Source organism: Arvicola amphibius, chromosome 10 (assembly GCF_903992535.2).
Source record: "Arvicola amphibius chromosome 10, mArvAmp1.2, whole genome shotgun sequence".
In the NCBI taxonomy this organism is placed as follows: domain Eukaryota; kingdom Metazoa; phylum Chordata; class Mammalia; order Rodentia; family Cricetidae; genus Arvicola; species Arvicola amphibius.
In genome coordinates, this window is record NC_052056.1 from 65,295,609 (window position 1) to 65,872,324 (window position 576,716).

Genomic DNA, 576,716 nt, shown 5'->3' on the forward strand with positions numbered 1-576,716 from the left:
CAAAGTCAGGTCACTGGACTACAGAATGAGACTCTGTTTCCTGCAGTCTGTAGGACACTAGGATTTCTTACTTCAGTCTGCAATAGATCATCTTTTTATTGCTCAGTTTGGTTCTGGATTTACCAGTTAGTTTACATGTTCATCTCCTGATGGTTGCACAAGCTATCCATCGTCGTGCAACAGGTTTTCCAAAACAGTAGCTGTTTAAAATAACTAAGCATTCACCCATTTACTCACAGTTTCTGTGGGAGAAATGTTTGGTGGAGGCATGGCTGAGTGCTTCCGGTTCAGCGTTTCCTGTGATATTGGGGTGTTAGCCAGGTTTTCCTGTGTCTAAAATCCTTTGGAATTTGGATTGGTCTGGTGTTTCATTTTTGAAATACACACACACACACACACACACACACACACACGCACGCACGCACGCACGCACGCACGCACACACGCGCACACACTGTACTCAGTGCCTAGGGGTGGTCATAAAAATTCATGCAGCTAGAGAACAACAGTTCACAGCCTGTGGGTCGTTATCTCTTTTGGGATCAAACGACCCTTACACAGGGATCACATATCAGATATCTTAAATATCAGATATTTACATTATGATTCATAACAGTAGCCAAATTACAGTTATAAAGTAATAACGAAATAATTTTATGGTTGTGGAGTCACTACAACACGAGGTGCTATATTAAACTGTATCAGCGTTAGGAGGGTTGAGAACCAAGGGGCTAGAGTTATGTTCCAGGGCCTTAAATTTCAGCTCAAGGAGCTTGGATGTGCTTTCTTTGCTATATATGCTAAGTTGAAGAGAATTGCTGTTTGAATGGGGAATGCTCTAAAGATTTATACTTCCTGGCTTTATTGACAAGACGTGACTCATTTTCCAATGGAAAGAGGGCTACCAAAATGGCTTGTTAGTTGGAGTTTTGGGACTTGTCCATCCTGTAGGAGTAGAGTACAGCTGGCACAGCTGTATAAGGTTTCCATCCCAGGCTTTATCCTTGAGTCATAGAGGCTTAGGGTCTGACATTCATCACATTTAGGTTTACAGATCTGTTAATGCTTATTGTGTGGCATACAGTGGATAGTTTTCATATTAAAGATTTGATTTCTACATGTCCCATACAAGCAATATGGACAAGCTAACTTTTGTACCCTTTTGGGGTTTGGTATCATGTAGTATAATAAGAATGTTGAAGTATTCACTTCAGGGATTCTTTGTGTGCAAGAGTCCCAGATATCTGACTTGTGTATGTAATCACCATTCAGAGCAGGATGATGAAGATGCTCTTAGCTTCACAATTCCAAGGTAATGTTCAGCAGGAACAGCTCCCTCACCTTCCTGTGATCTTCTGTTAGCAATGTCTGGATACAGCCCTAACTTCAGGACTCCCTGGGGTAGAATGATGTGGAGAAGAAAGAAGGAGTCAACTTTGCCACTGTATACTTTTGTTCTCAGGTTGAATACAGACTTGGTAGCATCTTTTAGAGATGTGAAAGGAGATAGATTAAAAGGATGGCAAATAACTACTGCTGACACATGGCAGTGTGGGTATCATTTAAGCCCTGATGCCCCAAGAATGGCCTTGTACCCTGATTATTGTGGGTATCATTGCATATTACTACTCTTGCCCCCTTTATTTGGTGTACATCCTAAACAGATAGAGTTTTGTTTTTTCTAAAATAATAACGATGAGCAGAGTTCTCCAGAGAAACAGAACAGGAGAAGATTTTTTTTATTTTGGCTCATGTGGTTGTGGAGCATGGTTAGCCCCCAAAGGGCACAAAACTAGCCTCTTTTTAATGGTCTGCGTGTAGGGCCAGGGAAATCTAACATTTCTCAACAAAGGCCATTTTCTTTATTGTGGTCTTTATCTGATAGGCAGAGGTTCACTCCTGTGATAGAGGCAACCTGTGTTCTACCAATTCTAGTGACTGTAAGATTGGTCTCACCCAAAAGGCCACCCACATCATCAACCCAGAAAATGCCAGTCATATTGTAATTTAAAAAAAAAATAAAGAGGGCAAGAGAGATGGCACCATCGTTAAGAACACTGGTAGCTCTTCTAGAGGTCCTGAGTTCAATTCCCAGCAATCACATGATGGCTCACAATCATCTGTCATGAGATCTGATGCCCCTCTGATGTCCTGCAGACATACCGTAAGACAGAATACTCACATAAATAATCAATAAATCTTAAAAAAAGGAAGGAAGTAAGGGAGAGAGGGAGAATGAAAGAAAGGAAGGAAGAAAAAGAAAGGAAGGAAAGAAGGAAGGAAGGAAGGAAGGAAGGAAGGAAGGAAGGAACTATCTTAGATATGTTAACTATGGGTTTGGGTTTTTGTTTTCAACTACTCAAGGTGAATTCATCCCCACTCCTAAGATTCTGTTTAAAGTCAGTTCAGGTAACTGTTCCATATGCACATGTGATCCCTTACCTTATAAAGAAGGAGTGCCTTCCAAAAGCATCCTTCCTAGGTCTGGACAACACATGTAAACAAAGACCAAGAACACAGGTCTTCATACATCACTCAGACCCTCACTAGCCCGGTATCAAGCACGTGGTCCCTAAATGCTAGTCCTTCACCTCAAGAGCTGTGTCATTATCCCGCGCGCTTACATTTGTCAACTTGCTGCCTTTACACCCCAGGTTCCCTCTTAGTGCAACTTGTTGATTTGTGGTAATGGCTGTTTGTTCTCTTGCTAGTATCTTCCATGTTCATCATTAAACAATAGAGGCACATGCAGCCTGTGTGGGCATTCCATTGTCTAGGTCCCTCTTGCTGCATAAGTTTCTAAGGTAGACCCGGGGAAGAGGACTCTGGGCACTCAGACCAAGAATAATTTCAAAAAAGTCTTCAAGCTTTATGGTCTGGGAGAATGGAAGAAGAGAAAGAGCTTGATTTCTGCAAATTAACACTTTGTTTTGAGGCATAGTCTCTTTAGTCCTGGCTGTCCTGGGACTCACTGTGTAGATCAGGCTAGCCTGGAGCTCCCAGAGTTCCATTTGCCTCTGCCTTCCCAGTGCTAGGCCACAGCCGCTCAGCCCAACTCCTTTTTAAGAAGAGCATAAAACAAGGAAGAAGGGAACAGGGTTTGTGTGTGTGCTTGCATTCACCTTCTACTAGGATCTCCATCATCACCCGATGTTCACAAAGAACACTAGATCCTTAACTCTACATCTATTTGCTAATTTGCTCCCAAATTTTCTGTCACTTAATTAGACAGTGAGTAGCCTGTGCACACTGAGAGCTGCTGGAACCATATACTCTAATTATAATGTTTTAAAAATGATGCAGAGGCCACTGTGGTCAGAAATTTCCTTGGAGGGGTTGAGATTCTGGGTCCCTTGATCATTTTCGTAGGAGCTGCGGGCACTGTGAGATCTGGAGAGACTGAATGCCCAAACTGGTACTAGGGCAGCGTTCAGAAAGCAGGTAGTCTGTCTTTAGGTGTGGAAGAAGCCACTACTCCAATGGCAGCTTTGCTCTTGGGAGATAGCATGCAGACAGAAGCAAGATCCTGAAAAACAAGGGAGACCAAAAGACCTTGAACATGCTGGGGTCAATTAATGAGCCAGATACTCCAATACTGCTTCCACTTTCTTACAAGATAATACAGAACTTCATCTGGCTCTGATGGGTAGGATGTCAGACCCTGGCAGAGCAGGCTCTGTGGGGCTGACCGGGCACCCTTAGGCCTGTTAAGAAAGCGTTGTACTCTCCACTGCCCTGGCAGGCCGCCCGGAGCTGCGTGAGTCAGTTTTGCGCCGAATCTCAGCATAATGGAGGAAGGTGCTATTTTGGGATAACAGGCATATGATCAGCTCTTTTTTGAGCAGATTTCACAGGCCATGATGTTTGCAGAAAGAGTGACTTTCCAGAATACCTCACTTTCTGCTTGAGCACAGAAGCAGTATCACAGAACGGTTCTCTGGGAGAAAGGTTTTCACGTTTGACATTGACAGCTTCTTAACCATATTAACAATGGTAGCGCCCCCAAAGCAGTTTAGCAGAAGATGTTTGTGTGGAGTTAATAAGCTGTATGCTATTGTTTTAACCCAATGGTAAACATGACAAATGGAAGGTGTGGAGATACTTTGCAACATCTAAAGAATAATGGTGTCATGGGAGCCGGAAATGTGTAGGTCTCCCTGCCTACCTCTCTCTCCATAGATATATCCTTTTTCTTGCTTGAGATCCCAGGGTGAATGCCAAGAAGAGAGTCTGGTTTGGAATTGTTATTGAGCATAAGGCTGGCTCCTGTTTTTCTTTCTGCTTTCACACGCATTGCTATAATTATCGGCACTGTGTAGATTGATAACTACAAACATTGTACAAAAGGTGGCATGAACACCATGACTTCTAGGATGCTGAAGTTTGAGGACCTGCTTCCCACTAGATGTGCTGTATGGACAGTATGGTGCTCTGAATACCCAGCTCTCAATCTTGCTTCCAGATAATGTAGATAATGGGTTGTTTCCTGTTGCATGATGTAGCCAACTGTGTTTGGAGAAATCTTTTAGATTCAATCCCTACTTAGACCAAGAGACCAAAGGCAGCTAACTTTATGCACGTGGTGAACTGTATTCTAGGGTCCTTCATGCCTCTTATAGTTTTTCCTGTTTCTTCTCCTCTGGAAAGTTCATCGATCAATATTTATCTATAATTGACTCCTCTTTGACAAAGTTATAATGCATATGCATATTAGATGATCACTGGACCTGACTGCACGCCTCTTTTAACCACACATACACATCTTTCATTAAACTGTTTCAGAGCTACGTATGTTTCCATGAGCAGCGAAGTTTGACATATGGAAATCTGCAGCAGCTATGATGTCCCCTTCTGTAAACAAGACAGATTTCCTCTACTCATCCTGTCTGCTCTCCCAAGCCTGAGTCTGCTCATCATACTCACCACCCATCCTTTTTCTTGTTCGCAGACACTTATGTATTGAAATACACACAGTAGCCTTTAGGTCCACTGCCTGGTCATTGTCTTCATGGGTACAGCCCAGTTCAGAGTCTTTGCTTTCCCCTTAAACATTGTCTTAAGATTTTCATCTCGTATGTTTCTCTTTCCAATTATTGTTTACACCCATTTCTCTAAATTGCAAGCCTGAGTAACTACACTTTCCCCAGTAAAGTCCCTACTCACTTCCAGGCACGTTCATGTTTCCATAAAGCTTATGACTTGAAGTCGGGCAGACATGAGCTCAAATTTTCATTCTGTCCCTTACTTGTCATGTGAAACTGGGTAAGTAATTTCTCTATTTTTTTTTAAAAAAAATGAGAACAGCAAGGGTGGTATGTAGTAAGTTTACTTCAATTCCTCAATACTAGACTTTTCCTCTATTTTGGGACCCACGGTTTCCCTGATCCTTGCTGGGCTAACTTTTGAGGATATTCTTTACGCTGAGATGCCCATTTCTTCTGTTTCTCATCCAAGCATTTTTAAACACTGAGACTCTTCTGCTTCTACTGTCTTGTTTGGCTCTGATGATGCTCATTCAGCGCTGAGGACCAATGGCTCTGTAAAGGGTCTCTGAACACCTTTTCTGTCCACAACCTAGGCTGCTCACTTGTCTCCATGCTCTGGTATGTGAGACCCTTTTCTTTGTCATTGGACCCTAGATCACAATGATGACATCATGGCTCTGACTGTCTGATTGGAATGGGGTTCCTTGAAAGGATTCTGTCTTGGCCGTCATGGCACCTCTACAATCTAGAGCAGTGTTTCGTATAGAGAAAGTGTTTAATGCAATGGGAAAGCACTCTCAAAACTAGCCATAGAGTTCAGAGAACGTGACACTTGACAGCCATCATCAGGTGAGGGGACTCTTACTTCACCAAAGCAGCCACATTTGCTATTCCCGTTTGCCCCCAGTGCCCCTTGATTTTGTGACAGCTAGCTTGTCTAACTGCCTAAGTGTTAGACAATTGTGTGGCAGCTAGCTTGTCTAACTTACAATTGAGATCAACCCCCAGGGAAAAACATGCATGGACAGAGCAGGGAGATATCAGACTGGAGCCCAAGTCGGAAGTTATTACATGAGATGGCTAAACATGATGAACGGCTGGGGACTGTAGGGTACACACTTATGAACTCCCCATAGCTAGAGGAGGAAAGGCCATGGGAATGTTGCCATGGTTGTATGGCAAACCCGAAAATGTTATATCCAACATCCATTCATTAGTCCTGGACTCCAGTGAGTGTGGTATTTCTTGGGAAGGATTTTTGAAGATTTAATTCTCTGGGTAAGACTATCCTTCATATCTGGGTAGATCCTAAGCCAAATTAATATGTCTTTTGAAGAGAGGCATCTGGAAGGGATGCCCTGTTCATGAAGATGGAGGCAAAGAGAAGAGTGGAGCCACACATCCCAGGAAAGTGCCAATTACCTTTTTCTAAGATGTGCTCCCGACAAACACCCGGGGAGCACAGCCCTGTGAGCACTTTGATTTTGACCAGGCTGCTCTGGAACATTAGCTGTGAGGCTGAAGGTTTGCATAAGTCAGCAAACTCATATTTGTAGGACAGCGATTCAGTTATGCAGTGATGCCTCAAGGTTGAATGAGTTTTCCTCTAAGTTTATTTCCGTTACTTCTTTTTCAGTCAAGTTGTCTATAATAGATGATGCTCTCTCTCTCTCTCTCTCTCTCTCTCTCTCTCTCTCTCTCTCTCTCTCTCTCTCTCTCTCTCTCTGTCTCTCTCTATCTCTATCTCTATCTCTCTATCTCTCTCTCTCGTTCATTTTTTAGTTCCTGCACTCTTACTGTCTTCCAGGGAACACATTTTAGCAGAAATGGAAATGATGGTGGGAGGTCAGGGGCTCCTGGTACCTGGAATAACACAGGGTCCATTTCCCTCAGCCGGCTCTAACCCTACAGGAGTCAGGAGTGGGCTGGAGCCAATGAGAAAATGTCTGCGGAGCGTGGAAGTGCTTTGCGGAAGTGCTGCCACCGTCCTGCTGACGAACACTCTGGAACTTCCCAGAAAACACTGGGAATTTGTGGGTGTGCTTGCGAGAAGCCCGGGACACGCCGAAGGCCGTCTTTAGCTGTGCTTTGCTGCCATCGTGTGGCCACACTGGCATTTGTCTGTGTCACCGGATTTGTGGAGCGATAGTTTATGCGTTAGAACTTTTAGATAGTCGCAAAACGGAGTTTTTTTTTTTAATATATAGAAAACAAAACAAAACAAAACAAAACAAAACAAAAACTGGGAATATAACCCCTAGTTTACTGTTGTCTCCATCTGTTCTTGTTTTAGGAAATCTGGGAAACTAGATTTGCAAATACCGTTTGAAGGATTGATGTAGATAAAAAAAAAATTGTTTGTTTTTTGAGACAGGGTTTTCCTGTGTAGCCCCGCCTGTTCTGGAACTCACTCTGTAGACTAGGCTGGCCTGGACCCCAGGGATTAAGTCTGCAGTCAGACTTCTTGGGGTTGAATCTCAAAACTATTGTTTTCCTCCCCAGTGGGTGAGCTGGGAAGCCACTTACACACTTGGTAAGTCAGTTTCCTTGAGTTTGCTGTGTGGTCACCTGCAGGTTTATGTAAAGACCGTGACATGCCGCATGCCGCAGTGGGTGCATATTACTGGTGCAGTATTGGGGGGGGGGGGGACTGGTCCTTAACCTTGAATGTGCTCTTGCTACTCCTCCCCAGTGAACATGGGCTCCTTTGACTATCAGATGAGTTTTAATCTCCATATCCTCGATTTTAAATATTACTTTTAGATTTTAGTAATTTGACAGCATTTTGGATACGTAAGTGGGGAGTCAATACTCTTTTCTGGGTATACCCACTTCCGTTTTTGGAATTCTGATTAAATCATCAAGATGCACCATGATTTGTGTGTGTGTGTGTGTGTGTGTGTTGTAGATGGTAGACAATGATCGCAGTTTCATTGAGCATTTGCTATGTGGCAGGATCGGCTCAGAAGGCTTTGCTTGGATGACCCTACTCAACAGTCACACAGCTTGGAGGTCAGTACTAACCCAACAAAGGTGTAGCTAATTTCCATATGGAGGTAGCATAGACCTGGTTAGAGCCAGGGCAATTGTGTCTAGATCTTACCTTCCCTGGAAACATCTGCACTGTGAATAAGCCTCCTTTAAGGCTTGGTTTCAGGTCTGCTGTGAGCTTCCTGCACATCCAAGGAGAAACTTAAAGAATATATATCAACCCAGTGCTGCATAGATTGCCAAGCTCAAAGGTGTATTCATGTTGCACCAGGCCTTGAACTCCCTGTCAGCTATTTTGAAATCTGCACCCTAGGCGATAATGAGCTATCAACAATGATTTCTGTTGTATATGGACAGCTGTAAGTGTGGACACCTCAACGACCAAGTATTTTTAAGCTTTTATTATTTATTTGTTTGTTTTGCAGTAGGTAAGGCAATGATTCCGTTCCAGTTTGCATGCTGTGTGGCCTATCACAAAGTACCCTCTGCGGCCTGGCTGCTCCAGTGCAGGAAAACCTTCCTAAAATACTGGCCCTGAAACACGAAGAGCTACAAACACTCAGCCCTTGAAGCAGGAGCAGCAGCCTGCCCTTCTCTATGTCCAATCTGAACACATGGTCTCGTTTTCAGAATAAATCATTGATTGTTGACTTAGAAAGCAAAAACTTTGAAAAATGTAGTCGTACTAGGCAGGTCTTCCCCCTGGTGAGAGCAAGCACAGGTGTCTACTCATACTTTTCTTCATCTTGAGATGAAGCTAATTCACATAACAGGTCTATGGAAAATCTGGGACACATAGAGCAGCAACCTAAGTATCCTGGTTCCAAAGTTCAAGTGTTAAGTGTGCCCATGTGCTTATTAGAATGGAGCACTGAGCAATTTCATGGCATTTCTCTGTTTCAGCACACACTCCATTGCACTCACAAGCCTTGTGCTCCTCGTGGCTGCTCTGGGTGCAGCTGGGTTCACACTGGAACTTGCCCACTCCTAGCCAAGGTGGTAGCCCTTGACGTTCCCATCCAGGCTTGATCTTTTTTCCTCCTTAGGGACAGACTGAAAATCCCCAATCCTTCTTCCCATGCTGCATTAAAACACTGGCAGCTGTAGAGACAGGAAAGGGGAAATCAGGATTGTGTGACTGAGACCCTGACCTTGAGCAAATGGTGAAAATGGGAGGAGTGGACCTGAAGGGATGGGGATGGGAGCCTGGTGCTTGCAGCAGCCCCAGTCCTGCCTGGATTTTGTCTCTATGATCTAGGCGTGTATATAGTTATCTTTTCCTCTCCCTCCCTCCCTCCCTCCCTCCCTCCCTCCCTCCCTCCCTCCCTCCCTCCCTCCCTCCCTCCCTCCCTCCCTCCCTCCCTCCTTTATCCAATGGTCTCTAAAAATCCTTATTTCTATGGCCTAATTCAATGTCCCTGTCCCACTATGACTTTATTTATTTTAGACTTAGATGGTTTCTCCTTTGCCTGTCTTGAAGATTTGCTGCTTAAGCCCTTTTTAAAAACTTGAATTTGAGTTGAATTTTTTTTTTTGTCCTATCGCTTTTCTGTTTCCTATGTCGTTAGTTTCCTTTGTTCATTTGGGCTTACTTTGTTGTTCTTTGTCTAATCCTTTCAAGGATGCCACTGCATTGTTTGCTGCAGCTTTTCTTCTTTTTACTGCTATTAATGTCCTTTCTAGGACTGCGTTGCTGCACCCAGTTGAGTTTTGTATTATGAGTTTTTTTTTTTCCACTTCACATTTTCCTGAATAAGGTGTCTAATTTTTCTGCTTTATTTCTCCTTGGACACATTGGTTTCTCATTTACTCAAAACTTTCCCTTGTGGTTTCCACTTAATTGTGAATGTTTCCGTTTTGCCTTCTGTCTTGACTCTGTGTCCATCCATGGTTGTGCGGAGAGACATTTTTGTATGATTTCAGTCATTTTCACTATTTATTGCCTCTTTCGTGGCCTTATGTGACTTACGCCGCAGCGCATTCTGCGTGAGCTTGAACAGAGTGTTTGCTGGTTTGAGTGAAGGTTCCTTGAATGTTTACGTCCACTTAGTTCTGCTGGTCACCACCACTTCCTCCTGGGTGATGCATTCATTATCAAAGCGGGTGCTGCAGTATCCTTCTATTTATGTTTCATTTCTCCCTGTGTTTCTATCAGCGTTACTTAATGCATTTTGCTGCTTAGTCATTAGATATACATTACACACACACACACAATTATTTCACCTCTCTGGTTACCTGACCATCATAAGACTCTTTCCATCCTAATGTTGGTAGTATGGCTTTCACTCAGTATGGCATTCTGGGTTGATTGTGTATTTATTTAAAGTATTTTTAAAGCATTATTTCAAAATAGTCTGGGATCATTTTTCTTTGTCTTTTTCTCGTTTTCTTTTTATAATGTCAAATTTATTGAGTAGTAGTAATAAATTCAAAATATGCAGCAGTTTTTTGAGCAGAATAAAATTTAATAAAGTTCTCCAAACCAATAGTCTAGACAAACAACATTTCATATAGTACTTCCTCCCCTTTTGTTGAAAATAGATTTTTTTCTCACATAATTTATAGCAAATATGTTTTTTCCTCCCTTTGTACATTCCATCTGCATCCACTCGCTTCCAGTCTCTCATTAGAGAACAGGCTTCTAAGGGACAATAATAAAATATGATAAGATAAAGCAGAAACTATTACACCTGAGCTGGACAAGAAAAAGAAGAAAAAGAGACCAAGAGGAGTCACATGAATCAGAGATTCACCCATTTGCACACTCAGGAATCCCATAAAAACACTAAACTGGAAGTCATAAAATATACACAGAGGACCTGGTACAGATCTGTGCAGGCCCTGTGCACGCTGCCCCAGTCTCTGTGAGTTCCCATGAACTTTTGTTTTCTTGGTGTCCTCCATCCCCATTGGCTCGGTTCTTTCCCTCTCCTCTTCCATGGGGTTCCCTGAGCCTTGAGGGGAGGGAGTTGATGGAGACATCCCATTTAGGGCTGAGTGTTCCAAGATCTCTTACTCTGAATGGTGTCTGCCTGTGATCTCTGTGTTTCTTTCCATCTGCTGCAGGAGGAAGAATCTCTGATGATGGCTGAGCGAGGATCACTTCCCTAATAAGTTAGTTTCCTTTCTGAATAGTTATTTGTAGGCAATGGCTCTTTTTTTCATGAATGTCTTTAAGACTTTTTTTTGTAGCCACTGATTCAACTGATTTCAGCAGTTCAATTATAGTATGCTATAAGTTTGTGTTTTGTTTACATGCCTAAGAGTTTGCTTAGTTTCTTGAATATCAGGTTATCTTGTAAAATAGATATAAAGCATCTGTCTATCTGTCTATATCTATATCTAATCTATATCTATATATGTAGTGTGGAGCAGCGGGCAGGCCTGCTCTTCGTCGTGCCCGGATCCCACATGGCTAGCTTTACACCCGAAATAACAACACACAAATTGTATTCTTTTAAACACTGCCTGGCCCATTAGTTCCAGTCTCTTATTGTCTAATTCTCACATATTGCTTTAACCCATTTCTAATAATCTGTGTAGCACCACGAAGTGGTGTCTTACCGGGAAAGATTCAGCACGTCTGACCTGGTGGCTGGCTCCATGGCATCAGTCTCCCTGAGGAGAGGCACGGCGGACTGACTAACTTCCCAGCATTCTGTTCTGTCTACTGCACCCACCTAAGGGCCGGCCTATCAAATGAGCCAGGCAGTTTCTTTATTAACCAATGAAATCAACTCAAACAGAAGACCCTCCCACATCATATATATGTCTATTTAACCTTAGTTTCTTGGATCTCATGGTTGTCTTGTAAGACAGATTTTTTATGGTTCTCTGTCTATATACCTATCATCTATCTATCTATCTATCTATCTATCTATCTATCTATCTATCTATCTATCTGTCATCTATCAATCTCCATCTGTCTATCTATCATATATTTTTCTTTATATATAATTTACATATATATGTATATATGATCTACCATCAATGTACCATTTATATCTTTTTATCTATCTAACCTACTTCTCTATCAATCTACCTATCTATCATCTATCCTTCTAGATGTCTTTCATCTATCTCTTTCTTTTTCACCTTCTCCTTTTCTGTTGAGTTTACACGAATTTGGATTGCCTGAAAGATTAAGAATCTCTTTATTACTTTGTTTTTTTCTGTCATCAAATTGGTTAGCTTTTACTCATATATTCAAGTTTCTTGTTGTATTAGTATGTCCAACCAAATGTTCAGTTTGTCCCAACGAATTTATTCAGAAGTTATATTTTCAGTCCTAAAATTCTCATTTAACTATTTGTATAGCTTTCTTTTCTTGATAGAGAATCCCCTATTTACCATTGTGAGAATAAAATGTCTACATTATTCTTTAAGTTTATACCTTTACCTATTTATCAACCATCCCTCTATCCATATGCCTATCTATGGACCACCTAATATCTAATCTGGTTGGAAATTCTATTTCTTATTGCAATGCCTGCACCAACTTCAGATCTGTTTTATGTCAACTTCTTTCAAGTTTGACTTAATGAAATTAAGACAAATTTCCCCCCCCCCCATTTTGATGCATGTCTGACAATATTTATATACTACACAATAAGGACTGTGTACTATAGAAAGCCTGTCATGTGTTGTTTTGCTCTGAAGAGTGCTTGGTTTTGATCTGGCCAGTGTGTAAACTACATACTGACCCGTACTTTCTATTTGTTGACTCTGTTAGAATTTATTTTATGTTTTGTCTTAATTCATTGTTAGCCCTGGGTCATGACTTTCATCAAGGGCATGACTGTCACTCATGACCATAATGCAGAAATGAGTTGTTGATCAAGATGTACTCACTCTGCCTGGGTTAGAAGTCTGACATCACTGAGTGCTGAGTAAGGTCTTTGATCTCCATCTGAGGAACACTGAAGCACTCGTGCACCCATTGCTGCCTGCTGAGCCTTACTGAAACTTCACATGCAAACAAATAGCTCATCCTTGGAATGGGACCTGAGTGGAGTCTTTGTGAAGACTCTTACTTTATTTTGTATACATATTTGCTTTTAATATATATTTTTTAAGTAATTGGTTTTGGCAGTTAAATTACATATAGTACAAAAAGGAAGTTTTATTCAATTATACAACCCAGATTTGATTTTCTAGTGAGATGTCTAAGTCAACTTTTAAACAAATTTGGGGTGTTGAACCTACCCAGTAGAATCCCCTCTCTTTGGTACTTTGCCTCACAAATTCCAAATACCTTAGCAGTCCTGACTTCTGATCCACACCTAGTATGCTAGATACTGAAGGCTGTAGCTCTGTCACTTCTGGCCTGAGCTCTCTGTTTCCTACTCATTGCTGCATTAGAAATATGAACGAGCTCCCACTACTGTGGACCAAACCTTCTTGTCTGAGACTGCCATCCTCCTTCAGACCTGTTCTTCCATGCTGACTTTTGGAAAGGGACCCCAGGAGGAAAGCTGGAGTTGCTGGGTGTTTGTTCTCATTTCCATTGCTCATGAAGATTGGGGTCACACAGCATATCCTATCCATGAAGGGAAGAATGACTATTTCTGGAGAGGTTTTGTAAGTTTTAAGTTCTTTATGGCTGGAAGGGAAGTACTATTCTAGTTACTCTACCATGAGTAGAAATGAGTTGAGAACTTTCTATACTGTTTTTGGTTTATCGTGACATGTAAAATCTATCCACAGTTGCTAGATTTTCTCAATAAGTGACTCACTAGACCTGACAGTAGTGTGTCTTCCAAGCAGTGGGAGCAAAGTAAGAGAAGACTTTCCCTTCTAATATTTTTAAAGGAGAAAAATGAGTATCTGTATCCTTCAAAATATTTGAAACATTTATTTTTTCTTATATAAAATACATTTAATTGAAAATATCATGACTTCATAATTTATTGTTTGTAATGATTACTTTTTTCAAGTTTAACTTTTCTATTTATTTGTGTGTGTGTGTGGGTGGGTAGGTGGGTGGAGGGCTTTCACATCATGCTTATCGATCCCACTCATCTCCCTGTTCCTTGCAATTTGCCCTCTACTCTTGCAACACCTCCCCCAACCTCCGCTAACACAAGCTAAAATTTAAAAGGAAAGAAAAGGCTCCTTGCTGAAGCTGTAGTGTACTACAGTGAGCCACACAGTCCCTTAGTCCACTTGTTGTTACTTGCAAGTGTTCACTGCATGGAGTCGTTGGTCTGGTTTGAGATCTCTGTTTTTTCCTACATCATCACTACTGGGCCCTCACTGGGGCTCCTCTTGGATATCCTATTGTTGTTCTGTGTCATGGCAGTTTTGTAACTTTGGGTCCTTCATGTGTTCCAGCAGATAAAAGATAGGTGGATGAAGGAATGGGCCAAGTCCTAGCTCTGGGTCCGGGTGGTTATACTTTACAGTAGATTTGATCATTTTATTTTAAAAGTGACTCCTAAACTTTGATGCATCTTTTTTTTCTATTCTGTTCTTTGTGTATGATCCTAGGGGTTCAACTGAGAGTCTCTTGCATGCTTGAAAAGTATTATATCACTGAGAAATAGCTCATTTTTTTATATTTTATTTTTAACTTTATATGTTGAGACAATGCCTTCCTGCCTTGCTCAGGCTGCTCTTGAACTCACTTTGAGGAACAGGCAGTTTTTAAGTCTTTAAGCTTGTGATATTCCTACAGCCTTCTGAGTAGCTTGTCTTACAAGCCTGAGTCACAAAGCATACGTAATTTTTTTCATAAGTAATGTTTGAACTCTCTAGCTATATTTCAGGAGTCCTTCACTTCATAGCTCCCATCCACTTTTCTACCTCTATCTCTCCACCTGACTTGACTTGCTGTTCTGATGGTCTCTTTAGTATATTTCAAGTGGCCCCTTCTTTCATTAGGGTGTAGCATCTTCAGTACACTCCATTCCTTCCTATGGTTTCTGTATTAGTCATAGTTCTCTAGAGAAAAATAAAGGGGGCAGGGAGCTTGTTCATAAAAATATGGAGGTTGAAAAGTCCCAGTATCTGTAGCCTTCTGGCTAAAGACCCAGGAGAACTGGCGTGTAGTTCCACATATGTCCGATTGATGGGATGCACTGTTGATCATATGAGATCTAGTTATAAAGCTGGCAAGCTCCAGGCCCCAGAAGACTTGATGCTTTACTGTCAGTCTGAAATCTGGTCAAGACCCAACATCCTAAATCAAGGCAGCCTATCGGGAGGGGTCTCTTATTCAGTCTTTCAGTTGACGGGAAAAAGCCACCTACTACAGGAAGAACGCCTGCGTTCCTCTGTCTACTGATTCATATATGAATCACATGCAGAAGCAGCCTTCCACACACGACTGGTATAATGTTTGGTTAAATGTCCCAGCACCCTGGTCAAGGTGGCACATGGGTTAAGCGATCACAATTTCCTCATGTCTAGCTCAAGTGTGATTTTATCTTGACTTCATTGCTGCTTATATGTATTATTCTTTATCTTGTGGCAAATATCCTGGCAGAAGCAATTCAAGATAGGATAGGTGAGGTTTTGCTCACAGCTCAGGGGCTAGAGTGTATATCACAACAGAGAAAGTTACTATGTAGGAATCTGGTCCATGGTAGCAGGAACTCACATGTTCCTGTTGCAGCAATAGTAGGAAGCAGAGAGTCGGGGCCAGAGGTGTCTGGGCTACAACCCTCAAGTCCTACTCCATCGTGGACCCAAGGAGCCCATGCTTACATCCAGACCATAGCACTGTACGGGGTGCATCGTAAGTCTGTGATAAACAAGCTGTTACTCTGTCACGGCTGAGCGTTCATGAGGTCTTTTTTGATTTTGAGTTCCCTTGTTATCGGTATAATGTCAGGAGTGTTACTGCCCTGTACAATGACTTTCCACATTCAGTCAGTATTATGTCCCAAAGCATCAAGTCCCATTATTTTTAATAATAATACCATTATTAAAATAATATCTGTATTTATTGTAACATAGAACTTAAATTTTTTGACTGAACCATTTGATCCTTCCCATCTCCATATTGGTACCAGAGTGAATTTCTTGAATTATGGATTTGATTGTAGAAAATGGCAAATTAAAGTCTTTCAGTGGTTAAAGTCTTTACATGGTTAAAATGTCCAGACTTTTCAGACCAATAACAATTAGTGTAGCTAGTTTGGATGGTATAGTGTAGGAAATATGATCTGCCATGCTCATTGTGATCTCTCTTGACAAAAGCAGCAGTGACTTCTTCTCATAAGACAGTGCAGAGACGTTGCTGGAAAAGACTTTATGCTTATTAGTGTTCTACATACACAAATTCACATGCACATGCATACCTGAAAGCCATGGAGATCAGAAGAGGGCACCAGATCCCCAGGAACTGGAGCTGAGGGCTGTTGTGAGTCATCATGTGGGTTCTGGGAACAGAACAGGAGTCCTCTTCAAGAACAGCAAGGGTTCTTAACTGCTGAGCTCCTCAAAGGTATTTTTGATGCAAACAACTCAAAGGAGCCTTGAGGTTTCCCATGTCACACACCACTGCTCTATTCTTCCTGTATGCTGTTTGAGATATGAGCACTTGGCTCTCAGCTCCCAGCTTCAGCTGTCTGCTACCTATTGCCATACTGCCCCTTCTGTTATAGATCCTAACCCCACGGAACCATACGCTCAGACAAACCCTTTCTTCTATAAGTTGCCATGAGCATTGTGCTTTATCACCGCAATGGAAAATAAAGCAACACAGAAGTTGTTACTAGGAGTACGCAGTTGCTGTGACAGATCAGACCTGACCATCATTTTGGTTTTTTGTTTTGTTTTGAGAATTCTAGAAGAATTAGGGCTCTGGACTAGCCATTGAATGATGTAAATGAAGCTCAACTGACCATCCTAGTAGGAGCTGGGAAGACAGGTCTGGGAACAATGTGGACTATGGGGGCCCGGCCGAAGAGTGTCAGAAGGGAACACTATTAGCAACTTTCTTGTGATATTTTGGCAAAGAATGTGGCTGCTTTCTGCCCTTGTCCTAAGAACTTTCCAGAGGCAAAATCAAAAAGTAATGGGATATCAAAGAACAAGTACAATAAAATACAAATGAGAGAAAACCTTTTTGAGTTAGTAATTTAAAAATGGTTCTTTTTAATAAGCAGATGACTAGAAGCATAACTAAGATAAGACATCTTTAACGAATTTATGGTTGGGGTGTGAACCCTGTAGCTGTTCTTCTATGTGGGTACTTTCGAACAAAACTTCTCTTAGTGTCGGGGTATGCTGAGAAAGAAAAGGGACAATTCCAGTCTGATACATAAGGACTTCCTGCCAGCTTGCCTGTTGCCAGTTGTTTAACTTAAGACCTTAATTTCTACAGTACTAATTTACATGTTTCAAATATAAACTTGGGGCTGGAGATATGGCTCAATGGCTGAGAACACTGACTGCTCTTGCAGAGGACCAGGTTTCAGCTACCAGTACCTACATGGTGGCTCAAAGCCACCTGTAGCTCCAGTTCCAATGAATCCGATGCTGACCTCTCTGGGTAACTGTATGAACACGGTGTACCTAAGCTCAGTCAGAAACATGCATATACACATGAACAAATAATAAACATATCAATATAGTAAAATATAAATCACAAATAGAACCTTAAAATTCCAAATTCGAGTTTTAATTGGTAAAGGTTTCAGATGTTATCCAGTCAAATGCCTTCATTGAACAAATGGAAAATGTGTAAGGAAATTGATCACAACAAATAGTTAGCCATGTGTATTACTTAGTTTTCTATTGCTGTGATTAAGAAATACGACCTAGAAAACCTGAGGAATACCGGGATTATTTGGGGTTTACATTTTCACACTGACAAGTCCATCACCATCACAGCTGGGAACCATGGCAACAGGCGAGCATGGCAACGGTGGCAGCAGCAAGCTGAGAGCTCACATCTTAAACCTCAAGCAGGAAGCAGAGAGAGTAAACTTGGAATGGTAGCTTTTGAATCTACAAAGGCTGGTCTTAGTGACTAGTGACGACCTTCCTCCAGGAATGGTACACTTCCTAAACCTACCCAAACAGTGTTACCAACTGAGGATCGAGTATTCAAATGCCCAAGACCATCTCATACAAACCACCGCCTTCCAATGCCTGGCCTCCACAGGCTTCTGGCCACATCAGAATGGAAAATACATTTAGCTCAACTCCAAAATCCCCATTATCTCTCAGTTTGAATACTATTTAAATACTAAGATTGGCCGTCCTGAAACTCACTCTGTAGACCAGGCTGGCCTTGAACTCAGGGATCCTCCTGCCTCCTCCCCAAACTGGGATTAGAGGTATGTGCTACCATGCCTGGCCCTAAACTTTTCTTTAGTTCTTTTTTATAATCTGGAAGGTTAGTTGGGTGCCAGCTTTCCCTGAGGGCACCACTGTCTTTATTCCATTTATAGAATCAGATTTTTCTTTAAAATTTTGTATCCAGATTTATCTGTAATTTTCCTTGCTCAGCTTGCTCCTTTTCAGTATAGATCTGCATAAGATTGGCCAGTAATAACCATACCACACAGTCAGTATCAGGTTGCTTTGAAACACTCTGTGCTAAAGCTGCTAATCCAAAATCTTCAACTCAGCCTCAGGCAGATTTTTTTGGAGAATGGCAGAAAGCAGCCACTTTCTTCCCCTAAAGTATCCTAAGAACATTCTCTAGGTCACATATTCTTCTTCTTCTCTGAAACCTCTTGAGTCAGCCCTACCCAGTTCACATTACCCTCAGTACCACTGTCTTCCATGTTCCTACTAGTATGGCCCATTAAGCCCCACTTAAAGTGCTCAACTGATTTTTCTAAATTTTTAGTTTTCCAAAGATCCAAAGTACACATTCCATCAAGAAGAAGCATGGTCTGGCCTACCACAACAATTCCCCAGACCTTGGTATCAACTTCTGTCTTAGTTATGGTTTCTATTGCTGTGAGGAGACACCATGACTATGGTAACTCTTATAAAGGCAACATTTAATTGGGGATGGCTTACATTTCATAAGTCTAGTCCATTATAATCATGGTGGAATGCAGGCAGACATGGCGCTAAACAGGAGCTGAGAATTCTACATTTGGTTCCTCAGGCATCAGGAATAGAGAGTGACACTGGACTGGGCTGAAGCTTCTAAACCTCAAAGTGGTTTAGTGACACACTTCCTCCAACAAGGCCACACTTACTTCAACAAAGCCAAACTTCCTAAGAGTGTCACTCTTATGAATCTATGGGGTCCATTTTCATTCCAACCACAACACCATTCACCTTAGGAAGAGATTTTAAATAATATGGATTCTCTCTTTTCATAAAATCAAGAAAATGTGAGATTAGCTATAGAGCAGAAATGTTCATTTTCCCCCTTGTGGCCAGTAGGTAACTCTGGCTGGTGCTGTGGGGAAGAATGCTAGTTACAGTGGCTAACCTCTCATACCATGGGCCTTGATCACATATTTTGAAGAACTCAGTGGACATAGAATGTTTGCTATTACCTTTGGATCCAGGTTTGCATTCAGAAAAACTGTTCAGAATCCTTCATCATTTCACTGTGGTCCAAATGTAATCTAAATGTGTATAAATATCAAAGTTAATCGACTCTAAGATAACTTGTAAGGGTTTTATAAAATCACATTACAAAAATGACTACAGACCACTTCCCTCAAATAAGTAGATGTTATTGATGAGAAGAGAGAGACTGGGGTTTATAAGGGGGGCAGAAATGTCATATAAAGAAACTCAGGATGGTGTGACTAGGGATTACCTCCTCTAACTAGTTTCAGAAAGACTTATTCACTGCAAGCCACATTAAGGCCTGCTTTCCCAGGTTGGGTGCTGAGCAGCAGGTATGCTCTCAGCTACTTTTCTCCTAACCCCAAATAGGCATATAAGCACTGGGACCAGAAGTGTGTGACTGGCCACACAGGTTAGCTCCAAAAGTATGGGTGCCATTTTGTAGGCAGAGATTGCTTGTTCATTTCTAGGCCACCCATACAGAAATAATCACACAGAAACTACATTAACTGCAACACAATTTAGCCAACAGTTCATGAGTTTTCCTAGCTAGCTCATACCTAAAACTGACCCATTTCTATTAATCTGTGTATCACCACATGGCTTACCCAGTAAAGTTCTGGGCATCTTTCTCCTTTAGCAGCTACATGGCATCTCCTTGACTCCACCTACTTTCTCTATATATGTCTGTTTGGATTTCCAGCCTGGCTTTGCTCTGCTAAGCCATTGGCCAAAACAGCTTTATTTATCAACCAATGGTAATCAAACATATTCACAGTATACAAGGGGATTCCAACATCACTCTAATCTAGACAAACTGGTCCCTGAGCTGAAGGGTACCCCTATGGGTGTCCTCTGATTTTTGTGTCAGTGGCAAGTGATTAGCTGGTGTGAGTGCAGTAAGTCTGGGTCTATAGTCAGCTCTGTAAAACCCTAAACTACAAAGCTTCACATATTTTTATAATATTTTAGAGAATGTTCCACTCTGGATTTATCATCATTATCGTGTGTGTGTGTGTTTGTGTGTGTGTGACATATCTGTGTGGTCTGTGTTCTTCATCCTACTTACAAATATGGACACCAGGGATTGATTCCTGATTTTATACTAACATTTTTTTTTAGAGACAGGTCTCTTGGTGGATCTAGAACTTGTCATTTCAGACAATCTGGCTAGTCAGCAGGCTCCTGAGATCAGTATCTCTGACTTCTAAGTTCTAGGGTGGCAGGATCAGGGTATACTCAGCTCTTACACAGGTGCTGGGATCTGTATCTCTGACTTCCAGAACTCAGGAGGCAGAGGGAGACAGGTCTCTGTGAGCTCAAGGCCAGCCTGTTATACAGATCAAGTTCCAAGACAGCCAGGACTGGACAAAGTCTCCTGTCTTGAAGGGGAAGAAAAGAAAAAATAAAATAAAATAAAATATTAATATATTAACAACTGGTTAAGGTACTTGCCAATGTTTGCTGTCCCCAATGGCACCACTATTGTGACTTTTGAGTGTATGACAGTTTTTTGATTGGTTGTTATAGGTAGTGTCTTATTTCCTGTTCTGATCTATTGCTTTTAGTTTTGGCCTCTAGGCCAGTACTCAGTATAAACTGCCCCATGAAGGTCAGATCCTATGTGCCTCAGACTTTGTAGACCCAAAGTTTAAGTTACTCAGTTAAACAGCCATGGTCTAAAGCTGTCACAGTTTTAGGCAGATGAGGGCCATGAGGGATATTCTCTGGAAACTATCTCTGGGCAGTGGGGACGTCTGTAGACTGCAGTCCATCAACCCCTGTTTAAACTGCCAAGTATGGTGACATAGCATAAAGTAAACAGAAATATGCAAATAATTAACATGATTCTAGAAGGAAAATACATGAAGGTTTGTGCCATGGTTTCATTTGTGTGTACTAGATGTGTTTATTTTGTCCTTTCTTTAAATATTGTTGTAAAGAGGAGGCTTGTTGGTTTCTGGCCACCCAGCTAGCTTAGACCCAAAATAATCACACAGAAACCTTATTAATTAAATAACTGTTTGGTCCATTAGCTCTGGCTTCTTATTTGCTCACTCTTACATTTTAATTTAATTCATTTCTATTAATCTGTGTATGGCCATGTGGCTGTGGCTTACCGGCTAAAGTTCTGGTGTCTGTCTCCAACTGGGCTATATGGCATCTCTATTACTCTGCCTTCTTCCTCCCATGCTATAGGCCAAGCCAGTTTTTTATTCATTAACCTATAAAAGCAATACATAGACACAAGGACCTCCCACGCAAAATATTTTTAAAGGTTTGTATATATGCTCCAGACACTTATTAGATGAGTTATTAGATTATAACTAGTTATTATAGTTATACATGCTTCATGGCACTGTCAAGATTATGAAACAGAAAGATACAATTCTAATTCACTGAATAGCTTAATTTGTGCTTCTGGAAGTGATGAAAGCTTCATCAAAGACCTAGAAAAAAATGTGTAGTATGAGACAGTTATGTTTTAACTCATGATTTCTGAGCATGGCACTAACCAGAAACTGGGTTTGTTCAGGGCTTGCTTCATTGATTCTGTTGAGAAAAATGCATGCCTAGGAGCCACAGGCTCACAGACACAGAGCTGTCTTCAGGAGTTTCTAGTCAGGAAGGAGAGATACTCAAACTGATGGCAACAAAGGAGAGATACCAGGCTTTTGCCATGCTTCATACAAATAAAGAGTTGACATTTTGGCTGGACCATGACAGAACTTAATAAGCTAAAATTGACATAGAGGATCCTTAGGCATGTTCTTGACCACAAAAGAACAGAAACAAATGCCCCAAAGTCTGTGTCCAAACAAGGTAAGCAGAAACTTACAGGATTTATCTGTAATTTCTAAACCCAAGAAGCCCTGAGAGCCATCTCCACCCCTTAGGTTTGCAACAAACTTACCCAGGGGCTGACAAGGTTCATTCATCTCACTTATAAGACAATGTAGACATTTTACTGCAGAAACTTTACTGTGTCTACTTATAGGTGCAGTTCTAAATATAGGGACTTCCTAACTTTCTATTTTATGCATTAATCTTATTACTTTTTACAAACAAAACCTGAGTCAAAGAACATTCTATTTCCAATTATTTGAGGTAAGGTCCCGCAGAACTGAAATAATTAGCAATGAAAGCAAGCTATACAAGTTACAACCCAGAGATCCAGGCACACACGGTGCTGCTTATTGAAAGTCAATCTTTAAAGGTTTGAAATTTGACCTCAGCCTCTAAAGCAGCAGTTCTCAACCTGTGGGTCATGACCCCTTTGGAGGTTTCACAGGGGTCACATATCAGATATTCTGCAATTCAGATATTTACAGTACGTTTCATGACAGTAGCAAAATTGCAGTTATGAAGTAGCAATGAAAATAATTTTATGACTGGGGGGTCACTACAATATAAGGAACTGTATTAAAGGGTTGCAGCATCAGGAAGGTTGAAAAGCATGGCTGTAAAGAATCATCGTAGACTTTAAAAAATAATTTTAAGTGAAAATATAATTATATCATTTCCTCTCCCTTCCTTTCCCCACCTCCAATCCCTCACATGTACCTTCCCCTTTTATCTCAAATTCATGGTCTCTTTGTTTTAATTTTTTTGTTTTATACACACACACACACACACACACACACACACACACACAGCCCTAAAGACATAAACATGACACGGTCAGTCCATTTAGTGGTATTTTATATATAGGTTTTTAAAAAAGCCAGTGAAATAATATTTTTAAATTGCTTTGTATTTCGGCGCATAGAATGCTCTCCCCCAAACAATTACGAAGATTGCGATGCTCTCCTTTGAGGAAGAGAGTGATGTCGGACACACTGCTTTGGAAAGCAGGTATTTGCAGCATCTATCATTTCTTTCCTGGGAAAGGTGTGTGGGAGAACTAGGGTGAGAGCAAGCAATTTCAGCCTGCATTTGCAGCTCGCTGAGAGTCATACCACATAAATACGGCCAGACTTTGCTGTCCCCAAATGACTTCTCTTTCAAAATGAGGAAATACATTCTTGAAAGGAAAAAGGACCAGGCAGAAAAAGGAACCCTCATTCAATTTTTGTTCCCATTCTTTTTCTGTCGACAGCTGAAGACAAGGTCGAGACAGTTTCATTCTGATGAGGTGGAGAGCGTTAGCTGAGCAGTGATGGTGTTGATTTGGTGTGTGGTGGGTGTTCCTTCTAAGTCTGTGGACACTGGTTTTGGAAATAGGCAGCCTGCCGGACCCACGTCATTGTTCCTCTCTTAGACTGTCTGGAGAGCGGATGGAGTTTCCATTTTCCCCATGTGTATAAGAATTAGTATTGGTTCTCAGAAATAGAAGTACATCTCATTTTAAATTTTAAAAATAGGACTCAGGAGGCTGGAAGCAGAGGCAGGCACATATAATTAGGCCATATGTTGGTCGATTTTCATGCATTTTGTAGCCACCTTAGTGACATTCATAGGCACATTTTTCATGCATTTCATAGCTGCCTTAGTGACATTCTTAGGTTTGATTCCTAGAAGATTTCAATCCTTCAATGTCTCTTCAGAGACTGAGAAAGCTCACCTCAATCACATTTGACTGTAGAATAATCAAGTACTAATTGCATGTTTACAAACATTTCCTGGGTCTCACAGGAGACCAAGGATGAAGCATTTGGATCGGGCCATGGGGGAAATATTTTTGGGTGGGTTTGATAGTATTACCTCAACAGTCAACTTCTGACTACTGTTTGACTTTCTCTTTCAGTACTTGGGGATTAAACCAGGACCTTACAAGCTAGGCAAGCACTCCACCAATGGTCTACACTCTAGTCTGGCAGCTCTAAATTATTCATGGATGCAAACATGATGGTGCTCTCTCTTAATGAAATATTTCATTCCTGTTCATTTGATATTAGAGAAAGGCTTGTAGAAGATTAGTGATAAAAATACTCACTGAGTTTCTTAAGTGTTCTATAGGCACCATATTTCATGTTTTAGATACATTAGTTCAGATAAACATGTTATGATGCACTTTTTTCATATTTGATATAAAAAAAATCAACAACTGAGGACTGGGAAGGTTACCTGACAGACTCATCATGCCAAGAGCTGAGGTCCATGCCCGGAGCACATGTTCTGAACAGGAATACTTGAAACCCTCCCACCAGTCAACCAAGTAGTCTCAGAGAAGAAATACCCACTGGTATACTTTCATGTAGTCAATTTCAGTGTTTCTTCATGTGTACAAATAATTTGTGCACACTTGAAATCTTGGTATAGGCTGTTTACTTAACTTCTACGCTGGTGGAATCTATTAAGATAAATGAAGTGGTACATGTTAAGCCAGGAAGGGGGCTTTTGGTTGAGTGTCTGGATAAAAACTTGAGTTGCAAACTAAAACACAAAAGCCCATTCTTCAAACCAGCAGCCTCCATGAGCTCAGGTCACCTCCGAGGCAGAAAGGACTTCCATTTCCCAGCTGTAGGTGTGAGTGATCGAGTCAGGCTTGCTGTAAAATAAATGGGGAACACACTAACAGAACAATAAATTTGAAACATTAGAATTCCCAGGTCATACAAAATTCTGACCTTAAGTAATAATAATAATAACAATAATAATAAAAACTCTTTTAAAACAGACTAGTCATTGTTAAGCAAATCTTTAGAAAAGAGAAAGAAGAAACAGAACTCTGACTTTCCATTTAGTTTTAAGAACATTCTGTTAACCTATACTTTCTGAGAACTTGCTATATTAATCACAGGGCTAAAACTCATAATAATCCTCCTGCATCACCCTCTTGGCTGATAGTTAGCTAGTAAGCATAGATTATGCCCCCACAAGAGCCATATAACCTGCATACCAAGTTCTTAGCTTCATTTTGTGAAAGAGTATAACAAAGATCAAAGAAGTTAGGGAACTTTGTCACAAGAACTCATATCACACTGATGTTTACTGAGCATCTACTGTATGGCAGGCAATATGACTGCTAGCAATATCCACTGCATTACACAATGTAAAATACCTGAAGCCTGATGTCTAAGTGTCAGAGCTGAGGAGCAAACCCAGGTCCAGTTTGAAAGCACAAGCTTTCCCCATAGCTCCAGAAAAAAAAATAAATAAAAATTATAAAATGCACAGATACCCAAGTGAAAACAGCATTTGCATCCAAATTCATTATTTTTACAAACCAAAAATTCTGAAGATGGCTTTATAATGCTACCTACTAGAAGCATTATCCTAGTGACCTCTGTGTCACCTGATTTTGTGGTAATATGTGTCCATCTGCATGAGACTAGAGAAACTGGATCAAGCCAGAACGGAGCAGCTGTGTGTCTGGACTCATGCGGTAGACCCTTCTCCACAATGTCCAACTGTTAGTCTTCCTGACCTCTGTTGGATAAATCAATTTAAGGGTTTAAAGGGCAGCTCGTGGCCAAGCACGAGTCTTTCTTTGATCTGTTGAAGACTGCCCTCATTTTCACCATTACACTCAGAGCCATCTGGTAGGTGTGTCATGCCATTGGTTTCCAGGAAAGAAAACACAAATGCTGTTTTTTGCACATAACAAAAATGCTATCTTGTCATACATGTGGTTAAGGACATATTTTTACTTTTGTATGTATGCTTGTGTGAGTGTGTATCTGCATGGGTGTACATGTGTGTGTATGTTGACCGAGGTTTCTGTCCCACCAGCTACCACATCCATTTAGTACCAAATAAACACATAGAGGCCTACATTAATTATAAACCGATTGGTCTATTATCTCAGACTTCTTATTAACTCTTATAATGTAGATTAGCCCATAATACTTGTCTGTGTTAGCCACATGGCTTGGTACCTTTTTCAGTGAGGCAGTCACATCTTGCTTGCTCTGTGTCTGGCTTCCTTTCTATCTGAGTGATAACTGCAGACTTCCCTCTTCCAAGAATTCTCACTGCCCCACTTCTACTTCCTGCCTGGTTGCCCCACTTATACTTCCTGCCTGGCTATTGGCCAATCAGTGTTTATTTAAAATATAAGTGACAGGGTACATACCATTGTCCCACAGCATCCCCCCCTTTTTTAAACAAGAATTCTGAATCAAATCTCCTTTGTTTAGCTTTTCTACTGACCATTGTCCATAGCAACTTGTAGCCAAGATTCTAAACGAAGGAAAATATCCATAGTCCATTTTTGGGGAATATGGTATAATTTTCCAGGCTACTTCCTGCTGATTAAGGGCACTGATAATCTTATGGGGACCTAAAGAAAATTTAGAATTATGATCAAGTCCTGACTGGAGTATCTGTGAGGCTTGATCATCTCAGACAGCAGTCTTTGAACTGTTCTAGATGTAGAACTCGGACATCTGAGCTATACGTTCCTACCAGAGATTTTTCAGGGGGTCTTCCTTGGTCAAACCTGATTTTTCTTAAAGCAGAATGAACCCACAGTCCCTCATTTCCTGTGGAAACAAAAGCAAAATATCTTCTTCTAAGTAACATATCTTTTGACTTAAATTTTAAAGTCAAAGAATTTTCAATATATATATATATATATTGGATTAATCCAGCAGCATTTATAATCAAATGTCTTTTAGCTGCTTTTGCTCCTTCCTCAGCCATCAAACAATTTAAAGAGAACACAATAACATATACTATGCAGACTCTCTGTGTACTTTTCATCTTTACATGACTTTCTTTTAACTTTTATTTCTTTTATTTTTATTTTTAATTTTTGGCTTTTTGAGACAGGGTTTCTTTGTGTATCATTGGCTGTCCTGGAATTCACTCTGTAGACCAGGATGTCCTTGAAATCACAGAGATCATCCTGCCTCTGCCTCCCAAGTGTTGGGATTAAATGTGTGTACCACCACACCTTGAACTCACAGAGATCTGTCTGCCTCTGCCTCCCACATGTTGGGATTAAAGGTGTGGCCACCACACCCAATAACTCTCTTTTTTCCTTTTTTCTTTTAAGGGACTTTATCCTTTTTTTTTCTTCCGAAGCCTACATATATTTTTAAACACACAGTAAACTGTTAAGAGGTTTTCTTCATCTTTGAATCTATCTTTACTGTATATTGCTCTTTTCTGACTACATGAGTCTTTAATTTGCTAAGAAATATGGCTAGGATTAAAGCCGAGGCTTTGACAGCTGGATCCAGCCCATTCCTTAGCATTTTTCTGAGGGTCTAGCCTCATGGTAGAGGAACTGGCCAGAGCCATGTTTATTGACACAACTGTATAGTGTTTCAAGGATCCAGCCACCACCAAAAAGTATGCAGTCAACTTTTTATCAACACCAATTAAGTGTTTCATGGCAAAACCTCTTAAAAGAGCTGCAAGGTTTTGCAGCTAAATCTGAGTCAGGAAGCCTCTCTTAAATGAGAGTGCCTCTAGCAAGCAGAGCCCACCTGAGAAAGTGTTGCTATCAAGAAGCTGTGCTTAACCTGGGCATGGTAACTTATTGGTTGTAGGAATTTCTACAGCACCTCCCCTGTTTGTTTAAATAAGAAAGTTCTAAGCCTAATACAAAATTATAGACAATAATAACAAATATCAGGTATAAATATTAGAATTATAACCAGCATAAACAATATCAAGCAAGAAACATGTGATAAATGGTTCAATAATTACGCTACCCTAAGGAGTTTAAGTCTTGTATTATAAATAACTTGGTCAAGTCATGAGAGGAAAGTAACTACAACTATCTATCTTCAACCCCATCGAAGACCTGAGAAGGGAAATAAAATTACTTGAGTAAGCAGGAAGTGAAATCAAGCAACTTCCAAAATGTGCAACAAATGACAGAGACAACTGGCTACCTGGGTAATCACGGAAAGTCTCATTTGCAACGTTGGTGCAACCAACTTTGGCTAAGGCCTAGAGTAACTGACAGACCATTTTCAGAGGCAGAAAAATTTTCAAAACCATCTTACCCTGTCTTAACAATATTTGACAGTCTTTTTTCTTGTATCCTGCTTATCCTGTCTGGACATCATGCATTTTGTCAGTGGTCAATGCATGAGAAGTTCCTTGCCCAAAGGCCAGTTTGCCAAGAAGAAAATGAGCTCCGAGTGTCACTGGTGCTCAACATTCTCTCAAGAATAGATCAGTGCTGCTAGGAGCAATCGTGTCTCATGTCAATAGAATCCTAACTTATTTAAATGCCATATTCTACAGTTCAAGTAGTTGACGATTACCTATCTCTTCAGAATACAATCTCTATGTATCTAAAGAACTTGATTAGGCTAACTATACGTATGACAAAGATAGATGACTATTGGCCTCTAATTCTTAATACTTATATATCTTAAAGACTAAAACTTCATATAAGAATATTAAACAATATTTAAACAACTGTGCAACAAACATAGACAATGACCTCAAAATGTAAACAATGTATAGATATGTTGATCAGAGGTAGAAATGTATTTTGCAATATGATAAATATATCCTAAAAGTGTATCAATATATAAAGAGTCTTAAGCATAGGTAGAAGCATGCATGCACACAATATGAGAAAATAACTTTGCCTAGGTAAACAAATATTGTAGACAAAAATAGGAACATATTCAATATACCAATGTAAAGTGCCTATAAATAATAGCTCACAAGTATTCACTTAATTACTCACTATTATTATTAGCATGAGTAAGCGCACACTAATCTATTATCCCATCCAATTTCCATTTTATTATTTTTTTCAAAGAGATCCCTGAGCTAACATAATTTTCCTCAACCCTCAACCCTATAACAATTATAATCAACCCCTAAATAATGTCCCTAACCCTGAGTACAAACTTTGTTAGGAAAGGGGATGTTGTCTTCTAGAATTACTTCCAGCTGTCATGGGGGCGATGTTCTTTCTATGGGATCCTGTAAAAGTAAAATGATGGTTAAGTTTCAAAATTACTGTCTGGTATAATTGCAAATAGTCTCTGAGTATTCGGTAGGGTTTTTCTGAGGTTCCTATTTGGAGGTCTGGCCAAAAAGTTGTAAAAATGTATACCATTTCAGCTAACCAAATTGGAATCATCTTGAGCAGTCTTATAGTAGTGCTATCAGCATCATGACATCATATCAACTAGGTGGAGTTGTTGTTGTGAGGCCCCATCTTCTTCCTGGAAACTTCAAAGATTACTGCAGGAAAACTTATTGTTCATTGTGGAAAACTTAAACATTATTTATACAGATGTATATTCAATGAAAGGTATGATAGAGACAAAAATAGGTATGAAGAAAAGTAAAATTATTTTCTAATTTTTTTATCTTTCTGTCCCATACCATGTGCATGTATGTGTAGAGATCAGAGGTCACCATTGATTATCTTCCTCAATAACTCTCTGCATATGTATCACACACACACACACACACACACACACACACACACACACACACACCACAGAGTCAGGGACTGTCAGTGAATCCAGAACTCTCTGTTTTGTTTTGTTTAGACTGCTGGGCAGTGAGCTTCTGGAACTGGCATATGCTATCATACATGGATTTTTATATGAGTGATGGGACTATGAAATCAAGCCCGCCTACTTGCAAGGCAACTGAGCCATACCTCCTTAGCTTCTCATTAATGACCTATTTCAGATAAACCATTTTGATTGCTTTTGTATCTAGTTGAAGTGTGAGATTCTGATCAATTTGATTAGGGCCTTTTCTTCATGTGAGGTGCATGCTTAACTCTACCCTGAAAGAAAACGAGCTGCATAACTCCCTGCAGCCCTTGATGAGACTTAAAGTCCCTTCAGAAAATATTTTTTGACCAATCAGTATATTCTGAGAAGCTCCACATGTATGGAAACATTCGATTGGTAGTATTTTATGAAGAGAAAAATCTCAGATTTTCCATGAAAGAGATAAAAAATTTTATATGTGTATGGGGTTGTGCATGCATGTATGTATGTTCACATGAGGTAAGGAAATGTACCTAAAACTATACCCAATGTTACAAGTGATGTTAACTGTAATGAGTCTCAGATTTTCCCAGGTTTACCCTAAACCCTCTTTAGGGACTTCAAAACCAAGTCAAGTATTTCTCTTTTTACTCACCAGTCATATTCACAGCTGTAGAGTAGTTAGAAGGATTATTTATATGAACATCCAAATAGTACTTTGGCTCCTTGATTATGAGACAGCCCTACCAAAAAGATGTATCAGGGGTTATTGAGTGACATCTGTGTACTGAGAACTATGTGAAGGTGATTCCTCCAAGAGGAGCATGCAACGCCTACAGGGGAGGTTTCTGTAGAAGGGAGGGGATTGATGCTGGGCTAGTTTTTAAGGCTGTATATGCATTCACTCTAAAGAACCAAGGCGGAGTATTTAGGCAAGTAGAATAACTTGTGCAAACATATATCAACATTATCACGAAACTGCATAAATCAGTATATAAGAGGAGTTAAGTTTCTGTGTTGACAAAAGAAGACAAAGCAAAATCATCAGAGGTCAAAGAAATTGTCACGAAAGGAAAAAGATTCCAGGAGGCAACTGTGTAAAAGAGTGATGGATGTAGGGTGGCTGGAGCGAACACCAATACTACAGAGAAGCAAAAGGCAAGTTGAGATGAAAACTGTTTCTAAAGAGGAAGAGTTTCATGAAACTGGTTGGGACCAGTAACTTTCAGTATCTTGAAGATGAAATGTGTCACTTGAATCTGGAATAGCCTAGTTTATGGTGACTTTACATAAAAGAACTTAGGTGGGATTGTGTGGGCAAAAGACAGCATTCAACAAGTTAAGGAAAGAACAGGAATTGCTAATATAGAGACAGTACATGTAGATCCCTCACTAAGCTGTTTGCATGCTTGTGGGAGGAAAGAAAGAAGAGAGGGGGCATGCACTGTTGAGAAAGGGCCTTAGATTTCCCCCGAAGTTCTTTCCTATAGCTCTGAGTGACACTCCTGGGTTTGCATTTTGGTCAAGGTTCATACATATGTGCATCTGTGCACACAGTGGCATAGAAAGCAACACTTTTAAAAGGGATAGAATATTCATTCTCCAGATTACCATGTCTTCAACACATCTTCAGTCTGACTCAGATCAGTGTCCGCTACCATAAAAGCCTGTGTATCTTCATGGGTGTGAATGAAAGGATCTAGATAGTATTGTGTGCATAGAGTGTGCTCAGGAAATGAGTAGATAGAAGTAGGGTGATACCAGTCAGGAAAAACAAAGGGGGTGGGGCAGTATTCAGAGGAGATGTATTTTTATAAAGCTTTAACTTTGCACCCAAACAACATTTTAAGAAATAAATCAATGAAGCTGATTTTAATATAATAATTAAAACCATCAAGCATGGTGTATAAATCATAAATAAACCTAACGAAGTTGCAAGTGAACAGTACCCTCACTGAGGAGGAACAAACACAGAGTCTTTGTTTCAAAACATGGGAAAAGAACATTTTGGTAGAGTTCTGTGACAAACACCCTTGTACAAAATGGGACCCCAATAGTGAATTTGTTTCTCATCAGAGTACCGGCTATGGATTCTGTGGCTACTTCAGGTGTATACTAAGGTTGAATAGACAGAATGTAAACAAGGAAAGGCAGGGTTTGTGCTGTTAGGAAAAGAAGTTCCAAACAAGGCAAGGACCACTACTAAACTGCAACTGTGCTATCAGACGGGAGCCGGGTGTCGGCCATCTTCATCTCAATCTTCGTATGATGTACCTTGGGTATATCTGTTCACGTCTCTCTTTGATAAAGAAAATATAGAAATAAATGATGTATTTTTGTTATACAGCTTTCACTAAGTACCAATTTCTAACTCTCTGCTGAATCTAGCAGCAGTTATTGGACCCGCCCCCCCTCCAAAAAATTCTCAACATCCAGATCCATACTCTTAGATATCATATCTGAGACAAGAACTAGGATTCCCTGGGAAATTAGTTGATTCTAGGGCTAGGGCATGAGAAACAGAAGATAGAAATAAAAGTAAATTTGGAGAGTCCTATAATCGCAGAAAGTTAAGGAAGTAGGAAGTGATTTAAAAACAGAAACTGCCCAAAGGCCACAGGATCCAATCAAACACCCTCAATGCAAAACTACCTCAGCCACAGGACAAAGATAGGGAACCACAACCTACAGAAAAACCCTTCTTGAGGCCACATATATGTAAATAACTGAATAAAGAAGTAAGTGGGGAAAGGGGATGGCCTTTTAAAATAATTGCCAGTTTATAGAAGAAATCAATGATATGTAAACTCACTGTTAGACACACAGTACGGTAACGACTGTCACCTGCCCATAAATGTTGAAAGTAGCAGGTGAGAGTTGAAGGAGCAATAGGACATTGATATCACAGAATTCCTCAAAATAAATTTCAAAATAGACCTTTATAATATAAAAAGCTAGCAGACACTACATTATTTACTTGGGCAAGGTTAATATCGCTGATTGACAGCATGAATTACCCTAATAGGGGTGCGATGTTGACGTCACAGCAACGATGTCAATCGGTGGCAGTCTTTTCAAACTGAAAAACTGTAGGCTAACAATCAGAAACGGCCAAGGTGTTTCACAGTGCAGACCGATGTTTGTGGAGAGTAGAGGTTTGGAAGATCAGAAAGTGGTGAGGGTCTGAAGCCACCCAGGGATTAGAACAGGTTCTGGCTGAATCCTGAAACAGAAAAAAAAAATGGACAGTCAGAGCAAACTCTGTGAAAGCTAATAAAGCTTTGTGGGGGCTCAGCCTGGACGGAATTTGCTTGTTCCAGGGTGAGGATTAGAACTATTAAGCAAAAGAAACAGAGATACCCATGTTTATTTTCCATCTTCTTATATACTAGACTCCAAAAAAGGGGAGGGGTAGGCAACAGACTTTATTCACATGATATAAGGAATAGATCAAGTATCCTGCAGGTAACCAGTGCTTGGAACCTCTTGCCAATCTCCTTGAAGGAGCAGAAATAGACTTGAATTCCCTGACCTTTGATCAAGGTGGAACAGATCCACCTCTATACTAAAAATATAATAACATAACCTAGGTCAGGATCTCTGTTTGTAGCCACACCTGTTGTCAACAACTCTGATAGAGCAATAAGCTCACACTCTCTGACCTCCAGTTAAGGTGGAGCAGACTCACATCTGTGAGCCCCGGTAAAGCCTGTATTTTATAGGATCACCAGGGGCCAATATAAACATTCTAAGTTTGATGTTTGCAAATTGGTTTTAAAAAGCAGTGAATATTAGCAGAAGTTGGATAAACTGCACACAAACCCTGCACGGTTTTAATTTTCCCACAAGTTGAAATTCCTGCCAAACCTCAAAAACTTGATGAGGAAAAAACAAGCAAAGCTAGAAAGCTGCTGGGAACTGTTTTTGTCAGTCTGGATGAACTGCCATGGTTGCCTGTCATCCCCTGGTTGGAAGTGACGTCTAAGACATGAGGTGTAGGCATGGTTTGTAGCCCTAGAGATGAGGTAACAAATGCTAAGCGTGGGCAGATTCCTGAGTTTAATATGAACCAAAATACCTTATATTTCCATCATTTGAAAATGGCGCTGCTCCCTTACACAATTATTAATTCATATAAACCATAAGTAAATAACAGTTTTAAAAGTAAAAATTAGGTATTCAAAATTTAGACAAGTTCACTTATGTGCCAATCAATTCTTATGAAATACACTAGGCCAGTCTGTGTACACTTCCAATGCTAGCATTAGGGACGCTGAGGCAGGAGGATCATGAGTTTTACAGCAAGATCTTGTCTCCTAAAAATAGTGCTAAATTATTTCATTGTGAAACTATATTGCTAAGTTATATGTTAGGATTGGTCCAAGGTTTTTTTGATTAGAAAATAGAAAGCATAGAAAATTGTAAAAGCCCCAATCAGAGACCAAAAAATATGTCTTAATGTTTATCCATCAAGACAGCTATGTGTATTGCATTTAAAATAAGATATAATTCCTACAAAATTTCTGAATTTGATTTAGAAATACAAGAAAGAAAACTTGAAAATTTTTGTCCAAAATAGTTTACCACCTTCTTTGCTTCTGCAGTTTTTATTTGTTTCCTTTTTCTACATAATAGCACTAATAAAGGGGATTCTTCTCAAGTCCTGCCCACTATCCTTTACAGAAGCTGAACTGTGGGTACTGATGCCAATCCCATGAGAAGGTACTCCAAGAAAACCCTGATAGGCATGAGAAAGCATTTTTTAAAAAAATCCAAATAATAAAATTCTACTGAGTGACTACCCTTGTGGCCCACTTTAATGAAACATGTATAATCTGAAGTAAAAGAAAAGTCACATTAAAATATGCTGTGCTATCGGTTTAATCAGACTTCTGGAGGTTTGAGAATAAGTGAGTGTGTGAATGCAATCCCTCAGTTTCCTTTTTCTTGCAATGAGTATTCCTGGTGCTAAAATCATGGGCATGGTATTATGAACATGAAAGCAGGCCATCTGAATACTAACTGTGATGGAGATGACTTTAGTGTCCTGTTTTCTACTTGGGTGGGGGGAGGCGGGTGCAGCTACAGGCATAATGAGGAATCAGAAGATTCACACTTAAGCACTTCCTGCTATCAATAATAGAGCCACTACATTAGCCCTAGAATCCAGAAAAGCTGACAGTGGCACCTCACCTTGCAAAAAACTAATTAGAATCTTCAAACACTTTCATGTGGCTCAGTCCATTGAATTCTTGTGACAACGTTGTCAGGTAGGCAAAGAAGCTCAGCATAAGTCTGGATGCATGCTCAGGTGTGTTTTGAATTCACCTATGGACTATTTTACTCTGTTCGAGTTCCATTGAGAACCAAGGTATGATTCTACTGATTCATTTGCTCCTTATTGAGCAAGACCATGTCTCTCAAACTGAAGCAGGAGCTCTGGGCTTTGGGTTCCAGAGCAGGAGGACGCTACCGGAAAACTTGCTGTCTTTTGCTATGGCACCAAGGGCTATTTTTAGATGTTTTCCTCTGGTTAATTGTCTCACTCTCCTTGGGGAATCTCTATGGGTAAAATCCCAGATGAGACAATTTTCTTACTAATTCCCGCAGAGATGGGAAAGAGGAAGGCCATGGCTGTTTGTTGTCTTGGGGCCTCAGAACCATCTTGGTGATGACAGAGAAGGGAGTTTAGCAAGATCTTCAAGCACCTTGAAGCTCATAGAGCTCTGTCCAAGTTAATGACCAAGAAGACTAAGTAGGACAGGACTTGGTGGGAGACTCGGGAGTCAGCCATGGAACCATTCTAAATGGCCTTGTCTGAAGCTGGTTTCTAAAAGGAGCTGAGAACATGGAACCAGCAGGGACAGAGGGCTCAAAAGGTCCTTCCACATGCCCTGACTTTTCTTCTACCTCCTTTGAAAGGAAAAGGGACATTCTGGAAAACTTGATTTCAGCTTTTGGGGAGGACATGAAGATCAGTGGCAGTTCCTTAGCCCAGAGGAGGTAAAGAGAGAGGGAGTGATGACAGTCATTTAGTCTTCCTTCCTTCCTGGAAAAACAAGCCAAGTAGTGTTAGATGCCCTGGAGACAGTGGACAGAAAGAGTTCAAGGTGTTTCTGACTCAGGGTCAAACTTCTAACAGGTTTCGCACAATGAATTGCCTGGAGGAGCCACTGAAAATGGTCACCTGGATTGGGCAGGTAATAGTATGCAAATTGGCCTTCACTGGGAAGGAGGCAGCTACCGTGGTAATACTTAAACCAGTGCATTCTTAAGCCACAGCAAGGGGTACGCACGCTACCTGGTCATTAATGATGAACTATGAAAACCCGGAAGCACCAAGAAATCAGTGTTGAAGATCGCACAGCAAAGAGAAATTTGAAATCAGGCTTAGTCACCAGCATCGGTGTTCTCTAAGACGTCTGTCCTTGAAGGAACACATAGAAGTTTCATGAACTTCACTATTTGAGGTTTTTTTTTTTTTCATCCCATTTCCAAAAGTACATTGATAAACTCTGGGAAGTGAAGGGCCAGACGTAAAGCAGCTGTTGTGGAGAACAGCGAGCCCTTCACCGCAGATCCTCCCTAGGATAACTGAGCAGTCTGGCAGGAGCAGAGGTATCAGAATACTCGCTGGTTCTGCCTGATTCTACTTCATGTGCCTCTCCTTTTCCAACTCTGGTGTTCCGGTCAGGTTCCTCTTCCCATTTGCGCCCATGCTAAACATGTCCAGGAGCCTGGAAGAGACTAGCAGAAGCTCCCAACCCCCCTTCCCCCATTTCACACCCTTTTCCCAGTCCAGATTTATGGAAAGGAGCCCAAGGTGGCAAAAGACTTACCCAAGGTCACAGCCCTAGTCAGGAAATCCAAGTGTCCGGGTCCCCACAACAGCACCCAGCGACCGCCTGGGTTCACTTTCTCACCGCCCGCGCCCGAAGCTCTCTCCATGCCACACCCCGCTTTCCTGTCCCCCGCCCCCCAGTCCCCCGAGTCGCTTCTGACGCTCGGCGGCCTCCCGGGTGCAGTCCTTCCTGCGGGCGCTCCCTTCCGCCGGATTCCCACGCCGCGCGCCACGCCCCCAGCCACCCGCAGCGGGGACCCCGAGGCAGCCTAGGTCGCGGGACCCGAAGGAGACGCGACCCGCGGCGACGGTGACGTCCTCCGCGCCGTGGCGCCCGCGCTCCCGCCTGCAGTGGGGCCGCCCTCCCGAAAGTCCCAAAGTGTCGCGCGGAGCCCGCCGAGGCGTGGCCGAGTCCGGGGCCCCCCGGGAGGGCCGCCCCCGGCGGAGCCCCAGCCCGGCGAACGAGTTGCGAGGCTCCGGGACGTACCATGGGCTCGGGACCCCGGCGCCCCGCACAGGCCACCGCCGGGTCGCAGGAGTAGCCGAGGTGGGCGGGGAGCCGGCCGACCCCGCGCGCGTCTCTCCATGAAGATTCTTGCGCTTTCTCTGAAGAAAGGAGTGCATATGCTGCAGTGCCTCTGTGGAAGGAGCCTGAGGTCCAGCGACAGCCCGAGCGGTGAGCCGACGTCCCCTCCCCGGCTGCCCACCGCGGGAGCCCTGCGCCCAGAGGGCCCGCGGCTTCCGAGCGCGCGCGTGTGTGCGCGTGTGCGCGTGTGTGTGAGTGTGTGTAGCCCTCAAGTCACCCGCGCTGTCGCCCCGCACCCGAGACAGAGCCTGCGGGTCCGGGACGCGGGGAGCGGGAGGGACCGACCGGCTCCCACACTTCCTCGCGCCTCGCTGCTCCTTGTGACTTCCGAGGGCGGCCTGGGACTTACGGTTGTTCAGGGTCTCCTCGGAGAAGTTGCTGGTGCATTCGGCCGCAGAGGGGACTTTAAACAGGTGGCTGGCAGACAGGTATCTTATTTTTCTTGCTTTGTCTAAAAGTGGACTTTTGGCGGTGGTTAGGTGGGTTACCGCGGAGATGGAGCAATTCCTGTCCTTGGTGCCAAAGCAGGAGGATTTCGGGTAGCCTGGGGCTTAGCCAATCTACTCCCTTAAAAAAGGAAATATATATATATATATTTCCTTTTTTAAGGGAGTAGATATATAAATATATAGATAGATAAATATATATATATATATATAATATCCAAATACCCGGATCATCTGAGTAACCTGTGATATTGAGAAAAAAAATGTTGTGATACTTAATGACTTTTTTAAAAAAGCACCAAACTAGGACCAGACAAGCCATACTGTTCTGCAGAAGCCTTGCAAGATGGGGTGGTGCTTCCTGTCGTTCTGGTCCTTTGTCTGATTCTTTTAAAAGATGAAAGTTCTTCCTAAATCAACCATCGATTAATCTTGCAAGCGCTAATTCAGTTTCTGTGCTCTTCAGTTGCTTTCTCACGTGTAGAGGTGGGGTGTGAGGAGACAGGAAAGGCACCATATCATTTTTAAACGAGTGTCTCTGTAAAGAATATATTTTTGATCCACAAGCCCCAAATAACTAACAAATTCAGCAGTGTTATAATAGCTTTTGTGTTTAAAACTTTGTGTGCTATTTTAGGGGATCTGATTCACTTGGTAATGGCACCTATTTCCACTCTGTTCTAGAGTTATGAAAATTATATTTGGGAAGATATATATATATATATCTTTGGATATATATATATATATATATATATATGAACTTCCATTCATACTTTCTGAAACTTGTACTTTCTAATTACTCACCAGTCAAAAAATAAAACTAGAAGATAGCTTTAAAGAAACAAGAAAATTTATCTAAGCGAAATTTGTGAGCATGCTTGTGAAATGAAATTGGCAATGTGATCTCATATTTTACTTCTATGTAATTCAGGAGGTTAGCCAGTCTTTCTTTTTGTTTTGCTACCGTATTTGGGAGTGCTGAAAGATGCATCCACATTTCTCAACTAAAAAAGGTTTACTGTAAAGACTTGCATCTTAATGGTACTTGACCCAGGAACTCTGGAGATGCATGCAAATACCGTCTCAGTTCCCCTGGTTCACACTACGTAGAATGTGAATAGACTCCAACGAAGGCATTCGCTTCCCAGGTGTGCAGTTCAAGGTATGCGTGGTGTATAACTGAACAAGGCGCTTTCTCAGATAAAACGAGGTAAAATCTTCAGATAGCAGGCAGAGTTCCTTTCCCAAGTAGTAGCAGCTGCAAACGGAAAGGGTGATCCTTGTGACTGGTTAGCGTGGGCTGCTGCAAGTGTGGGGCTTACGAGTCAAGAGACCCATTTGTGAGGCAGTTCCAAGGCGGTTTCTGTAAGTCACTCTACTTTAAAACGTCTTGACTTTCATCTGAAAAATTAAAATGTGGAGATGCTGTTAGCTCTTGCCTGGTCCCTCTGTTTGTGGCTTCACCTGCTTTTAGCATGCACTTCTGTAAGAACTGTGGTGTCTTATTTGTACATGTAATTTTACTTAGTGGGGTAAATACTTTGTTGGGGGAACTGCCACTCTAGAACATTCACTGTTTTTGTAAAAGGGTACAGGACCAAACAGGGAAGATGAGACCTTTACCCGAGTCTTTCCCAAACAGAATAATTAAGACACAGCTGTTTGTCACGAGAGTGTTTCTAGAACTGCAGGGTCTTTCTTCAAATTATGACTCTTTATGGCTTATGCTTGTATGCAACTAACATAACCTGGCTGTCAGTTTGTGTAGAGATCTAAATTACCATGATCATATTGCACACATCATAGCTGGATTAAAATGATTTAATTGCAGCTAAAAGTTTCCTTGAACTCTTGTATATCAGGTGCTATTCTAAGGGCTTTTTACCTTTCATGTGTAATATGCTTAGCATAATATGTTTAGATATTGTCAGTGTGTTCTATTTTAAATTGGTATCATTACCATGGCTTCTGCCATTAGCAAAACCTCACAGCAGTTCTGCAGGTAGTTAACACTGACATGCCCAACGTTCTCATGCAAATTGGGGTAAAGAAACCAGAAACTTATCATGAAGTGAATTTATAAAAACCAGACTATGAAACACTGTAAATTTCAAAATCTTGCCCGGAAGGAATTTGGCATTGTTTTAAACAGTGTCAGCACGTATTGACAGTTCTGTTCTAGGTATTTCTCATTGTGGTGGAACTAAGCTCATACCTGAGGGGCATGGGATGTGATTTACTGCAATAGTTTAAGAGATTCTCATTAATCCCAGCACTCAGGAGGCAGAGCCTGGTAGATCTCCAGTTTGAGGCCAGCCAAGACAGCCAGAGCTACACAGAGAAACCCTGTCTCAAAAAAACGAGAGAGAGAGAGAGAGAGAGAGAGAGAGAGAGAGAGAGAGAGAGAGAGAGAGAGGGGGGGAGAGAGAGAGAGAGTCTATTAATATGTTCAAGCTGTTTAAAACTGTAAATGTTTTATTTTTGTTTATATGGGTCTAAAATTTAAATTAACCATTGGTTTTGAGCTTTTTAGGGACATTTATTGCTCTTGCCTTTCCTCTGTATTATTAGATATTGATATCATGCTAATTTAGTAAGTCTACCACTGTATAAATCCCTTGTACTTCAGAAGGATGGAGATGCTAGCAATACATGGAAGGCAATCTTAATACATGCTAAAGTCAGCTGCTCAAGGCTGAATTCTCAGCCTCTTTTGTTACTTGGGTTTTGTTCTTTTACTTATTTGCCAAAATTATGCAAATTTTAAGCATATGGAGCCAGTCTACTAAAAGGTAGATTAGAAGCTTGAAAGTCTAAGCATCTCTGTTCAGATAATATGACATTTCTATCAGACTGATGAATTTGAAAAGCTTTTAGTTCAAAGAGAGCAAAACAAGGATAGGAGTGGTGATGGAGACAATGGCTTCCATGCCTGCTCCCATCCCTCTGCTGCTGAGTAGGGAAGAGTTGTGCTGTCTCACCAAGGAGCTTTGGGCTACAGACTTCTCATTGCACCAGGCTCCATTCTGATTTCCTAAAGGAGCAAATTCTGTCCTAACACCTAGGCCCCTGAGAGGGAAGCCCCTGCTGGGAGTTGGTTCCCATGGGAGGAGTTAGGTAAGTGTAAGGGTAGGTGTGTATGCGCATGCTTGCTTGATTTAGCTGCCACTAAAGTATTCTAGAAAGGCCACATGGAAGTGATGGTTGTGATTATTCTGCAACATGCAGTAAGGAAGGGGCCTCCTAGCCCTGCAGATGTCTTGAGCTGGAGCCCAACAAGGACATCTAGTTTCCTTAAGAGGAAATTCAAATACCCTGGGCAAACATAACTCATCGATTGAGTCTGGTAAGAGTACACACTTAGAACGCACAGGGCCACTGTGTGCCAGTCTAGCGCAAACATCCAAATGAAAACTGACCACTTGCATGCAAGTTGTCTCGAACACTGTACATCAGGTTTGGGTGTCTAGGCTCTGATTTTCCTCCATGGCAGTGAAATGATTCTAGAAAGGATATTTGTTTACCATACAGCCCTGCAGATGTCTTGAGCTGGAGCCCAACAAGGACATCTAGTTTCCTTAAGAGGAAATTCAAATACCCTGGGCAAACATAACTCATCGATTGAGTCTGGTAAGAGTACACACTTAGAACGCACAGGGCCACTGTGTGCCAGTCTAGCGCAAACATCCAAATGAAAACTGACCACTTGCATGCAAGTTGTCTCGAACACTGTACATCAGGTTTGGGTGTCTAGGCTCTGATTTTCCTCCATGGCAGTGAAATGATTCTAGAAAGGATATTTGTTTACCATACAGTTATTGTTCATAAGCTCATTTCCTATCAAGATACCTTCATTCAAAACTTCGAATAATTGTTGTGTGTATATGTGTGTGTGTGTTGTTATATGTGTTTATGTGTCTGTGGGCTTGCATTTGTGTGTGTGTGAATGCAGACATTCCTATGCCATGGCCTACATGTCAAGGTCAAAAGATAACCTCACATCTAGTCCAACCTTGCTTTCCTTGCCCCTTGTTTAAGATGGGGTATTTTTGTTGTTTTTCTATTGTGTATAGCGGGCTAACTGGCCTGTGAATGTCTAGGGATTCTCTGGCTCCAGCTTCCTGTCTCTCCAGGGGGGCGCCAAGATCACAGATGCACTGCATCCAGTTTTTATATGGGTTCTGGAGATCCTAACTCAGACTCTCATGCCTGTCTAGCAAGCACTTTCACCCGCTGAGCCTTATTTCCAGGGTCAGCATTAGAGATCTATTGAACATGTTACCTTCTAAGCCCTTTGGTTTTTCACCAAAGGTAAAAGGGACAGATGCCAACCATGAGGAAAAATGGAAATAGAATTACTTTGTGCTTGAGGATATTTTGAATTCTTTAGAAATCTTTAGAAAATTATTAGGAAGTCCAATGGACTGACAGTATAGCCCAGTGGTAGAGGGCTTGCCTTGTTTGTCTGAGGACCAGGATTTGATATTTGATGTTCAGCAAAGCAAGCGCGCGCGCGCGCGCGCGCGCGCGCGCGCACACACACACACACACACACACACACACACACACAAGCACGTGAAAAAACATTACCAAATTTTTTTAAAAAATGAATGAAAAAGATCTACCTTTTGAGGACAGTTGTTTATAGTTTTTATGGCTTTTACTTTTCAATTTTTAAATTTCACATTAGATTTTCAAAGTCAGTGTCAGAAAACTCAAGATGTTGTTTATTGTTGCCACCCCCTTTTCTGAAAATAAAAAAGGAAGTCTATGTATTAATGTAGTGTCATTAGGAGCCTTATGCCACTTTCTGTAGTAGCTGTAGATTCATAACCAAACTGAAGGTAAGGTAAAGAGGTGTCTTGTAAACTCCAGCCCTCACAAGGGCCTGGTCTCCTCTGTTGTCAGTGTCTCCCATCAGAGTGGCTCAGCTGTGGCAATACGTGAAGTTGCACTGACACTGTTTTCTGTTGGTTTTATACATTTTGTAGGTTTGGATAATGGCATATCTCTACCATAATAGTAACACTGAGAGTGTTTCACTGCCCCCCCAAATCTGTTCCCTAACTATTCACCTCCCCTAAATGATAAAAGTCACTGCTTTAAAAAAAACTTTGTTTATGCTTTTACGTTTATTAGACTATCATATTGTTATAGTAACATAGTATGCAGTCTTTTGAAAGTGACTTTTCACTTAATAAATATTTAAATTTCTTCCATTTTTATTTCATGCCATGCCAGCTCATTTCTTCCTAGCTCTAAAGCATATTCCATTGTTGGCATGTATGACAGTTTATTTATTCATTCACATGTCAGAGGACATTTTGGTAATTTAAATGTTTGAGAAATAGTGAATAAAGTTGCTATAAGGATCAGTGGGCTGCTTTTGTGTGAACATAAAATTTTAACCTATTTGGGCAAACACCAATTGTTAACAGGATTATGTAATAAAGCAAATTTGATTTTGTAAGGAAATGTCAACAGTAGCTATGGCATTTTGCACTCTCACCATCAGTGAATGAGTCTTTTTGGCTCTGTATCTTTGACTGAATTTTTGTTGTGTATTTGTAGGATTTCTGGCAGTTTTATAGGTATGTAGTCATATTCCTTTGTTTTAATTTAAAATTCTCTAATAGTATATCATATTGGATATCTTTTTGTGTGCTTGTGTGCCGTTTGCATATTTTGTTTGTTGAGATGTCCTTGTGACGTCTGATTTCTTAAAACAACAACAACAAAAAAAAAACAGGTTGCTCACTGTCTTGCTGTGGAGCTGCCAGTAGCATCTTTCGGTCAGCACTTTGGGTTCTCTTCTAGGAACGCTGTCAGATGTTCTAGTTACTCCTCTGCTGTTGTGAGGAAAAGCATCACTGCAAGCGATTTGGAGAAGAGTTGACTTTTATCTGTGATTCTAGATGGCTAAGAGTCCATCGTGGCAAGGAGATATGAGTGACAGGCATGGTGGCAGGAGTAGGGGTTGAGAGCTCACAGCTTCAAATGCAAGCGGGAGGCTCCAAACTCCCAAAGACCTTCCCCAGGGACATACTTCCTCCTGCAAGGCCACACCTCCTAAACTTCCCTCCACAGCAGCACCCACTGGGAACCAAGTATTCCAACACTAGAGCCTGTGGGAACATTCCCTATTTAAACCACTTTAGATAGCTTTATGCTATTCCCATAAAGTCAAATGTGCCCATTTGATTAATATTGGCTAATGAAATGTGGGCAGGTGATACAGGTACATGGAAACTCTAATAGCCTAGAGCACAACATACTTCAAGCTTTTTTATTTACTTTTTTTTTCTGGTGCTGCTGGTTGGTGGTGTTCAGGGTAGTGGTTAATCCATTAATCTGTGTCCTTGAGTGTCTGTTGTTCACAGAGCTCACCACATGATCTCTGGTGGCCGTTTAATAGAAATGAGACAGACGTTAAAGCCACATTAGTAAGTAATTTCCTTTAAAAGGTACTTTCTTATCTGCCCTATTCTGATTGATAGGACAGGTGGTGCTTCTTAAAAAACAGTGCAATGTTAGGGAGTCAGGGTTAGGGCCCTTCCCAGTTGAAAGCGCTCCACTTTCTTCCTGATAGCTTCTGTAGTACTTAAAGAACATACGTGTTGACTTCCACAATCCAGTTTCTTTCTGATATTTTCTGTAGTATTTAATGAACATACTTGTGGACATCCATTTATGGTGTTTTAGTGATCAGAATATTATGCCACACTCCTAAGCTTTGTTTTCTTACAGAATGCTTGCAGGTGCTCTTAGCATGGCTGAAAGACTCTTCCTTTACCACTGTACTAATTCTCCACTGATGTTCCCCACACTTTGTGATTATCTTTTTACACGTGTGATTTCATTGTAAGTCTAGTCTTGAAGGAATTGAGTTGCTATTTTTTGCTTACCTAGAAATGTGAAGATCTGATGCCCACAAACATATTTGGAAAAGCAAGAACTCACTGTGTTGCTTAAAGCCACAGTTATAGTAGTTTTGCAGGCACAAGAAACAGCATATAAACACTGGGTTTCTCCCCTAGTTTTATACACTCAGACAATATGCATTAGGAAGAAACCCAGTGGTGCTCTTCATGGGGAAGGAACCAGGATCAGTGTTGTTCTCATCTGGGTCATGGACCTGCACTGTGTCTTTCTGGCTCTGTGTTAAGTACAGCAGAAGAGATGGAGCAAGCCAGACCTTTTCTGAAGCCTAGAATACTTGTATCATCCAATTACCTCTCTCCAAAAGGCTTCGTTCCCTTTTTCTCCTGCCATCCTCTTCCCAAGGGTAGAAATTTATGCATGTTATGCCTTCAGACATATCTGTTTGGGTAATTCAGTTCAGCAAAAAAATATTGGGTATACAGTAGATGAGAAGTTCATAGAGACCCAGCAGGAAGAGATATACATGAAAACAAAGCATATGATACAACAAAGGATGAAATAAATGCCCCAGTAAAGTGCACGGGAGCCTTTGCTTGTTTCGTGCTAACCAAGCTTTGTAAGATTTAATGGTAAAGACCACATCAAGGGAGGAAAAACGCATTGGGCTCAGGATTCATGTCAATCTCCTTGAGTTTGTATAGCACCTAAGAATTAAAAAGGAAGTGCTAGGGTATGCAAAATAGCAGCTGTGATTCAAGGGGCAGGGGCTAACATCTCCACAGTCCCTTTAAAAATACTTTAAGAAATATTATTTTTATGAAAGCAATTGACCTACACTTCAATTTAACTTAGCATTGCCCATGGTCAGATGATAATATGATAATATAAATAATCTTCCTAATTATTTATATCTTGCATCTAATCATACATCAACATGTCTATTTATCCATAGCCAGAGGAACTACATCAGCTTCTTACAGAGGTACACACATTCTAGTGTGTGGCACCAGAGGGACATCTGGGGAATACTTACAGATATGCTCCCTGGATTTCCGTGGAATGTTTTACACAGTGTTTTACTTGTCTGCTTTGTTCAGCTCAGTGCACACAATTGCTGTGTTTGTCCCACGTTATTTTCACTGCACAGCGTTCTGAATGTCACAGCATCTCTTCTGATGCCATTAAATACTGGACATCTCAGTCTCCTCCGATGCCCAATCAGAGAGGCTGCGAATCTGCCCAGACAATCTGTCTTGCCGAAATGATTTTTCTTGTTTATACATAAGCTTCTAGTACCCTCCTACCCCCTCCACTCATTACTGTTTATAGAAACGAAGGCATTGCAGTTGGTGTCACTGATTGCCCACGTTGTTGCTTCAATGAAGCCAGCTGGGATGCGATTGCACGGTCTTTAAATAAAACTTAGCGGCACAAAATGAATCTCCTCTTTGAGGGGAGAGGGGTTGGTGCTAGCTGCACCGCTTTCTAAAGCACTAATTATTTGCTTAACTTGGAAGAGCTCGAGAAGTGACTGTCCATGTTAGCTTGGCAGCTGACCTTGACCCCAGGACTCCGTGTGTGGAGAGCTCAGTCACAGACAGAAAACTATTATCAAAGTCATAGTGGCTCTCTCCTTACCTAAGACTCTGCACCCGACACGTAAGGTCATCAGGTGTGTCAATTGTTCTAGCTACACAAAGGCAGAGATCAGAAGATGAATCACCATCAGGAATGTGGGCAAAGTCTAGGCTTAGCCGACAATAGTCCAATATTCGCAAGCAGTGTGGGGATCAAAGAGGTGATGAGAGGCAGCACAAGAGGTTGGTAAGGCCTTTTCTGAATCTGATACAATACGGAAGCTGAGTAGCAGGAACACTTCTAGCGACTGTTACTTATGAATCTCATGGTGAGATTGGCGGGGCAGCGGGCCTTTCATAGATAGGTGATACAAACTAGAGCATTAGGCCTTTCCCAGGGAGGGATTTTTCTATCTATCTACCTTCCTTTGTTTCAGCTTGAAAAAAATAATTTTGAGACAGGATCTTACTCTGTAGCCCAGGATGGCCTGGGATTCACTATTTAGCTTAGGCTAGCATTTGGTCCATGGCAAACTTCCTTCCTCAGCCTCCCAGATACTGCGATTACAGACATGAACAAACATATCTATTCCATAAATTTTAAACTTTTTTATGTAGGAGAAATATATTACTACTCAACCTCTACTGTAAGGCTGGTAGCCCTGAGAACTCCTTGATTAATGTAGCATGTTATGGATACATTCCTACTCCCAAAGAGAAGAGGGGCAGACATGTCCACATGCAAAAATTTTAAACTTTTAAGAGAAACTTTACCTCTATAAATCATTTCTCTCTCTCTTGCTCTCCCTCCCTCCGTCCCTCCCTCCCTCCCTCCCTCCCTCCCTCCCTCTCTCTCTCTCTCTCTCTCTCTCTCTCTCTCTCTCTCTCTCTCTCTCTCTCTCTCTCTCTCTCTCTCTCTCTCTCTGTGTGTGTGTGTGTGTGTTGGGGGGAGTAATACATACATAATTAGCAATATCAGTATTGCTAATGACACTTACCTTTGGAGAGTGATGGGACAGATGGAAGAACTGCTTTGTACCTTATAATGTGTTTCCTTTAAAGTTAAAACCTGGTAGTATAATTTTCATATTATATAGATTTTGTTCATCGCAGAAAACATTGACCATGGAAAGACTCCATAGGTTAAAACCTCCTAATATCAAGATCCTGACAGAACCTCTTCCAGTCTCTACATGAGTCTTCACAGATGTTAGTGCGGAAGGGTTGTTGCATTCAGCTTTTTCTTATAAAGTTAAACAATTACTCTAAATGTGGTAATTAAAAAGCACATTAAATTTTTTGAAATTATTTTCCAAGAAGTTTTTAGAGAAAGCTGTTCATAATGGTCTTTGAAAGTCATAGCAAAGGAGCCTTCCTTATCTCTTTTTGAGGTTTTCAGTTTTGTATTTCAAGGCTTTTCCTAAAGATATGAATAGGAATTTGTTTGCATATTAATCAGAGTTGAGAAATTGTGTATCACTTGCATTTTAAAAAAGTAAGTATATATTTAAAATATATGTATATGTTGATGTGTGGTTTTTATAAGGTGGTCTAAATGTAACTTTAGAACAATTGTTATTGAGTATTTATCCAATATTCACTTTCTATGCCTTTAGATTTTGCCTTGGGAATTATTTTTGCATAAAAATCTTTGTGTGCTATGGGCTGAGGTAAGAATTTGCGTAATAACTTTTATTTCTCTCCTGTGTTTAATCTTGAGTTCAAAACAACTAAAGAGGTAGATAACACTGTTCAATAGATGCTATTATATGTATTTGTCTCATCTTGGATTACCTCCCAGGAGGCTGCAGAATCATTAAGCACAAACCTACGAGATTTTTTCCTAAGGAAAATCTTAGTATGTCATACAACTCACCAGAGCACAGAGTAGATCCAGCTAATTTCTCTTGAGTTTCAGTAGTGATAAGAGAGATCTTTGACTCAGTATGTACCTACAACGGCATGTGTAGGAGCCCAGCCGGCTGCCCAGAAAGTGTGCATCCCATGGGCAGGACGACCCACACAAAGGTGATGCATAACCGGGTGACTCACATTGCTGCATGGCTCCCTCCCTTCCCTGATCATTGAGAAGGTTTCCTGCCTTGCCAAAGAATGAACTGGCTAGAAGAACACAGTGTCGCATTATAGCACCTTGGAAAAGGCAGGAACCCTTTTTGTTTCTTAGACTGAGATGGAAGTGGAGACTATGGGAGGATGAATGTTAGCTTCCACAGTGTGCAACTTTCCAGAACATGAGTAGTTTCAGGGATGGGAGGGAGGAGTTGGCACATCTTCCATGGCCTGCACTCCTGCCAGTCACGTGGCATTTTCCTTTCAGCCTTCCACTAGTTGTTTCTTCTCTGTGATGTAATATGTGTATCTTTAAAATAGTGTGTCATAAAAATCAGGCGAAAAAATATAGCCTTTGTATTTCCTGATAGGATGTGAGTTTAATCTCATTTTAAAATATTTGTTGACCTGAATTTCTTGTCCTTTATACTATATGCATGGAAGTATATTTTTATTTTGTTATTTGAGTTTTAAAAATGCAGCAACCCTCTGCTGTGGAAGTGCTCTGAGGCACACACGCAATAAATCCTTTATTATTCCCTAGATAATTTTATCATGTCATTTTGGGTGAGATGTTCCTGTAGCCAACTTTTTTCTTGTTGCTGACAGAGAAGAACTCTCAGTTTTGCTCGTGATGGAGGAGGATCTGAGATAACTCCTTGTTGGGCTGACTTTCTAGTCTAGTACACAAAAGTGAGGGGAAAGTCATTGTTACCTGTTCTTGATTTTAATTTCTAGTCATTCCATAGAGGTACATTTTTCTTATAATGTTCTAAAGGCCTGAGTGTCATAAATGAAAATAAGAACTTCTTCTTTAAAACCTTTAAACTTGACAGGTTAATTCTAATGACCAAAAAAAAAAAAAAAAAACCAACAACAACCTAAACAAATATAAAAACGTTCTATGAACCCACCTCAAATAACTCCTAACGTGTTCAATACCCTTCTGTTCCATTATATAATAGTATTACATTATAGACTAGTCTGTACTTTTTCAATGTTTTCATAGATTTTTTTTCATATTAGATATTCTTTAATACAGTTTCCTGTCCCCCAACTTTTCCCAGGTCCCTCCCTGGGCTCTGAAGGGAAGGATGTGTTGGAGGTACCTCATTTAGGACCGAGTGTTCCAAGGTTTTTATCTTTGCATATTGTCTACCTGCATTCCCCTGTATTTGTTCCCATCTACTGCAGGAAAAAGCTTTTCTGATGGTGATAGAGCAAGGCACTGATACGTGAATATAGCAGCATGTCATCAGGGGTCTTTTTGTTGTTATGTTCCTTTAGCGGAAGAGTAGTATTTGGCTTTCCCCTAGGTCCATGGGCTATCTAGTCTCATGTTCTTGGTCCCTGAACAGTGTTGGGGATGGGTTCCATCTCATGGAACGGGCCTTAAATCCAGTTCGATAGTGGTTCATTCCTCCCATGAGCTTTGTGCTACTATTGTACTGTTGCATCCTGCAGGGAGGTCTTCACTGTAGAGCAAAAAGTTTGTAGCTGGTTTGGGGCGTTCCTTCCTCCTTTGGTAGCATGCAGAGTCTGCCCCAGCACTATGAACACTATTCAATAGGACTGAAGGCTCTATTTAGACACTAGCTTGACTTCTCCATGTTAAGTGAGCTGTGTAGGTGTTATCTTCTCAAAGTTTTTTAAATATAATGTTATATCACCAGTGTTCTTCATATTAAAATACTTCTTTAAAATGAGTTGAACAGTTGCGCAGTGTTCATTTAGGTAGCATAGTAAATTTAACGAATCTCTTTCTCTGTGTGCATATTCTGTCTTATCCATCTGCTCATCTATTTATCTGCTTATCATCTATCCATTGACCCACCTACTGCCTCCCGTACTGCGGCAGCTTCCCACACCTTCATTTTGATATGTAGTGTTCCATATGGTTTCTATCACCTATAAAGAGCACATATGCTCCAGATATATCTATCTATATCTATCTATATCTATCTATCTATCTATCTATCTATCTATCTATCTATCTACACATTCATATATGTGTGTGTGTGTCATAAAAATCTGACAATTAAAAATATTGTATTTTTAGGAAAAAAATCACTAAAAGTACAACTTTGGGTGTTGACACATCATTTATTGGAAATAGGATACCCTTAGTACCCAATAACTAGGGATGAACAGCTTTTTAGGTGCAGTCTTAGAGGAGGGGGAAAGGTAATTATCAAAAAGGCAAATCTTCCTTTGACTTGAACCCACTCTTGGGTTACCTTCACTTTTCCTGCTAGGCCCTAGGAATTGGACTGCATGTTTCCCGATTCCCTGACCTTTAGCTTCTATTCCTTGCCGTGGAACACCTTTGATTGTGTTTATATTATTTTTCTTATTTCTCCTGATGTTAAAGGGAACATAGAGCACATTTGAAATTTTTGTTGTTAGAACATATAAGAAAATAAGATAGTTTTTTAAAAAAATTGCCCGAGGTTGCTGTTCTCTTCTTGTTCCCCAAGCCCCTTAGACACTGTTGTTATGAATGGAGAGAGGCTAAATAAAAAAGAAGTCCATATAGAGTGCAAAAGTATAGAAGCAAGCAGAAGAGAAGCCTAAGGAGTGATGGGTAAAAGATAATTCAAGTTTCTGCTGTAATTTTGTTGTTGTTGTTGTTGTTTTTAGAGACCGGGTTTCTCTGTATAACAGTCCTACTTGTCCCAGAACTGTTCTTGTAGACCAGGCTGGCCTTGAACTTGCAGAGGTCCACCTGCCTCTGCCTCCCTAGTGCTGGGATTAAAGGTGTGTGCCACCACCGCCCGGCTCAGGTGTAACTTTTGAGGAGGACTAGTTCCTCTACAAACTGGGATGCTGTGAGTTATTGATGCCCGCCTATGTTTAAACACAACAGAGCACAGTTTTAAGGAGCAATTGGAGGAATCAAAGCAGAAGACCTATGGATCTATACTCAAGAAGGGGTTAAGAAAAAGAAAACTATTTTGTGAGGGATGTTAATGGCAGGAAATGAGGGAGTGAGAACTCCCTTGTGGATGTATTTTACCCATTAAGAAATGGAGGGAAAATGGAAGAAACTCCCAAGATCATGGGGAAGGATTCAAGGCTAAGAGTAAAAATGAGATACCTCTCATTGAAACTTAAGAGTTGAATTGACCCAGTAAGGTGTGTAGCTGGTGGCCTCAAGGCCACCAAGTGGTTTTCCAAACATACTCTTGGAAGACAGTGGGAGACTTATTTTGTGAGCTTCAAGGAAAGGCTTTGGCCAGCTGTCACAGGCGATGCAGCTCTGGGGGACTTACTTGTCATTTTGGAGCCCCAGTGAGAAGCAGGGCCTAATGATATTACTTCCTGTCAGCCCAGGATTCCTCATGCTTTGTCTACAAGGCTTACGTCTGTACTCTTCTGGCCATGTGGTCAGTATGGAACTTTTCATGCTGCTGTTATTCTTATTGTCTACCCTTCCCAGTGTCATAAGATACCCGATGAGTGCTATAAATATCTGATTTATTCTGAATTATTCCTTCTCTTGGCTATAGTAAAGAACTATAAAAGTATTAAATCTTTGAATATGTTTATAATTTTGATTGGTATGTCAAACTTTGCCATATCAAGATGGGTCCTTGCTCTTATAAAAATTCACAACTGCTTGTATTTAGTTGATTTAATTTGTCACAATTCCTGTGTATCTCTGTTACACTATCACCGTAATAGTCTCAAAAATAAAGAAAAATCCCAAATTTGAATTTGTTGGTAGAGACAGTGATAAAATGGCATTAAAAGCAGGTGCAGCTCGTGCTTATAACCCTGGCACTCAGAGGCTACAGCAGAAGAATTGCTATGAATTTGAAAACATCCTGGGCTACATAATAAATTCCAGGTTCTTTTGGGATACAGATTTTGGTCCAGTTTCAACAACAACAACAACAACAAAACAGTAAAATAAAATAAAATGACATTGGGAATAATTCACCTATAAAGATATTTTGAGTGACTTTACATGACTTTGAATAATGGGGTTTGGGGAATTAGCATCATAGTAGAAACATTAGTTGCCCTTGATGCCTGACTTATTCTTAATATTCCATGATACTCAGTATTGAACTCTTTCATATATGTACATACTGAAAGCTTTGCTTGTAAATGTGACGCCTCCTCCGACGCTGCCGCTCTGAATATGATTCCCGAGAAAGTCTTGTGTACAGCAAGCTCATGGAAGTGTACAGGCAAGTCTTTTCCTACCACAGAAAGCTTGCTGTCCCAGAGTGAGCTTTAATGATGTTCTGTCTCTGCATGGTGAATATTCATTGTCCCCCTCAGCAATTAGGCAAATTTCCACTCCTGAGAGAAATTATCCCTACTGCTGCTCCAAGGGCCATTGCTTTCCTTGTTGAAGGTGCCTGTGACTAGCATTATGTCATCTAAGGCATACTCACTCCCACGACGAGATTGGGAAAAGCAATCATACTAGGTACAGCACATTCCTAAGTCTTCGCATCATTCCATTTGAAATACCAGATGCTAGAAATATGATAGATAGATAGTACCTTCTATCTTCTTTTTCTCTGAATAGACTGGAGAGAAGCCTTGTCTGCTGAGGTCTTCCTAGAATGTTCTTCTCGCATGCCCTTTGGACAAGCAACACAGATCTTCCAAGAATAAGAAACAAGAACTTTTGAAGCAGAACAGTATTAGCGGAAATTAAAAAAAAATTTAAAAACTTGATTCACCTCAGAATACATTCAAGTATTGAACAAAATATCTGACATCTTGGAGGGATCAGCCGCAAGTTGGTAGAAGCAGGAGCTGTAAGAACAAAGAGTAAAAGAAAAATCACTCGTGTATGGTTAGGGAGCTTCAAAAAGGGAGACCCTCTCAAAACAAAACATTGGTCATCACCAGGTAGATGTTCTGATCTCTACCCCAGGGCATGACATTTAGAACCCACCAAAATGTGTTTCTCAAGTTGGAAGAAGCTTACCCTCATAGGTTATTACGTGGGGAAGCATTTGGAAAGACACAAAGTCATTTTAGTATACCACTTTATTCATTTGTACTTCACAGTCAACAATATTAAAGTCCACACCATGTGCTACATAGTGGGCCTGCATTAACCCCACTGTGAAAGGATTTAATCTTTTCATAAGTTAGAAAGTGTCTTTAGTATAGCTGATCCTTACTAAAAAAAAAAAAAGACACCCCCCCCCAAAAAAAACCTCAAAAAACAAACAAACCAAAACCAAAACAAACAAGTCAGTCTTAGCCAGTGTTGTCTTTATTCTAAAGAGAGACTGTTGAGTGCCCAGCAGGCCCAACTTTGCCCCTGAAACTTTTGCTTTTTGGTTATCTTCTTTGACAGTTACTTTGGTTCTTGTGATGATTGTTTGCACATGCTCAGTTCATTGAGCTGATTGACTAACTTGTTTTTCTCACTAGACAGAATCTTCTAGTAGTTAACATGAAGCTAAGTAGCCTTAGTGAAATAGTCATTATGATTTTGTTTTCCAATCTACAATACTTGTGGGTTTCATGACCTCAAGAAGAAATGGTGTGCGTGATACTGGAAACAGTGGAGGAGATATGTGACAATTTTTTTAGACTTAAAATGTGATCAATGACTAATATAATAAAACTTGACAAAAAGAATGAATATGTTGATAGCTTTAGATCATCTTTATTCCTTATTTTCATGAAGAGCTCAAACATTACTGAAAGAATTAAAATCATTAGAACCAGTATCTGACTTCTGTTTTCATGCCCCTTACATAGTACTCCTATGATCTTTATACCCGTCCACTCTATGTATTTATGTATGTAATATATCCCAGAGATAGAGCTTCAGCTTTTTTTTCTAGAATGAATGTGAATAGGTGGATTTAGTATACCGCCTTTCCCACAAGAGCAACTCTGAAGGGTATGCATCTAATTCCTTTTCACTTTTACTGTGTATTTTACCTTCCTTCCCCTCTTCCTAGAATTGCAACTGAATGCACATTGTTATCCCACCTTTTAAATTGGCAAGCGAAGATTTTTGGTTGGCATGGGGCTAGAGTGAGCACTTGAGACTGAAGCAAAAGCCTCTGGGTTGGAAAGGGAAAAAATAAGGAAAAGTGCCTCTGAGAATGACCAATGAGCTCTGAGAATGACCAGTGATCTGAGTTTAAGCCACCTGGGTCTCCTCAGTGAATTCCTTCTAATTGAAAATAGCCAGCTAGCTCAAACCAGGTTGGCATTCTAAGGCGTTCGTCGGAAGTAAGCTAGCTTTTGTCCTGATTGTTCTACCTACCTCCTGAGACTCCTCTATGAGGGCAATCCCCAGCAGTTCCAATGCAATCTCCTGCTGGTGCATACATAGCACAAGTGTTAGCCAACAGAGACAACGTTTGGGTTGTAACCTTGTAATGAGGAAGGACCAGATAGTATGTTACATTGAGAGTGTGAGTGATCCAAAATTCAGTGAATCATAGTGTTTGAGTGCTAGCAGCAGCTGTGGGAATGGGCAGCCTCTTTTAATGGGGGGCGTTGGTGAGGAGACCGAGGTCTGGCAAGTTTGAATGGATGTGCAAAGCCCCACATTTATGTACGGAGCCAGATCTTTGAATGCAGGCTTACAACCCTTCTTGTAATCATGTCTGGAGACTAAGAGCTGAGTTGAAACCTTATTCTTCCATTTTCTCAATGTAGGGAAGCAGTGCATTTCTTAGTTGTGTGAAAGTCATGGTCCTCATTTATAAAGGGATCATGTTTATTCCTCCTTTCATTAGATTACTGTTGGGAGACTTCCCCTTGATAGAGTGACCAGCTGGCCACAGGTGACTTCTTTGGTACAAAGTGGGTTTTTGTGGAATCTGGTTGCTTACAAATAAGAACAGTCCACCTTACTATTTTATTGTGAAGCTGCTTGAAGAGAATGCTATTCCATCAAATAATACACCATTTTCATTCTAAATTCATAAAGTGGGATAACATAACAAAAGTTAAGGAGTTTTGTCGATTCAAATTCACTTTAAATTCTTGCACTAACAACTAGAAAATACAGTGTATGTGGAAATGATCTCTACTATCCAGACCAACTTATGTTATTGAGAGTTTGTATTCCTTTTAGGTGAGATAACCCATTAATGAATAGCAACAACTAACAACAACAACAAAAAAAAGCAAAACATAAGACACAATAGGAACTGGTGAAAACTCATGTCTACCAGCAATTTAACATGTACATACATCATGTGTTTCCTCCTGTGTATTAGAATTTGTTCCTAGGAGGGGATAGATCAATACATGCTTTAAGGAGGTCATAATATGGCAATGTACAAAACCAAACCAAACCAAACCAAACATCCTACAAAAACAAAAATCTTACTCCAGAGGCAAATAACAATAGATGTTTCTTGGAATGTAATGGTGGTGGAGATAGTACATGCATGTATGTGCGTGTGTGCCTGTGTGTGTGTGTGTGTGTGTGTGTGTGTGTATGTGTGTGTGTGTGCATGTGTGTTGGCAGCCAGAGAGGGAATTATTGAAAACAGATAGTACCTGAGTTACATTAAAAAATTATAATCACCCACTTGGCATAACGATAAGAAAACAAGCCTTTTATTTAAAGAGGGGCCAGAGTCAAGAAGTGTGTGCTGCAGGCTCATAATGTTCTTGTTCTCCCATTCATGTCTATCCATTTATCGATGGCCTACTTCTTTCCCCATGTACTATTATTCTAATTGTAGGGGTTCGGTATTGAGCAAAGTGATGTCTATTTTGAGAACCTACTTTCTAGTGCAGAAGTAAAGCAATAAATAAATAAACAACCATGCATGTAAGATAGCGTTGGTTGGTACTAAGTTCTATAAAGAGAAATAAGTGCATTAAGGGAATAGTCAGTGAAATGAAGAACTTTCCAGATAGATGGCCTTTTCTGAGGGAAAGAGCAAAGGCAGGAGAGGCGCAAGCCGTCAGATGTGTTGAGAAAACCTGCTCCCATTGTAAGAAACAGCAAGAGGAGGGGAAAGCTGAGCATATTCCCCGGGGAGCACAAATCAGTGCGGATGAGCAAAGCAAAGAAGCGGGATAGGAGGAAAGATCAGTTGTGATCGCATGGGCTGTGGCAAGCACTTTTGAGTTTATTTTGAGGACTGTGAGGTACCAGCGAAGGTGTTGAATAAGGCCACAATAAGCCATTCCTGTCTTAAATGGGCCTCTGTCACCGCAGTATGAACATGGACAGTGGTAGAGAGATGGTTCTGTTCATTATTACAGACTCCACGGTGAAGTCCCTAGAACAAACTGAACTGTACAAGACGGTGATGTGTGATCTGAGTCAGGATGTGTTTCGAACAGAACTGACAGAATTCGATAACTGATTAGCAGTGCGACGTGAGAAGTAGAGAAGGATCCAAGTTGACCCAAGTAGTTAGGCTTGAGCATTAGCTGAGGAATGGCATCTTTTATTGTGGTGAAAATAGGTTAACGCCATGCAGTAAGAACCAGGATAGTTATGAATGTGTTGAACTTGATTCAGACTAGAGGCATTGGAAAACGCTTCAGTTCTGAAATTTAGAAGCTAGGACAGGGGAAAAGAGTATGTAGTTCATCATTATGTAGGTAGTATTTTGGATTAGAGAGCTACATTGAGTCCACTTGGGATTAGAGTTGAAAGATACGACACTGGGGCATGAACATTGGTACCCCTATATTCAACCACCAGCAATGAACTATTTCCAAAAGACACAGCGGGTAGCTCGAGGGTGGAGAAAATTTGGGCAACACGTAAAAGAAGTGTTGGGAAGAAATGACTGGCTCCCAAGACCCCGAGACAGCAGGAATATGCAGACCCAGGCTGCTTTATCAACTGGGACTCGTGGAGGCCACTGGTAACCTGGGTAAGTAGTTTGAGTGGCTCCCTGGGTGTGAAGGCGCATAGGAAACTATACAGCGAGACAGTAAGACAACGAACAGGAAAACCTCCCAGGAGTTTTGCAGTAAAATTCATGGAGAATTTCATGGAGGAGATGTGACACCAGGGAGTTTCATTTTGTAAAAAAAAAAAATAGTTTAACACGTTAAATTGTTGACGATGAATGATTAGACAAAGGAAAGCGGGTGTTGTAGGAGGATGTGGCATATGTAAGTGGCCTCCATGACTGCCAAGTGCCAGATTGGGACAGCCACAACAGAGTTGATTTGGGCTTCTTAAGGAAGCAAATTGCCTTATTCCCATCCCTCCCCCCCTCCCCCCGGCCACTTACACGTCAGAATGGCTGTTTATTTATTGGGGAATCTCCCACAGAGGGAGTAGACATGAGAACCTGTTTGACACAGCATGACGTGTTGTGGGTAGTATAAGCATTCACTAGTGTGGGGTGACAAAAAAAGTTTGACTTCTCGTGAATACTAATTCTTGTTGCTTTGGCTTTTCTTGATTTTGTATTTCCCCTCTTAAGAATTATATTCGGAGGGCGGTAGATAAGATGCTAGGCGAGTCTGTTGACCTGAGTTTGATCTCTAGAACGTCAGGATAGAAGAGGAGAACATACTCCTGAGGATTGTCTTCTGGCATCCACACTCATGCGGTGGCACACATATGTGTAAGCACCACACACACACACATGTACACACACACACTAAAAATGAATAAACAAAATGCAGACTGACTGATATTTGGCTAGACCTCTTGGTACAGGCATATAATTCTAACTACTAGAGAGGCTGAGGCAGAAAAATGGTAAATTAAAGGCTTGCTTGAGCTACAGAATATGTTCCAGTTTAGCCTGTATAACTTTGTGAGACCCTGCCTCAAAGTAAAAACACAAGAAGCAAATAAATAAATAGATAGACAGAAAAACACACACATACATGCATACATACATACATACACACACATAAATATATAAATTAAAAAGTGAGTGAAGGCTTCAGGGCACACGATGATGGTAGGCCCTTGTGCAGCATATACCAGGCTCTGGGACACTTTGCATCACTGCAGAACAAAGCACAACAAATCCCATACTGCTGTGGTCTGTGTGCAGTTTGATTCTGTCCCTTAGGGTTCCCAAGCTGGACAAAGTTTGAGAGTCCATGTATCTCTTTGGAGGCATTATTTATGGAAGTGTCTGCCTAGCTCTCACTGTTTGTAATTAGGAAATATTTGATCAGGAATTGAATCAAGTGGTTCCCATTTAAAACATGAGTATCATGTGCCTTCCTGTCTTGTAGAGATATACAGAAATAGCCATGAGACTGTCACATCCAGCTTGAACACATCCCAGTAACTGGGATAAGGAGACCATTAAGATTTATAGTATAAATAAATAAGTTTAATAGGTTGGGTAGTGGTGGTGCATGCCTTTAATCCTTGCACTCAGGAGGCAGATGGATCTCTCTGAGTTTGAGTCCAGCCTGATTCACAGAGTGAGATCCAAAACAGGCTGGAATACCCAGTGACTCCCTGTTTTGAGAAAGAAAAGCAAATATTTTTATTATTAGACTAATAACTGAGTCTTAGACCCATCTAGATCAGCAGTTCTCAACTGTGGGTCTTGACCCCTTTGGGAAAACCTCTAGGAATATTGGCATTATGATTCATAAGCAGTAACAAAACTACAGTTATGAGGTAGCAACGAAAATAATTTTATAGTTTGGAAGTGTCACCACAACACAAGAAACTGTGTTAAAGGGTTGCAGCGTTAGGAAGGTTGAGAACCACTGATCTAAATATTCAGAAAATTGTTAATTTTGGGAAAATAACACTTTGTAGGAAGACTGGATCTGGAAACCAAAGACGCTGATTCTGTAGTTTACAGAGTGAGTTTTGACAAATTCTGGGTTTTCATATGAAGTAATTAAGTATGCAAATACATCCCTTGCTTTCATCTTACTGTTGTCATAAATTCAAATAAGCAAAGGAAGATGAAAACAGCTCATGTATTTGTGTGTGTATTTGTATATATAAATGTATTAGTAATGTGGATTGAAAGTGATTACACATGTATAAATGGATATTTTATATATTCACATGTGTTTGTGCAAACACATATACAAAAATATATTTGTTGGTATGTAGCTTTCTTTGCTCAGTGTTATTCTTACTGGATCTCTTCAGGGGTTAGGATAATTTTTGGATTATGGCTAATAAAACTATAGAATTACATAGTAGCCTTATCCCCCATGCTTTCCTCAAACATGTAAGCAAGCACTAGCAATCTATTGGTTCCCTTCCTTGCATGACAGCTAGGTTTCAATCTCCATCTTATGGGGAAACAATGAAGAAATAACACAGGTTGTGCCATGATGCTCCATACATATCACAAAACATGTGCAGGAGCGAAGTGGGAGGGGATGTTAGTTCTAAGGTACCATCGCTTCTAACAATGGGAGTATCAGCAGGGATTGAAATCATGATTCATAGAGAGCAGATGATCTGTGAGACCATATGTCTTAGAGAAAAAGGCTTCAGGTAGAATATGATATTCCAATGGTTTCAAGGAAGTAGAAATAGGTTTTACTGATTGAGGTAAGTCTGACCACAACAAGCAATAGAGTCACTGAAATTATAGAAAACACACAGTGACTGTTTTGTGTGCTGCAGAGAAACAGACTCATGACTTATGAAGTCAGTTCTAGTTTTACACTCTGTGCCAAGTCTAAGATAGAGACAGTTTTCTTTCTGTGCTCTTGAGAGGTGGGTGGGGGCTACAGAGGACTTTGAGTTTAATTCAGATGTGTAGGAATGTAGAGTTTGACATTTCAGCTCAGAAGTTTTAAGGTAAGTTTCTGGGCTCAGTTCTGTCATTCTGTTCTGATTGATGGGATCAAAATACGGCTGTTGGTACATAGTTTGGTTTCTTTTAAATCACACACACACACACACACACACACACACACACACACACACAAAATGCCCCCATCTGAGGTGTTTTTACATTGCTCTCATGGGGCAAAACTCACCATAAAATTGTTAAACCTTTGATGGGTCGTGGCCGCACACCCCTTTAATCCCAGCCCTTGGAAGGCAGAGGCAGGTGGATCTCGGTGAGTTTTAAATGGTTTACAAAGTGGATTCTAGGACAGTCAGGACTACATAAAAAAAAAAAAACGTGTCTCAAAAAATTGTAAAACCTTGAACAAATATTTTCAGATAAATAAATACAACGAGTGTAAAAGCTATAATGTAATATATAGGTCACTTAGGTAACAACCTTCCTTTGCCATGAGTGCCAGCATCATGTGGTTGTGATGTAGTTAATGCCTGGTGCATTGGTATTTCTGAAAGGCACTCCAGAAATAAATGTTTTTATTGATGAGCAAGCTGGATTCTAAGCAGGAATCTGTGAAAGATATGTTGTTTCACAATTAAACTAACACTTACCCTCTGCCACCATCTTCTGAGGCATCCTGTAACTCTGTGTGTTGATTAGTCTTGTACATTGATTGTTCCCACAATTGCTGGCTGAGACAGGTTTTCAAGGAAGCGATTTTGTCTTGGAGATCACTTTTCTTTCATCATGAATATGAGATGAAGCTGTCCTTGGAACTGTTCCAGAAGAGATTGTTTAAGTGAACTTCACACAGCTCATTATATCTAAAGGAAAACACAAACACCTCCAACAAGTAGCTCGAAACTAGAGAAATCCACATACCTACACATCATTATCTATATCACTATATCTGTACTCTCCCAGTAATACTAGTTACCGTTTAAATCAATACACTTAATATCAGTGTAGTTCATTTTTGCAATTGTTTATCATCCTGTGATTTTTTTCCAACGGGACAAAGCTATTTCATACAGTTATACTTTATAAGGGTTTAGCTGGATGCTGCCTGAAACCATTTTTTTTTAAATCTGGTACTTTGGGAGAGACTGAAGAAATGAACTGTTTCAGTGAACTCTGTTCAAACAATGTCCAACAACCATTTATTCCTATCTTCTGAGATTCTCAGTAAATTCAAATGAACACCAACTCCTACCTTTGTGCATAGAATTTTTCTTTCTCCATGGGATTAAAGGAGATGAAGAGGAAATAATTTAAAAAAATTCATTAGAAAGTGAGAGTCTGAGTTTCCGTTTATGTGTTAACTGATGATAACGCTCTCTTGACTTTCAACATGATTAAGAAAGTGTGGGAAATAAATATTCCCTTCCTTCTCAAATATTTCATCAGCTGCTCAGAAATTAACTCTCACGAGAACATAAGATCCAAATCAAAGCAGTTTCAAGAGATTTTCTTGCAGTGTCGCCAGAAGAAGGTCCACAGAGATGTAAAGAAACGTCATGCCTGGGCATTTGGCTCTGCTGTGGGGGCTCTTCTGTGATGGTGGGTGACAGCTGCGCTTTAGAGATGACATTTAGGGTGGTCTGTCTCCTAGAACTTCCTTTTGTATCTGAGCTCCATATACCACTGGATACCATGATGCCCGAGGAAAATACAAACCAGATTGATCCTATGTAGCCAGAATTTTCCATTCCAATAAATGGGTGCTTTACCAAAATAGAGTTTCTTAGCCAATGTGCTTTTACCTATTCTCCATCCCTGCGAAACTTTGCTATTTGACTTAAAGTACTTAAGCAATAATTGTAATTTTCTATGTCTGCATTGCTTCTAGACTGTACTGTTTTTTTAGAGTTCATAAGACATGTGTATGAAACACATAGTATTTCTGTGAGACAGACATGACTATTGCCATATTTCAAATGACAAAAGCTGTAAGTCTGGGGTGCATTTTTGGAGATAAATTCCCACAGTTCAAGGTAAAGGCAAGAGGATCTTTCTGGTAAAAGCATTGACTGCTTAATCCAATACACCATTTCCCACAATACATCTGCCTTCCAAAACCAAAGTTTCACATTATTACAACATGAAAACTTTAGATCATATATACAGTAAAGCAATAGATACTTTGGGCATGTATCTCATAGGAAGCCCTTTTGAAACAAAGTCCTGGTCAGGGATGATTCCCAGCCTACTTGGTGCATTGCAGAACAACATTGCAGATAAAAAAAGTCACCTCCAAAGAGGTTTTATTGAGAGGGACAGGAAATATGCTCCCTAACACCTTATATTAAGCAGCCTGGGGTGTGTGTTAGATGGCAGTGGTGGCAAATCTTTACGTAGGAATAAGAAAAAGAAGCTAAAATAAAGTGAAATCAGAGGAAACTTCAGGAACAAATTGTTATGTTGATTATTTGTAGTGCGGTATACTCTGTTTGAAATATTGTTGTTTAATATATATCTAAATAGCATGTGCATAGACTTGTACAAATGGCAAACGTAGTATGAAATCACGAAGTGGACACTCCCATGTAATCATGGCATAGATGGAAAACCGAATGCCACAGCAGCCCAGTAGCTCCTCGGTGCCTCCTTCCGGTCACTGCCTTCCCGGAGGGCAGTGATTATCTAGCCCTGACAGTACAGATGAGTCTGCCTGTCCTAACACTTTAAGCGAGTGAAAGGGTAGAGCAGGCCTTCTGCTCCATCATATCTATGGTCCATTTACTGTTACTTTCGCAAGTTCTCCCCACCTCAGTGCACGCGGTTTGTCATTTGCTCATGTTCATGGTAATGTTCATAACAATGTTGGGTCACTGATGGCCATTTGGGTCCTTTTCAGTTCTGGGCTATTATGAATGGTACCCTGTCAACAGTCTTAGAGTTATCTCTTGGTGAGTCTATGTCTGCATTTGTGGAAATACACATGAATACATTTGCTGAGTCATGGAGTGGGCCTAGGTTTACCAGAATTTTAGAGGAGGGAAAAACAAAGATGGAAGATTTCCCTGAGAGAAAAGAAAATCATTTGTCAAGACCCTTCATGGGTATTGGGAAGATAGAGGAGTAATAAAGTATCAGGAATGTGCTCTATGAGAGTCATAATAGAAGGTGGGCTTCTATAGGAATATGGAGAAATTTTATGTATTTTATAAAAAGGTTATTCTGTCGGTCAGACAGCCCATCAGTTGCACAGAAACTTCACTGCCTATTTTAGATGGGGGCTGATTTTCCTTGCATTTTAAGTATTGGCGTGTATACATTTTGCTGGTTTTCATAGAGACGACCACAAAGTCACCCAGAACCTAGGATGTACCTTTCCAATGTGGCTTCCTTACCATGTTGCCATCCACTTATGTCTTTCCTATCTCTCTTTATAAAGCCTCTTTAAAGATGGCTCCAGAGACAAGTTTCAATGCAAACCTATAATGACGTGGCTAGGGATGTCAGGGGTATTGCTGTTATTTCAGCAGGGAAACACATGCCCCCGTGTTCCTCACAGCCTCCTTCTTCAGTCTCATTGCCTGAAAAAAAAAGGCATGAAAATTCAGGACGGTATCTGTAAGCTTGGTTTACTGATTGAGACCCATTTTTGAGACTAAGTGCATTGCTGGGAATTTTTAGCACAGAACAGAATAACTGTATATTGGAAAGACAACTAGGTGATATGAGTCTTCTGTAGCAAAAAGGACCTCAAATGAAGGGCTGTCTGGAGGATGGGGCTTTACACATTAGGATGTTGACCTCCCATAGAAAACTAGCAAAAATGAAAAATTAATACACTATTTTATTAATTGGTGATGATTAGTACTTACCAAAGCATGCTAAAAATGACTATTACTATTTTATCATCATTGTGACAATTACCAGTAGTGATTTGGTGAGGGAAAGCAGGTTAGCTGTTGTGTCTTAAAATGCATTTGTGCCAGCAAATCAGCTGTTATGTAAAGTGACCTTTTACCAGCTTCTCCAGAACAGAAATGAAACCGAAGAACAGGCAATGTCGTGAGCTGCTGCAATTACAGACAGAGCCGTGCAAAGAGGGTTCTAAGTCGCATAAATTAAAACATCCCATCAGAAGGCTAACAGATCCAAAATAGCCCAATTTGGTCTTTCATGTGACTTCATTGCTACCTTCTAACCTGGATTTGTTGATTTCAGAAAAATCAGTGTGCCACTAAATCAGTGGGCTTTGGTTCAGAGGCAAAAATGCATCGATTCTGATATTTCAAAACTTGGTATGCACTGACCTCAAAAAGCAAATGGTCATATGAGGTTCTTCTGAATAAGGCAGGCTTAGAAATGAGGTCAGTCTACAAATTTAGTTCCTTGACTATTTCCTACAAGCAACAAAATGAGATGGATAGTCAGTTAAACATCATAGAACATACTCTGTCCCCTGTGGTTATGCGCTCAGGCTGTGTTAGGGTATGTGGGGGCAGCGTTAGTTTGTCAGGGATAGATTTTTTTCTGTGTTAAGAGAAAGAACAGAATCACTGGCCGTGTTGTCTCTAATGTAATATTGATAGAGGTAGAAATAACAGACTTCAGTTTCATAACGAGCAAGGCAAACATTGCTCTGTCCAAGAAATTAGCTCAGAGAGAAAAGGTGATAGATGTGAGCACAGGGAGAAAGCCCGGTTCAGACCTGGGTTCAATAGGAAATCTTGATGGACTTATTTGCATAAATGATTAATAATGATGAGCATTACGTTCCCTAAGGAGGAAACATTCTCCAGACTGCTTCGGAATTTCATAAAGATGATGGCCACTGAACTGCTTTGCAGGAGAGCAGGAGAAATCTTAGCTATCTAGGCAAATTTTATTATTCTGAGAGATGCCACAGTTTCAGAATATAAATAGGCTCAGGACAGCGGCATGTGAGCTAGTTGCCGGGGCTTTACAGTTAAGAAACTGCTGGGAAGAGAGCAATACGGATTGTGTTTTTTATTTGACGACCTTCTCACAAAATGCACCTTATGTTTTGTTTTATAGATTAATAGATTCAAATCAAGATTCTGGGCTGTATGGCCAGTGGCCGGCATTCACTCAGTACAGCAGAATCCTTAATGAGAAACTAACACACACAACTGTTCTAGGTACTAACAACTGTGCAGAATAAACAAGTTAAAGTAGCTGTAGTCCTTTAGGAGCCTTTTTTAGGGAGTTGACAAAAAGTATAAGCACTCTAGATGGTGCTAGTAAAAGGGAAACCTAGCAGTAGACTTCAGTTAACTTCCCCCGAAGGAGCTGCATGCTTGCAATAAGATTCGTGTATGCTTTACTTTTCAAGTTTGTAATTGAATTAGAAAATCATGTAAGTAGCTTGTAATTGGCCTTAGAATTCTTGGTTATGAAAAGGCCCTAGGAATTACTCCAACAGTAGATCTAGACGGAGCAGAATAATTCAAGTGTGCATGTCTTCAGAGAGACCTGGCCAAATGTGAGTTTGGGATATGGGAAAACGGCTCAAACAAAAACCAAAGGTAAGGATGAGGATATGGGCACACACTAGTTGAGTTGATGTTTCGTGTCTTGAAAGGGTCAAACGGATGAAGGAACAGGGAGTTGTCCAGAAAACAAAGACCAGGTATGGGCAAAAATAAAGTTAGCAATAGCGTGAGATTTTGTGACAGCTGTAACGATGGCTGTCGAGGGCCGTAGCTATTGCTTGCTGTAATCCCTGCGGAGAGGTGACAACTGAAACTGTGTATATACACCTTGAAGGTGAGAGAAATGCATGAAGTGGACTAGTGTCTTGGCATGGGGGAGTTGCTGTGGTTAACACATGATCATGGAGTTTTCCAAACGGGTAAACGCAGCAGCTGCCCCTGGGTCCAACCCATTGGTTCTAGGTAAGTTCAGTGTCACTGGATGGTCAAGAATTTTGTTTCAATCTCCAGAGATCCAGGGAGTACAGATATTTTAGGTAAAGTCCAGAAACTTTGATTGTAAATTCAAACAAAACGCTTGAATAAACACCGCCTTTCCCCTGCCTCTCAGACAGTGTTGGCTCGCAGTGTTGGTCATCTCTGAGTCCGCAGCATTTATGTCAATGACACATCTAGTCCTCTTGCTCATTTCAGTCTGACATTTTCAAAGTGTAAGTCAGCTTGCATCTTTGTGGCTTTTGGTTGCTATATCCCTCTCTGGCGTCCCATTTACCCAGAGTAACACTGCAGCTCCTTACTAAGCCTCCCCAGCTTCTGAAGGCATTCTCCATCTGCCTCTGCAAGCCCACCTCAGAACATCCCCTTGCTGTTTCCTACCCACACTGGTCAGCTTTTATTTTCTACGTTACGTTGCACTTCTGCATTGAGGACTTGTGGTTTTGCCATTCCTTCCTCTGAAATCACTAGCTTTGCCACCCACATCAATTCCCTGTTTTCAGGAAAGAATCCTCAGTCTAGAGTGCATCATACACACCTTGACTTCCAGGACAGCCTCACTGCAAGGAATTCTTCAAGGGTGTCAGTAACTCTGTTTATTATAAGGCTGCATATTGAATACAGTTTAATTTAAAAAAATTGCTTCCGTGCTAAGAATCTGTCTTGCTCATTTGGTTATCCAATGCCTGGGGAGCAAATATTATATGCCTATGATCAGTGATCACTGATAAAACTTCCTTGTCCAGCACTCGTTAGACACTCATAAATATGGGTGAATGGATACATTCCTAAAGAAAAGGCTGTGGAAGATTTGTGTTTTACCTTTGCTCATTGCTGATACGTTCTTTGGATCTGGAACATCTAGAGCAGCGAATTTCATGTTTAGAAAGATCCTCATCTCTATTAATTAAAATCTATGCTGATGACTATCTTTATATAAATTTAAATCATTCCATTATGTATTATGCATAAGGCTATACTATAGATAAGAAATTTTCCTAAGAGAGAATAGTTACACTATAATTTTATATTATAATTATAGTAATTATAGTAAGAATTGTTACATTATAATTTTATATTATAGTATAGTATGATATAAAATTATATATCATAATATTGTATTACAAAAGAATATCTTATCTATAGCATTGTGAAGCTACAAATGAAGTTATCAGTACATTTATACAAAAGCAGATCAGCTCACATTAATTGACTTGAGGATGTATGTAATTCTAATCAAATAAAATTGCCTAATTTTATAGCTCATTCTGATATATTTCTCTATTAAATATTCCCATGCATTTCTTTAAATTATACTTAGAGTATTCATTCACATAAGCATATTTGTCAAAATTACAGTAATAATTTCTTCATTTTTGTTTGGTAACTGACAATAATTAGATCTCTTACTTGATCAAAGGTTTGTTGAAATTCTAAAATATTAAATTTAATTCTATAACTCCCAATTTTTTTAAGATACTAAGATAGCATTTTTGAAAACTACATTAAATTGTGAGCTAGTTGGGGACCTGAGGCCCGGGATTTCTCTTTCAGTATTTGTTGCTCACCCTTCACTGTGGGTGGCAGTTGTTAGAGCCATGGTCTACTGACAGCTGCAGTCTGTGAAGTAAGACGGTCTATAAAGGAAAGTGACTCCTTGCGACTTGGACATGGCTATTTGTAAGTGCTTAAAGCCAGGTGATTTCGCTGTTTTTCCAACTGAGCTGTCACAAATCACTGTTTACTTAATTCACGGTGACTTAATTTGGTGTTTTCTGAATGTAAAATGTCCAGGGTAAAAGGTCTGCTTTCAGCATTTTTGGCATCAGCTGATTGAAGTCATTGTCCTGGTGTCCTAGCGAACGCCTAGCTGTTGATCGTACAGATGGACACAGCATTTCTATCTTCAGTACGTGTGGGTAGATGTTTATGTGGATGCTCATGCAATTTTACATCTCCATGGACACTCCCATCTCTACCCTGAACTAACTTTAGAAATGGTGGATGAGAGGATCTGATGCACTCTACTCTTGCTGCCTAGACTCTAAAGGCAGAAAACAGGTCTCTGGACAAGTCTTGAGATGGATACATAAAATAAATGCAGACACAAAAGGATAGAAACTCTCTGCCTCCTGCTGTTTTCTCTGAACTGTGCTCTGTTCCAGATAAAGGCCAGTGTATGAGGCAGTTCTGGAGACACCATTCCCGTAACTTGAGGGATAGCACTTCAAGACATGCCATTTCACACAAGGGCAGTAGGAACAGTGCTTCCTGCAGCTTTGCAGTGTGAGCCTGCGGACAGAAAGGGTGCACACCATACCATGTGTCCACCTGCATGGCCACTGCATTCTCCTTCCTCCCAGAGAATTCGAAGTTATCCTGATTCACCTCTCATAACAATTCGTTCCCTTTGGCGATGGTTTCAACAAGGGTTCCCCTCACAAAGGGGATTGCACTGCATCCTGCAAATGGATTCTTGTACACGATGAATACTTTAACCATAACACAAGGTAGGCAGCAGGCTGGGTGGTGCTTTGAGGAGACAGAGGAGCCATAGTCAGCATCACATGTGCTTATCACATGACAGTGTGGTCTGAGGGTCGTGTGCCACTTCAGAATCTATTTATTTGGGGTTATTGTAGGGAATTCTAAATCATTGAAGCCAAATATTTCTCTCTTTCACTCTCTCTCTCTCTCTCTCTCTCTCTCTCTCTCTCTCTCTGTTTCTCTCTCTCTCTGTGTGTATGTCTTTCTTTCTCTCTTTGCCTCTGTTTCTCTTTCTTCCCTCCCTCCCCCCTCCTTCTCCTTCTCCTTCTCTTCCCCCATCCATATGGTGGAAAAGTACTTGCTGGTTGGGTGCTCTTATGTGCAGACATCAGAATTTTGTACTCAGTGGTACACCTATCAGTGGTGGTAACAGAATCATCCATCTCTCAGGAAACACTTGTCCTGTCATTGTAACTCTCACAAGGTGTCTTCCTTTGTGATGCAGCAAGGCCAAAACAGGCTTTGCCATCTTGTCTATTTAACTGGCCCTTTGAATACACTGGCTTTCCCTAAGGAGTCAGTCTCCAGCTTTCTAGCTTAAACTCGGTTTATTGCTTAAGATGTGATTTTAATTGTTTTGATATTTAAAAGTTACATACAGTTCACACATTTTCCTTTAGAACAGTGCTATGCTAAAGGGTTTTTCAAGGAGGTGATCTCATTTCTGCAGCATAAAGGACAAAAAGTGTTCAATCTCTTGGATCCTATAGGACGTCCCTTTCTAGCTCACCACATGCCATTGTTAGATGGCATAGAAATTATTCTCTTTTTTTGCTATGGCAAAGCAATCAACAGAAATATCTTTAAAGAAGAGGTGTATTTCGGCTCCAGGTTGAAGGGGATTTCAGTTCATCATGGCCAGGAAGGCAAGGCATCGGGAACAGCTTGGTCTGCATGAGCAGAAGCATGAGGTGGCAGGCCAAAAAAAAAAAAAAAATTAATTAACTAAAAAAAGACAAAGAAGGAAAGGAAAAAAAGAAATAGCAAGGTGCAATGAGATACAGATATAATCTCGAAGACCCGTGCCAAGTGTGTTCTGCCTTCACCAGCTAGACCCATCCCAACTGTGGTCGACTAGCTAGATCCCTCCCAGGTGTGCTCTACCCCAAGTGTGTTCTATCTATGCCAGCTAGACCTTACCTGCCAAGTCTTCCACTGTCTTCCAAATCACTACCGCCAGCTGGTAACCAGCTCAAGTACATTAGCTCGTAGTGGGGGATGGTACTTCATGTCACAGTACCATACCTTGGATATTTCCCTGCCTTGGATACAAATGAGACACGTTTTCTGTCTAGGCTACTGCTTTTATAGTTTGTTTTCTGCCTGGAATGTCTGTCAGATTCTTCTTGTTTAGCTCGAATTCTACCCTTCCTGAAAGCTCTACCTCAGCTCCACGCTGTTATTGGCCTTCACACTGGCTTTGATTCTTTTCACCTTCCATACGTGGCCTCTACCATGAGCTTATCCTGTGTTGTAAGACATTTGTCATTCTATTTCTTGCGGCCGTTAACTGATTTGTTAGTTACTAAAACATGTTTCTGAGCTGTCTCATTTTGGCATCCCCAAGACACAGAACCCTATCTGGTGTGATTCTCCTCCTAAGGGCTTCAGAATCCATAAGAAAAACAAGACATTCTCTAATGAGATGATTGCATAATGGTTTTTTTCTTTTCTTTCTTTTTTATTTTTTTTTATTTTTTATTTTTTTTTTTTTTTGCTTTTACAAGAAAACACGTTAAAAGTGGGAGGGTGGAAGACTTCAGTGGAGACTACTCCCAAATCCTGCTGGCAAATGAAGCCCTGTAGGAAGGATGCATGTGGCATTTGAAATGAAATCTAAGACTCTTAAATTTAGAGGAATAATAAGACAAAGGCAAGGCATAGATAGGGGATAGAGCAGGCTAGAGGAGAAGAGAGGTCAAGAAAGAAACAGGGTTAGGGAGGAGAAATCAGAGACCAAGAGGGTTGCCACAGTGGCGAGTGTGTCTGGGTTCCACCTGCCGGTTCCCTGGTGCCAGGGGTGGTAAACTGGTGGCGTTGAAGCTGGGGGGTGAACATTAATCCAAGTCACAGGCTATAGAGACTCCAGGTTCTGCTTTTCAATGCTTGGGTTTCATTATTGAAAGAATGGGAAGTTAAAGGCTTTCAGTATGGAAATAGAGCAGTGTTTTACCATGCATTTAAAAATATTCCTTTCCCTTAACCCATAGCAGTTGAGCATGTTAGTGGGGCTCACTGTGCTCTTTCCACCTGTGTACACAACATGGAGGGATACTCTCCAGAAACAGATTTTAACCCTTTGGAGGATGTCATATGTAAATAATGATGGAGGCATTGTTATGCCATTTCCCATTAGCTCTGGTCCTCCTGATACCAATGGGAATGGTAGCAGTAACTTTTCACACACACACACACACACACACACACACACACACACACACACACAAACACACACACGCCTGCGCACGCGCGCGCACACACACACACACACAGACACACACACGCGCGCGCGCTTGCACACACACACACACACACACACACACACACACAGATACATATTTTTCTTCCGGTACTGGGACTTGAACCTATGACCTTACACATGCCAGGGACTTGTTATTCTACTGAGCTACATCCTCAGCCTGCGTTTTGCTTTTTGAGACAGGTTCTCACTGGCTTTGACCTTACACAAGGTCCAGGCAGGCCTTGAAACCTTGAAAGTTTGTTCTTCAAACCTTAGCCTCCCTGTAGCTGGATTATAGATCTAACCCACCAGGCCTAACTTCCTCTTCTGATAGCACTGAGTGGGTGAACCTTTGAAAGTCGACGTAACCAACCTTCACATTCACACAGACGACATGAACCGAATGATCAGACTCTGCTAGGCTCTGCTGAACCTGGATCTATGTATTTGGCATTGCGGTAAAACTGCTTCTGAGGAAAAGTGGACAGAAAGAATGTGAGCCAGCTTAGAACTGGTGCTGGTTATTCGGTTCATTGTACTGAGGAGCCTACCTGTGAGCAGACTTCAAGGCTGCCTGGTCAGGTGGCACAACTCTCTCATTCAGAATTAATTTTTGTCACCCTCAGTTCTGAAACCTACAGGGTTGTTAGCTGGTTATCTTCATGGCCACAGACAGGATGGTACCCAAGACAGCATCCAGTGTGGGCAGGGTGGGTGCACACAGAGAAAAACTTCAGAAACCTCTGTGGTGACAGAACTATCATCCATTCACCAGTGGATAGTCCGTCTACCTGAAGGAGAGTGGAGTTGTATTTATGAATCTAGATGAAAGTGGATCTATGTAGGAGGAGGCCACTTTTCGTCCCAGTTACCCAGAACCAAAATAACCACCCAGAAACTGTACTAATTTAATCACTGCTTGGCCCATTAGCTCTAGCTTCTTATTGGTTAACTCTTACATATTAATTCAATCCATTTCTATTTATCTCTGTATGGCCACATGGCTGTGGCTTACCGGCTAAAGTTACAGCGTCTGTCTTACTTGTTTTTGTTTTTGAAGAGTTTTCTTAATTCTTTACTATGTTCACACAGCTCATTTTGCTCATAGCAGCTTTGAATGGTTCATTATATGCAGCATTCAGAAATATACAAAAAAATGAAACATGTCCTCTGTCAGTTTTGTGATGTCTTCATTTGAGGGGATCTGAAATTCAGCATCTCTCAGGAAAATAAATTAAATATCAGGGACATTAACAGTGCTACTTGCTTGCCTGCCTTCATGATTACAGCCAACCAATTAGGGCACAGTGTGCTTTGATTTAATTCTTAAATAGATATTGGAGTGATTAATCTGGATTAGCTCAGTATGTAGACAAGGAAATCACTTTGATCCATCAATAGTAACCAGTAAATGTCATGAGATAATGCAGTTAAACTGTTTTGGATTCCCTTCTAAGCTTCAAAACACATGGATTTATCTTTTTATTTTTAAAATCCTACATGTTTTCTATGACATAAGAGTCTAAGGACTCTTGTTGTGTCTCATAAGCCTGGTCATTGAGACTTTGGGCAGGAGGTTTCTATGTTGAATGAGTTCAGAGAGAGTGGAAAGATATTGCTTGTTCTTCCCTGGCTTCAATACTTAGGCTCTGCACTTAGTGCATGCCACAAAAGTCTTCCTATCTCGTTCTCTTCTTGTTTCTATATGTTACAGCACCAGTTTGCTTCTGTTAGGAAAGAGAAACTGTTCTTTCTAATGATCAAATATCCTGTTTCCACTGGTAATGTAGCTCCTACACTGAGTGCTTAATTGCCTGGAATTGGCTCCAAGTGCTTATATTGATATCCAGTGTCTTGGGTGTATATAAAGGATGAAAGGAATTTAAAGCTGATATTTAAATGTGATTATAACAAGGAATACATTAGAATCATGTGGCCCTAGTGATATAGAAAAAAGAAATTAGATTTCATGGGCAAGGATGAGAATGGTATTGCTCCTTTGCCAAGCCGCACAGGCTATTCAGCCAACTCATCATTAGGTCCATTGGTTCCCATTCTCCATCTTCACTCTGCTGACCAGTGCAAGCTGATGTCTCTGCTATTAGTTTTCCCACCCGTATGACATCCCGGAAAACTCTTCTCTTTTCCAAAGCAAATTCTGTCTTTTGCACACTGGGTTGTTTACACCTGTGTCACAGACTCTCTCCAACGTTCTGATTTATTTATGCATTCATATTATTTGCTTGTGCTTGCGTCTGTGGAGACCAAGGGTCCATGTCGGGTGTCCCCTTTATTGTTCTCAGGGGCTTGGCATTTCGTCTAGACTGGCTGTCCATCAAGTCCTCAGTATCTGCCCGTCCCCACTCCACTGGAGCTGGAGTTACAGTTGTGTGTCACTGTCTGGCTGCTGACTTGGTACCGAGTCTCAGAACTCAAATCTCAGTGCTTGTACAACCCACTGAGCCTTCTCCCTAGCTCCCAACACTATGACTTACAGATTGCTTAATGTCTTTAACACCCATTATTTTTATTCTATAGTCTGGATCATCTTACCCTTTCATTGTCTTATCCACATTGTACACTTGAATGGACTGGAGGTTACAGAAATAATTTAAGTTTTGCAGTCCTCGTGTCTCCAGGACAGGGTACATAGGAAGCACTAAAGAAGGATGAATTGGACGAGCCTGACAAAAGTATGTCAAGAGACTGAAGTGTAATGTTATGTAACTTTCCTAAGTTAATGTATTGATCCTCCTATTGTACACATTTCTACCATTCACGAGCAAAAAAGTGTGTCTTTGTTTAGGCTTATGGAAGAGGTTTGTAGACCTTTTAAGCTAACCACTGAAATTTTCAAAATGAACTGAAACTATGTTACTAAGACCCGGGTGTGATTGCTACTTGATCATATATTTCAGCCAGGGCGGTGGTGGGCTCTGTGCAGGTGGGTGCCTGCTGGGGACCCGTCTCACTTTTCTATCATGTTAAGTGGCTGGAACATGATGATGTTCAGACTCTAAATATAACTTCACCAGTATAGCCTCCCATCATCTTGACAAAGATTTGAAGTGAAAAAGGCCCCTCTGGGCAAATGCTTGGGGACAAAGACATAGGCATCAGTCTATTGCTCGTTCAGAAAGAATTGTACTTTTTGTATCCAAGAGAAAGGAAGGACGGGCTGAGCTTTAGATGGGAACACACATCTGCACGATGTTTTTCAGACATATGCTTGTTCTAAGCCTCTGTATGTTTACCATATGCACAACCCGAAATTTATTTACTTCAGTCATTTATCTTCTGTAGGCAAGTGGGCTCGCCAAGCAGGTTCTGAACAAAGAACATCTGTAGTAAAAATTAAAATACTCAGCACACCATCAATAGCAGGTTGCACGTTCACCAGAGTATCAACCACTTACATACACTTTCGGTGTTTGGAAGCCAACAGTCACTCCAAAATAGGAGCATTCTGAAGTGCAAGGAGATAAATTCTGTAATAATGAAACAGGTGCTTTTTAGGTTTTTTTTTTAAACTAGATTCAATTATCTCTCAGAGAGTATTAGCAATTTAATAACTTAAAACATCCTGTCTCCAAACCTAGTATTTGAAAAATCTGTCTCCAACAGAGCAAGGCTAAAAAACATTAACATATGATAAAATATTTATGCAAAGAATGAATAGAGTGATCTGTTTGAAAAGATGTACGTGGGGTGATGATGCATATCTGAATCTGTAACACATGATTAGTGTAATGCTGTACCTTTTACCTTTATTACTTTTATACGGTGTCTTCACGTGGTCTTTTCTTTTTTCATTCAAATCCCAAAGCACTGTTATGGTGTCAGAGGGAAGTACTGCATTATACAGTTTGTGGTCGGGCCAAAGCTGGAGTGCCAGTCCCAAGACCATTAAGTCTAGAAGCAATTTACTGAAGCCGTGTTAATATAATTTGGTTTTCTCTGAAGCAAACCTGAGGGGAAACTGTCACACCTACTTCTTAGGTCGCTGGGATAAACAGGGAGATGAAGCAGTGCTCAGGAGAGAGTAACTGTTTAATATGTCCTTGTGGGAGAGCTTCAGCAGAGCTCAGGTATTTTCTTGAAAAAGAACCAGCCCAGTTACCCAAGCTTAAGGAGCTGAAATGAGACCAGATCTCGGATCTGTCACCTACCAAGTTTATTCTGGTTCTACCAGTTCTGGGCAGACCAAATTAGAGAATTTTGACCTGTGTTTTTTTTTTTTTTTTTACAAACCAGAGCACAGGTCCTCGTTCATCGTACAGAAATGCAATGTTTGAGCTATAGACACCCATGTGCACAGCAGGGTCCCAGTACTGGAGCTAAGGGATTTGATGCTGTAAAGCATTGCCCCTTAGGTTCTGTTGAGGAAGTGCCTACATGCCTGCTTCTGGAAACATCCTACTATTCCATGATCTTGAAAAACTTAGTTGATCAAACAGCATATTAAACTATTAATATCAATATGTGGCTTCAAGGGAAGTTAATATTTAATTATCTGTGTTCAGTGTCTTCTGTGAATAACTCCCAGCTAGTTTTCTGAGTGGGTCAATTACCCTATTTCAACTTTAGAGTCCTTCTTGACTCTCCCGTCTCGTTATCCCATACTCCACCTAGGTGTCAGGGGCGGGGAACTTACAGAAACTTATTATACTTGGCTCTTTCTTTCTTTCTTTCTTTCTTTCTTTCTTTCTTTCTTTCTTTCTTTCTTTCTTTCTTTCTTTCTTTCTTTCGTCAGTTTCTGACGTCTGTGTGAGATTACCTCTGCTCTCTCTTGGGCAGCCTGGCATAACAGAATGTCCTCTTTCCCAGGTGTAGGTAACCTTCCCTTTTCTTATGGCTGGACAACAGCCCAGCTTTGTCGTAGCCACCTATGGCTTCTAATGTTATTTCTCCACATCTGACTCTCTCTCCTGCAATAATTCCCTTGTAACTAAGCCATCATCAAATGATCATCATTTAATTGTGCATATATTTTTACATTAATATGATATAAATATCCTTTGAAAGCATTAGATACTTGCTTACATGTGACAGGGATCATGCTACCTAGCCTTCCCTTCGCCACTCATTGAGTGTTTTCTGTGTTACTATCAGCAGAAGGATCCTCTGAAGCTTTAAAAAGTAGTCTAGGATTAGTGAATCAATCTTTCTGTTTTTAAATTAGAATTCTTCTCCTCTATGTACCCACTACTCCACCCAAACTGAATTACCTGGGACTTCTCTCTCCTTTGGTATGTCAACTTGGACAAACCATTTGGAATTCTGTTGTCAGACCCTTTTTTTCCTTTATCTTTATTTTCAAGACAGGGTATCAGATATGTAGCTCTGGAATTCACTACATAGATCAGGCTGGCCTTGAACTCACAAAGATCTGCCTTCCTATGCCTCTCAAGTGCTGGGATTAAAGACGTGACCCATTAGCCCATCTATTAGACCCTATTTTTTTTTTTTTTGATTTTTCGAGACAGGGCTTCTCTGTGGCTTTGGAGCCTGATCTGGAACTAGCTCTTGTAGACAAGGCTGGTCTCGAACTCACAGAGATCCACCTGCCTCTGCCTCCCGAGTGCTGGGATTAAAGGCGTGTGCCACCACCGCCCGGCTTAGACCCTAATTTTTAAGCCTTCTTTAGCACTTTGGCATGCTGATGGAAGTACCTGTAGTAGTGAAAAGCCACAGTCAGAATCGACAGTAGCATAATCACAGGGTCGCAGATGCCTCCAAGAATTTGTGACCCACTGCCATTGCTTCATCAAATATTTACCAAGCTCTTCTGCATACTGTAGCAGGATGATGAGCAATTCCTTAAAGGTAATGTCTCAACGGGGAGAGCCAGGCTTTGAAGTCTCACAGTTGGTTCACAAGTAGAGTCTGCCACTCATGAGCTGAGTGCCTCTGGGTTCTTTTGTTCTTCTCTAACCCAAGATAACATGTTTCTCACAGGCTTCTGGGAGTAATGAATGAGACAGCCAATGTGTTGAGTCACTTAGATACATAGGGAAAAAGTTTTGGAACTCTAACTATTCTTCTTAATTTTACATTTTCAAGTATAAAACTCATACATGATTTCTAGAGCCCATACTTTGGCCACATATGAGGCTGTTGTCCATCTGAGTGGCAGTGGGTCTATACTGGGCATCACCTTACCTGATCCCAGGGCTCTCATGAGAATGAAGTAACTTTATTTCTCTCCTTTTGGGTGATGGTCCAGCACATTAATGGACTGTAGCACTATTTACCTGGTTGCCCAGGCTTTTTTTTTTCTGTAGAATTTTATCTACTGTACTGACTTTAGGATTGCAACCTTCCTGAAAATTGTTTTATTGCTGTTAAGCTAGAGTCTTATTCCAGACACAAAGTAGCCATGTACTGATCTTCTACACATCCCTGCGATATGATCAGCATATACAATTATTTATAATGTGTTCATTCCTTTGTCATTGAAAATCCATGAGATGGGGAGATTTTCAGGAAGACCTATCATTCATAATGCTTAGCCCGCCCTCACTTTGGGAAACCTGGCTTTGTCTGTTGGGTTCAGCATCCTGGCCTTCATGCCAGTGGGTGGGGAATCTCCCAGTCGGTTCTTTTCTCACACTGTCTAAACAGGGAATAAGCTGTTGTTCCAGGTCCTTGGAGGCCAGGTGCCCATGCATCCTCTCCTGTCCAACAGATGTGCTGTGAGGCTTCTATATCCTCATCATCTGGGGACCAGAGTAAGGCAGAATGTTCTCTGAGTGTGGACAGAGGATCGGGAAAGAATGAGGGAGGAGAAGCTTGTCCTGAATAACTTATCTTCACTAATTTACAGTTAGCACCGATCTCTGACTTGACCATCTAGCACATCTGAAAGAATCATCTTTAAATCCTAAACTCTTAGATTGGATCTGTGTAGTGGTCTACTCTGTTTTTCATCATAAAATAAGTGATTGAAAGTTACTTTGATTCAATTTATATGCAGCCGTATTTGAGTCATAGATGCAGAGCCTTGGTTTGGGTTTACTTACTCAAAGAAACAACTCTTAGAAGGAAACAGGGGTGCTCACAGAAAAAGCTGCATGGACGGGGTCAGAGTTGTTATTTCAAGTCCTTAGATCCCCCTTTTAACTCTTGAACTCTTCTTCCTTGGGGCGACTCTGCTCCATTGTCTCTCTGATGTTTGAGCATTGCTGCAGTCTGTGGTAGCTGTTGGTTCAGAGGCAAATCAGATTTCCTCTGACCACGCTGATAAAGGGTGTGCAAGAAAGGACACTGGCATCCTGAGTGACACGTGTGTCTAGGTACCAACCACCCTGACAGGGGACACTGGATGCTTTCATTGGCAAAATCTGGTTCATGTGCCTGCTCCTGTGGCCTGGTAGCTCAGTGTCTTTTGACTGGGATCCTTCTATGCACTAGTCACCTCACAAAGGGAGGGTTGCTCTTCCTGGCAGTAGAGGAAGAGAATCAGGACTGATGAAAAGAGCTGACTGTTCAAGCCACAGAAAGAAACTAAATTATACATTTTTCATAATTAAGCAAAACCTATTTTTCATCATTGGCATAATATTCATTCAAAGCATTTACTTTATAGGTTCTATGTTCCAGATTATAAAGAGGTGATTATATTTGCTAACCTTAAATTTTAAAATGTTTTTAGTAAGCTGCTCTAGGTATCGACTTTTTATCTATAGTTTTGGTTGATAGCCAGAAGACTGCGTAGCTCACACCAATTCTTGTTTAACATCTGCCCATGCACTGTGAGACACAGGGCTATACTACAGCCTGCATGACTCTACTCTGGCCATCTCTCCATTCTGGAAGCCTTGCTGAAGAGAAAGCCCACGGAGACACAGAGTTTCTGCAGTGGAGGTGGGATTTAACAAACTTGAACAGAGCTTCCGGTTAAACACCTCTGTGCAATCATGGAGCAAGTGTGCATTATTCTTGCTCCAGCACCTGTAATATAGCCAAGAATAGATTCAGAGAGGTGAGGATGGGGTATAGCCCTCTCTACAGAATGTATGGTGCTTGTTCAGCAATGAGTAGATGGGCAATTGGGTTACAGAAACTAAACAGAAAGTAGCTGAAAATGCTCCACCTTTCAAAGAAATAGTATATCTCTGCTTATTTACCTGATAGACATTTTTAAAGGAAACATTGGCAGTTAGTTTAATGTTTGCTATTATTTTTCTTTAGAGAGGCAGATGTTGAGTGGCGTCAGCCATGTGTCAGATATGCATTTGGCTTCCTTGATTTTTTTTTCACTGTCTATGCAGCCTTTGATGATGACTGAACTCTTGATCACCCTGTGCTAGGCACCAACTCATCAAAGGAAAACTTGATGGCTAAGAACAAGAAAGGGTGAGGCTTAGTAAAAACAGACATACACAAATCAGTGTCAGCTGTCCCTAAAGTTATGTCACGCTCCTGTGGCTTGAGATATGAGGTGACATCAACGACTTCTTTCTAACCCTCAAGTAGAGTTGACTACAATGTCCTGTTTCAGGCAAATGTGTATCCATGAATTGAACAGGCAGTAAACTAAAATTACAGATGAATGAACTCATAGGTCCTGTTCTATAGAGTAAACAGCATGTAAATTTTTTGATTTTTATTGAGCTCTACATTTTTTCTGTTGCCCTCCCTGCCTCTCCCCTTCAACTCTCTCCCAAGTTCCCCATGCTCACAATTTACTCAGGAGATCTTGTCTTTTTCTACTTCCCATGTAGATTAGACCCATGTATGTCTCTCTTAGTGTCTTCATTGTTGTCTAGGTTCTTTGGGATTGTGATTTATTGGCTGGTTTTCTTTGCTTTATGTTTAAAAACCACTTATGAGTGAGTACATGTGATAATTGTCTTTCTGGGTCTGGGTTACCTTACTCAATATGATGTTTTCTAGATCGATCCATTTGCCTGCAAAATTCAAGATGTCATTATTTTTTTCTGCTGTGTAGTACTCCCTTGTGTAAATGTATCACATTTTCCTTATCCATAATAGCATGTAAATTAATGTCTGATCCTTCAGTGCCGTGTTAACAGGGGAAAGCTGTGAAGGCTGGCATGGAGGGCAGATGGGGGAAACCATTCTGTGATAAAGTAACAGGGAACATGACAGTAGAAGTTGTATGCAAGCTCAGAAAGCTCCACGCAATGAAAACAACAAGTTTGAACTCCACTTCTCACTAACACGGGTTGTGCTTTTTTCAGACTTCTAGTAGAAAGCAAGGACTCAGAGTTGTAGCTAGAAGTATTCTCTGTCCAGCTGGTCCCCCTGAGCTGGCTTTTCTCCACCTGCCTATTCCCAAAGCCACTTATGAAATAGTCACTCTGAGGCTTGTTATCAGTTACATGTTTGACCAAAATCTTGGGATTCTTAGTGGATATGGATAGCCCTAACAATTAAATGAACCCATTTTTATTAATCTGTGTATTGCCATGAGTCTGTGACTTACCGGTGTGGCATGTTATTCCTCCGGCTGCTACATAGCATCCCTTTGACCCCATCTACTCAGAGTTTTAGCTGAGGATGAGTATAAAAAAGAAAGAACAGAGAGCGAGCTAGCGATGAGAGAGAGCGAGAGCGTAGAGAGAGAAGCGAACGAAATCGCCACTCTCCCTCTCCATCTATACTCTCCCTCCCTCACTCCACTCCTCCCTCCCTCCTCCCTCTCTCTCTTCTATTCTCTCTCTGTCTCTGTCTCTGTCTCTCTCTCTTTCTCTCTGTTCGAATTTCCTGCCTGACTTTACTCTGCTAAGCTATTGGCCAAAACAGTTTTATTCATCAACCAATAAAAGCAACCCATAGACAAAGGACATCCTACATCACAGAGTAGAAGGAGGTGATGAGAAGGGATTGAGAAGCAAGTAACTGGGGTATGAACACAAGAGAAGATGGGTTTTCAGGAATGCAATGTGTTGATTTTCTCTCTGGGCCCCTTCTTCAGAGCAGCTGGGTACCCTTTGGGAATTCTGCCTTTTGGGCCATCCTGGAGTTTCTAGGATATTTTAAGTCTTCAAAATTTTATTGGAAACCCTGAAGTGTGGGATTCAGGGTGCATTTGGTCTCTAGGACATGGTAGAAATCAAAAGATGTCATAGATACAATAGAAAGTGTTGTCTAGACACCATGCAAAGGGAAAGTGTTTAAAAAAAAGATCAATTTGGGGGGAAGAGCACGTAAGTTGTTGTATATGGTTGCACATGTCCCTGCAGGTGCATTGTGTGCCTGAGGTTGGTGTTCTGTGCCTTCCTACATCACTCTCCACCTTACTTCTTAAGACAGAGTCTCATGCTGAACCTGAAATTTATTTTTTGGAGCAGAATGGTTGACTAATGATCTCCGGGAGTCTTCCTGTGTCTACCACATGCAGACGCACATGTGAATCAACACCATGAAGTAAATGGAACACATTTTCTCTCTTTTCTAAAAAAGTATGTCAGTGCTACTTTATAGTTTCTGATTTTTATTATCATTATGTTATTAGTGACTGGATTTTATAGAAAATTCCATAAAATAATTTTATACAATATATTTTATTAATATTGCAAAAATATTTTGTTGGATGTGAAAAAAATGTTCAATAGCAAAAATCTTTTCTGGGATCAAATCCTCTCATTGTATCACTACCTAGCTCCTGAAGCTGGAAGTGGAAGTCGGCATGCAGAACCCCCTCCATCCCGGGATGAAGCCCATATCTGAGGGAGGCAATCCTCAGAGAGCAGGTATCTGCAGGGGAAGCAACATGGGAGGAAAGCATCCAATACCTGCTGCCCAGATCCCATGGGGAAAGAGCAAAAGGTGACTTTGTAAAATAAAATACATTAAATCAGAAAATAAATTAATAACATGACAGGTGATAAATGATTCGAAGAGAGGATTTAAGACAGATGGTCAGACAAGATGTTTGGAGAAATACCTTTTGCTGGGAGCCAGTGCCATGAAAATATGGAGGTAGAACAGCTCTGGCTGAAGGGATCAGTGCCCACTGATGACCGAGGAGATAATCTTTCCTCAATAGAAAGTGATTTTTGGTGTTTGTGTTCTCTCTTCTCCCTTCTCCTCCCCCTCTCTCCCTCTCCCCCCCCTCTTCCCCCCATCTCTTTCTCTAATGCTGAGGATCAAGCCTTCACCTTTGCATGCCAGGCAGTCGCTCTGCCACTGAACCCAGCCCCCTTTTTTTCTTAAAGACACAACCTTTTAAAGCTGAGGGACACTAGATTCCAATAGCAACGGATGTTACGCAGGCCTCTGTACCTCACATTAAAGCAAACATATTAATAGATCTCCTCTGGTTTCTCAAAGCATCATGATTTTTTTTCACACAATTCAAATCTTGCCATTTTAAATTTAAAAAACTGCCACTGCTGAATTTAATTTCTTTTCCTTGTAAGTCCCTTGACGTTTTGAATTCCAAAAGCTACATTTTAAAAGTTAAATCCCTAGCTTGCTATGGGTCTTTTCACTAGATGCCCATTTTTATTTTACCTGCTGTGAGGAAGCTTGACTTATGATCTTTAACTAATCACATTGGTCCAATTAAAATGCATCTTACAGTCTTTTTTTTTTTCTTCTTAAAGTACTGTTTCATATCACACTCAACTCCTGATCTCATTCCTTTTCTTGCCATGGTCTACACATAATATACAAAGTCTAACATGTGTCAGAGGCATGTGTCTTGATCAACTAACATGCTTTATGCAGGTTTATAAGTAACTGTAAATGGTCCTATTGACGGGGTCCTTTCTTCCAATGCTGTGTTCAGGGGCTGCGGTTTAGTCTGTTTGGCACAGCCCACCTTTTATGTCCGTTCCCTTTCACTTTCCCACTGCCCCATGGTGGAACATCTAAATTGTTTTCATCTCCTGAAACTCTACACAGCTGTTCAGAGATCATCATCACAGACCATGTGGATGGGATCGAAGGGTTTCTTCAGGTCAGAAGCGAAATTACCTCTTGTCTTGGCTGAGTAGATGGTTAAAGAAAAGTCAGGCCCACAGGACAACCAGGACAAGAGTGCTAATAAAGAAAGGCCTTGTGATGCTTGCCTAGCTTTGGAAATATTAGCACGCGTTTGTAGAGTAGAGAGGTGGATGAACAGACAGAGAAGTAGATAGAAAGATGCATGCGTGTCATGGTTGCTTGGCAAAGCAGACTAGGAGCAAAGATGCATTAGTTGAAGTGAACACACTTATCCAGAGTTTGGGTTCTGACTGGTATTCTCCAATAAAAGAGTCAAGACACCTTGGAGAAGTGCTTGGATTCTGGGGCTGAGTCAGGCAAAGGATGGGCTTTTTACATCCAAGGATCGGAAAAAAAAAAGTCGAGGAAGTGCTCAAAGGCTAGAAGCTTGTTAAAGAACATCAAAGCAATCTTCTAGTTGGCATTTTCTTTGGACTTCCAGACAGCTCCAAATAAAGACACAGACTTATTATTAGTTATAAATGCTCAACCTTAGCTTAGGCTTGTCCCACTAGCTTTTTTTGATCTTAATTTAACCTGTTTCTATTCATCTACATTTTGCTTTGGGACTTTTTAACCTTTCTTTTATTCTGTATGTTCTTCTACTTTGCTGCTTCCTCCATGTCTGGCTGTCTGGCCCCTGGTGTTTCACTGGCATCTCCTTTTCTCTCTAACCCCCAAACCTAAATTCCTCCTCCTACTCACTCTTCCTGTCTGGTAGCCCTCCTCCGTCACTATTGTCTGTCCAGTCTTTTATTGAACCTATCAGGTTCCTTAGGCAGGCCAGGTAAAACAGCAATAGTTCTTTAATAAGTAAACAAATGCAACCCATCTTTACATAGTTAAACCAATATTCCACCACATAAACCAATGCAGCACATCTTTACATAGTTAAATACTCTGCAACACAATTTTAAGATGAAACTACGTTTTCAAAAACAAGGAATGATTCTTAGAATTAGACTTTAATTCATATAACAAATGGATCGAAGTTGCTATGAATCAATGCTTTAATATATGCATAGAAGAGAATGGATGTTGCATTACAGACGAATCCCAAATGTGAAAGGAGATGGGGAAATAGAGGAGTGACTGCCGGGCAAGCCAGTAGTCATAGCAAATGCAGATAGGGAGCCTCCTCCAAGCATCAGTAGATGGCTGGAGAGACAATGACACATGCACTGTCTCCAAGTCCCCTCGTCAGCACCTACATATGGATGTACTTTCCATTGAAAATACCAGTCGTCACTTTAACCAGATGACTGTGTAGGGACAAACATCACTGCTAACATGGCACATCCACATCACTCACTCGGATATTGTGACCAAGAGGGAACATTCTTCCCCCATCAATGCATAGCTACAACCTCATGCGGAGCAGTCGGCCCAGGGAACAGCATCTGCACAAGTGTCAAGAGGAGGAAAGGCGGGAAAAAGGGAGGAAGTGAGGCCGGGGAGTCGCCCTGAAGGTAAAGACACTTGCTTCTAAGCCTGATAGATAATCCGAGTTCAATCTGGGGTCCAGGGAGTGGAAAGAGAAAAACGGCAGGAATGAAAAATGGACCTTAGTAGAAAACCTGGAATAACCTCAAGTAAGAACTGTAGTTGAATATGGTAAAATACGTTTGACGGTTTGGGAAATCGTGTCGTGACTGGGTGAGAATCTCCTATTACGGGAGGCTGGATGAGAGGTATAAAGAGACCCTGCAAATGTTCCAAATTAGCTTTAAATTTAAAAAATGGTCCTTAAATGCGCCCAATGGGAAACCCTGACCTTTGCAGTGTAGAATTGCTTGTCTCCTATCAAGGGAGTTGCTTTCCATGTCTGTGGAGTAGGTCATCAGAGCAAGCATTCCTTGTACCCCAGAGTCCTGTAGATAGAGACAGAGCTTCCCTCTGAACCTTTCCCACTTCCGAGCCCAAATGTGGTTTCCAAGACATTGTGTCAGTACAGGATATTGGTCTGAGAGTTCAAAGACCTGCTTTCTCCCTGAGTTTCTCCATTCCCCAGCAGTCAGGCACTGGGTGGCACAGGGTTCTCTACAGCTCCTGCTCTGTCTTCAAACAGAGCCTCGAAAGCTTCCATTTTCATGATTCAGAAACCTCACAATACTCTTAAATTCAAAAGCACAGGCTTCCTAAATCAGAGAGTCAGAGTCAGTTAACGCGGAGCAGCTTTAAGTAAGGCAACTATTAGGTACCTCGACTTCCTGTTCAGCGTTCAGTAGGGCGATTGATCGTTTCTGGCCACTGGACTTAAAAGCTGGCAAAAGTAGAGTTGTGCTGCCCTCGTGTGGCTACTTGTTGGTACTGTAAGTCCAGGCAAGGCACTCAAGAGACCCAGGGAGAATTAGCGAACAGAGAGGAGGAAGACACCTTGAATTCACGTGAATCATTCCCTTCCTTCCTTAGTAAGGAACTGACCCCAGAGACTCACAGTGAGCCCCTGTGGTGCTCAGCAATTTATGTGCAGAGAGGGAGAGAGAGAGAGAGAGAGAGAGAGAGAGAGAGAGAGAGAGAGAGAGATAGAGAGGCAGAGAGAGGCCAAAGTCAGTGTGGTTGAAGTTAATTTGTTAGACACACGAGAAGATACCCAGACTGTTCATTTAGCCCAAAAGGAAAAAAAAAATGTGAAACGTTTTTGGTTCAGGCCTATGTAGATCTGTATTTTCTTTATTTTATTATTTTTTGCTTTGTTTCAGAGACAGGGTTTCTATATCTATATAATCCTCGGGGAAGCCATTAGGGTCCAGCTCCCAGGTAGCTTGGCGAGCATACTAAGTAATTGGCACCTTCAGTTCAACAACTAATCAGAGTCAGCGGTGTAAACGGCCTGTTTGTGTAAACATGGGTGCACAGTGAGAACCGTACCAGTGATAACCCAAGTTTCTGATGCCACCCATCTAGAAGGAGAACCTCAGGCCTGCTTTATCAAATTTTCCCACACAGTGCTCCCGATCAAAACAGCCTAATAGAGACGGTTTTTACAGACACCACATGCATAATAAATCTCGGGTGTTTTATAACCGTGTTGTGCTAGGACTGCATACATTCTCACGGCGCGTGTGCTGATTTTCACTTTTGCACCTCCTTATACCCACACAATGTGTTTGCACACTCTAGGCTTCTTATTTGGCCTTATTTGTCTATCTACGTGGCTTGTTTCAAAAGTTTTTTTTTTTTTTTTAAAGATATTTAGGTCTGCCATTATAGTCAGGCTGAGCACTTTTTTTTGAAGCTAGTTTACATTTATTTTTAAGAAACCTGCAGTGTAAATATTCTTCGGTAGCCCTTAGCTCAGAGCCACCTTGTTGCTCCCAAGCGCCTGGGAATCAAATGCACAACTTGTGAAGTGTGTGATGGCCGCTTTCCTGACTGGCCAGGTAGCTCGAGTAACTCATTCTCTGGAGATAAGACAATCATCAATCAGTCTTTTCAGCTGGTGGAAACAAGGTTTGCGTCCCTATCCTGGAAACAGGTGCAGCATTTTCTGTGTGGCAGCTCAGGTCTGTTGGTCCCCCTTCCACAGATATGGACCCCTTCCAGCTGTGATAGCCAGTTGATCGTTTTTGTCTGGCGCAATGGCGTGAGTGTGGATTTGCGTATTCATAAGCATTGACCTTTTCATGTTCCTGGATGCTTTTCATAAGACACTGCAGTTGGGTGGGCTCTCTGAATGCTACCTCGGATTTAAAATGTTAGGGTGAACTCTACGTACAATCAGCGCACATCACCTCATGCTGTTTTGTAAATAAAGTTTGCTTTGTTTCCTACTTTGGGTTATCTCTTCTGAAACTGAAAGCCAGGGGGCATTAAATTTGGTGAACTGCATGAAATCTCAGTGAACTGCAGCCCTAGAAGACACCTCCTGCCTCTCCCATATCAGCGCCCCTTGATCCTTGATTCTCTCTCTCTCTCTCTCTCTCTCTCTCTCTCTCTCTCTCTCTCTCTCTCTCTCTCTCTCTCTCTCTCTCTCTCTGTGTGTGTGTGTGTGTGTGTGTGTGTGCGCACAAAGACTTATGCGTAAGGACCAGAGAACAATTAGCCAGAGTCACTTCTCTGCTTCCACCGTGTAGGTCTTGAGGATCAAACTCAGGCAGTTGGACATCAAGCACATTTACACACTGATCCACCTGACAGCCCACAAAGTTCGTTCTTTAAAAAAGAGAAAGAGAGAGATTTATGTGTGTGTCTGTGCATTGGTGTGTGTGTGTGTGTGTGTGTGTATTTGTGTGTACATGTGTGTGCATGGCCAGCAGAGGCCAGAGGAGTGTTTCAGATTCTCCTTGAGTTGGAGGTACAGGCGATGGTGAGCCACCATTAAGTATTCTTAACCATTGAGCCATTTCTTCAGTCCCTCAATGTGCATTTTTCAAAATTAGTGTCTACAGGATTGAATTTCAAAGAAAGTTTATGTGTATTTTATTATACTGAGTAATCTTTAAGTTCCTTGAAGTGGAGAGTGGCTCACTGATTTGCAAACTGTTCTCTCCTGCCATTAAAAAACATCAACTTGAAAGCTTACCAATCTTAGTAAACATAAGCACTTCAGTTGAAATAGAAGACTGGCAGTAGCAGTGCATGCTGGGAAATATGGAGATAAACACACTTGACTCTTGTTCTGATTCAGTGTAGTGAGCTGTTGGGGGTCTGTAGGGGTTCTGTTTCACTCCTGAGCGTCATGATGCTTTTCCTGACTAGTTCACAGTACAGTTCTGAAAAGCGCCTCGAGCAGTCGGTGGCAAGGGCTTCCAGAGACCTGTACAGCTCCGTGGGAGCGCAGCGGGCACGTTCTTTAACAATGGAGAGGAAGAATGGTGCCCCGCAAGTCTTCACTGGAGACGAGGCCAAAGTCTTTCCTTTTGTTTGGTTTTGGTTTTGGTTTTGGTAGAGGGCTGGCCTCGTATTCACAGAGATCTGCCTGCCTCTACTTACCGAGTGCTGGATTTAAGGCATGTGCCACCACTGACCAGCTGGTATTTCAGCCTTTTAACAATAAATTCAATGCTTTTTTCTTTTTCTGATTTAATTTTTATTTAAAAAATTCATACAATACATTTTGCTCATATTCTTTTTTCTCCCCCTACTCTTCCCACATCCTCCTTACATCCCTACCCACCCAACTTTATACCCCCCAAAACCCCAAAGCAGGATAAACAACAACAAAGACAAAATTCAAAACAGAACAAAAACAAATAGGAACAAAAAAACAAATAGGACACATTAAAAAATGGAGTCTGCTTTGTCTTGGCCAGTTCCTCCTTGGCACGAGGACTGGCCTGGGGTGCAGCTAATACAGACCAGTGACATTCTATTGGAGAAAACTTTTTTTAAGCAGGTGATTATTACACCAGTCTCTGATGGACAGAATTTTACACAGACCTTGAAAATCATGTTTTTGAGAGCTGGACCAATCCAGGACTTTCTCAGAAGCCCCTAAGAAAGGAAAAAAGAACCCAGTTCTGTTTCCCTGCTCAGGAGCAGACTTGGCAAGGCCAAGTTGAGATCTCAAAGGAAAGAAGCTTTACATTCCTGGGGACTTGACCTGTACCCCTGATGCGACTGGAGTTATCAGTCCCAAGAGCATTGTGTGCTCTGTCTGCCATGTGCCTGAGGTGTCTTGTATTCCCCTCTGCAACATTTCTTGCTTTTAGCTTTCTTTGCCGGTTGTAAGATGGCTTCCTGCTGACTCTGTCTCAGTTCCCTCCTGGCAAACTGTTTGGTAGACACTGTAACTTCTTGGTCAATTTGCTTGGCATAGATATAACTTGTGCAAGACCTCCTGAGCCCAAGTTTCCTATCATCTTTATCCTTGGGTCTCCTGGTCCTTCCTCCCAGGAACCTGTCACCTACTATGCTTGCACAGGTCGGAAGCTATGACAGGAGGTAACTTTAGTGCTCTTACTTGAGACACGGGAATCTGGAGCAGTGCAGGGGTGACTTTGGGAGCAGGGGGTATGAGTCAGACTTCTCAGCCCTCATTGGTGGTTACAGAGCATTCTGCTTAGAGATTATGGGCAAGTAAGTTTACAAAAATCCTGTTTGAGAGAGCATCTAAGACACGATACCCACAAATCTTGTAGCCACTTGTCTCCCAAACATAACATGGTTTAAGTGAGCAAGCATACAGGCCAGCCTGACTGTTTGTCACTTATTATGAGCAGAGGAGCAGGAAGGGTTTTAATGCAGAATGCTTCCTTTTTCTCCAGTGCAGAATCTTATCATCTTTCAGAATGTCCTGGCCCAGCCCTCATGTATATTTTGTTGGACTGGGTTGTTAGAGCTCTGACTACGTTCAACAAGTTTAAAGTCCTTCATTTCTACTTTGGTTGCTTGATCAAAAAAATTGTAGAAAATTTTCCCCTGTCCATAAGGACCCATCATTGATTCATTAGGGAATCTGAAATTTCCTGCTGACTCTTCTTTTCTCCACCCACCCCGCTGCAAAGGCTGCCTATCAGACCGCGGGTCGCAGGTTGAAAGGAAGGGACCCTGTTCCTTCTCCTGAGAGGGTGACTTTATTCCACAAGCACATCTGACTTGCGTTCAGAAACTGCCTCCTGAGGAAATGAGCACTGAGGATGATGTAAGCTCCGTGGTAGCTGCCCTGGGAGAGGCTGGGTTGGCATAACAGGAAGTGTGGCTCCTCTGCCTGCACACCCTTATTCCCCAACTGGTTTGGCCATTATCCCTGGGATGTTACCACTAAGCTGCCGATGACGCTTGCATTGGTAAATGTCAGCAACCGAAAACTTATACCTGGTTTAGTGTTAGTCTCTCTGCAGCCGCGTAAGTTCTTCTGGAAATGAAGACAGTCCTCCCTTTAGATGGTCTCTGGTGGTCCAGAGAGCTCATGTTTTAGTTTTCATGTGAGCAGAGATTGCCTAGAAAACCCCAGGATGACTCAAGCCTACTCTCTGTCCTTTTTACATACTCATTGTTTTACTTCTGAGTCTAGGGGTGAAATCCTTCTCAGGTCTGGAGAAGGCACTGGGTTCCATAGCCAGCTTGCAGCCCAGCAGGTCTGTTTGCCCTCAGTCACCAGATGTTCTAAGCTTCATGCTTCGTCTCTGGTTGGGGTCTAAGTCTATGTACTAATCTTAGATAGCTCAACCAAGTAGAGTTGAATGTGATGAGGATTAAGGGATTAGCGTGTGTGTGTGTGTGTGTGTGTGTGTGTGTGTTTTCTGAGTGGGTATGTTGATATGTTTTAGGGGAAAGAAAAGAAAAGTCAGGTGAAAACAAAAAGATTAACGCATTAACTATCCATGTTCATAATTAGTTAACTAACAAAGCAGTTATATTGTTGTTGTTTTGGGGATTTTTTGTTTTTTGTTTTTAAAGAAAATCCCTGGTGTTGACTAAATTACTGCAGAGGTATAGATAGATAGATAAACAGACAGACAGACAAAGACAGAAAATTGATAGGAGATAAGAAATAAAATAGAAAATGATTGAATAGTTGAATAATTAAAATACATAAAATATAGTTGTCTCTAAGGGGAATTTATACTATTTTAATAAATCTACTGAAATTTTCCACAGTAAGCAATCGTCACATTTCTAATAGGAAAATTTTCTTCTGAAAACATTTTACTAAAATTTCCAGAACTGTTTAAGACTCAACTTGGGAGGAGGCTTCCGGATGAGAGACCCTCAAGTCCCAGCAAGTGTGCTCAGGGACAAACTGGCTTTCCAGTTTCTTCAACAAGCTCCATAAAACAAGTTAATTTTTGAAAACTAGATAGAGCTGTAGTATGAAACAGTACATTTGTAATTTTTAGGACTACAATTAAATTGTAAGCATTCTGCCTTAGATTTCCTGTAAGAAATGAAAATGTCATGGATATTTTCAGAATGTCCACCGAGGGACAGGCAAGCCTGCTGGGCTGTTGATTGGCAATGTGGCTCAGTGTCCTCTTCGGGGCAGAGGAGGATTTTGGCTCTAGACAGATGAGTAAAATTATCTGTTTGCAAAAAGCAAGAGCCAAACCATGGGACACCAGCAAAATTATATAACTTCTGTGGAATCCTGGCGAATAGTTTGCCACCCTGTATCATTTTCTTGAAACTGATACCTGAAAGCTGGCCCTTTCTACTCTTGCTACCATTTAATTATTTTCCTGCTTTTATGAATCTCTTTCTTTCTCTATGGGTGCACAAAAGACTGATTTGTACTGAAAGCTGATCTCGTAAATTGTGTTCTACCAATAAAATGAAAGCATTCCTTGTCTTTGTGTGAGACTAAAATACACAGCTTCTCTTGGGAGGAGAAATATGGGTTTGTACCTAATTAACTTTTTGCCATACCTTGCTTAGAAATGGAATAACAGACCATGAACATTATACGGAGAGAAGCAGTCTGCTGGTTTCTAAATATAATTAATTACATAGATCGTGCACTTTAGAAATTTTTTTTTTAAAAAAAGCTCTGCACTGTGAAAGAGATAAATTTAAAACAGTTATATGTGGCTCCAATTCACGGATTCGGTTAAGCACAGATCACTGTGAGCATGAGATGGTCCTCAGGCCTGGGACTATCTGTGGTAGTAGGGTGAGCTGAGCCCCAGCCACACAAGGGTCACTCTGCATGTCATAGAGATCACAGATCCATGACATTCTGTCAGGAAAGATTCCTCTTTGAAGAAAAAACAGTACCTCTAATCATTTTAAAATCATCGAGATTCAGGAGACTTATAGTTAGATTTAGGGATTTGGTTTATTAGAAGGTAAGAAAGTTCCTGTGGTATAACAAAATTACAATTAGTTATGACCTTAAAGTAAAGTAAACCCAAACCCCCCTAAATGAATGATCTCTGGTGAGTAACTAGGTTAAGAAACCACACAGACTACATGATCCAAGGCTTAAGAACTTCTTATTGGGTATTCAGTGTAGGGACTGTCTGTCCTGTGCTGTTGAAAAATTAAGTGGTCCTTGAGTTTGAGTAACTACAAGTATCTGAGAGACAGAGGAAATGCAAGCAGGGAAAGCATAGCAATCAGCACAGATATTCACCAGAAAAGCATAAGTCACTCCATGGAACACCAAGGATAGAAGAGTCACGATTTATTTTGCTGGTGGAGATGAGAAAAAGTCTTGTTACTGAAGGGATAACTGGATCAGAAATACACAAACTGCACATAAGCATTGATGGCCTATGTCAAGCTGTACCCAGGGTCAGAACCTTTGGGTAAGCATTCTGGAAGCTGAAAGAAGGACAGAGTCAAATTAGAGTTTGGCTGCTATTGGTTTGTTTTGCTTCTTTATTTTTGGGACTGAATTTCATGTATCCCTGGCCTCAAATTCACTATGCAGTAAAGGATGACCTTGAACTTCTGACCCTCTTCTTTTACCTCTCCAGTGCTGGGGTTACAGGTGGGCTACATCAAACTCTATTAGTGAATTTGATATTTTAATAGAAATTAAGACCACCATGGAAGATTCATAAATGAACTGTTCACTCTCAGAGATTAATTAATGAGATCCTGGGCAGCCTAATAATTTTGGTGCATAACCTATCAAGCAGTATTATGCTGTTTTATTTGCTATAATTTTAAGAGGTAAGTTCTGTTTTTTATATACAATAAGTTAGTGGCTCATGACTACTATTAAGAATCAAGGAAACTTTTCATTTGATTTGGCTTATTGGATTAAGTCATAAAATAAATGAAGGCCGGAGACACTGTGTCCTTTAAAGCTATGGCATTTATCTAGTATCCTGAGGTCACTTACCAGTGATCTTTTTGAGATTTTCTTGGTTTCCTGTGTCCAGTTTTATCTGTGCTGATGACTGCCTATGGTTTCTAGAGTTTGCTTTGTTACTAAAGTTGGGTATGTGTCTTAGTTGGTTTCTATTGCTGTGAAGAGACTCTATGACCAGGGCCATTCTTATAAAGAAAAACATTTAATTGTGGTGGGAACTTATAGTTCAGAGGTTCAGTCCATTATCATCATGGTGGGGCATGGTGGCATGTTGGCAGACATGATGCTGAAGAGGTAGCTGAGGATTCTACATCTTGAGCAGGCAACAGGAAGTGCTCTGAGACATCGGGTGTCACTTGAGCATATATGAGACCTGGAGGTCCACCCCTACAATGGCACACTTCCTTCAATAAGGCCATGCCCACTCTAACAAAGTCACACCTCCTTTGGGGACCATTTTCTTTCAAACCACCACAGTATGTGCAGTGTTAGTTTTTATCATTTTTTTCTTAATAGCATATCTCTGTGTAGGGGAAAGCACTCTCACAGCATGTTGTATAGTGTGACATTCCTGTCACACTGTCCACGAAAATGAGTTGGAAGGAGGCCACTCTAAAGTGATTACCAGACTAATACCTTTATTGGCTTTAATATTTATTCCTTGTCTCAGCCATGGGCCTTCATTCCTGAGAACAGAACTTTAATATAGTGGAAATCCACAAGCCTTTGGGGTTTAGAAAGTCTGTGTTTGTGCCTGGCTTTGTCTAGGGTGAGTGGTGCCATCAGTTACAGTCAAATCTGGAGGCAGACACCACTCAGGACTTCGAAAATAGAAAGGTTGATATAAGATATGCCAATGACAGTGCGGATTGAAGGAGCAGACTTGGCTAGGAAAGGGAATTCTGCAGCAGCGCTGTCCCACACGAGGAGCGGCTGCTGTCACAGGACCGAGGCAGGGCGCTGGGAAAGAGCTCCAGATTGCTCTGGAGAATGGATGATCCAAGCCTGGGAGTGCCCTTTCCCTGGGACTCATGACAAACCCGCATTCTGGGGTCCTCAGAGCAATCTACAGCAAGGTACTGCACTTCAAGACATGCTGCAGAGTGGCTGGAGTCAGTGCTGCAGGGAACCGCTCATGGCTGTTCACCGGCAGCCACCGTACACTGCAGCTCCCAAGGCCAGAGGCAGGACAGTGAAAGAAACTGTGCGCTATAGGAGTCCAATGCAGCATAATGCACAGATGCTGCGGGAGCTGAGCATTGGTGGATGCAAGGAAGAATGGGGCTGGCAGGTGCTTGTTCAGATGAAGGGAACGTGAGACCTGGCATATGGAGCATCAACATTGGAAAACTCCTTGGCAAGGTGGTCACCAGGCTGAGATCAGAGTCACAAACTGCCAAGGGATTGTCCCTTCTGGTTCTGTGGGACTGGGACACAGAACCTTTGTATTTTCTATAACCAATTTACGCTTGGCTATTGTGCAGCGTGAATAGCAGAAAAAAGGTCAATAAAGTTGTACATTGAAAACTGAGAAGAAAAACAAACAAAAACAAAACAAAAACCTCACCTTTTCCCCAGAGCTCTTTTTACCAACAAAGCTTATGCTTGGTGTAAGGTGGAGACCTCCGCAAGGTCTAAGCCTATCTACACGTATACGCAGTCATGAGTAGATTGAAGCTGAAGTGGAGCAAGTCAGTGGCTAGCACCGATTAGAGTCTGTGGGGCATCAAGAGGATTAGGTGACTTTTGAAATTCAAAATTCAGAAACACGGCACTGAAATTCACTGTTGCTACAGAAGTGGTTTAGTGTAATTGACCACAAACAGATATAAAGCTACAGTATGCCAACGTCAGATTGGAATGACTGTAACAAGGAAATTGGTAGCTCTTTGGGGGAGTGTTAACTTCATGATTCCACTTGAGGGGTGTTGAACTTCAGCTTTATTTGTGCTCCTAAGATAAAATAGACTTCATGTTGGTCGTCATTAGCAGTGTTTTTAAATAAACTGAAAGAGCATTGTCAAAGTCTTAGGAATTTTTGTTCATACAAAGTCGGGTCGCCATATTTAGTTCCCAGCTGCAGCCATCCGCACTGCCGTCTCCACTAGGCTCAGTTCTAAGTATTTTTTAAGCTAGTGAAAATGGAATTTTTCTTTGATTTCTTTTGCAGCAAGTTCATTGTATATAGAAAAAATGACTAAGTTCTGCATGTTGATTTTGTCTCCTACTTTGCTCCGAGTATTTATCAGTTCTAAATGTTTTCTGGAGCAGTCATTGGGGTCTCTAAGCTACAAGACCATGCCATCTGCACATACAGATAATTTGGCTCCTCTTTTGCTGGGTCTCCTTTATTCCTTTCTCTTTTCTTATAGCTAAGACTTTGACACTGCATTATATACGACTTAAGAAAACAGCCATCTATATCTTATTCCTGATTTTAGAGGAAATGATTTTGATTTTCCTCATTTATTAAATGTTCTTGCCACAGAGAGTCTTTTAATGCTGTTTCTTTATATCCTTCATCATAAAGGAGTATTGAACTTTGTTGAAATCTTTTTCTGAATCGACTGAGATGATCATGAGATCTCTGTTTCTACATATATTTATGTGATTACACATATTGATTTGCCTGTGTTGAAGTCATCTTGCATCCTGCAGTCCATTGAACTTTGTCACGGTGTTTGAACTTCTTAATGTGTTGCCTGAACTAGGATCTCCAGAATTTGTTGAGAATTTCTGTACACGCGTTCATTAAGGAGGTCTCTATTTTTCACTTCAGTATCTATGTGGACATGGGTATGGTGCCAGTCTGCTGGTTCAGTTTATAAATGGAATTTCTGTTCATATTTAGATACTTCTCAGTACCTCACAAACTTGGTGGCGGATGTAAAGAACAAGTAAATTAAAATTGATTCATAGTCGGTTGTTTGCTTCTCACATTAGAAATGACTTCTTTTCAGAGTGCAGAACAGCTGAATATGGCATGATCCTCTGTTTTGTTAGCAGATTTCCACGATTCTATTCACTAAGACATATTTTCTGCTAACAATATGGCTAGGTTAAAATCATTAATCACAAAAGTTTATGTGTAAAAACACTATCCTAGAAATTACCCTTAGTATCTGTAGGTTACTAAGAAAGTATGATAACGGTAACTGGTTATCTCAGACCAAATGGCCAACCTTGAAAACATTAATTAATTAATGTGAGTAACATTATACAGACTGAAAAAATATATACACGAGCTGAGAGCATTTATCAGTACAATATTTTAAAGCTTTACTTGACTAGAAAAAGATTAGGCATTATAAAATCAGCCTTAAGAGACATTATTTATAAATGCCACTATAGGAACGTCAGTTCATTAAAATAATGTGCATAATCTCCAAAGAAGTCCTGCTAGTAGTTACAAATAGTGTGTTAGAGTATATAAGGAAAACGTGTTTTCTGTACTGAGAATCAAACTGCAGCCTTGCAAATGCTAGATAGTGCTTTACAACTGAGCTACATACTCAGGGTGACTGTTTTAACTCAGTGACAATGGACGTGTGGTACGGGTAAATCTCAGATATATTATTAAGCAGGTAAAATACTGCGACATTCAAAACCATGCAAATTTTAATTTATGGTGCTTTGCATCATCAGGATAATGGCAAGGCTGCCTTTCAGGGGTTTGCTTAGGGAAACCTAGCAGGTTTTAAGATGCTGCTAACGTCAAGTAATTAGCAACAGCTGTGTGGGATAGGCATAGGTAAACCTCACAGTTCAGCAAAGCTAAACGTTAGAGCCGCCAGTCTACATCAGTTTGAACACAACTGACTGCAACTGGTAAAACTTGAGTTTAAACATGGGAAAATAACAATTTAAAATGCTATGGTATAACTTAATGTTATGTAGCCACCGTATGATATTCCCTGGAGTTTGCCAATGATCGATAAGGGGTGCTGATGTTACCTTGTTGTCTCTTATTACCAAACCAAATTTGAGTGTGCCATGCTATCCCCATTGTGCAAAACAAACGCCTAGAAGATAATACAACTCTTAGCAGTATTGTAGAAAATGGTAGCTTAAAAAAAACCACTTTTCTACAGCGCCAAATTTAAAATTTATGTTAATTTTCAATAAATTTATAATTGATAGAATTGCTGGGAAGACGAATATTTAGGGAACGGCTTCATTTGTAGAAGGCCAGGATGTGTGATGTGGGGCCACTATGAGGACAGCTAGGGTGACACAATGACACTGAGGAATTGTTGGGGAGTTGTCGAGGGACGGGACAGAAGGCTGGAAGGAGCTGAGTCAGAGTGGCATGCTTGGACAGTGACATCAGAGTTGGCATAAGATGTTGTGTGACATGGTGTGAATTGCTAGATTGGGATAGAGGAGGAGCTCATTCAGGGAGCATCCAAGAGTGGCTGGCAAGGGCCTGAGAGCTGGCGTGGGATGTGGACATCCAGTGACTTTCCCGATATCGACAGCTGAAGGAAGGAAAGTTTTATTTGGCTTGTGATTTCAGAGGGTTCTTTCCATCGTGGCGGAGAAGCTGGGACAGACATCAGTGGATATTGTCGCAGCCAGAAAGAGACAGGGATGCTAATGCTGAACTTGCCTTCTCCTTTTCTTCTAACAGGACCCAGCCTATAGGACTGGGTCCCCTGCATTCAAAGTAGGCCTCCCCACCTCCTCAGTAAACCCACACTGGAATACCCACTTAAACGTTTCTTTGTCCAAATTGACATAAGATCAGTCATGTGAATTAGCTTCACTGAGCACATGAATGGGAATGAACTTCCCTGGGGATAATGATGGGGGGTGGGGAGAAAGGGGGATAATGATGGGGGTGAGAAGGGCAGGAGTGGCTGTGGACTGCTACTGGCCATGCTGTTTCTTCTGCCTCATCATGTTGTAAAGAACATAAAGAACAATGTCTCGTTGAAGCCTTCACTGAACTGCACGTGTCCATCCATGCTCTCCTTCCTTTATCCCCATGCGACTGCATGAGCTGACACCCAGCTAACATTATTTAATTATTTAAGACCATGTGGTGTCAGCGTTGGAAACAGATGAAGCCGACAGGGGCACCAGTTTAACCAGGAACCTTGGCTATGCTCAACAGTTCAGGCAGATTAATTTGCCTGTTCTGAAAAGCAGTTTTGTCTCAGACTCCATCTGTGGTTTTCATTTTTTTGTGTGTGTGAGTAGCATGGCCTCCATGCGTCTGTGCTCAAAGCTACAATGGTGACATGTAAGTAGTCACCCAACGTTTGTACCTTGCGTTCGGTGCCTGGCCGTGGTCTTGCTTTTCCACGGATAAACTTGCAACACCAAATGACACGCATGAATTCCAGACAGATGTCCCCGGTGTCTGGAATCAAGACAAATTATATCACTCGGCTGTCACCGAGAGTGCCTCTTTTGGCGTTGCAGAGCAATTTGTTTAAAGACACAATTGCTGGGCTGTGGAATGGAAGGCTGTCTTCATTGTTGCTCAGGATTCCTGGGGACTGCAGAGATCCAAGCAGTTGCGGCATGATTCTTGTGTCTGGGAAACTGCTATCACAGCCGAGTGCTGGAGCAAGGGCTGGCTCTCTTCTGCTTTTCTTCCTCGTTGGGTAGAAGTTCCTTTTCTAGTGGCTTCCCTACGAGAGCTGATTTTACTAAGCCTATCAGGTCTAAATTAGCAGATCACAAGGCAGAAAGCCCTAAGAGTTTGGGAGTGAGTTCTGCAAACTCTTTTATATGCAAAATATCCTAAAATTATATCGGGAGGAGGGAGGACAAAGAGATGCACAAAAGCCCATCTTCCCAAATTTCTCAGCGAAGATACGAATCTTCGATGTGCTAAAGTGAAAAGGAATAGTATATTTATTGTGCAAAGAGATAGGTGGGACAGTGTACTCAGAGGAAGCATGGTCTGTTTGAGGAAAGTTCCTGGATGAGGTACTGTAGGCAGCTGGGCTACAAAAACCTACTAGTAGTAGAACATTCCGGGGTAAAGACAAGCCCCTCCCATGGTGCTTTATTTCTGGGGTGCATACAGAGGGGAATCTGCCCTATGGAAGAGCATCCATTGGGGTGGTGACTGCAAGTGTATCTTCATGAGGTCCAGACCCAGAAATTTTGATCGAGTTATCTTGAATGGGGTTCAAGAAGACCCCATAACACACACACACACACACACACACACACACACACACCACACACAACTATAGGTGATCTCAATGCAAATGACCCATAACCGCCGCTCTGACGACTGAGTGGCTTTTGCAAATGGTTGGTATCTCCTAGGCAAGAACAGCCCTTGTCCAGGAAAGATTTAATGCAAGAGAAGTAATTAGTTCTCTGCCTCAAAGTATGGGTGGAATTTATTGCTCAGGTGCTATGTAAATTTTAATTTGAATGAAACATGCAAAATTAGTGTTCCCCTTCTCCTCCCACCCCTTGAATTTCCAAATTCTTTATCTAGAGAAGACGAGGTTGTCCTTCACCTTCAATCTTACCTGAGAACAGATTCATCACACTGCTGTTTCTACCACTATTCAGAGCAGAGCTAAGATGGGGAATTTGTATAATCAGGCTTCTTCGCTTCAGTGACTGGAAGGTGTTCAAGCCTCGAAAAACACAGTTCTCTTCAACGTGATTTGAGAGTAAAAAGGCTCACCGAGTGAGGCCTTTCCCACTTCAGTCCACAAGGTGGCGCCCGTCCCCCATCTCTGGCCTCCTAGCAAGCGGCGCTGAGGCGATGCTGTCATGGTGTCCAAGGCAGAGAATCTGGGGAGCTCCTGTCAGTCAGCCTTACCGAATGGCCTTGTTTGAATTATTCTTGGAACACAGAGTGACAATATTCTTTGCTCTTTACCAGCTTGCTTTAGCTTGCCTCAATGCTGAAGGTCGCGTTATCCTGTTCCAGAAACAATGTAAGGATCAATGGACTCTGCAGAAGAATCAGAGGCAAAACAGCTTCCCAGGACAACGAGAAAAAGGCTAAAGATAAAAAGAGAGAAAGGTCTAGAATCAAAAGCGTACGACCCTTCTAGTAACCCACAGACCAGGAAGTAATGGGAAGCCAAGAGGAAAGAAGGGAATAGGGGAATCCTGGCAGATGCTGGACTCCGGCTTCTTTTACTTTTCCCAATGTCAATTCTCAAGGTCAGACTTCAGAGAAAATAGGTTACAAGCTATGGCAATGCTGTGGAAATCAAGGCTGAAGACCCGTGGCTATTGTTACTTTTGTTTAGTGTCAGCACATGAAAAGTTCATGCAAATGTCTAGGATTAAGAAAAACCTCACTAGTTTTGTTTGGAATGCGATGTTCTTTTTTAATATTTATTTATTTATTATGTATACAATATTCTGCCTGTGTGTATGCCTGAAGGCCAGAAGAGGGCACCAGACCCCATTACAGATGGTTGTGAGCCACCATGTGGTTGCTGGGAATTGAACTCAGGACCTTTGGAAGAACAGGCAATGCTCTTAACCTCTGAGCCATCTTTCCAGCCCCAGCAATTCAGACAATTTAAAAATTTTCGTCTCTGTGCACTATATTTACATTCTTGCCCCTCTACCATGTCTTCTCATTTATTGCCTCTTTTCCTTTATTTATTATCATTACATATATGCATATTATGAATTAGCATATATATGACTTTTGAGTCCACTTTGTGTTACTTGATAAGCCTTACTAGATTATAAGACATTAGTGGGATTTTTAGAATTCAGAGATTCTAACGTTCCTGAATCGAGTGTAGGCCTGTATTCCCTCATCCAAGGGGCCAAGCCCAGTGCCTGGCATGTGCTGGCCTTGCACACACAGCACCAGTGTTTCTTGACTGGAATCACAGAGTGCTCTCAAGTTACCTGTTTCTTTTGCCACTTCGAGAGCCCAGAAATTCACTTGACCATGGGGGAATTTTCTAACAATACTTTATGTGAAGCAAAGTCCAAACCATCAAACTGATTTGGCTGAGCTAAAAATGACCTTTATTTATGTTTTCTTACTGAGCTTAACTGTGGTGATATTTTGTTTGTGCTTTAACAAATTAAGGTTGCCTGAAGATCTGAGTGATGAGCTAGCCACACTAACTAGTAGTCATAGAAGCCAGGCACACACATTTAATCCCAGCACTCACTCAAGAGACAGAGGCAGACAGACCTCTGTGAGTTCAAGGCCACTCCGGGCTATGTAAGATTGAATCAGTCTAAAAGAGAAATAGAGCCAAGCAGTGGTGGTGGCCCACACCTTTAATCCCAGGACTAAGGAGGTGGAGACAGGAAGTGGTATGGCTGAGTGGAGAGAGAAATATAAGGTGGGAGGAAACAGGAGCTCAGGATTCAGTCTGAGACGGCATTCAGTCTGAGGACTTGTAGAGAAAGGATGCCCCATTCGGTCTGTGGATTTCATAGAGGTAAGAACTAGGGGCTCTGCTTCCCTGATCTTTCAGGTTTTACCCCCTAATATCCGACTCTGGATTTTTATTATTAAGACCAATTAGAACTCACACTACATTTAACTCCATATATGTACTTATTCCCAGTACTTAGGTCCCAGGGTTCATATAAAATATTCAGCCAAAAGAAAATGATTAACTTTTCTTAGTAAATTCAGAGTATTGATGTTATATCTACAGAAGTCTAAAATATAGGTACTAAAATAGGTACTTGATATTATTCACTAACCTTTCTTTAAGTATGACTTCCCATAATACCGATGCTTATATTTTTATCAAGTGTTGGATGTAGAGTCTCCTGCACTTTTGGGTGATTTTCGTAAGAGAAGCAGAGGTTCTTCTACCTTTTTTCATTCATTTAGACTCAAGCATTGTTTTGGATTTCCTGTGAGAGCGTTTTATGGAGCAGGGAGAGCTCAGGGTTATTCCTGAGTAACCGATGTTTCCACACATTGCTGGGAATCTGGCCCTCCCTGCAGGTGTCCACATGGCTCTCTGATGAGTCTGACTGAAATGCCGACTTCCCAAATCAGGTTCCTTCTTCAGCCTGGTGCAAGCCTCAGACACGGGAAAGGCAGAAAGCAGGTGGCTTCTGGTTCCCCCTCCAGAATTAGAACCGGTTTTCGCCAAAGTCAGCGCAGTCATCTGCAACATTGTATTGGTAACAACCAAATGAAATAACTCATTTATATGCAAAGATCTGGGGGTTTACTGTGAGTTTATTTTGAGTCAGTTACTGTAGAAGCTTGAGGTTCTTTATCATCTCTCCAAGGAGAACCCATGTGTCTAATCTTATCATTTTCAGCTCTGTACAAGGTACACACTACATAGGTAGCTGTTTATTGGGCAAACTCAGAGGATTTTCTTCCTAGAACCTCAGACATTATACCCAGTTGAGATCATCAGCATCTTCGTCTACCCTGTACCCAGTCTCTTTGCTTTAATGATGTTGATGATCTCAATTAGTTGCCCTATCAATAAATAACGACTCTGAGCATTTGGTGCCAAGCACAGGGTAGCTGCGCCTCTTCCCCAGGGCTGTCTGTGGTTTTTCTGCCTAATCAGTGAGACAAGCGTCAGCTAAATGGATTCACAGAGCTGAACGGGAGACGTAAGTTTGTGTCTTTGCCCTCTACCCTGACACTACCTGTAGCTCCAGTTCCCATGGATCCAATGCCTCCTTCTGAACGGGAGACGTAAGTTTGTGTCTTTGCCCTCTACCCTGACACTACCTGTAGCTCCAGTTCCCATGGATCCAATGCCTCCTTCTGAACAGGAGACGTAAGTTTGTGTCTTTGCCCTCTACCCTGACACTACCTGTAGCTCCAGTTCCCATCGATCCAATGCCTCCTTCTGGCCTCTTTGGGAAGCAGACAAACACATGTTTTACATACACAAATGATTCCATAGGTGTCTCTGATCAACAGCCTCTTGCAGTTTGCTGTGTGTGTGTCTCTCTCTCTCTCTCTCTCTGCATTTGTTGACCCTGCTGGCCGATGAAGACAACCTTCAACAATAGTCTAATTACGATCTGCTTGGCACACTGTAGATTAAAATTGGGCTTCCGAAATGTATGTACAGCTGGTGGTGGGATTGAAACCTGCAAACACCAAAGGCAAATTTCTCAGAGTTGTCTGTCATGAGAATACGAGTTGTACTGGGTGGATTGTCCCACCGAATAATTTCTGGATGCACTGTGTGGACTTTGAGCTGTCCTAACAGTTGAAGTTGTTTATCTGCAAACCAGGACCCTGTTTGAGAGATGGTGGGTACCTTCCCATCTGTGACCCACCAGGTTCTTCATCTGGGAGGCTAAGGACTCACTGGTTAAAGAGTTACATCTCCCAACATAGACTGGCTCCTGCTGTTTCTCAAACAAAGGCAAGAAAGTGATATAGGCAGAATCTGAAGGGTGAATCTAAGTGCTGCAATTTCTCATTTGAAGCGGTCTTTTCATCCTAGCAATGAACTATGCTTCCAATTTTTCGTCCCTTTTATTCCTTTTCGAAGGGATATAATTGAGTAAAGTGCTTCTCTTTGTGACTACAGCGAGGACAATGATAACAGTGTCAGAAAAAATGCAGTGTCACTGAGCGAGGAGTTAAACAAGGAAACTGAGGCTCACAAGGAGAAAAGATTTGCTTTGGGTCCGAGAGTAAGCAAGTGGTTGAACATGGATAGACCTCTGTTTTCCTGGCTACGGAACAAGACCCTTTGACAGGCTGCGTCATCTCTCAGATTCACTCAGTCAGATATTCACACCTTCATATCATGATTTATTCCCTGTGCATTCAAAGGAGGCAAGGAAAGCTTGGTGCTGGAAACATGGCTTAGCAGTTAAGAGCGCTTGTTCTTGCAGAGGACCTGGGTTCCATCCATTCCTAGCATCCTTATGACAGCTCACACTACATGTCACTCCAGTTCCCATGGATCCAGTATCTCCTGGCCCCCTTGGGAACCAGACAACACATCATGCGCATATGTATGTGCAAGCAAAAACAGTCACACACCTAAAATAAAATAAATCTTTCTTTTAAAAGATAAAGAAAATAGTCCTGAGTCCCATGATACTTTGGCTCCAAGAGCTGAAACGGGGTTGACACCCAGGGAAATATAGTATTGCACCTATTTTCATATAGCTAGCTAGGTAGCAAGAGTGTCACTCCAACTCCAGCCTTCAAATGCAAGCCTCCGAGAGTTGTGCCACCATACCTGGTATTTTTTTTAACCAGTGTTTAAAAGCATACCAAGATTGGGAAACACATGTACTTATGTATTTATTGTATTTAGGTTGCGTACGAATGATACATTATTTGTGAGCATTTTCTGTAGCATCTTAGAGATTTGTAACATCCGGTGATGCAGTGACGGATCAGTGCATACGAGTGCTTCCTCCACAAGTGTGAGGCCTGGCATCAAGTTCCCAACACCTGCATAAAAATTTGTCTGGGTTTGTGTCTATATCTCCTGCTCTTTGTGGATGGTGGAGACAGGAGGACCACTGGGACTTGTTGGCTACCTACCTACTCTCTGGTTTAGTGGGAGGCCCTGCCTCAAAGGGATAAGAAGGATTGTGCCCATGTGTGGAATATGCACACACACACACCACACACAGAGAGAGAGAGAGAGAGAGAGAGAGAGAGAGAGAGAGAGAGAGAGAGAGAGAGAGAGAGAGAGCTCATGAGAGAGAGCACATGAGAGAGAGACAGAGAAGGAGACACAGACAGACACACACAAAGCAAGCAAAGAAGAGAGACAGACATCCAGACACAGACACACACATATGGAATACATAATGTGCTTCCTACTATTGATGACTTTACACCTAAATTAAAGAGAAGTTCCATGCTCAATAACATTTAGAGACGGGGCTTTACGGTTGTATGTGGTGAGGCGCTATTTCAGCCTAACCCTGGGTTTTCCCAGGGGCTGTGGAGTTTACTGGCGAAGTTGGCATCAGCTGCTTCACTTTCAGCTTGTTGAGTGATTAATAAATATTAGAAGAGAGAGTACAGTTCGATTTCAAAGATGGCAGATGTTTGAGAACTCCCCACCATCTGCAGAACAGAATGTCAAGAGAGCCTGCTTGGTATCTTTACACTCTCTCCACTTTGTGGCAATTCCCCAGGAAAGAATGGAAAAATGCTTAAAAACTAGAGAAAGAAAAAAAAAAGAGGGTCAAAGGAAGAGAGCAGAAAACTTAACACATCTGGGTTCAGACTGACACTCTTCTATTAGTGTCTGTTGGCGCTGTCGCCATGCTTGGAGACGGGCGTGCAGACTCTCCCACCTTCCTGGGGACCTGGAGGTCACCTTGGACATGCTCTATCGCCTCTGCCCAACCTGACCTGACTTTACCCTCATTGCTGTCGCCACCACTTTCATTTTTTCAACATCTGGGCTTTTGAAAATTATCACTGGCCAGATCACCCTTCTCCAAGAAATGTCCCCTCCACTTGATCATTCCAAGATCATAGTCAGTGACTTTCCCATAATGTAGATGTTTTCACTTCCTCCAACAGCTCCTCCAAACCATTCCAAGGTCACTCGTGCTCTTAAAACAGGATTTATATTCCGTGGCTTATTCAGTTTTTATTCCAGCCTTTACAAAAGTTTCCTTTTTAGTCTCATGGCAGAGTGTACCCTACCTGACCAAGTCTTCACTTAGGGACGTCCACTCTTAGCATTTGAATCTCAGCTCATTGTTTAGTTTCCCAGTGAAGCCTCTTCTATCTGCCCGCTCCTTGTAGTACACAACCATGTTCTTCCTTCCCTCTTCCTTCACAAATGTACGTTTGTGGTTAGCTTCCATGATTATGACTCCTACATCTCTCTCTCATCATAGACTGTAAGCTGGGTTGTGGCGAGAACTGGCTCAGCTTTCTGTCCATTAGAGCCCCCAGAAGAGCACAATGGCTAGCGTTATAGATGAAATTAAATGCTTGATGGATGAGTGACTGAGGCGAAAGGAACTATTTTGATTTCAAGATGGAGAGATTCCAGCTATGGCTTACAAGAAAATCTCCCAGGATGAGCAATTACCCCTAGGAAAGTAGGAAGCTCATTCATTTTCTCTGAGGATTTGTGAAAGAGTCACTCAGTGTGTTGACACCTGAGTCACAGGAGGAATTACCAGTGGAGGCCTAGACTTGTAGGAAGAAAGCAAAGGGTGGCAGATTGTAAATCAACTGGGAAGATTCTGTGTGGGTCAGTGGACCCCTCTCTGATGAAGCTACTGTATAGCAAACAAAATCTCCATTTCATCCAACGATTTTAGGCAACTCAAGTTTACTTGAATTTTAAACCTGATATTTAGACCCCAAATCTGATTGCCCTTTACAACCCCCCCCCATAAGAGTGAGTGAAGGCAGGTACCACTCTTGCTTAGGAGACACTGGATCTTAAGTGCTCCTTAGAGACCACTGCGGAAAAGTACTGCACCTGTGGCGAGACTCAGACCCAGACGCTTAGCATCGAGAGTCAGGACAAAGACAATTCAGCCTGTGGTTTTGCTTTTCTTGTCATTTGTGTTTTAGTCCAGGCTCAGTCCCTCTCAAAGGGACCTCCCTAAGGAGCTTTGAAGCTAATAGGCTTGGCAGGGTTGAGGAGCACTGGGACTGATTTCCTCTGTAACACTGCAGATGCCTCATGGTGGTGTGTTGGCCAAGCGGGGCTTTTTCGTATTAGGATTCGGCTAGCTTGTCTCTCTTTGACAAGAGGGTCCTCATAGGCAGTCTCTCCTGTCTGTAGTCTGCCCTCTTCCCTAGGGACTTGCCCTTGGACGGCTGAATCAGGAGAGCCATTAACATCAGAAAACAGGAATCCCTGCTCTTGTCTCTGGACTAGTGAGAGTCCTGTCTATTATCCTCTTCCCCAAAGAGTTTCTTTTAGATTTCTTGTAAGTTTCCAGAAAGACATAAACTTCAGTCTTTGTAGCAGTTGTTAACCTTTGCCCTGAAATGTGTAATTCGTGAAAGCCTCAAATTGCAGATGTGTAGGTAAACATGACAGAGTCCTCGTGGTCAGTAATTCTTACATGTGGAGGAGATGAAACGTAGGGGTAGATGGATCGGGGAGTTCACCTCTGGAGTCACATTCAGTCAGAGTTAAAATGCCTGCAGACAGCATCTGAGGCTCTTTAAAAGAGGAACGAGTGCTCCTCAGTGGTTGGTGTGAGCAAAATCATCACCTGCAGAGTGGGGTGCTGATCAGCTAACATGGAAAATAAGCTGCAAGTCAACCAGAAGTCAAAAGCTCAAGGACAGGATATTTGTAGGAGTTTGGGGGAAACTGTTGAGTCCTTCACCACAGAAATGTTTGTTTGTTTGTTTGTTTGTTTTAATCTAGGAGACAGTTTGCTGAAGAAGAGACTTCAGAGAACACCTTTCTTTGGGGAACAAAAGGAAGGAGAGGCAGGAAACAGAACTGTGCCAAGGAGTGGGCAGTGATTAGGAGGAGTCCCCAAGCCGACGGAAGCTCGACTTTTACTTAGGAGGGGTTATGTCCACAGGTTCTAAAGTAGCTGAAGAATAGGTTTGAGACTGGAGACTGGTGATTCATAGCAAATCATTTACTGAGTTTTCTTACATATTTTGAATTTCCTTCAAACGTCTGGATGAAGACTGGTATAGTTCCCCAGCTTGCTCTTTACACGGCAGCCTTGCTCGCCTTCGTCACCTTTGGACTTTCTGAACACCTTGTCAAAATGGTGAAAGCATTTCTTCTTTCTCCATTCTCTTGAGAATGCATTAGTGGGTTTTTTTTGTCCTCTCTGCAGACCCGTTACTTGAAGGCTACTCTGTAGTCACCACACCCTCCCATAACTTCCATGTTTTCCCTAGAAATTCTCCCCTCTCGCCTCTGCTCACTGAACGATGACTGCTCCCAGCTTCTCCGGCTCTAGAAACATCTAGTGAGTCACACACACTACTAAGAAGTAATTCAGACTATGGCACTCTTATCCTGGAAAACCTTCCATAGCTTGCTTTATTTGCTGTTTCTTTATTAATGTATTTTTTTATTATTATGTGTGCCTTGCCATGGTTCAACTGTGCAGATCAGGAAAACCTAGTGAGTTAGTTCTCTCCTTCAGAGTTCTCTTGGATTCTGGGGAGTAAACACAGGCTCTTCAGCCTGTGTTGTAGGCGCTTTATCCACTGAGCCATCAGGCAGGACGGATGTTTCGTGTTTAGGGGGTCTTGCTCTGTATGGCCTGATTGATACTCGCTGTACATTCCGAACTGACCTCAAACTTGCAGCAATTCTCCCAGCTCAGTCTCCCAAGCATGGGGTCATGCCACCATGCCCAATTTGTCTTTTTTAAAACATTCTTCTTAAAGACGGAAGTATGAACTCTTAGGCACAGCATAGAGTGAACACTCAAAGAATATTTTGAATGGATAGTTTTGAATAAATTAATCCATGTGTCCTTTAACATCTAGTCTGACGCGGGTTCCCATCTTTCTGCTCTCTGACATCTGGTATGTTTGGGGGAGAAGACATTTGCCAGCAAATGGGCAGGAGCCAGCATCATTCAGGTTTTCCTGGGCTGTGTCACCTGAAGCATAACTTTACTAAAAAGTTGAATCTACTGAGCAAGGAAGCACATATCAGGCCATCCATACATAACTTAAAGTACTTGGCAAGGAAAGGAACACTGAAGAGTGTAAGCCAGTGGCTTTCCAGCCTGGCTGTACATTAGAAACAGCTGGGCAGGCTTTGGAAGCCCATCAAAGTCAGCCTTATTCCAGGCTAATTAGCTGCCTTCATTGTGGCTTCCTTTGGACTCAGGGTCCCCAAATGTGTGTGTGTGTGGTGTCATCAGTAGGATCTGGGATCTTATAGCATTTATACTGCCCCCCACCCAGTCCTGCCCAAGTAGGAAATGTGGGAATGAGGCTGGATGGTCTATGCTGAGTCAGTCCTCCGCTTGACTTTGGTGCTCATGGATACTTGGGAGCCACTGCTCTCAGGGACTCAGCTCCTACTCCCAGGACTCAGGATCTCAGAAGTAAATCTGGGCGCAAGAGAGGCCATTTCTCTCTGGCATCTCAGTGCAGCCAAGTGAATGATACTGGAAGTTTGGGAAGCCCCTGCTACAAATCAGTTCCAGTGAAACCCCCCACCTAGACTGAGAACGACTCTCTTGAAGATGGGACTATGACCTGTGCCATCTCAGGGTCATTTTCTTCTCTTCCTTCCCGAGCCTCCCAAATTATCCCGGGGCCTGGAGAGAAACGAGTATTTTTAGCAAAGGGTAGAAGAACACAGTGAAGATGACTCGGTCTTATTCAGAGAAACAGATGCTATCACGATGGCATAATGTTTTCCTTGAAACTTGCTGCTTTCAAGATATTCTTTGAAATAAATAATCTTTTACAAATGCAAGTGATTGCAAAGTCTGCTTAAGCAAATGGTATTTACCATTTGTGCTTCTGAGCATGCGATAAGGAGGCTTTGCATGGTAACACAGAAGATCCTACTTCTCCCAGGGAATGCTCTAGAAGCAGATTGTGTTACTAGAACCCGCAGAGCAAGAGAAGGGAGGCCTGGTATATCGTTTGATTGAGGCTTGGTATACTGTACCAGCATCAGGGAATGCTTGCTCCGGACCTCAGAGAAACATGCCTTTTAGGAAATAGAGATTTTTGAGACAGAAAGAGGTGTGCACGCTTCCTCCACACCTGAGATAAGGAAGCGAGCTCTACAAGACAGTCCACAGTTGTTGCACCGGGCAGAGCTGCTCTGGGACTATGACATCCTCCTTTGCTCTACCTGTCCAAAGTGGGTCATGGGCTTCTGGACATTGCAAGTCAGGGGAGGCCAGGGATTTCACAGGAGCTGGTAGAGGCAGGCAGGCAGGCAGGCAGGCAGGCAGAGCTCTTCCTTGGGCCTTGTGGAGTTCTCCCACCTTGACTGAGTGGCTTTCCATTCCAGAACTGAAATTCTCACTCTATTTCCTTTAACAATAATTAAAAATCCACACCTCATTTAGCATTCAAGGAAATCAAGTTAGGTGGTTTTTTTTTCTTCCTGCTTCAAAAGTGGGTCTAAATGAGAACGAGATCTGAGACAACTCAGACTGTCCTTCTGCCTTTACAGCCATCAGTGCTGTATCTTTTGGTTTGTGGTTTACAGAGTAAAAGAATTGAAGCTTCTCAGGTGGTAGAACATTGGGACAGCTAGCTGCCCAGCCATCCAGTTGAGGAAATTGCCACTGGTAGATAGTTAAAGGTAAGAAAGGGTCAGAACTGTGTTTTCTGATTCCATCTTCAGGCTCCTTGAACCTTTGCATGGCTGAATGCCCCCCTCCCTCCCAGAGAAAGTGCTCATGAAAAGGAAGCAAAAGAGCTGCTGACTCCCTCCTAGATGTGTCAGGAGACGCCATCTTTGTATCTTGGTTATGTTGGTTTTAAGTAGTATTTAGTTTTAGAGGAAGCGTTGAGTTTGATTTTCTGGTTCTGCTTCATCAAACTAAATTTTGCTTAGTTGCTGATTACTCCTTACAGAACCCAAACTCAACTCCACAACGCACTCCCTGTTGCTACAGCGCTCCTGCTGTAACCAAGTGGAACAAACAAGAACTCCAAAGACAAAGGAAAGGAAAACACCACATGAAGGCTAAGTTCACAGAGGTCTTCCTTCCTGGACGATCAAAGAAAACCGCGCATGTGCGCAATGCAGTCCCCAGCGTGTGTTGTTTTTAATTTTTCTGCCGTAGTCTAAGAGTCGTCTCCTGGGTGGTGGGTCGTCACCTTTCTATTGCTGTGATAAAACATGAGGATCAAATGCAACTTGAGGAAGAAAGAGTTTATTTTGGATTAAGGTTTTTGAGGGATAGAGTCAGTAACGGTGGAAGCAAGCAACAGCAGCAGCGGGCTGGCTGGTCACATTTCTCATCCACCCACAAGAAGCAGAGAAGAAAAAGAAGCCTGGCCCCAGTGGCACACTTCCTCTAGCAAAGCTCCACCTCCTTAAGCTTCCACAACCTTCCCAAACAGCACCATGAACCCGGGACCAAGTGTTCAAATATAGGAGCCTCCTGGGGACATTTCTCTTTCAAAGCACTACACTATCTCATGGATCTATCTATCTATCTATCTATCTATCTATCTATCTATCTATCTATCATCTATCTATCTATCTATCTATCTATCTATCTATCTATCTATCTATCTATCTATCTATCTATCTCTCCATATCTGTTGTCTTGCCCTCTTTTGAACAAAGCAACAGTTCAGCTGTAGCTTCCTAGGGGCTAGACTTGCCCCGACCTCTTGGTCCCGGGAACAGCCCTTCCCACAGTCACATGTTCATCTGAGTTGTGGAAATTTGAAAAAGCAATATCTGTTGACTCCCATTAGTTAAGGTTGCTATTTGTTCCCTAGATCACTGGGCCTGTTGAAAAGTGGAGGCGTGCTCCCTGCCGTTTTCGGTATCTAGTGAAGAGAACGTTCATTTGTGAGAAGTCTCAGCTCAGGTTTGTTAGGATTACCATTTATGTTCACAGCAACTTCCTGGAACTCCATGCCAACCCTCCCCAAGTCGAAACGGACAGAAATAGTCCAATTGCCCATGTGCTGGCTTGGTGGGGGGCATGACACCAAGCCCGGGGCTAAGAAACCGTGTTGTGGTGTGTCATAGCCATGTGGAGGAGGGAAGCAAAGAAATTAATCTCTGGGATTTTTTTTTTCTGAGTTTCAGCCCACATACAATAAAATTCAATTTTCTTCTGAAATCGAATTTATCACTAACCATAAATATTTTCCTTGCATGACTGGTAAAGATTGAGCTTAATGTTACTTTACCTTTACCTTTTCACACAAGGAAATCAGTTAAACAAATTAAAGGAAAACTGAATCATCTAGTTTTTTTTCTATTAAAAAAATATTGCAACCTTGCTTTTGTGTGAAGACAGAATGAAAGCAGGTAGAAACTAAGTGACGTTTTTCAAGCTATTTCTGAACTTTGTGATGATCGTGGTATTTCTCTAAAGGCATTTTTGGGTTTCTACATTGCCTTGAAAATAATTCATCCAGAAACATTGGATCAATGCCCTCCGTAGGAACTCGATGTAGACTACTGGGGTCTGGGCTCAGTGAGGCGTGTTGATGCCCACCCGAGTTCCTGCTGGAGCATCCTTGGTGACATGAAGGGCATTCTTCCTGGGAACAGTGTGGCAATCATGACTATTGCTGTAGTGAAGTGACCATCTCAGCAAGGGCCTCAGTCTTTCAAATCAGTTGGTTCATTCGTTCAGGAAGAGTCTATTTCAATTTTCACAACTTTAACGGCTTACGTGTATCAGATACTCATTACCGAATGGTTCCTGTGGCTGACAGCTTATCAAGGTACTCTGCTTAGGCTCTCACAAGGCTGGGGTCCCAGTGCTTGTCATGATTTAGCTCTCAGGATTCCTTTTGAAGTTCATTCAGGCTGCCTGCAGCATTCCTTTCCTTGTGGTTGTAGAGCCAGGAGGTAGTATTTTCTCTAGCTGTTGGCTGTGACCGCTCTGGGCTCCTAAAGGCTGTTCTGAGGCATCGCCATGTGGCTGTCTCCATAGGTAGTTCACAGCATGGCAGCTGGCTTCCCCAGACCAGCAGGACGATCTCTCTCCAGTCTGCTAAGGAGGAATCTTACACAGCATAGCCTAATCCAGGCCGCTGTCACATCCAATCCGGAGTCCCACTCCCACTCAAAAGCAGCAGATTGCTTAGGTTGTGTATGCCAAGGAGTAGCGATCTACTGGGGATTTCTTAGAATACTGACCTGCCATGAAGGGGAAGGGCAAGCAAATTCGAGCATCAGCCATATGTGCATTATTCATATTCATTATTTGTCTCAGAATTGTGTTTTGGGATGCCTGTGAATACCCAATGTTTTTCAAGATCAAGAAACCACCTTATAAAGCATCAGCCAAGCCTTGTGGTCCTGGCTCAAGTGCTCAGCTGAGCGGGGCAAGAGGATCACAAATGCGAGCCCTGTCTCGACGTAAACTCAAGTTCAGCCTGGGCAATTTAGTGCAACCTTGTTTTAAAGTAAAATAAAATGGATAAAGGGTGGGGGTAGATCTCAGAGGGACAGTTCTTGTCTGACAAGCCCAAAGACTAATCTGATCACCCGTAATGTGAAGGAGACAAGTAATTGCTGCAGACACAGCGTCCGGATTTAAGTAAAATGTCTGTCTGACTTCACAGCCAGAGATGTTCGAAGCATTACCAGGTGGCCTTGGGAATTGATTGATGATCTCCACAGATGGGCACTGGATGGGCACGTGATGTGTGAAACCACTTAGTGATGTCTTTGTCCTAGGGGCCAGTGCCTTGCAAATATAATGTGTATACATCAAGTGACTAACGCAGTTCATGTCAAGGGGCTTCAAGTTTACCCTCGCTCTCCAAAGTGAGTTGTCCAACCCTAAATTTACAGCTGAATTCGGCAGATATTTGTATAGCGGTCCATTGAGTTCACTGAAGGAAATAAAATTCATCCAGTAGTGTTTGACAAGTAGGGTGTCTTGTATTTTATCTTCAACAAGAATCCTCATGGTATAGTAAACAAAACACTGGTGGTGTAGAGTCCAGCATGCACGTACCTTCTCTTCAGCTTTCTGACCTGTACCACTTCTCTGAGGAGGACACGCGTGTGAATCAAATCTCCAGGAGACATCAGGTTATCAACAGTAATTTTTATAAGCCTCGTTCTATAGATTTGCACAGGGCTCTGCAAAGTGCCACGGGAGTGTGAAGGAAGCAGGGGATTGCCTGTGGCTTGGGAGCTTCCAGATTTTTTTTTTTTTTTTGGATTAATTTGTTCTTTCGGGGATCCAGCTGTGGACTTTTGTAATGACTGAAAAGTTTCCCAGGCAGATGTTTTTGTCTCTGAGGTGGGAATCTTGACTTTCTTTTTAGAATTTTTGCCTCTCATGATTTGATTAGAATTGCCACCTTAAAAGCGAATGAATAAAATGGGTGAAAGAGGTACTGATACTCTATCCAAAACTTTAAAACGTCAATGGTAAGGGCGCTCCACCTAGTGCTCCCCCTGCTGAGGATCCCATGGCTTGCCATTTGCATATGTGATAGTCTCACATTAGAGTTCTGTCTTCATTCCCACTTCCACTCGCTCATCTAAGAGTCCTTTCTTCCTTCAAAACAGCCTGTAGGAGAGAAATTAGTTTCTGGTTGGCATTGTAAGCCCCCTTCACTATTTTAAACCTTCTTTGCAGAACTATACAAAAATGTAAGCAAGAATTATTAAAATATAATTTAGTAGCACTTCAGAATTTACCAAACAGACGTATAAGCGCTGCCTGTTTGCTATTTACACTGTTTTTAAGCATATGTTGCGGGTTTCTCTATGTAGACCAGGCTGGCCTTCTGCTTCATACTCCCGAGTATACTGAGACTGCAGGCATTCACCGCTGTGCCCAGCTTTACACGTTCATATAAAATTGGCATGATACATATCCTGCAGCTTTGTGTCATATACTTTCTCTTCATTCTGTGTTCTATTTCTCACATTATTTTGCCTTTTATATCATGGTTTTAAAACTGTTTCTTTCTTCTTGGAGTATGTAATTTTGTGAACACCCAGGTTGTCTTCTCTCACACATTCAATCTTCTTCTCCGTCGGCTGAACCCACCTCAATCACCAGCTCCCAGTCAGACCTCAGTTTGCTTAGCCAGTCCCAGTCTTGCCTTTTGTGAACATGGCTAAAGACATCATTTTAGAGTGAACTCTTTGAATCTCTTACACTGTCAGGTCCAATTTAACTGTTCCCCTGCCCCCCAAAGAACTTTTGTTCTGCTCTGTTCTACTCTTATTTGTTGGATTTCGCTACCCCACATTAAAGTCTCAACCAGTAAGCAAATGCATTCATTTTATAACTGTCAGAACACGGCACAGTGCCTAGAACATAACTTGTAGCAGAGAACGCTGAAAGCTTGATGCTGAAATAAGCCCCTCAGGGTACGGGAAATAAGGCAAACCTTAGGCAAAGTTGGTGTGTGTGTGCTACTACTGCCCAGCTCTGCACTGAGGGGAAACCTGACACAGACAGTAGCAGTGTGAACAGAAAGGAGGCAGCAGAGAGATACTCAGAACCCGAGCAATCAGTGTATGAGCATGTGAGGGCGTGTGTATGTGGTTGATGGATGAGGGACGAGTTAGAGTCCAAGGTGGTGCTCAGTGCTTTCTCCTTAACGGCCAGATGGAGGTGTGTGCTCTGATCTGGTGAGCAGCAGGACGAGAAAGGCTGCGAGAAAAACTGAATATTACTTTATGCTTTAAATAGTAACATATCAAGACACACATGGAAGTGACTAGTATCCTTTACTAAATTGAAACATTCTAAATCATTTAAAATTATATTTACATCTGGGCACGGGTGGTGCACACCTTTAACCCCAGCACTTAGGAGGCAGAGGCAGGCAGATCTCTGTGAGTTTAAGGCCAGCCCGGTTTACAGAGTGAGTTCTAGGATAGGCTCCAACGCTACACATAAACCTTGTCTTGAAAAACAAAAAAAGAATAAAACAAAAAAAGTTATGTTGGCGCATGCGCACACACACACACACACACACTTTTGTGGGGGGGGGGGTCAAAGGACAACTTCCAGGAGTCATTTCTCTTACCACGTGGGGCTTTGAGCTCAAAGATCAGTGAGTTCTTAAACCTGCTGCACCATCTCACTAGCCCATCTCACTAGCCCCAAAATCATTTTTGAATGCATTCAAAATTGAGTAGGGCTGTGGACTAACATTTAAAAGCCACAAAGGTGTTGCAACTAAGAGAGTTATTGAGAACTTGGGCTCATTCAAGTGGAAGAGGCTAGACTGGTTCTGTGAGCAATAGCTGAAGGAGGGAGTTTTCATTAATAGAGTCAGGGGAAATGCAATGGCTGAAACTGGTTTCTGAAAAAAAGTCTAAAAGCTCTCTTGCATAAGGGAAACCAGCACGATTTCTAGTGCACCGAAGAGTGGGATTAAGGCCTGGAAGACTCACATTCTCTTGACTGAAGGATATTTTTAGGGTCAAAGCCGTCTCGCAATGAAAGAGAGGTCCATTAGGCTGGAACTGGCCATTGCTGAGGTTTCTCAAAAGTGCTTGCCTCTTCCTAAGTTGGGCTGTGTGGCCTTCAGCTTAGGATTCTGAGATCTTTTGGTTTGTTTTTGTTCCCATGAGCCTCTGCCTCAGTCTCCAGGTGCTGGGATCCCAAGTGTGCACAGACGTCTATATGGTATGCTGGGGTTTATCAGTACTGTTTTGTGTTTAGCCGGTTTGTTTTGGGGATGAGTTGTCATATTTCCCTGTCATTTTTGATTAAAGGAGGTAGATGGATATTATGGAAAAGGACCCTCTTGGTTTCTCACTGCGGGGCTATAGTTATGTTGGAAACAGGAGCATAAGAATTAAGTTGCCTATCTTTTAAAAATCACCTTCCAGTGACCTTTTCTCTTTTAATGTGCTCTACTCTCAGGATCTGAGCTATTTTCTCTGTTCCCTTTAGCAGAGATCTAACCAGCTCCTTTCTATCTTGGCTTCCAAGAAAAATCGACCTGACGCAAATTTCAGATTGAAAGTTTTCACCTACTATGGCTTCCGGGTGCCCCTAAAGAAAGTTCCTCTGTTCATCAGCAGTTTCTGCAAGTGGAGTGAGCAAGCTTATCTCCCAGGCAGGCTCACTGTGGGTGGTTAGAGGCAACCTTTACCTTTGTCGTGAGCAATTTCTCAGTTCTGATGCCTTTTGTGTTGGAATCCTATCATCCTCTGTTCCTTCATTCTTTGGCTTTGAAGATCTCTTTGGAATAACACGTGGTGCTTGGGAAAGAGGTTTTGCTGCATTGTGACCTGGGCATGATGTGAAACCCCTGGGGGTTTCTGGAAAGTAACAAGGGTCTCACAGGACTTAAAAACTGATGATATTAGATATAATCCAGGTACTTAGAGACTATGGGCCTGGAGAATCCAGATAACAAATGCATGCTAAGAGCACACCAGCACTTGACTCAGTATTGATGAAATCTGTCCTTTCTTGACTGTACTCTCTAATTCTCTGTTAGCATTGGCATTTTGATAATGATTTTTATATAAAAATTATAATTTATTGAAAGTATTTTATTCTTTCCCCTTTCATATCAGAGACAGCGAATTTTTATTTGACATAAAATAAGGCTCAACTGATGAATTAAATATCTTCTAATGAGTTTGCTTATTATTTTGAGAAATATATGCAGATGGATCTGTAACGAGAGAGTGGTATTGAAAATTTAAATGGCAAGACACCGATATCAGAAGTTGAAACAGTGAAACACGTGAGAAAATGTGTAATCAATTCTGGTATATTTTTCAGAAGCTCAGATAGAATGTGAAGCAACTTTAAGAATTAATTATTCCAGCCTCTTAACTTTAGCTATTGATGCTAAGGTTAGGGCTAGAGGTTATAGGTCAGTGGTAGAGGACTTGGCAATGCTCTGAGTTTGAATCCCAGTATTCCAAATCAAAAAAAAATGTGTTTTCAAAACTGAGATTGTTTCTTTAGAGATTTCATATGGATCGAACTTCCCTTGAATCCATGCATGGCAATCCTGTCTGAAATGAATTCTCCTGTGTTTGACCCAAATTAAATATCATTTCTACCTTGAACTTCCTTGAGTCTTTCAGTCATATTAATTGTCCTTCTGGCCTCCTTGAACCACTTCTACATCAATATATAAATTGATACATGTTGGTTTTCCAACCAGATCTCATTTCTTTATGTATTAAAAGGCACGTCTTCACTATCCACCCTCTGAAATATAGAGGGAGCCTATGAAAAGGGAGATTTCTGTACTACTGTTGATGTAAAGCAAATATCTAAGTTCATTGGTGGATATGGGCAATAGCTTGCGTCAGGCTCACTGATTCATGAATAAGACATTGAACCATGGCCTATTATAGTGCTCATAGGCTGACCATCATGAAGCTCGTTAACACCATCTTCCGCCAGTCTTGTGAAAAAGCCAAGAGAATAGGCTTGCTTCAGTGGAATAGGAGCAAGCTGGTCCTCTGCAGTAGATAATCTCAGAGAGACATAAACTGAAAAAAGATTGCTGGCAGCCTTGCTTCTTATTGTTCATTTTCTTACACGTGAACTTCAATTCCTGCTCCTTCCTTTCTCTCCTCTTTTATTCCCAGCTCACATTTAATTATAATGACTGTTTCTAGAAAGAAGCTTCTAGAATGAGCAAGTGAGAGTCCCTACCTTCTAGGAACTCCTAGCCTAGTAGGTGAAATAAGAAATGACTAAGATGCAAATCAAGTTCAAACAAAGTAGGAAACTGTCTTTCCTGTGACAAACCCCAACAAGACCTTAGTCATCCAGAAGATAAAGTCTGACTGACCTACAAGAACACCGCAATTTGGAGGGATCCTGAGGGGCCTGAATAAGGAAGGCTTTTTTTTCTATCTGACTCCACTTAGGACATCATAATCTTGTTTTTGGTTTTAGCTGCAAAAGAACTACTTAGCTCTAAAATATTCTCTGTGTCTGGTTATGTGTGTGGACCGAGTCTGAAACTTGATCCAAGCAAATATAGAATAAACAGAGTTATTTTCCAGATGTCACCAAGCTTGAGAAGTGATGTGGATGTCCTTCTGTATATGTGTTGCATTTATTAGTTAATGAATAAAGCTACTTTGGCCTATGGTCGGACAGGATATAGCCTGGCTGGAATATATACATATACATATACATATACATATACATGTATATATATATATATATGGAGAGAGAGAGAGAGAGAGGGAGAGAGAGAGAGAGAGAGTTGGTAGACCCAGCAAGATACCATGTAGCTTCCCAAAAAGCAAGAGGTAACAAACCATGAGCCTCATGAGAAAATATAAAATAATACTAGTGAATTAATTAAAGATGTAAGAGCTAGCTAGAAATACGCCTGAGACATTGGCCAAAGAGTGCTGTAGTTTATATAGTTTCTGATTATTCAGGTCTGGGCAGCTAGGAAATGAATGAGCAGTCTCCATTTACAGAGAAGGAACCCTGTCCTGAGGTCTCTCCTCTGCAGGTGGCTGCAGTATGTGGGCTGCTTCTGTGCCTGTTGGAAAGGACACAGAAGGGTTCTGATCCCTGTGTTGGAGTTTCAATCATGTTCACGCTCTGTTGGGGGATGCACTTCAAGAGACACCCAGTCTATTCTCTTTTGTTTTCTTCTTTATCTCTCTTTACTTACATCTATATGTGTGCTCCAAATGAAGCAAGAACAACTATGTTTGTTTGTACTTACTTCCCAAGTATGTGGAACATCCTGTACCATACATTGCATTTTGTCTGTCCAGAGTCAAGCCGAAAGTCCCAAATCAACTTAAAATTTTATATTTACTTCTAATTTAGACTATGTTAAGCGACACTATATACACCATTTAAAAACAGTATAGTTCATCTCACCTCCTTGTACTGCCCAATAGAAATGCCATGGAAAAGTTTTAATTTATCACATCATAATAGAAATAGCTTCTGCTTACCCAGCATATGTTATGTGATATGGAACGTGCTAAGTTGTTCCTTTATGTATTTTCTGACTGGTTCTTAAGAATAGTTTTGTTCTCACTTTGATGATGATTAAGGAACAATGAATTTGCAATAATTTAGGGTTTTATTGTTATTTAGATCAAGAATTAAAGTTTATTCTCTGGATTCTGACAATAATCATTCTTTGGTTCTTGAGACATTTGGTTCTTTTCGATCTTGTTATGTCTTGCATAAGTGTCTGTCTTCCAAACACAGCTAAAGATAAAAGTAAACATGTGGATTGTTTCTCTTTTTCCAGCTCTCATTATAATTACAATGTTGAAGTTAATACAGTTTAATATAGTGTTATCGGCCGGGCGGCGGTGGCATGCGTCTTTAATCCCAGCACTTGGGAGGCAGAGGCAGGCGGATCTCTGTGAGTTCGAGACCAGCCTGGTCTACAAGAGCTAGTTCCAGGACAGGCTCCAAAGCTACAGAGAAACCCTGTCTCGGAAAGCCAAAAAAAAATATATATATAGTGTTATCATCTTTTTTCCCCTGCACTATACTCTTTTTCTCTTAAAATTCTCAGGTCACAGGAAGTTAACAAAGACTATTACTATCCATACAGGATTGTCATAGTATGAAATGGGATACTCTCTGGGCAAAATAAAACATCACATTGTCCAAATTTTGTGCCTAGTATCACTAGATATTTTTGTGTTGTGTTTTACTTACCTCATTTATTAACTCTATAGCCTTATTTGTTCATTTTTACATGAACAAAGTAAGGGGTACCATGCTTGTCCCTTAGAAGTCATTGAATCCACAATATGTACTCTAAGCGTCTTTTGGACTAAATGTGGAAACTGGTGCAGGCTGTGTCTGAGGGTCCCATTCCAGACACCTCACTGGAATCCCAACCTCTCAGAGTAGCAATTAGGTGCTGGGCTCAGAAAGAATGCAGGCGGGGAGATTCAAGGTCTTCCAGTCAGTTCCTAGGGAAAGCAAGACCAAGCCCACCTCAGGCATCCATTGGCTGTTTTGTTCCTTCAACTTACTTTTTCTTCATAAACGTGGCCCATGAAATTTAATTATAAACAAGATTCAGATCTCACAATGTGGGGCTTCAAAACCATGATGTTTGGCACCTGTGTGCTTCCTTCTCATCTTCTGTTGAGAAGCTCTTTCTTAGTCCTGTTTCTGGGAGGTTCTATCCCACTTATTCATGAGTAGGCAGTTCTCATGGTGCTTTTTGATGAAATTTGGCAAGGTCCCTTCAACCGAGAAGAGTAACCTTCTCTTCTAAATGTCCCTGCATGAACCTACCTCCCATTAGCATGAGTCTCATTCTGTAGTCACTGAAACAGTTAGGCTCATCCACTAGACAGTAACTTCTTTGAGAAAAGCAATTATGTTTTATGTCTTTATGCCTCCTACCTGCTAAAGAATTTATTATATGTTAAGTGTCCAATGATGGGATTACATCCACCCCTTGATGGGCAGGGAAAAAAAAGAAAATAAATGCACTGCTTTATGTACGTATTATATATATATTTGTGTGTGTAACAATAGTGCATATATAAGTATACATACATAAACACAAATTTAAATATGCAGATACATATTTGGATATATAGTATATACATATATACATGTATATACACACAAATTGAAAATCTTAAAATAATATTTCAGTTTTTTGAGATTAATATAGTTATATCTTTTCCCTCTTCCACTTCCTCCTTCAAAAACTCCTGTGTATCTCCACTCCATGTTTGCTTGCTCTTTTTCTAATTCGTGGCATCTTTTTCTTTAATTGTTGTTACATATATATACATTGTGTGTGTGTGTTTCTAGATATATAAATACAGTCTGTATCATGTCACTTGTATGTGTGTTTTCAGGGCAGACGATTTGGTGTTGGAAACCCAGTTGGTATGCCTTTCTCTGGGGAAGACTACTTATCTTGCTCTGGTATTCCTTAGTTACCTGTAGTTTTTTTTCTAAGTCTGAAGTCCCTTGATCTCCCTGGATCTCCCTGCTTCCTTGTCAGCATGTCCATTGGTGCCATCCTTGTTCAGCTCATGTTTGGACAGCCATGTTGATGATACGTCATGGTGCAGCTTCTGAAATCTTTAGGAGACACGTGCTCACAGCAAACTCCCTGATCCTCTGGTTCTTACAAGCTTACTGCCCTCCTCAGAAATGATTCCTGAGCCTTAGGTGCAGGAGCTGTGCTGTAGCTGTATCCATGGTCGCTGGGTTCCACAGCTCTACGTCCTGATTGGTATGGTTTTTCTGTAATGGTTAATGCCTGTTGCAAAGAGAAGTTTCCTTGATGGGGGTGAGGACCTCACTGATCTGTGGGTGTAAGGACAGATTCTGAGAGTACAGTGATGACTAATGATGGCTTGGTAAAGTGGTGGTTGTGGATTCACCTCCAGGATTCATGACGTCACTAGCTCTGGGTAGTTGGCTAGTGTTCCAGCACCAGGCATGGTTTCCCTACTTGTCGAGTAAGCCTTACATCCACTCAGAGAGCTGTTGATAACTGTGCGTCACTATTACACCTTTGCGGTTGTTGTGCCATGCTGGTGTTGTATACACAATTTTTAAACGTCAAGGAAAGGGAGATTCGTGATGGAATAAAAGAAATACGGTCTATTATTGAATTTCATTGGATATGTTTAATTGTCAACAAATAATTTAGCAGGTTATAAATATAGGAAGTGAGATGTGTAGAGAAGAAACATATCTTACCTTCTCAATATATGAGTCAGATTATATACAGTCAGGACAGGCGAACTTATTCCTTCCCATTTTCCCTGGTTGCTTCTAAGGATAACTTACAGCCTAATGAATATTCCCAGAACGAATTGCTGGTTTTGTTTAATTGTCTATTTGAAGCTAAAGATGTCCAAGGGGTGAATTAATTAAGGGAATTTTTAATGCAATTATCAGATGCTCCAGCATTGAAGGCACACACTAAAAATGGTTTCTGTCTTGGAGTACCTGCTGAAGAAAATCCTGAGACTAGGGTACTGTATTGCATCTCAGGACCCATGTGTTCCCGGTGGCAGGACCAAATGTTTGGCAAACAGCACTGCTTGGTGCTGAGAGAGGCATCTCAAGAGCAGTGCAAAGAACTCTGTAATTCAATGATATTTCCACAGCTATAAAGAGAATCCCGACCCTTGTCTCTATTACTAATAAACCAGTAAAATACTTAGTTTGAAAAGGTTGCACACCAATTGGAGACATTTTAAGGAAAGCATTTTTAGCCATTTACGAAGATTTAATAATTAATTTGGTCATCTAAACTTCAAAGGATCAGAGGAAGGAAAAGTTTCAAAGGAAGGAAATGAAATTACATTGGGATGATCAGAGCTAGGATACATATACCACCATCTACTAAGTGTGTGACTTCCTGGTACTTCTGCTGCCCTTTAAGCCTCTTTTTCTGCATCTAAAAATTAGGCATTTTAAAGGGTCACACTGTATCTTACTGTGTGTTTTTGAACACTGAATGAAAAAAATCCCTTTTATTCTAAACGGTGACGTGTTATACATATTAAGTTTCGATAGCCTTTATACAACAAAGCCAAAGATGTGGCCACTAACTGATAAATTAACCTTACATCAACGAGATCGCTACGCTCAGAACAAGGGAGTTGGGCTCTGGTTCTGCTTGCCCTCAGGAGCTAGGCCACCGGAAATGTGCATTTGCCCAGGCGTTCTTAACAAGCAAATAGCTTCGATGCTACGAAAAGCCAGCTCTCAGGGCTCAACGCCTTACTCCTGAGCTGCTGCTCTAGGCTCATACTTACACAGTAGCTCCATGGGATTGAACACTCTGAAAGGAAAATCACAGGTTGGCATTTTAAGGATACTGGCAGTACAATTTAAAAAAAAAAAAAAAACAAAAACAACTCACATGCATTTTCCTGACTTCAGGAGAATTGATTAGCAAAGCCCTACACACTCAATTACAGTGATTATGTAACTGGGGGCTCTCTGACAAAGAAGAAATCAGTATGACACACACTGAGGCCTGATTGTACTTCGGAAGCAGGATGTCTTGTCCCCAATTTTGAGAGAAGGGAAGTGAGAGATTCTGTAGCATTACAGGGATCAGTTCAGATTAGAAACTCATAGGAATTATTAGCACTAAGGTTCACCTAAGATGAACATGAGTCTACAGCAGGACAATATGGTCTCCCAATGTCTTTGTTGAGATCTTTACATGAGGTTTTCCTAGCTATATCTTTTCATCTTCATATAGGGAAAAAAAGTACCATAAGCTATAACCATCACGGTTGACACTAGCAGTTCCAGGAGACTTTGGGGGCAGGCACAAAGAAAGGTTGGAGGTCTCAGATCTGTGCCCTCCCATCGTGGTCCTTCCCTTGACGAGCTGTGTGACCTATAGCAAGTCTTTCCCCTCACCCCTTTGTTTGGTCATTAGTAATAACGTCCAGCTCAAAGACGAGAACAATTTAATTTACTATCCCAGAGGTGCTTGGGCAAATGCAAAGGGATCCACCCCAAGTTGTTTTGCTTGAGTGAAGTAGTACTGGTAAGCATTTCATGTCCGTGGTCCTAGGATGTTGGAGAGGAAGATTTGAGCCACCATCTGGATAGTTTCACTTTGGGTTTTAAAAAATGGACTCCAAAGAGAGGGGAAAGTTATCCAAGCTTCTATTTAGACAGCGCCTGAGTGAAAATTCTGCTAAAACAAGGCATGAGTCCATTGTAATCAACTTTCTGCTGACTTTTCTTAACTATAAAACAAATTCTCTTTGGATATGAATTATTGTGGAATTGGTCATCAGTGACTTTGATTATGTACATATATGTATATCGCTCATTAAAAATTCAACAATTAAAATTTCAAACAAAAACCTTTGATTGCCACCCCTCTCCTCTTATAGTGGGAACAGCTTTATCCTGTTCAGTTCTAGCTCCAAAGGGAACAAAATATCTCATTATTTCTATCACCACTGCCACTATCTCTAGTAGGGCACCTTAGAGTATACATGCTCCTTGTCCTTTAGAATCCCAAATTAACTATCGCTATTGACTCCACGACTCTTTTATTGTGGGGCTTCAATTATAAGGACCGGCAATTTTTTCCATTAATCATTTTATAGGCAAGTGAGCTGATGTAGGGAGGTTAACTGAGCCTTCTGAGCCCTAGGCCTATGTCAAGGACTATACTGTAGTTTTCTTTTTAAGACGAAACTTCTGTTTCCTTGCAAAGGAATATGGCCAGCATAAGACGCACCATTCCTTTATTTGCTATATTTTTGTGGTTTTGCATGCTTCAAATTAGTAAATATAAATCTTCTCTGAAATTATATAAAGACTCCTGAAGATAATATAGTAATGCTGAGATCAAGTGTTTTTTTTTTTTTTTTTTTTTTTCTCCTCCTAAACTGTTATTGCAACGGAGTATTTCCCAGCAAGGATCAACTTCCATGATACCAAGTGTGATGTGGTGATGTGGAGCCTATCCTAAGTATTATCATTGACATTTTTTATTGGCAGCATGAAAGGGGGCTGAACAGTAATGTTACTCTAAGACTCCCTGAAGGCTGCACACAGAGTGTTTTGAAAACAACAACCATATAACTGGAAGCCATCAAATCTCAGGAGTCACAAGGGAATTCTCGTCAAGGTTTATAGACATAAACCTTTCTGTACAGAAGATGACTCATGCCTTCATAGATAATCTGGAACATGGGAGAATCTCAAAATTCAGTTACACGGGCTCATGCCACCCTGTCTTCCTTGAGCTTTTGGTATGTCTTCATGAACACAGACCTCCTTATTATCTGATTTCTGAAACTAACTTCTTATTTATGTGGGTATCAACCATTTATTTCTCAAGAAAGGTGGGGTTTATCTAGGGTTTATTCAAACAACATTCTCAGAAAATGGGAATTATGAGGAACCCCTACTTTCATCAGCTGTGTACTGCTTGCTTATGATAGCCACAGATTAAATAATGCTATCAGGGGATAAAGGTGGCACTACTGCTACTGATAAAAGCTTTTCCCGGGGTTTTCTTCAGGATAAAATTTGAACTACCCCCATTCATCGTGTACATTAATTATTTTAAACCCACATTTAGTTAATACACTTGCAAGTAGCGATAATACTCAAAATACTCTAAAAGGGGTTTATAGTGACAAAATTGTTAATTCAATTCTTGCCCCCAAATTCTACATTTAATCATATCTAGAGAGCACATTTAAGATGATTTCCTTTATGGTTTTGTTTTTGCACTAGATTCAGTTTATCCTGAAGCCGACTTTTAACTCTTGTCTCAGCAAATAGTCAAAGTTTCTGATTAAGTCTCTTTTAAAAGCTAGTTCTAACTGTTTCCTTATTCTACCGTTTTTAAAGAAGGAGATGGGACTGCCAAAAAGTGGAGAAAGGAATACATTTCTCCAGTGCCACAGTGGTTAGCATACTCAACCAAGTGGCAGGCAATTGGCTAGCTTGCTTGTAAAGAAGTCCCACATCTTCACTGACTGTAACATCTGAATGCATCATACGGATGCAAATTGTCATTGGATCCCCTGACACATTTTTCTGAACTGTTTGTATATTTTCACAGCCCAGTGCTGTGTGCAACATAAAGGACCAAAATGTAGTGTGAAGCGGCGGGCTGTGTCCCGCCACCCGGCTATCTTTACCCAAAATAATTACACGGAAACTGTATTCTTTTAAACACTGCCTGGCCCATTATCTGTAGCCTCTTATTGGCTAATTCTCACATCTTGCTTTAACCCATATTTAGTAATCTGGGTAGCACCACGAGTTGTGGCTTACCAGGAGAGATCTTAACCTGCGTCCATCTCGGAGAGGAGCAGCATGGAGACTCACTATGGCGAATGCCTGAAGCGTCTCCCCAACTCTACTTCCTTGTTCCCACAATTCTGTTCTGTCTACTCCACCTACCTAATTTTCTGTTCTTAAAGGGCCAAGGCAGTTTTCTTTATTAATTAACCAATGAAAGAAACATAGACAGATAACTCTCCTCCATCACCAAAACAAGATTTTAGTGTGATTTTTGTAGTATATTTTAAGTGTTAGTTAGGTGCTATTTCAACTAGATACCTTCCCTGGAAATTTGGAAACTAAAATTAGAAATGAGAGCAACTAGAAATGGCCTGCTGAGGAAACAGCTCCAAGAAGATGGGTGTCAGTATAAATATTAAAATTATCAAAACATTTTAAAGTCACTTTAGTTGCATTCGGAGACTTCAGATTCTGGTTCATCATTTTTCTGACATATTTGCTCCCCTCTCTTATTAATTTATTCCAGTTTTACTATGAACATGGGTGTAGACATGTACATCAATGTGTGTGCATGTTTCAGAGAGAGACACAAAGAAAGAATTGAAAAGATAAACCTAGATATGAAGGTTTGTTAGTTTGAGCAGAAATCCCACTCCAGATACCTTTTTCAGGCTACTTAGATTTTAAGATACGTTATTCAAGGCAGATAATTTTTAAAACATTCTGATGAAACAAGATGTCCACTTGGGAATATGGAGGCAACCTTGATTTTCTTTTTTGTTACAAAAAGTGAATGTGCCCCCACTTCTCTTTAGGAGACTTATGTATCTATTTGACTTTAAAAGATACATGAGTGGTAGGATGAATTTTAGATTAGCACTAGAGAATGAACCTAAGATCTCAGACACACTCAGCATGACTCTTACACTGAGCTACAACCAAAAAGCTATTGGGTGCATGAATTAATTCAATCATCTGAGTGTTTGATGACTATTCTCTCTGCATTTCAAACACTGGGAATATCAAAACTGACAGAACCCCATCCTTGTGGCTCCCGCCCTCCAGTGGCGGTGCTGTGACACCTCAGTCCACCCAGGAAGGAAGACAGTTATGTATGTGGATGTGACAGAGCAGTGTGCAGTATTTAAGAACAACAGTGAAGGCAATGGAAACTCCAAAGGATGCTCTCCTAACCAAGACTGGCAAAAAAAAAAACCAAACCAGACCCTCACTTTAGCTTTCCAACTCAGAGGAGGTCACACCTGAACAGGACAGAATGTAGGATGCTGGTGCCCACTTTGCCCACTAAACAGCAATCCCTCGAAAATGATTTTTAAAACTGTGGTAGAGACCAGTGCTTGCAAGGATGCTTGGAATTCCCATTGTTCCCCTCTGTGTGGTTACAATTAGGACCGTGCAAACATCAAGGCTAGGAGGCCTGAGTGTAACTCCTAGATTTTCATTGTGTGACATTGGGAAGCCCTTCCACTAAGTGTTCGTTTATGAAATCAGGTTATAATTACCTCCTTCACTTTAGTTGCTAGTTTTTTGAGTTGTAGTGCGAAAACGCGTGGAAGAATGGTGTTCAACAGAAAATAACAAGTGGTAGCCAAGTGTTGAGGCACACACCTTTAATTCCAACATTTGAGAGGCAGAGCCAGGCAGATCTTTAGTTCAAGGTCAGCCTGGTCTCCAAAGTGAATTCTAGGACAACCAGGGATACACAGAGAAACCTCGTCTCAAAAACAAAAAAGAAAAAAGAAAGGATAGAAAACTATGGGGGTAACGGAAGTGGCAATTATATTCTTAAATGTGAAATTCATTTCATGTTTATACCTGTGAATGACGTTCTGTTTTTATTGGCATACAATATCAAAATCATAATGAAAGAGAACCTCTGAAAATGAGCAGATTTGTATTCTACAAACTTTTCAGACACTAATCTGTGTGTCCTAAGTTAAGCAACTTGACCTCTCTGTGTCTGGTTTCTTCATTATGAAAAGCCCACCTTAGAGGACTGTCATAAGGACTCAGTGTGTCAGTAACTGTGATGCGGTTAGAGGTATTTAAGACACTTACCCCTGATATTTCTTGTCAAAACAGATGTCATTCAAAACTTGAACATTTATTTTGTTAAGCAGCAAAGGCATTCCTCTTTGTCTGTCATAAAAAGAAAAAAGACCTCTCTTTCCTGTCTTGAAAGATGTCCAAAATAGACATGCATATACACAGGGTGATTCCATTGTTGAACTGTAGAATAAAAAATAACAAAACAAGAATGAACTTGCTACAGAAAGAAATTCACAAATGATTAGACAGTACTTGTTTACATTGCTTCAACCAGCCTACTTTAATTGACCCTCTGATTGGGTGAAGCTGCTTCAAGTACTGGAACCATTCAAGACAAACGGTTGGAGACAAGTTCGCCTACTTTGCAAGCCTGCTGTGGTCAAGACCCACCTGCCTCTATTCCTGAACTTTGAGTTAAAGGACTAATCTCCCAGAAGTTTGGTGGACGTAGAGAGGTGGGCCTTCTTGTGCTTCCAACAGACAAGGACAATGACAGTATTTTCCTGATGAACATTGTGTCTGTCATTGCAAGGTTAATCACTTCATGTAGCTTTCCAGTTTCCGTTACATACCTTATGCACGGGAGTGAGTGATGATGTGTTTGAATTTCAGAATCAGTGTTCTGCACGGTCTGCGTGTTAGAGCAGGGACTTGATCAGACAGACAGCTAAAGGATAGCATTCTCTTTCTTACACTGCACATCACTGTCACAGTCTTGGTATTCCATGACCTTGGTTAGAGCTGTGAGGGTGGATCTCATTCACCTGTGCTGCAGCTGTAGCACAGAGAGCTGATCCAGTAGCTCTGAGTTCAAGGCCAATCTCGTCTAGAGTTCTAGGACAGCCAGGGCTACATAAAGAAACCCTGATTTGAAAAACCAAAATGGAAAAAAAAGAGAGAAAGAAAAGTTCAATGTACAGAGTGGCATAGACTTTAAGTTTGCTGGTGGCAAGGGAATTGTAGAAGCGTATGTAATTCCCTTGGGTTACTGACACCATGTCTTGAATACCAGGTGTACTCAATACTGTGTTTAAAATGGATGTGTGAGGTAATCCTACTTTGATTTGGGAGTTGGAAGATTTGGTCTGTGAGCAAGCCAAATACAATTAAATCTCTCTATGTTTTTTTTAATTTTAAAATATGGAGATGACTAATACTGTCTATATTTTGTTTGACTGGAGGTAAGAGATATAAATATAGCTATGTAAGAATTCTTCTGATGTGTATTTGGCAACTTTCTCCAAACTAAAACTTTTCCTACTCATGATGTCTTCAAAACTAGAAAGGGACATTCTTCAATTATTCTAAGAAAGATAGCAGAAAAGTTGGGATTTGTATAGCTCTGAGATATCTCAACCATCAGTAGGTTGACATGTCTTCTCATCGGTAAAGGCAGAGTTATTGAACATACCCAGAAAGGCACTGGGCAAGAGGTGTAATTCAGTGAAACAGATATAGAAGCTTTGAATTGATTCATAAAAACTTCATTTACATATTTCTTCTGAGTTCAACCTTCATGAACTCAGGACCTAGGTTTTTCAGATTTCTGTGTATCTATTTTTCTCTACTGGGGAAGTGAAGCAGATGGTAGTGCTGACGAAACATTTAAGGACAGAATAGCTTTTTAAAAATGCATCAACAGTAGGAGAAGTGCAAGGGAATGCCTTGTCTTTGTCATTCATTGAAACCCAAACACGCCATTCTTTTAATAGAGATCTAAGACAGGGCTAATGTGTCTCTCAGAGACCTGACATTGAAAAGATATTTAGTCTTTACATCCTATAATAGATAACAACATGTCAAGACAGGAGGACTTCAACTAGCAGGAGCTGATTCCTCTTTTCTTCCTCTACAACTTTCCTTTGCTTCTAGGTGTATTTCCTCTCCATCAAACACCTTGACTGTCCACAGCCTATTAAAGAGTAAAGGTTTGAGAAGACATGTCTTTTTTTAGTCCTGCTTGAAGAAAAAGAGGGGCGGAGGACTGCAGTTTGGGAGGAATGTAACTAATTTTGAGAGTCTTGCTGTATTCTTCCAATATTATCTGTATGTATTGCATGTATACAGTACACAGTCGTATTTTGAGATGCGGAGAAGCTTTTAAGAATTTCAAAGTATATGTTCCAATCATAGAGATTTCTGTTTCATATTCTTAGAGCCTCTCCTTGGGAATCTGCATCTTTATAGCAAACATCTCAGGTGAATCAGAGGCATTCAAAAACACCACCATAAACTGTCGTTCAATTGGTGTTTCCCTGTTGTCAAAATGCTTACATATGTGCATTCTGTTTTGTGAGGGAGATGGGGACAATTATCTTCATTGTGAGAATGAAAGGGACCAAGTTGAGCTGATTTCCTTAGTTCTTCCTTATAGTCTCTGCCTTCTTGTTCACTCTTGAGACTCCCCTTTGATGACCTTTTACTGTTGGGGTGTTGATTTGCCAAAGACAGGGTTCTCCCCAAAGCCAGCCAGTACTATCTGTGCCTGCCTTGCTGAAAAATGAGGCAAGCCTTCCTGTAGCCAAGGAAAGAAAATAATAATTTTATTTGTGGACATTGAACATTTCCCTAATTGGCTGTGTTGCCAGTTGATTTCAAGCAATCCCTTCTGTCTTGTCAGATGTACTTTGGAGTGTGCATCCTTTTCACCTCTTTTGATTGGTGTTGTTCAAATTCCAGGAATGAATCTATCATCGCCAGCCAGCCAAACTGGGCTGCTACAATGGTTGCATGCTCTTCCCTCTTTGGCCCTTGGAGGCCCTTCCTCCCATACTGTCCCTCCTTAATACTCAAGTGTCTGTCACATCAGTCTTTGCTTTGCACAACCATTAGTTAGGAAGGCCAGACACCTGGTTGCTAGGAAGTTTTGGGTTGTCAGATTCACACCTCCAATGCTGTTGTTCACTGCCCTTGTTCACAACAATCTAGCATCCCACCTTTATTCACCCTCAAGGCAGGTTGCCTACTGAGACCTTTCTAGGCATTGAATCTGCTTTGTAGCTTTCCCGACAGAAGCAAAAAAAATCTAGGTTCCAAAGAGATGGAAACAGTTTGCTGTTCCAAAATGTGGCGGGGGTGCGCGCGCCGGGGGTGGGGGGCGGCAACATAGGTGAGCAGGAGGTCATTACTACTTTCTCTAGTGTTCACTTCCTTCCTTCCTGAAGAATGCTATATATTTCTGATTGCATCTCCCTGCTCCCTGCACCATCCTGTCTTTGGCCATCCAGGGTCCTTCAACAAGCTGGTGGATGTTGTTTTTCTCTTTGAGGGGGAGGGACCGGACACAGCAGACCCAAGCTGCAGTTCCCTCACTCAGCCTCTGAGAATTTCTCATCCAAACCTCAATCACGTAGGATTGCGTAGAGAGGAGAAAAGGGGAGAGACAGAAGACAGAGAGGGGGGAGAAGGGTGTGGGGGGGAAGGAGAGAGTCTGGGAGCAGAGGGCGCGAGGAAAGGGAGCAGGACCTAAGCGCCACGCTTTCCAGTGCTCCGCCAGCCCAGCCCCCAACTCAGTCCCACCAGGAGGCTTTCCTCTTCTCCAGGAGCCTGAGCAACTCAGGCTCCTAGTCCCACCCGCCGTCTCGGCGGCTGTAGCCTTTGCCGGGAGTTTCCTGCGGAGCTAGCGCTCGGACGGAGATAGCCCGCGGCGGCGCCCAGGAACCTCTGCCCATGAATGGGACTCCGCCCTGAGCGCCCCCTCCCGGTCCAGGGAAGGCGGCGGGGGGCGCCCCGTGCTCCCTCGGCTCCCAGCCGCCCCCGGCGCAGCAAGTTGGGCGAGTTGGTGGCCGCCTTCACCTGCCTCCCTTCCCCGGCCCCTGAGTCCGCGCCTGGCTGGGGGAGCCCAGGTGGCGTGCGCGGCCGCCTCCCGCCGTCGCCCCTGGCGGCCTAGGGACCCTGCGTGCGCCCGGGCGCCAGACCATGGTGGGCAGCTGCGACCAGGAGCCGCAGCCGCCGCGAGCCGACGTCGCCTTCAACCAGCCCCCGCCCCACCCGAGCGGACGCGCGGGGGCTCGCAGCGCGCGGTCACTTCCTTCCACGGCCGGGATGGGCAGCGCGGGACCGAACGAGCGGCCCAGCATCGGCCGGGTAACCCCTATCTGAGCTGCGGCCGGGAGCTGCCGACAGCTGAGGCGAGCGAGCCTGGGGTCCGGGCGGCGTGGCGATGACCTGATCCCGAGCCCGCCAGGGCGCCCGTCCCTTGCTGCCCGGCTCGCTCGCAGTCTGTGCAGAGACCGGCTCGGTGCGGCGGCCCGGGCGCACGGTGGCGGGGAGCTCCGGTGAAAGGCGTGTGGGCGCCGAGCTGAGGAGGACACCTTCGGCAGCTCTGCCTTTGGAGGGGCTTCTGTAAACTACTGAGTCATTCCAGATTTAGGATTCCCTAAATAATCACCAACTGTGCCCGTCTCGTGCCGGAACGCAGGCAGAGAGAGAGCGAGATCTCCCGCTCTCGGGACCCCGCGGATCCCCAGGGTGCTTGGCCCTCGAGGATCTCCCTCCCTCCTGCTAGTCCTCCCCCTCCCTCGTCTCCCGCTTTCTTTGCAGTGCTGCTGGAGGAGAGGCGCACTCAACGCAGCTGGAAACAGCTGCCCCCGCCCCGCGCCCCAACCCCGAGTCTAGTTAACCGCTCCCACTTCTCGCCTCTTGGAATTCCAGAAGTGGGGAGGCCGGCTGGCCCCTGGAGAACCGCAGCCGGTGCGATGCCTTCCGTAGACCTCACCCAGCCGGGACGGACCTCCTAATCGCCAGAACCGCGGGGCACAGGGAGTTGAATTGCTGCCTTCCTCTCTTCTCTGTCGCGGTTGGTGGCTCATTTTCTAAAGGAACGTTTTATTCACTTTTTAGTATGTTCTTTTCTTTATTATTTTTTTAAAGCCAGGGGCACGCTTCTCGCCTCGGTCCAGACTCTGCCTTGTAAACGGGTTTTCTATGTATGTATGTGTAGGAATACTTTGGACACCTTACAACGCTTGCGCCTCTCCAACCGGGGCACGGCTTGTTATTTTGGACATATTTTCCCATTCTCCACTTGGTACCCTGAACGCAGTGTGACCAAATTCCTCACTGCCCTTTGGACGTGGATCGCCTTGAGGGTGCAAGTTTGGGGTACAAACGTCTACTTCGCAAGAAGGCCTGGGACCGCCCCGCCCCCGCCGCCAGTGGTTGGGGAAGTTTACATCTGGATTTTCACACGTTTTGTTGCCACTGCCCAGACTCTGACTAACCTTGTGGGTTCCAGGTTTTCGATACAGCAAGATCCTCAAATATTAGCACTGCCTCCCTGCGCCTGCCCCATCCCTCCAGGCCCTCGAGGTCCTTCCCTCATCCCAGCAGAGCAGGAACCCGAGGGCTCTGTGGAGCCCGGGGCCTCGGGCCCGCGCTGAGCAGCTATGGCTGCAGCAATAGCCAGCTCCTTGATCCGGCAGAAGCGGCAGGCGAGGGAGTCCAACAGCGACCGGGTTTCAGCCTCCAAGCGCCGCTCCAGCCCCAGCAAAGACGGACGCTCCCTGTGCGAGAGGCACGTCCTCGGGGTGTTCAGCAAAGTGCGCTTCTGCAGCGGCCGGAAGAGGCCCGTGAGGCGGAGACCAGGTCAGTAGCAGCTGAAACAGTGGGCTCCCCAAAGCCTGCCATCCTCCCATCCATCCTTTTTCTTAAAAGCTTCTGGGAATTGCTCATGGAAGGGAATCAGAATCCTTTCTTCCATGCTGGTCCATCCTCTTTCAACAACCCTGTGTCAGTTAATAGCTTGTCTCATATTCAGGAAAACACTTTCTGCTTTCATAAGTCCACAGTTTGACTAGTATGAGGGCCACTTGTATAGATGCTCGTAGGTCCTGAAATCTTGAATGTTCTGGAAAGCAGTGATTGGTGTGTTTATTAACTTATTTATTTCTTTATTTGTCACCTATTGTTCCATCCATCCATCCATCCATCCATCCATCCATCCAGCCAGCCAGCCAGCCAGCCATCCTTCCAGCCATCCTTCCAGCCATACATCCTTCCAGCCATACATCCTCCTACCTATAAAGTAAATCATACTACCTATGGAGAACTCGAAGATGAATAAAGTTCTTTATATTCCTCATAACCACACAAGGCAGGGGATTAGGAATTATGCTGGATAAGAGATGAACTTAGTATTATTTTGATTTTTTCTGTCTTCAACAAGCTCATGCTATTTTGTCTTTTAAACCATCACAGTTTACCACCTTTCCATTTTCTCATGTGCTTGTGTGCTCCTTTCTATTGGACCCCTTCCCAACCAGTTGATAGTTACCACAGGCTCTTATTATGAACTTTCTGTCCCATTACCAGTCTCTGCACACTAGCACTTCGGAGTCGCTTTTATGACGTGATATCTGCAGTTTGGCTCCAGAGAGTGTAAAGAAAAGTTGACTTCTCAGACATTTCTATGGCACAGCCTTTCTGAAGCTGACTTGGGTCCAAATGGTCCCTCATTCACCGAAGGAAAACTGGATACCGTCAGTGTCATGAGGATGAGTCCCACCATAAGCCAGGACAGTGTTACACCTTGAGAGATCAAAAGCACATCTCCAGTTGGTGCTTTCCTCAAGCCTTAGGGTGTGGCCACTGAGACAGTTGTAGTCTACAGCACCGTCAGTGCTCATAGCTGAAGGAAGGATGGGGTAAACAGGGCTCCTGGTTGTTGTTGAGGTGACTACCTTATCCTGTTAGCAACTCTGACTCTGGTACTCTCTTGAGTTCCACAAATGAAGTGTGTAAGATAGATCCAATGTGAGGCTCAGAATAAGTTAAGATTTTGAGAGTGAGCTTTGGGAGGGTGGGTACTTTGCTTTAGCTTTCATTGACTTTCCCTGACATTCCTCACCCCATTTGTGTCTCATTTTCATATTCTCTGATGGCCGCAAAGCGGTAGATTTCAAGAGTAAACAAAACTATTGATGGTCCTGTCTCAGCAGTTGCCAAAGTCTTTCCTTCTTATATCCTGTTAATATGGCCTGTGCCTTTGGTGGAGACTGAAGAGAAAAGCAGAATTATCTCTGCATATTGAACATTTCATTTTAAAGGGCAGTATAAATCCCTTATTTTGTAGTAGAGAGATCCTTTGGAACCTTCCTCTCGGGGCTTATGTAGTCTGCAAGGGACTTAAAGGCTCTAGACCCAATGTGACTCACATACACCGACTCTGGAGTGGAGGTTGCCCTGTAGTTGGGACACTTACGTGGTATTTATGAGGTGATGCTATTTGGCCTTCTCAGCTAACAAGCTAATAGAAATAATAAGTTGCTCATAACTGTGATTGGATGAGATAAACTCACTTGGCAAATGTTGATTTGTAGATGAACAGGTAACATGACTTTGTGGGAGAGAGGAAGGATTGTGTACTGTTTCCTGAGGTTATGGCCTTAGTGTCTTATTAGAAAACAGGGGACTCTCTGGGTTTCTTGTTTCCTTTGGTGCTCATTTAATCTGCTTCTCTTGTTTACACACTCAGTGTTCATTTTGAGGATCTTGACTGGTGACTTCCTTTAGCTAAAGGGTCACATGACAACCTAGCAGACAGACTGTAGGAATTGCTAAGGCGTTCCTTAGTAAAAGGACACCAGAAGTGAATTCATACACCAAAGGATTTGTTTTGGGTTGTTGCAAAACCTCCTTAACTCTGCAAAAACGGAGGAGGTGTGGGGTGTGGAAGAGCTTTTGGGGAAGATGATAGTTGTGCTATTATTGCTACTAACAAAGCCAGATAATTAATGTGTTGATTTTATGTTGACGACCATGATTCCCATACTGTGAGATGAGACTGTTTGTAGAGCTAGCCCCTTCCACACCGCACTTCCGAAGAGGCTCCTTCTGTGATCCAGTGGAAGCTGCTCAGCACCAACAGAGGGGAACTGTTTTCCATTTTGTAAGTGCTTTGATCGTGTGGTCACCTAATATTTGAGTTCTTGTTCAAAACTGTTCACGCTCCAAGCCTTCTAAATGGCAAACTGAGTCCTAAACACGAAAGTGATGAAGGGCAAAAACTTGACTTAGGAAGGAATTTCCACCATGAGCTTCTAGCACTGAGACACACACTCCAGTGGTCAGACTTTCTAGGAGAGTTCAGCTGATGCACTGAGCCTACGCTACGCTTGCTGTTTAATGGGAAAGGCATGGTTGTGGTTCAGATTTTGGAGCAGATACAGTGAACATCCCCCCCCCCCCTTTTTTTTTCTAAGCTCACCAAGTTGTAGTCTGGAAAAACAAAGCCCAAACCACATAAACACATTGCGGATCTAGAACTCCTCATGGTACAATGGCTCTGTTTTTAAGCGCCCAGAAATGCAGACATGGAAACTGGCAAGGCAGGGCCTCCCAGGGCCTTCGAGTGCGTCTGTGTTTTGAGAGCACCGTCCCTGGAGCATCATGCGCTGGTGTACTCTGGGATTGGGCATCGGAATCCTGATTTGAAGAGATGAGAAATACAAAGGCCATGGCAGTTTTTTCACTCTGTGGTGTCACACACCTAGAGTATGACAGAATCGAGACTGGGAGTAACTGCACTTTTATTTTGGTTTGCTCTCTTTGCAGTATAACAGAAAAAAAAAAAAGAACAGGAGAGGCGAGTGTCTGCTGTCAGCTGATGGGAGTAATTTTGTCTCTCACTGATAGATATTGGTAGCAGTAGTAGGATTATCCATCATATTATTTTATAATCAGAATTCGCAGTGTAGCAGCCACTCAGTAAAGGCTAACAATGGCCATCACAGTTCTGAGACTACCGTTACCTAGAGCCAGCATGAATCACAGAAGTAGACGAGATAGGGAAAGCCTATAACCAGCCCAGGTCTTGTTAACAACTTGTTCACTGTGTGGGTTGTAGTTCTTTGAAAAATGAAATGTTGGAGACCCTGAACTGCCGTGCCGTCTGCGTCTGTTGAACCATGAAAAAGCCCTTTGAACATTTCTGTTCTCTCAGTTCCTAATAGAGAAGTGGATGGTCATTATCTGAGACATTCCATTGGTGGGAAGTACCTGTATGAGCCAAACTTGCTGCAGTATTGGCTGAAATGCGGGCACAGCTTAATTCACCGCACTTGGGCTTTTCATCTGCCCATAGACATGGGTTCTAATGTCTGGCTTTTGTTTTCTTTTCAAGAGGAGCAGTCAGTCTCAGTTATTTTCCTTCTGACTCATTAGACACCGGTAGTAGTCCCTGTCAAGACAAGGTGGAATTGCTGCTGTTTGTCAGAGTGGACAAGGGGCTTGGGAGTTGTCCAGGGTCACTATCATTCTGCAAATGGCGTTCTCTCTGGAAAGTACGGAATAACTAGATAAATCTAAAATCTGTGTGATTTCAGTCAAATCTGTACATTTTGCTTTCATTATTGCTTCCCTGTGTAATTGAGTCCCTTCCCTTAAGCTATTAAACAAAAACACCAACAAGGAGAAAAAAAATACAAAGAACACTTTTCCTAATTAAAGCACTTGGTTTTCTACACCATTTCCCTTTTAAAAACGATGTAGTATGATTACGTCTGTAATAAATTAAATCAGAGAAGTGATTGTAATTTTACCACATTTTGTTGATTTTTTCTTATTTTTCTGAGCCTTTTCTTTCTCCCATAAAATTATAGTTGTTTACAATACTTCAGTGTTCTTCCAGCTTCCTTTGGCAGATGTTTAAAATAGCATGTAGCAGCACACTCATTCAACATGTTACTATCAAACTTGCCAAAACGTCTAAAAATATCCTCCCATGCAAAGGAAGAAAGCCTCACAAAAAAGAAAATCTTTAAGAATATGTACCCAAGGGGTGAAAGAATGCTTACTCCTGGGGTCTATGGAACATAAAGTAGACTTTTACAAATTAAAGTACATATAGTCTGACACATGCGATTTTACATTTACAGCAAATAACTTCATTGCATTTTCCTTTTAAAAGGCTTATGTCTGAAATGCAAAATCCATCTAATCAGATGATATTTGGTTTGATGCTTGTTAACATACTGCTCCCCAGCCCCTAACTCAGTAAGCCAAGTTTTCATTTTATCTGATGTCTTTCTGTTTAAAGTGATGTTTATTGTTTTTTGAATCCCATTTCTATACGACAGGGCATTCTTAGAGGCAACTGCTGTCCCCACTGTAAGGACATTGTAGAACAGTGGCTGCTGTGATGTCTGCTTTCCTTTTATCAAGTCCCCACACACAGGATTCAGTCTTTAAAGTTCTAATGAAGTTGATATTCTTGAACAGAATTAGGAAAACAGTTTGCAGGAAATGAGGCAGTCTCTAGTCGAGAAAGCACTAGGAATATTTTTAGACCTTTAGAAACAAGGATTTTGTCTCATAAATCTGGATTGTTAGAAATCCTCCCAGGTTTGGGAGCACATTGCTGTTTGGTTCTATTCCTAGTGAACAGGGGTGTGTGTGTGTGTGTGTGTGTGTGTGTGTGTGTGTGTGTTGATATTTCTGTAACGGTCTGAATCATGATTGACGGATCTTGTCTGTTCCTCCAGAGCTTCATTTTATGGGGTGCTTGCTGTTGGTGTGTCCCTGTGGGATTATTACAGACTGTATGAGGCACAGCCTTCTTAGACAGGTAGCCATCCTTGGTAACACTTTTGACCTTTAGCTAATGACTTGCCTGTGGATCTATGGAACTTTCCTTCTCTAGAGAAAGAAGCACTGTGTCTATGGGGCTCAGCCTCCAAAGTCACCACCTGAGAGCCTATGAGAGAAGAACCTTTGCTGTCAAATGCCTTTAAAATAACCAGATATAATAAACCATATTTTTTTGTTTGTTTGTTTTTGTTTTCTTAAGACAGGGTCTTACTATGTAGCTCTGACTGTCCTTGAACTCATAGATATCTCACTGACTCTGCCTTTCTAGTGCCAGGATTAAAGAGGTGTGCCACCATGACTGACACTATAGCAAACGTTTTAAAAATTTACAATTTCCCCAAAACTTTCTTTTTCAATCTTTTTAGCAATCCATTAGGGAATTCCGCCCCCTGACCCCCAGTCATAGAAAACGGAGAACACTATACTCAATGCGCTGGTGAGACTGCTTCTAGCTACTGTAATCAGAAAGAGGCTAAGTCATCACCAAGCCCCATTGTTTTCTTCTGCTACCCCACCAAACTAAGAGGTTCAGGTTCAAAATAACTTAATTGCTTTGCGAAGCTGGAAGAGTATGCTGGAAAGACATCTCAGTCTGAGATCAGGAAGAGTAGAGAATGATTGCCTGATTCTTTTGCTTTGTGCCCTGTGTGTGCTCTAAAGTCCCCAAGGAAGAAGAGTGAAGTGGAAAAGCTGATGGGGATCTTCCGTACGGAGGAGGCATCCCAAGGCTATCTTGCTCTGGGCCAGGTTCCTGGCTGGGATTCCTTTTGTATGTCAGGAGCCTCAGAGACACCGACTGGTGCCCCTGGGAGCACCAGAGGATGCACTGGGAGACTTGGGCCCAGTGGGCAGATGTTCTTGAGTGTAAACATAAACACTTGCTTCAAAAGTTTCTCAGATGTTTTCCATGTGGCTATTAGTGAATTCATCATAGCCTTGCATGATTATTCTCTTCGGTTTTTAAATCTTCTTTCTTTGTTTAGGTTACCATTTAACTCATAGCCAGACCATTAGACAGATGAACTGTAGAGTGTGACGTCAATATGAATTCTGGGTGTTATTTTTCAGAACATTAAGTGTGCTTATTAATCCCTTTGAGCCTCAGTTTGCTGACTGTGAAATGGACATATTCTGTCTAGTTTTTCCTTGCATCATACCTCTCTCCTGGAGTATTGTCTAAGCTGAGTTCTAAAAGATGAGACAAACAGAAAAGGGTGGAAGGCTGAGACGTTCAAGGCAGAGGAGGGCAATGTTTCTTTGTTTCTTGGGAGACCCCAAAGAAAACTAGAACAGTGGCGGCTCCAGGAGAGGGTGACATAGGAAGCATGGCAAGGCCATGGCTGGACCCCAAGGCCTTGAAATCTGAGTAGTGTGGAGGGTTGCTAGGGTTGTCTTGAAAAGTCTCCCAGTCTACAAGAGCAAAAGTTCTTAGAGAAATTCCATTATTTATTTGCAAACCACCCCCTCTTTTTTTTTTGGCTCTGATTGGGTTTTCCCAGGGACTATTTGATAAATACAATTACATGACCCCCTACTTTTACAACCATGGCTTGGAGTAAGACCAGCTTATCTCAATATGCTTTCAACTACAACAATACTCAGCAAGAAACTGAGCCCAAAGGGTTTGGGGATTAAGCTGCCTCCAGTGAAACTAGACATTAGAGTGCTTTCCAAAATGCTTGTAAGTTACACTTTTCACTAACAATTTAGAATATATAGTTACATAAGTGAGTCTGGACTAAGCTTATTTGTCTGGACATAGTCAACACTGAACAGATATTCTTTGCAAAGGCTACTTATTTGTCTGTTATTTGCCTTTGATCAGTGTATAGCATTTACATCCCTCAGACTCCCTCCTTCTAGCCACAGGTAGATTAATGCCTCTTAGTTGGAGTTTATGTACAGTTCTTTGCTTTTTTATTTTTAGTGTATTGTATGGATTAAGTGTATGTAAAATGTACCACATGTGTGTAGAAGCCCACAGAGGCCAGAGGACAACTTGGATCCTCTGAAACTAGAGTTATAGGCAGTTTTGAATCATCCTGTGGGAGCTTGGGACCAAGCCCCATCTTTTGTAAGAACAGAAACTGCTTTCTGAACCACTGAGATGTCTCAACAGCCTGCTCAGCAAAGAATAGGCCTTCAGTTAGTGTCTCCACTTTCCACATTAGGATAGTAAGGCCCTCCAAGTCCGGTCTCTAACTTTGCAGTATTGGTTACATTCTAGATTTAATTTAGGTTTGTTTTTCATAATCTTGTGTCCATTCTGTGCTGTTAGAGCTGGAAATAAACCTTGGTTTTCTTCTTTGGAGACACGAAGCATAGCTAAAGATCTGTTTGCTTGGAAGGCCATTTACTCTGGCTCTTTTCACCATAGGAGAAAAACTACACGTGACTGGAGCCATAAACCGTGAATCTGCTCCCTGCTTATTAGGAAGGGCAGGCCTGTTTTATTAGGGTGCTGTTTTGTGCGTCCCTCGCTTTAATTACTTGTGATTTGCTAGCAAAGATATATTTGTCTAAAATACCAGTCTTTGTTTGTTTTTACCTCACTTTGGGGCTATTCTGTCTCATTGAGGATTTGAAGTAAAACCCAATGTGCTACAGTGTTTGCTATGTTTTATAAGCTAAGGTCAAAGGGATTGAAATGAAGCACAGATGAGATTCACTAGAGAAAACCTGAGATCTTATGTAAGTTGTTATAAAGAGAAAAAGAACAGATGAAAATTTCCAGAAAAGATTTTAATTTTATTGTGTTTGTCATATAAGTATTGTATTTTAATTTAGGGGATTCTGGTGATGAACCAGATAATTTTACAGTGGTCTCAGGTTAGAATAAATTTGCAAAATGGAGACGTGAGGGGCAACATGTAAGTACCCCAACTCGGGTGTGTATGCAAGTCGTCTGGTGAGAGTAGAAGTTGATTCCATTTAAGGCAGAGAACGCTACCTGTTCTCCCCACAGAATATCGATTCAGTGGTGTTAGGTTTTTTTTTTTTTTTTTAAAAAAAAGGACCAAAAATCACTCCAGGGAGGTGTAAGAAAGTTTTTCTATGTCTGAATAAAAAAAGAATGTTGAGAAGTAAAGAGGACCTCAAGTTCTAAGGAAACCCAAGTCTTCCATGAACAGAAATAGAATCGCTCCCATCATGTTTTGTTGTTCAAGAAAACTGGGCTGGATTTTTGCAACCAAAGTGCAGTCATGAAGGAGGGGGAAATGGTGTGTGAGTGATCACTCTGAATCTTGTAGTTCTAGGAAAGGAAGCAATGTCAGTAGTCCTATATACACAGGACATTTCTCTGAGAGATTAGAGATTGATTTTCCTTCTGTAAAGAGGGAGAATTTCAAACATTCACTTCCTGTCTTCCTCTGTCTTTTCTTGCAAGGTCCTCGGGCCATTATCCTCTGTAGCTTTTGCTAAGACAAGGAGTTGGGAGGCGTGTGTGTGTGCACGTGTGCGTGTGTGTATGTGAGTTTGTGTGGTTTCTAGCTAGACACATCCTGCGACTTGCACCTGATTTTGCTTGAGCTGATGGGTATACCTGTGAGGTTTGGAGAGCAGCCACTGTACACCCTTTGGTCCATTATTGGATTCCAGGCGGGTGTCTGAAATTCTGATGGAAAACTCCGTTTTGGGAATGACACTTAGTTAGACATTTTGCCTCAGGCCTTGATATATACAATGTATCCTTGTGGATGCCTATTTGTGACCCATGTCTTGGGATGTCTACCTAGCTGGGTCTAGGATTTAAAGGTTTTGTTCTTCTAAATTGAAAAAAAAAAGGAAACTCATTGCAGTCGTCAACCCATTCACGAGAGGGTCATGGGTAAATTAGAAAATTCAAATTTAAAAAAGATGAAAAGGATTAGGATTCCCCTAAATTCTGTGCCTCCTTGCAATACCACACCTGTCTCTGGGGCTTTTGCTTGATGCTGGTATTGAAATAGATGCAGTTGTTAGAGGGAACTGTACTCGAATAGTGATAATCAAGTCAGTTTCCAGACATTTGCTGAATTTCTGTGTGCCATTTATTTGGGAATGAGCATATAGAACTAATTGGAAAGTCCTTACGAGCAAGGTAATAGAACTCTAGTCAAATATATATTATTCCTGCATTCTAAGTTGTACGTTCACTGTGTTCTTTTAGAAGGTTTCTTCTTGAATGCCTATATTTCAAAAGTAATTATCTAATACATAGTCACAATCTGTCCTTTCAAAATGCATACGCAGTTGTGGATCTCTGCATCTGGTTCCATCAACTAGTTTATCGGAATTCACTCCTTGTGGTGGGATGCCATGCTCAGCCTTAATGCAGGGGAGAGGGCCTTGGTCCTGCCCCAACTTAATGTGCCAGACTTTGTTGACTCCTCATGGGAGCCTTAACCCCTTGGGAGGAGTGGATGGGAGGTGGGCTGGGTGGAGAGGCCAGGGGGGTTGGAGGGGGAAGTGGTTAGAATGTAAAATGAAATGAAATTTTAAAAATGCACGCATACCTGAACATACAGTTTCACCAGCATGCATTACCAAGTCTTCCTCCAACGTCTCCACGAACCTCTTTAGTCAACTGCAATCTTCTTCACTGCCGTAGAGCGTTTTCTTCATCCATCTGTTTCAGTCTTCCCACTTATCATTGTTTGTTTTTCTCTGTAGGGGTATGGTTAACCTCTACACCCGTCCTGTATTTATCCAGACACCTTTCTCTTGCCTTTATCCACCCGGCTGCAGCGCTGCCATTATTTCCAGCTCTGCGCAGCTCCCATCTCTCCTGCCAGATCTTCTGAGTTCCTCCCAGGTGGCATGAATCACTTCCTGCCCAGGCTTTGTACCCGTCTTATGTGCAATTCATTCTTCCTTATCTTGCAATTATGGTGCAAGTGCTGTCTTTACCTCTAGAGTGTGAGTTCCTGGATGGTAAGAACTCTGTCATACCAAGCTCTCTCCTTAGTGGTGGTTAGAAATACCTCATCCAAACACAGTTTTCTATTAATGACTAGTGTGCTCGTAGACTCAGTACTAGTTAAATTTTAAGGACAGTGCTCCATAAACAGGAAAATCTTGGGCAAGACAGGAAATAACTGTTTTAGCCTAATTTTTCTTAATATTAAAATAGCAAAATATCATTGATACACTTTCATTTAATATGTAGCTATAAAGTAAATGTGTAGAACCCTGTGGCCTCCCTTCTTACCCAACTCAATCCTAATGGCTACTCACCTCATTCATACTTTGCTTGCTTGTGTTACAGACTTCCTTTTTATCAAGCAGAGTAACTACTTAGGGAGAAGGTAGCATCTGCATGGGTACAGAAGGAACCTTGTTATACTGTCTTATGTGTTTGACTTGGAACTGAGAGATTACTGTTATAAGCAGTTCAGAAAAGGGCCCATTTTTCTTTTGACCAACTTTGGTTTCTTAATGTTGGGTTAATGAGGAATAGCCCTTGTTATTGATTTCAAATTTAGTGCAGTCTGGTCCTTACATTTACATTTGAGACCAGCAAGTCATTTTGGTGTTAAATACTCCTGAGGAAATATATTCACTCTGGTCTCACTTTACTGGGTAAGGTTGTAAGTGGTGGGGGAATAAAATATTGATTAGTTCTAATTAAAGAGTTGCCTTCTATCAACACTTTATTCCTCTGTTGGCTTTCTTCTTGTCTAGTTCCTTTTTCTAAAGCTGTTGATATGGCCCAATCTTCTGTGTTTACTTTATTGCCTGTATACATTTGAATGGAAGGTTCTAATTCAGTCCTAAGTCACTGCAGCAGAAATGAGCCCCATTGACCTTGTCCTTTGTCTTCCATAGCTCAGTCAGTTTTCTCAGTTAGAGTAAAGGGGATTCTGAGATTCAGCTCTATCATTCTTGATGCATACTTCTGCAACGGATACCCTTTCTGTTGTTGTGCGAAAACCCCAGCTGACACAATTGTAGCAGGGAAGGGTTTATTTCAACTGCCTTTTTGCAGTTCGTCCATGAGGGAAGGCATGGTGGGAACCTGGAAGCAGGAACTGATGCAGAAACTGTGGAGGAATGTGCTTAATCACTTGGTCCCTAGTTTCTATTTATTTAGCTTTATTATGCAGCTCAGGAACCCCTGCCTAGTGATAGTACCACTCATAGTCAACTGGGCCTTCCTACAGCAATTAACTATCAAGAAAATGCCTCAAATACATCCCCACAGTATAATATGGTCGAAGGAATCTTTCAATTGAGACACCATGAGACAACTCTTGGCTCTGTCTAGCTGAAGCTAAGTAGGAGAATACTCATGGAGGATTCTAAGATGTCTCTACATTAGTTTTAAGAAAATAGTTTAACAATAGACTTTACTTAAAGCTTTATAAGAGCTTCTATGCATACTAAATGGAAAGAAAAAAATTGGCAAATATGTTTCATTGCTTTCTTACCTGTATTTTCCTTAATTACATTAATATAATTGATCATGAAATGATCAATTTTTGAAAATTTTCTCTTGTGATTTTACTTTGTAGAGTTTCACTAACTATTCAAGAGAGACTTGCTTGGACCTCAAAGTTGGAGTGATTATAAACAATAAACTGTGGGAGCATTTTTTGTTGCTGTTCTTTTACTGGAAAACACATTGATTTATTTACCAGTGGAAACTCGATGAGATGCTAATGATGAAGCAGACAGGAATGGAGCCACTGATGCAATGGAGTAAAAGAATTTCTGAATAAGTCAGTGTATGATATCACATTTATTATTTGTATGTGTGTAGGGGGGTGCGGGCTTTGTGTGTAGCAAGGTCAGAGGACAACTTGTGGGACTCAGCCACCCTTGCCTTTCATCATCTGGGGATGACACAGCTCATCATGCGTGGTGCTAAGTACCCTACCTTTTGAACAGTCTCATCCAGTCAAGGAATATCGTATTTTAGATGGGTTTAAACTGGACATTGGAAACATGGCAAAGTACAGGCTACCACATGAAATGGAACAGTGTAGGAGAGAAAATTCATTCCTAAATTATCAAAAACTCAAGATATCTCAGGCCTTGGGATCACCCTTGAGGCACATCTTTTATCACTAGTTAAGTGACAGAAAGAACATTTATTATATATCAAAGCTGGCATCCTCTGAGTTTCATAACTTCTAATATTTTATATGGTTTATGAAAATTGTTTGTGCCTCTCTGCTAGAGGATGTAGAATTGAAGATTTTAATTGAAATACTGCTTACAGTAATATTTAGTTTTTTATCATCTGTTCCTGGAAGTGTTACTGATATTTAAACTTTTCCTTTCTTTTTTTTTTCAAGTCACTGGCCATGCTATCTTACATTGCCAGAAAATGCGTTTAGCCAACGTTATGAACTTGAATTCCGCACGTGTCCATTTTAGCTATTCCTTAAGAAGGCCTCTTCTTGTTTTAGAAGACACTCTCATGATATTATGAGGTTGAGGCTGCTTCACAGTACATATCAAATATAAGGGATATTGGGAGAAATAATTTGTATGATTCCTGTGTAGATGTTAGGGTGTGCATAGGACTTTACCGTACCGCTGGTTGGTTGGCTGATGGTGCTCATCAATGGAACATGACTGTTTGCCTGTTTTATAGTAAAAGACAATCTATACCCATTGCCTAACACATGGGTGTCGCACGAAATGAATTTGTTGGATAAATTTCCTTGAAAATGGCATCTGCCTAGTAAAGCTAGATAAATCCAGGTAGTTCTGGAAGAGAGGACACTCAGCAGTGCCTGGCAACATTCTCATCAGTGCTGCTGTTCTTTCAGAAATTTGAGGTAAGCTTTCCGGATCAATTCCCCCCCCCCCCCCCCCGTACATGGTGGCATTCAAAGCAAGACAATGCGCCATTAATGTGATTGTAGTCTTAGCCATATAGCTGACTTTCGAGGGCATGTGATCGCCTCAAAATGCACAACTCTGCGATTCCTCCTTTCATTCATTTACAATCTCAGCTATTTGACAAATATCTATTGTTTATTTATAATCTACCCCAGTACTGAAGAAGGAATCTCTACAGAAGACAAGAGTTTTTGTTTTGTTTTTGTTCTTAAGGTAACTTTGAGCTAGAACACTGCTAGTATCATCCATGGAACAGCTTTGTATTTGAATACTTAGGAGTGAGGAATCTTATTTTGGCCAGTGGCCAACTATACCATATGTGGTTAACCCTATTGATTCCCCCACCTCCAGTGTTAATACAAAATGATTCTCTTGGAAATTTCTTAAATTTTGGAGTGAGAATGGACAGAAAAAAAAGCGCTGTTTATTTCGTTTATTTCTTTTTATGTGTAATCGTTCTGTAGATTAGTAGTTTCAAACTTTTAAAAACTTCTTAATATTTTTGAAATTAAAATATGGTTATACTAGTTTCCCCTTTCACTTCCCTTCTCCAACCCTTCCCATGCTCTCTGTTGATGTTGTTATCTCTATTTCTTTAATTATCACACACACACAAACATAAACATACACACACAATTTATGCATGTCCACACACACACACACACACACACACACACACAGACACAGACATATATCCCTTTAAGTCCACATAAAGTATTTTTATAAATCAGGGCTGAGAAGCTATAACTACCAAGTCTCAAGAACATAGTTGCCTAGACAAAATCTGAATAGAGACAATACCAATAGACATGCTAATATGGAAGGGGAGAATCTCATAGGGCCTCAACCCTAGAGGAACTGCAAGCAACCAAGGAATGCTGAGCGTGGAAGAAACAGCTCCTCCCATTGGTTATCCACATGTTAGTGTGCAAGCAAGACATTGAGGGCTGTCATCATACCACTTTGCCTTCAAGGACATATTAAGACTATTCCAGACTCACGGAAATTTTTACATGTTCTATGGACAACACTGAATGCCAAGGTTTTAGGTATCTTAAAACAAAAATCGTGGTTTATCCCAGAACGCTCTATCTTTATTCTGTATTTTATGACCTCCAGTCTAACTTTTCCTTATTTCCTATCTGTGGCTTTCATCCTGTGGCTCTGCCCCTCTCTAGAGACATACAATTAACAAGCTTGAAGACTGAGAGAGAGATTTACACTTTATATCCTTGTTTTTCTAGCCTGAGAATTAGAACACCTAGCTTAAATTTGGGCTGAAGTTACTTGAGATTGCATTGTATATAGGAAATATATTGACCTTGATTAGCTTACCAGTTTAGAAACATCTCAGTATATCAATATTATTATAGAGAGTATTTCTTGGAATAAAATATAGTAACCCATGCTTGGTCTGATAACGCCAAAATATCTTCAGTTGGCATTAGAATTTAGTATTTGTATGAGGCCTTTAGGAGATCACTTTATTCCTCTGCATAGTAATATTTGGTTTGCTGTCTTCAGAACTGCTGCCTAGAATGTGGTTTGAGATGAGAACTTTATAATTTCACAGTAGGGATTTTATTATTTTTTAATGTTAGCCTAACTCTTTGGATTTTCATAAGAGGTTTTCGCAGGCTTTCTAAATTAGGTCTCCAGTTGGTCTAGACCTCATCTGAATTGATTCCGGCATATTCCCAGGTAGGATTCACAGCGTGGGAGCTATGTGCTTGAAGGCCTTGCTGTGTTTAGTTTTTCAAGGGTTCTGAGTATAGTGTTGTTCACAAGTGTACTTTATAGTCAGCAAATTAATGTAACGAAAAGATACACGTTCTGCTAATTCCCAAATGGTAGCTTTCTTTGTCTTCCTTGGAGTTCTGCAAGCCCCTATTCATCACACAGACCTGCTTTCCAGAGAAGTTCCTCACTCTCTCCAAGTTACTCTTTGAATCATTTTCTCTAGTCCTTCCCTTTTCAAGTGAGTTATTTCTCAGAGTTTTTTGAGCTTGTTGACAGTGGTCCAAAAAACCCAGGTTGTCTTTTTGAATATTAATGTTGTTGAATAGTGAGTCTTGACAAAATAGTCTCTGCTTCTGCGTGTCTCCTTCTATCATATCAACTATGGCTTCCCCCTGGTGTTGGCTCACTTACTTTCTATTTCTGATTCACATCGTGTCTAAGTTTCTCTTTCATGTCTGACTCTATCCCAGATATCTTTCTATAGTTTTCCCACAAGCCACACAAATAGAGCTTACCTCAATTTGAAATTATGATCTCCTTCCAGGTCCCAGTCTGCCTGTGTTTTCAGTTATCTGTCTTAATGGGTGACAGTAGCAAACATGTCAGTTTTCTGTCACCAACCTCTTTTGCCTGCCAAGTTTTTTTTTTTTTTTTTGGCTTGTTTTATTTTAATGACTGATCCACCTGAGGCCACAGGCAGCCCACTATGTACAGACTCGAGGGAAGCTCTATTTCTTGGTCTCTTCCTCCTTAGACAGTCTTGATGATCTCCTCCTTCTTGGCCTGGAGGCGCTCCTCCCGGCGCTTTCTTGCTTCCTTGGTCTTAGACCTGTGAGCCTCAGCCTGGTCAGCCAGGAGCTTCTTGAGGGCCTTGTCTGCCTTCAGCTTGTGGATGTGCTCCATGAGAATCCGCTTGTTCTTGAAGACATTCCCTTTGACCTTCAGGTAATGGCTGTGATACATATGGCGGTCAATCTTCTTGGATTCACGGTATCTCCTGAGGAGGCAGCGCAGGATCCGCATCCTCGGGCATCCGGGCATTGGCAGGTACCCTTCCGCTTTCCTATGCCCATATGCTTGCCCTTCCGTCGAGCCTAAGTGTTTTTCCGGCATCGAGCCCTGGAATGGACAGTCACAGGCTTCCGGATGATCAGCCCATCTTTGATCAGCTTCCTGATCTGCTGACGGGAGTTGGCATTAGCGATTTCATTGGTCTCGTTGGGGGTCCAACCAGACCTTCTTTTTACCACAGCGCAGGACGCTAGAGGCAAGCCTCTTCTGTAGCCTGAGCATACTCATGGCTGCGGACGCAGCAGCGAAAGGAAAGAGCTCGCCTGCCAAGTTGAAAGTTCCAGTTTCCCTGATCCCTGTCTTTTATTTCCCCACTCACGTTCACGGGTCTCGTCCCGTCAGTGTCTTACTCATATTCATTCACCGGGTACTAATTCAGGACTTTCCCGGAACTACAAGGGTAGTAGATGGATTCAAGTAAAGTTGTTATGTCACACAGCTGACATCCTTGGCTCAATATTGTTAAACTTAATTTTATATTTTTCTGAGAAGTACATACACAAGTATTCTATCATTTCTGTCTGTTTTGCCTCCCTCCAGCCAGCTTCTCCCCTGCCTCCCTTTCAGATTCATGACTTTTTAATTGAGATTCTATCTATCTATCTATCATCTATCTGTCTTTCTGTCTGTCTCTCTGTCTATCATCTCTCTGTCTGCCTGCCTTTCTATCTATTTATCAATCATGTATTCTCTCTCTCTCTCTCTCTTTTTTACACACCCACCCACCACCGCCACCACCACCTACTGGGGCCACTTAGTGTTGCTCTTACGTATATATATCTAGGGATGACTATTCTGGGGTTCAGTAACCATTAAGGGAGCTTGTTCCTTGAGAATACTCTCTTTTTTCTTAGCAGCCTGTAACTCTTTATCTGTGGAATTATGTGAGATTTCCTCCACCCAGGATGGAATGTCAGCTCATGTTGCCATTGCATAGGTCCGTTTTAGATGATCATAGTATTAAGATTGAATGGGTGCATCTCTCAGTCATATATACAAGATACTGTTTCACAGCAGAAATCCTTGTCCACTGACTTACAGTCTTTCTCCCTACTCTTCTGTGATTTTCCTGAGGTTTAGGTATATTGGTTAGGTTGTATATGTACCAGTTTGGAATGCACCCTCTACTAGTCAATTGCTTTCCGTATTTGACCAGTTGTGGATTTCTGTGATGGTCTCCCCTATGCTACAATAAGAAGCTTCTTTGATGAGGAACGGGAGCTCTGCTGAGCTGGAGATGTATGGATGGGTACTTAGATGGGAATTATACTGGTTTGGAAAAGTGGCCTTGGTAGGCTTTCTTCTCGGGTCCGCATCTTCCCAGTCAGGAGTGCCTGGCTAGGTTTACAATACAAGGCATGGATTTTCTCCTATTGAGAAATCCAAAATGCTGAAACGATTAGAAGAAAATGCATGTTGTTCCCGATGAAATACAGGAGTAGGGAAGGGATTTCTGAATAGGACTCCATTCGCTGAGGACCACAGGTCATTAGTTCACAAACGGGGGCTCCTAAAACTAAGAAACTTCTCCACAGCAATGGGAATAATCAATTGAGTGATGAGGAAGCCCATAGAGTGGGAGACAATCTTCAGCAGCTACACATCTGATGGAGGACTACTATCTAGAATATACTAAGAACTCAAAAAAACAAGAGTTACAAAAACATAAAAATGGGCTGTGAATCTGAACAGAGAGTTCTCAAAAGAAAATATTAAAATGTCTATGAAATGTCTTTAAAAGTATTCAATATCTTTAGCAGTTCGGGAAATGCAGATTCAAACTTCTTTGAGATTTTATCTTATCCCAGCCAGGAGGGTGAAGATCAAGAACACAGCCTACAACAAAGCTGGAGAGGATTGGGGGAAGGGGATCCTTGTTTATCATTTGTGGGATTGCAAACTGGTGCAGCCGCTATGGAAATCAATGTGGGGACATCTCAAAAAGCTAAACTTTAGAACTACCTTGTGACCCGCTTCTCCTGTTTTCTCATCTTCCTCGTCATACTTGAAGGGCTTATTAAGACGTAGAGTACTGTGAAGTCTTGAACTTGGTGTGTCTCTTCTCTCAACTATCTGATCATAATTTAAAGAAAAACTTATTTGATATCATATTAGTTTCCTATAAAAATGGTGGCAAAGATCCCTGGCTCCTTACAGTGGCTTTAAACTGACTGGGATTCCCTGACCTTTTGTCTCAGCCAATCTCTTTATCTTTTCTCTTGGGTATTTAACTATATCCCCTACACTGTCAGGGTGGCATTTGAGCTAGGCCAGGGAAGGATGAGAAGAATTTCAATAAAGCGGAAAACATGGCCAGAAAAACACACGTACACATAAACAGGCGGCGAAGAAACTGCGGCTGCATATCCTAGCAATTCCCCAGACTCAGAAATGCATAGCACAACAGATAACAGGACTTTTCCTTGTCTCCCCTCTTTGATAGTTCCCATTAGTTTTCAGTCAAAGCAGCTACTTCCGATGTGGTCTAATTTGGGAAAACAGAACTCGATAGATTGGAGAGCCTTTCTTGAATTAGCGTGTCGGAAGATGTGAATCAGCTTTCGGCAAGTTCTTACTTGAGATACCTGGATTATCATGGGGCCCCTTCTTCATTTAGAGTAAGTTTAAATTTCAGAACGAGAACTTTAGAGCATGATATTTAAATAAAAGAAATTCTTTTGACAGCCCAGACACTCTGGGTGATGGGCTTAATCAGAAATAATATTATCTTACCATTTGTTCCTGGGTTGAATTTTGAGCTATCATCTAGTCTAATTGTAGCTTGCACCTGATACTGCTGGTTTAGAAACTTTCACAGGAATTATATATTCAGAAAAATGGGGTTTTACTGAATAATTCAAAAGATAATGCCTAAGTGTGAAATAAAGGTTTGGAAGTGACTTTAAGTGGAATTAATGTGGAACCGATCAAAGTTTTGCTATTTTTGATTTTATTAAACTAGTTCAACACTAAAGACTGGAAATGGTTCATTTCCTTTCAATATCTAGAATGGAATGAAAAGAGGGTGCTCATTTTGAAAAGCTATTGTTATGCTATGTACAAGGAGTCTCGAACAGTCCCAGGGGATTTCTTAGTCCTGCTTTTCCTAGGTCTCAGGGGAAGGTTATGAATGCATGTAGTTCTCAAATCTTTCCCCATGCACTGGCCACTCAACTACAATTCATTGTAAGATTCTCTCCAACATTACTATCAAGAAATATGTGGCAAAATTTGTTAACATTTGTGTGTCCTAATACATCCATGAAAGTTTTGGTTTATTTTATTTTCATTCCTTTCCACATGTTTCATATTTTACAAAAATTAAGGTCTCTTTCAAAGTATTTTCAAAGTTAAAGAGTTATCTGTAAGATTCTTCAGTATGATATCATATGGAAATTTGGTTTATTGTTTTTTATTTTACTTCTGTATGCATTTTACTTCCACTTCATATCCTACTTGTTATTGTATCACAGTTATGCGATTATAAGTTGTGCATCTTTCTGAAGGCTGACATATTTGGGGCATGAGTTCCATCCAGTTTCGACCTGTAACTTGTTCAGCATCTGATAAGATATCTGGTATACCACTGTGCTTTCATAGATAATAATAATAAAAAAAAAACAGAAGCAAAAGAACACCCTCATTTAATATACAACAGTCTCTTTGGTCTACACAATTATTAAATAAAATGCAATATGAATTCCAGTGTCTCCATATAGTGATTCTCTTATGATAGGTTCTATCCCAGTATGTTGATTTGGATTACTTTACCTTTGTTTTCATGAACATAATTATGCACATGCCCAGCTACATAAAAATAATAAAGAACAGCTATAATTGTACTTTGGTGTTTTTACTTACAAACTGGTTACTGTACTTATCAGTAATAAGTTCCCAAGTTCATTGAAAAATTAAAATAAGACATAACATCTATTTTTTTTAAAAAATAATCAGTGATTATTTAAGCAAACCTGACATTCTTAATTAGCATATAAATGAATCATTGTGCCTCTTTTAACCCAAAAGAACATATCTTTGGACGCCCAATCCTCTGGCTGGATAGTGAGACACAGCCTTGGTCCATTGGAACCTTCAAATTCTGAGCTTCTGTGTAGTCCTTGATTGGTCTCACACATGTCACATCTGTTCTGTGAAATCGCTGGGGGGCTAACTAAGAGATGCCATCCCACCTCTTCCTTTGAGAAGTCACTATAAATTATTAAGTAGCTCCTTCACTGTGATCCCATAGGCAGACCTGCCAGGGCATGCCAGGATTTGCTAATAATAATGAGAACTGACTAGTATCCTAGGATTTGAAGCGCAGCGGTAAGTACATGGAGGACATGGACACCGTGAACATTCCCCTATACATAGATCCTGCTGCAGTTGTCTGTTTTTATATTCCTGCCATTATTTATATCATTATTTATAGTTATGCTCATATTGAGACTAAGGAAGCACAGATTGCATTTGTGTAACTGGGTGAAAGGCAGAGTCCTCAATGGTCACTTGTTCTCAATATTTTGAACAGTTATGAAACTCATTAACTATGCTCAGTGCATGAAAGAGACTTCTCAATAAAGCTGGGACTAGCATTGATCTGTGGGTATAAACATAAATGTTTAGAAGGCAGTTTGATAACACATCCCTTTAATGAAACAGTAGTAGCAGGTTTACACTGATGGCCTATGACCTCCTCACTATGGGCTTTTGAGCAGTTTGGGATGGGTCTCAAGCTAAATTAGAAAGTCGTTGGTTACCCCCTTAACAGTAATGACATTATTATATCAGTGTGCCACATCTTGCCTGGTAAGTCACTATTATACCATATAGGGTCTACTTTGGGATGGGACCACTTCCGACCTTTACTCCACAGGGGCCTGGTTAGCACTGTCTGGCACCATTAAAGCCAGCAAACAAGAAGTAAACTTGCAACTTAATTCCAACTTTATTTCTTCATGTCATTCAACTAAATTGTGTGCTGTCTTCAACAGTAAGGTATCACTGTAGAGCTCTGGTGGCAAGCATTAGCAATTAGCCTTTATTATTTTGGTGGTGGAGAGGGATCCCTGGTACCTCCCTGACTAACAACAACTTATAGGTAAATATTCCACAGCCAGAACAAAAATTTTATTTAATAATTTATGGCTTTGAGTTATCAGTCCAATTGTAACATTATTAATATTCTTTATATCTACACCTATATCTATATTGATTTGTTTTTCACGGCAGAGCTTCTCTGTGTTTCTTTGGAACCTGTCCTGGAACTCTCTCTGTAGACCAGGCTGGCCTCAAACTCACAGAGATCTGCCTGCCTCTGCTTCCCGAGTGCTGTGATTAAAGATATGTACCACCACCACCCAGCATAATTTTATATTTTTTATTAGCTTATAATAATAGTTTTTGATATGGCTTTCTCAAAATTGTGGCATTGGTAAATCTTTTCCTCCTCTTTCTTTCCCTCCAAATCTCTTGACGCATTCCTGTTCAAACCTTTCCAACTTCAAAATTCCCCAGTTTATTTTTATATCATGTATATTCAACTATGCCTTCCCTGTTGGGGGAGGGGTTGAGGGCCCAGTCTCTCTCTGAGAAGCTTGTGGTCATTCATAATTGTTGGAAAGGGGAATTCTTTTCTTCTGTGGTGTAGTTGCAGGTTTACCGCCCATACTGTAGTAAATAAGCCCTGCCCATGCTCCTATAAGTAACCTTCTTCAGAGTCAGTGGTTCTTACACTCAAGAAGAGACGACAGCAGAAGGGTGTTTTGGGAGAAGAAGATGGTTAGTAGTAATGGGAACATGGTAAGAGTAGGAATGGAGATGGGTTTAATAAAAATAAATGGGACCTCCTGAAACTGAAAAGCTTCTGTAAAGCAAAGGACATGGTCAACAAGACAAAACAGCAGCCTACAGAATGGGAAAAGATCTTTACCAACCCCACTTCAGACAGAGGACTGATCTCCAAAATATACAAAGAACTCAAGAAATTGGTCATCAAAAGAACAAATAATCCAATAAAAAATGGAGTACGGACCTAAACAGAGAACTCTCAACAGAGGAATCTAAAATGGCAGAAAGAAACTTAAGGAAATGCTCAACATTCTTAGTCATCAGAGAAATGCAAGTGAAAAATAACTCTGAGATTGCATCTTACACCTGTAAGGATGGCCAAGATCAAAAACACTGATGACAACTTATACTGGAGAGGTTGTGGGGTAAAGGGAACACTCCTACATTGGTGGTGGGAGTGCAAGCTGGTACAGCCCCTTTGGATATCAGTATGGCGATTTCTCAGAAAATTAGGAAACAACCTTCCTCAAGACCCAGTAATACCACTTTGGGTTATATATCCAAAGGATACTCAATTGTGCCACAAGGACATGTGCTCAACTATGTTCATAGCAGCTTTGTCATAGCCAGAACCTAGAAACAGCCTAAATGCCCCTCCACCAAAGAAAGGATAAGGAAATGAGGTACGTTTACACAATGGAGTATTATAAGGCAGAAAAAATAACAACATCTTGAAATTTGCAGGCAAATGGGTAGATCTAGAAAACATCATATTGAGTGAGGTAACCCAGACTCAGAAAGACAAATATCATATGTACTCACTCATAAGTGGTTTTTTAGACATAAAGCAAAGAAAGCCAGCCTACAATTCACAATCCCAAAGAACCTAGACAACAATGAGGACCCTAAGAGAGACATACATGGATCTAATCTACATGTGCCTTACAAAAAGACAAGATCTGAGTAAATTGGGAGCATGGAGACTATAGGAGAGGGTTAAAGGGGAGGGGAGAAGGAGGGAGGAGAGCAGAAGAGTGTATAGCTCAATAAAATCAATAAAAAATAGCTTGAAAATAATACATGTATGAAACTGTCAAAGAATCAGTAATAATAATAATAATAATAATAATAATAAAATGACTCTGAGGTGTCAAAGAAATCTATATATATGAATTAGGAAGATAATATTTTCAGGTGTCAAGACCAAACTTTTAAAAGTTTTGTTTTAATTTTGTATGTGAATATGTGTAGATGAGTGTATACAGGTATGCATGCATGCATGCATATGTGTGTGTGTGTGTGTGTGTGTGTGTGTGTGTGTGTGTGTGTGAATTTGAGGGCAGTCGCTAAAGGAGGCCACAGGTGTCAATGCTCTTGGAGCTGAGTTAATAGGTGGTTGTGAGCTGCACAGCATTGGTGCCGGAACTGAACTCCTGGACTTGGGCAAGAGCCTTACATGCTGTTAATCACTGAGCCATCTCTCTATCCCCAAGCAAAACATTTTATATAATAGCTAATTATCTTGATGTATAAATTTCAGCTTAGACATGCTATGTGGGCCTCCATTTTCTTTTGATCCTACAAATAGAGATAAGCATATATAATAACCAACTTAAAAGCACATTTTAGGGTACAAAGCATGTATGCATGCTTGTTAAGGTGTTACTTAATTTATAAACATTATACATGAATATATGATAAATTATTATTGCTGTCAAAGTATAAACATAACACTCTAACTGGAGGAGTTCCATGGTCACGAGGTACTTGATGTTTTGCATGGACCTTAGTACATCATGCCCGGGCCATTGCAAGTACTCATTTACCACAATCACAATGCACTATTTCACATGCTTTCCGCGTAACTAGCCTATTTAAAATCTCTCTCTCTCTCTCTCTCTCTCTCTCTCTCTCTCTCTCTCTCTCTCTCTCTCCACTACCTATCTACCTACCTACTGACCTATTTACTCTCTCTCTCTCTTTCTCTCTCTCTCTCTCCTACCTATCTACCTACCTACCGACCTATTTACTCTCTCTCTCTCTCTCTCTCTCTCTCTCTCTCTCTCTCTCTCTCTCTCTCCTCCTACCTATCTACCTACCTACCGACCTATTTACTCTCTCTCTCTCTCTCTCTCTCTCTCTCTCTCTCTCTCTCTCTACCTATCTATGCACCTGTCTGTCTACGTTCTATCATCCCTCCCTCCCTCCCTCCTTCCCTCCCTCCGTCCCTCCCTCCCTCCCTCCCTCTCTCCCTTCCTCCCTCTCTCCCTCCTTCCCTGTCATCTATCTTTAAATCATTACAGCTCTGAATCATTAATCTGCAGCTTCTTTGCACAGATGAGGACAAAGAGAAAGGAAGCAGATCAGCCAGAAGACTAGTGACAGAGTTAGGAATTGAGGCAAGCATGGGTAGCACTTCAGACCAACTTTTATCCTTTCTGTCTTCCTGGGAAACACTGGGTAACTAACTTACCAGAGGGGATGGGACTGACTGTGCTCTGCCCACTTCCAAGGTAGGGGGCTGTCACTCACAGGACCTTCTAACAGTGGAACTTCAGAAGAGCAGCAGAGGGCAGCGGCTCTGTGAAACAACCCTTCTCAGAAGACACTCAGTGTAGTCTGGGAGATGGATTTTTTTTCTCCTTAAAAATCCTCACATATGTACTGGAACTCTTGGGTGAGAATTATTTGCTATAAAGAGGAGTCACTACATTTGGAAGCTCCTCGACACTTCTGCAACTGAATAAGCAAATTGACATCTGTTCTATCATTCTTTCCTTCTGTTTCAATGAAGTTGTTTTCTTCTAGCAGAGAGACTACTCTCCTGGGTGCTGTTCCCTCCACTCTCGCTTCCACAGAGAACGTGTGTTACCTTTAACCCCTTTCTCTTGAGTTCTATAAAACCCAAAGCAACCTTTCCATAATCTTTTATCTTTGCTCATTTTGTTCGGAGGGGCGGGTAGAGGCCATGCTTCTTGTTGATATTTGACCTCTTAGGACCTTTTCAATGTTTCTTCATTCTCCACTCTTTTTGACTATGGCATCTATAATCAGCACTGACAAACTCCTCTTGCCTCCACTGCTAGTGACTTCCAGCATTTTGAGCCCAATGGAAAGTTACCAGTGCACATCCCATGACCCACAGGTGGCATTTGCCACTATTGGTTAGTCCTTCCCTTGAAAATATTCTTTACCTTTGTCCGAATACTCCTTGTTCTCCTCAGTCAGCTAACCCTCTCTTCTTCCGTATCTGTGCATTCACAGGGCCCTGCTCTGGGTACTTAGCACGCAGCTTATAGTCCTCATCCACCAAGCTCCACTGCACTGATGTCCTCCCCTTAGGCCTCTCACCTCTGTGTTTATATCTACTTTCTCCTGCCTGCAAATAACCCGAGCTAGACAGGTAGATATGATAAACTCGGTTTCTCATCTTCTGTTTCCCTTTTCTCAGAGTTCCATCCCCACCTTTCCTGTATAAGTTAGTATCCCTGCAGGTGAAGGGGTCACCGCCAAGAATAAACTCATAGACTTCCTTCAGACTGCCTTTTACCACTGTGGTGTGTTAACATGTTGGCAAATGAACTGTGTGCTCCTACATACAGTTCATTTGCCAACATGCCAAGAGCAGCCATTCAGATTAGCACATAGCTCTGCCTTGAAATTGTCAGATCCTTTACGTTTCACAGGGGCGTTCCACACTGCCAGACTCCTTGGGTCAGTGCTGTTCAGCGGGTGCGGGGGGGGGGGGGGGGGGGGGAGGAGGGGTCTTGTTTGGCTCATGGAAGTACAAATTTTTGGTTACTTTCCTGCCATTCAGGGAGGCTTATGCTGTTGGGAGTGAAATAGACCAGGTAGGGATCTACCCTGTGAAGGGAACTCCTCCCACACATTTTTTGTCTCTGCCCACATGAAATTATTAAAGAGGACAAGACAATGCTACATCCTAAACTACTTTCTATCTCCACGTATTGGGCATATCAGTGTCTACTCTCCACCAGTTTACATGTGCCAAATGCTGCCACTTCCTTACTTCCCCCTTTGTCCATTATCCCATCTAGGCTCTCTCTAGAATTCTCTATGGTGCTTTTAAAATACAGGGCAGGTTGGATATTTTTATTCTAAAAGTTTTCTGTGGCAGTTCATTACGTTGCACAAAAATAAGAATCTGTAATATAGTCTTTCTTTAGAACAGTTTTTAAAACCCCAATTATATATATATATATACACATATATATATATAATTTTTCTATCTTAATATATATTTTACTATTTAAAATAAATAATTTAAGCATATTGTATAAATGCAAGTAATAATGCTACAGTAGTTTCTTAGTTACTTTTCTATTGTTGTGACAAAGCACCATGTTCAAGTCAACTTATAAAAGAAATAATTTAATTGGTCTATGGTTTCAAAGGGTTAGTGTCTGTGATGGTGGAGCAATGGCTTGGTGGCAGGAACAGCTGAGAGCTCAGCATCATGATCTATGAGCAGTAGGTAGAGATATCTAATTCAAAGTGTTGTAAGTGTTATGAAGCCACAAAGCCAGCCCCTGGTGACATACTTCCTCCAGCAAAGCCATACATACCTCTTGATCCTCCACAGACATTGAACTGGAGATCAAGCATTCGATGGCTATTCTCATTTAAATCACCACAACACAAGGAGTATAATTTACTCATAGCCAACCTCTTTTGGTCAATTATTGGCCTTAGATTAGCAATTGTAAGGGAGGGAAAATTACCATTGCTTGGTTAAATTACCTGCTTTGTCTGAGGGATTGTTATATTCCGTTGTGTTATTGACCACAGGAGTCATTGGTAAGAAAAGGGAAGCTGGTAGCTTTGGGCAGATGGTGAATAAAGTCAAGGACTGTGTTGTCCTATTTGGGGTTTCACGGCTGCACATCTTTCAAGTCCTAGAGGACTGGCAAGACCAATACAGAGGTGGCCAGCCTGGATGCAGATGAACCTCTGCTCTGTTGTGCATCTGATGGGCTAATGCGATAAAAACATGTTGCTCTAGCTCCCATATTTGTGTTCCTGGTTCTTTCTCCTCTTCTGCCCTGCATTTCCCTGGAGACCCTTGGTTTGGTGCCACCTCTTGTTGTTTGTCACCTTGGGTCACTATTTGCTCTCAGTCGCTAAACTCCAGCTGGATTTTCAACGTTTAGACTCAACAGAGCCCTTTCTGCCTTGGAAACTTTTCTCTTCTCTTTGGTCTTGCGTGGGATAGTATCCTTTTCCAGCTCTCACATCTCCCATTCATCCGTGTTCTGCAGGACTGGTCACTACTTATTCTTCTGGACTTATCAGCTTTTATGTTTTAGAAGTAGCCATTTTCCTTCTTAGAGAAGAGGTAAGTCCCAAGGTTCTTTCAGAACCCCTCTTGTATTTTTTTTTTTTTTTTTGAGACAAGGTTTCCCTGTGTAACAGTCTTAGCTGTCCTCTTGTAGACCAGGCTGGCCTTGAACTCACAAAGATCTGCCTGCCTCTGCCTCCTGAGTGCTGAGATTAAAGGTGTGCGCCACCACCGTCCAGCATCCTTCTTGTGTTTACCATTTGTTAATTGTAGAATTATTACTTTCTATCCTTTCCCCTAGAAGGGCAATTTCAGCAGGCCACTGTCCAAATTTCACATATTGACACTTGTATATCATGGCACAAGATCAAGGGCAGAATACTGGGGGAAAGAAAAGGTCTGTTTAAGAGTGGGAGGAACGGGAGCAGGCATGCTCAGAACATGGCTTTGGTCTTTCACCTTATTTTGGCATACATTGTTAAGAACATATAAGGGCCAGGCAGTGGTGACACACGCCTTTATTTCCAGCACTTGGGAGGTAGATTCAGGCAAATTTCTGAGTTCCATGCCAGCCTGGTTTACAGAGTGGGTTCTAGGACAGCCAGGGCTACTTAGGAAAATTCTGTGTTAAAAAAAATTAGAAAATTAAGAACACGTGTGGTAGTTGGTTACTTGAATCTTCTCAGGATTCACATTATAAATCAATAAAATAAGTATTGTTTTGTAAAGCAGTGCTGTTTGGAAAAACACAACTGTCATAATGTGCAACCAACTCAGACTGTGCTTTTCAATGCTGTAGCCACGAGTTGCATGTGGTTTTTGAACATTTAAAAGTGATTAGTTCAAAGTGAGATATGCTGTAATTATAATCTACACAGTAGATTTTGACAACAGTGTGAGAAAAATGAGTATAAAGTATCTTGGCCTCATATTTCTGCTGTATTATATTAAATAAAATGCATTGTTGAGTGTCTCACTTAGGGTTTCTTTTGCTGTGAAGAGACACCATGACCATGGCAACTCTCATAAAGGAAAACATTGAACTGAAGTGGCAGTTTACAGTATCAGAGGTTCAGTCCATTATCATCCTGGCAGGGAGTGTGACAGCATGCAGGCAGACATGGTGCTGGAGAAGGAGCTGTTGCATATTGATATGCCGGAAACAGGAAGTAGACTAGCACAAGGGGTGGTATCTTGAGCATTGGAGACCTCAAAGCCTGCCCCACAGTGACACACTTCCTCTAACAATGCCACACCCACTCCAACAAAGCCAAACCTCCCAATAGTGCCACTTCTTTTGGTGACCATTTTCTTTAAACGTGACAACCTGGACCATTTAACGTTGACTAGATGGATTGCACTGCACTGCTACCAGGTAACCCTGACCTTGGAAAAGAATGTGGCATTCTTTCTCCAGCTACCAGATCTTATGAAGGAGGAAAGCCCTTGTGACAAAATGGAGCGACAACTGCTGTCAGCATTGCTGTGCGGAAAAGTCTAGGATGCTCAGCTTTCCTGCTATGGATCAAGTAGGGCTCCATTCTCCCGGAGTTGTTTTTGTGATCTGTCATAAGTGGACTGCATGCACATGGATGCCGTTTTTCAAATAACATCATTGCCACCTTCTCATAATGTTTCTGGCTTAGATTATGTGTTTTCTCTTGTGACTGCCCACGATTTAATAGCCTCCATCTGTATTTTCTTATGCTAAATCCTTAACTGAAGGTTGGTGTTTTCACATAAGCACGCGTGAGAGTTGGGAGACTGTTAAGTTTTGAAATATTCCGAACCCTTTGCCAATGGGATGTTGAAATCAATTATAAATTATCCTACCATTGATACTAAGTTCTAGAACACTGAATTCCAAGAAGATGCCAGTCCATTAGGCGAACAGATGAAATATGCTTCGTCCAAAGGATTGTCTGCAGAACCAGCAATTGTAATTCTTAATAATGAGCCAAGAAAAGGAAGCTTAGGCACCTGGAACTGAAGCTACACATCACTCACTTAATTATTAGTGGATATTAATTATTATGGCTTAAAGTTGGAACTGATTTAGAGTTCTTTGAGATTTCTGGCACAGCCTTTAATTTAAATCTTGGTATTAATTTCTGGAAATCCCCACCCCCACAAGCACTAAGGTTATAAAACATTCGTTATGCTGTACTGTGGTGGTTGAGCCTGCTCTGATCTGGGTATTTTATGATATCAATAAGTAATATGCAATAAGACAGTAAGTCAGTGCATCATCCCTAATACCAGTATTGTTATAAAACCACAGGATAAAGACACACACACACAACACACACACACACAGAGAGAAAGAGAGAGAGAGAGAGAGAGAGAGAGAGAGAGAGAGAGAGAGAGAGAGAGAGTTCTCAGTGATGAAAACTCCTTTTACCTTAGATGAAAAGACCGAGTCACAGATGGAAATACATAAATGATAAACGGCAGAGCTGGGACCAGAGAGTAAGCTTTACCCCCTCCCCTTCCGGGTAGAGATGTTTCTACTAAGTTCCTGTGAGACTTTAACTGCTTCAAAGTGTCCTGACCAGAAGTTAATACTGTGACACTTGCTTAAAAAAATTCTTAAGCATGTGAAATATAGGGGGAGAACCTACAATCAGTGTGTGTGTTGAGGATGCCGAAGGAGGGCCAGAGAGAGGGAAAGAGGTGGGGGAATTTTCATGAGTTCTAGGAAGCAGGGGGCTTTGTAAATTTCATAGCTTTGCTGATTTCTGAGAGAACTTGGATCTTTGAGAGTGTCCTTCGTGCTTTTCCATAGCTCCTTTATTGCTGTAGCGACAGAGCACAGAAGGACATTTGTGGCACCTGCTTCCTGAGGAGTTAGAGGTTCATGGCAAAACTGAGTAAAGAATGCAAAGGTTTCATTGGTGCATCCTCTCCTGCTCTACGGGACAATGCAGACGCCTCATTTGGTTATCCTGTAACTTTCCCCTTTTATGTACATTGGTGTTTAGGAAGCACTCTTTGGGTATATGTTGCATGGTCCTTAGAAAAGTAGGCAGCTACTGTTGAAGACAGGTGGGAAATGCTCCCGGTTCCCAGCTTTGGGAATAATAAGATGAAAATCAAGTCAAATAGAGCAAATTAAGGAGTTGTGTGTTTTCCTTAATTCAGAGTGTAAGCTTCCTAGAGAATACTTTTACAGAGCTTTCTACTAAAATGATGAAAACTGACCCTCCTTCCATTGCTTTTAGAAAGTTGATATAACTCAAGCAGTTGGTGCTCACAGCAGACAGTCTTTAAATTGTCAATGAATTAAAGCTAAATTATGTTAATCAACAATCTAAGGTTTAGCTACTTGTATTCATGGCTGCAAACGTAGTTGAGCCTCTACATTTACATTTTCAGAAAACCTCCTGTGGTAGTTAAAAAGGGTCTGATTGATGGCTGTTGACCTTGAAAATACATCTCAGAAGTCATTTCTTCCACGTGTCCTCACATGAGAAATAACGATGGGACTATCAGTAAGCTTCCGATGAGTGGCTTGTAGTCCTCTAGGGAAAATACCTGTTTAAATCCGAATCTCCTTAAGCTGCAGAGGAGAAGTGTTAAAATACTTGGAAGACTTAAAGTTCAGGAACTTAGGGGCTTCCTACGGTGTCCCAAGATCCTTGAATAGTAATTGACCCTATTATTCTTGCAGTTGCTAAATACTTCAGTGGGATAGGATATCCCAGTCATTCCAGGCATTTCTCGTTTACATCTTTTTTCATGTTAGTCTCACAGTGTGCCATTTGTTAAAGGCAGGAAGTGTTAGAAACATTGGTGCTGAAATGATGATGCTTTGACTATTATAATGTGAGCTGTTTCCCAAGGCCTCTGCCTCTCAGTTGAAATAGATGCATCCGTAGGAGGACCATCACAACAACAACAACAATTAAAATGCGCAGCACAGCCCAAAATGAAACGGGGAAATCTTCAGGTGCCAAAAATGAAGAGCCAGTCTATAGGCACATAAAGGAACAGGAAGTGGTTTGTGTACTTCATGGGGATTTTCCACATCTAGACTTAAACATTATGACTTGGACTTTGTGATGAACCCTCATGCTTGCACAAGGCCTTAGGCCTGTGCTTGCCAGACAGAGACTTCTTCAGAGATATTGGTCTACCTTTGGGGAGGAGTGACCGGGGGAAACTTCCTATCTCCTAAATAAAATTGAAAGGGTTTGATGCCCATCTAGGAGGGAGGATAAGGTGTATTGCTGAATCACTGGGTCACTGGACAACTCCCCGGGTGAAGTCCAGTATCAAATTCTCCTTGTCCAACTGGACTTCCGGTCAGAGAGATTCCATATCATAACTTCTCTCCAGTTAGAGATGTCCATAAGGTATAGCATGCAAAACCATCATGAAATTCTCAGTGTAGTGCAATATGAAAAGATCCCTACTAAGAAAATATTGTGGTCAAAACATTGAAGCTATGCAGCAAATAAATCCTTAAGCTCTAACCATTAGGCAGATGTGTGATAAATTCTCCGTAAGCACATTTGAAATGTTTATTAATTGAAAGAGGCAGAAGGCCCAGAGCAAGCAGAAAATACAGGACAACGTGGAAAACAAGATAGGCATTAAGAATGAAAATGTGGAAGTTCTGTTAGGAGACAAAAATCTATGCGTGTATTCAAAAGTAGGCTATATACAATGGAAGAGAAAAGTGATAGAATTTGAAATGAAATCCGATAAGTCACTCAGAGTGCTTCCCTGAGAGATTAACATATAAGGGGAAAACACTGAGTGTGACTCTCAGGGAAATGGAGCATAGAAAAGGAGGCTCTAACCTGCATGCCACAGGAGTCCTGAGGGGGAGCCAATGCTGCATCATCTATAACTAAAGAGATTAAAATTGAAGTTGCAAAATTCAGTAGTTTGCATAACCTCTTTCCCTTGTGTAGCTTCTTAAGAAAAATCCAGATTTGCAAACACTGTGGTAAAGTTACACGACACAAGCACAGCCTTCTCAAAAACAACAGAGAGAAAAATGAGACATTATACAATGAAAGATAAATTCTTAGCAGCAGTGATAAGAGTTTCTGTGAGAATATGGGATCGCAATTTCAGGACGCTGAGAGAACATATGCACCCTTTTGATAGTGCGTATTCAGTGAACCACAGTTAAAGAGAAGGAAGGAGGAAGGCAAGAAGGGAGGGAGGGGGCGAGAGAGGGGGAGGGAGAGAGAGAGAGAGCAGAAGAGAGGACGCTACAGTGGTCAATGCTAAGCAATCTTTCCCATTTCTGCACCTTCATTATTGATTCAAAAGGAGGGAACTGATTGTGGGGGGAAGGGATTGGAAGGAGCAATGGACAGTAGCAATGTTGGTAAAACTATAGTAAATGCCAAAAAGATCTTATGACAATTTGGGGGCTTAAAAAGAAAAATAAATTGAGGCTGAGACAACATCTACACATGGACTTGTTAAATTAGAAATTCACATAAATTATGAAAGGGTAACCAAGTATGCATACTGCACACTGGTCACCTTACACTTCAAAGGTAGACCGGCAGGGGGATAAGGAGTTCAAGCCTGTCTTTGGCTACTTAGTGAGTTGGAAGCCAGTCTGTGCTATTCTGGAGTCTGTTACACACACACACACACACACACACACACACACACACACAGCAAGAGAGTGAGTGAGCGAGAGAGAGAGGGAGGGAGAGAGAGAGAGGGGGAGGGAGAGAGAGAGAGAGAGAGAGAGAGAGAGAGAGAGAGAGAGAGAGAGAGAGAGAGGGAAACTAGAGAAACAAAACTGTAATTTCCAGGTTACATAGGAAAAAAGCTGGAGGAAGAACAAGGGGAAGATCAGTTTGAATTAAGAACCATAAGGATTATAAAGTCTAGAAGTACATGAGGAACAGAAAATGCAAGTTGAGGTGTAATGCATAAATAAATCAGTCAGATTACAGCAAACACAAAATGCTTGTGGTTGTCTATTGGAGGAATCTCCAGATCAGATGAAAACTCAAAATCCAAAAAAGCAATATAATATCAAACAAACTAGCCATTGAATGATATGTGTATGTTTTGTGTAAAAATGTACAATACACAAAATTGTACTAGGCACCATTTGTGGACAGAGGGAATAGAATAACAAACGTATGGATTGCAAAGCTACACTATAAATTCAGAAATACATGGTCATTTCTGGTTAGGGGAGGAACAATATTAAGGGATTCCTGTAATGTTTGGATTCTGGGAAACGGTTTAAAGCAATCATACACATGTTAGTGTTCGATGATGTGTATGGGCTGTATGGATATCTGTGAGGCAACCAGCATGAGAATCTGCCCTCTAGACCATATGGGCATACTAAGTCCATAGTCTCAGCCCTTTACATATGGAATTGTGGTAGCTTCAGGACGTCCTTCATTGTTAGCTGTACACTTTCCACATGCCAAAGATAGCTCATTATAAAAGAGAGATTAGGAAAAGGAAATAGTTGGTGGATAGGTAAGATTAGTATAAACCTGAAAATTATAATTATGCTAATCCTCAGAAAATGTAAATGGCAATCACAGATCAAATTGTTACATGGCACATCAAGACATTGTTAGACAGTCAATATGATAATTAAAAGAAAAGATTCCATGAACAGTCTAGCTCATGGATTTTCCATTTATGAAAACAAAGAAGATCCATATGTAGATTGATTGTATGGCTATACACTTGTAAGGGGCATCTTGATTTTTTTTTGGGGGGGGGGGAATCTGACATTCTAAAATTGAACCAGCTTTCTTTTGACTTGAGCAAAAAGCAAGTTTTAAAATATCAAATAAGGGTATTTTTGTTTTCCTAGTGTTGACTCTGGAATATAAAATTCAACCTATATTTTAATGGTTTTGTCCTTTGAAAGATATTTATTTTGTGTGTATGTGTGTATCTCTCTGTGTGTGGTATGTGTGTATGCCACATGTGTGCATGAGCCTGACCTGTGAAGGTCACAGGAGGGTGTCAGATCTGTGGACACTGGGGTTACAGATGGTTGTGAGCACAGTGTAGGCACTGGGAACTGAATCCAGCTTGTCTTCAGGGCGAGCAAGAGCTACTGACCGCAGAGCTGTCTCTAGTTCCTGTTTATAGTTCTTCGTGGGGTAGGTGCCATATAAGTGTAAAAGTGCTTACATTTAAAAAATAGATTTGGGTGATTAAAAGCTGCCTGTCCTCCACCTCTGGGCTGAGAAGATTCATCAGCTGTTCTCCTTTAAATCAGCGCTTTAAAGCGTGCTTCTTGCGGTTTGCTATGAGAGAAGAGAGCACTTTAGTCTCAGACTGCTGCAGTCAGAGCCGCTCCTCTGGAGAGCGTCGTCTTGGCTTTCTTTTCTTCACGGGATCTCCCCGTCCACGTCATGGCTCTAAATTTGCAGTCACAGAGGTGGTGGCTGGTACCTGTGTTGGACTTGTCTCTGAGAGCTTCCCTAGTGTATGTGGGATCTAACACCCCATACACGTCTATATCTCAAGTGTGCTGTTCACACTGATAAATATTTTCAGTTCCTTTCTGTGTATTGTATTATCAAAAAAAAAAAATCAGTGGCTTGCACCCCCTCAGTTCGTAGCACTTATAATTCAGTTGGTGAGTTTTAAATCTTTACTTACTTAGAGTACAGAAAGATGCTCATCTGTTAAAAACATTTTCTCCACGTTCAGTTCTACCTTGCTACAAATAGCTTTGGTGCATCTGTTTCTACGTTTGAATTCTTTGTGTTCCTTGGATCCTATCTTTGCAGCTACTGAACTTTCTCACTTCTATTATCTTAGAGATGGAACCTGAAGCCCAGAGAGAAGGGATTAATTGGTTCCTTAAAGAACTGTGATTACTAAATGATGTCGATAACCATTCTGTTACGTGTTGGGGATATTCTGATGGTTAAAACTGCCAAGGTTTCATTCACCCTTGTGGATGCTACAGTCTAGGTGCTGATCTATTAAGAAACATTCAGTGAAGGCAAAATACTAAAATACTGTGCCGATGTGTAATATGAATACGGAGGTAAATTTAGACTAGGGGACTGAGCAAGAGATCTGCGAAATGACTGGTACTCATCTCAAGGAAAAGTCAGTGCAGGTATAGGGATCACAGGATCAGAGATGCCTAATTCTGAGGAGGGAGAAGGCGTATGTCGAGAACCTAGTGAGCTAGGCAGAGTAAATTGAGATATTGATGGGACAGGAGGAAGAGCCGGATGGTATGAAGTTCTCCAGGCCTATAGTAAGGGTTTTCTGTTTCATTGTTAATGAACTAGGAAGCTATGAAAGGGCTTTGGCAGGAGAGCAGCATGAGCCAGTTTATATTGTAAAACATTCCCGCCGATGTCAGTGTGGTTTGGACGCTGTGTTAGGAGGGAAGCGGTCAGTGTCAAATGATAGACTGGACAGGAGTGGTCAGATTGGAGATAGAGGTGGCAGGTGGGATCAGCCAAGAGGACTGCAAGTCTGTGACCAGTGAATCCCACGGTGGACACGTGCTGTTCTGGACTTGCCAGTGTAGAGCCAGGGGAAGTGTCCTCAAGGCTGATGGATGTACCCTACGGCTCTCTAAACTGTGCATTACAGGAAGCTATTATTATCAGTCAACTGGTTCAATCAACTAGAGATTTTGGTATAAAAAAGATGTTAGATAAAAATTATATTTTGTCACGGTATCGTTTTGCATGTAGGTAATTTGGATCTGGGGAATGTAGGGGAGTTCTCTGGACTTTCTTGTTTAGAATGCTGGGCAGTCTGGGAGAGGGCCAATATTTGTACGTGAATTGTGATGTCAGACAACTGTCAAGTGTCGCTTCTTTCAGATGATGCATACTGCTCATTTATTTCTGGTGCTAAAAGACGATCTGTGGGGAAAAAAAGAAATATAAGAGTAACAGGTAACGGATTTGTTTCTAGGCCAATTATAGAACACTTTCCATGTGCACAGAGGTGTCTATTTCCCTTCAACCATTTTCATTTGATTGTGTTTGTGCCAAGAGGCCAAAAGCTGTCTTCAACTTCTGACTAATGTTTCCCTTTTACTTCTGGCCTTTTCCTTTGTAGTTTTCCTAGGCAACTGTAGTTATGGGAGAAGAGAGATTAAGCTGTCATGCTATACCTGGAAAGACAATTCTTGATTACTGAGGAGGGGTGTTCAGTAAAGAAATCATCTTGTAAGCCTACATCTGGCTGTTATTAACTCTGTTATTTTCCAACCTTCCCAGTTTCTATAGAATATGTACAGTTATACACTCCGTGTTAGTACCTACCTTATGTTATTATTTCCATAAGAACACAATGTTACAATCCACATAAAGTGCCTGGTGGTTCTGAATATGAGACATTTGCTATCTTTACATGCAATTCAGATTTTGTCCATTTTTATTGTTCTAACCATGGGTTTATTTATATTTACTGTGTCTCAAAACTTAATCTACCTCATAAGCTTGGTTACCTCCTAGCCATGTACTATAATATGCGCTCCTAAATCCCTAGGAAGGCCTTCAGAAGTGGGTCCTGGTCATCGTAACAAGCACACAAGAAGCAAATTATGCCTGTGCTTGAGCAAATGAAATAGCTTTCTGAAGTCTGAGTGGCCAGTTTGAGAAAAGCTCAAGGATCCTTGGGGAGATATGAAAGATGCTTTTCATTTTCAGGACTAGAAGACAAAGACGTCACTGTGCAGATTAGAGAGCTCTGAGTCCAGGAATTAAAGGACATACAGCCACCATGGTTTTTCCTCTTCCTGGTATTTTACTTCTTCACCTGAAAAGTGAGCCTTGATTGATTCTCCCAGATCTTAACTCTTTAGTCGGGGGTCATCTTCAGACCTCCTTTATCTTGTGATCTATGTTCTCCAGAACCGCAGTATCAATTGTGAACCATCCCCGAAGCAATGTTCATTCCACGTCTACATCTCTGGAGAGTCATCTGAGAAAACCAAGGAACTGTGTCCTGGTGATGTTACCATAATCGGACTACCCTATTTGAACCCAGATCCTGAGGAAGCAAGAAATCATATCTCTTGCTGGAAATGGTTTCCTTAAGCTTCCTTTACTTACGGACTCTATTGGAATCTGAGATGTATTTGAACTTGGGGAGGAAAAGTTTGACATCTATGGGCAGTTGAGGGAGAAATCACATCTGCCATCCTGAGGCTTTTTAAACATAAACATAATTGTGTCAGCGAGGTCTTTGTGGATGTCTTTGCCTTCATTAGGGCCCTTATGATTTTTGGCTACCATGGCCACCACGGCACAGCACCCTAATGAAGCCTTCTTCAAACAAACAAACAAACAAAACAATAACAACAAAACTATCTTCACTTTGACCCCTGACTTTAAAAAAAAAATCAAACTCTTCCGTTTTCTCTGTATCCCGAATCAACGCTCCTTGAAGAGCTGAGAGCAGGATAGCCCTTCAGCATGCGGAAAGATTTTGTTTTTATGACTAGTACTGATATATTTTAGAATGTGGCTTTTTTTGACTCATCACATATACAAAGTTTGGAGAGAAATAACATGCGTGTGGCTATAAATAAGTATACATATATAGAAGATGTAGATTAAGTTTTTGAACATATAGGACACATAGTAAAAATGATGTTGATCTCTTGTTTAAAGGATGAAATAAAACTTATCTGTTTAAAGCATTAGGATTTTTTACTGACCTTGTGATGCTCTGGACCCTGTGTTCTTTCCCCTCCAGCTGTATTTGCACCCCTGGCCACCCATTTACTTTTACTTTTGGAGTCTCTCACCATATTAAGTGCATGGTTGCTCCTGCCAGAAGCAAAAATCCTCTTACCTCTTCCAGGCTATCTAAAATGGGATTTCCTATTCAGAGTCTCTCTTAGCTGCCTTTTGTCTCACAACCCGCCATCCCCGGTAAAATTAGCCTCTTCACTCTGTGAATCGGTGGCATTTTATTTGTTATGTATGACAGCACTCTTCTCTTTGTGTGCGCTGGTGGAAGGATCGGCTATGAGTGCCCCCCTGATGAGCCGTGGGTGCCTTCAAGGCAGGAAATGCTTCTTGCTCATCTTTGTAGCGGGCGCCTCACACTCGTCGGAAGTCAGTAAATGGTGTTTGAGTTATTTTAAACTTTCACGAGCATATTAAAGGGAAGGGTGTTGGAGGAAGGGGGTGGGGTATGCTGTGAAGAATGAAACCGGCTCACTACAAAAATCTCATCTCTGTTGGGGTTTTTAATATCTTTGGTCAGATTTCTACCTTGCTGTCTTCCTCAGCTCAGACTACTTTAGCAAAAGGACACTCCAGAAAAGCAGGGTGTTTCTTTCCACTTAGCTCTGAGGCAGCAGGAAGGTTAAGGATAGCCTGCCTCAAGGTCACTTGATTCCTGTTGAAGTGCTAGGCAGCTCCATGCTTTGGAGACCGTGCAGTTTACGGAGGCTGCCTCTGTGTCTGTAAGACAGTGCAATGTGAAGGCTGGAGGCATTGTATTAAGGGCTGTGAATGGTTCTTTCTTACAAATGAGCTCCTCCGAAAGTCACAGGTGACAGTGGAAAATGCCAGCTATAACTTACTCGTTGGCTGCTTGAGCACTCTCCACTCGCCTTGTGCCTCTTACTGTGCTGGACGAGGGGGAGAGTACCGAATGATTTAAAGTTCCTGCCCTTGAGCTGATCATAGCTATTCTGAAGAGAGGGATGTTAGCAAGTGACTGTGACCCTGCAGTGAGTCCTCTGTTATCCTGTGTAAGAGGGAATGTTGAGACAGAGGATGGAGTCTGCTTCAGGGCATCTGGGAAAGTCTTCCTAATGAGGAGTCCAGGGTGAGGAGGAAGGCAGAGACCATGAATGTAGGGCAAAGGAAATGATAGAAACAAGGGTTATGAAGCCAGTGTTGGCAAACTTTCTGCACGGAGCAGATAGTAAATATATCTGGCTTTGCAGACTTTAAGATCTTTGTAGCAAGTGGAGTACAACAGTTTACTCTGTCTTTGGTTGGAGTAACAAAGCAGTCATGGAAAGTGGTGGCCAAGCATGGCTGTGTGCCAATAAAGTTTCTTAACCAAATCGACAATGACAGGGCTGTGATTTGTGCACTTATTATAGAGGAAGGCTGGCTCTTCAGGGAGCCTCTAATCTGACCGGATTTAGGCCAAGGTTTTCAAGTTTAGAAGTACTCAGCACTTACTGTTTGTGGTCCAGGGATGTTCTATAGTAACTTTCTCTGGCTTTTTACTCAGGCCAGACACGTGTGATTCATGTTTTTCGCTGCTCATCCTAGCACATTCCCCTCTGGTATGGGAAGTCCTTTTCTATTGTCTTAATTTTTAATTACAACACTTCTACCAAAACCCTAATTAAAGACGTGTTTTCCTGTTTCTTTACCTAATTTCTTACAAGGCTGTGTGCTGTATGTGTTCCCCATTGTTTGATACAGCAACAAATGGGGGTTGCTGGAGATGACATCATCTTAGCTTCAGTTCCATGTTTCATGATGTCAAATAACTATTTAAAATGGGTTATATTGAGATTTTTTTTAAACCACGAATTAACCCCATGAAAATCAGATCCGGTGCTTAATTTTGCGTGTGTAAGTGAGTGAATGAGTGTGTGTGTGTGTGTGTGTGTGTGTGTGTGTGTGTGTGTTTGAATGAAATGTGTCATTAGTCCTAGTTGAAAAAGAAGATTGATTTATATACAAAATTTGAACATCCTTTTAATTATCCATGGTTTGTAGCGACATCCATGTCCTATAGGTAGGTAACTGCTGATGGCATTCACTGCCTTGTTTCACTCATGTGGACACTGGGGACTCCTGATTCTCTCTAAGTGTCTCTGTCTCAGCTTTGGAGCAGATCCTGCCAGTCTGCAATGACACATACTCAGCCTCATGCCTCAGTTCTTGAAGATTCTCCTTTTGTCTCTTCACTGCATTGTGTTGTAGTGGTTGGAGGGGCCTCCAGGCTGCTTCACTTCTTACTAAAAAGCATGCATTTTTAATGTATAACCATAGCTCAGTGTGGCTATAATTTTTATATTGTTTCCAGATGAGACCTATTAATTTTCGTGTGCTAGACTATTTTCCATTTCTGATTTATTTATGTGGTGCTTTGATTTATGATTTGTAACTGTATCCTCATCTATACCCTTCAGCTATGATTGGTTTTTATTACTTCTTATGAATAACCTCTCGCCCCCCATAGTCTTGTTTTGAAATCAGCAGGGAGAAAAGGCCCCAGAAACACTTGACAAAACTCATTTAACAGCCTCCTTAATCTCAGTTCTTTTAAGTGGGCAGTATTAAGCCATAACACAGCAGGCCGACTTGTAAACGACCAACTGATCCTGTGTGTGTGTGTGTGTGTGTGTGTGTTTGTGTGCGCGTGCGCGCTGTTCTTATCAAACAATTTTGTGTTTTCAACTTCCAACTCCCCCGATGAAAGCACAAACTAAGCACAGAGAAGGGAAACTGTATTTAGCAGCTACTGGGTCACACCAAACTTCCCGGTGGCATCAGGATCCAAACACACTGTCACTCAGGGGTGTCTCATCCTTTGAAGATGCCCATGCCGTCACAGGGCTCTGACCTGTGGTTTTCCTGCATCTTCATTCCTTGGGCAGCCTGTTGTCCTTGAAGACAATTTACAGGACACCCTGCTTTTTACCTGCTTTTCGAGTTTCAACTCATTGTCCTTAGTCCTGGCCCTGTTGAGGTGCTCACCAAATTGGCTGCTTATTGTTTGTGCCTGCTTTCTGGAATTTGGAGAAAGTCCAGGTGTCTCCCAACCCCCTGCCTCTTCATGGAACAGCCATCAGAATAGACTAGCTCATTCAGCCTGTCTTCATACAAAATAGTCTTTCAAACCCTCTTTGCTTTGCTTGCTTTCTTCTGGACTTATGCCTGTTTTCCTCTGCTCTTTGTAAGTCAACTGACCTAGCAGTGCTAGAGAATGGCGGGACCCTAATCTTGTGAACCTAACCTGCTTCATCTCTTACAGCTCTGGAGCCTGGGCTAAGAGATACATCTTTAGTGGATGTCTGTAATCTTCCCTGTCATATGAGAAGCGCATAAGTGACATATTAGCGGCATCACTAGGACAATGCAGACAAGTGCTTCCAGGGAAGTGGGCTCAAAGTATGGACATTTGGATGAAAAAGAGACCTGCCAAGCCTCTAGCTCCAATCTTCTTCATGGTTCGCATCAGGGTCATACATCTCGTTTTGCTTTAAATTTTAGAGTAGAGTTTACATGCCAGCGTATTTCCTAATTTTGGGGGGGGGGACAGATATTGATAAGTTGATCTCATCTAAATACAACCCAACTTTAGTATCAAAGTGTGGACATACAATATACGCACAGTTTCCTTCATTTCTTTACTCTGCCCTCATTCTCAAATTCTCACAAATGAGTACCTGGTTCTCAACAAATGCTGGCAGATCAACAGTGAAATAAACAAAACATAGTCAATGGAATGTTTTTACTTGAGCCATTAAAATAAATTATACAACTCTCCACTCTGTGAGTCAAAGGCTCTTCGCCACTCTGGTAACTGATGCCCAGCTAGATAGTTCTGCATTGTCCTGCTTTCCTGGATCACCTTCCCACCTCCTTCTCTCTTTGATGCCCTCTGCTCTTCCTGCCCACTGCTTGGTCAAAATGAGGACTATGTCTTTCTGTTCTTTGGAAAGCAGAGGATGTTGTTTATATATAAATGGATTTTGGTGGTCACTCATCTGTGTGCCAATTGGGTGACCACAGCAAAAATACATTTGCTCTGAGACTCGGGTTGCTTGTTGCTTAGTTAGCTTTATCTTTGGTCATGACATAAGACCTGACTGTGGGGACTCACACCTGTAAGTCTGTCACGATGGAAACAGAGACAGGGTTATTGATTGAGTTTGAGATCAGCCTGGGCTAGATAGACTGGTCTACAGTAGCATAAATACTGTTCAAAAAGCTAAGAGCCAAACAGAAAGTGATGGGTAATCACTGGACGCCACGGGCTTCCCATTTCTAAGACGCCTTCTGCTTTCTGCATTCTGCTAATTCATCCTAAACTGTATGACCAGGTTCTGGGGTTCCCTCTCTGCTCCCATTTCCTCTGTTCTTCTAGAAACTGCTAAATGGCATTGCCCATCAAGCCGTCAGGAATACCCAGAAAGCTTCCTCAAGTATCATCTTCCCAGAGTATCCCTGAATCCAAACGTACTGTTAAAATCAACTTGTTAGCCTGAAGGATGTGGCACTATGCATGGGGTCCTACCTACCCTTTACCTCTGTTCTCATTCAGCAGCTTAGAGGAGTCAGAGAAAGACTTTCTTTTCTTATTTTTCTATAATTTCTACTGTGGTAACCTATATGTGTACTCGATAGTAGGAGTTTAGCTTTCTTTTTTTTTTGCTTTTCTCTTTTTCTTTCTTTTTTCTTTTTTTGACAGAATATCATGTAGTTCAGGCTGACTTTAAATTCATTATTAGACTGGCTTTGAACCACACATCCTCCTGCTTCTGCCTCCAAAATGCTGGGATTGTAGATATGCACTCCCATACTTGATTATTTCTCCTTCTTTTTTTCATTCTTTTTATTCATTTTTCTTTCTTTCTGTCTTTTTTTTAAGCTGAGTCACCTAGCACTTGTGATGCCCTTGCTTCAGACCATCAGTCTCTGCTACCACAGGCATGTGCTACCATGCCTCCCAGCTTTTTTCTCATAAAATGTATTGTTTTGCCTTTTCAGCTCCCATATACCACATTCCCTTTAGCTGTCATGTCCCTTTATGCTCCTTCTCTAGTCTTGCCTGTGGCATTGACTGTTTCCCTTTTGTGGATGACCTTGACAGTTCTGAGGAGTTTGAAACAAGTGTTTTGGTGTCAGTTGATGGAGATCTGCTTTGGGTCTCTCCCGCAGTGAGAGGTTGTGCACTTTCGATGAAAAGTTGCAGAGATAATTTGCCACCTCGGCCCGTTATACCGGTGTTCTCCTTGGTCACCAGTGGAGCTTTGTCATGATTAAGATCCTCCCTCCCCTCTTTTCCATTCTGTTCTCATTAAAAGGAAGCCACCACACGAGCCCATGGAAATTGGTTTGTTATTTACCTCAGTGCCCAAGGTGGGTATTTCTGATAGCCATTTTCTCTTCTCTACTGGTTATCCAGGGCATGGCATTCTTCTATTCCCTTGCTTCAGCATCCCCTAGGGTTTAGCCATCTTAATCCGGAGAGAGTGGGGAAGAGAATGTTTGCTTTTGAAAGCCTTGGCCTGAAAATGGCACATATCACTTCCACTTACATTCCATATGACACCCTTTCATCTGCCAAACCTAATTGCAAGGGAGGCTAGGACATATGGTCGAGCTGGGTGCCGAGGAAATGGATTTGAGGGAAATGCTCGCAGTATTACCACTCTGCTTTAGTAATATAAAACATAACAAACCAACTCCTCCATCACCATTAAATAATTTGGCCACCAGCTCATTAGAAAATAGAAAAAAAGATGAATAAAATACCTCTCAACCTAAAAGTTGCTTAAAATTATAAATAATTTAATAACCCTTATTTAGATGTCTTATTTAATTTTACTATTCTATTAAATTCACTCTTGATCTGTAAACACTTGTTGGGCACACTAACTCGCTTGTCGGCATTTGAGAACTTACCCTCTCTGTTCTGTCAGTCCTGGACTTGTTGGCAGTGTCTGCTTGCTGTGTTTTCTGTTTGGAAAGCCTCTGCTCATTTTTTAATTTTGTTATTTGTTTCATCTTTTCGGACGAATGTTCTATGTATAGGCTGTGGAGATGGTTCAGCCCCAGAGTCCAAATAAAAAGTGCTGAGTGTGGTATCATTCACTCATAATCTCAGGACGAGAGAGAGAGAGAGAGAGAGAGAGAGAGAGAGAGAGAGATTTTCCTGGGTAGATTTCTGGAACTCATTGGCTGGCCCATTAGCAGGGTCTGTGAGAGTCCCTGTATCAAGAGAAGCTGTCCTCTGGCATCCTTACTATCCCATCTATCTATCTATCTATCTATCTATCTATCTATCTATCTATCTATCTATCATCTCTCTCTCTCTCTATCTATCTATCTGTTTATTTGCCTACCTACCTATCTACCTACCTGTCATCTCTCCCCCACACACATACTTTCATGCATGTGAAAACATGTACACATATATACACGTGCCTTCCTGCACATGAATACACACATATGTGAGGGAATCCTGCCCACTCCTCAAGTGGCACTGGTATTTTTGTCTAACTTAGACACAATTAGTCCTTGCTTCTGTGGCAGGGGACATCATGCCACATTGCTTCACTCATTCAGCAGCCCCTCCCTTGACACTAGTGTAATTTGTGTTTCATACCTTAGCTTAGTTGCTCCCTGAAGATAGCACAGGGGTTTTCTCCACCCCCATCTCTTAGAGTCCTAAGCAGAGATTGACAAAGAACATGTATGTTTTTAATATGAACTGAATGCTTTACATGTCAAAAAAATGGTCCTAGGTATTGAGTATTTCTTTCCCATACAGCAAGATGCTCTCCTCCATCACACAAGTCCCTCACTTATATTGGCCAATCTTTCTTAAGGGACTGCTTTTGGCTGGGGCTAGAAAGGCTGATAGGGATAGAGAGAACATAACAGGGCACTGTTCTTTCTACAGGTGCACTGCACAGCTCAAAGTGGCCTGCACTGGACTCTGGGCATGCTCAATAGATGTGCTGGTCTCCTGTGAAATCTCTGTGGTCCAGGACCGTTGTGTTTCTAGATCATCACGCAATTAAGACTCAGCTCCAGCTCTAACTCCTCCCTGCTCTTGGCATAGGGAGGTGGTGTAAAGGTCTCGTGCTCATTATTCTAAACCAGGCTTACCAACCTGAATTCCCAAAGTCCCAACAGGGGGATAACTTCACCATGGCAAAAAGCAGTGTTTAATTGCAGGTGCAGAAAGAGAAGCAGGAGGAAAACAAACAAGAATTTGCAGGCTCTAATGAGTAATCGGCCGTGCATCTCATTACCAAAGAGGACCGGACTTGTGACCTGAAGCTTGTCAGAAAGACATGGATTGAGAGACCTTATCCCTTTCCTACTGTCATTTTCTCTCTGTCTAATCTCAGCCTTCACAAGATCAGTCAGTATTTAACCATAACAGACCCAGGAGGCATGGAATCTGCTCTTAACTTGCCTTCTTCATCCTTCTAGCTTCCTTGATTTTTATAGTTGAAACATTATGCACTGATTGGGATTTATAGATTTGTGCAGTTTTCTGGTTCATTCTGTCACATAGTTACTCATTTGACATTCTCAGTGTTTACTGTATGAGTAGAGATTATTTTTAAATCTGCACGAGAAACCTGAGACTCGGATGTTACATTGTTTGCTTGGGATGCCAAGAAAGCTGGGGCTTTTGGATGGGTTTTATGCCCCTAGAGCTGAGTGGGTCGTACCAGAAGTCTTTGCCGAGTCATGCCAGCTTGTTGAGGATGAATGCAGTTGTTTGCTATGTAACTCTGTGTTTCTCTGATGTAGCCATGGTGTGCATATAGAGTTCAGTGGGTCCATGGAGGACAAGCACTCCTCAGTCACCACTAAGGGTAGAGCACTCTAATGTGGCAGGGAGCAAATTATAGAATGGACTATTAGTTTGACTTTACGCTTGTCTCAATTAGGAAATTTAGCCCTGCAAATTAAAAGTATTTAATTTAATTCAAGAGAATATATTGCTATTAACCAGAATGCCTGGTTTCTAATTCCGTTCCACATTCACCCCTTGTCGCTTATTCTTAGTATTTCTTTTGTCTCTTTATGACAGTTTTGATGCCAAACACATTGCCTTATAGTTCCAATTGTGGCCATCAAGTCGCGTACTGGATTCTTGTTAAAATCAGCTTACCTGATGTATTCCTAGAGTGGGGGAAAAAGTGAATTCCAAACTGATATTCATGGAATAAACACGAGGGTCTAGGCTGACAGGCACAAATTCAGTGATGATCCTTCCAGAGACATCATTCTTCATTCTTAACTTCAGTAATGTGGTTTCCATCTTTGCCTTGGTTTCTACCATCAGCGATAGCACTCTCTGTTTCTGCTTATTTTTTTATGAAATAGCTGGAGCTGTAAGTATCCTGATAATTTCCATCCAGCACTAGACAAGAAAGGTTTTCCACAATGCAAAACCTGTAAATATTTGTGTAAATTGATATACAGAAATATAAATGTGCTGTATCAAGGAGTTTGATGATTTAGTTATATAAAATGTCTAAAAGTGAGGACCACTTATGGCTTAATTTATTTTTAAATAAATGTTTCTGACTTGAGATTTTTGCTGTGTTGCTTTGTATTAGAGACATGAGTTTTACCTCTGTGGTGAAGGGTAACTGTGAAGGCCTCATTCCTGCACAGTTTTCATCTCACTTGTAGTTCTTTTTGAATGAATTTGACCAGAATTTCAAAACCCAGGTGCTTCTGACAGGTACCTGACATACAGAAATAAGAAGTCATTCACGTCCCAATTATGATGTCAGGAAACATGGGAGTTATCATGGCATTTTTGCCTTTGCAGTGATGCTGGAATAGAGCCATAAACTTGGGAGCATCTTGCAGGAAGGCACCATCTGTACAAGAAGGGGGAATAATTTACTTTTTAACTTGTCTGTGTTTTCTAACCGTAATTAGCTTTAATATTTACTGACACATGACACATTTCAAAGCACTGTGGTTCTGCCCCTAGGAAGAAGAATGGCATAGCTATTACACAGAAACAACCCCCTTCCAAATGCTAATTTCAATATTTATAACATGGGCACTTATGCATTTACTTATGGAATGTACTTAACGACTTGCAAGTGTGCATTTTTATAAACAAAATAAAAAGGCGAATAATTATTTCATCTTGTCTTGCAGAACCCCAGCTGAAAGGGATTGTGACAAGGTTATTCAGCCAGCAGGGATATTTCCTGCAGATGCATCCAGATGGCACCATTGATGGAACCAAGGACGAAAACAGCGACTACAGTAAGGAACACCAGCTATTTTCAATGCTGTGCAAATTGAATATGTGGCCCAACACAGCCATGCTGCTTTTTCGACTATTCGGTGATAAATGAGCTAGTCTTCTCCATTTAACCTTCTTGCAGCATCAGTTTCTCATTCTCTATAGAAAACACTGCTCTATATCAGAGGAGATATGCGTTCATAGAGAGGGCAGGGTGCTTGAAAGATTTGCAGTAGCCATTAGATGCAGATGTCTTCTTACAGGGTTGTTTTTTTTTGTCAGTGAGCTAAGCACCCATAGAAATAATACAGACTTTCCAACACAAGGTGATATTTAAATCTTGGACCCAAGTGACAAACAAATTATAATTCTCAGAACTTTTTTTTTTTGGTGGAAAACATTACTTCTTCAGGCAAACACAAAACACATATGTATATGTCATTTCATTGTGGTTAAAGACAACATCTGAACATCATCATGTAATTGGAGTAACTTAGTAAAGACTGGTAGATCTAACATGGACTTAAAGACAGTCTTGAAATAAAAGTTGCGAATGTTAACGATTATTCAAAAAATCTCCCAGAAACAGTCATTAGAGTTGACAAGTTCAGAAGGGAAATGCAGTTCATCAAGGCACGAAAGAATGTATTCATATTTTGGAAACAACGAATACACATGCTTCAGAGGCGAGAACGTCTTCACAATCATACAGGTGCCTCAGGGCAAATTCCCCGATCTGCAATTGCTCAGGGTAACATATTGGTTTTATAATGATGTATTGGTTCATATTTATTGCTAGATCTGTAGTGTCAAATGTACAGTGAATGAACCTGGTGTGGTAGGCGCATGAGTATAATCGAGCTTTAGAGGGGAAATGCAGCAAAGTCAAAAGTTCAGCATTATGTGAGGCTTTATAGTGCTTTTAAGGGCAGCCTGGGCTACTTGAGGCTGCACCTCAGAAAGAAAGGAGAAAATCAGAGACACAGAGTGAATGTTTACCGAATATCCACCCAGTGGTTCTGATGAAAGTGATTTTGTCACCCTGGAAACCTCTCACACTTCAACAGGTAACTTAGAAAATCAGATATTTTATGGTGCTGTACCTCGTAAATTAACAATGGTGTTTGAGGCAAGATTTAAAACTCTTAAAGCGCTGAGACATTCCTGTCCACCCCTTTTGAATTTTCTTTGTTTACTTAATATTGTGCATTACAAAATATGAATTACAATAAAGAAAAGATCTTATTATGAAGAATCCCATTCCACTTTTCTCTCGGTTTTTTGGCCAAGCAGTTGATTGCTTCATTGTGGTTTGCACTGTTAATTTGTGTTTCCATGAATGCATTCTCTAAGTGGTTCAAGCTTTCAGTTCAGGCAAGAAGAATGAAGAGCCCGTACTCCCTGCATATGTCGGTCATCTATTGCATCTGCACTTGAATGTCTGATTGAGAGGGCCACACTTACAAACCGAGGCAGGGAACAGCCTAGCTGTGCCTCTCATGTTGATTGTGAGGTATCTCCTGACCTCAGTTCCCTGTTTAACACAAGAAATGACTAAGGAGAAAAACAGTAGCAGCATTTTCTTTTAACACCACCCATAGGACTTTTTTAAAAGTTGAAAAAGTAATGTTACCACTTACAGCAGCCATGCTGCGACCCTGGGGACATTTCGGAAGAGGAGGTGACAGAACGGAGGGCTAGAGGAGTTCGTTAAAATATCGCCTTCTGCATGTGACAAGGCCATGGTAAACATGCACACATAGCAGCCAAGACCACAAGAAAGACACATAGAAAGGACAGGGGAGTTAGAGAGGGAAGAGCTGAGAAGAAAAGGGGGGTCAGAAGGATTGGAGAGGAGTACGAGAAAGTAGTAGGGGGATTCTTCATTGTATACAAGTAAGAAAGCATCAAAATTAAAACCATTTAAATGAAAGAGCTTTAAACTGATGGAAACCGATTTGTTCCCTAAGCAAGTCAAGTAGTCATTCTCTCTCTGTTCTACAGGATGCTTCCTGAACCTAGCCAGCTGTGTAACACTTTCCACGCAGAGGAGAGAGGGTAGCAAACAACATGGGATCCAAGCACACAGATCCTTCATTATTGCCATACATACATACATACATACATACATATATACATGTATGCACATGTACTCCAGGCATGCAAGAAAAATACATAGAACACCAGAATTCCTGATACACATGCATCACACGCATTGAGGGTAACTGATGATGTGTTCTATAAAATACTTACAGAACTGATTTAAACTCAGAAATTTATACCATTGTTTTTAAGCTAAGATGATCTGCCGTGAATAACTTTGATAAATTATTATCAAAATAACTTCAGTGTGCACACTCTAAAGATGAATGTAAGTTCATTTAGATATCAGTATTAAAGTTATTGTTTTAATACATTCATACCTTCTCTTCAAGAAGAAATTCTGCTTTTCTTGATTATCAGATATCATAACTTCCCCAAATTTGACTCTGCTTATTTAGATATGATCTACTATAGCCAAATACTCATTTGGATGAGTGAGTTTATTCAGCATCTAGCAATCTAAAGTAAAGGAGTTGCATAGACAGACAGATATATACAGGTAGCAAGATACCATCCAAACAGCCAGCAGAAATCAATGGGGAAGGCTTCATTGAGGCCCCGGGAAGGTCTCACTGAGCTAGTCATTTGGGATTCTAGGAAGAGGAAGTCTATGGTGTAGCAGAGGGTCCCTTGGGTCAGGTTTCTGAATGAAAGAAGAAAAAAATAATTTGGGAGTGGTACATGTTGGTGAGTGGGGATATGGGAATAGCCGAGGAGAGAAATTGGGGTTAGATATATCCTATTTCTTTGTATACCTGCGTGAGATTCTCATTCATAAAGAATAAAGTGAGAAAAAAACGCTAAAAAGAACAATTAGGAATATATAGAGATGATATTATCAAATCAGCAGCTCACAATGTCCCACAGATGCTGGGAAGCTGAGACAGGAAACGAGTTTTGGATTGAGATTTTAACCCAGAGATGGAGCTAATCCCATGAATGAACTGGTTTCTTTTTTCCATGACAGGAGTTCTGCAATATGGGCTAAACAATAGTAACCTCTGTTGGACACAGTTCACCTTCTAGTTCTTCTCAAGAGCACGATGCTCACACTCTTGGATGACCTTGTAGTGAGGGGCAGCCTGTTTCAGCAAGGGAACTTGAAGGACATTTCGAGATCAATTTGCTTGGGTTCTGAGATTAGGAACTGATCTCACTTGAGAGCCAGCTTCTCAATGAGCTCCAGCAACACAGGACAATTTACCAACATAACGTACATTACACATATCATTTTAAGAATAACCTTTTCTGTTTATATGCTGAAACCACTTTTTATATTGTCTAGTATATTTTAAGCTTTTATATAAGGCAGAGCATTGTAATATACAATGTTATATTCTGTCATCCATTTTATTATGGTTATGAGACTCTTATAGGTAATATACTTACCTGCTTTATCTAAGTCATGTGTCTATTAAAGGTGTTCCATGAAGCCTCAGTGTGGATCATGCCTGTGTGTCTGTGAACCCCATGTGTACAATGTGTGCCCAGAAGTCAAATGAGGGTGGTGAATTCTTCGGGACTGGAGTTACAGATACCTGTTAGTGTTATCTGGGTGATCGGGTTGGACTCCAAGGGTCCTCTGGAAGAGCAACCAGTGCTTTTAACCACTGTGCTATTGCTCCAGCTCTACTTTTGTTTTCTGAAATAATTCTAGATTTTAGCAAAATCAGATATTGTAGCAAACACATTTGTACCCACGGAGCTTTCTCTAAAACCATTGTTCCATACAACAATGGAATAATGATCAAAACCAGGAAATGAACACGCTTACAATGCTATCTACTGGGTTACAACATCCTTACGTCAATTAATGATCTTTCTCCTGACCCTCTCCCACAACATGTACCAATAAAAAGTGTTAAATGAAACAATAATTTTAAAAATTCTTTTTTCTACGCGGAGATGAAGGGTAGACAATGCCAGAGAGACATTCAAATTGAACTCATGTTTTTAATAGAAAAATTATAAGCCTCTAAGTTGTTAACATGTCTTTTCTTCTCCACTCTGTGTGGGTGGGGAGCAAAAGCAGTTGATTGTTTGAAAAAAATAAGAAAAAAAAAACCTCTTGTTACTATAAGCATCTGCCAGAAATGTTGTGTTTGGTTTATTAGGTCCAAAGCATCTTTATCACGGCATCTTCAGAGAACTGATAGACACCTGCTCTTTTGTTCATGGAGAAAAGACTAATTATATGTAATTGAGTACAAAGCAAATGGGTTTTTTTCTGCGGTGGCAGATAAGAATCGCTACAAATGTAATGATAACAAAGATGCAGGGCTGTGTTGGAACACTGCTATAGAAAAAGACAGTTGCAGCTTGGAGGGTATTAATAGGAATATTTTACATAAAATTTAAAAGCTCATTATTCTATTCTATACGTTGTCACAGAAGATACATTTGAAGAGCCTAAACAGTGCTAAAAAGAGAATGATGCTGATGTAACCAATTGTATTGTTCTCATTTCATTGCGGGGGGGGGGGTGGATTACACGAAGTGCCCTCTGCCTGTGGAGAGGGGCTGCATGCTAAGGTTAGCATCATTATTAGACTGGTGAGTGGGGTCCATACTGTACCCACCTGGAGTGAGGGGAGATGGTCATGGAAAGCCCCTTCGTGTAGCATGAAGAAGCAAAAGGTTTGAGTAGTCTTGGAGTGAGGGGGGAAACCCTGGAGCCTCCCCCAATCCTTTCTTTTCAGCATTATTTTTGGGAAGGAAATTCAAGCGTGTGGGGCAGCATTATAAAGGCACAAGTGAGTTTGCAGATGAGAAAGCATGTGAAAAGCAGCAGGCCCGTCTGTCCGGTTGGAGGTGGATTATAACCCATGCCCCAGGTACAGTCACGCAAGGCCCCGGTGATGGGATGGATGGAAATAAAAGCAAATGCACTCAGGACTCGTGTTTGAGCACAGCCACAACAAGGATGCAGTAGAAATGACAGAATGGCCACTTTTCAGTCCTGCCTGGGGCGTGTCACAGCTATTTCATCAAGGAAAGCCTTCTGCAGAAGACTTAGTAAGACAGACGATGGACTCACTCCCACCCCAGTTCCCCTTTAGAGCATCCAGTCTGAGAGAAGTCCAGTTCTCGGAGTCCTTCCCAAATCACCAGCCACAGACAAATCCAGTCTGTTCTTCCCTTTGTCTTCATGACCAGACTCGGACGTTCTGCCGTGGTGCACAGCTCTGGTGGTTACTGTGGAGTCATTACACCCACATTTGTTCAAACATGGGTGTATTTCTGGTATTCCTTGAAGGGAAGACATAGACACCTTCAAAGCAATGTTCTTTCCAGACCACTCTCCCCAACCTAGGCACATTCTAGATTTTTTGTTCCCTGCTGCGTTCTCTCCAGCTGTTCCTCGTCTACTTTCCTGTTCACTTGCTTCCTTATCATCACAACATGTATTTGGCAGATTTTTTTCACATTAATACAAATTTGATTGGAGTGGTTTAGACACCTAACTTGTGGGCTAAAGAGTTGACTTGGTGGATAAAGCATTTGCCATGAAAGCTGGAAGACCTGTATTTCCACCCTCAGAACCCGTATACGAGTGGGAAGCAGCAGTGTGTGCACACATCTGTTATGCTAGCTAGCCTTTCATGGCTAATTAGCTGAGGCTATATAGTGAAGTCCGACACACATAGTGTGTGCATGTGAAGAAAATACAAGGTTCATATGGCATATAAAGAAGTTTTCAGTTTAACTCAACAAAAAATAAAAAATAAAGTTTATATCTTAAAGAGGCCAACATGTGCGCGCACACACACACTCAAAACCACACTCACACACATATACACCATACACACACTCACAGGAAAACACACTCAGACTCATGCATACACACATATATACATTCTCACACTCACACATAGTCACAGGCAAGCACACTCAGACACATGCATGCACTCACACATATACATTCTCACACACAGTCATACACACCCACAGGCAAATACACTCAGACACATGTATGCACATAGACACATATACATTCTCTCACACACATAAACCCTACTCTTCCTAGACTGAAATTTTCAGTCTCTTGTTTATTTTCATAATGCATATTTCAATTTTTCTTTTTTTTGCAGTTAACATATAGGTAATTTGGATCCCTTAATTCTAAGTTTATAATATTTCATATTCCTGTCAATCATAAATACAATTATAGTTTATTAGATACCATAATATTTTAACTTCATCATGATTTTAGTGTTAGGAAACGTATTTCAGAACTGCCTGTATCTGACTTTTAGAAATCTAATTGTAAATGTAAGAAGTTAGTCATCCAGTTAATGTTTTCTATACAATACTAAGCATATGATGTTTTGATACCACTAGTCACAAGCATATAGACACAGCCAAAGCCAGCAGGAGCTCATCCTGCCCAACTTTGAACAGAAACAAGAACCAAATGGTTGCTTGGGGGGAAAAATTATCAAGGGAATCGTGTATCTAGTTATAAGGACATAGATGCACATGCCTCCAAAAGCTTTGAAGACATCCCCTCTCTCTAATGATGGGACTTTGGGGCTCAGACTTTCTACCTCTTTCACATGCTTGAGCACATTTGTTAGAGCTTTTGGCAGAAAAGCGATGCCGTATCTAATTCTGTTTTCTAGAGTCGTCTGTATTTTAGGACATTGTCATTACTCCTTATGAAATTATACCTGTAGGTTGAGTTGAAAGAGAAGTAAGTGGATGCATTATCCAGCGGGCATCCCCAGACAAAGCTTTTATCCTGCCAAGCAGCACTTTGGCCCATGCAGGGTTGACACTCCTCCTGTTATATTTCCTCTCAGTAGCACAATTAGCTGTCACTCTTAAACTTGTGAATTCATTTATTCCATTGGATAATTTTTTTTAAAAAAAGGAAAAAAAAACCTCTATAACCTGATTTGGAGCTAAAGAAGGTAACTCTGGCATTTATTAGAAATACATATTTTGTTGTTAATAACATTGCCTCCAAATTATATTTGTGGAAAGCTTGAACAAGACCCATTTATTTCCTTGAATAGTTCAGCACCTTATTGGTATCACCAGGACTAACTCCCTTGGCTCCTTTAACCTGGATCTGTCACCTTCTTCCTGATAGGAGATTTCTTTCTGATGGGAAAACTCTTGCTTCAGTGTAACTGCTTGTTCAGAAAAGGAAGCCAAGAGACAGTTGAAATGGCGCTCTCCCAGTTTATAATGTATTTATAGGTGGGATACACGTGTTTAGAAACTTTTTAAAACCACATAGCTAAGTGGATTCCTGAATGTTGGTGAGGCTTAAGTTGCCTTTAGTGTTTTCTTGGCTCCATGAGGTAGCTAATGTTTGGCCTTGGGTCAGTCACATAAACTTTCTCCCATGTAGATGAGCTTGGGTTGTATCAGATAAGAGGGACATAAAACCCCTTAAACCCGTGATACTCCCTTTCTTTTCTTTTGTTCCAAAATAAATGCGTGCTCAGTAAATCTTCTTGTGGCTTCCCCTTCTTTCCCTGAGAGGCATATTTTAAGCAGATATGAACTCGTCAATTTGCAGAGCACTGCATCGTATCGTTGAGATGCATATAAAGACCCAAAGAGTCCCCTGCATGTCCATTTCCATCCAGGATGGGGCTTAGGACGACTGTGTTTATCTTGGGGCAGTAATTTAACTTGTCTATGTCTTTAATTCATCCTTTCCATACACGAGAGTGTACTGGTCCTTAGAGCTCAGGAATTTTGCGTCTATTAAATAAGACAATTTATGAAAAGCGTTTAAAACAGTAATTCTTAATAAAGCTCACCCATTATTATTATATTGTCATTAGAGCTAGACAGCCTGTTTTGTTTGCTTGGATTTTGGGGGATGGTTGCTTGCAAGCAGCTCATAGACAGTGGCTGTTTAGCAGACATAGAATTCCTCTCAGTGGCTGCTGTTGTACAGAACAGTTTGATGTGCTTTTATTGGAGGGTATTGAAATAATTAAGTAAAATAGTTCAGAAGGTGTGGAGACCCCTTACCTGCATCATCAGCATTATATGGGGGATCTTGTAGAAACAGATCCTCAAGCTCAACTTTAGACAGATATATAAACAAATGTAAATTTGAGAAGTGACAGATGACTTACTAGTGTAAGTAAAGCTATGTACTACATAGATTTATGCTTTCATGTTTTTACACATGCTGATTCTGTTTTTTTTTTTTTTAACATCGTCAGTCTTATTCATGTGGTATGATGGTTAGTATCATCTACTTGAAAGGATCTAGAATCACCCAGGAGGTGGACATCTGCCTGAGCATATTGGGGAATTAACTGGATTATGTTTGTTAAGGTAAGAAGACCCACCCACTGTGGGCGACGCTGTTCCATTCTACTGACTGGTCTCCGAGACTCTAACTGAAGAAAGGAAAATGAACCACAGCTCCTATTCAGCCCTCGCTGCTACCTGACTATGCATGTGATATGACCAGTGGCTTTAAGCTCTGGGTGCTTTGATCTGCTGTGCCGGATGCTGAAACTGTGCATTGAAATACAGTTTCTTTCTCCAATTGCTTTGGTCAGGGTCGCTTGTCACAGCAACACTAAAGATAAGACACACGGTGATGAGTCACCCCCCTCACACCAGAGCCCCTTGCAGTCCTTATGCTCCGTCGATGGCACACCAACTCCATGTAGGCTCAGCAAATGTGCCCGGCCACAGAACCCTCACTTCATCTACTCATCTGTTTACATCTGTACAGATCACATTACACTCACGGACTAGCTGCGCTTCCCTGTTCGGGTACGGCTTAATTATTTGTTCTCCTTGCAAGCCATGAACACTTTCCAAGATCCCAAGCCACAGGGACACATGTGCTTTCTCTCCTTGAGTTACTTCAATTGAAAACAGTTGAACAGATTTCAGCAATAGACACATCTACTTTTTCTTATTCTCTTGCCCCCTGCTTAAAGCCCTAAGACCTTCAAGTTCAGGGTGGCTGTGGCTTTCAGTCAATGGCTGTGAAAAATAACGGAGTACGGACAGCGAAGGAATAGCTCACATCTGCTCAGCATCATCCATTAAGAGCCGTCGCAGCTTGAATCTAGGACCAGGTCGCCCGGCTTCCACCCTGCTGAATCTTTAACAGTCTCTTCTCTGCTAAATGATGTGTTTATAAAAGACAGGCTTAAAATCTGAAACCTTTCAAGTTTATAAGTTGACGATGCCTATTTTTAACTTTTGAAGGAATATTAAAAATGGCAAAGATGTACGATCCAGCAGTGCAGTCGGTTTTGTAATGATTTGAAAACAATGATACAGATCCCTCCTACCTTCAATAGGCATACAGACCTGAGCCAGCCTCCGCTGTCTTTGACATTTGCAGTTGCTTATTTCCTGGGGGATCCTTTTACCTTAGATTTCCTTGTTCATCCGCCACGGTCAAGGCATAATACGAGACAAATTCACTGCTTTGCTCAACTTTTTTTTTTTTTTTGTTTCTGTTTTACTGTTGCACATCGCTAAGAGGAAACCTGGAATTTGACTAGTAAAATTTGATGTAAGTTAACCTCCTGCCTTCAGGCTTCTCCACCCCTGCTCTCTGTCCTTCTTGCTGTTCCTCAAACACATCAGCTCTGTTCCACCTGAGGGCAATAGAAGAGGCATTCCTCTTGCTCAGCATCCTTCTCTCGAATAAGTGTATTTCACTCGGGATTTTCTTTTCTGGTTTATCTAGATAAATTTGAATCTCTGTTATTAACAGTCTCCTTTAGATCCCCAAATTCTTTTTCATTTTCTAGAACTTCTTATTCAATAAGCTGACTTTATTGTCTACTGATACTACTAAAGCATATCCCATATGTACAGAATACATATTCTTCTCCATCCATACTTGCCTAGTCTGTCTCTTCAAGCAAGGCTATTGGTCTTTTGTTTTGACAATTCCCTTTTTTTGTGTTTTCTTTAACTGTAAAGTCTTCTTTCTCTTTGAACAAACTGCATCTCTTATGTATACAGTTGCAGCAGGTGCATTTACTGTGTGTGCAGCCTGCTGACTACCCCTGGAGCACAGGCTGGGTCCTCTCTGTATAATTATACCTTGGGAATAAGTATACCTTGGCTATGTGCTTAACTCATGGTAGTTAAGTTTATGGTGAGTGGCTAGTTTAATTATTTATTCATATTCAAAATTAAATAAAAATATAAGGACAATCCTGAATGCATACACATATGGACTGGTGTTTTCAGGGCATATTGCCTTGAAATTTAAGAGAGGGATTATATATCTTCAATAAGGGGAATCTGGAATATAAAATGGTTATGCGCTGACATGATTTCATTAATATTTTTACATTTATTTATTTTACGTGTGTTTGGGTATGGAATTCACAAGCCATCAAGCATTCCCTTTTTTGGAGAGGGGGAGGGCGTTGATTTTTCTCCTCCTACCATGTGGGTTCCAGAGACTGATCTTAAGTCCTCTCTCTTGGCATCAAGTTCCTTTACCCACTAATCCGGCTCCTACACCCCAGGAACTTTTTTAAGCCTGTAGGTTTGGGATGTATCTACCATTAATGTTTACTGAGCATTTTCTAATTGTTTCCTACTTGTATGAAATTTTCAGAAATTTTGCTTTTATCTCAGACATATGTAAGAACAGGAACTACAGCTCTTCTTTTTGAGTAAACCGAGGAACAGGAAAATGAAATCATTACTCCATGGCTGTACTGATATTAAATAACAGGCTGGGTTTGAACTCAGTGAGTTTAACTCCAGAGTCCTGGACCCAGTCTACACTGTTAGCCCCAGGGTCTCTTTCCTGATGATTATCCCTCCATTCCTAGGAAACATTTCTTTATATTGTGTGCATCCCTCTGACAACACCTGCCGAACATTAAAAGGGAGTGTAAATGACAGGTCAATATTATGATGCTATTTTTTTTAGATGGATAAATATTGAACTTAGGAATTTTTTTCCTCAATATGTTTGGTAATTACAGTGTTGCTTAAAAGAAAGTAGTAAACCATTGTATGGTAATTTTAAAGAGATTGGATCTGTTTTCCTATTTCATTTTATCTGACTAGGGAAGTTTGACGTGGGTGGGACGTGTATGTTTGTGTGTATATACATTTCCACATATTTTCTAGTGTCCCATAGACAGTGGTACCGAGCAGGCATTCAGCCAAGAGCTAGTGTGGCTTATTTTCATAAACTGCTTGCTCCGACACTGAGATAGAACATGGGGCCCCCATCCATGTCACCTTAGGTCTGCACAGCCTCACTAAACCTACTCCTTAGTATATTGGTGGAATCTTTTAAACCATTCTGCAGCAGTTTTACCTACTGCCTCTTCTTTTAGGAACCATGGGAGCCTTCACTCTTATTGTTTCTTCAGTGTGCACTCGGGCTCATTTTCCCTACTCCAGGCTGGAGAAAAACACACAGGAACTGTGTGGATACCTGGATAATCGTGGGTACCATAGGAATCTTCCCATTTACCAGTTGTGTGAACTTGGAAAGATTAGCACTTTGAAGCCTCAGTTTCTGCTTGTGTTTGTGTGTGTGGTGGCTTAACATTAATGTCAAATTTATGCTATTTTTCACTCATGGAAGGAAGCGGCCTAGGTTTCTCCTGTTTAGATAAACCCATGCTTGCTGAAGTGTAGTCAAGAGTAATTTCGGGGAAGTGGAGAACTTGAGCACAGCCTTGAGTCGTTGTGTGCAAAGCATTCACCACACTCTCGACCTTAGACTTAGCCTTCTCATCTTTGCGAAAATCAATTGAAGTTTAATTTAATTGGGCATTGCCTGGCTTTTCTTGGGGGAAATGTTAAAAAATGCCTGTTCTTCATTGATAAGATGCCAACAGGAAACCGAAGTATTCCACCCAACTCTAGCTTGTTGAACTAATGCATTTATTGTGACTACTTGCAGGAACATATGTCAGGGCCTGTTTACAGACACATGGGCTAAAGTTTTACTGGTGGGGGGGACAGGAGTGACTTGAAGACAGCTGCATCATCAGGGAGCCCATCCCAGAATAAATAATAGTTCATGAAGACTGAATCCAGGAAGCTCCAGGAGCGAATGGTTTAGTTTGGAGGAAAGGGAGAAAGAACAGAATTTGGAACTTTACTGCAATCTACTGGCTCTACTTTAGAGAGGTTGTAATGATTACTTCTTTGTCCTTGATGACTGATAATTTCGACGGGGAAATACCAACATTTCCTGTGCAAAAGAACATCGCTCCTGTCCTGTCCTGTGTTCTAACGCTCTTGAACAATGCTATCACAGAATCACCTAGAACAATAAGATCAAAACCTCTCAGGTGAGAACTTTGGAATCAGTGTTCTTTAGAAATAACCTAAATTATGGATTTGGGAATGAAGCAGAGTTAGTAGAGTATTTATATATCCATGCAGGAAGCCCTGGACATGGTCCCCAGCATCACATAAAAGAGGGTTTGGTGACATATAACACTAATCTCAGCACTTTATGAGTGGAGTGAGGAGGATCAGAAATTCAAGGTCATCTCGCTACCTAGTGAGTTTGAGAACCATCTCAAATAAAGTGCAGTTATTCTTATTTGCGAGTTTCTGATCAGAAGGTTGGCCAGGTTTTGGGTGGTGGTGGTGGCATTGGTCACATCTATAACACGTTCACACTCTGATTCTGATCAGAAGGTCAGGGCCATCTTTGGTACTGTCACTTCTATCCCAAGTTCACAGTCTGAGTGGCATTGCTGTGGAAGAGCACTGACCCAATCACCAGTGTGTAGATATGACTACAAAGGGATCTGTTTAAAATGTACATTTTGATTTCAAGGATCTTGGATGCGGACCCACATTTTGCCTTTTCCCAAAGCTCCAATGGATGCAGTTGATGTCCAGTGAGCACATCAGGGTTGTTGGCCTGGTGGCTGGTAAGGTTTGGGAAGCATCAGCAATTCCAGGGATCTAGCCCAAACCTTAATCTCTTGGATCCAAGATTGTTTTTCAACATTTCTGTGAAATAAAATCATCTGTAGAGTTAAAGAATACTGATTTTTCCATCACAGAGATTATTTAATTGATATGGCTGTGACCTAGACATCAGAACTTAAAAAAACAAATAAACAAACAAACAACAAAAAAACCCTCCCTAGAATACTGTGTTATATAGCTGTTTGTGAATCAATGAGGTAAACTCATCTTGGGAATTTCACTTTTGAAGTTTGTGTTCCAAATTTGCATTAACTTATTCTGCAACTTCAGCTAAGAGTTTTAATTAGCTTAAAGTACAGGGTTATCATTGCATTATCTCCTGAAATATTCTTCCAATATTTTATTTTAAAAGTAGGTTATAGAGAACCTGGGAATGATAAATCTGTATAGTCTGCCCAGCTGACTCCATTAAATTTCCACAACATTCTATTTGCCTGACTTTAGACAGCTTCCTCTGGTGCTCTTTCAGGCATCTGCCACACGGTGATTGACTGTTAACCATGGCATTCATACAGATACTGCACTTTCATACAGATCAACATGCTGAAGGTTAAAAGACTTCTAGTTATGGAGCTACAAAAAGGAATTTTAAATGGCTCCTTCCAGTTCTCCAAACATTAGAGGTGGTTGGACCTTCACGTAAAAACAAAACTTGATGTCAGATACCTCTGGTACTGTGGAGTGATCAGATGAATCATGAGATTTCAAAGATCAGAGATCCCCCAAAGCCATGTACTCAGCAGAGGTTAGTTTTAAATTGAATCTTGAGGAATAGGACAGGACACATAAGCTAAGATTAGAAAAATCGAGTTTCAGATAAGGAAGCAGGCAATCACTTGGTGGAGAACACTCCTGCCAGGTTGGAGAAAAATGAGTTGACTAGCTTGGAAAGAGATTGTGTGGAGGAGTTGCTGGGCCAAGTTTCAGAGTGGCTCTGATTACATTAGAGCGGTGCAACGTTGCTGTGGCAGGAAAGAGTCCCTGAAAGCTACTCAGTAGTCACAGGCCAGTGGGGGTAGGATGCAATGCTTTGGAAGCTTTCTAGCTATCCTTTAAAACAAAGATAAGTCAAAGTATAGCTTTTATGTGGAAAATTAATAAGGAAGGAATTAGCACTTTAATTTTAAGTCCCTTTTGATCATTCCATTTCGAACAAGTCTTGCCACACTGTATTTACTTCTGTGGACAGTCCTCACTATTGAGGGTGAGGCAGGCATACGCTGTTGCATGGTGGCTTAGGCTAATGAGGCTCACAGTCCAGGTCCAGAATGACTGAAATAGTTGACTCAAGGTGTCTTGTACTTCCTCTGTGTGATTTGAGCTAAGAACTGAAGGCTCATATTTTATTCACTGGAGTATTTCAGGTGCCTAGAAAATTCTGTCTCAGGGTTGCAGTTTTGCCCACTATTACTCTTTTATTTTTTTCTCACTGCCTTTACAAGACCTTGGATTCCAATTTCTTCACCCAGCTCCTGTTCACAAACAACAGTTCTCATCTTGTAGCCACCAGGACGGAGGTTTCAGGACTCAGGTTGTTAGCTGACTTTATGATCCTGGGAAAACCTTAGTTTTGCCTTTTGATTTTCTAATCTGTAAATATGACCACACAGAACATACAACATTTTTTTTTAAATATTTTAAACTAACTGCTACAATGACAAAGGTCACAAGTATCTCCTTCCATCTCTGTGTTACAAGTACCTTGCTCTGTGTCTGGATTATGCACCCTGCATTAGTGACTAACAGGAAATAATATCAGTATCAGCTGCAGCACTGAGTGGAAGATCTGTAGGAGATATAATCGTAAAAGTTCTACAGCAAGCAAAGGTTTCTTGGATGTTTTGCCTTGCCCATTGATCTTGGGGACTGACACCTGTACCATTCACTGAATTCCCCAAAGTGCTCGGAGACACATCTTCTGTGTAAGATGAATGGGCTGTGAGGATGAATGATGATAGGCATTTGCTTCCATTATTGATAGTGATTTGCTTCATTTTTCATCTTAAAGGGGGAAAAAGACTCCCATTAAATTGACTTGTTAATTATGCAGGGCATTTTCAGCATCTCTGAGGTATCACGGAGAGGGTGATATGGTAATCTCTTCATTAAAAACCAAAGGCAGGCCCTGTCTTTGAGCTCAGGTGTACATATTTGCCAGCTTTTGTCAAAGCAAGAGATCACCATGCTGCACATCTTCACCAGGCTGGAAATCCGCAATCTGGTGCTGTCAGGCAGAGCTTAGAAGAAAAATCTCTGTCTCTAAGTCCCAGACCACTAATCAGTTCCATAAGTCAACAAATTCAGCAGGGAGACTAAATCAGCCAGTGAGATTATTTGGCCAGTTGTTTATAAAACAGGGCACCAGACACAATGCATTGAGCTGGCACACCGGGAAGTATGTTGACGCTCGCTTGTGTATGGTCTTATTTAAAGTATGTATTGTTTGTGAGTCCCAGATATGCATTGTGGAAGACGAAATGCACAGCTTCTCCCTACCTCACGGTATTTTAAGAAAGCTGAGGTAAAACATGGGGCAGCTGTCATCCAGCCCTCCCACCTCCAAAACCCCAGATTTAGAGATGGAAAACAATATACCAATTAATGATGTTTTTTGTTTTACCTTGATAGCCTGAGGTCCAGTTTATTTCTGTTGTATTACTTTAATTTATCTTCATAAGAGCCCAGTGACCTATACAGTCCAAACAGAAAAGAATTCTAGTCACCAAGGTCTCAAAGTGGGTAATGTCACAACAAGGATCTTTGGACTTGCACCTCATGCTGACTTTGTGCTCCTGGCTTGATTACTAAAGGAATGAATAGGGCCAATCCTATTTTTTTTAAATTTCTTTAAGAAATGCCATTTTAAAACATGAAGTACAATTATTTGTGTTGTGAATGTGCAAGGCAGGCACTCTGGATATCACAAAACAGAAAGTAAAAATCTCAACATTTAATAGCCTTTCAAAGAAAATTGCTAAAGCAGCTTGATTTCAGAAATGAAGCTCACCACTTATGCCTCCAGAACAGCCTCATCCATGCAAATGTAATAACCATAGCTAGAGTAGCTCAACAGGATGCAAGTATTCTGAAAGGTCATTAGCAAATAAATGATCTAGCTACTTGATACTCTTGAAAATACCATTCTTAAAGAGATACCCATGCAAATATACAAACTTGAAAAATCCACAAGATAGGTTTTGTGTGTAGAACACTATAGACTGGAATGGGGGGTCAACCATCAGTTTGAATAAGTAAGTCTCATCCTCCCATAATTTATGTAATCACCTTTGCATTGAAGGATAGAAGACTTCAGTGCTGTTTTTGCTGAGCATTTACGATGGCATTTTATTTATCGACAACAGAAAAAGGTTGCAGAATTGACATTAGTGAGTCATAAATAAACGAAGTACTAAAGACAAAGATTAATTTCATGACTAAGGAAAGACGAGTTGAGTGGCTTACAAATATTATTGTAAATGCTACAATTATAAATATTTCAATAGTCTTTAGGATTGAGGGAGAAAACAACCGTGTATCTGCTTGCTCTCTGGTTAAGGCTAACTTTCCTTGCCTACCTAAGTTCTTCCTTTCTATAGGTCCAAAGCAGTTTTTTTTTTTATTCATTAATGGTAATCACAGCACACGGAGGGGACTTTCACATCACTAATCTTTAAAGTAACAACCACAGCAGAATCATAGCTGAGTACTCTGACTCTGTAGTTATTTGTTCCTTGATGCTGAGGGCCCCGCTGTCAGTGTAGTCCCCTGATAGCTCTGCCCTCTCCCTGGGGAGTAACAGCCCATAGTTGATTGGATAGATCAACAGGGTGTCTTAGTAATTCCAATATTGTGCGAGAATCCCAGAAGATTCCTGGAGAACTGCTGGTCTTTGGCGCACGATGGAAGCTTGGAAATAAAATGGTTCTGATAAAGGGAAGGAATCAGCAGCAGCAACCTGGAGGCATGGAGAAAACTGGAGCAAACAAAGGCCGAATAATCTTCCCTCTGCCATACCGTTTTATCGGAGCTGCTACAGAAGGCACAGCTCACGGCAGAGGCAACTGGGACACTTCTTCAGTGAAGGCTCCCTACTTCAGTGATTTTATTTGTGGCAAGTTGACATTCAAAGCAATCACAACAACCTATAATACTTTGATTACAACAAACTGTGTCTGCACACGGCCCCTTTCCTTTTCATTCCTTCCAGCTTTCATCACTCTGTAAGCACCGAGATCTCCTGCCACACAGCACACATACATGTTCTCTCACGGGAGTCCCTGCCCTCTGTGTTCCGCAGCTCACCAACTGTATGGGGTTCCTCTTTTCTTCCAGATTCCATAGTCAAATGTATTTCATGTGCAGTAAATATTAACTTCCATTTCTCTTGCATAGTCAATTATGGAAATATGACCTAGAAAGGATATGAATAAGCAAGCTAGAGAATGCTGATGCTTTTATTTATTCAGCAAATGTTGAATAACAGCTTCTTAGACCAAGGTTCCATGTTAGGCCAGACGAACAGCAGTAAAATTTTCCAGTGCCTTCAAGTGGAAGGAAGCCTGGGAAGGACTCCCAAAGGGGTGTGTGTCCACGGGGGATGGATCTGCTGGGCTCGCTGCTCATCCCTGCACTTGTAGAGCATTTGACATAGTGTGAATGCACCATCGATCTTTACAGAAGTAATAGAGAGCTCTAAATCAAGCATAGTTTGTAGGTACTGTCATAGTTCTGTAGACCTGGCCGGGCGGTGGTGGCGCACTCCTTTAAACCCAGCACTCGGGAGGCAGAGGCAGATGGATCTCTGTGAGTTCGAGGCCAGCCTGGTCTACAAGAGCTAGTTCCAGGACAGGCTCCAAAAGCCACAGAGAAACCCTGTCTCGAAAAAACCAAAAAAAAAAAAAAAAAAAAGTTCTGTAGACCTGTATGTCATCACATACAAAGAACACAGACCATGACCATGTTACCAGACAAGACGTGGCAGAAGTGCCCTCAAGAGATTTGCACTCAGGAATGGAGGTAGACAGGTAAACAAATTATTTTAAGGCTCACTTCCAACGTGCACCATGGAGAAAAGGGACCTACTATCTCTGACGGGCTTCTCAGGGCTCAGGTGGAGTTAAACATATTAGAGCTTGAAGGATGAAAAGATGGGGCTGGAGAGATGGATCAGTGGTTATGAGTGCTTTCTACTCTGCCAAAGGACCTGAGTGCAGTTCCCAGACTCCAGTCTGGGCAGTGCATTGCCACTTGTAACTCTAGTTCCAGGTGATCTGACACCCTCGTTAGGGCATCCGTAGGCCTTTGTACAAACGCATTGTACATTCACAGAGACACAAAGATACACACACACACACACACACACACACACACACACACACACACACCTCTATCAGTCAAATGAAAATAATGATCTACAAGTGGGAAAACAGTCTTTCCAGGAAGAGAGAGGAGATAAAAAAGGACAAAATCTATCCCAGCTTAAAGCCAAGAGGAAGTTAGGAAATGGATAAAAACTATATTTTGATGATTATGGTGGACAGAGTAGGTGACAAGCGATTTTACATTTTGCACCTGTAAATGTAAGATGGTGTCAGGTTGTAAGAAATGGGGACAGAGGAGACACTAGAGGTTTTTAGCAAGAAAAAGGCATGAGTAGATGCTGAAGAATGGGGTGGATTAGAATAGCCTCATTACTAAGGGGCTTAAGGATGAAGATCACATCCAGTAGTAATTCTTACCCAGTGTGAAGGGCTTCTGTGAGCCAGCATGAACTCTGGATGAGACAGAAGTAAGGCTTTTGCCACAGTCTGAGATTTTAGGGGCCAAGGTAAAAACTTTTCCTAAGATATTATTTTTTAAAACATTTATATCATTGTTAAGTGTGTGTGTGTGTGTGTGTGTGTGTGTGTGTGTGTGTGTGTGTGTTCAGGTTCCCAAGGTGGTAGGAAAAGCCGTGGAATCCTTTGAGCTGGACTTAAGGTGGTTTTCCATTGTCGGATGCAGGTCCTGGGTGCCTGAGCACTGCAAAAGCACTTCTTAAGGGCTGAGCCCCATCTCCAAGTTCAGATGAGGAGATTTCTTTAGTTCTTCACACTGAAAAGTCTTATTTAAAGTTGTTTACTGAATCTTAGCAGCAAAGGCTAAGCTTTTTTTCAAGGCAGAAGGAGTCCACCCGAAAGCCCTTATCACCTGTGGTTTCTCGAGGACTTTCTGGGTGTGAGCTAGTCTCTCACCAGTTATTTTTTCTTTCCTTAAGCACCTCTAGGAGGGGAAGCCACTGAACGGCTTTCCTGTTCCAATTCACTTGCATTAGCCATGCTTCTAACCTTTGACAAAGAAGCTTCTTCCTTTCTCACAAAAACCATTATCTTATTTGATACTTACCAGTAGATACTTTTATTTACAATGCATACGTACCTTGCATTTAAGAAGTACTTTGCACACGAATTCTGCCTTCATTAGCAATCTCTGTCAGGATTAGGGAAGATTTTGCATTGCATAGAGTTAAACAGTGAAGGCCTTTCTTTTCCTGAAAGCAAGGATTAGTAACTGAGCACTGGACCACTGCCATACTTACAGAACTCTCTGGGACTCTGCTTCTTCCACCCATCTGCCATCACTCACTTGGGAGTAGCCTTTGTTTTCAAGTCTGAGATGATTCAGGTGCCACATCACAAAACAGTAAAAGACGAAATGTTAAGAAGAATTAGTTAAGGAAATATTTGTATTTCCTTTAGGAAGGATTTTTTTTAGCTTTTAACGTATAAATGCATTTAATACCACATGTCAAATATCATACACTCAAGAGACAAATAACTGGTAAAAAGCACTCGAAAAAATGTGGTAATCTCACAGAAAAAATGTGGTAAATACATTCATATGTACAGTGACTTTAGCACTATCAAACCAAGAGTCAGTGATTCAGTATATACAAATGATAAAGAAGCTGATAAAGAAATCAGAGAAACATCACCCTTCACAATAGCCACAAAGATAATAAAATACTTTGCGGGTAACCCTAACCATTCAGAAGTGAAAGACCTGTTATCGGAGCACTGGACTGAACTCCCACAGTCCAATTGAAGAGTGGAAGGAGAGCCAATATGAGCAAAGAGGTCAAGACCGCAATGGGGACACTCACTGAAACGGTCTACCTGAGCTAATGGAAGCTCACCAACACTAGCTGAACAGGCAAGGAAACACCATAGGTCCAAACTAGTCCCTCTCAATGTGGGTGACAGTTGTTTGGCCTCTGACAGTGGAACCAGGATTTATCCCTGCTCCTTATACTGTTTTTGTTTGGAACCTGTTCTCTTCGGATGGATACCTTGCTCAGCCTAAATACAGCCAGGAGGGCCTTCGACCTTCCCCAAAGCAATGTGCCTAACTAACCCTCTCTGAAAAGTGGTTGGGGAATGGAGTGGGAGGAGGTTAGGTGGAAGGAAAAGAAGGAAGGGGAGGAAGTGGGCACTGGGATTGGTATGCAAAATGAAAAAAAGATTGTTTTCTTTCTAAGATAAATAATGAAAAAACAAGAAATGCAAGTGATGAAAGCATCAGGAAAGCTCAGTTTTCATTGGCTGAACTAAATGATTTGTAGAGAGATGAGGACATGGAGTTGGGAGAGGGGTGAGGTGGGTGGGTACCAGAAGAAGATGGAGGAAGGTAGAATGGCGATGATTGCATCTATGTATGAAATTTTTAAAGAAAAGCTAAATACTTTAAGGAGGATGCATGGATGTTTGTTGGACAGAGATGAACTGTAGCTCAATAACGGTTAGCAAAGCAATTAACTTTAACCAAAATTCAGCTTCTTTAGGAAGGATTCTTTAAGGTCTGTCTGCCTGTGTCAAATAGTGGGTCCCTAAGAGCTACCTCTAGCCATAGCAAATGTAGGAAAAGCAGCTAAGATACATATTAGTTTGTGAGACGATAAAACCAGTTATCCGTGGAAATTGAAGTTTAAATGGCACAAAGGAGAAGTACAGTTTTATCCAGGTAACGACATCAGTGAGCTAGAAATCCTCGGCCTAGCGCCACTATCAGCTCAGTTACCTCTCTGAATTAGTTTGTCTTCAAAATTGACGCAATCCTCATTCTGCCAGAAATCCCTCATGCCATTTATGGTTTAGGATGAAATACAATTGGTGAGTTTATAGGCATTTTGAAAATGCATAGATATGAAATATTATCTTTTGAAGCATTAAGCAATGTGCTGAGTACAAACTAAGAAAATTACTAAGGAAATATGTTGATGCTTTATATGCCGTGGATCATGACTTATGAGAATTATTAGGTATTGGGCTAGGGAGTTGACTCAGTGAGTATAGTGCTTGGAGTACAAATGTGAGGACCTGAGTTCAAATCCTTGGAACCATAGAAAGCTCCGTGTGATCATATGTAAGCAATCCCCGAGCTCCTGTGCTGAGAGGAGAGCAGAAATAGAGCGTGTAAGCTTGCAGACCGGATAGCCTGGTTACATATCCGAACAACCCGCAGACTCTGCCTCAAAATAAGGAAGAAGATGAGCACAGACATCTGGGGTGCCCTCTGACCTCCACATGTGTAGTGTGGCATGTGTGGACCCATGTACATCAGTCATCCATGTACAAAGGGAGACATTCACTGTTAATGTTAAATAACTATTTGTGAAACACTTTCAAGAGCATAGCACATTTTTTTTTTTGTAAAAGCATCTGTATTGTGTGCACTGTATTGCTATGCCCACATGGAGAGGACACGGAGTTCAAAGCCTTGTGACTCTGAGTGGCTGGTCTAGAAACATCCACCTTCACACTGTTTGTCTCTTAATCTGCGTTGCTGCTCTAGTCTTCGTGTGTCAGGCTTCTCTTGTCTGCTTGGCAAAACCCACGTCTCTATGATGAGGAGGATGCTTGTCTATTTCCAGGTTGTGTTTTCTCATTTCTCCTAAGAATGACCCCAGCCTTCTGCTTTCCTAAGTGTCAGCTTCAATCTTGTGCTCTGTGTGAAATATTTCCAAAATACCTCAAGCCACGAAAAGATTTCGTGTTTTCCCCTGAACTTCCCAACATACAAGCTATGTTCAGAGAAGTATGTATTTATTTGATTATAGAAATAAATTGTGCACTGTATTAGGTTACTCCGTATGTCTTTACTTTGCCTCCTGAAACAGACTGTCTTATATTTCTTAAGCAATTTAAAAGGCACATGATCCATGCTAAGCCTATAGGAGGAACTAAAATTAGCTCAGCTGTAAATTTTGAAGGAACAATTAATCCTTAAACAACAATTCTAACATAGTCTATACTTCTGTGAAAATCAGAAAACAGATTTAAGGAGGGAGAGACTTAGCCAGTGTCAGCAGCTAGAAATCCAGTCCTGCCAATTGAAACCTGTAGTCTCAGGCTTGATCCTTTTCAAGTCTCAGCTGAACACTTGACTAATCTAAACTGTACATGCCTGTGTTTGTGCTGTGAGTGCAGATAGCTAACTGTCTCGAGTTGAAAAAACCCAGGTCGAAGCAATAGGGTTAGTTTGTGGGGGTACTCTATTAAACTTTGACAGTATCAGAAATGAAGCATTTTATCTGTAGAGAGGGTGCATGATCTCTGCTACTCAGTTTATTAAAGAAAACTGCAAGGGATTCTTTTACAAAAGTGGTCATGAGATATTTAACGCCTCCCGGCAATGCCATCTGCAGAGTCTAACTAGGTGGGTGATTGCTTCTCTCCCATGTGTGATGCAAATATTTTCAGGGTCATATTTTCTTATGCTCATTCTGTAACCTCAAAAGCCACTGGACCCAGGGCCATGACATATACTTCATAACAAGACATTGCTAGAAGGAGCATAGGAAACCGAACCTCCTTTGTCTTTTCTGGCCCATGCATCTGCTTTTCTCTGAGTGGACACACTGCTTTAGTATTTCGGGTCACAGGTAACTTGAACACATAAAGATGACAATGTTCCTGTTTGACTTTAGGTTGTTTAAATCAGCCTGCCAACTTAGTTTTTAATGGTTTATATAGTTTGTTTTTCTTTATGACATAACTGTTGTTACTCAAGCTAGCTATAAATTGCCTGTTCACTTGTCTTAGTTGCTGTTCTGTTGCTGTGAAGACACACCATGGTTGAGTCAACTTATAAAAGAAAGAGTCTAATTGGGACCTTGTTCACAGTTTCAAATGGCGAGTCCCTGACAACCATGGCAGGGAGCAAGGCAGCAAGCATGTAGACATTATATTGGAGCAGTAGCTGAGAGCTCACATCTGATCCACCAGCAGGAGGCAGAGTGAGTGAGACAGGGCCTGGCATGGGCATTTGGAACCTCAAAGTCCATCCCTAGAGACATACTACTTTTCTTCCAATAAGACCACGCCTCCTAATCCTTCCCCACGCAGTCAGTCCACCTACTAGGGACCAAGCATACATATAGATGGGCCTATGGGGGCCTCTCTCATTCAAACCACCACGTCATTTATCAGTGTATCTTCAATTCCATGCAAAGATTCAAAATCTCAAGAGGCAAGCTCCCCCCACTGTTGCTCTGTGTTAGGCCACGATTGTGCTCACTGTTGGTGCTCAAGACCTTTTCAGGATCACAACAAGAAGACTGAAGCAAGTTCAGTTGTGTTTTAAAGATTATATCTTACTGTTACTTAGGAAGGGTGGTTGCTTTTATTATTAAGGGGTTCTTGTTGCAAGTTAGTTGTTACAAAACTGTCCTGTGCTACTTCATGTGTTTATTTTGCGGAGCAGGGATTCCAGACATTCCAATCCATGTAGACTCTCGCAGTCCTACTAACCTAGCATTTCTGTTCCAGTTGAATCACACCTCACGGGAGCTTCTGTAAATGAGTAATTAATGGTATTGGAGAGGCAAGCCAAGGCAGTGTAGTCCCCAACTTGTTTTAATTCTCCTTCCTTCCCACCCCCATCTCCTCTCTCCCTTCCACTCCCTTTCCCTTTCCATCACTCTGTCCATGCTGTTTCCAATAAATGGATTTTGACGCTGAAAATTGCAAGAATATTATAAAGAGCAAAATGATTTATTCACTAGGTCATTAATCTTCCTGTCTTTTATTTTTTTTTCTTCTTCTAGCCCTCTTCAATCTAATTCCTGTGGGACTGCGGGTGGTGGCCATCCAAGGTGTGAAGGCCAGTCTCTATGTGGCCATGAATGGGGAAGGCTATCTCTACAGCTCAGTAAGTAGCTCACGTGTGCGTGTGTGTGTGTGTGTGTGTGTGTGTGTGTGTGTGTGTGGTGTGTTAGTGAAGTAATCAGGTCAAGGAACTGATGTCATTTTATATTTTCAAATTGTTACTATTACATTTATGTGTTAAAGATCATGCCCCAGTAATGAAAATAAATCAGTTACTTTCTGTGTTATATATTCTTACATCTCGTTTCAACCTCCAGAGAAGTTTGAATTTGGAATTACCTGTCTGTTCAGTTCAAGGAGTAAGACACTCTTTCTTTCCCATGTTAATGCCCCATCAGGTACAGAAGATGGTTTATAGAGGGTCTTCTTTATCTTATTATAGAGAAAGAATTTTCATAGACTCCTCTTTTGTTTTTGCTTAATAAATCCTTGTAGTGTCATATTCTTTAGATTGTAGATATTAAAGACAATGAATTTGCAGAGTGAGCTCTGGATTAGGAGCAATGACATCAGTACAGTATACACATGTCTGTATAGTGTATGTGTGTGTGTGTGTGTGTGTGTGTGTGTGTGTGTGAGTGCATGTATGTGTGTACAAATAACTTTTCCACCTTATCTCAATTTCTGGATCTTTAGAGGGTTGGTGTTGGCTCCTCCCTTGTATACTATCTCCTAAAATCTATGAGTGACAAATTGTGTATTACTAGGGGCTATACTGTGAGCACAGACATATTTTTAAACATTTAAGACACGTTTTTAAGTTAAGACCATCCTGATTGTTCCGTCTCAAAATTTTTAATTCATGCACCGAAAATGTAGCTACTCAGAATAATTTATGTTTTTCATATGGGAATGACCTATTGTGTTTTATAAAAAAATGTCCTTTTGAAAAATCACAGCTAACGAGTTCTACCCAGTCTGTAATCTTGGCCATTGTATAGACTATCTAGGATGTTCACCTGTGTTTCTCAGCCGTGGGTTCAACACTGAATAGTTGTAGTAGATGTCAAATAACTACTAAATGAGTATCTCATACATTATACTTGCTTATTAGTGATGCATCTGTCACCATGGTGTATTAAAGCTGCAATCATATGAATGTTCCCAACAACCTATGATAAATATCATGGTTATAGATAGTCCAGTTACTCTGATGGGATCATCGCATGCTGTTTGCCTTTATTGCTATGTCACAAAGTCCCTCACAAATATATCTGTAATTGCTGTGTTAGTTAACACACAACATAACTTAAAAAGATCAAAGGTGACGGTCTACTTCTGAGCATATTCAGATCTGGGTATCCATTTATATATGGCATACGCTTGCACACATTTTCAAGTGGATGATCAAAATAACATTTAAAGTTGAAACATTTTCAGCCTAAGTAATAAGCATTCAATGTCAGGTGCTATGTCAGAGGGTGCAATGTCACCGTAGGACCATTGGGCCATTGAACTAGAGTTGATTTTCATTGGCCAGTGGTTTGTATATAGAATGGATGGGCAAAGTGGGTTCATTCAATTTTCAGAATTGTATTCTTTTTTTTTTTTTTACTTCTTATTTTGATGTGAAGCTAAATGCATGGGTCTGGGGTCTGAAGGATGGAGAGGTTTTAAAGAAACTTGCAGTTTTGATTGCAGTCCTGACTTAAAAATAGAGCAGCCCATACCTTTGTAAAGCCAATAATCATTCCCTGCATGCCTTGCTACACACGATTGTTTTTGTCACGCATCGAGTCATGGTGCTTTCTTTGCTAGGGCTCCAGGGGCAAGTGTCCTATAATTCTAAGCAGATCATCCCTGGCATAGGTGAGCTGGTTCTATTCTCTCTAAAGGCCCTATCTCTGTCCCAGACTGGTAGGGTGAATCCCGGTTTTTAACAGTCTCCTTAGGACTATAGTGACCAGTCCAGAGTGTACGGGCGCATCGCACTCTGTACTCCAGCTCCTCTGTCTGGCGTGCTACAGTGCCAGACTGGCGCAGAGGCCTTGAGGCGGTTACAGAGGCAGGCGGTAACCCCAGCTTTCCCGGGGTGTGTTCGCCACATACGAAGACTTGAAGCTATTTGAAAAGAAGCTTCCTGTTTCCTGTAACCAGTGCAGTGGGGCACATCAGTGAGGACCATCAAGGGACATGTGGAGGGATGGTGGGTTGTGTCCAAAGTGGAGAAGTCCTAGAGAAGCTGAGGCCAAGTGAGATCCTGTCCATACTGCCGTTTTCTGGCTTCTGTTTAAATTTAAGCTGGAGGTGCCGTTCCCTTGTCACCTTTGAGTTCTCTTCATTCACTAAGAAGCAGGAGCAGAGAAGAGTAGTGGAGGTGCGCTGATTGCTGGGTAGCATGGAGAGAGCGAAAGGGTTGAGGTCTGTTTGCAAAATTCATGCAAACTAATGTATATCTCTATTTATATCTAATCCATCCATATCATCTGAATTCGTATTCATATTTATCTATATCTATTTACATCTATATTTTTATCTATATCGTCTATATAAATATATCATCTGTATCCATATCCATATAAATTTATATATCTATATAGATATATAAATAAAAATGTAGATATATCAGACAAGGTTTTTGATGTATCTAGATTTGTTTTTTTAATCATTGCATTTTGCCTGTTTAAACTACTTTGGTTTTTATCTTTTTAAACTCTCATGCATTACTGAAAATTTTCCATTTTTCTTTTATTCTTCTAAACTTAGGCTGCATTTCTTTTCCTTTAGTGTTTGCTTCTATTTTCAGTTTGCATATAGCCATGATTACTTTCATTGATAAATATTTTTGTGTTTCTATTTTCTAAACAGTTCATGAGCTATGGAATATTTTCTTGGCTATTAAAACACATCTCACCAATCCGAATGAATGTATTTTAAAATAAATTATTTGTAGATAGTGATTGCATTTTACCATACTTAGAAAATAATTTCTATGAACAGTTTCTGTGTGTGTCAGATTTAGTCTTTTTGTTGTTACTGTCCAAACTACATATCATTTTCTTTTTGAGAGGGTCCGTATGAAGTGACTGCTTGGGTTTTGTGTAAGGATCTCTGTGTAACAGATAATTTCCTGCCTCATAAATCCATGCACGTTCTTCGTTCCATTCCTTTTTTTGACTGTAGTTCGTTTACTTGTAAACATCTCACTGGACTGGCATTTCCCATAACATCCATGAAATGATTATTCCATCGGTTTTTGGCATCTGTTGCTGAATGTAGGAATTTGTCGTTAATTTAATATTTCCTTTGAGGTAATCTCTATGGAAACATAGAAATATTTTCACTTTATAGTTCCTGTTCTTAAACTGTCTTTACCAGTTAGAAATTTGTAATGAATTTATAATTCAAATAGTTAGAATTCTCCAATTCTAAAAAGTTTAACTTTATGCCATATCCATTTTACCTCTCAACCATGCTTTCCAGTCTTTTACACCATTTCTATGTTGTAAGTTAAAACATTCAAACTCAGTGTGTTCAAACTTTAAGCTGTTTTGTGATTTCATCACGGTGTCTCTCATTTCTGATGCTGAATGACTTCTATTAATATCTTCCCATCCTTGATTTATTTCTGCCTGCTTTTAGTGTATGACTTTTTTCACTTCTTACAGAAAGTTATTAGCTTATCTCGCCAAGCGTTTCTAACATAATTGGTCAGTGTTTTCCATAGTTATGAACTCACATTTTGAGCATTAATTTTCTTGAGTGTCACATTCAGGCTACACTTTAGAATTAGTTCTTTAAGTGCACTGGGACACTTTGGTATCGGGGCATGTTTCTTTCCTTTTCTCTTTGATAGTTCTTCCTGTGAAGTCTGTTGCTTTGTTCTGGCAGCTTTTGGGGTAGCTTCTCTCCAACCTCCACAACCTCGAGTTTGGGGTCGTTTTAAGGCATTCCCTAGATGAGAGTAACAGTGGGGTGAATGCAGGAGGCTGGGCTAAGGCGTGCTTTGGTCTAGCTGGCCTTGTAATGGACTGTTCTATGTTTCTAGGAGAAAACATCATATTTTTTTTGTCACTGCAGGATACCCCAGTGTAGCACATTGTATTATTAGCTAACCAGACTCTAGTCCTCACTTTGTACAGAAGAATTTTAATGAACTGAACTACCTTGAGAGAACTCAAGGCCAATTGGTGGTCTTCAGGACCTGAAGCCAGGCCTGCCTGAATACGCAGCTGGTTGAGGTCATTTCTATTCCATGGGAATGTTGTGTTTGTTTTGACAGAACTGTTCTTGAAGTGGTGGATAGGCCTTGAGTTTTGTATCCTACTGTCCTTGCCCTGTATTTAGAAAGAGAGGAGACATGATACTGTGAGCAAACAATGAATCTCTCTTTCTCTCCCCACTCCCTTTTTTGCTAAGAGTACATAAAATAAAGTTTCCATCTTAATATTTTTGGATGCACTTTACTGTTTATCATATCTACACTTTGGTCAACAGATCTCCATACCTTTTTCCTCTTGCAAGCACTAAAGTTGCACACCCATTAAAATCATTTCCCTTTTCTCTTCCCCATGGTGTATTTCACTTAGTAAATGTTTTCATCCCATCCACGTGATAGCATGCAATATTTGTCTTAAACAATAAAATTCCATTGTATCTTTTTGCTCATTCATCTATTGAAAAGCATTTAAGTTCCATCTACTCTGGTTATGGGATTAATGCTGCGGTGAACGCAAAGTTACAAGTAGATCTTCAAAAGTCTTTTAATTTCCCTGGATATATGCCAGAGACAAAGTTACGAGAGCACATAACTCTATTTTGATTCTTCTGCGGAACCCCATACTGTCTTCCTTGTGTCGGCACTCTTTGGTATTGCTATCAAAAATACACAATGGTTCAAATGCGTATTCCCAGTTAATACTTGCCATTTTCTGAATTAAAAGGAAATTCTTTTAATATTGGTCATCCCACCATTTAGGATATGTACAAGTATAGCCTGAATTAAGGCTTGGTTTTCAACATTCCAAAGCTGATTGACATTTCATGTGTCTATTATGATGTTCTCTGCATAGCCTTCTGGGATACTAGCGTATTTAATTCCTCTGCCAATTCTATCATTTGTTTGCTTGCTTGCTTCAGTGTTTGAAGCTCTGAGTTAGCGCTTGCGTATATTTGCTCCCTGTTAGATACTACTTGCAAATATGTTCTTTCACTTTACAGGTGGTCCTTTACTTCCTTGGTTGTTGGTTGTGCAGAATTTTTAGTTGGTGAACTTTAACCTTTTTATTCCCTGTCCTCTTGGTATCATATTGAAGAAATCATTGCCGAATTTGAGGTCATGGAGCTTTTTCTTCCAGTTTTCTTCTAGAAACTTTAATGTCAACACTCGAATTTACGTGTTTAGTCTATTGTGAGTGACTTTTTTAAAAATATGTTTTAAAGGGACTTTTACAATCCTTTGCATGTGGCTATAAAGTTTTCTTGGCATCATGAATTGAAAAATGTGTCTATATTTGTGCCAGGATTATTCTACTGGAGTCCTGTATCTGTATATATATTCTAAGGTCAGAAATTATGAGGGTAATTGCTTTACTGAATTTTCCACTTTTTGAGGGGGTTATTTTTATTTTCAATATATATATATATATTTTATAAAAAGGACATCAAGATTTAATAGAAATGATATTGGACATATAGATTTTTTTAAGGTAAATTTGGACATTTAAATAATATTAAATAGTCTGATCTATGAACTTGGGATGTCTTTTTTATTTATTTTTATCTTCTGACTTTATAGCAAGAAATTTTGAAGTGTCTAAACTTTTCACTTATTTGATTAAATTTAAACTCACTGTGCCTTTCAAAAGGGAGTCGAAAATAGTTTTAATGAAATTAAGTAACACTTTGTTTTTAAGTAGAAAAAAAAATGAAGCCTGTTAGATACCCTGTAATAGAACCAACTGAAACAGACATTTCATGGAAAGTTTTATTATAAGTACAAATAGCATTGCATACAGATACATTAAGTTTCTGTAATTTATTTATTTTTTTGCGATTTAACCTGTTGTGCCTTGAAGTTTGATCTGTTTTTATATTTTATTCTCTTTGAGTTTTATAAATTTTGAAAATGCCTATAAGACATCTAAACTTCCTTAAATTGGTGTATTTAGGTGTGAGTCAAATAAAGAGGGAATATTTTCATCATACACAAAGGGAAGTCTACCTTCCCTATAAATTTATTTCCATCAACGTTTTTTATACTTAAATAATTTGAACTGAAGTTTATATAAATGACTGAACTACAGAGAAATATCACTTAGAATATTTTGCAAATCTACATATCTACATCATTTTCATATTGTGGCTAGGACATTGGTGGTACAGTGTTTTCGGTAATTCCTGTGTAGAGTGGCATCTTTAATAAATATTCATGGATGGCATTACAGTCCCATTGCTGACATGATCGTGTTTTCCTTTCTCTATTCTGAATATGATGGTCACAGTCCTTCTAGGAGCCCAGCTCTAGTGTAAGCAGATTATGTACCTTCTTCCTACCATCTTTCCTGCCATCTTTTCTTTGCCCCAACCTAGAAGGAAACAGGGAAAAGAGAAAGTTTCGAGCTGAGCCTGTGGTATGTCAGCATTTGGGAAATAAGAACGTAAGTGAATGGTTGGGACAATTTGAGAGCCTTGACATTTGCATCTGGAAAAATTATACTTAACATGTAATTTGGGTAATTTGCATTTGAATGAGCAGTTTGCTGTACTTAGCACACATGCCACTGACATTTCACTGATTAATAGTGATTAATATGTTTGGGAAAGCTCTACTTTTTATTGTAATAATTGTTTATTTTATAAATTTTAAATAGTTATCTCTCAAATATGGATTAGGTAGTTTATAAACTGACGATGGCTTCCTTTAACCGAGAGATCAGTTAAAATGATGTGAACACAATTTCTTGTTCACTGCTGCCTTAACCTGTAGCGATTGTATATGAATCCATGGCAGTAATAAATTCACTACTTTAAGCCTGTCTGTGTTCTGGTGAGCAGTAAGTTATTATGACAGCAGCTGTAAGAGCTGCCATAGCAACAGGATTAACGATTGTGTTTGTAGAAATAATACATTTTGTTTGGTTGTTACCTTGAAAGTGCTTTTGGGAAAAGTTAAGTATTAGCCGTTGATGAAGGATTGAGACTTAGCTAGGCAGTTGACTTAAATAAGCAGATCCTAGCAACAGGACCCAGACCTAGGTCTAGGCCTGAACTGAAAACCCATAGGATTTTTATGACGCCTCTATGTCCTTGGCTTTGTATGTAATGACACCTTTCATTGTGGACTGTTTGTATGTCCCTAACCATTTAATATAAAGTATCTCGTTAGTGCTTTGTAATAACTCTGATGTTTACTATTACTGAATGACGGATGGTCTCTCTGGGAAACAGAAGGTTTACGTGAATAAACCTTAGAAGAGTCAAGGAAGGTCAAAAGGAAGGAACTTTAGCTCAGTGCTCATGTTTGTAATCAACACTGCTCTTGTTTCCTCCCACAATGAACTATCTATTGCCCTATAGTTTTACAATTCCTCTCAAAACCAGAATTCTTTGAGAAGCTTTCTGTAAAGACACTAAGAAAAATGATTAGGGAAACAAAAGAGAGCAGCTTGATTAAGGCACAACCTTTAACAGCATTTAGACTTTCACACCTAGGTCTGTGAGAGCAGACATCCTGGAAATTGGAGACGAAGCTGGGATTTTGAAGAAGAGTAAACAGTTCTTGGGAAGACAAGAGAAGCCCCAGTGAGAGCTGCCAGAGACCATTTTACATTCACAGGTTGGAGGAGAGAGAAACCTGCTCTTCCCTTCCTGCCTCTAATTACTTGTCCTTTTCTTTTTTATAGATGCCCAAGCTTTCCTGTCAATAGATACACAATAAACGTTTCACAGGAACTGCAGCCAAAATAGTTTTTCATTTGGGGCTTTGAGAAGACGTTTGTCTGTGCTTCTCCTTTTGTTAGAATTAATTGTTTTCATGCCTTGTCGAGCCTGTCTCAGGCTCCAAGGGAGAGATCCTATGTGATAAGGATGTATCTCACGTGGTTAAAATCTGTAGTCCCCAGATGAAGACATCGCCAAGACCTTGTTGAGCAAGTTGGTGGCAATGTTCTGCAGCCTATTTCTGGAAAATAATTAATTGGCTGTCCGGCAGTTATCTTTGTAATCATGTTTTTGATTGTGACGATTCATGCTTCCCAATTCAGCTTTGCCTAATTTCTGGTTTGTGTGTAAGGGTCTGTAAAATTGCCAGTCACGAGCCTCTTGTGTTGAGGCTGATCAAGGTTATAGCTTTAAAAGTTTATATCACTGTGCTTTTCTTTCTGTAGTAAGGAAACACTGCTTATCCAAGGAATAGAGGGAAATGACTTATCAAGGCATTTTTCTTGAAGGCCATCTGCTTCTTTTCATCTCAGTGCAAAAGTGCTGCCTTAGCCTATAAAGTAGTATACTTAAAAACATAATGTATTTAGAACAGAGAAATGATTCCTTACAGAATATCCATCCATCCTTCCATCCATCCATCCATCCATCCATCCATCCATCCATCCATCTATACATACATACATACATACAAACATCCCTCCATTTATTAATTCATTTGTGTGTGTGTGATATGTGAGCAGACATAAGTGTTCATGTTCTCATGTGTGACTATATATGTGTGCACATATGGAGGTCAAAGGTTAACTGTAGATGTCTTCCTTGGTCTTTCCCTTATTTTGAGATAGGGTCTCTTACTCACCTGGAAATCACTGTTTGGCAAGACTGGCTGTCCAGTGAGCAAACCCCAAGGATCCTTCTGTCTCCACCTGCATTGTACTAGGATTACAGACATGCACCCCTGTGCTAGGGATCTGATCTCTGGTCCTTGTGGCTGTATTCAAGAAACTTTATCTTCTTAATCAGCTCTCCAACCCTCCCATTTCACTTTAAATCCCCTTTTCAGCTTCCTTCTATATGGAAACATCTGAAATCTGAGGCATATTCAGAGCAGTCTCTTAGGAAGGATGGTATCTAGAGGGGAGGGGAGAGAGAAAAACAGATGGCAGGAGAGAGGGAAGGCCTGAGAGAGAGAAACAGGTTGGTCTTCGCCATGAATATCAAATGCATCCAAGAGTTTTGAAGTCAATGATGCCTGAATAAAGAAAGTTAAAGGTCAGACCACAGAAGCTTGCTAAATGATTTCATTGTTAAGAATGTAATCCAGCTCTTGTTGACTAGTTCCAGGATAGCACGGACTGTTACACAGAGAAAACTTGTCTCAAACAAACCAACAAACAAAAAATGTAATCTAGGTCACGAATGTAGATTTTTATCTTAATCTACGACTTCCTTGAAATTTGAATCATTTCTTTTCATCTCAGAGTAGTTTTCAGCCACATCATCTGGCCAAGGTGCCACCTTTCATCCCAGCACTCAGGAGGCAGAGGCAGGTGGCTTTCCTGTGAGCTTGAGGCCAGCCTGGTCTACAAGAGCTAGTTCCAGGACAGCTAGAGCTGTTACACAGAGAAACCGTGTCACAAACAAACAGACAAACACTTCTTTTTGTCTATTTCAGTTTTATGACATATATATTAGTTAATTGTACTGGGATGCTGATCTAATAGGAAGAACAGAACCTAGACAGCGCAGGAACCTGACAGTTAGCTACCTACCAATGGGAAGTATAAATTCTCATTGGGTTATTCTGCCTTTCTTGGGAAAGAATTCATCTCACCAGTTTTGCTTTAACTTGGTTAAGTAATTGTAAGCACCACTCACCACATAGAACATTTTGAATACCTTCCTATCCTTCCACACTACATGTCCTCCAAAGTTAGCGATTATATATACTATAGGTTAATATTTCACACTGCAAACTGCAGTTCCCACACAACGGCTTAAATCTTGTTGAATAAGTTGATGGAGGATCGCTGAGTGTAGTGAGTGTAGGTTCTTGCAATAACTCACGTCCGTTTGGTCCCAAGGATTTCCTGACTGCGACCCTGTGTGTTTCCCAGTGCAGTTAATGTTACACTTGAGTAGATTTTGACTGCTCTGCCGTCCAGTAGTGAATTATGTTGGTCTTGCTCCTACAGTTTGTAACTTCCAGAAAACCTCTCACTTTACCCATAAAGCTGACCTACACTGTAAAAATTTACAAGTGGTTCTACTGATGTTTTTCAGTGAAGAACAAAAGCGAGACAGCTTCTCAGAGCAGCGTGAATGGGAACCTGGGCTTAGTTAATTTGGAAATCGTACCGAATTTCTAATTTTTCCTTTCTGACTTAGGGACAGTTATTTAACATTATCCATAGGAATAATAGTAGCCAAATGTGTGTGTATATATATATATATATATATATATATATATGAGGCCCTGAATTTGAGAAGAATTTGGGTGGTGCATGAGCATGGGAGAAATTTGAGGCAGAGGGGGTTGAAATTAGGTAAATACAGTACTAATATATGACATTCTGAAAAAAATAGGAGAAAAACAATGACAGCCTATACAGACAAACAAAATCTCAATCGTATCTGGTTTCCTCCCACACCATCAGAAAAATAAATAGTTTTGATCTCCAAAGGTATCTTGCGTTTAACAAGAAAGCACACAGCTTTATTATTGTGCCTTTTTCATCCTCTAGCATGATCCAACATTGGGGACTTCCCCTTTTGGAAATGTCTCTACACATGTCACTTGAAAGGAAACAAACTATAGGAAATAGACCCACCACCCGTGGCTTTCAGAACCATCAGAGGGAGAAAGAGGGAAGACGGGAGCAGAATTACGTGAAGGGAAACAAACCCAGCCTGTTTACAACTGAGATTCGTTTAGTTTTCTTTTTAACTGAGATGTGAATGGAAAAGATGTGGCAAGGCAGAGAAACAAGAGGCAGGACACCGTAGCCACATCTGTAGAGAAGTTAGCTGTTTAAGCAAACAACACTCAGCAAAATAATGTGAATGAAGCAAGCGCAAAAGGATGTGATAGGTGGTTAATTAACAGTAGTAGGCAGAAGGAGGCCACAAATAGCATGTTCTTTTCATTCACCATATGCTGGCACCTAAATATTATTTCTCTGCTTCCTTCAAATTAAAATCTAACCATTGCAATGGGGATCTTAATTACACATATTAAAATACAAGCTGTGTATCTTTTAGTCAGATGAACTGCAAAGAACTTTATTATTTTGAGGCCACAGAGAACATCAGCCTCCTGTGGGGAGAGTATGTGCCCTGGTTCATTCCAAGCCGTTCTAGTTTGGGCTGATTTCTTAGTGTAATTATTGACAGCACTGAATTAACTCTCAGAGGTGTCCTGGATTAGAATTTGGGAAGTAAGTATGTAGCTGCCTCACACACATCCAGAACTTGATCCTATATGTGAGTCAGTGGGCAGATTGAGGCGTCAGTACAAACACAGAGCCTCGTGACCTAATATATAATTTTTCCAGTTTTTTTCTAGGCCCAAGGTTTGAGTTTGATTTTTTAAGGCATGGTTTCATTACGCAGCTCGAACTGATCTCCCAACTCACAATTTTTCTTGTCTCAGCTCTGAGTGAGGGGATCACAGGTGACTGGGTTTAATTTTCATAAATTCACTTTTCTGTATCAGTACTGAAGTGGGTTTGGCTATGAGCCACAGAGGGGCTGTAACATCATCAGCATGAAGAGATCCCAGACCTAAGTTTTGTTTCGATGTAACCCGAATTCTTGAACTAAGCAGTTATTGCTGTCGGGTCCCTGGTTGCTTCATCCTGCCTTCTCCTCATGGTACAAGATGGCTCTGATATCTCCAGCTATATTTTGCATTCTAGGCAGTGGGAGGATGGTAGAAGGAGAAATAACCGTGGTCAGGAAAACTGAGTCCCACTCAGGAGTCGAGCTAATCTCTACTTACAGTTCAGTCATTACAAAGGTGTCATGTGATCACCTCTTGGTGGAACGAGACCAGAGTAATGCTTGTTTTAATGCATCTGGTTTGTTTTTAATTTTAAGAAAACCAGCGTGCCATTTTCATCAAAACCATAGTTTTCTTAGTAAATATGAGTATCCACAGCACATTTCTGCATTATTTGTCACAATTCTGGAGCTGAAGGTTAGAGAGAGAGGAAGCGGGCTCTCTCTGTTTGTTCTTACAAGGGCACCAATTCCATGATGAGGGCTCCATTCCCGTGACCTAACTCCTTCTCCAAGGATCCTTCCAAATGCCACCAAATTGGAAGGCAGGACTCAACTTGAATTTGAGAGAAATAGAAATATTTAGTCCTTAGCAAAGGACTCAAGAAGAGAGTTGATGGTGGGGAGATAATTCAGTGGTTTATACTGTTTATTACATAAGTGCAATGGCCTGAATTTGACCCTCAGAGCCCATATTTTAAAATCCAAGGATAGTGGTTTCTGCACCTGAGTGTTTGAGTCATAGAGACAGGCAAATCCCTGAGACTTGCTGGACAGCCATCTAGTCAACTTAAAATGTTCTAGGACGGTGTTTCTTAAGCCATGGGTTGTGACCCCTTTTGAGGTCAGGAGTCAAATATCCTGCATATCAGAGTTTTTGCATTATGATGCATACCAGTAGCAAAAATACAGTTACAAAATAGCAACTAAAGTAATTTTATGGTAGGGGGTCACCACAACATAAGGAACCATATTAAAGGGTCAAAATATGAGGAAGGTTGAAAATATTGTTCAAGACCAATAAGAGATCCTGCTTCACAAAACAAGGTGAATGGTACAGGAATGAGACCTAATGTTGTCTTCTGGCTTCCACATATATACATGTATGCACTCGTACACCTACATGAATATGTGGCCCTCCCACACACACAAAGAAAAATCCCTAGATATCAGGTGCATACCTGACAGCTATAATACCTTTTCAGACCAAAAATCTGTATACAATATAATATTTCAGATTATGAAAGAAACAAATACACAAACAGTTTGAAACATAGATCATAGATGTAGTCTTTTCATTAAGTGGCCTAATATCTATGCAATAGATAATAATACTTAATTACTAATAGTTAACAAGCTTGTGAACTTCTACTAGGAAGTAAATGCTGAACTTTAGAGACTATAGGGAAGAAAGATTACCTTGAATTTTATTCAGAAGCAAACAGATTAGATTTTCCCTGGAATTTGGACAGAGGCTCTTTGCTTATTGAATTTTCCTATCAGGTTGCTGGGGATTTCCTTTGAAATGTCTCACTATAGTTAGGGCAAGAGTGAACAAGCGTTGCTATTCAACAGTAATTCTTCACCAGAGGGAAAAGGCTCTCTCTGGAACTGTGACAGGCAACTCTTAGTCACTCACCGTGTCCAGAAGAAACCGAAAGGTACCATGGAGCAGCGCCTAGCAGTGTCCCTGTGCAGGCATCTTTGATTGGTGCCAGCACTCTGCTCATGAATATTCAGAGATCGTGATGCTTTCCATCCTCCCAGCCATCCAGTCATTTGCTACCTGTGTGTTCATAACTGGTCGTGGGCACACATTTTCTGAGATCAGCAGTTCTTAACCTGTGGGTCATGACCCCTTTGGGGGTTACACGCATATTGGGTATCCTGCATATCAGGTATTTACATTGCAATTCATAACGGTAGCAAAATTATGAAGTAGCAATGAATTAATTTTGTGGTTGAGGGTGACCACATGAGAAACTGTATTAAAGGGTCGCAGCATTAGGAAAGTTGAGAACCACTGTCTTAGATGTTAGAAGTAATATGAAAAACACTTGTACTGTAATGGGAGACTACAACAGTCAACAAATAAAGAGGAACCTTTCCATATTTGATTACTGCTGTCAGAGAGATCACAATCTATCTGCTTTGTTTGGCTCTCAGCATGAAGTTTCAAACTTTCACTAATTTATCTTGAGAGTGTTTCTGTCCTTTGTACCATCTGTCTGTGCATTTTGACTTGCTGGATACATTCTGTAGAATGCCTACCAAGATGTATACTTTCAAAACTCTTGTTAACCACAGACGTAAAGGTTTTCTAAGGTTGCTAGTATGTTCATGGGATTTACAAGAAAGAACATTTCTGGTTATTTCAACAAAAAGATACTTATTAGCATGCTGGTATTATTTCAATTCCTTAAGAGTTCCGATTGGCAGTACATATCTTCCAACCCCAGTCATTATTTTTAAGATAATTTTAATAGAATACATGAAAAAGTATTACACAGTGGATTTTAGACCTCAGTAACTGTAAGATAAAACTTTGAAGAAAGCAGAAAAGTAGGTCTTCATTACCTTGAATGAAAGAATGGTTTCGTAGAGATTACACCAAGGTACAATCAATAAAAGAAAAATAAACTGGATTTTATCATAATTAAAATCCTCTGGCTTCAAAAGATATGATCAGGCAAAAGCTCAATTTATAGAAAGAAAGAAAACTTTGAAAGTCACCTTTCCAATCAGGAACTCATATCTGGAATATATAAAGTACTGCTACAACTCAGTAATAAGATGGCGTGGTTAAAGTGTGCAAAGGTCTGAGCAAAGTGTAGTGATGGAGCCTGTCCTGAACCACCCCCAGCAATGAAGCAAATGGGTGAAAAGAACCCAAGTAGCAAACATGAGGAACAAACACACAAAACCCAGCCAGTAGCTAGCAGAAGAGATGCTCAACACTGTCAACAAGCAAGAAGATATAAATTAAAATCCCACAGAGGTACTGCCTCATATGGACTAAGGTTATATTTAAAGGTTAGAAAATAACACCTGTAGGTGAGAAAATGAGTTATTTGTGTATTGCTGTTGGGGATGTAAACTGTTGTACACATTTTGGAAAACATTCTGACGCTTTGTTCTAAGGTTAGATGTAGTTTTTACACGACCAGCAGTTATACTACCAAGAATTTACTGCAAAGAAATGAATGTGTTTTTACAAAAAACTCTGAGTAGCCACAGTACTATAATTAACAATAGTCCCAAAGCTGAAACAACCCAAATATTCAACTAATGGACGGATGAAGTTTCATATAACCACATAGTAGAATATATGTGTGTGGCTTTTGAAAGTCACTGACACATACTGCAAAACAGTTTAACTGTGAAATCATATTACATGAAACTGATATTTTTAAAAAGCAAAAATAAAAGAATTTTTTAGGATAAAATAAAAGGCAAAAGTATTTTACTTACAGAAAGTGCCCAGAGTAGGCTACTTCATCATATGAAAACAGATCAATCATCCTTGGTCATGTGGTGCAGAATACCAGAATGCACATATGAGGTGGGGAGAGGAGCATGCTGCTGAAGGGGCTGAGCTTGCTTCCTGGGCTCATGACAAGCTCTAAAATTGATCTGACTGCTTACAGTTCTGGGCTTACACTAAAAACTACTAGGTTGTATATTTTGTGTGGTTAAACTGTAGAGTATGTGAATTAAAAATCAATAAGGTGGTGACTTAAAAGTCAATTTTATTTAAAATGTCAATTAAATCATGATTTAATAGCAATTTAAGGGTAAACTCAACATTTTTCTTAATGTAGTCAACGCATCCCAGTTGGGTTGCATGTTTTGCTTGTTTAAGGTAGTGCAAAGATGTGAGTTTTATCACTTTGGAGAAGTGAGATGAAGTTTAGCATCTTTTGTTACAGCAAAATTTGGGAAAAGGAGTGGAAGCAGTGGAGCCTGTGTTACCATGGTGATGCTGTGCTTTTATTTTAGTTGTTGTTGTTGTTTTGTTTTTACAACCATAAACTCTGATAATTTTGATCACAAAACACGGACTGTGAGGGCAGATTTCTATAAGGAGATTACTGTTCCCTAACACCAGTGTGTTGTTCAAGGGCAGTTCTCGTCTACGCTTTAAAACAATATACACAGTCGACAGCAAAATGATACTAATTTGAATAACTGTAAGTTTAAATCAACAATATGTTTTTGCTTTCTCTCCTTAGCTTAATTTTAAATTTTGCTATGGGATATTTTATAATATTATGTGACTTAAAAGTCCACCTTAGGGCTGCTTAATAAAGTGTATGCACAATGTGTCTATGCATTTAGCTTCATTCTAGTATTTAGCTCAGCCAGTGGGTTGCATCCCTTTTCGGGGTTTGAAAGACCTTACCATAGTAACTCTGTGCAGGTGTCCTTGACTGGGGTCAGTGCCTGCTAATGAATATTGAGAGATAGTGAAGCTTCTCATCCTCCCCTTCATCCAGTCATTTGCTATCTGTGTGTTTATAATTGGCAGTGTGTGTACATTATCTTAGATTAGCATTCTCAACCTGTGGGTCATGACCCCTTTGGGGGCTGCATGCGTATTGGGTATCCTGCATATCAGATATTACATTACAGTTCATAACAGCAGCAAAATAACAGTTAGCAATGAAAATAATGTTATGGTTGGTGGGTCACCACAACATGAGCAACTGTATTAAAGGATCCCAGCAGTAGGAAGGTTGAGAACCATCGTCTTAGATGTTAGAAGTAAAATGAGAAACACTTTCACAGTAAGGGAGACTACAACATTCAACAAGTACACAGAATTTCCCATATGTGAATATTGCTGTCAGACAAATCAAGATCAATCTGCTTTGTTGATTTTAGGGGTTACATAGTGTGCCAGTCACTTAAGATCATCTCTGTCAACGTAGAGTAACACAGAGTGGAGAGCCACCATATGTCTTCTGCCAGTCATCATAATTGGCTTTATCTTCGTTTTTGCAAATAATAAGCATATTCTCAGGTCATAATGGCAGCGTTGTAGTGAAGTGTGGTGACTTAGTCCGTGTATGTCTAATGACATCACGACAGCTGTTCTACCATCTCTTTCTTGTGTTCGTCCTAAACCTCAGTATGCCTGCCACTGGCAGGTCGCATAACTGGATGGTGCCCATTCTCAGAAATGTTACTGCTTTGAATATTACATATCTACTTAAAGCTCAGTTCAGACAACGTAGAGGAGGAGAAGGAGTGTTTTGAAAATTACCGAGATCTAAAGAGTTTCGGGGAAATTAAAAAGATTTTCTGTAGAGTTTAGTTGGGGAGGTTTCAGCTCCATCGCTCTCTGCTTGAGTAATGGAGGCTGCCAGGTTGTGTGGCTGCTGTGCTGAGCTCAGGCAGGCAGCTGTGGTGGAGACAGCAGTGCAGGGAGCAGTCAGTTCCAGCTTCACTGCTGTTGCTGATTGGGATGGGGTGACTTATCTATCTGCTGTCTCCTAGCGCCTCTTGATAGTTGGAAAAGTGGCCATGGCATATTTACTTGGAGGGCTTGTCAGAAAGATTTGGAATGATAAAATGACAACTAATAAACTTAAATCCACAAAAAAAAAAAAAAAAAAAAAAACACGCAGTAAACGTAGGTTTTCTTCCTGCCTCCTAAATCTGTCAAGGTACTTGGCAAGGCAAAGAAAGATATCTCATGCATCACATATACTTTGCATTTGAAAATTACTTTGCGTGTGTGGGTAGGTTTGGAGTCACTTTTGCTTCTGACCTGGCGTCCTCTTCACTTCCGTCATTACCTGGGATCTTGTATCCTACTTACTTTGTATCTGATCCCCCTCCAGGTTGGCCATTCACTCACTGCTCTGGAAACCTTCGCTGAACATTGTCTCATGAGCACATTATCAAATCTCCACTTCGGGGCTGACCTTCAAAACGCTTGAACAGTGTTGACCTTAAATGACCTCCGTGGCTCCACTTCCACCTTCCTTTCCCTTTCAGGCAAGCTTTCCTTGCTTGCACCATTTCATGACCTCACCTCACCTCTTCACACCCTCGGCCTTCATCCTTCACAGTTTCTGTTGTTACTGTGGTTTGCTCTGTTTTTCCCTTCCTAACACTCCAACTTTGTCGTTTTTATTTCCTCCATCAGGTCTGCCTTGGATTCCCTATTCCAACTAAACTCCAGAAGCCTTCTTCGTCATCTTAGGTGCAGCTCGTGCTTTTGTCTCCAGATTGGAGCCATCAGCATCTTGAAAGTAAACCCTGTGGTGGTTCTTGCTCAGATTTCCACCCAGTTTCCAGGTGTTTATGTATTTCGTCATCATAGCACCTGCCGGCACCTGCACCAGGACCAGTGAACACTGGTGACAGATTCATCCCTTAGACAGTTTCTCGCTTCCGTGTTTCTTCGGATGGATGGGGCAGCTCTGTGGCTTGACAGCCCTCACTGAGAGAACCATCAGTGACCTAAAGTGAGAATGGTTCAAGGTGTGTTTTCCTTTCTGTTCACCTGCTGTATCTATCACAGCAGACGCCTCCTTTGTGTTTTCATTGCTTCGTTCTGCTCCCCAATTCTTTTTCTCCCTGCGTACTATTTCTAAAGTCTGTATGACGTATTCGTGGTTATAGTTTGCACTAACATGACATTTTAGCAGGACATGGAGTTGTTGGAGTGCTGATGTATTCCAGTTGCTGAAGCGCTTGCCTGGCGTGCTCACAGCCCTGGGCAGACCCCCAGCAGTATATAACCTGGGTGTGGTGGCTCACAGCTACGATGCTGCTAGCTGGACATTGTGACAGGGAAGCAGAAGTTCAAAGTCATCCTTAGTTATGTAGGTAGTAAGTTCAAACCCAACTTGGGCCGAGGAAGAGCCTCTTTCAAAATAGAAAAGAAAAATTAAAATTCAGTTGTTCCCCTGTGACAGAGTCGAGATGATTCTTCACTTTAGGAAAAGCAAAGAGTATTTCTGCAGAGAAAATGAAATTTACATTCTAGAGTTTTGTTGTTCTTAATTTTTCTGTTAGCAAAGCACCCTTGTCTCCCTTATTACATTTGATTCTTCCTTCTGTGACGTAGGACAGGTAGCATCCCAGATCTGGAATTAATTTTCAGTGTTCACTCGAAGGTAATTTGTGTTGCACAATGCTAGTATGCCTAAAGTGCACATAATTTCACATGTTAAATTATGTGTCTGTGGTTGCTCCCAGTATTTACTGAAGTGAGGTAAATGGTTGTAGTTTAGCAGTTTAAAGGCCTTTGGTCACAGGATCTTCTGCCTGACATTTGAAATTACTTGTTTTGACCATTAGATACAGATACTAGATTTTTATTGTCCCAGTGATACAATACGATCAGAACAGTTCAAATTAAGTTTTAGATTTTTCTTAAAATTTACCTATGTTCTTTTAATCATTAAAACAATATAAATTAAAATTCAATGCCTGGTGTTTTTTTTAACATTTAAAATCTTATTTTTATTTGTGGTACATGTCTGTGCCTGCGTGAGTGTGTGGCATATGTGTGTGGGTGCCCTGAGGCCAGAAATAGGCGTTGGATTCTCTAGACCTAGAGTTATCAGTGGTTGTGAGATGCCAGGCATGTGTGCTGAGAACTAAACTCTGGTCCTTTGGAAGAACAGCAAGCTCTGTTAACCATTGAACAGCTCCCTACTCTCTCATCTCTAATTTTTATGCTAGGATGCATTGTTGGAATATGGTTTTTATTCTTAAACTTTTTAAATGTTCTCTGTTACTTCATCACTTCCATAGTGACTTAACGCATTAGTGAAATCTCAAATGGAAGTATGAAGTATGGTTCAGTAGATTGCATGTTATCCTCTTTATGACCTCTCGTATGTCTTTCCTGGACCTTTTCCTCAAATCTCTCTATATAAACAGAGAGTTGTGGGCACCTTTTTCTTTACAAATGAAGAGATGTAGGCAGCATCCCCAGCGTCTAAGATATATCATGTGACAATTTAAAATAGAGTTATACTGCCAAAGTCTCACATGAAAAATGCAGTCTGAAATTGGCTGTATTCCACACTCTCAAGAGCCCAAGCCAGCAGTCCAAAATGGAAAATGGAGTGTTGGGAGAAAAAACAAAAAGCATTTCCCCAGAGAAGCACACATTCATCTCGGGTGGCAGGAAGGATAACTCTTGGAGCACTGTTGTAGGTTTGGCTTCTTCCTTGGCACCCCATAGTGCTTGACTCTATGAGGCAGCTTCCAGCAAACTCTGCAAGCCCTGCTCCAATGTGGCCTCTGACAGCTTGTGTTTGAACACCGCTTGCTGTAGTGAGAGATCTACACATCCACCATTTCTGCCTCCGTTTTCCAACGTCACGGTTGCCCAGGCCTCATTTCTCCAGAGTTAGTCCATAAAAGAAAAGCAAATCAGTGATGTTCTTCATACGAATTGAGTATTCACGATTTCCATACTCAACTCTAAAATGCTTCAAAATCCAAAATTTCTTCTGAGTGCGGACATGATGCTACGACAGTAGACAATTCTCCACTTGACCACATGTGAGAAATAGCAGCCAAAATTCAGGCACACTCAAAATATCTCTGGTTCCCTCCAGTCGGTAAAAGAACACGGATAAACCAGCAATGGACTTGGTGTTTTTATTTGGGTGCCATCCTGAAGACCTCATGGATATATAAAAATACTCCAAAGTCAAAAACAATGAATCATACAAACACTTCTGGTCCCAGGGAATTTGAATGAGGGATGGCTATCTTATAGTCACACAGAATCTGTCTTTATGGAATCATCTCTGATATTAATAACTTTGTTATCTAATTTACATTTAGGATCAATGCTCCTCTTTGTTCCTGATTCTGTGATATGAAGTCACACAGATTCATGCTGCTTGTCATGTTCTTTGTATGTGGTTAGCATCCTCAAGGTCTTACCATTGTGAAGAATAGATATCTCCTTCTTTATCCCCATTCTATTATGATATTGTGATTGTTCATATCCGTATCTGCCCATATGCATTCATCATCTCTCGCAGTAAACGATGCTTAGTGGAAAGAACTTAAAAAAGTATTTGCAAATTTCAATTATTTGTTGAACGCATTAAAGTACTATATAATGTAATCATGGTCTCCACGGGAATATTAACTAAATCCAGTTCTTTCGAAATGACTTTGTTCATTTTTATATGAGTGGATCTTTCAATAACTAATTAACTAACTGAATGAATAATTAATAGAATCACTAAATTTTAGAAGCGGAAAGAGATAAACCATTTGTTTCAATCCCTACCGTGTTAGATTGACATTTAGAGCCTACCCTTGAGATGTCTTGACCAAGAGTTCACTGTTCTATGTGGGACTGTTGAGGATTATCCTATTGCGTCATCTGTGCAAATGACAAGTCAGTTTATACCCCTGGTGGCCCTTTCTGCTTTTCCTGTGCTCTTCTCTGGGGCCCTGAGAAAACCTCTTATAACTCGTCAGTAGTACAACCCAGTGAACTAGAGTTTATTAAGGTTTATTTAGCCCCATGTCTCCAAGTGTGTTGGTATTTTCTCCTCATGGCTCAACCCTGAACCATTGTTTGTGTCTTTGCTCTTCCTGCTCCAGAGGCTTACCTGGACTGGAGTTCTAACTTCACCACCTTCATTTTCCTGTAGAAAGCTATAGTTCATGTTGAATCTATGGAAAGAAAGGAAAGAAGGTCAGCCTTGGTCTGTAGTCATTCTCTGCATTGGTTTCCCTTCAACCGTCCTTCCTACCAATAGGAATCTCATCATGCTGAACTTCTGTGTTGGATGGCATTTTTATTTTAGCCCCACTTCATTAGCTTCATTAACTCTCCATGTTTGGTGCTCTCTTCAGCTACAACGCAGGTCCTAAAGCATCGCTGTGCTGCTGCATAACCACACTTGCGAAATGGACCTCTCAAGGTCACCTTGAGAAAGCTCACATTGATTTTCACACTACCTGCTGTCGTGCCTCCTTTTCTTTACTGTTTTCCTGCTCGGCTCCCTGTGATGGTTGCAATGTGTATTCATTCTTCCACATATTCACCAAAGGCCTTATCTAAAATACACCGTTTTCAGTTTATAGAGGTATTCCCTTATCCGGATACTTGGGGGTTATCATGATGACCCTAAGATAATAGTGCCCTTTTGATCTTCTTTTAGTATTCCAATGATAGGAACTGTAGCATCAGACTCCTCTGAGCTGTGGACTAAGGCATTTGGTCACATCCTTAATGGGAGCCGAGTGCTGGTGCCCTGGGGCTTCTGTAGTAGACGATGCAAGAGCATTTCCAAGGGATTTGGTTCTCGTCTGTATCAAAAAATAAACATTTCAAATGTTCCTGTAATTTTAAGTCCATTATACTATTTATGCTTGAGGGGTTTTCATGTTTATAATAATAACACTGGATCCAATCAAACCCGGGGTTTTTCAGAGTAGTGTAATTATTTCTATAGCTAATACGGAGTGAGCTAGCTGCATTCTTCCACCTCATTTCTCTCCCTTCTTAGGAAAGTAACTATTTGGAGTCTATCATTTCTAAGATTTTTATTGGCCTTTTGATGCCAGACCACTGGCTGAGATGTGTGTCTGGAAGAGTGATGCCCATGTTTTGAAGCCAGGAGGACAGCAGGTGACAGCAGACTGATTGTGGAGTTTGGCCAGGAGGCAGAGCTGGTCAAGGGCAAAGGCGCATGGAATCATGTTCCTGGGAGCAAGGAAAAACAAACAGACAATTATGTCTGTGCCTAAGACATTTTCCATTTAGCTTTTTAAACTTTTCATGGAAATTTAAAGTCAGTTAAAGTTCTATCCCCCCTGCCCCTCATGATGCCCAGCCCAGGATTAAGAAGTAGTGTAAAATGTGGCAGTAGGAGCCAAGGCTTTACCTTGAAATGTAATACCTGGAGCAGCCATTGCTGTTGCTGTGGTCACATCCCTGAGGGAAACAGCTTAGTGGGGTGGGGGCGACTTTAACTCAGTTCCACAGCAGAAAAGGCAAGATGGCGGAACAGGAGTGCAAGCATGGTGGCCCTCATGACAGTAGAACGGCTCCTGTCTGTCAACACTGAGTAAGAGTGAACCTCCCGCAACTATCCAGGAAGAATCCTCTATCCCCCTGGAACTGTGCAGGCCAGCTAAGTCCCATGAGTTAAAGTCTCTACAACTATCCAAACACCCGCTGAGGATCAGGTGTTGTCTCATGGTCCTTTGAGGGCTGGTTCGCATTCAAACCAGAACACAGTTTGAAGTTAGCCCACTGAGGTGCCTCTGTTCTCTGCCCTGCCTTTAATGTGTTTATACACATCTTGAGTTTTTCTTTCAGTACCTATTTTTCCCCCGCTACCTGCCCTTTCTCTGCCTCCTCTCTTTCTAATTGTTCTCTTCCTTCTAGCCCTTCATCTTCTCCTCCATTCCACCTTCCTATCCTTCTTCTCTGGTGTGTACACAGTGCAATCAAACTTCTCGCACAGGAGTTCCTAGTCCAGCAATGGAGGCAGATAATACAAAGTAAAGGCATTCAGAGAGAATTCCGCCCAAGTTCTGAGTGTGGAGGAAACCTTATGGGGCAGAAATCAGTTTATGAGTATAATCCTGCTGTTTAATGTCTAGGAAAAAACTGCCGTTGTTAACTGTGATCATGCCATGTGGATTATGTGATAATATATTATTCATTTAAATATTTAAAAATTTCCACAATTAAATAAATGCAGGAGAAACCAGAAATTGCCTACTTTAGGTGCCTTAGTATGAAAGCTTTGCTCTTTGCCTTCTATTCAAGATCAAATCTGTAGTCAGATAAGCCATGGAAGCTCTGTTTACCAAGACCATGGCAACTATGTACCTGGCATGACTGCTTACCCCATTGACAAACAGAAAGTTGTGTTTCTGTGGGGAGTAGGAGGCAGGTAACCTTAGGAGCGGTGGAAGAGATGAAAATGTTGTCAGTGTCCGTCTCTACTGAGACAGTGGGGCGCCTGAGGATCACCTCCCGCTTGCAGGGCTATAGCAGAAAGCCTCCGAGGGCTGGGAGGATTGTGCACAATCCTTTCCGCGGGTATTTGAATCCTGCAGTCCCAAGGCTTTGGGGTAGGGCTAATAGCTCTGTCTGACTGAACAATGCCCCAGGCTCTCACTGTGTCAATTGATGAAGTGATGGGGAGGTAATTGCGGCCCTTAAGGGCTTTGAGTGCTCCCCACACTAGATCTTTCAGTTCCTCCATTCAGTCATCACTGTGACTCTCTGAATTAGGTCCTAATAGTGCCTTCCACAGACATGGATGAGGAAGAAAAATAAAATGGTCTTCTCGAAACTGCAGCCATTAACTATGTTAAGTGCTGTTGATCTAATAATAAGAAAATGTGGAGTAATATTGATTTTTGGGGTGCATGGCCATTTCAAAAGACTTTTATATCATTTATAGTTTTATGATCAATGCAGCCCTGTGAGATAAGCTAAATCAGGTGTATTTATTTGTCTCCTTAACGATAAAAACATGAAGGCTCAGGGACACATGCTGAAGAACTCATAGGTGATAAATGCTAAAACTGAGTCAATTTCTTGACTGTATATTCTCTTGAAGCCAGTCCAGTGTATCCTGACATCTCTCTGTAACTTAAGCCTGCATAGACATATCTGGTTTAGGCAATTTTCCAGTCCAGTAGAGTAAAAATCGAACAGTTGTGGAAGTTGTGGACGTAAATTTCAGTGTCTTGATAACTATCTTACACATTGTACCGTCTTCACTGGAGTTGCTAGATAAATGAGATGTCAGTGCATTGAACAGCAAGCATCACTGCTGCTGGCTTTTGATTGGCTCCATCTGTTGCTAGGAGGAGTTGTGGGCTCTCAGCAGCTTCCAGCCAGGAAGGAATTTCTGAGTGGAGCTGAACCCAGGTTGACAATAGCTAGAAAAGGAATGTGTCTTCACCTCGCAAGGACATCCTTCACGCTGATGTTTTTATTTATTATTTTTTTATTTTATTACCTGGGCCGAGAGAACTTCTGATGTTAATGCATTTTATTGCTTTTTTTCCCCCATGAAGCCCATGTTTCTTCTTCTCCTTTTCCTTACCTAGGTTAGTTTAGTTGCTAACAGACCAGTCTCTCACCTTACAGAAGAAAAAGTAATTTCCAATTAACATCTGAAATGCAGAATTTGGCTTCTTCTGTAGTAGGAAAGTAATTATTAGGTTAAAAGAAATAAAGGCTATTTAGAAAGAGAGAGAGAAAGAATGCTGGGTGCGCATCATTTTTCTGGCGATTACAAAAGAGATTTTTTTTGATGTCCTAAGGGATTAGAACTGCGATAGAAGAGTGAGGATAGTTCTGTCTGGGTGGCTTCCGTGTTTAAAATCCTGTTTGTCTGCAGTGCAACTGAAATAGATGCTGAGGAAGGCAAAGCATTATGCCCATTCTCTCCTTTCTTGTCTTTCCATAGCGTGCTGTCTGCCTGGAAGATTTTCACCTTGTTGGCTTACTCACCTTGGCTCATTCAAGTGGGATTGATGAACAAGACTTGTGGCAGTTTCCCCCCATGTGTTCCTAGCACCAGCACTCATGCTCTGATTCCGAAACTGTGAATCGTAGAGCATCATGGGAGCTGCTGTTTCTTATGGCCATTAGCATTGCTCAGTGGTTGAATGACCAAGATCCAAGGATCATATTTTATGCAAGTTTACATTCCTAGTCCTTAGAACTCCAACTGATTCTTAGTGGACACCACTTCTTAATGCCCCGAATACCAGCCCTAAACTGTTCAGTGCATGAACGAGGGCATTACTGTAACGTATTTCTCTATATCTCTAAACAGCTCATTCCAGATCCGGGTACCTCAAAGACCAGGCTTAAAAGTCAAAACCAAATGACTAAATCACCACAACGAAGCAGAGAGCATGTCTCTGGCTTCTGGAAGATGCTAACTGCCTCTGATCTATCCATACATGGAGGTCTTCGAGCAGCTTCTAATCATGGAGTGGGATCCATGTAGCATGGTGTTTACTGTGAAATGGGGGAGAGGATCACAAGCTCTTTGACAGACTTGAAAAGAAGGCTTCAAGAAGGGGCTTGAGATGCCTGAAGGCACCTAGAGGGCAGGTGACTGAGCTCTCCTTGACCCCGATTGGGCAGTCCCTTAGATCTCTTCACAGCCTCATACTAATGTCTTCTGACAAGTTAGCATTGCGATCAATTCTGTGTCCTCCATAAAGCTTTCATAGCTATGCATTTTGATGCCCAGTAAATACTGAACTTAAATTGGGGTTCCCTTCCTCTTTCCACCCCATTCTCTTCCTTACAAAGAGTGTAAGAGAACAAACATCTCCTCTGGACACTCAGGTGAAACCGGTCAAAGAAGAGGCTGCTGAACATACAGTCAAATAATTAGTACATGAAGGTTTGTCAGCCACACCCCCTCCTGTCTTTCCTTGTAGCCTCCCTTGTCCTCCACTCCCTTAGCCTCCATTCAAGCTGAGGAATCCACTGCTTTCTTCTGTGCATTGAGAAGTCTAACAATCCTCAACACTAAGCAGATCCACTTCTTTTCTAGACTCTTGAACCCCAGATGAGCTGTTTGGAAATGGAAGCAGATTGGGGCAATGTGCACTTGCTGACCACCACATGACTTCCTGTTGTTTTCCCCTCCCCTCTTTCCCTTAATGGTTTTCTATATTATTGACAATTTCATACTCATCTATGAGGAAATATAGTCATATTCTTCCTCCAGCTTTTTCCATATCCCCTCAACACATCATCCCTCCAACTCTTTATTTTCTCTCTCTCTGGTAACACACTGAATACAGGTAGTGCTTACCATACAGGCACAGGTGCGTGGCAATCTAATGGATCGTGACAACCCTACCAGTGGCCACACACTCAAAAAAGAGTAGTCTTTCCCTAGAATCTTTCAATCATCCACAGCTCCTAAGAAAGGGGTGGGACCTGGAGATCATCTACCCATCTAGGCCAGAAATTTGGCTGGCTTGGCCTTGTGCGGGTACCCCAAGCGCTGTGAGTTCACAAGTGCCCAGAAAACAACATTTTACAACTTTCCTACCTATCCACTGGCTCTTACATTCTTTCTGCCTCCTCTTGCACAATGTGTCCTGAGCCTTAGTTGTAAAGGGGTTGAAATAGATACCCCATTTAGGATTGAGCACTCAGTTCCTTACTCTCAACATTTTGAGCAGTTATGAGTCTCCTTACTAACTCGTATCCACTGCAAAAGGAAGTTTCTCTGACAAAAGCTGAGAGTCGTCCAAGTCCATGGATATAAATGCTTCGAAGGCAGTTTGGCAGCATGTCTGTTTAGCAAAATAACAGTAGATTTTTATCTACTGCTTAGGTTCCAGCCTTGGCTCTTTGACCTCCAAGCTGTGGGTTTCTGACTAGGCCTACAATACTAGGTGTGGAGCAGGTCTGGGATCCCGGCAGAAAGACGTTGTTATACCATAACAGTTGTGCCACTATTGCACGAGCGAACATATTTTACTTGGCAGGCAAGTACTGCAGCATACAGGGTGCAGTTCTTAGTGAGACCACTGATGCATTTTCTCTGCTGCCAGACTGCATAGCATCTTCCAGCTCTTCAAAAGCTGGAAACCAGGGAGGAAGTTTCCTGGTTGGTTTGAGACTGGATTCTCTGTCTTATAACCAAACTGTACTTCTCCCCTTAAGGTTTGGTCTCTCTCTCTCTCTCTCTCTTCCCTCTCAAAAAATACCTGTGCTTTTAATTTTAAGTAAAATATAATTACATAATTTCCTCCTTTCCTTTTCTTCTTCCAGCTAGTTCTCCTTTACCTCAATTGCCAATCTCTCTTTCCTTCCTAATTCCCTCTTGAACTTATTCTCCTTTTCTCTGCTTATTGTTACAGTCTCTTTTTATCTGATTAGTTGTTGTCTTACACACACACACACACACAGAGAGAGAGAGAGAGAGAGAGAGAGAGAGAGAGAGAGAGAGAGAGAGAGAGAGAGAGAGAGAGAGAGAGAGAGAGAGAGAGAGAGACAGAGAGAGATACCTGCTAGATTTGTTTAGTGTTGCTTAGATGTACATGATTATTTCAGGACTGACCGACTGATCGTTTGGTATTATATACCACTTAGGGTACTCATCTCTGGGGAAGACTAATTCTCACTCTCTCAGGATTCCTGAGTTGCCTAAAGTTTTTGTCTAGGGGTAGGGAGGGTGGGGACCCTCTCACATTAGCATGTCTGTTGGTGCCCTCATTGACTGGGTCTTGTTAAGGTGGCCTGGCTCTTCTTCAAAAGTTGAAATTTCAGCTCTCTGGTGCCAATCTCTATGTGGCTTCATCACCACTTCATTCTCTTCCTCCACAGTATTTATCACAATTTCCTAGCCTTGTTTTCTTTGATTAATGTGTTTTCCTAAGTCAGAGGTGGTCTGTAAGGTTTGATGTCCTTGGACATTCACTATCCTGTATATGATACCTGATGGTAGTAAGTTCCACTTCCTAGGTTAATGTAATAATCACCAGTAAGTAGTAACTATTGTCCATTTTTACCAGCTGAATAGTTCATGGGATCCTTTTTATTCAAGCCTGAGTTTCAAGATGAAGGAAATATTAGGACCTACAGGGATTGTCCTGGAAGGATTTAACTCTAGGCCTAGTGACTCTCACCGTTGCTTCACAAAGCCACTATTATTGTCTGTTTCCTCTAAGTGCACCACTTCAGTCTGTGTTTCTTTGGGCTTTGAGGAGTCTTGCTTATCTTCCTCTCGGGTTGTTGTGTCTCTTTTGGGCCCACTGCACTTGGTCTGCTCCAGTATTAACCGATTTCCAGACCACTTTCAGGTTTTCTTACCATTTACAGACTATGATCACCTTACCAGTCTGGTGATGTCTATTATTCTCTTTTCAAAATGAATGGCTTAGTATACAAGCCAGATATACATACAAAGGAGATTATAACTGTGTATAGTGAAAGTTACACTACAATTTATGCTCTTGACTATTCTCATGACTGCCTTTAAGAAAGACCTGGATTGACCCAAACTGGCTGCTTTTACCTGTCTTTCAGGGCCTAGCTCCAGACAATTAGAAGACAGTAGACTGGTCATTTGTGACTGCAACATTGTGAAAACTGACTCGGTTACCTTTGTTTAAACAAAAGCTTTAAGATTCTTTCTAAACAATTCCCTTGGTACACTTTAAAACAGCATCAGGGAAAAAACCCCAAAGTCTGTTCCATCTAATATGCAAATCTGTTTTAAGGTCAGTTACACCTGACTTTACTCACATTAAAATGGATCATAATAATCCAAGAATTAACTGATGGCCAGTGCTGGGAGGAGGATTATTTTGGGACAGACAATGTGAGATCTTCCAACCAGGACACTTAGTCTTTGGGTGCCACCAGGTACAGTCCATTCCTAAGCTATCACTGGGGTACCAGAGGAACTTGCTGTGTTCCCTAAAGCTTTGCTGAGGTTCCTTCTGGGTTTTGTAGAGGAGGAACAAACACCGTAGAGAAAAAAGAGACCCCATGGGACTGGTGGAGCAGTGAGCACGCGGTGGAAAAAGAAAGCATAAACAATTGTGTTAGCCTTGTGATTCTGGTACTGAGATTAAGTCCTTTCTGTGGAAGAGTACCCAATGGGATCTGCTGGCCTTAGCGCTGGAAGGTATGAGCTCACTGGCTGACTTAGGCTTGGTGCCTTGCGGGTTGTATTGAGGTCCCTTTTAAAAGCTTCGTCGGATTCTTCACTTCCTTCCCATAAAGCCTGCCATCATCCTCACTCTCTGGCAATGTTAAATTTCACCAGGATTCATTGATCATTTTTATTGGGTCACGTCTATTAAGAGATCCTTTAGGAACCACGTTCTATCCTATTCTCCTTCTTAATGCCTAGAAAAAAACGTTCAGGTAAAATTTTAATGAAGGAGTTTCTGGTGGTTATCTAGGGGCCTGTGAATTTCAATCCCTGGGATGGACTAAGAATTGAATGTCAGGGAAAGACATAAGACCAATATCCCTAATGAATGAAATGGGAACTGAGGCTGTGAGTAGGCTAAACAGGGATTCTAGACTGGTGTTTTATAGGGTCCCTGGGTCTTCCTCTTTAACCCGCTGGTCTTGTTCAGATACCCTGGCCCTTGTCTTCCTCCTTTCTCTCATCACAGCATCTTCTGGAAATATGATGCCACCCTACCAGAGAGCCCATTTTCACCTTTCCTGTCCACCTATGTCTGTTTAACTGTCCTTGAAGATGTGTATTTGAAGTGTTCCCATAAAGTTATTATGTTTCTGTATAAGTATTTATGATGTAGTGTAACTTGTGTTTCAGCTCTGCATCTAAGAGAAGCTTAAATTGTTCCACCCTGTGACTCCATTATTAGGAGAGGAAACAAGCTTAGGGATATTTTAGAAAATATGGACGAATAAGCTGCATCGGTAACCACTGCAGAAGCACACATTTACATGCTACCAATCTGTATGGTAATCACAAGCGCTTCTCATCCAGCATTTCAGCAGGGGAATGGAGTTTGAATTAGCGGGATGTAGTCAAAGAGATACAGTTTCAGCTACAGAGATTAGTGCAAATTGGTGAGAATCGACGAGCTGTCCTACACTGTGGTTATCACTCAGTCTCCTGTATTTTCCCCAGCTAGGCTCTCTATCAAGATCATGTTCATCCAAAACCAAATGAAGCTTGCCTCTTGTGGGAAGTGTTCAGAATTCTCACACAACCCAAACTACCTTTGGGCTTTCATCCCTCTAAGTATTTAATCACTTTCAATTCTATTAAAAGCTTTATTTATCAATCTTTGTGTAGGTCGTTATGTGACTGGTGCTCTGCTGACACTGGAGTTTCAGGGGTTTAGTGTGTGTTGGGGATCAAATCCCTGTAAGAACAACAGTGCTCTTAACTGCTGAGCCATCTCTCTATCCTCACTTCCAATTCTGTATTTTTTAACTTTTTTTAAAAGAAAAATTATGTGCATTGGTGTTTTGCCTGCATGTATGTCTGTGTGAGGGTGTCAGAAGCTCTGGAATTGGCATTACAGAGAGGTATGAACTGCAATGTAGGTGCTGGGAACTAAACCCATGTCCCTGAAAGAGCAGCCAGTGCTCTTAATTTCTGAGCCACCTCTCCAGCCCCCGCTTTCAATTCTTATTTACCTCTTTCTAGTTCAGTATGTAAGACGCAGATGCATTCCTTCCTTTCTTCTTCCTGTAAATAAATTGGTAAATAGAATTTAGCAAATAATGATGGGCTGAACGGGTGGATTAAGCTAGGAGAGTTTTAGTTCTTTACTGACGAACTTAGATGTGATGACTGGCTTATAGGAGCTGCGGGCTGCTTCCCGCTGCCTGGATCCCAGCCCGGCTAGCTTTACCCAAAATAATTACACGGAAACTGTATTCATTTAAACACTGTCTGGTCCATTTGTTCTAGCCTCTTATTGGCTAGTTCTCATATCTTGATTAACCCATTTCTAATAATCTGTGTAGCACCACAAGGTGGTGGCTTACCGGGAAAGATTCTAGCCTACATCCATCTAGGGTCGGAGCTTCATGGCATCTGCCTGACTCTGCTTTCTTCCTCCCAGAATTCTGTTCTGTCTACTCCACCCACCTAAGGGCTGGCCTATCAGAAGGCCAAGGCAGTTTCTTTATTAACCAATGAAAGTAACACATAGACAGATGACCCTCCTACACCACTGGCTGCAGCATGCCGTTCTCCCTGTTCAGTGATGTGGTGAACTTGTGCACTCTTGGTCTAATGTAACTGTTTTTATGCTAAAGAATGGATTTACAGAAAGGTTAAGAGTCTACCATTTTTGAGAATGTATGGAAAAATCAGTTGTTCTTAAATATCCAGCACTCTTGGACTTAGAGGTTAGTTTTTAGTGTATGATCAGTACAAACAATGAGAGTAATTCCCTATCAGCTCCCAAATACGAGACAGAGAGCCACGTCAAAGCAAGATTTCTTTTTGAGCAATGCTAATGATTCTATTTCTGTCTTCTCAAAACACTGATTTTTTTTTCGTTCTTTCTCTTTTGGCCTTATCCAATCCATGTGTTGCTTGTAGTTCATAATTTTTACTTCATTACTCATTTTCCCCACAAGTGAGTATTCCAAGATTGAAGTATTATAATGCGTTTGGCAAATGAAAGACATATATAGGCTCTAAGTGGTACTGTTATGCTGTGGGTTATGTCAGTGATACATATGGACAAAGATGCCCATTTGCTAATGCCTACTTTGATGTATTAACTCCCTGCTGTAACAAAGTACCTCAAGGAATCACTCTACAGTCTTTTCTTTAAATATGTGAATTGGCAATTAAAAACAATTATATTGCAGTATGCCTTGCATGGCCAATCAAGCGATTGGCATTGAGTGGCACAGAGTATGGTCCTTGAATTCCAATTACTCCAGAGTATGCGTTTCTCTCATCAAAGTATTATATCTGCTACAGGGTAGCAATCTAACCATGGCTACTCCCTTTTAAAATATTAGTTTCTAGCATATGTTCAGGCAAGTGGATGAATGAACCTCCTTTGTGGTCTGTGAATCAGATTGTGGGAGAATTCTAGCCAAATAGCCTTTTTGATTTAAAACAGCAACAACAACAAAAACAACAAACGAAAACTAAAGCACTCATACTAATTCTTTGAGTTGAGTAATTTTTCTCAATACTATGTATGCCCTGAACATGTGAAATGTCCCATAGAACACAGTAAAAGATAGCAGGATCTTTGCTGTGCCGCCCCCCCCCCCCCAAAGTCTGAATAATAAAGCCTATAGAAAGCCGCTTCAAAGCTGTCAGGTTATCTAATTTAGGGGCATTCTGCCGACCACTTGAATTTGATGCTTTGTGTAAATGTTGTCATCAAGCCTGGATTCTCAGGGTTTGGGCTACAAGGTGTTCATGAAGGATAACATCAGTGCAAATGAGATAAGAGGATTAGACTACACAAATTCAATATTTCCTCCTATTTTCTTTTGAAATATGCTGTATAGAGTATAAAGTTCTTTGGTTTTGAAATTTCAAAGCATCAATTTCTCACGACATTTTCAAAGGAATTATGAAAGCTTGATGCAAAAATTATACATTGCATATGTACACTGTTTATGAAAGGCAACCGTTTTCATTTGTTATGAAGACTTTGAAAGGTTCTTTAAAAAAAACCGAAGGATCCACGAAACTTTACTTAAAAGATAAATATCCATGTAATGTTTTGAGACTTCCTGTTTCTTACTAAATTATGGCAAGTTTTGAAGCTTTCATTTAAAAGTAAAATGAAATATCACTAGTGTAATGTTTTAAAACCAGAATTATGCTAAAATAGCTGTCAAACATGGGAGTGTTTGTGATAAAAATAATCCCTTCCCAAATTTGACTTTGACAATAGTTTTAAGGAAAAAGTTACTTGATTTTGTGGGGTTGTTTCTCAAAGAGCAAATCCAGATTTACCTTTAAAAACAACCACTGTAGGTTGACATAGTTTTGCTGTGCTTTCCTTTGGAAACACAAAAGAGTTGAATCAATGATGCCCCTGCTGTGATTATATCCGCTCCTCTTATCTGGACAGAAAATTGGAAGAGAAATATAGGTGTTAATCTGCTTTCTCCACACTTGAGTATTCTGTGTTTGGAGTGTTAGGTTTAACTCTAATCTTGAAGTCTTGCATCTGTTGACTGTCAATCCAGGAGAATTGGCATCTGCTCTTAGTCCTGCTATAAAATGGTCATCACAATTGGGTGAAGCCTGAGGAGATGCCTGCTCTGCAGTGGGTTCTGGAGGTTTATAATCATCTACTTAGTAAAAATGTTGCCAGAATTTCCACAATTGCTTTATAGTGGTAAATACGTGAACTTGGAAGGAAGAAATCCAATTCTAGTCCATTCCTGCACCTTGTCCTATGCAAAGGTGCACAGAGCATTGGCAGAGGGATCCAAGACATCAACTCAGCGGGAAAGGTCTGTCTTGATAAACTGGAGTGAAAAGGGGTGAAAGCTAGTGAAAGTGGATGGGACTGAGGCATAGTTCTGCTTTTTCTTCAGTATCGTGCTCAGCCTTAAGCTGTAACATTTCATGCCATATAATACAATGTGCCTGTAATTTTGTAGCCCTCCCCCAACATTGTAAGACGTTTAACCTGCTAATGTCAGTTTGTATTATTTAAAGACAGGGCCGAATTGCCAATATTTTTGGTGATCTCTATCCCAAGGCACCGAATTTCTTGATTATTTCCATATTCTCTATGTCTGAGGAAGGCATCCTTTGAAAGAAATATTTTATATTTCATGGTTAGTCAATCTGATTAGCCGATTTTTCCTTATCAATTTATAGATTGTCATCACATATCTTGTTTTTTTGAGAATTGTGAAACTTGCCAATTTTCTTATTCACTCCAAAATAAAATACAATCAAAAGACCAAGAAGAAAGAAAACAAATCTACATGGTCTAAAGATATTACAATATCTTTTTAAAAAAGATTTATTTATTTTGTATACAGGGGTCTGCCTGCATGTATCCCTGAAGGTCAGAAGAGGGCACCAAATCTCATTATAGTTGGTTGTGAGCCATCATGTGGTTGCTGGGAATTGAACTCAGGACCTCTAGGAGAGCAACTAGTGCTCTTAACCTCTGAGCCATCTCTCCAGCCCCTGCAATATCTTTTTATGGAATCTCTTAGACTCTAACCAGTAAGTAAAGACATTACTTGGCTCTTTTTTGTGCTAATGTCTATAGTTCTATTAAACAATGTTCCTTTCATTGTTGAATGAGCTAGGATGCTGAACATTAAAGGGAGAAATAAGAAAGAGTTTCAGAACCAGTCATATTTACTTGAGGAAACCAAATCTGCTAGGTACCAGCATTAGAACTTAAAGTCACTGCTTAGTGACTATGCCTGGAGGGCTCTCATGAGTAGGATGGGAACTCTTGCTAAAGAGACCTTGGAGACTTAGCTGTGCCTGCCTATCAGGTGAAAGATCCAGCTCTGAATCAGAGTGAGCAGTCACCACACATGGCATCTTCATTGTGGTCAACCAGGTCTCTGGGAATGTGAGAATTAAATGTGTTTATTAATAGACCATCATCCATTTAGTGTACTTTGTGGGAGCATTACTAACAGAGTGAAGGAGATGGAGGAGAAAAAAAGGAAATCCCAAATAGAAAACAAAGTCAGGGGTGTGCTAAATACATACTCCAGTCCATTCCACAAACAATAAGCAAAATCTGAAGTGGGCAGGATCCCCACATCTCTGACTAATCATGAGTGACAATCTAGTGTGTTATATCATTGAGATATACAGTTTTACCAAGCCTCTGGGCCCCTAAATTCTTCTTTTCCCAAACTCACAAAATTGACATATCTTTTTTAGACAGGACATTGCAAACTCGTATAAAATCAAAACACTTGAATAATTCCAAAATAAAATTGGCCTGGGGTGAGTTGGGATGGAAAGTTACACTGACTTTTATTTTAGAACATCTTGTAAAAATTAGGTTAGAGTTTATCAGTGGAAATCCCTTGATATTAACACTTCATTTTCTCTTTTGTTAAAAACAGTAACGAGTCATTTCTGAAAAATAATTTTATTTTCCAACAGAAAGTGATTTTCTTCTTCCACACTTTGCTCTTCTGTTTTCATTAAGACATCACAAGGGCCCAGGATTAGATTAAGTCATGGAAACAATGACTGACTTAAGTCACGTGCCTCTCCTGAACTGCTTTCATCTGTCTCGGAAAGGTATTTAAATGGAAATCATTTCTCATAAAGTCAGTCGACTATGACAAACAATGTTGCTAAGAACATAGTTGAGCATATGTCCTTGAGGTACGATTGAGCATCCTTTGGATATACACCCAAAGTGGCATTGTTGGGTCTTGAGGAAGGTTATTTCATAATTTTCTGAGAAATTGCCATACAGATATCCATAGGGGCTGTATCAGCTTGCACTTCTACCAGAATTGCAGGAGTGTTCCCTTTACCCCACAACCTCCCCAGAATACATGGATCTAATCTACATGAGAAGTAGTAAAAGACAAGATCTCCTGAGTAAATAGGGAGTATGGGGACCATGGGAGAGGGTTGAAGGGGAGGGGAAAGACAGGGAGGGGAGCAGAGAAAAATGTAGAGCTCAATAAAAGATAAATAAATAAAGTCAGTTGAGAAGATTTCCAAAATTCTCAGTAAAAGAAGAGATAGGTCTCTGCACGCAAGTACTAAAATGCCTGTTAAATTTTGACACATTGTGTGTATATCAAGTTATCACACATGACCTCTCAATAGCTAACTACCTGCCAACTGAAAATAAAAAATTATTGGCATCTATACACATATGTACATATAAATAAGATGTGTGTTTTTTGATTAAATAGTGAACTCTTCAGAGAAAAGATTGATTTTCATAAACCAGAAAATTGTATAGACTTTTAACATAATTTCCCTAAATGTATTTCAGTACTGTAGATAAGGAAGTAAATATATGCATAACTGAGTACAGGATGATTTTGCTCAAATAACCGCACTTATTTAATTTTAAGTGAAATAATGTCAAGAGGCCTGAAATTCCAGTTAGGTAGGTCAATCACCTGACTTAGGTACCACCCCTCAGAAAGGTAGGACCATCCTTCAAGAACGAGGATCCTTGATAAATGGTAAGAAGAATAATTGTCCCTCGAATGAGACAGCATTCTTTTCCGTCTCAGAATTCCAGCCCCTAGCACAGGAACCAACACAGCCATAGCCATGCAGTGTTGCTTCCTGCTGTATCAAGTTTCCCTTCCTAGGATGTGATTGACCCTCTTGCCTGCTTAATTTGAATGGGATGCCCTTTTTTCCTTTTTCTTGCTCCACCTGACAGCTGCTGTGGTTGTGTATATGAGACTTTTTTTCTCTTTAACACTAATAAACTGACCCTAGGACCTTATAAAGAAAGGAAATGACAAACAAATACCAAGAGGGAGGAGCAACCTAAAGGGCTCCATTTTCATTTATTAAGGCAAGGAATTAATGCTGAAAGTAAATTTAAAAGCATTCAATTATCCATATCCATATCATTGTGGTTTAAAGGAAATTACTGTCATTATTATTTTAATCTTTACAGAATTAAAACAAAAGGATCATGATTGATGGAGAATATTGTTTTCTGTTTCACAGCATGATACCAGGAGGATGTGTGAAAATAAAATTGATACTTCCCCCAACCTAATGTAAAAAGAACCTCTGGGGTTTGACCAAAGTCAGTTGGGTGGATCTTGTTGAATCCCTTGTATAGCCACGCCCATCATGCTAAGGACACTTTTGGTTCTGGGCATGACACTGATGGACTTTAAACTTAGCTAGGGGCTAGCTGGCCTCCTGTTTGAATTTTAACTCTGTCATATTTCTATTGTTTGCTTTATAATCTGACTATGAAATAATTTTCTGTTTCCATTGAGGCAGCATTTGAGTCGGGTTAGACACATGGTTCCAGTACTCAATTTGATACAAATATTGTCAACAGTAGCATACTTTGCTTTTATCAGAACTTTGGGGAAACACTTTCTATTGCCTCTAATTAAGACTCACAATCTGTTGTGCCAGGAGCTTATTGTCAAAGGTCAAATATTTTAGTATTTTACAATAAATCTTGGGAAAATGACTTTCTATGGATAATTTACTCTCAAATGCTCTTTTCCTTTACTTAATTCTATAAATTTCTTGTATTTATGTCTATTATCATATGCTTTTTGATTTGTCTTTGTTATTCTCTATTTCACAAGTTGTTTATTTGAGGAAAAAGTTAAGTTTTTCAAGAAATACCCTGAAATACTCTTTTGGCTATAGTTTAATTTAAAAAAATCACCCCCAATTCTCAATTTATTATCTATAGGATAATTAATTCATTGAAATTTTTTCATTGTATATATGATATTTTTTACTGAAAATCCTTTTCAGTTAATAGAACTAAATTACCAAATGACCATAACAGACTCTTATGTAGGAAGCTGATAATGTAATGTTATTCAAAAACAGGATCTATTTGCAGACTATTCAGCATATAGATGTATATATGTACATGTACAAAAGTGTAGGCATGTACCTACATGCGTATGCATTATATACTTGTACATATGTACATTTACTTGTTATTGTGTGTGTCCGATGTGGGTGTGAGTTTATGCATGCTATGCATGTTAACAAAATGTACTCTACCAATCTGTCCTTGCTGACTAGCCAGGGTTGTTTCTCAGCTTGTCTCAGAAGGAGATGCATTTCCTGGTGTGCTGTAGGTTGGGGGTCCATGTAGTGTGAAGCGGCGGGGCTGCGTCCGGCCACCCGGCCACCGGCTAGCTTTACACCCGAAATAATTACACGGAAACTGTATTCTTTTAAATACTGCCTGGCCCATAGTTTCAGCCTCTTATTGGCTAATTCTCACATCTTCCTTTAACCCATATTTAGTAATCTGGGTAGCACCACGAGGTGTGGCTTACCAGGAGAGATCTTAACCTGCGTCCATCTCGGAGAGGAGCAGCATGGAGACTCACTATGGCGACTGCCTGAAGCGTCTCCCCCACTCTGCTTCCTTGTTCCCACAATTCTGTTCTGTCTACTCCACCTACCTAATTTTCTGTCTCTTAAAGGGCCAAGGCAGTTTTCTTTATTAATTAACCAATGAAAGAAACATAGACAGATAACTCTCCTCCATCAGGTCCAGATCCAGGCCCTGCTTCTCACTGTCAGTGCAGAGCCATTCTCTGAAGGTTGATTCTATGTCGTTGTAACACTTGCACCGCCCCTCTGAGTTACAGTGAACAGAAGATTAATCCTCCTGAGAACTGAGCGCTGGCATGGTTATTGGCTGAACAAGTGCACAGATGATAGACTATGTCTGAAAATGTGAGATTCTTACAACTTTTGGAACATGCTCAAAACTGAGGAAGGAAGCCACAAAAACGTCCATTTTGGCAAAGACACTGGCACATTATCAATAAGTATTCTTTTAGAGCACTTGCTTGAAGTACCCCATGATTAATACAGTAGTGACTGATTTCTAGTGTATTAGTCTTGTGATTTGGCATTGGGCGTTATCCAGCAGGCAGCAGTGATTTTTGGATGCCTGCCATCTACATATTAAAACATACGTGTCTCTCCTGCATATGAGCCATCAGCTGCAAGGCTGTCTGGCCCTTGAGTCCTTATTTGTATCATGAATTAGAAAATCCTAATGTAATTCTTTGAAGAAATCAGGACACATTGTTGGTCAGCTATGTACAACCTTTATGAGGATGTGATTTTTGTATTAAAAATGAGAAACAATGGTATATGATAGTATGGAAAAACATTCCCTTAAAATTGACATTTGTAAATCAGTGAGCTATTTTATCAAATGAGAAATGGCATCCTAATAATTATAGTTGCCAATTATCGAGTCCTTGATATTTGCTAAGCATATGTTAAGTGTTTTCCATCTTGGTAAATAATGTTAATTCTATTAGTATTAACAGAGGAGAAACTGAACTGTCAAGATGTTCGTTTAGGAGTGCAGCTAATTCGTAAGGGTGTATCTCAGGTCTGAGCTTATGTGCCTTCAGAAGACTTGTTCTTCACCGTTGTGTCTACAACTTATGATCTATACACATGTGTAGTTCCTTTCCTAGACTTCCTCATTTTATCACTACCATATGAGAAGCACTTGGTTTTTTGTTGTTGTTTGTTTGGGTTATGCCTAATACTGTATATTGTGGTATGCAGATACATGATGAGTACTTTAGTACAAACAGAAGTCTTGGCTGCTTTGCCATGTGTGTGCATGTCTATAACTGGGTGTGTAGGCACCCAGTTGTATTTTGTGGTGTGGAGGTCAGAGGTTGATATCCTTATCAATTACTTCCCCCTTTCTTTACTGAGGCAGGGTTTCTTGCTGTACCCAGAGCTCACTGAATTGGCTAGTCTTGTGTACCGGTTTGTCCTAGGCGATCCTATCTATACTTTGAGCACTAGGATTACAGGAAGTCTGCCACAACCATCTCAGATTCATGTGGGTGATGGGGATCTGAGCTTCGGTCTTTACAGTTATGTAGGTGTTTTACCTAGAGAGTTATCCAATAAATTCTGTTTTCTCCAAGTGACGAGAGGATTGATTTTTGTTGAACACTTAATATCTATGAAGTACTCACTCATGTCAACTAATATTAACAAAATAGAGTTTAGATGCTATTAACTCATTTTGTAGCCAGAAAACAGATATTTGAAAGTGGCTTATTTCCCCATGGACGGTGAGAGGCAGAATCAGCCCTGGCCTTGCCCTTCCCTCACTCAGATTCAAGCCAGGTCTCTGCACCCACCCCACATAGTTCTAGTCCTTGTCTCACATATATTGACTGGCAATGGTCATTGTGTTTCTCCATTGTTCTCTTCCTACTTGTTTTTCCTCTTACCTTTCTTCTGGCACAGAATAGCTTAGGTTCTCCTCTCCTAGTGACCGGTCCTCTTACCTCCTTCCTCTTCTTTACCCTTCCTTGTTATTTTGAGACAACATCTGTATGCATAACCAGGGTGGTCTTCCCATCTTAGCCTCCCAAGTTTTGGGATTGCAAGTATGTATGATCATGTCAAGTTGACATAATTTGGTTTCTTTATAGCACTTGGGATTCTTCTCTATTGATCTGTGTGTCATAGAATGTAAAAACCATGAAACTAGGATGTTATGTGTCATTTTTGCTCTTGTATTCTAATCCCTAGAGTGTGGATGGACAAAAGAAACATAAAATGATTGGCTAATAATTGAATGGATGAATGATTTTAAGCTATACCTCATCACTCAAATTTGTTTTATAGGTTGAGATTGAGTAAGAAATTTTTAATGTCACTTTCAGTTTTCTGAGTGATGTTCTGTGCTTTTCCTGAATGTCACCTAAATTCTTACAAAAATTTTCTGGCTCTAATAGGCTTGGCTGCTGATGGGTCATTTGCATCTGGGCTGTGATAGCAAGGACCATGTCATATGGAGTGATTTTGAATAATCATTTCTTAACTGTGATGCAAAGTTAAGCATATAAAAATGCTACATATGAAAACTTATGAACTTTGGAAGGCATTTAAAATACTAAGATTGTGCTTATATCTTATGTTTACAACCAGTCTTTAAAATACCAGTTTACACTAATAATTAAAGAGAACAGTAGAACTAATACATGGAAGTGGAAGGAGGGCTTAGAGCCAGAGGAAGAAGAGCAGAGGAAGGAGGAGCAGGCCATGGTAAGAGGGGATTGAAGATGATCAAAGTACATTATAGATGCATATGAAAATTTATAATTAAGCCCATTATTTGTAAAATTAAAAAAATTAATAAAGATGGGGAAGTATTTTAAAAGACCATTTCCAAACAGGAAAGTAAATATAAAAATGGTTCATGATCTTTGCTAACTCTCACAAATTAGTTTGGGAATAGACTAAAATTGGTCTTTCTTGTTGCAAACTCAACAAGAAAAGATTTTGTCTGAGCTCTGCTTGCTTGAGTGCATGTGTCAAAGTCATAATCCAAATTATGGTTGCTGTAGAATTGGTGACACATGAGGTAAGATGGGCATTAGTGTATGGGCAGGCAGGCTTTTGTTAAAAATTTGGAATCATCCAGTCTCTTTTGAATTTTAAGCAGAAATGTAGACATAAGCAGTAATAAGAGATCACATTACAATTTAGGTTAAGATTGTTGCTTTAAAAGTTTAATCCTAGGCATAAGTCTAATCCTTGAAGAAAGACTCACGCATCTCTTGGGAAAATAGATTTGCTGTTTTGTTTTCCTTGTAAATGACACCCAGATGGTTTGTATAATTGTGCTGATGCTTGGCTAATTTTTCTTGATAACTAGGCATAATCTGCATTAATTGCTATAAATTGTTCATTTCCTTGCTGGAAAATATTTTTCTTCTGTTAGGTAATTGTTTATATTTTGTAAGTTAGCCATCTTCATCACACAGACTAATATTGTAATCCACAAACTTACTTTTTCCTGTCCATATTATGCTTGAAATTGCATCCTTTCTATATAAAATTATGCCTCTAATGAAGATCCCAAATCCTGAAGCATTTATAAAATTATTTCATTTAAAATCTCTTTCTTTGACCTTATTTCTAGGGACAACAATACCTTGTTAAACAGTTACTTAGAAAGTTCCTTGCTTTACATTCTTCTTCATGACTGATGTCATCAAATAAAGTTAGCAAAGCAGTAAATACCTTTTGGCTGAGGATTCACTGTGAGAGCATCTTTTGCCTGTGGTGCCACAAGGTTCTTTTGTCTATAATGGCAGTTAGGACTTGGCTTTGAGAACAGTATAATTATATTAAACTTATATTATATATATGTAATATAATTATGTAATTATATTCTACCTACTAATTATATTGCATATATATGTAATATAATTATATATATTATATAATTATGTAATTATATTCTATCTACTAAGAGAGTAAGATGTCACAGATACCATTTATGAACCGTTTATGAGATCACATTCTGCCTTAATACTTGGTTTAATATAATTATTAAGTTGTCGGAGTTGAACTTGAATCTATATTTTGTTACTTTTCAGTTAGATCCTTAGAAACAATAAAGGTTTTGCAATGCTTATCTTCTTTTTCTTCTTCACTGAGTAGCTCTTGCCTATCTTAGGGTCACTGTGGTGGCAAACTTTTCTCAATAATTCCACATATCTTGACTTTTAGAGCTTTGCCCATGTGGCTGTTTCTAACCCCCTTTGATATGGTAGACCAGATGACTAAGGAAATGAAAGGAGTTACATGGTATGGACTGTAAACTTCTAACAAAGCCAAATGCTTCGAATAGTTCTAGGTATCATGCTGGTACAGAGAAAGAGCAAGACACAATTCCTCATTAATTTGTATTTAAAAAAATAAAGCACAACTGATACGTGGGATAATATGCACTCAGTAGTGAATAATGCAAAGCGGGTCAAGGTGAAGGAAACTAGTAAGAGTATTGGGAAATCAAGAAACCAGTATCTTACCCTGAGAGCTGTGTGACTAGATACCAACCTTGAATGTTCAGCAAAGAAAAACAGGAGGGTTTAGAGTATGAGCTGTTTTAGATCTGAAAGTCTCTCATTTCCTATAGAGCCATTCAGGGAATTTCCATTTATATCGCTCATTCATTTTTTTCCTGTTGTTGCAGAACTACATTTTAAATTTGGTGGGGTTCTTTCACCATCTTAAAATTGGATGGGATATACATTCCAAAGAAATTTTAGGTAGAGGCTGTATTTTACACAGCAGATTGACTCCCAGATTACAAGGCGCTCACCTTTCAAAAGATAGTAAGTGTTCTGTACATTACACGTCATGACATGCCCTGCCTCTCCAGCAAGTCTCTAATGTGTAACATTCCCCTTAGTGGGTGAGCCCCTCCTCAGCTGTGATGAAGTTGTCACATTACTTTGTCACTTGAACATAATTTACCTTAAAAAAAACCACTCAGTAATCTATCTAAAAACAACCAAAAACCTCATCCCAAACATTTTAAGTAGTAATGTATACAATGTCTTCACTTACCCCTTTGGAACAGTTCATGCCATCTTGTCCTGTGTGCCTGTTTGGAGACGTTAAAGGCATCTGTGTCAAAAAGCTGTGTATTTGCTATGTCTATAGCATGCACAGTTAAAAAAACAACAACAGAAACTGTGCTGTTGATTCCAGAATGAGGCAGTTCAGTCTCTGCAGCTTGCTGTGAGTAACTGAGAAAAGAACAGATTTCTGGGTGCTCAGAATTCTCCCTAACTCTAACACCACAGTCTTCAGCACCAGAAACTGTGAGTGGAAATGCTTCCAGCCAGAGTCTACCATTGATGTGTGTTTGGCTTGGAGGGTTCTGTGATTTGGCAAGGACCGTATGGAGGCTTACAAATGGAAGAAACAAAAATGAATCATAATTATAAATTTTGGAAAGTTCACCTCTCTCTGATGGGTGCTAACAAGGCACGTAATGGAAAATCCAGGCCAACATCTGATGAGAGACCATGCGAAACTCAGCGAAGTCTTTCCGTCTGCACGTCAAGCTCATGCTACAGCAGTAAAGTCTATTCGTTCCTTCCTTATTTGGCTCAATTGTCACCACTTTTTGGAATCTTCACAAAAGGAGAGAGATGCCTTTCCCTCTCTATGTCTGCCTTTCTGTGTTTATAATACCAAATACTTTTATTTCCAAAATGTCTACTGAGAAAAGTGCTTACCAATTGTAATAGCTCATGTTCATCCTCCTTGATCTGTGAGTCCTCATGGGAAGGTCACACTACTACATGGAAAGATGTCTCCAACACCCAGGAACAAGTGCGTGTTTTCATAAGCAGCTAGCACGCTTTTTGTTGGCCTGATTACTTTTGTTTTCCTTTTAACAAGATAACCTTCAAATAGTGTAGAGCCTTACTTGAAATACTCCTTTAACAGGATGTCTTTGCAAAGTGGCAACATTTCAGTTCTTTCATGCAAGAAGTTGTAATTACTAAGGGCCTCCATAACATATTTCTTAGTCTGACCTAAAAGGTGGATCACAGCATGAACACCAAAACTAAGAGTATAATAAAGCCTTTGTGCATTTTAGTTTCATTAGGAGGGGTAGGAAGCAAAGTAAGAGCTTCAGAATTTGTAATGAGAAGATTTACAAAACCATTTTATGCAGTATATTTTTAGAAAAATGCTTATTTACTTACATCCACCATTTTTAAGTTGATGTTCTTTTTCAATTTCTCACAACATTTGTGCATATTTATGAGGTACTTTGTGTTGTTTTGATAGATGTATATATTGCATAATGTTCACATCATGAAAATATATTTATTTCTTCAAATATTTATCTCTTTAAAAAAACCAAAAACAACTATCTCTCATTTTGCCGTTTAATCACATGGAATTTATCTTTTCTGCATGATAAAATCATTCAACATTCAAAAATCTTTTTTTTAAGTTTGTGTGCGTGCGCGCGTGCGTGTGTGTGCATGTGTGTGTGCGTGTGTGTATGCGAGGTACATGCATATATGTGGGTGCACATATGTTTGTAGGAGCACATGTGTGCACATTCATGGAGGATGCAGGTCAACATTGAGTAGCTTCCCTAATCTCTTTCCATTTGATTTTTTTAGAGAGTCTCTCAGTGAACCTAGAGTTCACTGATTTTGGCCAGCAACCTCCAGGAATTTTCCTATCTCTACCCTGCCAGCACTGTGATTGCAGGTGTGTCCTGCTCTGCCTGGTTTATTATGTGGTTGCTGGGGATCCAAAATCAGGTCCTCATTTGTGCAGCAAGCACTTTACTAACTGAATTATCTTCTCAGCCCCATGTCTAGCTTTTAAAATATTCTATATGCTGTTATCTGAAGTGACGCCACCATGCAATAGCTTATCAGGACTTCTTATCTCCTGTCCATGTTGTTGCAGGTTTATCTTTTTAAATGAAGAGTTGAGTGTATGCACCACCTTCTTTTGTCTGTTTACCAGTTGATGGATATTGAGGTCATTTCAGTTTCTTGCCTGTACCATGCAGTGCTGCAACACTCAGCAGTGAGATCGTTGAGTCATAGAGAAGTTGTTATGTTTGTATATTTCTTAAAGAACACTCCTACTGTTTCCCATAGCATGTGTTAGTTCATATCCCAAGCACTTGTGTGAATGGGTTTCCTTCTCTTACGGCACTTGTTGCCCTTTCTGTTTTCACAGTAGCTACTAAAGTTGGAGTGAGATGATATTGTGGATTTTATTGGCATTTTTCCTCACTATTTGTGACACTGAGCGTTTTAACATATACTCTTAAACCATTTGTGTGTCTTCTTCTGAGAAATGTCCATTTCCATTTCGTGCCTGTTTTTAAACTGAATTACTTATTTCTTTTGCTGTGGAGGTTTTATCTTTTAGTTTCTAATATATCTCCAATATTGAGTTGTCTTGAGATGATCATGTCCTGGTTAGTTCTAAGTGTCCATTTGACATAACCTAGGCTCACCTGAAAAGAAAGTTGTCCAAATCATATTGATTTGTAGGCATATCTGTGGGGAATACAGTCATTCTTGTGAATAGATGTAGAAATGGCCAGCCCACTGTCAGTGGAACCATCCCCTGAGCAGGTAGTCCTGAGCTGTGTAAGAAAACTAGCTAAGCAGGAGCCCAAGCAAACAAGTCATCAAGTAGAATTCCTCTCTGGTTTCTGCTGCTCTTTCTCATCTGTGAGTGATTCCCTTAGTCAGAGGTTAAGGTTAAATGGATGAATAATCAGTCCTTTCTCTATGTTCTTGCCTGGGCTTTGCTCAGAGATGGATTGTGAGACCTGCAAGTATAAGATTAAGTAAACCATTTCCTTCTCAAAGTTTCTTTTGGTTATTGTATTTGTCACAGCAGCAGAATGAAAGTAGAACATACAGTCTATGAATATTTTCTTCCATGCTGCAGGATAATTCTTCCATCTTTTTACCTGTTCCCTTTACTATGCAGAATAAACTGATATTCTATATAAGCCACGGATGTAGAAAATAGTTCTTCACGTGTTTGAAATTGCAGTAAACAGAATGAGATTTTAAGGAGAGCAGCACACATGGCGGGTGGCCATGGCCACCTTCCTCTACTTGAGGCTCAACAGATAATGAAGTCTGCTGTTGACTGTGAGCGCTAAGGTGACTGATATTCCTAGTTTATTTGTTGTTATGGCATCAGTATTTATCCTAAGATGGAAATATTTGCTTACCAGGCCGTGTTAAATACAAATTATAATTTATGAACTAAAGCAGTTTATTACATGTCTACAATATACCACTGAATAAAGTTTGCTTTCTCTACTGTCATGCTTGTGCCTTCTAACTTGGGAAACTCCCAAGCTGATCATTAAATTTGTTGAATGTGAGGTCCTTGTGGCATACATGACTCTGGTGCTCGGTAAATAATACCGAGGCCAGTGAACTAAAGACTCAGTTTCTCCAGAAATTTTTATTAAGCTCTACATTTTTCTCCCCTTCCCTTCGACCCTCTCCAGAAATTTTCACAGTTATGCTGAGTCCTGTTCTCTCTCTCTCTCTCTCTCTCTCTCTCTCTCTCTCTCTCTCTCTCTCTCCTCCCCAACTGTGTTGATGTGACTTGAGAATCATGACAAACATTATTCTCTCCCCATGGAATTATAGATTAAAAGACAGTTTTGCGGTATGACCTGCTCCTTATGTGTTCAAATAAATCAAAACATTTTGTACTTTCTTTTTTTTACATTTTTTTTCCTGCTCATCCCACCTTATGTAGCTACCTAGACTCAAATCATTAGAAATCTAAACTACGTAGATAATAACTACATTTTTATGATTGTGTTGAAAATGTATGGTTAAAATTTACTTGAAGGGCATGGTAGGTGACAGCTATAATTGAGCATATTTTTGAATCTTTGATTACCCAGGTGTCTACTTAACAATATTAAGTGAATGTCCTTGCTGTTCCTGTCATCAAAAAATTTCAGGCTTGGGGCCTGACGAGATGAGATTGCTCAGCAGTTAAGAGCACTGACTGCTCTTGCTGAGAATGTAAGTTTAGCTCCTACCACCCACATGGAGGCTCGCAGCCGTCGGCAACTCTAGTCCTACGATATCCGATAGGACCTCTGGCCCCTGGGAGCGCTTTATGGGCACGGTGCACAGACTTCCATGCAGGAAAGACACCCATGCCCATAAAATAAAAATAGATAGATCTTTAAAATGAAAGAACTTTCAGGTTAGAAAAGGTGTCGAAATGGAGTACTGACTGCTATTTTCCCTTTTCTGGATATTAACCTGTAGAAAATGGGGACAAGAATACATGCATGGGTTTTATTTTTTTGTGACAAGTGTCTAGTAGTGTTGAATGAAGCATTCAGTATTGATAGAAGACAAAAGCATTTGGTTACCTCTGGGTATCTGAATGTCGACCTCAGGGCCTACTCCCAGAGAAACCTGGGTCGGTAGATGATCCAAAGGGTCTTTAGGTGGTTGGCCTCTTACAGCTTCTCTGACAGACAGAGCTGGGCTTCCTCTGTGCCCTCAGATGAGAGAACCTGGTGCTGCTTCAGAGCTCTGACCATAAGTAGTGCTCAGTATCCACAAAGCAGGCAGGGGGATGAAATAGTAAGTATTCTTTCCATGTGCTTAGACCTAAACAACCCTATGCACATTTTTAACATGGTCCGATAAACTTCACATTTGCTATTAAGATTGACTACTTACTTTTCTTTTGGGATAAAAATAAAAACACAGAAAATTAAAATCTGTTTAGTTTTAGTACAGAGGGAAGTTTACAGCCAGTATTAACAAAGCATGATTGTAATCTGGTCTCAACAGCTAAAACTAAGCTTCTTTAAATATTTGACTTGTGCATATGAGTCACACTGTGAGTAGACATTATTTCCAGGCCTTTGGGGCTCCATTTTTTAAATTCTTTTTCTTGCATTGGAAGATCATAGGTTTCTTGTTTGTTTGTTGGTTTCAAGACAGAGTCTCTATTTGTAAGGCCTCTAGCTGTCCTGGAACTCGCTTTATAGACCAGGCTGGCCTGGAACTCACAGATCTCCGCCTTCCTCTGCCTCACAAGTGCTGGGATTAAAGGTGTGTGCCACCACCTCCCAGTGATTACAAGTTTTTATGTAGTTTTTTTAATGCATTCTTCATTTAGGTTAAGCTTCCATCTATACTGAAGCAGCAATGAGCATAGGAGTGCAGAGATTTCAATGGTAGGCTATGGAGCTCTCTGGGTGTGTATGGCCAGGAGTGAAATATCAGGGTCATATGGTAGTTCTATTTATAATTTTAAAATTTAAAATTTTAAGCCAATTTCCACAATGTCTGTATTAATTTATACTCCCATCAACAATGCGTAAGAGGTTCTTTCTCTCCACATTCTCTCCAATGTTTGTTAATGGCAGCCGTGATAACTGAGGTGAGGTGGTATCTGGATGTAACTAACTTGCCTTTTCCTGGTGACCAGTGATGTTGAATGTTTTATTAAATATTTTGTTTATTTGTGTTTCTTTTTCTGATAATTATTTTTTTGCTCCTTTGCTTATTTATTGATAGCATATTTCTTTAGCATTCAGTTTCTGCATTCCTTTGCCTATTCAGAATGTTAGCTCCTTGTCTGTAGTGTAGCTGTCAAAGATTTTCTCCCATTCTGTGTAGAGTGTATGTGCTCTGCTAATAGCTTCTATTGTTGTGCACAATGTTTTCTTTTCATGTAGATTCTTCTGTTTATAGTTGGGGTTAGTTTCTGTGCTACTAATGTTCTGTTCAAAAGTATTGCCTATCCCAAAATCTTAAATTGTGTTACCCCATTTTGCCAGAAATTTTGAGTTTTTGTTTTTTCTTCTAATAATCTGGAAACTTTTTATCCTTTTTATGAAAAATTATTTTTAAACTATATTTCCTAATCACTTTTCCTCCCTCCCCAGGCTCCTTCCAGATCCTCCCTAGCTCTTCTCCCACCCAGCTCCATGCCCTTTTTTTCTTTCTCTTTAAGAAACAAGCAGCAAAAAAGTAAAAACCAGAGAGCTTGCACATACACATTCATAAAAACCTAACAAAAACACAAAAGCAGAAACAAAATATAAAAGCAAAAAACAAATAAGACAAAAATTTGCCAGCCAAAGCACAAAGTTTAAAACTGCTGGGCATATTTGGATTTTGTGGGGAACTATATTCTTGTTCGTCTGACAGTCCAAAGGAGGGGCACAAGTTTGTCCTTAGAATATGTACAATCCTACCAGAATAGTTACAAAACCAAAGATTCATAAAAATAACATCACAGAGGCTCTGATGTAGCCGTGATGAAGAAGGGGGTGGCTACAGACCTAATGCCAGAGACTGAAGAAGATAAACCTGGAATCAGTAAACAGCTGTATTAATTTATTAGTGTTCCATTTTTCATGCTTGCAACTTGCACTACCCACAATATATACTTACGTATAATGCTGTAAGTAATGTAATAGAATCATTTTATAGTGTATTTATAGTATGCTTTTACTATAAGCCTATTAGTAAACAGGTGAATAAATTTACTTAAAGGCTTCAGAGAAAACTAGATAAGGAAAGAGGCTGGAGTTGTTGTTTGAGGAAAATAAGCAGGACATACCAGATAGAAGTGGCAGTACGTATAAAGGAGAAAAGTACAAAATCTGTGGTAGCTCCAATGCCAAGTGGACTTCTGGCTTCCTGTTGGACATGTAGAGAACTTGGAAATCATCGCCCCCATGTTCATAAGGAGGAGGAGGAAGAGAAGGAGATAAGGAGAAGAAAGAAGAAGGCACAAAGCAAGCTATAAAAACCTACCCCCATTTTTTTCCCTTGGAGAATTGAGTTCATAAGAAAAACTGGAGACAGGAAAATACAGAGAGCTCCAGATTATTGAGCGCAGACACTTTAGCTGAAGCCTGGTAAGATTGTCTGAAGAGTAATTGACTCATTTATCCAGATTGAGTTTGAACTAGCCTGAGAGATAGTGATTCCTTTGGATCAAGCCTAGGCTGGGGCATATTCTCATGAATTTGTCCTTCAGAATCCCCAGCAGATTTTAAAAATGAAGATTGTAGAAAAGTGTCTATTATACCTAGTAGGAGGAGGACCAATAACTGTCCTGAGATAGAAGTGGATCGTTTGTTGTCCCTAACAAATATCTATGCCAACCAAATTTTATTAGAGCATCTTGGACTTTCACAGGGACTAAACCAAGATGAACTAAAAGAATAACTCCAGCCCATCCCGTCCTTCTCATCTCATATGAGGGTGGGGAAGCAGAGGGGCAGCTGAAAAGCAATTGGAAAGGTTATATCTCAGGAGCACAGGCTCCACAAAAGACAGCCTTAATCATAAGGCTACAGAACATTGCGTTCCCAGTAGAGCTAACATCGTATTAACCGAACTTTGTGTGATAATGGAAAATTACAGCTGAACACAATAACAAACCCCATCCATTTATAAAGGAGCTGTTGGGAAAATGCAAAGACAGAAGGGAAGCAAAGCAGTGACAACAGAGGAAACTTTAACCCTGACCACTACAGCCACATTGGACGGTAAACATGGCCTACCTTCTAGACAGACACATACAAAACATCACACTTGAGCGCGTTTACCTCAGTCCCTTTATCCAACACAACACCTAACATTCAACCCAATACCATCTCTGGCTTTAAGAAGTACAAGAAGTACTTAAAGGCAAGAAGAAAGTGTGAAGAGAAAAGACGAGCATCAGGAACAGACTCCAATATGGCAGCCAATGAAGAGTGAAACAGGAATTTGACAGGCGTAGTTACTGATGTGTTAGTGGCCCTAATGGAAACACAACCCAGCATGCATGGAAATCATAGAGACTACAAGGAGAGAATTGGGACAATCCTTTTCTAAAGCACTTTAGCAATTTGTGTGTAGAATTTATTGACATTGACCTCGGAAGTCCAAGGTATATTAAATGCCATTTACTCATAAATGTTGTTTTCCACCTGTTGGGAAATACTTTTAAAAACTACGAAAGGAGGAAAATGTTTTCCATGCTAACGAAGGCTACAAAATGTGATCATAAAATGTTCAGTTCAAACTGAAGGATGCAGAGAGCGGAAGACAAGGGACAATGGAGTGGGAGGAGTAAGAGGAAGAAGAGGAGCAGAGAGTCAAGAGTCGCACATGTGGCTGCTTCAGTCTAATGGTGGGAATAATCACGTTCTTTTTGATAGTAATAGAGCAGTTAATATGGAAACGGTCAGCATACTTGAAAAATATGACCTGATTAGGCAGTGTCTATAAAAATTCCACCTTAAAAATGGTTCCATATATAGAGACTTAAAGTAAAGGGATAGAGACAGGCACATTGTGCCAACAACAACCAAAAGAAGGCTGGAGTAAACATTTCCATTTCAAAGTCGATTTCACATCAAGAAAAAAATTATCCAATATGGGTAGCAGTATGTAATAATAAAGTCAGTAACTCCACACAAAAACATAACAGTTCTTAAGGCTGATGTGTTGAATACCACCATATCAAAATGTATGAAGCAACTACTTACACAGCTGCTGATAGAAACAAATGAATCCATTATTCTCAGTTATCAGCACCCTTCAATCAGTACTGGACAGAACGAGTTGGCAGAAAGGCAGAAAGGATAATGTTCTACTCAACATCATCATCAATCACCTGTATCTAGCTGACATATAGACTATTTCCATTCCATTCAACAACAACATGATACACATTCCTCCTCAAGCCCATGTTGAAGAGTCATCAAAACAGAATGCACTCAGGGACGTGAATTACATCTTAACAACAATAGCAACTATGGAAAATAAACCACTAGATACCCATAGAATTAGATTATAAATAAGTGGAATATAGTTAGGAGAATATCTACAGGCTTGGAGATTTATCAATATGCTGGACAAATAAAACTGGAGAGTCAACAATATTTTTTAACTAAACAGAAGACAGAAAAATAATGTATGATGTAACTTACATTTGTAATATTGAATAAATAAAAATTAAATTAGATATAAAGTGGTAGAACATACATCCTTGATTTTTCAGGAATGAAAGTGGAATGGAGCTGGTAAGAGAAAAACAGGAAGATTTCAGGAATGTTGTAACATGGCAAACGTGCAGGATGTAAAATCTAGACAACTAACATACAATGCAAGGACCATAGTTAATGAGTTTTACTGTGTATCATTCATTTTGAATAAGAAATTTGTACCTGCTTTGGCATAAAAACAAATAAAATAGTTAGCAATATTAGATCTTGATTGACTGTGTTAATTTGCCTATAGAAGTAACCTGTACTCATTTCAGAACATAGAAAAACTTGTTTTTAAAATGTAGTAATATAAAATAAAAAATAGGATTAATAAAAGTGGTTCTTAGTAGTCTATAGCATAGAATACATATATTTGGAAGAAGAAAGATGTAAAGACTACTATTTAGAATTTAGAAAAAGAAGAATAAAGTAAATACAGAGCGAAGAAAAATGTTAAAAATTTGGGCAGAAAAAATTGAAGTTGAAAGCAGAATTAGTAGAGAGGGTTAATAAAACCTGAAGCTATTCTTTGAAAAGATCAATAAAATCAGTGGGTCTCAAGCCCGGCTAACCTGGTAAAAGGCAAAATGTTTATAATTACTAATATCAGAAATCAAAGTGAGGCTGTCACTATTATTTGTGTGGATTTCAAAAAACAATAGAAAACATTATGAGAAGGACTGTATCAACATGTTGATTAACTTAGGTGGTATAGCATTGAAGAAATTATCAAACTCACACAGGAGGAAAAAGAAATCACAATGCTTAAGTAATTCCACTTCTGCACTCTATATAACATTTAGGAAAGAAATTGAGTCAATTCTTTACATTCACTTCTCTAAAACAGAAGCAATTCATTCATTTCATGTGATTAGTGTTATCATAATATCAAAATTAGAAATCACAGGAATAGAATATGCCTGCCATGGATACAGACACACAAATCTTCAAAAAGATAATAGCTCATTGGTTCTGGCAACTTATAAAATGAATAATGCTGCATGATCATTTAGAATCTATTCTAAGCTTGAGAGACTTTTTCAGAATTTAAAATTGATTAATATAACCAACCACATAAAAAGATTGAATAAAAATATGTTATTTTAATGATAAATGCAGAAAATTTATCAGAATTTAAAACCTATTACAGATAATGTCTCTGAGCAGCTCAAAGATTTCCTCAAATAGAAAGAACTTCTAGTAGCACTGTTCTCAGACCTCAAGCACTAGAGCATTTTCTTTAAAACTTTATGGAGGTTGTTTCCTAATTTTCTGAGAAATGCCACACTGACATCCAAAGCAGCTGTACCAGTTTGTACTTCCACCAGCAATGCAGGAGTGTTCCCCTTTACCTCACAATCTCTCCAGCATAAGTTGTCATCAGTGTTTTTGATCTTGGCCATTCTTAAAGGTGTAAGATGAAATCTCAGAGTTGTTTGGATTTGCATTTCTCTGATGGTAAGTGTGCTGAGAATTTCCTTAAATGTCTTTCAGGCATTTTAGATTCCTCTGTTGAGAGTTCTGTGTTTAGTTCTATACCCCATTTTTATTGGATTATTTGTTCTTTTGATTTCCAATATCTAGAAATACCACTCTTGGATATATACCCAAAGGATGCTCAATCGTACCACAAGGACATGTGCTCAACTATGTTCATAGCAGCATTGTTTGTCATAGCCAGAACCTGGAAATAACTTAAATGCCCCTCAACCAAAGAATGGATAAGGAAAATGTAGTACCTTTACACAGTGGAGTACTAAAAAGCAGAAAAGAATAATGATATTTTGAAATTTTCAGGCAAATGGATGAATCTAGAAAACATCATATTGAGTGAAGTAACCCAGACTCAGAAAGAGAAATATCGTATGTACTCACTCTAAGTGGCATTTAGACATAAAGCAAAGAAAACCAGCCTACAGTTCACAAACCCAGAGAACCTAGACAACAAAGAGGACCCTAAGAGACACATACATGGATCTAATCTACATGGGATCTACATGGGAAGTAGAAAAAGGCAAGATCTTCTGAGTAATTGGGAGCTTGGGGACCATGGGAGAGGGTTGAAGTGGAGGGGAGAGAAAGGGAGGGGACCAGAGAAAGTGTATAGCTCAATAAAATAAAACAACAACAACAAAAAAAACCCTGAATAGTAGGATGTTTGCGCCCATCAATTGTAGGATGTTTTAAGTTCCAAGAACTTTAGGAAAGTCCTGGCTAATTTAGTAAGATACGAAAAGGCATGTAGATTGAGCATAAACAAATAAGACGTTCAGAGTTGGGGAGATGGCTCAGCAGGTAAAAACAATGGCTTTTCTTCCAGAGGAAGTAGGTTCAATTCCAAGTGTCCACATGAATGCTCACAACCATCTGTAACTCCTGTCCCAGGTGTTCTGAGCCTGTAAATATGTGGTGTTCACATACATTAAGGCATATACTCATACACATAAAAATGAATAAATAAAATTTCATAAAATAATATTTCAATTGTCAACAAATGAAATGTTTACATAGGAAATCTAAAAGAATAACTGAACTCCTGGAACTAGTAAACAATTACAGCAGAGTTACAGGGTATGAGGTGAATTCCAAAATGTTAATATCTGATCTTTATATTAGAATGAATAGTTGAAATTTAAAATTAAAAAATAACATTTGTGTTAGCAAAGATTTTAAATATTACTGTATGAAAGTCTTTATAATGGTCCCATACAATGAAAATAATAAAATTTTAATTCATGGAAACTGAATTAAATTCATGAATCAGATTCATGGATAAATGAATCAGATTAATGGATAGAGGATATATTATTATTAATGTGCTATTTCCATCAATTTTTCTGTATGTTGAATGAATTAATAATCAGAATCACCGGAAATTATTTGTGGATAACAATAACTTATCCTAAGCTCTAGTCAAAATATCAAGAGTAACCAATATTACAATGAAGCAGAAGTTTGAAATCTGTCATTGCCTTATGTTAAGACCTACGATAAAGTTAGAAATAACAGTAGTGTGGTTTGATGACAGAGCAGATGAGTATATCAATGGGCTAGACTAGAAAGTTAAAAAATATAGCAATAACAATATGCCTTTTTTTAAAGGAACAAGGGAAACTCAAGAGTGCCATGAGCTTCTGTCAGCCATGATGCAATAAGAGCCAATGACTGCTGATACAAAGCTGACCCGCCAAGTGATCAACTTATCTGATGGCAGAAATTTATAGGCAAGGCTTATGAAAATACTGCCTATAAGTACTGACTGCCCTGTCTGTAAATTCACATGTTTAAAAACAGTTTTGGTATCTCCCCAATACTTAGACTGTAATGTGTAATCTCATGTCATATGGATATGTAATCTTATGATTACATCTCAGTCTTATGGACACACATATCTGTGGATGGTCAGGAAGATTACTTCTCATTAATCTATATAATTTTGATATGTAACATAAATACTAGGATATGCTTCACAATGAGATCTATTGTTCCATGAGAACTGTAAGACGTTTAGACCCTGTTTTTATCACTGGCTCAGACAGGCAAAAAGAAAATAACAGTTTCTTCTCAGTTCTAAGATGAGCCACATACAATTAATTAAAACTGAATGTTTCCGTGAATACATTACAAGTTAAAAACTTTGCAGATATGCACAGGACAGAATTGCAGGTGTCTAACCAAGGCTGTTAGCACAAAGCAGCCCAGAACTGCTATGCCAGCTTCTCTAGCCAGGTCTGGCTGATAACAGAGACCAGTAACCACTCCCTACTAAATTCCTTATCTGCATAAACATCTAACCTCAGTTTATGGCACAAAACTCAAGGCTCAATTAACTAACTGTTTATGTTTTAGTCCTAAAATTTGTGCGACTGACACACTGCCCACTGTGCTAAGGAGGCATGTTAGTCCTAAAATTTATATGGATAGCAAGAAAAACAAGTAACCAGGTCCAGAGAGAAACTTGTTTACATGGGAAATGTTTCACAGGTAATCAGGGCTCCAGAAGATGGTCTAGCCTCTTATCCTTGAATGATAAAGTTGTGAGATTGCCTCATTGTACTCTGGGGCTACACACAGGATAACAGAATACATCTGTAGACTTAGGGCACTTTTCAGTTCCAGCCCTTGTCAAAGAATGCTGAATCGGCCAGCACTCTTTCTCCTACCTATGCGTTGCCATTGTAAATGGCCCTGCTCCTTACTGTTTACTCAAGGAATGATTAGGACCCTGAGAAATAGCTTTGTATCTTCTTTACTGCCTAAAGTTTGCTGCTAAATGTGTATATAAGCTGTGCGAACAGAGAATTAAAAGGAGAATTGGAACTAAAGATTTAGAACTAGAGAATTGGAACCAGAAAAAGAGAACAAGAAATAAAAAAAGGACATGGCCCTCAGATCACATATGTGAATTTTTTCCTTTAGATAGATAACGAAATTTCCCTAAAGGTCTCTCTGTTCTGAAGCATTCTTTTCACTACCCTGGTGCAGCCTTGGGGGCTGGATTCCAGGCTCCAACACAAGGGAGTACGAGAGTCTCATCAACAAATGGTGATGTAACCATTAGACACACAGGAAATGTGAGCAAAAATTAAGTCAACACAATTCATGCATGGAAACGGAAAGTACAAAGTTATCTAACTCCTACAAAATAAAATAGGAGAAAACCCAAGATGACCTTGAATGTAACCACAGTTTTAGATACAAAGCAAAGGTTTGAACCATGAAAGAGAAAAAATAAGCTTGGGCATTTTTAAAACAAGAACTTTTTCTCTGAAAAAGATGTTAAGAGAATGACAAGGTGCATTTTGGAAAACATTTTCAAATCATGTATCTGATAAAATGTGTCTAAAATATACAAATAAAATCGAAAACTCAAGAATTGGACAATTAACAATCCAACTAAGCAGTAGACAAAAAATTGGATTATCTACCTCACTAAATGATATTGATATTGAATTAGTTATTGAGGTTTCTGTTGGGGTTAAGCCCCACTAGACCTCTCAGGATTCAGAGGAAAACCTTACTAATCAGGTCTGAGGGTAAATTGAATAAATTAGCTCATATAAGTCTTTTTTTATCATGTCCCAATTATTCTCTCTATGGTCTCTCTAATGTTCTCTGGAAATTTCCCATTTGATGTTCCTCACTCTTCCTCCCATCCCATAAGGCTTCCAGTTTATATACCCACACAGACATGATAATTCTCTGGTAAATAACAATGATACTATGTACCAGGAGAGAGCCACTGGTGGTATCGGCTTCTTTAGCCCCAAAATAATCACACAAAACTGTGTTTATTAAATCACCACTTGGCCCATTAGCTCTAGCTTCTTATTGAATAACTCTTAAATATTAACTTAACCCATTTCTATTAATCTGTGTATCACCATGTGGCTGTGGCTTACCAGGTAAAGTTTCCAGCGTCTGTTCCTGGAGGGGGCTCCATAGCTTCTCTCTGACTCCGCCCTCTTTTCCCAGCACACAGCCTAGCTTTTCCCACCTAGTTCTGTTCTACCCTTGCCATAGGCTCAAAGCAGTTCTTTATTCATCAACCAATGAAAGCAACACATAGACAGAAGGATCTCCTACACCAATACCAAGCATGCATTTCTTATGGCTAACAGGATAGAGACAAGACTGACAAGGTTGGCATCTTATGTCCCAGAAGGTGCATAACTGTGAAGATCCCTGGCAGATACTGGGAGGATTAGGATGGAGCTTGGCCCTCTGGGCTAAGCATCACATTGCTGTATCCACTGGCTCCAAGGTGAGAAGGAATTCCTTCTCTGGGGCTGGTTTAGCGAGCCATGTTTTTTTCCCCAGAATATTTTAGGGATAAAGGCACAAATAGTTAATTTCTTAGACTAAGACCTATGTCAAATGAAAGGTGAAGGTAAGCGCAGAATATTAATAACTTGTTAGTGTAGAGCAAAGGCCAGTAGGTTATACTCTCCTGAGTCAACTGTGAGAGAATTCAGGTCCACCCAGACCAGAACAGACATATTGCCTCTCTTGTTCAGTACCTCCTGCTCAGGCCTCCTTTCTTGTCAGTGAATCCTGTCAATAAGGATAATTGTGAGGGAATAGCTTTATGTAGATTTGAATATTAGAACAAAAGTTTGGCTGAGTAAATACTTTCACACCAGGGCCCCACAATGTAGGAAAAGGAATACAGTTGCCAATACAGGAAAAGTCAGGTTTAAATGATGATTTATACACTGCTGGAATATTTTGGGATGAATCCCATTATGGAAGGGAGAAACGTCATAATTTCACAAGATTTCTACAGAATTGACAGTGACTATCCAAAAGACAAGTGGTCCTGAAGCTTTGCAAGATGGGCTCCCCAAAAGTTGTTCACTTGTGGGTTTATCTAATGAATCTGTCAGCTGTACATTTACTGCATAATACTTGTGACTCACATCAATTAGCAATATGATACTCAGCATCAATATGCTAAGGAGTCATAAGAAATTGCAAATTAGAGTATGAGATATCATTGTATACCTAAAAACTGGCATTGAAAGATGCTCATACTATGTGAAAAGCAAAGAACTCCCCCTCATTGCTGCAGTGATGCAAAATACTGGAATCGTTTTTGAAGACAATTCGGTACTTAGTTGCACGGTTAACTTTAGGCTTACTATATGGTGCAGCAATTGTATACATAAGTGGTTACCAAAGTGACCCGAGAACTTAGCAGTTATACGAGAAACTATAAATGAATGCTTGTGTAAGCCCCATTCAAACTTTCCAAAACTTAGGAATGAATAAATGCATCACTAGATGCATGACAAGATAAATAAATCAATACTCACTAGATGCAGGAATTAAGGTGTGGAGTGCCCATGAGATGAAATATTATTCTACCATAAAACAACCAATCCACAGAAAGATGTGTAAGAGACATAAATACTCATTTCTGAGTGGAGGGGGCAATGTGAGGTCCTCTGTATTTCACAATTCCAGTTCTAGAGCATTCTAGAAAAGAAAAAAAGTAAGAAAAGGCTGAAAACTCAATTTTAGACACAGGTAAAAGAAGTGAGAAAAAAATAAAAACCCAGTGTTTGCAACAGCCTGAGATGAGTAAGGAAGGAAGGGGTAACAATGTGCTCGGAGATTTAGGACAGCAAAGCTATCGTGGTGCCCTAAGAGCAGACACATAGTATTGTGCAGTCTTCAACACCAGACCCGAGGACTTCAGTGTCTCCCCAGCTAATAATGTCATCAGTAGCAGAAAGCCTACCACAGGAATGCAAGATCTCATAGGGAGATTCCATGTGCAGGAAGAGCATTGGGGAATTCTGTGTACTCTCTGGGAAGATGCTCTGTAAACCCAAAACTGTTCTAAGTTTGCGCCGACTTGTTTCAGTACGGGAGGTAAGAGGGATAAAAAAAACACCTAGGCACACTGTGAGTTTGCTTCTTTCTAACATGCTTTGTCTTAGTCCACAGTCCACAGATTATTGGAGAAGACTTGTATGAATCGATTATAAAGGTAACACAATTAGTGAGTAAAATATTCAAATCACAAAAATTTTAAATTTAAAGAGGAAATCGGTATACACATACATATATGAAACTAGTTGTAAAAGAACTAAGAAACAGAGCCTATGGCACTAGTGATTTGGTGCAGTGAACTGACCCAGATCCAAAAACAGAACCAGAAATATTTCTTGTTTAACTTTTTATTATAGCCAGCTTAACTATTCATACTCAATGGGATTTTTCAAATAGCCCATCTTAGGCAGCCATTTTGAGGAATGTCATAGAATGTCAGTCTCCATCAAAAACATAATTTTATTAAGGTAGGTTATTGTTGATTATGATAATGAAGGAAGTATTTGTGCTTATCTGGCAATACTGAACCCTAACTTCCCTCTATATTTGCGTTTATATTTTCCTTCCTTCCTTCCTTTCTTCCTTCCTTCCTTCCTTCCTTCCTTCCTTCCTTCCCAAAATGTATTGAACCTCTAGCATGCACCAGATATTTATCTAGGTATTGGGGATATAGTTGATAACAATGGAGCTTATTTACATTGTAAAAATTTAGACTTTTTTTTAGAAATATATTAATATTCTAAGGGCTAATGATGAAAACAGACCCTAACTATAATGCCAAATGTGTGTTTCATTCATTTGGCCTTTATTAAACTGTCATGAACTATTTATTAAAATTTTTAGGGTGGGTGAAGAAGGTGCAGACAGTGTATCTTTGCTTTCTGTCATGCCACTTAGAAGAGATAGGTTTGGGTCCTCTTTCCAGCTTTTAACATTATTTTAAATTTGGGAATTAATTCTGTGTGAAATTTTGTAGAGAACAGTCTTGCCTGATCAGCATCCATGCTGCCTTCAGGGGCCATTGCTGGAGGCAGAGAACCTGAAACATCGAGACCTTGACCTCCCAGACTTGCTGTAAGAACTGTAGGAAGCAGGTTTGGAAAGGCCGAGGATGAGCACCTGTTGTGCTTTAGACATATTGCACCCAGAGGACTGCCCCTAATCCCATCACCTCAGTCCTGTGGGAGGCTCTGAACCCTGTTTTCCTGTGTTGCTAAGTGCCCAGGCTGAGGCCACATCATTGCCTGTACAGTAACACACACGGGTGTGTTTGGTATAGAGAGTTTGGATGCATCACGGAAGGTAGTTTCTTGCTAGGCTGTCATCTCTCCTGATATGTCCTACTGCCTGAAGCAGGTTCAGTTGTCGTTCCCAAAGTTCATGTTGATATGGAAGCTACAATGTGAGCTCATTTGGAAACAGGCTCTTTACAGGTAAAATTATTTAACAATCTCTAGAGGGTTTCATGTGACTGAAGATGTGTCCTCATTTTCAGGCCCTTAGTCTTTATATGGAAAGCAGAGGAACCAAAACACAGAGAAGCATTGCCTATTGGGTGGTATAGCCAAAGCTAAAAAAATCAAGGTTTTCAGAAACTCCTAAGAGCTGAGAGAAGAGTCTCTCATGGAAAGTGTGAAGGAAGATGAGTCCACTATCTCTCCCCACATCCGTGAGAGAAAATGTTACTAATTTTTAAAGTCACCAGTGCTACTGTAATTTACACGACATTTTTGGGAAATAAATGAAATTCACACTGACCGAGAAACTAGAATCTAAAAGGAAGCATGCTACCCAACTCTCAGGCTTCATCGGTCAATGTTGTAAATACACAAAAATCCAAAATTTCTCTTACAGGCAGGGTCTTTCAAATTGTCACTGAAATATAAGTGAATATTTTTTTCACAAAGGCATACATTTTATATATGTAAGACAGACCTTTAGTGCCATTCATCTGTTGTATTACATCCAAATATAAAACCTCCAAACCAAAATTTAGAGTGTTTCAGGATTTTTTTTGCTAATGATTTTATTCTACAACCATCCACAGCCTGATGACACTCGAAGTCTGTGAGTACTAACTGACCAAGTTCAGGCAAATTACTCTACCTCCATTTCTTCATGAATCACATGGGGGTGATAGGAGTTTCTAGCTGTAGGCTTGTGAGAACTAAATCAACCAAAAGTCATCAAGGCAGATTGAACACATGTGGGGGCCTGGGACCATCCAGTATGTAGTCCTAGTCAGCTGCCTCAGACTTGTATGGGACAGCCAAATGTAGGAGCATGAGTCTTGATTTTGAATACCTAGAGAGTTACATGGTGGGCCTAAAACTCTTAAGAATGTTTTCTCTTCAAAGACAATATCACACAACATATGGAAGTAATTAAAATAATAAGGTATTTCCTAATCTCATAACTAGTGAGCAGAGAGGCCAAACTCCATGACAAATTTTAAACTCTGAATTCTCATTACTTTCCTTATTTAATGCTGATATATGACAAGGCAATAGATGGGTTATCTCCGCCATTAGCTAAAGTTTGTTTGAAAAAGAAAAATCTCATTACACAGGATTCACAAAGTAGGCTGCCAAAACAGCCATGAGGTTCTAAAAATAATAATAGTGAGTCAAAGTCTAACCCTATCACAAGCTCTTAGATCTTTCAGACTGTCTTGGATTTTCATCCAGTTCACATGTCTCAAAAACACTGTTGATTGCATGTTACGCTAACATTTTTCTAGAGCATCTCTTATGTAAATTTATAACTGTTTCATCAGCCATGTAGTCAGATGCTAAGCTGAATTATTTGCATAATTTAATATGTATAATCTGCCTACCATAGAAGCATTCTTACAGAGCTGGTAGTCAAATCCAAATCTGCAAAGGCTTCTGGAAGTGAGCCAGTCTGGTCCTCTGAATTGAAGCCCAGAGAAGGGAAACTATTTACTCTTTATCAGAGGCTGAAGTAGTGACAACTGTGTTGCAGTCCCTGCTTCCATTCCACCTTCTTTAGGCTTCAGCTGCTGCTTCTGTACTTGACAGAGAGGCTCCCTTGGGCTTTGCCAGTGCAGCTATGGCTCCTGCTTGCTCTGCTTCCCAGAGCCGCAGTGCCCTGGGCTCCAGAGCCAGAAAGGGTGTGGCAGCCAACACAGCAGGTGTATTTGACTGTAGGTTATGTAGCATACGTTAACTATCCCATACTTCTCTCAGGACAATTAGATATGTTAGTAAATGTGTAAACTGCTTAGATTGTTAGTGTGTGGCTGTACAGATCCAGTGAATTAATAAGCTATTGAGAGTCTCAGTTTCCTCAGCTGTAATATATATGGGTGGTGTGTGTGTGTGTGTGTGTGTGTGTGTGTGTGTGTGTGTGTGTCTGTGTGCGCACGCGCACAATAAACAAGCATGATTTATAAGTAGAAAAAGAAAACCACAACTTCGTTTTTTTTCCCCTTGGTCTTTTAAATATTTATCAACCGAGGGAAAAATCTTTTCCCATGTCTATGAAAGAATCTTTTTCCTTTTTTCTTAAATTATTTTTTTAAAAAACAATAGCATACAGTGTAATGCAAAATCATTTAATAAGGCTAAAGTCTAAAGTACTGCACAATATGGAGCTGGATATTGTCACACAAATCTGTAATCTTTGTATGTAGAAAGTTGAGGTAAAAGGATTGCCATGAGTTTGTGGACAGCCAAGGCTACATAGGAAGATCTTGTTTTCCCATCCCTGCATCTCCCCAGAAAAAAAAAAAAAACAAGAAAAACAATTACTAATTTAGTAAATATAGATTTCCCAGGCCAATACAGTTTAATAGGACCACTCCCTTTTTTACTGAAAGGTCATTCATTCTATATTCTCACCAGAGTCAGGCCCTGTCTGGGCATAGTTACAGGAAGCCACCTATGAACATCCCCACTTTTCCAATCCTAATTCATGCTGCTCTGATGGATCTTTGGGCTACAGAGAGTGGTTAGGAAAAGAGAGAAACTCCAAATGGGTGGAACAGTTCCAAGAAAGAAATGCTGATTAGTCCTATTTGATCGTGTGAGTGTGTGCTGAGTGATCCTACTGTACCTGATAGACTCGTGCAATTAGTGCACACCAATCAACACAACAAAATGGGCTGGACATTGTCCTACACCTCAGAAATCTCCAACATGAGCTCCATCATCCTCATCTGTTTAGCAAGTTCAAGGGTGGCTGGACTACCTGAGACCCTGTCTCACTCTCCCTTTAATTTAAATACTTGAAGTGAGACTATTAATTTGATCATTACACATCATCTCCATGCATTAAGTTACCATGCTATACCACATGAATATGTATAATTAAATTATAATGAAAGAAAGGTTTCTGGGGTAATTCATTCCCACTGCAGGTTTTGTGCCCTTTAGAGACTTCCCTTCCTGAACTGTCCAGCTGTAACTTTATTAGCTCCATGGTGATTGAAACCACTGCTTCTCCTTCCTCCCTGGCTTTTAGGTTTCTACTCTACAGACCTTCTCTGTTGGCAATCCTCTACCTACCACCATGTCCCCTTACACTGGACTTGCAAGGACTCTAGGCTGGTTTCTCTTACCATGTGACATTCTTTGGAACCCACGGTCTCTCCTTCTCCAACTTTGGAAGAGTTTGTCAGTTAAATCCAGCCACACAATGGGCTATCCCCCTTCGCTTCCTAGCTTTCAGTGAGACTGTGCTTTAACATTGCTAATGTGCGCTCTAGTTCAGTGGGAAGATCAAGGCCTCCAAAGGATCCCACTAAGCAGCTTTTGAACAGGGTTAAGATGAAAGAAAAAAAGATTAAACTTTTCTTCTACCCTCATGTATCTGTGTCTTTTTCATAGAATGGAGACCCTTAGAACCAGTTTCTGCATCATCTGTTTGCATACTGCCATTTCCCTTCTGATGTGGCATTCCACTCTGTATGCTGTGAATATGCTTTATTACCATTGGTTGTTAAAGAAGCTGTTTTGTTCAGTGGCTTAGTAGAGTCAAGCCAGATGGGAAATCTGAGCAGAGATAATGAGAGAAAGTAGGCAGAGTCAAAATGGTGCCAGGTAGATGCTGAAGAAGGACACGCCAGAACCCTTACCAGTAAGGCACAGCCTCATTCGATACACAGATTAATAGTAATGGGCTAATTTAAGATGTAAGAGTTAGGTAATAAGAAGCCTGAGCTAATAGGTCAAGCAGTGTTGTAATTAATATAGTTTCTGTGTGATTATCTGGGAAATGAAAGAGCATTCTCCATCTCTGCCTAAACTCTTTTCTGTGCTGTGATTTTTGTCTAGCTTGAATTTGTGCAGCTCTTTGGAGTGCTGTCACATTCTCTGTGAGTTCTTGTATAGTTTTTTTGTTTGTTTTGTTTTGTTTGTTTGTTTTTTCTTTTGAGGCAGTGTCTCATGTAGCCCAGGCTACCCTGGAACTCTTTATAGCTGAGGCCCTCTTTGAATTCTTTGTCCTTCTGCCTCCCCTGGGGTTTGCCAGTGCACTTCACTGTACTGGCAAGGCAGACATGTTTGTTGTTACTGATAATCTCTAAAACATTAACACTCAGCTTCATCATCCTGTTATTTAACAGAACTATTTTAATGTTCTAAGTATGCATTTTTTTTCTCATAAGAATGAGAGAACAAATGTACACTAGGCTCCTAAGGCCTCTTTAAAATAAAAGTGTAAGCTCTGGCCTTAGTACTGAAAAACTGCATTGGAAAGAACAATTCTAAAGGTTTCCATGTAGTGATATGAAGGGGATGAACTATGAGTGGGAGAGGTCTATATTTTATGTAACATTATTGAGGGGCACTCTCTGTTCCTAACTTGAGACAGTTAGCATCATCTGCTTCCAATACTTGCAGAGCCAGTATCTTATTGACCTGAACTGTAGATAGGCTGGATAACCAAGAAGCAGCTGCAAGTAGAATGGTAGAATGCAGGCTTTGCTTAGCTCTGTCTGCCTCTCAACAGGATATAAAGGTCCAGCTCCCCTAGTTAACACTCACCGAGTTAGGTGTTTTGCCCACTTTGCTATTTTTAATACTAAATAGCTTCTTTCAGGTGAGTTAACAGGTATCGTGTTATAACATGTACAAGCAGTTAGTAAACGTGGTGTTTGCTTTGCTGTCATTTACTCTTGCTTTGTCTCACTGCAAACACTTCATATAGAAACACTTGCTCTGAAGTCTCCATGGCAATCTCAGCAAATGCCCAAAGTGAAAAATAATGCTATTTTCTAGAGGCTTTTATTTTGGAGAATTTCTGCCTTACTCTCCCTTGCTAGGTGAGAATGTAAAGGGAAGATTTATCCTGCAATTTCAGTGACTCACTGGACACAGGAAATGATCCACATTAATTCTACCTGCCTTTCTTCTTTTTTTTTTTTTTCAGGCTTATCTTTTAGAAGAGTATATGGGTTGTCACAAAAGGTAATTAGGATGTATTAACCTTGAGGCATCTATTTTGGGTCTGATGTTTGTAACTGTCTTCTTCAGCCTGTATAATTATCTGGCTGATGGTGATCAATCATGAGGTTGCTGATGACAGGCATTTCTCAACGTTTTCAGGGCTACTTTTTAAGAGTCACTTCTTTCACATCTTAACGGCTCAAATCCTTGAATCAATCCACTGAGCAGGAAGGGCACGGGGGGTGAGAGAAGAGAGAAAGAGAGAGAGAGAGAGAGAGAGAGAGAGAGAGAGAGAGAGAGAGAGAGAGAGAGAGAGCACAATTTCCCAGCTTGCTCTCAAGCTTTCACTTGGAGATGGAATCCCTCCATTTATTCGTGTTGCTAGCAATTTTGCAAAAGAAGTTTTATGGGAGCAGAAGTGAATTTTCCAGAATCCTGACATTCTCAGTGTCAGAGATCCATGCATTCATTTATTTAACATACTGATGAGACACCAATTGCAAAGACTTGGGAGAGAAAAAAGTTGCTACCTCTATGAGAATGGGTTGTTGTACAAAGGCATGCACACAAATGTGTACCCACACACATGTGCATTCACACATGCACACACACACACTCCACTCATATGTATATCACACACACATGTGAAAAATAATTCCTTCCATAGGACACTCTTAATGTGATTGACTTGCTCTTCAGTCTCTGGAGAGCCTGATTTTGTATCCTACTTTTTCTTTTTCTCTCTCTTCTTCACATCCAGCATTTCAACTGAGTTCCAAAATTTATTTGCTGCCTTGTCCTTGTCTGTGAAGATCCTGTAAAAGAGATGTAGATGTAGAGAGGCGATGTTTTGATCCTGAAATCTGGGAGAATTTTGTCTTTAAAGCCGGCTATGAAAGTGGTGGTTTCCCCAAATTCAGCAGAGCACAAATCAAGTGACATTAAAGTGGGGAAAGATCTCCCCACTACAGAACTGGCAGTCAGTGGTCAGTCCTCCTCTTGGGCTATCCCAGTAATAAATACCTACCCCCCACCCTTGCTCAGGATGCCTATCAAGCAACTTAGAATTTGGTGAAAGTATGTCACGAATTATGTTGTCATGTGTCTAAGTGACTTCCTTTCAATTTTGCTCAAGCAGAAAGAGATTGTGTTTGAAAGAATGACAGGAATATTATATACATATCAACATGCAGCCTTGTGTTCCATAGTTGGAGATTTACATTAATTGGTTTAGTGGTTTCTGGCAATAAGGTTCACATTTCTGCATCCGGATTCAGTATTTCAAGGAGCACATTTTGACACAGCAACTCCAGTCCGGTGAAGTGAACTCAAAATACACCCCACTTCCCTTTCTCCCGTTGATGAAAATACAAAGGAATGCCTGAAATGAAAATGAATCTTCTGTGAGGCTAAGCTGCCTCACAACAGCAATAACAGTTATTGGAAATTTCGGGAGTAGATCGTGTTTATCTGAAATGTTTTAGTTTTCATTTCAGATTTGTCACTGAGTGATTATTTCATTTTCAGATGTCTCCAAGGAACTGGGCTTTACTGTTTCTTTTTCTTCAGCACTCTGAACTCCCAAGACTCCCTGTCATTTTTATTAGTCATTCTTAACATTGCTGAAAGGCAATAATATTTCTTCCTTTTTTTCCCACTCAGGATATCCCAGTCCTGGAAAAGAGAATGAATAAGAATAGGTTTGCTTCTGAACTCAATCTCCCTCCTGTGATAACGTTTTAAGTGATTTTAAGGAATCTTTCCTCAAGACACTGATCCTTCATGACTATTCTTTGTGTTACCCACCAAACCTGATGTCCTCAGCTTCTCTAGTTTCTTCCATATAGCACTTTGAGAGTCACTCCAGTGAACACTAAATTGTGTTTGATTGCTTCTAACATATTCAAATATGAGGTTCGATTGAGATGGTGTAATTTGGGGATGAGGCACAATATAGCAATGCTGGGGATTATACCTGAAGGTTTAAGAACAAATAAGTTAATCGAGGTTGATAAACACTTAAAGTAGGGCTGGGAAGAAGGAAGTCAAAGGGACATGCTAAGCCAATGTTTTTATTTTTTTTAATAAGTTTTGAGAGTTTTTTTTTTTCAAAAGAGCAAATGTGCAAGATTCTCTTCCCTCGGTGTAATGGACAGTGGTGAGTTCCTTACAAGTGGTTGACTGTGTTGGGACCACCTTCCCTAGACTTCAGTGCTTGTTCAAATTGATGTGTTGGGGCTTTGCAGAGTGACACATGTCTCTCTTGCTCATAAAATGTCCATCATGTTTTGTGTCCAGAGTTAATGACTTTGAGATGACATTTGGAGTGAGATTTGTAGCCTGTCTAATTGATTGTTCATGGTCCAGTTTTCTAAAGAACCATCCCCACAGCGTGGAATGAGATGGTCTGCCAATATCCTTGCTGAACAACTCAGAATGGCAAGAAAACCCATTCATCAATTTAATTTATCTCTATCCGAGTCATGATTAGTGGAAATCTAATGTCCCATCAACACCAACTTGATTCCCCTGGTATTCCTCTCATTGCATTTTTATATCCTCTTACATTTTTTCACTTAAATTTCAACCTACTACTATATAGTTCTTGCCAATAATATAGAAGGATTTGTAGGTTATATAACTATGGAAGTGGATTTTTCATTTCTATTGTCTTTGCTGAAAGTGAGAAGAATACACAAAGTGGGAGAGGTATTAATTCCTGTTAACCTTTTCTGTTTGGGCCTATTAATTCCAATAATGCACTCAGGTCTTTATTTTCCCCTAGTAGCCTTCATGGGTCATGCTGTGACTTTTGGGGATTTAGATTGGGTTTTTATTTTCTTTTGTTCTCTTGATTAATTTTTCCAAAGGATAGAAGGGTGAAGAGACATTCTATGCAATGTTGCTGCAATGCTAGGATACCATGTGAAGAGAATCTGAAGAAAGTTCGGTTTCTTGCTCGTGAACTGATTTAACTGTTGCCAACTAAGGTGCAGGAAATTAAGCCTCCATTACATGCAGCCCGAGGCTCCTTGGAGAGAAGGAAAATGCTTTCACTTTTCAATGAGCTCTGGGAAACGGTTCCAAAACCACTAGAAAAAGCTTTATTCATCTGAAAAGCAGCTCTGTGGTCATCAGCGTAAAGGGCTTTGAGTTTTATACTGTGAAAAGCTTCTGTGGAATAAACCACCAGGTCTTGACTCCTTTGACCTTGAGATGCAGGAGAATATGGCACACAGAATTGAAATTGTAACCCTACACAAATTATTCTTTTTTTCTGTGGTATTTCAGGATTATCAACCTTCTGCCTTAGTAAAAGTAATACATAGTCACTAACCCAAATACAGCCATTTATCATCAAAGCAAAGGTGCACTAACATTTCTTTTCCTAACACAGGCTTGGAAACAGTGTTCAAACTCTTTGACTTCTTTCTCTAACTCATGGAAATTTGCCCTGACACTCTCACATGCTGGGGAAGTAACCATGTGGTGGTGACTTTCCTTGTTAGAATTGCGGTAATAGTAAAAGGTAAGAGAACCTTAAACATTCAGTGGTATAGAAATTATTACATAAATTTAGATATGCAGAGGTAAAAAATAATCATTATTAAGTATGTTATAGTATCGCCAAGAGTGGTGGTGAATGCCTCTAATCCCAACACTCAAGAGGATCAGGCAGTATGATTGCTGTGAGTGTGATCCTCCTCCTGGCTTGAAAAAGCTGATAGAATTTTAATAGACAGACAAGGGATGAGGAGGTTGGACTTCCACCTGAAAAAAACATCAGCTTATTGACAGTTTTCTATGTGCAAAATACTGTACTAATTAATAATTTTCTTTTTATATTTAAATAACTTTTTTCAGTTATTTGACATACTAACCTGTTTCCCCACACTCTTCTCCTACTGTCCCCTCCCCTTTCCCCTCTACCCTCGTGCCCGTTCACTTCTCCTCCATCTTCACTCAGAAAGGGCCAGGTCTCCCAAGGGCTTGCACAAAGCATGGCACATTAAGTTGAGGGAGGACCGAGTTCCTCCCCTTATGCTGAGGCTGGTCCAGGTAACAGGTTATGGGAATCAATCTACCTCAAGACCCAGCTGTACCAATTTTAAGCATATACCTAAAGGACATGTAATTATACAACAATGACACTTACTCAATTATGTTAATAACAACAACATTATTTGTAATAACCAGAACATGGAAACAACCTAGATGACCCTCAACTGAAGAATGGATAAGGAAAATGTGGCACATTTACACAATGAAGCACTACTCAGCTGTAAAAAAAAATGATGGCTTCATAAAATTTGCACCCAACTAATGAATAATTCTCAATGAGCCATGTTTTAGTCTTCCCTCACAACGTGGAGGAAGAAATGCAAAGTTTAGTTTATTTCAGGCTCAAAGGGAAAACAAGAAGGAAAGTCACTAGAGTCTTTGTGAAGTTTACAGTACATGACAAATCTTTCTCAATGGACCATATGGAACACTGTATTTACAGGAATAATGTCTATTGTTTGTTAAAGGGTCACACAGTAAATACTCTAGGCATTGTACACTACACAATCTCTTCTACAATTACTCAACTGTAGCTCCAAGACAAACTGTGTGACTCAAGTGAATGACTAGCCATGACTGTGAGAATTATACAAAATTGAAATTTATCTAATTTTTATATTTTATGAAATGTTGAGAAATATTAGAAACACTTATTGATAATATATTTATGAAATAAGATGATTGACCTGGATTGGCTGAGTGTGTATAGTTTACTGACCCTTAATAGTATATAACAAGTGCTTTAGTGGCCCCAAACTTTAACACTAAAGAATATGATACTGTTTCATTTAATATAAGCAATTCACTAAAACATAATGTTATGATCTCAACGGAGTTAAGTTTAGACTCTGAGCTAAGTGTGGTAGTGTATGCCTTTAATCTCAGTACTATAGCGGCAGAGGGATGCCACAAATTGGAGCCCAGCATACCATATTTAGTGAGTTCCAGATCAGCCAGGGATACATAGCAAGACTGTCTTCTAGATGAAACTTAAAATCTGTTATTAAACTAAGAAATGTTCCAGGCTTGCTCTTGAAAAGAAGCAAAGTTGTGTTTTTGTCAGTTTTGAACAAGATACTTCTTATATTCCCCCTTATCTTTAGTTATCCTCCTATTGCTAAAAAGTCTTAAATTTTGACTATTTGGAAAGTGAACACAATGTTGATCTGAAGATGTCCCAAGAAAATAAGATGTCCACTATACGTGCATATACTCAGAGAGCCCCTTTGCTCCTGTCCATCCAGACCCTCTCTCTTATAGAGACAGAGGTAAATCAGCCAGCAGTAGACTGTGGGTGCTAGGAACATTTGGTATAAATGCCAGTGCTAGGAGTGAGAATTCTATCCTTGGTCTAGAAGAATGTAGACAATTATGTAAACTACAGATATTCAAGGAATTCTAAATGACTTAAAGGGCTCTAGAGTTCTCTTCATTGGCCCATAAATTCCTTAACTAAACAACTGTCTATCAAATTATTTCTGCGTAATTAGTTATTTAAAATAGTCTAATAATTAAAAACATGAAACATTATATAATGAAGCTATGAGATTACTTAATTAGTCCTTTGTACCAATTACTATGCCTGGCTTGCAGGAAGTATAGAGTTGAACACAATCCTATGCTTCCATACCTCAAGTAGAAGAAATGAGTTAATGCTAATGATTGTAACTAGAAGAAAAAAGACAATTTGGAAGGAAAGGTTTTGTTTTCTACTTAAATTAACAATATTATGCCATTTCATAGAGTCTTGTCTTAACAGTTGGAAATTCTTAAAGTCTAAATTACCTCTTTCTCTCTAATGAATAAATATGTATATGGAAATGATTTTAGGAATTTTCACTCATTTTAATAATGTACTTATTCAAAAAAATAGATTATCACTCACGTGAAAAAAGGCAAGAAATATTGGTGGTATGAATGATGGGCGATATATCTTTACCACATGCTCTTGCACGGTGTAATTTTTGAGACAGACAATGTGAAGAAATTAAGAGCAAGGGTAAAGATGCCTGATGATCACGTGACAAGAGGATAATTTCATTAAAAGAAAAATGGAGGGGTAGAAGCAGAGGGTTTTTTTCAGCACAACACACTTATAAGGAGTAGGGCTCACCAACCCGGGGAGGGATAGTATCATCCTGGCTATCTTGTACATCAGAGAACCAAGTCTCCAAAGCTTAAAATAAGTTTATTTTGTTTCAATTTGATTATGTAATTGATGCATGTGTGGGTGTGCTGATGTGCAGCAGTGTCTGTGACTAGGTGTGTCTTCCTGTGAAGTCCAGATGTTGGCACTTGGTATCTTTCTTCATCCCTCTCTACTGTATTTACTGAGATAGGGTCTTTGCTGGGGACCTCTGGCTCTGCTTCCTAAGTACTGGGTCTAAGCCATCCTGGCTTTTGTTTGGGATCTGGGCACCCAAACTCTGGTCCTCTCTCTTATGTGGGAAATGTTCCTTCTACTTAGCCGGACCTCCTGTCTCTGACACTATGTTTCAAGCAGCATTTTCATGCTCTTAGTCCTCTCAATGGAAACTTTCAATCCACAGATGAGTGTAAGTCATTGGAGTTTTCTGACTAATTTTTAGGTTTCTTCTCATTACAGATGGGGAATCGCTCTAAATGTAAGAAGTTTGTTTCTTCTCAGTACCTATTGTTTATAGTAAGACAAGGACTTCTCTCTGATTTAGTCTTTTAAGTACTAACTCCCTAAGACCCATTAAATTATAACACATGAGATTTTTGAAATCTCATAAAATATAAATTATTCATGTTTCGTTTATTACATATTACTTGTTTAAGTGTCTGTAGCCAGATCTAAGTTCTTTGCAAACTCCTTGTAACACTGTAAATTTTAGTACCTGACATTGCAACTGTAGACATTGTATTAAACACTAACCCCCAAAAGGACTTTTAAAATATCTTTCTAGAAATTAACAAAGTGATCAGCAGCTCGGAGGCCAGGGGAATTAAGAGCAAACTTTATGCCTCCCCATTGCCAGCTTACTTGCTTAAAGCAAATGTCAGAGGTAGCACGTGGGGAAACTTGCAATGCTTTAATTTACATGTATAGAGTCAGCACAAAATTAATAGCAGTCTGTCACCAAGGATTGTTAGGTAATTGCTGGGTTTTTATGTTGAGCAAATGAGTGTAGATTTTAACAATACTCTTTGGGGACCCTTTTGGGCTCCCCTCTTTTTTCCTTTGGGCATGCCATTTCATGAACACATTTTCTAGTTCTTTAACCACCAGCGTGGTAGCCCCTGTTGTCTTTGGCAATTACCGCCCATCCTAGGGAAATCAAGTAGGTGCTTTCACAGAAACACAGGTCAAAGCAAACTCTCCATAGACCGTTGTTGATGATTTTTTCTTCAAACGCTTTGCCCCATCAAGGACAAATGCTTCACCGCACTCTCTTGGTTGATAGAGAAATGAAATGACTTTGTGTTTTGTGAAATTTTATAACACACACACAAAATTGCTGTGAGGAGACAGAATTCATTGCATAAATTTGCCTGCAACCAATAAAGCAAAACATGCCTTCTAGTGTGAGCAACAGACTTTTCCTCTCTTTGCCCTTCACGGTTGTGGCTGAGGACATGATTTTCACTTGTTCCTGAATGTGCCTTCAGTGTTTCCGTATCTGCGTAGACACAGACACACACATGCTCTCATACATGCGTACACGCGTGGAAATGGGATATGGAGTTATTTCAGCAGCCATATTTGAGTCTGGGGTATTAATATAACTGGATGTTACATTTACCAGTAGTTGAATCAATCAACGCCCCCCCCTTCAAAGTCATACACATATGCACACAAAGCTTTCCATCTGAGGGAAAGACTACAGTTGAAATGTCGGCACAGAACTGGATTGTCTTACTTGGAGTATGTTACTTTAACTACTTTAACAGGGTCATTCCAGGGCAAGAGAATTGCCATGTGTTTGAGCCTAGGAAGGGATAGATAGTGAGTCCAGGCCAATCTATCCTGCAGATTGCAAGCCTGACTCAATAAACAAACAACTAGAGGAAAAAATGGACTATCTTACTTTGTCACTCCCTATCACAGTCTGTGTTAGCCTCACAAGTAGGTGACAGAAGGAAAGGAGCTGTCAGATTAGTAAGGTCTTAAGGCCATGTTTATCCAGGTAGACTAATGAACTCGGGCTCAAGACTTGAAACCGAAATCTTTAGGTGAATTGGGCTAATATAAAAGCTGTCTAAATTACAGTTAAGAAGTACCAGCAAAGCAATTTTATGTTGGGGGAGGGTCACCATAATATGAGAAGCTGTATTAAGGGGTCACAGCATTAGGAAGGTTGAGAACCTTTGATTTAAATGAGCCTGGAATATGCTACAACCTGTGTAGTAAGCTCAGACTGAATCGATGTTTTCCTCAGTAAGAGAGCACCAACAATGAAGACATTTAGAGACGACGTACACAGTGAGAACATAAGATCTCTTCCCCAAGATAAGTTCATAACACAGAATGCTGGCAGTAGACCAGGACTCTCCGGTTTCGATGAGATCATCGGCCCCACACCATGAGCTATTCGTATTTGATTCTTCATTTATTTATTTTTCTGCATCTGATACAAATATTTTAAATATGGCTTAAGCCATTTCTACACTTAGTAGAAAGGAAAGTCTCATACTGCATATTCTGTGAAAATGAGTGTCTTCCTTATTGCTTATCCTTGGACCAAATACATTAAAACTACCTTCAAGTTACAGATTTTCTTGAAAAAAAATAAAGTATAGAGCATGCCCTCCTTTATATTTAAACATTCCCTTTTTTTCTTTCTGATGAAAATCAAGTGTTTCTACGCATGTTTGGACACAGCATGGTAGGGGTTTGTTGAATAGTTCCCCTCCACATTCAGAATGCCCTTGTTTTAGGAGTAGTAGCAACACAATTGGGTTCAGATCACTCATTTCTTTGTTTCTGTATTTTATGAAAATAATCGTTGCCTGCATCTCTTGTGCTAATAACTTGCTTTGTAACCATGCAACTGTGCCTCAGCATCTACTTTATGGTTTTTACTCATCACCCTAAGTGATAAAAATACAATGTGACTGCTAACTTATTATACAACATTTACATTGTAAAGATTTCCTCGTGCAGTCTCCCAGCAAAGCCTTCTCCTATCTGAGATTGATATTTTCCGAGTCGGAGTCTGTTTTGCAGCCACATTAATCAAGCTCTGTTCCATGTTCCATGACCTTGAAAAAGGAACTAAATAGAGGAGTCGTCCTTGAGCTTCTAATGAATTGACACAAGGAAAACTGTTCTGGTTGAATCTTCAATGCAACCAAGTAATTTCTTTAGATTCTCTTGAGAATTATTTTTTAAATCCCCTATTAGTATATATTCAGCTGAGTAACTTCCAATTATATAAGTAATATGGATAGACAGAAGGCAGGAGTAGATATATAAACACACACATTCAACACATGTGAGAAATTTGGTTCATGGCGGGCACTTGCTTTCTAGAATTGCTACATATTGATTACAGCATGGAATGCTTAAAAGAATCTTAAGAAAACAGATGTTTTTCATCTGCCTTGGTGACAGCTGTTGTTTGCTCTGGGCATGAGAACATGTCCAAAGGAGACTGTTAGCAAGGTAGTCTTTTCTCCTCTAAAAGTAAAGAACCAAGCAACCAGAACCTTTTATTTCCCCAACCAATTGGCAGAACCAACCCTAAGACATGATTCACATGGACTGCACTTAGACATCATTGCACTAATGGTGAAATCAAGATGGCTTTGACACTGAATGTTTGAAGAAAGCTGTTCTGTTATTATGAAATGAAAAAATTTGAAATTTCCAGATGAAGTTCAAGATTTAAGAGAAATTGTTTAAAGACTTTGGGAAGCACATTACATCAGGAAATATGTGTACAATTGGCATAGGGGTCTGGGCACCATGTGTTTCTTTGTTATTTGGGGAGAGGACATTTAGATCATAGGCAGATTCTGTTTTGATTGCTGTTGAAGCTAAACAACACGCTTAAAATATTGAGATGTGCATTAAAAACCTTAGCTCTGTTATCAAATGCTAATGCTAAAATTGTTGCAGGGATTGAACACTAAGTAGAGTACCCCAAAATAATATGAGTTAGTCCTTAAAAAATTCAGTAAACTCCAGGAAAAGGAGAAGGCATTCTGTAGCAACAGTATGCAAGATTTCTGAGGATGATAGCACCAAGTACCTGAGACTCTCACACTTTGCTCTATCAGAACATAATTATACTTTATAGGCAAATGGAAAATAGAGTCATATTGCTGTAAACCCAAACTTCAAACTAGAAATGGTAAAGGCAGAAATTAACTTCCAATTGAGCTCTAAACATACCCAAGCCAATTAAATAAAAATACCAAAGTTTAAAGCAACACTATCCAATTTGCTTTTGTTAAAGAATTTTCGTGATTATTATTTAATTTTTTATTTTATTATTTTAAGTACTTAAATGCTTACTTTATATATGTCTGTGTACCATGTGCATGGCTGGTGGCCATGGATGCCATAAGAGGGTGTTACCTCCCTTGGGACTGGATTTATAACAATTGTCAGCTACTTTGTGTGTGCTTGAAATTAAAACCAGGTACTCTGGAAGAGAAATCAGTGCTTTTAACTTATGAGTCATCTCCCTAGCTCAATTTTAATAATTCTTATACTGTGCCATTTATCTCTGCATCCATCCATAAATAAGTACAACAAATAATTTAAATAAAACTATCTCCAGTAAAATTTTTATAACACACTTTATGATTTTGTACTGTTACAAAAGAAGCATATTTTTATTTAATTATTTTTTAAATTAAGTTGGTTTAGCTATAAACTATTTTAAGAAAGTAAATATATAAGGGGTTAAGCATATTTTGACACCAAATTTATTGGATATATACTATAAACTACATCAAATGGCATGCAAATTAGCATGTATCATTTTTGTAAATAAGAAAAAAGGGCATATGTGATTTGCTTATCTGCCTTACTTAAAGAGTATTTAAATGTTTAAAACAACCATAACCAGGGGTTGGGAAGATGGCTCCTTTAGTAAAGAAAGTGCTTGCCTTTAAGGCAGGAGGGGCTGAGCTTTCCTGACCCTGTGTGGAGAGGTCAGGCACAATGAGAAGGCACTTATATTCTCAGCAACAAGGAGGAAGGACAGAAGGATCCTTGGAGCTTGCTGTTCAACTAGTCTAACGAAATTGTAGAGCCCCAGATTCCGCGAGATATCCCAATTGAAATGATGTCTGCTTTGGCCTGTGTGTGTGTGTATGTGTGTGTGTGTGTTTCAATTACAGAGATGTTTGTTATATAATTCTCCCTAGGGAGATGTAAAGAAATGTCTATTCACCTCAAAGAGGTACCAAAAGATAATGAAAGGGATTTCAATCAATTACACTTTGATACAATAGTGAGTTAATCCGGGTTATTTACAGAAAGACAAGTGATTCAAAGGCAGTTCATTTGACAAAAAAGATCCACACAGTCATGGAAAGAATCCCAACCTATAGCTAATCTTGTACTTCCCATATACCCTGACATGTCTCAATGTTGTGTGCAACCAAGTGAAAGTATGGCCTGGCATCTGACATGAGGGTCTCTTTGCCCTTCTAACCTCCTAGGCAGGAACGTTAGCATTCTTGTGAATATTGCCATGGGCCTACCTACCCTCTATTGTTCAGTTCATTTCGCTCCTGAATTGTGGGCAAGGTCTTTGTTGACCACCACAGCAGCTCTGCTTCATCATGGCCAATGGTCATGTCGTGCCTAGAGGAAAGAGCTTTTGTACCAGAAAATATAAAGCAATAAAAGAATAAATTACTGTAAAAATGTCCTAAGGTTCTTCTCTTCTTTTTATATATACTCTTCATTTTAAAGAGGAAAATGTAGACTAACTTAGAATATTGAAAATGTCCTTTTACTTTGCTATTATATATTTAGTCCAGTTTTATAAATCCACAATGGAAAATCCAAAACAAACGATTCAGTCACAAAGGATGTGTGCTCTTCTGTAGCTAGCTGAAGATTATTGTGAAGGAAAGAGGACAGGACAAAGGCCAACTTGCCATGTCTTCTCTTCTCGACAATGACCCTGAATATTTCTGGCTATAAATTCGTCATCTGGAAGAGCTCAGCATTGTAAGGCAGCACAGAAGTGACTTGCACTTTCCCTCCACACCACGAACGGTGCCACGAAGTTCTATAAATCTCGCTGAATGGGCTGCTTTACCTCATTTTCGTGAAATGCCAACCTGAGCTCTGTCAGGCTGGCACTCATTAGATGCTGCATTACCTCGAGAAGGCCATTAAAGGCCACTGGAGGTGTTCCACCAACTTAATGATGCACAGACCTCTTGGAAAATGTATGTGCATAGCTATGTCTACAGCCCAGGTAACGGATTTCTCTCATTCATATTGAGGAGGCTGTCAGACATGAGGAGCACATAAGCTGAAATCTAGGGAAATATAATTTTCCAAGGTTGCTTTTAAACAATAATGGTATATTTGCCTTTATGACTCATCAGAGGTTGTAAGTGGAGAAGTGGAAATAATAACAGAGAATCAAGTCGTGTTTATATTTGATATGTAAAACAGGATATGACTGAATACAGTTTTTACCACACTATGAATTGCAATTCATTATTAAAATATATGCTGTTATTTACATCAGCATGATTCCCATAGTGCATTGAAAATTCAAACTTTTATAAGCAGCATAGCACTCCTCCCTCTGTAAAATCAGCTTAGATGTGCCTAATGCACGGTGCTGAGACTTCTTCCCTCTCCAGATCAGGCCACATTTTGATGTGCAAGCCTTACTCCTAGACCTCGTCATTGGCCTATTCTGGATGTAAGTAGGATATTCACACCATTCCTAATAATGTTATTTATAATTAATATCATTTATAAATATTAATACTATTAATATTAGCATTAGCAATGTTTGTATAATTAGTGTTGTCATCATTAATGTCTCTAGTATACATATTCTTAGTATTAATGTTTAACTCTATGGTTAATTTAACAACAAGTAGTCTTACTTGCTGTGTAATAATTAAGTGCTCAGTCTGAGATATTTCTGTTTGTTCTTACCATAGTACCATAGCCTTTCCTGGCAGGAATGTTCTTCTTTCTCCCTCTCCTCCTCCGTTTTCTTCTTCATCATCATCATCAGCTGTCACACTTCCCTACCCACCCAATTTTGTGTTCTGTATGTTTTTTATATCCATCCCCATCAAGTCCAGTTTGTGCTGTGCATATATAAGGTGGAATTGTAGTCTTCCACTGGAGTGTGGTAGACTTGCCTGGAACTACATGCTTAAAGAAAAATGACGACTCTCCTCCCCAAATCTAACAATTGTCAATGGCTCCTTGGTTAAGAATGGAATTTCTTCCTATCTCCCCTCTCCATGTTGAGGTTTGTTCTAGCCTGGGCTTGTGCATGTCATAACAACTGAGAGTTCGTAGGTGCAGTTGCCCTGCTGTCTTTCATAGGTACTGTTTCCTTGTAGTCTTCCACCACCTCTGGGGCTGATATTCTTCACATTCCCTCATTCACAGTGATCCCTAAGCTTTCCGGAGGGGATGTGTGATGGAGATGTCACAGTTAGGGCTGGGCATTCCACAGTATTTTATGCACTGTACCTTGACCAGTAGTCTATTTGTTAATCACCATCGACTTCAAAAAGCAGCTTCTTTTGTGAGGTCTGAGAGATGCATTAATCTGTGGGTGTAACAATCACCCATTAGCAGTTGCTTTAATGTTATGCCCATTTAGCAGAGTAATAATATGCTCTCCCTAAGGTCTATGATCTGTCCATCCAGTTTCCTGGCTCGAATAATGATGCCAGGTGTGCATTTCATTTTGTAGAGTGGCATTCAGTACAATGAGATAGGGGATGGGCTGTTCACATGATGATGGTGCTACTGTTGCACCAGTGGACATGTCTTTCCAGGCCAGACATCATTGTAGCTCACAGGAGCCCCAGCTTGTTAAGACCGATGGTTGCTTTCTTTCCTCTGGTAGGGTACATAGCACCTTTAAAGACAAAGAAATGAGTATGTTGGGATGAAGCTTCTAGATCAGCACCAGCTTGATTATCTCCTTGTTCTATTACTCAGTTATGTGATGCCATTAGTGGCAGGGTCACATGTAAAGTTCTGGAGAGTAATTTATCAGCAATAACTTGTAATATTTCAAGTCTGTGGAAACCTCACTGACCAACAAGGTAACCCCCAAATTAACCCTTTCCTCACACTGAGCTTTTTATTGGCTATTCTGTGGTACTTTATGGGAGCTTTGTGGTCTTGTTACAGGATTTTAACTCCTTTATGTGTGTGTGTGAGAGAGAGAGGGGGGGAGGGAGAGAGAGAGAGGGAGAGAGAGAGAGAAAGAGGGAAGGAGGGAGGGAGGGAGGGAGGGAGGGGGCGGTGACAGGGAGATCTTCTATAGTAGTGGGTAGTTTTCAAAACAAATGTTTGAAAGGGTTTGTAACATTTAACATTTATTTTTAAGTCTTACTAAGTGGCCCATGTTGGCCCCAAGCTCACTTCATGGCCCAGACTGGTAGCCAGGATTATGTGCCGTCAAAATCAGCTCATCTTCAATTTTCTATTTTAATTCTGGCATATTAGCTAAATATCTGTACTTTTGCCTATTTGATAGTCACAAAAGTCACAATTTAGTGATGTAACATTTGTGTTAACTAGTTTCATTTTCACATTTATTTCAAAACATCATTTTAGATATGATGAGAAATTTAATTTTTATTGATTAAATTGAATAATTTATCTAAAAGAGTAAGGCAGCATTTCAGATATGCTTTTGGATAGATATGTCATTAATAACAGATACTCTGGTAATAATAATAAATGATTCATTCCCCTAGTAAAGTAAATAAGTTTCATAAATTAAGTCAACCTTTGGAAAAATGTTCTAAATTGTTTTTATACTAAAGTATCAGGGCCTTGGTCAGCTTTCTTGCAATACCATGAGAATCTTATGATATAAGGCATAATTACTTTTTTATGACAGGGTTTCTTTGTGTAGCCCTGGATGTCCTGGAACTCACTCTGTAGACCAAAGCTGGCCTCATACTCACAGAGATCCACCTGTCTCTACCTCCTGAGTGATGGGATTAAAGATGTGTATCACCACTGACGGAATCAAATAATTACAATAATATTGTCTCTTCTCTCAAACTACAGAATTGAGCCACATTTTGTATTCAATCCTTTTAAGTAATTTCAATACTGAGTTAATTTATAATTTTGGTATATTTTATAGAAAATCACATGAACACAATGGTTTGGCACTTGGTTCCTTGAGGTTACTAGAGCTAGCTTTTCTAACTCCTTTCCTTCTTCCAGGTTTTTCCATCTCCCTTTTGCTCCATCCCTTTCCCATCTCCCTACTGCATGTTTTGTTAGGCATTTCTGTAACACATGAGGGTCCTGCCAAAATTCACCATTTATCGGTATGTTCATATGACCTCCTTCCCCATAGCTCATTTTTAGTTAAATCATTTCCATGTCTAGAGGAAAAGTCCAAAATCAATAAGTGATCTCGCTGCTCTGGTTTCTGAAAAAAAGTGAATGAGTGAGTAACCTACAAAGCATCGTGGTGAGAAAGGCTTCAGATCCCAAGTGACAGAGATCCCAGGCTCCTGTTGCTTACTGAAAGTCAGGGTGCATTTCTCCTTCAGTGAAAAAAAAAATGTAGACATCAGGATTTATTTCCTGTTATCTCTTCCTTTCCTCCCTCCTTCCTTCCTTCCTTCCTTCCTTCCTTCCTTCCTTCCTTCCTTCCTTCCTTTCTTCTTTCCTTCCTTTTTTCTCCTTCCATCCTTCCTTTCTTCCTTCTTTCCTTTCTACTTCCATCCTTCCTACCTTCCTCCCTTTGTTTTTCTGTGTGCAGGTATGTGTGTATGTGTGGGTGTATTGTGTGCACATGTGTGCACTGAGACCACAGGTTAACCGTGGCATCTTCCTCTGTTGCTGTCCACTCTACTTGATGAGAGTTGGTCTCCTACTGAACATGTGGCTAGAAGATTCACCTGGACTACTGCCCAGTGTTTCCTAGGGATCTTCCTAGTCTGCCTCCCAAGCACTGGGGATACAGACTTACACTGTCATAACAGACTTCCCATCTGGGTGCTGGTTATTGGCTCAACCATGCTTCCACGGCAAGCACTTCACCAAACCAATTTGTCAATGTGTTTATATTCAGTTGGTTTGAAATGATCTGTGAGCCCATTAATCAGACAATAAATATAATGTCAAGGAATAATATTTCATGCTTTTACATAGCTAAGCTGTCAGTAGGATTGACTTTCTTTTTCTAGTTTTCTTTGGCAGTAAGACAAAATTCATTTCCTCGAGGATATAATAAGAGTAAGGGCTGAAATGCAGCAAAGCAAAGAAAATCACATTTTATACATTGCTTCTTATTAGCGTTAATCTTTCTTGAGGCTTTTTTTGTTTTACATTTTGCAGAGAGAGGTATCTCATGAATTAGGTAATATGTTAACAAATATTTTTCATGACTATCCCATCACAGTTTGTACATGGTGTTCACTGCTCAAATGAAGAGGATCGTGGTATTATTTGAATGCAGTGGGTATTTTTGAAATATTTGGCAGTAGGGACCCCCTGCCAGAGCCATTAACTAACTCTAGTTAGAGGCAAACAACTGGGCACACCTTTCATTTCCTCTGTCAGTTAGGGGTGTGAGGTGGCATTGCTTCTTAAACTTGAATGTTTCTTTGTCCTGCAATGAGAAATGCTTTCCTTGAGTTGAATTAAACCATCTCTCATTTACTTATTTCTGGACATGTGTGATATCCCCTCAGAATTCTCATCATGAGATAATATCTTTTTGATTATGGGGATGGACTTATCTTCTCCCTAAGTGATTCTTCTGCAGCTTCGACTCTGTAAAAGCATTGCGTCACTATTCATAGAGGCGGTAATGTGTTGTTAAGTCATCTTGCTTTTCCCATTAAGCACAAGTGAGTGCAAGGGAATATAGCTCAGTGGTAGAGTGCTTGCCTAGCATGCTTGAGACTCTAGGTTCAACCCCCAGTACTACAGACCAAAGGACAAAGTAAACATAGGACTTTATTCATGGTAAGGATCAAAACCAGATGATTGTTTATAGTACAGTCTATCGAGTAGGGTTTAGTCTTTGCTTATTGGATATATCAATAACTGTTCATAGTCTTTCATGTCATAAGAGCATTAATACAAAGATTAATGGTTACCTAATTCCTCCCTATTATTGTGGTAGGTGTAGGGAATACACATATGAGTCGGGCTGATCTTAATGTCACACAGTTCCCAAAATCTGCATTGAAAGGTTCCACCCCATCTGCCTCTGTCTCTGACTCTCTCTCTCCCATACTAACCTGCAGTTATTGTTACTTTATTTGTGAATGTATGTCCAGTCATTTTTAGGGATACTTAGCAAGACTGAGTCATAAAATGTTGCATGAGTAATAAAACCCCAGAGACAAATGTTGGGGTTCAAACTGAAGATCAGAAAAGCAAAGCAGCCAAGCTACTAGAGAACTTTTGCCTCTAAGAAATCCTCAGACTGAGAGAGGACGAGTTTCTGTCTCTTCTTGGCTTATATTCCTCTCCAGCACTGGGACTAAAAGTGTGAGCCACCACCACTTCTATCTGTTTCTGCATTGATCTTGTGTAACCCAGGGTGACCTTGAACTCACAGAGATTCATCTGCCTCTGCCTCCCAAATCCTGGGATTAAAGGTGTGTGACTTTATGGCCTGGCCTCTCGTGGCTTAGTTTTAACTTTTGGTCTTCGGGCAAGCCTTGGTTATAGAACATAAATAAAATATCACTATAATAAGCAATCTAATCTTATGCAAATAACACTTAGAAGAAAGTTGGGGTGTAAGGAGAAGAGGAAGGAAAGAGAGTCACAGTATCTTCCTTGGCAAACTGAGAGTGAGTTCTCATCAGCAATGCTGTCAGAGATTGCTTGCTGATTCCAGGGGTGTGTTGAGTAGCTTTGTAAGCGAATTTGGTGCTGTGTTACAGGAGTCGCAAACACCTGTGGTATTAGATCAGAAACAAAAGAATAAATTCTGTGGGGGTAGCAGTGTGTGCCTTTAATCCCAGAGCGCAAGAGTGATGAAAGATTCCCAGGAAGATGGTCAAACATGCAAATCGGTGCCTCAGAAGCTTTCCATTGTTGGCTGATTAGTTTAATATTTGAATTAACTCGTATCCTTCTTTGGTAGTCCATATAAATTAAAAACTTAAAAAAAATGTTCTTAGTTGTTCCATAATTCATTGCGTTCTTCGTGGCATCAAAAGCTTCATTTCACGTTGTGTTGGATTTCACTAAAATGAAGGCTGTAGGCATTGCTACCTACTTCTCGGTTGATGAAATATTGAAAAGCAATGTTCTTAATGTTCTATATTTATCATTGCTTATTGTTACCATGAAACAAACACTATTCTCCTTAATGAGACATATATTTTATGAACAGAATTTTAATATTGAAATATATTTTAATTTTGTAAAAATGTAATATTATTTAGCAAAACCGCATATGCTAATAATGATAACTAATTTTATCTTGAAGTTTGAAAAGTATCTCACAATGTGTAGAAGTTTTTTGCAGTGTTCAAGAACGATCTTAACATAGAGTAGGGAACCCTGATGGCTCCTTGGCCTGGAGAGGGAGGGAAGGGGGGTATGGTTTGAGGGGAGGGGAGGGAAGGGGGAGGAGGAGGGGAGGAGATGGAAATTTTTAAATATAAAAAAAAAAACCATAAAAAAGAAAAAAAAGAACGATCAGGATCCCTGGGGTTTTGTCCTGGATTTAGCTTATATCAAACTCATCAACAGTAGTGACTGGGTACACCCAAATCAAAACCTGTTTCTGTGGATGACTCTTTGGCAAAGGATTGCATTCCTAGTGTTAAATGCTAAATTTAAAAGATTACCTGAATAAAGAGAAATAAGGAGACAAATTTCTCTATCATGAGAGTTGAACTTTCAGGCTGGAAGACCCAGACTCTGTGCTGAGAACACGCGCTCCTCTTCTGCTTTAGATCCCACAATTCTAAAGACGGTGACCCGTGCCCTCCCCTCTTTCTGTTCTTGATGTGGTAAAGAAGACCTTTTAATGCATTATTATGTTTTAAGTATTTGGGAACAACAAAACCTGCAACTCTATCACAAATTTGACTAAAGCGGTTGTTTGAGCAGCCTTGCCGTTTTACCCTGAGAGCTTTGTTGAATATCGGGTGCAAATACTGAATAACGGTGCGCTGACTTTTAGAGCTGTACACTGCATCGTCCCATCTTAGTTCTGTGTCACAGCATTGTATTAGCCAAGCTCTCATGTAAACAAACAAACACAAAAGAAACCACATCTGCTTTATGAAAGACATTTGTCATGGGAGTTAAACTGAATCGTTTCCCCCAATGAGTTTATGGTTCTTATTAAAAATCTCACGGTGTGCTGCATTTATATGAACTTGATAATGAAAATTGCTGTCAGAGTCATTATCTCATCTTTGCAACCATTCAGTTTTAGTTGTGGTTGATGGAGCTTTATTTATAATCACATCAGAGAGTCCAAAAATGGTAGATTAAACTAATGTATTTATTGTGGTGTGCGTGAACAATGTCCCCTTTTGTTTCATGGATTTGAATACTTGGTCTTGTCTGGGTGTTGCTGCTTGGGGAAGCTAGAGAATCCATAGGAAGCTTAGCAAGGGGAGGCTTGCTGGAGAGATTTCCAATCCTGGCCCTTTTCTTGCTCACTTCCCCCTTCTTACCTGTCAATGGAAATGTGATTAGTTAGCTGTGTGCTGCTGCTGCCAACTGCCCTCCCCTCCCCACCGTTACAGACTCTGGAACAGGGAGAAAAACAAACTCCATCTTCTGTAAGTTGCCTTTGGTCATGCTTTTTCATCACAGCAACGGGAAGGCTAAAAACACCACTCTAAACCCTTGGCTCACTAGTGGATGTTGGTTGTATATTGGCGACTGAGTGCAGGGAAAGGTTAGGAGGATAGGATGCAGGTAGTGAACACATGAGTCGTGACAGAGGATATAAAGACAATGGGTTTCATGCTTTTAGTGCTGTCCTGGGGCTTCTATTCTGTGTGCATTTTGGTGGATAAGTCTGTAAAAGTGTATTTGATAATAAAAGCGTAACATTGTATGACAGTTCCACAGTTTCAGATTGCCTTTTCTGACAGTACTGAAGTTCACTGGGAGGTATAGACTTTGGATCTGGCTAATCTTGTTGCCTGATATGTTCTATTTCATTTGCAAGTTATTTATAGTAAAGTTTTAATAAAATATATTTTACAAGTTAAAAAGTTAAGAAACACTGAATGTACTAAACCTTTTTTATTTTTATATTTAGGCATGTGTGCATGTGTGTGTAGCAATAACAGCTAAAAAATAGTGGCCTTGATTTTGAGAGAGAGTGGTGGAAAGTGTTTGGGATAGGTTAGAGAGAGAAAGAGTGGAAGGAATACAGTGTAATTATATTTTAATTAATAATTTAAAATTAAAAATAAAACAGAATTCTGAAGGGAATATTTCTAAAGAAAGCAAAAAATTCAGTAAATCCAGTCATTTTGTTGATTTTTTTTCAATAAAATGTTTGCAAAAAATAATAATCTGACTAATCAAGTGGCTAGAATTTAATAGAAAAAGAATGTTGTCAATAATTTCTTAAAGTTTTTTTTAGTTCAGAAATCTGAAAAGTAATAACAGTTAAGCTATTTTGGAATGTGTTTGAAAGCTTTCCATATCTAAGACACAGAGAGGAACAGAAGGCCACATCTGGCAGATGTGTTAAGTTATCCACTGTTATCTACACAGCATGAAGAGTGATACTTCCTATGTTCAGACAGCACAGGCATGTTAAGATAGGTGAAAGTAGCTGCTTAGAGGGCACGAGAAAATTCCATTCAGGGCCAAATCTGTGGACGAGGAAACAATGTCGAAGACAATGAGGATCGTCATTCATGGAAAACTTTCAGGGGTAGAGTCTATTTCAAACGTATCTAAATTAACGACTGTTAGACTAATCTTCTGCTTGTGGCATTTGTTATCCAGTATGTCTAATGGACATGTGAAATCTGCCCCAGAGAAAACAAATGTTTGTTAGTTGGCACTACTGTTACTAGACAGTCAGACGTGACAGAAGAGGTCATACTTAAGCATCATCCTTCCTCTTTACACTTGGCACAGTCGATGACAGATGATTGAAGAAACCTAAATGATCAGCTATCCCAGGTTACACAATTTAGTGTTTGGATTCCCAGAAAATTTGAGTTCACCATCTTGTTTATGTTCATGTCCTGAGCTCTGCTGTAAGGAGCTAGGTGGGGTTTTGTGGATGTTTTGCTCATTTGTTTGTATTTTTAAAATTTTCAGTAGTGGAGTCTTACTCAGAATCACGTGACCCTCAATTTTCCCTTATTTGTGCCTGAAAAACACACAGGTTTAAAATCCTTTCTAGATTTAAGTTCTTCTGGTTTTCTTTTTATATTCCTCATTAGCAATGAGAGAATCCGGAATTGAATAAGAAGACAATTAAATTCTTGACCTTGAGCTGTCAAGGTCTGCCATGAATCTGGTTTTGGAAAGTGGCCAGCTAAGTATTATCACAATCATATCACTGACATGCTTTCCTTGGCCTGTTCAGGTAAGTGAAAGTTAGCTGCACTTTAAACCACGCTAAATAGATACTTGTGGACTGTGTGGGGTCCTTCAAGCCATATCTAGTTGTATGCACGGGTAACTGTAAAATAAAATGACCTTTAAGCTCATAGACACCAAACAAATTCCTCAGTAGCCTGGAAGAAAATCAAACAAACCAAAATGCATGCAATAATCCAATGTTTAGAGTCAGCTCCTCCTTGCTGAGGTCATTTCTGGAGACCGAGTCTTCTTCAGTCTCTGGAAGGAGGCTGGAAACCAGAGGCAGGTTTGGATTAGTGTGAGGGATGCATGAACCTGGTCTCAACAGCGTCTCATGCCACCAGTCTCCCATTCTCATCATGCTTGGGTTACTGAGGGTGGCTGCAGTTTTTCACATGGCTTTGAAATTTGTATCCGAGAGCAGAGCCAATCCCTAAGTAAAAAGGTCACTGTAGCAGATAAAATAAGTCCTTAAAGCAGAGGAAAGACATCTCGATCTAGAAAATGCTAAATGTCTCAAAACTTGAAATTCAGCACAGTTTGTATTTACCATGGTTTTGCTCAACAGTGAGATGTACGCTGAAAAGTGATTTGTTTCATATATATGTTTATGCCTTTTAGAATTACATTGCAATTCGTGATGTTAATCTCGCCTGTCTTCTATTTTAAGTGATCATCTATGTCACCAAAAGAGGCCAAGCAATTATCTTACTGTCTTCTCAATACTTTTACAAATTTGTAGTACTAATTACTTTAATCATTATTCATATTTGGAATTCATATTTTTAATTCATAAACAGACTGCCTTTGAGTGGAGAATTGCTTTTTTGAGAAGCTATTTAAAAACAAAAGCTATCATTTTTTTTGTCTGCATTAAAAGTATATCTACAAGAGCTAGTTCCAGGACAGGCTCTAAAGCCACAGAGAAACCCTGTCTCGAAAAACCAAAAAAAAAAAAAAAAAGTATATCTATGTTTTAAAGTTGTAACTTACTTGGAATTTCAAAATGAGATGAATTAACTATGGGCTCCCCTCAGATCGGAATTTTCTTCAAGGCCGTACTAATTTGGCTTTTACAGCTATTGACACAATTGCAATGCTTTCACAAGCAAGCTTATTGGAAATCAATGAGCCAAGTGGATACGAAATGGGCATCTCCAACTGAGGAGTCAAATGTTAATTACCCCCGTAACCACAATTTTTAAGCAACTTTAGTATACAATTAAATGAAGCAAGAACTCTGCACCACCCTTACCTCCATGACACCCATGTGTGTACCCCTCTGTCTGTAAGGATCTCTGACTCTCTAAGTTTGTTGTTGTATCGGCCTTCAGGTCTCTCACTGTTGTTTATGGCTCCTCGTCTGAACAGGATAACTCACATCAAATTCCATCAAATCCTCATCTTCCTGTGTGAGGTTTGTGTGAGCTCTTGAGAGCAGAACCACAGTGTTGCTGCTTTCTATGCTCTTTGCATGCCATCTGGCCTGGGATGGATTCCCAGCCGACATACGATGAGTGGAGTGTAGTGGATGATTATTGCTGGAATAAATAATTCTGAGTCTCTCCAAGGCGCTTTTCTTGGTTTGTGGTTAAATGCCCGAGATATCAACTTATAAAAAGGAAAAGTTTATTTTGATTCAGAGTTTTGTGGCTTTCAACCCACAGTCACTGGGCCCATTTGCTTTGAGTCCTGTGGCGGAGTAACAAAGTATGGGGTGTACCCACTTATGGCCGGCATGTGAAGTCAAAGGAGGTGGAAATGGTTGAGGGGCTCACTCCTGTGACTAGATCTCACCAGATCTTTTGTCTTTTTATAAAAATTCAACTTTACTTTTAATTATGTGCATATATGTGTGATTGTAACCTGAGGGCCGTGCCTGTGAAAGCTAGAAGAAGGTGTTAAACCACCTGGAGCTGGAGTCAGAGGTAGCTATGAGCTACCTCATGTGGGTTCTGGGAACCGATCCTGTGTCCTTCTCCAAGAACAGCGCATGTTCTTAACTACTGAGCCATCTCTCCAATTCTTCAACCTCACCTCATAAAAGCTCTCCCACCCTGTAATAGCACACAGTCGAGGACAATCCTGCACTATCAGAGTCTTTGGATATCTTTCCAAATTTAAATCATAACATCCATAGTTAAGGGGAAAGAGTATGACAATCACAGCAAGAACCTAGGAACTGAAACCTTCTAAAGTAGAAGAGATGGTGAACTGGAATAGAATTTCAGTCTGCATGATGAAAATAATCATTTGGTCCAGAGTGAACTCAGACTTGGAGTGCTCTAAATACTAAACTTTTCCTGAGAGCTTTATCTGTGTAGCTCATCTGTGTAACATGCAGAGTTGGGGATGGGTTCTGGGATGTGCATGCCGGTGTCTTCAGAGGCAATAAGATGCTTTCAGATCCTTGGGAACTGGAGTTACAGGGAGTTGTGGGCCACTTAAGCATTAGAATAAGCTCTAAGCCTCTGCAAGAGGAGGAAGGGAAGTGCCCTTGACCACCGAGCCATCTCTCTAACCCTTCCTTCACTTTGTGTCAGCTACTTCAGTGTCTGTCAACTGGGACAGTTTTGATTCTCCTAGAAGAAAATGGATAGGGTCCACAGACATTTCTATTGTTAACAAATTAGAGAGGGGAACACTGCTAGCATCTGATAAGAGAGAGGTAGGCATGATGCTCATCTCAGTGGAGAGTGGTACCCACAGCAAGCAGCTGCCTCTCCGGAGTGCTGCAGGCATCCAAGAAACTAGAAACTGACTCCCATTATTTTATCTTTCAAATATTCTGTTTTTATATTTACTTGCTAATCCTACAATATTCTTTATAGTTCAGTAATTTGTTTAAATCATTCCACTATTCTTTCTTCTATTTTTCGAAAACTTGTTAATCTTTTAATTCCCGAAGTTGCAGGCTTATCATGCTTATTCATTTTCTTCGTTACTCTCTATGAATATATAATGCAGCAATTCTTCTGAGCACAGTTCAGCTACATTCCATAGGTTCTGACACCATCTATTTTCATTTTTATATCTAGATATTCTCAAATTTGGTATTGGGGCTTTATGCAATACAATGTGAAAATCTAAGGGTCTTGTTCTTCTAAGAAGATGTGTATTCAATATAATGTATATAATTTCTTGAAGATGATGTTTGATGTAGTTTCAAGTCAGGTATTGCTGAGGTGTTGATGACACAGTAGTCATTAGAAGGACGCGGATTAAAGGGTAGATATACTTAACTTCATTTCTGGCATGCTATTTCCTGACATGATCTTTTGTCTTTGAAACTTTCAATTTTTTTTGTCTTCCTCAGAGTGTGCATATGTGCATGCATATTTGTGTGTTGCTTTTAATAACTGAAAAATTACTTCATTGCCTTCAGAATTGAAAGTTGTACAGATATCTAGGGTTGCTCTTATTTTCTCCCTGAAATTTATTTGTTCTTCTTCCTGAAAGTCAAGAGTGTTCCTTTCATTATCTTGAAGAATAGCACTTGTCCTAAAAAGTAAGAGCTATGTCTTAAAATAAATTATTAAATTTATTTATTTATCGTGCCTATTTGTGTATGCACATGCATGTTTTGTGCATGCCGGTCTGTGTGTGTCTGTATGGTAGGGAGGGAGACACACATGTTGCTTGCGAAGGTCAGAGGCCAACTTGAAAAGCAAGAGGAAAACAAGTTGTTTTCTCCTTCCATCGAGTGGGTACCAGGGGTCACATTAAGGTTGTTAGATTAGCATTTGCCTACTGAGACACCTCTCTGGCCAACAATACATCTTTTTAAAAAATATGTGTATAGCCAATAAAGTAACAATAATATCATAAAATGAGAAAATGCAAGTAATACAAAAATAGAGAAATAAGCTCTAAGAAGTTGAAGGGCAAATACATCTTTTGGCAAGATATTATGATTTTCAAAGGACTTAAATAATGGCGTATTGAAAGTTTAGGACACAGAAGACTGAAGGTGAACAGAATTCAGGTAAATGGAAAGAGAAATTGCATAATATAATCATTGTGCTCTGTCAGCTAATTTACTAGGCTTTGAAAAGATTTAAGTCAGTATTTTTGTGTCCCTTATAATTCAGAGCTTAATCCTTTGCATTTAATAACAGCTAAGATAAATTTCATCCATGTACCTTTCCTTTCTCACTTGCAACAGATTAACAAATCTAAATTGGTTTCAAGAATATGAATGGTATTACAGGTGGGGTATCATTTTAAATTCACTGAAAAGTCAGTATTTCTCAGAAGATAGGAAGTAGTAAGGGGAATCAGGTAAGTCATAGTAGCCATGTTCTAAAGTTCATTGTTCATTCATTGTGTGTGTGTGTGTGTGTGAAAATATTTGTGTTGTGTGTATCTGTGCATGCAGAGAGGCAACAGATTAATATCAGATATCTTTTGTTCTGAGACATGGTTTTTCACGAAATATAAAAATTGACTAGAATGGCTAGCCAGTCTATTTTCTTCCACCCACCCCCTGTACTGGCAGTACAGACACACCTCCACCCCTGTGTGTGTGGATGGTGAGGATCCAGTTTCCAGTCCTCATGTTTGCCTGGCAAGCACTTCATAAGCTGAGCTCTCTCTCTAGTACCTCCTTTATTATCGTTTTAAAAATGATGATTATTTTCGAGGCCGAGAAGAAAAATACAAAAAGTTTGGCCATTGCATGATACTGATTTTGAACTTGATTTAGAATCACCTATGAGATGATGACTGTCTGGTTATGTCTGTGAGGGAGATTCTAGACTGGGTTGGTTGAGGTGGGAAGATACACTCTGACAGATGTCAGGAGCATTCTCTGTATAAGAGTAAAGCAGAGGGCACAAGCTGGATTCACGACTCTCTGTGTGTTAGTTACTTTTCTGCGGCTGTAACAAAACACCATGACAAGAAGCAACTAATAGAAGGAAGGGTTTCTCTGGACTTACGGCTCCAGAGGGATAAGAGTCCATCTCCGCATAGCAACAAACAGCAGGCATGTCACGGCAATAGGAAAAGGAAACTGGAGCTCACATCCTCAACAAGATGCAGATAGAACAAACTAGGGGTGGCATAAGATTTAAGCTCTCCAAGCCGACCTTCAGTGACGTACATTTTCCAGTGGCCCCTTCTAGTCCTCCCCAGACAGCATCATCAACCCGAAACCAAGAGTCCAGATATCTGCCCCTATGGGCGGTATTCTTATTCCAGCCACTACACGCTGCTTCCTGACACAGGTGCAGTGTGATTGGTCAGTTGCCTCAATCTCCTGCCACTTTCCCTGCTGTGATATCCTTTACCTTAGACTTGGGAGTCAAAACCATCCTTTCTTTTTTAAGTTCTTTTATAAGACTTTGCCTCAACAATGGAAAAGAGATGGAGACAACCCTCTTAAGAAACAGTAATTAGATGCATGGTTTACAAGGGTTGTAAACATCCAGATTTAACTTGAACATGATCTCTGACAAATTCACATTTCAGATTCTTGCTGAGTTTTCTTCTACCAGGAAGGTCAGGTCTGGACTTGATCCTTCCAGTGGAAGACTGTATCAGTCAGGGTTTTCTTGATGGGACTCATCATATTGACAGTCATGGTTGTCACAAGGTCATACAGCGATGGCTGCCGGTTGGCTGCAGATCCAGAAAGCACAGCAGCTGGTTAGTCCCAGAAACTGGAAAATCAGAACCAGAGGGGTCAATAATGCAGTGGCAGCCTGAAGATATTGGAAGACCCCCAGAGAGACAATGCAAGTCCCTATTGCAAGCCTGGAGATATTGCTTTCTTATCCTCATTCAATAGCAACAGCAGAAGACATAGCAGGAAGAAGTGGCGCTTGCACCCACTGTCTTGCATCCTCTCTCTTCCTGTTCTTCCATCTGGTATTCTAGCCTGCTGGCTGGTGCTGTACATAGCCAGGGCAGGTCTTTCCCCTTCAGTTGCTGTTCTGCATGCTAAGTATAACTGGATAGACCTTCAGTGACATGGTCAGAGGTATGCCTTAATGATCTCTTAGGTGTCTCTCAATCCGAACAACGTGAAGATCAAGATTGATCATCACAAAACTTATTTCTGAGACTTAGGTGTAATATAAATCAACCCCTTCCACTTCCCCCTTTTCCACTAAACCCTCAGATTTTTACTTGGACTTTCTATCTTCTATTTGTGGCTGAATTAACCAGCTAGAACACAAATTATTATTTTGTTTCACATCGCTATTACAAAAGCAGGATGAGTTAAAATAAAATTTCCAGTATCATTCTCTTCCGTGAAATTCAGCATAGAGAGCTGGAATTTGTCTTTACTTCCTTGGTAGTTCTGGAATAATGTGAACATGCTGAATCCGTTTGCATTTCTTACTATTATTACTCCTGAATGAGATATTAAAGTATGAGGGTTCTGATTTTGTCCAGTAGAGACTGGAAAAGAGCTATCATTTTATACGTCTCACTGAAACTATTATGTTTCCAGTAATTTATTCTATCCTGCTCTTGTTAGTATTATAAGTATGAGGATGGAAAAACAGGATAGAAACTATTGTTGAAAGATAGTCACTGTGGTTGGTATGACTCTAAAACCTTTCCTTTTTCAGAATGATGGACTACTTCCCAATGAGTGTTTAGAGAATCATTTTTTCATCAGTTTGGTGATCTAGATAACAGAATTTGACTCAACTTGTGTCAGCCAAATCAGACTTACTAGTGATAGGCCCAGTGCCTTTCTGCTGGTGGTGTTTTCTCAAAAGGTCTGATGAGGAACGACGAAAGTCATTCCCCTTCCCTGAGTCAGAGTGCACCCTGGGTCTGTAAGCAGCCTCTGACGAGGAATAAGAACAGAGGAATGTGCATCATATTTATAACACAAAGACTTGGGATCTTCCTGAGGCTAGTTCCCTCCTACACGCACCAAAGTCTCAGCGCCCCGTTTACAGTTGTCTGTTATGCATATGAAGTGAGCTCACGGAAGCCTTCCTGCTGAGTTGAAATTACTTTTCTGGGTAAGCCATCTTACTCTATATTTAATATCGTGACTGAGAATAAGAACATGACTCACTACAGGGCACAGGTGATTCGGTGGAGAAAATGAGACAACATTTTAATAGATGAAGGTAACCCTTATCCATTTGCCTTCTGTCATAGGAAGAGGAGCAGCCACGAATCTTATGGGTATTGAGTATGCCAATGGGTGATGTATACCACTCTCTGTCTGTCTGTCTCTGTCTCTCCTCTGCTGGCTCACTCATCTGTCTCTTTCTCACTCTGGAGAGTTTACAGAGAGTTTGCCAGAATTAATTAAATAATCTGTTGAGAAATAATTATCTGGGTATCAAGCCATGGAACGAATGGAGAGAATCTAATGTGTTAATTCTGCCTATGGAATTTGATATCTGTTTCCAGCTCCTGTTGTTTGGAGTCCTTTCTGCTTTCACAACAGTCTCCTCCCATTCGAAGAGCTCCAATTTAAAATACATGAGGAAACAAGTTTAAAGCCTTTCTTTGGGGTTGCATAAAACACATAATAACCTCTAATCACATTTTGTTATTCAAGTTCTATGGGTCCTAACTTCCAAATCTCCGTTTAGTGAGAAAGAAGTTTACCACCTGTCCAAATATCCATTTCCAAATTTTCCCCGTGTTCTAAAGTTTGTCCAGTGTTATTGGAAGCAGTGTCAATAATGTACCAACAATACCCACAGAATTTAATTGTCTATCATAGATAAAAGGACAGAGAGAACAGCATAGATTCCCACTTCTCAGACAAAATTAACCCAGGCTATTACTCCAGATGAACGTTCAGCATTTCATATTTAACCAAATTTAGCAATGTCTAGAGAATGTACATCTCAACTACTTTATTGAGGTGCTTAAAGATTAGAAAGGTAAATGATTTTCTTAAGTAGGTCATTCTCAGCTTAGTGTTTGGCTCTATTGAAGGGCGAGTCCTGTTTAGAAAGTTCTGAGACAATGTCTGCTATCTATATTTTCAATTAGTGTACGATGTGCATTCCTTGCACACATTAACTGTGGATTCCCTGGTAGTATAGCATGCACTCCTTGCACACACGGACTGTGGATTCTCTGGTAGTACAGTGTGCACTCCTTGCACACACGAACTGTGGATTCCCTGGTAGTATAGCATGCACTCCTTGCACACACGGACCGTGGATGCCCGGTATGGCGTGCACTCTTTGCACACACGAACTGTGGGTTCCCTGGTAGTATGGCGTGCACTCCTTGCTGCAGTTTTTTTTTCCTAAAGCAGCAATGGTGATTCAGTTTCCTCTTTAATACTACAAGGTTGTGTCATTTTTCACTCCGAGGGGAAAGTCCCTGAAGGCAGGATGACTGTGATTCAGTTCTCAGCGTTCCTGGTGTCTTGTCAGGGAACACTGCCTAGATGTGATGAGCCTTGACAGGCTGGCTTTGAGACCTTGCAGCACAGACAGATGAAGCTGTGTATGTCGCGACTGTTTCGGTTTTTAGGCATCTTCAGTGCCTGCAGTGCACTTGGCATAACTAGGGGCAATGCGCTTAGCAGAGGAAGATGTGGAGCCTTGGAGATGGGGACCGCTTCTCTCACAGACGATCTCTTTCATCATTTATCTTAGATTTATTCTTCATCAACAAATAGTGAGTGCATATATTCATGGGCACAGTGTGATGTTTTGATATATGTATGCATTGTGCAATGGTTAAATTAAACTAACTAACATAGGTGTTACCTCACGGAGCTGACATTTTTCCAAAGAGAACATCTCAGATTTACTCTTTTAGCAATTTTGAAATGAGCGTGATCTACTGCCAAACCATACTGTACAGCCGATCACTAAAGCATTTACCTAACCTAGGGTTTGTGGCTTCCTACTGATACCTGCTTTACCTTTCCGTCACCTCTATCTCTTATAAACAAATGCTCACAGCTTTAAGGAATGGGCACTTGTAGAGAATACAAAAAGGGAACAGAGGAAATAAAATGTCCCACAACTTCCTTGAGCTTTTGTCGTTTATGGTTCTCTTTTCTGAGTTGTTCACTTCTAATTGTTCTGACGGTGCTCCATTTCCAGCGTAGGTTGAAAGTAACAGCTGCATACCGTGGGCTTCAGTGAGCAGTAATTGGCCTGCATTTGTCAATGAGGATTATTTAGGACTGCCCTTGACTTACAATCAATTCTTCCTCAGTTTCCTCCAATATTGCTCACTCCCTCTGCCCTTTTATGCGCAGAAAAGAAGTGGGATTTTAGCAATTCCTCATAGCAGGAAATCTTTTCCCCAGTTAAACATGTTATGATGAACAAATGGAGGGAAACACCAGAAAATGATTAATATGTACGCCATTGACTGATTAATAGTCTAGTTGTAGAGAGAGGAGATTTAACAGGCATTGTCATAAACAGGAGAAAGGACACAATTCCAGCTAAGACAGAAGATTAGAATACCTGTGAAGGTGCAGGAGTTATGTTACATCTTTTTCCAAAATTCCTTCTAAAATAGACATAATAAATAGATATAATGAACAGGCATAAGGAGACTGTATAAAGCTGTTCATCATTTACTTATCAAAAGGTGTGTGTGTGTGTGTGTGTGTGTACGTGTGTCTGTGTGTGTTACCATATGAGAGAGACCCATTTGAACTCTATAACAAATTATCATAAAGCAATATCTTATATTTCCAAGTTTGGAGGCTGGAAACTAAAACAGCTGCAGGTACTCCTTCTGGACCCTCCTGGTTGGGTGTACAATTACGTTTTCTGTTTTTATTTTCTTTTAATTGGCAGATAAAGCTAATGTATACAGCATGATATTTCAAGGATAATTAACACTGAGGAACACATTATTTGTCATACTTTATTTTTTTCCTTTTACAATTTCATACTTGCATACAATGCATCTTGGTCATATCCAAACCCTCTTACTTCTCCAACTTCTCCCAAACTCTTCCCTGATATCCTCACCAACTTCATATCCTCTTCTGTAATGGGAGGTTACTTATTCCTTTCCTGGCTGCCCAGACTCCAGACATAACTACATAGAAACTGCCTTAATTAAATCACTGCTTGGCCTATTAGCTTAACTTCTTATTGTCTAGCTTTTACATCTTAATTTAACCCATTTTTGTTATTTTACATTTTACCATGAGGTTTGTGGCCTACCAGCAAGGTTCCAGCATCTTTGTCTCCTGCAACTCCATGGCTTCTCTCTGACTCCACCTTCTTTCTCCCAGCATTCAGTTTAGTTTTCCCCGCCTAGCTCTACTCTACCCTATCACAGAACAAAGACAGTTTCTTTGTTAATCAATGGTATTCACAGCATACAGAGGGGAATCCCACATCCCTCTTCCTTTCTGAGATGTGTTCATTAGTGCTGCCTTTATGTGCATGTCTGTGCAGCCATCCAAAAACTGACATACATGCATTTGTGTGTGGCACTTATGAAACGCCACCTTCTGAAGAAAACTGACTTCATTCTCTAGCAGCCATTGATTGTTACTAGCTCTCAGATAAAGGTGGGACTTCATAAGCTCCTTCTTTGTCCATTCTGGAATGTTGATTGGCTTCATTTTATGAAGGTCTTGTGGAGGCAGCTGTAAGTTTATGAGTGCCATTGTCCTGTCATACCCAGAAGACACTCTTTTTTAAGAGCCCTCTCTAACCTTTGGCTCTTATCTTTCTGCCCACTCTTCCACAGTCTTCCCTGAGCCTTGGGACAATGATAGTGTTACCGATGTTGAATTGTTTCTAAGCTTCACACAGTCACTTTTTTTTTCTGCACTCATCTACGTTAACCACCAGCCACTACAGGGAGAAGCTCCTCTGACGAAAGGTGAGATCTGTATTTATGGGTTTAGGTATTAGTATTTGAAGGTAATTTGACACTATGTTTACTTTGCAAAGAAACAAATAGTATTTCCTTGCTTAGGTATATGTGTCCCCAGACAAATGATTCTGACCAGATTTACAATACCAGATATGAGATCCTGCCTGTGGATTTGGCCTTAAATCCCATCAGAACACTGTTGGTTACATTTGCTTTACCCACTGACAATTAAAAAGTCAAAATTCCAGGATTTCTGCTGAGCATATTTTAAATCAGACTTTCGAGTGGGGAATCCAAAATCTTTTTGTTGTTGTTGTTGTTGTTGTTGTTGTTTGTGTTTTTTTTCCGCGTATTCCTGCTGATTTATTCATCTGCCAGAGTACACTGCAGAGAAGAGTCACTGCAAGAACCTCCCTGAGGGTGCTGCCTTGATCACCCTGAGCATTGTCTACAGCTCCAAACTCACCATCATATTCAGGCGTGGCTGGCAGTGTCAGATTTTAAACACGTTCCCTTTTGTTTCATTTGAACAAATCTTTGAGATTGTATTATAATTATATAATTATAATTAATCACTACAGAAGGAGACAGTCAAGTGTTTGGGGTTTGCACACATAAAACTAAAATGTGGCAGACTTAAAATTTAATCTCCAAAGTGTATGCTTTACTTACTATACCATATAAATATATTTTATATTTAGTTTTATAAATATATATTTTATCTTATATGTCATAAAAGTAGAATTTTTATTTACCATGTAACACCAAGTGTTGTTGAGAAACAAGGAGAGGAACACATCTCTCCCTCAGCTGGAGCGTCTCACGTTTACTCTTACCAGAGCACTCTAGAAAAGTGGGTCTTAGAGAGATGGAATTTTTCATCCTTCAGCATCATCTTCAACGTCTCTGTCAATCATCAGCATCGCCATCCAGAGACGCTTCTCTGGATTCTTTGTATAGAACTACGGGTAGATGATACCTTCAAACAGAGAAAAGCTCCATGGTCTGCCTGTAGTAATGAAGGACTTGGTCATTGGATTTCAGAAAACAATGCAACAGCTCTCAGATTAGCAGACATAGTTCCAGCCCTGGGCATTTTCTCAGTGGTGCCTGCAGGACTAGACTGCAGACAAGGTGACCTTGACTCATAGCTAATAAGTGAGAAATACTTCTCACCCTGTATGGACTTTATCTCTCCATTTCATGAGCCATGGGGATGTGCATTTTTAGTATAATTTATTACATTAGGACGAGGATTTGAAAGGAAATATTTTTTGTCATTTTTATGATAGTGAATTATACAAGAGGACCATACTATTTCAGTAGTAAATATTATAAAATATTGAAATCGCACATTGCAGTTGGTATTTGTCAGTTAATCTGTACATTCCCCAGCTCCCCATGGTAACATTATCCTAATTCAACTTTGTGTTTGCCAATAGAGTTTGTGTATAGTGGAAGTAACTAAGACAAATCCATGCCTAGAAAATTTTGAAGCAAAATGGTGAACCATTAATAATTTTACTCTATCATCAACTACAATTAGATTAGACAAGCAGGACAGATCGTGAGTGTGAAGTTTTATATTGACTCAAAATGGACTGTAAAAGTTAGAGAGATGGCTCAATAGTTAAGAAAACTTAGTGCTATTACAGAGGACCTGGGTTCTGTTCCCACCTCTCTCATTGGGCAGTTCCTGGCTACCCGTAACTACAGTTCCAAGGGATCTAATGCCTTTTCCTTGGTCACCCTGGGTACCTGTATGGCTATGGTCTACATTAACTCATGTATGTACATGTAATTTTAAAAAAATCAGTCACAAATCATTGTCACATTAATTAGATCTTGGCAGTGGTGGCACACGCCTTTAATTCTAGCACTCGAGAGGCTGAGGCAGATGGATCTCTGGTTTTAAGGCCATCCTGGTCTATAGAGATTGGATTGGAAAGCACCTAGAAGACTGAGATAGCACATCTCAGTTTGGAGAGGAGGGTGCCTCCAGAATGGGCAGAGCCAGCCAGTAGGCCTGGGGCTTAGATAGAGTAAATAGCAGAAAACCACTTACCAGAGGCTTGTTTCCTGGATGCCCTGGTATCAGCTACTCCAACACACTCGCCCAACATTAGGCACTGAAACCATGAGACACAGTAGGATACTCACTACCCTGTATGGACACTAACAGTCTCCTCACATTAGTGAATATCAAAAGTTCTAAAATTTAAAAGAATTTTCTTTTACACATTTGGATGGCCTAAAATGTTATATATTGTGGGCAGGGGCGAGGCTAATAAAGAGCGTTACTCTTGATTTGTTAGCATAGGTTTTCATCTTTTAACAGTTACTCTAGCGGATATCGAAGTGCAGAATCATGACGAGAGGGGGAACCTAAATAAAGCAGGTAGCTGTGTGCTGAGCTCCGTTTGTTAACTATTTCTTTTGCCGTCCCCAAAATAGAGGTTTTAAAAATGGCACTCAGCCTCAGTTGAGAGCTTTGTGTTGTTTTTAAGTGTAGTCACTGTGAGTTTCCTAGGTAACCTGTCACATTCTGTGTTCAGGCGCCTTTGATAAGTAAAATCTCTCGAAGGTACATGGCTAAAAGGAGTGAGTCTTGTCTTAGAAAATTCCAAGATTTCTTTCAATGTTATTCTTTGATCTGAAAACACTGATAATAAAAGATACACTCTATGAGTCTACGATAAAGGCTGAGCAGAGGTAGAGTGGAAAGGTGGCTAAGAAAAAAAAAGCAGTAAATGTCTATCCAGCCAAACAGGAAGGCCATGAAATGCGGAGACATTTTCATTTGTATCAAAATAGAGAGGCTGCATTTTAATTTATCTTCAGGGCAATTAGTGTAAAGTAAGGCACATGCTACATAAAAAATATTGGAAATTAATACCATTTAACCGTATGTGGACTAAAAGACACTAGATAAAAATGAAGACCTCTTTTAGTAAAAGATAGATGGTAACAACTAATATACATTTGCCCTCTAATTCCAACTCAGCCTTGGGACAGAGTTGTGATATGCAGTCAAAGCTGGACTCAGCATTACACCATCTTCCTGTAGTCTCCAGAGGACAGAGATTAAGATTAGCACTGCCGTGCCCAGCTTCTAAATTCATTATTGGTCATGAAAGGATTTGGGGAGAAGAGGAACTTACAGGAGGAAATAGAAAGACTATGGGAGAAATATAAGGACAGAAATCTTGGTTCTAATCAGAATAGTGAAGAAAATCCTGAGAAGTCTATATTTCCTGTTCTCCTAAGATTAACCCTGAATTTCACTCATCCACATTTTGGGGAGTTGGACATGGTCCCTTGCTGAGATCACCTCACTGCACATTCATAAGAAATTCAGTTTCCTCCTCAGACACCTTTGCATTAACCTGAAGAATTTGCTAGATTCCTTAGATGACTGGATTTCAGATGTTCTTCATTGGAAAGTGTCAACATCCAGAGATGCAGAGAAAAAGAATCATCATTAACATGTATTCTCGCCGGGCGGTGGTGGCGCACGCCTTTAATCCCAGCACTCGGGAGGCAGAGGCAGGCGGATCTCTGAGTTCGAGGCCAGCCTGGTCTACAAGAGCTAGTTCCAGGACAGGCTCTAGAAACTACAGGGAAACCCTGTCTCGAAAAACCAAAAAAATATATATATATTCTCGCCAAAAGGTTTCACCTTGCACAGGGTTCTCTGGGATGTGGAATTGGCAGAGGCCAGTTGAATTGTGAAAATATATCCTTAAAGACTCAAAGATAATAATACAGTCTTGGAAAGAGGCCATGTTGATTCATGATACATTTTTCACACATGAAATAGGGGAAATCCCTACATATCCGTATGAATAGTTGGCTGATACCTATTAAGTAACTCTAGCATAACACATTAGAAAGTGGAAATCTATTCCGTCTACCAGACTAATTGCTGTTTATCGCAGCCTGAATTCTCAATTCGGCTCCTTTTGTTGAACATATTTTAACTATCTTTTCTACCTTAAGAACAAGACAGACTTTTAGATTCAAGCAAATGGATGATAAATTAAAATGCAGCCTCTCTATTTTGATGCAAATGAAAATGTCTCCACATTTCATGACCTTTCTGTTTGGCTGGATAGACATATTTACTGCTTTTTTTTTCTTAGCAACCTTTCCACTCTACCTCTGCTCTTCCTGCTCTCTCCCTTTGCAAAATTAACTTTACTGAGAGTTAGTGTATAAAATGGGCAGTTTTGTGTTTGTCTTTTGAGCCTTGATTGTTCCTTTCAACATAATAGCCTTCAAGTTGATTATAGTCAACAATAATGTGTTATACATTTTGCCCTTAAGACAATGATTTTAAATGCCTCACTGCAAACATGATAGGGAAATTAGATGAATAGTTTTATTGTGCAGTATGCATGTATCAAATCATCACATTGTACCTGAAGCAAGCCATGTTGCACACCTGAAATCATAGCAATGGTGATGTGAGGCAGGTGGATCTTGAGTTAGAGGCCAGTCTAGTCTACGTAGTTAGAACCTGTCTTCAAAAATATATGCAACCAACTTATTTTTTTGAAAAAACAAATAGTCACAGTTCCCTGAATCTATTTCCTAGATTTTCTGAAAAATTCTGCTCATGTATATTTTGGGGACCCCTCATAATTTATGCTTTCTAGTATCTTACAGAGAGACATGGACGGTCTTAGTTGTCTTCTTTAAAAACCCCTATTCTAAAGTCAAGTAATTCTTAATGTGAAATAAGGACAGTCATAGCAGCAATGCCTGTGAGCTCAGGCAGGCTTTGCAGGATTACATACTTATTGATCCCTATTGCTCTACCTCAGCAAAATATACCACGATACCTGAGGAGCCTAAGGGCGTAATACCCAAGCTAAAGCCATATATATTCGAATTATTTTCAGGATCGTTTTCATTTTTTTTTTTAACTTCATGTTAGCTCCTGGGAAGCCAGTCAGAAAAGCACTTCTCAGAGATTCTGGTGGTTGTTTCAAATATAGATGTTTATGTAATTTTTATAACACTGTCCATATAAACTGCTTCTAAGGCAAAAACTAACTTAAATAGACAACAGACAACTAACAAGGCCAGGACCACTAAGGAGCACTGCCTTGTGGTCATAGATCAAGGTGTGCATTTTAAGTCTGTAAATGCTCATCAAGCCCTGAATAAGAGACAGCCAGATTTGATATTTTCCAAATACAATGACCACTTTAATGGCTCTTTCTTTTGTTCTGCCTGTACCTAGCTTTAGTCAAAGTACATACCCTGTTATAGATACCCGTAAATTATATTCCTACAAACTAACTGGCTTCAAAGAAGGCACAAAGGGTGTCACAAAATGCATTCAAATCTGGTGTGTTCAATTTATATAAATTCACCCTTTTAAAGGTTAATTAATACAATATGATTTCTTGGCTTAGCAATAACTGTTTTCCTATAAATTAGAGATTACTAGTGAGAGCAATTCAAGATAGTTTGTTTTGTTTTTCTATCAAAGGTGCCCTCCTGCCAGGGGCCAGCATTCTCTAAACCTTCCGGATCTTGGCAATTTCCCGTGTCTGTGTCTGTTTGCCCAAACCCTGGACGCTGGCCAGCCTCCTAAGATTAGACTCTCCATCATACCTTCCTCCTTCATGCAGATTATGAGTTAACAAATCACATTGGATTGTGAGGCCTACCTCCCACCAATGGAGTGAGATACTGTCACCACCCTGTCATCAGGTAAAAACCAAGCAACTAGTTCTGCCCCAGTGTGCTTGCTAGCCCAGTTTGGGTCTTTGCACACTGTTATGCAAAAGGAAATTGCCTTCATTGCTTTTACTTTGTCAGTGTTTCTGTTTGTAGGCTGGGGACGGGAGGATGGGACAGAGGGGTCAGTGCTCTTTTCTCAATGAAAATGGGCACTTGATTTTAAAAGAACTAGATACATTATATAATTTTTAATCTATTAAAGCATTGTTAAAGCCCCTAAATTAGTTTTTTTCTCTATTATCTTAATAGAATACTAAGCATTTTAAGTTGTCCAGAATCTATTTTAAAACAGCTACAAGGAAATTTGTACTAATTAAAACAAGCCTACAGATGCCATATAGCTCGGAATGTTTTGTGTCAATTCTGTGTGTATACTTTCCGTAACAGAGAACATCTGTCCACGGGAATGGAGTCAACTCCACCTTCCTAAGTCTTCTCCTGGATGAGCTTCCCTCACCTTAGCTTGAGGTTGGTGAAAAGGCTGATAATTAAAAATAAACTTGGAAAGAGTAAGGGGAAAGTAATTTTTGAATTTAGAAATGAAGACAGCCATAGCAGCAACATGTATGTGCTCCGGCAGGATTTATAGGATTCCACACGTACCAGCTCATTTTATCCTCTGTCCTAGCCCATAGGGCTGGCACTTTCATCTCTTTTAGGAAAACTAAGGGCAAGAGAACTGAATGCCTGGCCCACTGGCAGCAGGCCAGTGCAATGGGTGGGTGACACAGTAGGCACAGAAGCCATGTTTATTTGACACTGAACACGTTTTTGATCATTGTCCTATTGTCTACTTAATGTGTAGCAAATGCCACCCAGTAAGCTTGTTTCTCCTGCTGCCCCTTCCAGCACGTCTCCGGGAGTAGACTAGACTAGAGCTGATGAGGGAGTGAAGACAAGCACGCAGAGAGAAATAACTGGTGTCAGGTTGACTGGGCACTCTGATGGAGAAACCATAGCACCCAGGATGTCCAGCATGTTTATTATACACAATTCAACTGGGAGGCAGGGTTATTGCCTACAGATAAACAAGGCGTTCATGGTACACAGCTGGATAAAGGAGACAGGCTTAGCTAATCTCTGTTAAGGGAGCAGCCTTCAGGCCACAAATATCTGAGCAGAGAGAGCAGCCTGACATTTTATGCGTGCCCTGCTAACAGTCACACTTAGGCCAGAAGGGAAGACTTTACTGTTTCCCTGAACCCGGCTCAGGGAAGGCTTTGCCACTTTCCCATGGGTCTGAAGCTTTGGTGGCCTTGACCTGGCTGTCTACAGCACACATTCACACAGAGCTCACCCACTCGGGGTTTCCTCCGCATCCCACACCTTACCATCCAGACAATTGAGTAAAGCAAACACAATGGAAATATCAAATTATCTGCTTCAGTGAATTCATCTTCTCACTCCCTTTATATTCAATTATTAAGACATTTATCACCTGGCGCAATAAAAAAGTTTCTGTACACTGAAGCGATAGGCTGGGAACCAGAGTGTAAGTTAGGTCTGCTCTGCATCTCCCTGGGCTCCACTTGCCTTCCTTCCAGATGATGGTTTTGAAGACTTTTTTTTTAAAGCTCAACAACCTTAAGAATTAAATTTGATTTCTAAGATAAAAATGACAAAGGAACAAGATAATTGCCTGGAGATTATTTTCCACCCTGAATGCCTAGGGAAGGTTGATTACTTCTTTTATGGGAAATTGTTCACGGAAGATTCTGATTGTCTGGTATTTTAAAGGTATTGTATGCTATAGGATATGGAGATATTTTTATTAAAGGGAAAGCAAGGATTTTAACATGTGAAAACTGTAAGGCACAAATTGCAATTTATAGAACAATGTGCAATTTCATCTACTTTCCAGGAAAAGGGGGTTCTTGTTTTCCATTTGAGGCTAAAAACTTGGGAAACAATTTCTGACTTATTGTTCAAAAAGACAATAGGTGCAAACCAGAGAGGAGCAGGAGGCTAGCAAGGGAAGGCCTCTATTTCTACTGTGAGGGGCTAATTAACATCAATGTGACTGTCCCATTTACAAGAGACTCAGGTCATGTGATTTGGGAACAGTTCTTTGTACCTGGAAGGAAAAGAAAGGGTAATTCGGAGAACCATAAATGGAAAGGAATTACAGATCTGATGTAGAAACAACATTAGGGTTATCTGTCAGAGAATATAATAACACATTGCACGGTTTTTATAACAAATGCCTGGAAATTAGTTAGAGGAAGAAAACTGAAGGGTTCCCCAAATTTCTGTGGAACATGAGATTTCTATGGACTCCATTGCTGGCTACATAGAGATGCCATGCATATAGTAGAAATTCAGATGTTTATACAGCGGATTATTTATCACCTTGATCAGCACCTTAACTCCAACATGGAAGCAGATAGAGACAGGGAAGGCAGCAATGTATTCCAGAAGTCAGAAGATCACATATTGGGATGTGATGGCTTAAAGCAAAATCAAAGCAGTCTCTATGAGGCTTTCAGGGAAGCTAGAAAGGTTTCGTGTAGCCAAATAATTAAAATATATCAAAGAAATAGACTTGTTTTGTGTGACTGCTTCAAAAGGCACCCTGGCACAAACTCATGCTCTAACAGTCGAGCCCTGGGGTGGTGCTGAGACCGTTAGAGGAGGATGAGGAGAGATGGAGAGTCTGCTAGGCTACTGAGGAGGTACCAGGATGAAAGATTCTTACACATACTATTTCTAATGCCCATTTTACTCTAATGCAATTACACTCTCGGTAATCATCAGTGAGAAACATCTTAATTGAAAAAGTTGTCATGGAGATCGACCAACAACTATGTGGAGGTCGGGGTCTTACAGCTTGCAGTAGAGCGGTGAGGACAGGAAGTGCTTCTTTTAAGAAGAGGTATGAGTGTTGGGCATCTCTCTGTTCTTCTTAACCGTGGCTCAGCAAAATAGGCTTAGAGATGAGTGGGGCAGAGTGTGGCTAAAGAGTGAAGCTGCATTACCCACACTTTTGTGGAAAGTCAAGCAATGATGGCCAAGCAGAGAGAGCTGATGGGTTAGGATGCCGTTTGCATGGAAGGCCTCTCTACTATTAAGCTCCGCAGGGAGTTCTGAAGGAAAAACGGGAACTAGAGCCAGTTCTTTTGCATTGTGGTGAGCAAGACGAGTTCCTAGACATCCCAAAAGGTTAGACATTGCTACTACAGAGCTGCTGACCTTGTGGAAGGCAGCTGCCTTATGCAGACCTCCGGGAAGCTGAGAACTTGAAGAATTTCTGCCAGCCTTGTTTGCAGCACCTTAAGAGTGGGTTTTCCACTCCAGGGGATAAGTCTGCATTATACATGATGGTGCCCAGAAGGAATATGGTCATTGTGTTTGTGACCCAAGTTCCTCACAAATATTCTTCACAAAATGAAAAGTCCCCGAAAATGATTTTTTTTTCCAGCCGTGCATATGTGATCACGGCTGTTTCTGCTAATCGGTTTTGTCCTAATGTTGATATCTAACACAGCCTGAACCCTTTGTCCTAGCTGCCAGATGGATAACTTCAGCACACTTATGACTGGTGCCTTAAATAAGTTTTAACAACTTGATCGCCAAATGCCCTTCATTGTGTTGCTTTTCACTCCTATGTAACTTGCCGAATCATAGCAACCAAAACTACTTGGAAACAGGGAAATACAAATGATCTATTAGACAGTCTGTAGTCAGAGAGCCTCTTCATCGGGCAGTATAGACACGTGTGGATTGTCTGCCGATATATTTGACCCAGACTGTCACTTCCCTTCATTTTGAATCTTCCTTTGACAAAAATTATATGGCATCCCTATTGCGTAATCTTCCCCTGAACATCCCCAAATGAACATTTTTTTAAATAAAAGAGGCAAAACACCGAGGTTTGCAGGAGAAATTTCAATTGCTTACTTAGAATCCCACTACCATCTTGCTCCTAGAGTTTCATTTCTGGGTTCTCCCACTTACTGAAAATGAAAGGTTGGGGAAATGCCTTGCTGTCTCTGACGTCTAAATTTCCTTCGCTGTCCGGTGTCCCATTAGTCTCTTGGGTTGTTTGGAGGGATAAATGGGTGTGGGATCGTAAGCACTTGATGTGTGATGCACACTTGTGTGGATGTGTGTTACAGTCACAGGCTTGTCTCCACTAAAGGAGCCTAGTGAGTTGAGAAGCGGCCCAGTGAAGAGCGTGACAGTCAGGTGATGACTCTCAGTGGATTAGCAGGTAGCAGTACCACATAGGGGTACAAGAAACTGCACGAAGAAGACATCATTCTCCTTGACTTAGATTGGTCTTATCCTGGTACTTCCTGGCATTGGCCAATAGGCCCATATGTGGAGCCTGGGCCATGCTCCTTCAAAGTCCCATGGCTACCACTTCCACAGTTTACCCTGAAGACTGAGAAGCTGTTCAGTCATGTTAAATAGGTGACAAGCTGTCTCTCTCATGGTCTGTAGGTGGTTTTCTGAGTGTTTGACTGCCTATGAATAGGCTACAATGAGACCCTTTATAGCTTCGTTTATACTTACTAAGTCAATTCTTTGGAAAATACATTCCAGTATCAATACATGCAGCAATTCCCCTGTGGCATGAGAGAAAATGGAGTTTTCAAATAGCCTGGTTGCTTAGTGATCTTTGTAAGTACTTTGTCTTATTGAAAACTGTCTCCTGAATGGATTATCGAGCCACCTGCTGACATTAATTTGTAAATGAAATATGAATAATGAGAAGAAGTGAGGATACAAAACGGGAGTTTTTCTCATTAATGTGAACTTTACATTGGTGGGTGTCATTATTAGAGGCAGACTTGTGACCATATATAAAGTAATAAGCATCTTCTTTAAATGGAAGCTCCTAGGCCAGTTTATCTGCTAGTCCCCACTGACCACAAATACAATTCACTGACCACAAATACAATTTCCACAAAAATTAATAAATAAAAGGCCCATTCACCAAAGCAGGACCTAAAAGTAGGAAGCCCTTGTCGCTCACCTTCAAGTTCTGGTTCTGGCTCAGCGGGGCAGTTGCTTCCATTACAAGGAGAGAGAGTGACAGCATGCATCCTTTCCTTGTCTAGAAGGATGACAGTATTCTGTGTGAACCGTTCTGTGGAGAGCTTCTGACTTTGATGAAAGATGGGCACATCATATTCTGACAGGCTCTGCTGGAGGCAGAGCATAGCTGCAGACCCGTGGTAGTTTACAGCTCTGGAGTCTGCAGATACCTTTGATAAGCACAGTTATGCATGAGACAGGACACTTGTTTGTACATATTTCTCTTTGTTTGACATGGCATTGTTGCTAACTGTAGCCCAGCAAAGCTTGGGGCTAACTGAAATCATTAACAGGGATGACCAATTTGCCTTCATGTTCCCCCCTCTACCTTCTCATTTCTTTGTATTTTGATACAAAAAAAATGGATTGTATTTTGATGTTGGAGAGAGAATATGAGCAGTGGAATTACCATAAAGGAGGAAGCACACTATTTATGACTGTTATGTGATGAAGCCTAAATCTGCCTTTGAGCTCAATAGTCTTGGGAGGAAACCGTCATTTTGGCTGTGAGAACTGTTTTGTAAGTTATTGGCTTGGTTTACTGTGAGGTTGAATGGCTAGAGAGAGAGGGCAGGGGGACAGCAGCAGAAAGCTACTTTGTGTCACTTAGTGTCCTCAGCATGACAAGTTGCTTGAACTTTACCTTTCTCCCCTTATGATTTCTTCATAATGCCTTTAACATACAATTTCCCCCCCAAGACTAACTGGTAGGATTATGTTGGTCCTTGACCATTCATGATCCATCCTGTGGTCCTCAGTTTTCACATCTGTAAAATGACACCGGCATTCTGTGAGATCTAAGCCTTGGCTATGTAACTCTTCTGTTTTATTGCTTACGAAAGAATCACTGTTAATCATGGCAACAATACGGCACCTCACAGCCCAATAAGCAATACGAGGAACATCCATTTCTGGCAGTCTCAGTGTTTAAAGGTAGCTCCTGCTGTGCACGTCTGCAAAAATGATGGCATCGCCACCCAGAGGAAATGCGTCTACAAAATAAGTTAAGCAAAAACAGAAGTTAAATTGCAAATACATGCTGCTCCAGTTGCACAGTGGGCTATTTGGAGAAGCACTGTGGGCTGTTTAGTGTTCCTGGGTTTAATGTGGGAGAGGCTTCACTTTGTAGCAAGACCTAAACTTTTGTGTTTTCTTACTTCCTCTAAAATACACAATGGCGCAGAGTTTATTATGTTCTTTGGAAGGAAAAGAAAATTCCTTGCTGTTACTTTTAAAAGATTATTTTAAAGTTTTCATGTTATAGGTTTGATACATTATTTAGAAAGTTTCCTTCTAGAAAATTGTGTATTATTAAAGTAGCTGTCAGTGAGTTTGTATGTCCAATACTATGGAAAATGGAGCCTTTTCTTTCTTCAGCTAATAGCAAGTCTACCTTTCCAGCTCCACTTCACACACACACACACACACACACACACAGAGAGAGAGAGAGAGAGAGAGAGAGAGAGAGAGAGAGAGAGAGAGAGAGAGAGAGAGAGAGAGAGAGAGAGAGAGAGAATAAACCACAAGAACAACATTTGAATCACTCCATACTCTTCGGATCTTTCATACCCTAGTGCAATCTGTTAGGAAATTCTTGTAGTTCAATTTTTTTCAAAAGTAATCTTACCGCTTCTCACATGTCCACAGTTTTACTTCTAGAACAAAGCTCTCTTTCTGAAGAACTGGAATGGACTGCTGTCTGTCATCTCAGTTTTAAGCATTGTCCATTGGAACAGAAGCTACACAGCAGCCATAAGAATGTGTGTGGCCTCATGTCAGACTCATCCTTTAAACCTTGACTTCTCTCTGATCTCCACTAAAGAACAAGACTTCTCATTGTCCTTGCAGCATCCAACCCATGGGTACCACTCTAGTCTCATCCCTTTCTTGTTCTAATTAATCTTTACTCACTTTTCCCTCACATACCTGACTCTTACTGCTCTTTGGCTTTCTCTGCCTTGGAGAATGTATGACTTTATTAAATTTGTCCCATTATCCCACGCATGTATTCTAGTATCTTACTCCCATTTACATTTGAAGCAGCACTTATCACTCTTAGTATAATCCTTATTATATTATGATGGCCCTTCTGCTACAGTATACTCTCCAAGATAATGAGATATCTCTCGATATTGCCATACTTCGTATATAGAAAAATAATGACCAATAATGACTTGATTAATTCTCAATCACAAGTCCTACAGTTATTATTTATGTTTATCTTTTAAAAATCCAGGTGCCCACTCTTTTGTCTGATGACTGTAGTATTATTTGCTTTGCCAAATCTGATTAGTGCGAGAGGATAGATGAAATTCCCTTGTTGAGCACTGTTTGAATCTTCATGAGTTATCAGTTCTATCTACTTGTATGGACCAGACAGCAGGCTACTCCAGTACTTCAGAAAGGTGGCATTCGTCAAAGAGTAAAGCTATGGGCGTGTGAGAAATCGTAAAATTATGCATACATCTGAAAAAGAAATAGAACTATAAGAATTTCGTAACAGATTACATTTGGGTATGAAAGAACAGAGGAGTATGGAGTGATTGGAAAGCTTTTGTTGTGGTTTATTCTTTTGTGTGTAAATGAGATGGAACTAGAAGGGTAGACTTGCTATTAACAAAAAAAAGAAAAGGCTCCATTTTCCATATTATTGGACATATAAACTCACTGACAGCTGCGTTAAGGATAATCTATTCCCAGCTTTGTATGAGCTCCAAGATTTAGCTCTTTCTGTATTCCAGTACTTTCCCAGACCCCACACCTCCAGTCTTGGGTAGTCTCTTTCTGTTGCTCATCCAGATACTTATGGAGCTACGTATTAATTTAAGTCATGTTTCTCCTACTTCAGACTTTGCCATGCAAATTCTAGCTACTTTTTTTGAACCCATAAACTGTAATATCTGTTTTCTTGAATAAGTGAGTATAATGCTGCTTCCTGAACATTGCCTCCTAGGGCAAGCATGCCTGTTTGTTTTACTTCTCTCAGCTGTCAGTTGCCTATTGCCATTCCCCAGTGTCTGAAAGCCACTATTCTCTATATACTTACAGAAGATGATTCTGGGTTATTTAAAATGGGAAGGTAAAGCAAGTCATGTACTTCAATATTGCTAGGAAAAAGTAAACTAACCCAGTGAAAGACTACTGCAGCCAAAGCTTGGCTGACCTACCTGTCAGCTTGCCTGCCTGCTTGTATGCCTGCCTGCCTGCCTGCTTTCCTTCCTTCCTTCCTTCCTTCCTTCCTTCCGTCCGTCCGTCCGTCCGTCCTTCCTTCCTTCCTCCCTCCCTCCCTCTCTCCCTCCCTCCCTCCCTCGCTCCCTCCCTTCCTCCCTCCTTCCTTCCTTCTTTCCATATTTCCTTTCTTCCTTCTTTCCTCTTTTCCTTCCTTCCTTCCTTTCTCCTTCCCTCCTTCCATCTTTCCCTTCCTCCCTCCCTCCATCCCTCCATCCCTCCCTTCCTTCCATCTTTCTGCCTTCTTTCTTGCCTGTCTACCTTCCTTCAAGACAGGAGCAAATAAAAAAAATCAGGCTACACATGGCACGTGACAATGTGACTAATTTTCACCTCCAGAGATTTCAGTTTCTCAATAGATTTAAGGGAAAGGATTTGGTTGTTCACTTCTACCAGTTGGAGTTGGCTGACCTTGAACAGGTCACTATGAGCTTTAATTTCATCATCTGTTTCCACGGAAACTGGAAGTCCTGCTGCTTATCGCAGAATTGCATCAAGGATTAAATGTGGTCATGGATATAAATTTCTTCTACACTCCAGTGAGAGGGTATTTTTATTTACATCATGGTTATCGCCAAAAGTAGGGCGTTGAGAGTGATAATGAGTTCCCCTTCATCTGTGTTATGTGTTTATCTTCCTGACTTCTGCAGACACAAACATTTTTTCTCTTGATAGAAACTGTGCCTGTTTAGATTAAATTTTCATTTTAATAACAGAAATATAAAATACAAGTGTTAACAGAGACGTATTTTTTTCTTGCACAAAGAGGTCTAAACTAGTATACCTGAATATGGTTTACAGAAGCCATCAGGCACTCCGGGTATGTCTTCACTCATTCATTCACTCACTCACTCATTCATTCATTTTGCTTTCCCACACACCTCTGATTTCAAAGATAGCTACTAGTCATTCTGTGATGATGACCACAACAACTGGGAGAAACAGAAAGGAACAAAATAGCTTTGTTCAAACCAGATACGCTCATTTTACTCAGGCTTCCTGAAAACTCTACGATACTTATTTCTTCTTACTACATTGATTCTAATGATGAAATATACCCATCATGAGGAACGGAATATTTCCTCATGTTCTTAAAGTAACTTACTTTAAAATTACGGGTTTTTTTTGTTTGTTTTTTTGTTTGTTTTTTTTTTTTTTAGACACCTACAAAATTAAGACTGAGAGCTGAAAATAAAACTTTCGATTGCTGGCAAATACCTTTTCTTTTTCGATAAGGAATTCTCTGCCCCTGTGGAATGTAAGGTATTTTATGAAGCCTGCACACATTAATTTTTAGCAATGAGACATTCAGTGACGGTAGGTAATATGTCTGCCACCTAGAAACTGATAAGCACGAGACTCAAACTGAAACTTGCCTGCTCTCCAAAATTCACTCTTTAGGGTTTGTTTCTGGGAATGATACCTCAAAAACGCTTTGAAAGCAGTCCTCAAAGAAAGTTCCCAAGAGTGCTGTTTTGTTTGTTTGATTTTATTTGTTTATATGTTTGAATTTCTTCAACATTTATATGCATCTTAGAAGTTACCCTGTTGGGATAAAAATGAATCTGTTCATAATAAAATTCATGACGGTATCAGAATGCTGCATACTTGCGCACACTCACGTACAAGCACTCATGCACGCACATATGCACACACGCGTGCGCACACAAGCACCAAATTCAAGTACATGTTTTACTGATTCATGTAGCAATGAACAGCATTTGTCTGATGACCAAGAAGAAATGCCTGATGACAAAGAGAAGCAATTAACATAAGTGTGTGCTTGCAGTTCAGACTTAGAGATAGTGAACTCCTTTCTAGGCTTTGTGTTTCTGTCTCAGTCAGGCTATTTGTATTTTCATAAAAGTGCTTGGAGTTATGAGGTTGAAACTAGGGGAAACATTACTGACTAGGACAACATGTTTTCCTTCTCATTTCTGGAAATTATACATCAAGGCTTTTATAAATTTAATTCCTTTTCCCATTGATAAATGATAAATTAAAAAGTTTTTTCTTCCCATGAATATTCTCAATTTTAAAGAGCTTAAAGTGCATCTTTAAGGTTTTCCCAACTCTTCTTTCCTCTACCAAGTGGCTAATAAGTGAGAGATGCCCAAATGCCCTGAGAAATGAGCTAGTTAAGGGAACACTGGGATCCTCAAATGGATCCCCTTACAAAGCAAAGGATGTTTTGCTATGGAAGTAATGGCTCTGATGTTTAGCAAGCATCAAGTGGGACTTTCCTTTGGTCAGCTTTACAGACTGGATTGCTCTGCACATCCTGCTGTCACCCTAGCTTTAATGTGTCTAACATGGTGGCAGGGAGCCCAGTCAAGAGGCTGTTGCTGCACCTAAACCCGTTTCTCTGGACTGGAATGCATCCGCCACTTGGATGCCAAAATAATATTTCCTGAAAAACAAGTCCACTCATTTCCCTGCCCCTGAAAACCTCTGCTGGATCCCTGTCTCCAGTTCAAACCCTTTGTGGGACTGAAGCCAAGCCCCATAGCCGCGTGCTGACAGTTCTTCATGTGTTGACCCTGCCTACTTCGCTAACGGCATTTCCTGATTCCGTCCCCCTACATGCCATATGTTCCAGCAACACTTCGCTTCTCCTCACTCTCCAAATAGCGCAAACACTTCTCCGTGTTTGCCTTTAGCTATGCCTGGATTGCTCTGTGCCCAACACCTTTTGTACCTGCCACAAGCTTTCTTTCGCTCTGACAGCACCATTCCGGCCCCTGGGTGAAGTCAGTCATCTATGTCTATCCCTTTTACATGCTGCTCACACCTGAGAAAGATTATTACGTTTCAGTACCCATTATCCATTACCTTAATGCCAGTCTTCAGGACTAGCCTTTAAATCTAAGAAGCCGTGGCATCATAATCCTTGTATTTGGAATGGGTAACTTTTGGGTGTGTGCGCAACCCTGGTACTCCTACATACTTACATGTTTCATTAACTCCGTTCATTAAAATTAAGAGACTTATTCCCATGTCATTGATGGATGTATGGACACTCAAATGTGCTAAGTAAAGGCCTAAATTAAGACAAACTTACTAATAAAACATAGTGCTAAGACTTGAATCCATTTTGGACACCAAAGCCCGGATGTTATCCATATCTTCTTCTTTCCTCTGAAATTGAGCTTAGGCTGCCATTAAAAATTGCAGCCACCGTCTTCAGTACAAGATGGCACAACTGAGGCTAATGTGAAGAAAGTCCCATAGGAAGCTTTTAAGGGGATTCACTGAATTGTTTAGAGCTAGCTCCCTGCTTGGCAGTCAGGTGCAACCAACCTGTCGATAAAGCTTTAAACTAATTCTTTATTCCTTTATCCCCCTCCCCAATCATGGATTTTTGGTCTCAATTCCAACAAAGCAAGTTTCAGCAAATGAAGAGATAAAATTATAAATGGGGCCCTCACCTTTCATCGTGCGTTATCAACTCCACCATGGGGCCTAATAGAGCCTGCCTGTGATGTTTTCCTGACACGCCTGCTATCCTAAAGTCCTAGAGCTAGTCTCAAGTACCACACACAATTGATTTTATTCTTGAAAAATTTCTACAAAAATGAACTTGTCTGTTCTGTTTCAAATTTTGTGAGATATTTGAAAATGTTTATTTACTAATAGAGTTTCTGATTGTGTGCTGTCAAAACTGGACCAGAAGAAGAAATATACCAACACCTCATATTGAATTGAGTAGTTTCAGTTTGATTGATAAAAACAAGAGTGTACTATGTTATTGTTTGAAAAAAACAAAAAAAAATGCTTTTCACTGCTCTGTGCTGTGTCAAATCCCCCATTCATGCTTCTAATTTTTTGTTCCTTGAGAATATTTTTTTTTACGTTTTATTGCACCGCCCAACTCTACCCAGATGTTCTAACCCTATCTATAACGCAATTTCTTATTCTTTATCTCTCTTTGAATAAAAACAGAAAGGAAAGAAAAGAAAACAAAATAAATAAGTAAGTAAACAAAGCAAAATAAAAAAAATTATGGATTCTGATTTGTGATGGCCAACTTCTCCTGAGTGTGAAGCCTGTCCTGGCATATGGCCGCTATACCCAGTGTCACTCCACTGGAAAAAAAACAAAACTAATTTTCCTCTCAGTTGTTAATTGCAAACAGCTTCTTGGCTAGGGGTATGCTTTGGCTCACCACCTCCTCTCAGTGCTGATATTCTGTTTGCCTTGAGCTGGTAGAAATCTTATGAATGCTGTCTCTGTGAGTTTGCACGGGCATCTGACCTGTTGTGTTTGGAAAATGTTCTTTCCATAAAATCTTTCACCACCTCTGTCTCTTCTGATCCCCTCCTCCTGCGCATCATAGATTCCTAAGCCTTGAGGGGAAAGGTGTGATAAAGACATCCTTTTCACAGAAGAGCATTCCAAAGCCTCTTATTCTCTGCATGTGGATGTCTATGTTAATTCCCATCTATAGCAACAACAACAACAAAAAAGGAGCTTCTCTGATGAGTGTTGGTACTATACAATCTGTAGCCGGGGCAATATCTCCCATATCATATAGTAACTCTTCTTCAATTCATTTCATACATACGATATGTAGCCAGGCATTATCTCCCATATTATATAGTAACTCTAATAACTTTAACTCATTTTATACATTAGGAAGTTTCTAGAATAGCAGTTTTCATATGGCCTTTCTCCCATTCTTGTTCAACTTGAAGTATTTTTAAATACTTTATTTTTTGAGATTGTAATATAATTACATCATCCCACCTTACCTTACCTTTGCTTTCCCCAAATCCTCTCATATACCTTTTCTTGCTCTCTTTTAGATTCATGGCCTCTTTCTTCATTAATTTTTGTTATGCACACACATGCACATATGCATAGACATATAAATTCCTAAGTACATAAATATGTTCTCCTCAGTCTGTGATAAAGTTATTTATATGCATGCCTTCAGGAATGATTTCTGATTTCGTGTAACCAGTTGGTGTGTACCACCCTGGGTGAGACTATTTTTCTTGTTCTCAGCATTCCATAGCTGACTCTAGTTTGTTGTGTAGTGTTTAAGCCTCCTGGGCTATCCCCTGTCCATGTGAGCATATATTTTCAAAGGGCCCTTAGTGAGTCATTCAAATTCATTATTCGTGTTACATTCTTGCTTCTTAACGACGTATGGGATCTCGTGTTCTCCAGGCTCATGTCCACTTTAACATAAGCTCTTATCTGATTTGAATCTCTCATTCTTCCCTTTGGAGGTTAGAACGGTTTCTTTAGCTTATATAGAGTGAATAAAAAGATTTTTTAAGGTTTTCATCCATTCTAGGCCTGGAGTCTTCAGCTTTGCAGGTAGGGGAAGAATGTTAGCAAAGGCAGAGATTGTGTTTTATGCTTATGAGTTGAATAAGTGCCCATGACATAGCTCTGGATTACCCAGCATCCATCTGCTGCCAGGACTTCAGTTGATATAAAACTCTTCTTAGAAGCCACGTATATCACTTATTGATGTAATAATCCATTGTGTAGATCCCCTGCTGGGAAGAATTCTCTCATAAGGGTAAATATGTCTCAGTTGATGTCATGAGTGGGTCACTTCACTGATGTCTCTCTAGTAGAAGATCCTTTTCTTTTCCCACACAGCCAGTTACACCTTCAATATCAGAGTCATGAAGAAAGCAGAGGACTTGTGTTTTGTCCTTCCGAGGTCTAGGAACCAGAATGGAGTGAGCATTATTGATTCTCCTTTATGCACACTATCACATCACAGCCTTCTCCATGACCAAGTCTAGAAGGCAACCTGATTTCTAAGCCTGCATGAAGATGTGCAGTATTTTCCGCTTTCTCTGTGTCTCATGCTTCAGCTGGCACAGGTCACAGTCCTACAAGAGCTCTGCACTCACCCCTCCTCAAGGCACATCTCTAGAAAAGGAGGGCTGGCTTGCTCGCTTCAACAAGCATGCAGCCAGGGAAGATGCTAATCTCTTCCTTAGCAACAATCATTATATAATCATTGCTGTAAGAATCACCCTCATTTTGGCTTCAGGCAGTAAAGTATTCTCCATTCTCCTAATCCAGAAATGCAGAAAGGAACTTACTATCCTTTCTGAGCAGTGTATTCATCAAACGACCTAGACTATCTATAGTCAAAAGAAAAAGCTACCACTTATCTCTAGTCCTTTTTCCAAGTTAACTTGCAAATAATTGGCCAGATCATAATTGGTGATTATCCCAACTCTCAGTCAGCCCTATGTAAGGCACATGTCTCTGATTATAGGAAGCCCATTCAGAATGTGGAATGTTTAATGGTGAATACTTACATCTTGAATTCAACTACAATTTGACCACACAAAAATCTATTTTAAAAGTTCATTACATTTGGAGAATTTCCAAATTAGATTAAATTTGTCACTTTCCTGATGATTGCCCTAATTAGATCTCCAAGAGGATCTTATAGTTGGTTCATATGGTGTTTCTATTTCTAGATTTTTGAGTAAGCATTGAACTGATTTCCATAGTGACAACACCAGTTTATATCCCTCCCAACTGTGAATAAGGATTCCTCTCACCCCACATCCATGCCAGCATGTATTGTAGACATTTTCTTCATGATGGCCATCTAGAGATGAGGGTGAGAGATAATTTCCAATTGCTCACAGTTTACTTCTCCCTGGTAACTAATGACATTAGATACATTTAAGATTTTTTAGCCGTTTGCATTTCTTCTTTTGAGACCTCTCTGTTTATATTGATAACGGAGGTTTTTTGTTTGTTGCTTTTTGTTTTTTATTGGTTTGTTTTTGTGAAGTATTGTGTTCTTTACATATACTAGATATTAATCCTCTGTCAGATGTATAGATGAGTGTTTTTTCCAATTCCGTGGGACTCCGCTCCACTTGATTTGCTGTCTCCCTTGTTGTAAGAAGCATCTTAGTTTCATGAGGTCCGTGCTGACTGTGAGCAGTGCTTCCTAGACAAAGGGAGTCTCAATCAGAAAATTCTAATCTGCCCTGTATGCTTCAGTCAGATCTCTCTTTGTTCTTGTAGAATTTCAAGGCTTCACTTTTCTTTTCTTTTCTTTTTTTTCATGACAGGGTTTCTCTGTGGAGCTTTGGAGCCTGTCCTAGCACTAGCTCTTGTAGACCAGGCCGGCCTCAAACTCACAGAGATCCGCCTGTCTCTGCCTCCCCAGTGCTGGGATTAATTAGTGCGCCACTACTGCCTGGCTATGGTTTCACATTTAAAATGGATGTCTGTGATACATTTGGAGTCAGTTTCTATTAGGAGTGAGGCATAAGGGCTTCACTTCCTTCTAGATGTGGACGTCCACTTTCCTCAGCGCCATTTGTTGCAGACGCTTTCTTTCCTCCGCCATTTGTTGTTGTCTTTTTTATTTTTGTTTGTGACGTGATATCTAAGATCAGGTGGCTAGAACCTTGTGGACTTAAGTATGGGTCTTTGGACCCTGAAGAAGAACTTACCAAAGTTGTTTAGCCAAAGGTACAGGTTATCAAGCTACCTTCTAATTAGGTGTGTTGGTACTCAGAGACAAATGTGACACTCAGCCTTAATCAGAGAAGCCTCTTTTTTTTTTCAGTGAAATGTGGTAGATGCCTAAATATGATTGCTCAAGGTACTGGGAGCCCTCAGTGGTAAATATTCATCAATAAACGATGCATTCATATTACTCACTCTAAGGCTCAGGGAATATTGCCACAGAAGATTCACGAAGAATGTAAGTGCTGAATAATACATAGAAGAAGGGCTACTGAATGGCATCTTCTGGGTAATCATGAACTCCATGCAGTTGCACTTGGCTACACCAAATATGCACACTAATGGACCTATCAACAAGCAATCATGGATGGGGGATGGGTAACTAAACTGGAGAGTCACTGTCATCGGTTGTCCAACCACTGGTAAGCCTTCCAGGATCCATTGGACCGTCCTAAACCTATGGTCATAAAATGTTTGGCTACTAAAATGTAATCATTTAGCTTCAGAGTTACGAGAACTGCATTCTGAATGAGCCTCTATACCAGCTAGTGGAGAAAGAGGCAGATTCTGTCATTACAGATGCTGTATTGTGGGTGGTTTTGCTTGCTGAGACTCTTGTAGCCCTGTGATAACAATGATGGGATTCTCTCCCATCTTAGTATTCTCAGGACGCCCATTTGCCTACTGTGGAGCTAAGACAAGCCAGACTCTTCCCCGACTACACAGACACCTTTGCTGATTTCCACATCTGCCTTTAGGTAATCTTTGCCCCATCTGGTTAAAAGGTGAATATTTATATCAATCATAAATAATTCAGCAGACAGATTTTCTTCTTTACATTAAAATGATCAGTTGAACAACATGACTAATTATTCTTAATCACACAAAATGCTGGTCATTATTTTTTTAAAAAAAATGCAATCAGCTGCATTTGTACTGGACACAGAAGAGTGTAGGGTGGAAACTGCAGTTACTAATGTATCCCATTCCTTCTTAGAAATGCTTAAGGTCTTTAAAAGACAGGTTTCTTTAAGCATGCAAGCTTGTGGTGTTTACAAAAGGCTTGCTGCAGCCTTCTAAATCCCACTTTCGTTGACACTATTCAATAAATCTGTGTGCATATGAATGAAAATGAAGCTGTATTTCATCAGTCAAGTTCACATAACTCTAATTACTTTTAGCTAGAGAAGATCTTGTTTAGGAAGATAATTAATGTAGGTCAAGGTGAAAAACAGGTTACAGGGCATGTGCGTATAAAAGTAACAACTTATTAGGAAATAAAATGTCTAGGGAAAGAATATTTAATATGTGCACACTACCATCGATAAGCATAAAATATTTTAAAGAAGTTGGTATCTAAAAGATTATACAAAGGGAGTCTTTGACTCCCTTTCTCATTCTACTGTGATGACTAACGTTTTAAAAAATAAACAGATCAATAAAATGTGCTAATATATTTATTTGTACCATCGAGCATTGTGTAGCTTAAGTTTTCATTCCCAACTTTCTTCATTGATGGAGTTATAAAAGAATTAAAGGCAATGATAGCAATAATGATACATTCTTGCACATATTTTCAAGGTGTATCAGCTTCACTGGGTGGTTGCTCAGCATACTGCAGAACATTTTCCCGTCTAAAACCTTGTTACATCCATGAAAGTTCTCCTCCTTTCAGCAGGTGGACAGCTAATGTCTCCAGCTTCCTATGACAAGAACACAAGAGACAGGCTGATATCTTTTCCTTTTACTAGGCCCCTCCAAAGCGGCTCTCCTGCTTCTCTTCTGCTATAAGACAAAATGAAATATTTTCTGGATTTTTAGATTCTAATTGAAAATTTTAAAAGACAGTATTGTCACTGATGGAAGTAAAACTCACATGTCAGGCTCTACCATGCGATGGCCCAGTGGTTAAAGCTCTTGCCATGCAAGTCTGAGGACCATACATGTAGTCTATCTCCACAGTCACATGAGAGTGGGTACAGTGGTGAACCGTAGTCCATTCCACCTATTGCCTGGAGTGTAAGTGAGACAGGAGACTCTCTGGAAATGTGCAGACCAACAAGCCTGGCACAACTGGTGGTGTAAAACAAGACCCTGTCTTAAGCACTGTATAAGCTGAGAACTAACACCCCAGCTAGTTCTTTCTCTGCTGTATACAAAATCCTACAAATGCACCTGCACTTGCACACATGAGCATGCACACATGCAATCATTTACACACACACATCATTTGCATACACATGCATACAAATCATTCACAGACATACAACATTCACAAAAACATCATTCATTCACGCCCACACACATGCATGCAGATAAAAAAAAAGTCTCACAAATTATCATCTTCCTCGGGTTTCTATAAAAAAACAAAATACATGTTTCACTAAAGCAGTATATTTACCCACATTAAATAGAACAAGTGCATATTATCCAAGTCCGACCACAGAGGAGACTGAAATCTCCACCAGTTTGGCTTTAATTGCTTGGATATTGGTTTTCTTGTAGACAACGCACAACACCTTGCTTCCTGACACGAGAACTCACATCTTTCTGCCTCTTGAAACACTTAAGCATAGGATGGTATCTTTGATGTATTTGTTTTTGCCTTCTAAATGAGGGAAATGCAAAGCTTTTGATGAAATGATTCAGATCCAGTTAGGTAACATGCATTGAAGGGATAGCCATGTGAAAAAGTAATTTGGAAGAGGTCTTTCAAAGGATATGTTGTTAATAATTCTCAGTGGATATGTTCTTCATGAGTAAAGGGGAGTATGATTCCCCAGAAGTTATCAATATGTATTCCATATCTGAAAATCGATATGAATGAACACGACGCTGCTATTAGCAGTCATTAATTACCGCCCTGCTGGCTGTGCTGTTGTGAAGGGTGTTCATTCATTTGCTTTCTCTGACTGACAGGCAGTAATGGCTTAAATAAGCTAATGAGACATCTAGTTACATAAAATATGATTTTAAGTTAATGAAAGGGTAAACATGATTTTAATGAGTTCCTATGCTAATAGAATTTCAATACTTATGGGTCAACGATGGTGGTATACATATGGGGATGAATATGAGATTGTCTCTCAGGCCCAGCACTGTTCCTCGCTGCATGTATTGTCAAGTAAGAGTTTGTTGAGGATCAACTGAAACGACAAATGTGGACGTTTCTTCAAATTATAATATTCAAATATATGAAAAATTAATCTTCAGATTAGGTCTGTTCTTTCATACCTTCTTTATACATTCATTCCTGCCCTCTCAACTTCTCTCCATCTGAGATGTTGTACATTTCTACCTTCACAGGCACACAGGGAATGTTTTGGTAATCTGTATCAATACTTGACTTTCAGAAAGAGGGTGATCATGCAGAGGTCAGCTGAAACAGCAGCAGAAAGTTTTCAGGATTTGATCTCTGTTGACTGAGGTTTCTGTCCTGCCTTCTTCCCACAGTCATTAAGTCCCAAAGAAATCACACGGAGGTCTACATTAACTATAAACTGATTGGCCCATTAGCTCAGGCTTCTTATTAACTCTTATAACTTATATTAGCCCATTATTCTTGTCTATGTTAGCCACATGGCTTGGTACCTTCTTCGATGAGGCAGTTACATCTTGCTTGCTCTGTGGCCAGGTCAGGCCTAAAGACCAAGCTTTCTTCTTCTTCCCAGAATTCTCCTGTTCTCATTTACCCACCTCTACTTCCTGTCTGGTTGTCCTGCCTATACTTCTTGCCTGGCTACTGGCCAATCAGTGTTTATTTAAAATATAATTGACAGAATACAGACCATGGACCCACAGCAGATCTCATTCCTTAAGTATCCAGATGTCCAGCGGCAGCCTTCTTGAGCTTGACCTTTTACACCAAGCAGATGGTTTGTGTGAGGTCTTCTGGAACAGTAGCCCTTTATGTACAAATTTTACATGTTTTCATTTGCCTTTTCCTCTGGCTGTCAAAAGGAAGATATTCCACTTTTGCTTAACATACGGAAGTAGTATGCTTATTCATGTTTATCTATGGAGGAGCTTGGTTCTTCTGCTTCTCCAAGAAGCATATTCTTATAATATGATGGAAAAGACAGGGTCACTTGCTAGCATAGAGAAACTCAAAGGGCAGAAGGCTCGAAAGAGACAACAAAATCCGGAAAGAGACAAAGCATCTAGATGCACTTTTGTTTCTCTTTCAGTCTTTTCAATGGCTTAATAGTCAGTTTTACTGTTGCTATGGTAAAGCGCCTGACATAAAACTTTTAGGGAAAAGTATTTCTTTTAACTTACAGTTTGGGGTTACAGTCAGAGGGCCTGTGCTGGGACAGTTGCACAGTTGCAGAAGAATGTAGGGTAGAGGAGAACTCTCAGAGGACCAGAAGCAGGAAGCAGAGATCAGCTTCTTTCAGCAAGGTCACACCTCCAAAAGCTTCTGAAATACCCCCAAAATAATACTACTACCCATGGAATAAGCCCTCTACATATGAACCTTTCTGATAGGGACACGTCATATCCCAACTATAACCTTGTGTTGCTGCCCCCATGCCATCACACCCATCTCATAATGAAAAGCAAATTCAATTTATGTTCAAGAGTCTGCAAAATCTTTATAGTTCCAACACTGTTCAAAAGGCCAACCTTAAGTTCTTGATTGAAACTGAAATTGAACTATCAGCTATGATATATATTTCTGAAAGGTCAGAATAGGATAAGATGAAGAATAAAACAGTTGTTCTGCCTATAGCTTCATTACTGCATCCAGGGCATGCTCGTGATAGGGCCAGACGTCCAAAGTGAAACCCTACACACATGGCTTTGCTCTTTTCAGGTTGTGGTGTCTTTACCTTGGGCTAGATTGGCCTGTTGTCTGCAGCTATAGGAGATGTTTCTGGCCACTCCATCATCTTAGAGTTCCCTGAAGCTTGCGATTCACCATGACAGCTTCATACATTGCCTACCTGGTATACATTGTTATATATTGCTTATCCTCCCGGGCCCATCTTTGGAATCTGGGTAGAAGCTGCCATGATCCCATAAACTCTTTCATTTTCCATGCCTGAAAAATGAGTATCATAGGAAGGCCAAAATTTGCTACCAGCGCCACTGGTAGCCTGACCCATAGCTGCGGTGGCCTATGAGTATCTGAGTGGTAAACGTGGAAGAATCCTCGATTCACTAGTGTGTCCCGGAGCTCTTTATTCAAAGGAAAAACTAATTCCTGCGAGGCACACAAGGTGTCTTTCCTGCTATCCTGGTTTAAAGTGCTTAATTTAAAATAATAATAATAATAATAATAATAACAACAATAACAGTTAACATTTCTTTTTTTTGTTTTTTGGTTTTTCAAGACAGGGTTTCTCTGCAGCTTTGTTAGAGCCTGTCCTGGACCTAGATCTTGTAGACCAGGCTGGCCTCGAACTCACAGAGATCCGCCTGCCTCTGCCTCCCGAGTGCTGGGATTAAAAGCGTGCGCCACCACCGCCCGGCAACAGTTAACATTTCAACAACAAAAAATTCTTGTTGTCCATAACTCTAAGTGTGCTCTTTTTTGGCCTAACTATTCATTTTTAAAATCTTTCTGTTCTGTCTCTTCAACTCAGTTCTCAGTGTGAACATGGCTAAAACCATGACACAGCTTTAAGGCTGTGCTAGCTTGAAATTCCATTTACAAAATTAATTTAGTCTTTAGTGACTTTCATATCCAGCCTAACTGAAAAATCCCAGGACGAGGATAGAATGTGGGCATCTTCTTTGCCAAAATGTAACATAAATGGTCTCTAGCCAAATTTTGGATAAGATCTTCATTGCCACCTGTACTGTTTCGAGCCAAGTCTTTACTCTCCAAATTCCTTCCAGTATTCTGGATGCTGATCTCACACTACAGTCATCCGCTAAGCTCTGCTTTTTCTAGCCAAAGGCTACTCTAGCCTGTTTCTCTAAAGTCGGCTGAGTTCGAATCCTCCCTAATAACAACAGTTCTGAGGTTTAGTCAAACATGCTTTCTAGGCATCTTTGGTCATTTTGAGACTTGGAGGATCTCTAAGGGACTGGATATTGACCCCTGTTTTCACCTTGATCCTGGGCTCCATCGTGGGTTCCAAATTCTTCATTCCAAAGTACACTGACTGTAAGCTAATCTAAAAAGCTCCATTCGGGAGACCTCACACAGACAATTTGTTCAGCTCTTGACCCAAATCTGGTTTCAATATTGGACAAATGGCCAGTACTGGCCCAAATATCTCACTGAGAGAGAATGACAGCATGGTCGAAGGCCCCTCCCCCATATAACTCAGTTCACTTTAACCCTTTTTGTGGCTCTGGCTTGCAGCCCTACCCAGAGTAAGAATGCTTGGTGTCATGCTTCCAAATGTGTACCACTTCCTAAGAGAGATAGCATAGAACTCTTTTACCTTGTGCTTTTGGCTTACTTGTACCTGGTACTCTGTATCTGGAAAATTCTGCTTGTATCATTAATAGCTAAGAGGTAAGAAAAAATATTTCAAATGGTCTGCCCATTTGTAGGCACACATTAACTGGTTATGGATATGTTGGTCACTCTGTTCAGTCTCATAGAGATTCAGTTGTCTTTTGGGTATGGAAAAATATTGAGAAATTGTTTCATGCTATTCTGTTCTACTGTAAAGGCTGGCTCTGGAGCTGGAATTCAGCCAGCCTGTTCAAGGCCCAAATGTGTTCATTTAACTTTCCTCCAGAGATTCTGTTCTGGGTCAGACAAGCCACCTGACTTAGTGACATAGAGAAGAAAAGCAAAACACAGCAGCCCCAGAAAAGACACTTTGTGATTAAGAACAATTAAGAAATAAACTATGTCACATAGAGGTTGTGCATGACAACGCGTTTAACTCTCTTTCCTTGTTTTTGTTTGCTATCTTTACAGCTTTGTTGGAAGTTTAACTTTTGTGTTTCAGCATTTGTAGGTTCATTGAGTGTGATATAATGATTTATACAATTAAAAGTTACCTGCCCAATGGGTCCACCTTACAGTACCATGTGGCTTGCTGCCATCCTGGCTGATGACCAAGGCTCATCTTGGGGGTAAATGACAACCTTGTGTCTTGCCACCATCTTGGCTGATGAGCTAGTAACCATGCAGCCTGCAGCCCTGCTGGCTGATAACCTCATTAGTATGAAAGCATGCCATGTAGCTTTCTGGCCATCTTGGTTAAGGTGATTACATGGCATACCCCTATTTATCATTGCATCCCTTTTTTTAGATTAAGGAGGCAATGCCAAACTTCCAAGATCATTTGTTTGAAAACAGAGTCATATAAGAAACTGGCATTTATAAAAGTATACTTTTTAAAAGGACCAGAAAATGAGGTTCCCAGTCTTTCTGTAGACTTTATTCATGGGTTTAAAGTTTCTTTTGATACTAAAGGATCTTTAATTTAAGAATTATATTTTTTAAATATTTATTTACTTACTTTAAAACCTGACCACAATTACCCCTTCCTCTTTCCTCCCAGTCCCTAAGAGTTATATTTTTTAAGGTTCAAACTTAACATGGATAAAATTAGAAAATCCCAATCTCATACTAAATTATTATAAACTCCTAAAGATAGTTAATATATACAAGTTATTAGTCAATCATGCTAAGTACAAATGTAATTTATTTACAGAGACAAACTTGGAATGAGAGAGCAATTTTTATCTCCCATCATATAGTCTTCTGTTATCTCCCATCAAATGGTATTCTTCATATTTTAAACCTAACTCAAGAAAAAGAAAAAAAGTTTAAACTTAAATTATGTTTAAGGTACAGTAATATTCAAAATCACGTACATTTTAAAATTTGATTATGAAGGTTTGAATTCTTAAATAAAATGGGTTAAATTTACAACACACTTACATGACAGGAAGTCCCCAGGCTCAAGTAGTTCCTTTGGATAGAGCACAAGTTCCCTTAGAAGGAGCACCATCCCTCCCACAAGTGCAAGTCGCATGCTAGCTTCATTATCTGGTAAAGATGTTTGAGAAATAAAAACCTTCTAGGAGTCTGATGCTTCTTCTTCTGGGTGTATAATCCTGACTAGCTCTAACCGTATAGGCCAAACCAGAAAAACAACAACAAAACAAAATCCTCCTTATCTTCAGAAAAGATAAAATCTTCTCATTTCTCATATGACAAGGGCATGGATTGTCTTGTTCAGTGGAAAAATCTCAAGAGTCTACATACACACATCCTAAATGTCTCAAACCACACATAGGCAAATAGCAATCGCTGTGCTCTCAATATCTCATGAACTGATGAGAGGGGAGTCTTCTGCCTAAGCCTACCACTGACTGGTATGGGACTTGCATACTAATTAGATTGGTCTATGCCCTTTATCCTGGTATTCAGTCCTTCTTAACAAATGCTAATTATGGTCCATACCCAAACTACCCATGTTCCCTCATTCAAGGGGGATGCCAGATAACCTACCATCAAACACACAGCTTTGAAGTTATTCAAAATATCCAAGCAGTGTCCTTGAAGGTTGGTTTTATATCTGTAGAGTCTACAAATGATTCTATTAAGTGTTAGTCTAAGCCCTCGGGTTCTTTAGGAGGAAATGTCCTAAATGAAGGAGACTCACTGCAGCCTGGGCTCACCTGCAGGGCTCTGAGAATGTAATCTAGTCTCTATCCAGATAGAGGGCTTCAGGGCCAGCGCCTGCAGTCTCACCTTCAAGCCTATAAGGACTATGTAGGTTTTCACAGTGATGCTTTGATTGTTTTCTAAGAAATTCCGAAAGCCAATATTCGGCAGAGCTCATTTCATTTGGTTTTCGCGCTTTACAAATTATGCCTCTAAACAACCAATCTATTTTAAAATGGAATGCTGTTAAGAAGCCTGCTTACTGTTGTCAAACAGAATATAGTACCCTCCAGATTTGTCCATCAGCAGAAAGAGTAAAGAGTGGACTTTAGCCTTCTTTGTCATTCAGTCAAAGTTACATGCAAATTGTTATGGATTTGACAGGACTGAATGCTTTCATCTGGTGCTTCAGTGTATGGAATGAAAATATTATAGAAAAGTACATCTTTTATTTTTGACGTGATAGTCACTGTCTCGGTAACTTAGGATGTTCTAGAGCAGGGGTTCTCAACCTTCTTAAAGCCACTATCCTTTAATACAGCTCCTCATGTTGTGCTGACCCCAACCATAAAATTATTTTTGCTGATATTCCATAACCGTAATTTTACTACTGGTATAAATCATAATGTAAATATCATATTGCAGGCTATCTACTATGCTATCCCTGTGAAAGAGTCTTTAATCTCTAAAAAGGTCTCAAATCACAGATTGGGAGTCACTTTTCTAGTGTATTCTGGGGAAGTGCCTGTTAAGGAAAAAACAGGCCAGTTACTGTCTCTGGAAGTGTTTTTAAATTGGAAATTGAAAATCATTTCTTTTGGGGAAATACAACTTAGAATTAAAATGTCTCTATATGAAACCTAAAATTTGCTATAGAACCTTGAAATCCAGGTATAAGGATTTGATATGTGTTAAGTCATGTCTTTAAACACTGTATATATGGTCTATATTTAAGGAGGGGAGGGAAGGGGGAGAAGGAGGGGAGGAGATGGAAATTTTTAATAAAAAAAGGTTGTTTTTATTTGCGATACTCCTTTCTTATTCATTAAATAATAGCTGGTTTTATTAATACATGAAACAAACAAATAAGGTTTATCACCTTATAAATAAGGGAGAACTATCACCTCGATACTTCCTGTTAAGATTCATTCATTAAATCCTGACTTTAACTGATTTCTTTTTACAAAAATTCTAGGTGTTTGTTCCTTATATAGGAGTCTGGTGTAAACAGACAGCTAATTACAGCTACCTTATTCTTTTATAGAACTCTAGTATGTGGTTCAGCCTATCGTATAATAACCTTTACCCTTAAGTTAACTTTTTATTTAACCTGAGGTTATATTTACTCGTTAATCTTAAATGTTTACCTCATGTTAGTGTCTCTTAATATTTGCTATGTGGTGTGGGGGATCCTTCTGTCTATGTGTTGCTTTTATTGGTTAATGAATAAAGAAACTGCTTTGGACCTATAGCAGAGTGGAATTTATGTAGGTGGGGAAAATGGAGCTGCATCCTGGGAGAAAACAGGCTGAGTCAGAGAGACGCTAGGTAGCCCCACCAGAGATAGATGCGGAATTTTTCTGGGTAAGCCACAGCCTTGTGGCGATATACTGATTAATAGAAATGGGTTAAATTAATATAAGAGTTAGCCAATAAGAAGCTAGAGCTAATGGGCCAAGCAGTGATTTAATTAATACAGTTTCTGTTTGATTATTTTGAGCCTAAGCTAGCCAGGCGGCTAGGAACCCACAAGCTCCCTTTTCCAACAGCCATAAAGTTCAGGCATTACCTCCTGACCTTTGTTCTGGATTTTTCCATCTGTTAAGCTTTATCATGGCCCCTGGGATGGACCTTCTTCTGAGACATTCTAGCTGTCGTTCCCCCTCTTCCTTCTTCTGTCAGCCATAAAACAGTTACATAAAAGATTGGTTTCTGAAACTCCTGAAAGCATTTAAGGTGACCTCTGAAAGGATACTAATGGGTGGGTCATGAACCATTCAGCTCATCCCTCTTCTCTACACTCTAAATATCCACTCTAGATATTGTTTGTGAGATTGTGAAAGGATACTAGTAGGTGGGTCATGGGCCATCCAGTACATCTTTTTTGCCTCTCTAGATATTGTTTGTGAGATTCTGAACTAAAACTGCTGGACTTCTTTGCAGTTAATTTTTCTGTCTCATAAGCACGAATCAGCTTAGCATTCCTTCAGTGCCTGATCAGCTCCTTGATTGTTGCAGTGCCCCACAACTAAAAAGGACTAGGTCTGACTGCTGCTAAGGACAAGATTTGTGCCCTCCTTAACAATGCTGCTTATATACCTACAAATCTTATGTGTTTGAGATGATGCCTAGAGACAAGGGCCAGACCAAAACCCAACCGCCAGCCTCCTCCCATGTATGGGCTTTTCCTTCCTACTCTGACTCATTCCTATAATCAATCCTCCCTCCTAATTACCTTCATACTCATGTGTGTTTACCCTGTCTTTTAAACATTTTACTTACAGAACTTCACACTGTACTCAAACAAAATGTCCAAGATAGCTCTCTCAATAGCTCTGTTACCCTACAACAGCTCCATTTGTTCTGGCTATATCCAAAAGAAAGGAGGGGGGGAGGAGGAGGAGGGGGAGGAGGAGGAGGAGGAGGAGGAGGAGGAAGAAGAAGAGGAAGAGGAAGAGGAAGAGGAAGAAGAAGAAGAAGAAGAAGAAGAAGAAGAAGAAGAAGAAGAAGAAGAAGAAGAAGAAGAAGAAGAAGAAAGAGGAAGAAAGATAAGAAAGATGTCTTAGATGCTGCTGTGGGAAAACTGTTAAAAGGGAATTTAATCTCTTTTATTCAGATAATAATTTTTTTAGTAGCCATTTATCTTCTCCCTTCCCTTCCTTTGACGTTCTGTAGCTCCCTGCTACTTCTGTTAGCTCATGGTGGTGCAGCACTCCAGGCAATGGGAGAAGACACTGTCACCCTAAACCAACGCTGTGACCACTTTCTCTCAGCAATCCATTCTCTCTCCTACCTCCACCCTCTCTCCCAACCTTCCTGGGAAATCTCTCAGATCTAACCAGTAGCCAGATCATCTGCTTACAGCCTCCAATGCTTATTTTCCATGTCCCTTCAGGAATACAGGATGGTAATTGCTTGATTCATCACAGGCAATCACGTTAAGACTCTCCCCCCCTGCTACATGACCAGGGGGACCCTCTCTTCAATGGACTCAGAACTAATTTCCTCTAAAGGAAACAGCTATAATATTCCTGCCCTATAGTTTTTATATCCTCTCAGAGTTAGGAATGATAGTTTCCTTCTGAGAGACTATACTTCCTAGCATCCCTTGTGGACTAAGGAAGTCATTTCTGTCTGTATAAGAGGACTCAACCCATCCTCTTCTGTAGGCGTTTTGGCATCTGCATATGTGCGTGACAAAAAACGCTCCTTTGCCTTAAATAAACATGGTCCTAACTAGGATCAGACCAACCATTGCTTTCTACCTTCTATATCCCTACAGCTGCTTTTAAATAATCTAACAAGAACAATAATTGCACCTTCACAAAACCAATTTTCTATATTAGTTACCTCTGCATCGCTGCAATGGAAATATTTGACAGATAAACTTAACTCTATGCTGCTGCACTCCCTTGATGCTTTGCCCATAATAAAGTTGAACATCACGTTGGTAGAAGCCAGTGCTCTAGAGGCTGTCCACTTCACAGTGGACAGGAAGCAGGGTGAGGGGATGCCTGTAATAGTGGGCTTTCTTTATTTTCCTTTTAATCCATGATGATCACTGACATTTAGAATAGTGCATTCCACATTCAGAATGTGTCTCCCTTCTTAACTGGTCTGCTCTGGAAATGGATTCACAGGTATGTGCTGAGTGCACTTGTTTAATCTCATTGACATCCCTCAGTCTAATTGACAGTAAGTATTGACCGCAAGAGAGGGAGCCTGTCTTGTCCAGAATCACAAAACGTATTATTCACAAATACCCCATTTTTTATTACTTAAAACTGCTAAATTACTTTTTGGAAGCATGACAATTCCTGGTAGTGAATATGCCCGGGGAATTAGGAATTAGTGTACACTTAAAAGGAAGTATTGTTGGAATTACACTTTACTTTCATTTGTTGAGTTTCCTTTTACATTGAAAAGAAACTTTTTCATACAATATGTTCTGATCAATTTCCCCTACCCCAATTTTTCCTAGATCTCCCTTACATCCCCATGCACCGAACACCAAATCCTTTCCTTCCCTTTCTCTTTAGAAAACAAACAGACAAACCAGAATTAAAGCAAAACAAAGACAAAACACACAGAGAGAAAGAAAGGGAGAGAGAGAACAAAAGCTATTGAAACACAAAATCAGAAACTATCCTATATAAGCAAAGAATCAGTAAGAAAATATAAATGTTCAAACAAAGCAATATGAGACAAAAATACCATTGCGTTCATTTTGTGTTGGAGCATCTACTGCTGGGCATGGGGCCCACCCGTAAGTATGGTTTGTATATGCAGTTCAACTCCACTGGCAAAAGCTATTTTTTCCTTTGAAGGCAGATGTAGATTGGAAATAGCTTCTTGGTTCAGGCTGGAAGATTTTTCCACTCCTCCCTCTCAGTACTGGGACCGTATCTGTCTGTTAAAACCTGTGCAAGCACTGAGCATGCCCCCAGCCCTTGTGAGTTCACATGTGCATTAGTCTCATTCTGTCTTAAAAGCACGGTTTCCTTATAGTTAGCCATCCCCTCTAACTCTTACATTCCTTCTACCTCCTCTTCTGCACAGCTCCTTGAGCCTTGAGGAGAAGGGTTTGATGATTATGTTCCATTTAGGATAGAATGTTCCAAAATTTCTCACTCTGCATTTTTTTTCCAGTCGTGGGTCTCTGTGTTAGTTCCCATCTACTGCAAGAAGAAGCTCCTCTGATGATACTGTGAATTCGCTGACCTATGAAAACAGTGAACTGTCTTCAGGAGTTGTTATTGTTTTCAATGTTCATTTAACAAAATAATAATATTTGGTTTTCTCCTAGGCTCATGACCTATCTAGTCTCAGGCTCTTGGTCAACCAGGTAGTGTCAGGCATGTGTTCCATCTCCTGGAGTGGGCCTTCCATCTGATCAGATAGTGACTGGTTACTCCTACAACATTTGTGCCACTATTGCCCTAACATAAAATGCAGACAGGTTACTGGTGTACATTGCTGGGTTTGTAGCTGGATAGGTGGTTGCCTTCCTCTTCCAGTAGCATGTCGAGGACAATGATGGGTGAAGGCTATTGGCTTGGTGGTAAAACCTAACCTTTAGTTAGGCACCGTCTCCATTTCTCTATGTTAAAATGTGATTTGTAAGTATTGTCTTCAGCAATAGTCCTATACCATAAGTTTGTGGAGAGGAATTAATAAAGCCTTGAAAATGGCCTGAATTATTGGTCGTTTCCATGTGTCCCCTTTGGTCCATGATTCAACTAGGTATAACCCATTCATGCACTGGAGAGTTTCACTTGGTGGCAAAATGACTAGTTGAGAATTGACTCTTAATGTAGGAGTGTTTCTATCTATCTGCTATTTCACTGGTTAATTAATAAAGAAACTGCTTGGCCTGATAGTTAGAACATAGGTGGGTAGAGTTAGACAGAACAGGATGCTGGGAGTGAGGCAGATGCCTCGGGCAATTGCCCTGCCTCTCCTCTCTGGGACAGTCACCATGAAGCCAGCCACCAGGTCAGACATGCTGAATCTTTCCTGGTAAGACACCACTTCATGGTGCTATACAGATTATTAGAAATGGGTTAATCAAGATGTGAGAATTAGACAATAAGAGGCTGGAACTAATGGGGCAGGCAGTGATTAAATGAATACTATTTGTGTTGTTATTTTGGGGCATAAGCTAGTCAGGAGGCTGGGAGCCGGGGGGGAGGGGGGGGATGAAAAGCAGGCCTGCCCGCAGCACATCACTACAGATTCCCTTTTTATTTGGCAACTCTATCTAGAATTTTTTATAGATATATATGTTCTAAGAAGATTTTACAGTATTCTCATAGATCCCCTCAAATGGTTTAGTATCTGGTGACCCTTCTCGTATGTCCTCCTTTACACTCTCTTCTAGTCTTCTCACCATTTAATACTCTTGTTCCTCTATTCCCACAGATTTTCATAATTATATATTCTATTTCCCCTCTCTCCTATTTTCTGTAGTTATATGGGTTGTAGCATTCCAATCTAATACTTAAGAGATAACATCCTCATACAAGAGAAAACAAAATATCTGAGTCTGGGTTACCTCACTCAGGATAATTTTTCCTAGTTCTGTATGTTTACCTTCAAATTTCCTAATTTCATTTTTATCAGATGAATAATATTCCATTATGTAAATGTATTTCTTTACCCTTTCATCATTTGGTGGGCTTCTAGGCTACTTCTAGTTTCTGGCTATCATGAATAGTGCAGCAACGACCATGGTTGAGCAAGTGTCTCTGTACTAAAATGTAAGGTCCTTCTATATACTAAAAAAGGTATAGCTGTATCTTGAAGTAGATGTATTTCCAGATTCCTGAAGAATCATCACACTAATTTCCATAGTGACTGTATAAGTTTGCACTCCCACCAACAATGGATGAGTGTTCACTTTACCCCAGGTTTCCTTGCCAGCATAAGTTGCCATGTGTTTTATTGATGGTGGCCATTATAAGTGTCATAAAATAAAATCTCAAAGTATTTCTAATTCCCTGATGACTGAGGATGGTGAAAATTTCTGTGTTTCTCATCTTTTGAGAACACTCTGCTTAGCTTGATACCCAAGATTTTATTTGGGTCATTTTGTTTTCTTGATGTCTAGTTTTTCAATTTTGGGGTTGTTTTTGTTGTTATTGTTGTTGCTGTTGCTGCTGCTGTTTGTCGTTTGGTTCTTTATACATTTTAGATACTAACCCTCTATCAGATATATAATTGTTAAATATCTCTACTCATTCTGTAGCCTGCCACTTTGTCTGAAAGATGGTATTCTTTGTATTACAGAAGCTGCTCACTTTCGTGAGATCCTATTTATTAATTATTGATCTTAGTGCCCACCCTACCAGTGTCCTGTTGAGAAAGTCTTTTCCTGATCAATGAGTTCAAAGCTGTTCCCCACTTTCTCTTCTATCAGCTTCTGTGAATCTAGTTTTCTCCTGAGGTCTTTGACCCATTTAGGGTTAAGTTTTGTTCAGGATGACAAGTATGGCTCTATTTGGGTTCTTTTACATGCAAACATCTGTTTTGACCAGCACTATTTGTTGAAGATACTGTCTTTTTTCCAATATGTATTTTTGGCTTTTTTTATTTTTGTCAAAATCAGGTATCCATAGTCATGCAGATTTATGTCTGGGTCTGTTATCTCTTGGAATTAGGACTTTTTCTAGATTAAACTAGAAAGGGAAAACAGTACATAGGAGTTATTTTTATTTCTGCTTGATTGGCATTCTCATTTTCATTGTTACTTTAATATCTTCACGATCTCATACATGAGTGTTTTCCATTGGTTTTTTTTATTGATCTCTTTAGCACTGCTGTCTTTCTCCTTGAATCTGAAAAGAAACTTGACATCAATAACGCATTGCCTTGATAATACCTCAGCCAGTACATACATATGATAAGCTTTTGACATGATGAATCCTTGTGGTCATCCACGAGGAAATGCCTTTTGTTCCAGATGGATTTTGACAGCCTGATCCTTGAGATTTGCTAGGATGAGAGTGAAGAATATGGTCACATCCTCGCTTTGTTTTCAGAGTGTGAGGACAGCAGTCAACCCTCACACATAGCTAGACTGTATTTTGCTTTTTTGCCCTTTCTGTTTGAGAAGGTATTGTTTATTGTACCTTTAAGTAGCTACTTGAATGATTTATCCTTTCCCCAAAGGCTGAATCTCCTTGATTTCTGAATTTAATCACAAGTTAAATGGTCTTTTTGTATCTGCTGACACGTTTCCTTAGGAGAACAGTGATACATTTGCCCTTCATCTGTGTGTTAGCTTAATTAAGCTTCTGGGTTATTTGTCCCAACTCTCCTTTCCCTTCAAAAAGGTAAGAAATCTCAAGTCTGCAGAGCATTTAATATTATTTGCAGTGACATAACTCTCGTAGGAAATGTTATCCTGAATTCCAGGTTAAGGTGGGTGAATAGCATTGCTGCACAGGGCCATTCTAAGTCCATGCACTCCTCCTTGGCAATCAGTCATCTTTGGTTCTGATTTTAAAGCTTATAAATTTCTAACACTAGAACCAATCTCACAGGTCATCATGTTATGTCTCTTCTGCAACCCCATTTTACAGATTAAGTAAATGAGACCACATGAATTAAAGTCATATATTGGTATGTGTACTTACAAATATCAGCTTTAATTTTTTGCGTTTTATCTTGCAATATTCTACTTAACTAAGATAAACCAGCTCAACTAAGTACACTTTCAGGTGACTGCTGAAGAGCATGTCTGAAGAGCATGTCTGAAGAGGTTTCAAGAATGACAAATTTATGTTTTCTGGAGGTGGTCTGTCAATGAACTACTGAACAGAAACGAAGACTTTATCTAAGTAATGCACCGTATCGGTAGACATGCCAAAGATGGGCTGAGTGGAGCATAGCCCGCCTCTTTGGCAGAGGACACTGGTGGGCTGTTCATGTTTGCCTCTCCACCAGCCTCATGAGTTTAGTGCTGATATTAGTCATTCTCCATGGGGAATCTGGGATGAGCCGCATCTAAAGAGCTCATCATCTCTTTGAACTGTGACTGCATTTTCCATGTCTCAGCTGCCTTTCTGTCCAATGTGTTCATTTGTCGAAAACAAATGCGAGCAACGCTGCTATCTCTTCCTTCTCGCTCCACTTTATGGATAACGTAAAGGAGGTCACAAGTGCGATACAATGATCTCAGCATTTCCAAATTCCAAGTGCATCATCACAGACTTTAGCATCTCATTTCCTCAGTGGTTTTTATTTATACTGGACTTCTATTGTTAATCAAGTTAAGGGGTTGAGAGTAATTACTAAGTAAATAAAATGATGAAAAGCATTTTATCAGTTTTAAAAGTTGCTCCAAAATAAAAGCAAAGTTGTCAATAAGCAATCAGGAGGACCTGCTGCCGCAGGTCCAACATCTTCTTAGTTCTGGTCCTGAGCTAGATGGACCACAAAATGTCTGGCAGTGGTGATTCTGTCTACTTTGCGAAAAACTGCATGCAGACAGAGTGAATCTTCACTATTCTTTAAACATCAATGCTTGTGCATATCCAAACCAGACATCCTGTAAACCCTTGCCATAGAGATGAAATAATCAAAATTCATATAGGAAAAGGAGAGGTGAAGTTGCATAGCAAAGTGAAGAAGGGCTGAGAGGAACTGGAAGGAGGGGGAAAAGGATACTTACGATCTAAACACATGTATACATGCATGAAATTACCATAGAATAAATTTGAAAAGTTAATGTTTGTTGGACTGTTCAAATTTTAATTTCTTCTTTGTTGAGAAGTCTGTAAAACAGATGCCATATACAAATTGTCAAGCTCTTATAAAATTATATGCTTTGATATTTTTATTATTGCTTAATATATAGAATAATAGAAACTCTGAAGCATGAAATTCAGCATTGATATTTAAACAATGCATAAGGGCAGTAGTATGAAAATGTACCTTTCAGGAAAAAGACACACAAAAGGGCACACTAATAGAATATACATGAGTGGAAAGAGAAAAGTCCCAGCGGCGTGTAGCACTTTATTTATAGAGTGGTTCATATTTAAACGTATAAAAATCAGCACATGTGGAAATGTCCTGACACATACAGCTGTAAAGAAAAAATTCATTGAGATTAACACACATGCATCTCTTCGCGTTCCCAGTGTCAGCTTTGGTCTTGACCAGGCTTTAATTTTGTACATGAAGGAAGGAGTATCTCCAGGTTTCACTGTTCTCAGCCAGCTCAATTCACAGATTAGGCACGTATTATTGCAATAAGAACATAGTGGACTTGAGGCCAGTGTACTAAAAAAGCCTTGCATTTTTGAAGCAAGAGTTGGAAATTTTGGCAGATCACACCAGTCCCTTCTTGTTTTGGTTTGTTTATTGAGACAGAATCTTGCTGCAGAAGATCCCATGGCCATCCTCCTGCTAGTGCCAGGATTATGGGCATTTGCCACCAAGTTCCACCTAACTCAGCTTCCTCCCACCAACCCCAACCTTTCTTTCTTGAGATAGGGTCTCACCATGTGTTCTGGTTAGCATGTACCTTGGCATGTAGTCCTTGAACTCACAGACATCTGTCTGCCTTTGCTTCCCAGTCCCTGGTCTGAAGGCATCTGGCACCACACTCCACTAATCAGCTTCTTAAAGAAAGAGGAAGCGACACATTTTTAAAGGGTGTGCCTACCTTTCAAATCTCCCACATTTATTTTTGACAGTTATATCAGAGACACGAATAGAGCAGTTTGTGAGTTAGGGGGAATAGAGATTTCTAGAAGATGGTGCCTTTCTCTTTTCTACATCCCTGCCTACACTGGCTAGCCCAGCATGTACATTCAGTAAAAAGAAAACCAGAGAAAAAGTCTGGTACTATTTACTCACAGATAAACTCAGGTTTGAGAGGCTAAAGCAGAAGCAGCTGTTTCCCCATGACATCCTCATTATCCTCCGGCATGTCACACTGCTGTAGATATACAGACGGTATTGGTGATACGCATTCTAACTAGGAGAGCAAGAGGCCTTTATGGTATTTAAGTTTGTTTCAACATGAATTGACAGCCCATCCCAGAATAAGCAGTGTTGTAAAAATGTTTTTTGTTTTGTTTTTGTTTTCCGCTCTTCAGGGGTTTTTTTTTGGGGGGGGGCGCCACCCAGCTCCCAAGTAAATCACACAGGAAGGCTTATACTTACTTATGAATGCCCCCCCCCCTTAGCTTGACTTATTTCTTGCCAGCTTTTCTTATCTTATGCTATCCCATCTACCTCTCATCTCTGGCTTTTCCTTTTCTTACTTCTGCACATCTTATCTCATCTTCTCTCTGTGCTTCCTTGCGTGTCTGGGTGTCTGGCCTCTTGCATCCTCCTTCCCTTTTCTTGCTCCCTTTTCCCTCAGATTTCTCCTTCTATTTATTCTTCCTCTTGCCAGTCCCACCTATCCTTTCTCCTGCAACACTATTGGCCATTCAGCTCTTTATTAGACCATCAGGTGTTTTAGACAGGTAAAGAATCATAGCTTCGCCGGGCGGCGGTGGCGCACGCCTTTAATCCCAGCACTCGGGAGGCAGAGGCAGGCAGATCTCTGTGAGTTCGAGACCAGCCTGGTCTACAAGAGCTAGTTCCAGGACAGGCTCCAAAGCTACAGAGAAACCCTGTCTCGAAAAACCAAAAAAAAATAAAAATAAAAATAAAAATAAAAAGAATCACAGCTTCATGGAGTTAAACAAGTGCAGCATAAAAAAGGCGGCACATCTTTACATTGTTAAACAAATGTTCCAGAGCATAGACAAATGTAGCACACCTTAAAATAATATTCTAGAATAAAATAGAGTTGTGATTGTGACTGAACTCTGTTGACATCAAAGATGACTTTGGATATGGAGGTATATTACTGACCTGTTATTCTAGTCTTAAACAGGAAATCCAGTTTTCAAGACAAGAGTCCAGGAAACAGTTATTAGAAGAAATAAAACTGATACTGGTGAAAAGAGAAACTGAACTGAGGATCAGCTTTAATGAAAATATCCCAAAGTGGCCATTGAGTTGTGGATCCTTCATCCCCCACAAAAGGAGACAGGCTCCTGTCCTGAATATGCCCTGTGACCTGTTTTGGTGATTGGGCAGTAATGGTAGCAGTGTCTACCCCAGCATAAGGCTAGAAGTTGTTATATCTTGGAACAGCTAGATTGCATCTCACATCATGTTAATTTCTCAGAGTCATGCTTCAATGAGGATGGTGGCAATCCAGAGCATGTATGGTGAAGAGCGGGCAAAATTATGAAGTAAGTCACAGCATATTATGGAAATGACTGAAGCTGCTAAAGATTTTAAAACACATATGACACATATGAAACTTTTGACACCTTCTTGGGTTCATGGAAACCCAAGTCACCAAGACAAAATCTCAGTGATTCTGGATTCTGGGTCAATCCTTGGCCTGCTCTCAGAACTCTTCAGTTCCAGTCTCAAAGTCTAATATGACTCTCTTCAGCATGGATACTGAAAGCATTCTTAGGGTCACCACTTGCTGATAGCTACATTGTAATTCATCCCACTTTACTAATTGTAATAAAAGCATCTAGTGAGGTCTTCCTTATTACATACCCTCTTAAAATGTGAATTTATTATTTTTATAGTATAAAAGGATTGTGCACGGGTATGTAAGAGATACTAAAAGGGAGGAAAAAAAAGGGCTTTCCCACTGATAAGCTTAATCAATAGTTTAGTTGTTTTATTTTGATTGGCTCATTTAATGGTCATTAAATCACCATCCACTTCTGTTCTTCACTTAGAGAATATTTAGAGATCAAGGCTTTCAGGTCTAATCCCCATTTTGTGAATGGAATGTTGGAACAAATAAGGCAATATTTTTTATCAGAAGTTTTCATAGAGTTTGTTAGAGCGGCCGATGACGATGCACACACAGACGCCGAAGGGATGCCCAGCACTGCCTGTGCACAGAGGAGCAGAAATAGGATGACAGCAACAACGCTAGCCATAATTGTCTACCTTCCTGGGAAGTCCTTCGCCGTGCTTACATATTTCTCTGTATCCTTCTCTTTTTGTTCCCTCAAGGTTGTTTTTGGAAAATGCTTTAACAGAAAACTTGAGAGGAAGAGAGAGTTTCCTAGTATTCCGCGCTCAGACACATGGGCAACCATCTCCATCGTCACGATCCCCTGCTACGAGTGACTTGTTTGCCAGGGCTGGGGTCCCTGCGTTGTTTCGTTGCCACTTAAGCTCACAGCTGATTGTAGAGTTGGCCTTGGCTGTTGTACAGTCTTTGGGTTTGGACACATGTATGATGTCTTTTATCCATCTTTGTAGACTCACTCCTGTGTTTACATTGCCCTAAAATATCCTGTTCTCTATTATATCTTCTGCAGAGATGACTCTCACTATTGCCTTCGTTGTTTTCTGAAGCTACTTATGAAAATATTTCTGCATGTTATGTCAAAGTAGCTACTGATACTAGAAATACCAATGGGAAAGATATTTCCTTGGGGGGTGGGGTACCATTATAGTAGTTTTGTGTAACTATACAATATCGATTACTGCTTTTCTCAATTCACTCGTCCCAGAGACTGAAAAGTGGACAAAGAGAATGAATGTTCTTTGGAAGAGGCCATCTTTTTACTGGAAATTTGGGGATCAGAAATTTGGGGATCAGAGCTTGTGACCCGGCCACCCAACAAGCTGGGCTCACCCACCCCATCCTCAATATGCCAATTGAAGTGGGAAAAAGTCATGATGAGAGCAGAGAAAGAGACTTACTTAATGTGACCACGTTGGGAAGAGTAGCATAGTGCAAGGACTCTGTCCTCTGGTCTTTGGGGTTTAGGTATGAAGCTTAGTTTTAAACAGACAACAGAGCAGTCCTAGGTAAGTCCTGGCCCAACATTTCTGTGGCCCATTTCTATTGCCATCTCTGACATATTGCCTGAGCTGTATGAAATATCTTCCTAAGAGACAAGCTCCCCCAGAATCCAGCCTTTTTCTCCCACAGTAGGAGGTTCCTGAGGAAAATCGTTTTCTGACTGAATTGACTCAGAGCTAAATGAGAGGCACAGTGATCTCTTTAGAATCTTCGTTCCTGCTGGGATGTTGAAAGCGTTTTCTGGTAACATGTACTATGAAAGTTGGAGAGAGGAAAACTGGAAAATAAGAAGGTTAAAGTGGGGAAGAGCAGGAAGGTTGGGAGAGATGAATCTTTGGGAACAAGGATTTACCAAAACTGTGTATGAAAAGGCCACATAGGACCTACTATTTTGCAAGTTATTTTTAAAAATAATTTAAAAACACATATGAAAGGTACCCTGTAGAGGTAGATAATACAGCTCTCAGACAGCATGATTATTAAACATACATCTGCTAGCATAAGACGAACTGTTACCAAGGTTCTTGATAGCCATCAGAACTAGATGATAAGAACTTGTTGCTGAAGAAAACAGACATTTGTTGTAGGATTCAGTGCAGTCAAGATGGAGATGTGCTAGAAGCCTGATCCTTGCTGGTTAGCTCTTGCACTGCTATGCAGGCTGCTGGAGAAAAAAATCATGCATGATTTTGCCCAGCTGTGAGGCCTGCAGCTGCATACCAACCTGCTTGCTGGGCAAGATGTACTTACTGGGACAAGAGTGGCGTGACTGTTCATGGCGCAACCAACTGCTTTCGGATTGAATATTAGGTCTGCAACACAGGGCTGAAAGGTAACAAGTTGATCATTTTTCCTTTAAAATAAGTTTTGAAGGAAACATGGAAATTCTCGTAGCATAAAACTTTATTCCAGATTTAGCATTAAAAGACATGTCAGTTTGCTTGTTACTGAAATACATATTATCATGTAACAACAATAGAACTCGGACCATTGCATTTGATTCTAGAGGACTAAATAGATAATAATGCCAGGCCTAGACAATGTAAGTTCAAAATGCTCTAAATTTTCATATCTCTCAAGACTTCTTAAAATCCTCTTTTCTTATTCTCACTGACAATGTGTGTCTTGGGGGTTTCTTTCTAAAATCTTCTTTCTTTTGTGTGCCTCAGGGGTTTCCATAGCTCTTCTTGTTTTTATCCACATTTCTCTTTGACCTTCTGTCTTTTAGGCTTCTCTGACTCTTTCTTACCTTTCAAACACAAAAGGCTGTATCAAATCTTACTTGGTGTCGTCATGAACTACAGCAGATCAAGTCATTTCGACAATGGAAGTTGGTTTACTTATCATCTTGGAGCTCCTTGAAGTTTAGGATCCCTGTGACTGCAGGACTAGCTTCCTCTGTAGCCTTTCTCCTAGGCTTTCAGGTGGCCACTCACTCACTGGTTGCTACTTCTCTGCATCTCTCAGTGCCTTTGTGTGCACTTGGCTCTGTGTGTGTTCCAATTTTCCCTTTACAAACACAGTGGTCAGAAGGGTGTACCATTCACTTTAATGATCTCATGTTAGTGTTCGAATACTTCTTTCAATGCTCTGTTTCAAAAGACAGTCACATTTTGAGATACTGGGGTTCAGTTTCAACATACGAATTTTTATTGCCATGCATAATCTTGTCCATACTAGAGGGCAGAGGAGGAGACTCGTGCCAAAGTTACATTTTCAATATTCTGAGCTAAGTAAATGAATCTGATGGCTGAGTGATTATTGTTTGGACCCTTTCAGTTTTTTTGTAATTTTGGAACAGAAAAGTATGCCTGTGTCACAGAAGAGACGGTCAGTTCCTATAGAGATGATGTAACTTGTGTTTTCATGCTTCCTGGTGTGGAAGGGAAGCAGAAGAGCAAACAGGCAAAACAAGAATATCAGAGTCCTCTAGGACAGTTTCAGTAAGGCACAAGAACTCAGGATACCCATGCTCAGGCGCCATCAGTGGGGTAAAAGTGCTTATGTAGTCTCATTGTTGTTAAAACATCAGAGCCCTGGGTGAGCCTCTAACCAGAGTTAGTGCACCCAAGGACTGAGGGGAGGGGGCAGTCAGAGAATGTCAACTAATTCCTAGGTGTGAAGAAGGCGGATGCAAGAGTTCAGTGCCTGAACTTCCGACTTTTAAGAAGAACTGAAAAATCAGATTTCTACATGAAATCTTATGAACATGAAAATACTTCTAGGTGGAAATCAAACATTAATGGGTTATATCTAGGAGATTACCAATTGTTCTTTTTAAAGCACATTGCAACACATGGCTTTATCTTCTAATGCAAACTTTAAATGAGTGTGAAGATTGAATTGCTGATGTGATAAAACGGTGCCTCATAGAAATCAGGAAGCATGCTGGCTTTTACCCAACTAACAAATGGTGCAGGCAGACATAAAACCCAGTGTTTTAAATCAAAGCCTTAGGTTTTCTTTTGCTTTGTTCTATGCCTCAGAAAATGTATTTTAATCCAGATATTGTGTACCATGCAATTACTTCTGATCGCTTAATATGGAAGCTTAGCTCTTAGTTGCCCATTGCAGTTTTTGAAAGAAAAATGAAAAGAAAGAGAAAGAAAAATCATTGGCCTTAATTGCCTTTCGTGGTATCAACTGAAGCCCATTGGAACCAAGTCACTACTACTCCACCTAGTGGCAGCATTATGGAATTGGAGGTTAAGTATGTCCTCAGGAAAGCACAATGGAGAAGAAAACATGTGCGTGACTTCAGTCTTAATGCCATAGTAACCTTTGGAAAGGTCGGACAGAGCTTTCCTAAATGACAGGGTAACGTGGAGTAAAGAACAAGAAGACCTGTGCCTAGAATTTCTGCCTCTGAAGCCAAGCTCCCTCGTTAGTGCCTTAAATTCTTGATTTCATTCACAGGATGCCATAATTATTAAGTTATAACATTATAAGCTCATTACTGGATAATAAAGCAATCTGTTAGGTGGTTGAATAAATCCATCTTTCACCTTCCTTGGGAAACGTCTAGCCCTTAGCTCCACTGAGCTGGCACCACAGTTGGAACTGCCAAGAGGCATGTTTACACTTCCTTACCCTCCCCGCAGCTGCCTCCCATTCTCTTCTCCTAGATCATGGCAATGCTGCCTTTGCGGTTGCTTAGTTTGCGCTGTTTTATTTTGTAGTCCAGGCTAGCTTCAAACTCAGGATCTTCTTGCTCCAGTGCCTACAATCTGCTGCTCTTCAGCTCCCGAATACCAACCCTGGGTGACTCACAACTGCTGATAAAAATTGACCAATCTTCTTTCCATCCCCTTTCCCTATTCCCGTTCCTTTTTTCCTCCCTTCTTTTCTTTCCTTTTCCCTTTTGTCCCCTAGCTATCTACTAAAGTTTAAGCATTTCTCAAGGTCAGATACACCTTCCTCCTTATTCAGGATGGAAACCTACAATCTTATGTTTCAGAATGCCACAACCTGTTTTACTCCATGGGACACTTAGATTTACATCATGTAAAAAAAGTCATTAGACCATAGATTGATTATTAAAGTACTTTAGAACATGAACAGATTATTAAATGTTCACTGAAACACTAGGTCAATTATATGACTATGTATAAAGTATACTACTTTGTCAACGTCACAGAAGCCCTTTTCTCATTCCTACTTTGGTTGACCTGTCTGTAGCCATTTTACATATAAAATATATCAAAGAGATACAGGCAGATACATTGCTCATGGACTGATAGATTTATACGAAGTTAACAAGTATACCATATGCATTTTTACCTTTGCTCCAACACTGCTGACTATATGCAGCAGAAACTTGTGGAGTCTAACCTAATCTCTCCTTCGCATATCATTCCCTTCTCCCACGCAGTAATTTTAAACACAGCTTTTCCAAAATTTGAATGCTGGAAATTTGCATGCTGATTCTAGTAGAGGAAATGGCTGGACTCTGTTCATCCTGAGCACAAGCCAAGTTGGTGAGATGCTGTAACACACTGCCCCTTGGCTTCACATCAGAACACTCGACTGAGGTTGATTTGGATGGTGAGGTCTTTCCATTTTACAAAGCGCTGGCCTCTGGTTAAAGAGAAAAGATCTCTACTTCCTTTCAACATTATCTCTCTTAAGCCAGACAGACACAAGGGTGAAAGAAAATTTAAAATATCAAACTGAAAACTATCCAAGAAGAGCAAAGGCTGTGACTAAACACGTGGGCACATTTCAGGAGCAGCCGAGGGCAAAAGTCAACTGCTTATCAAAGACCGAAGCCCAAACCTTAGAACTGAATTTGGAGACATGGAAAAGAACGTAAGCTTAGCAGAAGACGTGGTCCATATTAAACAATGCTTACCAAATGTCTCTCAAACCACCAATCTAGCGTTTTATTCTATTTTTGTTGATTGCAAAAAGAAATTAGCACAGAAAAATGGAACATTTTTCTCTAAAGGAACATGGCACAGAAAGAAAAACGGAACTGATAGCTTTTTAAAATTTTTGTTTTGTTTTTCTAAATCAAACCCAATTACATGGCTTCCCCCCCTTTCCTTCCCTCCCTCCATCCCCTCCCTTGTCTTCTCTCTCCAACTCCTCCCACATTCTCCTCACAACCTCTAAATACATAGCTTCTCAAAATTATTGTTGTTGTTGTAATATATGCATAAATATATAAATAAAACTTGCTTCATCTATTTTCATTGCTTGTGTGTATATGATTTTAGGACTAACCACCTTGCATTGGATAAGCCAGTTTAGGGGCCCATCTCTGGGAGACATTAATTCTCCCTCTCTCAAGACTTGAAACAGTAGCAGGCTAACTCAGAAGGGGAACTGGTAGTTTTTACACTTGCTGTAAAGCAGAAAGCTTATTCATGTATTTTGCCAGAATGACTGTCCTAGAGTGAATCTATTTTAAAAATTAAGTTGCTATTCATGATACCAGTCTATTTGATATGTGCCAAACATCTGTATGAATAATTCATGTACATAAACTTTACTATCTATCAAATGACATTTTATGTCAGACTTTATGTAGGGTGGTAGGCATACAGAGACATTTTGGAGTACAAAATGGTGTATTTTAGTTTTGAGTGATTCACATACAGGTCTCTGTGTTCAGACTTGAAACATTAGTATTCTTATTACGTTCTCCAAGGCCCAGAGCAGCATTTAGATGCTGTGATTAATGTACATTAATATCTGTTCATAAAGTTAAAATATATTTATATCACTATGTAATTGGTTCTCAAGTCAAGAGAGAAACAATCTTTCTTAAGGCTCCTGACATGAACTCATTATCTTTTGTAAGCTAGGATAGAAGAAAATACCGATTCAAACATGGTATTTATCCAGCAGTACTATGGACCTCAAGAGAATGTTTGTTTTGTTTATATTTAAGTGTTTTTTGTTTTGAGTAAAGTTAATATGTTTTCAAACAATAAGTTGCTACCTTTTAGATGTTGTGCATGCTTGTTCGTTGATGGCTAGATATAATTTTAAAGTTCAATGAAAAAATACTTCAAGAATGAAAACACAAATAGTTGGGCTAAATTTTGAATTTTATTTCTTAGCTCTGGACGCTTTTTGTATTGGGCTTGGTGAGCCATTACCTGGGCCTTGTTGTTAAACTGCTCTGGATATTTGGCACAGGCTGAGCTTGTCCACTCTACAGCCTTACATTTTTATCTCTTCATACTTCAGTTTGCTTTGTAGAATCATGCAAGGAGAATGTTGCTGCCTACAACAAAAGTAATCAGAAACAAAGTGCTCATGGTTGCAGTAAATCAAAGCAACAACCGTTACACAAACCCAAGTACATTGGTCAAGAACATCTCATTAATCGAAAATATACATAATAATAAGTTCAAGCCATTGCTAATCTGTGTAAAAGCAAAACTCAATGAAAGCAGCGGAGTGGCATGCTGGGTGTGAATGTTCTAGCCTGGGCACTGGGCTCTGATCCCAACTCTTCAATTAGCCAAGCCTGTGATCCTGATTGGCTTATTTCTTCTTTTCCCTGTCCAGCCTTGCTTTCCCCAGCTCCAAATCTTAAGGATCTTTTTGCTCATCATGAGGATAGATCTATGAACTTCCTTTGTATTGAGTATCTTTCCTGAAATCAAACAAATATGTAAAATCTTTGTCTTTACAATAGAGTATCAAAATCACAAGAGAGGAAAATGCTATTCTCTAACCCTGAACTTCAGAGAAAAGCACAAAGTGAGCCAGGCTCCTTTCTCCCCGTTCTTTTTCGGTGGTAAATGTGTTTACTTTGAATTTTGTTCAGAGGGTTCATCATCACAGCAAGATGTGCCACGGTAAAGAGCGCTAGCTTCCCAGTGCCATCACAACTGTTTGTCTAGCAGATTCTGTTCAGGCTATCGCAGTGAAAGCGGCTGATGTGAAAGTACCAGCTCAGAGAGCGTCTGTAAGGTGTAGGTGTACAGTGCTCTTCCACATATACCGTCAGGTCCAGATCTGTTCACAGGATTTTTTTTTTTTTTTTGCTTTGCTTTGCTTTTTTTTTTTTTTTTTTATAATCTTATTTACCCTCCAAAGGATTTAACAAAAGGATCTATGGTGTCTGTTGTACGTGACAGTGATGGCAGCATTCTAGCCATCCTGCATCTCGGGTGCTCCGTGCCATGTTCTTCTGGCCTTCACCTTGACGGCGGCAGCAACTTCCTGAATTCCTCCCTCATTGCCATCACTCACCTGAGGCTGCAGTCACTTACTGTATTTAAAACTATCGAGCGAGCGTGCCAAGTTCTGGGGCTGGGTTTCAATGACAGGACACACTAGAGGTGGTCTAAAGGACATGACCCCAAATTCTCAGGCATCTGACTAATTGTTCCCCAGTTGGTGACATGGTTTGGGTAGCTTTAGGAGGTACGGCTTCTGGCTGAAGGAAGTATGTCACTCAGAGCAAACTTGGTGGTTGGAAAATTGAATTCTCATATATTCTTTCCCTCGTGCTTGGTTCTACAATTCTTCTTCAGTATGATGGACACTGTGTTAGTTAGGGTTTCCACTGCTGTGAAAAGCCACCACGACCATGGCAACACTTATAAGGAAAGCATTTAATTGAGGGAGCTCACTTATCACTTAATTGAGGTTCAGTCCATTATCATCATGGCGGGGAGCATGGCAGCATCCAGGCAGACATGGACTAGAGGAATAGCTGAGAGTGCTACATCTTTTGGGCAGCAGGAAATCCACTGAGACACTGGATGATATCCTGAGCATAGGAAATCCCAAAGCCCACCCCCACAGTGGCACACTTCCTCCAACAAGTGGACCGTACCCACTCCAACAAAGCCACACCTCCAAATAGTGCCACTCCCTATGAGATTATAGAGCCCAATTACATTCAAACTATCACATTCCACTCTCTGGCCTCGATAAGCTTGTAACAATATCGTAATGCAAAATTCATTTAGTCCAACTTCAAAAGTCCCTATAATCTATCACAGCCTCAAGAATGCCTTAAAGTCCAAAGTTCAAAGTCTCTTCATACGAGCTCTTAACTGTAATCACCTGTAAAAATCAAAGGGAGCATAGCAAGGAAATACTGGACTAAAGCAAGACCAAAAACCAGCTAAGAAACCTTCAAACACTACATCTTGTTTTCTGATGTCAAACCGCTCTAAAGATATCAACTCCTTTCAGCTATGTTCACTGCAGCCCACTTCTTTCTCTTGAGCTGGTTCGACTCTCTGTTTGCAGCTCTCCTAGGCTGACTCCCATCTCACTGGAACTGTAAGTTCAAAATAGACCCTCCTTTGTACTAGTTAACTTGGTCACAGTGTTTTTGTTATAGCAACAGAAAAATAACTAATAAAGTAGGTATGTGCCATACCTCTGGTGAAGTATTACTTTGAATCTAAAGACTTTTGCTCAGTTACCACAGGTGAAATGTCATTGTATTTTTAAAATTCAAGATTTGAAATAAACTCAGATTTTCTTGGAGGCAGATCATGGGGTCCACTGAAAACGAAGAGCAATTCAAATCATGGAAAGTCTAATGAATGAAATAATCAAAATTCAAATAAGCATATATTATTGAGGGTTGTCTAGAGTCATAGTACTTATGGAATGGATCTCTCTCTATTTATATAGGGAATGTTTTGAAATGACTTACAGGCTGCGGTCTAACTGATCCAACAATTGTTAACTAGAATTGAAAGTCTAAAAATCTAGTAGTTGCTCCGTCCCTCAAGGTTGGGTATCTCAGTTGGTCTTCTGTATATGTTGGAATCTCACAGAAGTAGGCTCTAATGGATGTTTTAGCAAGGGGGAGGGTTTGGAGAACAAACCTTTCCTTCTTCCATTGTCCTTATATAAGCTTCCATTGAAGGTGACACCCAGATTAAACCTTCTTAACTCAAGATGCAGATCACAGGAGTGCCTCCACTTCTGAATTATAGTTCATTCCAGATGTAGTCATGTTGACAACCAACACTAGCCATCTAGAAAAGTATTTGTTTTAAATATATATTCCTTGTAGTAAAGTCTAAATTTTTCTGATAAAGATTGATTCTTACTTTTCTTCCCTTTATCTAGCTTATTTTGTGGCACTCACTCAATGGTATAATGGAATCTTCTTTCAAGAATTTGGGTTTTTTAATTTTATTTTGGTCTGTTGGAGTTGTTTTGTTTTTATTTTTATGCAGTCTTGCCATGTACCCCTCTACCCAGGTTGGCATTGACCTCTCAGCCATCCTCCTCTCTCAGCTTGGGGAGTGCTGGAATTCTCTGATAATTTTCACAAGACAGTGTCATTTCTTTACATGGAGTCAGATAATTGTTTGGGACACACTTACTGCCTCTAAGATTTTATTGGGAGGTTGGGGAAGTAACTTTCTACCCTGGCATCCATGTCTTAGGTCTTAGTAAATGCACTCCATCACATGAGTTTCTAGGTTATATCTGGCTAGAACATTAATGGCTTAATGGCATTTGGCTCTTGATTTTTTCCCCATTCATTTGATATTTGAAGTAGCTATACACACTTTTATACAATACATACATATTTAGAAGAGTAATCTTTTTCTCTTAGCTCTTCTCTAACCATATTAATCCCTTCTCATGAAGCAGGCATTATGTGTGGGCACCCTTCAGTAGATTTTTCAAAGTACAATAGTAGCAAATATTAATTTTAGTTTCTGTACACATACTCTACATACTTAACAAAAATGCCCAAATATATTCTTATACTATGAATATGTATGTATTCAATACAAACAGTGGCATATTGAAGTACACGTACATTTTCATATAGCTTTTCTTAATTTCTTGGAGATATTTTTTATTATGTGTCTTGGAGGTCTTTCAAGAATAGTGCAGCATACTCAGCTTTGTTCACATCAAGAACTCGGCTTCCTTCACATCAAGCATCCTATGTGGAAAACCACTGATACTACTCTTTGCAAAGCGTAGTTTTCAGTAGTTAGACACTTCCACCATCTTTACTGTGTATACAAACTCTTCAGCACATTCTCTTTTGCACATGTTTCCATGTGTGCACCTTTAGAAGTGGGTCAAAGTGTATGCTGCAATGTGAGAATATAAGTCCTGTTTATTTCTGGCATCCTCTTTAGCGACATACAAATATTTTGTTGTTCTTTCTTTGTCCAGTCTCTGTTAGAGGTACATTTCCTCTCAACCACTTGTGGAAATAATTTCGATGACAGTGAAATGTAAGATGACACATCCTCTCATCCACTGAGCTTCATCCACTTCCCAGATTTACCTCTCTTAGGCTTAGAGGCTTCTTGCTGGCAGATCATCAAGTGTCCATAGGATAGGACTCTTCTGCAGGAGGTGGTAAGAAATGGCATGGCATTGGCATTCTGTGCACCCTGCAGACAGATGGTCACAGCAAACCTTGTATAAGGTAGTCCTAGTCAGCCCTTCGCACTTTAAGGCATTCGCAGGGCAGTGTTTGTTTCCCCAAGTAAATGAGTTGGCTGCTCATGCTGGCCCCATTCCCATCCGTGGCATCAGTTAGTGCCTAAAACTTGTAATGAGGGTAAAGAGCATGAGATAACAGGTGGAATAAGCCTGACACAGTTGTCTTTTCTTATATAATATTGGCAGCCCTACAGTGAAGGTGAGATTTAGCTCTGACTGTCAAATGTTGGAATTGAGTTTTGGAGAAGTCAAGAAACATGATCAGGGTACAATGATGGGAATTGAAACACGTGTGTCTGACTTCCTCCAGAGTGGCAGTTCCAATGCCTCTGGTAGCATTTTTCATGTGCTATGTATTTACTTTGCTATCTCATCAGACACTGCAAGGAATGAGTTAACAAGGAATTAGAGGTGTCCACTCAGTAATTTTCCAGTTTAAAAAATTCTCAAAAATGTATAGACAATGGTTCTCATATTTGTATTTATTGTTTAAGTTATAACATTAGACTTTAGTCAAAGATACCACAGGATGAGAGTTGCTCCTCATTTGAAGTAATGCAATTTAGCATTTTCTTTGCTTGTCAAATGGGAAGCAATAATTCTCTCAGTTGATTTTACATCATCATATTGGACAACACAGTTAGCACAGTGGCTGCCATCACACTAAGGTTCTCCAGTCCTGTGCATCAAAACACCTTCAGCGAAGTGAGCAGACCTCAGGTTTCAGCGCCAGACATTCAAAGGGCTGTGGAAGAAACCTGTTCTGGAATTGTTCGGTACAAACCAAGTTTGCAAGAATTACCAGTGTTTGCTTTCTCTTTCTTTCTTTTTACATGTTCTAGTAACAATACTTTGTAGCAAACAGCTAAGACAGCTTCATTTGCTAAAAGAGTTTGAAGAAGGTAAGGCCAGGCACAATGGGACATGGTCCTGATTCTATCTTCTTTGTAGGCTGAGCCAGTATTATAACTTGAGACTAAGAGGTTGTGACCAGCATGAGTTGTAGGTTTTTAAAAAGTTATTTGATCAGAAAAGTAAAAAAGAAAATAAAAACTAGAAGAACAAGAAACAAAACAACAGCAACAAAATCTTGACGAACTTTTAACAGAAGGGAAAGTTTAAATACCATAAAATTATCATTCCTACTCAAACAATCACACAGCTTATTTTCTCTGGTTAAATTTTTCCTCATAATATTTTAATAGTATAGAAACATTTCTTGAGTAGGTTAGAACTATTGTGAAATGATATTGTATATGAATTGTTTTACATCCAAGAAACTAATTTTGGTATGAATAATAAGGCTACAGGAGGTGAAGAGACAAGACACGCTTGTGATTGATTAATTTGGCCAACAGTTATATTTTACATTGAGGGAAATGAGCGCCCAAGAAGACAAACAGCCCCACTCTTCACACAACTTAGAAATGCACAGCAGAGTGACTCAGGCCTTGGGATGTCTTTTCACCACCAAATTCATTCCCTTGGAGCAAGTCGTTTTTATTTCCAGACTTACTGAGATACGGGGGAGTGTAACAGTCACAGTGTCCCCTTCATGAAGCTTTAAAAGGTCAATTTTCAATGACCTTGGGCAATTTTATGAAAAACGAAATATCAAGATAAAGGTTAGAAAGCAGGTTGAGAAGGTGCTTCCGTCCTCTCCCTGAGGCCATGGCGTGTTGACAAGGAAGGGGTCTTCCCAAAGTAGTAACTAGGATGGTAAGAAGTGAAGAGCTGTCAGGAATTAGGGGAAACTGGATGCACCACTTGTGTTTGAGCAACAGCAAGGACACCAGAGGCTGGAGGGCAAGGATTGTGCCTTCACCAGCTTCATATCCATCTCATGATCATGCCAGCCAAAGAAGAGGAAGGATGGGTGAGCAGAATAGTGCCCTGTTACCATGTCAACTACACAGGGCTATGCACATCACAGACTCTTACCCAGGTACAAAAGCGGGCACATTACAGTTCAAACAAGGGAAGGCAGGCATGGTTGTGATGAGAATGGGCTCTGGCTTCGAAAGAGATCCTCTGTAGCATATATTTAGCTTCCTTGACTACCACTGCGAAAAGATTTGGCTTTGACTAAAAAAATCAGATTAATTCACAATTTCACACAATAACCAAGTACAAAAATATTGTAAATTTTTTGAGGGAGGGAGGAAATGGGAGGAGAGGAGGAGGTGGAAATTTTTTATTAAAAATATAAATAAATAAATAACAAAAAACAAAACATATTGTAAATTATATTCAATGAAAGGAAAATGATTTTAAATAATTGTTTGGTTTTGTAATCAAAAGAGAGGTGTTATATAATTTAATCTTTGTGACCCCTTGTGTCTGTAGAGATCTTTTTTAAAATTTTTTTTAATTTCATTTTACATTCCAATCGTAGTTCTCCCTTCCACCCTTTCCGCTGCTCCCTGTCACCTACCCTTCAGCCCACCCCCACATCCTCTCTTCCTAATGTGTAGACAGAAACTGATTGTTCTTTCCTGGCTTCCCAGACCACACAATAACCACACAGAAACTATATTATTTGCAATACTGTTTGTCCAATAGCTTAAGCATATTTCTGGCTTACTCTTATAACTTAAATAAACCCATTTCTATTAATCTGTGTTTTGCCACATGGCAGTGGCTTACCAAGTAAGTTCCACCTGGCATCTGTCTCTGGTGGTTCCGTGACTTCTCACTGACTCTGCCTACATTCTGTATATATTGTTACTAGACTGGCTATATTTGGTTAAGCTATTGGCCGAAAGTAGCTTCTTTATTCATTAACCAGTGAAAGCAACACGTATACAGAAGTGGCTTTCAAATGTTAGATTTTTGTTATGAATCAAATTTACTTGTAGCCTATAGGTTTTACTGACATTAAAATGGTATAAATCTTCTGTCAGTAAAATTAGAAGGAAAATCTTCATTTTGAAGGGAGATTTTAGGAAGTAATATTTTTTGTAACATTTTAATATGAAAATTGTTTTTCTCGTTTGTAGATAAGAGAAAATTTAAGTCAAAAATAATACTTAAGACAACACAACCAACTCTGTTCGGTCGTCACTTCTGTATTGTTACATATTATCATTACTTTGTTTCCCTGTTGTGTAATTCTTGTCACTTATTTCAACAAGAATAAAATGACTGCCAAATGTGTTGAGATTTGTAAAATGTGACAAGGAGCAGTTTCCCATGAACTGAAGTGTAGTGGATGTATGGGAGGAGGACGAACCATACAGACAACACCTTCAATATTGCAAAAACTATAACAATGCTTTGATAAAATGAAGGCGGGGAAGTTCAATTGCCTAATGTTACTGTAACTATCATCTTTCCTGGAAGTCTAGGATAGAGAGGTCAAGAGAATGGTATCGTCATTGTTCAGGTAGGAAGTGTAGTGTGCCCAGGAACTGGCATTTGCTGAGAACCATGTCAGTGTGATCAGCTATGAAAAACATACAGCATTTTTGTCATATTTCCACTAGGATCTCTAAATTTCCATCTCCTTATTCTTCATGATATTTGCATCTTCCAAGAAAACGCATTTAAATGAGGCTTGTTACTGTCTGTATTGCCACAGTTAAAGCCTTTTCAAAAGGAAATCGTTGTCACCTACAGACTAGCAAGACAGAGACCATGTATATCCGAAAGCTAAGTGGAGGAAAAAAGTCAGGAATAAATTTGACACGAGAGTAAATCCAAGTACAGCATTCACTTTGAAGGTATAACTCTAGAATTCTGCAGGGTCAGACTGGAACCAGGTGGAATGGAGTTGGGGAATGATTTGGCTTTCATTTATCCTCTGGACTGAGGTGGGTAGATGTTCTGAACTGTTAAGAACAAGGCTAGGTGGGAGACATGTTCAGAAGGTGAAAAGGAGCTTGTCACAGGCTTGGATAGCACTAGAACCAAAACATGGAAACCTCTGATAAATATTTGTATCTGAACACTATCAACCTATTCATATTCTACTGAAGTAATGACTATTCTAGTGGATGAATAATTTTTAAAAAGTAAGTGACTAGGTTGTAGCATAAGCATTGCCCTCTTCTACGTACATGATGCACATATGGGGAGGTTCTGCTTCATCAAAACAAGTTTCTATAAACCTTACTGTAATTTCTGCATTAAGCTAAAAGCTCAAGATCACAGACATAAGAAGAATTCACAAATTGCAATTTGAATTTTCAAGAGGGAAAACTCTTCCTTATTATACTGCCCGTGGCTCTGTTTTCAGTCCTGGTCAAATCATTCTAGGGTTCGTCACCCTTGGCTTCCAGAGTGTCTTCACTGCACACCGGATGTACTGCCAGTCTAGACAGCCGTTGAACAATCTTAGGATCCATCTGAATGTATGTGATTGTCAGGTCTCAGCCAAAGGCTTTTAAATGACTGTGCACTTTGTGTTAGGTATGCTTGTGCATGCCTTTCTGGATGATAGGCAACACACAAATATGTGACTAAAGCACAGAATCTAATAGCTTGTTGTCTGAAAAAAATACAGTCATTCTGTCACATGAATAACGCTAACAGGGTGCTACATACATTCATAACGTGTGTCCATCTGTATCAACTCTTTCTCTTGACGTGCCTCTTTTTTCATCTGAAAAATAGGAAATTCAGGTTTTAGCCACTGACTTGAAGTCTCATAAAGCAATATGTATGGTGCTAGAAGCACAGTCTTTATTGGTCAGTACTACAAGTCCAGGATTTCTGTTTTTTATTATGCAAAAAGAGTGTAGTAGAAAATATAGTGTAATTTCACAGATGCCCAACTTTATGTTTAAATTGAAACAGCAGTTCTATAGTAGAGGTTATACTGAAAGTCATTGCCCATGCAGATTCAGTGCCCTAAGGTTTCTCCCTGGAGTCTCAGAGCCCCTTAACATCTAGAGATAACACTATGTTTACTTAGTGTTGAGATAGATCAAGACACAAAAGCATTGAAATCACTCAGTCATCTTGGGTTTGTGTGTGTACATACTCACGTGAGTTAACCTGCATGCATGTGCATATGTGTGCAGAGGTCAGAGAGGTTAATGAGGTTTCTTTCAAAGGCATCTCCATATTATATTTTGAGACAGCAAATCTCACTGAACCTGGGACTCATTATTTCAGCTGGATTGGCTTGGCAGTAAGTCACAGATCCGTCTGTCTCTGCTGACCCAGACAGACACCAATGTTTTCATTTGAGTTCTGTGAGATCTATCATAGTTTCTCATGCTTAGCAAACATTTTTACCTATTAAATGCTCTCTCCAAACCTCCAGTATACTTTTAAAATAATAGCAAATTTAAACTTTTTCTAAATCTTTCAACTTAATTCCAAACCAGAACTTGATTTTCTTATAGACTGACAAGATTGGAAGGTAGCAGGACAAGTAAGAGGTGGGGCATAGTGGTAATTCTTTGAGTCAACTAAGAATGTGGTCTTAGGAAGCACTGCAGAATCCATGTCTGTCTCTGACTTCCTATTTTATGAAATGATTTTTACCCCATCTTTTTTCCCTTTTATCATCTATCTAGAGCCCTGTTAGCATCTAAAACTATCAGCTCAATAAGCCATTTTTCTTTTAATAGGAACTCGCTTCAGGAAGTTCATCAGTTTGAAAAAGCAGACCAGTACTGGCCTGGTGATGCAGTTGAGGGCAGTGCACTTGCCGAGCATACACAAGGCCTGGGTTCAGTGCCAGCATGGAACCCTGAAAAGACTGATAATGATACATTTTGCTAATTGAATCTGTTCTTCTTTAATATCTGTATTTGGCAACGATTTGACTCTTTCTTGGTAATATGGACTTGATGACCTAAAGAGCACACCTTGTTAAGACCAAGGCTGCCAGGCAAGAACACGCAATAGTTTTCTTCTCTCCCCTCATCTTCTCCAGCCAATTTGTTTCTATGATGTTTTATTAAATATCATGTACACACAGTAAAATTTACACTTAAAGACTTTCATTAGATTTTTGTATTTCTACAGAGGTACACGAACATCAGAACTGTTTAGTTCTGACTCCTATCCATTTCTCCAGGGAAGCAGTTATTCTCTGTTTTATGCCAACTCCGTGGTAGCACTTGACATCCATTATTATCCATCTCTGAGATGGTTTGCTCATTATATACAATATTACAAACCCTGTTGTAATATTTCATTTAAATGGAATCAAATAACATGTAGCATTTGCACCATGTAGCCTAATGGTTTTGTGTTTCACTTAGCATAATGTTTTAAGGCTCATTTATATTTTCAAATGAATCAGTATCCCATTACTCCTCCCAGTGAATAGCAATACATTATACAGCTATGCCACATTTTGTTGATCTACTCAACGGTTGATAGATATTTAAGTTGTTTCTGTAATCAATACTACTATCAACATTTATGTATAAAATTTCTTATATTCATGTTTTCACATCCTAGAGGTTCATGGCTAGGAGTAAGATGATTGAATCCTTCCTTACTCTATTTTTATTCTTTTGGGAAAATGTCAGGCCACTTTCTCTTCTATTACTCCATTTTGTGATCCTATCAGCAATCTGTGAGAGCTATAGATTATACACAATCTTATCCTTATCAATGCTTTTAACTGGGCAGTTTTGATCACCCTCATATTAATATCTTATAGTCATTTATTTCCAAGATAATCAGGATATTATTTTTAGATTGAGGACTACTACAAGAACTGGCATTTTCACTTTTAATATAAAAGGTGCTAATGTACTGTTACTATTCTTATACCATTTTTATTTTCTCAGTCCCATCTTTTGTTCAGTAGTATGAAACTCATTTCAAATCACAGGCGTCCTTTTGGTGGCATCTTCAGCACTGACCATCGTCACTAGCCTCCTAGTTGTTGTTTCTCTCTCTCTAAACGAAGGCAGGACTGTCATCTATAAAGACATGGTTCCTGCCAGCTTTATTTCTACGCAGTCATTGTTTGTCCAGTTCTCTGTGTAAATGCGTCAATTTGTGAGGCTTCACATTGCCAACTTTGCAGTGTGCAGTGACAAAGACTCATTATGGCGGGCATGCTTGGCATGGGGACGGGGGGTTACTTGCTTTTAGCTGGGTAGCATCCTATCACATTTTTCTTTGGCTTATCTCAGAAGAAGAGGCAATTCATCTTTAGAAAGATACACTTCATTCACTGGCATATTAAGGCATTATTTTATTGTATGGATTATAAAATTGCATTATGCATCATTAGAAACAGAAGTGGTGAGTCTGAGAGGCGAGTCTGCGATTGTAACACAATTAAGAGTAAATTCTGATATTGGTTTGTAATTTTATTTTCATGCACCTTTTAACTAGCTCTTTAGCATTTTGATTTTCTCACTTAAGAGATGAGGCTGAAGTAGATGTTCTTAGTAGCTCTTCCTGGAATAGCTGTGTCATTCTATGTTTCACGGAGGATTCTTCACGAGGAGTATTTTCTCCTACTGCTTGATGATTTGTTTTTTGAGACAGGGTTTCTCTGTCGCTTTGGAGCCTGTCCTGGAACTAGCTCTTGTAGACCAGGCTGGCCTCAAACTAACATTTTGATTATTAAGTATGCATTTGAAATGAATTAAAGGTAAAGCTACAGACGTTAAATGAATGAAAGGGGAAGCTACAGGCATCAAGCAAAGTAGTAGCATACTGATAAGTTTAGGGGCAAGTGCTTTTCTGAATCGTAGATTTTTTCACATATCACACATCTGCTTCAAAAGTATTGGGTGTCGTGCATTATGTGTGGTTGCATTTTTATTTTGGTAAGTTTCACCAGTTTAACTCCATGTAAGAGCCATAAAAATGTCCAAAAACTTTGATTTGAAGATTTGACTTGCTAAGATTTCAGACCTATTCAGGACTTTAGCCTCCAATGAGTGTGACCATAGCTGAGCAGTTGTTTTCTCTGGACTAAAAGTTGGTCATAAAAAGAATCTTGAGTTCTCCATATGCGTGCGAACTGAAATCTTGTTCAGCTTCCTGTGCCTTGTTCTGAACACTGGGGATATGTTTAAAACTGGATGCAGCCATTGCTGATTCGTTGCTAACTCCTTTCTCTCTCACTGTGCTTGTTTCTGCAGGATGTTTTTACCCCAGAATGCAAATTTAAGGAGTCTGTGTTTGAAAACTACTATGTGATCTATTCTTCAACCCTGTATCGCCAGCAGGAATCAGGGCGTGCATGGTTCCTAGGGCTCAATAAAGAAGGTCAAATCATGAAGGGGAACAGAGTGAAGAAAACCAAGCCCTCATCTCATTTTGTACCAAAACCTATTGAAGGTATGAAAGCAGTCTTTTCTCCCTTCACCCTGAACTGTGTGTTGGAACCAGTGCTTCTTGTCCTCTGTTCTGTAGGCTCTGCCTGAAGGGTAATGATTGAGTAAAGATTTAGGAAATATAAGCCAGGCGGTGGTGGCGCACGCCTTTAATCCCAGCATTCAGGAGGCAGAGGCAGGCGGATCTCTGAGTTCGAGGCCAGCCTGGTCTACAAGAGCTAGTTCCAGGACAGGCTCTAGAAACTACAGGGAAACCCTGTCTCGGAAAAAAAAAAAAAAAGGAAATATAATAGGAACATTCCTAGCAAAGAGAAAAAACAGACCAGAGACTCTCGTAAATATGTGATACTTAGACAAAAAATATACCTGAATATGGAAAATTTCTGGATATAGAAAATTTGTGTCAGTTACCATTTGAAATGTAATTTCCTTCTTTCTTAAGCACTATTCAGTCTTTTGGGATACCTCTGAAAAATACTAATACTATTATTATAGAGCTTATTCTATTCCAAGGAATTTTATAAACATGTGGGATGCTGATCTCTTTGTCCCTATGAGAAAATGTAATAACATTGTGTATTAGTTTTCTTCATATATGTAAGGAACAATAGTGTGCTATTTTACTTGATCTGCAGAATTTCCCTTCTCATGTGAGTCTAAAACTTGTCCTCCTTCCATCACTAAAATAGTGTTGACTTGCTCCAAATTGAGCAGGGGAATAAGCCTATTGAGGGAAACTCTTTGGTTCCGAAATCTTCTCCACCCAGGATTTCGAGTGACCATATTTGCAGTGCAGATGAAAAACTTAATTATATATTGGCACTTATCAATATCACATTATTCTCTGGAAACCATTATACTAACTTCGGAAACCGCTGAGACAGTGCATTGCAACCCTGACTTCGTTGGACTTGCTCTCCTGTAAATGTTATAGATGCGGTCAGATGGAGCGTGTGCCCAGCGGCAGCTGCCAGTGTACATGTGGTACGTGTGACTGTAGCAGACCACAGCAGTCGGTCACAATCTCGCCCAGATTATGTTGTGTTTGAAGGCTGGGTGGAAGTTGACAGTCGCTACTCCTAATGCCTCTCGAGCCTTTCCTCTCACCTCCCGTCGTTAGTCACGTGAAACTCAACTTGCCCTGTGGTTGGCCATGTGCTCGCTATCTCGCTGGCCCTAATTTTCACCCACTCATCTGCTTATGAACCTTGGCAGGGGATGAATTCAAGAGTTCCTACTTTGGTCGCTGCTTTTCCTCTGATTCCTTTACCAGAAGAATGCAGCGCTCTTTTTCCAATCTTCTGTATGTTTTCCTGCTGGATCGTGTTGTGGTAGACGTGCCCACTGTCCCACTGTCTCCGCCCATTTATGGTTAATTCGTTCTCTGAATGAATGGAGTAGATTTGGTTTTTTTCCTCACATCTCTCCTTTGTCATGTGCGCTATTTAGCACAGCGTAAAGAGACATTTAATCAGTTCTCAGTTGACTAAGTGAACATGTGGAGGAAGAAAGTAAATGTAAGGGCTAATAACTTATTTTCCAGAGGACATAGTCTTCGAGGAACGAAACACAATTACCAGTGGCATTAGTGTCATGGGAAAGGTAGTGTATTTCATGTTGTAGAATAAATACTGGGAATTAGAGAAAGCATTGTCTTTTCCACAGAAAGGAATATATCATTGAAGACTAGACCAGACTCATACAAATAGAGACAAAAGCATTCCAAGAATACTATAGTTAAAGGAAGACATGTGCCCACTTTGTAAGGCTGAGTAGAAGGTCCCTAAGAAGTAGATAATACTGCTGTAGGAAATATACTCAAAATTAGAAATGCTTTGGCAAATAACACTTTCAACTCCCGTATCATTTTTAACAGTTAAGCTGATATATTCATTTTTTTTTGCAAAAGTAGCACAATGCCATTAACAAGCTTCAGTAAAGTTAGAAAAACATTTTAAAAATCTATGAGTTTTATTTATTCTTTATATAGATAATAGAGTCTTGTGGAGCCCCTCCCACTCCACTCCCCCAAAGGAAACATCTATAATCGGCCTCCTTAATTGGAGCGGCTTCCTGCACTCTGGTTAGTTGAGTTTTCCCTTGGGTGGACGGCCTTATGTATATGTCGGAAGAAATACGTGGGATGACTGTGCTCACAGTCCCAGATGCACTTCAGTGTTCTGCTTATTGCTGCATTTTATATAAATCAGGGAAGGTACAAGATGACTCTTACAGTGTTATAAACTAGAATTAAGATAGGCCTCGCACAATACCTGTCAATAGCAGGTTAGTCATACAACTTCTCTCAAAACTAAATCTGGAAGTAAGCTCTCCAGAAATGGTGCTGTGGTGTCCCAGTTTGGGGACCTCGGCTGCTTGAATCTTTCACATCTTACACCTTAGTGTCTTGCTGTGATTCCCTAGATCTGCACAGTGCAGGCAGAATGATGCACAAAATGCAGCTGTGTGTACAGTGCATGCCTAGACTTGTGCATTGCACCCTTGTCAAAAACTACACACACACACACATACACACACACACACACACACACACACACACACTGAGTGTGATCTTGTCAGCTTCATTACCAGACTCATAGGGCAAGAAAGAACTAGAAGAAGGGGTTGAAAATCTATGCAAGTTTCAAGTCACCATACTGTCCACTGGCCACATAATCTTAGCATCTCAGTGGCAACACCTAGACGGTTAGCCATACTTAGGTATAGAGGAGATGAACATATAGTCTCATGATGGATGGTTTCGTGTCAAATACGTATGCAGGTCCAGGAGGGCAGTGGTCGAATGGGTACTGAGACATCAGTTCTGTCTCCAGATTGCATCTTCTTCACTTTAGAATGCCCTGGGTTCCCTGACCAGAAACATGTTAGTTGTTCATTTTAATTTTGCTATCACTGGTGAATAGTAAGGCTTTACCCCTTCATACTGTGAGGAAAATGGTGTCTGTTTTTAAATCAGATTCACTAATAATTCAATTTAACTCCAACGTCCTTTGTGTAGTTCGTTTGTAGGAAAGAACTCTTAGGTGTGAAAAACAAAGAATGTGACAAGATTCAATTCTGAAGACAAATATTTAGCTGCTGTCCCATCAAGGACCATTTAATTCCCTATCCATGTATTTGTCATTTTTCTTAAAGAACAAAGTATACTTAATCAAACAACATTAGTGCAGTTTTGTAATTCTTTCTTCTTCTAGGTGGTGCTTTAAAGTATGCCTCAATTATTTTCTCATTTTTATTCCATTTTTATCAAGTAGGTTCTAGTATAATTTGCTTCACAAACATTGAAAAGATTGAAGCAAAGGTGTCAGTGTGTAATTAGTCCCGAGTCATAGATTCAGTAAGTAACAGACCTGGGCTTCAAACCAAAGCACTCTGCCTCAAGCAGTCAAGTGCTCAGCTTCCATGAACATGGATGACATGGGCTGGTCTGAAGTCAGAAAGGCTGTGGCCATAATCTAATTACTAGGCAAGGGGACTCAATGCTACTGAGCATGTCTACTAGTGGTTGCTTTTCCTTTTCTCCTGGAATATACCACATTGTAGAAATAAAACTCCTTGCACATCCTTGGAGAGATTTATGCTCTTAGACATTACTTGATAAACATTAAGTGGTCAGGTCTTTTATGTTTCTCTGTTGTATTTGTCCATGAAAATTTGAGCCAGTTTCCATCAATTCTCTATGCAGCTATATTGGGTTTCTATTAGTAAGAAAGATAATTGAAGTCACGTTAGGCTTTTCTTTTGTGTACAAGAACGTCTTCCTTCCTTTTGGGTTTCCAAACTATTCTTGTTATATACAACCTACCAATTTAGTATTCACTAGGCAAATTGTATATATTATCTCTATTTAAAAGATAAAAAGAATTACAATAGCTCTAGGTTATTCTTATTTATTTAAATCAATTAAGTAAAGTTTCCAAGATCACAAGTCTAGAGAAATACCACCATGAGATTACAATCCCAGAAGGCCAGAGCCAGTGAATAAGCACCTTCCACTACATTACATTGCCCTGATAGTGGGACTAAGCTGTGAATGCCCAGCTACCCAGAGAAGCCAGGGATAATGAGACGGTAATGTCGAAATGCTGTACCATGTATTAGTTACTTTTCTGCTGCTGTGATCAACTACAATGAGCAAGGCAATTTACAGAAGAAAGAGTTTATTTTGGTTTATGGTTCTCTGGAGCAAGAATCCATCACGGTGGTGACAGAATGGCAGACAGTAGGAACAGAAGGCTGAAGACTCACATCTTGAACTTCCAACGGAAAAGAGAGAAAGCATCCAATGTAGGGCAAGGCCTTAGACTCTCAAAGCCCAGCCACCACCAGCCACATTCTTCCTTCAGATAGACAGCACCTCCTAAACCCTCCCAAACACCATCATTAACCACAGATCAGGTGTCCAGATGCCTGAAACCATGGGGCTATGTCTCATATCTCTATAGACCGAGGTCAAAATCACATAGTAACCTGTTATTACACCTGGCAGAATTAAGACAACTGTTTATGAAGTGATATAAAATTACATATTGAAAATGTGTGCATGGTACCAAATGTAGTACCGTGTTCAAACTGAGTTGAAATTATTAAGAAGGTGTTGTCTTTGTGCCTGTTATTTTAAAAATAATTTATTAATAAAAATTAAAAAGGAAAATTAATTTCAATATAGAGGCTGAATGTACTTTTAAAAAAACATGAAGATGCGATAATCTTAGAAATAAATAACTCAGTGAGTCACCCAGTCCTACAGTTTGCTGCCCACAGGAAGTGACCTTCCCTAGTATATATAGACACAGTGAGTAGACAATAAAAGACATGCCGTGCTAAAGGAGAACACTAGCAGACAGGAGCATCTCTACTCAGATCAGATAAAATATACTTTGAGGTAAACTCTACAAAGAGACAAAGAAGGAAATCAATTCAACAAGGACATATAACAATTATATACATTTATAATCTATAAATAAGGTATAAAATGATTATATACTTATTATTTTTAATACTTTTAATTTTCCGCTATGCAAAATAATTAGGGATAAATTATTTCCAAAGTTTCTGACAATAAAATCATATGGCTTTTCCACAAATACACACACACACACACACACACACACACACAACACACACAAGTTTATAGTTGTTTTTGTTTTGGAAATTGGTATATCTACTGATGTCTAACAGGTACATTGTTAGTTTGATAAACTAAACTCAATCAATAATATAATGAAGTTGGTGATATATTGACTTTTTCATTACACAGTTAAGAAAACCAAGATATGAATAACTTGTAAGCTTGGGTTTTGATTAAAAATAGTTCCAGCTTAAAACCTTATATGGAAAGGGCTCCAAACCCTTTAAGAACACCAACACTTAATAGTAGCTATATCCATTCATAGATCTTAGCTTCAATTAATACCCTACTCTGGAGGAAGGGGACACGATTGACAAAGCTTGAAAAATGACTCTGCAGATAAGAGCACCAGTTGCTTTTCCAGAGGACCCAGTTTCAGTTCCTTGCAGCCACATGACAGCTAACAACCAGCTGTGATTTCAGTTCCAGGAGATTTAACAGCATCTTCTGACACCCTCAGGCATGTAGTACACAGACAGATATGCAGACAAAACACTCATATACATCAAATAGAATAAAATAGAAGAGAGGGGGGAAGGAGAGAGAAAAAGAAACAGATGATAAATCGATAGATAGATGAAAGATATATAGATGATAGGCAGATAGGTAGATGAAAGATAGATAGATAGATAGATAGATAGATAGATAGATAGATAGATAGATAGATGATTGATAGATAGATAGATAGATAGATAGATAGATAGATAGATGCATGCATGCATAGATAGATAGATACATAGATAGATAGATAGATAGATAGATAGATAGATAGATAGATAGATAGATAGATAGATACATACATACATACATAGATACATAGATACATAGATAGATACATAGATACATAGATAGATACATAGATAGATACATAGATGATAGACAGGTAGATGAAAGATAGATAGATAAATGATACATAGATGGATAGATAGATAGATAGATAGATAGATAGATAGATAGATAGATAGATAGATAGATAGATAGATAGAAATGAGGCCATCCTGCAAGGATGGGAGGTATTGTCTTATTGCCTCTTACATGATTTTCTGCACATTTTGTAAGTACTTCAGTGTAAAATCATAAGCTCTGATAAAACCTTGCATTAGATTTACATATAAAATAGTCTAGACACATTTCATTTATTAAATTAGTAATGAATAAAGTACAGTTTTATGCACTATTTCTATCATTGGTAATTTGCTATTTACTTGTCTATTTCTTCTCAATCAAAACTTAAGATGAAAGGTATTCTAGCCATAAACCTGTATTTTAAAAGGAAGGGTTTTATTTTTTTAAATGATCTCTCCATGGTCTAATTATAAAACATATAATTAGAAGATGCTTTTAAAAAAGAAATGTGAAATAAATTCACTGCAAGCAATTAGGCATATAGCTGTTTAAAAAAGTAGTTGTTGGGTGTTTTATTTTTAAATGTTCAAGAAAATCTGTATAAGCCTGTAAACCCACTGCTTCTACCATTACCACCCTGACAGACCCCAGCACTGCATGATGAGTGGGCTGTTCTTTTGTGAAGTAGGTTAGCCCTATGTGGTAGAAAGCCAAAGTTTGCTATTTTATTATTGTGATTGCTTTTGTTTTCTTCAAACATCTTTGCCTTCAATTCCATTCCTGTGTCGTTTTTTTCCACCTAAAGGATCAGTAATTCTTCACAGATAACATGGTAATCATCACCACGTGCCCATGCCCCTTCAGTCCTTCACTCTCTGATGTGCGTTAATTAAAGACAGCGTTAATGAGGGGTTGCTGGTACATCTACCGGATGCACTGACTTGGTATTTAAGTCCATTGCTATGTACACTGAACAAGCCTCTACTTACTTGGATTGTCTCTAGAATTTACCACAACAGCACTGAAGAGCATTATTCTGAGAAGTGACACCCCAGATTTAAACTGTCTTCAGGTGACCTCCCCTGCCAGTATCAGATAGAGAGCAAAAGACTCTTTGACAAAGAAGAAGATACAGACACCTCAATTTCTCCTTCCTTCTCTTTCAAAAGCTCTTTACTCAGCTCTTGCAAGTGGTTGAGTAATTAAAATCAAATTATTCCTCCTTGAAAAATTGTGCGTGCGTGCGTGCGTGTGTGTGCATGTCTGTGATATGCATGCGTGCACCTGTATGTTATCCAAAGACTTTAAGTTTCCAAAATTGGGTACTGGAGAATGAAAGATATTACCAAAGTATTTATTTATTGAAACCCATCCCTATGAAAGTATTACGTTTGAATTAGGAATACGAATGCATTTCTAACACTTTTTGATGGGGAAAGAAGATCATAATGCTTTTCATTCTCTCCTCTCTGTGGGGCAATTACATGTTATCCATTTTCTTTGTTAGTTACGTAATTTTAAGACCTAGCAGAATAGCATAGATTGTAGCATCTCAAACAATGGTATGATGACCATCTGTGGGGTTCTTAAAAGCCACAAACCTGCCAAGTGACCTCATCAAGTCTGGGTGTGTCCTAAGTATGTACAACTTTTAAAGCTGTCCAAATGACCCCGGTGCTCACCAAATGAGGCTGGACGCTCTGAACTAAACTGGGTGTTAAATTACTCAGCTTATTTTGATCAAGTTTGGTCACAGACAGTTTAAGTTTTTTTTTTTTTTTAGATTATTATGATCCCTGCACTGGATGAAATTGAGTAATTTGTTCCTCTGACACTGTATATGCAAAGAAAACTCTTACCTCAGAAGGATAAGAGTAAGTTTATCCTGGAACCCAATGTGGGTGACCATGGCCAAGGACCACAGTTTAAATTCCCTTAAACTCCAAATTCCAATGTGGTAAGAGTTGGATGAAGTTTTAACAATGACAGGAAAAGAGAGTCATAACTTAAGAAACCGTTCAAACACATTGTTAAAGACATTACATAAAGTGGAAAAAGCAAAGCAGAGACATCCCTGCTACTGACTTGGGTGCTCTCTGACAATACAGCCTTTGGTTAGGAACCACTAAGGGCTTTCATAAGTTAACACATTCCAAAAGGTTTCACCTGTTAGTCATAAGAATGTCAGGTCAAATACGAGAGGGCACAATGGTTAGTAATGGGGCTAAAGATGCCCCAAGGGAAATTGTAATTAGGCTGTGGACCTGCAACTTCTGCTGGAACTTCTGTTCGGTTCACCAGCCTTGTAGAAAGTTCAGTGCGGTTTTCTTCCCTTCAGGAACTTTCTGTCACAGACACAATGAGTATAGCTATCCAAATCATGTTGCAACTTGAAATTCATCACTGTTACTTAGATAGGCATCTTTTAGTGCTAGGCTAATTACTATATGGAGTTCGCAGGTGCCATGCCAATTATTTTATTAACTTAATCAACAAAAAAATGTGTAACCTGAGAAACACCAAACTAACCAAGAATGAGATGTTCTAGTTCTGATTACTTTTAGCAATTGCCTACTAAGTAATTTTGAGGAAATTATTTTTCTTCTTCAGTCTTGACCACCTTTGAGAATGAAGTCAGTTATAAATTTCATCTGCTTCATGGAAAAATGAGGATTAACCATGATAAGATGGTTCGGTGTCTCAAATTTTACCAGATTAAAAGCAAAATGCCTTAAATAATTCTTTAGAAAAATGGAGATTGTCTTATTATCTTCTGTCTTAAATGCTAAGAGATATAACATTTGATGAAAAAAATCTTGAGATTGTAGAGCAGAGAGTTCCTCCTACAGTGAGTCACCAAAGAGAAGTACACACTGGGCAGCTCCAACTGGGAAAATATACACATATGTGTGTATATACAATATGCACAAATACACAATGCATATATACATATATATGTATGCACATATATATATAAACATATACATACCAACACACATATGTATATAATCATCAAGAGCTAGAAGGTTCATGTGCAAAGAGTCTCTTTTTAGCAGCACCATACTATAGATAAATACAGAAAGTATTTATAATATTTATTAATTATTTATAATAAAATACAGACGTCCCTGGCACAGTATATTCCAGAAAAGATAGTCACACTGACTCTCTGTCTCTCTTGGTCTCCCTCCCTTCCTCTTCCTGTTCCACCCCCTGTCTTCTTCCCTTCCTCTTTTGAGTTTCCCTTTCCCCACTGTAACTCTTCCCAGCCACTTTCTGCTGGTCTCCGGAATGAAACGTCCCCTCCTCTTCCTGACACATCCGTCACCCACTTCTGTCTTTCTTTGACACTTGAATACTGTTCCTGCTCTTTTCAGATAATGACATACATCTTCTTTTGTTCGTAATTTCTCAACCTTTGCAATAAATATTTCAGCATGCTGGGGATTTCCCTGTGATCTGTTACCTCCAAACCAGGGTTTAACTCACTCCCAACAGTTCCATCGAGATTCCATGTGACATTAATTAAGGTGTGAAATTGCCGCATGCTATTTGTCCAATCCCTTCTATGATCTGCTCTTAAGACAGCTGGATATTTTTAATGGTGCATTAACTTACAGAGCCACCTAACCTTTCCATTTCTTGGAAATTAGAGAAGGTCAAAGAAGATTCGGTTAAATTGTCAGTAATAAAAAAATATTAGTCTCATTTCATTTTTCTTTCATAGAAACTGATAGAAGACAAGAAATAGGAGTTTCATGCAAAACAGTGGGCCTCCCGTGTCCATTTAGATGGAGAATTTGTCAGTAACAACTGCAATAGCGCTGTCCAAACATCCAACAAACTATTTCATGACGGTGGTGACTGTTGGAGCCGCCCACATCCCCACTAGAAGTCCCTGTTCTCTACTCATCTCTAGAGGATCACGTAGTGATGGAAAAGGAGTCACTGAGCCACGGGTCTGCAGCCTTGTCCTCTTTGCCCAGCGCTGTCCTTTCAATCTGTTGAATTAACTAATATCATTTGATAGTCGCTGAGACCTTGGTGATACAAAAGCTGATAACTATTATCCTCTTTTTCATTGGGAGACAACTTATTTTAAGAAGAATTAAGTAATTAACTCAGGTCCACATGATATCTTTCAACTTCAGACTTCACAAACATTTCCTATCAGGAGTGTGAGTGGTGTGTGTGTGTGCGTGTGTGTGTGCGTGTGTGCGTGTGTGTGTGTGTGTGTGTGTGTGTGTGTTACTGCCCACGCATGCGTGTATAAAACATTGACAGGAGTTATAGAGTTATAAATTGGCAGCATTTTAAAGTTTTAATTTTGTTGGTCTGTTAATTTTGCCTTCTTAATTACAAGTATAAGAATGTTTATATCAAAATGCGGGCTTCTAGCAGTCCTCAAGGCTTGTTACGATGGAGACGTAGCAGGAGGATATCCATGAGGTGGCACAACGTACGCGGTTTCTCACACCTGTCACCTTTAGAAATAACAGCAACTCCTGCATTTTGTTTCTTTTATATGTTTAAGAAAAGTATTGGCTTTATCTAAGCATTCAGGGGAAAATAGTAATGACTATTGAGTGTTGCAAGTTTCAAACAGGAGGAACGAGCTCTGATGATGGCATAGAAAGCCTGCATATTCTGATAGCTGAATTTGAATGCAGGCTCCGGTGAACAGGACATGGAAGAGAAAGCATTAGACCAAAGGTCTACATTGGAAAACCCATGCTTTGTTGTTGGGGAAAAGGGAAAGGAAAGAGTTGAGATAAGAACATGCCTTGATTTGAATTTGGTGCTCAAGAACCAGGCAGAAGTGTCTCCTTTTTGACCATCGTTTCTGTACAATTCATCGAAAACCACTGTAGCAGAGGGGATGGCAGAGGAACGCTGTCATTCTCCCACAGAGACAGTCCGAGGGTGAACAAGAAACGGAGGGTGCTATGCCCGCTTCCTACTCTTCACTACTAAAACAAAATAAGGGAAACTGCCGGATCAAGGACAGCACAGATGAGCCAGATGTAAGGAAGCAAAAACTGTTTCAAACATTCAGATATTGCTCCTTCAGACCTTGAACAAACTTGGGCATTGAAACTGTTGAAAAGAGGTGGGAGGTACAGCCAGAAGTACAATTAGAATTGGTTCCATACCAAATATCATTAAGTTACTTCTATAAAATTAAAGTTGTATTAGGGGACTGGAGAGATGGCTCAGCATTTAAGAGCACTGGCTGTCCTTCCAGAGGAAGCAGGTTCAATTCTCAGCACACACATAGCAGTGACTCTCTGTAACTCCAGTTTCAGGGTTTCTTACTCCCTCACACAGACATACATGCAAGCAAAACACCAATGCACTTAAACTACAAATAAGTAAATAAGTAACTAAGTAAATAAAGTGTGTATTAGAAGTATAGTCCACACATCTGTACCCAAATACAGTTAATGGCTGATAATATTTCACATGGTCTCTAATTGGCACAGGGGACACTGGATCTGGGTTTCTGAAAGCAGGTGTGAAGCTTAGAGGACAGGAAAGATAGGCCATTTTTTTTCATCTTGTTTTCACTTTATTTCCAGTTTACATTTTTTTATTTAAAAAGAAGAAAAAGTCACCTTTTGCCTTGAATCCTGAAATGGGCCACGTTGCATAACACAAAAGGAACAGGAAAAACACCCACAGTAAAGTATGTAATGATTGAGGTTCTAAAACAAATGAGATAGTGGTTCACTGTAACAGAAAGTGGGGGAAATGCCCTCCCCCAAGCAAGGATTGCACTTTGACCTATGACCAAAGAAAGAAAGAATATTAACCTGTTTTGCTAATACAGAGGAAAAAGCTTAGTCTGGGGTGGGCTAGAAAAAGGAGCCATAAAATTTCTATTACTATTAGAGATAGCATCTAGACAGATTCATGGAAATGCCTGTTCCATGTTCCTACTATGATTTTTATGACCTATGATTAGAAATTAACAAGCAAACTCCTCATTCTGATTCTGATATTTGTATGAAATCATCATTGTATCACCATAGACTCTGTAATTGTCATTTATTATGTGGTGTTAATTATTCTGGATTTATCAGTTGTTGTGTGTCTTAACTCCTTAATGGTCTAAATTAAGTTCCTTCCAAATGAAAGCGCAAAGTATCTAGCTTGATCAAACAAAACCACATTGCAATTGCAGCCCCAATTGCTACGTGACAAGGCCACAGTAGAGACACAGCAGATATTAGATGCACAATGAATCCTGAGCTAGAGCTGTTTCTATGAAGCTGCGATTATATTTGGAAGGAAATAAACAACTTAATAACATTTTCGAATGTGTTTTTTTCGGAGAGCCACAGTGGGATTCAGCTTGACTGAGTTTTCTCAACTAAGATGTCTGGCTGAATTAAAGCCAAATAAATGTTTTTGATAAAAATGATTGAATTATTTGATTTTCCCCAGATACTTGTATATTTGCTGGATGAGCATACTATTTACTCTTCATTTACTATCAAATTTATACTTGTGTATAGGAACGTTATGACAGTCGTGGTCTCCAGTTGTAGGGATTTGATAAGGTCTGAGGGTAGTGAGCCCTGGGCCACCACCTCTTTGTGTTATTTCATCCTGTGTTCATGTTTACCTTCATAGAACAGCCCAAGTGGGGATGTTTGTATTTTAATTGTTCATGGTATCATAGCTAAACTGATACTGCATAAGCAACACAGTTCTAGAATTTCTCATTGAATCCTTGCATCCTCTTTCCACGCCTACAGTCTCTCAGTTATATCTCAATTCTCCACTCTGTACTTTCAGGACTGAGATATTTCTGATTATTGAGGAGAGGCTGACCATCCATATGCTAATAGGGAAGCTCTGGATTAATTAGTTCTTTTAAAAGAAAATTTTTATTTACTTTAATATGTTTGAAGTGCTTTGCCCGCATGTATGTAAGTACACTGCTTCCGTGCTTTGTGGCTGATGAGACCAGAAGAAAGGGTCAGATTCACTGGATATGGGGTTGCAGATGGTTCTGAACCATCGTGTGGGTGCAGAGAACTGAGCATGGATCCTCTGCAAAGATCAGCTAAGTGTTCTTATCTGCAGAGTCATCTCTCCTACCCAGATACGTACTTCTTTAATCATTACTTACACTCAGGGCTGTTAGTATGTTTTTAATAAGAAAATACAAAAAAAAGAATTTATCACTTTGAAATTTTGAAATGTAGCATTTCAAGTGTACATTTCAGTGCCCGTATGCTTGTCCAGAACTTACAAGCCATCCCTGGAAACCCTCCTGTAACTGTTAATGCTGCAGAACTGAGTCTCTCCACCTTGCTGCAGAACTGAGTCTCTCCATCTTGCTTCAAAACTTAGTCTCTTCACCTTTTAAGACTTAGCTCTCCATCTCCTCTCCTCAAGGGCCCTGACGACAGTTCTACTTTGCCTTCATGCATACCATAATCCTAATTTTCTCATAGTGATTCATGCAGTATTTGCTATATGAGTTTGATCATTTGGCATACTACCATTTCTTCAAGATTCGTCCATGCTGTGGCATGTATCGATATTTCTTTCTTTCAAAAAATAAATAAAATGTAATATATTTGAATATATAGCACATTACATTAATCTATTATTCTGTTAACGATCACTTTACTTTATCTTTCGGCTATTATAAATAATGTGGCTATAATCACGACTGTGCAAACATATGTTTAAGGACCTTTTTTCTTTTCTTTACTTTTTCATCTACATCTCCAAAGCTACAGCTGTTGGACCCTTTGATAATTCCACGTCTTAACAATTCTCATTTATGACTGTGGCTGTACCACCTAACATTCTGAGCAACAATACACAAGGGTTTCAATATCACCACATACCTGCCAACTTTGTTGGATTCTACTTATTCTTTTCACTACATCCATGCGATATTTGTTTTCTAAGCCATTTCTTAGTGACAGTAGAAATATTTAGTAAAAGTAAGGCCAACTTGACTATTAATTAATATGCAACAGTGATAGTGTAAACCTTGTCTAACATCATTTAGTCTGTTGAGGCTTATCTAGATCAGAACTCCTGACTAGACATTCACATTCTGGTTCTGCCACTGCTCACCCCTTTATATTAGGGAAATCATTTATTTTCCTTTATGTTTAAAATATGAAGATAATAATTGCTTACTATGATAATCACAAAATTATTCTAATTAGTGAATAAGACAATCCATTTAAAGTGGCTCTGAATGCTTCAAAATGACAGGCTTAGTTGTGGGATTAACGGTTTATATTTTGATTTGTAAAGTATTTGTCAGACACCTTGTCTTTTGTCACTTCTTCAATTTTATTCCATCATTTATTTTGAAGTTTTCAAAACTGGGCTCAAAGTCAGTTATTACAGTTATTGGAGGTGGCTGTTCTCACACTAAAGAGTGCTTGTCCTTTCCCTGTCCTTTTCTTGACGTTGTCATTGAATTCAGTTGCACTCTGTACAACTCTGTAAAGTACGTTCTAGTCTACGTTTTGAAAGCTAGATCCCTTTACTTGTTACAGTCTAAAGTTAGATGTTTTGCTAGGTTCCAGGACTTGTAAATGATGATGAAAAAGTAATTGGTTTAATGGTTCTCTCTCTCTCTCTCTCTCTCTCTCCCTATCCCTCCCATCTTCCTCTTTTCCTCCCTTCCTTGCTCCTTCCACTTTCTATATTTGCATGTAATTCTTAGATTTCCCTAAGTTTTCTTACAACCCAAATCCACGTTGAGAATAATAATGCAGACAATGAAATGCATTTGATTCGTAAGGTGGAGGAAAGACAGTTTCTTTCAGTGAACTGGAAAACATACCTGTTAGTCATTTGGTTTATTAAAACCCTGAATTTTATTATTTAAGTTAATAGGACATAAAATGGGGTGGCTGAATTACTCTAAAAATTTTTTATCTTCTATTGTAGCATTATTGAGTTTTACTTTGATAAACTAAAATTACTTTGCAGATTCTATTTCAGGTTGGTTACTAAGGTTCAATTATTGGAAAATTTACCTGCAGTGCTAATTTTAGTGCTAATATTTGTGTGTTTCTACTTGAAGTATTTTATGTCTATGTGAGAAATAGTAAATACATAAGTTAACAGGAAGAGTTTATATAATAAGAACAGAAAGGCTATGGCAATTATAGGAAGCTCAGATATACAAATGCATTATTTTAATGGTTAACCAGCAGTACCACACCTAATACGATGTTGCAATTATCTGTGCCCCAATATTTTTTCTGGGTATTTAAACACAAACTTTCTTTTTATCCATTGAGATTATGACTTAAGTGATCTGTGTTGAATCCTGGAGACTAGATTTTCACCATCTATTAGGTGATGGAGTTTAGAAAACTGCTTCCTGGCAGCCTGTGGATTGCTTTCCAATGGAATCACTTTATTACCTTTGAGCTGCCTTGCACATTAGCCAGCTAGAGATAAGTGGATATATAATGCACAAATAAAAGTTTGCCTTCACCTTGGAGGTTTTGGTACCTGCTCTACTTTCCTCATAACAAAAATACAATTAAGATCAGGGAGGGGAGCAGAGAAAAATGTAGAGCTCAATAAAAATCAATTAAAAAAGAGCTAGTACACTGGAGGGACTTCAGTGATCTACTAGGCTATACTATAAGAATTTTCCAGGATATTTTGTTGTTGGTGTTAAAGATAGAAAGGTGGACTACACCACTTGACAACATTAGAATCCGCTCTCTGAGCTATCAGTGCATAGCTTACCTATACGTTGCACTTTCCCACTTCAACCAATGACATTTGGAGCTATTAGCAGCATTCATGGAGATAATTGAAATGTTTAAACCTGACTTTCCAAAATAGATGTGTGATACTCTTAGATAAAACATTTAAAAAGCATCTTTCATAGCTATTATCTATGTCACTCAGAGAATGTGTATTGTATTTCATCAGCATCACCTGGTAGCTTAGTAAAAGTAAAGAATCCCAAACTCACCACAGAACCTATGACCTGTAAGTCACATAATAACAATATCCCTCCTTCATAAAAGTGCACAGTACTGCATACTACTAAATACACTCGGAAAAAAAAAAGCCTGTCTCTTTGCTGAATTAATGGTTGTAGTTTTTGTCTTTGTTTGGGCAGTAGTGGAGTAGCTTAGATGAGAAGAGTTTATTCTGCATTCTCTAAAACAAGTTGTCTAAAATTTTAATAAATGGCATTATTTTTATTTTTCTTGATCCTTTCAGATATTGGCTATCTATTCATGCTGATGAAATTGCTAATTTTTCAGCCATAAAAGTGTGTCTGAGTTGACAATCAGTTAGCAGCTAAGACAGCCAGTGGACCAAATAGTCCAGCTCCCGATGATATAAACACCCTAGTCTTACCGAACAGAGGAAACTATTTGATTTTCGAAACAACATTCAAATTTCTGAATCATTATGGTGATGATAGTCAGAATAGACAGTTCTTATTTCAAGAAGGAAAGTAACTCCTGATCCTTTGGTAAAATATACCTATCTACATTCGTCTCTATCATAACAGCCCAGGAAAGCTAAAAGACTCACTGTGGTGATTTATATTGTAGGACTGGCTGTGAATTGGAAAATCCTACTTATTCTAAGCAATAATTTGAGCTAAAGCCTTGATAACTCTCAGATGACAACCTTGGAGCCACACAGAGAAGAGAGGATGTGAACTTAATCTTACGTTAAATAACCACATTCCTTATTGGAAAATAGCTAACAGTCCATGGGCTCCGTGTCTTAGTTTAGGTGAAGGAAGTCTGGGACAATTCAGGAAATATATTGATGCTATTCTACTTCTCTATCCTCATCCAGATATCACTGCTGGTAGAGGGTGCCCTGAAAATTCTAAATATTCTGAACATTCTAAATCAAACTGGGAAGTCAATGAAGTCAGGTCTATTGTGATTGTCATAAGTAATTTTTTTTGTAATTTTGCTTTCCAGTGTGTATGTACAGAGAACCGTCACTACATGAAATTGGAGAAAAGCAAGGACGTTCGAGGAAAAGTTCAGGAACACCCACGATGAATGGAGGCAAAGTTGTGAATCAAGACTCTACATAGCTGAAAACTCATCTTATTCTTCCCTTTCCACCCTCTCCCTTCTCTTCCCTTCCCTTTCCCCGTTTTCTCCAATAAATTCACCCCAACAAGGGAAAAATAATAAACGGCATCACAGGACTTAGTAGCTGAGATTCTGCACTCAAAACCTTCCTTTGTGTAGGACAAGAAAATTGAACCAAAGCTTGCCTGTTGCAATGTGGTAGAAAATTCACATGCATAACAATTATCTCACATAAAAGCAAATAAAAATAAATCAGGACACCACAAACACTAAATTTAACTGTGTTGTTATTAACAGAGGGCTAATTGTAAATAAAGACACAACTATAATGCAGACAGAATACAGTCACTGAATGGATGGAAAAGGTTTCTAGAAAGCCACTTAGAAGATGTTGTTGGACTTTAAATCCTTTTAAGTTCTAGAGAATTCTGTGATGTGCAGTTTTGTTTCATGTTTGTATTTTCTTTAGACTTCTGTAAATGATACACAATTACCTCCTGTTTTCAGGATATTCTCTCAATCCTAAAATTGAACTTGTCAAAATTATATTCTTCTATTGTCTATCAGACATATATCTTATGTCTATCAGTCAGGGGCCATTTAGTATGAAGAAAAGTTTTAAACATGATTCTTAATGTTGGCAATTTTTTTTTATTTTAGAAAATGAAATCTTGTGTTGAATTTAATTATATTAGCTGATTTAATTCCTTTGTAAAGAGTTTCTCCTAAGGGAATATCATATTTTTCTCTGGGTATTGATCTGGGATTTCACTATTTTTTTAGACATTTAGGGAAAAGGGTTTTATTTCTGAGGAGGTATAAAAACCCGCTGCCATTGCTGTATCTGGGGAAGAAGCATCGGCTTCTAGCCTTTTCCATTCAGTCTTAGTGTTGATTTTGAGTGTGTATGTGCATATCTAGCTGCCATAGGAAGTTGTTCTTTTTTGCCATGTCTTGCAGCAGGGAAGAAGGAAGGTGGGTTTTACCTAAGGAAATAGGGCTGAGATATCGAGCCAAAGCAAATTTAATCGCCTTTTTATGTTGCCAGAATTTTGTGTGTAGACTGTTTTCCAAACTCTATGAAAAATCGGGAGACTTATTAGTGAAATTCCTGACTTACCATATATGAGGGCAGTAGTTCGTTTGTATTATCCACATTGACAAGTCTAGTTTCTCTGTTCTAGGAAACAGAACGTAACTAATTAAACATGGAATTTTCAAGGGACAGTGAGAAAAAAATTAACAGCTTTGATTTCAATAGACAGAGTTTTGTTGGTGGGTTTGTGTAGTGAAAAGGAACTCCATGTCAGAGCAAGCACACACACTGTTAGGAATACTGAAGGTCTAGGAAACATTAGCAAAGGCATGAAGTTATACTATGGCATTGGAATTACTAGATCTACTTAGGCCTGGAAACCTGAAATGGTGTAGAGACATCCAAATTCAAACAAAACAAACCAGAACGTTGAAAATGTTTGCAGATTTATGGGTATCATAATGAGAAGACTCAGCATGTAACTTTTTCCTATATATCTACTGTCCAGCATGTATTACTCCAACTATGACTTCCTAAAATACACACTTTGCAGAAGATCTAGGTCCTCACCTCAGACTTTTCCACTGGTTGCTGTATTCTTTTACGGTCAATGTAGTGTCTCCCTCGACACAATCATTATTCTTCAATGTGACTCTTGTCCTATCGAGTATCCTATGTATGTTCTCTGAACAACGGCAGGAAATGTACTGGAGGAATTTTCCTATAAAGCTAGGAAGAATAGCAGTTATTCACAGAGGCCAGGCTTTTGAAGACATTTTAAATCAGAATATAAGGAAAGTAACAGATACATTTAATTTTTATATAAGGTATATTGCTTTCTGAAGAAGAGAATAACCACATAAAGACACAAAATCAGAAGATGTTTTCATTGTCACTGCTGATCCAAATTAATTATAAATTCACCTGTCACTTCCAGGACTAAGCATGTCCCAAGCACAAAGCCTTATTTTCTTTGAAACAAATAATAAATAAAGAGGCTTCAACAAAAGTGGGTCATGGGATCTTTTAGGGGGAAGTGCCCGGAGGTTTTAAGGTGATATGTTTACCCACCCATAATGCAGCTGAGGGCCCACAGGAAATGCAATTGGTGGAAGTCACAGTTGCCCATCTCATTGATGATTTCATGATAGAAATTTAATCATGTTGTTTATGAAAATATAATCTGATGTCAATCTCTAATAAAATCCCTTCTCTATTTTCAGTGGCTGTCAGTCATTCATCATGCAGACACATCTTTGACCCTATCCTATCAGTCAATAAAAAGACCACTCCGTTTGTCTTTAGTTTTCTCTCCACGTTGTGCTAAGCAAATGTAAATGTGTTTCGGAAATTAACTTTGCTTCCTTTGCAACTGATTTCAAGAACAAGTTGAAAGTCTTACATTCCTTCTATTCATAAACCAGGAAAAAGTGTGGTTCAGGGCACAGGGCGAACATTTGTTTACTCTCTGGTTGCTTTGTAAATACATTAAAACCATAGATAGAATCAATACTCACTGCCTTAAGTCTTAAAATACATGAAGAAATGTAAGCATATAACTATCCAGTTTTACTTAAAAACATGAGCCAGTGTTGACGCTTGCTTCTCAGCTTTATTTCCAAGTATAACAATTCTTTACTGTGTTAATCTTTGTTCTACTCCCTGGCTTCATTTCATCTATCACCTGGTTTTCTTTAATCTTAATAAGGATTTGCTTTTTGTTGCTTCCAAAACAATGCAAGAATATATTTCCAGGAAAGGACTCCAGTAGAGAACTCTAGGAGCCCTTGTGTTTTAACTGAATGGTCTTAATAATGGAAAAAAAATGCTGTCTCACAAAATGGCTTTTTGGTCAATATTCTTTACTTGATATTTTAGCTAGATGTTTGAGGCCTAGAAACAAATGGTGCTGACATTCCACCTGCTAAGGTTAAGACCTTGTGCTTCAGGAGACCGAACACAGCAGGCCACCCTTTTCCTGATCATAGTGATAGTTTTGGTTTTGAATTACATATGTGAAGTTCATAAAACATTTTCAGCCATTAAGGATTGGCACAGTGAATAGATACACCCATGTAATATAATGTGATTCTTTATGGACCTCATTCTTATTCAAATACCTATACAGAATAACTCTTCTACCTAAGAAAATGGCAATCCTGTTGCTAGGTATTTTTTCTCAGTTGGCGATTCGGTCATGCCGCAGAGAAGTGTTGAGAGTATTTAAACTAGAGGAAGAGATGGAGTGAAACTTGGTTGTTGTGTTAAATTGCCTTTAGGTCCAATCTGGGATCCCTGGTTGCTTAGATAAGTAGCATGACTACTTCAACAGTGATTTTTGTTTTAAAACATCAAACCAGAAATAGAAATTCTACCCTTATACCTTGGTGTTTAGTATACAAAACCTTGCTTTTGGGAAGGCTTTCCATGAAGTTGCTTGCTTTCTTCTGCACAAGATGAGACACAGTCAAGCTTAAAAATTCCTGCTCATTTTAATGCCATTAAAGGTTGGGTTTATTACTGTGTCATAGATTGTAAATAGCATTTTCTAAGCCAGAATCACATTTAAAACTGTGGATTGTTCTACAAATATATATGTGTATATATACATATGCTTCTGAAATGAGGATATATTATATAAAGTTTTTATTTGATCTGTGGACTTTCATTAGGTAGTCAAAAATAAAGAGATTTGAATGCAAAACTTTATATATAAATGTATATTTCTAATGATAGTAAAAATTGCCACTTTATAAGAAAAAAGAGTCAAGTGGGAACAACACTAAAGCACATGCTCCTTCAGAAAGTTGGTGAGTTTTAATCCCCTCTGATGCAGTGATAATGCTTTAATGTCAAACATTTCTTGGAAAGCTATAATTCCCAATGGAAATCTCAACCTGAGGTTTGAAAGATGGTTGAGAGATAGGGAGAGGATGTGAAATATTGATTTTTATCAGGACATTTTGGAGACCATATTTAAAACCAATATTTAAATCTAAATTGAGTGAAAATTGCTATTGTTCAGGGATGATACATTGCGCTTCAATGACAAAAGCAGAAAAAGGGAATACTTACCATTATAACAGCATTAAAATCATGTAATGAACTTGCATCATTAGTTTTACTAGCTGGAAACAGGAGCTGTTGTTTCTTTGTCTTTGCTCCAAGCACAATTTACTGACAGTAACATTCATTTTACTCAGAGGCGTTTAAAAATCTAAAATATATAGTCACAAGTACAATCATTATTAGCTCCATTTCAAGGTTAACTGTTATAATCTTAATAAATGATTGACACTCAACTGTTAATAAACATGTTATATGAGAAACCAAACAGATTAATATTTGTTTTCATTAAAGCACAGTTTATTTAAGTCATTGGGGTTTTTTTGAGATCAGCTTTGTAAACTGTTTATACATCTCAACCTTCCTGAAGTGAACAGAAATTAAAATCTGGAGATCTCATGCATGTAGAATATCGACACTTTAAAAAAAATTAAACTTCACTGAGAAGTCTCTTTTTCTTTTAGTGTGTCTATGCTAAAATGTGTGGCTGAAAAAGTATGTCATGTACAGAAAGACCTGGCTTTACAGATGGGAAGTCAATTCGATTTTATTCAACATCGAAAGCTAAATAATACTTTCTAATTGCAAAGCTACCTGTGGTGGCCTGACGCATGCTCCTCTAAGGGTCAAGAACTGGAGGACATAACCTTTATTTCATTATTCATCATCTTCTACCTAGGCACTTGGTTGAGTTTCAGGATGATAAACTGATCATCTCTTATATCCAAGAAAATGAGATGCATAAGTCATAGAATGCCCACCAAAATGTGTCACAGGGGTGTGTCACTGAGGAGTTGAACACTGTGGATGGTGCAGAAAGAAAGTCTAGAAAGAAGGGACCTCAGAAAGCAGAAAAGATGCTTGCTCTGTAGAAACCAAGATGAAAGAGGACAGTCTGACAGAAGAAATTATTTGAAAGAGAGCCATACATATGCAAAATTTGGGAATGAAGCAAGGAAACCGTACATAATATGAATTGCAAAAGAACTGAGCTGAGATTAATAAAACTTAGAAGCTTTATTACATCAACACTGACAAAATGTTGTCAGTACAATCTCTGGAGTTGAGTCTTTTATCTGGCAGGGTGCTTCTGGGATGTTTATGTGGAACTCTTCAGCCAATGGGCAGATCACAAAGAGGTTGCCAACATCACCGCTGGACATAAGCTGTATTCAGTTTCCTTAGCATTATTCCCATCATCTATGCTGCCTCTCCTTAAAATTCCCTGCAAAAGAAAACATCTGCTCTCATCTCACTGCTGCGTATGTGTGCACTTTAAAGAGCTACCTCGGACACAGATCTGAGATGTGGCAGGGGTCTGATATCACGACCCAATGGCTATAATTCCCCAACATTATGAAATGCTTGCTGTAAAGAAGGCATCATGGGTCACTTGGGAAAGGATGAATAGGCACAATATTAAATAAAAGTGATAATTCTTTGTCAGCGAGGATAGTCAATACACTTGTATAGCCGAGAATCAGCAGAATGGATTAAGAAAAAAAAAAAAACAACCATAAATGCTGGGGCATAGAATTTTTGCTTGAATATGGGAGGAAATGAATTTCCTATAATTAAAAAAGACCACAAATGGAAGTACACTGAGAGAGAAAAACATGCTACAAACCTAAAGGAGAGATTTGGGAGCTCTTGGCCAAAATAAGGACAAGTGACATGTTCGACAGTGACTCAACACATCATATTGCTCTTTTAGATGGCCATCACACAAAGGAGCTGCAAAGTGCAGGTTGCCTCTTCCTTATCAGACATTTGTACTATATTAACTCATCCAATACCCATCAAAGTACTTCTAGAATTAGGTCATTGCAAAAGGCTCTAAATGTCATATGCAGCACTGATTCTAGATAGTTCCAAGTTATTAGGAACTTCAAAGTCATTCAGCTAGCATGCATGCTATCCCTAATCTCTACAATATCCTATGTTTGAACACTCAAGATGAGAGAAAATATACTAAATTTCCATAACTGCACCTCCCAATTGTGGATTGTATTTTCTTTTGTTTGTCCTTGAGCTACCTTTTTTTCTCAAAACTTCCCTTTATTTTCCATTAACTTTCAATTTTATATTTTTGCAGATGAGCTAATATACTTATTAGAAAGCATGCATCCTCTAATCACAAGCTTCCATAATTAGTTTCTTAAATTTTGAAAATGCTATTCATATTATCACATTTTTCTAGCTTTTGTAAGTTCATCTAAAATACAGTGTATCTTAATTACTATTCCACTATATTTTTATTCATCCTTGTGTTTTAGCACTGACTATCCCTTATATTTTGTTATCTTTAAAATTATGTTTATGCCCTAGAGAAGCCCACAAAAACATTCTAAAAAGAGGCCTTTAATGTATGAATTTCAAAGCCTATCCAAGCTTTGCCTTCTTCCAGTCAACCCCATTTTCATTTCTTGCCTATTTTTCTGCTTTCTGTCTCAGTATTTGGTAGACCATCTTACTTCTGATTTAGTTTATGATAATGTCATGAAGTTTATTATAAATGTCATTTAGTTTATTATAATATCTAATAAGTTCTTCAGAGTAATTCTTTTCTGTGTTGCCGATTTATCTTAGAATTATAAATTTTCTAATCAATATGCTTGGCACCAAACATCCCTGCAAGACCGTGAGAATATCAGTGTAAGTAAATTAGGAGTCACTGGAATGTAAAATCAATATAGAATTGGCAGATACTATCTAGAGAAATCAAAAACATCAAGAGCAAATTCTGAAATAATTAGTACTTTTTGAATGATAGCTCTTTTATTCATATTTCCAAATGATTGTTCCAGACTGGGTAGCATTTGCACATTTATTCACAGAAAAAGCCAAAGGCATATAGGAAGCTATGACTCCCTGCCAGGATAGCATCTTTTGCAGGAACCCTCATCCTATGTCTCAATACAAACAAAAAACAAAAAGAAAATGGGATTGTGTTAATAGGGATAAGAGCAACACTGACACTGGATAAGAAACTGGAATTCCCAGCACTCGGGAGGCAGAGGCACGCAGATCTCTGTGAGTTTGAGACCAGCCTGATCTACAAGAGCTAGCTCCAGGACAAGCTCTAAAAAAGCTGCAGAGAAACCCTGTCTCGAAAAACCAAAAAAAAAAAAAAGAAAGAAACTGGAATTCCATATCACAAGTTGCAACTGCCCTTAAGGTTTTCATTGAGCATACTCCATTTTCACTGAGTACATCCTGATTCTATAGGCCCTCAAGACTGTACAAGGTTATTTAGATACAGTTCTCAGAGACTGAAGAAATGTCTCTGCCTGTAAGGTGCTTGGCATACAAGGACAAGGGCCTCAGCTGATGCCCATCTCCCATGTACAAACCTTGGCATGATGGTGTGTGCTTATAACCCCAGTCCTGGGGAGGGAGAGACAAGAGGATCCCTGATGATCACTGATTAGGCATCCTAACCTAATGGTATCCCGGATCCCAGTTAGAAATTCTCCTTCAAAAATCAAGGTGAATGGCTCCTGAGGAACACCACACAGGCATGCACACACACCAACATACTCACCATACACACCATGTGTGTGCCCGCATACATACCTTTACTCCTCTCCTCCTCTCAAAGAAGCATACTCAAAGGTTCAACTCAGCATAATGGTTTCTCTAACAAATTGCACCATTGCTGTTCCTACTTTGTATGGGAAGCATAGCCTGCTTCCGTGTCCCTTATCAGACGTTAACAGGAACATATTGGAGCTACATGGGGAAGGATTTTCTTTCTTTCAGTCCTATGAGTTAGAATGGGATTATTATTCTGTATGAGGTACGAGAAACCTTATTCATATCACCTTTGCAGAGTCTGTTGGCTCTGTTAGTAAGTTAACTGGAATATAGGCTATCATAAAGCCTAGATGTAGCATTCTTGGTGATCAACAACTCCATTCACATGGTTAGCAGCAGCCAGAGCAGGCACATCTCGATGCATACATTAACACAGCATGTACTGTGGTCAGGGTGACATGCACCTGCTTGACCAACCCACTTTCCATCTTATGCCTAGCACCATTTTTGGTGTGGCTGAAAAAAATAAATGAATATGACCCATTAGAACATAGTTATCTTAGTATCATGTATATCTGAGGTGACTGCCTGCTCCAAGGTTGTAAAGTTGCCATCTAGAATTTGACTCTAAAGGGAGAAATTATAGTGAACCCTCCCTAGGTCTTCATTTTTATCCTGGAACCTTCACCACCTTCTTCCCTCAACAATTAAGGCATAGATTTTAGTCAAATGTTTGTATCACATTTCCAGATAGATTGCTCAAAGGAGCAAACCACTAATATGCATATGTGAGATTATTTTTAGTCTTTTCTAGCACTCTAAGCAAACAAAAGTAATTTATTTTATCATACTTCAATATTGTGATATTGATTATTATAGAGATCGAATTTCTATTCTGGTTTAGGACAAACTCAGGGATATATATATATATATATATATATATATATATATATATATGGGGGGGAGGGTTCAACCTGAAGGTCAGAAAAGCAAAACCGCCAGCCACTGGCTCTTACCTCAGCCTCAGTCTGAAAATGGTGATACTGCCTCCAGGAAACTCAGAATGACGCTGTGTCTGTGAGCTGGCTCCTCCCGTTTTGGATTCCTCTCTAGTTCTGAGATTAAGGGTGTGCACCCCCACTGTCTGCTTTCTATGGCAAACTAGTGTGGCTACTGGGACTAAAGGTGTGTGTTGCTGCTGCCCGGTCTGTAAGGCTGACCAGTGGGGCTGCTGGGACTAAAGGTGTGTGTCACTGCTGCCCGGTCTGTAAGGCTGACCAGTGGGGCTGCTGGGACTAAAGGTGTGTGTCACTGCTGCCCGGTCTGTAAGGCTGACCAGTGGAGCTGTTTCACTTTTCTTATCATCGGGCAAACTTTATTTATTAAAATTCAAATGAAATGCCACTACAGATAGAAGCTTCTCTAACTAGATCACATCTTGGGTCTGTTTTAGAAAAGAATAATAGCTTATAAATATAATAATGTACTATATTTATTTTATTATAAATATTTTTTATTATTATTTTTTTATTAAAAATTTCCGCCTCTTCCCTGCCTCCTCCCAGCCTCCCATTTCCCTCACTTCCCCCCCACTCTCCTCCCCCTCCCTCTCCAGTCCGAAGAGCAGTAAGGGTTCCCTGCCCTGTGGGAAGTCCAGAGTCCTCCTCCCTCCATCCAGGTCCAGGAAGGTGAGCATCCAAACAGGCTAGGCCCCCTCCAAAGCCAGTACATGCAGTAGGATCAAAACCCAGTGCCATTGTCCTTGGCTTCTCAGTCAGCCCTCATTGTCCGCCAGGTTCAGAGAGTCCAGTTTGATCCCATGCTTTTTCAGTCCCAGTCCAGCTGGCCTTGGTGAGCTCCCATTACATCAGCCCCACTATCTCAGTGGGTGGGTGCATCCCTCGCGGTCCTGACTTCCTTGTTCATGTTCTCCCTCCTTCTGCTTCTCATTTGGACCTTGGGAGCTCAGTCCGGTGCTCCAATGTGGGGCTCTGTCTCTATTTCCATCCATCGCCAGATGAAGGTTCTATGGTGATATGCAAGATATTCCTCATTATGGCTATAGGATCAGGCCATTTCAGGCTCCCTCTCCTCAGCTGCCCAAGGAACTAGCTGGGGATATCTCCCTGAACACATGGGAACCCCTCTAGAGTCAAGTCTCTTGCCAACCCTAAAATGGCTCCCTTAATTAAGATATATACTTCCCTGCTCCCATATCCACCCTTCCTTTATCCCAACCATCCCATTCTTCCAAGCTCTCCCCATCCTCCCCTTCACACTTTTCTCACCCCATCTCCCCTTAGTCCCATCCCACCCCACCCCCAAGATCCCAATTTTTGCCCGGCAATCTTGTCTCCTTCCAATATCCAGGAGGATAACTATATGTTTTTCTTTGGGTTCACTTTCTTATTTAGCTTCTCTAGGATCATGAATTATAGGCTCAATGTCCTTTATTTATGGCTAGAAACCAATTATGAGTGAGTGCATCACATGTTCATCTTTTTGGGTCTGGGCTGTCTCACGTAGGATAGTGTTTTCTATTTCCATCCATTTGCATGTCAGTGATTCTTAATCTTTACTGAATATTGCAGTCATCTTAGAACTCCTAAAACATATATTAAGGTTACTAGCTTGTCCCTGAAAATCCTCATTTAATTAGCTTAAAGGAAAGTAGTTCTCATCTTCAGGGACTATAAATCACCCTCTTAAGAGAATTCCTGAGAAATCACAGTCAGTATTAAATGCCTGTTTAATGCTGGATTGTGATCAATCTCCAGGGGTCTTATAAGTTCTAAGTGTCCTTAAGAATTACAGATAGATGACTCCCTTTTTTTGACATAGCAAAGATAACATGAATACCAGGCAATATTAACCCTAAATATGCACACATATTTCCTATTATATTCCAACACTTTGCTCAATCACTTAGAGATGGCATAGTGGTATGTTTTCCTATATGCATTTCAATAATACCTCTGAATCAGGCGTCTCCATTTGTCAATTAAAGGACATAGACTGGCAGATCAGATCTTTCTGATCCAGATCCTACTCTTGTATGACAGTATTCCTAGAGAGACAGGAGCGAATGTCTACCCACTCTAGATAGTGTGATAGAACAAACAGGAATACCACCCAAATCAAACTTGGTGAAGCAATGAATTTTGCTATGGTTATATACACGGGTGTGAGTAAGATAACATGGAGGAGTAGAAATGATTCAAAGACAGCTGCATCACCAAATTCCTACCCCAGAAAAGGGTGGCAGATCATGAAGTGGGAAGCTTGAGCTCATTACACGACTTACAAAGAGAGCAAAAGAATGAAGACTGTATTTTCCAGGCAGGTTGACTAAGACCTTCTTCCAAGTAGCTCAGTTGTCTGAGAGTCTTCTTTATACTTAAGCTGGTCTGAAAGTGTCTCAACAGTCTTTACTGCTAATATACACTTGGGAATAATGGGGCAGAGTTGGGTAGGCTCATGCACCTGGCATTACAAGGACTTCCTGAAGCCTCAGAGTATTTAGTTTCTGAGCATAAAGAGCTACTCTGAAAGATGAAATGTTTCTTATGATTTTAGAACATTTTGTGTCTGAAGGATCTTCTGAAGGTTTCATTTCAGGAGGGATTGCTTCATAGCAAATGCCTCCAAAAACATACCTCCACACCAGAGTAATAACAACTTAGAAAGGAGGGACAAAGGTTTTCCAAGCAAATGAACCAGGAAGCAAGGGTCATATTCTGATAAAGGACAAGACAGACTTCAAAGTAACACATAGAAGAGATAAAAAAGGCCCCTTCATACTAATTAAAGTAGTAAGCCATCAAGGGGACATTACAGTTCTAGTTATACATCCACTGAACACAGGCATGGCCAGTTACATAAAACATATACTGTTAGACAAAAAGTCACACATTAATTCCTACGACAGTAGGTGACCTCAATTCCCTACCTTCTCCCCAATAGACAGGTCATACAGAAGAAAAATTCATAGATAAACAGTCAAGATGAATGTTACTATATATAAAATTGACTGAATAGATTTCAGCAGAGAATGCAACCCAAAAGGGACAGATTAAACATTCTTATCAGCAGTTCCAAAAAATGGAGTCTAGAATTAATCACATCAGAGGGCATAAAGCTAGTCTAAAAAATATAGGAAAATTAAAAATAACTCCTGATATTCTATAGAATGCCATAATAGTATAAAGCTAGAAATCAAAATGGCAAGAATGACCAAAAATCTACAAATGCATGGGGACTACATGATATGCTATTGAACAAATGCAAGGTGATTTTAAGATTGAAGCAGAAATCAATAAGACAAAAACAGGAAAAAAATTAAAAATCAATGAAATGAGTTGATTTTTTACAAGCTAAAGAAAACTGATAAATCCATAGTCAAATTAGCTCCCAAAGACCAAAATATTAGAGATGAGAATGAAGAACTTATAACAGATATTAATGAAATCCAGAGAGCCATTAGGGCATATATCTATATTCTACCAAATTGGAAAGCCTAAAAGAAATTGATGAATTTTAAATACATGTGCTACCAAAGCTAAGCATAGAACAGATAACAAATTTAAACAATACAAGATTGAAATAAAAGTTAAAAAAAACAACTTCAAACCAAAAAAAGGCCTAGGTCCAGATGGACTCACCATAGGATTTTCCCAGACCTTTAAAAAAGACGAAACTGAAGCTTCTTCAAATAATTCCATATAATAGAAATAAAGAGATACTTTCAAACCTTTCTCTGAAGTCAGAATTAATCTGAGAGCTAAAATCAGATAAAGAAATAGTAAAAAAGAGAATTGTAGAACAGTCTTTCTGATAGAAAAAGACACAAAAATGAACACAATAAAATTCTGCTAAACTGAATTCAAGAACACATCAAAAATATCATCAACCATTATCAAGTCAGTTTTATCCCAAAGATGCAGGGACAAATCGACATATATAAATTAATGAATTAATTCACAGTAGTAGTTGACCCAAGGACAAAATTCACATGATAATCTCAGTAGAAGCAAGTAAAAAAGATCTTTGACAGAATCCAACATCTTTTAATAATAAAAGCCCCAGAGAGACTAAAAATTGAAGGAATGTAGCTCACATAGTAAAGGCAACACGTAACAACCTCACAGTCAACATCATGCTAAACAACATGCTAGAAACATTTTTACTAAAATCAAGCAAGACAAGAAAGTCCAGTCTCTCCACCCCTTTTCAGTATAGTACTTCATATTTAGCTAGGGTAGTAAGAGACTCAAAGGTAAAGGAGGTGGTATAAATAAGACGGGAGAATTATGAAAATCCTTATATGCAGATGATATGATCCAATACATTAAAAACAAAACAAACAAACAAACAAGATGATTTTACAGGCAAATGCCTAAAGCTGAAAAAAGTGTCAAGATGCAAAATTATTTTTTAAAATATTATTTTTTGTAAAAAATTATGACAAAAATCTGGAAAAACACTATACTGAGTGATGAAATTCAGGTCTGGACAGACATATGCCATACATCTTTGTGGCTCTACACTTTGAATCTTTAACTTTACAGGTTGAGCTTGGAACACCTGTAGAATACAGGAAATTAGAAATAAGCTATTGGCAAGTAGAATATATGTGGTGCAAAAGTAGAAAGGATGTGACATTAGTAATAGGGATTCTGGGAGTAGAAATGTTTAAAGAGGATGGAGATGATGTGAGGGCAGGAAGGAAAAGCTAACCAAAGTGAAAAAAACATGTGAAAAAGATAACAAAAACCCACTATTTTATAATCCCATTAAAATATAAGCTAAAAGGTAGTTATAGCAGTAGCCTATATAACTGGGTATTGCTAATGTTGGAAGTCACTGTTTATCAAACAAAAACTCCAGTGATCTAGAATCATGCAATAATATACCTTCTTATGAGTTCTTGGTTAGAAAGGCCACACATCCATCACACACACATACACACACACACACACACACACACACACACACACACACACCATCACCACCACCAACAACAACAACAACTATAGTCATTCCTCTTTCTCACTCGTCTCAACTAGGCAATAAAACTTTATTCTGAAGTCACAATACACTTTCATTGCAAAATATAGAGAAAGCAAGCTGAAAGATTCCTCCTTTCTGGGTAGCTTTCATAGTGCAAATGGTGCTGTGCAAACTTCTGAGGGTGATAAAACATCAATGGTCTTTTCAAGGTATGAACCCTAGGAATTATAATGCCAACCAGTTAGATAGCATTTGCCCAGTGGTCCAATAACGTCATGACTGTTGTAGGAATAACCATTCTCTTAGATTAGAATTAGGACCACTCCACAGGATGAAAGAGTTACCAAATACTGTTAATCTGGAAAATGAAACAAAAAACAAAACAAGCAAACATGGCTGGGAAGGTCATAGAATTAAGGTGGGGGACCTCACAGTTAAGTTTTTTACTAAACTGACATGACCATGGCATAAAACTACAGTCTAGATATTTGTGTTTGTATTCATAGACAAATGCTCGTCTCATCCATAGTTAGAGACTTCTCTATTTGCAATAAATAGTGGTGAATGCATAGATTCATGGACCTACAAGGTGCTAAGAATAAATATCAGGTACTGCTTAGTCCTGAACAGAACATTTATACCACCCCTCTGAGGCTCAGGAAACATCGGGGAAGAAAGAGGGGAAAGAACCTGAGGAGAAGAGATGGAAAATGCTGTCTTAAAGGCATGACACAGTCATTGCAAACATGATCTCTTAACATCTGTGGTTTTGCTATGGGTCACATAAGAGCAGGCCTACAAACATCCAATCAAGTTTTAGGGAGGGATCATGGGGCCCTAATTCTCCTTGCTGTACTTGATAGATTCCTGGCGAGTAATAGTCATTACCTTGAGTTTTGTACTAAATGGTGTGTTCATTAGGGTTCAGTGGATATTTCCAAATCCTTGACCCATGCAAAATGTTTTGATTAAAACCAAAAGGTTACAGAACCAAATAGAAAGACATGAATGCTGGAAAGGGGCCCATGGGGAGACTATATGGAGATAGGTGGATGGGAGATAAGAAGGAGAGTGGGAGTTGAGTAAAGAGAGTGTGCTTAATGAAATGTTTTATATGTAAGAGTTGCCTATGGTCATGGTGTCTTTTCACACAATAAAAACCCAAACTAAGACATTTAAAAAAAAAGAGTGTGCTTACATGTGTCTGATACTGTCAAATGACAGATTTAATGAATAAAAAAGAAAAGAAAATTTGTATGATAGGTGATTTTTAGGTTTTTACCTAAGTCTAAATTAGCTTTCAATTAAGCTATATATTTTATATGTTTATAAATATATGATATATATATATAGTTAGCTTAAAACAGAGATATATGTGATGTAGAAAAGTAGTGAACAAACAAAGAATGCCAAATAAAAACTTACCACTACACACAAATTTGCTTGAGGTGGAACTTAGCTCTTACTTGAAAATTCAAGTTGATATAAGACATCCATTTAGAATCTGAACCTTTCTAGACAACCAACTTTATTTCTTGTCTCTGCTCCCAACACATGCAAGACTACTTTATTTTAATAAATACACTAAGACATACTTTTCTGAATGTGTCAAGAGAGTTCTCTTTTTCACACAGTGTAGCCTATGCTCAATCTGGTTTTTCCCCCTTGATTCTGAACATCTGGTATCAGGATAGAATTAAGTTACAATTGCTTTCTTGACAACTACTAAAAGCACACTGCTCCTTCTAAATAATACTGTCACTTTGGCATTTTATTCTTTGTTCATCAATAAACTAGAGAAAGCAAGACACAGCATAGGATACTTCCTCTATATGTACCCTGACTGATTCAATGAGAGCCTGAGAAAGGAAATGTGAGACTGTTTCAGAACACTGTGTGAATCATTGGTTCTTGTTTCAATAACCAATGATCATTTAAGCCCATTTATATGTCATATGCCTGTATCCTTTTTGAACAAAAACACAGCTTGCCTCACATACTCCCTTTGACATGCCCCAATGACCAGGGAAAAGTTAGAAATTTGCTATAGACTATTCTGAATTCCAGTGTTCAGAATCCACCTAATGCAAAGTATAGACATCTAAATAGAATAACCTAGGTACCGGTACATTTCTCTTAGAAAATTTAGTCCCTTTTGTCCCATTGTAAAGAAGTGATACAATTGATATGACCTAGCATAACTTCAACTTTATGCATTAAATTGATCATGGAAGATACTGATTAAGCATATTTCTTGTGTATCTATTTGAGATATCTCTGCATGAGATTAGAATTCACATCAGTGACCTCAGTACAGTAAACAGTCCTGATATATATGCGTGGTCATTATGTAGTGTTCTGGAAACATACAGAGAACTAAAAGGTGAAGTAAGTTTTACTGGTTAGCCTTTTTATTGCTGTATTGTTGCTGTTGCTGCTGTTTCTTTGGTTGTTTGTGGTTTTTTTGGTTTTTTTTTTTTTTTTTTTTTGGTTTATTGTTTGGTACAAGCAACAGTCGTCTAGGAAGACAGATCCACAAATGAGAAAATACCTCCACCAGATTGGCCTGCAGACAAGTCTGTGAGGCATTTTTTGAGTAATGATCAATGTGAAAGTGCCCAGGCCCCTGGGGGAGATACCATCTCTGGGCAAGTGATCCTGATTTGTATAAGAAAACAGGCTGAGCATTACTAAAGTTTGTGGCCTACTGGCAAGGTTCCAACAGGCTCCCACGGGTGTCTTTCTCATTTCCATGGCTACATGGCATCTCCCTGACTCTGCCTTCTTTTCTCCTTTATCTCTGCTTGGAATTCCCACCTCGTTCTATTATTACTGCAATAGGTCCAAAGCAGATTCTTTATTAAACAATGGTTCACAGCATACAGAAGGGAATAATCCCACATCACCTCCCCCTTTTCTGTCTAAATAAAAAGGAAAGATTTAGCTTTAACAAAGTAAGATTACATAAAACAAAAGTTATCAACCAAGAATTACAGTTTCAATATTTATATCTACTTTATCTTTTATTGTAACTAAGGAAAACTATAATTATAACAATTTATTCTTCAACTCCATCAAAGCTGCCAGAAGGATATAATATTACCTAGGTTAGCAGGAAGTACATTGCAAACAACTTTCCAGAATTGACAGAGACAACTCACCCAAAGTTCTTTAACACTGGGGAATCTATCTTCAGCACACAGGCCTATAGTATCTGGCAAACTTTCCATGAAGTAGGAAAATTTAAAGTCAGTCTGCCTATATTGGTAGTTTGTCAGTCACTTTTTGAGTGCTTATATCCTACAGAGTGTCTGGCAGACTCTTTCATGAAGGAGGAAATCTGAAGGACTGTCTTACTTTCTTTAGGCAACTTCAATAGTCATTTTCCCATGGGTTCTGCATATCCAGTTTATAAAGCATACCATCAAGCAGTCCAAGGAAGAGAAATTTCTTTGCCAAATGGCTAACTATATAAGTAGCCTCTTTGATGTCCATCATCATCTTGAAGTAATTGGTGCTACCAGAAAGAGATGAGTCTCACTGTTATGAAAAGTCCTAAGTTCTTAAACATTTTAAATGCCATATTCTGTTAGTCTTTGAAAGGTTTGAAGAATACCTATCCATCTGAAATATATCTCTGTGCATCTAGAAAACCTAACTATCATGACTATAAGCTTGAATATTATAGATTACTATCTATTAACTTGTATTTCTTAATCATACATTATATTTTTTAATGAGCTGCACAAATACAATACATTAATCGAGAGCAGAAATATACATATAACAAAATTGACCTTAAATTTGTATCAATAGACCAAGATCCATACCATTGCCAAGTATTCATCTCTACAGCACATCCCTCTTTAAATGTAAACAAACATTTATAAATAATCATTTAGGGAAATAGGTACAGTTCTCTCCAAACTGCTTCCTACTTTTCATTGGGCAAAGAAATTTTGGGGTTTGTGGAGACCTTTAGGGGGTCTTGGTCCATCAAACCACGTTGGTTTCGAAGGAGTCAACGGGTTCTCATCTTTCTGTAGAAACAAAAGCAGAACTTCTTTTCCAAAGCAGCATACCTTTAGACCCAAATTTTTAAGTCAAGATACCTTCAAAATATGTATGTTGGTTTAGCTTAGCAGCCTGCACAATGAAATGTCGCTCTGTACTTAGCTTATTCACAGTCAAAAAATTCAAAGAAAACACAATGATATATATATAATCCTGACTCTCTGTGTACTTTCCATCTTTACATGGCTTATTTTTTTTACTTCTTTAATCTGTAACTCTCTGTACTCTGTCTCTTTAAATACTTTGTTTTATTTTTTCCTATACTCTTTATATTCTCTGTCTCAAGCCTACAAACATTTATTCAACCCTGTGACCCATTTAGAGATCTTTTTCATTTGAATCTATCTTTATTGCATATCTGTAATCCTTTTCTGATTAAGACCACTTCTTAAAATGCTAAGTGGCTTGACTAGGACTAAGACTGTTTTGCCTTTTGGCTCTGTCCAGTCCAACATGGTGGAGGCATAGTCACTACCTCTGCCAGCTATGCATACCTCCCCAGTTCCAGGTATGCAGTGGGTCTATGTAACACCATTAAGCATTAGTTTCAGTTCACTGTTAAATTATTGGTTTTTTTTCTTTCTTTTCTTTGTTAATTTCTTCTGCTTTCCTTTATCCAATATCTTTTTGGTTGCCAGGCAGTTTATCTAGAGATGACAGTATACATATTTAATTTCAAGTCTACTTAGAATTAATATTTCACCAACTCAGGTTGAAAGTTGAAAGCCTGCCACTGTGTGGGTCCCCTGAGCCTCTCATGTGCGATTATCTGCAGACACGGCACTTCACTCCTGTTCTGATTTCTCCTTCCTGCTTTCACTCATGGCTTTATAACTCAAGAAGAGAATCCCTTAGGCCCGATCATCACTACTTAGCTATGGTAGGGGTGGGGCAGGTTGGCTAGCAATGGATTCTTTTCATTTTCCCTTCTTCTGAAACTGTTTTAATTTGCTTTCATTCTGGAAGTTATGTTAGCAGGATGGCTGTGCTTCTCATGCAGCAACACTTTAAAAGCACCGCTACCTTTGAGTTTCAGTGACTGCCCTCTGACTCTGTCTCTGGTTTCTATGCACTCGCAGCACCTGCATTCATCTTACTTTGCATTGGTCTTACTTCTGTAATCAACATACCTGACAAGAACCAGTTGAAGGAAAGAAGGGTTTATTCTGACTCACACTTTGAAGGGACCATGCCAGCATCATGGAGAGAATATGAGCGCTCCATAAAGAAAGACATAGTAATGTCAGCAGGAGGCTGGCTTGTCATTCACACCCACAGTCAGGGAGCTGAGAGTAAACAGAAAGCAGATTTGAGCTATAAGCTTCAAGGCGCTTGTATTCAGTGAAACACATCTCCCAGGAAGGCTCCACCTACTGAGGTCCACAGCCTTCCCAAATGTCACAAACAGCTGAAAGAACACGTGTTCAAACTCACATGCATAGAGGCACATAACATAATCAAGGTACAAATTTTTAAAAATTTCTTTCATTTTTCTCTTAAATTTTTCATAGTCTCATTTTTATGTGTCCCCAAGTAGATCTTATATGACATTCACCAAAGGTATGTGTCTTAGTATTTCCTTAGTCAAAGTAAACCCTTTCTTCTATACTTGACTGTAAAGTTTGAACTTTGGCACAAAGGGCCAAGTTCTGCTGCTTCACAGGGCTGAAACATGGCCCTCCTGTTCAATTACCTTTTTACCAGCTTTCTGCTTTCCATGATTTCCTTCACTGCCTAAACTTGGCTGTCCTAGAACTTGCTTTGTAGACCAGGTTGACCCTGAATTCAGAGATCCTTCATCCTCTGCCCCTGCCTCTGGAGTGCTGGGATTAAAGGTTGTAACATGACACCTGGCTCTTACACAAATAACCACACAAAAGAGTCAATACTATGCTCTTTTGATATTTCTTCAATTTAGCCTCAGGCAAATTTTTCAGACAAGGGCAAACAGCGGGCACATTATTTATCAAAATGTAAGAATGATCTCTAGGCCACCACATACTAAACTTGTCCTCTGAAACCTCTTGAGCCAGACCCCCACAGTTCAAATCACCCTCAGCATCACTATTTTCCACGCTCCTACTAGTATTACCCATCAAATATCACTTAGAGCATTCAAATGCTTTTCTAATCCAAACTCCCAAAGTCCACATCCCTACAAACAAAATTATGATCAAACCTATCAGCAATACCACAGTCCTTGGTACCAACTTCTGTCTTATTTAGGGTTACGATTGCTGTAAAGAGACACCATGACTATGACAACTTTTATAAAGGAAAACATTTCATTGGGGCTAGTTGATAGTTTCAGACGTTTCATCCCTTAGAATCATGTGTCATGCGGGCAGACATGGTGCTAGAGAAAAAGCTGAGAGTTTTACATCTTGATCCATAGGCACAGAAGCAACTTCCCCACCAGGTGTAGCTTGAGCATAGGAGACTCAAAGCCTGCCTTGACATTTGTATTCTTCCTTCAACAAAGGCCACACCTACTCTAGCTAGGCTACACCTCCTACTAGTGCCAGTCCCTATGGCCAAGCATTCAAAAACATGAGTCTATTGGGGCCATTTCTAATCAAACCACCACAGTGTGAGTCTGTAGGTCTCTTTATATGGCTACTTTTGACTCATTATAGCTATTTTTTCCAGTTCTTTGCTGTAGTAGGAGGTTGCTTATTTGTTCCTGGCCTCTCAGACCCCCGAAATAATCACACAGAATCTGTATTATTTGAAATACTGTTTGACCAATAGCTTCAGCATATCTCTGGCTAACACATGTTTTAAAATTAACTCATCTCCAAAATCTGTATTGGCACAAGGTTGTGGCTTACCGGATAAAGTTCTGGCATAAGTCTCTGGCTAGGCTACATGGATTCTTTCTGACTCTGCCTTCTTTCTCCCAGCATTCAGTTTGGTTTTCCCCACCTACCTCTGTTCTGCCTTGCTATAGGCTCAAGCCAGCTTTTTTTATTCATTAATGGTAATCACAGCATACAGAGGGAAATCCCACATCACTTTGCTTCACCTTTCTCCCTGGGTCTCTCAAAACATGAACATAGGATTTTCTATTGTTATCTTATATATCCCTATGAGTTTTTTTCATCGCTTTGATCCTTGCACATTGTGTAGATGGAATCCTTTTTTGTTGATATATCTTCAGACTCCTTTATTGCTTCTTCTATTAGTTCCATTTTGTTTTTGATTCTTTCATGGGAAAATTTTGCTATTGTTTTTGTGAGTAGAATTCCAAACTTTCCTTTTGGTCTTTCTTTACATCTTCTGTTTATTTGGCACACATTCCTTGACCCTTTGTTTTCAAGGGCCACAGTAATTCCAACCTCTTCTTCATTTCAGAGTGCTATCCTTTGATTTATTTTTTCCCTAGACAAGCTGGTATTTTTCTGTCAACTCATATACCACATAATTTGTTATTGCCCCCTGCACATTTAGAATGTCCTGTGTTCTTATGAATCAACGGATCATCTTTAAATATAAAACAGAATGTTAATGTACTGATTCTATGAGCAGTAACTGGATCTGGTCACATAGGAGTTGCAAATGCCTTTCCTGTCATGTGGATACAATGCCAGAATAGCTGTCAAAGCAGTTACAGTAATTTACATGCTCCTTGACTCATAATGAATGGACTGATTTAGAGCTTTTGACTTTATGATGATGTGGTAAGGAAATCTTTATCAAAATGTTGCTATCTTATCCTAAGTCAGTGATGAGCATTCTACTGAAACCATCTTGCTTCCTGGCAGCCACAGCATCCAACACTACATTGCTTATTAGGTTTATAAGTTATGGTGTTTGCTATGCTAGATATTTAATGTTTATTTTTAAGATTTGTGATATTTTCAACATACAATGAGTGGGCTTATCATGAAGTGATTCTATAAGAAGCCCTTGAGGGACTAATCTGAAACTGGTCAGTTTCTGAGATATCTACTGTCCATTCTCAGATATAACTAATGGCTTTATGCATTCAGTTCTTAGTCTTTGGAAAAGAATTCAGTTTATAAGCATAAATTTGGGATGATCTTTCAAGTTCCACCTTCCTTGCACTCCTGGTCTTTTGTAACCTTCCACGTTGCCTTGCACTGGGGAGTTAGCCTTGTAATAATTCAGAACACTTCTGGGTATGTGGACATTGGACATGAAAAAGGAAAGTAAGGGAATTAATGGTGGTGAAGATCATATTGCTTTTTGAGTTGCAGCTGTTTTCTTGAAAAGAGGAAGAAGTTATAACCCTCAAAGTTTGGGATCCTATAGACTCTGCTGTTCCCCAAGGTTGTGTAGGATTTGGCTATGGAAAGGAAGGAAAATGAACAAGGGATACATTGCCAATTCTTTTATATTTCTCTGAAAAGTTTGAATTTCTTTTCCTGTTACTTAAGAAAGAATTGGATGGTTTCTTCTGCACTCTCTCAACCCCTTTGTCTACTGCTCTGTTACTAGAGAAATTAGAGGAAAATATGGTAAAGTCATCATGGGTTTGATGATAAATGAATCTAGAACTGGTACTTTTCAGGTTTCTTTTTTTTTTTTTTTTTTTTGGTTTTTTGAGACAGGGTTTCTCTGCAGCTTTAGAGCCGTCCTGGAGCTAGCTCTTGTAGACCAGGCTGGTCTCGAACTCACAGAGATCCGCCTGCCTCTGCCTCCCGAGTGCTGGGATTAAAGGCGTGCACCACCACCGCCCGGCACTTTTCAGGTTTCTTAAAGATATTTCCTTTGTATTCTAGCCAGCTTCTATTCACTGAAGAAAATTCAGTTAGTACACAGAATCCATAATGGACCCTGAGGTTTCTTAAAACTCCCAAAATTTAATATTATTTTTATTTATGTTTTACTTTTCATCTCTAGTCAGTTTTTTAAGTGGATGTCTTTTTTTTCCTACAAAAACCCTTTCCAACAACACACATGTATACATCAAGCCCAAGAGAAATAGAAATAAAAACAAAATATCTCAAAATTGCAAGAATCCTGTTTGACTCAGGGAAACGTAAAATGTCTCCATTTAACCCAGTTGTAAGTATACAGTGTAACCATATAATTTTCAAAACATTGTGGATGAAGGATTGCTTTTTGTAAATGACATGCTGAGTCCAAGGAAAAGGCTCAGTAACTCATAACACATGCCATGAAATCATGAGGACCTGAATTTTATTAGTCAGTGCAAATGTAAAAGGCCAGATGTTATGCTTGTAACCCCCTCCCCCCATTGTGAGGAATGAAAACTGGAGGATTGCTTAGCCTTGCTGGCTACCAGCCTTGCACCAGGCTCACTGAGTGAACCCATCTCAAAGGAATATTGTGGGAAATGACAGGGTATGACACCTGGATACCTGCCCTAACTCTGAGGCATGTGCACAGGTGCATGTACAGTTCTATTCACCTATATGCACACACGCACATGATTTGCAATTCCCCTGTATGCTGTGAATATAATTTGTTAATTAAAAAATAAAGAAAACTGGCTTGGCCTGATAGGGTAGAGTAAAGCAAGGCCGGGAAAACTAAACTGAATGCTCGGGGAAAGGAGGCAGAGTCAGGGAAAAGCCATGGAGCTACCGCCAGAGACAAACATGCCAGAACCTTGCCGGTAGGTCACGAGCCTCATGGTAAAATATAAAATAATGAAAATGGGTTAAATTAAGATGTAAAAGCTAGCCAATGAGAAGTTAGAGCTAATAGGTCAAGCAGTGATTTAATTAATACAATTTCTGTGTGGTTATTTCAGGAGTCTGGGTGGCTGGGAAACAAATAAGCGTCCTTGTATAACAAATTGGCACTCCAACGTGGTCGACTATGTCCATGTAAAACCTGAAAAAGCTTGGAAAAGAACTCTAGGCACAAAAAAAGCCCCAAAGTTTAGCCGCATTTTTTTCAGCTGGCTTTGTGCTGCAGCTCCTTTAAGAGGGGTCTTTCGAATTCAGCAGTAGCAGAAAAACAGCTGCAGTTTTGAAATGGTGGCTTCCTGGCCATGGGCCATGCTGTTAGCATCTGATTCTTTTGGGAGGCTGAGCATTTAATTGGGGTTTATGAACAAAGAGCTACAACTTGCTTAATGGCAACATAGACCTGCTGTGTGGCCTGAAAATTGGGGTTGTGAGCATGGTTTGTACATTTTAAAAAATGCTCCTGGACAGAAAAGAATTACAGATACACAATAGGACAGATTCAGAGAAAAAAAAGAACTCTAAACAACTCACAGTGTTAGATAAATGTTCATAGGCTTGGGAGAAAGAAGAAAGGGTATAATATTTTATTTAAACAAAAAAGGGGAAGTGATATGGGATTCCCCTCTGTATGCTGTGAACACAATTGGTTAATTAATAAAGAAAACTGGTTTTCCCTGATAGGGTAATAGAGCTAGGCAGGGAAAACTAAACTGAATGCTGGGAGAAAGAAGGCAGAGTAAGGGAGAAGTCAGAGACAGACGCGCTGGAACCTTGCCAGTAGGCCACAGGCCTCATGGGAAAATATAAAATAATGGAAATTGGTTATATTAATATGTAAAAGCTAGACAATAAGAAGTTAGAGCTAATAGGTCAAACAGTGATTTAATTAACACAGTTTCTGTGTGATTATTTCAGGAGTCTGGGTGCCTGGGAAAACAAACAAGTGGCATTACACAACAAACACACACACACACTCACATGAGAGGGGTGAGATAAGGAGGGATGGAGAGAGACAGGGAGAAAAAGTAATAATGCTGTGAATGACTGATTGGGAGTTTCTCTTTAACCCGCTGATTAGATTTAAAACTTATCAAAAAACTAAATAACCTCTAAGTGGATTTAAAGATAATCAGAGTGTCATGTTTCAAGCTACAGTTAAAGCTTAGTGTTACAGATGAAAGACATAAGCTGCCAGCCCATTGAAAATTCTTAGAATTAAATACCTGAGCCTCTTTGCCCAGCAACATCCACAGCACTTCTTATAGTAAATGAGGCCCTTCAGAAAAGGCCACAATGACTGCTAGTCCATAAATAAATAATATGATGCACAATCTTGGCAGAGCTATGCCGACAGGATAAGTCCACTAAATCTGTTAATGCCACAACTCTGATAGTCACATAATTGTGAATTATAGAATGGCACTAAGAGCACCTCTGTGTGGATGCATGGCAATAGATTTCTCTAAATATTATTTTATTTAATAAAATGTTAGTTCCTATTCTTTAGTCATGTTAAACAGTTTTTAAATCAGGTTCATGGTTTTCTAGACTATGCATGACTGTCTTTTTTAAAGCAAAAACATAGATAAGGTTGGTAATGAAGGGGACAAGCTTTTTTTTCCCTCTAACAAGTTTTCTCACAGAAGAAACATGTTTGCATTCTAGATGTAACTTGGCTCTCCAATTTTCCGCATCATTTCAGTTTTGTTTATATCAGCATTTCTTATTGAGCTGAGATGGCCAAAAGTAAGGTTTGGCCAACTAGGGTGACAAAGTTAGAATGTAATACATTCTTTACAATTTCTTTAACAAATTCTTTTTTAATAACCTGTATGTGAGGATGAAATGTGTATGGGGGGTGGATATGTGTTTGTGGGAGGTGGGTGTGTGTTTGTGGGAGGTGGGTGTGTGGATGTGGGAGGTGGGTGTGTGTATGTGGGAGGTGGGCGTGTGTATGTGGGAGGTGGGTGTGTCTATGTGTGATGTGGGTGTGTGGATGTGGGAGGTGGGTGTGTCTATGTGGGAGGTGGGTGTGTGTATGTGGGAGGTGGGCGTGTGTATGTGGGAGGTGGGCGTGTGTATGTGGGAGGTGGGTGTGTCTATGTGGGAGGTGGGCGTGTGTATGTGGGAGGTGGGTGTGTCTATGTGGGAGGTGGGTGTGTGGATGTGGAAGGTGGGCGTGTGTATGTGGGAGGTGGGCATGTGGTTATACATGCAGCTGACAGACAAGAGAGTCTGATCTCCTAGTGGTGGAACTACAGGTAACTATAAGGAACAAAACATAGTACTATGAGCCAAACTAGGGTTCTGTCCAAGTGTAGGGTATCCTATTACCTGCTGAGCCATCTCTCCAAACCTCATTTACTAGTTATAGTTTCAAACGTGAAAAAATCAATGAGAAAATTTCAGTATTGAGATGATCACATCAAAAAAAAAAAAAAACAAATCTTAGTAAGATAGTTTTTAAGCATTCACAAAAAAATCACTTTTTACAAAGCAATCCTTACCATTTAATTAGAGCTTGTGGTATTCACTGTCCTGTTGCTCAATTTCCCCCTCCTTTATTCTGAGTTGCTCTAGTGGTGGAATAGTTCAAGCCAGTATTCTAAGTAGTGTGTGGGAGTCCTCACAAAGCATGTATTTCGTTAATATATAAAGGGGTATTTGCATATATTTAACTCCCCCATCATCTTCTAAACTGCTCTCCTTGAAGGCAACACAGTATATATATATATATATATATATATATATATATATATATATTTGACTTTCTACCTGGGATTCTGGCTGAAACCATCTCAGTGTTGACATAATACTCTGTACTATTCATATTTAAAAAGAAGATCATCCAAAAGTTTTCTCTCTGAGAAATCTTTAGCACTCTGTAGATGCCTGTAAGACAAATGAACATGGGATTTGTCTAATAAATAGATGGTGAGTTATACATTTAATGTTGAGTTTTCTAGGAGCCAAACAGAAAGGACCAAAAAAGAAAAAAAAGTAAAACTATTTTCATACTATAATATATGCAATCCAATAAATTCAAAGTATTGTGATTTGAATATAATTTGAACATATATCCAACATGAAATTCTCAATAAGTACTTTCTACTGGTTGTTAAAGCAAGGCTTTGCAACTTGGTGCTTATTTCCACAATACAGCTCAGTTCAGACCAGCCACGCTGAAGGCATTCAGCAGCCACATGTGGCTAGTGGCTGTCTTGGCAGAAGTAGACTTAGAGGAAACAAATGGAAAGGCTAGGTGATCATTAAAGTTCTTATTGAATGCTTCCACATCAGATATTGCTCTCCAATCAAATGCTTTTCATTCTCTGCAATGTCCTTCACAGTTGGGCGATCCCTCCCTGCTTCTGACCCTCTGACTTACTCCCATCTTTCCATTTTCTTCAGATGACCCCCCCTCCCTTCTCTGGGTGGGCAGTTGTTTCCCTTTAGGCTTGTTGAAGATATCATTACCATGTCATGCTAATACTCTCAACCTAAAGTCTCCTGGCATTCATGGTGTTTTGAATAACCCATCCCTTTTTAGAATCTTAAATTCATGTATCTGTACCAGGGAGAACTTCCCTATACTTTCAAAAGTTCTCTGACAGTAGCACCCAGTCCATCGCTTGCCACCTTCAGAGCACCTGTAATGGAAACTCCCCTTGCAGGCAGGAGACAATGCAGCCGGGGACACAGGCTTCAGCTGCATAGTAACTGACTTTTCTCAGATGAATGGATAATTGGTTAAATGAGTACTATTATAGAAAGATTGAAAAAGGAAGAGCTTATAAAAGTCCCATAGCTGACCAGAAGTAGGTCCTAGACAATGGTCCAATCGAATGTACACCATTCACACATTTAGAGGCTATTCTTTAGCAGGTCAGTCATTGCAGTGTGGAGAGTAGGTTTACAATTACTTAAGCATCCAGGAAATCAGAATTACATACTAGATGCCACGTTTCTGAAAATCTAATGCAATATGTACTTCTGATGGGGATGTGGACTGGCAAAGCAATTGTAGAAATCACTAGTCTTATAAGGCCACCTATGGGCAGGCAGATATCAAATTCTAGTGCAAATTCTTGAGAAAAGTGTTTGAGAATTTTCATAATTGTGGCGTTTGTTGGCAAAGAATTGCAGCGTTGTTTTTCTTTGTTTAGCATAAAACTTTCCAAACAAACTAAATATAATTCAAAGGGAGTTTAAAGACGTATAGTGCATGCGTCAGAATGATTCTACCTAGAAGTTGAGTATAGTGGAGTGGGGAATAAGAGCAAATAAAAATAAAAGATGTGTTTCACATAGGTCTTTGCAGTTGATTTAGCCCTAAGAAATTGAGATTCACAATGCAGAAAAAGACTGAGAAGAGTATGTATGCCTATGTATAACGTGTTTACCTTTTCTAGTGTGTGTGGGCAGTTTCAGTGTGTGTTTCTAGTGTGTATGGGCAGTTTTAGTGTATGTTTAAAACTGTCTGTCTTTTCTCGCCTTTCTTTCGGTCCTTGTTTCCTTCCTCCCATCCCTACTTCCTCTTTCCTTTTCCTCTGCTCATTACTTTCCTTTCTCCCCCTTTTCACTCTAACCCCCTTTTCCTTTCTTTCCTGTCTGTTGACACGCACCACCTCATGCCTGCATCCTTTCTGTTTCAATCTTTGATTAATTTAAAGTGGTCCTTTTAAATACAGACAGATGTGGAGCTGTCTGAGGTGCCATGAAGCGTGCAGCATCATCTTGCCATCTGCGCATCTTAGATTACAAAGCAGCTGTTTGATGGACATAGCGACCTCTTTCAACACAGACAACTACACCAAATTATCCCTTCGTAAAGCAGTACCTGTGCTTCCTCTAGTTCTGTGGTTCTCCGTCTTTCTCATGTTGCCACCCTTTAATATAGTTCTTCATATTGTGGGGATCGAGAATCATAAAATTATTTTTATTTGCTATTCCATAACAGCAATTCTGCTACCATTGTGAACTGTAATATAAATCTGTGTTTTTGTGAAGTTTGTCTGACTCGGAGGGGTCGTGAACCCGTGATCTAGCTGACCCTCTTCAGCTCATCTCCATCAGCATTTATCCATTTTTGTTTTTCCCTTAAGTGTTTAATCTAATCCTGTCTTATTGAATTCCCTTGGCAAGACTTTACTAAATAAACTGAGAGTGTCATATTCTAGGTGATGGGTGTGTAAGGAGGCATAAGTATAGTTCTCAAATTCTGCAATATATCAGTCTAGCAGTGAAACACAATGAGTAATTTTATCACTAAGATTTACAGATGTAGTTAAACAATGATCTGCTAGTTATTTTGACATTACTAATTTATTCTTTCATATCACAATCTGAGCTAGAGCCCAGACATCAAGGAACTAAGAAAAGATTGTCAACACCAATTTGACTCTATAAGTGCTGTTTACATGCTATGTTTTCAAGATACAGAGGTGAAAATTGGGACTGCTTCACTTTTTTAAAAAAAACTTACATCACAAAAATTAAGGATATATTAAACTAATTAACATATAAAATGAAAAATAACTCTGCTATGACATAAATAACCTAATTCCATGCTATCAATATATTCTGTGTTGCTCCAAAGATTGGTGATGTTTTAATGGAAAAATGACATTGAATTTAAAAAATATCAAAGACAACATGTGTAATGGCTCAAAGGCTGCAGAAATGTGTGGAAAATAATGGAGTCTTCCTTGTGACAGAATGTTTGTGGAGCACAGCAATGAGAGAAGAGAAACAGACGTGAGACGTATGCTTCAAGGACACTGATGTCAATGGCTGACGCACATCCTTCATAGCTTTAGAACAGATTCTGACAGGTTTACTAACGGTGGTGGGGTGGACTGTCTTTTTTGTACCTAACTGATAGACACATTTCAGCCATACTCTGAATTTTTAAAAAGGAAGCTGGAAATCGTGACTGTAGAAATCACTTTTAGCCGTTGCAGTAGGCAACCTTTCTATCTTGACCTGACGTCTATTGGCATCGCACCCTCTTGATTCCCTTTGATACTGCCACCTTTCTTTAGTGCCAACCCAGAGGCAAAAATCTTCTTTTTTAAATAGCATTCTTGTGTTCACTATTTTTGGAAGTACCAGGGGACTCTTGTTATTTCTCTTGGATAAAACTATTTACTGTTTTTACAGTCAGTGTCCTGGAAGTTGGCTTAAATAACATTTTAATGTGTCTAAGTTAAAGTGCTAAAGAAGAACAATGATTTAGTATGTAGCATTAATCTAGATGAAGTGTCATTGATAATTACTGCTTTTGGATAACTTACATCTTACAATTCTGGCTATTTTTTTAGGACAATTTGATTTTTGTTTTCTTGGTAAAAAAACACAAACACGTAAAAATTCTTAGTGACAACTGGTTCTTGATTTTGGAAAAACTAAAGGTCAATTACGATTATTCTAATGCGATGAACTAAAGAGAGCATATGGACAATTTAAAAATCTTCTCTATTACTGTGATGTCGTCTTTATTGTGTTATATTTATATAAATGTAAAATGTTGGTTTCTGAAATCACTAAATATTATGAACTACAATCAATGCTCAGTTAAGTTTGCCAGACCTTGCTCATTTCCTCCTATTAATAGAGTTATATGCTCTAGACTCTATTGTACTCAGTTAATGGCTTTGAGACACTGGTATAAAGAAACTTGGACTCCCTCCTTGTAAATTTTGGTTCCCTGTGTCACCTTGGCGAAGAACGAATCTCATTTTCTAAGGCATTGATCAACTGACTGATGAGCAGCAAGTTGCTGGTAGGTAACTAACATTTTGACCAGGAGCTACCGAGGGAACAGAATTCTGCATACTTTTTCATCAGTTCTCTGTCATGGTCACACACCGGTTTTGGATCAATCTGGGTTCCAAGACTTCCATGTCCATAGAGAAAACAAAGTGAAAATCCACTTATAAATGAAAGAACAAGATAGGTGTGATGGCATGGGCTTTTAATGCCAGTGCCCAGGAGGTTAAGACAGGAGGATTGGGAGTTTCAGGTCACCTTTGGTCATACATCTAGCTCTCTTAGACATATAAAAGGTAGGTAGTACATAGATAGATAGATAGATAGATAGATAGATAGATAGATAGATAGATACATACATAGATAGATACATAGATAGATACATAGATACATAGATAGATACATAGATACATAGATACATAGGAGGAATGAAGGAAAGAAGGAAGGAAGAGAAAGCAAGAGAGAGGAGGAAGGGAGGGAAGTAGGGAGGGGGCAGCATGGTGGCAAACTCTGGATGGTATACTCGTGCCTTGTTAGAATAGCAGCTCATGTGTTTGGAATGCAACTGGGGTAAAGAAGTCATGGGATGGTAGAAATCTGTACAAATGACCCCGATAGTTATAATGCGGTCACAGAGATCTCCCTTTCCTTTTTCCTATTTTTCTATTTTGTACAAATAAGAGTTTCTTGCTAATATGAGCTAGTTTGACAAGATAATCCACAAACCTTGTCAGTTGTGTTTGCTCTGTTCCCAGGCAACAGACGCTTATTTTAAACATGGTCTTTCAGAACCCGTGAATCATCATTACTGTCTAAGTTTGAAGTGACATTTAACAGTGGAGCAATGGAGACCTTGGAGGACCTTGGTCTTCTGTGCTTTAATCAGTTCAGTTCAGCTCACGGTAGCACAGTGCCTACATCCTGCACTTGTAAGTCCATTTACTTGCTGGTAAACCTGAGTTAAGCACTTCACTCAAGCAGAAAAATCAGAGATGCAGTCAGCATCTGTTCCCTCTGTAGACCACTGCAAGGATAACAAATGCAAAAAAAAATCAATGTAATATATGTCAAACTATGTAGTAAATGATATAAAAACAATATAAAGAGAATAGAAGAAGAGGAGATGGCACAGGGGTAGAAATCACCATCCCAGTCAGAGGAAGTAGCCTAAGCAGAGATCAGAGGGCACAAAAATGCCAGATAAAGTCAAAGTTCCCAAAAGAGATCTCAGAGATTGTTGGGTGGTGTGGAAAGTACACCAAGACCATCTGTTATAATGGTAGTTACAGTTATAATTTTCCCTTGGACCTTTGTAAAATGAAGCAACAAACTATTAATTTAATTTTAACTTAATTAACTTTCTATCGATTTTTCTTTTTAAAAGGCCTTCTAATTAGTTGGCTTAGTATACTCGTAGCTTTTCTCCTATTCATCACTAACTTCCTAAAAGTATTTATGTCAAGAATGTCTGTCCATGTCAAATAATCTTCAACATCAACAATGATGTGTTGAGCAACATGGTATTGCAGGAACAAGAAGACAAAATTAAATCAAGGAAGTTTAGTTTTATGGCTGTTGGCCAATTTTGTGTCTCTGGGACAAAAATACTTGACATAAACAAGTTAAAGAAGGAATGGCTTATTTGGGCTAAGGGATATAGATTGGGAAAGTCATGGCAGTGGGTGTGACTCCAACACAAAAGTGCAGTCGGAATGTGAGGCAAGGTAGCCACCGAAGGAGAAAGATTCCCAAATATTACCAGTAAGTAATAGCCTTGGGGCAATAGATATATTAATAGAAATGGGTTAATTTTAGATGTAAGAACTAGCTAAGAACACACCTGAGCCATCGGACAAACAGTGTTGCAATTAATATAGTTTCTGTGTGATAATTTGGGTCCAGGCAGCTGGGAAGCAAAAACGGAGTCTCTGTTTACATTGTGCTTCTCTGAATTTTTGGAGATTTGCCTTCATAAAAAAATTTCTACAACCCTCGTATGTACAGATAATACATAGGAGATTAAACCTTTATAAATAATAGTAATAGAATTACTGAAATAAATAGGTAAAAATCATTTTGGTAATTCCAAATTACCAATGACACTCAAATTAAAGGAAGAATAATTTCTCAGGATTTGTAAGAGTCGTACAATATCTACACAACTAAACAAGAGTCAAAAATAAAAAGTTGCTCTGAAATTTCAAAGTTGCTAAGAAATATAAGAGAATACTGTTTCACGATGCACTCTACCTACTGGGAAATGGAGGTGTCTGAGCAAGTAACAGCATGCATGTCACTCTTTAGGGAGAAAAAATTTTTAATACATTTGTACTACTTATTATACAGAACCTCATGAGCATGGCAGCTGATTGAATGAATGGGTAGTTATATCTTGAACTACAACTACATTGTAAGGAGCAACTATCCTTTAGTTGCTTTTACTGCTTCTGTCACTGTTTCTAGTAATTACAGTTCCTTCAATAAGTCTGTGCATAGTACAGCCCTTCCCTGATTATTGTTATTCTCATTCATTCATCTACAGTAGACCATTATGTACAAAACAGTTAAAGAATGATCTTTTACAAAATATAAACCAATTTATGTTACTTTCCCGTTAGACAATTTCAATAATTTCTTATCTCACATGAAAAGCTAAAGAGCTTACTAGGGCCATTGTTTCGACAGCACTAAGGGTAGCAATGACACACAGTAGATACATCTGAGGAATGTAAAAACACAAAACAGAAAAGCAGGAAAATGTGGGAGCTAACTGTGAACAGTTATCTATTGACAGAGTCCAGCTGGAAGTCAAGTCTCCTGATTCCAAGCACTTTTACTTTCATAGCTCCCAACTGCTGAAATTTAATAAAATTTTATTCTTGGACATCTTCAACAAGTAATGCTGTGTGTGTATATAAAGTAAGGTAACACACCTGAGTTGGCAATCATATTTCCTGAGCTTCAAGGGTTGACAACTCATGTTCACGTTTTCATTTTACCATATGGGAATGTATATTTATCTACTTCTTATTCATGCATTTTACAAGAAACCTTCATTTTATATCTCTTATGATAAAGTATGATAACATTTTCATATTTATAAATGATAAAGAGCAAGGTTCATGAAGGGATAGAATCATCTTTTATAGGTTAAATGATTCTGACTTTAAGCAATGAGGACTGATGATAACTTTAAGTTGTGATTGAAGAATTCTCATCATTGAAGAAGCATTTTTGAAAGTCCTCTTGAAATTTATTCAAGTGAAAGAGAAGAGTGAAGAAGATATGGTAGACACATGAGTATTGTGCATATTAAATTGTTCTGAAATGAGCATGTAGTTCTGGATAAAATTCCTATGACAAACTGAGAAACTGTAAAATCAAGTATTCTTAAAAATTGTATATTAGATATTTATTGGTATGAAAATATGCAGAAAATAATTGTTCAAAAGGAAGAAATTCTGTCAAAAGTCATATGTCATTTAAGTCATTTGATTGGCTTTTCCTCAATGCTATCCTCAAATTTGGTATTTTATGCTCTGTTGAAGATATGTTCTGTTCAAAAAAAACATGATACCACAAAAATATTTGCTTTTTATTGTCTTCTAATACTGTTTCATAAATAGATTTAAATAGATGATTTTCAGCAAAGTTTTTAGTATTTTGCACATATTTTTTTCTCATGTACAATACTCAATATTGTGCACATATTTTTTCTCATGTACAATAAAGACTCAATAAATACATAAAATGACTAAGAGATATAAATTAAATACTTATAGATTGCTTTGCAATATTTATATCACTAATGTGAATAATTGGGCAGATTTGAACAGACAAAATTGCTCATATTTAAATTTATGAAATGGTTTATATTTTATATGTTTGTACATAAATTTTAATGGGTGTCACTTAAAACATCATGTTCATTTGGACAACCGAAGACAAAACTTCTAAATCAAGACACAGTGGGGATAGAACACCACGGAAAATTGCCAAAGAGGAGAGCATAAAACTGGAAGAGGTTGAGTACAGAAAATGGAACCCATTGTCCTTCCATATTGAAATAACATGTTGGTAAGTCACATGTTATTGTTGTTGCTGTGACTATTTCTGTGGGTATTTTATGAGAAGTTGTTATTATAGCAATTAGGATTTTGATAATAGCAGTATGGTGACTACAGAATGGCTTCTGTGTGGAGATGAAAGAACCCAGAAGAAAAGAGAGAGAGGCACTGTCCAAAGGTACACTTGTAATTGCTGCAGGATTAATGATGCACCCACTCCAGGCTTCTCAGCTGCGCACAACCCAAAGATTCAGTTTACAGGATGGTTGGCATTTTGTAGTCTACTCTTCACTGTTTTCAACGTATAATAAACTAATGCACTTCCAATCAGTACAGAAATTGTCTAAGACACTTAGCTTTGATATATAATTTACAAATTTGCTATTTTTATTGATTTTTCTCTTTTGGCTTAATGTCTTCCTGTTGCTATTTTCATCGTATCATCTCCTCCAGCAACTCCCTGTGTATCTTTGGGAATATGAGTTCTTTTAAGGTTATAGAGAATTTGTTGCTTACTTTATCATCATATTTGCAAACCTGCCTTCTGTCTCCAGAGCGGAGCTTAGTGAATGCAGAATTTGCCACAGTGCGCACACTGTGATCTAATTTCTATCCCAGTAATGTATATAGATAATTTTTGTACATAACATAGGTCATGAGAGTAGTTTGCATATAGGAAGATTTGTTATTCTTTAAAGTAAGAACTTAACTTTACACTCTCAACATAATCGTCACCAAATGAGAAAGATCCTAAGGTCTTGGATGTGCTTAAAGACAGAGAGTGCACAATTCTGTACCCACAATGGATCTTCACTAACCTTGGACAGTGCTTTACTTTCAGAGATTTGTGTTCAGCTGAGAATGATGATCAGTTTATTGGATAAATATGTATGGAACACTTAATTTGAGCAGTCATATTTCTAAACATGCAAGATACAGATCTATTTTTATAAATCTATCTATCCTTTAGAAAGGAAATATAGACAGCACTTTATAAAACCAATGGCTGTCTTCCTTTAAACCTCCCAATTTTTCCTATAAATTTACCTTTGTTTGTCTTCAGTTCTGTCTGTCCTAGACCACCCAGGAACCAAATATCTTCACTGTAGATTTCCTGTTAGACTTTCCTATTAAACACAACCTGATTCTACTCAAATAATATCAATTGCTCCTTACTAGTTGGTAAAGTTAAAGCACCTTGATCTTTCCCATTCTATCTCAGAACAATATAGACAATTTCTTGCTTTTCCATTTTATTTAAGGCCATCGAATTCTTCACAGATTTCCCAGAGGGGATTTGTGTGCCTGACTTTTCATATTCATTTATTAAAGGCCCCCCAGTGCTCCAACTTAAATTTTATTTTCCCAGAAATGATCTGTTAAGTAGACCCTCCCAGGCTTCAATTTGATAGTAATTTATCTTTCATGACACTTCTTACCATTTTACTTGCTTTGAGTTTTCTTATTAATTATTTATTTTCCCCTTAAGAGACTTTTTTAAGAACGGGGATTATAATTAAATTATGCTTATTAAGATTCCCAAGTGGTTATCATAGGGTCTATAGTGGTTAGTGATCAAAATTATTTATTGGCTAAATAAATGAATAAATGAATGAGTAATGAAAGATTCATGGTTCCCTAAAATTAAGAATTTCTCTTTTGGAACATTGCCTGTTTGCAGCAGTAATAGCCTAAGTTTTCAGTTATTGCCTCATGCTTTTTTTTTTCTCCCAAGTTATTATGCAAATCATTGACTCTGGCAAAACAAGTATTCTATTGACTGATGAAAATGCTTAAGACAACAGAAAGAGGGGCATATTAAGAATCAATAGAAGTTGCTACATCGGTATCTTTTTAACACCATCTGTCTCTCAAGTCGCTGGACGAATCCAAATCACATTGAATTTTTGCTGGCCCACAGCAGTAAAATGCTTCAATAGCAATTTCAGACAGCTTGAGCATGCTTCAAATAGACAATTTCATTGCAAGAGCCCTGTTTCTTGGGGAATCCTTAGGGCTTATAACAAATAGAGCTTAATTGGTTTATTAAGTAAAATTTACGTTGGAAGCCTAACTTTGAAAAACTCGAAGGCATCATTAAGCTAATGGTTTTGGTACGCGGTGCTTCGCTATTATTGGAGAAGCGTAGGCAAGGGACTGTGTGCGGTACATGACCATTTAGGCTGAGAAGTAGCTTCTGTAACCCAAGTGCATCATAAGCATGGACTTCACAATGATGCTGGACATTGAGGCTCAATGTGGCACTGTCCTAGTTTGCTTGCTACTGCTGTGATAAAATATGATCAAAGCAATCTGGGGAGGAAAGAATTTATTTGGCTTGCCTTTCCCAATCACAGTCCATTATGAAGGAAAGTCAGGGCAGGAACTCAAGTTAGAGAACTGAAAGCAGGAACCAATGAAGAGGCCGCTAGAGGAGCTGCCCTTAGCTTGACTCATGCCTAGCTCAACCTTCGTCCTCATGCAATCAGCAACCACTTTCCCACTGGTGGCACCACCCACAGAGGGCTGGTCCCTTCCACATCAATCATTAACCAAAAAAAAAAAAGTCCCACAGATGTGCTTACAGGCTATTCTGATGGAAACAATTTCTCATTTGGGATTACGTTTTAGATGAGATTAATTTATGGCACTCTATCAAGAAATCTTTACCCACGAATCAGAAATCCCAAATTCTTTCTTCAAGATCCAAATTATCAGATCAAATTAAGTTTCTTTAGTTACTGATCAAGGCCACAACCATAAATGCTGTCATCATGACGGACGCCTTCATGAAAAAAAAATAGTACTTCCAGTTTGCACCTATTGGTCAGCTTATTTATTATTTTCTTATGAAAATCAAAGTTAATAAAGGAGAGGTTTATTTTGGTTCATGGATTAGAGGTTACAGTCTAGCATAGTAGTGAAGTATGGTAGAAGCTGGCATCATCTGGGACAACAGAAGCTTGTGAGACAATGATCTCACATCTTGATGTAGCAGGAGGTAGAGAGATCAGGCATTGACCAGATCAGTTCTATATATAACTAAGAAGGCATGCCCTCCAGTGACATCCTTCTTACAGCAAGATCCTACCTTCTAAAGTTCCAGAATATCCCAATACACTGTCACCATCTGGGAATAAAGGGTTCAAATGTATTAAATGCCTACGGGCACATTTCACATGCTTACCATTTGTAATCACAATGCCTAGAGTACCTTAGCATATACCCATGTACATATAGTATAAATATTTTTGAACATCTCTTTAGGGGTGAAATATATATTATTGGGCTGGAGAAATGTCTCAGCAGATAAAAGCACATTCCTCATCCCAAGACAACCAAGATAACCTAAGTTTGATCTCTAGAATGTACAGGGTGGAAGGAGAAAATTGACTCCAGTGATTTGTCTTCTCACCTCCATATGTATGTGCATGAGTATGCACACACACACACACACACACACACACACACATTCAGTTTACACACAATTTATTGGGAAATTAACCATGATTTCCATAGGGGAAACGTCTCTTATTGCACTGAAATGACTACGCATCACTAACTCCAGGTTTGTTTTGTTTTTCTGTTGTTGTTATTCGTGTTATTTGTTTTTGTTTTTTGATCTTAGACTGGTGGTTCGGATGAAAATTCTCTCTCTCTCTCACACACACACACACAAAGAGAGAGAGAGAGAGAGAGAGAGAGAGAGAGAGAGAGAGAGAGAGTCTTCTATTTGAACACTCAGTTCTCCAGTTGGTTGTGCTGCTTGAACATGTTTAGGAAGTGTGGCCTTGTTGAAGAAAATATATCTTCATAAGTGGGCTTTTGAGAGTTTAAAGACTTGAGGAATTTCCCCAAGTCTTTTGCTTTGTGCTTTTGATTCAAGGTGTGAGTTCTTAGCTTTCTACTCCCACTGCCATGTGTGCTGTCTGCTCTCATGTGGACTCTAAACTTCTGGAACTGTAAGCCTCAACCAGTCCCATAAGTTGCTTTGATCAGCATATTTCACCACAGCAATAGAAAAGTAACTAATACATAGAGCTTTATTCTACTTTTTGTATAATGTCACTAGGGAAACATAAGGTGACTTCTGTCAACATGGGGCAAAAGTCAATTAAATTCCAATCAATACACATTAAACATCCTACATTGTGGAAGCCATTATTCTGGGTAGTTTTATTATATAAATACAAATATTATTGTCCTAAATCTGTGCTGTTACATTTTATTAAATTCCTATCCATGGTTTCTATTTCACCAGACAAAAAACTTGTGGAAATCTCAAGTTCTGTATGTGCACAAGCAAGTTAAGATCAGGTGTTTAGGGCATACCCTGTGTGATATACAAGTTAAGATCAGGTCCTTAGGGCATACCCTGATGATATACAAGTTCTGCTGAGGCTAGGAGTTGTCATGGTGTGGCAGACACACTAAGAGAGCACTGTGTGACATATGGTAGTAATTAAATAGATGTCACTGTTCCTGAGCAATGCCAAGAATCACAGAACTCTCAATATCCAGGGAAGGGCAAGGAAGACTACATCTAGAATCTCAGTGCAGAAATGATTCAGACAACACTAGCCCCAGACATCTAGCAACCCAAACCAACAGAGAATAAAATTCCATAGTCTTAATCCATACAGCTTGTAGTATTTGGCTATGGCATCTATATGAAACCAATAGATTCTTTTTCATAATTTCCAAACTTCAAACCATTCAGGGTCACCCGAACGGTGACCTTCGATATCTAAGCACTGTAACAGAGGACATTTCAGAGGACACTCAGGTGGTGATGGAGGGTTCATATAGAGGTAGCTCAGAGACTGACAGAATTGACTCTGTCGTGATGGAAACTAGAGGAAGTGAGCGGTGACAGTGAGAGAGGCATTCAATGCTCTCAGTGAACATACAAACAGCACACAAATGATCGTTGTTGCTCCAAATTTCATTCACCTCCATAGCCTTGAGAAATAGGACATGTCATAAAATGATCTTATACAATAATCCGTAATAGTGAAATGAGATATGTTTCCGTCTTGCTGACACCACCTTTAAGTAAGATGATATCACACGATCTGGGTTACTTAGGACAGGGAAACCTTCTTGTTCACATCTCATTAGAATCTAAGAACTTTGGAGAGTAGGTAAGAGAAAGGGAGAAGAAACCACATAATTAGACTGAGTATGTTACAGTCTTAATGCCACATGAATCTTTGGGGTTATGGAAGATGGTTTGTAAATGCTGGCATTTGCAAATGTAAGTCATAAAGTCTGGGTAGGGAATGATTACAGCCTGCTCTTTCTTCTTGGTACCTTGGCTGAAGTTAATTGGAGATTAATCATGGGACTTACGAAGGAGAAAATGTGTCTGCATCAGGACAAATCCAGAGGACTGAAGATTACCAACTTTTAATGATAAGATTTCACACGTAGAATTGTTCCCTGGTGTATAACGTTATCATCTTAATTTTTTTAGAATAATTGAAACTTACATATTCTGTGTCATGTCCTTGGGAAGACCTGTGCTGCTCATAAACTAAATTCTAGCAAATGATCCTCCAAGACAAGTAGGTTTAATGTGAGAACTTGCCCGGACACACAATTCAGGAATGACCGTGTGTGCCAAAGATCCAATCCCATACAACTTTCCTGACTCCTATTCTTTAATGCAAATACTAATCTCTATACTTACATAATACCATTATTTCTGCCTCCCCTTCCTCTGCTCCTCCTTTCTCTCCAGACACTGTAGGTGACTCTTCTTACTTGATCAAAACTTGCTTCGTATTAAGACATAAAAATCACTAAGAGGTATCTATGGCCACCTTGACATGATTTTATCCTTCACTGTGGAATAAACTCCTATCTACCAGGATCTGGTCAGGTTCACCATAATTGTTCCAGTAGGTGTTTTTGTTGTTCTTTTGTTGATTTCTGTTTGGTTTTGTTTTTCATGCATACGCTCTTAAGTTATATATTGTAAAGTAAGGAGAAAAATGTGAAGTTAGTCTTTATGAGTGAAGGTTATTCACACTACTTAGTAAAGACTACTTCTGAGTGGGATCTCTCTTCACGCCTTAAAGCTTAATCACCAGTAAGAGGGACCTTACATTCCTTGGCTTGACAATGTCAAGTGATTGTTATTTATGCAGCTCAAACTCTAATATATAAACAGACAAGAGATGGTTTTACCACTGTTTTGCCATCGTCTTTCCATGTTTATTTGGTTTCCGTGTGTATTTTGCTGTGTATTTTGACTTTATTCTTTCTCTCTCTCTCTCTCTCTCTCTCTCTCTCTCTCTCTCTCTCTCTCTCTCTCTCTCTCTCTCTCTCTCTCTCTCTCTGTGTATGTGTGAAATACTAAAGCGCATTTCACATGGTAGCATTTTCCCATTTTTAATTTTGATGATTTAGTGTGAAGATGATAATACACTTGGTATTTTCCAAATAATTGACTTTTCCTTATTCTCTTAAAGGTGTGATTATTTAAGAATATACTTATACTTTTTTCATTTTCCCATTTTCACCCTTTGAAATAAAGCTTATGTTTTCTTGAGGTGTGCCAGCATGTGGGGAATAAATTGTCCCAGCACAAGAAAAGACTGTTAACATAATGTGGTGTGGCTGGAAGCATCTTCTCAGGCATCCATCATGAGCTGAGATTTTGCCAATTGATCTACAAAGCTGTGCCTCTCATAAAGTAAGGGCATACAATACCAGCACTTGTCAATTCATTTACCAATTAAAATATAGGGATGTTTACCTGCATCCCTTTTTTTCATTTTTTTAAGTATCATCTCATAAAAGAGAAAACTATAACTTCAAACCCCCAAAAATTAGTCCTTTCCTCTTCAACTCTTTTAACCCTGATATTAATTTATTTCTTTTCCATTCACCCCTCTTCTAGCAGCTCCTGTGGTTTAAAATCTTAGGAAAAAAAGAAATGCTGTTTGGTCCATGGATGATGGTCCTCACGGAATCACTCACTGACATGAGGGGCATTTTGTGTTCCTACAATAAATTAGAGAAAATGAGATTTGCTTAAAGGTCTTTTGAATAATGGGTGGTCTGGTTTTCTCTCATCTACTTCCATATACATATTGTATAGTGTTGAAGAAGTTAATTTCTTTCTATTTGACAGGGCTCTCCTATGTCTTTCCTATCTTTTTGAGCTTATAGAAATCTCAGTATTAGGACTTTACCTGACATTTTGGTCTTTACAACATTGGAATGTTGAGTAAGTAGTCCTTGCCAAACATGAGCAGCAGAGGTGCCACCCACAGCCAGGGAGAGTGACTTAGAAGGTTTTGAAGGATGCTTCTATAGAGTCTTTTTACTTCGCAATGCTACTTAGAGCTTCAGCTTTGCTGCTGTCACTAGAGATACTGAGGCAGAGGATTAGACTCTGATGTCATCACTGTAGGCCGAACTCTAGGTCGACTACACGTTCGACCCATTCCAGAAACCCTGCAACTGTGAAGCTTTCAGCACATGCAAAGGATTTTGCTGAAGGTGCATGGAGGTGCTCAGTAAAGTGAGTTATCATTTTTGTATGATGATTAAACGGGCTTTTCAATTTTTAAAAACCTGTTAATACTCAACACTTCAACAACTCACATTTAGATGAAAATTTTTGCAGTCTTTAAAAGTCTAACACTGTCAACACGTTGTGTGCACTGACGTTATGTGAGGTTCCCGGCTAAGCTCTTTGGGAAAGGAGAGATGAATAAGAATGGGCATACACCTGGGCACTTATTCCTTAGCCTTGTCTTGCTAAATCACCGTTTCTTCCCGAGACTTCTAAAAACGGCCTTAGCTGCAAGTTCCATTAATGTTAAAGCAAATTAGGTGCAATTTGTTTTGATTTTCTTTTTGGACGTTCACAAAAATGTTTAAAATCACCAATTATTATCCCTGGATGTGATTAAGTATGCTTAGATATAGCATAAACATCATTTAGGGTATAAATCTTTTTTGAAACTGGTTTTTCCCACCTCTAGGTAAATGTCAAATGTTTGGTTTTGTTGACCCTATGAAAATGGGAATCCTCATAGAAGATTGAAGTGGATAAAGTTTAAGCAAAATAAATTCAAACATAAGGAAGCATTTTATTTTTTAAAACCATACGGCGTAGATACATTTTCAGTTACTCTCAAGTAATCAGAATATTTTATTAGAGTGAATATTTAATTTTTAGAGTATGCCCAGAGGCAGTTTCATGTTTTTATGCATCTAATTAGTTGTGTGGTTTGCATTTTCCCCAAATAGTCCATTTTCAGTACTTTTCTCTGCATGGATTCTATTCAAATTAATAAAACCAAGATTTGGGCTTTAACTTTCTATTATTCCAGCATATAAAATCCAGCATAAAAGCAAGAAGAAAGAGATAGGACAGACTTTTCTTAATTACAGATTGTGATCACAAAGCCTACATTTTTCTCTGCTTGGTGTCTTTCTCTTAGTTCTGTAGACAATTGGCAGATGACTCTACAGTTACTGGAAGATCCGGGCAGTGCTCAGAAGACAAGATAAATGCTCAGCAGCCCCAGAGTCTGCTGTTTCCAAAGTTACAGAGTCCCAGAAAAGCATGTTGCAACACATTCTGCTTTGAAGTTTCAGCAGGGAAAAGAGGAAGAATGCAACAAATTCATCTTTTAAAATTCATTGTTTAATGGGCAGTGGTGGCGACACCTTTAATCCCAACACTTGGGAGGCAGAGGCAGGCTGTTCTCTGTGACTTCTAGGCCAGCCTAGTCTACAAGAGCCAGTTCCAGGATAAACATCAAAGTTATACAGAGAAAGACTGTCTTGAAAAACAAACAAACAAACAAACAAAACAAAACAAAACAAAAAAGCTTATTGTTCCATTAGTTGAAAAAATTTAAACAACTGTTTATAAACTGTTTTCATGTTAATTTTTTTTATTATTTTATTTTATTTTATTTATTTATTTATTTTTTGTTTTTCGAGACAGGGTTTCTCTGTAGCTTTGGAGCCTGTCCTGGAACTAGCTCTTGTAGACCAGGCTGGTCTCGAACTCACAGAGATCCGCCTGCCTCTGCCTCCCGAGTGCTGGGATTAAAGGCGTGCGCCACCGCCGCCCGGCCTGTTTTCATGTTAAAAGAATAGGAGATAGTATACTATGGACTCATTTTGAGTACAGTGAGTTGAGCTATTTTCTAGTCCTACAATGCTATCTGATAGAATTCTTATCACTTGGGTTGGTAGAAGCTAATGTTGTGCTAAGTCAATAGATTGTAAAAGCTTTTTTTATTTATTATCAAAGACGTTAGTTCTAAGTTAATAGCTTCCAAGAGGTTTTTATTTATTATCAAAAGTTTTTACTTATTATCACAAGGCGTTAGATACAGAATGGGGTAAGGAATGACTTTTCCAGAAGGCTAAAAGTACCTTGAGATAATGTAGTTAGCCTCTGAACCTCCAAAATCCTAATCTTTGCCGAGTATTAAAATTCTAATCAGTCCATAAGCCTCTGCAGACACAGAAACTCCTTCTATGTGTCTTTTATGTTGCCAGCCAGACACAACTTCTGTTCAAGAATTTTCATTCATACAAAGAAACAATCTGTCTTACTTAGGGTTTCTATTGCTGTGAAGCGACATCATAACCACGGCAACTCTTATAAAGGAAAATATTTAATTGGTTTTAATCCATTATCTTAATGGTGGGAGGCATGGTAGCATGAAGAGAGACATGGTGCTGGCAAAGTAACTGAGAGTCCACATCTTGATACACAGGCAGCAAAAGACCTATATCCTACACTGGGCATAGCTTGAGCCTATGAGACCTCAAAGCCTGCCCCCCACAGTGATACACTTTCTCCAACAAAGCCACACCTACCCAAACAAGGCCACACCTCTTAACAGTGTCTGTCCCTATGGGCCCAGCATTCAAACACAGGAGTGTATGGGGGCCATTCTTATTCAAACCACCACAGATTCCACACTGTTTTGATGTGGGATTCCCCTATGTATGTTGTGAATATGTTTTATTACCATTGGTTAATAAAAAAGTTTCTTCAGCCTATAGCAGGGTAGAATATAGTAAGGATGGAAGAGATAAATATAGAGAGAGTAGGTGGAATCATGGAGATGTCATATAGTTGCCAAAGGAGAGGACACCAGAATTTTGCCACTGGTAAGCCACAGTCTTGTGGTTATACACAGATTAATAGAAATTGGTCAATTTAAAATATAAGAGCTAGTTAATAAGAAGCCTGAACCACTGACCAAGCAGTGTCATAATTAATATAGTTTCTGTGCTATTATTTGGGTCTGAGCGACCAGGAAACTAATGAGCAGTCACTGTTTACAAAATGGTGCACGAGTATGGGGCAATTACGTCCACATAAAAATTGAGAGAGCTTCGGAAGGAATTCTAGACCCAAAAGAGCAGAGTTAAGCACAACTTCTTGGTAGCCACATTTTTTTTTTTAAAAGCTAGGCTCTGCTTGCTGGTAGCAAGCAGTGGTGTGACTCCTCTAAGAGAAGGCTTCCCCAGCATAAGCAGCAAAAACTGTGCAGCTTCTTTAAGACCTGGCTTCCTGGTTCATGCTGGCAGAATGAACTCTGGCTCTTTTGGGAGGTCCTGAACTTAAATGGGGTCTGTGAGCCAAATGTTACAAATTGCTTAATGACAACATAGACCCATTGCATGCCTGGAGATGGGACGGTAAGCATGGCTCCCAGAAGTCAGTGAACATACCTCAATCATGTCCTAGTCATGTCTGTTTAGCAATTAAAAAAACAAGACAAAACAAAACACAATAGTGCTCCTAATCAAAAAAGAATTTCAGATACACAATGGGACAGATTCAGACAAAAAAAGACCTCTAAACAAGATACAGTGTGTTTAAAAAACATAGGTAGGCTTGGGAGAGAGAGGAAAAGAACAGAGACAGTTATAAAAAGAAGTAAATAGTTTTTAAAAAATAAAGCAAAGTCTTTTTTTTTTTGGTTTTTCAAGACAGGGTTTCTCTGTAGCAAAACAAAGTCTTTAAAGAGACAGAAAAATTAATATAAAAGAATACAGACTGTCATAGATTAAAGGAGTAAAGAAAAATAAGTCACATAAAAATGGAATATACACAGAGAGTCTGGATTATGTATATTATTATATTTTCATTGGACTCATAGAAAGCCAAATGGAGTCACTTCTTCAGGGCATCAAATTCCTGGATAGCAACAGAGGACTTTTGTGTAAATAAAAGTTTTACCAGTTGTTGTGTTGTATGTGTGTATGTGTGTGGGGGGGTGGGAAAAACATTTGAATAAAAGTTTTATAAGGTGGGGAAGTTAAAAAAAATAATCATTTTTCCAAATGCAAGTTTTATAGTATTTGATAGAAAAGACTCATATTTAACATTCCTTATATTTTTAACCCACAGATGGAAATTGTAAAAACAGGTCTCTTGGCTTATCTCCCATCCCCAGTTTCAAAAAAAGCAGTTTATCTAAAAAAGGAGTTTCTGATTCTGGTGAAATCTTGTCTGCACCATCCCTAATCAGGACAACAAAAGCCGCTGCCACACTCTGCACTGAGAGTTCTGCCCTACCTCAGGTACCAAGCTGCAGGGTTTGAGGTGGCAACCTTTTAGGCCAATAAAATCTACTCTCACCAATCTGTAATTGAACTGAGCCTAGTCTTTCATTAGCCTCTGCTGACATAATTCTTACACTAATGAAATCCCAGGAATCACTTGGACATGTTTTAAAAATATATTCCACTAAAGCAGAAAATCTGAAAGAAATGGATGAATTTCTAGATGCATATGACTCATCCAAATCAAACCAGGATGAGATATGCAATTTATACATCTATTAGAATAGTGAAGTTGAAGGAATAATAATAATGAGAAAAAGTCCCAAATTGAAAAGTTCAGGCTAGATGGATTCATGACAGAATTCTACCAGACTTATAAAGAAATACTAACCCCAATGTGTCTCAAAATATTCTGTAAAACAGAAAAAGAAGGAATGCTACCAAACTCTATTTGCAAAGCCAGCATTATTGCTATCTAAATGAGATAACACAAAACAACTAAAAAAGAAAGTTTTAAGCTGATCTCCCTAATGAACCTACATGCAAAAATTCTCAATAAAGCATGGGAACTGAATTCAAGAACACACTGAAAAAAGCATCCACCACAATTAAGTTGGTTTCTTTTACAAATGCAAAGATGATTCAACATACACAAATTAATAAATGTAGTTGTGAGAGCAAAACAGGAACAAGAAAGTTATACCTTGCAAGTTAATGGGAGACCAAAACAGGAAAACCTTACCTTGTAGGTTAAGGGTTCAGTGTTCTGATAAGACAGTTAAGAATAAATTCCTGTTTGTCCAATGTCTGTTAGACCTATCTGCAGCAGATGTGCTTAATCACATGTGGGCAGGAGATTTACAGGCAGAAAAGATGTCAGAATGTATCCTTGCTCCTGACTGGTCATGGTAGGAAATGTGGTGAATTGTGGGTTTTACCTTTTTAAGTCCCTGAAAAAATGTGACTCATGGCCATTTCCTGGGAATGGGGGCACTGACCTGGCCAAAATCCATCTACCTGGCCAATGTTTGCTTAAAGCTTCCTTCAAATTTGACTTTAAATTGTGGTAGTGTCTTACTCTTCACTGGTGGGATTAAAAGCAGTATTGATTAAAAGAACTCAAGGACAAAAGTCACAGGATCGTTTGAATAGGTGAGTGAAGATGTCTCTTTATTGCCCAGACTTATTAGCTTTAATCTCCTGAGTTCAAGGATTCCATCAGTCTCAACCTTTCCAGCACGGCACTAGCAAGCTAGTCTCCACACACAGTCTTAAGAGTTACATATTAGGTCAGCTAGAGAGCTCAACAGATAATGACACTTTGCCAGGAATCATGCCAGCCTGAATTCAATCCCCAAGACAGGTATGATGGATGGAAGGAGAGACCTGCAAGCTCTCTTCTGGCCTTTATGCCCATAGACACACAATAAATAAATATAATTTAATTTTTTTAGAATGCAGAGAGAGAAATTGATGGTATTGTTGGAAGGGCTGGTCAATGGGAGTTAGTTATCCTCTGTGCTGCTGATTGCTTAGGCTCTGACTCAGCACAGGGACCCATCATCATTCTTAGTAATTACACTTCCAAAGCAAAAGTGTGGGAGGCGATTTACATATCAAAGAAGCAGAGGAAGAATTTACAATTACACATTTTCCAAGGAGAAAAAACAAAAATTTTTAAAGGGGGAATTTAGAGGAACTTTTAAGGGGGTACAATCTCACCTAAAAAAGCATAGAGGATTGATAACCTGAAATGGAATGAGTCTTTTGCAACTTCAAAGTGGCCCACAGCGAGATACTTCTGCCTTTCACCTTCCAAATTCTCCTCCAAACCTGCTGATTAGGGGCCAAGTACTCAAGTAACAAAGATTTATGGGGCACAATTTATTCAAACTAACACATGGAGTTAAGAAAAGGTTTCTTTTTTCATTTTTAATTTTGCAAATGCATGTACATTAGTGTGGCAGTATCCACTTGTTAGGACACATGCCTACAGAAGCCAGAAGAGGGTGTCAGATCTCCTGGGGCTAGAGTTACAGGCCTTTGTGACAAGGGAAACTGAATTCAGGTCCTTTGCAAGAGTAGTATATGCTCTTAAAAGCTGAGCCATTTGCCAGCCCCTCAAATGGACTGTTTAATCATTTCTTATTATGAAGTCTATGTTGATTGTCATTACTCTAATGACTCCTATTTCCATTTCATTAGCATTTGAAAGCTATATTTATACTTCCTATTGCTTTTAATTTTCTACACACTTATAATTGAAATATTATTAAGAAAGTGTCAAGTTGGGTCTGTCTTTCACTTTTATCCATTTGACAGATTTCCAATTATTAACTAGAATTTGATGTAATTTACTGTGAGTTTGATTATCATTATCTTAGGGAAACTTCACATGAAAAACTGTCTTGGATATTTACCCTTATGCACACTGTTTGTGTCTTAGTTAGGATTGCTGTTGCTATAATGAAACACCATGACCAAAAGAAACATGGGAAGGAAAAGGTTTATTTCACTCACGGTTCCATGTATCTGTTCATTATCAAAAGTAATGAGGGCAGGAACTCAAATAGGGCAGGGACCTGGAGGCAAGAGCTGATACAGAGGCCATGGAGCCATGGAGAGGAGCTACTTGCTGGTTTGTTCTTCAAGGCTTGCTCAAACTTGCTTTCTTATAGATCCCAGGATCAAAGGGCCAGGGCTGGCCCCACCCACTTTGGGTTGGGTCCTCCACTATCAATCACTAATTAAGAAAATGCCCTACAGCCAGATCTTATGGAGGCATTGTCTCAATTGAGATTACCTCCCCTTAAATGACTCCAGCTTCTATCAGTTGACATAAAATTACCCAGCACAATTCTCTTGTATTCTTCATTCATTAATTGCATAGATCAAATTTCCATCAGTCATTATTTTTTCTTTGACTGATAATGTTCTTTAATATTTTTTATCATAAGATTGTTGGTAATAAATAATCTAAGCCTATTTGCCTAAAAATGTATTTGCTCCACTTTTGAAAGGTCTTTTGGATCTCTATATAATTCCAAGATGACAGATTATTTTTGTACAGATTTAGAGAAAACTTTGCAATGTCTTTCTTTTCTATAGTATTTTTTAATGAGAAGCATGAAATCTTTTGTTCACCTGTATTTGTATTTTTTTTTCCTGTCTGCTTCAAACATTTCCATTCATTACCTTTTTTAGCCTCTTATTTAAAATATTTTTTGGTTTGAGGTTTCTCATGATTGTATGATTGGGGTTTGATATTGTTTTTGAATTTCCAAGTTGATAGTTTTCATCCATTGAGTAAAAAATTTGTTTATTGTGTCTTCAAATTTTATTTCTCTCTTCTTTTTTTGCTTTGAATCTTTTGAGACTTCAGTCACTGCTATAGTATCTTAGGTCATTTGATATTTTCCATATGAGTTATAATGATTTTTCATCTTATCCTACCTTTGCTTCATTTTATATAGTTCCTATTTCTGTATAATATGTTGATCCATCTGTTGCTCAGTCCACTCAACATTTCTGTTTTCATTTATTGTATTTTTTTTTCTTGTTTTTTTGTTTTTCGAGACAGGGTTTCTCTGTAGCTTTGGAGCCTGTCCTGGAACTAGCTCTTGTAGACCAGGCTGGTCTTGAACTCACAGAGATCCGCCTGCCTCTGCCTCCCGAGTACTGGGATTAAAGGCGTGCGCCACCACCGCCCGGCCATTTATTGTATTTTTATATCTTTACAGTTAAAATACATTTTATACTTCTCTTCTATCATAGAGTCCATTTAAGATAATACCTTAATGAATATTTATATTAATTCTTTACCCTTACCTTTCGTAATTCTATTTCTTTTGATTGACTTTTCTCAGAATATGTCATTTTTGTTAGATTTGTGCTGACCTTTTGTTTAATTTAATAGATTATTCATTAGCAATTCTTCTGTCTGAATTTTATATTCTAATTAAAAATATTAGTTCTTACTGGTAGTGAGAGTACTTGCATATTAATTTGATAATATTAATCTATTTTATTCTATTTGGATTGGTTTAATCTAGAATAATTTTCTTTACTTCCATTTACAAAGTATCTGATCTCTGGAGTCCTACTGGATGCATCTTGTATTCCACAGGTGTCCTTACTCTAGCTGACAGCTCTTTCTGAAATCTTGGAACTACTAATTGTATGACCCTTCATGGTTCTCTCTTTCGAACTTTTCTTGATTCAATTTTGCTGCGTTTAACAGACATAGGTTAGCTTTCAGACATAGGCTAATATTCACTCAAAGACTCAAGGGATTTTTTTTTAAATAAAAATTTCTGGTTCTTTACATAGTTGCTTCTCTCAATCATGGTCTCTAGGATATTTTGACCACTTTAAGTCTTCAATGAACTCTGATCATAGGTTTCTCTGATTTCAATTTAGGCAGAAAACCCCAATGGCTGAGCACATCTCCTTCACTTTTTGTTTATTATTATATTTTCTGTTGTTATTATATGTTAATTAGGACTCAAACTGCCTGTTTGCAACACTTGAAAATCATTCTTTTTTTTTTGCACTTTTCCTGGGATCAAAAGACATGATGTTAAACCATTTACTTTCTCCCAGGAAGAATACTGTTGCAGATATTATAGAACAAGTCCCTCCCACCAACACTCCCCCTCCCCCCCCACACACAAAAAGAAATGCAAGCAGCAACACAAAAAGACTCTCAAATTCTAGAATAAATATTAATATTCCTTCCCAGTAAGAAGTCACTGTACACTTAGAGATCAATAAAGGAAATATTCTCTTTAATATAGTAGATGTCTTACTTTAGTTACTTCTCAAAGAGGAGCCGGCCATGAATAGAAGATTTTACTCACATAATTTGATAATATGTACTTCCGAAGTATATATGCAAAAGCATACATTCACCTTAGGCTTATGCTATCGAGAAATGCTGTGATCCTGTCATTTCTTTCAGGTCCCAGCTCCAGATTAGAGATTCCCAGAGCAAAAAATATTGCCAGAACTATTTTTAAATACACCAGTATTGATCTTTTTGAATAATTGCTAACCAGGTTCATCTTACTCTGCTGGCAGAGGCGGGCTTTTCCTGACTAGAACACAGGAGAGTTAATGGCAGACCAGGATTTAATGATGTTTAGAGCCGTGTTCCACTGTCTTGAGCTGCCCCAAAGAGATTAGTATTTGCTTTGGGGTGGACCTAATGGCCTGTTGTAGGTCAGAGTGTTTTCCTTTTGTTGTACTAATGGAGCCTAACTGGAGTTAAGCAGGGGGCACATTAGCTCCTGCTTGTCTCTAATGGGTCTGGAGAGCATTCTAGTTATTTGGGGGTGTGGGAGTGGAGGGGGCATTGTTTCAGAGGCAATGCTCCCTTAGCTAAATTCTATTTAACATCTCACAAGAAAACCCATTAGTAAATACTTCATAGCATTAATTCTTTCAAGGTTCTCCTATATCACTATCATCAATAAAAGGATTAGGTTTCCAGAAATCCTACTGAACTAAGTAATGTGGTTCTTTTTCATGAAGTTAGATGATAAAAAGATACTGCAAACTGGTTTACTGTTCTCCTAAACTAAGAAAAATGGGATTTTAATAAATTCTAACAGTATTTATTATAGCTGTAGAGGTATCATATTTCTTTGGCATCATGAAAATTTGTCTTTGAATCTTACTTTTTAGACCTAACACCCTATAAAATTGTATTTTCTAAAACCTAATTACAAACCCCTTAATGTATTAGTATTATGTACATAAATAAACTGTTAGTTTCAAATGGCATTATTTTAAATTCTGATTGTTTTTCTTTAGCCAGTTACATTAAAACATGCTAAAACATCAGTAAGAATCTTATCCATAGACCCTCATATTTATAAAAATAATATGAAAACTAAAGGAACTTACATACAAGGTTCATGTAGAATAAATGTTAAACTCAGAACTAGAATTCAGACGAGCATTTTATTTGATGCTGTATTTTGCATTATGTTGCTGCTTTGTGAAAATTGTTGATAAAAAGTGACACACAGGAGTAAGTGTTTTAGAACACATAAACACACACACACACACACACACACACACACACAGCAGTTAAGGAGAGGTGGTAGTGTGAAGATGTGGAACGAGGTACTATGTGGCAGTTATTTGATCTTACGACATTAAAAAACGTAGCGAAGACTGGTAGTTATTGTTTGCATATGTGTGGATGAGGTGAGTGTATGCTTCTCTGGGTATGTGTGAATATGTATGAGTGTGTGTGTGTGTGCACGCACACATATATATGAGGGTGACTATATGTGAATGTTTGAGTATTGTGAGCATGTGTGTTTTATGGTGAGCTCCTAAAGACACATTTTGTTGTATCCCAGAGAAAGGTAGGTAGGTAAAATAGAGCAAGAGAGTTTTTGAAAAACAAATCATGGAGAAGGGAGTCCAGAGGGAGTTTGGAATAGAGCAGTAAGTACATGTAGAAGCACAAGGTTCTTTCCTGGAAGCTGGGACACCTCACGTGGACATCAAGCCATGAATGTCACTCTTGCTTCTGCAGCACACCTCATGGGATTATAGTAACATGTTCACTACAGTCCTATATTTTTGGGTTTCTTCTCAAAACATTAAATACTGAGGCAAGTGTGGAAAAGGATTCAGTGGTGGAATTTACAAAAAATTATTGTGAATGATTAACTACATTGATTTGAAAGCATATTTAAAACTGAGTTAAGTTGTCCATAGAAGTCTGTGACTATAATCTCAGCAATTGGCACAGAGACATAGAAGGTTTATCCTCAATTCAGTGCAACTTAATGTGTTGTAAACTTGAATAGTCAACAGAAAAATATGACAATAATATATATATATATATATATATATATACATCTTGTATAAACAACACAAAACATACCACATGCACAGACACATACACAAACCCTGAAAAATCAATAAGGTGATCTGATCCTTTAGTATTCGGCCAGTATTTCCTCTTCTGCTATGCAAATACTATATTAATGATTAAATGGCTAACTCTCTTTTGAGGATTCCATAATGCTAGACAGGAATCGAAGAAACAAAACAGAGAATGAAACCCTTTTCCTTATGCAAAACGCCTATTTTTATATGAACTTAAATTTAATATGAAAAGTAGAAAATATTTATTAAATACTAATTTTATCATATTAAAATTTAATTTATAAAGCTCTGGTTTTAGTTGACTCCCAAAGCTCATGGGAGAACTCATGTCCTTAGAACTTCAGAAAAGTTACTGACAGTAGCGGAGTTAGATCTGTTGACAACTTCGTAGCATCCCAAACCAAAAGATTAATCACAGTGATGCTAAATCTACACAGAGATCAACTGAGAGTACTTCCAGTGTCCTGAGCTGGACCGACCAGTCTATTCAATAAAATAAAGTAGTGCTAGTTTGTAACCCAAAGTATACCAAAATATGAAATTAACATCTATGAGTTTATATTGATATAATAAGTAGTTGAATAAAAAGAAATAAATTGGACAGAATAGATAAATATTCCATGTAGAAATTTATGTAGAAAGTCTGCTCTTAGGGATGTAAAGCCGAACTTCCTACATGTTATGTATATCCTGACATAGACACTTCCTTCTGAAGAACCCAGTTCAGATATGCATGCTAACTGAAGCTGTGTACAGTAAGGCATACTGGAATTGTGATTCAGAAACTCCAATATTATCTTTGTCAGTCTGAAGCCACAACAAGAGAGTCATTAAAATCAAGCTTATCAACTCTTGTAAAACGTCATTTTTCTAAGAACATAATTTAGAATTATCTTAGAAGTTTTTCTCTTTTCCATATTCTTCAATGACACTTGCATCATAGACTCTAATCCCTATATTTCATTAAAAAATAATCCCATCTACATCTTTAATTCAACTCTTATCATCTCTTAGATTCTCCAAAAGCCCTTATCTAACTCCATCCTTACCTTTTAGCTTTAAATGCATTAATCAGTGAATTAATTGCTTTAAAAGATTAAGACTTGAAAGATATTTAAAAAAATAATGCCTAACAAATAGGTTTGATGGTCCCACGGCAAGTTAGAAGAAAAAACTGTAGTGGTAAGAAGAAAAGATGAATACAGTTGCTCATTTTCTGATCTTTTGTTTTCCTTATATTTCCATGGAAACACCATTTCCCAACATTCTTTTCCCCAAAAATGACTTCCACAAGTGCTGATCATTTTAACATGAATATTCGTTTTGACTATAAGTGACCAAATTTATACATCCTGTCAATCATATTCTATGTGCTAATAAATAATTAACAGAATACTTATGTACGTGGTAATCTATGGCACTTTCAGGAATTATGAGTTATGTAGGTAGTCACTGTTTCTTGGGTCTGAAATGATTTTCTTGATGAAGTAGCAGCAAAGAGAAAGATGCACTGCAAAATGTATCTGTTAATTGATATGCAGAGAAAATACAGACTAAATTGTAATGGCTATAGGTGGCTGTTCACATGGCAGAAATAAAGTCCATTTACTGAAAATCAAGGGCAGCCTTTTAAAGAAAAACTTGCTTGCAATACTGTTTAAACTGGGTCTCTACTCCATTTTTATTTTTGGGTTAGATTTTCAAACGTATATTGTATTCCAATGACACAAAGATGATAGCATGGCCGCAGATGTTGAGAGGTGTCTTAGCTACTTTTTTATTGTTGTCATAAGATATGATGACCAAGGCAACATAGGAAAGAAGACATTTGATTTGGGCTCATAGTTGCAGAGGGTTAGAGTCCATGGCCATCACAGTGAGGAGCATGGCAGCCGGCAGGCAGGCATGATGGAGACCCAGTAGCTGAGACTTCATGTCTTTATTTGGAAGTATGAGACAGAGAGAGCTAAACTCCAAAGCCTAAGCCCATTAAGACACCTCCTCCCACAAGACCACACCTCCGGAAACTTTCCAAGCACCTTTATCAACTGAGAACCAAACATTCACATATATGAGACTATGGGGGATATTTTCATTCAGACCTCCACAAAAGTGGCACACACTTCAGAGGGTGGCACACTTAAAACAGAAAGTGAAATGACTCGGCTACATTAGATGCTCAAATTACAACTGCACACTTGTTCTCCAGGTAAAATGTTCATTGATCATCTATGTTTAAAACATTTTGTCTTAGAATGTGAAGCTTGGTGTTTTCAGTACCTAGAAAGTTTGACAAGGGAGCCTGGGGGAATAATGAGGAAACATTTGATTTTGAGTTGAGGCTCAGATTTTTTTTTTTTTTTTTTTCATCCAGAAGGGAGTGAAAATGAGAGCTTCTAGCAACTGCTGTAGCAGACTTCAAAACTACCAGGCTGCAAAACCAGCCTTTGATTTCTTTTATCTTCCTGTTGGGCATGCTTATCAGAAAAGATTAGGAATGCAGGCGGAAGGCTACCAGCAGCCCCGCCAGCTCTGAAGCTTTCATTTAACTCTCTCCAGCAGCCTAGGCTTTCGCTGCTGTGGGGCAATTGCTGATGCACTCTGTGTTTCTCAGTCTACCTGGCCTTTGTGGGCATTCACTTCCGAGACAACGGGACAAAGGCAAAGCCCTGGCTACAAAGAATAAACGTAAGCGGAAGGGAAGCCGTTCAAAGAGAGGCTGAAAGAGAACAAGGGGAGGGTGAAAATGCCCATGCCCATAGTGGAGTTGTTGAAGCAGGAATGGAGGATGGAGGAGAGAAGCGGTGCATTATTTAGGCTGATGTAAGGGGGGGAATATCAAATGAGGGGAACAAGGAAAAGAGGCAAACTCGGGAAATGTTCTTGGGACCAAAAAAAAGGGTGAATTTGAAAATTCAACAACAGCAGCAATGACAGGTGAATGACAGGCGGACGGAAAGCGTCAAGTTCTCCCAGAGCATCCTCTGAGTGCTCAGAAGGCAGTGACAGCTGGAGAACCCAGACCGCAGAGAGAGCTCACTGACCTCCACCTGACTGATCCTTGTACCCCCATTTCCAGCACCTCTCAGATGGTATTCTGGGGCCTCAAGCGGCGCTGGGTCTCAGCCTGAGGAGTCCCTGGTGCTTCGGCAGAACTGTCTTAGCATTCTGGGCATGCGCCTCCACACCCCTTGGACCCACACGCAAGTGTGAGAAGGTTCTGGTAGTCGCCACAGGGATGCATCAGAAGATGAGGTAGAAGAGGTTCTCCACTGAGCAACTTCTCATCAGAGCCTGAGAGCAGAGGGACACATTACTGATGCTGAGCAATTACTCCCAGCGTGGTCTTCCTTCAGCCTAAGACCTCCAGGTAGCATGCACAATGTTCATGTCAGTGTAACGTGGCAAGCGGATATTGATTTTTCTTTCCATTTTCTGTTACCTTCCTGCAGTAGCAACATTGTTTTTTATTTTTTTTTTTTTTTTTTTTTTTTTTTTTTTTTTTTTTTTTTTTTTTTTGTTTTTTTTGTTTTTCGAGACAGGGTTTCTCTGCAGCTTTTTTAGAGCCTGTCCTGGAACTAGCTCTTAAAAAAAAAAAAAAAAAAAAAAAAAGCTGCAGAGAAACCCTGTCTCGAAAAGCAACATTGTTTTTTAAACTCAACAATGCTGGGGGGAAAATTCATTAACTTCCTTTTGCACTGTCAGTTGGCTTCCTCCCAGGAAACTACAGGAGAATAGCCTATAGGAGCATTCTATACCACAGGAAGGTATGCTAGAGGTCAGAGCGGCCTTTTCTTTCTCCCACTTAAATCCCTTTGAAGGAAAAGCACAGTTATTGAGTCATGATTCAGCGGGGGCTGTCATTAGTGACAGACCAAAACAGCCAGACTTCACAGTTTGCCACTGGCTTCCAGCCTCCTGTTCCAGCTGCCAGGAAATAGTGGGGGTGGTGAAGAGGCCTTGTGTCTGGATCAAAGCCAAGAGGAGTGAGCTTGACAGGCGCTTCTTCTCTGCAAAGAGCCAGGCAGCAACTGGCCCATCAAATGACTCTCTTAGCGGATCCACCATGCATCAAGAGCTGGAGGGGAATTTTCATCAGAACAGGCCTTTTTTTTTTTAAACCAAAATACAGCTTTTAAAGTGGCACAAGTTGTTGGGCCTCTGAGTCTATAACACAGCCTGGCAGACATCCTAGAGGTAATTGAATCATACAACATGTATGTTGAGAAAAAATAATAAGTCAGAGATGGTACAGGAAGATGTGTTAAACACACTCAGCAGAGCACAGAGGGGCACAAACAGTGCAAATGCTAAGCTGCCAGTCTGGCCGTTAAGAATGCTAAGGTGGATTTCCTTTCCTCAACCCCTCCCAGGGAGATGCAGTATTATGAACAGGTCCCTTGCATTCTAAGAGACCGGAACTTTAACTGGATTCACAGGTAGAAAGTGCCATCTTCCTGCCTATTCAGCAAGTTTGTTAGACTGCCTTGAAGGGAACACTAACAACCAACCATGCTTCCCTTGGACTCCCCAGGTAGTGTTATGCCCAAATCCGTGGGATCCCCACAAAAGCCAACAATGGAATATGGGACCAAGTCCCATATGTGAAAGCAAAGAGCCTTTATTTTAATCAAGTTTGTAAACTCGGTCTCTCTGCGTGTCCAACATACTGGAATATCCGGAGAGCCCCGAGCTCAATTGGAATAGGGGCTCAATTGGAATTGGAATAGCTCAATTTTTATAGTAGTAGAGGTGGAGGTGAGGGGTTCTCTGAGGTTTAGGGCCCATGCTTGACTGACATTTGTCTAGGGGTGTCCTGTTGAGATGCGCTGGCAGGTATCTCTTGGAATGCCAGGCATTTCCTTTGAATGGTCTGCTCTTGGGTGGGGGTCGGGCAATCTTGGCCTGCCAGGCGTGGTCTCAGGGGTAAACTGTTGAGACTCCAGACTCTATTTAAATTCATCGATGGCCAGAGTCCCAGGTAATAATCGTTGGAAGTAAAGGCCTTCCTTTGGGTGACCAGCCCAGACTTAGTCTATCATGGCTGGCCCCCACAGTAGTCATTTTCTACCGCCTAAGCTAGTTCAGAGCTGCAGTCATGTTGTGTATTCTTCCACGACCACGACTGGGATAATGCATGAGTGTTTGTAGGTGTGTTGTGATAGTCATTGGCTGGGAACCGAAAAATGACTAATGTCGCCTTATAAAATGAATATTTTCACAAATATTGGAGAAGATATATGGATACTGCTTGATAAACGATAATGTTTATAATACTGTTTATTCTCTGTGATCAGTTGGCGGCAGTGACTTGATCTCTTACGAAATTCTGTTAAAGATGCCTGTCACGTCCCTTGTCCTTTCCCCATGTGATGCTTTCTGTGATGTTTAGTAAAAGAGAGAGAACCAAGCTGTTTTGTAGATTCACACAGACTCACACACGCACACACGCACGCACAGAGACAAGGACAGACAGGTTCACAAAACCACATTCAAACTCACACAATGTAGAGATAGAGGGAGAACAAAGTAGAGAATGCAAGTCTGGGCTCTCTGCTGGTCAAATGACCCCAAGAGTAAGTGCTGCTATTCCTTCCCTCGATGTGACACTCGTGAATTACTGGTGACTCTGAGTTTATTATTAATGCTTTCAAACTGATACAGCATCCCTATTAACTCTGTCTCTTAAGTCTTACCACGGCCCTCTAGCATGGTGGAGACAATGTACCTTTCTGTAGACTGAGGAACTGGGACATAGAGAGTCTGCAGATCACTTCTGTCCTCTTGATGCTTTTGTCCCTCGTCACCCTGTCCTGCAGTTCATCTTCCACAGAACACCGGACATGCAAGAGATGAATCACTTTCAAGTTACAGCATTTTTTAAAAGGCTCTTCAGCCAGACCTGGGCTGAAATGAGTTGAAGCTTTGATCGGGTCACCATTTCCTCTGTCTTTAGCACTGGTGCCCTGTGTCACTTTAGCCTGAGTCCCCACGTTCTCCCTACAATCTGTGTGAGCTTGAACTTTGGACTCCCTCTCCAGAAAAAAAGCAAGGGGCAGGAAGTTTTTCTTCCTTTTATCTCTTTCTCTCTACCTCATCGTTCTGAAGTTCTAATAGAACTTCACTGATAGAAGTGACTTTTAAAAGAACATTAGTAATAGTATTTTCAGTATTTTCAGACTCACTTTGCTAAAGTTACCAGAGGCCTTAGTGATATATATCTATATACACATATATATATATATATGTATATATATATATATATATATATATATATATTCCTTGAACACTTCATGCCATGCATTTATCATTTATACAATGTATCTCCCCCTGGGTCCCACTTTAATTTCCCCCAGATCTCCCATCATAACTCTCTTCCAACTTCATGTCCTCCTTTTATATTTATTTCTTTGCGTATTTATTTTTTTATTTATTTTTAACCCATTGGATTTAATTAGTGTTGCCATGAACTTGGGACAATCCATTGGGTTATTGGGAAACCTATCAGTGATTACAATCCTAAACAGAAGTGACTCTTGCTCCCCTCTCCCCCAGCAACCATCAACTGTCAATAGTCCCTCAGCTTGAAGTGGGACCGTAAGGGCCCCACCCTAACCCCATGCTGCATTTTTAACTGCCTTGATCTTGAGCAGATCTTGTCTATATAACCATAGGTGCAGTGAATTCATGTGTGCAACAGCCATGTCCTGTCCAGAGGATAGCATTTCCTAGCAATCCTTACCATCTTTCTTTTCCTACATGTTTCTTCCAATTCCTTGATGTTTCCTGAGCCTTGCTAGGATGATGATATAGTATAGATTTCTGCTATCTACAGCTAGCTGCACACCTGAGTACACTTATTAGTTCTCAGCTCTAGGTGGAGTTTTCCTGTGTTGGCAGCCTCTCTTCAGTAACTACTTAGAGTTTTAATATTACTTATAAATGCTCGGTCAACAGCTCAGGCTTGTTACTAGCTAACTCTTATATTTAAATTAACACCTATTTCTTATCTACACTCTGCCACCTGGTTTGGCACTTTTTCTCAGCACGGCATGCTTATCCTGCTTCTCCCTGCATCTGTTGGTGACTCCATTCTCTCTGCCCTTCTTCCTCTCCTCATTCTCAGTATGGCTCTCCTGCCTATCTTTATGCTGTTCATCTATTGGCCCAGTCATCTTCTTTACTAAACCAAAGACAGTGAGATATATTCACACAGTGTCAAGGAATATTCCACATTCGGCCTTTTGACAATAATACATCTCTACATTAATCATTATTCCACTGCAAAAAGAAGCCTCTCTTGGCAAGGTTGACAACAGCACAAATATATGGATATAAAAATAAGTATTTATAGGCATAATAGACACTTTTGAACCCAGAACTTAGGAGGTAAAGGTAGGTGCAGCTCTGTTAGTTCATGTCCAGTCTGGTGTACAGTATAAGTTCAGGCCATCTAGGGCTACAGTGCAAACATGGTTAAAGTTTGCAAGCAGGGAATCCTTAGGCTCTGTGGTAGAACCTATTCATGATTTTTCTAAAAATGAGCATGATGCCAAATCACCACTCCATTCTCGGCAGCTAGGCAATGGACGCCCCCTCGATGTGCATCACCTTACAAATGGACAATGCCAATGTGAGGCATATGCACATGGAACATACTAAGCTGTAAACAAAATGGAACTGCAGGATAGAACTTTCATATGGATTGTTTGAAAAGGACACTGAATGAAATTTGACCCAGGGCCCCAAAGGCATATGCTACGTGTTCTCTCTCACACGAGGCTCTAATTTCAAATCTTTTGCTGTATATGTATCGCATGATGTATATGTTGAAACTAGAAGCAGGTCATTGGAAGAAGAAATACAGAAATACAGATATGGAAGGTGGAAGAATATAGATAAAATGATAGTAGATAGGGCAAAGGGGTTGAAGCATGTAGCAGAGCCATATGTGTGTGCATATATATATATATATATATATATATATATATATATATATATAATTGTATCATGAAGTTATTCGAGATGGAGTTAAATTCAAAGAAAAAAAAACCAATCCACTTCCAAACATGAAAGTTTGAGAAACCAAACAGATAATGTTTAAGTTCCTTCCAGCATTGAGAGCCTGTAAATACAAATGCCTATCAATACTTGTGTTTGTACTGGAGTGTGCCAATTCTTTCAAAATAGAAGAGCCCATGTGTACTATGAGGAAATGAAATAACCTTGATGCAACAACTCCTAATTTCTGTAACAGAGACTCCCATGCTCCAGCAGGTACAGTGGTTCAGGTCTGTGGATGATAAAGGGGAGATCAGGCGTGGCTGTCTTGCCATCTGCTTTGATGGGGCTGATTGGCTCCCCTCTTAGCCTTCCTGAACCCTCTATAAAGAAGACAAATAATATCTGTAATTAATGTCCTCATAAATAAGTGGTATAAATATGTAATTGTTTAGCACAATCCCTTAGTACATCTGGGTGCTCAAATTCAGCTAGCTCTCTCCTCATCCCTGTTGTTAAGATGCTCACCAGCATGCTAATTACTAGCTTTCCATCTTTTCCTCTCCCTGCCTACACTCGCCTACCTCTGTGAGATCATAGGACATCTTTTCTCAGCAAGAAATACTGACTTCTGAGGATGTAGTCACGTGCCATGGACTCGCATAGTCGTCGAAGCCACGCAAGTAGTGTAAACAGGCAAAATGTGCCTCACCTGAGGTCATGGGTGATGTGTAGGCTACAGCAAATGGCCAGCACTGCTGCCTGAGTACTGCTTTTAGAGACAGTAGAATCAGAGAAACTGGGAATCCACGTTATTATCAGAAATTGCTCCGGTAAAGTTGTAGGTGCATTTCTTCAAACAAAAACATCTTTATGGGGCAACCTTGGCAAGAAATATGTGTCCTGTGGCAAGGCGAATAGGAGGAATCTAATTTACTACTCAAGTTTATAACTTATACGTCTCTGTTATTAGACTTGAGATCCTTGAGTGAGTGAATCAGAGAAGAGCCAAGGCCTGGCCCTAAACATCGCTCACTGTAACTTCTATCCTACAGTTTCCAAGTGACAGGTGCTTTAACTGAAGATGTCTCAAGGACTTAATTCAGGGCTCAAGTCCTGTAGCTAGAAGAAAAGAAGTGAGGTGTGGGTTTTGAGTGGGCATTTTTCAAAAACTTTTGTAGTCCAAATAACAAGTGAGCTGTTCAAAATGTAAACCTCCAGAGCATTAAAAGCATTCCAGGTTGCTACGCCCACGGCTGTCACGCCTGGGTAGCAGACAAAAGCCGCTAAGGTGAAACGACGCTGAAGGGTTGGGGTCTGCGCTCCCAGGAGCTGAGCCCCAGGCGGTTCCCTGGCAATCAGCCACAGACATGATTCCGGATCAGCAAACTCGCCCTGGCTAGCCCTGGCGCTGTATTGAGCTTTCTGTTCCTTCTTTGTTTCTGTATAGTTCTTTTATCTTGCCAGCAGATCAAGAAGTTCCAGGACATTATCAATAATAATAATCAAACTACTGAGACATATTGGACTCTGGCTCGCTCTCTGGGAAAACTTATGGATACCCTAGAACAAAAGGAGCTCATGATGGGAGAGGCTAGCCAGAATGAGAAACCCCCAGGTGCATTTTAGATTAGAGAGAAAGGCAGGATTCTTGACATTAAGAAACCAATTATTCACCATCGGAGCAAGCCTTGGGAGTATAACCCTAAAGAATGGTGTTTTGGGTTACCATGAGAACAGATATGATTTAGGGCTATGAGAAAATAGTTGGTTAGTGGTGTGAGACGGATTTCAAAGAAGAGCTCTGCTCACCTGGCCCTAACCACAAGACATACTGGAAACAATCAATTGTCTGTAATCAATTTTTCTCATGTAAAGCTTTTGATTATTGCCTGTAATCATTCTTCTCATGTAATTTGTTTGCCAACTTCCTTCTGTGATCCTATAAAACTGATGCTTGAACCTCAGTAAATTTGCAGCAGCATATTCAACCTTATTGAGTGTGTCTGTCTGTCATTTCCTCGCCGATTCCTGATTTCTCCTAGCCTTCACCCCTGTTCTCCCGCGGTCGGTGGTCTCCATGAGAGGCGGTCTGTGGCACCAGGTGATACATTTAAAGACACAGGTTAGGGTTATTTCATTTATTGAAACCAAATCTCAATATACCGAGTGGCCATTTCCTTTTCTGAATAAAAAAGAAGAAGAAACTGGGAAACAAATGTTCCTGTATAAAACTTAAAATTCAGTGAATTTGTGTGTCACTTAGAAAGCATTTTCTTTATTGATTTTATGTTTATATCTTCTAATAAAAATTAGTGATTATAAATACTTTTCAAAAGATACATCATTATAAAGAAACAAACAGTTCACCCATATGTAATTGCTCACAACTGTTATTATCTGTGCTGGCTAGTTTCATATTTACTTGGCACAAACTAGAGTTATCTAAAAGGAGCGACCCTCAACCGAGAAAATGCCTCCATTAGATCCAGTTATAAGGATTTCTCTTAATTAGTGATTGATGGTGGAGGGCCCAGACCATTATGGGTAGTGCCATCCCTGGGTGGGTGGCCCTGGGCTCTATAAGAAAGCAGGCTAACCAAGCCATATGGAGCAAGTCAGTAAGCACCACCCTTCCATGGCCTCTGCATCAGCTCCTGCCTCTAGGTTCCTACCCTGCTGGAGTTCCTGTCTTGACTTCCTTCGGTGTTGAACAGCAATGTGGAAATGTAAGTTGAAAGACCACTTTTTTCTCCTCAACTTTGTTTTTGGTCATAGTGTCTAGTTGCAGCAATAGGAATTCCAACTAAGTCACTATTACATGTGTTTTTGACCTATTTTATCTGCCCTATTTTTATTATTTATAGTTTTTATAACATTTTTCTTTAAGGGTAATAATATGTATTTCATTCAAGTCTGTCTTCAAGCATTACAGTGTTATTTCATACTTTGTTGTCAATTCTTTCGTTGCATCTCATATTTTTCTATTGTTTGCCATGCCTTTTACTTTACATAGATTATAGACACAAAATAGATAATTGTAACATTTGCTTTAAATGGTTACATTTAACGTAATTTTAAAGAATGAAAAATTTAATGAATAAAAATTCAAAGAATAAAAAATAAAATTTAATATTATCTTCATTTATTTTCTTTCCAGTTCTTGTTCATCTGTAAAGCCATGTGAATTATCCTCTTCTTGAAGATTTTTTTCTTCTCCCACAGACTATTTCTACCAGAAATAGATTCCAGTTTTTGCTTTTCCGCAGAAGCTATTTTATCATTAATCTTATCAAATAACTCTTTTAGTATAGAACAGTGTTTTGTTAGGCTTCCCCCCCCACACACACACAATTGGAACTTTGAATTTATCAAATCTATGCTTTTTAGATTATTTGGATTTGAAAAACATTCACTCTGATGTCTAATACTTCTTTCTTTGTCTTCCTTTCCTTTCTTTCTTTTTGAGACAGGTCTCATGCATTCCAGGTTGTCATCAGAATCACCATGTAGCTATTGGCCCTGAACTCCCCATTCCTTAGTCTTTATCTGCCCTGTGTACTACCACACCTGGTTTATAAAGTACATGGAGTCAAACCCAGGGTTTAACGCATGGTAGGCAAACATTCTTTTTACCAGACCACATCTCTCATCATCTTTTCTTCTTATTGTATTATGTATCTGTTGTCCAATTGCCTTCTGGATTTCCCTGTGATGCTTTGAGCCAATCAAACCAAACATATGAGGGAAGTGTGTGTTTAGTGTTCTTCCCGTCCATTGGTTGTGCCTCACGGAGGATCAGCCTCTAGCTGTGCACATTCCCACCTTTGTCACCGTTGGCAGAGGTGGAAGGACATTTCTGTCAAGAAGAGCCCACCTCGTTTTTGCACACAACTTTATCCCTGGGATTTGAAGATCCAGCTCCTCTCCCTGCAGAGTTCTGAGCCCAGCATGCATTTAATCCCTGTGAGAGTCACACACATTAATTAGAACAGTCCTGAGTAATTTCTGTCTGGCAGGAATCCCCACTGTATTTAGTATTGATGAGACATGGGCCTCTGTAATTAGATCTAGAAAATGCCACCAGGAGGTGCTTAGCAAGGGGCAATACTTTTCCTAGGGCTCCCACTTAAGATGTTGAGAACTTCAGGAATGACGTCTAGAGGGAAGGACTATGTGGGAAATTAACATGTTTTCTTTTGTGCTAATACTGATTCTGACTCAGGCAGATCATAGAGCCCCTTTGCTTGGTGGATTCAGAAATTACCTATTTACAGACTCAGAAATGACAAGGTCACTCTGACCTTTTTGGAAAAAAAAAAAAAAAAACTGTCCTGTTAGGAAGTCTACTGAATTTTAGCTGCTTGGCTAATGTGGTTGCTGGGATTTATGGGAATCCAGCCATCTTTGTAAGATGGTTCACATTCGCTTTGCAGTCAGGTATAAAAGGATATGCAGCTAGCATAATTCACATGCATAATCCATAAACATTTACTTCAAGGAGTGCGACAAGGTTTTCTTTCTGAGTAAATGGCTTTTTTAAGAACTCAAGTGGGTTGTTAAAAGCAGAAAATTTAAAATTAGCATTTCAAATAGTGACATCTTCAATGTTCATTTTTACATCCTAAGACATTTTGTTAAAGTAGAGAACCTTTGTGAAATCATTTTAGTGATGCATATATTTGAAGATTTCCCTTCTGTTTGCCTATTGATCATTTCTCCAGTCTGATTAAGACTGAAGATTAATAGATATGAATGAAATTACCAAATAAAATCCAAGGGCTTCTCATGTAGTCGATTAGCTCTTGGCTGGCTTTTTCAAAATAATTTCTTCCAGTTATTATATTGAATAGTAAATCCTTTCAGCCTACATCTAGTTTTGCAGTCATAGTCACGTAAATTGAAAGTATAAATTGGCTTTGTTCACCTATTTATTTAGTAGGTAGTCAGTTTTGTTTTCTTCAAGGCAGAGTTTTTCTGTGTAGCACTGACCTGGAATTCGTGCTATAGACCAGTCTGGCCTCCATCTCGGTGACCCACCTGTGCCTGCCTTCTGAGTGCTAGGGTTAAAGGAGAGTGCCACCACTGCCCAGCTCCCATATTTATTTTATCTGAATACATTAGATGAGAAACTGTCACTTTGAAGTGTGTATGTTTAGGTCAAAGCTTACTTGAGGAGTGATGCAGATCCATCTGACCTTGTGATGAGGATGCCCTTGCACAGCCTGTGAAACCTCCCACGCAGGCGCAGGCCATCCTGTCCTCTCGGTATATGGTAAGATGTTATTTGACTCCTCCATTCTTTCATTCTTGGGAGATTTTGATTCTCCAGTTTCTTATATTTCTTTTGGGCCCTTTTGTGCACCTTGGCTTTCCTAGGACCTCTTAAGTCTGCCAGTCTGGTAGCTCTCCCTTCTCCGGCTTCAGCACTCATTTTATTCCCTTCTGGTTTCTTTCCCACAGCTTTTCTTATCTACATCGGATTCAATCAAAACAATGCTTATTTTCTTATGTTCTTGTCAATATTTTGAGCTTAAAGTTTACTTTTTAACAATGCGTTCATTTTATTTGATGTGTATGTATGAGCTGCCTCTTTGTATGTATGTCCACCACTTGCATGCCTGGTGCGCAAGGGGGCCAGCAGAAAGCATTAGATCTCCCCCAAAATGGAGTTAGAGGTGGTTTTGAGATGCCTGATGTGAATTCTAGGGACTTATCTCCAGTCCTCAGGAACAGCAGCAACTGCCCTCAGTCATTAAGAATTTCTATGGCCCTTGAACTTACATTTTATAAGTTAAAGAAGTTCTAGATTTTTAAAATTAGACTTGTTTTTATTTATGTTTAGTGTATGTGTGTCACATGTGTGCAGGTAACAAGCATCAGCCAGAGGAGAGCATTAGATCTGTTGGAGCTCTATTTATAAAGGGCTGTGAGCTGCCCAACATGAACACTGGAAACTGCTGTTGAGTCCTCTAGAAGTGCAGCAAGTGCTCCTAACCACTGAACCATCTCTCTACCTACAATAAGTGCCAGGTTCAGCGTCAATAAATCCACCATGCTACTAGAACAGACAGTCATCTGCATCCCCTTCTTCATCCCCCTCTTTTCAAGATGCAGTAACTTTGAAGAAATTCTTTTTTTCCAACATTTCCAACACTTTCTTTTTTGTTTTTTTTCAGCAGATTATTTTTTATTACTTTATATGTAATACCATTCAAAAATTCTACTTCCTCCCCTCCTCAGACTTCCCTCCTGCTTCTCCCTCCCCCACCCCTTCACTCCTAAGAGAGGGCAGGGTACCCTGCCCTGTGGGAAGTCCAAGGCCCTCCACCCTCCATCCAAGCTTAGGAAGGTATGCATCCAAATAGAATAGGATCCCAAAAAAGCTAGTACATGCAGTAGAGACAAATTCCAGTGCCATTATCATTGGCTTCTCAGTCTGCCCCAATTGTCAGTCACATTCAAAGGTCCAGTTTGATCCCATGCTCATTCAGTCCCAGTCCAGCTGGATTTGGTGATCTCCCATTAACTCAGGCACACTGTCTCATATTTGAGTATAATAAAAGGTTATCTATTTAGGGGCAAACTCACAGATCACAGTTCTCTGCTGGAACAGGGAACAGCAACCAAATCCTGCAGTCAGAAAAGAAACCTGATGCATGCTTTTCATTGCTATATACAGATTAAAAGGCCATACCCAGGGGTGCGGGTAGCTTAAAAGCTACTGGCAGTAGGAATTCCTACAGCATCTCCCCCTTTTGTTAAAATAAGAAAGTTCTAAGCCTAATACAAAGTTATATACAATAAGAACACATATTAGGTATCAAAATTAGAATTACGATCAGCATAAACAATATCAAGCAAGAAACATGTGATACCTGTTTCAATAATTATCCTATCCTAACGAGTTTATGTCTTGTATATTAATAACTTGGCCAAGTCCTAAGAGGAAAGTAACTACAACTATCTAGTCTTCAACCCCAACAAAGACCTGAAAAGGGAAATAATGTTACTTGAGTAAGAAGGAAGTGCAATCAAGCAACTTACAAAATATGCAACAAATGGCAGAGACAACTGGCTACCTAGGCAATCACTCAAAGTCTCATTTGCAAAGTTGGAGCAACCAACTTTGGCTAAGAACTAGTGGTATAGGAGTTATTTCTGTTTGTGTGTTGCTTTCATTGGTTAATGAATAAAGTGATGTGGGAGGGTCTTCTGTTTTAATAAAGAAACTGCCTTGGCCAGCCCTTAGGTGGGTGGAGTAGACAGAACAGGAAGAAGGAAGTGAGGTAGTTGGCTTAGTCAGATGCCACGCCTCTCCTAAGTGAGAGAGACCACCATGCCTCTCCTCATGGAGACAGATGCAATGAAGCTAGCCGCCAGGTCAGACATGCTGAATCTTTCCCGGTAAGACACCTCTCGTGGTGTTACATAGATTATTATTTAACCCATAGATTATGGGTTAAAGCAAGAGATGTGAGAATTAGCTAATAAGAGGCTGGAACTGATGGGCCAGGCAGTGTTTAAAAGAATACAATTTGTGTGTTGTTATTTCGCGTGTAAAGCTAATCATGCGGGAGCTGGGCGGGACGAAAAGCAGGCCACCTGCAGCCCCACACTACAATAAAGAAACTGCCTTGGTGTAATTAATAGGGAGGAACTTAGGCAGAGAAAACAGAACCGAATTCTGGGAGGAAGAAGGGGAGAGTCAAAGAGACACCATGGATCTTCTGCCTGAGTCAGATACTGGCTAGAATCTTGCTGGTAAGCCACAGTCATGTGGCGATACACAGATTAATAGAAATGGGTTAAATTAGGATGTAAGAATTAGCCAATAAGAAACTAAAGCTAGGGCTGGAGAGATAGCTCAGTGGTTAAGAGCACTGGCTGCTCTTCCAGAGGTTCTGAGTTCAATTCCCAGCAACCACAGGTGGCTCACAACCATCTGTAATGAGATCTGGTGCCCTCTTCTGGCATGTGGGCATACATGGAGGCAGAATGTTGTATACCTAATGAATAAATAAATCTTAAAAAAAAGAAACTAAAGCTAATGGGCCAGGCAGTGTTTTAATGAATATGGTTTCTCTGCGGTTATTTTGGGTGTAAGCTAGCTGGGCAACCGAGACAAACAAGGGGCCCCACTCCTTGTAACAGCCTAGAGTAAATGACAGACCATTTTCAGGGGCAGGGAATTTTTCAAAACCATCTTACCCTGTCTTGGCAATATTTGGTAGTCTTTTTTCTTGTATCCTTCTTGTCCTGTCCAGATACCGTGTATTTTGTCAGTGGTCAATTAATGGACAGTTCCTTGCTCAAAGACCAGTTTTACCAAAAAGAAAACAAGCTCCAAGTGGAGTGTCTTTGGTGCTCAACATTCTCTTGGGAATAGATCGGTGTAAAAGACTTTTCTTTTCTTTTTTTTTTTTTTTTTTTTTTTTTGGTTTTTCGAGACAGGGTTTCTCTGCAGCTTTTTTAGAGCCTGTCCTGGAACTAGCTCTTGTAGACCAGTCTGGCCTCGAACTCACAGAGATCTGCCTGCCTCTGCCTCCCGAGTGCTGGGATTAAAGGCGTGCGCCACCACCGCCTGGCAGTAAAAGACTTTTCTATGAAGCAGGATATTTGAACGACTGCCCCACCTTATTTTGACAAGATTTGGCAGTCACTCTTTTTTGTGCCTTCCTTCCCCAATTAGGGCAGTATACTATCAGCAGTCTAGAAAAGGGCATTTTCTTGCCAAGTGGCTTCTTTTTCCACAAAGAAAGTAAACTCCATATTGAGTTTCTTTGATACTTACTATCTTCTCTGAAGTAGATTGGTGCTGCCAGGAGCAGATATGTCTCATTGTCATAAAAAAAGAAGAACCTTGGGAGCTCAGTCCAGTGCACCAATGTGTGGCTCTGTCTCTATCTCCATCCATAGCCAGATGAAGGTTCTATGGTTATGAGGAGCAGAAGGAGGGAGAACATGAGCAAGGAAGTCAGGACTGCGAGGGGTGTGCCCACCCACCGAGATGGTAGGGCTGATCTAATTGGAGCTCACCAAGGCCAGCTGGACTGGGACTGAAAAAGCACGGGATAAAACCGGACTCCCTAAACATGGCGGACAATGAGGGCTCCTGAGAGGCCAAGGACAATGGCACTGGATTTGGATCCTTCTACAATACTGGCTTTGGGGGGGCCTAGCCTGTTTGGATGCTCACCTTCCTAGACCTGGATGGAGGAGGGGAGGAACTTGGACTTCCCACAGGGCAGGGAACCCTTACTGCTCTTTGGACTAGAGTGGGGGGAGGGGGAGTGGAGGGGGGAAGGGGAGGTTAATGGGAGGCTGGGAGGAGGTGGAAATTATTAATAAAAAAGAACCTATGTTATTAAAACATCCTAAATGCCATATTCTGTAGATCTCTGAAGTGTTTGAAGAGGATCTTTCTATTAAAATATATTTCTGTTTGAAAACATACCAAATATGACAAGTTTAATTATAATAGGTGACTAATTATTAGCCTGCATTTCCTTATTATCATAAACAGTTGATAATAAAAACTTTCAAGAACTAGAAATTTTGTATTATTTGTGAAATGAGCTATATAGGTACAATACCTTGAACAAGATTAGAAATGTATATGTATAGTATGTCTTAACAAAATTAATCTCAAAATTTCATTAATATACAAAAGTTGTATACAATGCCCAAAAGTCCAATCCAACATAAAATATTTAAAGCTAAAACATATTTTTCAAAAGTAGATTAAATATGCTATCTCTTTATCTTATTATATCTATATTCCCCCTTTTTTCTTTTCAGAGTAGATTCAATAATCTACTCTTTTATCCTATCATATCTGTATTCCTTTTTTTTTGAAAACAAGAATTCTGAATTAAGTCTCTTTGTTCAACTTTCCTCCTGACCAAAACCAATAATAACCTGCAACCAGGTACCCTAAACAATGACAAATATCCACAACTTATTGAATGACCAAAACCACCCATCCTACCTCTTGGAAATATGGACAACATATTCTTAAATTTACTTCCAGTGACTAGAGATGATGACACCTCTAAGGGGTCCTGAAAAGAAAAATTGGAGTTAATTGTCAAGTCCTGGGGGGAGGTAGATTTATTGCTTGTTATCCAGTCTCTGTGGAATGGGAAAGTTCAAGTTTTGTTTCACGTTCTGGCTATAGTAGTCTGTTAGGCTGGATCATATTAGTTAGTCACCTTGAAATTGTTCTGAGCAGCTTGTAGTCCAAAAGCCAATCTTTAGGTGGTGTTTTTCACATTAGTGGTGTTATAGTCCTGTAAAAATCATCATTGTAGGGTCCCATCCTCCTTTTGTAACCTTCAAAGATTGCTGTTAAATGTGTTCATGGTTCACTGCAGAAAACTGATAGAGACTCAAACCTGAAATCATGTAAAGTAGATGAAACCTTTTTCTAGAATTAGTTAGTGCTCCACATGACCATTAATATTATGACAAAATTTTAAGATATATAAGTCTTATATATTTTTAGATGATATTTATACCTAAAGAAAAGCTGTTAATGTGTCACTATAAAACAAAAAGATTATGAGATTAGTGACAATAAAATAGTCTTTAAATACTTATTTTTCTTCTGTTCTGAAGCACAATTTGTAAAAACTCAGAGAGAGAGAAATTGGGATTCAACCTGAAGATCTGAAAAGCAAAACAGCCAGCCACTCTTACCTCAACCACAGTCTGAAATGGCAATCCTGCCTCCCAGAATCTCAGAATAAAACTGTGTGTTGAGAGCTGTTTCCTCCCATTTTATAATCATCTCTAGGGCTGGGATTAAAAGTATGCACCACCCAGTTTCTATGGAAACTAGTGTGGCTCTGGGGATTAAAGATGCATGTCATCATGGCTACAGGGATTAAAGGTATGTGTGACTATAACCTGTAAGACTGACCAGTGGACTGTTTTACTCTCATATCTTTAGGTAGTCTTTATTTATTAAAATACAACTGAAATACCACTATATTTTCCATATCAGGTAGCTCTTATGACATGAGACAGATTTTGAATTTCACTTTTAAAAGCATGCTTGGGTTTAGAGAAAGGGAGTCATACTCCAACTCCAAAGACAGCTTTAATTTTTAACTGGACTGGGACTGCAAAAAGACCATTTGCATTACATGCCTGCAGAGAATAGCAGAAAAAATTGGAAACATTTATTAAATTTTATCCTGTTGGAAATGTGATAAACCAATAGGCCAATTTAGAGTTTTTTTGAGACTTTTTTTCTGGATGATTTGTCTTTTTTCTTCAGATGTCTCATTTGTCCAGGGGTCTTTGGATTCCTTAGTTAGATAAATTTATTCTTCTGTAAAGACAGAAACAAAACCCTTCCCCAACCCTAATTTTGGGATGGATCTCTTTTGTCAAGTTATATCTGATTGTTGTAGGGAGCACGGTCCCTTTTGTTTTATCCAGTCTGGCTAGCTTACACCCGAAATAACCACACAGAAATTGTATTAATTAAATTACTGCTTTGCCCATTATTTCTAGCCTCTTAGTGGCTACCTCTCACATCTTGATTAACCCATTTCTATTAATGTGTATTGCCACCTGACTGTGGCTTACTGGCAAGATTCTAACCTACATCCATTTCGGGCTGGAGCTTCATGGTGTCTGCCACACTTCCCTTCTTCCCTGCATTCTGTTCTGTCTACTCTGCCCACCTAAGGGCTGCCCTATCAAAAGGCCAAGGCAGTTTGTTTATTCAACCAATGACAGCAATACATAAACAGAAGGACCTCCTACATCATCTGATTAAAGAAAAAGCATTTGTTAGTTTTATAGGTTAGTTTGGATTAAGCAGTCATATTGTTTGATGAACTATCATTTCTTCTAATTAAGAGATATCTCTTGTTCAAATTGAATCTTTATCAATTTTGATGTATCCATAGCTTTCCTTCTCCTGTGGAAACAAAAGCAAAGCTCCTTCCCCAATGTAAACCATGCCATGGTTTCCATTCTGAGGCCAGTGCATCTATAAAGTATATTGGCCAATATTATTCTGCAGTTTTTCTACTAGCCAATGTCTCCCCACAGCTGTTGTTCCAGTCTCATTAGGATTTAGAAAATCCAAAGTTAATAAAGCATCATCCAATCTATTTCTGGGGGTCTTTATCATCCCTTTCTGTTTATTTAACATATTCTTTAGGGTTCAATTTGATCTTTCTATAACTGCCTGACCTGTAGGACATGTGTGGTATATGTGTAGTATGCTTTATATTTTAATAAGCAAAAAACTGTTTCCTTTTCTTAGATACATATGCAGGAGTATTATCTGTCATTATTTGTAAATGTACCCATGAAGGCCATAACTTCTAGCAGATGTGTGATTACCAAATCAGCTTTTTCTGAACTCAAAGCAATTGCCTAATTAAAACCTGAAGAGGTATGAATGGTGTGGTGTAAATATTTTAGTTTTCAAAATTCTACAAAATAGAACACATTCATCTGCCAGATCAAATTCCTTTGAGTACCCTTTGAGTTACTTCTTACAATTTCCTTGATTTGTTGCTATATAATGGAAAAGTCATTGTTTTCAAAACTTTTGCTATTGATATGATGCTTTTATGAAATTCTGAGGCCTTCAGCACATTTCCAATAAGTAATTGATTGATTTCTACATTACCTTGTGCTAGAGAACCTGGCAGACCCATATAGGGTCAAATTTATGCTATGTATATAGGATAATTTCTATTCCTGATTATTATATTATATTATAATTATTATTATTATAATATATTGTAATTGAATAAATAATGAAGTCAATTCTGTATCATTTGGTATAGATTCTGTGGTTTCAATATGCAAACCAACATTTTTCCATACTGTGAATCAGTAACTATTGGGAGGTTCTTTAGTACATTGAGAATAGCATATAATTCTGAATTTTGGACAGAATCAAAAGGGCTTTAATCCACTTTACCTAAATTATCTGATTTTCAACCTGTCTTTCCTGATTTATTTGCATTAGTATAGAATGTAGGGGCTCCAGTTATTGGTGTTTCCCATACAATGTGAGAAAGAATATAGTTGCTTCTCTTTAAAAGTTGAATTTCTTGCTTTTGGAATATTTGCTGTTAAATCTCTCTCAAAAATTACTGAAAGCTCTTTGCCAGTCTCTGTCAATAATTTATCAGTTGTATTATTATTAAAAGGTACTATAATTTCTTTTGAGTCTATTCTGGATAATATATAAAGTCTCAATTATACTTTTAGAATTAACTCAGATCTTTTCCACTTAAGTTTTACTCAGTTTATGTGGTAAAAACATTAATTCTAAGATAATATCTTCCCATGCATTGAAATTTCTGTAGAGGAATGCTTGAAGGGATATCTGACCAGAATGTACTTAAGCTTTGGCTCCACATGGTCCATATGTGACTTCTATAATTTCTCTTCAATCAAGGTCAATTCTCTCTCAATTTCAGTTGATAATTTCCTGGCATTATTTAAGTCCTTGTCACCATCTAAAGTTTTATTTAATCAGGTCATTGGGTTTTATCCCAATAGTGGGACATAGATTGGAAATGTCTCCGAGCAATCTTTGAAAGGAATTAATAGTCTGCAATTAATTTCTTCTAATTTGCACCTTTTGGAGTCTACCATCTTGTAAACCTATTTTATAGCTCAAATAATTAACAGAATCTCCTCTTTGCATTTTTTCAAGAGCAAAGTTTAATCTTCAACAAGGAAAATTTTATGTCTTCAAACATTCTTTCTAAATTTGAATATGATAATAAGATGTCACCTATGAAATGGTAAACTATAGATTTAGAAAATTGCTTGCATATCTCTTCAAATGGCTGCAGTACAAAATATTGGCAAAGGGTGAGACTCCTTAACACTCCCTGTAGGAGAATCTTCCATTGCTATTGCTTAGCAGGCTGAGAATTATTATAAGTTGACACCATGAAGGCAATTTCTATTTGTCTTTTTTCTTCTAAAGCTATAGTGAAAAAAATCTTTTAAACCAGTAACTATAAGAAGCCATACTTTAGAAAATAGAAAAGCAAAGCAAAGGAATGCCATACTGTAGAGAGCCCATTGGCTGAATTACCTTATAACTGCTCTTAGATCTGTTACCATTTTTTTATCTTTCAAATTTCTATTTAAATAACAAATATAGGAGAATTCCAAGGGTTGGTTGATTCTTCAATATGCCAACCATTTATCTTTTATTGTACCAACCACTGTAAAGCCTGCACTCTCTCTGTTGTTAAAGGCCATTGTGTTACCCATACAGGCTTATTTGTCAACAATTTTAAAGGAAGGGATGGTGGTGCCTGAGGAAAACCAACAGCTGATCTGCCATGTTTTTTGTACGACCTGAATGGTTGATGATTGTTCTTTACAATACCTTCTAATATTTTCCCTAGTAACATACATTAATTTATGGTTTGTTTCTAATATTGTAGAAATGTTAATCAATTTGAGTATTCCATTGTTGTAACAAATCACAACACCACAAATTCATTGCTATGTTAGTAACATATGGCTTTAATTTTCCTCTCTGTCCTTACAGTAGGCATTAGGTTCTTTAATTGCACTGGGAAGGAGTTTTCACTATGATGGCAGGAAATAACTAAACCAGACTTGGCATAAGGACCTATGAGAGACCCCTCAAGGAGTTTCCTGATGACAAAGAATTACCTTGAATGTCTCTTGTTGATCTATATTTATTAGTCCATTACCTGCCTTTGCTTCACCTTCTGTATATCTAGAAGGGAGGGACTATCTGTTTGGATTATATTTAGAAAAAACATTGTTTCTAGAAATGTCATTTATAATCAGTTCCCTTTAAGGTGACCTTGTTTGCCACATTTATAACATTTGACATTTTGATTTTTCCTCAAACATTGGCAAATAATATCTCTTATCTAAGTATCATCATGGTCATGAGAGTCAATATTCTATCTCAGATTTATTCCTCCAAAGTTGCTGACCTTGCCTATAAAGGCTTAATTATCCTTTTGTATTGATAATTTGCATTTTCAAAAGCCAAAAAAAAGTTGGGCACCAGAATCAACATGAATAATAAAAACCCAGATGTTGGAGGAAGGTCACTTATTGGTTCCCTGCCACTTAGCCCTGAAATAACCACACAGAAACTGTATTAATTAAATCACTGCTTCACCCATTAGCTCTAGCTTCTTACTGGCTAGTCTTTATATCTTAATTTAACCCATTTCTAATAATCTGTGTATCACCATGAGGCTCTGGCTTACTGGATAAAGTTCTGGCACAGTCTATGGTGGGGCTACATGGCTTCTCTCTAACTCTGCCTTCTTTCTCCTAGCATTCCATTTAGTTTTTCCTGTCTAGCTCTGTTTTCCTATAGCTCTTCTATAGGCCCAAAGCAGTTCCTTTATTAACCAATGATATTCACAGCATACAGAGGGAAATCCCACCTCCCCTCCCCTTCTCTGTTTAAATCAAAAAGGAAGGTTTTAGAAGCTATTTAGCCCTGCCAGAGAGAGACACTGGAACTTTAGCCGGTAAGCCACAGCCACATGGTGATACACAGATTAAAAGAAATGGGTTAAATTAATATGTAAGAGTTAGCCAATAAGAACATAGAGCTAATGCACCAAGAAGTGACTTAATTAACACTGTTTCTGTGTGATTATTTCGGTTTCAGGTGGCTGGAACAAACAAGCAGCCTCCTTACAACACCCAGAGATAAATATTGGGGCTTAAGAAGAAAGATCAGGGAAGCAAAGCAGTCAACCACTAGGGAGCACTTACCTCTATGAAATCTTATACTAAAAAGATAGCAAGTTCTGTCACATCCTACCTTACAGTTCTCTCTAGTGCTGGAACTAAAGGTGTGCACAACCACTGCCCATTCTCTATGACTAACTAGTATGACTGCTGGGATTAAAGATGTTAAAGATGTGCACCACAACTGCCTGGCCTGTATGGCTGACTAGTGTGGTCAGCTTTGTACTCTGATTTTTGGGCAAGCTTTATTTATTAAAACACCTATAAAAATACTGCTATACATGATGAAATGCAGGTGGGCCCAGTCTTGTACTGTCAACCACAGAAGCATGCTGTCAGCTGAGTACAATGCTTTGTTATGTGCAAAAGACATCTTTTTGCTGCATATCTTCTATCTTCTGGCTATTTTAAGTTTGTGCCCTCTCATTATTAAAGAATAACTTATATTGTCTGATTATAAAAACACAGATTTCCTGAGCCTTGAAGGAGAAGATATAGCTGTCTCATTCAGGATAGAGCATTCCAATATCACTTATTCTGGGCATGTAGGCCAGTTATGAGTGTCTACATTAAGTACTACACAGCTTTAAGAAACCGTTCTGACGATGTCTGAGCACAGCAGTAGTCTCAAATGTGAACCAGAGTGGGCTCCATAGACTTTCATATCTCTGTCTTATAACCTTAAATAACATGACAGCTCTAGAGACTTTCATGTCTCTCTCTTACACAACTAAATGCCATAAATACATATCATATTTTTCTCCTACACTTCTAAATACCATAAATAAATTTCATCTCTTATACCACTGAATACTATTTCAGCATCTTTCCTTTTCAAATTTCAGCACTACTAACTACTTTGAAAGACAGAGTTTAGCTTTCTTTCCTATCTCCTCCAGAGAGACATACACAATCTTCCACCTCAAATTTCTGTTAAGATTCATTTTTCACTTTTGAGGGCCTAATTTGAGTCATAAGACATTTTTTTCTGAATGATTCTGTTATATATTTGTTTTACTATTGCCATAATTTTACACTACTTTGATAATACATCCTTCAACTTCATATCATCATGTTTCTGATGGTTTGTGAGAGGAATATGCCAGTATTTGTTGCTGAAGGCTAAGAAAGCTGTAATCAGATCTCAACAGGCCACTCTGGTAGGAGGTTAGAAGACTATAGTGCTGAGAGAAATTCAGACACTGAATGCTCAGTTCATGAGGTTTCAGAGAAGAGCAAAATTTTTAACAGAATCTTGGCTAAAGGTCACCCATGCTTTACTCTGGCAAAAAAAATCCAGCTTCATTCTGCATTTGTTATGAAACTTCAGGGAGACTAAATCCAAAAATAACGGGCCATTTTATTTTGGCAGAAGAAATTTCTAGATAGGATAGCATTCAGTTTTGTGGAATGATTACTGTTCATCCCTCTGATTTGGGTCCATGGTGATAAACAGAGCAGTGAATGGTAGAAAGCCATAGAAAAAAAGTAAAGTTTAGGAAAGGAAGGAATATGAGAGAATTTTCAATTGTTTTTAAAATAAATCTAAACAAATTTAATGCATAAAAGTTAAAAGGGGAATGCAAAAAAGCAACTGCTATTAAAAATATAAAAATATATTAGCATCATTAAGAGAACACAAGGACAACAGGGCCATGCAGTCCTGCAGTGACATTCTAGAACGTTGGTGATCCAGGTGGCAGGGTCAGATGTTCTGAAAGGAAGTTCATGAAGATGGGAAGATGAGGACAAAGTTGTAATAGAGATACTAGGATGGAGATGACAAGTCCTTGTGACATCTGCCAAGGAAAGCTTCAGTTGTGTAGTGGAGCCAGAGTATCTATGTGCTTTCGGTAGCAGTATTTGAGGAGTGTGAATGCCCAAGGCTGTTGAAAGCCATGTAATGCTACCATGATTAATCTATTCCATTGTATTTTTTGAAGTATTTTTATTTATTTATTTTTGTGGAAACTCAAAGTTAAAAGTAAGATTTGAGTTTCAGAAGAGACTTTGGACATTGGATTTTGAAAACTGTTGGAAATTTTTTGTTACCGAGTAAATACATTTTGGATTATGAGCTGAAAATGTGACTTCGGGGGTAAGGACCAGGATGCTATGATTTGAAGTAATGTGTCTCAGTGTCAAGTTGTGTTTAGGATGGTTAATCTTTATTGTCAGCTTGATTGGGTTTAAAAACATGATGGAAATATAACTGCAATCTATGAGGGTATGTCCAAAAAGCTTTCATTGGAAAGTGAAGACCCACCATATATATATATATATCCAAAAGAAGCCTTCATGGATTTCTTACAAAGATTGTCTCATATATATATATATATATATATATATATATATATATATATATATATATATGTATATATATATATATACATATATATATATATTTCACTACCCTCTATATATATTGCATTATTCTATGGACTCAGGTTCTACACCAAATAAAAAAGAGAGAGTGAGCTGAACACCGACTTTTGCCTCTGTTCCACCACTGTAGATGCAATGTGAGTAGTTGCTTCGCAGTTCTGCTGCCGTGCCTTCCCTGCCATGATGAACTGAACCCTCAAACCATGAGCCACAACACATCCTTCTCTCTTTACCTTATTTTTGTAAGGTTACTTTTTCAGAACAGTAGCAAAAGTGACCAGTAAGTATATACTCAAATGCACACTAACCATGGCGCTTCTGCCCCTGTAGTCTGAAACTTGATAAACAGATCCTTGTCATAAAGGATCTAGAAAATGACCCTGCTACCTTTTCAGAGACATTAGAATGGAAGAGGGGGTGGAAATTTGTTTTTTTATTCTCACATTTTATGAGGCAGTTAGATTGAAGGGTGGAATTTATAGAATTAGGCAGGGATTAATGCCCCAAACTCTATCTTTCTAAAACTAGTGCTGTTTTAATAATAATAATGATAATTATTATTATTAAAATAATAATTCTGTAATTATTATTGTGTAATAGTTCTGGTAAGTTCCTGGGTTTTCTTACCACATTCTTTGGGTTTCATATTCTCGGTGCTGATATGTAAATTTTTTTCTATTCTATGTGCTTCCTATCATTCATAAATAAAGTTTTGTTATTGATATCCCTGGTCTTATTTTCCACAATTTTATAAATGTATTCCTTTAATGTTACTTGTTATTTCAGTAGTATTTTCACTTAATGGGATTTTAGGTGAGCATGAAACAAGATACTTACACTGGCTTCACCATTTTTACTGAGACATTTTGTAATCTGGTGGCAGCCTCTCGGGCACTCTCACTGCTTCCTGTGGAGAAGCTAATGGCTACACTGGCATGCCTCATTCTCCTTACCAGCATTTGAAAGGACCTCTGTTTTTTCTCCTCTCTGTCTTCATGCCTTCCATCGTTTCCTCTCCCCATCCCTTTTTTTTTTCTATTATTTTTTTCTACTGATTACACTCAGGAGGAATCTGTTTTATAGCTTTCCTTTACTTAGGCATTGTGCTTTCCTGTCAGAGGAAACTGATACCAGGGGTCGAAGAGCAGAACATTTTAAATTATATTGCGCTTTCATTGATAACATGGGAAGAATTCCTCTCACACGGTGAGGAAATGACAGGCTGTAAATTACCTAGTATGATTTAAAGCAGACAGAAAATCAGTCTGTATCAATGCAACCTGCCATGGGGGCATGGTTGTGCATTATTTCAGGGTTTCTAATACTCTGTGGATCATCTGGTTAATAGCATGTGGGCTTTTGTTCTGCAAGGCTAGATAATGATTAAGAGAATGCAGGGAGGGCACGGGGTAGGAAAGGTCCCTTTTAATTTGCTAGTGCTAAGTCTGAGGGAGCAACTGACCTTCTCTTTAGTCAAAATCCTGAAATGAAGGAGAAAAAAAAAGCAGCCCAAGATACCACCTATTGTCACCATAGAATCCATAAGCAGGGAGTAATTTGCTTTCTTTTAACAAGTTAACAAGATATGATCTAATTTCTCTGAATTTTGTCTTACCTTTTTTATAAGTGAGGTAAAATATATTCTTGTAGATTGGTTTTAACTACAAGCAAACCACGTAGCTATAAAAGAAAAGGATATTCCTCAAAGGACTTCAAAGTAATTAAAAAAACTGTTCGTGAAGAAGCAGCAGTGGATTTTCTATATGAGAACATTCACACAGCAGCAAAGGTAGCAGAAAACTTTTAATCACAAATATTAGTCCACAGAGATAAAGTTCTCTACGTGGCTGGAGAATGGGGCCAGGGGTGGCTGGGTGACACAGACTGTCTCTGGTTCTGCTTCACTAGTTTTATTATTATCTTGACCTCCACCCCTTCCCCATTCAGATACACCTACTACCATTGTAAAAACCTAAACTTTCCAGAAATGAAAAGATCATACGATACTGTTTTGAGTTTTGAAAAACATCACCAACCAAGAGAATACAGGATGACTCTTAACAACTCTTAGAAGTATGAACCCTCGGTTTGAGCACCGTCAGCATTCTTACCTACATTTGCAAAAATTCCCCCAGATAACATCTGCGTGTAAACATTTGTGCCGTCATCCTGATCAGTTATGTATGTAATTAATGCAGCCAAAAACTTGAACTACACAACTGCAAGTCCTTGGCTGGCACAGAATAAAGTGGCTGCTGTTTTCCTGCTGAGGTTCTTGGACTGTAGACAAGTGTGCTCACTGTGGCCTCCTCATTGCACCATTCACAAGTTTGTCCTCTGTGCTGGTCGACTCACCATTTAATAGGGTATCCCAATGCCGTGCTGAAGTATACTGTCTCATATTCTTAATGGCGAGAAGGCTTTAGCATGCTTTGAGAAGAATCCCTGTGTATTACATAGGCATCAGTGAAGAGTTTGTTATAATGCTGTAGTTCCTAAATACAATATGACCAAATCAGCAATATATGTTAAAAGTACCTTTGAACAGAAATAGATGTAAAACAAGTTTTTGTATTGATTCAGGGTTTGCAGCAACTTTATAGAATATGACTGCATGTTGTTGTATTAAGATCACTTCTTTGTTTCTGGCTGCCCAGAACCGAAATAATCACACAGAATCTGTATTAATTATAACACTGCTTGGCCTATTAGCTTATACATATTTCTAGTTCATTCTTATCTCTTAAATTAACCCATTTCTATTATTTTATATATTACCACGAGACTCATGATCTACTGACAAGGTTCCCCTCTGGCAGCTAATTTCAGAGATAGTTGTGCCTATATTGGCAGTTTTGTCAGTCACTTTCTTCTGTGTCCTGGAATCTCCCCGACCCTGCCTCCTTTCTCCCAGCATTCACTTTAGTTTTCCCTGCCTAGCTCTGTTCTGCATTGTTATAGGCTTAAATCAGTTTCTTTATTCATTAACCAATAAAAACAACACAACACATATACAGAAAGTCTTCCCACACCATTTCCCTGTAGTGTGAAGCGGCGGGGCTGTCCCGCCACCCGGCCAACGGCTAGCTTTACACCCGAAATAATTACACGGAAACTGTATTCTTTTAAAACACTGCCTGGCCCATAGTTTCAGCCTCTTATTGGTTAATTCTCACATCTTCCTTTAACCCATATTTAGTAATCTGGGTAGCACCATGAGGTGTGGCTTACCAGGAGAGATCTTAACCTGCGTCCATCTCGGAGAGGAGAAGCATAGAGACTCACTATGGTGACTGCCTGAAGCGTCTCCCCCCCTCTACTTCCTTGTTCCCACAATTCTGTTCTGTCTACTCCACCTACCTAATTTTCTGTTCTCTTAAAGGGCCAAGGCAGTATCTTTATTAATAATAAAAGTAACACATAGACACTCCTCCATCATTTCCCCTTTTCTGTTTACATAAGAAGGAAGGCTTTAACTTTAACATAGTAAAATTACATATAACAAGACAGGTATCAAGCAAGAACTACAGTAACAATATATCTACTTTATCTCTTATCATAACTAAGAAAAACTATAATTATAACTATCCACTCTTCAACTCCATCAAAGACTCCAGAGGGATATAATATTACCTAAGTAAACAGGAAGTGCATCATAAGCAGCTTCCAAAACTCTAAAAATGATAGAGACATATTGCTGCCTGGACAGTCACCCAAAATTCTTCTGTATCATTGGAGCATACATCTTCAACCTACATGCCCATAGTATCTGGAAGACTTTTCCACGAAGCAGGAAATTTCAAAAACAGTTCTGCCTATATTGGCAGTTTAGTCAGTCACTTTCTTCTGTGTCCTGCAGAATGTCTAACATACTCTTTCATGAAGCAGGAACCCCAAAGAATTGTCTTACCTTTGGGCAACTTCAGCAGTCATTTCTCTATGGGTCCTGCATGTCCAGTTATTACAGCATAGCATCAGGCAGTCCAGGCAAGAGCAGTTTCTTGCCCAAATGGCTAACAAACTTCACAAGGAGCCTCTTCGATGTCCATCTTCCTCTTGAAGTAATTGGTACTGTCAGGAGCATATGTGTCTCATGTTATGAAAAGTATTAAGTTATTACAACATTTTAAATGCCATATTCTGAAGGTCTCTGAAAGATTTGAAGAATACCTATCTAACTGAAATATATCTATGTATATTTAGAAAACCTAACTAACATGACTAGAAGTTTGACTACTACAGTTGACAATTGATTATTTATGAGCCTATATTTCTTAATTATGCATTACATTTTTAAATAAACTATACAAACACAATACCTTAATCAAGGGCAAAAATATACATATAATAAAATTAACCTAAAACTTGTATTAATAAAGCAAGATCCATACCAATGCAACTCTTTATAGTATATGTCCCTTTAAATGTAAAGAAATAATTATAAACAATATATTTTGACTGAGGTTTCTGTCCCTCTCAGTCCTTTAGCCATTTAGTCCCAAAGAAACAAACAGATAGAGATCTATATTAATTATAAACTGGCTGGTAAGGCTTCTTATTCATTTTTATATCCTACATTAACTCATAATTCTTGTCTATGTCAGCCATGTGGCTTGGTACCTTTTATCAGCAAGGCATTCTTATCTTGCTTCCTCTGCATCTGGATGATGAATGCAGACTGAACCTTTCCTCTTTCCAGAATTCTCCTGTTCTGGTTGCCCCACCTATACTTCCTGCCTTTCTACTGACCAATCATCATTTTATTAAACCAATACAACAAATAAATCGTTACAGGGTACAAGACCACTGTCCCACAGCACTTCCCACCCCTTTTTTTCAAAACAAAAACTCTGAATATAATTTCCTTTGTTTAGTTTTTTCCAGACTATTATCCACAAAAATTCACAAACAATATTCTAAACAGAGTCAAGCATCCATAATCCATTCTTTTGGATTATAAGGGCATAGTTTTCCAGGCTACTTCCTTCAGATTTGGGGCATTGGTAATCTTATGGGGATAAGGAAAATTTAGGATTATGGTCAAGTCCTGACTGTAATATTCTGTGATGATTGATCATCTCAACAAATAGTTTTGAGGCTGTTCTGGATGTAGAACTCAGACATTGGGGTTATCCACCCCTTTTGGAGATTTCTCAGGGGGTCTTCCTTGATAAAACCTGATTTTTCTTAACCCAGAATGAATCCACAGCCTCTCATTTCCTGTGGAAACAAAAGCAAAACCTCTTCTCCAAAGTAACATATCTTTTGGCTTATATTTTAAAGTCAAGGCATTTTCAATATATATATATATATATATATATATATATATATATATATATATATATGTTGGATTAATCTAGCAGCATTTGTAATCAAATGTCTTTTAGCATCTGTTGTTCCTTCCTCAGCTGTAAAACCATTCAAAGACAACTCAATAAAGTACAGTATGTAGATTCTCTGTGTATTTTCTATTTTTACATGGCTTTATTTTAAACTATAATTTCTTTTATTTTTATTTTTTATTGAGAATGGTATTTCTGTGTATCTTTTCTGTCTTGGAACTCACTCTGTAGACTAGGCTCTCCTTGAAATCACAGAGATACACATGCCTCTGCTTCCCAAGTACTGGGATTAAAGGTGTGTGCTACCATAACCAGCTACTCTCTCTCTCTCTCTCTCTCTCTCTCTCTCTCTCTCTCTCTCAAGAACTTTATCCTTTTTCTATTCTCTCCCAAGCCTACATATATTTTTATTTACACTGCAAACAGTTTAGAGGATTCTTTCATCTGAAATTATCTTTACTATATATCTCTCTGACCACATGAGTCTTTAATTTGCTAGGATTAAAGCCGTGGCTTTGATGGTTTGATTCACCCCATTCTGTCAATTATTGTGAATTGATGGACAGCAGGACAGAGTTTTCAAGTTTGTTGGTGAGCTTTTGTGTTGAAAATATTCTAAGCAATTTAAAGCAAAACCGAGCTAGGCTGTTACCTAAAAGGGTGTTCAGTTTAAGGACCACATAATATGTAACAGAAGATCCGACTTTCAAATTGATGAGTCTGAGCTGGCATCCTGTGTAATCATGTTATCAGCATGCAGCAGTTCATTGATAACTAGGAAAGACAAATGTGTCTTAATCAGGTTCCATGAAAACAATGGGACATAGAAATTTATGTACACAAAATTCATGAGAATGTACTTTTGAGTACAATAGGAAGGCAGTTTGAGAAGCCAAATTCATAGGCCAAAAGGCAAAACTAACTTATAGTTATTTAAAATTAAAGACCACCATGATGGCACACGCTTTTAATCCCAGCACTCAGGAGACAGAGGCAGGCAGATCTCTGTGAGTTCAAGGCCAAGCTTATCTACAGAGTGAGTTCTAGGACAGTCAGAGTTTTATATAGAGAAAAACAAACAAACAAATAAAATTAATATCTCAGCTAATACTCTCTCTCTCTCTCTCTCTGTGTGTGTGTGTGTGTGTGTGTGTGTGTTTTAGTGGATCATATCTGTAGCTGAAATGACCTGTATGGGTTATCTTAGTTTCCACAGAGATTCTGTTTTCATACCTTGTATCACCTAGGCATTCAAGGTAGTCTGCCCTTAATGGTTTTGTTGATTTTATTGTGGCAGCTTCTCCTTTACACTGAACATAGTATGAAAACATAGACATTTGGCTTGAATATCAACCAAGCTTTGCAGCAGCTGGAGTGTTGTGCATTTCAGTGCTAACAAAGAGGTCTGGATGGACATCACAGAAAAAAGGAAAAGTCAGTTAGGCCTAGAGATGAGGCCCTCAAGGAGCTTTTATCCTCTTACACCCCATCCATGCATGCATCTTTCCTGCTCTCTCTAGGCATGAGTCAATCTCATGTCCATTGTAGAGCCAGTCATGGCTGCACAGCTGAAAAGCTTCATGCTCTCCTGTGTGATATTAATGTGTGCTGTCCACTTATTAATTTGACTTTAAGCAAATGCCTTTCCAGAACTAAATTTTTATAAATAAGAAAGTTTGCTATAGGACAAAGGTAATTCATTGACAAAATTGTGTGATAACATAACTGGATTAGGATTTGATAGATAATAAAATTGTATCATTCTTTTGTGTTATATCTAAAGAGGCTTGCCAGGCAAGCCAGATAAAGCTGAGGTCCATCCTAAAATCTACATGGTAGAAGTAGAAAACCAACTCCTGCAGGTGATTCACTGACCTCCACAAGCACAATGGCATGTCTGTACTAATTTGTAGGTAAAGCACATACACAGGTACATACAGGCATGCACACATACATACATACACACATATACAAACAGAGGAACATACAGGCACACACACATACACATGTAAACATTAACACACAGGTACACACACCAACACACACACCTATATACACACATACACACAGAGATACATACAAGTATATGTGAAGAAATTGTAGAATGAAATATATCTTTCTTTCCACATGAAATAAAGTAATAGAGATTTATGAAAAAAGATATAGTAAAAATCTACCCATGAGGGAGTTATGACACTGTGTGGCTCACATTTTACAGACTACTGTTAAGATAATGTCATTAAATATAGATTAAGCCTATGTTCATTGAGAGATACAAAGTGATTTTTCTCATTAGGAAGTTAAAAATAACAAGAAAGAAGGTAGGAGCAAACGTCTCGTACATGTTTATAGAGAATTTGAAAGATTGATACCATCTACTGCTGGAGGCAGGTGGGGTGTTTTACTGCTCACTGTCTTTTGAAATGGCCAATGTCATGTTTGTAAAAGTTTTCTTTAAGACTTAATGTTTATACATTTCATGGGATACATAATCATAACTTGATCTATACAGACAGTGAAGTTATCAAGGCAAGGTCATAAGTACTTCCATCTTGTCAAATGTTCACCATTTCATGTGCTAGGAAACAGACTCTTGTTTTCTAGTTATTTCTGAAAATATAGTTTATGGCATTTTGTTTGTTGGAAACACAGTCTAATTTCTAGTCTCTACCTGTGTTTTGGTGACCTTCCTTTCTCCCTGCTGTCCTTGTTAGTTTCTGATGACCACTGTTACATTCCATTCCACAGCAGGACTGACATTTTCATTCCTTCAGTGAATGAAAACATATGGGATTTATCTTTCTGTGTCAGTCTCATGTTGCTTAACAGTGATTTCTGTCCATCTGTGCTGCTGCACATGATGGTGTTTTATCATTTTTATGTTTGAACAGGAGAGAGAGAGAGGGGGGGGGGAGAGGGAGAGGGAGACGGAGAGGGAGAGAGAGAAAGATTGATTCTGTTTATTCATCCATCCACTGGTTGAAGTTTGGGTTGTTTCCATATTTTAGCCATTATCAATAGTACTGAAATAAACATGAGGCATTTCAGTGCTATATTGATATTGCATTTTTATTTCCTTTGGAGATATAGTAGTATTTATGTGTAAATGGAGACTACTGCATTTTCATTCCCTGGCTATCCAGACCCAATAATCACACAAAAACTATATTAAATACAACACTATTTGGCCAATGGTTCAGGTACATGCCTAACACGTTCCTATATCCTACATTAACCTATTTGTATTAATCCGTGTACTGCCACAAGGCTGTGGCTGACAGGTAAGGTTCTGGCATCTTTCTTCTTTGGAAACTACATGGTGTCTCCCTGACTCCACCTTTTTTCTCAATGCGTTCACTTTAATTTTTTGCCTAGCTCTATTCTGCCCTGCCATAGGCAATAGCAACTTCATTATTATCCAATGGTAAAAAGACATATTTGTAAAGCTGGGTAGTGGTGGTACATGCATTCACTTCCAGCACTTGGGAGCACAGGCAGGATGATCTCTGTGAGTTCGACGTCAGCCTGGTCTACAAGAGCTAGTTCCAGGACAGGCTCCAAAGCTACAGAGACTCCCTGTCTTGAAAAACGAGAAAAAAAATAAACATGTTTATAGCATACAGAGTGGAATCTCACATCATATATGAATCAAAAGCTATTTCAGAGTGGTTGTCAAACCACTTCTACAACAGCTACTAATTTACAGTCTCACATTGAGTGTGTAAGTCTCCTGTATCCTCCTCAGGCTTTGTTAGATTTGATTTTGAGGCAGGCATCCTAGCTGGTGCGAGATAATATCATTATGGGTTTGGAATGATTTATGATACTGAAAATTTTTCATATGTTTATTTTCCATCAAATGTCTTCTATATTCATGTGCCCTTCTTTTAACACTATTTTCTTCTTCATACATTTTGCTCCAAACTTATTTAAAGGAATCTTTTAACCTTCTCTCTTTACAAGGTTGGCAATAACTTTATCAGAGGATAATATTACATAAATGTTAAACAGAGGTGGTTCCTGGATTCCATAGAAATAAAGATACTATATAGTTCAATCATTAAATATTGTATCTCTATAGGTTATAATAATGGATAGAGGGGCAACTGTGGCAAAGATCAACTAACTTATACATGCCTCCTAATAATAGAATCCTGAAGCTAACGTGACAGTGCATGGAGGCTCACCTTTTTCTTGTTGCAAATAAATGTAGAGACATATGCTTGACTAAAACTCTGTAGTGCTATGGGAGCAGGAATAGAATTTCTATTTATTTATTTATTTATTTATTTATTTATTTATTTATTTATTTTTTCCAAACAGGGTGTCACTGTGTAGCTTTGGAATCTGTCCTGGAACTCTCTGTAGAACAGGCTGACCTGGAGTTCACCTGCCTCTACTTCCTGAGTGCTGGGATTAAAGATTTGTGTCACTCCCACCAAGCAAGAATGGGGATCCTTAAGAACTTATTTTCACTCATTATTTCTCCTCTTTGTTAGCTGGTTACTGGTGACAATTGAGAGCAAGATTAGAAACCTATCCACATAGAGTACATTTATTTTAAATTTCAAATGCTAACATTTTTTTGTTGGAAAATAAAGATGGTATCTGGAAGTGGGATGATTCATGATGAAAAAAAGATTATATGTAACATGGACAAAGTAGCAGATGGAAAAATTCATAAATATTGTGAGTTGTGAAACTGACAAATGTCATTATGCTGTGGCAAAATGTTCAGTAATGCCGCTGTGCCATAGCTTGGAAGGCAAGCAATGTGCTTCTCAGCCCGTGCTTCTGAAAATTCAGTCGACATAATTCAGAATCATTCTATAGTGCTTGCTTCTCAAACTGCAGTATGTAAATGCAGGAAGGAAACCAAAGCAAAAGAGCTTGGTTCTCTTCCAGAGGACCTGAATTCACTTCCAAACACCTGTATCAGACAGCTCACAACTGCCTGTAACTCCAGCTCCTAGAGATCTGTAAGGTCCTTTTGACCCTGCAGGTACCTGCATACATAAAGCATACATAGGAACATGTGGGTCTCCCTTTCCTTGGAGGTTGTTGGCCACTGGTCTACAAAGGCAAATGGAGCAGAAGTGACTAGCAGGACTCAGATGGCTGTGAACCTGATAGAAAGAACTCCCAAGAGTCAGCTTCAGAGAGACGGCTCATTTTATTGTTCTGGGGGTAAGATATATAAGGATTCTCATGGTTATGGGAGTGAAAAGCAGATTGGTTATGACACAACACCTAATCATCATATGGGTGAGAGGAAAGAGCAAGACCTATGTGCTGAGTCATACAACATCTGCAGGGAGCTCTGAGCAGGGTCATCCTCTAAATAAGGTCAGGCCTCTGAGCTTAGAGATACTCCCCATTTAAGACACTGAAGAAGAACCCAGCAAAGAAAAGGAGTCCTCTATTTTACTACCAGCTTAGAGAGCTATCTCAACATGGTGGGCTTCAATCTTTATAGCAGGAGTTCTACAACAGAGATATACACATACCTACAAATGTAAATTAAAAGTAAATCTGAAACAAACAAACAACAAACATAAATGTAATACGAGGGCCTGCTTGTTGTGGGTTCTATCCTCCCCAGTTCCCATAGCCAATAAGCCCCAAAGAAAATCACACAGAGGTCTACATAAGTTATAAATTGATTGGCCCATTAGATCAGGCATCTTATTAACTCTTATAACTCATATTAACCCATTATTCTTATTGTTAGCCACATGGCTCAGTACCTTTTTCAGTGGGGAAAGTCATATCCTGCTTCTTCCGTGTCTGGGCAGGACTGGGGAAAGAGCTTCCTTCTTCCCAGAATACTCCTGTTCTTATTGCCCCACCTCTACTTCCTGTCTGGTTGTCACACCTATACTTCCTGCCTGGCTACTGGCCAATCAACGTTTATTTAAAACATAATTGACAGAATAGAGAATTGTCCTGCACCACAAAAACAAACAACAAAACTGGCCAGTCCCCACATGAAGGGCAGCAAAAGAATGGCAAGAAAGGAGTTCTACTGCAGGCCTTGGTCATTGATAAACCCTTGAACCTTCAAACCATTGCTGAACCAACAAAAGTTAGAAGGCTGTCCTGCACCAATGGTAGAACAAGTGTTAACTCATCCTTAGGTTTGTGATAAAGATACAGTGCAATAATGTCCAAGACAATGCAGTGGGAGCCACACAGACGAAGGCATGAAGGGGTTATACCCGAGTGTACAAACTAGGGATCCAGATAAGTTAAACAGAAAACTTAGTCAACAGCTAGAGACATCGCTGTGATTTCTGCCACTGGGATGTAGCAAGAATTCTAAATGGTCTTAATAATAAAATCCCAGAGTCAGATAGGGGGTGAAAGTTGAGAGATCACAGAAGCAGAACAGTCAGACACTAGAGTTCTTACCTCTACCAATGCTCAGACTGTAGGGGCAATGCTATCTCTATAAATTCTCTACAAAACCCTAGACTGCATCTGACCTCCTGTCTCCTTCTGCCTTATATTTCTCTCTCCACCCAGTCATAGCATTCCTGTCTCTACCTCCCTAGTGCTGGCAGTAAAGGCATAGGATCTTTGTGTGAGTTCTGTTTCTATTTTAGACAGATTAAATATGTGTATCCTAGGGTGGCCTTGAACTAAAAGAGATGCCTCTGCCTCTGCCTCCCAAGTCCTGGGATTAAAGAAGTGTGTCACCACTCCCTGGCCGCTATGGTTAAAGATCTGCATTCTTGTCTTCAGATGGGCTTTATTTGTTAAATCACAAACAAAATATCATTACACAAGAATGAAGAATTGGAGGGTTTTAATTGCTCACAGTTCCTTCCTTCCTTCCCTCAATCCCTCATTACCTTCGTTCCTTCCTCTTTCTCTCCGTCTCTGTCTCTATCTGTCTGTCTGTCTGTCTCTTTCTTTGTGCTCTATTTTAGGAAGATTCCAAAGCTTCTGAAATGAACTAAATTTTATCTAGATTCCTTATCAACAAGCAACATAGTCAGACTCCCTACTTATACAAATAGTAAGTTGTGAGTTTGCAAAAGTATTTGTTAATTGTGCATATGAAGAATTAATGTATGCATAAGCCTTCATATCATCTCCTAAGAGATGCTTTTGATGGGCCCTTTCTCCTTCTTTATTGGTAATACATTGACAAAAAGTACTATTATTTTGAAGGAGTGATGTTGAGGGAGGCAGTCATCCTCTGCCTCTTTTGCACTACTGAGTGCTCTCATGGATGACTCCAGGTACTGGACTGAGAATAGAGTACAAATCAGCAAATATGGAAAAAGGCAGTTAGGAAGCATTCTAGGAATGTATGCATGAGTGTGTAAGATGGTTTGGACATGAGCAGAGGAATGTGATGCTGAATATATTTGGATTTTAGAGCCAATAGGATTTTCTGGTGTATTAGAAGTGGTGAGAGAATAGAGAAGAGAGGGTTTTAGTGATGTTTTCTAAGATTTTGGCATTGAACAATAGAAATGGAGAATTATTATCATTTAAGCAGTGGGAGAATACAGGTAAGTATGTGTTAGAAGGGATGACCAGGAGTTCTTATTCATCCACAGAGTTAAAGACAACTGTTCAATTAATGATTTGGACTAACAACACACACATACACATACACATATACACACACACATACACATGCACACATATATTGTTTTTTGTAAAGTTATTATTATTATTATTATTATTATTATTATTATTATTATTATTATTATTTTTCGAGGCAAGTTTTCTCTGTAGCTTTGTACCCTGTCCTGGAACTAGCTCTTGTAGACCAGGCTGGCCTACAACTCACAGAGATCCACCTGCCTCTGCCTCCCAAGTGCTGGATTAAAGGCATGCACCACTACCACCGAATTATTTTTAATTAATTTTTCTCATTTTATTTTAGAATTTGTGAATATACAGAAAATATTGCCCATATACATAAAACTAGCCCAAACATTATTATGACTCACCCATAATTATTTCAAACAAAGCCCTATTTTCCCTTCCAGGCTTACTATATCAGGCATCTTATGAGGAACAGGCCTCCAGTCAATCTGAGGACAATTATGGCTACTCCCATAACCAGCTGATACTCATTGCTGCGGTCAGTTTTGCGGTTTCCAAGGCTCACAAGTTTTTAATACCTTTGAGGCTTTATCTTGCTCAGCATCCTGCCTAGCATGTTCTGGGACTAGAATGTCAACCAGCAGGGAAGAAGTTTGCAGTTTAGGTGTAACTTGCTTTCCCTATATATCTTGTAAGCAAGATGTATGGTGTTTTCAGCAGTAGGGTATTATGTTCTTGCTCTTGTGGGCAAGCAAGAAGAATGACAATAGCCTTTGTTGTTTTGCTTGCTTCTGGGATCCTGATTTCTGGCAGCTAGAAAGAAGATTCTCTTGCAAGGCACAATCAGAAACCTTTAGACTGTTTATGTTCTTATGGAACAGGTCTATTTTTATCTCTTAGTTCAATCTTTTCCCTTGTTCCTGTATCCTAAGTTGTCAGAAGTTGATTAATTTTATCACAGAGCTCCCTCTTGTTCTTTGTCAGCTTATCCAGAGAGGTTAGGAGCCACAGAACAACACCATTATTTTCCTTACATTTCCACAAATTGTCAAAAGTTTTATGTATTAAGTCACCAAATTCCTTGCTTCTCACCATTGGAGAATCACAGTAATCACATGCATTTATCTCAGTAAGTCTGTTAAATAATCCATAACATAGCTGTTTTTTTTAGTTAGTTAGTTTGTTTGTTTTGGGCTCCCCATACTTCTAGAAGAGGCTCTAGTAGCTATAGATGTTGGCAAATTGGAAAGCCTGTTTCAGAAACTTAAAGGTTAATTTTAGGCTTTTGTCACTGTGGAATCATTTCTGGTTCCATAATTAGTATTAATCAGGGTTCTCTAGAGAAAGATAGAATATATATATATATATATATATATATATATATATATATATATATATATATATATCTGATAAGCTATGGTCTGTCTCAGGCGGTCTTCAGCATATGTTGGATAACCAAAGAAGTTTCCTTTGCAAACTAAGAAATGCCTCAGCATCAGAATAGACAAATTTACCTATGAAAATGAGGCCAAGCACACCAAAAGCAAAATCTTTTTTCTTCTATGTCTTTTTTAAATTTAAGATGCCACCAGAAAGAGTGGTCCAAATTTAGGGTTTTATTTTCTGACTTCAAATGATACAGATTTAAGGTAAACTTTCTAATCTTAAATGATCCAATAAAACATGACCAGCAGGCTTGGGTTTTAGCTGATTCCAAGTAAAGTTCTGTTTGGCATCTGGCATCTGTGTCCAGTTGGGTGTGGGGCTACCTGGCTTCTCTTGACTCTGCCTTCTTTCTCCCAGCATTCACTTTAGTTTTTCTGCCTAGCTCTATTCTGCCCTCTCATAGGCCAAAATAGCTTTTTTTATTCATTAATCAATAAAAGCAACACATATACAGAAGGACTTCCCACACCATTTCCCCTTTTCTGTTTAAATGAAAAGGAAAGTTTTAACTTTAACATAGCAAAATTACATATAACAAAACAGTTATCGAGTAAGACTTACAGTTATAATATTTATATCTATTATATCTTTTATCATAACTTAGGAATACTATAACTATAACTATCTTTTCTTCAATTTCATCAAATACTCTAGAAGGATATATAGTTACCTAAGTAAACAGGAAGTGCATTGTAGTCAACTTCAAAAGCTCCAGAATTGACAGAGACATCTTGCTGCCTGGACAGTCACCCAAAGTTCTGTATCATTGGAGCATCCATCTTCAGCCTACAGGCCTATAGTATCAGGCAGACTTTTCCATGAAGCAGGAAATTTCAAAGAGAGTTCCACCTATATTGGCAGTTTGTCAGTCACTTTCTTCTGTGTCCTGCAGAATGTCTGGCAGACTCTTTCATGAAGCAGGAATCCTGAAGGACTGTCTCACCTACTTTAGGCAACTTCAGCAATTATTTCTCTATGGGTTCTGGATGTCAGGCAGTCCAAGCAAGAGCAATTTCTTGCCCAAATGGCTAACAAACTCCATGAGGAACCTCTTTGATGCCCATCTTCCTCTTAAAGTAATTGGTGCTGCCAGGACCAGATGTGTCTCATTGTCATGAAAAGTCCTAAGTGATTAAAACATTTTAAATGCCATATTATGTTAGTCTTTGAGAGGTTTGAAGAATAACTATCCATCTGAAATTTATCTCTGTACATTCAGAAAACCTAACTAACATGGCTATAAGCTTGACTATTATAGATGACTATTAACCTATAATTTTGAATTATACATTCCATTTCTAAACGAGCTGCACAAACACAATACCTGAATCAAGAGCAGAAATATTTTGGGGGATGTTCATGATAACCTTTCAGAGGTCTTGGTCCATCAAACTACATTAGTCTGGAAGGATTCCACAGGTTCCCATCCTCTGTAGAAACAAAAAAAGGACTTCTTTTCCAAAGCAATAAATCCTTAGACTCAAATTCTGAAGTTATGATACCATATATATCGGTTTAGTTTAGCAGCCCATACAATGAAATGTCTCTCTTAGCTCCATCACAGTAAAAAAAATTTAAAGAAAAAAACATAATATATATAATCCAGACTGTCTGTGTATTTTCCATCTTTACGTGGCTTATTTTTTAACTCCTTTAATCTGTAATCTGTGACTGTCTGTACTTTTTCTCTTTAAATACTTTGTTTTATTTATTTTAAAATAATTTACTTGTTTTTATAATTCTCTATACTCTTTTCCTTTTCTCTTCCAATCTTACATACATTTATTCAACATTGTGATCCATTTAGAGGTCTTTTTTTTAAATCTGAATTGTCTTTATTGTGTATCTTTAATAATTTTTTGGCCAGAAGTGCTATATTTTTTGTTGCTAAGCTGGGTGGCTGGGGCCAACATGCTGAATCATAAAGGACTTATCCCTCTGCTCACTTCTAGCAAACAGAGCCCACCCAAGAAAATTCTGCTATCAAAAAGCCATGCTTAACTTTGTTCGTTTGTGTCTAGAATTCCTTTTCAAGCTTTCTCAGGTTTTATGTGGATATAGTTGACCATGTTGGTGTGCCAATTTGTTGTCGGAGACTCTTAGTTTCTTCCCGCTGCTCCGACTTGAAATAACCACACAGAAACTTTATTAAAGAAGTCACTGCTTGACCTATTAGCTCTAGATTCTTATTGGCTAGTTCTTACATCCTAAACTAACCCATTTCCATTCATCTGTGTATCACCCTGTGACTGTGACTTATCAGATAAAGTTTTGTCTAGCATCTGGCATCTGTCTCCAGTGAGGGAGGATACCTGGCTTTTCTTGACTCTGCCTTCTTTCTCCCAAAATTCAGTTTAGCTTTCCCCACCAAGCTCTATTATGCCTCATTATAGGCCAAAATAGCTTCTTTAGTCATTAACCAATAAAAGCAACACATATACAGAAGGATTTCCCACACTAGGTCATTGTCCCATTTGCTACACATTTTTAAAGGTTGTTAAATTTTTAAATATGAAACCTTAGTCTTTAAGATATATAGGTATTAAGAATTATAGGTCAATAATCATCCATGTTTGTCATAATTAGACTAATCAGGTTCTTTAGATGCATAGAGTTTGTATTCTGCATAGATAGGCAATCTTCAAATACTTCAAGGAACTATAGAATATGGCATTTAAATAGCTTAGTATTCTTTTGATGTAAACCATAATTGCTACCTGCAGCATTGATTTATTCATGAGAGAATGTTGGGTACCAAAAATACTCCATTTGTTGCTTGTTTTATTCTTGGCAAAACTGACTTTTGGGCAAAGAACTAACCCTGCCTTTACCACTGCCATGACAATTGCATTGTGTCAAGACTGTACTAGCAGGATACAAGCAAAAAGACTGCCAACCATTGTCAAGAAAAGGTAAGACAATTTTTCAAATTTTCCTGCTTTTGAAAGTGGTCTGTCAGTTACTCTAGGCCTCAGCCAAAGTTGGTTACCCCAATGCTGCAAATGAGGCTTTGGGTGATTACCCAGATAGCCAGTTGTCTCTGTCATTTATTGTATCTTTTAGAAGTTGCTTGATTTCACTTCCTGTTTACTCAAGTAATATTATTTCCTTTTTCAGGTCTTTGATGGGGTTGAAGACTAGACAGTCTTATTTACTTTCTTTTCATGACTTAGCCAAGCCATTTAAAATAAAAAGACTCAGAATCCTTAGGATAGGATAACTATTGAAACATTGAACATATATTTTTTGTTGATGTTGTTCCTGATGGTTGCAATTCTAATTTTTATTTATGATTTTGCCTCTTCTTTTCCCTTGACAATACTTGATATTTGATATTATTGTATATAATTTTGTTTTAAGCTTACAGCTCTCTTTTTTAGACAAAAGGGAGAGATGCTGTGGGAACTCTTTCAACCAATAACCATTAAGATACTGGCCTACTTTGGGTGTGGTTTCATGTACTATATATAGATGAAACGGAATTAAATCTAGCAGGCCTCTTTGCTGTTGGATTCAGTTCCAGTCCCCAGCACTCATAGAGGATTGTAGATCACAATTCTTTCTGTGAGTTCATCCCCAGATAAATAAACTTTTGTTATTAATTAATTAATTAATTAATTTATTTATTTGTTACTCCATTCTGGGCTATTGTCGAACTAAATTTGAACATCTCTTTAAGTGTTTCACAGTCATCTGTGTTTCATCTTTTAAGAACTTTCTATTCATTTTTTTTTCCATTTTTTAAATTGAGTCATTTGGCTTCTTGAAGTCCAGTTTTTTTTTTTTTAGTTTTTCATAAATTTTAGATCTTAGCCCTTTATAAAATGTGTAATTCAGTAATGATATTTTCCCATTCTGTAACCTACCTATTATTCTGAATGTTGGTGTCCTTTGCTTTTCAGTTTCATGAGGTTCCATGTGGTTGTACATTTATTTTTCCACCTGCCAGTTACCAACCAATCTCTTTCTGCTTAGTTATAGGACAGACAGTTCTTTACTAACCGATGAGAGTTATACATATTCACAGTGTACAGAAGAATTATCCCACACCAGTCTCATTTATTAATTTTTTGGTTTTAATGCCTCTTCTATTGCTATCCTGTACAGAAAGTCTTTTCCTGTGCCAATGATTTCAAGATTATTTCTCATTTTGTCTTCTATTAGGTTAAGTGTATATAGTTTTATCTTAGCTCCTTGGTTCTTTTAGCGTTTAGTATTGTTCAGGGTGATAAATGTGTGTCTATTTGCATTCTTCTACTTGCAGCCATAGAGTTTTACCAGCACCATTTGTGGAAGATTCTGTCTTTTCTCAAGTATGTATTTCTGCCTTTTTGTCAAAAATTAAGTGTCCATATGTGTGGACTTATGTCTGGTTCTTCAAGTTGATTGCTTAAATGTGTATTTTTTATGCCAATGGCATATTGTTTTTATTACTATAGTTTTGTAGTATGATTTGAGATCAAGGATAGTGATACCTAAAGAGATTCTTCTTATATTCAGGATTGTTTTTAGCTATCCTGCTTTTGTGTGGGGGGTTTTTTTCATAAAACTGAAAATTGCCCTTTGAAGATCTGTGAAGTATTGTGTTCAAGTTCTGAGAGAGACTGCATTGAATCTGTAGATTACTTCTGCAAGGATGGCCCTTTTCACTATATTAATTCTACTGATCTTTGAGCATGAGAGATATTTCTATCTTCTGATATTTTCTTCAATTTCTTTCTCTAATGAGTTAAAGTTTAGTCTACAAGTCTTTCACTTGCTTGGTTAGAGTTTTCTTAAGATATTTGAGGCTCTTGTGAATGGTGTTATTTCCCTGATTTCTTAGTCTATGGAGGGACTGGGCATCCTTGTCTTTTTTTCTTGATTTTAGTGGAAATTCTTTGAGCTTCATTTATATTGTTGTTGGCTATGGATTTGCTGTAAATCACCTTTATTATGTTTAGGTATATCACTTGTGTTCTAGTTTCTTCAGGACTTTTATTATGAAGAGATTTTAAATTTTGTCAAAGGCCCTTTCTGGATCAAATGAGATGATCTTGCTATTGTTTTTCAATTTGTTTATATGGTGACTTACTTTTATCAATTTACATATATTGAAGCATCCTGTAGCTCTGGGATAAAGCCTACTTGATTATGCAGTTTATCTTATTAATGTGTTCTTAGATTTGGGTTGCAAATATTTTATTGTTTTTCCACTGTTTTCAATATAAAATAGATGAAAACAATTTCTGTTTCTTCCAAAATGCCCACAGAAATTTCCTAGATTCAGACTCTTGTATTTTTTAATGCACTCCAATTTGCAATAGGTATAATATTTTTTGTTAGCACTTGAACACTGCCTGGCCTGGTATAGGTTTTTTTATTCTTTATAAAAAGAAAACATTCATTATTTTTTATATAAAAATTGAATTTTAACAATTAAGATCTGTCTCAGAATCTGCTCAATGCCCCTGGTGTTATTGCTTAGAGATTGTGGTAAAGGTTACAGCAACGTTTTTAAAAAAGCAAAATGAGGTTTAAATTGAGATGTCCAATTATAATTCCATATCAGGGACCTATTAGTACTTTCATAAAACTGCTTACAAATGTCATTGTTCTTAGAATTTACAGCTTCTACTCAGTGACACTTGTCCTTTGATTTTCTCACAAAATCACGTGCTATTGCTCCCTCATCCTTGAGGTGATCGATGGAGGAAAATGGGATCATAGCAGTCTAAGACAGATTGCAGTATATGGCAGGACTGTTAGCTTGATGGCATTTAAAAAATAAATTGTAAGAAGAATGAGATGAAAGCAGAGAATAAAATTGAAGCACAATTATTTGGAGATGGTCATGGTTTTGGAAATTAGCATAAGAAGTTTCATGCAAATGCACACACATTATATAAATGATAATTCTCTCAAAATGTGTTACTATTCTATATTTATTAATAAAAGTCTTGCTTTATACCTTCATATGTCCAGGAAACAGGTTCCTCTAAGACCTTTACATTTCGGCTTGGCAGGGCCATTTAAGGCTCATCCTCCCCGATGCCTATACAGATTCAACTCAAAATGACAAAGCTGTGCTTTTTTAGCATTTCTGACACATCTCAGGGGTGTTTCCCGCCCCTTGGGCTGGGTTTAAATTCTTTTCAGATTTATTTATTTTCCTTTATGTGTATGTGTGCTTTCCCAACATGTATGTGTGTGCACCACATGCATGGTTGGTGTAGGTTTTTTGGGACTGGAGTTATGGATTGTGAACCACCATATGAGTGCTGGCCCTCTGAAAGAGTATCAGGTGTTCTGAACTTCTGAGGTAACTCTCTAGCTTTTCTTTGGTTGCTTTAAAAAATATTATTACTTTTGTTCTTAAAAAGATTTAGTAGCTGGGCAGCTGAGCGTAGCTGCGTGGAGACTCGCTGAACACGTGTGACCAGGGCGGCGGGTGAACAGGCGGTACAGCGGTGGGTTAACGGCACAGACACAGAAAATAGACATAAAGCTTTATTAAAGGAGAGAGAGGGAGGGAGGGAGAGGGAGAGAGAGAAACAGAGAAGGGGGTTAGAGAGGCAGAAGCGAAGCTGCCTCTCCGAGAGGAAGATGGAAAAGAGAGCAAGCTTAGGCCAGAAGCTGAAGATCAGCCTGCCTCAGGGGATGGGGGAGGGAGTGGGCGTGGCTTGTCTCTTAAAGGGACAGGGACCAAAACCATAACAATTACTGTCTTGCATGAACCCCCCTTTTTTTTTTCTGAAAGGAAAAGTCTAATGTCCTACAATTTGTAACTCAACCTTCTGTCCTCAATATGCGGTGTTTCTTCACTTTATTTGCAGTAGGGCCCATGGGTCTACCCCTTCTCCTGGGGTTCATTTTGAGGACAGTTTCTGGCCAGCCAGCTAAACATCCTGTTTTTTCCTGTGTTCCTTCTGTCTCGCCTGGTGTTTAGCTATAGGGCATTGTTTACTCCACCTTGGGCATGGTAAGATCCTGCCTGCCTGAGGGGAATTCCATTGTGCAGCAGCTAGGTATATAAGGTTTTTTTTTTTTAAGCTTGTATAAATGGCATTTGGCTGATCTCCATTTGAATGACCCAGGTCTCTTGTGTGTTCTTTTAATCTCCAGGCCCTTCCCAGGCTCCCGAATGGTACAGTGGTGCAGGGAGGAGAGTAATGCAGGAGTTACAATTTGCATAATTTATTGATATTCACAGGACATGGTATAAGATTGTTACAATTTATTTGCCTACTGAAAATTATTTGCCTAGTGAAAACAAAAATCCAGAAGCAAACTTTCTGTGATTTCCCAACTTCCTTTGGTCTGTGAACCGGATTTTCTCTGTAGTATATGACTAGTGGTTATGATCAAGGCAGCTGGAACACAAGGGACCTTTAGTAGAGATGAAAGTCATTTTCTTTGTTCACACTTCAGCAAGTTTTATAATAATTTCAATTAAGTTTCATTCATTTTAAATACAGAACAAGAATCTTTCCTGGATTTATTGCATGGGCCAAAGGTTTTCAAATTCTTACCCGATTTCCCAAACGAAATTAGAGGTTTGAATCTGACTGTTAAGTTCTCCTTTAAGAGTAATCACTCTTTAAATTAATTGGGATATGAACAGAGAGAAGACAGATGTGGCACTTGGAACACATTCCTACACATTGGGTGAACAGTCAAAATGAGGCTTTGTATTTCCAGAGTGAGATAATTTTAATTGACAAATGGACTGCTATGGAAATAATTTTCAACCCTACCTCTCATTTATTCAAGGTTATAAGAATGATCTGATTGCAAGCATAATTTATTGTGTCGTCTCTGATACTATTTTATTTCTCCTTTATGATTTACACTGAAAACTTCAGTAATTACACAATAGTAATGATGTATGATAGTTTGGGGTGGGCATTTATATTTCATCTAATTAAAGAAAAAGCAGTATTTGTTAAGCATAGAGCAAAACTTAGGCTTATTTTAATTAAACTTTAGAAAATTATAAAATATATCTTTGGAAATATTTCAGTTGACTGAGGTCCTAAAACTACTTTGAATTTTAAAGTAGTTGGTAAAATTCCTATTAATATTTCTAATATTCCATTAACAGATTTATCACATTGGTTTGCATAGTTTTTCAGTTTATTCTTTTGCCTTATATGCAATAGAGAACATGATTAAACCAATGCAAATGTTTTCCAGGATGAGTAAAGTCATTCTTTATTCTCTCTGACACATTATTCTAATCTCAAAGGGATTTGTTTACCTTAGGAAAGAGAAAAGCAATACCACTTCCAAATAACCATTGAAGCAGATTGAAAATTCATGCTTCATGATGTAATTTCAAAAATATTAGACATCCAAATTCATGCTGACAGTAAGACCACAGAACAGGCTCCTTGAGTGTCTTTAATATATATGAAAAATAGCTGCATGTATACCTTGTGGCAGAGCTAGCTAAACATTATATGCAATCTTATTTTTAAAGGTTTTTTTTTGAAACTGTGTATATGTGTATGTCTGTGTAGTTGTGGTGGTTTGAATGAGAATGGACCCCATAGGCTCATATACTTAGTCACCAGGGAGTGGGACTGTCTGAGTGGTACTCCTTAATGGAGGAGGTGTGTCACTAGGAGAGGGCTGACAGAAATGACCTTGATGCTTACTCTATAGCTGTCATTCAAACCTTGGCTCCTAGTTTCCTGTGTCTCTCTGGCCTGTCCCTCACGTCTCACTCTTATAAAAAACCAGATGCCTGGAGAACCCAGGGTATCCTAATTTTATCATGTGAGTAATCATAAAGGTTTGGGGGGTTAGGAAGCAGGTATATGTAGGAGAGATATTTAAGCCCAGACTACATACAAACACTTGTCCAGGATCCATGTACAGTGTTAGCTCAAGCTCAATGACCTTGTGTTTAAAGTCAAATAGTAAACATTTATATGTATGTCTTGGCAGCCTTTCTGGCTATAAAGTGAGGAGAGGCAAAGATTAATTTAGCTGAAGTAGAGCAGTATGGGAATTCATGCCACTTTCTGAGTGTTAGTGCAGACAGAGGAAACTAAGGAGTCACAAGGAGATGTCCAATGTAGCACTTCAAAGACCCGACTCAATGAGAATTTAAAATATGGCTTGTGCATGCTTCACACCAGGAGTTCCAAAATGTTTCACGTTTTATTTGTAGGAGACACAAGTACCAATGAATAGTATATAGTATTATATTTGTAATAGTATCAAGTCCCTTCCTAATGTCCAACATATATAAACATCTTAATTTTTGATATTACTGGAGTGGTCTCAATAGAATAGAATACTCAGACATGATTCTGAAAAAAATGTGCAACTTATGACACATTCATCAAAGAAATTCAATTTTAGGAAGGCATTTAAAATAAAATGTGTATTTTCACTACGTATCTATGTTATTTCATATGTGTTTATCAGATTGTATACTCTGGATTTCATTCTGTCACCCCAGCCTCCTCTGCTTCTTATGCCTACTTCAATATCAAAACCTCCCAAGAGTTAAGGAGCTTGAACCGACCTATGGGAATCTGTGGGTGGTAAGATGCTGCACAGCCCCTTCAGACCCCAGGGCAAGGCTTCATCATTTCGTCACTTTCTCCTACCAGTAATTTAGATGTTTTTGAGCAGTGGTTCTCAATCTGGAGGCCGCATATCAGATATCCTGCATATCAGATACTTACATTATGATTCCTAACTGTATCAAAATTACAGTTATGAAGTAGCTACACAATAATTTTATGGTCACCAGAATATCAACAACTGTATTAAAGGTCACATCACTAGGAAGGTTGTGAACGATTATTGTAGGGAATTTAGAATCACTGTGTTCTACATGCTGAGAATTTTGTAAGTTTTATCCATAGTTTAGTTTGTTTAGTTTGTTGGTTAGCTTTATTTGGCTTTTTGAGGCAGAAACTATAGATGATGCCACCATTCCAAGTTTACGCCATGCTTGGGTGTCACACTCAGCACGTGGACAAGATGGGCAAGAACTCAACCAGTTGGTACATCCCCTAACCTTTCCTCAATTACGTTTTAAAAGGTATTTCATTTAAGCTTTTCAATCTGCTTCTTTCTAATTTTTCTTTTTCTTGAGAGTTCTACTACATCAATTTTTTACAAAGAGCATCAGTGACTACAGTTTGTTTAGTGTAGCCATGAGTTGGCAGGGCCACTTACTCATTGGGACTCTGTGTTGATGTGGTCACCCTCTCTTCATAGTGAATAGCATTGATTGTGTGGGGGTTCAGGATTTACTGACTTGTGCCTGACTCTGCAATGTTAGGTTTATAGTTTCCGATTGTTGCAAAAACACACAAAACAATCAAAGTCCTTGTCCTCTAGTGCCCACCTATTTTGTCATTGACTGCCCTTGGCTTCCTGGTCACCCATTTTTATCAAAATGGTATATATAGTTAGTAAGCTTATCTGGCATTAAAGATGAATATACTGGCATCAAAGGACTGACAAAGAACACATTTGATCTAAAGGAGTAAATGACTGGTTTTAGAGATAGGGACATTTAAGTTTGGACTCTGTTTTAGACACAAATGATAGCTTTTTCTCGAAGTTGTACAAATAGAAGAAGTAAATAATAGTATAGGTCTTTGTGATACAAAACATGAAATTTACACTAATCTTCCTGTATTTGGATGAATATTGTTTTCCTTCCATGTTTGAAATTGGAGACAAAGACATCGGAACTTGGCTCTGTTCTGAAACAGCTGTGTGTGTGGCTTTGGGTTTGTCGTTTCCATCTTTGAGCCCTTACATTGCCCATCTATCAAAAAGAATTGTAAAATGTGATTCCACAGATGCTTTCCACTCTGAAATCACTTTCTACTTTGGGACTTTTCAAAATATCAGTTTTAACTTTAGAATATTATTTCCAAACCAATAGAAAAGAACCGGCTTACTTAAAGGCTTAAATTGATGTTTCTGCAGTGAAAATGTCATCAGAACCATCTGCTATTTTCTTAGGGTTCAGAGGCAGCTTCAGCAAGTCTAATGTGAAACCTGGTGTTTATCATTTCTAACAAGGTCCCAGGAGAGGAAGGTGCTGGCAAGGGCAAGCACCACAGTGTCTACCTGGGACCGAGGCCTATGTGACTCCACTACCCGAGAAAGTCACATACGCCTAGTTGTTCTCAAGCACAAAAGCACAATTATGTTGACTTGATTCATATTTCATCCAAAGGATTGCATTCATATGCTTTTTATGTGTGATAAAATGAAAGTAAACATTCAGGATGATCTTACTCCAGCTTCCTAATATTTTTTTTTCTACAGTCACATTTCAATAGATTTTATTGCATTATTGTTCTATGTAACTCAATATTTTAAATAAGACTGATTAACTCTTTTGGTCTCCTGCAAACGGAGTGGAAATCCAACGGGGCGTGGCCTCAATTCTTCTCTTCCCTCTTTCCACAAGAGGGTTCTCGATGCTATGATCATGCTCTTGACAGACGTCACAATGGTGCAGCTGGGAGCCGTGTTGTGAGGGGAAGCCCAGTGCAGGTGCTATGGGAATTCCTTTCAATTCTCATTAACATTTCTCCTTAGTCTAATTTGTGTCAGGTACTGAACCTATGACTTGCCTATTAATTTGGACAGCTGGTCTCTGCCTCTAAACCCTGGGCTGGGAGTTGTGTTTGAGTCTCTGCCCCGACTACGCATAGCAGCTTCTCTCAGAAATAAAGGAAAAATGCAAAGGCAATATGTTGCTGTGAGATAACTGATGCTTTGCTTCTGGGGTGAGATTTTATGCTTTCAGTTTGGTAATTATATTATGTTCTCAGAGATGAAAATTAGGCCTGCAACTAAGAACTGACATCAAATCTTTACCGTGATTACACTAATGAGCCTAACAAGGATTCCTGGACTCTTGCTAGTAAGGATGTAGCTCTTAGCCAATGTGGAGTCCTTGAGAGCACAGGTTAGACCATTCTGATGATGGGTTACCACCGATTCAAGTCATAAATTTATTTTATCATTGCTGCTATAGTTTCGACAGTGGCACAGATCCCACAGGACTGACTGACTAGAAAAACTGGGTTCTTGTGCAAAATAAGCTTGTAAAACAAAAGAATCATTCGGAGACCTTTTCAGAAATTCAGTCTTCAATGTCAATTTTCCCTTGCCAAGAGCTTCCTGTTCTCTTATGTCAATAATTTCTCCAAAATTTGAATTGCAGCAAACACCTTATGTGATTCTAATTATTTCTCTGGCAGATATGCACACACTACAGTTTGGTATCCATCCACTAATCTGATCTACTTGAAGCCTTGAGCCATTTAATAGAAAGGTCACCATTTCCAAATGTATCTGTACAAGGACACTTGTAGTTATGTAGGCAATTGCTCTTTAGAGTCAAACTTTAAACTTTAAATGTAGATGAATTTAATAGAAGCCTGCAGTTTGGTTATGAGGAGAAACTTATCTATTATTCACTCAGACTGAGGATGAGGCTGTCATTGTGAACTGGCACGATGTGACTGGTGACAAAGTATGGAAGACCTTCTAAAGAGAGGTTTTCTTTTCAAGCAGCTAAGTTATCACCTGGATCAAAAGTAGGTTTTGGATCCAATTTCCTCTACGCACTTAAAGCCTGTGTATTAAATATTACCTAAAATGCATATACACACATATTTGCCTGATTAGAACATATGTACACAATATTTTACAGGAGTATTAAAATGGAATTTTTTAACCTTGATTTAAAATTAAGTTTACTTAGTAAGCTAACACTGAGTGCCTTTATGCATATCAGGAAATTTGTTGGTGACATCATAAAGCATTATGAACTGGGAGGGTAAAGCCAAGTACAGTGTGGCCAACCCTAGAACTAAAATTGAAAAACAAATACTACAAAGAACTGGTTTTTATGGAAGGCTGGGCCTCACTCTTCTAGGACAATGCCATCCTAACTACCAAGGAAACAAGGGCTCCTTTGTGACTTAAGTGACAGCAGAACAGAACTAAAGCACCTTGCATTTAAGGTGGCATTTTCTATTGCAGAGCACAGCTGGTGTCTCTTGTTGAATAGTAAACACTTCATCTTAACCTATTTAATTAAAAATGCAATTTTTAGACATACATAGAAGTTCCTGAAACACATGGAATAAATTAGTATGAAGTGGAGGGAGAATACCATACACACCAAATCCATGACAGTGCCTTTGACTTAGAAGAGTTACAAGGGCATGCATAGCCTTCACTTAGGTTAATAACAACTTGTCTCGTAGGTTGGATTGTGGAATTTCTATGCATTGAAAATAATTGCTATGAATGGCAATGAACATGAACTCTACAGCATGGACGGGCTCACTGTGAGCCTTGTCAGTTTGGTTGCTCAACTTCCTGGACTTAGGGGGAGCTGGGAGGACCTTGGACTAAACATAGTGAAGGGAACCCTGATGGCTCTTTGTCTTTGGAGAGGGGTGGAGTGGGGGTATGGGTGGAAGGGAGGGGAGGGAAGGGGGAGGAGAAGGGGAGGAGATAGAAATCTTGAATAAAAAAATGAGAAAAAAAAGAAAATAATTGCTAAATGCATAATTAAGACATGGCATTATGTAAGTCTAAATATGGATTTCAATCTGTATAGTTCATCGGTCAAGGCTCTGATATTCTCTTGTGTTTGCTCTCATTTCCCTGATACTTACTTACTCATGAATAACTAAGTAAAGACAATTGTTTATTATATAAAAACAAATTTCTTTACCTACAGTAACACTAAAATACATTTCTCTGTTATGGTTTCTCTCATGTCACATTTTTATTGCCAAATAATCATCATTGGAAAAATCATTTTTATTAACAAAATATGTATTTACTTTTCTTGAATGACTTTTCTTGAAACATAAGACAGTAAATTGTCTTTCTGAAGATATCTGGGGAGTGGGTCAATTTAAAGCTTAATGACAGAGTTATACAGTGATGTATCTGGTGGAGGTTGTTACTATAGCTCTATGAGGAGTGGCAAAGAAGGAAATGCAGTGATGATGTTATCACTCTAAAGGCTAATTATAAATGATGAAAATATTCTTTAAAAAAAATCTTACTCGATACACAGAAAAGCTGTGGTTCCCTCTTGATTTTATTTAGTGGAAAAATATTAAACAACAAAGGAGGTTGTCTATCATCTTCTTGGGCATTAGGCTGAAAGATTTTTAATTTTTAAAATTGTGTGTGTGTGTGTGTGTGTGTGTGTGTGAAGCTACCTGTTGTGGATTCCATAGATCATAGAAGTTACAGGCAATTGTGAGTCACGTAATGTGGGAGCCATAAATGGAACTCCAGGACTCTCAGAAAATAAAATAGTCTGTTAACTGCTAAGCCACCTCCCCAGTTTCAGGCATTACAATAGGTTTAACAGTATTTATTAGAATTTTCACCAAAATTTAAGTTTGGCTAATCAAAGCAAATATTTTTTTCATTTAAAATGTTTATTATTAGGAATCATGTAAAAATTTATTTTCATAGAAACTCAAGTCCTAAGGAAAACTTAGGTTATTAAGTAAAACCCCAAATCTACTTTCCTGATGGCCACCCTTCCCCACTTGTATCAATTTGAAAATGGGAAAGCCTGCCATGCCATCAGGAAGCTTATTCTGTTATTGGGCAGTACCTGAAATAACATATATTCTTTCTGTGTTGCTCTGAAAGACTCCTCTGGTAAGTTTCTAGTGGAGGTGCAATTCTGAACCAGTGAGTCTGAAAAACAAAAGTAAAAAGAACACAATATTCTCATCTTAAAGATTTTTTTGTGAAATAAACACAGATCGTTAGCTCACCCCAATATTCAGAATCAGGCAATTTTGGTTGAAATGTTTTGTGCTGCTCTGTAAGACAGTATCTATGTTTCTAAAGTAATATTTCTAACTTGAGTATGGACTAGATGTATTTTAAAAGGATTTGGTGTTACCTTGAAACAAACAATTAAAAATAAAGAAATGAAGGGTACAAGACCTTTAGGCTCCCTTCTGCGCCATTCCTCTAGTTTCCAAATAGAGAACTTTCCCAATCTTCTTCCTCCAACCAGAGGTCACTGGTCATACACACAAACGTTGTCACCTTCAGCACAGCTGCAAGCTCCTCACAAACTATGATTTTGCAAAATTTTCTATTTGTCATTTTCTGTGATGTAAAATTCCTATAAATGGAGTTTTAAGTTTTATGTTTTGAGACCATTGTCAATCTATATTATTCATCCTGAGCAGTAATACAGGCAGCAGTTCTTCCACGAGCATCGACCTGCTTTTTCCAAAAGTGGTACTTGTCTTAGTGTAGTGCAGGAACACAACCCAAACAGCCACACTGAGACAACCCTATCACCTACTCAGATAACACCTGCTACCCACAGCTGCCTCTCTATTTATGAGTCTTATACTACTGAAAATGCAGAGCAGTCTTGTTAGGGCCTTCACTTGCTGTCATTTTACAGCTAGATAATTTTGCTCTTCCTTCTTCCCTGATTTCTGGCAATTATTAATTCCTGGAAATGATTAATCTGTTTTTCACTTCTTTGGTTTTACCATTTGAAGGAGGAAATATGAGGGAAACCACACAGCAAGCAGTGAGCAATCTTTTGGATTGGCACTTTTCATCAATACAGATGATTCATCTAGATTATTTATGCACAATATTTTATTGCATTTTAATTGCTAAGTAGTATTTCACAGTGTGAATATACTCTGATCTAACACTGCATCCATCGAAGGCTTGGTTTTTAGTTTTTATGAATAAAGTCATTATATACATTTCTTATGTAGTTTTGAATGGACATATAATTGCCTCTGTTTGAAATATATAGCCGAGAGGAGTGGCTAGATCATAAAATAAGTACCAATACAGTTTTTTTGAGATTATAATTTAATTACAACATTTTCCCTTTTCTTTCCTTCCTTCAAACTATCCAAGATATCTATATGCTTGTCTTCATATTCAGTCTTCTTTCCTTTTAATTATTTTTATACATATATGTATTTGTATACACACATACATATACATTTACATATGCATATTCCAAAACAACTGTTATGTCCGATTATTTGTTACTTGTATGTATGTTTTCAGGTATAAATATCTGACAATGAACAACCAATTGCTGCCTGCTTCCCTGGGGAAGACCACGTATCCCGCTCTTAGATTTCCTCAGTTGACTGTAGTTCATTGCGTAGGGTTGAGGCCTCTTGTCCAGTTTGTCAAGTTCATTGGTGTTATACTTGTTCATCTCATCACAAATAAAAATTCAGAATTGTTTAGCCCATTCCCAGTGGATACATCTTTCAGAGACTCCAGCACCCGAGGCTCAGGGACCATTACAGAAGAGGGGGTAAAGCATTGTCAGAGACAGAGGATAACGAAGTTTGCTGTGAGACTGTGTCTTCTAGCAACATCAGAAGCTTTCCCCATAAAGTCTCACAAACATGACAGCCCAAACTGGAGCTAAAAAAGGAAGACACCAAATGTCGTTCTTAGAAATTGAGATGCTTCTTTCCAGAGTGGCTGCCATTTTACTTTCCCACTGGTGGCAGACAAGATGCTGCAGACGGTGCTGTCTCTACTTCCAGGGAACCAAGTCCAAGAATGCTAAAGTCCAGCTTTTGTTATTATTTTCCTTCTGCTATTTTAACTATCTCACAAGTGACGCTACCATACTCTGTATTTTCCCCGTTAGCCCCTGAAGCAGATAATGTGTTCTGTTGCTCAGAACACGCTACCTTCTGAACATGAGTCCATATTTCCCTTCCATCAGTTGTTGAAGTCACATCATGCTAACATCTCATCCATGTAACATGGTACAGGACTTGACACAGACTACAGAGGGCTGCCTTCCCAGGATTGCGCCCATGTTCCAAACTAGTTGAGATGATAGAGAAAAGAGTGCCATGGAAGTCTCAATCTGAGGCATCTCTGAAGATGCTCAGCTACAGAGGTCCCCACATGTTGGATGAAGCCTCCATTATGATTGCATTACAGTTTTGCTTCCCTTTTTGCCTAGTCCTGACCCCTTCACTTCTGGGAGTTGATTTTTAGAAGACACTACCGTGGAAACTGTAAACGTCATGTTGTCTTTTTATTTTCTTTCAAAGGAAATGAATCATTCAAAGGCATCTCTCTTGGTGAACAGGTAGATAAAAAATAAATCAGGGTGAACGCAAGCCAGTTGGTATTCAGAAAAGACGCAGAGACGCACTGAGTGTGACTTAAAGGGTTTACCATGCTTCTGGTTCTGTGTTATGATTAAGCCTTGGTCTAGCCATAGCCATGTAATACATCAGAGTTTCACTGGTGGGGCTCTGTCTGTAGATAAGACTTCTCTCCGAAAGTTGCCAGGAGGTAACTGAGATGTAGAGGGGGATGAAGAAAATGACTCCTGAGTCACTTGGCTACTACTGATACAGAGGAGAAAGATAATGGGAGGGTAAGTACGATAAACCGTGAAATTAAAAGTCAATAGATGCCCCAACAAGCTCATAAACTTGTTTCAGTGACAAGCTGGTGTTGGTAGTATTTAAGGAATGTAGTCAAAAATGTGGCATACAAATCATGAGGCACTAATGCTACCAACATGCAAATTTCTGACACATTGGAGAAGTAATCAAATGTTTTGAGATTTAGCGTGGCAGTTGGCCGACTGCTTCTGGAGAGCCATATACTAAAAATTTTCTTCTTTACAGACAAAACAGTCTCTATCACAACTCTATCAATTTCATCACTGTGGCAAAATATAGCTGTATATCTTCTATATATAAACGTGAAATGTTTAAAAGCAAAAGTTCATCATAATTCAGGCAGCAATCTGGATTTATCAACAGCAAGTGTCAAGGGAGCAATAGGTTACTTATCCCCTCCCCAGAGGTAAAGAATGGATTAATATATCTCGCAACTTTTACCAGGAAGAAGGTATCAGTCTTTCAGAAAACTTTCTCAGTTCTGGGAATAACATATCTCACACTTTGAAATTGTGCTCTGACTTCTGCTTCTGGTGTGGGGAAGGTTGCCAGAGCAATATAAATCTCATGGGAGGTTCCTAACAAAAAATAAGTCCCCTTGGATGCACTAGAGAATTCTGCAGATAGAGAGCCATTGAGTGACCTGTATAACAGGTTCCAATAAGAAAATCACAACTGACACAGTAGCTGAGCTAAGGTATAAATGTAGGTTTGCTTGGGAGTTAATTCCAACATCTCCTAAAACATTTACCATCATCTTGCATAGCAGAGGATGAACATAAACACGTACCTGACTATGACAGTGGTAACATGAAATAATGGGAAGTAGTTATCAATTGGACATATCAATCTGGACCTCACCCATAGGGGCAGGGAATAGTGAATATATTTAAACCGACAGTGATGTGATTGGTGCATATGAAATTCTGACAAGCAGAGCTTCAAACTTAGAGAATTTCAATGAGCAGGATGAAGCGCCATAGAAACTATAGATAACCTTAAATTTGATGGTTGTAGAATGGGCCTTTTCCTAGAGCCCACAGGTATAAGAAAGTCTGACTGATCCTTCCTGATTAAGAAAGTATTATGATATGTTTTGTGTGATTTACAAAAGAAAAAATATATAAGACTCTGTTAGCAAGAAAGATCAAATTTTTAGGAAAAATCCTTATTTATATCTAAAGAGTGCTACATATCCCTCATTAATAAGCAAGACTAAGAGCCCTTGAATAACCTTATCCAAGTAATCTCTGTCTGTTTCCATTCAGACCTCAGAGAAATAGTATCTAGTGGTAGAGCTTACCAGGACTAATTTTTCTATGGGGATTTAGGAAATGTGTGCATTGACACTGAAGTGGGATTCATATCACAAAGTCTGATGAGTGCAGTTTGCAAGAGGAAAAAAAGGTGATTGACTGTGAGTGGAAACATGGGTGGTTGGTTTGGTCTACATACATGGTTTGTAGGGATCATATAACATATAAATTCTGACCTTTAGTTTTGTGCTTTTTTTAGGAAATGATGAGATACTTTCAGGTCATGCAGTGCACTGCATGGTAGACTTAGCTTTTACTCAGATAAAAAGAGTTTATATGCTAAATGGTGCTTCTCAGAGTTGAGGTGGTGAGGACCACTTCCAGGCAGCAGTCTAAGAGGCAGTGAATATGGCTCCACCATGTTGGACTGATTGGAGCAAACAGGCAGGGCGTCAGAGTTGGTTCTAGCCATGCCTGCTTAGCATTTATTTTAAAAGGTGCTCCTGGTTAAAAAAATTACAGATACACATGCAATAAAGACAAATCCAGAAGGAAAAAACTATAAATGGGCCACAGTGTTGGTTAAATGTACACAGACAAGAGAGAGAGAGAGAGAGAGAGAGAGAGAGAGAGAGAGAGAGAGAGAGAATAGACAGTTATAAAAAGAAGTAATTGGTTTTTTAAAAAATTAAAGAGACAGAATACAGACAGTCATATATTAAAGAAGTACAAAAATAAGCCATGTAGAGATGGAAAGTACAGAGTCTGGATTACATATATTATGTTTTCTTAGAACTTTTTGATTGTAAATGAGCTAAGTACAGAGAGATATTTGATTCTGGGGGCCGTTAAGCTACACCAGCATATATATTTCAAAGGTACCTTGACTTCAAAATTTGGATCTAAGGATATATTGCTTTGAAAAAGAGGCTCTGTTTTTGTTTCCACAGAGGATGAGAACCTGTGGATTCCTTCCAGGTTAATATGATTTGATGAAACAAATCTCCCCAAGAGGTCTCCATAAACACTAGAAATGTTTTGCTCAATAAATAGCAGGAAGTAGTTTGGAGAGAACCACATCCAAATTCCCAAACATTGTTTATAAATGTTTGTTTACATTTAGAGAGGAAATAGTCTATACAGATTGCACTGTTATAGATCTTGGTCTATTGATACAAACTTAAGGTCAATTTTGTTATATGTATATTTATGTTCTTGATTAATGTATTGTGTTTATGCAGCTCATTTAAAAATGTAATGTATAATTAAGAAATACAGTCATTTATAACAGTCAAGCTTGTCGTCACGTTAGTTAGGTTTTCTAGATGAACAGAAATATAATTCAGATGGATAGTTATTCTTCAAACTTTTTACGATTTCAGAATATGGCATTTTAAAATATTTTAAAACCTTAGGACTTTTTATGACAATGAGACACATCTGCTCCTGGCAGCACCAATTTACTTCAAGAGGAAGATGGGCATTGAAGAGGCTAATTATGGAATTTGCTAGACATTTGGGCAAGAAACTGTTCTTGCTTGAAGTGCTTGATGCTATTCTGTAAGAACTGGACATGCAGGACCCACATAAAAATGACTGCTAAACTTGCTAAAGGTCAGATAGTTCTTCAGGGTTTCTGCTTCATGAAAGAGTCTGCCAGACAGTCTACAGAACACAGAAGAAAGTAACTGACAAGCTGCCAATATAGACAGAACTGTTTTTACAATTTCCTGCTTCATGGGAAAGCCTGCCAGATACTATGGGCCTATAGGCTGAAGATGAATGCTCCAACAATATAGAAGAACTTTCGCTGTCAATTCTAGAGTTTTGGAAGTTGCTTTGGGACAATGGTTTTACCCTATAACGATTTGTTTCTTGTACTTGATTAATAAAACACTGATTGGCCATTAACCATGCAGGAAGTATAGATGGGTGAGAAGGCAGGAAGTAGAGGTAGAGTGTTGAAAACAGGAGAATTCTGGGAAGAGGAAAGAGTCAGTCTGCAATTGTCACCCAGACATAAAGGACACAGATGAGAATGCCCCACTGAAGAAAGGTACCAAGTCATGTGGCTGACACAAACAAGATTTATAGATTAAGATGTTAGAATTAATTAATAAGAAGCCTTAGCTAATAGGTTAAAATCAATAGAAGGCATAAAACTGTGCTATTTAACTTTATTTATTCAGTAATAAGCTGTAATCTTTTGCTAATCTTAAAATTTAAGAACTCAAAGAGTCTACCATCAGTTCTTTATCTATCAAAAAATATTTAAATCTGAAGTTCTAGCCATCCAGTGAAAAGAACATGCTATAAGTGACATTTTCAGAGTGATGCTTATGGAATTATTCCTCCACATATCTTTTAAGTCTTAGATATTATGAAAATAGGATAATATATATAAGAATCAATGTACTCAGAGTAAATTTATTCAGGTTATTTTTATCTATACACAAGAGCCTTCAAAAAAGTAATTAACTTCTATAAACTCTTACACTTATAATTAATATAATGTATATGCTATAAAAGTTTTCTCTACTTATTACATGTCATAGTTAATTGTTATAACTTTTAATCATGGAATAATTTTAATCACTTAATGTTGAGTGTTATTTATATCTACCTACCATTTCATTTTTTTCTACTATATGAAGAACTAAAACTTCCTTTATTGATAGTCTATTTCCCTTGTTATATGTTTGTTATTCTGATATCAACCTCAATATTCAATGGATTAAAGAATTTGGATAGGGTGAAATTTTCTTGGAATAATGTTTATCACATATCAAACTAAAAATGAGAAATATTTGTTTACATCTCCGTAGCCAAATAGTCCATAAGTAGCATGTAATTTAGCCAATATTATTTAATACAAGTGGCCTCCTAGCCATTTAAAATAAAGATAATGATAATATACCTGGTTTTCTGTTTGAAGGAAATAGACCCAAAAAGACAGAAATAGGTTTGGTATACTATGATATATTCTGTTCCAGAGATATATAAAAGAACTGCATTTCAAAATGATTTAGTCATGGAGTATTGATGTGTAGCTAGGATAATCTCACAAGAGATTGTACTTTCAAGTGTGATATTGATTTGACATTTTGAGAAAGTAAAAACAGTAACCCAGGTACTGTAGATAGAACTTGTGTTTGTTGTTTGAAATTAAACAACTGAAAGAAAAATAGGTTTGTAGTAGAAAAGTTTAAAAAGACAATAGTTAATAAAAGGCCAAATTGAATCATGTTATGCACTATATGGACAAAAGCACAGTGCACAAATGCATTTTCTAATATTTAAAATAGGATTTTTGGAATACCTGCTGGATTTGGTTTAATATAGCCCATTAGTATCATTTATAGGATTTATTTACTTTTCATCTTATTTCACTTTTGTCTATTGCATTTTAAGAAGTTCATAGATTGACAGAGGTATAACTTAATGATACGAAGAAGTGCACTTTGAGAGTTGTAGAATAGGAAGAGGATCTGGACAGTAGAACGTTAGAAGAATCCTCTCTCAGAAGTGCTTTGAGAAAAGCTGACTGGAGAGGGGTTAATGAAGGATGTTAGTCAGTGACCTTACTGGGTCCTCCAAGTAAACATTTCAGAAATTCTGTGAATTTTTTATAGAGTGGCAAACAAGCTTTGCAAGTTCATGATAAAATTTGCAAAGCTGCTTATGGCTCTCAGGGATTAGTGGGGCTCTGTGAGCCCATGGATTAGCCTTTATACTTTATGTGTCTGACTTCACAGAGAGAAATGACACCACTCCTTCAGCTTCAATGGACTATGCACTGTCAATTATTGCCCCAATCCTGGCAATACTGAATTCTCATACCGAAGGCTGTTGTGGTCAAGGTCATCTACACTGTTACTAGCTGACGAATGTAGAAAGATGAAGTTAACTGCCCTTGTAAGAGATGATTGGGAGAAAGTTTATAAAGGCATAGAATCTCTGGGAAATTGCCTAAAGGTTATTTAATTAAATCCTCAGTATTATTCAGGAATCTGCTCAGGGTTCATCTGACCATAATCATACAAAGATGAGCTAGTAGCTAAAATATATGACAGCATTAATTCCTATCACCATTAGCACTGTGAGCTTAGGGGCTGATGAAAGAGGGACATAGTGAGCAAAACACAAACATCCTAAGATTGCTAAGATATCCATGGAGCAAAAGAAAAAAAGACACTGCACACTCAATGGCTATTTCTCAAGGACACGAATGTTCAAGGTTGCATAATATCCTTCAGAACCACATATATTCAAGGAAGTAAATATGATTCTAGAATCACTCAGAAACGTGCACTGGTGCCTTCATGATGATTCACCAAAGGGAAAGAAAGCATTGATCCCGAGTTTAGATGTTGAATCACCTCAAAACATCTGAGCAAGTGGAAAAAAGAACCTACTTCCTATGCACTGTCTTTAAATGTGCATATGGCAAAAGTTTACTCTATACATTTCTCACACCTCTTTGTTCGTTCATGTACCTGAAACCAGTTGAAGGATGCATCAGTGGTGTGGGAGGTTCGTCTGTCTGTGAGTTGTTTTTATTGGTTAATGAATGAAGAACTGCTTTGAGGCTATGGCAAGGGCAGAACAGAACTAGGAGGAAAAAATTAAGCTGAATGCTGGGAGGAAGAAAGACAGAGTCAGAGAGATGCCATGGAGCCATTGCCAGGGTCAGACATGCTGAAATTTTGCCGGTAAGCCACTGCCATATGGTGATACACAGATTAATGGAGATGGGTTTAATTAATATGAAAGATTTAGCCAATAAGAAGCTAGAGCTAATGGGCCAAGCAGTGATTTAATTAATAAGGTTTCTGTGTAATTATTTCGGGTCCAAGCTAGCCAGGTGGCCAGGAACCAACAAGCGGCTTCTCCAACACATCAGAATAGCTCCCATTCCTAGAGGGTACAACGAAAAGGCTGTAGATGCCCTAGAAAGCTTTATTTGAGGGATCATCAGAGAAATGTTCTTAGGGAAAAGTTTCTCCCATTTCTTGTGAAAACTGGGGTTGTGACTTTCCTCCCCATGGAAAAGGATCAAAGTGCTGTTGTATTGCTCCAGTCCTCCCTTTGTTTCTGTGCTTCTTCAACTAGAACTGGCAAAGGGTACCTAAGACCCAAGTGTCAGCTCTGCTTTTGGTATAACTCCAATAAAAACTATAAGTGTTCTATACACTCATGTGATACTTTTGTTTTCCAGTGCTAATGATTAAAAGCTATATTTCTAGGTTTGTGCAGTACTAACACTTAAATATGTTACCAGAAAATGATTTATTAATTTCCAGACCAATTCACAGCTGGCAGATCAGCACTTGGAAGCTCAGAACTTCTTAACTGAGGAGAGTTGTCATGGGTTTAGTGATAGGCATTTGCTATATCTTCTAGAGAGCAACATAGTTCCCTTCTTCAGTGTTTGCCTTCTTGTGTTTCTACAGATGAATTTATATGCTATTCAAATTAGGTAGAACGAGAGGAATTTACAACAGTCCCTTTCTATGACCTTATTTTCTGTCGGTTGCTGAAATACACAGTGTCATCTATTTGGACTGTTATTGGTAATCGTTAACTTGCTTGTGACCACTTGGGCAACTTTTCTGAGGAAATCAATTAGATGTCACTTATTATGAACAGCTTACTGGGGGCTGCTTCATTGCCTTCAACAGGAACATATTTTTGCTAATTTAGAATGAGCAATCTGTTAGTAATTTGGTGGTAAGCCCTTAAAGAATGGAGAAAACAACGAAAAATATATTTTAAAAGGAAACAAAAATTGGGCGAGTAATCCTGAAGAATAGTTCAGAATATCAGAGGAGCCTTCTCTGGACTGGAAGTTTGTTTGCGGATGTTTCCACCAATTTCACATGCAGTGTGATTCAGGCGATCCTCCAAGTGGAAAAGCATGAATGCTGATAATCAACAATGTCTTATGCTTACTGCTCAGTCTTATAATGGCAATTCTCAGTTAACTTCTATAGGGGAGAATGTGGCATTAATCATATTAAGTGGATGTGAATTCAGCATTAAAGATGAATGTGGATCTCTGTATCTGTCAGCTCTTGTCTTTTTTTAAAAATTTATTTTTAATTAAAAATTTCCACCTCTTCCCCTCCCCCTCCCTCTCCAGTCCAAAGAGCAGTCAAGGTTCCCTGCCTGGTGGGAAGTCCAAGGTCCTCCCCCCTCTATCTAGGTCTAGGAAGGTGCACATCCAAACAGACTAGGCTCCCACAAAGCCAGTACATGCAGTAGGATCAAAACCCAGTGCCATTGTCCTTGGCTTCTCAGTCAGTCCTCCTTGTCTGCCACGTTCAGAGAGTCCGGTTTGATCACATGCTCCATCAGTCCCAGTTTAGCTGGCCTTGGTGAGCTCCCAGTAGATCAGCCCCACCGTCTCAGTGGGTGGGCACACCCCTCGCAGTCCTGACTTCTTTGCTCATGTTCTCTCTCCTTCTGCTCCTCATTTGGACCTTGGGAGCCCAGTCCAGTGCTCCAATGTGGGTCTCTGTCTCTAGCTTCATCCATTGCCAGATGAAGGTTCTATGGTGATATGCAAGATATTCATCAGTATGGCTATAGGATAGGGCCATTTCAGGCTCCTTCTCCTCAGCTGCCCAAGGATCTAGCTGGGGACATCTCCATGGACACCTGGGAACACCTCTATATAGATGCAACCACCATTCTCACAGGGTTCATATATTTATTATAAAATAGTGTTTTTTCTCTCGGTTTTATTGAAGTTTAAGTAAAAACTGAGAATTTTCTGTGTTTAAGATATTTTGGACTTACATATAGTGAAATAAAATTCTCAAATAAAATTATTAAGTCAGCCATTCACTCTATGCTAACTCCTTCCAGCTCTTCCCAGGTGTCTTTAAGTTAACCTTCTCACCTTCAGGTTCTCTTTATTATTACTTCTAGCCATTAAGTCCAGTTAGTGCTGCCCATATATGGGCAATCACCCACTAGAGCCTGATCAACCTACTAGAAAAGCACAACTTAAATTCAATTGATCCCTCTCCAGTATCCATAAACTGATAGTAACTCCTAATGGAAGAGCCTCTTGTATTCTTTACCCATTCAACATACTGGAATGCCGATGGTCTTGATCTTGTCTAGGTATTGTCCAGGCTGTGAAATTGTGAGTGCCACAGGCTGCTGTGTCCAGAAGAGACTTTCACAGTAGTCTTCTTCAACCTTGGCTTGTACAATCTTTTTGCCTCCTCTTCTGGGATGTTCCTTGAACCATGGCGGGCTTTGTTATATCTGTGATATAAACTTCCCAGGTCTGTTCTTTGCACTTCAACTAGTTGTGATTTACACCATGCCCTGTACAAAGAAGTTCCTCTGATGAAAACTGAGACATACACTAATTCATATTTATATGACACCATGTTCATTTAGCAAATTAGTGACAGGTTTACTCCTAGGCTCTATGAGTTCCCTCAGCTGTGGGCTTTTGGTCAGATTTACAGTTCTAGAGATAAGCTTCTTCCTTAAAACCAAATCCAAACAGAAACTGTTTGGTTACCTGCCTAACACCCATGCCATTATCATACCCATGGGCATATCTTGCTAAATTGTTCATTATTGTAGCTCATATCTGGGTAAGACTACTGATGACTTTGTCCCACAACAGTCAGCATAGCACTTTCTAGTACTGTTAGAGATATATAGTATGCAGGAAGTTTCCTAGTCAGAACCAACTTGGTTTTTTATTTCCTAAAGCCAAAGTGTCTGATGTCTTCAGCAACACGGTCTTGCCATAGAGTTCAGGTTGGCAATCAAGAACAATGAGAGTAAACTGCAGAGTTTGGGGAGGTCTCTGAATACTTCTGACCAACAACTTGAAGGAAGGTATCACACACCTGGCAAGAGACAATTCACTTGGCAATTTATGGCTTCAGGGAGATTTTGTCTCTATGTATTAAAAAGTTTATAATACAGTAGATTTCTAGGTTTTCCTCTGACTGTTTTGAAGGCTTTTAGTGTTGCACCCCCATACCTCCTCTGTTCCCCTCTCCCTCTCCTCACTTAAGCCTACCTTCTCTATTATTCCCCTTTCTTTCTTCCTATCACCTACATTCTACTAGATTCTCTCACTTTCTATTCCCTCCAACTTTAGTGGCCCCCTTCTAGTTCCCTAGTTTCCAGAGGTATTTCAAGTTAAACACAAGGTTTGAGTATAGAGTTCTTGTTCAAAAGAACATGTGATGGATGCTTGTCTTTTGGGCCTAGGGTACAATACTAAGTATATATTTCTTTCTGATTCTATCCATTTAGCCACAAGTTTCATTTGTTTTTACAGATGAATAAAATTCTATTGTGATATGTACTATATTCTCATTATCTATCTAGCTATTAATAGATATCTAGATTGTTTCCATTCCCTGGCTCTTGTATCAAGTGGCAATAGACATGAATGAAGAAGTGTTTCTGTAGTAGGATATGAAGTCCTTTGGGTAGATACCCAAGAGTGATATAGCTGGGTTATATGGGATATATGTATAGAGCAATGGATTTACTTCTAGCTCTTTAAAGTCTCTATAATGGTTCCCACAGTGGTTGTACCAGTTTGCCAGGCTACACTCTCACCAAGAGCAAATGGGTGTTCTCCTTTTGTCATATCCACACCGCCATTCTTCATTGTTATGTGTTTTCTTAGTTATTATGACTGGAATAAGATGAGATCTGAATGTACTTTTGATTTTTGTTTTTCTGATCACTACTGATGTTTTCAATTGCTTTTTAAGGCTTGTGTTTGCATGTCGGCTATTCTGAATAACAATAGACTTAGTGTCAAAAGGCTGATTTCAAGTTTTTTGGACATGCATCTACAAATAGAATTTTAGCATGTAGAATAATCACTGTTTTGATTCTTTTGAGAAGATGTGAGATTATTCTCCATAGAAAGTATAAAAATTTAAATTTTCACTGAAAATATAGAACTTATTGTTTTAATTTATTCTTTTAATTTTTAAATTTGATTTAGTTAATAGTGTTTAATTCAATGAAACAAGAACCTTATTAAACAGATCAGACTGGCGTCAAACTCACAGTCCTCATGACTCTACCTGATAACTGCTGTCATTGACGAATTTGCCCTCACATAAGCCTGTTGTTTTAAGTGTCACATACGAATTGTACATATTTATCAGGCACCATGTACTGTTTTGATGCACATACACACCCTATAATTTTACTAATGATAAATGTATCTACCTCCCCAAATATTCGTCACCTCTGTGATGGAAGTATTCAAAATCTTTTCCTCTAACTTTTTGACATGGACAAAAATTTCCCACTGTAGTCTACCACAGTAGACTGAAAGTTCTATTGCATTAGCATACCAGAAGAAGAGTTCCCAACCAACAAGCTGCCTTCTTTCCCTATTCCCCAGATGTTGGCAAACACAGTTTAGTCTAAACTGCTATAAAACAAACTTTTAAAATTCTACATTGTCCTTTTGACTTCCATTTTTTCCTCTATTTTCTTTGTTTCCCTCTCTCTACTCCACTCTTTCTCTTCCCCTTCTTTCAGTTTTTCCAGAAACACTTTAGTACAATAACATGTCTTTAGTAGTGCTACTGATTAAGATTCATTTGTTGTCATATCCAAAGGGGAAAAAAAAATCTTTGCCTAGATAATGTGGCACTTTCTCTGTGCTTTCTAATACCATTTTTTTTGTTTCAAGTCTTATATTACATCTTTAACTCATTTTGAGTTGTCTTCATACAGGATATGAAATAAAAATCGAATGAATAAAATAGCAAGCCAAGTTCAAGAGCACATTAAAAGAATCTTACACCATGATTATGCAGACTACATGGCTGATATGCAGAGATGCTTCAACATCTGCTAATTCATCAATGTCCTATACTATAACAGCAGTATAAAGGAGCAAAAACCTGCAAAATTTTTGCATTACATAAGGAAAACCTAACTTGTCAAAATTCAACAACCAATTTTAAATGAAAACATCTCAAAATTAGATATAGAAGAAACCCCTCAAAGCAACAAAAGCCTTAAGTAGAAACGGAGATATATGGCTTCGATTTTAGCATTTGAGAGGTATAGACAAGAGGATTAAGAATTCAAGGTCAGCCGGGCGGTGGTGGCGCACGCCTTTAATCCCAGCACTCGGGAGGCAGAGGCAGGTGGATCTCTGAGTTCGAGGGCAGCCTGGTCTATAAGAGCTAGTTCCAGGACAGGCTCTAGAAACTACAGGGAAACCCTGTCTTGAAAAAAAAAAAACCAAAAAAAAAGAATTCAAGGTCATTCTGGATAAATAATAAGTTTGAAGCCATCAAGTGCTATACCTGTCCCTATCTCACAAAAGCACAATGGGGCTGGTGTAAAGACTCACAAGGTAAAGACACTTATTTCTATCCTTAAACCTGAGTTTGATCTTAAAATGGCCCCCACCCGTGTCCCATGATGGAAGGAAAAAGATTCACACTTGTATTGTATGTGACAGATACACATACACACACACACATACACACACACATGTACACACATACACACACACATGTGTGCGTGCATATACATACTCACACACACTTTGCTTTGTTTTTGTTGAAACATGGTTTCTCTGTATAGCTTTGGTGCCTATCCTGGAACTCGCTCTGTAGGTCAGGCTGGCCTCGAACTCACAGAGATCTGCCTGCCTCTGCCTCCCGAGTGCTGAGACTAAAGGCATGTGCTACCACTGCCTGGCAGAAATCTAATAATGTTTTTTTTAAAAAAAACAAAATGAAAATGGTGAACAAGCAAAACAATAAAGATTTGGTTAAGGACCTAGCTTAATATTAGCATGCTTGCCTAGCATTCATGAGGAAGCCATGGGCATAATCCTAAGTATTACTATAGTATTACTACTACTACTACTACTACTACTACTACTAAAACAATGTGTGAAAAGCCATCAACTAACACAAACCTGCTAGATTAATCTATGTTGATGCTATTTCCACTTACAAGATGAACTGCTGAGGCAAATCTGTCAGCCTTTGTACAGTTGAATAAATATGAGAATAAATTTCTGCACATCAAACATTTAATTCTTCAATAAATAGACATGAATACTTTATTCGTTTTGTTACCTATTCCTTGGACTCTAGTGGAATAAACAAAGGTAATTAATAAATCCCTGTAATTAACTTGCCCAATAGCTCTCTCTTTTCTCCATCTCTCTATCACTCAGTCATTTATTCTTCTGAAACTATTAAATTAACATTCTTTGTTTAGTGATTTATAGGTAGATATGTGGAGAGAATTAAAAGCATCCTTTATGCACACAGTGGAAAAAGGAGGCAATGCATTTATTTCATTTGCCTAGTAGTAGCCATAGGAAATGATTGCTTACTCTGTTTCAACTGAAACATTTGTTATCAGGAAATAATAGCGCATTGGTAAAAATCTATTAACATGGGTTTATCAATTAGTTAAAGTAGATTGCATTTATTTTAATAGTGATAAAAAGCAATCTATGAGGAAGGACCAAGCAAGGCAGTGAGGACTGCTGATATGCCTACTGACTCATCCTCAGGATATAAACACGTTCCTATGAAATCTGTTATGTTTTTGAAGTTGGTGTTTGGTTTTTTGAATACCAAGGACTCTGAACCAGTTTTTGGCTTTTAAAATTCTTCATTTGAAAGCCTCATTTGATCTGTTTTCTCTATTTGGAAAGTGATTGAAAACTTTGTTTACCATCTTTCTTGCTCTTCCTTCCTTTCTTCTTCCCTCCCTCTCTCCCTTCTTTCCTCCCTTCCTTTCTTCCTTTTTTGTTTGTCTCGCTTGATTTTAATTATGCAGGCAAGTCTCTACCAGACCAATTTTCTACCTTTGCAAAAATCACACATATGGTTCCTGAATAAGGCTGATCATTTTTAAAATTGATTGCTTACTGTGGCATCTGGAAGAGTAAAACAGAATGAATGAATAGGGCATTATTTATAAAGCAGTGCTTTTGTGCATTTATAATGGATATTGCAACACAATCACTTATCAGCTTGCAAAGCCACAGTGTGAAATAAATAACCCAGCCATTCTATCCTCCTAGTTCCCCATCAACAGCAGGGAGAGAGCAAGAAATTATGAACTCAATAATATTTACCACAAATATACAAAAACCAATTCTACAACCTTAATTGATTGTTATTTTTTCTAAAATATAAACACTGATTATCTACTTATGTACATTTTATTCTGTAGAAGTAAAAGATAATGAGTTAAAGTTTCTTAAGTTCATTACAAGTAAGAAATTTTAAGAAAACAGTGATGATTTAGGTTGTATTTATATTAAGCTTGATAATTTATCTAACAGACAGGCTATACAAAATGGAAAATGACTAACTCTGCTAGAGATGGGAAGAGACTTTATGAGAAAAGTTATTTAATAAATTGAAATGATGGCTCAGAAGAGAAAAATGTGGAGATATAGAATAAAAGAATGAAATGTTTGTATCTCTGTCTTATTTGATATATGACATTATGTTCAGTGCTATTGCCTTATGGTTAATGAGACTTAGCTGGAATGCATTTGCTAACAATCTATTTGTATACCCATAGCAATAGAAATACATGCCTTTGCTTTAAGAATATTTTACATTGAAATTCCACAAAACTCTCTAACCCCAAGAAAATTAGTATTAGTGGAGACTAAATGTGCTACTATAAATTAATGAAACCTGAGGTCAAGAATCTTGAATCACTGCATTAATACAAACCAAATCATTGTAAGCAACTTTCTCTTGCTTAAATAGGGGAAAATGCGTTTTTAAGATTTACATTACTTAATCTACCAAGCCAAGTGTGTAAGGGGCAAAAACACTAAGCCAAAACCAACATAAAAGTCTTCCAACTCACATTCTTTCCTACAATTGTGACCTTGGTGTGGGACAGTGATCTGTATTCTGTCAATTATGTTTTAAATAAACTCTGATTGTCCAGTAGCCAGGTAGGAAGTATTGATGGGACAACCAGACAGGAAGTAGAGGTGGGTCAATGAGAACAGGAGAATTCTGGGAAGAAGAAAGCCCATTCTTCTGCAGTCCTGACCAGACCACAGAAGAAACAAGATGTGACTGCCTTTCCAAATAAGGTACTAAGCCACATGGCTAACATAGACAAGAATAATGGGCTAATATAAGTTATAAGAGTTAATAAGAAGCCTGAGCTAGTGGGCCAATCGTTTATAGTTAATGTAGACCTCTGTGTGATTTCTTTGGGACTCAATGACAGCGGGAATCAGGCAGGAAAGAAACCTTAGTCAACATGACCTGTTATATTTTGTATTTTAATCATACTTTCCCACCTAAAATTCATTTTTAATTTGAAAATCAAACTATCATTTTGCATCTAGGGAAGCATTTCTATCTAATTCCTTGATAATCCAGGATGCTGACAAGCATAACTATATCCTGGTAACTTTTTAGTAAAATATCTGTCAATTATGAAATATAGAGGTGGTGTGGGAAGTCCTTCTGTATATGTGTTGCTTTTATTGGTTAATGAATAAACCTGTTTCGGCCAGTGGCTTAGCAGAATAGAGCAAGGCAGGAACTTCAAACAGATAGAGGAGGAATAAAGGCAGAGTTAGGAAGAAAGCATGTATCTGCCTCAGGAGACAGATGCACCAGAACCTTACCAGTAAACCACAAGCCTCATGGTAAAATACAAAATAATGGAAATGGGTTAATTTAAGATATAAGAGGTAGCTAGCAATATGGTTAAGCTTTTGGCCAGGCAGTGTTTTAAGTAATATAGTTTCTACGTAATTATTTTGCATTTGGGTAATTGGAACAAATGAGCAGCCTCTGTCTACATAGAGAAAAGAAGGGAGAACAAATGCTGAGTTTGAAGGGATCTGCTTCTGATAATAACACTGACCTTGGGAAATGCAAAAAACTTTCTCTCAGTTGCATCAGAATCCAAAGTTATTTTGGTATGCACAAGCTACAGAGTCATTTGTTTCCATTCAATAAAGGAAACATTTTACCCTCTGCTCATTATTCACTTGTTACCCAACAAAACACATAGCTAGGTATAAAAGGCAACAAAAACAAAATATGCTCTCTGCTCTCATGGAATTTATTCTCCGTCTAGAAGAAAGGCTTGTCACCATATTCATTGTAAAGTGGAGTGAGGGCTTTAGTAGGAAACAAGTACCAAGTAGTTTTTGGCACTGTATGGAAAGTAAACGTCTTGGCTTCTACAATATTTTTGTCTTCCAAGTGTTGTAATTAAGGATGCTCAATACTTAAATGAGTAAATTAGATCTATGTGTAAAACAGTAGCATATCTTGCTGTGCTTGTGCACTATTTCCAAAGAAGTTTTCTAAATGCTAAGTTATTGCATAGTCTAAGAAACTTTTAAAGGTATTTTTAGACTGGGAAGAAATTTGAAATAAATTAATGACCATTCAGGACAGGAGGAACTTGGTGGGGGTTTTTATGTATAGGCCAAATATAGGAAAGTAGAAAATTTGTTGTTTATTCTCTTGATACACACTATGCTCAGGATATGATTTACCTTCCTTACCCCATCATTTTATGCACTCAAAGCTGAATCCACAATGTAACAGTATTATAAAAATGGAACTGTTTAGAAGAGGAAACTTATGGGAGACAAATAAGACATAGTTCATGCTTGGATGAAACTAATGACCTTCTCATGGGATTGGGTTAAGTCTTATGGAAGTGATTTACTTACTTAAAGAGCTGGTTTGCTACCGAATGAGTCTATTCCAGATCCCTGCCCTTATTCTTATGAATAGTGTGAATAGTGAGACACTATTCAATGTGATTCTCCTCTGTCATTTCATGGGGGCAGGTATGATGTGCAATGAGACTTTGAGGATTCAGATGTTTATGTTTTGTGGTGGTCAGATTGTACCTTATAGGCTTCTATATTTGATTCATTAGTTACTAGCTGATGGAACTGTTTGAGAAGGATTAGGTCCTGTGACCTTTTGGAGATGGTTAGTCACTAGGGGCAGGATTTGAGATACAAAAACTAATTGTCAGTCTCTTTCTGTCTGGTAAATTGTGTCTCAAGATATAAGCTCTCAGGTTTTGCTGCAGCACATGTCTGCTTGTCTGCCAACATGCCCGCTGCCATGAAAGTCATGGACAGTAAGCCACAAATAAACTCCTTATGTAAGTTGCCTTCATCACAGTACCTCATCACAGCAATAGAAAAGTAACTACAGCAAGCCTCTAAGTCTCTTAGCTAAAGTCAACATATTTTTTTAAACAAAGTACCCAGCTTTATTTAGTAATATGAAGGAATTAAGGCATTCTCCTGGCCTTGTGTTTATGGAGAGCTCAGGAGATTGTGTATTCTCTAACAATATCCATAAGATCAAAATAATGGCAAAACTTTACATTGTAAGTAGTATTTATGACATAATTGAATACTGGTGAAATCTAATAATCATGGTTTATTATTAAATATATAGAAAATTATCTTTGAAGAATGCAAATATGAAGATAGACTTGACAGCCAATGCAGCCAAACATCACGCAAACATTGACATGTTTGTGAAAACCACTCTGTGAAATATATTCTTAACATTCAGAATCCCAAACAGAGGAAGGCTAGAATAATGAGGCCATTAAAAAGACTAATGCTGACAGTGATCAATTAAGATATATTATAGCAATATAGACCTCAGGGGAACCTGCTTCTGTATGTGTACTTGTAGAACATAACTCAATCTTAAATAAATGCTTTGTCTGTGGGTTTAGGGGAGGATCTCAAGTTCCTCAGAAGGACAAGGGGAGATAGGAGGGAGGAACCGAAGGAGGGAGGGAGGGAGAGAGTGATATAGAAACCTTTGAGACTAACTACATCTTGAAGAAAATTCCATTTCCTCAAATTCAAAATGTAGAATTATAATAGTTATTTGTCAAAAGGAAACAAGTGATCAGCATTTAGAAGCTTGAAGAGTGAGGTTTTAATTATTTGGGACAAAGTTGTCCTATAAAGAAAGCAATGTGGCAAGAAAATATTTTATATTTCCTTTCCAGTTTATACAGAACATTTTTATTTTTGAGATTATAAAATAATTGTGTTTCTCCCTTCCCTTTCCTCTCTCAGAGTCCTCCTACATAATAACCCTCCCCATTCTCCTTTAATCTCATGGCCATTTTTCCACTAATTGTTATTATCTGCATATATATCCATACGTGTTCCTAAATATAGCCTTTTCAGTCTGTATAATATTACATTACCAATAAAAGCAAACTGTCTGCCTAAAACCAATCCTATGGGATATTGAAAATATGTGCATGAGAAAATACAGATCAGAGAAGTGAAATAAATTACTTGAAGCTCATTATTATAAAGGGTTAACCTGAAACTACATTCTGAGCTTCAGGTTACAAATACATTGCCTACTATCTTACATTGTTCAATTCACCTTGAAAATCATCTTTAAAGTAGTAACTTACATTTAGAGAGATAAGTTTATCTGTCACATGGGTTGATACTACTATGTTCAGAGGGCAACATGAAATAATTTGACTGCATTTTCTGTATTATAAAATGTTCCTCTCCAATGACCACATGATACAATAGAAAAAAATAGAAAAATTATAGTGGCCTCTAAGTAAAGCTATTAAAAATTATTTCTCTCTGCTTTCCTTTTATTGAATACATTTTTCTTTTTGTCATTTTTCTGTATTTGAATGCAGTTGATATCTCTCAGCATGGTGAAATTTATATCTATTTATTCACATAATATTAAGTCAAACATTTTTTCATGTCTCTAGAATTTTAGCAACATTTTATTACATGTATGTTATTTATTATAATGAAAAATAGCATAATTTGAATATTAAACATTTAGGTTGTGTTTGATTTGTGGTTCCTTTAGATAACACTTGGTAATATTATTTATTTTGAAAATATAAAACTGTGTCTATGTTACCATGTTGTACAAATATATTATAACTTATGAAGTATATGATATGTGATAAATTCATATACGACTTATATAAATAGAAATATTTGGGGTGAAGAGAAATTGTGGATCAAGTTGGGAAATATTTGGACTAAGTGGCAAGCTGGAGATGGATGGGTGTGTAGACAGGTAGTTATGTAGCTAGATGAAGGAAGAAAGAAAGAAGGAATTAAAAACAGAAAAATTCTCACTTTACGCAAAGAGCCATAATGAATCTATTTGAAGAGAGTATGTAAAACAAGTGAAATGCATTTTCTTGGAAGATAAGGAGTATGCAGAGAGGAGTGACGACGTCTTGGCACATGTTTAACATTTAGAGATGTTAGCAAGAAGTGTTTGGAGTCCTTTTTAGAAATGTGACTTGCAGCGTAGCCTTAGAGAAGAGGTTATGTTGGGACCCGTAGAGGAGACAGAAACCAAATGAGTGATTTGATGGGGAACCGATGAATACATAGAAATTCAATCAGGCATAAAGTCGCCAAACTTGAAAGGATAGAAGGCTACATAAGGATCAAAGCCCAGAAACTGTAGGAAGCTACTGCTTTGAGGGCAGCTGAGGAGCAAAGGTCAGAGGATCTATGCAAGGAAGGAGGAGAGGGCATCATCACTCTGCCCTCCCGTCTTCTGAGCTCAGGAAAGCAACCTTCCTGTTTAGGACTCAGAAGTCAGAGGGGAGGCATTTCTGGTGAAAGGAAAGTTGCTGCCTTCAGGAAGGTCAAGTCTTGCTGAGGCTCTCCTCCCAGGAGGATAAAGCAATGGAAATCCTGGGAAAAGGGAAAGAGCAAGAAGCTCTGCCTTTTGGACTCCTGTTGTCTCTCTCTATGTCCTTTGTGCACCTGGTTAAATGGAGGATGCCGTCAAATCTGAGCCCTAGAGTCTCAGCTCTGCATCACAGAGCCAAGCAAGGAAGAATCTTAATGCTAAAGGCCTTAACATACTGAACATAGCCCTCCTGTCCAGAGTAGAGGGGAAAATCCAGGGGATGCATTTTAATCAGGTGGAACATCTCAGCACACGTGGTTCAGACCTCCTCTATTACTATGACAGCAATTTGTTTACTTCTTTTACCTTCATTTATTCCCTCCTAAACTGAAGCTATGTTCGTTTTTTATTGTGTAAAGTTTTCTGAGAGTCAAAATGAGACAATAGCATGATGAAATTTTGAATGTCACCAAGTCACCACTTTCCTTACCAAATTCAGATAGTTGTTGGGTGTGACAGGGTGGAGCACTTGTGCAAATTATCACACTACTTTTCTCAAAAACAGTTGGGAAGGGATGGAGGACCAGAGGAAAGCAATTGACTCCATCTGTGACCAGACTCACATTTAGCTCATAGGCAAATGCTTACTTGAAGACTTTAATTCAATTAATAGCATGTTTTAGAGATAAAGCAAGAGGAGACTAATCAATATTATCCCTATAACTGTATTCCAAGGAAGCTAAAATTGAAAACAAAGGCTTGCACTTCCTAAAAGATTGTGCACCTAATAAAATTTTTTTGAAAACAGATCATACAGCAGAATACATTGGTTAACATGCTATGTAGCCAGTATTTGTGTGTGAGAGATTACGGGAGTTTATGTGCAAAGTTATGGTGCTGACAGAGCATCTGTGACAGCTTCAATCAAGCAATTTTGGGAGAAGGTTCTTTCTCATAAAATCCTGATTTTCTTTACTTAATGTTGCCAAGGATGACACCAACAATCCATTTTTATTCTCACTCCATGTATTTGCTTACTCCATAAGTTTCATGAGTACAGTAATTTATCTGTTTTCCTTTCTTTCAAATGACTTTATCTCCATTGATAGAATAATGCCTGGCAAACAATAGATGTTTAATTAGCATGTTGAATGAAAGCCTAGGCTTTTGTTGAAGTTCTCTGGCAGAACAAAAATCACTATCACCATTTCCTTGTAAAAATTTTGTACCGGGGACTGTTCTTTGCAAAATGAGCTATTCCTTTATTTAAGGAACATATCTTAATACGCAGTATGTGTTTACATAGGTGTGTAGGGTCCAAATGGCAGATGGTTGGAGGGAAGTGACAGTTCCTCACTACCCAGATACCAAAAGCAGATGAGAATTTCCATATTCTGCAATGGCATCTAAACAGGTCTGAAGGAAAAAGCATCTGCCCCTGGAGTTTGGAAGGTAGAGCGGCAATCTTGACTGTGGATAGCTTCAACACCAACCTAACGTCCTTTATATTAGTCTAGATTGATGACTAGACTGTTAACCAAGTCAGGACAGAACCAGTACTGTTGGAGGGTGAAGTGGCTGTACATGAGCAAAAATCAAGGTATCCTGGGTTGTAGAAGAGGCTGCACTAGGGACCTTGGTAGCTGAAGCAACAGGAATCCACAATGCAAATGGCTGATTACATACAAGGTCACAAGGACTTGTTTGACTTGAATGACTGTACATTCAATGTATATCATCAGTTGATAAATATTTTTAAAACATGTATGGTAATCAGGCAGTGTCTGTACACACATTTAATACCAGCAGGCAAAGGCAGGCAGATCTCTTGGTGTTCAAAGCCAGTCCTGGTCTACAGAGTGAATTCCAGAAACCCTGTCTGGAAAAGAAAAAACAAAACAAAACAGCAACAAAAAAAATCAAAACAACAAAAATATAGTATGATGGCAATTGTGTGGTTGGGAACTGTGTTAATATGTATTGAAATCATTATCAAAATAGCTTTATTTGGGGGTTGAACATCAACCCCAGGAGGAAAGTGTACATCTTAGCAACAATAGAATTTGAATTTGAATAATAAATAAATAAATAATAATGTTAGCCAGGCAATTGTGGTGCACACCTTTAATCCCAGCACTCAAGAGGCAGAAGCAGGCAGATCTTTGTGAGTTCAAGGCCAGCCTGGTCTACAAGAGCTAGTTCCAGGACAACCTCCAAAGCTACAGAAAAACCCTATCTCAAAAAACCAAAAATAAATATATAAATAAATGAAATTTGAACAGTTCATTAGTATTTTATTCTATTACTCAGTAAATGCTTAGTAGAGGAATAAACAAAATTACTACTCTTTGAACACAAATATCAAACATACTGTAGCATATATTCAAATGTTTGTGCAGTTTCATTAATCACTCTGGACCATGTATTTAGGAAAAGGCCAAACACCCCTATTGACTACTTGGAAATTGTTTGCAACTATACTAGACAGTAATTTTGAAACTTAACCATAACTTTACTTTTGCAGGATCCCATTAAGAGAACATCATGACAGTGGGAAGCAATTCTAGAAAGGTTTATCCATAGAGTTGGGAACACTGTGTAGGGGTTATTAATTATTACTTGTACTAGATAGAGGGTTGGGGTAAAAACTATGTTTGTTCAAAAAAAACAAAAAAGGGATAGTAATAGTGGGTAATAGAATGAATACTTGAATACTTGTGAGCTATTATTTATGGATAATTTACATTGGTATAGTTTTTGTATATTGATACATGTTCAAATTATATTATATTGTTACTTTTGTTTACATTATTTGTACACCTATGCAAAGTTGTTTTGTCAGATTGTATATATGCATGTTTCTACCTCTGTTTAGGACATTTTGTATATTGATACAACTTTCAGGATATATTTTCATATTGCATTGTATATTACTCTTACTGCTGATCAAGATTCTTATAGATGTTTACATTTTGAGGTCATTGTCTTCATTTGTTGCACATTTGTTTATATATTATTTAATATTCTGACATGATATTTTAGTCTTTAAGTTATACAGGTATTAATTTCTATAAGTCAATAGTTGTTCATGTTTGTTGTATATATAGTCAGATCAATTAGGTTCTTTAGATACTTAGAAATTATATTCTGTTTAGATAGGTAATCTTCAACCACTTCAAGGATCTGTGGAATATGGCATTTAAGTAACATAGGGTTTTGTTGACTTGAGACATGATTGTTTCTGACAGCACCAATTTATTACCCGGAGAATGTTGGGCTCCCAAAACACTCCACTTGGAGCTTGTTTTCTTCTTGGCAAAACTGGCCTTTGGGCAAGAAACTGACAATGCCTCAACTACTGACAAGTTACATTGTATGTGGAAATGGATAAGCAGGACTGTCAAATCTTGCCAAGGCAGGGTAAGATGGTTTTGAAAAATTTCCTGCCTCTGAAAATGGTCTGTCAGTTACACTAGGCCTTAGCCAAAGCTGATTGCTTCAACGTTGCAAAATAATACTTTGGGTGATTGCTCAGGTAGCTAATTGTGTCTGTCATATATTGTTTGCTTTGGAAGCTACTTGATTGTACTTCCTGCCTGCTCAAGTAATATTATCTCCCTTCTCAGGCCTTTGATGGGGTTGAAGATTAGATAGTCATAGTTACTGTACTCTTATGATCTAGCCAAGCTATTTCCTATACAAAACTTACACTCTATATGATAGAATGTTTATTAAAACATTTAGTATATGTTCCTTGCTTAATATTGTTTATGCAGGTCGTAATTCTAATTATACTTGATATCTATTCCTAATGTATATAGTTTTATATTGGGTTTGGAACTCTCTTATTTAAACAAAAGTGGGAGGTGCTGTGGGAGCACATTTTGCTCCTTCAGCCAATAGCCTTTAAGATACCAGCCCACCTAGGCATGGTCTCTTATACTGTAAAAGCAGTGGTACATGTGTGCCTGCTCTCTTGTTTCTGGCTCCTGGCTCCAGCTGCTAGACTCTGTTCCTGTTCACTCAGAGGACTGTTGTCTAGGAGAGTGATCTGTAAGTTTTCCCCTTAAATAATTAACCCTTTTATTATTTGTAATGCTGTACTGGTATGGGATTGTTTTGTGATTTACATCATCAGAGGATGATCACTGTGGGTTTGTCCTTGGCCTCTGTCTACTCTCTTTAAGGTAGAATAAGACTCTTACTTTAGTTGATGTGACTAGTCAGATTTCCCCAAGATGTACCCCAGTCTCAAGTTTTGCACCTTCAGATTTACACTTTGAAGTTTCCTGTGTTCTTAGCACAGGGAAGGTCCCTGCTCACAAACTGAATGTCAGATGTATGGTAAGCAGACACTGGTATGGATGAGCCCTGCCTTTACTGTTTTAGTTGCCACAGTACACAGCTGGTTTTCATTTTAAGAGAAGTTTTTTTTGGTGCATAAAATAAAACATTTTGGGGACAAAGAAGATATACAAGGATAGGGTACAGGCAAATGATATCCAGACCAAGGGCTATTTTGGTTAATAATACATCTATCTTTAACTGGATTGGTTATTCCAAAGACTTTCAGTCATCCAAGAAAGAATGCTTGTATGAGTTGATTCTCTCTGAACATGGTTTGTTGTACCATTTGGTTACCCCTTCTAGTGACTGGGGCAAGATTTTCTATTCTAAGAAAAGCACATTAAGAAATGCCTTCCTCCAAAGCAGGAGTCTTTTAAGGAGAGGAATAGTGATGTATCTGGGTATACTATTTAAGTGAGATATTAATAATTTCTAGGATTTACTATGCATGGTAGACATTGATGCCTTTAAGCTAAGTAGAACCATCGTCACTCAAAGAAGTAAATTAAATGATCCATAAGACTTAAAAAAATAACTAATTACTTTAGTGAGAAAGCTCCCATGATCACAAACCATGCCCAAATAATGCAGACCTTTCGAGGAAACTGTAGTTCAACAGCTATTCAGTATAAGGCTGTTTTAAACACAGTGTTTAACCTGGAATTATTAATATTAGTTTCTGTGCATTTTAGGGACTATAGAGTATAGTATGATATACATAACCAAGTAATCACAGAGAAACATATACTGAGACAGAGCTCTCTGACTTCAAAGGGCATGAAAAACATGTGTGTTAGAAACTAAGGACTGAAGCTTTGAGTCAAGTTTCACCAAACATCACCAATCACAGCTGGTTCACAACCTTTCTTGAGGTCTCAGTACAGGCACACTTCAAAAGCCACACTAGTTATTTCTTAAGTTCTTCATAGCAATAGCTTTCCATAAACAAAAACAAAGCAGAAAATTGGACTTGACAGGTGTGATATCCCAAATAACTGGATTATGACAAAAAGTTGAGGTAAAAAGAAAGCTGATTTTGTAGCAGCTTGTATGCACAAGAAACAGAGGATGGAAGCAGGAGTAAATAAAAAGAGTGATTACCAAAGGTTATTCTCAAATCCTGTGGAAGGAATACTTCTGGCATACATCAAAAAAGAAGACATCTCTCTCACATGATCACTTTGTGTAAGACAGCCATCTTTTGTCTCTCAGCATTCCTTTTACTCAATTTAATAGTTGGAATTTAAATTCCATTGCATTTGAGTTTAATTAAAAATTTATAGAAAATGTCACTGCTCAGAAATACCTTTTCCATTTGTCTTCACTGTATATGTTGGTTAATAATTTGCAACATATATCATTGAGAATTCTTAGTTGCAAAATGCAGAGTACACTTCCTTAATTTTAGCAGGATGAAATTATTATCTAGATGTCTATTATTTAGTACAAAAGAGCCTCTGTGGGTCAAGGACAGACAGACTTAGATGATAAACACCTAAGAGCTATGTAACCAAGAAGCACACTCAGAAGGGTGAGGAAGGGGCACATTAGCAAACACTATTGTTATCACTTATGGGTTATGGGTAGATTATACTCAAAGCAACTGACCCACTGGAAGCCCAACGTTTTTCTGTGATTGCATCAGACTATGCCCCATCACTCTGGTCATCACCAGACTCAACAAAAATCAATCAGTTTGACCATATATTGGCTATGTGATGTTGGTTGCTTTACTTCTGTCTATATTAACTTTGGCCTTTCAAAATAATCAATCAAATATCTTTAGATGTTTACATTAATGAAAAAGTATTTGGCATTTGAGCATTATCTATGTATACAGAAGCCCCAATTTACTATTGTTAATATTATCTACCATACATCTAAGCACTTCAGCATTTGTTTTGCAGACGTTTCTGATATTTATTTTATTGCCTATGTGTAAGTGTTGCCTACATGTATTTATGTGCACCACATGGTTCCTGGCTCACTTAGAGGTCAGAGGAGGATATCTCGTCCCCTGGAATGGCAGTTATGATGTTTGTGAAGCACCATGTAGGTGCTGGGACTTAAATCTATGTTCTATGAGAGCAACCAGCACTCTTAATTCCTGAGTAATCTTTCTAGCCCCTTGCAAAGGGAATTTAGTTATGAGAATTCCTACTATTTATTTCTTTTTCATTATATTTATTTATTTTTATGTGCATCCATGCACATGTATGAGTGTATATGTGTGTGTGTGTGTGTGTGTGTGTGTGTGCATGTACATGCACTGCCAAAGTAAATGTGTGAAGGTCAGAAAATCAGAGGCCAACTTGTAGAAGTGAATTTTTCCTTTCCACCATGTGGATTCGTGGGACTGAACTCAGGTCCTCAAAGTTGCCAGTAAGTAACATTACTGGCTGGGCCATCTCCCCAGCCCAAGAATTTCTATTCTTATATCAGTGTTCAGAGCAATGAAAACAACAAAATATGACATGCTATTATCTTACCTTGTGGAAAGAAAACAATGTTTGCAATAGCAGTGAGAAAGCAGAAATACCCAGGAAGGAAGGCATCACAAAAGGAAAGAGCATGTTGGGAGTTTTTTTAGATATAACCAGTGTCTATTAATGGCTATCCACTTCTATGCTAAGCAAATAGAAGACCAAGCTTCATTAGTTTGGGGAAATCTAATACATGAACGAGCAGTGATGGTAAGAAGCATGATTCAGCTCTGAACTGAGGAATGAACTGCCCTAGGAGTCCCCCTTGACTTTACTGGATCATCCAAGAAACCACATGTCATGTCGAATCCTCAAAACAGAAGTTGACTGAAATTCTACCAGTTACCTTTGGGAGAGAGTTGACCTTGAGAAGCACATCAAAGGAATGTGAGTCAGTCAGAAACTCTTGAGAGTTAGATGTGCCAGATGCCAGCTGGTGAGCACACACTGAGTCAGATGACCCTAATTAACACATCGTTTTCAGCAATGGTCACAGTTTTCTCTGAAAATTTCTACTCAAAACTTTCAATAATTTTACATTCAAATGTTATGCTTTCTGATAGCACACATGAAAAACTTAACCACAAGCTACAAATAAGAGTTTATAACATTATATATATTATTATAACATAATAATACTTATTATGTGTAATAAGTAACATGCATTGTTAAATGTTTTAATTAAAATTATTAATAAAAGATGTTAGAAAATAATTAATTTTCCCATAAATATGGTCATTCATGCTGATAGTTTTAGGAACTTTGCAAATATGAAAACATTGTTCTTTTTTATACTAATGAAAATTTTAATCCTTCTTAAACATTTTGTTTATCAAATATTGAATTTTAATTTTAAATATATAAAATGCAAACTGAAATATGTAATTTATATTGTTAACACATTTAAGGGTTTTAAGAACATTTAGTTTATTTTTCGATTTTTATGTTTATAGGTGTTTTGCCTTCATATTTGTCTATGCAGCACATGTGTGCCTGGTACTTGTGGAAGCCAGAAGAGGGCACTGGATCCCCTGGAAGTGGAGCTGCAAAGGGTTGTGGGCCACCATGTTGGTGCTGGGAATCAACCCTGGTCCCCTGGAAGGCATGCTGTTAACACCTGGACTACTCCTACAGCCTGGATTATCTTTTCTTAGTAGTGATTTATATCTCATAAACATATGTAGTAAAATTTAAGATTATCTACAGAAACACATCTGATTTTCTTCCCATTATATAAAAGTTATAATCTTTCATTTTATTGAAAGCTATCATCTCATTCCATCTTATTTTTCTATGTGTAATGACAAGTGAATTTTACTTAAACTGATGTAATTTGGTTTGTAGTAAAAGAATAGCCATTTAACACTATATTCAATTTAATGAAACATGCTAAGATTTCTTTATAATAGCATATCTACCAAATAATTGTTTCATTTGAAAGGACAGTTCGATTTTCATATTTGAAAACACTTAATGGGGCTTTCCCTCTCATTATTAACCCTGTCACATGAATTACAATTCTTGACAAATATGGTAGTTCAGAATTGCATAACAGTCTTAAGGTATTTGTGAGAAATAATCTCTACTACTTTAGATTACATTAATATTTAATTGTTAACCTTAAATATTAATACTAGTTTAAACTCTAGACACAATAGTTCACCCTACTGTGAAGCTGTGCTAGTTTTATGTGCCTAAACAAATCCTCTTGCTACATTTTTGAAATTTTGCAGAACTGTTTAGACAAGAAAGTTCTATCCATCCCTTTCTTTCCTGTATTCCTCCCTCCACCTCTTCACCCCACTCCTCCACTTCACCAGTCTATTCCCTCCTTCCCTTTCCCTTACTCTCCATCTCTACGTACCTCCTCCTTCTCATATTTATTTAATTCTGTTTTATTTGCTGTGCTAGAGTTAAATATACAGGGCCTCATGTATGATAAGAGGTAGCCTACCACTGAGTTACATCCTTAACCACAGATATATAAATACTTTAATGTTTTTAAGATTATACTTACATAATTTCTTTCTTTTCTTCCCTCTCTCCAAACCCTTCCAGATTTACCTTCTTCCTCTTTTTCAAATGTGTTGTCTCTTTTGCTTTTAGTGGAAATATGGACAGGTAAATTTTATATATTGTTTGTAGTCTGAAATTTTTTTCTTCTATGGTCACTTAGACTTTTTTATTTTTTATTATTAAAAATTTCTGCCTCCTCCCCACCTCCCATTTTCTTCCCCCTTCCCCATCCTCTCCCCTTCCCTCTCCAGTCCAAAGAGCAGTCAGGGTTCCCTGCCCTGCAGGAAGTCCAAGGTCCTCTTCCCTCCATCCAGGTCCAGGAAGGTGCGCATCTAAACAGACTAGGCTCTCCCAAAGCCAGTACATGCAGTAGGATCAAAACCCAGTGCCATTGTCCTTGGCTTCTCAGTCAGCCCTCATTGTCTGCCACGTTCATATAGTCCGGTTTGATCCCATGCCTTTTTAGTCCCAGTCGAGCTGGCCTTGGTGAGCTCCCATTAGATCAGCCCCAAAGTCTCAGTGGGTGGGCACACCCCTTGCGGTCCTGACTTCCTTGCTCATGTTCTCCCTCCTTCAGCTCTTCATTTGGGCCTTGGGATCTCAGGCCAGTGCTCCAATGTGGGTCTCTGTCTCCATCTCCATCCATTGCCGGATGAAGTTTCTATGGTGATATGCAAGATATTCATCAGTATGGCTATAGGAAAGGGCCATTTCAGGCTCCCTTTCCTCAGCTGCCCAAGGAACTAGCTGGGGACATCTCCATGAATACCTGGGAACCCCTCTAGAGTGAAGTCTCTTGCTAACCCTAAAATGGCTCCCTTAATTAAGATATTTCTTCCCTGCTCCCCTATCCATCTTTCCTCCATCCCAACCACCCATTCCCCCAGGTTCTCCCCGGATGTGGAGTAAGGGGTACACTCATCCATTGCTCGTGGGAACGCAAACTTGTGCAACCACTTTGGAAAGCAGTGTGGCAGTTTCTCAGGAAATTCGAGATCAACCTACCCCAGGATCCAGCAATACCAATCTTGGGAATATACCCAAGAGATGCCCTATCATACTACAAAAGCATTTGTTCAACTATGTTCATAGCAGCATTATTTGTAATAGCCAGAACCTGGAAACAACCTAGATGCCCTTCAATGGAAGAATGGATAAAGAAAGTGTGGCATATATACACATTAGAATACTACTCAGCGGTAAATAACAATGACATCTTGAACTTTGCATGCAAATGGATGAAAATAGAAAACACTATCCTGAGTGAGGTAACCCAGACCCAAAAAGATGAATTTGGTATGTACTCACTCATAAGTGGGTTCTAGACATAAATAAAGGTCATTGAGCCTATAATTCGTGATCCTAGAGAAGCTAAATAAGAAGGTGAACCCAAAGAAAAACATATAGTTATCCTCCTGGATATTGGAAGTAGACTAGATTGCCAGGCAAAAATTGGGATCTTGGGGGTGGGGGTGGGATGGGGTAAGGGGAGATGGGGAGATGAGGTCACTTAGACTTTCAAGTCATTCAGTAAATAATGCTTTTTGTCTTACATTATGTTAGAAAATTCTGATGGAAGCCGAATGGTCTAGAATGGATGGGAATAAAGCAGATGTTAATGACTGATATGAGGAAAATGTGATCTTATAAGCCTGTTGCTAATAGAGCGAAGACCTTGTATTTTGGGGAGTGTCCCCAAGGCTTAACTAACAAAGAAGAAGTAACACAGTTTTGGGGACACTGAAAAGTCTGAGTCAACATTTGTTTGCTATTCCATTTCCCTCAGCGTTGCATTTGCTTTGCATGTAACCTTTTCCAGATTTCACACAAGATAATCCCATTGCTCCTCATCCCTCCCACTTTAACTATTCAAGTTTTAACTGTTCATGTTCTGGGGCATTGAAGCAGTAAGTAGATATTACATGCACTGACACAGAACTTCTCAATATTGAAGATTTTAATATGCATTATCACATTAGATCTTGAAAGAGCTATTTCAAAATTTTAGACTAAAAGCAAGTAGGTTTTATGTATGGTTTTTAAGAAAGGGAAGAGATTGATGTTTTTATCTAATAAAGAGTTATAACAATAACTATTTGACAAAGAATACTAATTCATGTAAATTACGTTAGAATGAAATTAGTCTGCTTATCAATGCTAGATATATTCTTACATAATATCATTCATTTTGTAAAACAGTACAATTTAAACCTTTAGATGCATTATTTAGGCATCTCTTAGCTGTCACTGGGGATTTTACTTGTTTCTGGTAAGCATCCTTAAAATTGTTTCCAATGTTCTACTATAGTCAGTCGAATAGAAATTGTTATGTTATTGCCTGTGGAATATTTCTTTACACTATGTGAATATATGGTACTGTGGTTTGTTAATAATAAACTCACTGACTAATAACTGGACAGGATAGGTTAGGCAGAGAGCCAAACAGAGAATGCTAGGAAAAAGGAAGGTGGAGTGTGGATTAGTGAGTAGATACAGAGAAAACAAGATGAGTAAGCGAAGGTACCATGTCACATGACAAAGCATAGATAAGATATGGGTTAATTTAAAATGTAAGTGTTAGTAAAAAGCCTGAACTATTGGCTGAGCATTTATAATTAATATTAAGCCTCTGTGTGTTACTTGGGAGTGGATTGCAGAATAGAAACTTCTGCCTACAAATAGCACCCTATGTGGGGCACCCACATCCATATAAAACCTGAGAGGTCTTGGAAAAGAATTCTAGACACACAATAATGGAGCCAGGCATGTCTTCTTAGTCTTGTGCCTCTCATGTCAGCCATGTTGTGGAGATGCATCTCCTGAACACTGCCTGTGGATTTGAGCCATCAGCCTGAGCTCTGCCAGCACACTATGAACTAAGCCACAAGGTGGATTTAAGTTGTCCTCGTGCAGATGGAAAAGATCACAGATATATAATAAGGACAGATCCAAATAAGGAAAAAAACCCTCTGAATGGGATATAGTGTGTTTAAAAAAAGGTATAGTTTTGGGAGGAAAAAGGGCAAATGTTATATACAGTCATAGATTAAAAAATTGTTTAAAAATTGTAAGGTACTAAAACAAGGAATAAGGTAATAAAAATATAACAAATCATATAAAGTTGGGAAATACATAGAGCATCTGAATCCTATATGTCACTGTGCTGTCTTTAACTTTTTTGACTGCTAAAGAAGGAGTGATAGCTACTAAAAGACAGTTTAATATAAAAGCTACTAGATTACACCAAACTATATATTTTTTAAATGCTTTGACTTCAAAATTGAGGTCAAAAATGTGTTTCTTTGGGGGAAAGGTTTTTCTTCTTAAAATAAAAAATGAAGGATTCATTTCAGGTTGATATGGATCAGGTTTGATTGAGGAAGACACCCTAAAAAATTGGGCTTCAATAGAAAGAAATAAGCCTAGAAAAACTATAAAACACATGACATATATTTTACCTGCTTAAACATAAAACAAAAACATCATTTCTGTCTGACTTGTGTACAATGTAAGTCTATACTTTTATTAGTGCAGATATGTATGTTACCTTTAAAGGTTTATGTATTTTCAGATCAAAGAGATCAGATACCAATGAAAACAGAAGGCCCAGGTGATCTAGTATCTGAAAACACCTCTTTTACTGTCTTCTCAGAGTCCTACATCCAAATCAGCTTTAAGGCTAATGATGGAGAGGGTCCAATTTTACTGACTATTCCAGCCAGCCAAGATGAAATCATTATCCTGATTTTTCAAGGTTTCCCCAAAGTTTCCAGTACCCCTAGACAACAGGAATCAATCTAGAGAAAAAATGTCCACATTCTCAATATATTGGTTATTGATGTTTGTTAACATGTAAGGGAGGCTGGTTGCAATTTATTTTTGGTAATGGTAAAATAAAAAAGTTGAACCAAGGAGATTAGATTTAGGATATTAGATTAGTCTGAAAATAAAAGGGAATATAGAAATGATAGGATAAAAGAGTAGATTATTGAATCTAATCAAAAAACAACTATTAATCTCAAAAATATTTACATTGGTATGAATTTTGGTTTATTGATATAAATTTCAATTTATTTTTGCTATACTGTACATATGTTTCTACTCTTGTTTGGGGCATTGTGCTTATGCAATTCATTTAAAAATGCATAATTATATTTAGGAATTACCCTTGTATCCCTAATCTCTCCAAGACCTTTATCATAAAGGGGTGCTGAATTTTGTCAAATGCTTTTTCAGCATCTATTAAGATGATCATATGGTTTTTTTCTTTAGTTTATTTATATGATGGATTACACTGATAGATTTTTGTATGTTGAACCAGCCCTGCATCTCTGGGATGGAGCCTACTTGATCATAGTGGATAATTTTTCTAATGTGTTCTTGGATTCTGTTTGCCAGTATTTTATTGAGAATTTTTGCGTCAATGTTCATGAGTGAGATTGGCCTGTAATTCTCTTTCTTGGTTGAGTCTTTGTGTGGTTTAGGTATCAGGGTAACTGTAGCCTCATAAAAGGAATTTGGCAATGACTATTCTGTTTCTATATTATGAAATACCTTAAGGAGTATAGGTATTAGGTCTTCTTGGAAGTTCTGTAGAATTCTGCATTGAAACTATCTGGTCCTGGGCTTTTTTTGGTAGGGAGGTTTCTGATAACAGTTTCTAATTCTTCGTGACTAACAGGCCTATTTAGATTGTTCACCTGGTCTTGCTTTAACTTTGGTATGTGGTACTTGTCTTAAAAAACGTACATTTCTTTTACATTTTCCAATTTTGTGGCATACCGGCTTTTGTAGTAAGATCTAATGATTCTCTGAATTTTCCTTGTGTCTGTGGTTATGTCCCCCTTTTCATTTCTGATCTTATTAATTTGTTTGTTCTCTCTCTGCCGTTTGATTAGTTTGGCTAGGGGTTAAGGAGCCATAAGTACACAATGGAAGAAAGAGAGCATCTTCAACAAATGGTGCTGGTATAACTGAATGTCAACCTGTAGAAGAATGAAAGTAGATCCATATCTATCACCATGCACAAAACTCAAGTCCAAATGGATTAAAGACCTCAATATTAATGGGAACACACTGAGCCTGAAAGAGGAGAAAGTGGGAAGTACTCTACAACATATGGGTGCAGGAGACAGTTTCCTAAGTATAACCCCAGCAGCACAGACATTAAGGGCAACATTGAATAAATGGGACCGCCTGAAGCTGAGCAGCTTCTGTAAAGCAAAGGACACTGTCACTAAGACTCAAAGGCAGCCTACTGACTGGGAAAAGATCTTCACCAACCCTGCAACTGACAAAGGTCTGATCTCTAAAATATATAAGGAACTCAAGAGACTAGACTTTAAAATGCTAATTAACCCACTTAAAAATGGGGCTCTGAACTGAACAGAGAATTCTCAATAGAAGAAGTCCAAATGGCCAAAAGACACTTAAGGTCATGCTCAACCTGCTTAGCTATCAGGGAAATGCAAATCAAAACAACTTTGAAATACCATCTTACACCTGTCAGATTGGCCAAAATCAAAAACACCAATGATAGCCTTTGCTGGAGAGGTTGTGGGGTAAGGGGTACACTCATCCATTGCTGGTGGGAATGCAAACTTGTGCAACCACTTTGGTAAGCAGTGTGGCAGTTTCTCAGGAAATTCGGGATCAACCTCCCCCAGGACCCAGTAATTCCACTCTTGGGAATTTACCCAAGAGATGCACAATCATACTACAAAAGCATTTGTTCAACTATGTTTATAACAGCATTATTTGTAATAGCCAGAACCTGGAAACAACCTAGATGCCCTTCAGTGAAAGAATGGATGAAGAAACTGTGGAATATATACATATTAGAGTACTACTCAGCGGTAAAAAAAATGACATCTTGAATTTTGCATGCAAATGGATGGAAATAGAAAACACTATCCTGAGTGAAGTAACCCAGACCCAAAAAGATGAACATGGGATGTACTCACTCATAATTGGTTTCTAGCCATGATTAAAGGACATCGAGCCTATAATTCATGATCCTTGAGAAGACAATAAGAAGGTGAAACCAAAGAAAAACATATAGTTATCCTCCTGGATATTGGAAGTAGACAAGTTTGCCGGGCAAAAATTGGGAACTTGGGGGTGGGGTGGGTTGGGGGCAAGGGGAGATGGGGAGAAAAAAGCATGAAGGGGAGGATCGGGAGAGCTTGGAGGAATGGGATGGTTGGGATAAAGGAAGGGTGAATATGGGAGCAGGGAAGCATATATCCTAATTAAGGGAGCCATATTAGGATTATTAAGAGACTGGACTCTAGAGGGGTTCCCAGGTATCCAGGGAGATGTCCCCAGCTAGTTCTGTGGGCAGCTGAGGAGAGGGAGCCGGAAAAGACCAGATCCTATAGCCATACTGATGAATATCTTGAATATTACCATAGAACCTTCACCTGGTGATGGATGGAGATAGAGACAGAGCCCCACATTGGAGCATCGGACTGAGCTCCCAAGGTCCTGAGGAGGAGCAGAAGGAGGGAAAACATGAGAAAGTCAGGACCGTGAGGGAACCTTCATCTGGCGATAGATCGAGATAGAGACAGAGCCACACATTGGTGCTTCGGACTGAGCTCCCAAGGCCAAATGAGGAGCAGAAGGAGGGAAAACATGAGCAAGGAAGCCTGGACTGCGAGGGGTGCTCCCATCCACTGAGATGGTGGAGCTGATCTATTCAGAGCTTACCAAGCCCAGCTGGACTGGGACTGAAAAAGCATGGGATAAAACCAGACTTCCTGAATATGGCGGACAATGAGGGCTGCTGAGAAGCCAAGGACAATGACACTGGATTTGGATCCTACTACGCATACTGGCTTTGGGGTGGGGGGATGGCCTATTTGGATGTTCACCTTCCTGGACCTGGATGGAGGGGGGAGGAACTTGGACTCTCCGCTGGGCAGGGAACTCTTACTGCTCTCTGGACAGGAGAGGGAGGGGGAGTGGAGGGAGGAGGGGGGTAAATGGGAGGTGGGAAGGAGGTGGAAATTTTTAATAAAAATAAAAATAAAAAATGTATAATTAAAAATATAGGTTAGTAGTTAGCCATCTATAATACTCAAACTTATATTCATGTTAGGTATGTTTTCAAGGTTATAACAGATATATTTGGATAAATAGATGATCTTCAAACACTTCAAAAACCTACAAAATGTGGCAATTAATATGCTTAATAATCTAAGGCTTTTCATGACAGTGAGACAAGTCTCTTCTGGCAGCACCAGTCTACTTCAGAGAATATGATGGGCAACAAAGAACCTTCATGTGGAGTGTGCTTTCCTTATGGTAAAAGTTAGCCATTTGGTCAATAAAACTGCTCTTGTTTCAATTGCTGGCAGTGTACTGTCCAAACTGGACCAGTAATATAAAAGAAAAGTGACTGCCAAAGTTTACCAAGACAAGGTAGGCGGTGTTTCAAAATTTCCCGCTTCTCAAAAATATCTGTCTGACTACTAGGCCTATGGGCCAAGGCTGGATGTCCCAACATTGCAGAAGAACTTAGGGAAAATTTCCAGGCAACTAGTTGTTTCTATAATCTCTTAATTTTGGAAGCCGCTTGTTCTGTACTTTCTGTTTACTCAGGTAGTATTAAATCCTCCTCAGGTTTTTGAGGATATTGAAGACAAGATAGTCACAGTTGCCATTTTCCTAATCATGGTAGAAAGTAAATTAGGTCTGAAACTCTGGACTATAAGGAGAGGACAGCTGATGGAGTATTTTCTCTATTTTGCCAAATACAGATGGACTGGATATTGCAACTGTTACCTGATAACCATTTTGTTGTTTACTATGTGTAGAAGGAGCAGTGGGCCGCATCCTGCCACCCGGCTAGCTTTACACAAGAAATAATTACACGGAAACTGTATTCTTTTAAATACTGTCTGGCCCATTAGTTTTAGCCTCTTATTGGCTAATTCTCACATCTTGCTTTAACCCATATTTAGTAATCTGTGTAACACCACAAGGTGGTGTCTTACCGGAAAGATCTTAACCTGCGTCTGTCTCAGAGAGGAGAGTCATGGCAACTGCCTTAAGCGTCTGCCTGACTCTGCTTTCTTTCTCCCACAATTCTGTTCTGTCTACTCCGCCTACCTAATTTTCTGTCCTATTAAAGGGCCAAGGCAGTTTCTCTATTTACCAATGAAAGTAACACATAGACAGATGACCCTTCTCCATCAACTATGTTAAAATTAAAACCTTGTTTTAATTAGACAAAAATGGGGAAATGTGTAATATTCCTTTATATAGCGTGAATATATGTCACTGTTATTAGTTTAATAAAGAAGTTGACTGGCCAATAGCTGCACAGGAATGGATTAGGTGGGAGAACGCTGCTAAGAACACTGGGAAGAACAGCAAAGTCAAAGGAATGGTGAGTAAATGCAGAGAGACGCAAGACGCATTTGCTATTTTGAGAGAACCTACTGCCATGTGGCAGAGAGTAGATAAGAAATTTGAATTAATTTTAAATGTAGGAGTTAGCTAGTAATACATCCAGGCTATTGGCTGAGCAGTTATAATTAATAATAATTCTCTGAGTGGTTATTAATAATAAGTTGGTGGTTGAGAATGAAAAGTCTGCCTATATTTTCATTTCAATATATTCCACACATGAATTTTCTGAATTTAGAGTGGTTTTATGAGCCTGGTGATGGTGGAGCAGACCTTTAATCCCAGTACTTGGGAAGCAGGTGGATCTCTGTGAGTTTGAGGCCAGCCTGGTCTACAAAATCTAGTTCCATGATAGGCTCCGAAGCTACAGAAAAACTCTGTCTCAAAAAACAACAATAAAAACAACAAAAACAACAACAACAAAGGAGCAGTTTCATGACTGAAAATAAATCAGTCTTTGAAGTTCCAGTCTAACAGATGAATGCATTTCTCAAATGGCTGTTTGCTGCCCTCCTGTTGCTGAATATGTGTTATTTACCCAGGGATGTTAAACAGTGGAATTCACAGGGTCCTGTAGTTACTGTGAAGGCCTTAGATGACCTGTCAAAAGTACTAAGTTTCAGATTTTGAGTTTTAAAAACAAGAAACAAAACACCCCCACACTTTGATTTCTACAAACTGATGCTGGGAGGCTTTGAAATGACTTTGCCCCGTCATCAGATTTCCCTGTGGAGTGTGCAGACTTTGTGGTTAATATTTTGATCCCCGAGGAAAGCCTGTGAAAAATGCCAAACCAGCACAAATCATAGAGCTTTAAAGTGCTGGCTGTTCCCTCCTACCACTATTGTATGTCTTGCTGAAGTTTCTTTTATGGACCTCAAAGAGCTTGAGCTGAATCCTAAAGCCACCTCCACGGGCAAGGGAAAATAGGAGAAGAGATTACATAGCTTTGGTTCTTTCTGTTGGATCCCCAGCTCCCGTCCTTCTGGATGACTTGAGTGAGATAAAGGAAGGGCCTGTTGTTTTGTTGAGAAACAGAACTATGGTTTCTGGCGCGTCAGTACAAGCCCCAGGCTGAACACTTCACAGTTGAAACCTGGCCATGTCTTAGTTCTCGGCTGGCAGGGTGACATGCACCTGTGCATTTTTAGGCTGGAAAAGGAGAACATAATCATAATAATAATAACAAATGAGGCTTATGAAGGCCACAGAGAAATGTGAGAGTTCAACGGAAAGTCTGCAGCCTTTTGTTGGATATCTGCTCTTATTTCCCTTATGTATGGGACTTCTTGACCCGTCTTTTGTTGTGTTCCTGGGAGGAAACATTTGAACCAGAAATTCACAGCCATGGATTTGAACACATGTTGAGGTGCAATTTTGATCAAATTGCTTATTTTCCATACTGGCTTATTTTTCTTTCAGCAGGAAACATTTCACAGTCTTAGCATTTCATACCTCACAGGAATATTGTGAAATTCAAAAAGCATAATGGATGGTGGAAGCCTTAGTACACAGAAAGCATACAGAGATATAAGAAATGACTGTGGCTCCCGAGAAATTCAGTGAATTTATGGTTCTAAGGACAACATTTACATAAAGGCATGTTCCCCTATGCCTTTGCTTAGTAAAATTCCAGTTTTTAGCTATCACATTTATTAAACTGAGAATTTGGGACTAGGAGAGTAGGTGCATATGCAATTTTCTTTGGGGGCATAGGGTTTTAGCAACTGGGTGTACAGATTGCAGGCATTGTACTGTGTTTTCATTCTGGATTATGAAGCGTGTACTGAGATTTGCAGTGCCCAGAATGACTCATGTCTTTTACTATATTTATTTATCTTATTGTGCATAGAGTGGGGGAAGGACTCATGAGCACCAATGTGTACATGTCAAGATCAGAGGAAAACTCTTGGGAGTCAATTTATTTTTACTTCATTGAGGATTTCTGGGGCTCACACACAGGTTTTCAGGATTGGTGTCAATCCTTACGGAATCATCTTGCTGGCCCTGTGGAAATGAGATATTTAGTACCTATTTAATTTTCTTCTGTTTATTAATTGAAAGAGGGCAATACTCTTCCACAGACACAGGGGTGGATTCCTGTGCAATGGCTTATTCTATGTCTACTTGTCTCTGCTAACATAGGAAAATAACCAGCAGGGAGTTAGTTAGAAGAGTGGATCCGTATCTGTGGAATGTAAAGCTTTTCTTTAGGTATTTAGAGTGCGTGGAGAGGGGCTAGTCTATTTTTATGCTTCCCTAAAGTGAAGTATGCAATTCATCTATTCCCACTTACAGTTTAAGGGCTGCAGTCAAAGTTCTCACTCAGGGTAGATGATTAAGAAAGAAGAAACCTACACTATGTATGTAAGTAGCCTATTGGTACCTGATTATTTAAAAATATATGAACAAATAAGCATGAATCATCAGATAGAAGTTTAAAAATATCAGAGCAAGCAACCAACATAAAAGAACCAAATGGAAGAGAAAGAAGAAGATATCTCTGGGTAAATCAATAAAACTAAGGGTAAATTTGAAATGCTAAATCCATTTTATTGAAATTCTTTTTTTTTTTTTTTTTTTTTTTTTTTTGGTTTTTCGAGACAGGGTTTCTCTGTGGCTTTAGAGCCTGTCCTGGAACTAGCTCTTGTAGACCAGGCTGGTCTCGAACTCACAGAGATCCGTCTGCCTCTGCCTCCCGAGTGCTGGGATTAAAGGCGAAATTCTTACAGGAATCCAAATAGAGTTATTTCCATCATGACAACCAATGTGTCATTGGAGATATAAGAAAACAGATAAAAGATAAAGTTTTTTTTTTTTGTTTTTTTTTTTTGTTTTGTTTTTGTTTTTGTTTTTGTTTTTTCGAGACAGGGTTTCTCTGTAGCTTTGGAGCCTGTCCTGGAACTAGCTCTTGTAGACCAGGCTGGTCTCGAACTCACAGAGATCCGCCTGCCTCTGCCTCCCGAGTGCTGGGATTAAAGGCGTGTGCCACCACCGCCCGGCAAAAGATAAAGTTTTAAAACTAAAGTTATTGCCCATAAGAACAAAGTGGCATGAATGTTCTTTGAGTAACCAACTGCTTTCCAATTTCCAATTTCCACAGAAGAAAATGGATGTCTGGTATTGCAATTCTGTCCAAGAACCCATAGCTAAGGAGCTAGTAAGCATGGGGGAGACTTTACTACTATTATTTTGCTAATTAGGCATAGTATCAAACTTGTTTCTAAATATGTATTTCTGTACCCATAGGTTAGTTCATCTTTCTGTCCTCATCTTTGTAGTGGGCTGTGGTTAATACAAACTCACAGATAGTCAAAGGGCAGAGAATAAGTCTCTTTGAGTGCTCAGCCAGAAGCAGAACATCTACATCATGTACCCTCCCTCCAAATCTCAGGGAATATTCTCCGAAGTTGAAGCAGAAGGATTATAAATGGCAGAGGTTAAAGCTGTGTTGTGAAACAGTGTCTTCCAGACATAGTAGGGCCCTTTCACTTGTGAGCACACAGGCAGCTCTGGATAGCTACCTAAGACCTAAGCAAGGCCAAGATAGCATTCTAGTATGGATGATAGAGGAAGACATGAGCCCTTATCCCTAACTGAGGAACTATTGATAGTTTATGGAGGCTGGGGCCAGGGGACTCAATATTCTATTGAAGTATGGGTGCTTGTAGGTTACCCATACTCCAGTGGATGGCCCTATACCCTATACCCATTTTCATGTGGATATTACTAATTGATACCAACTGTTATAAAAAAATAGAAAAAAGGACATAGAGATGCAAGTAGGATGTGTATTAAATAAACAGGGAAAAAATTGAAGATAGGGAATGATGGTAAATATAAAAATACATTGTATGCACATTAAATTCTCAAAGAATAAGTAAAATATATTAAAAATTTAAAGTTCTAAATAAAAAGAGATTTCTAACTTAGAGTAGTCCATACTGAAATTGTAATTCAGTGTACTTTCTAAATATAAATTGTGCTATATGTAATTTTACTATGTTAAAGGTAAAATCTTCCTCTTTATTTAGACAGAAGAGAGGAGGTAATCTGGAATTTCTCTCTATATGCTATGAATGTGTTTTGTTACTATTGGTTAATAAAGAAGCTTCTTTGGGCCTTGACAGGGCAGAATATAGCAAGATGGAAATTCCAAGCTGATATAGAGAAGAACCAAGGGAGGGAGGGACAATCTGTAGGTAAATACAGACTTTTTTTTATAGGTGGAAATATCTCATTTGTTTTCTGTCTGCCCAGACCTGAAATAATCGCACAGAAACTATATTAATTAAAACACTTTAAGCTTAAGCATATTTCTAGCTAACTCTTATATCTTAAATTAACCCATTTCTATTAATCTATGAATCACCACCAGGTAATGGCCTATGGGTAAGGTTCTAGCTGGCAGCTGGTGTCTTTCTTATTTGGCAACTCTATGGCATCTCCCTTGGTTCTTCCCTTCCTTCTTTCCCCTTACTCCTACTTCTCCACATCCCATCCTTTAAATGTACAGGTTAAGTTTTCTAGTATTGTCTTAGATAATGAATGATGACAGTAGGCCTCCATATTCAGTAATATTAAAGTTTGCTATTTTTAATGTAAGTGTAGCATAATAGGTATGAAGGATATTGTCTCATAACTTTTTGTCAGGGCATTTCTTCTTTTACCTCACAGGTCATTTGTGTGTGTGTGTGTGTGTGTGTGTGTTTGTGTGTGTGTGTGTGTGTGTGTGTGTGTGTGTGTACATATATTTATATATAATGGCTCCCCTTTTTGTGTTTTTATGGGAGTTTTGTGTGTCTGAACATGTGTATCTCTGACTCCATTGTGTTTCCTGTGCTTTTTCTTCTTTTTAAACAAACTTTTATTCTATTCTGATTTTCCAATTTTATTTTGTCATTATTATTGAAATGCCCTACAGATAGACAGAAAAGGTATGAATTAAGATAGGAGAGGAGGTGTGGAGGATCCCAGAGGGACTTGGTAAATGGAGCCATAATCAGGATATATCATAGAAGAAACATCTACTTTCAATAAACGAAAATGGGGGAGGGAGGCAAAAATAAAACAAACAAACAAAAAATAAATAATTCAAAACCCGACAGAAAAATATTTCTAGTGTGATGGTAAGCGATGATGGCAGCTTGCATTCTTGCCTCAATACTCGACCACATTAACATTTTTTATTTTCAGTATAAGCATGTCATAATCAGTATATATGATATCATATTACAGTTTTACATTTTCACTTAGATAATGTGAGTACAATTAAGAGAAGAAGTATCCTGCATGCACCAGGTGTGTGTTGTCTATGGACATATGTTAATTTTAGTTCTTTGCCCACTTCAAATTTTGTTGTTTCCTTTTATGTTTTCCAGTTGTAGTTATTTTTATATTATTTTTAATATTGATGCCGCAGAAGCTAAATGGTGGTGCAATTCCTCTTTATTTATTGGTTCACCTTTCAGTTGGTTGATAATATGCTTTGTTACTTTATTTCTTTCAATCTTTGTCTTTATAATTCTCTTACTATGACTGTTTCCATTGACTGTTCTCCAACTTAACTCACTCTTGTTTTCCACAACTCCCTTTTCTATTACATCATTCAGTGAAATTTTAATATTTTTCAGGTTATAATTTGTTGTAAGGATCTGCTTGTTCATTCTAGCCACTCAGAACTGAAATAATCACACAGAAACTGTATTAATAAAATCACTGCTTGGCCTATTAGCTCTAGCTTCTTATTGGCCAACTCTTACATCTTAATTTAACCCATCTTCATTAATCTCTGCATCACCATAAGGTCATGACCTACCAGCAAAGTTTCGTGCATCTGTCTCTGGTGGGAGTTCCATGGCTTCTCTCTGACTCTGCTTCCTTTCTCCTGGCATTCGGTTTAGTTTTTTTCACCTATCTAAGTTCTGCTCTGCTATAGGTTCAAGGCAGTCCTTTATTAACTGATGGTATTCATAGCGTACAGAGGGGAATCTGACATCACCTCCCCTTTTCTGTTTAAATAAAAATGAAGGTTTTAACTTTTACATAGTAAAATCGCATATAACAAAGCAGGTATCAAGCAAGAATTATAGTTACAATATTTATATCTACTTTATCTTTTATCATAACTAAGGAAAACTACAACTATCACTATAAGTTTTTTAACTCCATCAAAGACTCCAGAAGGATATTAACTAAGTAAACAGGAAGTATATTGTAAGCAACTTCCAAAACCCTAGAAATGACAGAGACATCTTGTTGCCTGGACAGTCACTCAAAGTTCTTCTCTACCATTGGGGCATCCATTTTCAGCATATAGGCCCGTAGTATCTGGCAGACTTTTCAATGAAGCAGAAAATTTCAAAGACAGTTCCTCCTATATTGGCAGTTTGTCAGTCAGTTTCTTCTATGACCTGCAGAATATCCAGCAGACTCTTTCATGAAGCAGGAACCCCAAAGGACCGCCTCAATGTTAGGCAAGTTCAGCAGTCATTTCTCTGTGGGTCCTGCATGTTCAGTACATCAAGCCGTCCAGGCAAGTGCAGTTTCTTACCCAAATGGCTAACCACCTTTATAAGGAGCCTCTTCAATTTCCATCTTCCTCTTGAAGTAGACTGGTGCTGCCAGGAACATATGTATCTCATTGTCATGAAAAGTCCTAATTCTTAAACATTTTTAATGCCAATTACAATTTCAATGTTGTAGTCTTTGAAAGGTTTGAAAAATGCCTATCTATCTGAAATACATCTCTGTACATATATCTAGGAAACCTAACTATCATGACTACATGTTTGACTATTATAGGTGACTATGCATTACATTACATTTTTAAATGAATTAGTTTTATTTTAGCATTTAGTTTAATTTTCTCCACCTATCTATATTCTGCACTGCTATAGATCCAAAGCAGTCCTTTATTAACTGATGGTATACACAGCACACAGAGGGGAAGCCCACATCAAAAAAATTCTGATATTTGGTTTTCTTTTTTTTTTTTTTTTTTTTTTGGTTTTTCGAGACAGGATTTTTCTGTGGCTTTGGAGCCTGTCCTGGAATTAGCTCTTGTAGACCAGGCTGGTCTCGAACTCACAGAGATCTGCCTGCCTCTGCCTCCCGAGTGCTGGGATTAAAGGCGTGCGCCACCACCGCCCGGCTGGTTTTCTTATATCTATTGTTTGTTTGCTTCTCTTTATATTTTTTATCATTCACTTTACTTTTATACCAGAGGCACTTGCAATTGATCAGGTGAAATTTAACTTTGCAACTGTGTTTAATGTTGGTTCAGAACACCCAAACTTTACTCTATGTCATTCTTGGCATCTTTGGTTAAATTTTTCAACTGTAGTTGACAATTTTGTGGTTCTGTAGGGTTTAGTATGCTTTGTTGTATGTGTATCTGAAGATTTTGAAAATTAAGTTATATAACCAACCATTGCTTGAAATCCCTTGGAAAATATCAATTGGTTTCATAAGCATTTGACCATTTAACATCAAACAAAATACTCGGATGTGTTTTCTCTTGTCAATGGTTTAATGTCTCTTCAGTGCTAAATAGCTTTACTTTGTCTTGAACATTTTTGTTCCAACCTGCCCTACTTATAGGCCTATGTGGGTTAGTTCAGTTCTCACCATCCTCACCATCCTTGATCAGATCCTCACATATGCAAGCCAGGAATAAAGTCATAAAAAGACTGTATGGGGTTGTTATCCAAATGTACTCTTTCCCTTTGCTAAATAGCCTACCCATTTTCCATTTCTGAATGTTCAAGGGAAACAACAACAAAAACAAACGAACCCACTAGCTAACCTAGACTATCTGAGAGGACTGTCTTTAGAAAGATCTGCTTACCAAGATCAATGGCTGATATTTAAAAACTTGATTCCAGGATGCTCCTCGTCATTCTATGATAATATTTGACTCTGCTAAGCTATTTATGAGACAATATGACTCATGCTCAATGTCACTTTCATTTTTAGACACCTTGGATGTTCTAAAGCACTGCATAATGCATGCTTACGTGATTTGCTTCCAACAAGACACCACTGAGCCTCTAAAAAGAATCGATGATAGGTAACATTTTGGATGTGTGGCCAGAATTATTGCTAGGTAAAAAACAATCCATCCTGTGCCTGTCTAGTGGGAATGGCTCTTGTATGCTACATCTGGGTTCCTTTGAGCTTGTGTGATCTCTTCTTTCCACTGCCAGTGTTCATTTTAAATTTGGTATACTAATTCACATCCATGAATGGATGCTAAGATCTGTTCAACTTCCTCGTAGTTATTGAACCTGGGAATGGATGTCGATACCACCAATGTACTATGACTTGCCTTTCTGCTAGAAAATAGCTGTTTGGTGATTTTGTTATTTGGGTTATACAGAAAGAGATGCAGAGAGAACTGGAGGAAGGAGAGAGGAGAATGGGATTTGGTCTGGGCTTTGAGCCTCATTTCCAAGCCATAGACATGGTTTAGTTGTCTTTTGGAAGCTGACAGCTGCTGATACTCTCCTAATTTGTGAAGTACTTCTGAGTTGTCATTAATGTTTCCTTCCTTGACTATGAGCAGATCTCTTTTCTTCTCCCTATGTTAAAAATAATTTTCTACTTTACGTTGCATTTTAAGAGAAGGGTCCAATTAGACCATACAATTACCTCTGATTGTGTTGCTCCTTAGTCTGGTGGTAATCTGTCTGTTACCTAGATTTCATGGGATTTCCCCCCCCCCCCTTGCCTTTCCTTCTTCTCCCTCTTCTCCTTCCCTTCTTCCCATCTCTCTCCCTGTCTCTCCAGTTTGCTACTGTTTCAGAACTATTGAGAGTAACATCAGGCCTTTTATCCAACCAGGATTAGAGCGCAGCCCTGGTGAAACTCTGGAGGCCTCTTGATGCTTTACATTTGATCTGCAAGGTTATTTCTGCCATGAGATCTGTGTGCCCCTCGTGGAGTCTGAGGCCTTCTCTTGCTTTCCGTCTCTGCTCCAGCCTTGGACCTTTACAGCTACCTCTTTTCTGTGCTGAATTCTGCCATCTCCAAAAGGCCACATGTGCACTAAAAGGGGTAGTGTGACTCAGAGATCCCCTCTAGTCTGCTGCCCTGCTTCAGGCCTTGGAGGCTAGATGCAGTGGAGATTAAACACCTCCGGTGCCTCCGGGAAGTTTCCTTCAGTTTTCCTGCTTTCCCTGAGCTTTAGCAAGCCACTTGCCTTTGTCAAGAGACCACCTCTGCAGAACTGTCTACCTTAGTTCTTCTTAGTTCCTCCCTCAGCCCTCAGCCCTCAGCCCTCAGCCCTCAGCCCTCAGCCCTCAGCCCTCAGCCCTCAGCCCTTAGCCCTCCTCAGCCCTCAGCCCTCCTCAGCCTTCAGCCCTCCACGTACTAAACTCATTACTTAGTGAAGGCTGATGGAAAAGTCACCAGTGTGGGCAGACTCACAACATGGCAGGAAATCCTGATCTCTGTAAGCTTAATCTAATAGGTGTACTCAAATATGATCTCTTTTGGTTGTTGTTGTCATTTTAGTGTTTTTATAATAACTTGAAAGTAGATTTCTTTTATTTTCTTCCTCCTCGAATATTTCAGGAGTGAACACAGCCGCGGATCTTGCCTCGTAAATACAGCTATTAGCATTTTGGAGTTCAATTTCTTTAAGTTTTATTATATCGCTTGTGGGTTTAAAAGCAACAGTGTGCTATATTGTGACTTGTTTATGGTGTCCGGCATGGGAGAGAGTGGCAAATGTCTCTTCCCACATTGCACTGCATAGCCATAGAGAAAATTCTCCATCTGGTCAAGGTCTTTGACCTTCATAGAATTGGAAAGTTATAGAATACAGTATTTTCTGTTAAACTTATTTTTTCTCATTTTTATTGTATAAGATTAATCTATTTGTTTCATGTGGCAGTGTTACATTCTCTTATTACTTTAAAGTATGTTAATGAAAGATGCTTCTATTTTTTGTAAGCATGTGTTTGGGTCAATTATGGATTAAGTTTCGATTTATGGCCTTTGTGTGGCTTTTAATGTATATTACATATAAAGTTAAACTTTTTGTATCTAATAAGCTTTAGTCAACATTACTAGCTCTCTAATATGCTTCCATTAATGTGTAGTCTTCCCTCAAAACCATGAAACTTCAACTCTCCTGTCTCTACTAAGCAATGCTTGGTATTCAGTGTGTATTTTGCTATTTTAGTTGACAGTAGCTCATGATAATTCAAAGTTGCATTTCTCTAATAATTAATAATGTTAAATATTTCTTTATATATTTATTGATTATTTGAATATTTTCATAGTTGTTACTGAGTGATTATTTGTATTTTTTAAATCAGGCTGTTTCTTGTACACATGGCGATGTTAAACTGTCCCTTACAGTAGTTACAATTAGCACAGTGCAAGTCTTTATTGTGCAAAAATGCATTTTCCAATTTCTGCCTTGAATTTTTCTCTTATCCCGATGAGTTCTTTAACTTATTTAAATGGTTGGCAGCTATTATTTTGGTAGATGACAAACATATATAGTGTAGGGTGTGTGTGTGTGTCTGTGTGTGTGTGTGTGTGTGTATAACTTCCCTTACTAACTTGTCTACCTTTTATTCTTTAGAGAAATTAGGCAAATGCTGTTTGGAAAGCTTTGGAAATTTTACTCTAGATCTTTTAATGATTTAATTTGAAGTCTTTATTATCATATCAATGGCTTTCATGGGTACATTTTGAAAACCTATATTCTTAAAAGGAAATAACTTTCCCAACATCACACATGATGGATATTGAAGCCGACTTCATCTGGGAATCCTCTGATTGTGCTCATACTTATGTGCACATTAGTAGCTACTATGTGAATGGTAAATTAGGAACTTTGAGATGGTCTCATTATTTTCCCTCAGATTATTTCACCATTATCTTCTTTAATATTCTTGCTCCTCTGGTTTTGGGTGACTGTAATGTTTCCATAAATGATCTACTAGTTCTGAAAGCACCCACAGTCTATAGCTCTTATCCTGTTCCAACAAAACTTTAAAATGGAGTTGTTTTAATTTATTTTTTAAATTTCTCATTTTACATAGCTCTCCTTGTTCCCACTTCCTCCTCTCCTCCAGTCCCAACCCTACTTCCCAGCCACTCCTCAGAAAGGGTAAGACCTCCCATTGCTGTGCCTAAATCCTGAGACCTCCCCCAATCCCAAGAAGACCACCAGGGAGCCACAGTCTTCCAAATGCAAAAACAAGGTTTCTTTTTATTCTCATTTTTTTATTAAAAAGTTCCTTCTCCTCCCCTCCTCCTCCCCCTTCCCTCCCCTCCCTTCCACCTATACCCCCACTCCGCCCCTCTCCAAGCCAAAGAGCCATCAGAGTTCCCTTCACTATGTTAAGTGCAAGGTCCTCCCAGCTCCCCCTAAGTCCAGGAAGGTGAGCAACCAAACTGACAAGGCTCACAGTGAGCCCATCCATGCTGTAGAGTTCATGCTCATCACCGTTGTCCTTGGTTTCTCAGTCCTCCTCCACCGTCAGCCACATTCAGAGAGTCCGGTTTGGTCCCCTGTTCCATCAGTCCCATTCCAACTGAACTTGGTTGTCTCCCGTTAGATCTGTCCCACCATCTCAATGGGTGAACGCACTCCTCATGGTCCTGACTTCCTTGCTCATGATCTCCCTCCTTTTGCTCCTCATCAGAACCTTGGGAGCATAGTCCGGTGCTCCTATGTGGGGCTCTGACATTTTCTCCATCCAATGCCAGGTGAAGGTTCTATGGTGATATGCAAGATATTCATGAGTATGGCAATAGGATCTGGACATTTCTGGCACCCTCTCCTCAGCTACCCAAGGAACTAGCTGGGGGCGTCTTCCTGGACACCTGGGAACCCCTCTAGAGTCAAATCTCTGCCAACCCTAGAATGGCTCCCTTAATTAAGATATATAGTTCCTTGTTCCCATATCCACCCTTCCTATATCCCAACCATCCTATTCCCCCAAGCTCTTCCCATCCTCCACTTCACACTTTTCTCTCCCCATCCCCCCACCCCCCATCCCACCTCACCCCCAAGTTCCCATTTTTTGTCCGGCAATCTTGTCTACTTCCAATATCCAGGAGGATAACTATATGTTTTTCTTTGGGTTCACCTTCTTATATAGCTTCTCTAGGATTTTTTACGAATTATAGGCTTGATGTCCTTTAATCATGGCTAGAAACCAATTATGAGTGAGTACATCCCATGTTCATCTTTCTGGGCCTGGGACACCTCACTCAGGATGGTGTTTTCTATTTCCATCCATTTGCATGCAAAATTCAAGATGTAATTGTTTTTTACCGCCGAGTAGTACTCTAATATGTATATATTCCACAGTTTCTTCATCCATTCTTCCACTGAAGGGCATCTAGGTTGTTTCCAGGTTCTGGCTATTACAAATAATGCTCTTATAAACATAGTTGAACAAATGCTTTTGTAATATGATTGGGCATCTCTTGGGTAAATTCCCAACAGTGGGATTGCTGGGTCCTGGGGTAGGTTGATCCCAAATTTCCTGAGAAACCTCCACACTGCTTTCCAAAGTGGTTGCACAAGTTTGCATTCCCACCAGCAATGGATGAGTGTACCCCTTACCCCACAACCTCTCCAGCAAAGGCTATCATTGGTGTTTTGATTTTAGCCAATCTGACAGGTGTAAGATAGTATCTCAAAGTTGTTTTGATTTGCATTTCCCTGATTGCTAAGCAGGTTGAGCATGACCTTAAGTGTCTTTTGGCCATTCGAACTTCTTCTGTTGAGAATTCTCTGTTCAGTTCAGTGCCCCATTTTTTAATTGGGTTCATTAGCATTTTAAAGTCTAGTCTCTTGAGTTCCTTATATATTTTAGAGATCAGACCTTTGTCTGTTTCGGGGTTGGTGAAGATCTTTTCCCAGTCAGTAGGCTGCCTTTTTGTCTTAGTTACAGTGTCCTTTGCTTTACAGAAGCTGCTCAGCTTCAGGAGGTCCCATTTATTTAATGTTGCCCTTAATGTCTGTGCTGCTCGGGCTATACTTAGGAAGCGGTCTCCTGTGCCCAAATGTTGTAGAGTACTTCCCACTTTCTCCTCTAACAGGTTCAGTGTGTTCAGATTGATATTGAGGTCTTTAATCCATTTGGACTTGAGTTTTGTGCATGGTGATAGACACGGATCTACTTTCATTCTTCTACAGGTTGACATCCAGTTATGCCAGCACCATTTGTTGAAGATGCTCTCTTTCTTCCATTGTGTGCTTTTAGCTCCTTTATCAAAAATCAGGTGTTCATAGGTTTGTGGGTTAAGATCTGGGTCTTCTATTCGATTCCATTGGTCGACTTCTCTATTTTTATGCCAATACCAAGCTGTTTTCAATACTGTAGCTCTGTAATAGAGTTTGAAGTCAGGGATGGTAATGCCTCCAGAAGTTCCTTTATTGTATAAGATTGTTTTGGCTATCCTGGGTTTCTTGTTCTTCCATATAAAGTTGATTCTTGTCCTCTCAAGATCTGTGAAGAATTTTGATGGGATCTTTAAGGGCATTGCATTAAATCTATAGATTGCCTTTGGTAGAATTGCCATTTTTACTATGTTTATCCTCCCAATCCAAGAGCAAGGGAGATCCTTCCATTTTCTGGTATCCTCTTCACTTTCTTTCTTCAAAGACTTAAAGTTCTTGTCAAATAGGTCTTTCACTTCCTTGGTTAGAGTTACCCCAAGATATTTTATTCTATTTGTGGCTATCGTGAAAGGTGATGCTTCTCTGATTTCTTTCTCTGCTTCCTTATCCTTTGTATATAGGAGGGCAACTGATTTTTTGGAGTTGATCTTGTATCCCACCATGATACTAAAGGAGTTTATCAGCTGCAGGAGTTCTTTGGTGGAGTTTTTCGGGTCGCTTATGTACACTATCCTATCATCAGCAAATAACGAAAGTTTAACTTCTTCCTTTCCAATTCTAATCCCCTTGATCCGCTTGTGTTGTCTTATTGCTATTGCTAGAACTTCAAGCACTATATTGAAGAGATAAGGAGAGAGTGGACAGCCTTGTCGTGTTCCTGAATTTAGTGGGATGGCCTTGAGTTTCTCTCCATTTAATTTGATGTTAGCTGTCGGCTTGCTGTAAATAGCCTTTATTATATTTAGGAATGACCCCTGTATCCCTATTCTCTCCAAGACCTTTATCATAAAGGGGTGCTGAATTTTGTCAAATGCTTTTTCAGCATCTAATGAGATGACCATATGTTTTTTTTTCCTTCAGTTTATTTATATGATGGATTACATTGATAGATTTTCGTATGTTGAACCAGCCCTGCATCTCTGGGATGAAGCCTACTTGATCGTAGGTTTCTTTATTGTATACGGGTTAGCATGGGTCCCCTACCTCTCAGATGGAAGGAGAAGGACCCCATTTATCATTGTAAGGGGTTTATGAAGACAAAAACCACAAAGAAGTCACAAGATTATAGTTTTCAAAGTACAAAATTGCTTGTCCTATATCACAATTGGTAAAGGTTAGATAAAGCTTAGCTGTTATTTTCTAACAGGCTGCCATTGTCAAAGGGGTTTGTTCACCCATAGCAACTATCTCCTGGTCAGGTCCTCAGGATATCTGCTGACCCTTTGCTAACCAAAGGGGCTGTTTGGAGACTTATCTGATTGGTCCATGGTTACTCAACAGATAGGGGAAGTTAGATAAACATCTTTTGTGTAACTATGGGTAGGAGTGTGGTTAGCAGTCAGCAGTTTTGTGTAACTTGGGTTTTTCCATTAACTATTATGTCCTCTAGGAGGGGGCCTCGTGACCCCCAGCTCTTCTCAGGGATTGGGGTGAAGTTTGAGGTCCCAATCACAGAAATGGAATCTTTTCCGTCTTCAGTTTTTCTGGTCTCACATCATGGGGAGTCAACAAAGTCTGACACAACACTTTTAGGCAGGCCCAAGCCCCTCCCTCCCGCTAAATTCAGGTTGAGCAAGATATTCTTCCAAACACAGTGTGCTCCACGATGCCAGTTCACACACTAGGGATAAATCCTGGTCCCAGTGCAAGTGGCCCCACAGACTGCCCAAGCCTCACAAGTGTCCCCCACATTCAGTGAGCCTAGTCTGGTCCTATGCAGGGATGATGGAAGTCTTAAGGGAAATGCTTTTATAACCCCAGCTAAGACCCTAGGCAATAGTGGAGAGGGTTTCTGAACTGGCTTTGACTGTAGTCAACTTGATGAATAACTTAAATGTCACCATAGAACCTCCTTTGGAAACAGCGAATCACTGGACTGAGCTCGCAAAGTCTAGTTTAAGAGTGGGAGGAGTGAGAAGATGAACAAAGAGGTCAAGACCATGATGGGGACATCCACTGAAACAGTCTACTTGAGCTAATGGGAGCTCACCAACTCCAGCCAGACAGGGAAGGAACCAGCATAGAACCAAACCAGACCCTCTGAATGTGGGTGACAGTTGTATGACTGGGGCAGACTGTGGGCTCACTGGCATTGGCACCAGGGTTTATCCCTTGTGCTTGTACAGGCTTTTTGGGAATCCAGTCTCTTTGGATGGATACCTTGCTCAGACTAGTTATAGTAGGGAGGGCCTTGAACTCTCCCCAAAGCAATATGCCTTACCCTCTCTGAGGAATGGATGAAGAGTGGGGTTGGGGGAGAGATGGAGGAAATGGGAGAAGGGAAGGGAGTGGGAACTGGGATCGGTATGTAAAATAATAATAAAAAACAATAGTTTGTTTTCTTTATAAAAAAGATAAAATAAAAAAAGAACTAGCACAACTGTTACCAGAGAGGTTTCATCCAGTAACGGATGGAAATAGATTCAGACCCACAGCCAAACATTAGACGGAGTTCTGGGAATCCTGCAGCAGAGGTGGAGAAAGGATTGTAGGAGCTAGAGGGGTCAAGGACACCACAAGAATACTCACAAAATTAATAACCTGGGCTCACAGGGACTGAACCTACAACCAGGAAGCCTGTATGGGACTAACCTGGGAACTCTACATATATTTTCCAGCAGTGTAGCTTAGTCCTCTTGTGGGACTCCTAACAGGGGGAACAGGGTCTGTCTCCAACTCTTTTACTGGATTTTGGGCCACTATTCCTCATACTGGTTGTCTTGCCCATCTTAGTCATATTGCAACTTGATATGCCATGTTTTGTTGATACTCATGGGAGACTAACCTTTCCTAAACAGAAACAGAAGAAGAGTACATTGTGGGGAGCGGGAATAAGGACGGTATGAGGGGAGGGACTTGGAGGAGAGGAGGGAGGGTAAAATTGAGCCAGGATATAAAATAAATAAATATATAAATCATTTATTCTTAAAAAAAGAATTGGCCATTCATGACTACCCCAAAGCACTACTGTTTTTCTTTGTTATGTTTGATTCTTTATTTAGTTTGCCAATGACAAAGAAATAAAAGCTAGAGTGATTACCACCATGAGCTAGGTCTGTACCAAAGGCAGAATCTCCTGATCAACGATCTAGTAGATGCTGCTTTAAGTGACGTTACAAGATCTTTCATGTTTTACATTAACAGATATGTATCATACACACACACACACACACACACACACATGTTGGGGGCACAGAGGTCCCTCTACTTACAGAGAAAAACTAAGAAAACAAGAAACATTAATCACTCATCACACAGGGCTATCTCCTCAGTGGAGGAGCTAAAAATCAAATACCTGCATTCCATCCTGAAAACTGAGAGTGGATATTGTTAGCAACCTGGTGACCATTTTGCAGACTACATCCACCTTTTGCTATAGAGGCAGATTTCACCTAAATCCCCGAGAAGGCTGACTCCAGATTCTTCCTTCCTTAGGCTGTTACCCATCCTAGGGGAGGTGCCACATGTACTTTATGTCCTGCTGACCTCTACGCGATCTTGGTCAGAGTCCCCATTAGATTCCAGGCCTTTTAGCTACAGCACCCACCCTCACGGTCACATGTACTTTATAAAAGAGTTTCTGTGTAGTCATGCCTTGCTTTAGTGTACACCTGGAATTTGGCTGTTTGTTGCTTGGAAACTTTCCCCCAATTTCTACTGCGTTTAAAATATGCTGACAACGAACTGCCTGATACTAGACTCCCCTGAGTATGATATAGGTTGACAAAGTCAGTTTGTACTGAATTGTCATCCTTATCTCTTTGAACAGTTCTCTCCCCTGAATGACACCTTTGGGGACTCCCTTGTTTTACATATTTCTGAACAATAGTACAGTCTAGAAAATGAAATGCTGAAATGGTACCATTTTGGTTGAGGGAATCAATAAAGCCTCACCAACTACAATTACTGTATGCACTTTAACTCTTGATTAATATTTGTTGTTATATCCCTGGAAGCCACCAAGCTCAAAAACTGCCACGGTACTGAATGAGAGTCAGTACTTTGGAAATTCTCAAGATGGTCAGGCATAGAAATTTCACTCAGGAAGAAAAAAAAAGGAATAAAAAAAGAACTTTCATTGGAATTCCAAGTTCCTTGGAAATTATGGGTGCCATCACATCGTATTGATCTGGACACAAACTGCTGCTGAGCTTCCATTTCCATCATGGGTTCCTGAAATCCTGGTGTGGTCTTTCTCAGTATCTTCCAGAACCAACAACCAATCTTGTTACTCCAGCCAGTAGAGCTGCCAGAAGGGAAAATTTATCACTCTGTCTCGTTTCTTCTACTATTACTCTAATGGTGGGGCCATTTTTGCTTCATTGAGTGATTGCAAGAAGTGCCACCCAGATTCCCATTTCTTCAGGCTGCCCGAAATCTAATCCCTTTTAGGCTGCTTGGTTGATTTGTCAGTATTTCTGACAGAATCCTCTGTCAACTTTTCTTATTTCTCTCAGATCTCCTGAAGTTTTCTATTTCATTTAGACAGTACCTCCCAAGTGCTTTACTCTGACCTCTAAGTCTCTCCAAAACTTCTACTAAAACTTTTTTCCATCATTATTTTTATAAATTCCTAGTCAGATCTCCTCATTCAACTCTCTTAAATCTTGTAAGTTTCTCTTGCTATTCCTTATATACAGAAGCTGTTTATGACAAAGGCTTTTAACCTTCCGGTCTTGAAGACAACCTCAAAAAATGTATTAGTAACCTCTTTTCATAAGAGATTTTGAAATTATCTCTTTACCCTAAGTCTCTTTCTCCCATGGATTCAAACCTATTGCCTATAATAAGCAGTTAGGAATCACTTAGCCATTGACAATTGATATTGGTAGCTCCTGTCAGTAGCTGCTTTAGTAGCTGATATCAGAATGTGGGCTGATGTCTTATGTTCTTTATGGTGCAAGGTACCAATTTTCCCATAAGTTTTTAAGTTATCTTCTTTAACATCAAATCTTGTTTCTGGCCAAATGAGTGATTCTCAGACTTGACAAATGAAGCCACTAGCCATATATGAGGTTATTTTTGTGCTTTATCCCAGGTGTTACAGCTGAGCTGAACTCTCTGGGAGATATGATCGTGACCATCTGATCATCAGGCATGGAATATAGCTGCTGCCAGAGACTCAGAGAGTCCTTCATGGTCATGGTTACACTTGAGAAATCCTTTCTGATGAGAAGTGATTGAAGAATCCAACACAAATCTCTAGCAATGAATTTCTATGTGAACCCGGAGTGGATCAACAGACAGCAAGAGCTTCGGCTTGTGGAGCTAAAACCTGAGAAAGTGACAGGTTTCTATCTTCCAAACTTTCACCTGACTTGTGGCAGAGCGCACAAAGGGAGTGGCACAGTTCTGGCCCTACACACACTGGCTTCTAGAAGGTATTTGGAGAATGTTCCTTCAGAATAAAAGCAGGTAGGAAGACTATTTTCTAGTATTGAAATATAATTTCATCATTTGAATTAATGCATTCTTTATAATTTTCCATGGAAATCAAAAGATTCAAAGCACTGAGAATCTAACAGGCTTCTTTTGGAAAACTTGTTCTCATGGTAGATTATTAGAGGGCACAAGTTTATATAAAAAGGGATTAATTAAAGTAAGAGATTCAAACTTTAGAAAGAACTTTAAAAAATCACTATCTCATGGCAATTATGGTTAACCATTATTTGTGAAGCAAAGGAATTTTGCTTAGTGGAATGTGGGTCACAAATCTTCAGCTCTTCTAGAAAGTACAGAAAAGAGGAGTTAGGGCAGATATAAAGGGTGTGTATAGAAAAAGACTTAGGATGTTGATTTACTGGTCAATATTAAACTTCATTAATGCTCAAAGACGGACAAGTCCTAACAATGTTGCTCACTAACATCAGTGCACATAGAGGCACTCGATGATGAGACAACTGGATATGGAGGGTGTTTTATTATACATTTAAATGGAAAATTTAAATTACAAATAAAGTTTTTAAAAGTGGTATAAGTTTGTTAGATTCTTTATTTGAGGAGAATAGCAGATAAAGAAGAACCATCTATACTCAATCCTGATTTGTTTTCCTGTCTCCCAGAAGATTAATCTTCGATCTGGACCAAATAGAAATAATGATCTGAAAGACAGATTGTACCTGTAATATATGATACTACTGTCTGGCTATCCTAATAATTTGGGTTCCTACCTATAAAAATTATGAAATAATTTCTCAAAGAATTACAAAAAAATTCAGGTAGTTGCTTAGAAACAAGGTTAATGTAGAATAAATCTTCTTTAAGTGTACCAAAAGATAAGATTTCTCCTAAAAATCATAGAGTATTCAATCTGAAGAGAACCTGAAATATCAGGTCTTACCTCATCTGAGAGATGGAACCAAAGGAAGTGAAATTAACTTGGCAAAAATGAGTCCAAAATCAAAGCATGAAGCAGTTTCCCGGTCACACTCTGGTGTCAGGGAACACTCCTAAGTGTTGCAATTGGAAGCTGAAATTCTAAATTGTAGAATTAAAGCTATTCCTGGTGATTTGAAGGGGCTCATCAATTCTCATCTCAATGAGTTTTTTTATTTATTTACTTATTTTACTTCCACTTCAGTAACTTATCACCCCTTGAGCCAAATCATAAGGCTAACACATCATCCAACAGGGGCTGGAGTCTGAAAAGTCAGATTTCTTCCTTGTGCTCTATAACCCAAAATGGAAAGCAGTATACAACTATTATAGATTTTAAAACTTAAGTCTGATAAAAGGGCCAAAAAGAGAAGAAAATAATTGCTGGAGAAGAGCTATTTAAAAAAAAAAAAAACAACATGAGTAGGAAAAATGGTTGGTGGTGAACAAAGGATTTTCCTCTTCTCAACAAGCAGTATATTTTACTGGTGCTTTAATACGTTGCAGCATCTAGAATTCCCCAGGATTGTTTTATGCAAAATAACTTGCTCAATATAAATGCCTGCTAATAGGCTATAGCTCATAAAGCTATAACTTATCTGGGTACATCAACAAAGGGAATATAAAATTATACAGCAAAACCTCCTAGTTGGATGAGCTATGAAAGGATATTGTGCAGGACTCCAAAAATGGAAAATTAATTTACATTATGTAGTGTCAAAATATAAGTTTGTACTTTAATGTTTTCTGCACACCTGGTAGTATATTTCTATTTTGGGTAAAGACGTAGAATAAAATCTTACTGTACATCATAAGATTCTGCCTTACTTGCATAAAATTATAATTATTATAAAAGCCTGCATGGTTCCTGATCTGACAATTTCAGTAAAAATATTATGTAGTTTAATATTTTTCTGAAAGTATATAGACAGCATCCTTTTATGTGCCATGCATGGCTTTGTGGCCCTTGGGAATCTAAACATGCAACTTTCCTGATAGGTTCATTGTGTATGGGAAAAACGTATACTAACTCTGACACGATATTGACACACCATCTGATCTTGAAAATCGAGACACAAACTCTTATCTGTTCTGATCAAATTAAAGGACAAAGACAGGTAAGGAGATAGTGCCGAGACAGGAAGTGAGCAGTCTAGTCTTGAAAAGAATTCTGACCAGAAATCGGGCTTTCAAATTAAGCCTAGAAACGGAAGAGTAAATTCCCAAGGCTGCAGAAGAGGCTAGAATGGAAGGAAAGACTAAGACAGGCATTTTAATGTATGTGTCCATTCATATCCCTGTCAGTAAAAGAAACTTGACTCATGGTGATTCCAGATCCAGACATGGAATGCCAGCCATGCTTGCAGATAGGTCTTACACCTACTCAGTTATTTCTCCCATCATACTTGTGTAAACAACTCAGAAGAAGCAGATTATGTGGGCCCATGGTTTCCAGTCTTTTATTCCTTTAGAACTCTCCTAGCAGGGATCAAATTATTTGAAGGGACACTTCATTTTCTTCTTAGGTTATTAGGCTATTGAAACAAGGAACCCCTAGAAAGTGGGGTTCCCATGGGAGTCCCTTCCTAGAAGACAGAAAAGTCTGAGATCCAGCAGCCAGAAAGGCATTTGGCTTTCACACAGTACTGCCAATATCAGGCTGAACACCTTGCAGGGGAGACTGGATCTGGACCAAGGATGGTCAGACTTCAGTTTAACAAGGATTGGGTTGCTATGCGTGCCTCCTGAATGCTATTTAAACCCAAACCTTCTGTTAGGGCCTGAAAATGGACTTGAGAGGTCATTGGATGTCTTTTTTTCCCTTCCCCATATGCAACTCTAGTAACATCATGGTCACGTGATTTTGTACATTTGCCTTGTAGCAAGGCAGAGTTTTATAAGGTAAGTGTGGTGAAGGGAAAGATTCTCAGCATATCATAGGCAGGAAGTGGGTGGGGGGAAGGAAAGAAGAGGGGAGGGTGGGGTGGAGAGGAGATGGAGAGAAGGTAAAAGGAGGGGAGAGAGAGAACTATAGCAAGACGCGGGCTTTGAAGAAAGTCTCAGTGCCCTACCTCCCACAGCTTCGCCTCTCCCAATGTCTATTTTGATTTTCAATTCAACAATCAGTGAAAGAAAAACCCGCATGATCCAAACAGTTACCCCAAACTCTACTTCTGAATATTGCCTTGATCATGGATCAAGCTGTTAATACTTGAGCTTTGTTGGGATGGGGCGTGCCGAGTGTGCCCTACAGGCAATCTATAAAAACCTGCAACTAGCTATTGGAGCACAGAGCAACCCTTTCCTTTATCTTGTTGTTGATCAGTCACAGAGATTTACTTAAATCACAGGCTTCCTCTATGCAGACTCAATCCCTCCCTCAGGACCTATTAAAATCAACCCTTCAAAATTCCTAATTCTGTAAAATGAATTCCCATTTATTATAGGGCCAGGTAGAAAGGAAGTTCATTCATTTTATCTTATGTCATTCTTCCTCTCCCTGCATAGCTACTTCTCATCCTTCCTGGCTCATGTCAGGAATGTTTGTACAGGGTTTTCTGGCATCAGAGAGGGCAAATAAATTTTGCAGCACATCCAGCACTGTCAGAACATTCTGTGTCACATCTCTACAAAGTGTGTATTTGGGACAATTCAATAAGAAATTTACTTAATAAGGTTTATTTGAGTGGTTTCTCTAAAACTTAGCCCACAGAACAGCTAAACTGCAAAGTTGGTTTCACTACATTGTGGAATATAACATTATTGACTCATAGTGAAACACAAAAAACAATGCACATGTCTCTTTCTGGGATCTTATTTAGGTTAACTTGACTTTATATTGGCTAAATGAATGATTGCATAAAGGAATCTTGGAGCTAATTCTCCTTTTGTCTTCATATTAATTAAGTTTTAGAAATGTTTTCTCCTCTAACATACTCATTAAATTTCGACTTGGCATGTAAAAGCCTTCTGAGGACACATTAAGTTTAAAACATGAGAATGGCACAGATACTCATGTATCTCTGTCCAGGCAATCTCATATACTGGTACGTATATGAGAGCATTACATGTCAATGGGAGATGCTATCCATGGCCACTAGTGTATCAGTCACTTCCCTTACAAATAAAACCAAAGTTGTAGGAAGCCCCCAGACTCAGCTTCTGTATCAGACTTCAGTAGACCCAACTACAAATTAGAATAGAGCCTTCCATGCTATAATTTTGTATCACCACAAGAAAACTCAGCTTCTTCCTTAACTTGTGTGGTGGTCTAATGATAAATGTTCTCTGGAGGCTCTGGTGTTTGTGCCTTTTGTCCCTAGACTGTGGTGATATTTGGGAATGTGTTGTTTTAAATGAGAATGTCACACATAGGCTCATATATCTGTGTGCTTAGTCCCCGGGTGATTGAGACTGATTGAAAGGTAAAATGGATAGCCTTTTTTGGAGGAGTTGTGGCCTTACTGGAGAAGATGTGCCTCTGGGGATCAGATCTGAGCTTTCAAATGTCCATGCCAGCTCCAGTATCTGTCTGTCTGCCTGTGTGTCTGTCCATCTCTGCCTGTCTCTGTCTCTGTCTCTCTCTCTCTTTCTGAGTGCTGCCAGCAAATTAGCTATGTGAAGCTCTCAGCAACTTCTCCAGCAGCAAGTATGCCTGCTCCCCCACATGATGACAAGGAGCTAACCCTCTGAAACTGTAAGCAAGTGATAAACCAGCCTGCCTCCATCTTAGACTTGAAAGCCATCTTACAATAAAAACAAACTAGATTCATTCCTTTTTTATGATTAACTCTGTTTCTCAAGAATTGGGCTGTGCCCCACGTGGCCCTAATACAAATGGTTCTGTACTGGCTGTTCCGGGGAATGTCAACCATGCCTTTGCTTCAAAAGGTTATTATTACTAGCTTGCTATGACCACCTTGCAACTATGTCTTTGCTTCAGGGAACCGTTAAGACCAATTTGTTGTGCTTATGATCTGTTCTGTGACACTGCCTATCTGCTTGCCAAATCCTCCATTTAGAAACCTCCTATTCCAGAACTATAAATATCTTATCCATGTCCAAGGCTGACCTCTTTAACCTCACTTTAGGGAGAGACAACCTAAGAACATGAATAAAAAAAAGAAGCTTGCATTAATTAATTTGGCTCTGATGATTTGAGCCAGTGGTCTTTCTCCTCAGATCTGTGGGATTAACACAAGATAGGAGAGTTGCTTCTATTATGGTATCTCTTCACAGCGATGCAATAGTACCTAAGACAGGAAGGCTATGGGAATGTGAAGCCTTGAAGAAGAAAGCACATTACTGGGATCAGGACTTGGGTGTTTATTGTCCCAATTCACTTTCTGTTCATTTTTCCTCTCTGCTTCCTGCTTGGGGTGAGGATGTGAGCACTCAGCTTTCTGCTTGCCCTCCACACTGCTTGATGCCATGCTTCCCCAGAGACTCTTAGACCTCTGGAACTGTAAGCCAAAAATAAATTCTTCTGTAAGTCGTTTTTGGTCCTGGTGGTTTCTCACAACAAGAGAAAAGTAACTAATATATCCTGAGAAATTAGGATTAAAGGAATAAGAGATACATTTCCCAAAATCCATTTTAAATGACAAGAGGAAGTTCCCCTGTCTTACCCTCATTCAAACCAGGTATCAGAAAGCAACATGACATTCACCAACCTATTTTTCTTTTTCATACCATCTCCCAAATGTTAAAATCAACACTGCTTTGTTCTAAACAAAGTAATCTTTTCGGTTTGGCTCTTGGGAACATTTACTCTACTTGACAGAATCAAGTGTTGCTTGGTAACGCCAGTTGAGAACTTTATATTGTTGTAATTTTTTTCCTTTGACACTTTTTATAATGGATGCTGCCTCTACCCATTTAGGCAGGGAGCTGGTAGCTACCTCCTAGTTTCTATTGCATCATTTCTATAAATTTTAACAGCAATACAGGGCAAAAGGAAGAGAAGCTGAGAAATGTTCTTTTCCTAGTACAGGTCAAAACTGTAAATAAACCCATTTCTTTTACCAATTCCTGTCTCCAGGATATTTTTGCAAAGTGGCTGGCAGCAGATCTCAGTTTCTGGAACTGGTATAGTTGAAGCTTTCGGTGGGAGATGGTTGAGCTCAGGCACATAGATCCACAGTCACCTTCTCTGGATATTTTTCCTTGTTTCATCGGAGTCCTTTTCCGTTGGCAAAGGCATCTTTCCTCTGTGCCATCTTTGTGAAAGATAACCAGGAATAAATGTTCTCTGCAGATGCCTGTCCTTAGCTTATTACTTTGATAAAATGTACCTGGATTCAATATTTTAGGACAACGAGTGAAGGGCTCTCTAACGGGCGGGCCTAAGCATGCCTTCTCCCCTTCCCTCTCCCTTGTTAAAACACTAGATTACATCCCCTAAGCTAGCCACCAAGGTTCATAATTCTCTTATTTGGCCAATTACTTATGTCTCATTCCTGAGGCTGATCAAAATATAGTCCAGCAAATAACATTCATTATTTGGCTACACTGGCTAAACATGTGCAATCTGCATTTTCCAACTCATCCTAGCAAAGACTTCCCCTTTTTCTCCTTAAAAGTCACTCCTGCAACTATACCTGCTGCTGTATGCCTGATCCAGAGGCAGCCCCCATCCCCACCCCTGCTTGACCCTCCAGGGTAATCAATTTTGGTTGTGCTGAGAATTTGGTGTCTGGGTGTGTTTTAGGAGAACTCCATGGGCCCTTCAATGAATATGTTAGGAAAGGAAGCTTGGGTGTCCCTAAGGATCACACTCTGGATCACCTAGTAGATAAGTGAGAATTCCTTACCTAGCAGCCCTCATTCCACTGAGTATTTCACATTTCCCTGTCTTTTGGATTCTGATTTCTCATGGACCTCTGGAACCTCTCCAGATAATTCATGCTAATGAGGCATCTCCCCAAGGACCCTAAATAGCTTATTCTGAAGAGACTGAGGTTCCAGATGAGGTTGGTCACAGCAGAATGATCTGGCATTATTCAGCCTGCGGCTTTCATTGTGATACCAGTTGGGGGAGAGGGAGAAGAATGTAGGTAGATGGGCAGTGAAAGCAGGCTTCCTCAGATGGCAATTTATTTCAGATTATACGTGGGACCAATCGGAGATAAAGGAAGACTCAGGGGTACTGCAAGACATCCAATCCAGAATCCCTTAGCAGACTCAACCTTAGGACCCCTCCCTATCCTGAAGAGATGTTAGTAAAAAGCTAGTCTTCTCATGTTCTTCACAGTTTGGCTATCTCCTTGATAACCAATGCACATTGTAGTCTCTCTTACCTGATAGCACCAGGTGGATGAGGGGCTAGAGACAGCGTTCAGCTTATATGACCCTTGATTGGGTCAGTCATATATAACAAATCCCACAGATTGTTGGATGTTGAGGTTGGAATGAATATCTCAGGTTTCCAGTCTTCTTCCATCTGTGGATAATACCTCTTTACCTCTGAGATCTTCCCAGACCTTGAGGTATAATGCCCTTTGTCTCACACTGATTTCTATATTCTTTGATAGGGTAAAACTGAGACCACCCAATTGTGCTTTTTTGAATTCCAACAGTCAGTGTATTAGCAAACCTGGTGAGTCTTAGAGACTCTTGATTTGTAGTCAGCTGGTCAGCGAGGATGACCATAGGATCCTGAACTTATGCCTGATGTTTAAAGACTGAGCCATTAGCCTGTGAAGTTTAACTTAGTTGAGTGTTTGGTGTCAGAGCTCGCTGCACCTGTCTTATTTTTAACAGGATGAATTATAGTTCATTAGGAAGCTTAGTGATTTCCTAATGTCATAATATGTAAGCAAAAGCCTTGGATCTTGTTTACTTATCTCAGAGTACTTCATGAGATGTTATGCTGTGTATGGATACAGATGCCTATGCATGCCTAGGGTAGGAATGTAATAGAAGAAAGATCACAGCAGTCAAAGGAATGGGGCAACCCTTAGAGCAAATCCTTATCAGCTAGGTTTATTGGGTGCTGGAAACTTTGCTGAGCATTTTAGAACCATGATCTCCATGGCAACACTAATTATTTTCATTTAAAACACATGAAGAAATCTGGTCTCTGGGGTTCTAAGGAATTAAAAGCCATAGGTTTAGCATGAATGAGAGACAACAGAGCCCCCTAAAGAAAACACTGTTGAGAGAGGGAGGGAGAAAGAGAGAGAAGAGAGAAATGGGGAAAGGATGGAAGGAGAGAAAGGGAGGAAGGAGGTAGAAAAGAAAGGAGAAAGCAAGAAAACAAGCAAGTAGTCATTAGGAACATACATAATCCAAGTATTTAGGAGGCAGGAGGGCTGAAATTGTTCCAATAGTGGCCAACTTTGATTGTGAAATAGTGTACTGCGCAGAAGCTACAGAAAAATGACTGCTGAACTTGTCTAAAGGTGAGACAGTCCTTTGGGGTTCCTGCTACATGGAAGAGTCTACCAGACCTTCTGCAGGATTCAGAAGAAAGTGACTGGCAAACTGCCAATAGAGGCAAAGCAGTCTTTCACATTTCCTGCTTTATGGAAAAGTCTTCCAAATATCTTGGGTCTGTAGGCTAAAGAGGAATACCCCAATGTTCAGAAGAACTTTGGGTGACAGTCAGGCAGCGAAATATCTCTGTCAATTCTAGAGTTTTAGAAGTTGCTTCCTGTTAACTTAGGTAATATTGTATTCTTCTGGAGTCTTTGATGGAGTTGAAGAATAGATAGTTATAATTATAGTTTTCCTTAGTTATGGTAAAAGATAAAGTAGATATAAATATTGTAACTGTAATTCTTCCTTGATATCTCTCATGGTATATGTAATTTTAACATGTTAAAGTGAAAACCTTTCTTTTTACTTACACAGAATAAGGGAGATGATGTGGAATTTCCCTCTGTATACTATGAATATGTTTTATTACCATTAGTTATTAAAGAAACTGTTTTAGCCAATGGCTTAGTAGAGTAAAGCCTGGCAGGAAATCAGAACAAAGATATATAGAGAAAGTAGGCAGAGTCAGGTAGACTACCATGTAGCTGCCGAAGAAGACACACACCCTGGAAATTTTACCAGTAGGCCACAGCCTTGTAGTTATACAGATTAATAGAAAAGGGTAAATAGAAGATATTTGAGCTAGAAAGAAGTCTAAGTTATTGTTCAAACAGTGTTGTAATTAATATAGTTTCTGTATTACTATTTGCATCTGGGCATCTGGGAAGTGAATGAGCAGTCTCTACCTACAAGGGATGAAGGCTCTATGGTGACATTTAAGATAAGATAATCATTAATCTGATGACAGGGCAAGACCAGTTTAGGCACCTGCTCCACTATTGCTTATGGTCTTGGCTAGGGTCATCTTTGAGCAGGGAGGAACTTGGAGGCATTTTTTTAAACCTCTTCTCCATTTCTGTACACCTGACTTGTTCTGCATCTTCTGACATCTCTGGCATAATCCTTGTGTCTAGATTCTTCCTCCTCTTCCTCTCTACTGCCTGTGATCCTGCCTATCTCTCCTGCCTAATTATTGGCCACTCAGCTCTTTTCTTTTAATCCAAATCACAGTGACACATCTTCGCACAGTGTGCAAAGAACCCACAACACTGGTGAAAGAGGTAGGGCTGGATTCTTGGGCAAGGATAAGATGAATTTCTGCAGTCAAACTTATGAGGGACAGTCAGTAGGCTCCCATTTGTTGAGGGTCTAATGTAGGTAATTATAGCTTCTCTGACTAGATGTTAATAGCTATGAGGCTCAGAGAACATATTTCATAGCTATCATGGAGAATTTTAGGAATGAACAAAAATGACATACATTTGAAAAAGGACTTGAATTGAAGGCAATGTGGCCGTGAGAAAAATCCTTTTACAGTTTTCAGAGCTGGTTTTGTTTGTGTGTGTTGATATAATAATGGCTTCTCCTTCTTGAGGTTACTGTGAACTGTAGCTCAGCAGTGCCCTGCACAGCACATAACAAGTATTTAGTCATAATTACTATTCCAGTTTGGGTATCAGTAATTATTATTGATTAATAGCACTCAAGTGATTCAACTATTTCTGTTTAGTAAAATACATATTAGGGAATGAAATCAAAGCACAGGGGACTCAAATGATAGAGGGTTGAGCATGATGCTAAGTGGTTTCAACATAGCTGTGTGTTTTCAAGGAGCAATTCTAAGTAAATATGGAAATCTGCTCAAATAAGGTTATTTTCATGGAATTCTCTGAAGCAAAAGTCTCACAGAACACAATAATACTATTAAGGGGATAGAAATAAAGAACACAGAATTTATCTTTATAATTTGAAGACAGAAATCATTCTATTAATTTCAGCATATGTAATAATTTGTGCTATGCCATTACAAAGGAATATAAATTTAAATTTGAAACACTAAACACACACACAAAACATTGTTAAAATTTTTGGAAGAGTCCATTTTACTGCAGTTGCTAGGAACAACCCAGGAGCCAGGATCCTCTCCCTATTGCCACATTACTCAATTTCCCAGGCATCTGCAGTGTCATGATTAAGTAGGATAAATGTTTCACACTGAGTTTTGGAGTGTGCAGTAGAAAAACAAGACTGCATTACTAGGAATAGCAAAGAACCACTTTAAATTACTCTGTGTCTCAAGGACACAGTCTGTGCACAGAGGTGAAAAGCAGATACAGGAAAAACAGACTCCAAACATACTAAGCACAGTTGTGAAGATCACTTTCCTCACCTCAAAGAGTCCAAAAGACCCTTGGCTTGCTATTAAGTAGCATGATGTCTGTCTTCTGGTGAGAATACAGGGGAGTTCTGGGTCCTCACACTGTTCATAAAGCCATAAAGCTATTAGGAACATAAGTCTGATGTAAAATTTCTTCTTTAATTAGACGGTATCCCATTAATTAGAACATTTATTAGACAGTTGAGTGGTTCACTAAATTAGTTCATGATTGCTTCCAGGAAAATAATACTATCATCTAAAATATTGGTACATTTGATGGAAAACTTAAAAAAATGATCTGGATAATAAGACTCATTAATCATCAGAACTCTCTCTCTCTCTCTCTCTCTCTCTCTCTCTCTCTCTCTCTCTCTCTCTCTGTGTGTGTGTGTGTGTGTGTGTGTATGGTGATAACATTTCCTCCCCCTGAAAACACATCATTAACCTTGAATTTAGTGAACTAACACTTGTGTCATAATAGCTAGAGAAATAAATATGTCACCTACCTTTGTTTAAACATACATGGAAATGCTTCTAATGTTAAAAAAATTAGAACAAAAAAAACAATAAAAACTACTTTGTAATTCAAAGGTGGGCCCCTTAATGAAGGAGCGAAGCTAATCAGATATTGGTTTGCAGTTGCTCTTGCTTTGTCTAGGATGCATTATTTCTCCAAATACAAATTAATTTGTCTTTATGAAGGAGGAGGTGCTGCAGATTGGAATTTAGCAGAAAATAAGTGAAGAGCACTCAAAGAAGAATATGAAGAGACTGCTTTTTCAGAGTTTGCCCCAAGAAAATTAGCCAGCATCACTGGTGACTAGCACTGACTTCATGATAATCACTGGACTGTCAGCTCTTTGCAGAGGGCGGTGCGGGGTCATAGCTGTGGCAACATGAGAAAGTTGAAAACAGGCTAAGTGGAAACAGAGACGACTGTGCGATTGTTTAAGACCCGTCTTTGTCTTTCCTGGGTGATCCTAAGTGAAAGGGGAACAGAGGTTAGGGAAGCTGTTGTGAGGTTCAGTTGTTTCCTGTCGCCTGCTGCAGGCATTTTTAATCAAACTCTTGGATTAGTTACTATTTCATGAGCTGGTACCTGCAGACAGCTGATTTGGATGTGTACAGAGTGTGGCCAGAATCTATTTCTTATGTAGGCTGTCCAGGAAGATTTCCCGACTGTTTGCCATGACGAGTAGAATTAGGAAAAGTAGAATGAATAATCCTCACTGTCATAGAAGTCAACAGAAATGGGAAACCACAGGTAGTCAAGCCTGCTAGCAACTGTAATGTATGTGTTCCATCCCGTTAAAGGACTGAAGACACAGCCAGAAGGAGACAAGAACAGAGTAGAGACGCACAGACTGAATGTCAGTCCAGGATTCCGGAGGGGCATGCAGCGCCTTCCTCTGCTGTTAAAGATCTGAGGAACCCCACGCAACGCACTGTAGAGCAGGCAGAGATGTTCGTGGTCTTGTCCAGTGATAAGACCTTGTTTCTACATCTCTCTTCCTTTCTTGAAAACAATATAAGAAAATGTTTTCAAAATCTATGAATTAAATAAAATTCTTGAAGAGTGGTTCTCAACCTCCCTAATACCACAATTTCAAGTTGTGATGACCCCCAACCATAAAATTATTTCCATTGCTACTTCATAAATAACTTTGCTGCTGCTATGTGTTGTAACATCTGTGTTTTCTGATGTCTTAGGTGACCCCTGTGGAAGGGATTAAGAACCACTGTAGTAGTAGAGAATAGGGGTAAGATCAATATCAAGGAGACTCACAGTAAAAGCATATATACTGGATACGGGCTACAGGAATCTGTTTTAAGATCTTCTTTAAAATGAAAGAAGACAACAGGGCCTTAAGGAAAATGGATCTGAGAATCTCATAAGGGACATAAAACTGGTGACAAGTGAGATGGAAGAAATGATCAAAGGCAGAGATGGAGCTGAAGAAGACAGAAGAACACCAATCTCAAAAAGCATAAAAATTTGTGGCGTAGACCACAGACTTAAAACACAGTTACTATGGGAGAAGAAAGACACATTTCTATTTAAGGTGAAAGAGAGGATTATGGCTTGGGAATAATAAACTATCACCCTACTGATAAGAGATGTTCCCAAGGGAAAGACAGAAACAAGGAAACCTGATGATACCGAATAATAATGGTGACACTGTGAGATGGCTACTGCTCACATGTAATAAGTACTTACCAGGCCGCAGACTGTGTGCTCTGTGTTTTTTTCCGAATTGTTAACTTTAAAACATACAACAGAAAATAAATAAATAATAATTTTTAAAAAGTCCTGAGGTGGTGGTGCACACCTTTCATCTCAGCACCCAGGAGGCAGAGGCAGGTAGATCTCTGTGAGGCCAGCCTGATCTACAACAAACAGAGTTCCAGGACAGCCAGAGATGCACAGAGAAACCCTGTCTCAAAAAGTTAAAAAAACAAAACAAAACCCCCAAAGCAAAATAAAAACCCACAACAGTACTGTGAGTTATGCATCAATACAGTTTCTTTTTTTTAATTAATTATTTTGTTTTTCAGCATCCTCCCCACCTCCCGTTTCCTTCCCCCTTCCTTCGCTCCCCTCCCCCTCCCTCTCCAGTCCAAGGAGCAGTCAGGGTTCCCAGCCCTGCAGGAAGTCCAAGGTCCTCCTCCCTCCATCCAGGTCCAGGAAGGTGAGCATCTAAACAGACTAGGCTCCCCCAAAGCCAGTACATGCGGTAGGATCAAAACCCAGTGTCATTGTCCTTGGCTTCTCAGTCAGTCTTCATTGTCCGCCACCTTCAGAGAGTCCGGTTTGATCCCATGCTTTTTCAGTCCCAGTCGAGCTGGCCTTGGTGAGCTCCCATTAGACCAGCCCCACCGTCTCAGTGGGTGGGCGCACCCCTCGCAGTCCTGACTTCCTTGCTCATGTTCTCCCCGCTTCAGGTCCTCATTTGATCCTTGGGAGCTCAGTCCGGTGCTCCAATGTGGGGCTCTGTCTCTATCTCCATCCAATGCCAGATGAAGCTTCTATGGTGATATGCAAGATATTCATCAGTATGGCTATAGGAAAGGGCCATTTCAGGCTCCCTCTCCTCAGCTGCGCAAAAAACTTGCTGGGGACATCCCCATGGATACCTGGGAACCCCTCTAGAGTGAAGTCTCTTGCTAACCCTAAAATGGCTCCCTTAATTATCTTCTTCCCTGCTCCCCTATCTACCTTTCCTCCACCCCAACCATCCCATTCCCCCAGGGTCTCCCCATCCTTCCCTCCTCATTTTTCTCTTCACATCTCCCCATCACTCCTTACTGCCACCCCACCCCCACCCCCAAGTCCCAATTTTTGCCTGGCAATCTAGTCTACTTTCAATATCCAGGAGGATAACTATATGTTTTTCTTTGGGTTCACCTTCTTATTTATCTTATCTAGGATCAGGAATTATAGGCTCACTGACCTTTATTTATGTCTTAAAATGATATAAGAATTTCTTCCAGCATGTTAAATAAAACCTTTCTTCTAGATTTACTCCTTCTGTTTTTTCTTATGTCTTTCTGTCTTTGCCACTCTCTCCTTCTTTCCACCTCATTTTTGAACTGAATAACCAATCACTAAAAGGCTGTGGCACAAAGTAAACTCAGTGTGATGGTGCCCTCTTTGTATTTAATAAATTCTCCAACCATTACACTTTCTAAGGTCCACACTGTTCCTTTTCTGTGTGCACTTTTATCTGATGCTTTCAGACAAAATTTAAAATGGAAAATGATGCCTACGTACCTGCACCAGTTCTCCCAAAAATATTATAGTTATTATTTTCTTTGCTTTCATTTATAATTTCTTTAATATAATGATTTATTTCTTAACAATATTGTAGTGCATCTAAATGCTGTTCTGGTCTGGAGACCCACATTCCTAGCTGTAGTCAAGATCCTTCCAGCTAGACAGGTGCCTGAGCCTGGACCAATCGATTTCCCCTCTGAGTATGTTTTACCATTTGGATATAGTTTGTGTGTCAGCCTGGGTTATCTGTAGTGAGATGTATTAGTTAAAAACTGTTTGATTGTAGGTAATAAACTCTGTTTCCCTGACTCAAATAAATAGCTTAGTATTTGTATCCTCTATAAAAATAGCCTTTAAAAATACTTCATAGTGTGTAGGAGATAAAAGATGCTATTTAAAGTTTCATCATCCTGTTCTAAAAACTTTAGTATAAAAGTAGACACATTCTTCTAAAAGGTCAGAGTAAATATTTTAGGCTTTGTGTACCTTAAGATTGCTATTACTCAGCTCTGTCCTCATGTATGAAAGTCCCCAAAGAGAACAAATAAAAGAACAAACTTGAAAGTTCTAATAAAGCATTATTAAAAATAGACAATGGGTCAGACAATGGGTTATTAAAAATAGACAATGGGCTTTTGTTTATTGGCTCCCTCTCTCCTCAATATGATGAGTGTACCTCCAAACAGTACACCTTGTTCCAGTTAGGAAAGCAGTGTATACTGAAGAGGGTTGGATGCAGAAGAAGCATACCCAACAAGCCTGATCCTTTCCTAAAAGTTTTCATCAGATCTGTATCTATGGTGGGTCAGACCTCTGGGCAGTAAAACCGAGGTATTTTCCTCCAAACAAATAACAGTACTGTATTCCTCAGTCTTGCCATACCACCCTGTCCCAAGATTGTCTGGAAAGTCACTCTGCCAACAAAACTCACATGAAAATGGTGTATGAACTCTGAGGTGTGCAGTTTGGAGCTTGTTATACCCTTTCCCCTCTGCCACATTCTCCAGGCATATTACAGATCAAAACTGCCCACCCCATGCCTCTGCTTACACCATGGATGCATTGGCCAAAGTTCAGCGTTGGCTTTCCTCCTATAAATGTGAACTGAGGACATATCTATGGTCTTCCATCCACCTTTCTCTGGCATTCATTTGCCAGCCACATCAGCAGAATCTAGCCTCTAAAAATACACAGGACTATACAGACCTGCAGAAAGGAAAACTTGGCTTTTCAATTTGTATTAGAAAGCAGTGGTTTGGCCTGAGGAGCATCTTCTTCAGCATTGTCATTCAGCTTGTCCTTGATGGGATTTGTCATATTCATGTATAAGCCACCTACAGCAAGGATCAGTGACTTAATACTTAGCAGCTTTCCAGGTAATTCCATTTGGGAGTTTCCTTTGAGTGTAGTAAAGAAGGAAAGGGAGAAGGGGCTAGTAAACAGCATTTGGTGCAATGCACAGTGTGTGTGAGTAAAATTACAGACAGAAGACATGAAAGGTGCTTCCTGTGTGGGCATCTACTAGTGAAATTCAGTACAATGTGTGTAGTATGAAGCGGCGGGGCTGTGTCCCTCCACCCGGCTAGCTTTACCCAAAATAATTACACGGAAACTGTATTCTTTTAAACACTGCCTGGCCCATGGTTTCAGCCTCTTATTGGCTAATTCTCACATCTTCCTTTAACCCATATTTAGTATTCTGTGTAGCACCACAAGGTGTGGCTTACCAGGAGAGATCTTAACCTGCGTCCATCTCGGAGAGGAGAATCATGGAGACTCACTATGGCGACTGCCTGAAGCGTCTCCCCAACTCTACTTCCTTGTTCCCACAATTCTGTTCTGTCTACTCCACCTACCTAATTTTCTGTCTCTTAAAGGACCAAGGCAGTTTTCTTTATTAATTAACCAGTGAAAGTAACATAAACAGATAACTCTCCTCCATCAAATGTGGATGGAAATACAGTGTTCTGTGGATTCTTTGAAACAAGACTGCCATTACAATCTGTCATTCTCCAGTGCATATTTTATTTGTATTATATGTGTGTGTGTGTGTGTGTGTGTGTGTGTGTATACACACACACACACACACACACACACACACACACACATATGAAAATGCATTGCTCTTTTCTGAGTTCAGAACAAACAGAAAGCCTCAGGTAAATGCGTCCAAAAATGGTTACATTTTAATTTGCACATATGCTGGTATTGCTGTGCAGGAGTGCATGCCATTGAATAACTTAAGAGAGCCTCCAGCTGAATGTCATCTTTAGTTCTCAAGGAAATATTTATTGAAGTATTTCCAGTATGCTTCAGCTCAAAATAAACTGAAATGGAAAATTGAATCTACCATCCCATATCTTTTAACTTTTCCTAATTCTGTGAAAATGGCAAAAAACCATTGTTTGAAAAGTCGAACATGTGTGCCAATCCCATCTTAACTGCTGTCTTACTGACAGTGAGGAGAAATGGGACTCACTGTAAACTGTAAATAGCCAACGGTTCCTGAAGTTTCCCGAAAAATTACCTTAGTTACGCACTGTGAGGGGATAGAGTCTCATTCTCGCATCCCCGACTTGGCCTCTGTGAAAAAATAAGACAGTTCTGCATCTCACCGAAGTCACAATGTGTGATGTATACGTGAGTTTACTGAATCTCTATGTTTGTCACAATGACCTAAGTCTGATATTACAAGTGATAACATGCTCAGTCCTTTTAAGAACCCACTGTTTCAAACATGGTATTTGTCAGTTTAACACACCATTCAATAAGTAAAGAAGATTTTCTTAGGGATGAGTTGAATTTAGTTCTTAACTCCTGAGGTTCGAAATCCTCAGGGTAAGTCTCACTATCAAGATTAGTTCTAGACCCATTGCCTGCTTGGTGGTGACAGAACACGCAGATACAAATAGAGAAACTGTCTTCCACAATTTCTACGACTTAAATAGTTTCTTGTAAGTATATTATCAAAGAATTAAGAAAAACATAACCAGAATTCTCATCACAACCTATATTTATTTAATAATTATTATTGTTTTCAGCTTGGCTTTTCTTTTTCTTACTATAGTTTTTAAAAAGTTAATCACAGAGGTATATTTTTAACTCTAGTTATTTTATACATATACAAATATAAAAATTTAAATGTATCTTTTCTATAAACATTGATTTTTCTGGTGTGTGAGGAACGGCACCACCCAGATTCCAAATAAATACAGAGTCTTATTCTTTCTTATGAGTGTCCAGCCTATGCTTGTCTTATTTCTAGCCAGCTTTTCTTAATTTTAATTATTTTGTCTACCTTTTTCTTGGGACTTTTTGCCTTTTTATATTTCCGTATATCTTTTCTTTACTTCTTATCTGCGTCTGATTGTGTGGCCGGGTGGCTGGCCTCAGGTGTCCTCTTTATTCGCTTGCCTCAAGATTTTCTCCTCCCAGATTTCTCCTCTTATTTATTCTCTCTGCTTGGCAGCCCCACCCATCCTTTCTCCTGCCTTGCTATTCGCCGTATAGTTCTTTATTAGATCAACCTGGTGTTTTAGATAGGCATGAAACAAAACTTCACAGAGTTAAACAAATGCAACATAAAAGAATGCAACACATCTTTACATTATCAAACAAATGTTCCATAGCGTAAACAAATGTAACACATCTTAAAATAATATTCTATAACACATGGCATAGATTTATCACAAGTTTTTCTTATTCTGACTAAATTCTGGACAAGTTCATGACCAGAATATATATATATATGTATATATATATATATACATATATATATATATATAGACACACACACACACACACACACACACACACATATATATATATATATATAAAATAAATCCAGCTAAAATATATTTTCAGGGGGGCCAAAGGATCGTGGAGGCTTTTCTATATAAACTGAAGAGCACTTGGGAATTCCAGTGAATAAGTGATTTGAACTCGCTGAACCTGAAGTGTCTCCCAAGGACTGAGAATCTTCATGTTATGCCTGGGCCAGGGCTACAAAAGGCCAAAAAGAAGTGTTCCTTCTCACCATCTGTCTCACAGGCAACCACACTGGTACATTTGTTGCGGGGCTCTCACGGTGCCTGGGACTGATGTCCATGGCCTTGTTTGCCCTCAGCATCCCCTCAGCATCTGTAGCATAACTGTTGCCTCCAGTGTTTTGATTAGGAGACAGAAAGCAGGCGACCCTGCTGCACTGTGCTCTGTAGGCTCAGAGGAGCCTTTCTCCCACATTCCTTAGCAGATATTCTTCTGTTTTACTTTTTCTTTTACATTTTTCTTTTAAGGTTTTTCTTAGTTGAGGTCATATTTTTTTCTGACTCTAACCATTTGTTTTCCAGTTGAGTCTTGAGACTAGGATATGAGTGAAAAATCTAGCGGTGGTGGCGCACGCCTTTAATCCCAGCACTCGGGAGGCAGAGGCAGGCGGATCTCTGTGAGTTCGAGACCAGCCTGGTCTACAAGAGCTAGTTCCAGGACAGGCTCTAAAAAAGCTGCAGAGAAACCCTGTCTCGAAAAACCAAAAAAAAAAAAAAAAAAAAAAAAAAAGAAAGAAAGAAAACTATATTGGGAGGTATTTCAAAATTATTTTCTGCTGAATATATATTCATGGTTATAGGAAAAGTACCCATCACGTGCTTTACAATTCAGTGTTAAGTTTCTGTGGTTTAATACAATATTGTATTAAGGGATGTGGAAAAATGGTGCAGAGAGACTCCACATTTTCTGCTTTTACGTTGTGAGTTACTGGGAGATGGGTTGAGTACTTTCTCTGATTCTCACCTATATGGTAGATGTTACTAGGTCAATTAAACCTGCCAGGGTTCTGTAGCAGTTAAGTCATATGATATACACCATATTTAAATTATATCAAGGGCTATGACTACTAGGGGCATAGGTTTTGTAAGAAGTCTGCCTAGAAATGGAAGGACTTATTTGAAATAGCTGGGTAAAACTGGGTTTGAGAGAGATGGCTAAGTAGGTAAAAGTGCTTGCTCAAGACCTAAAAACCCGTGTTTGACTCCCAGATCCTGTGAGGCAGCAAGAGAGAACTGATTCAGGTGAGTTTTACTTGAACTCCACAGACAGGCTGTGGCATGTGCCTACATACACATCACATCACACACACACACACACACACACACACACATGCACACACACACACACACACACACACACACACACACTAAAGGTACTCAGTGTACAGAATAAATAAGAGCATGCAAAATAAAGCAAAGGAAGGGAGCTAGAGAGAGAAAGAGAAAGAAAGAAAGAAAGAAAGAAAGAAAGAAAGAAAGAAAGAAAGAAAGAAAGAAAGAAAGGAAAGAAATTGGACATGAAGTTTGCCTTTTGTTTTCTGTTCCATGGAGTTTTGGTTATAATACTCCATATTTTACACCTACAGGACTGATAGCTCCTGTGTACCCTGTGCCTTCTAGAAGGGACTCCATGAAAAATGATAGACAGGTCTTTTCTGTTTTTTAAAAAATGCAGCTGACAAAGAGACAGTGCTAGAAAAATTATTACAAAATTTAAGGGGTATTGCCTGTAAAATCACTTAGCAACTAATTAATTCTTTCATTGTAATGGTAAAAAATAAACATAATACAAATGCATACTGTATAAATGTTAACATTGAGATAAAACAGGGATAACAATAAAGTTTTTTTTTTTTTATTTCTGATATGGGCTCTGTCATGGCTCTTCCTGATAACAGAAAGTCAGTCCTTCAAAAAGGAGTATCATCTAAAAGGTCAACTGTTGACTGTTCCCAGTTCCTTTGTCTGTAATTAGTGCTGACCTGAGGCTCTCTGCTTCCTGGCTGCCCATATATGTCCTAGGCAAGGACAGAAAGGCTCAGCCCTATGACCCAAAGGAAATGTGAAGGCCCTGCCTTCTGCAAAGCTCCCGGCAGGCTTGGTCCAGCCTTCCCTCATAAGCAGCGCAGTGTGGCTTCTTTGTGCCCAAGCCTGCTTGCATCCCTTTCTGTCACAGCTGTTGATCTTTAGAACATCTTGCTCCACAAACTCTAAGAGCATCTGCTCCCAGGGAACCCAGCCTGGGGTTGGATTGTAGGTGCTAAAAGCTGCTTTTTCTAGGTACCATGGTTTAGAATAAAACCTTGTTCTTCTTCCAAATTTCTTTCTTCAAAAGCTACAGGGCTTGTTATGTAAAGGATTGGTCAAGAGAAATGACTGGGCTAGAGACACTTTTGAAGCAATTAAGCACACATATACAGCTGTATCAGATTCGGGTTGTGGACCAGGCTCTCTGTTTATGTTTCTGTTTTACTCCCTTTATTTGCACAGAATCCCATACGGGACTAGTTTACATTCTTCAGTGATGTACGAGTTATGGATAGTCACCAAGGTAGTTTTATATAATTTACACAAATTTCTCCAATCAAAGTTTATTTTCTGGCTCAAATGTAAGTTATAGTTCTATTAATCTATTTCTTAGTAGCTGTTGCATAACCCACACAAAAGCTGCAAATTCAGATGTTTTCCTATCTAATCAAAATATACTTGCCAATTTCAGAAACGTGAGCAATCCCTCCTCCTGTGTGTGCGTGTGTGGTTTGCGGTTTATGTGCATGAGTGCATGTATGTGCAGGTAAGAGGTCACCAGTATGTTATCTTCCACTATCCCTTTCTACTTATTTTCTGAGACAGTGTTTCTCACAGAATCTAGAGTTTACCAATGAAGCTAAACTGGCTGGTCGACAAGCCCAGGGATTTACCTGTTTCCTGCTCTTCAGCCCTAGAATTACAGACACAAAACCATGCCTAGTTATACAAGTGGATGCTGGGAATTATACTTAGGTCCTAATGCTTTTCCAAGAAACATTTTACCCAGAGAGCTATTTTTCCATCCCCTAGCAATACTGTGTGTATATCTTACTAAGGGTTGGTACTGCCTCCAAGGAAGCTCATTATCTTTTTCCAGACATGCCGCAGCAGTCAGTATATTACGACCTTATCTTAAAATTATTTTTGAAACAAAATCCTTCACCTCTGTATTACCTGTAACCACCCTGCCTCCCTCCTTCTTCTTTTTTGACAGTCCCTGCTTCTCTCTCCATCCTTCCATCCCTCCATGCTTGCTTTCTTCCATCTCTTCAAGCTTTTTCTTACTTCTGCCTTCCCCCGAGGTCCTTTTCCTGGCCAGCATGTGGCATCCACCAGCCTGAGTGAGACCTCATATTTAGTTGTTTTATACTCACAATATACAACTTATAATGCTAGCAAGGGATTCATTTTTTTAGTTCTAATGTGAACTCAGTGTTTGATGCTCCATTGCTATTTTAATTTTCTAGCCTTCAACTATTTTTCTCTGATATATAAAGAAGTATGCTTAAATATGGTTAAACTTTCCATTATTATAGTTACAAAGGTGAAATTTGGTACAGTTGGGTAAATTCTAGGAAGAGCTTTGGAAAACTACAGGTATAATTAGAAATTGGTAGACTACGGTTACTGTGAGGGCTATGGACATGAATCCTAGGATTATTATTATACAGTAACTAGAAGACTTTGAACTTATTATAATACCTCTAAGATTCTTAGTCCATTCATTAATGAGTGTTGATCATTAATTTTCATGCGTATTTGGGGACTCTCTCCACCCCCTCTCTGTCTCTCTGTTGCTCTCTCTGTCTCTCTGTGTCTGTCTGTCTGTCTCTCTCTCTCTCTCTCTCTCTCTCTCACACACACACACAAAACCTGATGAGTTTGTGGCTTGTTGGTGACTTTATAAATATTTGCTATCATTATCACTGAAAATGTACAATATTTTAGTCAGTCCTACTTTATTCTCTCAAGTAACATTTTTTGCTGGAACATATTTAGCTTCTGACTTTATGTAAAGGTATAAATTTGCATGATTTTGTAATATGTAAGGCGCTTTAAGCTACCAGAGAAAAAGCATTATGCAATTAGAGAATATTATTATTCATTGCACTCATGTGTGAATGCTCTAGGCTCCAGATGGATTCATCTTAAAGGGAGTATTAACTTCAAAGTCTCTGTGAACCCTATACATGCATGCTTATTAAATGCTAACGTTTCATAATTTTTCACCTTTCTGTTAAAAGTAAAAGCAAAAGCAAAAATGTTACTATAACAGGGGGTTTATGGCATGTACATTAAATGTTAGAATTCAAAATGTTCCCTTTAGCACGAGCCTCATGCAACTTTTAAATATAAGGAATTGTAAGTTGGAAACTTTCCAGTCATTGATAAGTATGGTCCTATCTCTATGCATTTGAGCTATAAACACTTCCTTAATGCCATCTTAGCATCTAGCATTTACAGGTAGATCATTCCAGCAGGTTCGATTTTTAATTATTACAATTATCCTCTTGGAAGGTAAATCAGAAATAGTCAATCTTGTTATAAATAAAAAAACTGGAGTCTCACCCTGGGCACAGGGAGCTGCTGGGATCAGAGTGCACCTCAGTTCTAGTTAGAACATTTCTCAGGAGAGGGATAGGCTCCTTGGAAGAAGAGCTACTCACATACCTGCCTAATTTCCCGGGTGTTGGCGTAGAAGACTCTCAATCTGAGAGCTACACCCATGCAAGGCTTTCTCAGAGCATATCCAAACAACGTTTTCTCAGATATCCTGATGAAAGGACAAGGGAATAATATTCTGTGTTCTTTTCCAGGAACAGACTTAGCAAGTTCCAGTGTGAGCCTGGAATCTGGCCTTGTAGAAGTTAAGGTTTCAGTTCCTGAAAAAGCGCTCAGCTTTCTTCCATGAAGGCCTTTGGTTATCAACCCTACATTTTGTAATTTAATTTTTTTTCCTTTTGGTTTTGGGTTCGGTGTTTTTGAGTCAGGTTTTAGCTGTCTATCCAGAATATGTTTGTCTATTCTAGAACTCACTTTGTAGACCAGCTTGGCCTCAAACTCACAATGTTGCCACTGTCTCACAAGTACTGGGATTAAAAACATGTGCCACCACACCAGACTTTGTTGGAACCCAGCTTCGATAAAAATACGACTTACCAAGGTAGGGGTTTAGTGATTAGGAAACTAGGAAAGAGGATGAAGCTGTGAGTGAAAATAACTAAACAGAAAACATAGGAGAATAACACTGGGAGGGAGTTCCAGTGAATATTAAAAATCATCCACATTTAATTTATTTCCATTTGCTTAAAATCCCCCGACTCTAAAAGGTAAGTATAAGATTAAAAAAAAAAAAACTGGGGAAGGGGGAGGAGGAGGGGAGGAGATGGAAATTTTTAAATATAAAAGAATAAACCATATTTAAAAAATAAAAATAAAAATAACAAATTAAAAAAAACTGCATTAACATGATACAAGGAAATGAACATACCACTTGAAGATTGAAGGTTACATTCTTAGTTAAGCATTCTGTTGCTAGAATAAGACAAGTAAAGCTCACACTCTAGACCAAACCATTCTGTAGGCAAACTACTCCTTGAGTGGGATCCATTGTTTCTTCCCCAAGGAAGTAGGAACTTAGTTGGATCCTTAGACTTTTGTTTGGGGGAAGAAACAGATCTACTTCTCTATACCTGTTATACGAGGTAAGGATATTAGCCATACCTGTTGACAATAACCTTGAGAGAGCAGAACTCTCTGAACTAAATCTAGGTGGGACTTTTGGTTGCAGTAGAAATAGACAATAACCTTGAAGGAATAGAAGTCAGTTCCAACTCTCTGACAAGGTCAGGGTAGAATGGCAACAACTTTGAGCAAGCTGACCTTCAGACAAGGTGCAAATAGGCTCACATTTTGGGCCTTCATAGGACTTCAGCATCTTGAAGATGCATGCAGAGTACTTGGATGGAGAGCAACACTTTTTACCACCATGAAGTAATAGCACCATATGAGTCACCCGAGGTTGGATCTTAATGTACCCACCATCCACTATATGTGTAATTGCTCTTGTATGGGGGGCACTAACTGAGGGAGACTACCACCATTATGGTCATACTAGAAGCAGGAATCTTGTGAATATTCAGTGAAATGAAGAAAATTTCTGAGAAAGGTTGTCATCTGGCATTGAGCTACCCCAGGAGAGCAGGAAGCAAGCATTGCTCACAATCACAAGTTTCTCCTCCCACTCAAAGAAGAACTAAACTGTTGTATGTTGATCCTTGAGTGTGGGCACTTTGAGGCATCCTGAGAACTGAGAAGCCTTGCAACTCAAGGATACTTGGGCTGAAACAGTGTGAAAACAGAGATAGTTAAATTATTAAAAGACTTGCAGAAAATGGGGATTACGGGGATTAAATAGGATAGAATCACCACTCCCATGTGTACCAGGGATTGAACCTATGGCTTTAAAGTTGCTAAGTATCTGCTGACCTACATCCTCATTTAAATCCATCTTGTTTACTTGATTTCTGAACGAAATGTTAAATAGGACAAAGGAATCGATAGATGTAGGTAAATAATTTTGCTTAATGTCTGTGTTCTGAGGCTTAGCCCAGCTATAGTCAGTTGGCTTCCTGCACTATATTTAAGCATCTATTTACACTGGGATGCTGGATGAAGGATAACGGGTTTTTCTCTAGAGTGGCTCCTTCTGCAACCAGCCATGGAGAAGTCAACCTTTACATGTGCTTTTTTGTGCTGATAAGCTTCTAAAAACGGAATTATGGAGTTGAAGCAAGTATGCTCAATTCTTGTAAGTTTTCTAATTGGGAAATTAAAAAGTAAGAAGCCATAAAATATAGGTTTTTATAATTCAGTTAATGCAAGCAACATTAGGGTTTAAACAGTAGGACTGATGTTGAAGACTGCCTTTGGTAAACTTTGGTAAAGACTTGATTCCGTACCTCATAAGATTTATTTCACTTTTTTGGGGACTGTGAGCATGAGTGTGAACTAAGTCAAACCATCACAGTATTCTCTAGTTGACCAGATGTATCAGATGCTGTGACATATAGATGGTTTTTCCCATGAAAACATGATTCTCTGTCCCATAGGGGATCCTCCAAACTTTGGTACATTCTCTTACTACAAAATCCAGGTTCCAGTAGGAATAAATCAGTCCTCACAGACCCAGGTAATGGGTTTTTATGACCCAGAGTGATTCAATCTTGCCTTCACCCATCCCAGGAATCCACCACCAACTCTTAGTCACCCATCCACAGAAGAGAAGAAGATAGAAATTAATCAGGAGAGTGCCAACTCAGAACCCTCTATTAAATATTCTATATGAGACAGATGGGTACCAATGTGTTCTTTAAAAGCAGGATGAAAGCAAAGGTTGGTAAGTAAATATTTGATTGATCTTGTATTTCTCGCTGCTGAAGATGTTTGGGCTTGAACACTGACATTTTAAGGATCATACTGAGACTATGTGTAAAGATAAGAAAAATAAATGGTGAAGATGGTAGCTAATGATATTGAAGAAATAGCAGACACAAAGATCAGGGATGGGCTGGCTAGAGATTCTACTGTGCCTGATTGGAGAATCCACTACTGACTATGATGAGGTTGCATGAGGGGGCCACTGTAAGTTAAAGCAATCAGTGATAAGACAGAAGCATACAGTTCTGACTAAGAACAGAGGGAGGGAATGTGAAGATAGGTAACATCATCCTCCAGAAGTTCCAAACAGACATAGCCACTAAGGGCTGCCCTATGACTAATATTAGGTTTATTGCTTAAGAATGTGTCTGTGGGGTCAGGCTACTCCACCACCATCCCAGTTGCTTCAGAAGACCCTGGAGGCAAAGACGCCCATCTGGACTAAAGTAGCATCAGAGGGCCCCTGAGGCATAACCCTCACCTACACCTATTGGAAGAAGAGGCTGATCTACCACTCTCCCCAGAAACATCAGAGGCCTCTGGAGGCATAGGCTCTATCTCCACCAATTGGAGTTAAAGTGGCCCCCGAGGCACAGACAGCAAATGCACCAATTGGATGAAGATCAATTCCTGAACCATAATTACTCCAAACCCAAATGAGTTGAAGGCAGTGTAAGAATACAGTCAACAACATGAAGAGCAACATGGAACCACCAGAACCTAGTGGTTCTAGAATAGCAAGACCTGAACCTCTCAATACAGATGAAGCAGAAGAAAACGACCTTAAAAATAATTTTATAAAAATGAAAGAGAAAATGAAACATTCCCTTAAAGAAATGAAGGAAAAGACAAACAAAACGTTGGAAGAAATCAATAAATCCCCTCAGGAAAGCCAAGAAAAACAGTTCAAAACTTGAAAATTGAAATAGAAGCAATAAATAAAACAGAAACTAAGGGAATTCTGAAAATGGAAAATCTGGGTAAACAAAGAGCAACCACAGATGAAAGCATAACCAGCAGAATACAAGAGATGGAAGAGAGAATTTCAGGAAGATACGATAGAAGAAATGGACTCATTGGTAAAGAAAATGTCAAATCCAACAAAGTCTTAACACAAAACATTCAGGAAATGTGGGACACCATGAAAAGACCAAGCCTCAGAATAATAGGCATAAAAGGATAAGAACTCCAACTCAAACGCACAATATCATATAGGAAAAAATTTCCAGCCTAAAGAGGGACATGTTTATGAAGGTACAAGAAGCTTACAGAATACCAAAAAATCTGGACCAAAAATGCCCCCTCACCATATAATAATCAAAACACTAAACATAAAGAATAAAGGAAGAATATTAAGAGTTGCAAAAGAAGAAGGCCAGGTAATGTATAAATGCAGAGTTATCAGAATTACACCTGACTTTTCAATGGAGACTCTGAAGGCCAGAAGGTCCTGGAAAGACATTTTTCAGACACTAAGAGACCACAGATACAAGCCCATACTACTATACTCAGCAAAGTTTTCAATTGCCCTAAACTGAGAAAACAAGATATTTCATGACAAAACCAGATTTAACAACACCTAACCCAAAATCCAGTCCTACAGAAAATACTAAAAGAAAATCAACCCAAAGAAGCTAATTGCACCCACAAAAACATGGGCAGCAGATAACCTCACACAAGCAAACCCCAAAGGAGTAAAACACACAAAGACTACCACCAACAACAAAACCAGAAAAAAATAGGAATTAACAATCACTGGTCACTAATATATCTTAATATCAATGGACTCAACTCACCTATAAAAACACAAGATAACAGAATGGTTACTAAAACAGAACCCATACTTCTGCTACATACAATAAACACATCTCTATTTCAAAGACAGACACACCTCAGAGTAAAGGGTTCAGAAAAGATTTTCCAAACAAATTGACCTAAGATACATGCTGGTGTAGCTATCCTAATATTTAACAAAATAGCCTTCAAACTAAAATTAATTAAAAGAGATAGAGAAGAACTTTTCACATTCATTACAAGAAAAATCTCTCAGGATGAAATTTCAATTCTAAACATGTATGCCCCAAATACAAAGGCACCCACATTTATAAAAGAAACATTACCAAAGCTGAAAGCACACATCAGACCTCACATACTAATAGTGGGAGACTTCAACGCTCCACTCTCACCAATGGGCAGGTCTGCCAGACAGAAACTTAACAGAGAAATAAGAGAACTAACAGATGTTATGACTCAAATAGACTTAACAGACATATATAGAACATTTCACCCAAATACAGAAGAATGTACCTTCTTCTTAGCACCTTATGGAAACTTCTCTAAAACTGACCATGTACTTGGTCACAAAACAAATCTCAACAGATACAAAAAATGGAATAACCCCCTATATATTATTGGGTCACCATGACTTAAAGTTAGAATTTAACAACAACACAAAATACAGAAGCCCTTATGGAAACTGAACCACCACTGGGTCAAGGTAGCAATAAAGAAAGAAATTAAGATTTCCTATGTTTCAATGAAAATGAAGACACAACATATCCAAATTTATGGGACACTATGATAGCAGTGCTAAGAGCAAAGTTAATAGTACTAACTGTCCACATAAAGGATTTGGAAAAATTTCACACTAGTGACTTAACAGCACACTTGAAAGCTCTAGAACAGAAAGAACAAAAAGAAACAAACTCACCCAAGAGCTAATAAGAAGCCTGAGCTAATGGGCCAAATCAGTTTATAAACTTATGGAGACCTCTGTGTAATTTTCTCTGGGACTAAAACAGCTGGCAAGACAGAAACAAGCCAGCCCTCATGTTACAGATGACTGTATGCTTGGGCAAGATTTAGGTTGCTCTGTTTTTTTCCTTTATCTATTATTTGTACAGTGATGCAAATAAATGCCAATTTCATGAGGGAAGTATGACTATTTAATGAAGTAATATAGTTTATGTACATGCTTTATGCAAAAGTCTTAATATAATAACTGCTTGATAAACATCAGTTATAAACTGTGAGTGTGTTATGCTAATAATAACATTTGTAATTAATTTGCATATTTTATCAAATATTTGATAATAACCTAAGGAATAGTCTATTTTTTATTTCAATTTTTATGACTATGTTTACTATATATTTCCATATATATATATATGTATATATATACATATGTACATAGGTATTTACACACAGATATACATGCTTTAATTTTCTTTTAACTAAACAACCACGCTTTTCCATTGGCATAAAGGAACACTTGCAGTACCAAGAATTCGCCATAACTCTCTAATTATAATGATACTTTTTCCTGCAGTATATTTTACAGTTGCTGGTCTCATTTTGTCACCTGTTCTCTTAGCTTTTTGATGAATGAAACAAAGCTTTCAGGTTTTTATAATGAAGTATTTGAATTTTACCCTCAATATGGCAATTAAATTACGTTCCTTACCTTGGGAAAAAAATCGCTGTTTATTTGATTTCAGTTATTTAACTTTATCTTAACATTTATATTCATCAAGGATCATTTTTTTTCTAAGTCAGCATGTTA

At 39.4% G+C, this 576,716-nt stretch overlaps 1 protein-coding gene, 1 non-coding gene and 1 pseudogene across 3 annotated transcripts; 1 reads left to right on the forward strand and 2 right to left on the reverse strand.

Moving 5' to 3' along the window:
* The first annotated feature begins 37,185 nt into the window (after positions 1–37,185).
* On the forward strand, positions 37,186–382,038 carry Fgf12 (fibroblast growth factor 12). 2 transcript variants are annotated; one of them, XM_038345316.1, is made up of 5 exons: positions 37,186–37,359; positions 180,047–180,157; positions 204,262–204,365; positions 364,491–364,689; positions 381,645–382,038. In XM_038345316.1, the coding sequence occupies exons 1-5, from the start codon at positions 37,269–37,271 to the stop codon at positions 381,761–381,763; spliced, it is 624 nt and encodes a 207-aa protein (XP_038201244.1). In that variant the 5' UTR covers positions 37,186–37,268; the 3' UTR covers positions 381,764–382,038. The 2 variants fall into 2 exon arrangements, with proteins under 2 accessions (XP_038201244.1, XP_038201243.1); XM_038345315.1 differs by lacking the exon at positions 37,186–37,359 and adding an exon at positions 133,258–133,456.
* On the reverse strand, positions 46,785–46,919 carry LOC119825841. Its single transcript, XR_005287306.1, has one exon. It is a non-coding gene; the product is annotated as a small nucleolar RNA U109 (small nucleolar RNA).
* LOC119824821 lies at positions 148,759–149,329 on the reverse strand (annotated as a pseudogene).
* Positions 382,039–576,716: the final 194,678 nt, after the last annotated feature.

What these genes read in the sequence shown, in the direction of transcription:
- Fgf12 (XM_038345315.1), top strand. Translation starts at nt 133,258, where the DNA reads ATGGCTGCAGCAATAGCCAGCTCCTTGATCCGGCAGAAGCGGCAGGCG. An exon ending in AAGGCTATCTCTACAGCTCA is followed by an intron (nt 204,366 to 364,490) that starts GTAAGTAGCTCA and finishes TTGTTTCTGCAG; the next exon opens with GATGTTTTTACCCCAGAATG. An exon ending in TGTACCAAAACCTATTGAAG is followed by an intron (nt 364,690 to 381,644) that starts GTATGAAAGCAG and finishes TTTGCTTTCCAG; the next exon opens with TGTGTATGTACAGAGAACCG.